Below are 576,716 nucleotides of genomic sequence, written 5' to 3' on the forward strand. Positions count from 1 at the left end.
TAATTGAATTTAAATTAAGTGAAAATTGTACTGTGAGTAATTGCTATTGGCATCAAACGCTAATATAACAAAACTAGATTTTTTGCAGAACAAAGTTGAAGTTGAGAGTACGATCAAAAAGTATATAAAACTTAATAGTTTCGGATCGTTTTCTACCTGTTACTACTAATGTAAGTTCTCAGATCAAATTTAAAACTTGTCATTAAATAATAAATATTCCAGTTTTGAGCTGCATTGTAAAAAATCTGCTACAAATGGTGGTTTCTAAATTCGATCCGAACATTACATTAGTAGTAACTGGTAGAAAACGATCCGAAACTATTAAGTTTTATATACTTTTTGATCGTACTCTCAACTTCAACTTTGTTCTGCAAAAAATCTAGTTTTGTTATATCAGCGTTTGATGCCAATAGCAATTACTCACAGTACAATTTTCACTTAATTTAAATTCAATTATTCCCTTATGGGCTCTTAATTTGCAAACTTTTCGATACTATTTTCTTAAGCCTTTAAACAAGTTTTCCTTGGCGCCTTATTGTTGTTTTTTACAGGTTTTACTTTATCTATTCATCCTTTACAGTTGTCGTTTCTACGCATTTCCTTAGATTCGAGAATTAATGAAAACAAATTGTAGACCGCATCCGGCTCAATTGCAGTGGCGTCCACACCGGATATATTCAATTTTCTCGGATATTGCCCGGATTTTTGGTCGACAATTTAGAAATCAAATGTCCGTCCCGGATAGTCAACATAACTTTTATTTTTGGATGCTTAGGGTCAGGGCATCCTAAATTAGGGATCATATCTCCTCTTTCAAAATATCATAATTTTTCTCATCTCACGAAAATGCTTCTATTTCATATATGAGTTCATGTATCGTTCTATCTTCTGGAGTGTATAAACTTGAAAGTGTACGCTGTCAGAATATTCAAAAGACGACGAGTTGCTTATTTTTTTTCCAAAAGATATGATGAAAATAAAAAAAAAAGGATCAAATGGCCCCCATTCTTCCCTATATTTTTATACACATTATTTTTATTGTTATATTTTCAAATAAACCTTTATTTTGTTATTTAAAAATAGAGACCTTTATTTTGTTATTTAAAAATAGAGACCTTTATTTTTAATGATCATTATCTTGATTAATATTAACTGATACAAAATTGAAGAAATATTGAGTGCAAATCTTTCTTCAACAGTTCTTCAACCAGTTGCTTTTCTCGAACGACCACGTCATAAAGATATGCCAAAATTTTACGACAGTTCTTGGCTTCCAATCTGTCCTTGTGGCTGGGAAATCTTGCACCCTAACTTTGTTGGTAGGTATTACGTGGAACCCTGCCAACTTACATGCCTCATGATAATCGCAGTTATTGTTGCTCCAAATATTACCTCACACCACATCCAGCTCATTTGAATTCATATATACTAACACTCATACCCGTAGCTACCCGTATTCATTCAGCAGCGCAGTTTGCTGCAACAGGCTCTTTTCGTTTTGGGGCCAAACAACTGTTGGAAGATACGAAGCACTCTTCGAAGATTTTGTGCGTATGCTTGTGGCACAAAATTCCGGGAAAACCACCTGTTAGAGGCTCGCCTCGCCCGTTAACGTGGTTTCGTTAAGTTTCGTTTCTCCTCTAGTCCAGACCGAACCGAGCTGATATCAACAAAACCGGAGCATCGAAAGGGAAAGAGAGAAAGCTCAGATCACACGGTCATATGAGCCGGCAGCTGCAGAGAGAAAATCCTGAAGAGAATGGGCGGGAAAACTTTGACGAAACGATTTTCTTGGAGCTGAATGGCAGAGTCGTTGAGTAATGGTGAGTCTGATTTTGGGAACCTTTGTTTTGATTCTGATAAAAGGTTTACTGTTACAAAGTGGATAGTTTTATTTTCAATACATTTGCAGTTACGCACTGAAATGTAATATTTAAGTTGAAAAAGTTACCGGAAAAGCTTTCAATAACTATTCAACGTTGATATAAAGGCGCGAATGCCATAAAGATGGTAAAACGACTATAATCGAATAAAAAAAAAAGTCATTTTACACTGCACAGCATACAGAAAATACCGTTGTGGAAATCAAGTTATGGTACCTGCAGATAACGTGTGTTCTCCTCCGAAATCAAAACAGTAGCACTTTTTAAAACTATTTTGAGAACTATAATATAGTTATTATATATTATATAGTTAATATATGTAGATATTATTATATTATTATTATTAAATGAAGCAGACTTTATGTAAAACAGTTCAATACCAAATGCCCAGATTTTGCTAGGTTTTAAAAACAGTTAAACTGATAAAAACTAATAAAAATGTGGAAAAAAATCTGCAATTCTTATTCTAGGGGGCCCCATCAACTTATGTTACAGTGAAACTACTTATGATATTAGATTTGTAGATTTGTTTACTCTTGCAACGTAAGTTCTCAATCTTTAAATTTGTTACAATTTGCGGGTACATATTTAACTTGAATTTCTTATTCTTCTTAATAACTGATCGTTCCGTCAATTTGTTCTTGTATCAATTTTCTTTCTATGTCGTTTTACTCCATGAATTCTTCAAGCAACCTCTTGTTAAAGACTGTTTTATTATATTAATTATTTTCATTATTTGGCTGGTAAACGGTGGATAATGTGCAACACGAGACCCCATAGTGGTCATATCACCTCTTATTCACAACTCCTATCTCTACCTCCCCGCGGTGCCGGCTGGGATGCGAGTAACCTAAGCGGAGATCGGGTACCCAACCCCGGTGGATGCTTTGGTCGCATGCAGACTGAGAAGGTGGCCGCACGCGTCTGTTCCCCAGGTCAGGGGCGGCGTGCAACAACAACCGAGCGTCTGTTCTCCAGGTCAGGGGCGGCTCAAACAGCGTCTGTCTTGCAGCAAGCGGCTGAATTTATGAAATGCGGCTCCCGCCAGCTAAGTCCAAGATGGCAGCCCCATCGCGGGATAGGGACTTTAGGCTAACAACCTACTGCTCCCGATTTGAAATTGTTACGGAATCCGAAAGAAATGACCGACCTGGAACTTTGGCGACGACTTTTAGCATGAAAACACGGACACGAATTGGAACTTGGAATGTTTTAACCCTTGCCCAACAAGGCAAACTGGAACAACTTGCTAGAGAGGCTAGCCGCCTCAAGCTTGAAATTCTGGGACTGAGCGAAGTCCGTTGGCCTAATACTGGAGAACACAAGACACAATCCGGGCAAGTCTTGCTTTACTCTGGCATACGAGGAGAACATGCTACTCGGGAACGAGGAGTTGGTTTCCTGTTAAGCCCGCAGGCCTACGCGGCCCTCATTAGATGGGAACCGAAAAACGAAGGAATAATCGTAGCCAGATTTAGAACACGGGTTAGAAACCTTACAATGGTCCAGTGTTATGCGCCAACTGACGTTGCCGATTTGCAGGAGAAAGAGCAGTTTTACAGTCAACTGAACAGCGTGGTAGAGAGAATTCCGAAGGGTGACATTCAAATCCATTTGGGCGACTTCAACGCAAAGATTGGCTCCGACAATCAAGACCTTGAGCGCATCATGGGGCGCCATGGCCTAGGACAGATGAGCGAAAACGGAGAGCTGTTTGTAGAATTTTGTGGCAATAACAACATGGTGATCGGTGGATCGCTCTTCCCCCATCGACCAGCACATAAGGTCACTTGGGTATCCCGAGATGGCCGAACAGAAAATCAAATTGACCACATCTGCATCAGCCGAAAATGGAGAAGGAGCCTTCTTGATGTCCGCAACAAACGAAGCGCAGACATTGCATCTGACCATCACCTCGTCCTTGGCGAGATACGACTGAGAGTTGCGCGTGTCCAACGGTGCGAGGAGAAAGTCGGGTGTCGATACGACGTCCGCCGGTTGGAGAATCCAGAGGTGAAAAGGGCATACGTTGAACAGCTAGAATCCCGAGCCTCGGAGCTGCCGACAGACGGAACAGTCGAAGAACAGTGGTGTGGAATCAAGAATGCCTTTATCACGACGAGCCATGGTACTCTCGGTAAAGTTTGTGGAAGAAGAAGTGAATGGATGTCGGATGAAACTTGGAGGATGGTCGATGATCGGAGAAAGGCGAAAGTCGGAATTGAGCAGACATGTACCGAGTCAGCCAAAGCAGCCGCCCGCTTACGATATGCGGAGCTGGAAAAGGCAGTTAAACGAGCTTGTAGACGAGACAAGAGAGCCTGGACAAACTCCCTAGCCGAAGAGGGGGAAAGAGCCGCCGCCAATGGAGATATCCGATTACTTTATGACATTTCTCGCCGCCTCAGTGGTGCAAGGACTAATGCAAGAATGCCGCTGAAAGACCGAGCAGGTCAGTTATTGACCGATCGAACAGATCAGCTCAAACGATGGACTGAGCACTTCGAACAACTCTTCCGAGTCACGAATAGCGATGGCCAACAGAACCCGCAGCTTGAAGCGCCAACAGTAAGTCGCATAAATGGCGTCAACTCGGAAGCGCCCTCGCTGGCTGAAATAGAAGCGGCAATCAAAAACATGAAATCCAACAAAGCACCTGGGATCGATTGCATCCCTGCTGAAATGCTGAAAGCCGACCCTGCCTTGTCAGCACAAATGTTGCACCGTCTTTTCGCTGACATCTGGGATACTGCAACATTCCCGGCCGACTGGATGCAGGGTATCCTCGTAAAGGTCCCGAAGAAAGGAGACCTAACAGAGTGCGGTAACTGGCGAGGCATAACGTTGATCTGTACAACCCTAAAAGTACTCTGCAAAGTGATCCTGAACAGGATCCAGGAGAAAATCGACGCTACACTCCGACGGCAACAAGCTGGATTCCGATCCGGACGATCATGTGTGGACCACATCACAACGCTACGAATCATACTGGAACAAATCAACGAATTCCAGGACTCTCTTCTGCTGGTGTTCGTTGATTTCGAAAAAGCATTCGACCGACTTAATCATGAAAACATCTGGGCGGCTCTAAGGCGACGAGGGGTCCCAGAGAAACTAGTCCATCTCATCGAAGCACAATACGAGGCATTTTCGTGCAAGGTCTTGCACGATGGTGTCTTGTCCGAACCAATCCCGGTAACTGCTGGAGTGAGACAAGGATGTATCTTATCACCGCTACTTTTCCTCATCGTAATGGATGAGATTCTGACTGGATCGATCGACTGTGCACCGAACCGAGGATTGCCGTGGAATCCTTTAACAATGGAGCAACTGAACGACCTTGACCTGGCTGACGATATTGTTTTGCTCGCCCAAACACAACCGGACATGCAGAGCAAACTCGACGACCTCACCGAAAGCTCCAAGGCAGCAGGTCTCAAAGTCAATGTCGGAAAGACCAAGTCGATGGAGATCAACACAGGAAATCCCTCCAGTTTCATGGTAGCTGGGCAACAAGTTGAGAAAGTGGAGTGCTTCCAGTATCTTGGTAGCCAGATAACGCCTGATGGTGGTACCAGGAAAGACATCGAAACCCGGATCAGAAAGGCCCGATTTGCGTTTGCGAGTCTCCGAAACATCTGGCGGTCACGCCAGATCTCTCTACGAACGAAAATCCGAATCTTCAACTCAAACGTCAAATCCGTATTGCTGTACGGGTGCGAAACTTGGTGCACATATGCGGTAACGACGCGAAAACTGCAAGTATTTGTAAACCGCTGCCTGCGGAATATCATCCGCGCTTGGTGGCCTGGCAATTGGATCTCGAATGAGGAACTACATAGCCGGTGTCATCAAAGGGCGCTAGAAATCGAGATTCGGGAACGTAAGTGGAGATGGATTGGGCACACGCTGCGAAAAGATGAAAACGAGATTTGCAGAGAGGCGCTTGACTGGAATCCAGAAGGTCATCGAAGAAGAGGCAGGCCCAGAAACTCGTGGCGGCGAAGCCTAGCCGCTGAAATCCGAACTGTCGACGAGAATCTTGACTGGGACCAGGTGAAGACGCTGGCTCCGGATCGTCAACAGTGGAGGTCTTTTACCACGGCCCTATGCACCGGAGGATCGGCGCGGGATCATTAAGTAAGTAAGTAATTATTTTCAAATTTTTGGGAAGATTATTCCAATTGACAATAAAGTCTGCTTCATTTAATATTGGAACAAATTCTTTTGCTCATTGTGGCGCTCCTAGTGGACGGATTTGGAAACTTTTTTCACCCACGTGTCGGGAAATTCATTACCTTTCACCATGTATTTATGTCATAACACCAAACGATAGCATTTTGTAAACAACCGCCATGGAAGCCGAACGGAGAGATCAAATTGTGCACAGTTTTCTTACGAGTACGAGTACGAGAATTTCTTCGAAACAGCAATGAATAATTTTTTTATTTTTTTTTTGAAAGAGTAAAGAAAATGCTACATTTGTATGAAAAACAAATTATGAATTCGTTAATAAATGACTGAACTACACGCAATTGTTTGTGTTCCAATATTAAATGAAGCAGACTTTACATCCGTCGAACTTGGTCAGCACTTGGTCGTACAGCTTTCGAGCACGGATTCTGGCCACATTGTTCTGCTTCAGCGTCCGATTTGGCTGTTTGCTGGCTCGGAATGACCTTATTCCTTCCCGGAGACGAATTCGTCGCACCGTACAGTGAGCGGCCTGGAACTTATTGGCCAAATCGCGGTCTGAAAGATTGGGATTTTGACGGCCTTGATGACTTTCCCACGCAGTTTCCGGTCGACAGTTCCACTCCGACGCTTCGAATGCGGCTTACGAGCCGTCGTCAATGTTTCCTTGTACTGCTTGATAACACGCCATACGGTATTTCTGGGCATTTTAAGCTGTTTAGCTAGCTTCGATGCCGACAACAATGGATTTTCAAGAAAACTGTGCACAATTTGATCTCTCCGTTCGGCTTCCATGGCGGTTGTTTACAAAATGCTATCGTTTGGTGTTATGACATAAATACATGGTGAAAGGTAATGAATTTCCCGACACGTGGGTGAAAAAAGTTTCCAAATCCGTCCACTAGGAGCGCCACAATGAGCAAAAGAATTTGTTCCAATATTAAATGAAGCAGACTTTACCTCTGACGAAAAATGTTCTACCATAGTAAGGCGAACTATGCGAAGGGATCAAGATATTCCTTGTTCTTGAATTTCTTAGTGGCGTGAGCAAAGTTTTCAAATAATTAAGATTACCAGTTTTCAAGATTCTATGCATTACTACACAAGAGCGATATTTATAAAAACTTTTAAATGAATAACCGATGAGAAGTTTTTGTAGATGTGACACTCGAGAAAATCGAGATAGTTTGAAAATATATCGTACACAGGAATTGAGGGCTATGCGTATTTTGTTCAAGGATCTTTCAGAGGCATTCGAATACATAAATTCACCATATAAAAATAGAGGGTATAGGTACGTGAGTCTTGAAAAGTTTTAGTTTTGTTTGTGCGTCAAAATGATGGGTTGTTAAATTTAACCTTTTTATCGAACCATAAATTTTGCAGCATTGAGCATTTACTTGACGGTTCCAGGAGAGATCCCGATCAAAAATTACTCCTAGATTTTCAGCATAATCGATGAACTGAATGACCGTATTGTTGAGAACTAATGGTTGTATCTAAATTTTAGAAAAGTAGCAGTCTTCCAAAGAACAGAGCCTTTGTTTTGGAGGGATTTATAGGTAGGAGGTTAGAATCGGACCATTCATTTATTTTTGCAATATCTCCATTTATTTTCGTAAGGAATTCATTGAGATTTACATCATTTTTCTGGCAAAGATAAACTTGAACATCGTCTGCAAAAAGGTGGATTGAGCAGTGTTGTATATCATTTTGAAGAATACCATTTCCAACGAAATAAGTGTTCAATTTGGATATAGGACAAGTTAATCAGCTTTAGTCACATTTATTTTTTATTTGAAAACTTGGTTGAAAAAAATCGGGACATTTTGACTGAGAAACGGGACGGCGAGACATGTCCTGCTTTGACCGCTTTTGGACGGATGGCAACCCTTTTATCTATAAAAACATGAAACCAATGGAAACTAACTTAATTTTATTTTATTTTTGTGACTTTTATCACATCATGAAATTCGCTTAGCCGTATTTCAACATAAAATCGATATAATGTGCAGACTTCAAATTCTTGAGTTATTTGAAGTGTTATATTGGATTTCAAATAATATTCTTTAAAAATTAAATTTAACATTTTAGAGTAGTTGAGCTCAGGGTAACAAAAAGCGTGAAGTCGATATAACATAGATTTGGTCTTCAATATGTTGAAATTTAATGATTAAATAATAGAATTCGTCATCCTATCAGTCTCTTTATTATTAATTCAGTACTATCGGTAGGAATTACATGCTATTGAACAGAACGGCATTTTTTCCATCAAAATTCCTTGGACCTCATGAAAATTTTCATATATAAAAATGAATGTCTGTCTGTCTGTCTGTCTGTCTGTCTGTTCCCTATAGACTCGGAAACTACTGAACCGATTTGCGTGAAACTTGGCTGGTGGGGGTATTGGAGGCAGGGGAAGGTTCTTATTATGTTTTGAGACCCATCCCTCTCTCATGAACGGGGTTGGGGAGGGGCCTCCCAAACAAAAGACAATTTTTTGCATAACTCGAGAACCGATCAAGCAAATGGTATTACATTTGGCATGGGGTGGTATTTGGGAACGAGGAATATTTTTATGAATATGAGGTACCCCTCCCTCCTCTGAGTGGGGTGATAGAAAGGAGGGAGGGGGGCTACCTTACAATTTATCATAAAATTCGAAAACTAATCAAGATATTGCAACCAATTTTGGCATGGGAAGGTATTTGGAAGCGAAAAATAATTCAATAATTAATTTGAGACCCCTCTCCCTTCCCAGTGAGGAGATACAAAGGGGAGAGGGGCCTCTTTTATAATTTTGTACATAACTAAAAAACTATTTTTAAATTGCGACCCAGAGATGGGTCTTGACTCAAACATTCAGTCAGCGAAACTTCTTTTGTAGAGAAATGAGTCCAACTTAGATGAAATTTCAGGGACTAGATAAGAGAAAATCGATGTTGAAAAACATGCGAAAAAAAATCGCCTTGTCTCCCGGTGAGACTTGAACCCACATCTTGCGCCTCTCCGGGGCCCATGTATTAACATTCTACTACAGGAGACCAACCTGGCGTATGAATATTATACTGGTTGAGTGTCGATGTCTATCGGAATAAAGGGAATAGTTCTCCCATGTGATCATAATCATTTTTCTTGGTCTATTTCTATTCCCATCATTTCATCTTACGGTAGTTGGAATCTAGTCCCTGAAATTTCATCTAAGTTGGATTCATCTACAAAAGAAGTTTCGCTGACTGAATGTTTGAGTCAAGACCCATCTCTGGGTCGCAATTTAAAAATAGAAATAAGGCGGTGCCAAACACCGAAATTGGCTGGATATCCAAATACGGCAAACGCATCATTTCTCATCATAACTGACAACCCGTGCAGGATATGACAAGGCAATGCAAATCTTGCCGTGCTTAAAAATGTCCAAACTTGATTCCAACTACCGTAAGATGAAATGATGGGAATAGAAATAGACCAAGAAAAATGATTATGATCACATGGGAGAACTATTCCCTTCATTCCGATAGACATCGACACTCAACCAGTATAATATTCATACGCCAGGTTGGTCTCCTGTAGTAGAATGTTAATACATGGGCTCCGGAGAGGCGCAAGATGTGGGTTCAAGTCTCACCGGGAGACAAGGCGAATTTTTTTCGCATGTTTTTCAACATCGATTTTCTCTTATCTAGTCCCTGAAATTTCATTTAAGTTGGATTCATTTCTCTACAAAAAAAAATAACTCAAAAACTAATTCAGCAAATGGAACCAAATTTGGCATGGGCGGGTATTTGGGAACCCTCTATTTCTTTCCTTCTTCCAGAGGGGAGAAAGGAGAGAGAGAGGGGAATTTTATACAATTTTTACTGCATAACTTGAGAACTACAACAGCAAATGGAACCAAATTTGGCATGAAACGATATTTGGGTACAGGAAATGCTTCTAAGAATATTTGATATCCCTCGCTCCTTCGAAGAGTTGGATGAAAAGAGGGAGGAGAGGTCTCCCTTACAATTTCCGATATACCTGGAGAGCTGGTCGAGCAAATGGAACGATATTTGCTTTGTGAGGGTATTTGGATATGAAAAATGTTTCAATCATAAATAGAAGCCCCACCTTTTATTCAGCGGAAAGATATAAAGGGGGCAAAGGGGGACTTCCATACACATTTTTTGCATAACTCGAGAATCAATCGAGAATATGATTTCGTATTTCAGTACCCAAAATACTTCTATTAAAATTTAGTTCTCATCTTTCCATTTAACAGGGAGAACGGAAGAGGGGTGGTACTTCCTTTCAAGTTTATGCATGGGATGGTATTTCAATACGAGAAATATTTCTATGTGATACAATTTCTTTCTTGCAGTAGGAGGATAGAATTGAGAAGGGAAGAGACAAACATACATTTAACTTTTTTTTTTAACAAAATCCGAGAAATGGACACAATTTAACGTGGAAAATCATTTTGGTATGATTCTATGATTATTTGAAACACCATCCTTCTTCCAGTGAGTAGGTACATAGGAGGAGGGAGGTGGGCCCAATACAATTTTGTTAGCAAAAGTTCTCAATTTATGCTAACGAAGCCAACAAATGGAATGAAATATGGCATGGAAAGGTATTTGGTTACGAGACATGTTTCTACGCTTTCAGTTTAGAGAGGGAAAGAAAGGAGTGGGCTCCTTATAAATTTAGTTGTACAGCTTAAAAACTTATCAACCATAATTTTTATTTACATATATAAGAGTATTTCTTGGTACGAAAAAAAATGGTATGATTAATAAAGACCTCTATTCAGCAGGGGGTGATGGGAAGGACAGGGGGGCTCTCTTATAAGTTTTTTTAGCATAAATCCAGGACTTATCAAGCAAAACCAACCATATTTATTAAGATAGATTGTTTGCGTACGATTAATTTGAGATCCTCCTTTTTCAGGGCGAAGCTTATGGAATCAGATTAAAATTATCAGATCTTTAACATAAATTTATAGATCAAGATTCCGAAAATTAGTTAAAGTTATATTTGTATTGCAATTCGAAACTCCAGCTGCAGCTCTCATTTTGAATACTATATATTTTGAATTATGTTATAATTTGATTTGAAATAATGTCAACAAAATAATAAAAAATTTAATAATTTCTGAAAATATCATATATTTTGAATAGGTGTTGCAAAGCACACCGGGTCAGCTAGTCTTATATATAAAAATGAAGGCGTTTTCGTTGAAACACCACCACGTAAGAACGGACGGTCGGTCGGAGCTCTCATACAAAATCCACTTGAAATTGGACACTACTCGAACAATCTTATGACGATTTTCATAACATTGATTCACGAGCACGAAGAAGATAAAGACGTGTAGATGAAGTTAAATATTTTATTAAGTAGGGGAGATAAGAGCATAACGAGCTCCGGGGCATGGTAAGCACTCCTCTTTCCCACGAAAATACGAATTTTCTCAAATAAATTCTCATGGGAACAGTTTTGAACCTCCTACAGCATTAATTTTTGAGCAAAAAGAAATCTCATTATCATCTTTACAGAAATATTTATCAACCAAGTTCTCAAGTGACGAAAATATTATAATTTTTGAGCATTAAGCTTTTATGATCGTTAAATTATCTTGATCTATAAGATTCGCATTGCAACATGATGTACACATTGTTCCTCAATTTTCACAATCATTATTTGTTTTATTTTCACTATATTCAATTTTAAAACGCGTTTTTAATTTAACTTGTTGATTCGGGGCGATCAGAGCACCATTGATCGGGGAACGATGAGTATTTTCTGCCGTAGAATCTAGCAGCGAATTCAACTCGATGAAGTTAACAGAATTATAGAGCTACAGCTTGACTAGTTTACAACTGACGATTAAGCCTATTGGTAAGGTGTCGGAGAGGTAATCAGAAGACTCGAGTTCGATTTCTGTCGAGGTGATTTTTTTTTCATTTACCGTTCATGATCGATTATTTTGATTGTTGCATTATACGAATAGTAGCATCATCCACCAAACAAAGCACCAGGAAGATAATGTATGAGTATATGTGAACTGTTTGTATTCTACAGACATACATTTTTCTGTTATTGCTTTGTTTGATGGATTTACGACTCACCGTTTAGTGCAAAATACATCGATCATGAATGGTAAAAGAAAAAAAATCACCTCGACCAGGAATCGAACTCCAGTCCTTTCCAAAGTGAACCTTTCCAAAAACTAACCAATAACCAAATTGTCAGGCGAAACAAGTCAAGCTGTAGCTGTAATTCAGTTGACTTCAGTTGAATTCGCTGCTAGATTAAACGGCAGGATACTCATCGTGCCCCGATTAATGTTGTTTATACTGCCCCAGTGGGGGTTCTCATTATGTCCCTACAGTGATTGGCAAAAAGTTTTAAAATACATTTGTAAACGTTTTTATCCACTTTTTCAAGTTATAGCTCGTAACGAAATAGACTTTTTTAAGTGTCTGAATACGAAACAATTATGTAGTTCACAAGTTATTGCTTACCAGCTGTTCCGGATTGGACTAAGAAAAATCACTGTATTTCTGACAGCAATAGCTTCAAAACTAAAATATATTAGATTATTAATTAATTTAGGGTCGGACCGAGGATTTACAGTGTATACGTACATTTTAGTGTTTTTCTGGCTATTGTAAATATTTTGTCGTACTGTTAGTGAGCAAACCCTTGTTCAGCTGCAGCAGTTGAGTATCTATCGAAATACAACAGTTGATTGCAAGCACTATAACAACAGAATCCAGAGTTCTTACCAGTTGGGGAAAGATGTTTATAAATTTACACCTAACTGACACTACAAATCTTCCACGTCTAGGCCCTAATATTTAGATAGAAAAGCTTAATAATATGGTTCAATGTTATGGTAATAAATTCTTACAACTTCAAAATACAATTCACTGACTTCCTCTTGAGTACAACTGATCATAAACTCGTTAGCTACTTTTTATGCTCCTGTTGACAGTTGTATATGCTATTCGAAGATCCGCCGCGCTGACATTTCCAATTCGTGGTGAGATCGCTCGGAACTCACGTCTCGCTCATTACGCATGTTCAGTGGTCCGCAACATTCCCCCACCCGTGTAGTTCTGGCGATCAAGAACTTCCTTCTGTTGAACTACTAACATCCAGCAGAGCTAGTACCGTTGCTGGTCGACGGATAATTCCATTTCCGCTTTGCACGTATGCCTGCCGTACTTGCCCATCTGCTCCTTTAACGACTTCTATTATCAATCCGCGTTCCCAACCATTTCGTCTTTTTTCGTTGACAATAAGGACGACATCCCCGGCTTCTAAAGGTTTGATTGGGTCGAACCATTTCGTGCGACGAGCAATCACTGGTAAATACTCTCGAATCCATCTGAGCCAAAACATATCGACCAAAGTTTGTGACAAGCGCCAACTATCACGTAAAGCTGCTCCATCGAGTTTCACTGGACGAATTGGTTGCGTTATACATTTTTCTCCGTATAGCAGGAAATGGTTAGGCGTAAGTGCTTCGGCATCTGTGTTTCCAAGAGGGACATAGGTCAGTGGTCGAGAGTTCACTATAGCTTCAGCCTCTAGCGCAACCGTTTCCAGCACTTCATCACAGGGATTCCTAGGATGTTCACCAATCGCATTCATAGCCACCTTAATTGAACGGACCATACGCTCCCAGGCGCCTCCCATATGGGGCGCGACAGGAGGATTGAAATTCCACTGAGTACTCGCGTTCGTGAAGGTTATTGCACATTTTTCGTGAACTTCACGCAATTCTGCAGTCAGGATATTGCTTGCTCCTTTGAAATTGGTTCCATTGTCCGAATAAAATGACAAAGGGGATCCTCGACGAGCTACAAATCTCCGTATTGCCATAATGCAGGAGTTTGAGGAAAGACTGTGTACAATTTCGATGTGGACTGCTCTTATCGTTAGACAGGTGAAGAGTGCACCCCAGCGTTTCACCAGGCTACGGTTTTGCTTCACTAGTATCGGGCCAAAATAGTCGATTCCCGTATGAGTGAAAGGCTTGGTATAAGGAGCCAGACGACCAGTCGGAAGAGGGGCCATCATCGGTGGTTTTGGTTTAGCTCTGCGAATTCGACACAACGGACAATTATTGGCTACATGTCTAACTACCACGCGTAAATTGGGTATGCGGAAACGTTGGTGGATTTCATTGCACACTGTTTCGTTATTGCAATGCAGGTAGCACCGGTGGTAGCTGTTGACGAGGAGGTAAGTGAGGTGGTGGTTTTTAGGAAGAATAATGGGATACTTAGCTTCGAAAGGGGCGAAGTTGGCTGCCCCAATCCTGCTGTTCATTCGAATCACGCCGTCTTCATCGATGTACGGGGATAGCTTGTAAAGTTGACTAGATTTCGGTATTGGCAGTTGCTCATTTTTATTCTTATTGTTTTCCAGGATTGCATACTCTTCTGCAAATACCTCTGCTTGTACTTCTTTCCATAGGAACGTTTCTGCAGCCTGAAACTCTGCTGCGGTAATGGGTCCAGATGCAGGAATTTTTTTAAATTTTTTTCCTGCTCTTACTACATAGGCCATTGACCGCAATAAGCGATCCCATCGAGAAAAGTTTGCGAAGACAACAAGCGGTATTCTCAAATGTCCATGATGATTAAGGAACACAGTTTTTAATTCGTCTCGAGGCGGAGAACAACTTCTATCTTTTGGCCACATTTCTTCGGATTGATGAAGAAAATCTGGGCCAGTGAACCATCGGCATTCGGGAGAAAAACTAGGTCCATTTCCCCACTTGGTTGCATCATCAGCTACGTTCAACTTCGAAGGAACAAATCGCCATTCGCTAACGGTTGTTTTTGTGAGAATTTCTCCAACTCGATACGAAACATAAGAATGGTAACGCCGACTATCTGTTCGCAACCAAGACAAAACTGTCAAAGAATCTGTCCAAAGGAAACGCTTCGTTACTGGTAGCTTTATCATTTTTACAACATTAGACATAAGTGTGGCGCCGATCATCGCAGCTTGTAATTCAGATCGCGGCATGGAAAGTGGTTTAAGTGGGGCTACTTTTGTCTTGGCTGCAACAAGAGCACAACGAGGGGTGTCGTTATCCACAATTCGAAGGTAGGCAACACTTGCAAAGGCCGCTTCACTGGCATCTACTAGTACGTGCAGTTGAAGTTCAGTTGATGAAAGGAATTTCATCCCCGGAAAGAAGCACCTCGGAACGCTTACTTCATTCAGTTTTCTCAGGAGCCCTGTCCACTGTATCCAGCTAGCCTGAAGCTCGTCAGGAATCGGTTCGTCCCAAGAGGCTCCGTACTTCCAAATCTCCTGCATCATTATTTTTCCGTGGACGATGAAGTGTGCCACCAAACCTAGCGGGTCATACAGGCTCATGATCGTACGAAGCACTTGCCTTTTGGTCGGTATTGTTCCTCCAGTAATCAATGGTTCGATTCCTGGTGGAACCGCAGTTCCGAAAGTAAACGTATCCGTCTTTGGTTTCCAAATCATGCCTAACACTCTTTCTGCTACTTCCTCTCTATCTTTTCCTGGATCTAGTAACAAAGACTTGTCTATCAGTTGATTCGTAACTCCTAGCTCTTCCAACACCTCTTCTGAATTTGATAAAAAATTGCGTAGTTCAAAACCGCCCATGCGATGTATGTATTGAACTTGTTTCATCCTTTCGACAGCTTCCTCTGGGGTATCGAGGCTTTCCAGATAATCATCCACATAGTGTCCATTTATTATGGCTTCGGCCGCCTCCGGCAACGTCTCAGCATACTGTTCAGCATTCTTATTCTTGATGAATTGGGCGATACAAGGGGAACAAGTTGCCCCAAATGTTGCAACATCCATCACGTATATTTGTGGTAAGGTTTTGGGATTATTTCTGAATAAGAATCTTTGTGCTTGCTTGTCCTCGGATCTGATTCTGACTTGGTGAAACATTTCTCTGATGTCACCGGTTATGGCTATGTTTCGCTGTCGGAATCTTGTCAATACTGCTGGTAACGAGGTAAGCATATCGGGGCCTTTGACCAGCATGTCGTTAAGTGAGACGCCGTTGGTTCTCGCTGCTGCGTCCCAAATAAGTCTGATTTTTTCTGGTTTTTTTGGGTTTCTTACAACACCTAAAGGTAGATACCAGACGTGATCGGGATTCGTTTGCTCGAGCTCCTCGTTCGTCGCAAGATGAGCATAACCTTTTTCGATGTAACTTGCTACTTGTTGCCGCACATTCTCTTCCAACTGTGGATCTTTAGCCAGACGTTTCTCCAAACCCCGTAACCTTCGTTCCGCGGTAGGATAGCTGTCTGGAAAACAACGATAGTCGTATTTCCAGAGTAGCCCGGTTTCGAATCGCTTCCCAATACGCGTTGTTGTTTTTTCCAGAATCTCACGTGCCCGAATTTCGGAAGCAGTTTCTCGAGTCGAGTGTTCAACTTGGTCCTCCAGACTAAAGAAATTTCCCATCAATTCATGTAACGATTGATCTTCACCTACAGCTGATTGATCGGATTCCATGTGAAAGTTTAGCCCGACCTCATCTAATTCAAATTCTTTCTGTTTACCGAATACGGACCAACCTAATCGCGTTTTGGTGCCAACTGGATCTCCGCTGTGTCCTTCTCTGACCCTGAGTGTCGTGAGCAAGTGCACGTGATCTATTCCGATAATTATTTTAGGAACCGCGTCAAAGTAGCTTTCCAAAGGAAGTCCTTTCAAATGCGAATACTTCTTTTGCATCTTTAGGTAGTCGAATGATTGACTAGGCAGTTTCAGCTGTTTTACGGTTCGTATATTTTCAATCTTGAATTTATTGTCCATTCCTCGTCCTGAAATCTCCAACGAGATACGCTGAGATTCTCTTTCCTCACGACTGATGTTATCAGTCCATGTGAGCCATAAAGTATCGCGTGGACCTGACACGCCGAGTTCTTTAGCTAACGAGCCTTCAACAAGGGTCGAGGATGAGCCGTCGTCGAGGAAAGCGTAGGTGTCGATCTTTTTGTCTGGTCCGAAAACGGTTACAGGCAAATAACGAAACATAGCCTCTGATGATGTCAAATGATGATTTTGGTGGGCCGTTTCGGACGGAGGTTTTTGTTGAGCTTGGGTGGATATATCCTTTGGTTTAGTTCCAGAAGGAGAATGTAACAAAACGTGGTGTCTGGATCTACATCCATCTACTCGACATTCTTTGTTAGACCGACAAGGCCATTTCTTGTGAGGAACTAGACAGGTCCAGCACATTCCTTTACGCTTGATAGCCTTCCATCTTCCGTCAATATCAAGGGCTTGAAATAGCTGGCAATTTGCCACTTGATGGGCGGGGTCTACACAATACGCACAGGCCTTTTGGTGGGCTATATCGTCGATTGCGGTCTCTTGTGTGTTCGTGTCTTGGACATCCGAGTGCAAAAAAAGTTTTTGGTTATTTCGACTTGTCTTTCCAACTTTCTCTAAGGAACCAGTATTTTTCGGAGTTACTAGATCTGCCGTTACAGCAACTAGCTCGGACATATACTCTCCAAAGGTTGCCACGTTGACTTTCGTGCTTTGTCTTTTGAAGCGTGACCATTCGATTTGGAATTGAGTGGGAAGCTTTCCGACAAGCTCCTTCAATAGCGACGGATTTGAGAGATGGTCCACGAGCTCGGCATTCATCATGTATGCAACCGTATTTTTCACTGCTAGCCCATATGTAATTATTGATTGAAGGTTTTCATGTTTCGGACACGGAGTATTACGCAAAGTCATCAGCATAGCGTCGATTAAAAGTTCAGGGCGCCCGTAACACATTTGCAATGTTTCAATAATTTCCGGCACAAGTGCGGGACTAAGTAGTTGACTTTTTACGGATTCTCGTGCTTGGCCCGTCAGACATCTCTGAAGTCTAGCTAAATTTTCCGCATTATTGTACCCACACATTTCGGTGCTGTTCTTATACGTGCAAAAGAATAGTGGCCACTCTTCTGGATCTCCCGAAAAATTTGGCAGGTCCCTGCATTGCATTGTTTGCCGGGCAGCTAGCTGTGCGCTGGTCGGTCCACAGCTTCTCTCTACTTGGTTCGTTTTAAATGGGTTTAAAGAAAGGTTTGTGTTTTGTGGGAACATATCCCCAGTTGTTGGACCAGCATCATGTAGAATTGCTGTCGGTAGCATAGGCGAGTTGACACTTACACTTGGAATTGGAACCGCAGTTCCTGGATAGGATACCCAGGTTACTTTAGAACCAGGTTGGGTAATAGGGCTTATATTGGGGCGGAAAGTGTTACCTGATGCCGATGCCGAAGCATCAATTAGTAACTGTGGCGCTCTGGGTATCGCGTAACCTGCCTGATATTCCACTGAATGGGTGAACGGTAATCTCATTTGAGATAACGTATCTCCTTGAGAGGGCAACGAAGGAAAGTTGAGGCTAATTGGTGTACAGTTAGGTATGGACTGAGCATGATTCAACTGAAGCTCATCAGACAACCTAGACTCCTCGGTAATAGTCGACAGGGGACTTCCATGCGCATTTGGCGGTTGATTTAAAGACTTTCCGGATAAACTGATACTGTTAAAGGCTTCCCAGCTTCCCAAGGAGGCCACATTCGGTGCTGGTTTCGGGAAGGTTCCTTGATTGGGAAAACTCACTCGTGGAACTAGACGGGTATTTGTGGTGCCACTAACAATGGGTGGGATTACATCCAAATAATTCCTCAAATCTTGTGAAATCAATGGAGCAGGTTGTGTCCTGGCGGTTGGCCGAATCTGCCTGCTATGCGGTGTAGACGAAGATGTTGGTATTAAGCTGCATTGTTCAGGTGTCCCTACGTTGGGAATTATACTCTTTTCCGATCGAATGTTATCCGTTAACCTGGGTAGATGATCTGCGGATAACTGTGCTGGTAGCTCAAACTCCGGTGTTGGTTCCGTCGGGCTTTTCTCCAACCAGTTTTCCACGATCTGTTTACTTCTACCCTGACTCGATCGACTTTTGACGCTTCCTTCTTCCGATGCTTCTATACAAACATATTTCTTTCGCAGATATTCGGCTTCAATCTGCGTTTTCTTTTGTTGAAACTCTCTTCTGGCCTTCTCCTCTTCTTCTAATGCCTTAAGTTGCAAATCCTTTTCTTCTTTTAGTTTTTGCAGCTCCAGTTCGGCGCGTGAAGATCGTTTGCTACATCGTGACTTGGGTTTGTTTGGCACTTCCGAATTAGATTTCGACTTACATCGCTCGCATTTCCAACTACGATCCGTGGCTTCTACCGCGGAGGAAACTCCTGCGCAACCATAGTGCGCCCAAACTGAGCACTCGTCACAGCCGACAAGATTGTCCAGACTGTCTGATCCGGAACATAGATGACAGTTTCCTGTAGCGATTTCCGCACAAGTTAGCTGGTCGGGATTCGACAACATACCGTTGTTTTCCATAGTGCTTCGTAAAATTTTTGAAGTTTGTTCCGGATTGGACTAAGAAAAATCACTGTATTTCTGACAGCAATAGCTTCAAAACTAAAATATATTAGATTATTAATTAATTTAGGGTCGGACCGAGGATTTACAGTGTATACGTACATTTTAGTGTTTTTCTGGCTATTGTAAATATTTTGTCGTACTGTTAGTGAGCAAACCCTTGTTCAGCTGCAGCAGTTGAGTATCTATCGAAATACAACAGTTGATTGCAAGCACTATAACAACAGAATCCAGAGTTCTTACCAGTTGGGGAAAGATGTTTATAAATTTACACCTAACTGACACTACAAATCTTCCACGTCTAGGCCCTAATATTTAGATAGAAAAGCTTAATAATATGGTTCAATGTTATGGTAATAAATTCTTACAACTTCAAAATACAATTCACTGACTTCCTCTTGAGTACAACTGATCATAAACTCGTTAGCTACTTTTTATGCTCCTGTTGACAGTTGTATATGCTATTCGAAGATCCGCCGCGCTGACATTTCCAATTCGTGGTGAGATCGCTCGGAACTCACGTCTCGCTCATTACGCATGTTCAGTGGTCCGCAACACCAGCTGTGGTCTGTAGAACCAAGCACTTTTACTATTATAGTTTAAGTTCTCAATCTATCGGAATCCACATAAATCAAAAGTTTTTCAATACGACTTCAACTAAATGAATTATCGTTGATGCATCTATTTTTTAGGACTTTTTGGCTTCAAGGTCGTGTTTTGAAGACTACAAAAATCAAAACGCAAATTTTTAAGAAACTTCTGATAGCAGACATTTGGATGATTTTAAAATGGTAGATACAGTTTATAAAAAATCGGTTCCGTATATTGATTTTACAACCAAAACAATTATCTGGGTCTATATGATCCTAACCGGCTATCTAATTGACCCATTCCAAGCACCCCTCAACTGGAGAACCGATTTTTATTTTTCATTATCCAAAAATAAATTACATAGCGTTAGAAAGGTTATTTCTTGAGTGTCATTTTCCATTAAAAGATTTTCAGCTACCTTTTTTTAGAATTGCGTATGTTAACGTTGAAATTTAAAAATTTTAGTATGAAATTAAATTGATTTTTGCAAATATTTTTTATTTATAACATAACTTTGTCAAAAATTTAGCTATGTCAAAAACGATAATTGCAAAATGATGGTAGAAAAGCCATCTTTTAAGCATGATACAAGATAAATAACAGTCACTGCAAGTTAACGCTCCAGAATCGTTGATAAAGGTATCTATTTTTAAGCGTTGTGACGTCACGAAAATTCTACTGTTTTTAAATTTATGATTTACTGAAATTTCACATATTGTCGAAAATTGGAGGTCTCTTCAAACTTTTTGAGTGGAATTTAATGCAATTTTTAGATTGAAAATCGGTTTAGCAGGTTGTGAGTTGCACCCGGGTAAAGAATGCGTTGTGACGTCACGAAAATTTATTTACTTTTTTTTCGAAACCGTTCAAGACTTTTTACTTCAACACTATGATAGTATTCTTCAATACAAGTTCAACACAACAATATGCTTTAATAAACGAATTCTATTATCAAGTTTTTAAAGAAACTAAAATTTTTTTGGCATTAACTCAGTTGTTTTTAATCATTTCTAATAAAACATATAAAACAGCGCTTTAAAACGCTTGCTTCAAGAATAAACAAAGTATCAAATAAATGAAATCCTCATCGATTTTGTAAAAGAATATTTGTGAATCATAAAGCAGGTAGTTATATGTGATTTGAATAAAAACCTTGCAAAATATCAAGTTCTTCATATATCTATGTTAGAATGAAAATCACCGCCAGTAGCTTCTATTTCTTTCTGGCATTATGTTCAAACAAAATAAGTTCCATGAAATAAATGTAATGAGATTCAAAGAAATCTTTGAACATGGTAAACTTAATAGATCTACTTTTTTATAAAAAAATTTCATAAGATTTTCAAAGAAAATTAATTAATAAAATTAATTACATTATTTTAATAAAAAAAAACTGCCCTTATTGAAATTTCCACCTCACAGAATGTCACTAGATAATCCAAATCTAACCCCGTGTTCACATAAAATCTCACAAAAGAGACTTTGAACTGAATTACAAAATTAAATAAATTCAAATATGTACTAGCACAAGGTCTCATGCAAAATTTGGGTCATATTATTCTAAGGGAAGGGGCTGCGCAACGCACCAGAAGTTTGTATGGAATTATGTAGATTTTGTTCGTCATGATAAAAAAACCGTTTTCCGTCAATAATTTGGGTCTTTATCAACCAACTTTTCTTTTAATTTTTATATTTTAAAGCTTTGATTATGACAATATTTCATCTGAGGAACGCGTTTCGATTTGATTTATCATAAAACAGCTATAACGTTCAAATAAAGCGTCGATTAACGATCAGGTATTTTTTTGTATTTGACCCATCAGAAGCTAATTTTTGAAACTCAAAAACCTTTTAAACTAAACCATAGTCGAAATGGGATCTTGAGATAAACTATTTGTCATAATGAAAGTTTTGTAAATGACTATAATTAAAACAAATCAGCCGATAGGGACTTCAGAAATTGGTGCATAACTTGGTTTTCATGTCCTTCCCAACCCAATTTCTCATAATTCCATACAATTTTTAGGCTCATTGTGCCATCTATTTCCGTAGGCCAATCCCCAAATTTGGCACTGTACTTTGTGTTAGGCCTAGGATCTATTTAAGCTTGCAACTTATAGGATTTTTATTAGATGGCTGATTTAGGCACTCCAGTGTCGATAAACTATCTTTGAAAAGATCGAAGGCTTTGAAATTATCATTTATTTTTCCTTTCCTTTGCCATTAAAGATTAAAAAGATTCAGAAACACATTTCAACGCTTTAACGAATAAATATTTCCTAGTTTTAGTTTTGTCCTAAATAATATTCACATGATCGCACAAAAAAACTTCGAATAAAATTGATGTGAGCAGTGTTGCACACCTTATCTGCTTATATGGGCCATTGAGATTTAATTCCTTTTAATTTTTGGGAATAAATGGATCGATTTCATCACCCATTCACATTATTTAGTAAGTTTTTAAGCATTTTAAATAAATTAAGCATTAATTTTAAGATTATACTTTGATTTATTTCATGTAGCTAACCATAAAATTTCGTGACGTCACAACGCTTTGCAAAACCCTGCTTAAAAAAAATGGTGCGTTGTGACGTCACGAAACTGAATCGCCCTAAAATAAATTGAAATCAAAATTTGAAAAAATCAAAAACAGCGATTTGTTGGTTGTAATGAAACGATACTTTCCTGAAATTTTCATAAAATTTGATCAAATAGAAGAGCAGAAAAATGCGGCGTTGTAAAAAAAACTGAAAAGTGGAAAAAGAGGCGCGTTGTGACGTCACGATTCCTTTTGCTTATATTTTGTTAACTATGTATTCGATACAAATACTTTTGGTTTCAAATTGTAGAGAATTAAATTTTGACCTTATAATGTACAATTTTTAACAATGTGCGATATGACCTGTAAAACTTACATACAATATACCAAAAAATTGTTTTGCAAACGTTGTGACGTCACGCTGGAATGGGTCAATTGTCTTTTTTTTGCTGGATAGCTCTGGTAAGTCAGAATATTTCATGTATCTAGCATTAACCGTTCTTAAAATATCGCTTCGAGAAAGTACAGTTCGGATCATATAGACCATAACCGCAAAGGGAGGTTAACATACGTCAATAGACTGAGTCGATTTGGGGTCTTTTTGAATTTCTCAAACCCTGGGGTATAAAAAGCTTCGTATTGGTACAAAAGTCATCCAGGATTCTTTGCTGAATTTTTAAGTACCGTTTACATGAGTAAATTTGAGCTTTTAGGTTTGTATGGGAAAATTGAGTATTTTGTACTGAAAAATCAACATAATTTTGTTTCTTTTGTGGAACCGAGCCTGGTCATGGGTGTTGTGCCAATTTATAAATTCTTCAAAGGAAATTTTCCGCTGAACAACTTTGTGCAACACCGTAACTTCGTATCTAATAACTTACTTACTTACTTAATGTTCCCGCGTCGATCCTCCGGTGCATAGGTCCGTGGTAAAAGAACTCCACTGTTGACGATCCGGAGCCCGCGTCTTCACTCGGTCCCAGTCAAGATTCTCGTTGACATCTAATAAGGCAAAAAGTTATTAGCTGTTTAACAGAGGTATGTCTGTTGGCATTAAAAAAACAATAAATTCAATTGACATCACTGCACAGTGGTGCAAAACATCAATCTAGCTGTACGAAATTAATAGCGCCCAGGGATGAAGAGATAGACATTTGATGTCTTCAGCAACATTGTTTAGTTTTACAAGGAGCATATTCTAGTATCAAAATTTGTGCCGAGGGGTCCACCGATAGCTAGATAAAAATGCTTACTTTTTTGTTTTTCAAATTAGGGCTTTGATGTCTTCGACAAAGTTGTTTATCTGATCAAAATAACTAAGTTTGTTGAATATGTCAAAGTCCTGTCACATCACCCTCAGGAGTTACAGTCAAAATAAAAAAAATCTATTGAAAAAACAGTTTTTTGATCCTGACACGTTGTAGATTGAATAAAATGGTTCGCTGTCTTTGAAACAAAGTTGTAACAAGCCACGATCTACAATTCACTCATACATTATGATGGGTTTAGAAGTTGCTGAAGCTCTATAGAAAGCATTTAGTGTATTTCATTGGCAATTTTGGAAGGCTCGTACATCGAAAAGTGCACATTTTCGCAACACCCCCTTTTTTGTGATTATTTTTGATGATAAGCGGAACCATTTCCATTTAAAATTAGCGCGGAAATCGGTGGAACTAGTAGAGATTTGAATGATTGAAAATACACATTTTATGTAAAATTTACCTATTTTACTTAAAGAAAAAAAAAACGTTAAAACATTCAATTTATTTATAAAGAGTTGCAGTTTACTTTTATAAATTTAGTTTTATACAAAGACATTTAAATTCGATTTTTCAAATCATTTAAATCCCAAAAAAAATGAATAGAACTTATCTGTTAAATTTGGTAGAGCACTAAATAAGTATTTAAAAAATAGAATTTTACCATTACAATATAACTGCTTCAACTGGTTCCAAGTAACTGCATCCAAATAACCAATCTTACAAGCAATTCGCTTTTGTCTTTTCGTTGAATCATAAGTTTTTATCGAATTTAAATTCCTTTTAATAAAACAAAATATATAAAAGAAAACTGCATCATTTTATTAATCAATTAAATGTTTAAACGTTTTTTCTATAAGAAAAACATTTTTACATAAAATGTGTAATTTCAATCATTCAAATCTCTACTAGTTCCACCGATTTCCGCGCTAATTTTAAATGGAAATGGTTCCGCTTATCATCAAAAATAATCACAAAAAAGGGGGTGTTGCGAAAATGTGCACTTTTCGATGGACGAGCCTTCCAAAATTGCCAATAAAATACACTCAATGCTTTCTATAGAGCTTCAGCAACTTCTAAACCCATCATAATGTATGAGTGAATTGTAGATCGTGGCTTGTTACAACTTTGTTTCAAAGACAGCGAACCATTTTATCCAATCTACAACGTGTCAGGTTAAAAAAACTGTTTTTTCAATAGATTTTTTTATTTTGACTTGTAACTCCTGAGGGTGATGTGACAGGACTTGGAGATATTCAACAAACTTAGTTATTTTGATCAGATAAACAACTTTGTCGAAGACATCAAAGCCCTAATATGAAAAACAAAAAAGTAAGCATTTTTATCTAGCTATCGGTGGACCCCTCGGCAAAAATTTTGATACTAGAATATGCTCCTTGTAAAACTGAACAATGTTGCTGAAGACATCAAATGTCTATCTCTTCATCCCTGGGCGCTATTAATTTCGTACAGCTAGATTGATGTTCTGCACCACTGTGCACTGCTGGATGCCTAGCGAAGTATTGCGTGAAAAGTAGTCATTAAATACCTCGCTAGGAGGAGGATGGTAAAAGTTTGAGTAAAATATTGTGGTATTTTATCTCTGATATTCCGGAATTCAAAAATTTTTTTTTAATTTTTTTTTAATAGATGTCACAATTCATATCAAATTCAGAACCAAACTCAAAAACGCTACTTGTAAGGGTCCGGATGGAATACCAGCTACTTTTTTGAAACGGTTTATGCCGCATTTGCTGACACCTATCAGGCATATATTTCAAGCATCGCTGGACGGCGCAAACTTCCCCGCTTTGTGGAGAGAAGCATATATGTTTCCTGTTTACAAAAAGGGAGATAAGAAGGATATTAACAATTACCATGGTATCTCAGCTCTGTGTGCTATTGCAAAACTGTTTGAGCTGGTTGTGTTGGATCCCATTTTTTCATTCTGCAAGCACCACTTTTCAAACGATCAGCACGGTTTCATGCCTAAAAGATCAACTACCACAAATTTACTGACGTTCACATCTTTTGTACAAGGAAGCTATGCCAGGAAGACCCAAACCGATGCTATTTATACAGATCCGTCTGCTGCATTTGATAAAGTAAACCACGAGATTGCTGTCGCAAAGCTAGGTCGCTTGGGCTTCTGTGGACCATTACTGGAGTGGTTTCGTAGTTACTTAACGGGACGAAAGTTGTCCGTTCATACTGGAGAATCCTTCTCGAGACAGTTTCTTGGCTCTTCCGGCGTGCCGCAAGGAAGCCATTTAGGACCAATAATTTTTGTCATCTATTTTAATGATGTTCTGTCGCTTCTCGATGGCCCAAAACTTGCCTATGCCGATGATTTGAAACTGTATCACACCATCAATGGTAGAGACGACATCGATTTCCATAACTTTTTCTCGCAAGCGACACCCTCTTTATGCTGAGTACATTTTCGGGGATGAAATAATTTCCCGTGTTGACCAAATCAATGATCTGGGTATTATTCTCGATCAACGGCTTGAGTTTAAGACTCACACGAACTACGTTGTAGACAAAGCCTCCAAAAATCTTGGTTTCTTGTTTCGCGTGGCTAAAGAATTTAAAGATGTGTTCTGTTTAAAAAGTTTATATTGCAGCATAGTCCGTTCCGTTCTTGAGTATGCCTCCGCTGTCTGGTGCCCTTTCTACCAGAATGGAGTTGAACGAATCGAGGCTATCCAGCGGCGTTTCATGCGATATGCCCTTCGACACCTGAACTGGCAAGATCCTTTTCGTTTGCTCAGTTATGAAAATCGTTGCCGCCTGATAGACTTAGACACGCTTCAAGTCCGAAGAAACGCTACACGTGCTTTGGTCGTTGCGGATCTCCTTACATCGAGGATTGACTGTCCCTCGCTGCTGGAAGCTATTCCTATCAACGTGCGACCGCGAGGATTGAGAAACCAGAATCTGCAACTCTATGTTCCCGTTCGGCTGAATAATTATGGGGCTAACAGCGCTCTTATAGGCATCCTAAAAAACTTCAATGTCAATTTATATATGTAACCTATAATTAAGTTATCATTAGGATCTAAATTTGATCCGTTGATTTTTATACAATAAACAATAAACATTAAACAATCAAAATTTGTATTTTGAATCAAAATACAAATTTTGATTTTGAAATCGATATGAATTTCTGACATCTATTAGTGAGTTTGGACACTCAACTTAAATTCTGTAAAATTAAGTAGGTACTAAGATCTAATTTTTACTATTTTTAAGTAAATGTTGTTTTGCAACAGAAACATGATCTGTCTTACAGACATCAGCATTGCTGCATGCTTATCAACAAATCCGAACGGTTGACGGAGAAAACAGTAACCTCTAGTCAGCGGGAGAGAGAATTTTCTCTACCACCCACCGTTTTCGGGTGGAAGCAGCACCAAAAGCTTTTTCTTCGGTTTCGTTAAATTTGTCGTGTCGTTGGGTTGTTCCAACCATCCGACCATCCATTGCAAACCCATCCATGTTCAGTTTGAGATAAACTTTGGTCGCGTTCGGTCGGAAAATCCGCGTCACTCCGTGTTCGAGTTCCGGATCAGGTGTTGAGCATACACAGACCGGGCCACGCAGCCACAGCCACATTTTCCCCGGCATCATCCACAGGTTGGTCCCCGGTTCTTCGCTTTCTGCTACAACCTCGGGTTAGCTTCTTCCTCGCCCTGCCTTTACCCAGGGATTTTCCCTTCGTCTGTCACGCGGTGTGTTTTCTGTTCAGGTCGGGAGAACCACATCTTTCGTACTCTGACGGAACCAACCCAGCGGGGTTTTCACAGCAGGAAGTGGGTCTTCAGGTCTGCTGTGCCGCCGTGCCGTTATACCTTTTTTCTCCGGCCCTTTGCTTCGGTGCGCTGGGGCTCCCTCAGCTGTCCCTTCTGCTTTGGGGATTTGGGACAGAGGGATCCGGTCTCTGGGAATATTGCATCTCATCAGCCAAACTTCATAGGGGTTGATTGTTCCATCATCCCTATTTACAGTTATAGGTAGTAGGTACCTTACATAGTGATTCAATAGTGTAGTGTATACAGTGCGAATTTCTGAAGAAGATTGTTTCTTCCTAGATCGTGTACGGGATGTTGGGGTTTATTGTATTGCAGTTTCCAGTTCGGTTCCATTAACTTGGAGCAGTGCAAAGTGTTGTAAAAAGTAATATAAAAAAAACCCGAAAACGCCCAGGGTGCCACAAGGAAGCAAGGAAATACGTAATAAATCGTAAATTGAGATGTGTAATGAGTGTTTCCGGTTTGGCCGCCGATTGTGAATAGGAGCTGTTAATGGTTTTGTTGTCCCACCGTCAGTCAGACTAAATAAAAAGTGAAAAAACGACTGCGACTGGATTAGCGAAGTGGTGATTATGACGTAAAATTTACAACAACCTTCACAGCAGTCTGAGGTGTGCGTAAAACCAACAAGCTGCCACTAAAGGAAGAAAAACCTTTTAACGAGTGAAAATTGGAGATAAGTTAAGCGCCGGAGAGTGAGTGTTTTACGATATCACAAAAACCCTGCAGGGAGTGTTGGAAAAGCAGTGAAGCTCGCCGCACACATAAAAGTTGCCTTTCCTGGGCAGGCAAATTTGCATACCACTTGGCGAAATAAGTGCGATCATTTTTACTATAGGCACCCATACCCGGATTGGGATTGGGATACGAATTATATAGTGGCTGCACGTGTGCTTAGTTTATTCCGATTTGGATCCAATTGGCGGCAAGTGGGCCGAACTGTTGCTGGATTTGTTGGACGCAACCATAATAGAGTTGGGTAAATATTCAAATTTCACTTTCAGTCAATCGATGTTCACTGTTAGATGTACAATGTATCAGGCTTACATTGTTTTATGTAGATATACCTACATTCAGATGCTATTTTTCTTTCTGATGAATGCTGGCTGACACGCATTGAAGGTGACGTGTTACTGTCAGTAACTTACTGAGCAAGGATTGAAACGGGAATGAACATGACAATTGGATATAAAAAAGTAATAATCCGCTTTGTGATGTTTAAAACATTTAGACTGATTGATCCACATTGTAAATTTTGAAGAGTGTATGTACGTGCAATTTGATAAAGTGAAATAGATAAAGCTCATTTGCAGCATTTTCCCACCATCACTGTATGAAATATTTGAAAACGCATGGCGTAAAATCAGATATACACACTCATTTGACACAAACCCTTCTAGTATACTTTTGATCCGATACCGGATGAGACTGCGTTAACTCCTTTTTCATGTAAATCTCTTGGTTGGAGATTCAACATACATATCTAATCAGTGCAGTTTGAGGATAATACGGTTTTGACACATGGCATGAAAACATTTAATTGTTATATAAAGTCAAAAAAATTAAAATTTCTATCAAGATGTTTGTCAGTTTTGTCAAAATATATTGAACTTTAAAACTCGTGCGTACAGAATCTGTAAACAAATATGCTAATGGTTTTATTCTTCCTTATTCCTCTGGAAATCGGAAATTCAACATATTGAAGCTTTAGGTAAAGTTGTAAATGATAAGATATTGTAATAAGAGACAGGTTTTGAATGCTCATATCAGGCAGGTTAAATGCCTTTTGTTTGTAGCGACCCACCACACTCCCTCACACTAAAAGCCTCGATTGAGCCCCTTGGTAATGGACGCTACTATTCTCAGCACGTCTGGGCAGCAATTGAACAAAGAAATATTTACTCATGCTGAGAACTCAAAATGATAGTAATCTAGTGCGAGGAAATGTGACGATACTAATTTAACTAACTTACAACTATGAATCTCAATGAAAAGAGATTTCCTTTTAAGAGATTCATTTTAAATTATACAAAAAAATTAAAAAACATTTTACATCTAAACTTAAATTTACAAAGGATTAACGCAACAATTTCAAAAAAATCTTAAGACTAGCTTTGTTCGACTTGTTCTATCGACTAAGCTATTTTTTAATATTTGAAGCAATTTAGTTTTGAAAATTGAGCGACTATTTATTTATTTTATTTAATTGGGTAAGTTATTGTATTTGTTGGTCCTATGAAGGAAATTCTTCTCTATCCTAAAGTAGTTATCGACCGACAACGTTGCAAATAATTCAAACGGCGCGTGTTGTGTGTGCTTACTTCAGTAGTAAAGGTCAGGTTTTGGATGGTATTTGATAAGTGCAGATTATCGAAAACATATATTATCTATGGTTTGGAAATCACAAAGATCTACTAAAGGTAAAATGTTATGAGAACTGGAAGAGTTTAGTTGGATATATCATGGGAAGCCTGTAAATATTTTTCAAACACCTGTTTTGCAGAGATTGTAGTTTTTGTAAATGTGATTGAGATGCTCTTCCCCAAATTGATATGAGATAGTATTATACTGAGTGGATGAACGCATGGTAAAATTTGAACAGAACATGTTGAGGAACAAAGCGTTTAAATCTCCAAAGCAGTCCACAGAGAGGTGAAATTCTTTTTTCTAAATTTTGTATATGACTTTTTTACGAAAGAGTATTGTCTAAATAAGTACATAAGTATTTGAAGCTTTGTACTTCTTGTAAACTGATTCATATATAGGTCCCTGTGTGGTGGTATTACTTTCCTCGACGAGCGAAACAACATATATTTAGTTTTAGCGTACTAAAATTAATTAATAGTTTATAAATAATAATAATTAATAGAACTTGCAGATGTTCCTGAAAAGAACTGAGCTGTATCATAAGCGAAAAGCCTAGCTGTGCCAATGAGTGGAAGATTAATTATGTCAATTATATAAAGAAGGAAGAGTAATGGCCCAATGTTACTGCCTTGCGGAACGTCTATGCTTATATTCCTTAGTTCACTATTTACTCCTTCAACTACAACAAATTGTTTTCTGTTTTCGAGATAACTTCTGATAATATCGTTAGCTATTCCTCTTAGTCCATATTTGATTAATTTGGCCAGTAAGATGTCATGGTCAAGTGTATCAAAGGCTTTTTTCAAATAATCAAATAAAGAAATAATGCACCAACTATGTTCTTGGAATCTATATTTTCAGTTATGATATCAACAAGTTCAGAAATCGCGATGAGGATGCTTGAACCTGCTCTAAACCCGTATTGCATTTTGTAAAGCTCATTGTTATTATTAAGAAAACTTATGATTCTATTTATGAGCAATTTTTCAAATATCTTACTAAAAACGCTGAGGCTGGATATAGGTCGATAGTTTTTTTTTTTTTTTAAATATGTCTTTATTTGTATCAAATCATGATTACACTTATATTACATTATTGCATTAATCTAGGTGTTCAGCTCAATAATGAACTGTTCATAGCCCTATAAGTAACTAGATTATAAAAATTTATTTATAAGATTTAAATTTGCTGAGCGCAATCAAGTTTTTAATGTAGGAGAACATCCTGTAATAGCAAAAATATTTTATACTTAAAACTAAACACTATCTTAAAATTAAACTAAACATAAAGAGAACGAATCTCTGCGATGGAAGACTGCATCGATTTGCCTCTGAAGTTGGAGATGATTTTGTTGGCCATCTCTTCGATAGATTCAATGCCTGCAATCCGATGAAGATCTTCGGTGCTGTGCCAAGGTGGAAGCCGCAAAATCATTTTCAGAACTTTGTTCTGAATCCTCTGGATGACTTTCTTCTTCGTCGCGCAGCAGCTAGACCAAATCGGAACTGCATACATGATCGCTGGTCGGAAAACTTGTTTGTAGATGAGCATCTTATTTCGCAGACACAACCGGGATTTCCTGTTGATGAGAGAATAAAGAGATTTAGTGTATTTATTACATTTAGATTGAATATCTTCAATGTGATTTTTAAAAGTAAGATTCCGATCAAGTGTAAGTCCCAAGTACTTCACGTGATCAGACCATTCTAATGAAACCCCATTAAAAGTTATGGAATGATTTTCATTAGGTTTTAAAAAATTTGCTCTTGGCTTATGGGGAAATAAAATAAGTTGAGTTTTGGAAGCGTTAGGAGAAATTTTCCACATTTTCAAGTAATTCAAAAAGGAATTTAAATTTTGTTGCAATCTACTGCGTACCACCCGTAAATTTCGACCTTTTGCTGAAAGCAAAGTATCATCAGCAAATAATCTTCTACCTTTTCCTTCTGGTACATCAGGAAGATCAGAAGTAAAAATATTGTATAAAATTGGCCCAAGTATACTGCCTTGAGGGACACCAGCTCTAATGGGTGTCCTTTCAGAGCATGAATTTTGATAGCTTACTTGTAAGGTTCGGCTAGTCAAATAATTTAGAATAATTTTGGTGAGATATACAGGAAAATCAAATCGAGCTAATTTAGCTACTAAACCTTTGTGCCAAACACTGTCAAAAGCTTTTTCAATATCAAGAAGAGCAACACCAGTTGAATAACCTTCAGATTTGCTAGCGTTAATCATATTAGTTACACTCAAAAGTTGATGTGTAGTAGAATGTCCATGACGAAAACCAAATTGTTCATCAGGGAAAATGGAATTCTGATTAATGTGAATCATCATTCTATTCAAAATAACTCTCTCAAATAGTTTACTTAAAGATGGAAGCAAACTAATTGGTCGATAACTTGAAGGCTCTGAAGCACTTTTTCCAGGTTTCAAAATTGGAGTTACTTTGGCATTTTTCCATTTATTGGGAAAATAGGCCAAGTGAAAACATTTGTTGAAAATTTTAACTAAAAAATTTAAAGTGCTTTCAGGCAACTTTTTAAGAAGAATATAGAAAATCCCATCTTCCCCTGGAGCTTTCATATTTTTAAATTTTTTGAAAATCAATTTAAGTTCATCAATATTTGTCTCACAAGAACTTTCAAACACATTTTGCTTAGAAAGAATATCATCAAATTCTAGGGAAATTTGAGCATCAATTGGACTTACAACGTTTAAATTAAAATCATGAGCAGACTCAAATTGTTGGGCTAATTTTTGAGCCTTTTCTGAATTAGTTAAAAGAAGTTTATCCCCATCTTTCAAAGTAGGAATTGGCTTCTGGGGCTTTTTCAAAATTTTAGTTAATTTCCAAAATGGCTTTGAGTAGGGTTTTATGTCCTCTACTGCTTTAGCAAAATTTTCATTACGAATGAAATTTAAACGACGTTTGATCTCTTTTTGAAGGTCGCAATAAATTAATTTCAAATAAGGATCTCTAGTACGTTGATATTGGCGTCGACGAATGTTTTTCAGTCGTATCAAAAACTGAAGATCATCATCAATTAAAGGTTGATTGAATTTATGTTTAACTTTAGGTATTGAAGCGGCTTTAGCATTGACTATTGCAGTTGTCAAATTTTCTACAGCCAAATCAATATCTTCTATTGAATTCAGTGGAACGTTTACATCTAAATTACGTTCAATAAAATTCATATATCGCTCCCAGTTAGCCTTTTGAAAGTTAAAAGTTGATTTTAAAGGGTTTTCAATGGGACTTTGGGATAAAGAAAATGTTACTGGAAGGTGGTCTGAATCGAGGTCCGCATGAGTAACTAATTGACTACAATGCTCGCCTAAATCCGTTAGAACCAAATCAATTGTGGAGGGATTTCTTATTGAAGAAAAACAAGTATGCCCATTAGGATATTCAACAGTATAATAACCTGCAGAGCAGTCATTAAACAAAATATTCCCATTTGAATTTGATGAAATATTATTCCAAGATCGGTGTTTTGCATTAAAGTCACCAATAATAAAAAATTTAGATTTATTTCTGGTGAGTTTTTGTAAATCTCCCTTCAAAAAATTTTTCTGTTCACCGCTACATTGAAAAGGCAAATATGCGGCAACAATTATAATTTTCCCCATAGAAGTTTCTAATTCAATTCCAATTGTTTCTAAGACTTTTGTATTGAAAGAAGGAAGAAGTCTAAATTTGAGACGACTATTGATGACAATAGCTACACCCCCACCTTGTCGATCAAGTCGATCATTTCGTAAAATTTTAAAGAAAGCATTGCTTTTCAAGTTATTGTCTGGCTTTAAAAAAGTTTCAGTGATGGCAGCAATATGTATGTTTTGAGTTTTCAAAAATAAAAAGAACTCGTCTTGGTTAGCCAGCAAAGATCTAGCGTTCCAATTCATAATATTTAAACATCTATTTGGATCCATGAGGGAATCGTAAAGTCATAATAATTTTGTTAGCATAATTAAAAGAAGTTTGGAAAGCTTCAAACATTGAATTTGCTTTCAACATAAGTTGCATCATTTCCATTAAATTTTGATGCAAAAATTTTAATTTTTCCTCAGTAATCTCACCCAAATCAACAAAATTGTTAGAATCAGAAGAGGAAGGAGAAGAAAAAGTATTTGAATTTCGGGGATTTTCCCAAGCCTTCGCATGAACGTTGAGACTTGGTTTTTTCCCATTTTTATTAGTTAAACCTGAAGAGGGCAACCCATTTTCAACCACCTCTGAGAACGATAAACAACGAGTCTGGGGCGCAGAATCAGCCCAGGTAACATTAAAATCACTTCGGGTATTACCCAGCCGTGATTCCAATGTAGGCCGAGGCTGACTGCGAACAGGCAGGTTGTTTGCCGGTCTGACGAGTGAAGACGAAAAAGAGGAAGGAGGAGAAGAAACTTTTCTGGAAACTTTGGGATTTTTCCTAGAAGCAATAATTTTTGCCCTGATGGGACAGTCTAGCGAATTCGAGGAATGATTACCTGCGCAATTTGCACACTTAAAAAATTCTGTTTTTGGCTTATCACCACCAAAAAGGCATTTAGATTTTTCATGATCGAATGAGCCGCAAAACATGCATCTGGCATTCATTCTACAATTTTTAGTGCCATGACAAAAAGCTTGACAACGACGACATTGCGTAATATTTTGAAGAAAATTGGTAGAAGATTTACGAAAAGGTTCGAATTTGACTCGACAATGAAACATAAGACGAGCCTTTTCAAGAATTTGCAAATCATTAACCTGATCCTTTTTAAAATGGATCAAATAAAGTTCAGGAGCAAAACCAACACTACTGATATTATTCGTGTTGGTTCTTTTCCTCATTTGAATTACTTGAATTGGAGAAAAACCTAACAAAGAATTTAATTCAGCTGTGATCTCATCCGGTGTCTGATCGCCAGTGAGACCACGAAGTACAACTTTAAATGGACGATCACTTCTAGTGTCGTACGTAAAAAATTGGTGTTTTTTATTATTCAAATAATTTAAAACCTTTTGAAAATCATTAAAAGATTCCGCCAATATACGAGCAGTTCCCCTTCGACCGATCTGAAAAGAAATCTTCACATCCTTGACGGAAGTGACGATTTCTTTTCGAAAGGCATTGAAGTCAGGAATCGTGACCGTTATTGGTGGAATCTTTTCGTTTTTAAGAGTATAAGAAGAAGAAGAAGGTTTCTTAGTACTCTTATCAGAATTAAATATGAATATTTCCTCATCACCGATGTTATGAAGGACATCGAATGAATTGGAAATTTCAACTTTTTTGGCAGATGGCCCTGGATTAGGTTCAGCAATCCGTTTTCTTCCGGCCCTTGAGCCGGCCGAAGACTTCCCCATGCTGGAAAGAAAAGAGAAAATATGAATAAAAGAAAATGAAAATAATTTTAGCACTGAAAGGTGCTGATTGAAATACAGGTAAGGAAAAAATAAATAATGTAAAATGTTCCTGCAGGTACACAGCAACGATACGATGCTCCGGCGTACGTGTTGACGGCTCAACGGTACAGATGGAAGTGATAGGTCGATAGTTATTTACATCTTCAGGATGACCTGATTTGAATATAAGAGTCACTGTTTTAAGAGAATCCGGGAAACTTTCTGATTGTATTATTAAGTTCAAAAAAATTTTTGAGGATGAGCGAAAAAAAAAGTTTTTATTGTTTACTACGCTGGTACAGAAATAATCTGGTCCACATTTTTGTTTTTGTTTTTTAAAGTAAGTATGATCGAGCTAACTTCAGTTTCATCAGTTGGTTGCAAAAAAAATGAGTTTCGTACTTCGTTAATATTGGCCAATGTATCAAATTCCCTTTTAATTGGTTTTTCCTTGGCAAGATCTGATTCGATCGATGAAAAATATTTATTGAACTTATCAGCAACACATTTTATGTCTGTTATGCGGTTTTCACCTTGTGTGAGATTGATCTATGGAGATGTTTTAGATTTTCCCAAATGTTGGTTGATATATTTCCATAGTTTAGAGTGGGGGGTATTGTTCAGCAGACGTTCAAAATATAAACGTTTGTACGTTTTCTTATCATGGTGTAGTTTTTTATTAATGTGTTGAAGCATTTCTTTAAGGTAACTATCATTAGAATGTTTTTACACTTTTAAAGTAGTCGGCCCAAAGGTCGTACAACATCCAAGGGCAATACCTACATTTAAAATTGATTTGTTTAGATACAGTTTTTGTGCACTGCTTGAATATGCGTTTGTATGTAGCTGTTATTTCTTCAATACCGTTAATTACGTTGTCTCCTGGGACGAAAGATCTTAAATATTCCGAAAACAAATTAATATGTTTAGTGTGATTCGCGATATCTTTATTCAAGACCATTTTTTGTCTTTCTGATAAAATTTTAAATGTTGTAAGTAATTGTGAATGGTCACTTATATCTGTGAGAATCGTATCATTTGATAGGCGTTCGATATCTTTAACTTTACAAATTACATGGTCTAAGATATTTTGACTTCTAGGCCGGGTTGGGTACGAATTTGTGCAAGCAAAACTATAGGACTTCAATAATAATTTGTGTTTGCACACAACATTTGTATAGACAAGATTAACAGGATCATTTAAATCACCAACAGTATTTAAGCCATGAATGTGTGTCAGGTAAAGTCGAAAGAATGGATTCAAATCGATCACACAATAAATTGAAAGGATATGCAGGTGGTCAAGGATACAGATTTTAGGGGAGAATGCCGGAAAGTTACAAATTCCTGGGAAAAACCTTACAGATTTTATATAGATAATCTTGTTCCAAAGATACAATGATTTGACATTTTTTTCTGAAAATTGAATAGATAACATTATAACTATTGCTAATATTACAAAAGGAAGGTATGTTCAATTAAAGGGTGATACGGTCAAAATTTGGTCAAGGGAAACGCGTATAAATCGGTGAAATCGTTTATTTAAAATATCAAATTAAATTTCTTATTCACGTTTAATTAGTAAAAAATTCAGGAAAAATATTCAGTTAGGCTTCCGCTTTTCCAAATCCGAATTGCCGGGCCTTACGCTTAACCCCTGCCATCAGATTTTGTACAGCCACCTTGTCCACCTTCTTCGCCGCAGAAAGCCAGTTTGCCTTGAACTGCTGCTCGTCCTTAGCAGTTTTTTTGGTCTTCTTGAGGTTCCGCTCGACAATAGCCCAGTATTTCTCAATTGAGCGGAACTCTGGCGTGTTGGGAGGATTCTTATCCTCGGGAACCACTTGCACGTTGTTGGCGGCGTACCACTCCATGGCCTTTTTACCGTAATGGCAAGCAGACGTTTATTCAAACACTCTTTCACGTAAATTTCTTGGTTGACAGTCTCGGAAGTTATGAAAATGTTGCTTTTCAAGCCACAGGTACCAAACCAGATATTTTTTCGCGAACTTGGACAGTTTCGTGTGCTTGAAAATATCTGCTACCTTTCCCCTTTCTTTTGCCGTATAAAACTCCTGTCCCGGAAGCTGCTTGTAGTCGGCTTTGACGTAGGTTTCGTCGTCCATTATAACGCAGTCAAACTTCGTCAGCATCGTCGTGTACAGCCTCCGGGATCGCGCTTTGGCCGTCGTATTTTGTTTATCATCGCGATTTGGAGTCACTACCTTCTTATAAGTCGATAGTCCGGCTCATTTTTTGGCTCGATGCACGGTTGTAGACGATACACCCAGCTTATTTGCGGCATCTCGGAGAGAGTGGTTAGGGTTTCGCTTGAAACTACCGGCAACTCTCTTTGTAGTCTCAGCGGCTTCCGGTTTTCGATTTCCCCCTGATCCAGACTTCCTGGCTGTCGACAAACGTTCCCCAAACACTTTATTTACATTTGTAACGGTTGATTTGGCAACTTTTAGCGATTTTGACAGCTTTGCGTGCGAGTAGCTCGGATTTCCGCGATGAGCGAGCAAAATTTTGATACGCTGCTCTTCTTCCTTGGACGGCGTTTTGACAACTGAAGAGTGAATTCCAAAATCAAAATAGGAGCAACATTCTACACACACACCTTCAAAATGAGGGTTGTCAGATTTTTTAAATGCAAAATTGAAAGAAATACGTCCAGTTTATATTGACCAAATTTTGACCGTATCACCCTTTAGATTTCTAGACACTTTGTTTCTACGTCAAAATAAATACCCCAAAAATGGCTTGGTTGCAGAGTAGAAAGGGGCTGTGGTGATACAATAAGCATTTCAGAATTTTTCAAAACAAAATACGCACAAAATCCACGTATTACCTGCAAAAAAAACCAATGATTTTTTTAATTGAGACACATCGGCCCTTATTCTGCGCCGCGCGTGACGTGATGATTGGCGAGTCACCCCACCGTCACTCGACTCTTGACACCTTATTCCGACAGTCGGTGACAGCAAGGTGAGACCAAGGTGTGTATATATTCAGGAGGTGTTACCGAATATCGAATTCCCGATTCAGCCATTTTGGCTATGTATGCTATGCAACTATACGGAACTCATGAAGTTTGTTTACCAACAAACCACCGAAAAGCTGAGAACAAAATAAACAAACTCATTGAAAGCCCCGCTCACTCCTCGCCTACTTACTGTGAAAGTCGGAGAACCTAGTGTATCAAAAGACCTTGGGTGAGACCAGGTGACAGACACTCATTTCCAGCTGAGTGGCTGGATCATGATGCCTCTAGATATGGTGATCTCATATGCCAAATCGCCATTCCGCCATATTGAAAAAAGTTTTGACAGCAGGCTGTAGTGTTTACGAAAAAGGGGGTCCAGGGATGCCAGGTGTTAGAGATAAAAAATCAGATGGCAAAAAAGTGTGTATGTGCACAAGCCAATCGTAAACGAAAGATCAAAAGATTCAAAACCGTCCTGGGGTTTAGTTTATTTTATTATATTTAAATTGAGTTTTCGGAAAAAGCAATGATATGAGTATATTCAATGAATTAACTTGTATTCTAAACACTATTTTATAATAAAACTAGCAGACCCGGTAAACTTCGTCTTACCATTTTAAACTTGGCGTCTATTTCAATTTTTTTTTTGCTGTTTGACTTAAAAAAAGCATCTAATCTTGAGTTGTTAATCGTCTCGCTTTCTTGAACATGTCCTAGTTTTTAAACATATCCATCTTTTCCGTTTGCTCGAATTGGCCCGCTCAATTATATCGGAATCAAATCTAGGAATTTTAACTCAATTCTACGGGTCTTTTAACTGATTATTCAAAAATTATCTTCAATAAATTTTACATACATCTTACATGAATCCTTTTCATTTACATTTCTTTGATTCGGATGCTTTGAATATTGCCGAATGATATCAGGTATCAGCTTCCCGTTGAAAATTCGATTTTTTCAGCACTCAACGTTACCATCTAACTTGGCAAACCTCATGCTAAAAAAAAACACTCTTTATAACTTGTTCCAAAAATAACATATGTTGATTATATCTATGTTTCATTTATTGTATACCATTTAGTTGATTGACTCCGCTTTGCTCGAGTTCACTTTAAGGTTTAAATCGAAATCAAAAATTTCTCATTTATTGGAATTTATTACATATGAAACTTTATGGAAGAAGAATTTTGGATATCAGGACAATTTCTGGAGTGTTTGCTCAATATTCTGCCTAGCGCAGCACTTTTAGCTCCCAAGTAGCTTTTGGTGGCATATTTTTTAGAACTGAAGAAATAAAAACATTAGAGATGATTTTTTACAAACCATTTTCAAGCAGCTTCACTTTCCTCAGATTTGGAAGCAGTAGTTATTTATATCCATATTTTCATCAAAATCATGTCCAAAAAAAAAGTTCGCCCTTTTTTTTAGCAAACAATGCAAACTGAATCAAGAAGTCTTGATTTATTGGGTTGATGCTCAAAGAAATTTAATTTGGTTTTGAAAGGAGAAAATATATGTTTAAATTTTTTGTTATTTAACCAAATTAAAGCATTTTTATCTTCTTTTTATCCTTAAATACATACCTGCCAATTTAAACCATTTTTGTCTGATTTAAAATTTTCCTAAACAGTGTTGTAGGTGATTTGCGATTCTGTTTAAGATTATGTGATATTTTCAAGATTCACTAAGATTTAATTGGAACGCAGGTTTTAAAAAATTAAATATATAAAAAAGAACTAATCTTTCAAAACTACGATGATTTCATGAGTTCATTCTTTTTTTTTGGAAATTTTCATGTAAATTTACCTCGACATTTAAAAATTTTAAATATCCGCTTCAGATTTAACACTCGGGATACCCTATCTGACTATTTTAGAGAAAAATTGGAATATGTTTCATGACTTAAAGGCGCATTTCCACTTGTTTCACCGTGTGAAATGACAGGAGTTAATATTATTTTCAACACTTTTAGGTCATAACAAAAACTTATAAAAAAAACCAGCTTCTGCTATCAAAAAAATTATGCTTCTGGAATATCAATCACAAAAAAAATGTCAACAAAAAATCGGATCTAAAGTCTCATCTATGCATGTAGCCAAAATATGTTAAACAAAAACACACATTTATGTTAAGTACGTACTTGAATTCTGTGTAAACAAACAGGGAACCTGTAAACAGTTTTTTGGTGAACGATTTAAAAAAAAGTTACGTTTATTTAGTCAGATTGTTTATTTGGGCCCAACCATTTATAAATTTAGAAATCATGTATACATTTTTTGTAAATGTTGAACGTTTGCACTTCTTTGCATTGGGCCTTCAAATGAACATCAATCTTGTATAATCCATTTTAAAGGACAGGCTCTTGTTCAGTTCATGTGTCTGTTCATTTGCAACGGATTTTGTGGTTGTTCTATAAATTTAATGGCGCATGATACAACTTCTGTGAAGCACATTTGTACATGTTTGAAAAATATTTCTAGCGTTTTGGATTATAAACCAAGTCTTTCCACTTTTCTTTTTTCAAATGTCCGCAAAGAGTCATACCATTATTTCATACGTATCAGTACTAAATTAATATTAATTAGACAACAATTCCTTCTTGAAATAACACGAATTGAAGTTTTCATTTTTTCAAAACGTTTTAATGGTTTTGATTTGATCGGCAAAATATTATTCTGGGTCACATATGGGCGTCATTCATTACTACATATGTGCTGTACAAATGATCTAGGAATCAAGAAGAAAAAACACATCTAGGCTTCATGTGGTCACCACATGCATCGAAATTATGCTTGGTTGAGAAATGCGCGCCCAAATATTCCCACTAAACAGTATGCTATGCCATAGTTACTAACCTCCTCACGGTGTGCCAAAATACGTTATTAAAAATAAAAAATGACCACCAAAACGGCACTCGACATTCGAAAGATATAGTATTCAGGCATCTATCCTGAAAGTTTGAAAATGTTTCATCGGGCTTTTTTGAAATTAGAGCGATTTTAAATTTTCAGTCAATTTGCATTAGATTCCCAATGAGGTTTTTCGACCTTATGTTCTATGACCATGGATTTTTCTGACTACACATATTATATGACTATCACCCAGTTCAATGACTTTATAGAAAATTTCATGCCCGACAACTTTGTGGAAGACAGAAAAAAGATTTGAGTTGATCCAGAAAAGTTATTGGCAATTTTCTAAAACTTTATTAGACTGATTGAAATTTTTCCATGTTTCTTAAGTTTTTTTTTTAATTCCGCTTCACTAAAAAGCGAATATTTTTCCAGGCGTAGCTTGAGTCGTTTTTGGGTTTTCTATAAAGTTGTTTGGGATAGAATTTTCAGCACAAATGTGTATGTAATAGTAAATCCATGGGTAATAGTCATCATACGAGCTCACAGCTCTTTGAAACCAACTGCTCCTGTATCTGCCCAGAATGTGTTCGAAATGAAAGTTGACAACAACTTAAGCGTGAGGAAAACTCTTAGTATTACACGAAACTTCCGTAAAATGGGCATAAATTTTGAGCCTAATCTTAAAGAAAAGTTAGGCTCATTTAACCGGCAATTAAAGGATTGCTTCGAAATCAAGAAGTTGAGTGATATGGGAAGAAACGAAAGCGTCAAAGAAGCACCTGTAGCATACTGCGTCGATGTAAAAGGAATTAAAAAAGATTCGAGACTCGCGAAATATGACTGATGAAGAACTAATTTTTAAATTATAATGGACGGTGGAGGTGGTTCTTTTAAAATTACTTTGTCGGTGATTTCACAGGCACAGCAGTCCAAAGCTGAACGTTTCAAGGATGGCGGTGTTCGAAGGTATATTAAAAATATTTATGAACATTAGACTTATAGTATAATAACGTCAAATTATTTAATCAACTATCAGGCTTTTGATTCTTGCTCTTGCCCTAAAACTGGAAGAAAAATATGAGAATATTGCTCCAATTTCGAACGCGCTACAGTTGCAAGACATCGATGGTTATGTTGCAGGAGATTTAAAAGTCATAAATACTATAACGGGCATAATGGCTCACCCGTCAGCACATCCGTGCCCATATTGCGATGTCAATACGCAAAATTTGATGACACGTAACGGAAACTTGAGGACTTTGGGGACAATCAAGAAAAACGCACAGCAATGGAAAGAAGCCAACTGTAAATCTGCTAAAAGATTTTCATGCAGTGTTCACGAGCCACTCTTCAAAGGATCTGACGATCAGCTAATATTAACTGCCGCTCCCCCACCGTCTTTGATCTTAACTCTCGGAATCGTGAATGCCTTGTTTAAGGCAGTTGCAGCAACGAATCCAGAGCTTGCAGAATTGTGGACTGCAAAGGCAGGAGTGAGGCATCTCCAACAAACGTTTGGTTTCACAGGGAAAGCTTGCCATAATCTAATGGATCCCTCAGATGTGCTAGGTCATTTTGATGTACAAGAACATTTAAAGATAAGCAAATTAGTTAAATAAAAAACCACTTATAACTGTAAAAAATACCGATATCGCAGGCACTTAAGCTGTTTCAGGAGATTAACAAGGCATGCTTTCAGGAAAACTTAGATTCCGAGTACACATCACTCATTGATGAGTTTTCTACAGTGTGGAAGAATCTTAAACTCCCAAACTCTTCCAAATTCCACATTCTACGATTTCATGTAAAGGATTTTTGCGAATACACCGGAAAACCGCTGGGTGTATTCGGAGAGCAAGCCTCGGATAGTGTTCATCATGATTTTTCAGACACGTGGAAACGATATCAAACCCCCGATACATCGAAGTTGTACCACAGAGAACAGACGTACAAGCTAGCCCACGAAACTTGTGTAAAAATCCCAACACCCTTTTTGAACTAATATTTGTTTTTTTGGCTGCAATTACGCCTTTTCGAAAACTGGGCACTTTAAAGTTGATTTGTAACTCTTGAACGGCGCAATAGATGGCACTGTTTGCAGTCAGTTTCTAACGTAAATTTTTGGTGATAGCATTTGAAATTTTACACACTTTTTTGACGGTTTTTTGTTCGAGCTTGTACGTCTGTTTTCTGTGGTTGTAATATGATCATCTCTTAAATGCTGTAGTGGACTATAACAGTGGTCATCTGTGTTGATTTTTAATTTTAAATCAAAAATATCGTTTATTTTGATTGTTGAATCCAAGAAGGTTATCAAAAATGACTATTTTAAAGCCAATATAACGCTATTTGCCTCGTTTGACTAAGCACATTTAAAGCACGAAAAAAAATGAAGACCCAAAAACGATTCAAACTACGCCTGGAAAGATATTCGCTTTTTAGTGAAGCGGAATTGAAAAAAAAACTTAAGAAACATGGAAAAATTAAAATCAGTCTAATAAAGTTTTAGAAAATTGTCAATAACTTTTCAGGATCAACTCAAATCTTTTTCCTGTCTTCCACAAAGTTGTCGGGCATGAAATTTCCTATAAAGTCATTGAACTGAGTGATAGTCATATAATATGTGTAGTCAGAAATATCCATTGGAAATCTAATGCAAATTGACTGAAAATTTAAAATCGCTCTAATTTCAAAAAAGCCCGATGAAACATTTTCAAACTTTCAGGATAGATGCCTGAATACTATATCTTTCGAATGTCGAGTGCCGTTTTGGTGGTCATTTTTTATTTTTAATAACGTATTTTGGCACACCGTGTCCTACGACGTTTGCTTGCGACGCCTTGACCATAGAGACGAAAAACAAACCGCCCGCCCGGCGCCCAAAGTGAAGAAAATCTCGAAAAAATTGAAGGCCATGACTTCAATTTGATTCAGTTTATTACAAATTTAATGATTACGGACAATTAATGCGACTTTTTGTTGTTTTTATTCTATATAAACCGATTCGCATGCCCACAGAATATTCTAAAAATAATTTCATTTGAAACGGTTGGGTCATCTCGGAGGAGTAGTACTACAAACACCGTTACAAGAGAATTTTATATAATAGATTACAATACAGTTCGGTCTATCCGTATGTTCCGAATAAGAAAAACTTTTCATTGACCGTTATGATAGTAAGGATCTTAAAGGGTGGAACAAACAACCAAAACCCTAAACCGGATGTTGCTTGTTCCTTATTCTTGTTACCTTATCCAAAGAGCTATTTTGTTTCCCTCCAATCGAAAAGTGTTGGATGAAAATCAACAGTCTGCAGTGGATCGAACTGATTCCCCAACCCACTCATCGGACTTATCGTCATGCTGCTCAGGCGCCTAACGTTGCGCCTATTTTCCTATTTCTGCTCATCGGTCCCATCATTCAAAAGTGCAAAAACTTCATCTGATTTTCCCAAATGCTACCCATCAGATCCGGATTACTCGATTGGATCTTCTGGAGCAGCGATGGCAACAGACGGGGGTCCTCCTGAAGCAGCTTTTTCATCTCGATGCAGATCGGATGTTCCTGCAGGAGGGCGCTTCTCGGACGATGAAATGTAACGCCTCGCCATGTTACCATCCGATTCGATGACTTTCTGCTGCTTCTAGATAGCTCTTGAAAGAAAAAAGTGTTGAATAAGCATAAATTTGTCATAAGTAATGCAAAATTAATGTTACTCACCGCTACCGACAAAGCTGGCACCGTCGTTTATAGGTCCAACTTCTTCCAGCTTTGCTTACCAGCCCGGAGCTCAGCCGGAAGATTTTGTTTCGATTCTATGAATTATATTTGCAAAAATCAAGGCGAAATCTTTGTCTAAGCAATATCTTGGTGATTGGCAAAACTTCGTGTTTTACAAAAAATCAGAGCACCTGGCATCCCAGCCAGCCAGCAGCCAGCCGAACAGCCAGCTGTCAAATTTCGGCTCCTCCTCCGCATCCAACCCTCGTCTACTTTTTGCCAAAGAGAGACCACCATATCTAGAGGCATCATGGGCTGGATGAACCCCAAACTGTCAAACTTATGTTTTTGTTTTTTTCCTTCGTTTCATCGTTGCGGAAAATATTCAAAAATTTACGAAATTGCGTCTAATATTTTTTTTCAACAAAATTGGCTACAACAATGTGGAAACCTTACTACCCTCAAGGTGCGCTGCATCTAAATCTTCGACTATCTCCCCCGGCGATCATTGGTGGCATAATTATCTGCGTACACGGTGCCTGTTACAGAAACAGGAAGTTCTCTACGAAAGGCCTATGTGCGTTCTGCCATGAAGTGATTCCGAGGAGCGGTTGGGGAGTTTCGCCTCGCAGTCTTGGCTCGGATGTTGTTTCACAGTTTCTCGAGCACATCAACTGTTTACGGAAGGATACAAGTGGCACTAATGAAACTGTTCAGACCTTTTGGTCCCTGGGGACTATCCTCACCGGTAAGATAGTTTATTTTTTCGTACAGATTCTTTAGTAATGTTTTAAATTGTTATTTTTTAGATGTTAACATCAGGCCGATTACTTTTTACAAAACTCGATCGAAGCCTGTGTAGTATGCTTTATTTGTATCTTAGATGGTATCCTTTCATTTTTAAACGACCGACCGATCAACTCAAACCTACCTCACAGAGAAGGCCAGAACACAAGAACGGAAAGGCCGTGAAAGGTTGAAATTGTAGACCAGCTGTGATACGTCGTACGTACTGTTTATGGAACAGCTGGACAAGGTTGTCGAAACTTACAAAACGGACCAGTTGAATTTCATCGGCAAGCATCCGGAACAGCAGCAGAAAATTCTAACCGAACCATCATCGGTGACTGACAACAATCCGGTCGAAGCCTCTACCTAGTCTAGACCCGATGCAGTTCCTACTGTACTGATGATACTGCTTTTTCATTTCCGAATCTACCTAAAAACCCCTCGTGATCTCTAAGATTAATTTAAAAAAAATAGATGATAATCTATAATAGTTTTCGAGACATGTTCTGGGAAATAAATTAAAATTGAATATCTTCATTCGATTTTCTCAGTAAATTTTATTTAAATTCATCATTGCTCTGTAAAAAAAACCTTTGAAAAATTGGGATCCCTTAATACAACTTTTTGGTCCGAATGATCGGATGCGAAATGCACATCGACAAATGTACTCTACGTCATCGGGTTAATAGAAGAATGGAATCCATCGTGCGTGATAAATCATCATCCGAATTTATTACCATCAAGTGAGCGGCATCAGGAAAAGTTAAAAAAAAAATTCAGCCAGTCCCAGTCCCCTTGAACACCAACCCGTTTATAAAAAAAAACTCTCGTCGTGGTTACAAATTTATTGATGATTGCATTAAACATATGCTAGGTAAAACAAATTGATTGAATTTCAACAACAAACAACTCCGCTTAACAGTAATTTTTGTAATTTTTCATTTTAATTTCTATCTCGTCACCACCTGAAAAGGTACCGACAATTGTCACCTAAAATCTTCACCCGAATGCGACGATTCTCACCCACGGTGACTACTAAATAGGGCAAGAACTCACAAAGTTCATCCGAAGTGACGTTTCTCACCTAAACCGACTGCTGGAATATAGTGACTTGGGTGACTCGACTATCAGCACGTCACGCGCGGTGCAGAATAAGGGCCATCTGCTGAGTTCAAATGTTATTAAAGACTTCCCAAAAATTGTTTTGACGAACATAACGTTAAAAATTTCCTTTATTGGGAGCCAAAAATCGAGCATATTCCCACGGTATCTGGGCAACTGGGCCGGATTTCTTCTAAATTTTGCTTTAAATATTCAGGCAAGTCCGACTAAAGCCGGCCAATTTGGAATGTTTATGTTATACCCATCTCTTCAAAGGTCGAGTCCAAAAAGGGCTCTTGCACAGGAGTAAGGAGACGCTCTTCTCATAATTTATCACTGACATGCTTGTAATCCACAAGTATTCTCTTACGACGACACTAGTCTGGCGGTTTCTAGTGTGACTTTGAGAAGCCTAACCACCGAAGAACACGAATCATGCCATGGGCACTGTTGCTGTTGGTGAATGTTTACCGTTCAAATCCAGAAGCTGGGATGAAAAATGGAATTCCAAGTCCTCAATATAAGCTTTATTTTGTTGGTATTCCAAGAACAGCATAATTGGTTAAATCATCATAACTGGAGTTAGATTGCAGTTCATTGGCAAGACATTCTCTGTGTTGAGTTGAACAATTTTCAGAAAATTCATCAAAATCTGGTTATTAAAGTGACTGATAATGTCAAGAATGTGATCTGCACAAATCAAAAGAAATTGTTTCAAGTCTTTAGCCAAACAATTGTCAGACCAGATTGTGATTTTGTTTTCATTCGAATCCAGAACACAAAAACCCAACCATACTATTCAGGTAGGGATGTTTTAACGAACGTTTGATATTCAAATTTGTTCACCGACAGCCGCACGATTCGTGTTTCTAATTGTTGTTTATTTTTCTCTCTGCAAATACGAACAACGTTCAAGAGTGTGGCAAGCATTTGTAAACATTTGCAATAAAAAATACCATTCATTCCAGCCAGAATCGTCGACTATGGAAGGAACAATTTTTCCGGCTTTATTTATCATTCGCCCCAGAGAGATTCGGTGTGCATGTTGTTTGGTCCCACTTGACGTTAAACCATAGGAGGTTTTTTACCATCAGCATTGTACGTATCTAGACGCATATAGACTGTCTGAGGGTAGATGTTGGCCGCAAGCTTCTTTTCCGACATACTCGAATTCACAACTGGCAACACAACACAAACATCGATGCAGCATCCTCCGAAATATTCGTATCTATACTGCTTTCACCTCGACGTGATGAAAGTTCCAGTCAGTGGCTATAGAAATGATTTACACGATTCTATTTTGCGTAAACAAATCAAGAGAATTCCATAAAGGTAGCTTATTGCTGTGGTGGTTTTCAAGGTTCGCAAAGCAGTTTCTCAAACGGATCAAAATAAACATTAAAACATGCAATTTAATATTTTAAATGTTTTATTATTGCCATTTCATGCAATGCTTTACGAGGCACAAGCAGTGATGTCAATTGAATTTATTGTTTATCTATGTATGTCTTTTGATACTCCTATTAAACAGCTTACAACTTTTTTGCCTAATAAGATACAAAGTTAAAGTTTTCGACAAAGTTGCCCAGCAGAAAATTTTCTTTGAAGAATTTATAAATTGGCACAAAAAACATAAGCAGGCTTTGCTCCACAGAAGAAACAAAAATGATGTTGATTTTTCAGTACAAAACATTCAATTTTTCCATATAAACCTAAATGTTCAAATTTACTCATGTAAACGTTACTTAAAAATTCTGCAAGAAACATGGATGAGTTTTGAAAAAAAAAACGAAGCATTCAAGATTCCAGGGTTTGAGAAATTAAAAAATGACCTCAAATCGACTCAGTTTACCATATCACTACGACACCTCCATTCAATAATAACCGGCCAATGAAAAACCTTGTTCTAGCCAAAGTTAAACAAAAAAAAAATAAGAAAACTTTTACTTGAGTGTTCATTTGCCGACAACTATTAAGTCCCGGGAATGAAACTCTGATGATTTTTTTCCTGGGAATTCCCGGGAAAAAAAATAGTGAGGATATCAAAAAATATTGGTTCAATGTCAGGTCCTTTGGTTGAAGCAAAATCCATTACATTGATCGGTGTATTGAGAAAAATATGAAATAACCACTGCACTGGTTGAGTGTTTTAGTCTATCAAATGGCAGGAAATTGTTCCCCCATGTGATAGATTTTTTTTTGCCCAAAAAAGGATTCGCTGAATGAATGTTTGGACCAAGGTTCATCTCTAGGTAGCACTCAAACACGAATAAGCCACTTTGTTATGGAAATTTTGGAAAGTTTCATTTGTTTATTTGGTTTGAAAATTCCCAGGATTTTTCCATAGTTTTTCGGGGTTTAGGAATCTGTGAAAGGAAATTTATATTGATTTGAACTTTGACATGGTGGTAAAAAGTGGCTCCAGAGAGAAAATAAACAAGAAAATATCTTTGTTAAAAAGTTTTACAGTTTAGCTAAATCCAATGCACAATGGGGAGACAAGTGTATAAACCGCGAAGAAATTTAACATCAACAAATGAAGTTATCCCCTACATTTTTCAATTAATTTAGAAAAAAAGCATGTTCAGACTTGAAAATTTTGAATCAAATGAGACTAAGATAAGTGGTTTTTTTTTTTTCAAAGAGTCGAATGAAGGCCGTTTGAACCACCGCACGTATTATAAAGAGGAGTTATGGCTGATTTATCTTCAATTTCCCAACGTTTTTAATATAGTTCAGAAAAGCTTGTTCAGACTTGAAATTTTTTGAGCAAATGAGACATATCTTATATGATTTTTCTCGAAAATCGTATGAAGGCTGTTTGAGCCACCGCACGCATTGGAAAATGGAGCTATGGCTGTTTTTAGCCATTATTTCCCTACATTTTTTCAATTAATTCTGAAAAAAAAAACAAATTCTGACTTGAAGTTATTGAATCAAATGAAACTTATCCCGTGTGTTTCTCCCGAGAAATCAAACGAAGGCTATTTCAGCTACCGCACGTTTCGCAAACTGGAGTAATGACTGTTTTACCTTCAATTTCCCAACATTTTTCAATTAATTCAGAAAATAGCTTGTTCGCACAGGAACATTTAGGAACAAATGAGTACTATCTGGTGTAATTTTTTCCCAAGAATCAAATTAAGACTATATGAGACATCGCACTCATCGTAAAATGGAGTTATGATGGTTTTACCCTCAATTACCCAACAGTTTTCAAATATTTCAGAAAAAATTATGTTCGGGCTTCAAATTTAAAACAAAATGAGACTTATCTTGTGAGATTTTTTTGAGGAATTTAATGAGTGCTGTTTGAGCCACTGCACACTTCGTAAAAAATGGGAGTTATGGCTTAATATGTAAAAATGTAGGGGAATTGACGGTAAAAAAGGCCATTACTCCACTTTATGAAGCGTGTGGTGACTCAAACAGCCTTCATTCGATTCCTCTAAAAAACAACAACATAAGATAAGGCTCATTTGGTTTTAAGTTTGAAGACCGTACATGATTTTTTCTGAAATATTTGAAAACTGTTGGGTCATTGAGAGTAAAACCGCCATAACTCAAATTTCCAGTGCGTGCGATTGCTCAAATAGCCTTCATTCGTTTCCTCGGAAAAGTTACACAAGTACTCATTTGTTCCAAAATTTTCGTTTGCGAACAAGTTTTTTTCTGAATAAATTAAAAAAATGTGGGGCAATTGAGGGTAAAAACAGCCATAGCTCAATTTTACGATGCGTGTGGTGGCTTTATCAGTCTTAATTCAATTCCTTGAAAAAAAAAAACACATAAAATAAGCCATGGTGTGTTTCGTAGAATGACTTAAAGTAAAAAAAAAATCAGTAACGCTTATTTTTGCATGGGCAGAAAGTAGAGCTTTTTCCGGTTCATTTCCACTAAAAATTAGAATATTTTGTCGGTGACCCTCCTTACAAAATTTTTTTTGTTGACAATTTTCTGTTTGAATTCTTCAAAAATTAAATATATTTTAAGTGTTTTATAATTTCAGAGATGCTAATTCTCTTAGTTTTAACTTTCAATACTTTTAAATTGAACTGGTAACTCAACAATGTTATAAAGAACTTTGAAAAGTTTTCAATTTTTTTTAAAACTATTTACAGAATGGTTTTAACATAAAAAATGCTTAGAAAGTATTTCCCAATCTTAACATTTAAAAATTGGCTGGCAAATCCTGTCAGCAGTCTTAGAGGGTAAAATAATCTGAAATTATTAGAATTGTCCTAAAACAATATGAATCCATTTGAATCTATTATCTTAAGATTTTCTGATTGTGGCAACACTGGAGGAAATTTCATTAAAAAAGGCTCAATGATTAAGAAAATCAGTAAACACTAGGAACCGCGATAACTTTATTTATGATAACGCTTATCGTGATGCGATCTGGAGTAGAATCGTTTGCTCTAATTTAAGCTTTGAAAAAAGTAATAAGATAATGAATATTGAAAAGTAAACGATTCGTTTAAACAATTTTTGATGAGAAATCAGTTTTATTCTTCTTCTGAGTTAAATGTCTCAAAATTCCATTCGCACTTCAGACTCAATGTAAATCGCTACAGCAATTCAATCAAGCTTAAATTTTGCTTGTTAATGTCTTTTGATACATAATCATTAACCTTGCAGTATTCTAGGATTCTTCCATTTTATTTCTCTCTTCAATTCTTTGTCCTAATTGAATTTTATAGTTTTTTGGAAATAATTTTATTCAATGGATGAATCTTGTTTAAAACTGTGATAAATTTGAAGTTTTTTTTCCAAAAAAATACATTTCAATCTTTATGTCGATCTAGAATTTACAAAAATTAACAGTATTGTTGGCAAAAGAGATTTGCAAATGATCGATAGCAAGCATATTTTGTTCGTCCCTTGCTTTAAGGAGCCCATAGTTTCTTTACCTTACTTAATTTAGTTATTCTACTGTACACTGAAGTTCTTCTTTATTATTAAACTAGCTGACCCGTTGTGCTTTGCTACACCTTCCGGAAATAAATGTAATTTGTAAAAATTTATTAAAATTTAGATTTTAGAGAGCATTGTTTTAAATCATACCTCATCATATTTCAGAACCAACAACTTTGAAATGAGAGCTGCAGCTGGAGTTCCGAATTGCAATTCAAAGATGGTATATATTATTTACTGATCTCTAAACTCTTTTTTCAAGATCTGAAATTTGTACTCTGTACCCAAAAAAAACCTTTTTAAATATAGTCCCTTCTTTGAAAAGCTCTTTATCTTAAATTTACATGGGAGCTCTCCCATCTTTTTCAATTTTGTCCCCCACTGCTTGAAGAAGGTAGGCAAATTTAACCGGCTCGATACCCAAACAGCACTTATCATGGTAATGAAAAATATATTAAATTAGTTATGTATTAAATACAGTGCAAATTTCTTTTTTTTAAATAAATTTACTACGGTAAACATATAAATATTTAAAAAAAATATCAGTTGCATCACTAAATAAGTTCTCAGCGTTTTTTTTTTATTTTCTCTTTGAAAGTCAAATATACAAAAATGTAGGTAAAAACAAATTTCTAAGTTTACATTTGTCCCGTATATTGGGGCAAGTGTCAATGCAAAGCATATTTACAGATGCGCCAGAGTAATGGCTTTAAAATGGATTTAATATGAATTCCTGTTTTTTGTTCTATCAAATTTCACAGATATATCTGCAGTATTTCTGCAATATAAATTTATGTTTGTTACTCCACTTTTACCGAATGCTGTTTAAAGGGAATGTCCTTCATTTACAAAGACATTTAAGAATTTTCAATATCCGCTGCAGTTTCAACATTCGGAATACCCTTTCTGGTCTTTCCAACATATTGAATCATTTTGAAGATGAATTTCATAAAAGTTCGACGTTTGCCCTTGCCCCACCGTGTAAGTTGACAGAAGGGAATATTGTTTTAACACTTTAAGGGTAAACTAAAAATTTCTCTTAAAAATTTTGCGTCCAGTTGAATATCAGTTCTAAAGTCTCGCTTTTCAAAAACGAAGCGGATCAAAAGTCTCTAGGGTGCTTAATCGGTATAGCGCACGGCACCCTTCCAAATAAACGAATTTCAAATTCAAATCAAATCAAAAGTCTCTTTTATGCAGCCATGTAACACAAAATCACTTTTCATGTTAAGTACGTACTTGAATTGGTATGTAAGCAAAAAGTACGATGGTTTTTCAGAATTATTTAAAATAAAAAGCACCCATTTTCATTTCTAAATTCGTTTCAGTTGTGTATTTGGGCCGAAGTAACAATTTCTAGAAGAAAACATAATTTTTAATTTTTTTTTAACAGAAAAAGTTGAACGTTTGAACATGTTGTAATGTTCCTTGAATGAAAAATCGAATGCTACCTACATTAACATGAACTAAATAGGGAAGTATTTTTGCAAATCTTTCAATTGGTTTTGATTCGATTGATAAAATACCAATCCGTGTCACATATAGGCGTCATTTATTACCACGTGCTGTGTACAAATCAAATAAGCAAGAAAAAAAACCCATCTAGGTTGCATATCGCCCCACGTGTTTGAGAAACAGGCGCCTTATTGTTAAATTTTCCAGCAATCAATGAACAGTGTGCTTTGGTTACTATCCTCTTGCGTCGACGTTTACTCGCCCATGGAGACGAAAAACAAACCCCAGGTTGAGAAATACGCGCCAAAATATTCCTACTGATCAGTATGCTATGCCTGGGTTACTTTCCTTTTGCGACGCCTCGACCATAGAGACGGAAAAATAAACCGCCCAAAGGAAAAAAAAAACTCAAGAAAATGGATGTCATGACTTTAATTTGTTCCGAAAAACTACAAATTTTGTATGGAAGCCTCTCCTTCCTTAAGTCGGATAGAGTTTTGACTATTACAGAAACCATCCCCGGCCTCAAAAACCCTCAGATGCCAGTTTTGACGATGATCGGTTCAGTAGTTTCCGAGTCTATAGGGAACAGACAGACAGACAAACATTCATTTTTATATATATAGATAGAACCTTAATGAAGCATTAATGTTACAGTAAAACAATCAGAACTTCTACAAAACAAAACGTATGGAGACTCATCGTCCAAATATTCTAATGTTCCTGAAAATGATTCAGAAAAGGCTAAATTTTCCATTTCTGAAAAAAATAGAGTACTGTATTTTTTCTTTTAAACATTTTCTATAAACACACCCTTCAAAATTTTCAAGTCCGAACTTACTTTTTTCATAATTTATTGAAAAATATATGGAAATTGAGGGTAAAATCAGCCATAACTCCATTTTCCAAAGCGTGCGATGACTCAAATAGCTTTCATTTGATTCATCGTAAAAATTACACAAGATAGGTCTGTTTTTATTCAAAAACTTTCAGTTCAAGTCAGTGTTTTTCTGGATTGTATACTAAATATAGAGGAATTAGGGTTAAAAAAGCACTATATCTCTGTGCGTAAGCTCGTGTGGGTTCTAAAACTATGTTCAATCGATTTTCCGTACCTTTTTATTAACGGAAAGTATATTTTGATAAATTAGGTTCATGCAGGAGGGAAGATATTGAATTTCTTCGCGGCTTATACACATTTTCCCCATTGTGCAAAGGTCCAAAAACAAATCAAACAAACACTCAGAATAGGTTTCTTGTTCGAAACATTCTGATTGTATAATGGGACAGTCCCTGAATATAGTTTTGTTTAATATAATTTATTTTTCATTCTGTTTGTGGATTTCCAAAAATATAAAAAAGAGACCCTTCCTTAAAGTTGGAATAAATTAAAATCGAATAATCAGTGTTCAGCACCCTTCTAAAATCGAAAGGGACTTATAAATTAGAAATTTTTAAAAAATATCATATCATTAGATCCAATTGCAACAAAATATTGAACACGACATTTCATACAAACAGAAAAAATTGTAGCGATTTCAGCTTTGCTGAGATGATAAAAGTGGCTCCAGAGAGTAATACAGTGCTAAAATTCTCTTAAGCGCACACACATTTTTAGGTTTATTCTCATATAGAATTGAATATCACCAGAAAATTCACTAGTCAGACCAGAAAATTACACGTATTTTATGAAAATACAACTCAAATCTAGTGTCAATATCTGAGCAAAAGCAAAAAAAAAATTATTTTTTTTTGGATGGAAATATCTCCGAGCGCTATCTATGTTTTGTTACGAAAACGTCGGAATTATTGATTGAAAAACCAAAAACAGGAAGTAATAATGATTGGGTAGTCTACCTGTTATCAAAAAAGTGTCAAATATTCGGAGAGACATTCAGTAAATTGGATCGCTCAAGATTCTTGAGTTTTTTTTCCACCCGACTTAAAAAAGCCTCTTAGCCTGGTATTATATTCTGCATTTGTTGTCACTTGGACTATGTTGAATATAAAAAAAATTGCCATTTTTCATCAGCTATTTGTAAGTGGCATTGAATGTGCCTGGGTTCCGTCTAGCCGAATTCTTTAAGTCAATCGTTTTTAAAAAAAGTAAAATTCAAATGAACACGTTTAAATAAAATACTGTTTGCAAATATGTACTTTAAAATTGTTCCCAAGATTCACCACACAGAGTTAATGAAATCCATGGCATGGGAAAAAAAAGGTGCAATAACATTAATGCTAATCTAGTGATATCAAATGCCGATCAACCGCGACCAACATGGAGCACACGAGTAATCCGGAAATCCAAACATATTACATTTCATCGGCAAATACAAAAACCGCGTTTGCATATTATACACAAAACTCACACTTTTCACGTCTTCTGACATTGAAGTGGCCACCTCGAGTGTTGTTGTTTGGTGCACCGGACCGCATGAATGGGTGGCGCGCTGCATCAGACCAGACCACCAGCAGTTGAACCTGAATCAGCGTACCTACCAGTGGTGGACGGAAAATGAATAAATATTTTTCAACAAACAACAAACACCCTCCTGCCATGCCAGTTGCATTCTGCACAAATTCATTATGAGAGCCATATTGCATTACTTTTGCAGTTTCCCCGCAAATACGATGCGACGATCTCTAGGTATTTGCACGCTGGGGGGAAGATTTTGAGTCTAAAATAGTTCTAGGGATTTTGTAGAGTTTATTGAAAAGTTTATGATAGAAGGGACTTTTGTATGTTTTAGAATTCTCAAGGAATTAAATTTTACATTTTTCTGTCAAAAAAGATTAAAAAAAAAGCATAAGGGTGTTGCATACATTTAGGGGTAATAAATACTTCAAAAAGTTCAACTAGTTGAAATCATAAAAATTTATATTTGGATGGATGAAATTTTTAAATTAACGTGATGCATAACAATCATATTCGTCCAGATGAAAACGATATTTATATGGTGAATCTTTGATTTGCATTTTGATGCATTTTAGCCCGGTTACTGAATTATTTAAATATTTATTTAAAAAAAGTTTGATGATTGTCCGTACAATATTTTTACACCAACAATTGGTATAGGATAATAAAAACAATTTATGACTTGTAGGTGATATCATAAAGCCAATCCGTGATACTGGGTAAAGTTTTTTACGGCATAAAAAATGTAAAAATTTGTCCATCTATTGCTCGAGTTTTTAAATTTATTATCAGAAACAAAAACATTAAAAAATTTCCTCACGTTATGAGAAACTATGTCATTTTCTCATCATTAAATGATAGCTTTATTACATTATATTAAATTAAAAATTAAATAAGTGTTGTGGTATACAAATGTTGCATCTAACCCTGCTGTTGCATGATGTCCATGATGTTGTACCGTCAAACGTACAACAAAATTATTTTAACCAGCACTTGAACCAAAAGGTGTTTTAAAATAAGTATTAACAAATATGTCAGAAACTGTGCTTGCTTCCGACGAAATTAAGTTTTCAATCTTTCTAAGCCTAAGACATTTCATTTTACGATGTTCACAAATTAAAACTATTTTATAATTGTAGATATCGATTGCAAAATTCACAACACAAACACAAATCTTGATATACATAAACTCTATCACGTTCAAACACGTTGGTTTTCTTGGTTTTTACTAAGAAGCATGGACGTAGGAACAGGGGGGGGGGGGGTTTTGGGGGTTAAACCCCCCCATGAAGGTCCAAAAATACCAAGTGAATTTTTTTTGCTAAACATAAAATTTTAAATTTCTAATCAAATTTTGATGAACAACTAAAATCATTCAATAGTAGCAATAGTGCAACAATCTCGATTCCAAAACCTCAAAGTCTCATTCCAAGACCACAATTTCACAACAGTATTTCAAAAAAATTCTCACTAGTTGATAGTAATTGAGTCCCAAATATTGAATCCCAATGAAGTTAGACTAAGCTTACCAGTTTGTCCGGATTTGGACCAGATTTTCTCACTCTATTTGCAGAATCAAACGAGAATTTTAGTTGAGTTATTAGAATTATGTATTTTGCGTCAAAATAGTGTTTTGAAACCAATTTTGTCAATATGAACATAAACGATTTTTGGCAACCTTAAATCGGATTTTGAATCGGATGATATGTTTCGATTAAGGGGGGGGTAGGGTCTAACACTTTCAAAAAATCGATTTTTTTATTTTTTTATTTTCTTATTGTAAATCATTTCAAGAATGTTGTGTCAAATTTTGAAGTCAATTGAAGCAAAACTGTAAAAATTATAGGCCTTTATCTCCTCCTATCTAATACTGCAAGAAAGCAAGAGCAGAAACTTCAAACGCGTTTTTCTCGAAAGCACATTTTTAAAGTCCGTGGACATCGTCATTTGAAAACTACTTATCCGATTCTTTTCAAATTTGGAACATATTTTCTACATATAAAATACCAGACCCCAACGTTTTTCTTTTTTGTTTTTTTTACTTTGGAGAGATTTTACAGGTGAAAAATGGCGGATTTTTTCGTGAAAAATCGTAGTTTTTACTTCAAACAGCCACAAAAAGTTCATAAATTTTTTTTTAAGTTAAATAAAAACGTTGGGGTCCAGAAAAACATCTATTAAAAATATTTTGCTCTGATTTTTTGACTTCAGATGATTCTGTGCTGAGATACAGTGTCCACCGCAAATCCTGTTTTCTAAAAGGCATCCTCGAAAGTGCTCTGTCACCGGCTCATTTTTCAATATTTTTCTACGAAAAAATTAGTAAATGTTCTTTTAACAATGCTTTGTATAATGCAAAAAATTTGAATACATTTGTTTGAACGATAGCTCTAGAAAAAAGTCGTGAAAATGATGTTTTTTTATACCCGTTAGACCCTACCCCCCCCTTAAAACAGATTTCTCCAATATTTATTATTATTGTACGTAAACTAAAGAAAAAGTTGATGACAATTTTTTCGGACGGCATCCCTGATTAACACTTCTTGCGATTGTCCAACAGAGGTGCCAGGTGGTATTGCAAAAAAAACACGTTGGATTCTTTTCCAGGAAATCACTAGATTGCATAAACAAAGCGTAAACAGGTGATGTAGACGCCTTAAGATATGCAGTGATCATCTATTTGGCTGTACTGCAGTTCATATCGAAAAACACCATTTGAATATTATTTAAACCGATGATTACCAGGCGGAAATTCCGGGTTTAAGTCCTGCTGGTGAGCCGTTGTATCTTTTTGGAGAAATTTATAATATTTACGGCTTATATTCTATCTCCCCAGCCAATGATGTTCCGAAAATCAATAATTTTCACTGAGCCATGCTTGACTACATTCGGAGGCAAAACATCATAGCAGTTAATTTTCCCTTCCTTAACTAAAGCATACAAACAATTATGCATGACAACGACGCTTCTATATTTGAAATACTTCTGAAAAAAAAAAACAAGCTGTGAAAGGGAAGGACGCAGACTGTCAGTAGGCGTGCGTCTCAATAGTGATTGCCTTCCTTGATGATTTTCCAGTATCGCAGTAATCAAAGAAAACAATTTTATAGCTTGAAACGAATCCTGATTGCTTTTCTTGATCGATTTTCGGAACATTGTCGCCAGCAAACGTTCTTGTAGCCAGGCTTGTAAGTGGTCACCATCGTTTGAATTTTTCCGGAGACAACCACCACACATCGTTCGTGACAATCGTGGAGAGCGCAATCGTTTGATCGGAGAACAAAAAAATGTCAAATGAAATTTTGATCTTTGGTGTGGTTAGTCGTTTGACTATCATCCCTCTTGCGTAGATAATCGCGATAATCATTCCACATTGTTCGACCAACACATCCAAACATCACCCGGCGCTGCAGAGTGGCGAATGTTTTTTCAACAGGTGGGAGTGAATAGAAAAGATTGCATTTGCTTATTGAGTCTGTAAGTTCTGCTGCGTGAAAGAGATAGGCGATGTCGTAAACTGTCGGGAATTATGGTCGTTTGATCGTTTGACCATCAAATTATCCCTCTCGTGTACCAAGACACGAAATTTCGTTCGACAATCACACAAAGAAGAATGACTGTCGTTTCGTTTGATGGTAGTCGACTGTTCGGCAAGTTTTCGGTCGCATTCGTTTGATGGCACGAACAATGAAACTGATAAAAGCAGGCTGTGCGACTGTCAGAGAAAATGTTGATGGTTTACAAGTCTGCTTGTAGCTATATTCTTATGCTGTTTTGATATACGTTCCATTTACATTATAGAATGGTCGTATGGAAATTGAAAAAACAGTATTTATCTACCAAAAGGAGTAGTACATAACATAAATTTATAAAGTAGTACATACATAAATTTCATATCTTTCTAAAGCGACGAAAACTACACCAATTGGGCGTTTTCCACCACCTTATTCATACCTATCGAAAAATGCAAGCGAGCGCAAGAATTAGCTCTCATAGGCTTCAAATTGTTGCCAGAGACAAATTTTTCCAGCGCACACATTGGACACAATATTCCTCAACTCTCATATGATTTTCATCCATCTGGATGCACTGCTGGTTTTTTTAAATATAGCATTTATTTTTCATTTTTGAAGGCTCAGCTGCCTGATGGCATAAGGAGCCGAGTGTCTTTTGTGGAGGGAAAAAGCCCATTTTAGTGTGGTCCAACAGTTCAGAAACTGGATAGAATCCTTCTGAACGTTATTTAGAGATCTTCGTATTTCTGACTGAAGAGTTCGTCTGACCTCTGACAAGGGATACTTGGGCTGGTGTTCTATGGTGGTTGAAGTCATTTTCATTGCTGCGCACTTTTTTGATGGTCTTATACAGTTGAATAACCTAGTACAAGCGTTAGCACATAGAAAGAAAAGAATTTCTCTTTTATTTCTATGTGCTAACGCTGGACAATGTAAGTATAAGAAAAGGGGATCAGATACAAAAGATAGTTTTAAATAAAGATGTTTCTACTTCGATACTACAGATGAATATTACTGCACACAAAATTTTCGAGGCCGGAACTTAGCAAAAATTTGCTCAAATTAGACCAGCTAGAAACTTAGCAAAAAATTTAGCAATATTTTTTAACTATAATTTTAGCAAACGAGAAAAAAAGTTAGCCGCCGCAATTTTCACTCATTTTTTTAGCAAAAACCGGAGGAAGAGCTAGCCCGGATCTGAAATTTCAAAATTTATTGTTTTTTCTCTGGAGAATCAGGGAGAACGTTTGAATATGAAATAGAATTCACAAATTTACTTCACTTTCAGTTTATTTTTAATTTGTTTTTAAAATATAATTTCACACTTTTCGTTTAACGGAAATTCCGGTTCCAGCGGGCGAAATTCCAAGCCATCTTCATCGACGAATGTACCAGAGTGTGTGCCGGATGCAGCTCGTTGAAATTCCAGCTGTGGTCCCCCTTTATTTCTGGTCTGATGGGGGTTTCGTGTTGCAGTTGTAACCTGAAAGAAAAACAAACAATTTTGGATTTAAAAATCGGAAAATTTGTACAATTTATAATCGGCCCTTACCTGTACGCATCAGGTGTCGACTTGGCTAGTATTTTGTTGTTGACTTAGCCACCACTAGAACCACTAGCATCGAACTTTCGGAACCGCGCACAATCATGTCTGTTTGTTATTTTTCTTCCAACCCGTGGCGGCTGTTGTCTGTGCACAAAGCGGCTAGAAAACCTTCGTTTTGCTAAAGTCAAGCAAAATGAACTTTGTAATTGCTAAAATCAATTAAATTTAGCTTTTTACTAACTCAACTGTAAAAAAATATTTTTGCTAACGGAAAGTAACAGCGAAATTTTGCTAAGTTGAGCCCCGAAAATTTTGTGTGTAGGTTTAATAAATTCATTTAATACTTTTGAATAGTGTAGATCTTGCTTTGTCAATATGTCTCGAATGAGTGTCTGTGATCGTCCGCTTTATCACAAAAAAAGAAGTGAGGATATCAAGTTCGGTCTTGTGTCGTTATCTTGTGGACATGACCACACTATGTGATCAATGCCGTCGTATCCCGTTTTACACCCACATAGATTTGTGTCTGCCATGTTTATTCTAAAGTAGTGAGCGTTCGATTCATAGTGATTTGTCATTAGACGGGATATCACACGAATAAAGTCTCGTGTCAAGTCTAGTCCTTTGAACCATTTAGTGTTAACATTAGGTAGAATTGTACAGAGTAGTCTCCCTTTGTCGCTATTGTCCCATTGATTCTGCCATTCTGTAAGGGTCAGTTGTTTAGCAAGTTGAAAATACTCGTGATAAGCAATGGGTTTTGTCGATTACTTCCCCTTCGATAGCACCCTTTTTGGCCTGTCCATCAGCCTTTTCATTCCCAGGAATGCTTCAAATGTGATGATTCCCACACAAAAGAAATCTCGTAGACTCTTGACCCTAGTAAAGTTAGCTGTTTTCGTATTTCTTTGAGGAAATGCGTGTGTTGACCTTTGTATTTGAAGCATTTCACAGCCTCCATTGAGCTAAGACTATCAGTAAGAATTTGGTAGGTCTTTCGATGAGTTGAAGAGCTCGATCAATTGCTGCCAATTCTGCCACAAATACTGTTATAATTAAGTACTCTAAATTTTCGATTTAAAGTGTCTCCAATCTGAATTATATCTTATTCTGATTGACAGACTTGAATAGGGTTGAGTTCATTTTCAATGATAAAGATTTTTTTTAATTGTCCTAAAATAAAATGATTACCTATATCTTATTTTGGTATACGTACAACTTTTTATGAAATACGGACATCGAAGTCAACGGCCCAAACCCTACATCAATGAGTTTCGCTCAACAGATCCATGAAATTGAATCCGATTTTTTGGAAACCAAAAACAGAGCATGGTGTGAGCAAATAGTGTGGTTTATTGACATTCCACTAGAAATTTTTCTCGAAGCACTCATATCTTGATAAGTTATAATTATGATAGGTTTTTTTCTGTTCAATATCAAACTATGCTATCTGAATGAGATATAATCTTGAAAGGAGCATATCTAAAATTGAAATAATTTAGCTATGATCGCATAGACTTTTTGATACAATTTGAGATATTTTAACATCCTACGAGTACTGAATAATAACTCATTTAGATAGGAAAAAATTAGTATCAAAATATCTCATCTTGATATAGTTAAGTTTTTCCCTCCTGATCGGGTAGAGGATAGCCTTCAAGTCTTCTAAGCCAGCGGGCATGAGATCGAATCCCGGTCACGGCATACATAGTACACTTTCTGTGGATTGGTGGTTTTAGCATCTGTAAGATGCTAGCCATCGTATCCTCGAAAGATGTACGCTTAAAATTAGGAAAAAGGAATCTCTTCGAGGAAACATCAAGTTTCATTGAGATCCTGTATGTGTTTGTGTTCGTTTTTAAGAATTCCGGGTATGAATCATGTAAGATACCAAATCCCGTACCTCCATGGATGCTGGATCCATCAGTGTATATCGTCTGGTGGGTATCTATCTGGCCGTATTTATTGGCGAACAAAGCTGGTATGACTTTAGATCTCATATCACATGGGATGTTGCGTATTTCTTCTTTCATTGCAAGGTCGAACGTTACGTGATCACATCTCATGTCGATGTTGACATGTTGAGAAGAGAGACCAACAGGCTTTACGTCCTGCTCTTTGAAAAAAAGGTAGTTTCGCAGATACTTCGACCAGGGATTCCACTGAAGCATTTGTTCAAAATTATCGAATATATGCGGATTCTTGATTTCTGAGCGAATGAGGAATCTCAATGAAAGTTCTAAAAATCTACATTTTAAAGGAAGCACTCCAGCTAGAATTTCAAGACTCTTTGTGTGTGTAGAATGCATGCTGCCTATCGCTATTCGGAGGCATCGATCGTGGATCCTTTCTAGTTTGATAAGGTGAGTATTTCCGGCTTCCTGAAAGCAAAAACTGAAAAAAAAGGATATTAAGGACTTTGGGTGTGCTCCCCACCATAAACTAGTGATCGTTCCAAGGAAGTGATCCTGGGCAAGGTTGCTGAAAACACACAAAAATCTTTAACTTCACAGAATTTTGAGCAAATTTTCATCACAGAATCTGTGTCACAGAACACAGAATTTTAGAAATATTCACAGATTTCAAAAAAATTTAAATTTTTGAACGATTTTTCGAAATTTAATTTTTATGTCATTAGAAATTTTGGATATTTACCTTGAAACTGGAAAAAAATATGTTAAAATTAGTGATGCTAATTGTTTTTTAAGTATAATATAAAAAAGCAATTTGACATGACATTTGAATGAAATTAATGGAAAAAGTATCACAGAAAACCGTCACAGAATTACAGAAAGTCAGATTTTTTTTTCGTCAAAACACAGTATTTTTTTCGACAACCTTGATCCTGGGTTGGCTTTTTTGCTTCAAATATTCAATCTGACTTTTCCATCTAGGGGAGATGAGGGCATAACGAGCACCCGAGGCATAATGAGAACTACGCTTTTCTACGAAAGTGCGTATTTTCTTAAATAAATTTTCATGAGGATTTGTTTCGTACTTCCTATAGTATTAATTTTTCACAAAAAAAGGAATCTCCTTATCATCTTTACAGAGATATTTAAAAAAAACTAGCTTGGTTCTCAAGTTACGAAAATATTATAATTTTTGAGCACCACGAAATAAGCTCTTATGATCTTAAAATAACCTTGATCTATAATGTACGCACTGCAACATGATGTACACATTGTTTCTCAATTTTTACCATCAACAAATTTTTGATTTTTCACTTTTATCAAATTTAAAACACGTTTTTACTTAAATTAGTTGACTAGGGGCATATAGAGCACCATATTATCGAGGCATAATGAGCATTTTCTGTCGTAGAATCTAGCAGCGAATTAAAATTGATTTATAGCGCCACACCGTGACTAGTTTTCATCCGACAATTTAGCCTATTGGTAAGGTGTCGGAGAGGTAATCAAAAGACTAGAGTTAGATTTCTGTTCGAGGTGATTTTTTTCCATTCACAATTCATGATCGATTTTTTTATTGCTACATTATACGGCTAGTAGCATCATCCTCCGAACAAAGCACTTAATGTATGAGCGTGCGTGAATTGTTTGTATTCTACAAACAGACCTAGATTATTTTGTTATTGCTTTGTTTGATGAATCTACGACTCACCTGACTTCATCGAATTGAATTCGCTGCTAGATTCCCCGGCAAAAACGCACATCTTGCTCTGATTAATGGTGCTCATACTGCCTCAGGGGGGGTTCTCATTATGCCTCCACAGTGGCTGGTTTTCAGCTTTTGGCAAAATTTTTTAAAATGCATTTTTTTAGATGAAAACTAGTTTTTCACGTTTCAGCCCGTTAGGGAATAGGCTTTTCAAGTGTCTGAACACGAAACAATAATGTAACCTCCATATTATAGCTATTTTCTATGGTTAAATAAGCGTTTTCCTTAAGGTGGCCATTATGCCCCCATCTCCCCTACGTTTTGAATCAAAGAAAACCCCCAAGTGTTTGTAACAAAGAACTTGTGAGACCCTTTTCCCCATGAGTGTCAAATCCAACGATGATGGGTTGTGTTTTCTAGAAAACACTAGAAGCCTCGTTTTTTCCGGTGAAAATTCAGTGCCTAATTGTTTGCCCAAGTGGTTAATCTTACTAATGTATTCTGCTATGAAATTTGTAGGTTGTTGGATCCAGTGATTGTAACCACGGCATCGTCTGCCAGCTGCTATAACCTATATGAACTTTTGAGACAATCGTGGATGTCGCTTACTTAGATGCTGTATGCACTACACTGCTGGTTGCGGAGAGAACATGGCGATGATTTTCTCAAGTGAAGCCCGCGCCGGAGCAAAATCATTTCAAAATTTACAAACATGGCGGACTGTCTATCATATCTGATTTAAACTAACTTCAGACAACATTTTATACGATCTTTTCACTTGGCATTTGGAATTGCGATTCGCAACACCATTGTAAACGACTACAATTATCATTTCTGATACGATTACATGTTTGCTGGGTCATGTTTCATAATATCTCATGTTTCTCTAATGCTTCCCATCACCTTTGAAATCATCATTACCATCGGATAAATCGGTTCAACTAATTTATTTATTGCAGATTTGTTCAACGTGCTCATATTTTAGCTACAAATTCGCTCCTTATTAAGATTTTTTGAAAATCAGGACATTTTAAATGCCAATTTTTCAATAATCAGGACAATTCGAGAGTTTTGAAAACGGTTCAGGACAAATTCTGAAAAATCAGGACACCTGGCATCTCTGATCAAAGTTCCGAAAAATTCACAGTGTAATACTTCCATTGCTGTCGCTAGTTAGCGCTTTTCGTGTCTCCTGTTTTCCATTTTAGCCAACTGATTCAGCGAAATGTTGAGGAAAGTACACCATTTGTTTACGATATGTTTGCGCTTTTCTGGGAAAATGCTTGTCATTTTCACGAAAATTATTAAAACTGGAGTTCACGATACTCAAAGTTTAAGTTGAACTGTAAATAATAACAATAACAGCTGAAGTCAGCTGTTTAAACGTCATCTGGAATGGGCAGAATTGTATTAAAATTGTGCTTTGACATCATGGAACAGCTCCATTTTCATGAACCGCACCTGGCAGTTTTCCGCTTTTAAAATGTACCCAGCTAAAGGTTTTTAAATAATTTAAAATTAAGCTTGCCAAATGTAATCTCACCGAGAGGGCTCGTAAAAGCTGCATCAGCAAATTTCACCTTTCGACTGAAGCCGGCGAGGTTTCATATTTGTTCGTCAGGCTCCACTTTACAGCAGCTTATTTTCAACCCGTCAGTTCGCCCTTCTTTGCACAGACCCACAACACACACACATTTTCGGCTAGAGAGTGGGAAAATATTTGTCCGGACTGGGAGTGGTACTGTCATCTCTATGACCAACCAAACCAAGTCAGCTTCCTGCCTAGCACTGGCTTAGCGTAGAAATAGGTATACCTACTGTACACGGCAACATGATAGAGCCTTCCTTTGCAGCAAACCGTGCTGATCACACATCATCGTTTTGCGGAAGGACGCGCGATGTGCTGTCACAAATAACAGACCTCGAAGCTTAAACATTCAAACGCTGAGCGAAAAACATGTGTTTCGGTGCTGGAATCTGAGAAACGAATCCATCCGGAGCTGGGAAAGTTACAAAAATTTAAAAATTCGAATCAGACCCAATCTTGGTCTAGTAAAGCGACAATACAAATTTGTATTGAAACGATTATTACATTGTAAGTATAGCGTCTATATAAAAAACTATGTGTGAATTATTTTTTTCATTCAACTGTTATCTGTGATTCGACCATGTGCCATGCTGATGCGTTAGAAATATGTATGGCTGTGCCTTTGATACCAGACTTGGTTGAGCTGTGGAAAAGCACTATTTTTCGACCAGCTCCCTGAGCTGGTGTGTATGGTGCAATATAGCGGACATATACCAAATTTCGAGCCCACCTCTCTCTCTCGTTTTGTGTTGTCGTAGTCTGCCAGAAACAGCAACATGACATGGCAAAGAATGATAAATGATTTTTGTGGTAACAGGGCTACCTGTTCTGGGCACGAATATTTGCTCTATTTTTATCCTGCAGCATAGGCGTATCTATAGTTTCGTTGGTGGTGAAATTTCACAACTGTCTCTACTTTGTTGTGTTATTCTTCCTCAGTTATGTTTGTCTCGAATGAATGGTTCTTCAGTGAGTATCAGTTTTTTTTTTAAATTTGAAAGCAAATAAACGACCCTAATCCGAATCAATTCAGTTTCAATTCGTACAATCAAAAGGTTTCTGATGAAAAAATCTCTGTGTTAATCAAAGACATTGATATTGAAAGAGGAAAATTAATTGATGCAGATGTTTACATCAGCATTAAACTGTCCCGGTTTTCATACAATTGAAATACGAATGTTTTCATTTTAAACATAAATCAATGAGTTTTTCGTCCTATCAAGTCGAATCAAATTTTTACGTAATTCCATGCCTTGCAAAACCTGTAAGAATTTAAATTGTTGCTGATGGTTTATCAACATGAACTACAAGAGATGGTAGCGCAAATTAAACGAATAATAAAAATAGAAGAGCCAAAGTTGTTAAGGTAAACATGAGTACTCCCACAAATCAAACTGTACTCCAATAATGACCATGCTTGGAGGTGGAATTATCAGTATTAGATTCTATGCCGAACCGTCACTAACAAGCATTGTCCTCCCAGCACAACCACATACCTTTCCCATCAAAGACAAAGGAGGATGAAAAAACACCGAACAAACGGCAGACGGCCAATGCAGTGCGTTTTTTTTGTGATCAACCGTGGTAGAATGACTATGACAAAAAACCTTCGTTTGCTAACTGACTCAATGAGTACACTGGTTAAGTTATCGGACTGGAAAGATAAGAATGTTGCGGTGAGTTCGATTCTCACTTTATTTTTTTCGGGATAAATTATAAATAGGATGAAAATCCCATAAAATATTTTTCGTGTTTCGCTTGAATGTACTGGTCAAGAAGTTTTTTTGGTCTTCTTTAGGCTCCACTTGACAATAGCTCAGTATTTCTCAATTGGGCGGCGCTCTGGCGTGTTGGGAGGGTTCTTGTCCTTGGGAACCACCTGCACGTTGTTGGCGGCGTATCACTCCATGGCCTTATTACCGTAACGGCAAGATGCCAAATCCGGCCAAAACAGTACAGAACAACCGTCTTTCTTTAAAAAAGGCAGCAGACGTTTATTCAAACACTCTTTCACGTAAATTTCTTGGTTGACAGTCCCGGAAGCTATGAAAATGCTGCTTTTCAAGCCACAGGTACAGATGGCTTGCCATACCGGATATTTCTTCGCGAACTTTGACAGTTTCGTGTGCTTGAAAATATCTGCTACCTTTCCCCTTCCTTTTGCCGTATAAAACTCCTGTCCCGGAAGCTGCTTGTAGTCGGCTTTGACGTAGGTTTCGTACCTTCATGTAAGTCGATAGTCCGGCTCGTTTTTTGGCAATATGCACGGTTGTAGACGATACACCAGCTTATTTGCGGCATCTCGGAGAGATAGGTTAGGGTTTCGTTTGAAACTACCGGCAACTCTCTTTGTCGTCTCAGCGGCTTCCGGTTTTCGATTTCCCCCCGATCCAGACTTCCTGGCTGTCGACAAACGTTCCCCAAACACTTCAATTACTTTTGTAATGGTTGATTTGGCAACTTTTAACGATTTTGTCAGCTTTGCGTGCGAGTAGCTCGGATTTTGGCGATGCGAGAGCAAAATTTTGATACGCTGCTCTTCTTCCTTGGACGGCATTTTGTCAACTGAAGAGTGAATTCCAAAATCAAAAAAGGAGCAACATTTTACACACACACCTTCAAAATGAGGGGTGTTCAGGTTTTTTAAATGCAAAATTAAAAGAAATACGTCAAGTTGATATTGACCAAATTTTGACCGTATCACCCTCTATGCCAATAATGCTTTTCCAATCACATCATCTTTGGTACAGTACACTTTTCGGCGCATTTTTGGCATAGAGTTAGCGCCGAGATGGCATTAATACTTCGCAACCTTTTTTTTGGGTGTAAATACAAAATGAAATTTTATTTCTTACAAGCTCGATAGTTAGCACTTTTTTGAAAATTTGAAAGAAAAAATTAACTTCGTCTAGAATTTGTAAAATATTCGTTTCCAGTTTTTTCCTCAAAAAATATAAACATTGCAAATAGGTTAGCTGTACGATTTTTCCATACAACCAAATAGGAACCAACATTTGAAAAGGGTATAAAAACCACAGTAAACGAAACCCGTTTTCAGTGGATTCGAGCAGCCCGATACGCTCATACATCTCGTGATATTATGGCCTAGCTACGTTTCAAAAACATTGGCGTATAGCGAAACGCCTTATAACGAATCACTGATTTTCATACAAATCCATATAACTTCAATGAAATCAGTTCCAAATATGTTACATAAGCAACACACTTTATCAGAATATATCTTTTTGTTGCGCTCAAATCGAATATACACAGCAAATTTGATTTTGCTGGAACCAGCAAAATATTGCTGGATTTTGTCGCGCTGGCTTTCTAACTGCAAATCCATCAATATCAATTGCTGGAATCCAGCTACCTCAATTGCTGGAAATCAGCTTTTTTTTTCATTAAACAACCGGATTTTTTTGGATTCCTAATTTAAACCCTTATGGAAGTCACATTTATAAAAAGATATTTGTTTGTTAATTTTTCTGGGGCGACATTTATTTAAATATTTATAACAAAATTAAATAATATCTGCCAGTGGGTTGACCACATTTTGTCAAGTATTGAATATCATGCTCCATCTGAAATAAAAATAAAAATTATTAGTTTAAAGTACATATTTCGTAATTTATCTCTTCGATAAAAATATACCTTTGGTTTAAATGTTTTATCGCTGGAATATGGAGTCAAACATTTCGAGCGCAACAAAAACTAATGAGCAAAAAAAAAAACAAATTTGGCGACAGATCGATTGCTGGTTTTTCAGCAATGAAGATCAAGTGCTGGAAAAATCAGCAAGACGGAGAATTTTTACTTGGTGGTTTCCAGCAAATTTTTTTGCTGAAAATCAGGCAAAAATCTACTGTGTACACTTGGTCGAACAATTTACAAGACATGGGTTTATAAATGGGTTATAAAATTAATTCCTACCATAGTTCAATAATCTTACGTATGTATGTATGTATGTAGGTTATTCACCATGGGTACACGGATTCTCCGCAGTTTCACAAACGAATGTGCTAAATTGCATTTTTTTAAGATTTATACCTCGGCGAATCTCTAACGTAATCAACAACATACCCGACATCCTGGCTTCGTGTAAATTGTTTTGTAATGAATGTATCACGTGTATCTGTATGTGTTTTTTTTTTAGAAATGTTCAATGTTATGAATCTTTGACAGCTATTCCGCACATGTGTGCATCTACACCTGCCCAGCTGGAACGTTATTGGTCATCCAGACATTCATATTTTTTTTGTCTTTATTTAAGAGGTTTTCAGCCGCAGGCTGGTTCGCCTCTAAATTCGTATAATAAATTAATAAATTCATATAATAAATATTTATTAAAACAAGCAAAAAGTACATTTAATGAAGCAATGCATTTTGATCTTACCTTTTTACAACACTCTAATCTCACCTGTCGTTATAATACTATTACTGTCTGGACCAGAGGGGGCCAAACCTAAGCCCTCGAGTCCCTGGTCGTTCCTCTGGAGACTCAGTGGAGGGTGGGCACACAAGGCCTTCTTTTCTGGCTAGCTCGATCTTGAGCAGGAACGGAGCTCCTCAAGGTCGGCTTTCACAAAATTGCTGATCAAGGACCCGTCAGATATAGTCAAACACACTACCGCTGTAAAATTTAGATTTAATGGTTTTTATTTAGATACCTGTGTGTTGTGTGTGGTGTATGTTCGTTGGGCCGGCCTTTGCTGCTGCTGCTGCTGCTCCTCGGAACGCTCTGGGATGTGGATATGTCGTGGCTAGGCAGTTGATGAGAATTAGCGATTACGATGCCAATTCCTCCTCAACTCCTCAGGCCGGAACGGAGAAAGAGCTCCGTTCAGCCTACCAATCCGTGGACTCCGTGGAATGGAATGTCTCCTTCTACCCGGGTGAATCTTGGCTTACCAATCTGGTCCGAAGAGCAGACGCGTGGTACCAGATTGGAATTTGACCGAAGCGAATTAGTTCTAGATGGCATAAGACCTATGCACTGAACTTTTGGGTCCTGGTGGATAATGCAAAACACATGTTTCCTTAGAGGGCTACCGTTTTCCAAAAAGGTTGTTCGCGGTTTTACCTGATTCGTCTATCGTTTTCGTCACTTCTATATTTTTCCGTTGATTTTTGTAATGACCGATACACTTGTTAACGACTAAGTATATCACTATTTTATTGACTTTTTTTGTACCGTTCGATTGAGGTGTGGTGATCCTCGATCTTCACGTGCCAGCGAATCAAGCGGAAAGAACCCTTTTTTTTTGGTATTTCTGATAGATTACCTCCAAAAGTTTTGCATTATACCAGATTTTTAGCGACTGGACTAATTAGCTTTTTTAATTTGTGCGTTCTCAGTTATCTCGTTCTAGTACAGCATTTTGTGTATTTTTTTCAGTGTACCTGTGTTAACATGTTGTGTTCTTGTGAGTCCTGTATTATATTTTAACTAAACCTATCTTGCTCTGATGATTAATAAACGAAATAGTTAACTGACATTGAACAATAACTTAATAATTTTATTAAGTAAACGAATAATTAATAACTTTAGGAAAACTTAACCGAGTTGAATATCGCAACGGTAACAATACTCACTTAGTAAACCGACCTTTACCTTTCTAATTTTGTCAAACAAAAATGCAATGAAAAATCAAGTGTATGTAACTATTTTCAATTCTTATTTCGGCAGACTCTGATCTCCCAAGTCTTTCAAACATTCCGATTTCTAATTTTCCGAAAAACCTTCATTGTTCATTTCAAGATTTCCACAAAACCCCAATTGATATAGGTATCCGAATACGTAAACATTTTCAATAAATCGGCATCTCTGAAAATTTGCCACATTAAAGAAGAGACTCTCTCCTATCCAACGCATTATTAAAGAAAAATCGATAGAGAAGCCTAGAAAAACTTTTTTTTGAAGATTTTCGATTTGCCAACAAAATACACGAGCAGAATTTGCAAGTTAACGCTAGGAATATTTCCTAAGAACTTCAAATTTATCATTTTTGAGCTTAGAAAAGTTCAAATTCCTTCAAAACTAAACAATATCTTATAAAAATTCCAGTGCAAAATTGAATTTAGGTCTGAGAATTTAAGAAATCTTAGAAACTGCAAATTGACAAAAGGTTGGAAAAACAGCTACTTTTGGAAATTCGGCAAAAATTCTGTGTTTCGTATTCTGAAAATCTAAAGTTGCAAAATTGTGACAAACATTTTCAAGCTTCTTTTCGAAATTCTTTTGGTATGACTTAAACTATTTCGACAATTCATTGATTGAAAAGTACGGTTTTTGCATCCCTTTTTTACATTTTTTTGTGGTTATGACATTAAACAATTTGAAAAAAATATATCCTAAAGTGCAGCGTGTAGATTCTATCTTCAGCTTTCTTGAAAACTAAGTGATTTTTTTTAGCATTCCTTAGATAATCTACACTCTTTTTTCGAAGCATGTATTTTTTCGGATATTTTTTTTCTTACACTTTGAATAACGGAAAACGGAAGTTTTGTAGGTGAATATCTCTCCTTCAAATTGAATCCTTAATGAAATTCTCACATTAATATGTTTATCTTGATTGTACAATAGAGTGTCTCAAATGACCCCACTTTTGAAAAAGTTATGCGCTGCAGGCTAAAATTGATGCTAGTCCTAGTACAAGATCTCATGCCAAGTTTGGGCCAGATCGGATCACGGGAAGGGGTCACTCAACGAGCCTGAAGTTTGTATGGGATTTTGAGACATTTTGTTCGGGAGAAACATGAAAAACTAGTTTTTCATCAATAACTTTTGTTCCCGTCGGCCGATTTCTTTCAAAAATTGGTTTTCTTAAAGCCTAAAGTATGAAAAATATTTCATTCGAAGACTGCATTTCGATAAGAGTTAAGATAAAAAAGTTATTAGGCTTCAAAAATGGGCTAACTTTTTTTACGGTGGTATTCATCACTGTTAATGAGGCGTCGTTATGTTCGATCGCCCCGACTCATTAACAGTGATGGCTTTCTTAAAAAAAATTAGCCCATTTTTGAAGCCTTATAACTTTTTTATCTCAAGTCTTATTGAAATGCAGTCTTCGGATGAAATATTTTTTATAATGCAGGCTTCAAGAAAACCCGTTTTTGGAAGAAATCGGCCGACGGGAACCAAAGTTATTGATGGAAAACTGGTTTTTCATGTTTCTTCCGAACAAAATGTCTCAAAATCACATACAAACATTAGGCTCGTTGAGCGACCCCTTCCCGTGATCCGATCTGGCCCAAATTTGGCATGTGATCTTGTACTAGGACTAGGATCAATTTTAGCCTGCAGCGCTAAGTTAACATAATTTCATGTCAATTATGAACCAACAATCGAAATTCGTATCTAACCCCTCAACCAGAAATCTCATATTTTTTAATTGAATTTTCGTCTTCTTATATAAATTCATTCTTAAGTTATATATTTAAACTCAATTTGAAAATCAAAAAAAAAAAATTGCAAATGATGAAACGGTTTCGAATTTTTCAATTCTGGATAACCATTACGAAACTTTCTTAAGTTCCAATTCTGCAAATGAATGCAAATGAAACCGGCGAACCCGAGCAATCGAGCTCTTTCATCACGTTCACCGTGGTGAAATTGGCTAACGCGCCGTTGTACTGAAGCGGAGATTGCAGGTTCAATTCCTGCCGGTGAGCCGTTGTATCTTTTTTGAAAAAATCATGATATTTACGGCTTATGTTCTTTCGTTCTTTGATAGCTCATGTTTCTTTAATTCTTTCCATCATCTACGAAAATGTGATTATTTTCAGGTACAAAGATGTACCAAACGATTTCATAACATCAGTATTGATTAATATGTTCTTAATCCCCCAATGGATAATTTCAAATGAAAGGGGAGGGTCCCAGCTTTCGAATGGTGCAAAAGTTAGTGATGCTAAATTATGAAAAATTAAGTTTTTTTCCCAGAGACACCGTGACGATTTGAATGATCTTGACGAGAGCTTGAGCTTGAGCTTGCTATCAACTACGGTCCACCTTCGGCCCCTCCTGGCCAATGGCATAATGGTTGCACTCCGTGATTGTTCCGAGATAATCAACATTGCACAATGAACCAAATGAAAGATTACTGGGAACAAGCATTACAATCTCACTGTACAATTTTGAGAATCTCCTACTTTCAAATGAACCAATATCGACGCCGGCCAAGTCCGACCAAAAAGATAGGAGGAACCGGACTTGTACAACATAGTATCGAGTACGGTCATGTTTTTGATTTTAAAAATACCATAATCTTGGAAAAAGTTTCGAAATACAACACCAGAATCTGTGCAGAAATGTTCCACATTAAAATTAGAGGCGACAACGACTTAACAAACAGAAAGATTTAATTAATTTCAAATCAGCATACAACTCCATTTTACCAAAGATCAAGACACTGACAGATCAATGTAAACATAACATCAAAAACAAACAACAGACAGCGAATAACAGTACGACGATCGCTAGATAAAGTAAGATTATTAGCTCTTGTAAAATGGAAAATTATACAATAAATAAATTTAATTTTAAGGTCCACTGAGGAGGAGCGAAACGCCAAAAGTAGCTCGAAACGTTTGGACCAATTGGCAAGTATTTTCGTTTTAATTTTCGCCGAAAAAAGTCGATGAAAACAGCAAACAAAGGCCTTAAAAAGAAGGTTAAAAGTATCCTAACACTAAGAAGAATGTGTCAACAAAATGTTTGTATGGAATCATTTGTTTTATTTAATATTTTTCGAAAGTTCCATTCTGACGTTCTATGCCTTCAAATCATAACCGTTTTTAATCTTCTAAAATTCCTGTTTCCTATTTCCTATAGATGCTGTATTTTGTTATATAATACAGTAAATGATCACAAAGAAAATTGAAAGAGCGGGTGATTTGTCTCAAATCCGTGAACTAGAATCCCTATTCTGACTAATGGTCTCATGTATTTTTTATTAAATATTTCAATTTTTGTTGGTTTTTATTGTCTCTTTGAAAACCATCATGGAATTTCATCAATCGATACTACAAATCTGGGATGTTAGTTGTACATAACGACGCGATCCTAAATTTTCTTCATGTTAATAAATTTTACCGATTCATGTAAATAAAATTTGTTTATACATATTTTTCTACACAATTTACTGACCACCAAAGTCAATAGAAAATTGTATAATAAACCACATACCAAAAATAAATAGAATGAATAAGAATGAAATGTCTAGTGAAGCACGTTTGCTAAACCGTGTTTCGAGTCAAGTTCTGCGTTTTACTCAAAAACTGAAATGAAATTAAGAAATTTCAATCATAATGAAACTACCAGTTCAAAACAAACTTGACTGTGATTGTACAACTAAGAGCAAAAACTATCTTGCATGAAAAATTATATTTCACTTCAAAGCTGCTGTAATTAACACTACCGACCGCTTTCAATTTTCATGGCAAAGAATCAACTTAAAAACTTCAAAAGAATTTGCATCAATGAATTATTTTTAAATATGTATCACAAGAAATAAAGGTCAAAGAAACATGTAGAGCTCATAACTTTACATTTTGGTTTTCAGCACTTGTATTTTAATCGATCAAAGCAACCGAAACCTGTAACGATGACATCAGCTACTGGAAACAAACATGAAAAAAAAAATTCATTTCTGGAATTTAAAGCTGTGGAATCCTCTCTTGTCTATCAAACGTCTTTTAATCACTATTAACTACATCGTTGCCTCAAACAATATACGTTTCCGAAAATCCTTCTCTTTCTACACAGCAAAAATTATTTCCTGTAAAATTACGCAAATGTCCTGTAACAAAAAGGAGCAGGACATTTACCGTAATTTTACAGGTCGAAAACATGATTACGTGACAGTTAATTTTTAGTGTACAGCTTTTTTACAGGACATTTGCTGTAATAATAAATGAATCTTCGTTAACTTTCAAAGAAAACAATTTAAAATTACTGGTTTTTTTTATTACAGGTGATTTATTTTAAAGGTTGAAGTTTTCAGTGACACGTAATAGTCTAAAAAATTTTCTGTGTACGACGAAGATTTCTCTTATGGCGCTTCTTGACGATCTTCGCCATGGCAGGTGTCACCACAGTAGGTCGGCCCCCACCATACCGTTTTTTGTGGCATTTCCGGTCTCCAGGTATCTTTTAACTGTATGGTATACAAAACTTCTGCACACACTTATATCGGACAGCTCACGAACTATGTCCTTCTGCCGTTTGCCAGCTAAGAACAAGGCAACCACAGCGCTACGTTTCTGTTCGAGATCCATTTTCCGGATAACACCTGATTACAGAAGGAACACTTACATCCAATGATAGCTAAGACTTAATGTTAACAAAGCGACGATGGGTCGTTCAATACTGTTTCGTGTGCAACGAAATAATTACTGTTGAAATAATGTAGCAGTTCAATTGCCGGACCGGACATTGACTCGCGAGCTGAAAGTCAAGATTTTTCTAAAATACCCAAATTTGCCCAATCTGTTCTCTAAAAGCATTTCTGAGTTATACATATACCTAAAGCATGGATCACTCCAAATCTGGACGCGTTAAAACGGGTCTATCTTGGAGCTATGTAAACGAAAAAAAATGTTTTGTAATCAAAATGTAGGGTTTTTATTGCACTTCAAAGGAAAAATAAGAAAAAAAATATTTAGATGTTTTTTTGATAAAATTTCGAACTTTTCGTCTAGAACCACTCACCAAAGTTTGGACATCCTATTCACTGACCTCAGCGGCCATTTTGTTCCACAATCTCTCCATCTCTGTTGCTTCCCGAGTCGTCCTACCATTCTTCTTCATCTTCTGCTTGACAATTGCCCAAAATTTTTCGATAGGGCGGAATTGATGGCAGTTGAGTGTGTTGATGTCCTTTTCAACAAAATCCATCCGTTGGCCAAATACCACTATAGTACCTCCTAGCTGTAGTGGCAGCATGCCAAATCTGGCGAAAACTTTACTGGTCTTTTGTGAGATCTATTGTACGAAAAAAAAAAACATTTTTAAGGCACTCCTCCTTGTACATTTCGGAGTCCATGGTCTTGTTTTTCACAAAAAACCGGGGTTTTTTGTCCGCAGCTGCAAATACCTTGCCAGATCGAACACTTTCTTGCCAACTTATCGGCAAAAACGAATTTGAACTTGGCGGGGACATCACTCCGACCAGTGCAGTGCATCACTGCAGTGGGTTTATAATATTTTTGGCCAGGAAGCTGCCCAAAATCCATCTTCGCGTACGTTTCGTCATCCATGAGGATGCATCCGTCGTACTTCGTTGGAATCTTGTTGTATAACTTCCGGGCACGTCCTTTGGCTACTAAATTCTGCTTCAATGTCCGGTTTGGTTGCTTACTGGCCCGATAGGATCGTATTCCTTCGTGCAGACGAATCCTTCTGACGGTGCACAGGTCGGCGTTGAATTTCTTGGCGATGTCGTAGTCCGACTAAAGCTTAGTTCTTTTAGAAATGGGACAGTTACGAATGCGTGTATCTCAAAAACCTTTCGTTTGATCTAAATACTTTCTATGAAAGAAATGAAGGTAATCTTATGATAATTCATGAAAAAATTTGAAAAAAATTATTTATCGTTTTTTTGTAAGAATAAATTCTACTTTATTCTTGGTACATCCCTCGGCCAGCGCACACTTTTTTCAATGATCAGTTTTTCAAACTAATACTTCGTCTCATCTGTATTTTAGGTGGCTACATCCCCCTCCTTCAATTTCTGATACTTTTCAGACCAATACTTCTCTATTAAAAGAAACTGGGCCACTTTAGTGGATACAGCTGTTTCGAAATTAACAAATTTGATTATTTTTGAGCCACTTTTTGAGCGTTTCTAATGGAATTTCTGCTGACAAAATCTGGCAATAGCGAAGTAAAACCATGAGGAGATTGAACTTAAAGTATAATTGGTTAGTATAGATCAGGCATGTCAAACTGGGGGTTCGCGGGCCGCATGCGGCCCGCGGCCTTTGTCAATGCGGCCCGCGTAGCCCCGTCTTAAATTATCACAAAACTCCCTACTATACAGAAGTACACTGGCTTTCCTGCCACAAAATATTAAAAAGATTTTTTTTTGCAAGGAGAGGAAATAATATTATTTTTGTAAATGAAAGATTTTTAATGCGGCCCGCACACTTAAACGAGTTTGACATGCCTGGTATAGATCGTAGGTTGCGAAGGGTACATAAAAGATTACCCTTTTTTGGCTTTTGAAAAAAGTGAAAACCTTAGTTTTCGTTTTGAAAATTGTTGTTATTTTCAACAGGAGCAGAATTTCGGCAAATCATTATATTTCATACAAAATAATAAGCAAATACATACTTTAATATACTCGGGACCTTACAGCTTACGAGCTGTGGATCCAGCAAACATTTTTTGTTTGAGGTTAGGTTTGAATGACTCATTAAGAGTCAACACTTTCAGCTAATCGGAGAAAATTTTTTTTTTGGAAATTTCAGCGATCTACCCTTAGTTTTTCGCTTATTGAAAATTAAAAATGCTGGTATGATACTTGACTTCCCTGATGACCCTTAACCGTAATTGCCGATCATGTGCTGCACTCCAATGCTTGATTTGAACTTTGTGGACATTTTTGACAGTATTTCCATACTTCTCCACCACTCACACTCAGTAGTTCTTTGAATAATCAACGGTTTTGTCGGCTATCAATTTGATAATGATGGATTTTGAATGAAACTGTGCAAAATTATTTTTTCCTTTTTCTCTTGCATCGTAAATATCTCAAAAACGCGTAAATTTTAAATTTTGAAAAAAAATAGGTCGGATAGTACTTTTTACAGGCAACAAAATGCTGTCAAAATTTTGAATGTCCGATTAATAGTAAACGAGCTATTAGCAAAAGAAAGGGTCCCATTTCTAAAAGAACTAAGCTTTACCCTGTGTTTGCCTTGATTGTTCTCAACACCTTCAAATGCAGTTTCTGATTCTTAGGTCCACTATAACGCTTGGTATGAACCTGCCGATCGATAGTATGCATCTCACGGAAACGTTTGAGAACGCTGCACACGGTTGGTTTGAGCATTCTTAACGATTTCGCGATTTTTTTAACCCGACCACGTCGGTTTTTAACGTGAGTGTCCAAAATTTATTTTCGTCTCGCGGCTTCCATCACGTGTTACTTTTTTGAAACAAAACGAATCGTAATGAAATTTTCAGCACTGATAGAGGAAACATTTCCGAACAAAGTACTGTCAAAACATTCCAGATTCAACAACTAGGAGCACAATGGTATAATAAATAGTGCGTCCAGATTCATGGTGATCCATGCTTTATTTATGTTTCATTGAGTACATTCACAATCTATATGAGGTAATTTTGTTTAATAAACTCCGAGTTGATAATATTCTATCTCCGCTACTGGCTCATCCATCCAATACATAGTTCGTTGCTGTTGTTTCGCCTAAAGCTCATAAAAAACCCGGTTCAATTTCGGATAGTTCCCGGGATGGTTTGATTAATTTTGGATGAGCATGCAGCACACATACAACACCGTACGTATGAAGGCATTCTAAGGCAAGTATCCGCAACAACAAGTTTTTGTATACATAAGTTAGGTACGGTCCATACAACGTCGAACCTGTTGTACACCTAAAGCTGTTCCGAATTGAATATGTACCTGGTAGTGGCTTTCCTTATCCTTTTTTTGTTGTTGTAGAGAAAAATGCCGGTTTTGTAGTGAGCCTTACGAGCCGTCAAAATGTGGCACGGACCACCCCGCCAGATATACGGAGTTTGTTCCCGTATAAATTGCAACGTCTATCTCACATCGGTGTCTAAATAGTACGTAGAGTAGAGTGGGGTTAAATGTGCCTCCGAAAATAAATTCGGAGGTTTTGACTGACCAATAATACAATTTTAGGAAAAACGTTAGAAAAATAAATAATTTTTGGATTAAACTAGATGCTCCACATGAAAACTATTCATGAAATTCCCCACGTTAGCGCTCTGGACCGAAACGCCCTTCATTCATACTTGAGCATATAAAACCACACTCCGTGATATCCTGGCGTTATAGAGACAGACTTTATGGCACAGCTATGATACCAGACTAGAAAAAATATGGGACCTGTTGTGAGGTTCCGAATAGACACATGATGCTGGCAACATACACAACACACATACATTCATACATACAGAACCAAAACGGATGACGACGTATCCACTCTTCCAGAGCCACAGAACTCGAGCGACAACGTTTCTATCATAGGATTTATAGCAGTGCATAAATGTAACATCACTCGGACGGCGTGCCACCACAAATAATAATGGTGATAACGCCAGAAATGAACTTTCGGAGCTCGATGCGCCGCGTCCTGTTCTAGGCAAGCCTTCTCAAAATCATATTGGCAATTATGTATGCAGTTATTGAAAATGATAACACTTTATCCCATAGATGAGTAAATGCTTATTTTTCGGTAGCACATCGACCAGTGATTGATGAACGGCCAATCAGCGCAACGGAAAACGGAAGTGGTGCGTGCTGTGTATCAATAAATAACACAGGAATTTGTTATTGATTCAGACGAATCGCCTTTTTTACAATCATACACTGTGTATAAATATTTGTTGGTAACATATTAATAAGAAAATAATAGCTTACTTTCAAAGTGTGTTATTGTTAGGCCTGGCTGCATGAAGTTTGGCGGCTTGTACTTTATTCGGGTGCATTCAAATAAAAAAATGATTTAAATTACTTTGAAATAATTTTGAAACTCAATTCAAAACAAAGAATTCAATAGGTAATTCATTAAAATGGGTTGAAACTGTAGGAACTAAGATTATTCATCTTAACAGTAATATATCTTTGATAAAATTGAAGAATCACAGTGTTAAAGCAGTTTTTGATAAGTGTCAAAAAAATAAAACGTGTAATCAAGCACTACAGGTTTGCAATATTGAAGTCTGAAGTACGAATGGGATTTTAGGACATTTTACACAGGAGAAGTACAAAAACTGATTGCTTTTCGAAAATTCATTTTAACGGGCCGTTTTCTTTTTTCGTTTGTCTTGCATTAAGACAAACGGAGATATTTAGCTGTGCAATAAGCGATATCACAGAAAAGTTATAGCGGATCCATTTTTTTTAAATCTTGATTGTTTATTGAAATTGCATCCAAGATTTTCACAATCATGAAATCTAAAAGTAATGGATCTAAATGGATTCATACAATTTTAGATAATTCAACCCTGCTAACAGGATACTTGAAACTTAACATTTTATTCTGAAATATCTTTATCATTCTCCATTCGTCTGTGTAACCGAGTCTCTCAACGATTATGTACCGAATTCAAAGATTTTTTTTTAATTGAGAAACAAAATCTGTTTAGTAATCAGCATTAAAAGTCCCAAAGCTAAGTATTCGCTATATTTTTTACTTGTTCTTCGTCTTGAATTTACAACAAGTGCTTCAAGTGTCTGAATTTTTGATTCTGGATTAATGAAGTATGTTAGTTCATAGAATCAGATTTTGAAAAACTGGAGTGTTAAATAAATAAATTTAAAAAATACATTGAAAATATAAGAAATTCAAAGCAACTTAAAGTATTAATTTTATCCTCCAAATTTTAAGTCGAAATTAATGCTCTGGACTAGGGTTACCATACGTACTCTTTCAAGAGTACATGTTCTCTGTTTCGATTGAGAAAATAAAACATTTCCTGATATAAGATAATTTTAATAATTTTAAATTTTTTTAATAATCATATTTATGCTTTCAAGTGGCTATTAATTGTTTAAACTTAAACAGGAAAGCTTAGTAATTTTGAGGTTTTGATTAAAACATCTAAATATTTATTCACCTTTAGAAAATATTTGGGTTGTGAGTATGTCCACGTGGATATGACCCTAACCCCTACTCCCCTCTCCGTGGACAAGCGTGGACATTTCCATACACCCCCTCTCTCTCCTAAGTTGTCCACTTGGTATGTGAACGGCCTCTTTCTGAAATTTAATGCAATGAACTCTTTTTTTATGACATAATAGAAAAGTACTTATTTCTCACAATTTATGAAGTTAGTTTTTCTACATCTTATACAAGAATCTCCGAAGACATACAACTTACAACAATTTACTTAAATATAATTTTTTATGAACGCATCTTCAAGTCATAATAAACATAGAGCACGATAAGCGCCTTTAAGTATGCAACAAACTACCATTTCGTAAACAATATGCACAAAAGAATATCAATTCTCATCATGTACAGGTCAAGAGCTTTCTATTCAAGTGTCGCATTTTGATTTTTCGGATTCCGGAACCAGCCAGATCAAGGTGTGTAAATAAAGGAGGTGTAACGATTTGCCAAATTTCCGATTCAGCCATTTTGGTTCGCCAACTGCGGACTTCGTGGAGTTTGTTCACCTAAAACCCCTCAGTTCGAACAAATCTACTGATGTCTACAAACAAACGCACGCCTCACTGCGCTCTCCTCGCCTACTTCCTGACAGGGTCAGAGAACCTTGTGCTCTGGTTATTAGAGCCATTAGGGCCAGATTGGCCGTGGTCAATGAACTTCATGACTGTCAAAATCATGACATATTTAAAATTTGTTCATGACAGTCACGGAGTCCAAAATTCAAAAATGCCATTCCGACAGTCAGAGGACCAACACAATCATCGACTGTCACAAGTCAAAAATGTTATCGAGATGATTAATTCGATGACATTTTTCTGAGCGACTGTCATTGCAAAACTGAATAACATTTTCACCAGTCGTTTAACATTTTTTTTGGTTGACCGCCAATGTCATTGAGATCGATTCGAATGTCATTGGAAAATGTTATGCGACTGTCACGATCCTGACTTTCTTTTGGATGACATTCGCACCACTGGTACAGACAAACACACAGGGCACTCTGAAGATAATCCAATTTTTTTTTCGCGAAGCAATTACACTGACATCTGTTGCCGACATCGCCAACAAAAAGCTACCCTACCACAATCTGTCTCAGGAAATACTCTATTACTAAAAACAGCTGGACTGTCCCGGTGAACAGTGTTCCGAATATTACTCATTTTCAATGAGTGTTTCTGATTGCACTTCGCAACTGAACGTACAACGGTCGGGTTTCGTTATTGATTGCTACTGGACCTACCCGATCATCGATCGTTCAATTCATCGCTAAAATACAGATCACCTCGTACGATGCTTGCTGTCAAAACAGTGCAGCACCATCATCAAATTGGAATCTCACCAATGCGCAATGCATATGGCGAATCTTGTTGGTCTTCGATCAGGAGTGAATGGATCAGGCAGTGAGTGAGTGATACATGAAGCCGATCATTAGCGTATTTTGTTTGATTTGATATATAGCAAATTAATAAATTTATTTGTTGTTATAACGTTTTTTAACATCAGTATGATCAAAATCAAATTGATGTTGTGTTTGTGAGGGAAAGATGTCCACTTTCGCCATGTTTTTCAAATTTTACACGTTCTCTTATTAAACTGTCGTCCGTCACGTTAAAACTACTGAGAATTTATGGTGTCCCGCACAACTGTTTGATTTTTCTCGTCCTGCAAAAAATAATTTTGAATTTCATATAATTCAGGCAGATACTGAGTGAGCTACATTCAAAATGGATCAGTTTGTATCTCACTCATCTCCGATATGCTATGTTTGCTAAACCGATGATTCTGAATGATGCGACTCGGTTTGCATAGCTGATAGGAGCGCTGATCGAGATTGCATACCAGCCAGGCGAAGCAGTTGCGAGAGGCGCTATCCCATTATACAATCTGAATGTTTCCAACAGGAAACGCATCCTGAGTGTTTGTTTTGATTGATTTTCGGAAGACTGCCGGTGAACACAGGTAACGGGAGTGAAATACGTAGTATTGATTGTTTGTTTTAGCGTCAGAAAATAATTTTAAAAAAATTGTAATTTTTTTCAAATTGATTCAAATTAGAGAGAAAGATGCCCAATCAGAGACAGCTGCTACAAACCAATGGACAATCGAATAATCCTCCAGTCTCCAGTATCGAAAGTCAATGTTTGGAACCGATGAGAACTTCCTGAATGGATCCGTTGGGAATTTTCTTTCGTGCATGAATATGAAAACATGAAAACTACATTCCGACTGCGTATTCGAAACTCAGATGAAGGAAAGTTTTAAAATAATATTCTGGTCTAGAATGTTGAATAGAACAAAAATAATAAGTTCTGATGCGTTGATACATCAGACAAAAAAATCAAAAACAAAAATTCAAAATCGAAATCAAAAACTTATATTCAAATAAAATCAATGTTTGAATAACTATCTATCTTAGCCTTGTTACTTCTGTTAGTAAACTTTTCCGAACATTGAATTCAACTGTGTATCAAACCTGCAAGTAGGTCGAAGTTATTCATATCCACACATCTAATACAAGCACACCCACTATTGAACATTTCAATTCATTTAGTCTACCATTATAAAAAGCTTGCTTTCATTTAAGTATCGGAATTGGATTTCTCAACCGCAAAAAGCTTTCTCGCACAGCGTGATTTCCAAGGCGGAATAAAAAGTGCGAAACCGTTTATGGGCAAGTTAGTAAATACCAAAACCATCTTGAAAACATCCTTTCCCATACATTCCGAGTTACTTATGTAGGTATACTTGCTCCGGATGTGTGGGTGCTCGAGAGATGGGGTTGGGGACGATTAAACCTTCACCAACGGAGTATTTTTCTACTTGTGGTGCAGGAAAAAAAAAGAAGGTTCAAATGTCGTTAATGTTTATGTTTTTCTTTTCCATTTCTGGTGCGTCCATTAATAAATATAACCGAGTGGCGGCGTTTCCGTAATGATATCGTGACGAGTTGCCGCACTGTGGATGAATTCGTTAAAAGTTTTTAGCTTCGGGAACGTTCGTTGCTTTTTTATGCGTTGTGATGTTAAGTGATTTTACTGGAATAATATCTTCATTTGAAAATAGAGGCCCACAACACAACGTTTATTGTTCGTAATGAATTTTAAAAGCTAAAAAAAATTAGATCCACACTGAAAAATTTACCATTTATTATTAGTTAAGAATAAGGAAAAAAAATGACACAAATCACAAAAATGATCAGAAATAATCAAAAATCGGCTGAAACGTTAAAATCGTATTTGAGTAGCTTAGGGCGAGTTCTGATTTATATTACTAGCCAAATCTTAAAAATTCTATGTCACCCCCTCTAAGGGGTGACTATGGATCAACTTTCATTAGATTATACTTGGAGACAGAATACTTTTTTATGTGAGTTGAATAACTGAGCTGGCGAATGGTGGATAATGTGCAACACAAGACCCCAAAATGGTCATATCACCTCTTATCCACAATTCCTATCTCTACCTCCCCGTGGTACCGGCTGGGATGCGAGTAACCTAAGCGGAGATCGGCTGCCCAACCCCGGTGGATACTTTGGTCGCATGTAGACTGAGAAAGGTGGCCACACGCGGCTATTCTCCAGGTCAGGGGCGGCGTGCAACAACAATCTAGTGTCTGTTCTCCAGGTCATGAGCGGCTCCAACAGCGTCTGTCTCGCAGCAAGCGGCTGAATTTATGAATTGCTGCTCCCGCCAGCTAAGTCCAAGATGGCAGCCCCATCGCGGGATAGGGACCTTCGGCTAACAAACAACCCACTGCACCCGATTTCTTAAATTTTTACTGAAACTGAGACAAGAAATAACCGAATCGGGACTTTGGCAACGACTTTTAGCATGAAAACACGGACTAGAATTGGAATTTGGAATGTTTTGATCCTTGCTCAGCCAGGTAAGCTGGCTCAACTTGCTAGAGAAGCTAGCCGCCTCAAGCTAGAGGTATTGGGACTGAGCGAAATCGGTTGGCCTAACACTGGAGAACACAAGACACAATCCGGGCAAGTCTTGCTTTACTCTGGCATACGAGGAGAACATGCTACTCGGGAACGAGGAGTTGGTTTCCTGTTAAGCCCGCAGGCCTACGCGGCCCTCATTAGATGGGAACCGATAAACGAAAGAATAATCGTAGCCAGATTTAGAACACGGGTTTTGAAACCTTACAATGGTCCAGTGTTACGCGCCAACTGACGTTGCCGACTTGCAGGAGAAAGAGCAGTTTCACAGTCAACTGAAAAGCGTGGTAGAGAAAATTCCGAAGGGTGACATTCAATTCCATTTGGGCGACTTCAACGCAAAGATTGGCTCTGACAATCAGGACGCCATGGTCTAGGACAGAAGAGCGAAAACGGAGAGCTGTTTGTAGAATTTTGTGGCAACAACAACATGGTGATTGGTGGATCGCTCTTCCCCCATCGACCAGCACATAAGGTCACTTGGGTATCCCGAGATGGCCGAACAGAAAATCAAATTGACCATATATGCATCAGCCGAAAACAGAAAACGAATCTACTTGATGTCCGCAACAAACGAAGCGCAGACATTGCATCTGACCATCACCTCGTCCTTGGCGAGATACTACTGAGAGCTGCGCGTGTCCAACGGCGCGAGGAGAAAGTCGGGTGTCGATACGACGTCCGCTGGTTGGAGAATCCAGAGGTGAAAAGGGCATACTTTGAACAGCTAGAATCCCAAGCCTCGGAACTGCCAACAGACGGAACAATCGAAGAACGGTGGTGAAGAATCAAGAACGCCTTTATCACGATTAGCCATGATATTTTGGGTAAAGTCTGTGGAAGATGAAGTGGATGGATTTCGGATAAAACCTGGAAGATGGTCGATCATCGGAGAAAGGCGAAAGTCGGAATTGAGCAGGCATGTACCATGTATGTCATGTATGTCATCAAAAGCAGCCGCCCGCTTACGTTATGCGGAGCTGGAAAAGGCAGTTAAACGAGCTTGTAGACGAGACAAGAAAGCCTGGACAAACTCCCTAGCCGAAGAGGGAGAAAGAGCTGCCGCCAATGGAGATATCCGATTACTTTATGACATTTTTCGCCGCCTTAGTGATGCAAGTCCAATGCAAGAATGCCGCTGAAAGACCGAGCAAGTCAGCTGTTGACAGATCGAACAGATCAGCTTAAACGTTGGACTGAGCATTTTGAACAACTCTTCCGAGTCACGAATAGTGATGGCCAACCTAGAACCCGTAGCTCGAAGCGCCAACAGTAAGTCGCATTGATGGCGTCAAATAGAAGCAGCAATCGAAGACATGAAGTCCAGCAAAGCGCCTGGAATCGATTGCATTCCTGCTGAAATGCTGAAAGCCAACCCTGCCTTGTCAGCACAAATGTTGCACCGTCTTTTCGCTGACATTTCAGATACTGCAACATTCCCGGCCGGCTGGATGCAGGGTGTCCTCGTAAAGGTCCCGAAGAAAGGAGTCCTGATAGAGTGCGGTTACTGGCGTGGCATAACTTTGATCTGTACAACTCTCAAAGTACTCTGCAAAGTGATCCTGAACAGGATCCAGGAAAAAATCAGAGCTGCACTCCAACGGCACCAAGCTGGATTCCGATCCAGACCGTCATGTGTGGACCACATCACAACGCTACGAATAATACTGGAACAAATCAATTCCAGAACTCTCTTCTACTGGTGTTCGTTGATTTTGAAAAAGCATTTGACTGATTGAACGCCGAACTAATCTGGGCGGCACTACAGCGACGAGGAATCCCAGAGAAACTAATCCATCTCATCGAAGCACAATACGAGGCATTTTCGTGCAAGATGCTGTAAGACAGTGTCTTGTCTTATCCAATCACGGTAACTGCTGGAGTGAGATAAGGCTACATTTTATCACCGCTGCTTTTTCTCATCGTAATAGATGAGATCTTGACTGGATCAATTGACTGTAGATCGAACCGAGGATTGCCGTGGAATCCTCCGACGATGGTGTAGGAAATAAGGCTAGTATAAACAAATGAAACGAATGTTGCACACTGAAAGATTGGCAACACGGTAAATATTAAACGAGCTAGGAGCGCAAAGAAATATTCGGTTGGTCAACAGTCGGAAACATGCGTGAGCGTCGGGTAAAGAGAGAGAACAAATCTGTGGAGTTCTGAAGAAGATAGTGCGTCGCGTATATAGTGGGAAAGATAAACCAGTTAACAAACTAATTTCGTGGAAGAAGGATCGGTAAAGAATAAAGTGTGCAGAATTAGAATGAAAAAAAAAAACGCGTGGAATTTTGGTCGGTTTCGACAATACACAGTTGTTTGCGCCTAGGTCAGGCAAATAGAAATTTTGCTGCAGCATTTTTTACTTTTCGACAGGAAAATGAGCAGTTCTTGAAAAGAATGCATCTTCCGCGAAATTAGTTTGCGCAATATGCGGATTATGCGCGACGCACTCTCTTCTTCAGAACTCTACACATTTGTTCTCTCTCTCTTTACTTGACGCTCACGCATGTTTCCGACTGTTGACCAACCGAATATTTCTGTGCGCTCCTAGCTCGTTTACTATTTACCGTGTTGCCAATCTTTCAGTGTACAACTTTCGTTTCATTTATTTATACTAGCCTTATTTACTACAAATGGAGCAGCTAAACGACCTTGACCTGGCAGACGATATTGTTCTGCTCGCCCAAACACACCAAGACTTACAGAGCAAACTCGACGACCTCACTTAAAGCTCCAAGGCAGCAGGTCTCAAAATCAATGTACGAAAAACCAAGTCGATGGAAATCAACACAGAAAATCGTTCCAATTTCGTGGTAGCTGGACAACAGGTTGAGACAGTGGAGTGCTTCCAGTATCTTGGTAGCCAGATTACGCCTGATGGTGGTACCAAGAAGGACATCTAAACCCGGATCAGAAAAGCCCGATTTGCGTTTGCGAGTCTCCGAAACATCTGACGCTCACGCCAGATTTATCTACGAACTATGATCCGAGGTGGCCTGGCAATTGGATCTCAAACGTGGAACTCCATCGCCGGAGTCATCAAAAGGAGCTGGAGATCGAGATTCGGGAACGTAAGTGAAGATGGATTGGGCACACGCTGCGAAGAGATGAAAACGAGATTTCATGAAGAGGCCGGCCAGGAAGCTCGTGGCGGCGTAGTATAGCCGCTGGAATTCGCACAGTGGACGAGAACCTTGGCTGACAGCAAGTGAAGACATTGGCCCCGGATCGCCAGAATTGAAATTTTCTATTAGAACCCTCTTATTTGATGCTTATTTTTTCAATAGATTTTTATGGCAATCCTCAATTTTTCTTATTCTGACGTACCGTCTTATCGAGAGAGATAGGCCACGTGAATGAGAGGAAGAGAGTACAAAAAAGTCATATGAACGGCAAATACCACCCGCTAGTATTTGTATACAGTCGCACCCCATTAAGCTGTGAACGGATGACTGGGAAAGTGAAATATCACCGACTGACGACGACGACGAACGACGGGGGTTTTGTTGGATGGAACAATTAATTTCATCATCCTCGGCGGAATGGAAGTATGGAAGCGTCTCGTCGGCAATAAGATTCGTTTCCGAGAGAGCGTCTTTAGCTGTACGGCAATAAAGGTGTGAGTTCGAATTGTATGCTTGAGATTGACGTGGTTACCGATATGCTAGGGTAGAAAGTCCTAGCTAATTTATTTACAAAATTTTCTTAAATGTTTATCGCTTTCAACATTTAAAGGTTCCTCAAATGTGAAAAAACTACTTTAAATTCTAAGCATGAAAGACGAAAACTAGTAGCATTCCCCTGTCTAACGCGTATGTTATAGAAAGTATTCCCAGGTTTTTCTTCTTCACTTTCCTGTTAGCAGTTGAAGTGGGTGGCAAAAGTTATGTGAAAATAATAATTAAAAGGCTACGATTCCTGTGGATTGGACCCTACCCAACCCACTATGGGGCGGTTGAGTTATTTATTCCTTTCATGTTCGTTTGAGTGTGACTTTTGTAGAACATTCATTTTCCCTGTGGCGGCAGTAGGAAGTAGGTAAATGAGAATGTAATTCGTACCGGAAGTGATGATTATGGCTGGAAAGCCATCGGATTAGAGTGGCGTTTCTAATTCAGTTCATATGTCAAGTCGACGAGGTTGACTCCACTGCAAGATACCCACACAGAAAACAAAAGTTTTCATTATGAAAACACGCAAAATCACACTTCATTACGCTAACAAGAAAATACAACCTTTTCTTGTCCCTTGTCTGAGTTAGTCCTTATCGCTACTATTGTGTAAACTCAATTTTTTCTGAAATTCTTTGCTTTAACGTAATCTATTTTCTTTGACCTTCTTCAGAAAAAAAACTTCAAATTAAACCAATATCCCTAATTGGTCTCGCATTCGAAGTATTTGTCGTTTTTTGTTTTCTCCGGAATACATCTGTGAAACCAGTTTTGGTTTACCACACTGGTTGGTAAAATTTGATCCCTCTGGTTTTTCTCTGGACTGACGATAGTACCTTCCGTGGAAACTCCTACCTACTTACACTTGTCAATCTAAAACAGTGAGTGGGTACATTATTGCTTGCTAGACAAGAAATTTCCATTTTTCCTTTTTGCTGTCGTCAATTTCCGTGGAATCATCTTTCGTTTCGAGAGCATTAATTTAACGTCAATTTAAAGGCTGAAAAAAAATCTGGCCTTCGAAAATGGTTACTTCATTATTATTTCCTAGTATGTTAATTTATATTGTATGGCTTATACTTTTCGTTTTAAACCAGACAAATCCATTTTCACTCTCTTACAATAAACTTCTGGATAACGGTGAATCTTTTCAGGAATTCAGAAGATTTTTAAGGCTCTTAGGTTTACGGAATAAAACATTTCGAACATAAAGATTCCCTGAAACATTATATTTTTATTGAAACTGTAAGGTGTCTTCTAAATTTCTTCCTTAAATAATTAGGATGGAACTCACACTTTTGCTCGTCTGAATAAGATTGCTTGCGTCTTTTTGTAGACTATTGAAAAGATATTTTAAACATCGTCAGCTCCAATGTTTTTCCAACGAGGAAATGAATGTGCTTGAAATCGCAGTGGATGTTGAAAAGGATCGATACCCGTCCCAGTGTTAGGAGCATAATGTAACATTTTAAACAATTGTATCTTAATCAATAGAAAACAAGCAATGAAGAACTATCTTTCTCTCTACAGACAATAGAGAATTAAAGCCACAAGGATCAATTCTCTATCCACTGGTATTCATAGTTTACATAATTGATACATTCTTGATGTTTTCAATAGGAAGAAATTGTCTACTCGGATGATAACACACATCAGAAAACTATTTAATACTAAATCAAAATCTCGAACATGATTTTCAATCAGCAGCATATGTATTGTTTCATTTAAATCCCACGGAAATGAACTTTTTAAAAACCTACTTTATGCTGTTCAATATACGAGAAAATATCCAAATTTTAAATTTTTCTATTAAAAGATGTTGAAAAAAAAAGTTGTTTCATCAAAATATTCAGGCTTCATGGGTGAAAATATGAGATGGAACGTTGACACAAAATGTTCTCTAGTTTTTCAACCAATTTTAACCAAATTTATAGTATTAAAAAGCTTGTAACGTGACTCAAATATAATTGCTAGACAATATTCAGATACAATAATTTATTTTGATGTTTTTCAAATTCAAAGATAAAAAAAATATTGAAAAAAAGCTGTAGATCAGGTGTGAGGCACTTAAAAAAACTAAAACTAACTTGTTTCTAAGTGAGCTGCAGTAAGCTATATGTTGAGCATAAGGAAATTTTTTTCAGAATTTTTCTGAGACTTTTTGTTAGCCTACATTTTCTGCGACTTTACTAACAGCTTAATTCAACTATGCATATGTACAGACCCCGTTCGATTTTGGCAACATTCGATTTTGGCAACATCCGAGCAAAAACCGTTCGTTTTTGGCAACATCCAAAAAAGACGTTTTTTTTTGTAAGTTTTTTATTTTTTATTTTCATTTCAAATTAATCAAAATTAATGTAAAACGTAATATGAGCATGAAATTTTTGAATTCGGCTTTATTATAAGGGTTTTAAACAGTAAAAATATGAATTTTTCCATGTTTTACTGCTTAAAACTAATATAATTGAGCCGAATTGAAAATTTTTTTTGCTAATATAAGGTTTTACATCAATTTTGACTAATTTGAAATAAAAATTTCAAATAAAAAAGTGACAAAAAAAAACCGTTCGATTTTGGCAACATTCGATTTTGGCAACATAAAATTTTCGGGCGTGTTGCCAAAAACGAACGGGGTCTGTATAAGAAAAGCAATTTTATGGTTCGCTACGATATTTGATGATGATAAATATGATATATGATATGATATGATGATATAAATATGATAAATAAAAATGTGAAGTACTTGAGCCTTATGGTTTTCTTCGAACGTGTTCTATGAGTTTTCAGTTACAGCATGGTTTTTTGAAACAAAAATGTCACAAGTCAATTTGCACTGTTGTTTTTGGACCAAACTATTCGATACCTTTTTTGGTACAAATATGACCAGTCTAGTATACACTAGGTTGCTCCAAATTTGTACGAGAAATTTCAAATCTGTGAAATGTTATGCGCTGCAATTTCAAATTGATCGTAGGCTTAGGCCCAAATTGATCCTAGGTTTGTTCGTTAAGAATATGTAATTCAGTTTTTTCTCAAAAGCTTTGAACCCCCTCTGCCCATTTTTTTGAATACGGGTTTTCTTAAAGTTTGAATTATGAATTGTGACAAATATTTCATCTGAAGATGCATTTCGATTAGAGTTTAGATAAAAAAGCCATTAAGCTTAAAACTGGGCTATCCTTTTTAAGGATGATATTCATCATTGTTAATGAGGCGTCAAAAAGTTCGAACGCCCTGATCGGGTCACTAAATTTAAAATGCATGCCAATTCTTCAAATATTAACCTATTTCAATAATTTATATTTTTTAAATAAATGGTTGTGTATAATATTCACATCATGGATCAAAGAATAGTCCAGGAGAAATTGTAAGGGAAAGTTGGATTACTTACTTACGAAACATCTAAAGAATTCACAGAAAACTGCTGCAAAAGTTATAGAAACAACTTTAAAATTTTTATTTCACATATGGATTATGTTTGTCCAGACTACAAGTAAGCACTTCTTGATATCAATGAGCAAAAGGGAGCCGGTCCGGACGGCTTACCGCCACTATTCATCAAAAGATGCTGTGAATCCCTAGCACTTCCAGTGAGCATGCTGTTTAACAAGTCATTGGAAACTTCTACTGTACCCATATTTTGTTGAAAACTATCGAGGCATATCAATCCTGAACTGCTTAGCAAAGGCATGAGTTCAGTTTCATCACATATCATCGCAGAATGCCAACATGGTTTCCGTAAAAAGAGATGAACACTAACTAACTTGATGGTGTATGTTCCTTTCATTAGTAGATCTCTATCCAATAAGAATCAAGTCGACGCAATTTATGTGGATTTCGCCAAAGCGTTCGATCGGCTCCCGCACAAACTACTTATCGATAAGCTTGACACTATCAGATTCCCCAAATGGCTGATCATGTGGCTAGAGTCATACCTTCAAGACAGCACCGCATTCGTCAGACAGGGTCACATAAATTCCACAACTTTCGCCGTTCCTTCTGGAGTTCCCCAAGAAAGCCACTTGGGCCCATTGCTATTTAATCTCTACATGAACGACCTTTGAATACTGATCGATTCGGAAATAATATTCTACGCCGACGATTAAAGTTGTATCGCACCATCATAGATTATGAAGACTGTGTTTCACTTCAACAAGACTTCGATAAACTTATGATTTGGTGTGGAGTGAATGCAATAGAGAAGAATCTAGGAAAATGTAAAATCTTGACTTTCTCCAGGAGCAGAACAGAGATAACATATAGTTACCTAGCGGGTGATTTTGTGCTTGAGAAGGTTGAATCTATGAGGGATCATGGCGTTATTCTAGACAAATCGCTCACGTTTAAGGATCACCTAGCTTTGACCGTGGCTAAAGCTAAAACAGCGCTAGGATCTATCGTAGCCACACAAGAGGATTCAGTGATACCACCACTCTTAAAGTACTTTACTGTTCACTGGTCCGCCGTTCTGTTTTGGAGTATAATATCCAAATTTGGGCATCTTCATCCATAGGCGGTATGAAGCTGCTAAAATCTGTCCAGAAACGTTTCGTGCGATATGCACTGCCGAACTTACCCTGGAACGACACCACAACGGCTCCCCCCTTACGACGATCGAAGCGGAACCCTGAAAATCGAACCAATCGGATCTCGTGTATTACTCCTTCGGCGTGTATTCATCTTTGATATTTTATCTGGAAACATCGACAGTACCAACCTGATCGAAATGATACCATTCCATGTCCTTTCCCGCGCTTTGCGCAATTACGAACCATTAAGGATGATGAATTACGGACGAAAAGAATTTTATAACCCCTTTGATATTTCTTGTATGCTTTTTTACCAAGTGTATTCGTGTTTCGACTTTAATATAAGTAAGGATAGTTTTAAGTGTAGATTAAAAGAAAATCAGTCTGTGTGATATTGAGTTATCGTAGACCGTGAACAATAAATAAATAAATAAATAAAATTCTAAATGAAAAAAGTTGTAAATAGTTTATGTCAGTTTTTGTAATTTTTTTGTTACTGTTGGTTTAAATTTTGTTTTATACGACGTAATAAAAGCTCACTCGAATTATGTATCTTCAGGGAAAATTAATCTTTTAAAATCCCATTTTTTCGCTGCAAAAATCCAAGAAGCTTATTTTTTGCGGATTCTTTTTCTAGAATTTGAATAACGTAAAACTGAAGTGTTGTAGCTGAATATTGTCTATTTAAGTCATATTTGAGTCACATTACGAGGTTCCTAAGACTATGAATTTTGTAAAAATCGGTAGAGAGTGATGGAGCGAATTTAAGCGATAAGTGTCAAATTGACATTCGAGGTCTGATAAGGGAGTTTTATTTTATCTGGGCTTTCAGGGTGCGTCCATAAAAAAGTAATGATGAAAAGTTTTAGATTTTATTAGTTCATTGAGGGTTTCAGTAGCCTTTTTTTAAGTTATTAAGTGTATTCGTTTTTACTCATGCGGACCTCGAATCAGATCACCTTCCAGTAACTTTTTCTCTATCAAAAATCCCATTGAAAACCCAACAACATTTAACTTTCAAAACGCTGACTGGAAGCGATATAGGAATTTTATTGAACGTAATTTAGATGTAAACGTTCCACTGAATTCAATAGAAGATATTGATTTTGCTGTAGAAAATTTGACAACTTCAATAGTGAATGCTAAAGCCGCTTCAATACCCAAAGTTAAACAGAAATGGAATCAACCTTTGATCGATGATGATCTTCAGTTTTTGATATGACTGAAAAACTTTCGTCGTCGCCTATATCAACGTACTAGGGATCCTTATTCGAAATTTATTTATTGCGACCTTCAAAATGAGATCAAACGTCGTTTCAATTTCATTCGTAATGAAAATTTTGCTAAAGCAGTAGAGGACATAAAACCCAACTAAAAGCCATTTTGTTAATTAACTAAAATTCTGAAAAAGCCCCAGAAGCCAATTCCTACTTTGAAAGATGGAGATCAACTTCTTTTAACTAACGCAGAAAAAGCTCAAAAATTAATCTAACAGATCGAGTCTGCTCATGATTTGAATTTAAACTTTGTTAGTCCAATTGATGCTCAAATTTCCCTTGAATTTGATGATATTCTTTCTTAGTAAAATGTATTTGAAAGTTCTTGTGAGACAAATATTGATGAACTTGAATTCATTTTCAAAAAAATTAATAATACGAAAGCTCCGGGGAAGATGAGATTTTTTATATTCTTATTAAAAAGTTGCCTGAAGGCACTTTAATTTTTTTAGTTCAAATCTTCAATAAATGTTTTCACTTGGCATATTTTCCCAATAAATGGAAAAAAGCGAAAGTGACTCCAATTTTGAGACCTGGAAAAAGTGCTTCAGAGAGTTCAAGTTATCGACCAATTAGTTTGCTTTCTTCTTTAGGTAAACTATTTGAGAGAGTTATTTTGAATAGAATGATGATTCACATTAATCAGAATTCTATATTCCCTGATGAACAATTTGGTTTTTGTCAAGGACATTCTACTACACATCAACTTTTGAGTGTAACTAATATGATTAACGCTGTCCAATCTGAAGGTTATTCAACTGGTGTTGCTCATCTAGATATTGAAAAAGTATTTGACAGTGTTTGGCACAAAGGTTTAGTAGCTAAATTAGCTAAATAAGCTATCAAAATTCATGCTCTGAAAGGACACCCATTAGAGCTGGTGTTCCTCAGGGCAGTATACTTGGGCCAATTTTATACAATATTTTTACTTCTGATCTTCCTGATGTACCAGAAGGAAAAGGTAGAAGATTATTTGCTGGAGACACTTTGCTTTCTGCCAAAGGTAGGAATTTATCTAAGAGTGGTACGCAGTAGATTGCAAAAAAATTAAATTCCTTTTTTAATTACTTGAAAATGAGGACAATTTCTCCAAACGCTTCAAAAACTCAACTTATTTTATTTCTCCATAAGCCAAGAGCGGATTTTCTAAAACCTAATGTAAATCATTCCATAACTTTTAATGGGGTTTCATAAGAATGGTCTGATTACGTGAAGTACTTAGGACTCACACTTGATCGGAATCTTACTTTTAAAAATCACATTGAAGATAGTCAATCTAAATGTAATAAATACACTAAATCTCTTTATTCTCTCATCAACAGGAAATCCCAACTGTGTCTGCGAAATAAGTTATTTATCTACAAACAGGTGTTCCGACCAGCGATAATGTATGCAGTTCCGATTTGGTCTAGCTGCTGCGCGACGAGGAAGAAAGCCATCCAGAGGATTCAGAACAAGGTTCTGAAAATGATTTTGCGGCTTCCACCTTGGCACAGCACCCAAGATCTTCATCGGATTGCGGGCATTGAATCTATCGAAGAGATGACCAACAACATCATCTCCAACTTCAGAGGCAAATCGATGCAGTCTTCCATCGCAGAGATTCGTTCTCTCTACAATTAGTTTAATTTTAGGATAGTTTTAGTTTTTAGTTGTAAGTTTAAAATATTTTTGACATTACAGGATGTTCTCCTACAAAAAAAAAGTCTTGATTGTGCTCAGCAAATTTAAGTCGAAAAAATAAACTTTAGTGATTAGTAAACTATAGGGCTCTGGGCAGTTCATTATTGAACTGAACACCTAATTTAATGTAATAATGTTATATAAATGTAATGATGAATTGGTACGAATAAAGACATATTTGAAAAAAAAAGCTCACCAGTAAAATATACGCAATAGGGTGATAAAATCATTGACATAATATTGGGACCGCTAGCGAGGAGAATTTTGAAAAATTTCGTAATGGACAGCAAACTCTGGCAGGTTTTCAACCAAAAACTGTTCGTTGAGTATTTAGTCTCGTCTGTTCTTAAAGGAGATGAAAAAAAGATAAAAAAAATTGGATCTCTAGCATTTGAGGTGGCTGATGATCTGTGGAAGCTCATAACGATTGACACGATGAAGCATAGCAAAGGGTGACTACACACATATTGCATTTGATGATACACATGGTACAACAAATAATGAAAACCAGCAGAAGATGCCAAAATGAGAATCTGGATTCAATTCTCATTTCAAATGTTGATTTTGAAGACTAGTGTGGTACCATATGGCACACCGCGACAAGTCAATGTAATCATGGTAGAGAAAATCTGAAACAGTAAAATAACTTTTTAGGTGCAGAGAACTCATACGACCCATAAAGCTGTTTCTGATAGGAATGGAAAGGGTGCAATTGAGGGAATCCTACATGGCAAATAGGATTGATGAATGATATAATGAATGAAACATGAAACAATCTCAACAAAGTTCCTCGTCAAGAGTGTTGAATCTTCTAACATTTTCCAATCGAAGCAATCCAATTTGCCCCTAGTTCGGGGGACAAAATATTCATAAGGCAATTTGTATAAGCTTGTTGTCAAATTGGTTTCGCTGTTTGAGTTTTTTCACAACAACTCCACAGGATAAGGTCACTTATCTATCACTTGCACTAAGACAACATAATCTTTCTATCCCAAATCCCAATTGACCACTTTTTGTAACAGAAGGATCCGGCACTCCGAGCGTAAATTTACAGTTAAACTTACCATTGAACTCATGGGATTCCACAATACCAAATTCATATGTGCATCAATAACTTGTTTTTTTTTTAAAACAATCACTTCAGGCCCATTGGATGAAAAATGAAATCCAAGTACCGACACGAACAACAACGCCCCAATCAAGCAAGGTTCTATCGACTCCAGGAGGCAAATCAACGTCTCCGAAAGACCATGTCCTTAAACTTGGAGCACTTATTTCGGTGGCCATCATTGCTGTTAACATCCGGCCACACATTGATACCACTAAATTTCAATTTATTTAGATTGACTGAATTAAAAAATGAAAATTATTGGACTTATTAGAAAAGCGAAAAAAACGCGTGCGGTGTCACTTAGGCATCGCCTACTCAGTTTCCCACATTGGAGCCAAAGGGGTTTTTTTTAATTCTTTATTTGAAACGGCTCATACGATTATGTTTTAAGGAGAGCCAAAGGGGTTAAAGTGCATAAAAGCCAAGTCCGAAAAAACACGTTTTGAAATTGTTGGTCATTTACGATTCTATTTTCGTTATGAACGTAAAAGAATATAAATTTAATTCTAGAAATCTAAAAAACACGAGATACAGTTTGAAATATGTATGTATGAAGGATCATTCGGAATTTTCAACTTATAATCGATAATTTTTGCAGTCAAATAAACTCCTTTGGCTCTGAAGGTCTCAAATATTTAAAAAAATTCAGCATATTTAAAAAAAAATCAGCATATTTCGAGATCAACAATGTTTACCTTAAATTTTATTTTTAGTGTACAATGATTAAAAAAAAGAACCTACTAATTCACTTATTTATTTTTCTCAATTTTCAGATAATAATAACGGTCGTCATATCAGGTAAGAAAACATTTTCAGTCAGTTGAAAGAAGAAGCAATTGAATGTCAGTAAAAGCCATTGAATAAAAAACAAAACAATTCATTCACTGAACTCAGCTGGTATTCTCACGGAACCGTTCAATGTAATGACTTTGTAGCAAGTGATGTCAATGTCAGAAATGTCATTGAAATCCTCCTTGAAATAATTGTTTTTTGAATGTTTCTGTGGCAAAAAACCGCCACCACTCTTTCGAAACCATTTTTTGATCCAAAACCCAAGCGCGGTTTCTCACCGGAATTGCGAGGAAAAATGAACGACCGAACGAACGAATGAATGAATGCAAATTTATGCAAATGCAAGCAAAAGTCCTCGAGCGTCGTGTCGCGCGAGACTTCTAATTAAACAGTAATTTTTAGCAGCCACAATCCGGCCGGCTACCGTGTCCTGGCCTGGTTTGGGGTTTTGGAGGGAGCCCTGATGATGTTCGTAACCATCATCGACCACTTCAAGCTAACCCTAGCCTGGTGCCACTGCCTGGGGGAAAAAAATTGGCAAAGCCACAACCGCAATCAATTTTTGTTTCCAGTATTTCGATCGCTTTGCCGAGGATTAGTGATAATCAAATTTAAGCTAATCAGATTTAAATGATAAAACCTTTCTACGAGGAGATGCCTTATCAATTAGATGGCTCCTTAATATTTTAGATTTTTTGGGTGAAAGTGCTTTCAACCTTGAAATTTCTCCAATTGTATTGAATTTAGATGAGGTCTTATTAGAGCATTCAAAATTACATTTTTAATAAGCAGTAATAAAGACAAAATAGAAAAATTATCATCACATTTCGGATTTCAGATTCAGATTCCAGAATAAGATTTCAGATTCAGATTTGGGATTCAGATTTCAGATTCAGATTTCAGATTTCAGATTTCAGATTTTAGATTTCAGATTTCAGATTTCAGATTTCAGATTTCAGATTTCAGATTTCAGATTTCAGATTTCAGATTTCAGATTTCAGATTTCAGATTTCAGATTTCAGATTTCAGATTTCAGATTTCAGATTTCAGATTTCAGATTTCAGATTTCAGATTTCAGATTTCAGATTTCAGATTTCAGATTTCAGATTCGGATTTCAGATTCAGATTTCAGATTCAGATTTCAGATTCAGATTTCAGATTCAGATTTCAGATTCAGATTTCAGATTCAGATTTCAGATTCAGATTTCAGATTCAGATTTCAGATTCAGATTTCAGATTCAGATTTCAGATTCAGATTTCAGATTCAGATTTCAGATTCAGATTTCAGATTCAGATTTCTGATTCAGATTTCAGATTTCAGATTTCAGATTCAGATTTCAGATTCAGATTTCAGATTCAGATTTCAGATTCAGATTTCAGATTTCAGATTCAGATTTCAGATTCAGATTTCAGATTCAGATTTCTGATTCAGATTTCAGATTTCAGATTTCAGATTCAGATTTCAGATTCAGATTTCAGATTCAGATTTCAGATTCAGATTTCAGATTTCAGATTCAGATTTCAGATTCAGATTTCATATTCAGATTTCAGATTCAGATTTCAGATTCAGATTTCAGATTCAGATTTCAGATTCAGATTTCAGATTTCAGATTCAGATTTCAGATTCAGATTTCAGATTCAGATTCAGATTTCAGATTCAGATTTCAGATTCAGATTTCAGATTCAGATTTCAGATTTCAGATTCAGATTTCAGATTCAGATTTCAGATTCAGATTTCAGATTCAGATTTCAGATTCAGATTTCAGATTCAGATTTCAGATTCAGATTTCAGATTCAGATTTCAGATTCAGATTTCAGATTCAGATTTCAGATTCAGATTTCAGATTCAGATTTCAGATTCAGATTTCAGATTCAGATTTCAGATTCAGATTTCAGATTCAGATTTCAGATTCAGATTTCAGATTCAGATTTCAGATTCAGATTTCAGATTCAGATTTCAGATTCAGATTTCAGATTCAGATTTCAGATTCAGATTTCAGATTCAGATTTCAGATTCAGATTTCAGATTCAGATTTCAGATTCAGATTTCAGATTCAGATTTCAGATTCAGATTTCAGATTCAGATTTCAGATTCAGATTTCAGATTCAGATTTCAGATTCAGATTTCAGATTCAGATTTCAGATTCAGATTTCAGATTCAGATTTCAGATTCAGATTTCAGATTCAGATTTCAGATTCAGATTTCAGATTCAGATTTCAGATTCAGATTTCAGATTCAGATTTCAGATTCAGATTTCAGATTCAGATTTCAGATTCAGATTTCAGATTCAGATTTCAGATTCAGATTTCAGATTCAGATTTCAGATTCAGATTTCATATTCAGATTTCAGATTCAGATTTCAGATTCAGATTTCAGATTCAGATTTCAGATTCAGATTTCAGATTCAGATTTCAGATTCAGATTTCAGATTCAGATTTCAGATTCAGATTTCAGATTCAGATTTCAGATTCAGATTTCAGATTCAGATTTCAGATTCAGATTTCAGATTCAGATTTCAGATTCAGATTTCAGATTCAGATTTCAGATTCAGATTTCAGATTCAGATTTCAGATTCAGATTTCAGATTCAGATTTCAGATTCAGATTTCAGATTCAGATTTCAGATTCAGATTTCAGATTCAGATTTCAGATTCAGATTTCAGATTCAGATTTCAGATTCAGATTTCAGATTCAGATTTCAGATTCAGATTTCAGATTCAGATTTCAGATTCAGATTTCAGATTCAGATTTCAGATTCAGATTTCAGATTCAGATTTCGGATTCAGATTTCAGATTCAGATTTCAGATTCAGATTTCAGATTGAGATTTCAGATTGAGATTTCAGATTCATATTTCACATTTCAAATTTTAATTCAAATTTCAAATGCAAATTTCTTAAATTCTGATTCAAATCTTTTTGACGATAACAGTTTCAATAAATTTCGGCTCTGATTTGATTTTTAAGAATTCATTTTGGTCCAGAAAATTGAACGCTGATTTGAAATTCTCATCCTCATCTCGATTCTCGTTCCACTGAAAGCAAAGATTGAAATTTAAAATTTTCGAAAAAAAAACAAAGTTTATTTCGAAGAATAACAGACATCTATTATATAAAATTCTCTTGTAACGGTGTTTGTAGTACTACTCCTCCGAAATGGCCCAAACGATTCAAATGAAATTATTTTTAGAATATTCTGTAGCCATGCGAATCGGTTTATACCGAATAAAAATAACAGAAAGTCGCATAAATTGTCCGCAATAAGTTAATTTGTAGTTTTTCGAAACAAATTAAAGTCATGACATCCATTTTCTCGAGATTTTTTTTTTCCTTTACGTGGTTTGTTTTTCGTCTCCATGGTCGAGGCGTCGCGAACACATGTCGCGAGAGCATAGTAACCATGGCATAGCATACTGATCAGTGAGAATATTTTGGCGCGTATTTCTCAACAAAGCATATTTTCAATGCAAGTGGTGGCGATATGAAGCCTTGAAGTAATTTGTTTTATTCTTGATTCCTAGCTCATTTCTACAGCACATGGTTATGAATGACGCCAATATGTGACTCAGGTTGACATTTTGCTGATCGAATAAAACATATAATATTTGTTTTGTCAAAATCTGAAATTGTAAAGTCAGGCATTCATTTTTAGAGATTTTCTTTTCTTCGAGGGGTTTGTTTTTCGTCTCCATGGGCGAGGCGTCGCTAGCAAACGTCGTTGCAAGATAATAGTAACCAAAGCATACTGTTCATTGATCGCTGGAAAAAATAAAAAATTAGGTGCCTATTACTCAACCAAGTACCTATATTTCTTATGCACGTGGGGGCGATATGCAACCTAGATGTGTTTTTTTTTATTATTGCTTATTTGTACACAGCACTAGTGAACCTGTATATAAGAGAAGTGACATCTGAAACACAAAATTCCAATCGAGCAAAAGAACTGTCAAAATCGATTCCAATCGATCCGAGCATTTTTTCGCAGAGTTTTTACCTTTCTTATTGAAAACTCAACTAAGGAAGGTATTGTGATTGTTGTTATAGTTCAAACAGATAAATTTTTTAGCTGGTCATATGAATTTATGATTATGTGCAATTTTTTTCAATGCTTTGGTGAATCGTGTTTCTAGTTAGAAAACTAACTGATTATTAACGAAATTCAAGTCATTCATACCGTTTATCGCGATCATTCGGGCATCGAGTTCAATGTTGTTTTGTTGGATTGAAGGAGCGTTCACTTTAGAGCTTGAACATTGAGCCAGAAAACAGTGCTGGGGATTTTTTGTCCAAGATTTCGACGATGTTGCCACATATTTTATTTTAAGAGGGATCAGATGTCGCTTCTCTTATATGAAGGTTCACTACACAGCACATGGTAAAAAATGACGCCTAAATGTGACACGGATTGATATTTTATCGATCGAGTCAAAACCATATGAACAATTTCAAATATTAAAACCATTTTTAATTTGTGTTAATTTAAGTAGTAAATTGTTGTTCAGAAATATGAATTTGGAAAAGATAAATATGAAATAATGTTATGACACTTTGCAGACGTTTGAAAATAAGAAATTGGGAAGCTTTACATTCAATTTCGTATAATCCAATACGCCCAGAACGCTAAACCCATTAACTGAACAAGAGTCTATTCTATTCTATTTTGTTTATTTATAGATTTTAACCAACTTGGTCAATCGTCCTCTCATTAAGAGTCTGTTTTTGAAATAGATTAGATAGGATTGAACTATTTGATTTTTTGCAAACGTTAATTGAAGTTATCAATAAAATAATCTACTTTTTAATAACAAAAGTGAGGATATGCATTTCCGGAAGAATTTTCAATTGAGAAAGTAGACTAGAGCAAGTGCAAACTATCAATTTTTACAAAAAAAGTACTCATTATTTCTTCATCTAAAAATTGTTGGGCCCAAAAAAAAAAATTTGTTAAATAAACTTAATTCTATTTTTAAAATCATTCACCAAAAAACTGTTTACATGTTTACTGTTTGTTTGCACACACAATTCAAGTACAAACTTAACATGAAAAGTGTGTTTTTGTTTTACATATTTTGGCTATATAGAAGAGATTTTTGATTCACTTTTTTGTTGAATAGTTTTTTGTGATTGATATTGCAAAGGCAGCAGATTTTTATGATGAACTTTTAATATGACCTGAAAGTGTTAAAAATAATATTAATTCCTGTAATTTCTCAGGTGGAATAAGTGAAAACGCGCCATTTAGCCATGAAACATCTGCAATTTAAGAATTTTATCTCCAAAATGGCCAGAAAGGATATCCCGAGTGTTGAATCTGGAGCGGATATTCAAAATTATTGTAAATGTCTTTGTTAATCGAGGTCTTTTGGTTGAACAGCATTCAGTGAAATCGAAGTACCAAGCATTAATTTATTCCGGAGAAAAACTTAGGATATAGCAATGAAAGTTGATAAAACAGACAAACAAGAACAAGTATTAAATTCATTTTAAAGTCTTTCACTGACGCATCTGAAAAAGACCTATGTGTTTTCACTTGCCCCAATAAATGGGACAAATGTATACTTCGATATGTCCTTTTGTCAACATAACTACTATTTTTTTTTTAAATATTACTTTATTCAGAGAATATGAAAGTTGAACTGTGGTGATATTCGTTAGGATTTGACCGGTGTTTCATTTTTGAAAATTAAGATTTACAGTAAAAAATTAAGGTTTTGTTTATATGATAATTTTCAGGAAACAAAATGAGCTCATGAAACCATCGAAGCCTGAACAGATTATTTCTTTTCGATCTATTAAATTTAAAAAAAAAATCTACTTTTCAATTAAATGTCATTAAATCTTAAAAATATAACGTAATCCTAAATGAAATCGCAGATCACCAGCAACAATCTTCAGGAAATTTTGAAATCAGAACTGCTTCAATTAAAATCTTTTAAATAATGGGTGAATATATATAAACATATGTTTTCCTCTTTTCAAAACCAATCGTTTCTTTGATTCATCGGGTTAAAGTTCAAAGGAATTAATTTGCAATTTTTGCTCGAATAAATAAAAAGGAATTTGCAATACACAATATCGCCAGAGTGAATGCCACGACAAGTGCTGTTTGGGAACAATTTAAGTTGAAATGTGTAAAGTCTTTAACTTAATAATCAGGCGAATCATTTTGGAAATGATTTTGGTGAAAATATGAATTTTAATTCAAACTGCTTCGAAGGATGGGGATGGTGAATAAAAAGCTGTTTGAAAATGGTTAGTAAAAAATCTTTTCTTATGTTTTTTTATTTCTTCAGCTCTAAAAAATACACCATACAAAGCTAATTGAGAGCTGAAAGCGCTGCGTTAGGCAAAATATTCGGCAAATACTCCCAAAATTGTCCCGATATTAAAAACAATATAACAAAACGGAATAAATTTACTGAATGGAATACAGCAAATGAAACATACATGTTATCAACATACAGTTATTCATTGAACAAGTTACAAAAATTGAATTTGAAAAGACCCGTTGAGTTTAAATTCTTTGGTTTAATTTTAATAGAATTGAGCGGGACGACTCAAGTAAAGGGAAAGAAGGGAAATGTAAAGAAAACTAGGAAAATTAGAAAATGGACGCCGAATTGAACATGGTAAGACGAAGTTTACCGGGTCTGCTAGTATATATATATATATATAAAAAGAAGAGGGAGGAAAAAACTATACAATTGTTCCCCGAAAAGTCAACCACCGAGAGCAATTAAAAGAAATCTTACAACAAAAAATGGCGGTAAACTTTCTAAAAGTCTTTCGGGCTAGGAAAATTTTTCGCTCCTATCAGCAACGATTGTCCCTGTCAGATGTTCGCTTTTGGTCCAGGAAAAGATGTTGACAATGGTGATGACGGGGATGCTGATGCTGATGATGATGATGGTGGTGATGATGATTATGACAATCTCGCACTCGAAGACAAATTGCTTCTTGGCTAAAGTTTAGTCAAGTTCGGTTGCTGAACTGCCGGAAGGCACAAGTCCTGCTTGGCAATATGTAAGGGACACGGATTTCCCAGTGTCCCATGATAGGAATTGGAAACTTTTTCGGTCAAAGTTTTCAATGGTGGTGGCGCTTTCGGTATCTCGAACTTGAAATCGGGACGGGAGAGGCTTTGTAGTTCTTAGGACTTTGCTTCTGCTGCTGCTCTAGCTTTTCGGGTCAGAAAGCATCCGGAATAAGTGCTGAAAATTGGCGAACAGAAAAAGCAACAGCAACAAAAGTTGGCAAAATTAAGTAGAATTCCAAACAGAACCGAAACCTACCTAAAGGGGACGAAAATTGACGACGTGTTAATAATTTTAAATCTCGAAGGAATGAAACTCTTTTAGCGAGATCATTTCGGATGAATTATTGACGAAAGTTTTTGGGTGGATTTTTTACATCCATTAGCTGCCTAAACAGGGCAAAGCTGATTGAGGGCGTTATAAATTAATTCAATACTTACTTCGGATTAAATTTACCCGCTGGTGTGGGAATTTGTACCCAAACCAGGGATCCTGTACGAGATGAGATACGAAACTTACGTTCCTATTTTGATGTTTTATGAGATTGATTTTAACTTTTCAAAACTGGTAATTAACTAAAAACATGGATATTTAAAGTTGCATTATGAGATCCAAAACAGTTTTCGTACTGCCCTGAGAAACTTACATATTTTGAAAAAAGCTAGCAAAAAGAACATACACTGGCGATGAAAACCGATCAAAATCGTTGCGTTTCCAGAGGTTTCTTAAACAGCTTATATGATTGAAAGTAGAAATTATATTGACAAAATTTAAACAGCAGTTTGTTGAAAACAAATGATGAAGAACGAAAGAATTTTAATTTAAATCCGACATTTGTTTAAACTCATAGGTTAAAGGCCATAGCAAAAAGCAATCAAACTTTTAGAACAATGTTTCTTTATCTGAAAATATTATGGCGCATTTTACACAATGATATTTTTCATAACATATATACCTAGTAAGCATTAGAAAATGTGATGTTTGTTCTTCAAATTCTATCATTTTTTGTTTAAAAATTTTCTTGTTTTGGTTGATAGGATGAAAGTTTTGTACAAGGTGTATGGCGAGCATCAGTCGAAATCGATTAACAAACATAAGGGTATACAAAGGTCAACGGCACTTTATAGCCTGAGGAATAGTAATCCGACCATTGTTCACATGTGTGTTCTTTCAAAACAAATAAACTATTCCAACATTTTGTACAGTTATTTTGAAATAAACACCTCTTGTAACGAGTCTTACAAGCGAAAAATTAGTGTTCGCACAAATTATAAGACATCGAAGTTTTAGGTGTAATTTCACCACACAGATTTCGCCACATCTTTCCCGTCGTCGGTTTTAATAAACGCTCAAGATTAAGTTTGAATGTTGTACCGTAATCCGGGGTAAGATTGATCACTTTTTTCAATATTTTTCGATTATTTCTTATGTTATGTTGTTGCAGAAATTTATTAACCTGTTTTAAATTTGATTTAAAAATCGATTTTGTCTCTGTTCAGAATTTGACGCTTTAGGGTGACATTGATCAGTCTCTATTTTGACAGTTTTAACGAGGTTTTCTTGATCATAAAGGATACAAAACACCTCCATAATATTTACAAATGCTAGCTTATCAATTTTACCTTGCTTTTCAACGTTTTCTTTTAATAACATTTATAATTGAAATAAGAACATGACAATCCATTTGTCTAATACGGGCTTATTCTTGGAAAATGTCCATATTTTTTAAGTATCAAAAATTATCATTAAATGACTTTAAAAATAGTACTATAACTATACCTATACAAAGAAAAAAGTTGTTCTTTCAAATTCAACATATATTTTAAGATTATTAAGATTATTTAAGATTAAGATTTTTAAGATTATTAAATTACATTTTTTCTAACAGAAAATAATTTTGAATACAAACCAAATTTTGCCTATTTGATACTCAATTAAAGCGCTTTCAAACGTAGAACACAGTTTTCAAAAATTCAAACTATAGACTGAGTTATTGATGATAATGTGGAAAAATTTATTGTTGGTCAAAGTTACCCCGGTGACCAAAGTTACCCCATTTTACGGTATTCGGTTTTTTTTTTCTTTCTAACAGCAGAAGTTGAAGTTAAATAATCGAGTTTTGAATTTAATCTCAAACCCTCGGTACCGGCCAAAACAAAGAGCAACAACGATATATCGTTGTTAGGTTATTTTGGTCATTTAACTATTAAAAAAAAATATATAACAATTGTAACCAACTTTTTTCACTATTTTAACAATTTAAACTTTTTAAATTATTTGTTTAAAAAAAAATTCTAACTTAGTTATTAAAATGACCATAAAAAAATGTCTTTAACCTTTTTGACACTGCACTGCATTTATCATCGTTGAGTATTAATACTCAATAATACATTTTTTATGTTCATGTTAATAACTAAGTTAGAAATGTTTGCAAGAAGAAAAAAACAAATAATTCCAAAAGTTTAAGTTGATAAAATAGTGCAAAAAGTTGGTTACAATGGTCGTAACATTTCTTTTCTAGCTAAATTAAGATATGTGAAGATAAATCCGAACCAAACATGATTATGGTTATTGAAACAAAACAACCTACTACTTAACAAAAAATATTCTATTAAATATCTAAAAAATGAGTATGACTACATATGTTTGTATGTGTGCACCTTATACAAATTCACACCGCTTAACCGATCAGCTTGAAATTTGGTATAGTGATGTAATTGAACATGAGTTGTTGAGAGTGTTTAAACCATGGGTGGCCAACATTTTCAACAGTCGGGCCAAATTTTGGAAATGTGATAGACTGGCGCGCCACACATTTTTTTTTTCATTTTCCGAGCAAATAATTTCAGATGTCGCTACTAAATCGGCAGCGCTGCCCGAAAAATGGAAGATCAGTTATTTATTTTCGAACCAAGTTTTTAAGAAATTTATTTTAAAATAACTATTTCAAAAGTTAACCAGACCTGCACAATTAACACACGACGTATTACAGGACACGACACTTGACGTTCTTACAAACGGACCTCCGTTTGTAAGAACGTCAAGTGTCGTGTCCTGTAATACGTCGTGTGTTAATTGTGCAGTTAAGTTCTTACGTTGGCACAAATCCGCTTAAAATGAGTTAACCAGACCTCCATCATTGATAGTTTCAAAACTGAACTAACTTCAAGAATTCAAAATGCAGTTTCAAATGAAATGCATACTATAAAATCGGGTTTTCAAACAGTGACCGCGGCTATAGATACATCCCAAAAATTCACGCCTTCAAAATTTGACACTATTCAAACAGATTTTAAAAATTTAAAGTAGGGAATGAAATTCCAATATATGAGGTGATTGAACTAAAAATACGCAATCTTTTTTTTTGAAGATGATGAAAAGTTTGAGAGAAACAAGAGAATCAATGTTTCAAGCGTAAATTTCATGATTTTTTCGAAAAATTCATTGATTCTCATGTAAACTTAATCTTTTCGTCATATTCGAGAAGTTGATTTTTTTAAGAAATTTTGAGAGCGATGTTTTATTTTTTTTCAATTTGCACCAGTTCAAAAGTCATGATTTAAATAAAAAATTTCAAAAAATTATCAAAGAATAACGGCACATTTTTAACATGTAGATATACCTACAACAGAATAATTGTTTTAACAGGAGAATAAAAACGAAAAATTTTAATTGTTTCGAACTTTTGCGAAATTATCTTCGATATGGGAACAATTTTATTATCCGACGGGTTTGTTACAAGGACAAGGTTCCTAAATTTTCCATAGGGTTACAAAAATTTGTGTATTTATGCGACTTTAAAATACAGGCTTTTTAGCAGATTTCATTTTTTTCTGAGGCGTTTGATATAATATTTTTTCGCCAAAAAAAATGAAATCCACATTATTTTGTAATTTTTTTTAATGGATATTATAACATGGCACATCAAAACGCAGTGAATTTCAATAGCTTTTTAAATAAAATATTAAAAAAAAAGTTTGTTTCGAAATATCATTAATAAGCTGCAGAAACTATCAAATAGTACCTTCTGCAAAAATGAGAAAATTTAAAAATTTGGTAAACATCTGGAAATACCCTACGCAAATTGTCATGTAATGGATGTATCTATTTTGTCGTGATATTTACAGTAAATATATTTTTTTTTTTGATTGTTACATTATTTATTTATTTATTTATTTATTTATTTATTTATTTTTTTTATATAGTTGGATAGAAGGTTAGATGAAATGAAAGATGGTGAAAATGAGCGGGTAGAATTTATTTGGAAGCATTATCATCACATATCAATTTTTTTTTGTTCCTCACGGGCCTACTACTATGAAGCGGTAGATACAGATAGAGTTGCATCTACCACCACACATTAGTAGGCCAAGCGTGGTCCGCCCCACAAATGAAAACTACCCGCTCATTTTCACCATATTTCATTTCATCTATCCTTCTATCCATCTATATAAAAATTACATAATCTTTAGATGTCCCTACTAAATAGGACATCACTTTTCACCGCTAAGGCCGACAAACTAAAGTTACATACAAACATTACGGTGGTTAATCTCTGCATAAAATTAAATAACTTTGGCCAAAAAGTTTTAAAAAATCACGACATCATAGCATCGGTGGTAGGTCACTATCAGACTATCGACCGTACCGTTTCGCATCCAAACCCCGGATGTAACGAAATGCGAAGATAACAAACTGAGAAGACTAAACATCGATAGATGCGTTTCTGAGTTAAAGGGAGCTTATCTGAGCGATCATATATCATCTTTTTGTTCGTCCGCACTACAAGTTTCCAGCTTGTGGGGCGGACTACGCTAAGCCTACTAATGTGTGGTGGTAGATGCAACTCTATCTGTATCTACCATTATATAGTAGTAGGCTCGTGAGGAACAAAAAATCGATATATAATGGATGATAATGCTTCTAAATCAGGGGGGTGACATCCCTATCCTTTGTCATTGATTTTGACAACCATCAAAATTACGGGCCCACGATTTTGTGGGCCCATAACAAACCTGACATTTTGCTGTCAAGGAACCGGACTAGATATCAAATCCTAGAGAATTATGAATGATTGCACACTAACACAACAATAATTCTGGTTCCTCATTGGTTGAAATTTTGACTTTTTCAACTCTGTAAACAAAAAAAAATTTGACTATTACGTGTCACTGAAAACTGCAACCTTTAAAATAAATCACCTGTAATTAACGAAACCTGTAATTTTAAATTGTTTTCTTTGAAAGTTAACGATGATTCGTTGATTATTACAGCAAATTACGGTAAATGTCCTGCTCCTTTTTGTAACAGGACATTTGCGTAATTTTACAGGAAACAATTTTTGCTGTGTACTGCTTTGAGAGGAAAACACCATAAACGTTTCTCCCGATATGGATAGAAAAAAAAGAAAGATTCTTGTTTGCAAGAAGAACCAGATTGCCATCCCCCTGTTCTAAATAAATTCTACCCGCTCAATTTCATCATCTTTCATTTCATCTAACCTTCTATCCATCTATATAACAAAAATTCATAATCTTTAGATATCCTACTAAAAACGACATCACTTTTCACCGCTAAGGCCGATAAATTAAAAGTTACAAACATAAATTACGGTGATTAATCTCTTCATAAAACTGTCACTTTTGGTCTAAATCTTTAGTGTAACATTTCATAAGGACAAAACTGCCACATGTAAACAATCTGAAATAACGGTTATTCAGGATGATTGATGGACATAAGTATTCGATTATTTTGAATATATCTTTTGAATATATCTTTCAATTAAAAAAAAAAACACACATTCAATTGCGGATAACTCATCACAGTCAACTCGGATTGCATAACAATCTTGTACAAGCTTGTTTGTCATTGTTTGAACTACAATTCCTGAAATTATGAGCTTTCTAGCACACTGAAAACATATTTTAGAACACAAAGATTGAAAGTATGTCGATTTTTCATACATTTTGCCGAAACTCTCCATACAAATTTCAAGTCCTTTGCGCCAGCTCGTGTTTCTGCCAAATGACCTGAAACTTTCAGAAAGTCATTTTTTCACCTAAATGCACCAATCTAGGGGGTGCCGCGTTGAAAAAAAATGTTGTAAAAATCAACCCATGCAAATTTGGGCCAGTCTATTGTACACCCTCCATGGGGGTCAATGGTTTGAGTATTAAACAACGTCAATGTCAAATAACATACAAAATAATCAAAGCAACCGTTGTTCGTTTACGCACTGTTGGTGTCAATTTTAACATGCTTGTTTTTATGAGCGAAAAGATTTTCAATTGAGCATTCAATAGATGATTTTCTTCGCGAACAGAGTACAAAAAGAAAAGCCAAGTTTCGCTTTAATTCAAATTCAAATCAAGTGTTTTCCGGATGGCAATATAAGGTTAATAATTCGTCCAAAAGATCAACCAAAATATATTTTCAACATTTAAAGCATTGTAGATGGCTCTGCAGTACTTACTTCCATCAGATATACTTTTAAAGCTGATTTGTTTTTCCAAGACACACATTGGTTACCATAGCTAGATGCATGAATCTTTTTGCCGGAACCCTTAAGATGGCTGCTGTGTGATGGACGATGAAACGTAAATAAAAGCCGATTTTAAGCAAATTTCGGGGTTGGAGTTTTTCACCGGCAAGAGCAAGTTCGATGTGGACGACAAATTTAAGAAGAAGAAAATGTCGAAGTTCGCCTCCAAATATTTCGTTTGGCAGGCCATCTGCTCCTGCGGACTGAGGAGTGAGCCTTTCGTGACAAAGGACACAGTAAATGGCGATTTCTACAAATTTAAGTGCCTCGAGAAGCCATTTGCCGTTTTTGATGCAGCACCACAAAGCTCTGCTATTTTGGTAAGATTTGGCATTATGCCACTATTCAAAAAGTGTCCTGGAGTGTTATGAGGCCAATTCTGTCGATCTTGTTCCAAAGGACATGAACCCGCTCAACTGCCCGGATCTGCGCCCGGTGGAGCAGTACTGGGTATTAATGAAGCGGGAATTTCGGAAGAGCAAGAAGACAGTCAAAGACGAGAAGGAGATGTTAAGAAAATGAAAAAAACTGATAAACTGTTACCAGATGACACTGATGGAGGGCATCAAGCAAAAATGCATTCAATTTTCAAATAAATTCAATGCTGGAGATATTCAAAGACCTTGTCTATCTCGGTTTACTGGTGACCGCAGACAATGACGTCAGCCGTGAGATTCGGTGGCGAATGATCAGCGGAGGTCGTGCTAACTATGGACTCTACAAGCAACTGCGGTCGAGAAGATTTTGCCCTCGCACAAAGTGTAACCTGTACACGACGCTCATTAGACCGGTAGTTCTCTACGGGCACGAAGGGGTGCTTGATCTGGCGAATGTGGGATGACCGAGAAATTGGAGAACGGTTGCCATGGACCGAGTGAATTTTAGGAATTATGTTAGTCAAGTTATGTCGTGGGCTTGTGATATAGCTCAGTTGGCAAGTCAGTTGCTTTCTGAACCGATGTCCGTGAGTTCGAGCCCAAGAGTAAACATCGATCACAGTTGTACTGGATAAGTTTTTCAATGACTTGTTCGCCAACTTCATCGTTGATATAAGTCGCGAATGACATGAAGATGTTTAAACGACTATAATCGAAACAAAAAAAAAAAAAATGATAATCCAAATCAAATATTAAGGCATTTTCAATAACCATCGTAAACAAGATGGTATTGAGTGATTTTCATTCATTTACGACAAGCTTTGCCCAAAAATAATTGAGTCGGATAGCAGTTTAGTAAATTCGTAAATATTTCTCCAAAAAGTTAGGAATATGCTAATTCGACATTTACGATTTGAGTAAACTGATTTACGATAAATGGGCGGTCCATTGATTGAAACTCTATCTGATCTCTCCCTTTTCTTCCTATGACCGGTTCGTAAAAAGAAAATCTCACCTATAGAGCTATAGCGTGGATCATATCAACTGATGAGTTGGCATCGTGGTAAGATACCGGACTGCGAACTCGGAGGGCTGGAGTTCAAATATCTTTTTTTTAAACGTACACACACATGCAGATCTCATTGAAACTTGATGAATCCTCGAAGAGATTCCTATTCCTTAACTCTAAGCGTACAACTTTCAAGGATATGATGGCTAGCATCATACAAATGCTAAAACCACCACCCCACAGAAAAGTGTACTATGTATGCCGTGACTGGGATACGATCTCATGCCCGCTGGCTTAGAAGACTTGAAGGCTATCCTCTACGCCACGGGCTGCCGCCAATCTTGATTACCAAATTCAAGCCCTCTGTCTTATTTTTTACCATCAAACATAAGAAAGTTAGAGCGCTTGAATATTATCCTGACAAATTTGTTCTAGAGGAGACCCATAAGTTCTCTTTTTAGATCTAGAGTACACATATCTTTAGCTTAAAAAAAGAAACGTGAGCCGTGTCTGTATGTTAAAAAGAATCAGAACTTTAAGAAACTTCCGAAAAAGAAATCTACAAAAAATATTCAATTCAATTTCATCAAGAAATTGATTTGCAAAAACTTTCCATCGCAATTCGTGTCAACGAAAAACAAAATGTGGCACCGTTCTCGTTCCATTGAATAACAAAAACAAACTCCGAAAAAGGTCTGCCCCTAAAAATCTGCACCTTACATACGGGTTGTGTTGTATTTCAATGACCCAGAGACATGTCAAGGAAATTTTGATAAATGATTGAACGATTTCGCAAACACTTTTCACATTATCGTCCCTCCTCCTGGCCGACCGAGAGGGGTGGGTACCTTGTTGGATTTTATCGAACCAAAACAATGTTTGAGAGCAAAGCAAAGAGAGAACACGTGCTGCCCGAAACATGACACGTTCAAAGGTCCATTTTTTTTTGGAAATATGAGTTTGCATGATTGAAATGTGTTGATTTTTTTAACATATGATTGAATTCATCTTGAAAAATAAAATAAAAAAATAAAACTTACATTGTTTTTCGTAAATCATTGAAAATCGTTCCTCATCAAGGAAGTTTAAATAAAAAAGTAACTAAGATTTTCATCGATTAAAGCCACATAGAATTTAAACATCATTTTCAAAAATATTTTTATACACATTTTCCTTCAACTTTCCAACGTCAATATGGCTTCCGGTCAAAAGCTCGCATCTGGGCGAGGAAAACAATTTCAACAAGCTTGATTCACAATCACGATTCCCAAGTGCAAATAGAAAGTTCTTACTTACCACAAGCCAAACGAGAGAAAAAAAAACTCCGAACCGATAAAGATTTTCCGAACACGCTAGAGTGATTTTCAGCTTTCATAAAAGTACTAGGTACATAATTCTTTTTCCAACAGAATATAAATCACTCACAGGAGAGAAAAAAAAAATCTCCGGCGTTGGAAAGTCGCTCGCTATCGAAAAATAACGTACGAAGTGCACTTGAAGAGGGCGATTTTTTTTTCTGAAGGAGAAAGCTTTATAGACTTTCAAATCGTTCTGATTTGATGTGCCAGCAGCTAGACACGTTTTGATATGTTAATTTTTTTTTTATAAAAGTTTATCAATGATAGAACTTTTATCATGCATAAACACATAATCTCTAATTTCTCCTTAAATTTATCTTAGCTGGCATATGAATGCAAAAGAAGTCTTCAAAGAACCCCTTAAGGCTTCAGACATTTTCCCCGTATCTAAACTTGCTGCTAGGAGAAGAAAGGAGGGAGGAGCTTTTGAGTGCCGATGCATGAATGAATATATTGCTGTACGTGTTAGTGTGAGTGTGGGCGTGTGAGAACAAATTTTTGCCTTCCAATTGAATATTTATGAGAAACGATTCTTGAGCTGTTGCTGCTGCTGGGGAGGAACTTTCACATTGCGGTTGGTGTTGACGGCTCTCTGGAAAAACTTTGGGGTACCAACAACCAGGAGGTGATTGAAAAAAGTAATTACATACCTGTAAGGCAGCTTCAGTTATCCAATATAGATTGTACTTTAAAACGCAACACGTTGGCAACTGGTAGGGGCACTAGGCTTAATAGATATTACATTGATTGGAGAATACCGTCAAAACAGAAATATTTAGTTAAATTAGACATGTACAGGTAGCGTCAAATTTCTGCTGGGTCCTGCACTGCATTTTGCAGTGTACTTGAGCGTGCTACAGATCAACGTTAGGTTTCTGTTAGGTCGGACTTTCACAATCAAATCAAAATTTAGGAGATGTCAGAATCAGGGTCAAGAATTAGGATCCTGAATAAAGTTTTAAGATCAGGATCAAGAATGAACATCTCAATTCAGGATCTGTTTTAGGATTTTGGTTCATGATCCAGGATCAGAATCTAGGGAAACAATATAAAATCGGAACTCAAGATCCAGGATTCAGCATCATGATCAAATTAAAAATCTATGATCAGGATCCCAAGTGAGCACCAGAAAGGTAAAGACCCCAATCTCGTGTTAAGAATCTGAATCTAGATCCAGGATCAGAATCAGGAATTATGGATTTGGATAATAAATAAGGATTTGGGATCAGAATTTTGATCCAAGATCAGGGTCTGAGTTTGAGGTCTAAGTTTCAGGATTCAGAACAATTATCAAAAATATACACAGGAAAAATTGAATTTCTGGAAATTATCAACATTTTGCTGCAATTTGAATTGCTGAAAACGATCACCAAACCTAATTGCTGGAAATCCGGCTATCTCAATTGCTAGAAATCAGCATTTTTTGTTTTAAAAAAACGGAAATTTTAGCATTTCAATTAAAATTTAAAATTGAATTTCAATATAAAACCCTCAGAGTAGCCTATTTGTAAAAAGAAATTGGTTTGTTAATTTTCCTTGATCGACAAATATTTTAATTTTATCTAGGGGAAATAAAGGGATAATGGCATAACATAGCATAGCATAGCATAGGGTGACTACACACATCTTGTATTGGCTGATACACGAGGTACAACTGATAATCAAGAGCAACGCAAGATGCCAAAATGAGTATCTGGATTCAATATTCATTCCAAGTGCTGCTCTTGAAGATCAGTGTGGTACCATGATGCACACCGTGACAAGTCAATGTAATCACAGAAGCGATTATCTGAAATAGCAAAAATAACTCTTAAGGTGCAGAGAACTCATACGACCCATACAGCTATTTCAGAAAGGAATGGGAAGGGTTGTTTAAGTGGAAAATCCTACATGGCAAATAGGACTGACGAAATATGTATAAATATAATTAAAATAAAATGAACAATCTCACCAAAGTCCATTAAAAGGCGATGAGGGAAGGAGGCAGCATGGGTTGATTTAAATTTGATGTCCTGTTGTACAAATGGTGATCATCCCTGCACCTTCCACTCACTGTTGCTTGATAATCCAGCAAGTGTTAATGAATAAATTTTCGGGATTTGAGTGCTTCTTTTCTTCTGCTGATATTTTATTTAACACACTGCTATCCTTACACATCTTTGAAAAAGAAGCTCGTAAACAGATAAGAATCATTGTTTTTTCACGAAAACAAATGAGAAAATTGCGAGGTCGGAAAAAATCCTTCAACAACCAAGATCTCGTTCAGACATAAAATTGACACTGGTCCTTGTAAGACACAACACTCGGGTCGGGAACATTTTCCGCAATACGAATAAAAAACGCGTGTTGACGCTCAGGGGAAATAAAAGGATAATGGCCACCTTAAAACCTTAAAAAGTCAGTTTTTTTTTATAACTGGCTGAAACTTACAAAAGTCGATAATAACGTTTGAAAATGCTTCAAAAAATGTTTGCCGAATTCTGAAAATCAGTCAGAGAACCTCCCTGGGTCAGTATAAGCATCATCAATAGGGGCACAATGAGCGTTTTTTTTTTGCCGTAGAATCTAGCAGCGAATTCCACTCGATGTAGTTCGATTCTCATTATGATCCTACGGTGACTGATTTTAGCTTTCGACAAAACATTTTAAAATGCATTTTTTACCGTTTTATCTACTTTTGAGAGTTTTAGTCAGTTATGAAAAAGTGACTTTTTTAGTGTCTGAACATGAAACAATGATGTAATTCACCTATTATAGCTGTTTTCTAAATAAGCATCCTTCTTAAGGTGGCCATTATGCCCGTATCTCCTCTATATAAAAGGCATATTATGTCTGTATGTGCTCAACGGACTCGAAAACTACTGAACAGATCGACGTTAAAATCGGCGTGAAGAAGTTTTTAAGGCCGGGAATGGATCTCTTTAAGCAACTCCTGCGTTGTTTTCCGCTAGAGAGATACACACCTGCAGGCCCGTGCGAAGGACCCGCTCATGGGGGGGTTTTCAAAAATCAAAATTCAAAATCAAGATTTTCAAAGTTTTGAATCATTGCTCTTTCCGGCAAGTCAGCAATAAATTATTTCCCTATTTTGAGCTAGACATTTGCTTAAAAATAAATACTTAGCAATTAAGTTTAAAAATCTAATATCATTATTTCAAAAAACACAGAAAACGAAAACGAATTAAAATTTTGAATGAAACCAGAGCTTAAAGCTTCAGACATAAGTATAATGAAAATAAAATTCATATATTTTAACCCAGATTTATTTTATAAAGAAACTGAATCCGAATTCTTAAATAAATTTCAAACCAGGGAAGAAAATAATCATGATTTGGAATTGTTCAGCAAACTATAATCATTGTTGTTTATTAATCGTCGAAACTCACATTCCTGTTTTTCAATTTTCAATTGAAGGATTGATTGTAAAATTTCGCTGTAATATTCTAAAGTTGAACAAATATTTGAATTGTGAAATCTTGATCAAGAAAAAAAAATCCATATTGAACTTGAGAGAATTCATTCGAAACAAGTATATTCCTACTTGATGATTAATAAATCAATTTTGATAAAAAGAAAAATATTAATTTTACTTCAAAAGTACCAGTGATCAAAATCAGAGATAAAATCATTTTTTATTTCGTCCAGTTATCAACCTAACAGGCTGAAAAAAATCATTTCTGAAGTTCACAATAATTACTTCATATATCTATTAATAAAACAACATGTTCAGTTCATCACTGAAAGCTTTAATTGCCAAAGTATAGGTTGGGAAATGGGTGATTTCTTAAATGATCAATAAGAAACTTATATAAAAAAAATTAAAGTTTTGTTGTTAATATTGAAAGCACAAATTTAATAAATGTTGTGCATTAAAATTTTGCTTTAAAGTTTCTACTTCGAATAATTTCAAATATTTGCATGAATTAAAAAATTAAATATTTAAAAAAAAAATTCAAAGGAATGAAAATAATTTAAACCATTATAAATTTTCAAGTGCAAGTTTTAGTGTTGAAAATTTCAAGCTCTGAATATTTTGTAGCCTTATATTGAAATACTAAGTTCTAGAAAGAACAAAAGATAGAAACTATTAAAATTTATTAAAATTATTTCAAAGGAATTAAAAATGTTTGACTATAAAAGTCGGTAAATTCATGTGAAAATTTAAAATAAAAATCTATAAAATTCGGTTACTTAATTTGAATATTAAAACAAATTAAGACATTAAAAAAGGTACGTTTCTAGTATTGATGATATGGAGTTTATAAGTTTAAAAATGAATCAGTTTTAAGTGGAATCAATAATAGATAACTGATGCTCTAACAAATCTCCATGAAATTGAAAAAAACTAAATCCTTATTTGTTAATTATATTTTAATTTATTTAGGAATAATGATGATGGTAATGATGATGCATGATTTAAATAAGTTAAGTTCTACAGTTTTTATAAACTTAGCATAAATCATTACACGCATATCCGATTAAAGTGAAGAAATTTAAAATAGAAAAGATATTATTTCATTTAACCAATTCGTTGAAACCTTTATTTGATTTTCACTTAAAAACATCTGAAATTAAATTTGATTTTAATGTAGTAAAGTGAACAAGTAGAAGACTGCTATATCATTTTTTGCTGAAACCAAATTTAGATGCGATCTAGTGCAAAGTGGATAATTGATTTGAAGCCTTTTTTAATCTTTTGTTATGTTTTAAAGTTTTGTCAAAAAAGGAAAAAAAAATACTAAAACAATTTTTACCTATTTTCAAAAGTGATTTTTAAAACAAAGCTCTTAGACAAAAACCTAATTGCAAATTTGATTTAGGGCATCCAAATTTATCAAAATCTTCTTCTTTGCACCTAGGAAAAATGTGAAATTTGAAGCCTTGATAAAAAATTTTTGAATATGGAGTTTAGGATTCAAAAAAATGAGAAACACAAAAACCAATTGAGGCTGAAATTGGTTTCTTGAGGAATATTTCATATCAGCATAAAATTTGGAATGACATTTACCCTTTTGGCTAGTGGCTAGTTATAAAGTCAACGATACTAGGATTTTGTTTTTATTTAGCTAAATCTGTTGACTATCGTAAGTGGCTTGTGATGTGTAAAATTTGTATTCTATGAATGAATTTCAATTGGTTGGTTTCAAATTTTAAACTTGTTTAATTACACTTCTTAGTGAAATCCCATTTTGAACACGAGCTAAGGGTTTTGTGTGTCAAGAATTGAGTTTCAATACGAAAGGTAAAAACTGAAGTGCAAATCGAAAGCTACAATTGATTGGCTTCAATTCGTGAACGCCATATAGAATCGTAAAATAAATTGTCTTAGGCCTAGAGAGTGATTTAAACGAAATTCCGCCGGAGGCGAGCCGAATTTCTGACATGTTTGTTAAAACTTATTTTTTAACACCTTTTGGGATCAAGTAATTTCCGGTAAATTCATTTCTTGTACTGAAATTTTTTTTGGAAAAAATCTTCATGGGGGGGGGGGGGGGGTTAAACCCCTAAAACCCCCCCCCCCCCCGTTCGCACGGCCTTGCACACCTGCCATCTGTCATATTTATTAAAAACCTTTTTATTTTTATCAGATGGTGGTACTGAAGCGAATCAGGTTAGAGTGACATGAAATCATTTAGATTTTAGATAAATTGAACTGTAAATTGAATGCTAGTAAATTGATCAATTGACTGGCCATTACATTTTCATTCTTCAACTGTTGAATAAAAAACTTTTGTATTACTTCAATGGGATGAAAAATATTATTTTTAATAATATAAAAACTTCTCAGATGATCCAACTGACACTCAGCTATATTGAAATTAAGCTAGATTAATCTATTCAAATGTTTTTTTAAACAAGTGTCCATTTTTATCTTGACTTTCAAAACAATGATAATGATTTTCAATTTAGCTATTTTATTTCTTATCAATCAATGGAATATATTTCTTGATCGATTAAAAAAATTTCTAACATCGACTGTTTTTAGAACGTATAGCATTCCAGATTTCCCCGATTCGTCCTGGCGTGCCCAAATATTCAAGGAAAATATTATGGCAAGCCCGTGTCAGCCCGGATTCCCGGATTTTATTACAATGGTCCGGTTTTTGTCCGGGAGTATTCACATATTTTTTTGAATTTACCAAAAAAAAAAAAATCAAATTGAGTAAATATTTGTTTTAATTTCTGATCCGAAAACGGATATTTCATAATTATTTTCATCAAAATAATAAGATTTTTGTTGAGGCATTGAACACATTTGATGTGCTTCGACGAAAAAATAAAGGTACCGTAAACTGGGGGAACTTTGATCAGCGGGGTAACTTTGATCAACATGAAATTTTTGCATATAATCATCATTAACTAAGTTTAAAGTTAAAATATCTGAAAACTATTTACTACGTTTGAATGCCTATAAATTAAGTTACAAATAAGCTAAATTTGGTTTTTATTAGAAGATTTTTTATATTACTTCAAATGTAATTTTAAAATCTTAAAATATCTTGGTTTTTGAAGGCTCACAAACAAACATCTCTCCTGATAAAATTTAAGCATTTAGAAGCAAATGGGTTGTCAAATGTGAAAGTTTTATTTTTTTTTGGTTTGGGTTTAGTTTAAGCGTTATTTTTATGGTAATTTGATAATAATTATTGGATAGTGAAAAAAATCGGTCATTTGAGGCCAAAAAATATAAAGTAATGTTTATAATTTTTGCCCCTAAATGTATGCAGCAACATTGTCCATCTTTTGAGTATCTTTGTTTTTGAAAGAAAACGTTGAAAAATTCAATCGAGTCCAAACAAAAAATACTGATATCGATATTTTGAGCCTTCTGTGCTAAATGGCATCAAAACAATAAATTTGAAGATGTTGAGATACGTTTAAACCAAAGTGATCAAAGTTACCCCGAAACTCGAAATCTGGTTTTGTAACAAACATTTAATTATGACCACAAATGTCATTTGAATTTACTGCAATCAATGATCATGTTTGATACTCCTCACCTCAGTAAGGGTTTTAAAGCATTTAGGTACTACGAAAAAGCAACCCCTTCCAAAATATTCAAAAATGAATGAAAAAAGTGATCAAAGTTCCCCCAGTTTACGGTACAAGTTTCTCATATCTTTTCCTGGTTGTGTTCGAATAATGGATAAATTTTGCTCAGATTTGTCCGGATGATACCCGGTTTTTGTGTTTGAAAATTTAAAATTGAATGCACGGTTTTTCACCCGTTTTTGAAAAAAAGTGGCTCGAAAACGTGCTGAAAAGTACGGGAAAGCATAACATAAAATTCCATTGTTTTTCGCACCACTCGCATTCGATTCATTAAGACAAGCACGCACATAGAATCGCTCGAGCAGGTAATTATTTTTACTTTGTTGAAAAAAAAATTCATTTCAATACGAATTAAAACCTCATAAAATCTGCCAGCCTAACTTTTCATGTTTACTTCAGGCCTATCCTTGGCGCTCATTCTTGTTTATTATAAAAATAAAACAATTCCTGTGGTAACTATGCCAACTAGGGTAACGCACTATGAGAGATTGTCATACAAGCGGACAAACTTATATTAATTGGAGTTTGGGTTTTTTCAAAGCTTTTGTTTGTATTTCGAAATGATCGACGATGTCCGGTGAGTTTTAATAATAATCAAACAAAATTTACTAGATGTCTATACGTTTCGAGCTACTCGAGGAGTAGCTTTTGTTTGATTAATATTAAAACACACCGAAAAATTTCGATAATTTCGAAATACAAACATTTATTGAAATGTTTTCAACAATTTGACTGTCATTTTTTCGGTTACGATCGTAAGATCAAAAGGCTATATTTCACGATCACATTTTGGAAATTAAATAATAAAATTTAATTATTTTTTTTTATTAAAAATTGGAAAAATTATACAAGTTTTTGAGCGGAACTTAGCCCCTATCATTTCAGTGGCTGCCCTTTTATATTTTAAACACTTCTAGCCAGCTCTTATTTGTGAAAAAAACACGTTTGAAAAGTTAGGACAACATAGGTAGCCCGTTAGGATACCTAGTTTCAAAATCAAAGACGGGTTACCTGGAAATCTGGAAAACTGATCTAATCGTTTTATAATTACTTTTCATAGAGGATAGGTTAAAAAAAATTGACACTGGTGAAATTCTAAAAAAGCTTCAAATCTTGAGATCGGAATTAAACTTTTCAGAACTTGTTAAATATCCACGTAAAACATGAAAAAAATCAGCTGGACCTAAATGATCTCGTCCGAAAACTTTAATTGTTTATTTTTATCCGATTTCCTTCATTTTCTCATACTTCATATTCTTTTTAGTGATTCTGAAGCATCTCAACATTTTAATAGAGATTAATTTTTACAACAAAAGTATTGTTTTGTAATCAGTGATCATAAATTTGCCTTGTTACTTTTTTATCACACATATATATCTTTGCAATTTTTCCTTATTTTTCAATATCTTATGAATGGAAGAGTTCTGAAATACAAGACTTTTTTAAACAAAGTGTCTTCTTCCTAAAAAAAATTAATTGATTTTTGGCCGCGTGATTTCTCATAGTACAACATAGTGCCATGTTTTGTTGATTTTTCTGTGTTTTCTCTGCTACTTTGATCATGAGGTTTGACAGCTCTGAGCGCTAGTGGCGACTCCACTCGGAAAATTAGCTTTTTCCAGCGATCCATTGTTCCTACCAAGGGGCTGAAGAAAGCAAACATTTCCGTACCAAGTTTTCAGTCAAGAAACCCACAGGAAGAAGAAAATCAAAACGAGTGAAACACGTCATTTAAGTAATAAAACGCTTTCCATTATTGGGGATATGTTAAAAACTTGTGCTTAGGGCAGTTTTTCATCAAAAAATCCTCCCTTAGCTTTGATGACAGCCTTGCATATGCGAGGCATTCTATCAATTAGCTTGCCGAGAGTTTCTTGGCTTATCGAATTCCAGGATGTCTGCAATATCTCCCACAAGTTGCGCTGTGATGTCGGACACTGCTAACGAACCATGCGGTCCAATTCTTCCCATAGTAGCTCTATCGGGTTAAGGTCCGGCGATTGCGGCGGCCATTCCATGTTCTTCAACACACGCTCCTTCGCCTTCTCTTGAACGAATCCCTTGCAAAGTTTAGATGTATGTTTGGGGTCATTATCCTGCTGAAATGTGAAGTTCTTTCCGATCAGTCGCAATCCAGAGGGTACCGCATTTTATAAAAAAAATATTAAAAAAATATTTGATCTGGCGTTACTCTTTTCAAAAATCAATAAAATAATAACCAATTTATTATTGATAAGATTTATATTTTTTTTTTTTTCATTTGACACCAATATGTAAATATTCCAACATGAATTGCAATATACTATACAACAAAGTTATTGTCAATATATTGCCCACCATAAAATAATCAATAAATCGACAATCGCCGTGTTATCAATATTATCAGCAATAAAATATAAAATTATTACGTTTGAACATTTGTTTATTTTTATGTGTCAAACGGTAATCAAACTTAAAGACAACTGATTTTTTTCACTTAAAACACAAAATTATAATAGCTAACAAATAAATATATGTTCATAAAACATATAACGTATAACATATTGTTTAAAAACTATAATAAATAAGAAAGTATTTGTTTTGTAATTTAGAAGGTATCACTGAATTCATCTTAATGCTAGGAAATTTCAGTTTTTCAAGGATAGAATATTAACCTTAAAACTTGAAGACAGAACTAATTATTTCATATAGATGAAAACTTCAGCAATTACCTTTCAAATAACATACACATAAACCACAATTGAACGAAATATTGCAGTGATTTGAATGAAGACATAAAATAATCTGCTGACCCCAAACTTTTGGCCGATACACCATACTGTAAGGTGACCCCAAACTTTTGGCCGATGACTTAAGTAACTATTTAATCAATTATTAATTAACTTTAAATTTTAGGAAAAAAATTGACAAATGTGTTTCAAAGGGCATTGAATTAGGGCTCTAATGCTACTTTAGTTTAAAAATTTGGTCCACTCAGCTATGAGAAAATTGGGTATAAAAATTAGGTGTAAATTTTGAAAAATGTTGCAACTTCAGATGATTTTTAGGTAAGAAAAAATGCATACAAATTATCAACAAAATACCTACGAAGTAAGTATAACTCATTACCTTTCGAATAAGCTAAAAAAATCCTAAATCCGTTAAAAAATGACAAAGTTATGGATGAACCAAATTTGTATGTTTTTTCAGGGGTGACCCCAAACTTTTGGCCGGGAGTGTATATGGGCAACATGGCCGTCTTCATTGCAACAATTTAAACCAGAGGCAATTTTTTAATAACCCTTAAAATGATATCTGCGGCTCGGGAATATCAATCAAAGGGATCTTTGGTAATATTAATAAATTATGGTTGGGCACAAAATGCAGAATTTTCAGCATAATCCTTGTTAAAATTGATTCTAAATTTGCAGTATGACAACAACAGATGCGTTTGGCAACCAAAATGTTACCCTATTTCGAGTCTGTCATGGGGTGAAGTGTTTGATTTCGGGAACCACACTGACGTTCTGGTACCAAAAATTTGGTACGGTGCGTTTGTATGCGATTTGACAGCTGGTTCAGTCCTCTGGTTCCTACGAAGTTTGGAGACATGTTGGTTTGGAGCCACTTTCCCTTCTACAAAGGGAGACCACCATACAAACTTTGGGTAAAACTGTTAAAACTTAACTTTAAAAATACTTAAAACTTGCGTTATTTGTGGGAAAGTTTAAACAAAATTAGTAAGTACATGTCCGTTGTAGACTTAAGGTTCAACTTAAGTTTTGAAAAGTCTGATTTTTATAGAGTTGTGTTCCGATACCTATACACTATTTAATACTAAAAAGACCGTGATGGTTAAAGCACTATAATGTTACATTGTACGTAGAGATTATTTCTTCTTTTTCTTCTTCTTCTTCTACCAACATAACCAAAACATGTAAGCATCCTGGAAATTGAAATTCTTGCGTCCTCCATTTTTCTTTTCAACGTAATCTCTGTTACATTTGAAATGCATTGAAGAGATTACTACGGCCAGTCCAACCATTTGGTAAATACCGCAAAAGATACCGGAACAAGGGAAGGAATAAAGCGTGGAATTCCCTGCCAAACGCTTCATATAGGTTTTCTTTTGTGAAAATAATACAATATGAAATCCAAAACTGTGAAAAGGTTGGATCTCACCGAAAAAGCTGTCTTCGAAATTTTTAACTGATTCGGATCCGTTCGTCTTCAATTGTCTGAAGCATCCGATTTTCCGGTGTATAAAATATCCACAGGATTTTCCCATTTGATACAGCGCACTTCCAAATATTCCCAATATTCACATTCGCAGTTATAATCAGCTGGATTCCACATTCGAGTAATTGTATTTATACTATAAACATTGGAAAAAGTTTCATTCACGGAGCGAAAATTTTTAAGTCCTTCCATGGCAACGCCTTCTTTTCAACTTTCCTAACAAGGCAACAAAGTTTACATTTTTCCGAGTTGCAAAGAAGAATTTATTAACTGATTTAGACTAACTTGGGAGCGCTGACTCTAATTATGTAATTCGTTTGGTAAAACAGTAAAGCTTAGTTCTTTTAGAAATGGGACAGTTACGAATGCCTGTATCTCAAAAACCATTCGTTGGAACCAAATACTTTCTATGAAGAAAAAGAAGGTAATGTTATGATCTTTCATGAAAAAATTTGAAAAAAAATATTTACCGTTTTTTGTTAAAGAAATTTCTACTTTATTCTTGGTATCTCCCATTGGCCGACGCACACTTTTTTCAGTCGTGGTATTGATCAGTTTCTCCAACTTATACTTCGTAAAATCTATATTTAAGGTGGCTTCACCCTCCTTCTTCAATTTCTGATACTTTTTGGTCCAATACTTCTCTGGAAACTGGAAACTGGAAGCATTTTAGTGGATTCAGTTGTTTCGAAATGAACAAATTTGATTATTTTTTACCACATTTTTGAACGTTTTTTTTTCGGTATCGGTTTTACAGCTTAAGAGCTTTGGAACTATCAAAAAATGGTTGTTTGAGGTTGGATTTCAATGAGTCATTACTACGCAACACTTTCAGTTTATCGGAGAAAATTGTTTTGGACATTTCAGCGATCTACCCTTAGTTTTTCGTTTATTGAAAATTAAAAATGCTGGTATGAGACTTGACTTCCTTGATGATCCTTAACCGTTGTTGCCGATCATGTGCTTCACTTCAATGCTTGATTTGAACTTTGTGGACATTATTGACAGTGTTTGCATACTTATCCACCACAAAAACTCAGTAATTCTTTGAATAATCAACGGTTTTGTCAGCTATCAATTTGATGATGACGTATTTTCAAGGAAACTGTGCAAAATTATTTTTTTCTTTTTCTCTTGCATCGTACATATCTCAAAAACGCGTAAATTTTAAATTTTGAAAAAATAGGTCGAATAGTACTTTTTACAGGCAACAAAATGCTGTCAAAATTTTTAATATCCAATAACTAGTTAACGAGCTATTAGCAAATGAAAGTGTCCCATTTCTAAAAGAACTAAGCTTTACCTGTGTTTTGAGATTACTTTGGAAAATAGGTAATAATTCATTTTATCAATTTGTGCACTTTTTTGGCAAAACTGTAGAACATTACGAAGAGGTTTTTAATGTAATGATCTACTTTCCCCAAGACCGCGATTCATTTTTATTTCAGAGAAAAAAGCTATAGAAGTTTTCGAATTAGATGTTTATTTTCCGAAAAACACATTGACCAAGGATTTCTGAGGCTACCAAATTGATAATTATTCGTAAAACATGTCCATTTTTTTCATTTTTCTCGCTTCTCTTAGCTGTTACATTTGACAAGTGCTAGTCAAACAGTTTTCAGTAACAAGGATTGATAGTTTAACATATTTTTTAAATTGTTTATCGAAAAAAAAATTGTAAAACCAACTTTTTTTTTCTTTTCTACCTATTCGATGCGGTTCAATAACTATTTTAATATTATCCGTCTAAAGGCGGGGTTGAGCACTACTGGGTTAATGAAGCTCAACTTAAGCATTTTGACGTAATTTTTCGAATCAAATTTGATTCTAGTTAGTGATGAAGTGGCGTTCCTTTATTCGCATAAACCTCCTGCAAGAACAAACAGTTTTTACGTCAATTTTCACGTTTTGAAAGATCAATGTTGTTCAATATTTCTGATGCAATAAGCAATAAATCATTGATGAAATATTTCGAAGCCTTCTACGCCTAGATTGCTGGCTGCCTCCACTCTTTTATACTTCTAATGGTCACGACGTCTAATGGTTCAATAAATGCAAGAAAAACAGTTTCCACCATTTGTTACCAATTCAAAACACCCGAACAAATAAAAAAAAAAGTTTTAAAGCTTAATGGGCCGAGCAAGATGAAAAATGATTCAAGGTGTGATCCGCACGGGCATAAATTTTATTCTCGCCTTTATTTCAGCTTACCATATGTTACCCACCTCTCTAAGAAGGTGCTTCACCTTTTCGGGCGGGTTTGTTTAATAAAAATCGTTAGGTACTTTGTCGGGGTGCGGCGGTCGAGTCTCGAGCCAGGAATAATAAACAGGTGCGTGATAAAGCAAAGATACATCTCGGTGCTTGCTCAGCTAGGCCAAAAGTCGCCTCGTCGTCGTGCGGGCAGGCCAAAAACGTTAAGCCAACAAGAAACCAAACAGTAATCCGGATGTGAACAAGAATCGGTAAAATACAGGTTAAACGGAAGGTCATTTTTGTTTTCCTACGTCTCACTCGGAACCTCACTCAACACTCAGCTCGTACTTGCCAGTCGTAAAACTCTTACACAGTTACGCAAACGAGAAGGAAAAAAATTGTAAGGGTTCCGAGTAATTTGAGCAGGACGAAATAACTTGCGACGGGTCATAGAGAGGCAAACCGTTTGGTTAAACGACAAGGGGATAGGTTGATTTTTGCCGTCATTCTAGAAGGTGGTTCTAATGGAAGATTCATTTTACAGCTCTGTCGAAAGAGGGTGTCTATCAAAATGAAATCCTACCACTTGAAGAGCTGCTGAAAAATGAAACTTGGTTGATGATTTGAACACTTCCAATTGTGCTGATTATCATAGCAGCAACATATCAAATAAACTCTCTGGTAATAACTTGTAATGTGGGTAGCTCAATTAATATCCTTGTGCCTTTTCTCAGAGCTAAAGTTTTATGGTTACAATCATATTGTTTGATTGCGTAGCCTTTCGATGATTTTAAGGAACGACGTATGACTTGGGCTTCACTTATTCAAATATTTATGCTTTCCTTCTCGTATTTATTTTTGCATCAAACGAAACTTATCATGATACATTGACAACAGTTACAATGAAAAAAAAATCAAACTTCATAATCAATATATTAACCTTTTTATTTTATGTTTTATGAAAAGGTTTGAATAAAAATGATTAAAGTGTCCGGATAGTTACACAAGATTTTATAACTTTTTATAATATATATAAAACGGGGGTTTCTTAGTTATTGAAAAGATACAAAACACGTCTGGTTCTGTTCGGAGCCAGGCTAAAAGAGACTAAATATTTATTTCATCCTTTTTGGTAGAAAGGGAATTGTATCCAATTATTGAATTGTTATTCAGCCGAATACTACAACTCCTCCATCTTTTATTGAAGCTAATTTTTCTTCGGCAAATATTCAGAAATTCTGAAAAGATACATTTTCTTCGATCGTATTTTCTAAGAGCAAGTTCACTCGTGTTGGGAAAAAGAGGTAGAAATATTGACACTTATAGCACATTTTGAAAATTTTACCCTGTAAAAATGTTTTCGAGATCTTTGGAAGTTGTATTTTTTACAGCACTGTTTCTATTTCAGCCGTATGTGATAGAAACAATGCTATTTTTGCATCACAGCTTGCGAAAATAAAAAAACGTATTTTAAAAAACTTGAAAGCCGCAGATCTTGAAATTGTTTTTGCATGGTAAAATTTTCAAAACGTTCAATCAATTTTTTTTAAAGGGGGCTATCCTTTACAAAGTTTTCAAAAATATAACTAAATTCGATCAGTTTTCGAACAAATTCGGTCAAAAATTGATAAATATTAGGGTTTTAACATGGTGTGTTTGTTCGAAAACTGATCGAATTTAATCACACAGTTGTAACTTATCCGATACAACTGTGTTCGATAGTAAATATCGAACACAGTTGTACCGGATAAGTTTTTCAATAACGATCCGTCAACTGTAACGTTGATAAAGTCGCGAATGCCATAAAGATGGTAAAACTACTATAAACGGAACAAAAAAAACAGGTTTTGATTTGAGTTTAAATAATGAGGGCACTCATCTATCTTTAAAAAATGAATGTATGTTTGTCTGTCTGTTTGTTTCCTATAGACTCGAAAACCACTACACCATTCAATTTGAAATATGGTATTTAAGAGTTTTTGGGGTCGGAGAAGATTTCTAAAATACTTCTAAACCGCTCCGACTAGAAGAAGGGAGGACTCCGATACAAAATCAATAAACAATTGACTCAATTTGAACAATATCCGAAACCAACTGAATCGATCAACGTGAAATTCGGTTGTAGCCGTTTTGAAGACCGGGAATAGTTTCTATAGTATTTTCAAACCCCTCCAAATTAAGATAGGGGAAAGGGGGCTCCCAAACAAAATTAATAAAATTATTATACAATTCGAACAATTTCCGGAAACTACTGAACCGATCAACATGAAATTTCGTGTGTAGCCGTTTTTAAACTGAATTGACAAATATTTTTTTTTTCAAAATGAGATGATAAATTGTACTGATAGACGCTTCCTATTTTAATGAATGAAGATTCTTATCTTCTATATATATAAAAAGCAATTTCTGTGGGTTTGTTTGTTTGTTTGTTTGTTTGTTTGTTTGTCCTCTATAGACTCAGCCGGTTTAAGAGCTAGAGAGCTGAAATTTGGCATGGGTGCTCATTAGGACCAGGAATGATGAAAAATGTTTTCAGATTTTCGGATGACCCCTTCTGAAGGGGGTCGTCCATACAAGACAAATATTGTTCTCGCGATATTGACGTTATTTTTTGTCGGATTGTGATGAAAATTTTGCACGTAAGGGTTTTGAGAGATGAGCAACTGATTTCAGGTAAATATTGCATTTTGGGTCAGGGGTCGGCAAAAGGGGTCGTCCATATTAACTTTTCACTGTTTTTGCAATATTGACGTTATTGTACATCGGATTCAGATAAAAATTTATACACGAGAGTTTTTAGGGACGGGCAATCCATTTCAGGTTTTAAATTTTGTGTGAGGGGCCAACAAAAGGGGACGTCCATATTAATTTTTCGCTATTTTTGCGATATTGACGTTATTATACATCGGATTCAGATGAAAATTGGTACACGAGAGTTTTGAATGACGTGCAATCGATCTTAGGTATCAAATTCAATGTAAGGGACCGGCAAAAGGGGTCGTTCATATTAACTTTTCAATACTTTTGTGATATTGGCGTTATTAAACATCGGATTGAGAATAAAATTTGCCCTCGGCAAGTTTTAGAGACGGGCAATCGATTGCCGGTATTAAGTTTTGTATGAGCAGCCAGTTAAAGGGGTCGTCCATATTAACTGTTTGCTATTTTTGCTGTATTGACGTTATTATACATCGGATTCAGATGAAAATTGCTAAACGAAAGTTTCAAATGACGTGCAATCAATTTCAGGCATCAAATCAGTGTAAGGGGCCGACAAAAGGGGTCATCCATGTTACCTTTTCAATATTTCTGTTAATTTGCACACAGGAATTTTGAGGGAAGAACAATCGATTTCGAAGTTTGTAAAAGAGGCCACCGAAAGGGGTTTAATTTTTCGGCAATAATTCCGTTTTTAAACAACGATCGAGTCGAAATTTATACACGAGGGTTGGGACGGTCAATTGATTTCTGACTTCAATATTTGAATCAAACGAGAATAAGGGGGCTTCCGTATTAACTGATAAATTTGTTTTTGCAATAATTTTGTATCGCATCGAGACGAAAATTCATATGCGCGGGTTTTTTCGCACGGTCAATTGATTCCTGATTTCAAATTTAGTAGCAGACGACAGAAAAAAATGATCGCTCATATTACGTGTTCAACGTTTTTGTAATTATTGCCTAACAATGCATTTGGAAATGCATATGAAAATGCCTGGCAATTGACATTCATTCAAACTGTTCATGACATATTCTAAATTAAATGCGAAACGGAGCTCGTATGGGATCAGCTAGTATTCAATAAATGTAACATACATGTTATGAAGCAGACACGAATGCCACAAGGATGGTAAAATGTCGTTAGTAAAAAAAATATATGTTATTAACAAAATCAATGTCTGGGTGTTTTCATATATCTTGGCACACTTTTGATTGTGTGCAAATTTGCCTGTACTTGAAAAATCCTCCCGGTAAAAAAAGGGGCGATTTTCCTTCTAATTTTAAAGGGATTATTGAAGGGATGGAAAGGTTAATGCTATCAGAGAAGAATTAATCGACCAAAACAAAAACTGCTGTTATCAGTGATAAACTGTTGACCAAAACAAACCTACAACAAAATGAACAAGTTCGATTTATCAGAACTATTATTATTGCTATCTGTAAAGAATTTATCGACCAAAACAAAACTTGTTATTATCAGTGTTAAAATTATCGACCAATACAAAACTCCTACCAATTTTTTTTTTTTTTTTTTATTAAGGACCTTTTTAACATTCGGTCCCAACAATGTATGAATATAACAGTAAAGCTTAAATTCTATCGTACATCTGAATAAATCTTAGATATTCCAACACTTTTTTTGCCATGCTGCTGTCGTCTGCCAAGGCCTCTCTAAGATTTCCTGGTACTCCATGGCTTCTCCGTTCGTCTTCCAGTTGTGGACACATTGCCAAAAGATGCTTCACAGTTAATGCTCCATTTCACCTGGGGCAAATTGGGCGGTCAACTCTGTCCAGAAGAAATGCATGTGTGAGCTGAGTGTGCCCGATGCGCAATCGTGCTAAGATGACATCTTCTCGTCTATTATCTTGGAACACAGCTTTGAAGGGTAATACTGTGTTTTTTACCTCACGCAGTTTATTATTGGAACTTGAGTGCCACTCGGCCTGCCATCTATTCATTATTTGAGATTTGATTATTTTTCTAACTTCTTTCAAATCAACGATTAGTTGTTCGTCTTCTGCTAATTCCAACGCCATTTTTGCTTCATGATCTGCCCTCTCATTTCCGGGAATTCCAATATGACTTGGGACCCAGCAAAAAACTATCTCTGCGCCTATTTCCTTTATTTGATTCAGGAGGTTTTGTGTTTGATCTTTCCACTTGGACTTTATCTTGTACTTCTCCAGGCTCGTTACCACACTCATTGAGTCGGTGCAAAGGAGATAGGCCCGGGAAACTCGTTGATCAATGATCCAAGAAAGTGCTTGCTTTACGGCTTCACTTTCCGCTGTAAAAATGGTGCATATATCATTCAGTCGTTTTTTGAGCACAAATTCTTCGTTAACTACGCTGTATCCACACTTAGAATTCTGCTTAGAACCATTCGTATAAATTGTCCTATGAATGCGATATTTTGTACGCCGAAGCTCGCAAAAACTGTTCCTTAGATCATTTGATGTAGCTCCTTGAGCCAGTTTTATGTGCAGACTTTTGTCTACCCGAGGTTTCGTCCTGAGCCATGGTGGCCATTCTGGGTTACCAAAACTAGCTATTCTTGGGAGGTGAATATCTAGCTCGTTCATCTCATTTTGTCCTCTATTTTGGAAATTGTTTGCTCGAGGCCTGGGTCTTTCTCCCCACCTTTCATCTGAACTGGAACCCTCGTCACTATTACTGCTGTTACTGCTGACATTTTGTTCGGCCACTGCGGTGACTTCGGTTTCAGAATTATGCTCTGCATGGCCAACGGCTAGGCGACGAACCGTGTAAAGCATAGTTCGCTGGCTGATCAAAGTTTTCAAACTGGGAATTCCAGTTTCAGCCTGGAGGCTCACAATCGGGCTTGTGATAAATGCTCCTACTATCGCCCGAAGACCTGCGTTATGTACTTTTTCCAGGGATTGAAGAGCTTTGTCGTCCATTGCTGACAAGAGTGGAGCTGCGTAGAGAAGTTTTTCTAATATTGTTGAACGATACAACTTCAGCAAGGTGCTCCGATCTTCTTCCTACCAATTGAACAAATTCAAGTTATCAGAACTATTCTTATTGCTGTTCAAAATAATCTAGAAGTCGATAAAATTTGTGAAAATGATATTTTACGCCCTTAGTGTTAGTATGCAGATTTCTATTTTAGTTGTGAACTTAGTTAGTGGACTTCTTTTAGAACCCAATCTCGTTCTCAAACATTCTAATAATCCTAATGGATGATATTTCATTAAACAATACCTCTGCTATATCTAAAGCAGCACTACATGCTGCATTTTGTCTGGAAAAACTTAACATTTGTCATATCAACGTGCAAAGTTTATGTGATCGTAATTTTTGTAAATTCGAAGAGCTCAAGAGTTTATCTGTTGGGAGCAAAGCTGATATCATTTTGATGAGCAAAACCTGGCTTGATGCTGATCATGATTCGATCGTATTGATTAGTGGTTATAAATTAATCCGTAATGATAGGAACAGGCATGGAGTTTGTGCTTATGTCAAAAGTAATCTAAAAAACATCATGGAATTAGCTAGATCTCTAAGTTTGAAGCATTCACTCGAATTTGAAAGAACTGAGTATCTCTTATTTAAGCTAATTTCCAATTCAAACAAAATACTATTTGGATTGTACTACAATCCCTTTGGCACTGACTGCTCAAATTTGCTCGCAACAACAATTTGCAATGAATTTTAACCATTTATTTTTTATTGACGATATTAATATGGATTTATTAAAAACTACGAGAAGAATTTAGAATTTTAAAGAAACTCTAATCAGCCTGTCAATGGATCATGTGAATTTTGAACAAACGTACTTTCACAACCATGGTCATTCACTCCTGGATATTTTGATTACTGATTCTCCAGAGTTCATCTTGAGATTTAATCAAATTTCTTTGCCTGGTGTATTCGCCTCCTTAAATTTCTCATCAAGTTCAAAACCTCATGGATACTGGTTTCGGGACTACATAAACTACAACGCTGCAGAACTCTTTAATCATGTTTCTGATTTCCCGGGTGATTCCTTTTACAGTATTAATGATTTCGATATGCTGGTACAAATTTTAAACGACTTTTTGACAGATTTACAAGAAAGGTATTTTCCCCTTAAGTTCAGAAAATATAAAGAAAATTCTTTGTTCAATACTGAACACGACAAGGTTACGAGTCTGATTCGTAAAGCTAAATTAAACAGCGACAAAAAACTTTTTGATAAAAATTTACCTCCTGCAAAATTTTGGAGCAATCTCAAAAGGCTTGGACTTAATAAACGTCAAGTGGATACAACCACTTTGAACTATTCTGTTTCCGAGATTAATGGATACTTCTCTTCTAATTTTTCACAAAGCTGCGATTCTGAAATTATAGTGTCCAGTAACGTGGGAGGTTTTCACTTTAGAAATATTGAAAGCTACGAAATTTTGAATGCCATATTTTCAATAAAATCACACTCTATTGGTCTTGACAACATTTCTCTAAAGCTGATACGATTAATTCTTCCTCAAATACTACCTTTACTTTCTCATTTGTTCGCTACAATTATCACTACTTCGAAATTTCCCTTTCAGTGGAAAAAGGTTAAAGTTATTCCAATCGCAAAGAAACCCAAAAACAATGAAATAACAAATTTTCTACCAATTAGTATTTTACCTTCAATTTCTAAAGTATTTGAAAAACTTGTTAAATTACAAATTACAGAATATGTCAATAGAAATAACGTGCTTATCATTTTTCAATCCGGATTTAGATCGTTACACAGCACAGAAACAGTGCTCATGAAAGTTCATAATGATATTTCACTAGCTTTGGACAAAAAAGGAGTGTCTATTTTAGTTTTGATCGATTTTGCTAAAGCATTTGACAGAGTCTCCCATGTGAAGTTAATACAAAAACATGTAACTGAATTCAATTTTAGCAAACAAGCGACTGTTTTTATTTATTTGCTAGCTGATCCCATACGAACTCCGTTTCGCTTTCAACTTAGAATATGTCATGAACAGTTTGTATGAAAGTCAATTGCCAAGCGTTTTCCAGATGCACTTCCGAATTCATTGTTTAGTAATAATTGCAAAAATATTGGACGATTACTTTTCCTGTCGTCTGCTACTAAATTTGAAATCAGGAATCAACTGCCCGTACCAAAAAAAAGCCGTATAAATATTTCGACTCAATCGTTGCATTACAACGCAATTATTGCCGAAAAGTTAAACCCCTTCCGGAGGATTCTTATACAATCTTTGATACTCGAAATCGATTGCCCTTCCCTCAAAACTGCCGTGTGCAAATCTTCAAAGCAATCCGTCAGCAACGTCAATATTGCTAAACACAGTGGAAAATTAATTATGGACTACTCCTGGCAAAACATTTGACATTTGAAATCGATTGCTTGTGCCTGAAAACTACCGTGTGCAATTTTTCATCCTAATCCGATGTAAAATAACGACGATTTTACAACAATATTGAACGATTAATATGGACGATTCCCTTTGCCGGCCCCTTACACTGAATTTGATACCTGAAATCGATTGCTCGTTTCTCAAAACTCTCTTGTACCAATTTTCATCTAAATCCGATGTATAATAACGACAATATCGCATTAACAATGAATAGTTGATATGGACGACCCCTTTGGCCGACCTTTGACTTTAATTTAGATAAATGAATTAAATTATTTATCCCAAATAACTCCTACATATGTGCCAAATTTTATCCCGCTCCGATGTATGAAAACGTCAATATCACTAAGATACTGAAAAGTTATTATGGACGACCCCTTTTGCCGGCCCCTTACACTGAGTTTAGTACCTCAAATAGACTGCACGGTACTGAAAACAAACGTGTACCAATTTTCATCTGAATCCAATGTATAATAACGTCAATATATCAAAAACAGCGAACAGTTAATATGGACGACCCCTTTGGCTGACCCCTTACACAAAATTTGATACCTGAAATCCATTGCTCGTCTTTCAAAATACTCATGTGCAAATTTTCAACTTATCCGACGAAAAGTAACGTCAATATCGCGAACACAATATTTGTCTTGTATGGACTACCCCCTTCAGAAGGGGTCATCCGAAAATCTGAAAACATTTTTCATCAATCCTGGTCCTAATAAGCATCCATGCCAAATATCGGACTTCTAGCTCTTAAGATGGCTGAGTCTATAGAGGACAAAAAAAAACAAACAAACAAACGAACATACAGAAATTGCTTTTTATATATAGGGGAGAATGAGGATACTTGATCCCTGGGGATACTTGATTCCTTAGCTATATCTCCAAACTGGAATGTCGTACAAAGATCAAATGTTCTAGAAAAATGTGCCAAAATGAGCAAAATAACAATGCTTGTAGTTTAAATTTTTTTAACAAAATAATTGTTTGAGTAAATGAACTTTGTTTGAAAAATTTCACAAAATGTAACTTGAAGATCTTTTTTCATCACTTTAAAATGTTCCTTACATGGGAAAATTATTAAAAAAATATTTGGTCCAATATATCAATCGTTCGAGCGTAAAATGAACTTCATAATGCCATATTTTCATGGTAATGAAAAACTCTCAACTTTTTTCAGAAAAAGTTTTCTAAAATGTTGATTATGGGTACAATTGATCCCCTAGAGTTGGGTACAATTGATCCCCCTTCCAAACGACATATTCTTCTTCTGAATTGATCGTTATGGTTGCTGATTACGAAATTACTAATATTTGTCCAAAAACTATATTTATCAAACAATTGTCTGAAGAAAAGAGCAAAAATAATTAATTTTGTCTAAATTATAAAAAATAGCGCCTTTAAATATGCAATGTTATAAGCGTTGAGACAAAGTTATAGAATTTTCTTCTTATGTCTGCTATAAATTGTGAAATGAGAACAAACATGACCAAAATAGTCAATTAACATTCTATCTTGGGGTTTTGTTTGATTTTCATACAAGGATTAGGGCTTCCTGAATAAAAGATCAAGTCTCCTTCAATAGGGGATCAAGTCTCCCCTAACTTCAGAAAAATCGCAATTTTTTTACTCCCACGAAAATGCTTCTAGTTCATCAACGGGTTCAAGTATCGTTCTAATTTTTTTAGTATAGAAACTTGAAGTCAGAAAATGTCAAAGACGGCGAGTTGCTAAATTTTTCCAAAAAGATATGGTGAAAATAAGAAAAGGGGATCATGTATCCCCACTCGCCCTTATAGATTGAGTTACACTACGAGGTTACTAAACATATTAATTTTGTACAAATCGGTTGAGAAACCAGAGAAATAAAGTGATTTTAAGCGAGGAGCGCAAATTGATACTAAATGATCTCAAATGTTTTTTTTTGCCTGAGCTTTAAGGGAGCGTCCATTAAAAAAGTTATGATGCAAAATCAAAGTTTCACAAATTCATAGGGGGTGCTAGAAGATTTTTTTCATTGCGATGCGCCTGAAATCAGTTACAAGCTGCTAAACTCCCAATAGTGTCATATTGACATTCAAGAACGGATGAGGGATAAAAAATAATAAGTCAGTTATATACACTCGCAATAAAAGTCATTCATACATATTAGGCTGGCCCAAATTTATAGGGGATGATTTTTACACATTTTTTTCGACGTGGCACCCCAAGATTAATGCATTTTGGTGAAAAAATGACTTTCTGAAAGTTTCAGGTCATTTGGCAGAAGCACGAGCTGGCGCAAAGGACCTGAAATTTGTATGGAAATTTTCGGCAAAATGCATGAAAAATCGACATACTTTCACTCTTTGTGTTCTAAAATATGTTTCCAGTATGCTAGAAAGCTCAGAATTTCAGTAATTGTAGTTCAAACAATGACAAACAAGTTTATGGAGGATTGTGACGTGATGAGTTATTCGCAATTGAATGTGTGATTTTTTCGCCTTTATCGATATATCGTGAACGGTGTATAGGTGGATTAACTGGATCGCATTGTCACGCAATTAGAATAACTGATAGAAAATTTGTGTCTTCAGCAAAGTTGTAGCTTATTTTTTAACAAATATCTTTGCAAAAAGTTGAAAGAAAGGTTTGAAAAACTTTTTGTTGTTCTCATTGTGTGACGATGCGATCAAGTTAGTGCGATTATTAGCCCGTGCGATTATTAGTACACCGTTTACGATATATTTATCAAAGAAATGTGTAAAAATCACACATTCAATTGCAGATAACTCATCACAGTCAATCGTATCGCGTCACAATCTACTACAAACTCGTTTGTCATTGTTTGAACTCTTTGAACTACATTTCCTGAAATTCGGAGCTTTCTAGGATACTAGAAACATATTTAAGAACACAAAGAGTAAAAGTATGTCGATTTTTCATACATTTTGCCGAAAATCTTCATACAAATCTCAGGTCCTTTGCGCCAGCTCGTGCTTCTGCCAAATGACCTGAAACCTTCAGAAAGTCATTTTTTCACCTAAAGGCACCAACCTAGAAGGGGCCGCGTGGAATATAAGGGTTTTATTTGGTTATGGGCCAGTTTAATACATATATTAAGGAAAACTGTAGAAACACACTGACAAGTTCGAATATGCAAATTGATTATTTATGGATGAATTTCCGGTTTCTAACGAACTCTCATTGCTAATGTGCACAGTCCATTGGAAATTCCAGTTGACTATCAGGTATCAGAAAGGTTTTGGCTTAAAACAGCACGTTATCCAAACAATCGGGAAAATTGTGCCTAGCCTTTTTCTTAAAGTAAATCATCATTTACCTGTTTCATTAAATGAAAAAAAAAAACAAAAAAAAAAATTATATATAAATAGATATATATTTGTTTTTTAGATCTATGGAAGGGTTTTATATTTATTACTTTTCTCAAAAATATCAACATATTGTGTAGAATAATTAACTCGATACAAAATAAGTGCATAAAGCCTTGGTTTATTTAAAATACTAAACAGTTTTAAGCATTTTTGTTTTTAACTGCAACATAGATACGCGATAATGAATAAAATATTTTCATGCTAGCTTTGGATAAAGCATCTATTGATTTTTCATCGAGTGCTAAGATCACCTGATGTTTACCGTTAACTTTTGGACCAATTTTAATTACTTTCCAGTCAAAAACGTTGATGTTGGGGTTTTGTCTAGAAATGGTTTTGAGAAAAGTCTTGGCACCATTCCGATCCAATGGTGGACATGCCGGTACAGTAACAACCGCTCGACGCAATGGCGGAATAGGCGTAAACGGAAGTATTACGAAGTTTCGTGTCGTCCGTTTCCTATTTATTTCAGCCAGAGCTGCCTTGAGCCATGCTAGGCTCGCACTATTTGCTGCATGAAACCAACCGGTACCCGAAAGATATCCTGACCCCATAAATTGAGGTTGGAAATTATCGGTCGGGATCTTTTGGATAATTGTAACGAGTTGGTACTCTACTCCGTCAAAGAAAGTTTGATCAGTTTCGAGACCAACACATTTAATCATCACCTTAAGATCATTTATGTCCGTCGTGCGTTGTTTTTTATCACCGTTTTCAACCGGTGATATCGCCTGGCGTTTCGCTCCAGAAGTAGTAGGGCTCTTTAACAGAGCTTCCTCGGTTGCCACATCCATGAAAAGGTCTACCAAAGCAAAAAATTTCAGCCTTAGAACTTAATCGGTTTGCGTTAGCACCGTATCAGAAATGCTTACCATTCTGAGCCATTGTAGGAACAAGAGCGGGTAGCCAAGATAGATTACACCAAACTGTCTTAGAAGAAATGTCTCGCGAAACTGGAAACGAAGAACTAATCAAACCTCGTTTGAACCTAGACCGAACTTTCCAGATCAAAAATTTAATTGTTTTTGAGATAATAAATTCAGTCTATACAATAAGACTTACAAAGCATGCACCATAGAATAATAGCAAAGGTATATTGGTGCCACTAATCAATTTGGATTCAAACAAATTGATAGAAATAAGAAAGACGAAAAAAAAATAATAATAATAAGAAAATCATTGTGTCAAACATTTTAACAAAATGTGAATTTGAATATTTCAAATTATCTTTGAATACAAAGATTTTTCAAAAATAGTATTAGCGGGTGATATTTTCATAACCATCATCTAAAATATCATTAGAGATTAATGACCTAATTTGGACGAATTATGCCTTAGTTTGCAGCTTCCAAAATCAGAATTTCTTTTGAGATACATACCTTGATAATAGCAGTATATGTGATAGGCGAAAACATCGCAACCGAATTTTCGGAAATAAGAGCAAACGATTTTTTCAACGGTCACTCATTTATCCATATAGGCAATTTGTTTACGAGAGTGTACCTACATACAGCATCGGTAAGAAGTTCTTACTAAGAACACACAGAAAGATGTACACACTTCAGTTGAACGATGATCTCGGATAAATTTTATAGCATCTGAGTAACGTGCTTCTTCCAACGCATTACTTGTACGTAACTTAGTGGTAGAGGATGAATCCCATAAAGGTAGGGCACTCATTGAGTCCTATTGTTTCAATGGCTACCTCGTACATTGCTAATAATCAAAACTGATTTCACTTTTTGTTATCAAAACTCCATGGATAGTTGAAGAATTATAAATTCTTCATGGTTCAAAGGAAACCTTCACTATAAACTTTCACTAGAACACTAATTTGACAAAAGCAGTCACATTTTACACTTATAAAATAACAAAGATGTTAAGCCACTATGAGCGCGTTGTGCGAACGTACACTTACGACCTGAATCATGGGCCAGTTTAATACATATATTAAGGAAAACTGTAGAAACACACTGACAAGTTCGAATATGCAAATTGATTATTTATGGATGAATTTCCGGTTTCTAACGAACTCTCATTGCTAATGTGCACAGTCCATTGGAAATTCCAGTTGACTAACTTTCGACAAGTGTGTCTATGCTCATGTCTTAGCAAATGATGGCTGAGAAAACCTTTTACGTTCCGGTCGGTTTCACCCGACTCCAGTACTGTGGAAAAATTGAAAAACAAACTCCAACACATCTCCAGATCGATATTGGTGTTCTGGGCTGGAATGTTCAAACCATGTGACAGCCTGACCTGATTCCATTCTATCATCTTCCCCATAGCGCCCATCATCCGAAAGCGAAGGGTATCTGGCTTAAAATAGCTGCTGCTGCTGCGGAATGGAAAATTCATCGTTCCATGAGACTTTGTTTGGGATTCCTTTTTCCGCTTTTCCGCATGCTTGCGAATACGAGAATGTGGAAGGTAGATTTTTAGATGGACCGGATGAAGTAAGGGAGGGAAAAACTTTTGCGATCCTTCAGATTCTTGCGCCCACCAATCTCTGGAAGCCACCGGAAAAACAATCACCATCCTCTTCCTCGATTTCTCTCACTTCCTTCCCCAACAAGATGGATACGATCCATCGAGAAAGACAATCGTCAATCATGCGATTGATAAAAGTGCCTTCCATTCTTTCGGTCCTGCGAGCTTTGATCAAAACAAGGAATGAGCCTAACTTTAAGATGACAGAATTTGGCATAGCTCTCCGAAGGCTTGTGGTAACGTCCTTTTTTGCGAGGGTTCGAGGACCAACCAATAAGCCATACTCGTATATGTCGGATTTGACTACCAAATCCCGTTATCGATAAACTGTCACTCTGAGGGTTATCTCCTCAACAAAACCCGAAAAACAAATCCAGCTGATGAAACATTCATGCCCCTCAGAGCTTCGGAATAATGAATTACCGGATAAAACGTATTTCGATTCCGTTTTCTGCTGGGTCTGTATAATCTAATGATTTAGATGGTCAAGTGCCGTCAAAAGATTCACCCATTATGGGAATAATGTGGCTTGTGCTAGGGCATGACGTCCTTTTGAAGAATATTTGTGTAGACCGTCTAGAGATTTGGATGTTTGCAACTTTAAGACTTTCTTTTCAAATAAATAAGTTTCATATCAAATTAGATACCTTTAACTCCAACCAATTCTTATTTTTTAAAAGGAATATCAGACAAGAAATACGAAGGTATTTAATACAGTCCGTGACAAAAGTAAGTAAACATGCTAAAATTTCACCATCATTTCCAACGAGCTTGGAAAGGAACAAGTAAAACCATTCAACAACAGCCAATTTCGTAATTTCGTAATGAGGTTCGTTCAAATTGTGCTCGCTTAGCGCAAAGCAAATGATACATGAATACCTACACCTAAGCAGGGCCGTAGAAAGAACCACCCCTCGGGGAGGGCGAGGGGGGGGGGTGGTTAAATGGGGTTTTGGTGACAGAATTTCTCCTAGGTAATTTTTCGGATGATTTTCCAACAACGTGTTGACCACTTTTCAGCGAATAATTCTCCAAACTAAATTAAAAAATAGAATATATTTATCACATAAGGTTGGAAAAAAACAATTCCCAATCGGTTGGTCCGGATATCGGAAGGCAGTTTGCTCAAAGTTCACAAAGATAAAAAAAAACCGGCAACTTTAAAATGAAATGAATCACAGTAAAACACAACATTAAATCATGAAATGAAAAAAAAAATTATTTTGAATGAAATATTTTTGAAAAGGAATGGGGAAGCTTTAAAAAAACGCGTGTTACACTTTAAACCGATGCCTACTTTTCCAGAGAAAAATTTATGGTTTATAATGAGCAGGGCATAAAAAGTTGAAACAAACATGATTCTAAAATCCTTTGTTTTCGATTTTCCTTTTTGATATGTTGGTGAACTTACTGAACTTGAGTGTTTTTGTCGTTCTACGACAACTTTACGATCGTGTTACACAACCTCTTCAACTTTTTTTTTTGCTGAAATGCATTCCCAAACATGTAGCAAAATTTGAGTGATCATCCCTAAATTTATGATTATTGAAATGATTTTTAAATCTTAAATCTATATGTTTTCTTATTGTTTGATGCGTTGGATCACTTGTTTTATATTTTTTTATAAACATGTTTACATTAGAGTGTCCCAAAATTGCATAATGTCTGGGAATGTGGGGGCTCATTAGATTAGGATGTGAAGAACAAAATATGTTTAGAGGTTCCGCAAACGCGATCTTTGAAAAAAAAAATCCACTTTTTAAATATTTCATTTTAAATACATTCTGGGTCATAAAATTTTCACAAAATTTATATATTTTATATCTTATTAATTTTTTTGGATTCAATTCTACACGTAAAAAATAGAAAAATTAACCGAATTTGTATCAAAATATTAAATCAGCAAGCTATATACCAGAAAAAAAAATGTCTTCAAATTTCGTATTCAACTGACCAAAATGTGTACCTAGCGTAATTTTTTTAAATGTCAATGCCATTAAAAGATTTGGATTATTGTGCACTTAATCTTTGCTGAACAAAGTGAGGAGTAGGCGATTGTGAACAGACAGCACGCGTTTTTTTTCGGCTGTGGAAAATTTGAAATAATTTATAACAAAATTAATAAGTTTTCGAAGTTCCGACTTCTAGATAGAGTTGAAGTGATGGAGTTTTTGTGACAAACCTTCTAATTCGTGGAATTCGAGTTGTTCAGTGAACATTTTTTTCCAGTAAGAGCTTCCTGATGAAGTTCGATGCAAGTGAAATAACCAGGTCCAGTGCTGTCCAGTCAAGATGTCAAATCGTGAAGATATGAATATTCACGGGAAAAGATAGACATATTGATGGAAGAAGTAAGTTTTGCCGATCGGGGGAAGATTTTATTTTTTGTTTGATCACTCAATAAGTAGGATATTGTTATGAAGTGTTAATTTTAATTTCAAATTGGTTTGGAAAGTAATTTTTGTATTGTTTCATTCTGAAAACTTCATGTTTGTAAATTTTATGGAAAAAAATGAAGACCGTAATCAAAATAAAATATTAATTATCTGCAGCTTCCGTGTTAAATTACGATGGTAATTGGTAGAGTTTAATAGTTTTTATTATCAAAATTTGTAATTTTACCCAAAAGCTTGTGGATTTTTGAAACAACTCTTCCCAATTTGATGCATTTTTCATAAGCTGTAATCAATACTAAATCATTACTAAACACAGTTATAATATGAAGGAAATTATGTGCAGGTTATTTAAAACGCAAAGTAATGGATAAGTTAAAATTTTTATGGCATTATTTTTTCTTTTTTTTCTCTCCTCTTATAGACCATTTATTTTTTTTTTTTTTGTCAATTTTCTTGCATCACCATCTTAAATTTGAGATTTTTTATTATTTATTTTTATCTATGCATCGGTTATTTTTTCTTTGCATCTTTTATTTTTTCAATACATAGGTAATTGTTTTTTCTGTCTTCTCCAGGTTACAGAAAATTGGTATATCATTAATTGTTGAAAGCTTCTTATTCATTTTTTTAATCGTATCATTTTTCTTGCTTCCGTTATTTTTTGGTAATCAAAACCGTAATATGTTCAATATTTATTGTTTCTAGTAAGGAGTACGTGAGCTTGTCAGTTACAAACTAAAGTTCAGGTTAAGGATATGGGATCATAAAGTTAATTGTTATCAAGTCAGAGTTGGGGGTGAGAACAACGAGGTAAGCAAAGTGTAGTTGATTGAAAGGTAAGATGGAAAAATATGTACAAATGTGTAACTTTTTATTCATTGTATATTTAAAATAGCTTAACTCTATTCTTGGGGATTTGAGGGGGGTAGGACAGGGCATCAAACGAGCGGAAAACTGATATACAATGGATTGTGGGTTTAAGCCAGCCGGAGTATCTCGGCAAATTTGGAATCATGAATAGACTACTTAGGTATCTTTTCAGGATTCTTTATTTGTTTCGAACAGTTTGAAGGGAGCGAGATGAGTCAAACCTGTCCCAAGCCAGTGGTAACGGACCCCTTGGTTGTGCTGCAAATATTGTTGATGAGTTAAGTATGAACAATATTTGAATGTGCGAACGAGACTTCCCGTACCGACTCGGGTCGAAAGACCTACCAGCCACTGGTGGGTCAAACATACATACATATACATTAGGGTGTCCCAAAATTGCATTACTTCTGGGAATCTGGGGGCTCACCCTCCAAATGGTAGATTAGGATGTGCCAAACAAACTTTTGTATGGGGCCGACTAAAAAAAATCATGTTTAGAGGTTTCGCAAGCGCGATCTTTAAAAAAAGTCCACTTTCAAAAGATTTGATTTTAAATAAATTTTGGGTCCAAAAATTTTCGTAAAATTTATATATTTTATATTTTTCTAATTTTGTTTGAGTTAAAAACTACACGTAAAAAATACAAAATGAACCAAATTTGTATCAAAATGTAAAACTAGCAAGCTATTTTCAAGAAAAAAAAAATTTTTGGTCCAAAAATTTTGAATTCAACTGACCAAAATGTGTACCAAGCGTAGAATATTTTTGATATCAATGCCATCAAAAGATGCGGATTTTTGTGCACTTAAACTTTGCTGAACAAAACATGTAGTTTGTATCAACGTGTGAACAGCTATTCACGATTTAATGCTTAACAAAAATCACAATTAAGGATATTTTTTATTTAATTTATCAAATTTGTCTTAATAAATACCTACTTTAAAATCAAAATACTTGCAAAAAAGGACTTTGATGGTTTGAGGAAGTCATCAAAAGGCCATATGCCGAATTTGAGCAGAATCGGACAACAGGAAGGGGTTGCACTGAATCTAATGTGTGAAAGGGATTCTGAGACATAGTGTTCTAAAGAAGCATAAAAAACTGGTTTTTCATCATACATTTTTGTCTTTATCAATCGATTGCTTGGTTGTGTAAGTTTTATTAAAATTTCAATTAAGACTAACATTTCACCTGAAGACTGCAAATCGATTGGACTTAAAACAAAAAAGTTATGGCTGTTCAAAGATTGTATTTTGGTCACAAATTGTCCTGCAAAACTCAATGAGTAAAAAGTACTCATTGTGTGTTAAACGACAATTTGCCACAAAAATACATTCTTGGAACAGCCATAACTTTTTTGTTTTAAGTCCAATCGAGTTGCAGTCTTCAGGTGAAATGTTAGTCTTAATTGAAATTTTAATAAAACTTACATAACCAAGCAATCGATTGATAAAGACAAAAATGTATGATGAAAAACCAGTTTTTTATGCTTCTTTAGAACACTATGTCTCAGAATCCCTTTCACACATTAGATTCAGTGCAACCCCTTCCTGTTGTCCGATTCTGCTCAAATTCGGCATATGGCCTTTTGATGACTTCCTCAAACCATCAAAGTCCTTTTTTGCAAGTATTTTGATTTGAAAGTAGGTATTTATTAAGACAAATTTGATAAATTAAATAAAAAATATCCTTAATTGTGATTTTTGTTAAGCATTAAATCGTGAATAGCTGTTCACACGTTGATACAAATCACATGTTTTGTTCAGCAAAGTTTAAGTGCACAAAAATCCGCATCTTTTGATGGCATTGGTATCAAAAATATTCTACGCTTGGTACACATTTTGGTCAGTTGAATTCAAAATTTTTGGACCAACAAATTTTTTTTTCTTGAAAATAGCTTGCTAGTTTTACATTTTGATACAAATTTGGTTCATTTTGTATTTTTTACGTGTAGTTTTTAACTCAAACAAAATTAAATAAAATATAAAATATATAAATTTTACGAAAATTTTTGGACCCAGAATTTATTTAAAATCAAATCTTTTGAAAGTGGACTTTTTTAAAGATTGCGCTTGCGGAACCTCTAAACATGATTTTTTTTAGTCGGCCCCATACAAAAGTTTGTTCGGCACATCCGAATCTACCATTTGGAGGGTGAGCCCCCAGATTCCCAGAAGTAATGCAATTTTGGGACACCCTAATATACATACATACTTAATCTTTGCTGAACAAAGTATGTTGTTTGTATCATTGTGTGAAGAGCTATTCACGGTTTAATCCATATTAAAAATCATCATTTATCATCATAATCTTTGAACCGCCATAACTTTTTTGTTTCAAGTCTGATTATGTTGCAGTCTTCAGATGAAATGTTAGTCTTGGTTATAAATTTTAATAAAATCAACATTAATAAGCAATCGATTTGTAAGGAAAAAAAAAGTTTTTTATCCTTTTTCAGAATACAATGTCTCAAAACCCTTTTCATTCTTGAGATCAGTGGAACCCCTTCCCGTTATCAGAATCAGCTCATATTTTGACTATGGCCTTCTAATAATTCCCTTAAAACATCTAAGTCTTTTCTTTGCAAGTGGTTTGATTTTTAAGTAAGTATTTATAGAGACGAATTTGATAAATTAAATAAAAATACCCTCTAAATTGTGATTTTTAAAAAGGGTTGAATCGTAAATATTTCTCTTCACGATGATTCAAACAACATACACGGATATTAAAAAAAAGTTTACGCTAGGTACACATTTTGGTCAGTTGAATACAAAATTTTGAACAAAAAATAGCTGATTTCCTATTTGATACAAATTCGTTTTTTTAACGTGTAGTGTTTAATCCAAGCAACATTAAAAAATATTAAATATATAAATTTTGTGACAATTTTTGGACCCAGAATTCAATTAAAATCAAATCTTAAAAAAATGTAATTATTTCAAAGATCGCGATTGCGGAACTTCTAAACATGATTTTTTTAGTTGGCCTTATACAAAAGTTCGTTATCCACATCCTTATCTACCATTTAGAGGGTGAGCCCCCAGATTTCCAGATATTATGCAATTTTGTGACACCCTAGTGTACATAAATATTTATGTAGAGGATAGTTTGAAGACTTGATTCTTGATCCTTAGGGTGACTCGATTATTTACTTTACTTTATCTCGAAACCAGAAATGTTCCAAATTTGCCAAAACAAATGTAAGTTTATAAAATTTAAACATATTTATTTTATGAGTTATTGAAATTTCTTTTAAAATTCAACAAAATGCCAAATTTTCAAAGCAGTGAATATTTTATTTTAGAAAAGATTTAGAGAATATTCAAAACCATTTTGCGAGAACACGCGACATGTGACTTGCCTCGCAATCAGTTTTCTCACTTCAGTTGTAGAGCAATAATTAGGGGAAAGCGGGGTAGCGGGGGCCAGTCTAATTATCTCAGCTGTGTGTTGAGATAAAAATCTCAATCCAACTGTCAGCGTCGTCGCTTTGCGTAAGCATGTTTTTCTATGTATGTTGTTCACTTATGTACGTATCATATGCTTCTTTTATTCAACTTGCCTTGAAAAATGTATATAGGGTGATTTGCCAATCGTTGCACAGCTAAGCACATGATTTTGGTGATTATGCTGGAACTTATTCATTTAAACCAAATTCACTCGATTTTTTTTGTCGATGCACTCATATAGGATTGGTCAACAAGATCCAAAAGTTCAAGTGTTTGAAAAAAGTGACATAAAAATTTAAAAAATCATTTAAAACAGCTTGTGTGTGCCCAATAGTTGCACAGGCAAATTTTGTGTCGTGCATAATGTTGTCCGATTTTTTCCAATTGTTGCACATTTAAAAAATCAGTCACCATGAGGTCGAATAGGCTGATATTTGTTACGCAAGCTTATTATGAGAAATTCTAGTTCAAATGCAATCTAATTTTTAGACGGCCCCTTATGATGGGTAGAGGGGGGGGAGGGGTCTTCCATATAAACCGTCCAATGCACTTTCCAATTCCAATTCGGCCCAAAAAAACACAAAGCCACCGGTTTGAGTGTCTGGAATAGCATTTATCACACGTGAAGTTTTCTCAGAAACTCAAATCCACCTCTTAATTTACCCGAGCCAATTTGAGTGGAGTGTTATCTAACCAAATTTGCCCAGTGTTGCGCCTTTTTCTTTATATGTCCTACCAACATAAAAATTTTTGTCTTTAAAATCCCATAGAATGAACTGAAAGGTATTTAATGCTTAATTTTTAAGTGGCTATTAACAGGTGAAAAGATTAAAGAACGTGATCTGTTTTGTCCCCTTTTACCCAAATGAAGAAGATGCGATTTTATAAAATGTTTTAGAACTCACTTGAAAGTCGATCGATTTTTACATAATGAATCTCAATTTAAAACTTGAAAATGGACACTACCACGCCCAAAGTTTCAGATCGTTTGACTGATTTATGCTCATGATATACAATTTTGTATAAGATTTTTTTTCGAAAAGTTAATTGATTCAAATATCTTTTTCATATAAGTGGGTTTATTTGTAATTAATGTAACATCTGTAGCATTTCATCAATCTTCAGGAAATAATCACATCACATAAAAATGCTTCCCAAGAGTTTTCCGGCTGAAAAACTGTTTTGGATCAAATCAAGTTTCACAAAGCTATAACTGTTTTATTTTCTGGATGATAAGGGCCAAATCAAGCTTCATATAGATGTCTTCATTGACGGCAACTCGACGGCAGATTAGAATTCCTGAGAAAATTGCACGTCAGATAAGTAATATTTCGGGTCTTCCAACCTTCAACTTCTAGTTTTTGGGATTAAGGGTCGTAGTTTTCCTCCTGTACATTATTCTGACAATATTAATTACAATATCAAGGGGATCGTTGTTGACATGGAATAAAATTCTTTTAAACTTGTCGTCACGAAATTAGAAAAACAGATCTTTTCAGAACAGCTTTTAGATTCTTTGCATAAAATGTTGAGTAAATGGTCGGGATAAAGGATTTCAAAATAAATATGATAAAAAAGAAGTCTCTCAAAGCCAATGCAGTTGAGTTAACTTTGACACTTTTCAGACAATGCCAATTGCCCGACTTGCATACATACATAAGTTTTTTCAACGAGTTTAATAATATCAAAACTTCATTTTTTAGATTTGACGGTAGACAAAATAAACTTATGGATATATAAAGTGTCTTTGGATTATTGAATTAATTATTAAAAATCAAAATTGAGTGCAAAACATGTGAAAATTCTGAGTGGAAAATAACTAATTAAAGCACAGAATTTACTAAAATTACTAATTAAACGTAAATATCCACTTATTCAGAAAAAAAAAGTCATATCAATAGACAATTCGAGTTGTTTTAGTTGCATGTAGTCAATGAACGTGTTCAATTTTGCATGACAATTTGTATGTAAGAAGAACTTTTCGCATATACAAGAAATTCAAATAAGTTTGAAATGAATTTTGTTTTAAATTATTGATTTTGCCCATTCTTAAGATTAAATGTTTGTCAGCATGAGAAGAAGCAAAGTATTTCATGAAAAAAGTTATAACCATTTTGAAATAAAAAATCGTAATCCATTGAAAAGTATTGTAAAATTGCAGGATTTGCTTTCTGAAGCTTTCAATAATTCATGACATGTTTTTGCCAAAGTTTTAAATCATCACATTTATTGGATATGCAAAGCAGTATAATGCAATTCTTATTTTCATCCGGTTAACCAGCTTTCAAGTTAGCTGTCAAAACACTAAAATTAAAAAATATTCACCTATTTTGAATTTTTTTGTATGACAACGAATATCATTTCTGGGGTACAAGTTAGGTTTAGTTTTTGTTCACATACAATGTATTGCAAGAACCAAGAAATATTTTAAAAATACAAAATTATGTGTTATTCGAGGGCTCGACTGTATTTTCAATTATGCTTATTTTTTACGGCAAATCAGTCCAAACTGATTTGCCGTGAAAAATAAGCATACAAAATTATGTTTTTTGAACTTTCAGTACGTCTCTGATGGTTTTTGAATGAAAATTTGGATTTTTCCGTACAAGCCTTCTTACTAATTCAAAACACGTTGTTTTAATTCAGGACTTAATCAATCGCTTCCAAAATTTTTATTACTTTTTTAGCTGTAAAAACAACCAAACAAAGTTATTGGAGGTATACGAATTAATAAATTTGAAATTTCCAAAGAAATTTTGCAGCGGAATTATGTACAACAATGGGGCAGGAGGAGATTGCGCGGACCAATTGTTGCACGGTCCTACATATTTTCTGGTTAAGTATGGATCATAATTTTTTTTCAAAATAATAATGTTAAAATTGTCCAACAAACGTTTCGTATAGAAAACTGATAGGAATAATGTTTTTTTCTGGCGTAAAACCTTATTTGCCGTAGAAGGAATGTTAAGGTTTTTGTTAACAATTAGCACAAAAACCGCGCGAAAAAAACAAGAAAAATAAAACTGTCATAAGATACACACTTACCAGCAGAAAATATCACAAAAGCCTCATATCATCAGAAAACATTCCGAATTACATGATTCAGTATTATTTTTGAGGAAAAGTTGAAAAACAGCTGACATATTGACAATTTAAGCCATGCTGTGCAACAATGGGTTAGGGGACAACGATTGGCAAATCACCCTACATATGTACATAATTAAACAAGTATCCGCAAAATTGCATCCGGGAGACCTAAAGTACAAAACAAAAAAACCTTTCCATTTTTTTTTTTCTTTTTATCCTTTATAATAAAGAAGTTATGAAGCAAAGAAGAAAAGTGGCCCATGATACCCCACTCTCCCCTAATGTTACACTTTCTGTTTACAATATTCAAAGTAAGCCACTTTTTTACCACACCGAAAAAACTATTCACATGACCGCTACGTGAAAATGTACATAGATTTTTGCCACCCTGAAAATCATGTGGAATCTACGTGAATTGCAGGTAGCAAACAGAGCCCGCGTAGCGAGCAGAATTCACGTAATTTTCATATGGGTTGTATGTGAAAAGAACGTAGATAGAATGTGAAAGGGATTCGTACTGCTACATGCGATTCACGTAGATTTCATTAAAATATGGCATTATGAGTTCTTTTCAGATGTTAGAAATAAAAAATCTGTTGATGTTGCAGGACATTTTATTATTTCAAATACAAGATACACTATTCATGTTCACTTAAGAATTTGCTTTTCACTTACTATTTTTAACAATACTTGCACTTCACTTATTATTGAATTTCACTTACCTATATAAAAACATAGTTGCGACTTTGTATTCGGGTTGCTCCACAGTGGTTGTCCAATTCCAAATTCTGTAAAAAATAGCAGACTATTTAAATGACGAATACACAAACAAATTTTTAATACTCACATAAAATCAGCATCTCCATCACGTAGAATTTCTTTTTTTGTTAGCATTGTTGGATCTACGCCATATTGGATACTGAATTCTTTCACATAGATTTTACGTGAATAAGTTATTCAGAGCTACGTGAACATCACATAGAATTAATCAAATCCTTTTTTACTTGGCGGATCAATGGATTTTCACGTAAATCGAATGTGTTTTTGTTTTGGCAGGAAACGGCTATGTGAATTTCACGTACGGATCAAGTGAATTTGTAATAGTTCCTAAGTGATTCATGTAAGCCAAGCAAAAATTCACATAACGAGCGCCTACGTGAAAATCCAGGTGAATTTAACGTTTTCTTTTCGGCTGAGTGCATCATTTACTAGTCATTATTATGGAGTTTTCTAGCTGTCTAGCATTAATGTGGTACAAAGAAGGTGATGAACAAACAAGCACACTATTGAAGAACTCGTTGTTCAAAAAGTAAAAAGGTTAACAAAGTCTACGTCACTTGCTAGGATGTTTATGTATCCTAGGCGAGAATCGTAAACAGCAGTTGGCAACCCGATCAGAAGAGCAGATCAAAATCGTTACTCAAACCTATCTCAGCGAGATATTTATATCTGATTCAGTTATAGTTTTGAAATGGGATTTGTTGTTTGTGTTTTTTCTAATACAGAATTATATCTACTTTTGATAAACACAATTTTTTCAAACGCATTTTTTCAAGCTTTAAGACGAAATTAATTGATTACCTATATGAATGAAAATAATAATTGTTGAGGCATCGTTTCATTTATATTTTCAAAACTTAAGTATTTATATTGAATCTAGTACCTTATCAGTGCTAGTACTATAATCAATCTGTATACTTTTATTAAAAGTATGAGTCGGAAGAAAAATACTGGGAAGTACTGTTGTTTTCTCTGTTTTGATCTGCCTGCATGCTTTAAAAGTAGGTACTTCTAGTATTTCTTCTCAAATCCTGATAATCGTATTCCAATGCATTCCGATTTCAATGCATCAGGTAAACTATCAATGTATTCCATTCATCTGAACGCCACTCGAAGTCGACTGCCTGCCCGTCCGCACGCATCCCTTTTAAAATTCCAATCCTTCAAGTAAACGTATAGAAATTCCCATTGTCCAGTTTGAATCCACACAAACGGCTGCCTGATTACCGTGTGCACGCTTTCCTTTGAGAATTCCAATAGTCCGATCCCGATCGGGCCGATCCTTCAAAATTCCAATATATCAGGTACACTAATATGAATTCCCATTGGCCAATTCTATGGAACCCAAAAGGCTGCCTGTCTTTGCGTACTGGCCCTAAACAAGCAGCCGGGATCGAGCTATGCAGGATCAGTACGAAAATAAACACCCACCTTCTATGAAGCGCAGGTAGAGTAGTAAGCAAGGACACACAGCTGGTGGGATGGGATGGCATTTGAAAAATGGTGAGTTCGAGTCTCATCTCTTATTGCCATTTTTTTTTTGCATAATAGTCCTTTGCTCCGAATGAAATCAATTTTTACATCTCTCAAGATGGTAATTATTGTCACATATTTTTTGTGAATGAATGTCTTCAAATTTTTATTTTATTGTCATTACTTTTCACAAGAATATTCGACTTTAATTTATCTGAGAAAACAGAGGAAACTTAAAGTCTTTGTGAACGTCAGTTCACAATATTTACTGTTCTGTCTGTTATAATATTAACTTTTTTAATCGAGGAGTTTGATTGCGCATAAAGCAAGTTACCTTTTAATTGAGTCAGTGGCATTGGTTTCCTTCAAAAACAAGTAAAATTATGTCAGAGTGCATTTTGCAAATTTATTCCAAAGTTGAATAAGGGAGTATCAGAGTGCATTTTAATCCCCGAAGCGAGGGGTACGAGCGAAAACTTCAATTATCGAGAAATGTTGATCTTTTCTGTCAGTAGATGTTTATCTGTTGGCATTTGTATGGAAATTTTATAGAGCTAGGTATTTTTGTATCTATTATTTTTGTAAGTGTACTTTATCCTCAAAAATATCACTGTTTTTTCGCTCCACGAAAATGCGTCTAATTCATCTACGAATAAAAAACTGGAGCAGAGGGTGGCTCCAGAGAGTTCAACCAAATTATTCGTATTTTCAAATTTCCTTATTAACTCAACTAATTTTTAAACTTATTTTTTTTTTGGCAACTCGACACTAAGTTATCAATTTTGAGTTTTGGATTTATCACCACGATTGTTTGTTCTTCGAAATTATCTACGTTTTTCGGTGAGTTTGAATAATAATATAATAGGTGGACAACTGGTAAACCTTTTTTTATCATTATTAAAACTTACCGGAAACTTCGATAATTTCGAAGAACAAATATCAAGTTTCTAAAACTTAGTTTGACTGTAGAAAATTTTAGTTTTCCTACCATAAAAAAATCAAAATCATAGTTTTAAAGATATGATAAGTAAGAGGAGATGTAAAATTGCAGAACAACTTTTTTTAAATTTTGTTCGATAAAAAAAGTAGTCGGACCTTTATTGAAGTTGACAAAACACAGCCTGTTATGAATATCGAAACATCGACAATTTAATTATGAACTGTACTCGAAATCATTCACCAAACATACAAAAAAAATTTCATCCAAAAACAATTGCTGCTCTCTGCACCAATGTTGCCGAAAAATACTTGTGTTTTTTCGAAAAAAATTCTGACTTTCTGAGATTTTAGCCAGAAACTCTGTGATAGTTCTAAAAAAAAGCTTAAATTGTTTGAGAAGTCATAAGAGAATTGACTCTTTTTACATTTTACTAGAGAAAAATCAATAATCATTACCAATCTTACTCAGACCCGAATGAACTAGGTGGTTAAAAGGTCTCTAATAAATTATAATAATAATAATTACCAATCTAATCATGATTTCCTGAACAAAGCTGAGAAAAGTAAAAAAAAATATAGTTAAAGCTGAGAATAGGAATAAAAAAAAAATAAAAAAACAAAAAAAAACATCACTAGTGGCTTGGTGATGTTTTCAAAACTTTCAAAGTGTTATATCCATCTCAACCAGATCAATAACAACTGGACTTACATTACCCGATTAGACAGTTTAGCAGAACTTTAAAATAAAAAAGAAATAAAAATCGTTTTATGATTTTTTCATGACTGAAATCACCAAAAATCAATTTATTCAAAGCTGAGAATTTTATGAAAAATGTATGTTGCTTTTAAAGTTATAATTTTGGAGATACGTTCAGCATTTAAAAAATCTGTAAAATCTGTGAATATTTTCGAAATTTTGTGTTTTGTAATACTGTAATAATGAGAATTTGCTCAAAATTTTGTGAAATTATAGATTTTTCTGTAATTTCGGCAACCTTACTCTGTACTGTCCTTACCATCTGCTCGAAAGTTATAACATAAGTCGAAAAATCAATTTTCCTCCATTGTCTTGCGTAAATTGGATCAGTTTTTCGAAAAAAAATCTGTGTCTAATTCAAAATCAACCTTCTGCTACACCACAAATATTAACTCTCTGGAGCCACCTCATGCGATGCTATGCGATGATTGCATTGAAGCATTCCTCGAATCTTGAATAGCCTAGAAGGGTGACCCGAAAGGTCGCTGACACAGACTGGGCAGCAATAATATTATTGCTCTTTTCGAATTCATGGGTTTCTCCATTTCTCGGACAAGCATTTGAATGCATCAATGTAATGAAAATCGAGCGCGTGATTGATCAACAGAAGATGATGATGATTTGCGAGTGACTCGGTACGATCCAATTGCACAGATGTCTTCTTCTGGGAATTGTGGCCCAACAGAATGCATTTATGGATGGGAAAACGTTCTCGGAATCGATTTCAATTATAGGCGTTCAGGTACTTTTTTGTTTATTGCAGGTGGAACTGGCTGAAGAGTTAATAAAAAATTTTAAACAAATTTGATAGATATCATTTTATTGATTGCCTATTGAAAAGTGTTTGAACTTTATGGAAACTGATGTCGTCTGAATAGTATAAAATTGGGCGTTTTTCACTGACCCAAAATTGATCTAAAATTAGGAAAAAAAAAATTACCGAAGAATGGTCAATATTCTGAGCATGTCATGAAACCAGAATTCTTTGGAAGGTAAATGAATTCTGGAGCTCTCTACTAAAACAGGCCAACGTTATAGAGAAATTTTCTAAAATGGAACATAGCTTTTGTTGGGCTCCAAACAAGAAACGATGAGAAGGACCCACGGCAAGTTACGGTTACATGTATGTGTAAACTTTTCCCATTCGCCTGTAAAGTCTTTCCGTTTAAAAAGAGTCCTTGCGGAGGAAAGCTAGGGAGATGCATCCCAGATAAACTTTTACTTCCTATCTACGACGGCACAAGTGGAATTTACTACTCGACACTGGCTTTCGAGTAGTCGGAATCTGGAATAGATGCAACTTTGCTAGCGAGATCAGTACGCTGAATGTATTCTAATTAAGGCCACCGTGTTTTTTTTTTCAGTAGAACACGGTTGCAAATTTCACATTTTTTACATTTTTCAAAACCGATCTTTTTTCTTATAGTTTTGTTTCTATTTGCTAGAATTTAATTTGAAACTCTAAAAGCTCATATGACTGGTGTTTGTACATTTTCATTTTTTGCACCGTGTCAATTCGTATCCGGCGAGAAATCGTTTCACTTCTGGGATCCATTTCAACTGCTTAGGAGCGTGATTTTTGGATCTGCCACCCGGAGGATGACTTTCCCTGCTGTGCCGTTTAAAAGGTAGGAAGAAAAATATCAAAACTGTGAACGGGTAAACGGTACGTGCAATGATTGTTTATGAGTTTTGTCAAATTCAGCATTGCAGTTTAATGGCGATGCAATTTGGCGAAATGAGATTGTTGAAAGTTTGTTTACTGACCAAATTTGTTGTGAAACACGATTTAAACTGTAATTTTTTTGCGTAAGGATTGCAGTAGATTCACAGGATGAGACTTCCTTGATTAAAACTCAAAAAATTAAACTTTCAAAGGTCACAGCATCCTAGAATCATTGAGATGTAACCTTTCAGTTCGATCAATAACTGACCTAACCACAAAGGATAAAATGAAAGTAGTGAAAAAAAACTTCACTACTTCCGCCGTGAACAATCGTCGAAGTTTACAATCGCATGACTTCGGCGATGAACTTTTTAACGCTCAGCACAAACTGCTTATCCCGCTAAAGTTATCCAGCTTTAGCGCTTGCAGTTTTGCTGTTCCGGATACTTTCCTGTGTCCTACCTATGTAGCTTCCTAGGGAGCAAAGCGACAAAAGTTGAACCATCAACTTGGATTACCAGCTTTTTTGCAGCTCTGTGTCTTGCTTCCGATAAGATCAACAACATCGAAACTTAACCGAACGTTTATTACATTGTCGGGGGTGAAGATTGTGTTCTAGGGATGGTGCTGCCTGCCGTGAAGAAGTGGACGGGTTGCATCATTTCTTATCTGCTGTTCGTTTACCGATAAAATAAAAATGGGGTTTGCTAGGTTATTGGCATGAATTGTGAGCCACGGTTTCCGTTGAAAGTTTGGGCAAACATTTGTATTTTATCTTTATGACATGTATGTATGTGGGCACTGGTAACACCCTTGACAAATTAAGTTAAACGCAGAGCTTTGATTTTATTATTCTGTGCATTTCAATTTTGTCTGAAGCACTGAATACAAATGTATAAATTTCCACTTTTAAAGAAAGTACCGTCGAACGGGGCATGCAACATTTGCATACAACAGCACTTATTCAATTTTTAATTTACAATAATGTTATCGAGATATCGTTTTATGCTAACAAAATGATGATGACATAGTATCTGACATCTTGAGCTAATTTTTTAAAGTTTTTGATCTTCATAGGAAATTTAAAAAAATGAATAATTGAGATACAAAATGCAACATTTTTCAATGCTTTGAAAATCTTTACTCAATATGACGGATTGGCTTTTATTTTTATACTAGCTGACCCGGTGTGCATTGCTACACCTTGCAAAAACAAATGTAATTTGTAAAAATTTTATTCAAATTTAGATTTTTGTAAGCATTTTGTAAATCAAACCTCATCATGGTTTAGAACCAACAACTTTGAAATGAGAGCTGCAGCTGGAGTTCGAATTGCAATTCAAAGATGGTATATATTATTTACTGAAGCTTGATCTCTAAACTTGTTTTTCAAGATCTGAAATTTGTACTCTGTTTTTATAGCTTCATAATGACTCAAATAATGTCAATATTTATGGATTTTTCACCTTTTTCCCAAAGTGGGAAGTTACGAACTTCCATAGAAAAATTTGTCACATCTTTTTTTGAGTTATGCCAAATATCCGTACGCAAAAAAAACCCTCTTTTAAAATTGGTATTTTATTGCCTTTATTGAAAAGCTCTTTATCTTTAACTTACATGGGAGCTCCCCCCCATCTTTTCCAATTATGGTCCCCAACTGCTTGAAGAAGGTTGGCTGATTCACCTGGCTCGAATTTACATAAATTTTTGAATTGAAAGAAAAAGATATTGGAATTTATTGCACATTGTAATTTATGGAAATAGAATTTTCCTAAAATTCTGTATTATGAGCACTTCCAGCCCTGATTAGCTTTAGATGATGTATTTTTTAAGGTTAAAAAATAAACTATCGAAATTTGAAAAAAAAACGATGAAAAGGATTTTTAATAAACATTTTCAAACACCTTTTTTCACCATCCTCGCCCTTCGAAACGGTTTGAATATCTAATGATTTTGCGCCAAAATTATGTTAAAAACCCGATTTAATACACTTAACAGTGGATTGGAGCCTTTCTAACAGAGTTTAAATTATATTTGGAAATATATAAAATAATATAGAATATACATGATAGATTCCTTCCCTCTGAATCATATAAGTATGATTTCAGATATTCAAACACGAAAAATTCCAATCTCAATATAAAAAAATGATGCCTGGTACGTTTTTTTTGGGGAAAAGCGAACTGGTATGTAAGGAGCTCATTTTATGTATGGAAAGAATGGTATTTAAACAGTAGAATTTCCAAGATTTATAACACGCTGAAATGGTGCCGTGGTAGCAACCAGAACTTTCACGTTGCTGGTCATGGTTCGAATCTTACTGTTTTTTTATGCTTTTTTTTTACTGAATAAGTAAAACCAACTACAATATTGATGGATAGCCGTGACGCGTGTCCTAGCATGATACCTTTTTTAGAGCTCAACCATGCATAGAGGAAAAATTCCCACAAAAGGAGGGGAAAGTAATATGACTATTAAATGATTAATCTCATTCTGGAAACTAAATCTGAAATCTTATTCTGATTCTAAAGTTTGAATTTTTAGTTACAACACTTAGTCTAATATTTGAATATAAGTTCCAATTTCAAATTCCAGGTTGATCTTTAATCCGAATTCTTAATCAGAATTCTAAATCTGAATTCTCAATCTGAATTCTGAATTTGAACTCTGAATTTGAATTCTAAATCTGTATTCTGAATCTGAATTCTGAATCTGAATTCTGAATCTGAATTCTGAATCTGAATTCTGAATCTGAATTCTGAATCTGAGTTCTTAATCTTGTAAATCTCATTTTGATTGTTTTGCATCACGCGGTTTTCAACATTGAAATTTCTTTCATCCAAAATTTTTTTTTATGATTTCGGATTTTACAACTTTTAGTAGTATGGTTTTACCCCTAAAAGTATGCAGCAAACTTAATTTCAGAAAAATTGTGAAAAAAAGTTTTCACAAAACAAAATCATGTTTTCATGCGTAATGATCTTTAAGTCATCGCAAATTTATCAAAAACTGTGAAAATTGTTATTCTTGGAGAAACAATTCCAGAATTGAAAATTGATAAAGTGAGGAGAAATTTTACGGATGATGAAAAGAGCGAAATAACATTTTTGCAAGGAAAATTTATTAACGTACACCAGCTTCATCAATTTTTAATTCTGATATTCTTTCTCCATGAATCTAAATTTTTCACCGATATGCCGAAAATAAATTTACAAAAACTCTGAATCTGAATTCTGAATCTGAATTCTGAATCTGAATTCTGAATCTGAATTCTGAATCTGAATTCTGAATCTGAATTCTGAATCTGAATTCTGAATCTGATTTCTGAATCTGAATTCTGAATCTGAATTCTGAATCTGAATTCTGAATCTGAATTCTGAATCTGAATTCTGAATCTGAATTCTGAATCTGAATTCTTAATCTGAATTCTGAATCTGAATTCTGAATCTAAATTCTGAATCTGAATATGAGTTCTGAATCTGAATTTTGAATTCTGAATTCTGAATCCTGAATTCTGATTCCTAAACCTGTATCCTGAATTTGAAAACTGAATCTGAATTCTGCATCTGAAATTGAATCTAAATTATATATGAGGATGTAGAAATGAAAAAAAAAACATAAATTCATTCTTCAACACGGGTTAAAAAAAAACGAGGGTCATAAGATCTTCATATAAATTTCCCCCCAACGCAGTTTCCTGTACGGCTCTGCATTTTGTTGACACCCGGCATGGCTTTAGACACTATAATTTCATAAATGAAATTATAATGTCTATAGGCATGGCGGACTCTGAAGGAAACGCCCATCCGCCATTTGCTGCATTGAAAAGCAAGAAGTGTAAGATATAAACACTGTTGCCGTATTTGCCCCAGCAGACTGAGAAACTGCCCAGACCACGGTGCGTCTTATTAATGCCTTTTAGCTATTTGAGTTTGAGCCGCTCTCTATCAAGCGTTCCGATGGTTTATTGGATAGCGCTTGCAACTTTGGATCTGAAGGGTTTGGGTTCAATTCTCGAGTTATTAAATATTATTTTTTTATTTTGATTATCTCCAATTTTATAAATGATTGCTGGTGCTGCTGCTTCGAGGCGCCACTAGCAACTTTTTTTTATGCCATAATAAGTATGATATGTATTTGGTAAAGAAAACGGTTTCAACTATTTTGTTTTTTTCCCGTTTTTGAAACGGTTGTGTAGGAAAAAAAATGCATTCTTTTGATACTGAAATCATTTTAATTGTGCAGCCCAGTTTCGCAAAAACGTTCTTGACATTTTTAAAATGGCACATACAAATCCACGGACATCAACAGAACTCGTCGAGCTGAGTCGATAGGTACCTATAAAGGTATGTCTAAGACCCATAATTAATGATCTCTTAAATCGACCGATAACCAAACCTTTCTGTTAGAAAGGCAAAAATGTTTCGCCATATGCCAAACTCGTGGACATGAGACATTATAGCTTGAAGTTCTCCCAAACAACACTTATTATGGTATGAAAATTATTGGTTTTATACAGTGCAAATTTCTGTATTTTAATAATTTTATTAAAGCAAAAAATATCAATGCATCACTAAATAATTTCTCCGCGTTTTTTATTTTCTCTTTGAAAGTCAAATATTCAAAAATGTTGGCAAAAACAAATTTCTAAGTTAACATTTGTCCCGTGTATTGGGGCAAGTGTAAATTCAAAGCTTATTTTCAGATGCGTCAAAGTAATGGCTTTAAAATGGATTTAATACGTATTCCTGTTTGTTTGTTTTATCAAGTTTCATTGATATACATATCTACAGTATTCCAGCAGTATAAATTTATGTTTGTTATACCACTTTTAACGAATGCTGTTCAAAGCAAATGTCCTTCATTTACAAAGAGATTTAAGAATTTTAAATATCCCCTTCAGTTTCAACATTCGGAATACCCCTTCTGGTCTTTCCAACATATTGAATCATTTTGAAGATGGATTTCTTAAAAGTTCGACGTTTGCCCTTGCCTCACCGTGTAAGTTGACAGGAGGGAATATTGTTTTAAACACTTTAAAAGTATACTAAAAATGTCGCATAAAAATTTTGCTTTCAGCTGAATATCAGTTCTTAAGTCTCACTTTTCAAAAAAGAAGTGGATCAAAAGTCTCTTTTATGAAGCCAAGTAACACAAAAACACTTTTCAAATTAACTACGTACTTGAATTGGTTTGTAAGCAAAAAGTACGATGTTTTTTTTCAGAATTATTTAAAATAAAAAGCTCTCATTTTCATTTCGAAATTCGTTTCAGTTGTGTATTTGGGCCGAAGTAACAATTTTTTGAAGATAACATTTTTTTTTTATTTTTTTGTAACAGAGAAAAGTTGAACGTTTGAACATGCTCTAGTGTTCCTTGAATGAAAATTATTTCGGAAAATGAATTTCCTCACTTTTGGTCAATAAAAATCAGTTTATTTTACTGATACCTTTCATTTATGAACACGTCAGTCCTATCTTTTCTAATTCAAAGAAAAGGCTCTTGATCAGTTCATGTGTCAGATCGGATTTTTTATCTTCTTTTTCATTTAAGTACATTTTTACATGTTCAACTAAATGTTTCCGATTTACCTATGTAGAAAACATCTCATTCATATTTCTGGTATCAATATGATTCAAAAATAAACTTGTAGGTAAAATGGGTTAGAAAATTGTATGTAAATTCTTTTTTTTTTAATTGTCCGCAAAGTGTCATACCATTATTTCATTAGCATCAGAACTAAATTTATATTTTTAGACAAAAAAAGCTATATATGGACAACAAATATGGAAGTATTTTTGCAAATCATTCAATTGCTTTTGATTCGATTGATAAAATACCAATCCGTGTCACATCTAGGCGTCATTTATTTCCACATGCTGTGTACAATTAAGCAAGAAAAAACATATCTAGGTTGCATATCGCCCCCACGTGTATAAGAAATATAAGTACTTGGTTGAGCCTAGTTGTTAAATTTTCCAGCGATCAATGAATAGTATGTTTTGGTTACTATCCACTTGCGACGACGTTTGCTTGACGACGACGTTGACTTGAGAGACGAAAAACAAACCCCTCAAAGAAAACAAAATCTGTAAACATGGATGCCATGACTTTTTAATTTCAGATTTTGGGAAAAAAAATGTGTATGTTTTATTCGATCGGCAAAATGTCAATCTGGATCACATCTAGGCGTCATTCATAACCATGTGCTGCACAAATTAGCTAGGAATCAAGTAGAAAAAAATCACATCAAGGCTTCATATCGTCACTCCTTGCATTGAAAATATGCTTGGTTGAGAAATACGCGCCAAAATATTCCCGCTGATCAGTGTGCTATGCCATGGTCACTATCCTCTCACGACGTTGACTTGCGACGCCTCGACCATGGAGACGAAAAACAAACCGCCCAAAGGAAAAAAAATCTCGAGAAAATGGATGTCATGACTTTAATTTGTTTCGAAAAACTACAAATTTTGTATGGGAGCCCCCCCTCCCTTAAGTCGGATGGGGTTTTAATTATTATAGAAACCATCTCCGGCCCCAAAATCCCTCAGATGCCAATTTTGACGATGATCGGTTCAGCAGTTTTCGAGTCTATAGGGAACAGACAGACAGACAAACATTCATTTTTATATATATATAGATAGATTACATTCTAACCAGGATCAATTACAAAAATTAAAAACTATAGAAAACACAATCAAGTTTAATAATTCTGCCGGTGGCTTATGTGGTAAAATTAATTGGAACACAGAATTAAACGTTGAGTCTACAAAGATTCCTATGCGTATTCAGCTTGAAACTCACTACAATTTAAATTGAGCAACTTACTTCCAAGCGTGTTCGAGCCCTCTGTTCTTCCCGAAGATGTCTTGGGTTCCTTATGGGCATTTTCCAGCCGTTTCCTCCACGTTTGGGGTTCCACATATTCCAGTGAAAAACCATCAAAAATTTGAGGCAGCTGTTACACTTATGCAACTCTTCTATACTGCTTCTTTCCATGAGTCAGATCATCCAAACCATTCCTCATCTCGAACGAATCTTCGGGATATGATTCATCCGCCTCCTCAGTGCTGGAAGCATAATCCAAAAAAAGAATTATAAAGGGTAGAAAAATAAAAGAAATAACCTTACCGTGCAAACAGATAACAAACACCTGAACCGATGGGTACCGTTAGTTGATGAATACAAAAATTAACCGGGGAAGTTCTGTCTAACTTTTCGGATTATTGTTTAGAGGCATTTGTCCAGACGGAAACGGTGCACCCAGCCATCTAAAATGACTAGCAGGGAACCTTCACGAAGTAAGTAATTGTAATTTGTAATTTATTAACTTTAACGCAGCATGTTGGTTACTATTAACTATTAGTTCAGGTTAAGGAAATCACTTGTGTTACAAGTAAGTTGAAATGGTGATCGATTGATTCCTTTTCCGTATACCAACGACTTGCACACACCACAAGGATGCGACTTCCCGGTGAAGGATGAAATTGAATAAATAGGTCACACTATCCCTTCGTCAAATTGGAGGATTTTTCTGAAATAGGAAGGGATTATTGATTAAAAATATCACTGCTCACACAAAACTGTCGATTCACTTAGTTGAATGTTCGATTTTTCTCACCATTTTAAATTCGGAACAACTCCATTCCAATCCAACAACCGATTTTGGCATAGTCATAGCCGGATGGCACGAATGATGGCATCAGCACTCTGCAGTAGAGTTGGTGTTCTTATCGCGAATTTCACTCCTTGTACAACGAACTACTATTCTACCTAGCGAAAAACAAATTTCGGGATCACGATTTCAAAACAAACACAAATTTCCGAGGGTACACTGAAGGCTTTTGTTATTCAATTTTCATGCTATTTGTTTGTTTCGTTGTGTTCACGTTGCAAAATAGCGTTCCATGTCAATTACTCTGTTTTTTTGGATTCATGTTTTGTTGCTGTATAAATTTACATGACAAAATCGTGTTACATGTAATATTATCGTTCTCCTGTTTCAGTGCTGTCAAGGATTCATTTTTTTGTGAACGAACAAAATCTGTAAAATTACATCACATATGATGTAAAGAAAAAGAAGCATCATAAATGACAGAATTTTACATTAGGAAATCGTGTTCTGCGTCATGTAATATCCGTGTGATTCAAATTCAGTGCTGTTATTGGTTCAATTATTTTTTTTTGTAAATTTACATTAAGAAATCGCATTCTATGTCATGTAATATTATGGCTCTTCGTTTTCAGTGCTTTTAAGGATTCAGTTTTTTTTTGCAGTGTAGTTCTTTTTAAGCTGCTTGACGCATGCAGGGGTTTGATTATTAGAATGCAAATGGAAAATAACTTTTTCTTCCAGCTTCAATTACTCTCTGGAGCCACGTTTTTCGTACTTAAGCGTTTGAAGCTATCTTGAAGCAGGAATTTTCACAGGGCTTCCTGGGGGGCCCGTCACATAAAAAAGCGGGTTACGTTCTCTTACTCACGTTATCAGCTCAGTTTAGCCACATGTTGCAAATTAAGAAGTTCTCCCCCTTTATTTTCTCGCTCCGAAAATTTCTTTGGGCCCGGCTAATAAAACTACATAAATGAGCGTGGCGACGAACGTGTTAAAACTTTAGCTCATGGAGTAGCATTATCACAGACAACCTTTCACCTGCTGGTCCAGTTCTCGTAATTCTTCTTCTGCAAAATTCCGTTGACAGCAAGCGTCCTACGGTCACAAATAGCTTGCATCTAACTTTTCTATGTTAGAAAGCATCTGGAGGCGATCGAAATTAAAATCGATGCTAATTTTACTACGTTCGAAGTCAAAGCAAAGTCTTCGATTTCTCTCGAACTTTCATTCGGCATTGCAATCTATGTAATCGGTAATCTGATATGCAAGTGTTGATAATGAAAATCTCCTTGAAATTATAGGTTTTGTATTAACCGGTATTCCATTGAATTTAAGACGATACAAATTTTGTTGACAACATAGATTAACTGAAAAAAAAAACAAATCAAAAAATTCTCGACGAAACACGCCAACTTGACACTTTTAGTTAGAACTTTCACCATGGGGTGGTGCTGATATAGATGTCCTTACTAGAGTGTATGAAGCATGCTGAGCTGAGAGTTACCAATGTTGATTATAATATGTTTGGTAATATAAAAATTAAGAACCCTACTCCTCCCTTCCAAGCCTCCCAATGGAAAATCATGTCACATTTAGTTTCATGAAATGTGTTGCATGTTGCATGTGTTTGCATGAAATGTGGCCGAATTATGTGTAAAATTGTAAAGAAGCTTGTAAACCGGCCAAAAAAACTCAGCCAGAGGAGAAAATATTTATCAGAAAGAAAGTCCTGCCGGAAGGGACATCGGCCCGTCTTCGGATTTACGGTATGGTATGCGATTCAACATAAAAAACTAAAACGATCATCTAACCGCGTCCCAAAAGATGGATAAAATGCTTCAGCATCACAAAGAAATAAATCAGCAAAATGGCTTTAAAAACTTATATTGATTAAAATCTACCCCCCCCCCCCCTATTTTCCCCAATTTTCCCACCCTCTCTTATAACTACCTTACCTTAGATCTGTGTGAGTGTCAGTGTCGTGTATGTGTGTATCCCTCGGCGAACAGCTTGATGTTCTGCATCCGTATGCTTTACTCAGCGTTTGTACCAGTCTCGACTGGTTCTGGTCCATCTACGTTGGCCATCGTATGGCTGAGACATATGCAGTCCCTAACTCAAGCCCCTGGGGCGAGTGGGGATCGCTCACTGTGTCTCCATTCTCGCTTGCTCATCAACCCGTCGTGCACTTTGTAAAAAAATACCACTTCGAACAAAGCTATCTTTGATGTTGAACCTTCAACTGATGCTGCTTCGTTTCGAGATGATTGGTTTTGTTAAGCTAGTCATCTTCAACGTCGAATGCTGTATAAGTGAGATTGGATCGGCTATCATTAGTGCCTAGACCAGGGATGGATTATTCGGTATCTAGGTGCATGTCAATCTCTTCTGTATAACAGATTTGATCGTGCTTCCGTGATGAAAGTAGGATGGTTGGTTGGTACGGATTTAGATTACTGAGCTTGAACCGAGAAGCTCATAACCAATTGACTCTTGGCTACAATTGGTCTCGTTGCTCATGTTCTGTTGTATCTGTTGTTAAGTGTTCTGTAATACAATAACTATAGCTTCTCCTACTGTAACATTTTATCAAGTTTTGGGGATAAGACTTGTAAGTTACAAAGCTATGGTCAAAACAAATTTGAATGTATTTGTTTACCTGTCGGACTATTAGGTGAAAATTATCAGAAAATTATCGAACTTTAGCTAAAGTTTTCATAATGTTAGTCTTAAAAAAATATTCAACTAAACATGAACAAAGCAATTTTAACTCATTAGCTTACAAATCACCTTACCAGATAATCAATTCATTGTAACAGAGATACACATGAAATTGAATTGCATGTTTTAGTAGAATGATCTCAAAGTGTTGGCCGATACACCATAAATTTCAATAAAAAGTGTTTTGATAAGTTTGAAATAAGGATTCAAGTGACATTTGAATTTTGAAATTTTGTTTTAGGAAATATACCTACATTAAGCTAAGTTTAATTCATATAAAGTTAACATATACATTCTGCTATAAACATAAAATGAAGGTTTTGCTCACGATCTTTCGGATGAGATCAAAAGAAAAGCATTATGTCATTAGAAGGCTGAGATATGGCCGAACAAAGTTTTAATGTTTTTGAAGGGGTGATACAAAACATTTGGCCTGCAGTGTATATATAGTTTCTGTTTTTGAATGTTTAAAAATATGGAGTCACTCAAGAGCAACGACGCAAATTTATCTTGCTCTAAAGAGTGTATAGTTTTGGTGGAATAATAAAATTAACGATAAATACAAATTTGTTCGATAATGATGGTTGTTTTACAGCTAGTTTTGTACTCGTTGGTCAGTTAAGAGGCTTATCTAAATAAGTTGTAGAGCGGACATTTGCTTCAATTCGACATATTATCTTTCGTTTCACTCTTCTTAGACTGCCATGAAGTGTTATGAAACCTGCCCCGTTTTATATCCTTATTTATATCTTAAAAGACACACACAGTGGTAGCCGATTTAGGCTTTACATATTGAATAAACGTGGACAATTGAAGATTTACATTCAAGACCAAGTACCGTGATGGGAATCGAACCCATGCCATCAGTGGGACCAGCGATTACCGTCTACCATCACCGAGACGTATTTTAAGCACTCCAAAACTTATTACTTTATTACCACCTTCTGGATACTGGGTTCGCCGTAGAGTCGCGCAAGCTCGTGGTTCATCCTTCGCCTCCACACTCCGTTCTCCTGTACGCCGCCAAAGATGGTTCCTAACACTCGTCGCTCGAATACTCCGAGTGTACGCAGGTCCTCCTCGAGCAATATCCATGTCTCGTGCCCGTAGAGAACAACCGGTCTAATGAGCGTCATATACAGGTTACACTTCGTGCGAGGGCTAAGTCTTCTCGACCGCAGTTGCTTGTGGAGTCCATAGTAGGCACGACTTCCGCTGATAATTTGCCTCCGGATCTCACGGCTGGTGTCATTGTCTGCGGTCACCAGTGAGCCGAGATAGACAAAGTCTTCGACTATCTCCAGCTCGTCGCCGTCGATCGTGACCTTGTTATTACTGGACAAGCGGGTTCGGTCGGTCTCGGATCCGCAGGCCAGCATATACTTCGTCTTGGACGTGTTAATCATCAACCCAATCCTTCCTGCTTCGCGTTTCAGTTTGCGGTAGATCTCCTCCACCGCCGCAGATGATCTGCCGACTATGTCAATGTCATCGGCAAAGCAGATAAGTTGACTGGATCTGTTGAAAATCGTGCCCCGCATTTCGCCCACCGCTCGTCGAATAACACCTTCTAGCGCCACGTTGAACATCATGCAGGATAGACCATCACCTTGTCGAAGCCCCCTGCGCGATTCGAATGAACTCGACAACTCACCCGAAATCCGCACACAGCACTGCGTCCCATCCATCGTCGCCTTGATTAGTCTGATCAGCTTCCCGGAAAAGCCGTTCTCGTCCATGATTTTCCATAGCTCGTTAAGGTCGATCGTGTCGTATGCGGCTTTGAAGTCGATGAATAGATGGTGCGTAGGGACTTGGTGTTCACGGCATTTTTGGAGGATTTGCCGTAATGTGAATATCTGGTCCGTCGTAGACCGTCCCTCCATGAAGCCGGCCTGATGACTTCCCACGAATCTGTTTGCTTGTGGCGTTAGGCGGCGGAGTAGGATTCGGGACAACACTTTATAGGCGGCATTGAGGACAGTGATCGCTCGGTAGTTCTCACAGTCCAATTTGTCGCCCTTCTTGTAGATGGGGCATATTACCCCCTCCTTCCACTCCTCCGGTAGCTGTTCTATGTCCCAGATCCGGACTATCAACCGGTGTAGGCAATCGGCCAACCTGTCCGGGCCCATTTTGATGAGTTCAGCTGCGATGCCATCCTTCCCAGCCGACTTGTTTCTATTCAGCTGGCGAATGGCTTCCTTAACTTCACTCATCGTTGGGAGTGGCTCCTCTTCGTCGTTGGCTACGCCGGCGATGTACCTACCCCCACCGTCTTGATCTCCTGCATGTGCGCCGTTCAGGTGTTCATCGAAGTGCTGCTTCCACCTTTTGATCACCTCATGATTGTCCGTCAGGATACCCCCGTCCTTATCCCGGCACATTTCGGCTTGCGGCACGAAGCCTTTGCGGGATGCGTTGAGTTTCTGATAGAACTTTCGTGTTTCTTGGGAACGATGCAGCTGCTCCAGCTCCTCGAGCTCCTCCTCCTCCAGGCGGCGCTTTTTCTCCTGGAAAAGTCGGACTCGCTGCCTCTTCCGCTGTCGGTGATTTTCCACATTTCGACGGGTGCCTCTCTGCACTACTGCCGCCCGCGCGGCATTCTCTTCGTCCATCACCCTCCTACACTCCTCGTCGAACCAGTCGTTCCGTCGAGATCGCTCCACATAACCGATGACGTTCTCCGCAGCACTATTGATGGCTGTTTTGATGGTATCCTAACAGTCCTCGAGAGGGGCTTCGTCAAGCTCGCCTTCTGCCGGCAGCGCTGCTTCGACCGATTGCGCGTAGTCTGCCGCGACCTCAGGTTGCTTCAGTCGCGCGATATTTAACCGAGGCGGGCGCCGGTTTCGCGTGTTGTTCACTACGGAGAGTTTTGGGCGTATCTTCACCATCACCAGATAACGGTCCGACTCGATGTTGGCGCCCCGACAGGATCTGACGTCGATGATGTCCGAGAAGTGCCGGCTGTCAATCAAAACGTGGTCGATCTGTGATTGAGTTTGGTACGGTGATCTCCAGGTGTACTTGTGTGGGAGGCGGTGCTGGAAAAAGGTACTACGTACGGCCATTCGTTTGGAGGCGGCGAAATCGATAAGTCTGAGGCCGTTTTCGTTGGTCAGCTGGTGCGCACTGGACCTTCCAATTGTCGGTTTGAATTCCTCCTCCTGGCCGACCTGAGCATTGAAATCCCCGATGACGATCTTGATATCATGTTTTGGGCAACGGTCGTATTCACGCTCCAGCTGCGCGTAAAATTCGTCTTTGTCGTCACCGGTACTTCCGAGGTGAGGGCTGTGCACGTTGATGATGCTGATGTTGAAGAACCGGCCCTTGATTCTCAACCGGCACATTCGTGAGTTGATCGGCCACAACCCGATCACGCGCTTTTGCATCTTTCCCATCACTATAAAAGCTGTTCCAAGCTCGTGTGTGTTGCCGCAGCTCTGGTAGATGGCACGACCATCTGGGTACGTTCGTGCCGTGGAGCCCTTCCAGCATACCTCCTGCAGCGCTACGATGTCGAATTTGCGGCTCTTCAATTCGTTGGAGAGCACGTGGGTACTGCCCACAAAATTTAGAGATCGGCAGTTCCATGTTCCAAGCTTCCAATCGCTAGTCCCTTTTCGTCGCGTGGGTCTTTGCCGATTTCCATCCGAAATTTGTTTCGTTTCGTTGTTCGTTGCTTATGTTTTTTGTAGTCACAGGCTCGCAAGGCCCGCAGCTAACCCCACTATCTCGCAGGAGGACCGTCGTAATGTTGCTGTTTTGGGTCCCGAACACCACCAGGACGCTGTTGCACTCCGCACGCCGCCCCTGACATGGAGAACAGACGCGTACGAAGCCCCCTAACTCAGTCTGCATGCGACCAAAGCACCCACTGGGGTTGGGTACCCGATCTCCGCTAAGGTTGCTCGCACCCCAGCTAGCACCACGGGGAGGTAGAGAATCGGAGTTGCAGACAAGAGGTGATATGACCACTACCCGAAGGTTGGGTGTATGGGGTCTCGAGTTACACATTGTCTACCGTTCACTAGCCTAGGACTAACTTAGACCCATCATAAATACTGGGCTTGCCTATTTCAAGCACTTATGAACCAGGTCAATCCTGAAAAAAAATTGAGATTAAATGGGTTTCTCTACAAAAGACGCTGAAAAACCTTATGAGATGTAATATAGGATTCTACAAATATGTTATTGAACTGGATTTACCACAAACAGATCACTAAAATGAATTAAAGTTGTTGGAGATTTTCTACATATATGGCTACATATGGCAAGAGTGAAAGGGCTTTAAAGTCAACTCTGCAAAATTAAAAAGGCTAGCCACAACTATATAATTTAGGATTTTCATTTCGCATGTATTTAGTGGATCATAGCAAAGAAAAACTCACATGTTCGGTCATCATTTGACGCACGCCGCACCTGATGTTCTGCTTCTTCTTGACGGCATCACTTCTTCCACGCCATTATCCTTCCACCGTCGGGTTGTTGGTTGTGGTAGTATGTTGATAGTTACCAGCAGGCTCGGGCACCGAACATCCAAAACCTACTGGTGTTGCAATGACTGGTGCAGGATGATTAGCGCCGCCTGACGCTGCGCTGCCTGCATGAATTCGGCATCATGACTGGCAAATCGTCGGTGGTAGGTCGTCGATTCGAAGCACACCACGCAAGTGTCCGAACACCGGACTTCCGGAACCAACAGGCAATCCAACGGCTTTTTTCCGTGCACCCTTTTGCTGCGATATTGTCTGGCCGACAACAATTGATGTGGTTGAAGTGAGCCCGTGTTCTCGATACACCGGAGGTTGCGCAGGATGCTGAATGCACAGTACTGGAGACCGTGTGGGTGATCAATGAAGACGCAGAGGCGCCCCTTATCCGGGAAGCCCACTTCCTTTCTGCTCTTGAGAGACTTCGCCTGCGAGCTGACTCCTGGAATCCTGGATCCCCGAGCGGTTTTCCTAGTCTGATGACTTTCGCTTTGAACCGGTCTAGTATGTCTAACAAGGAAAGCCTTTCGCCGATACCACCAGTGGAAGCTGAGAAAAAATAGATCAGCAAAAAAGCCCTGAGGACATAACCTCTTTAGTTCCGAGTCCTTGATTTGCTTGCTGTACGCTTTTGGCTTACCCGTTGCAGGGGCTGTTGTGCACACCGAATCCTGCCTTTTCCAAGGCGTGACACTGGCGATATTGGGAGCCTAAATTATAAGAGCGCAACATGTACTTGATGTGCATAATCTTATTGCTTTTGAGGTTAACTCACCGCTTATGTTTCCGTTGCTTGCGTCCCGTATGCGACACTCGCTTGTTGCCCTTTTCTCGCAGGTTGGATTTCGACGCGATGGGCTCTTGCTTCGATTTTGTCGAGCTTCCGTTTGAACACGGCGGGACAACCTGACAAAGGTGCGGGAGCATATTAACGCATTGTTGCAAAAGAGATATTTTGTTCACTCACCAGCAGCCACTGTGGTACGGTTGTTGAGTAGATGATACCGCTTCAGCAATGTTTGCTGTTTCCGGCAGACTGGTTGACCACGCCGATCCGTTCGAGTTCCGGTTCTGGTCCAACTTGTGCTGTATATCGCACAACGAACTTAATCCGCGACCGAAAAAGCGCGAGTCACGCCACTCTTTTTCCGTTTTTTCCTCCACTGAGCGAAATTTCATTTTCGTTTTCTTGTATTTTCCTTTTGACATGTATGTCGAACGAGGGGTTTCACGAACTTATTGAAAACCCACCCACACTGAGGCTAAAAGTGTGATAGGTGCTTTTGCTGATCGAAACTCATACTTAAATACATGCATCATAATAAATAATGGTTACACAATCCTATCATGGGATCAGAGTTTTTTGTGAGGCTTAGAAGAACCTCACAAAAAACTCTCTGCTCATGCTCAATCCTTCGAAGTGCAGAGACTATTTTTTAAAGATCAGAGAATGTGGGTAGACCCCACGCGTAGCTTGACTACGATAGGCGGCTGAACCGCAACGATGACTTATATGCAACAATACTAAGTGGCAGCTGAACTGCAGAATGCGGCAACTATGTGTGCCTAGACGATGATCTCAACGCCATCTCATGGTGGCCAAATGTCTCTTGAAGTTGCATCTCTGATCGATCCCATGAAACATTTAATTAAAATCGTTATAGTTTACTTATCAGAAACTAGACGATTTAACAATTAACGACTAAGGTGTTTGGCAATTAAACTAATTCATAAAATGACTTAAGCAAGGTCATAGGAAAGGGAGTATTTAGTTCCCAAATCGCCAGGAGTCCAGAATAGAGGTTATAAACCGCGCCCCTAGATCGCGTTGCTTTTGATGCTTTGTCCTGACGACCCCCAAACCGTACTTAATATTAGACTTGACCCAATGGATAATGTTTAAGACTGAGTTGGATTAAATTGCGTTGATAAGGCTTAAATTCTTCATCATAAATTCTTAGCAAGTGGGTTTTGTATCCAAATTGAACAGCTGTACCATAGATGGGGTTTGTTTAGTAGTTCGTTGCCTCCAATCTTGGTTAGAGCTTGTTTTAGCGGCATGTTGCTCGTTGTCGTCAGTGATGGTGCTGCGTACATGGCTGCATACACGAATAGATGAGTGCCTCGGAAGTTTCACAGCCTACACTGAAGTCGATATGGTGGTAGCGGCCGTCATGATGTCTACCCCTCACAACTTGCAGTGCAGTGCTGTATTCGATGGATAGTCGTTTTCGGGATGTGCCTGCGTCGCTTCGCTTTTGTGGTGGTGACTTTGTTTCGCCGGTTCCTTTCTGGGAGAGCGAAGTGACGGGTTCCTGATTTGACGTATTCGGGTGTTGTTGAATTCAGTGTGTCGTTACATTCGGTGTTGCGTCATATTCGAGGGTTTGTTGAGTGCATATGCTGGCTGCACTTGTTGCTCGATGACGAGTTTCCTCCGTGGTTTCTCTTCGGTTGTTCGATGACTTCGGAGGCTCTTCATGATGCTGCCTGGAATTTACACAATGACTGTTTCTCCGAAAGTATGAGCGGCGAGGTTTCCAGAGTAGATGTTGTTCCGTCAGCCATCATCATTTCGTATTTAGGTGGCGTCTAAAGCTTGTGGTCTGCAACATGAAGTCTGCTTACATAGCTTGAATGTATTACTGCTGGTCGTTTTGTGGTTCATGGTGTCCTGACAATCGTTTCAATTGCAGCGACGTGGTATGTAGCGCCTAGCTACGGTGACTCACCAGTGCTACTATCCCCAGCGCGATAACGCTGCTGTGAATGACAGGATTGCTTTCAGGACACTGAGCGGCGACAATCCCACGCAAGGTTGCCGGCCCTCCCCAAATTCTGACGAACTGCATGGCCGAGTTCTCAGAGTCCGTATAGCTGACGCTGGTCCCACGCAAGGCCGTTGTCTCCTTCATGAACGCCTACTTCTTCGTGTTCGTCGGTGCATTAGCGACGAAATGGCATCAGCTGTGTTCTGTTCAAATGGTAGAATTCTGCATAATTTGCTCCGAATTGTTGGGGGCTAGGTTTCAAAGATGATGTTGGTCCTTCAGCCTTCTCCATTTCGTGTTTTCTGCTCCAAGTGAGCTCGTGGTCAGCGTTAATGCTTACATAGCTATAAAAACTTCGACTAGTCCGCCTTGATGTCTTTCGTGTGGTATCGACCTCGTTTTCCGCTTGCGACGTCTTCTAGGGTGTAGAGATTGGTCCCAATGACTTCTTTCACCACTGCTGGCACGAATTTTGGATCCAGTTTGCGTGTAATGTGGTCTGCCTTCGATGATAGTGTAAACGATCTGCGCCATACCAAGTCTCCTACCTTGAACTCTACTGCTCTCTTGCGTACGTCGTACCGGATTTTTGACTTAGCATGGTTGCTACGGATGCGCTTTACAACAAATTCTTGGATACGCTTCATTGATGATAGACGGAGGTTCAAATCTTCTTGGACGTAGAGATCGGTGTGTAGGATCAATTCTTTTCCGAAGTTCGCAACGTGTGGACTGACTCCCGTTACCTCATGCTGAGCACTGTTTATTGCGGCACAGATTGATGGTAGATGCTCATCCCAGCTTCTATGATCTTCGTCAATCAATGCCCTTATGCATGTGATAAGTACCCGATTCACTCGTTCAGCGTTGTTGACCATCGGACAGTAAAAAGCCGTCAGCATGTGCTCTATCCGGTACTTGTTCAGCAGAGTTTTGAACACCGACGAAGTAAACTGCTTGCCATTATCCGAGAGTATTATTCTGGGCCGGGAAAATTTCAGGAATACGTGATTCTCCAGGAATTCCACCATTTTCGTAGAGTCTGCCGATTTCATGGGGTGAACGACGATGTATTTTGTGATCCAATCTACTACAACCAACATTACTGTATTGCCGGAGCGCGAACGCGTCAGAGGACCGACGAAGTCTACCGATATGAGCTCCCAAGGAATACGAGCTGGTTTCAGTTTCCCCATTTTCGGCATCATTTTTGAGTTCGGTGCTTTGCTGGCTTTACAGGTACTGCATCTTCTGACGTATTGCGCTATGTCTTCGCGCATCTTGGGCCAGTAAAAGTGCGCTTGAACCCTTTGGAATGTTTTTTGGAATCCCAGATGAGCGGCTGAAGGAGCGTCATGGTTTTTCTGCATTATTTCCTCGCGGCTTGCCTTAGGTACAGCTTTTTTCCACCGATGTGAGGTTAATCCCGATTCATCTTTGTAGGAGCAATTCTTGTACAGTTCTCCTTGGATGATCTGGTAGTCCGCGAAACGGTCTGGATTTTCTCTGACGCCTTTCATCACCGCTTCGTACCACTCATCTACGCTGTCTGCCCCTAATAAGGTCACCGTGTCCACAATCCTTGACAGCGCATCAGGAACGACGTTTACCGAACCCTTTCTGTAGCGTATCTCGAAGTCAAAAGCGTTTAACCGGATAAGCCATCTGCACATCAGCGCTGTTGGATTTTTCATCGTCTTGAGGTAGCTAAGCGCCGAATGGTCACAGTACACGACGAAATGAACGCCTTCTACGTATCCTCTGAATTTCTCGATAGCTCTGATTACCGCCAGACACTCCCGCTGCGTTACCGAGTATTTCCGCTCCGCCGTTGACAATTTCTGCGAAAAGTAACAAATTGGATGTTCTTGACCGTCGGTTTCCTGTGTGAGCACTGCTCCAATCGCCACATCACTCGCATCGCAAGCAATCGCAAACTGCTTCGTGTAATCCGGTGGCGCGAGAATCGGTGTAGATACTAAGGCTGATTTGAGTCGTAGAAAGGCTTCTTCTGCTTTAACCGTCCAACGAAACTTGTGCTTTACCTTGGTGAGCTCCGTGAGAGGCGCCGCTATCTCCGAGAAGTCTGCTACAAACCTACGATACCAGTTGCACATGCCGATGAAGCGCTGCACCTCTTTCCTGGTTGTTGGAATCGGAAAATTAACTACACAGCTTGTTTTCTCTGGATCTACCATCCAACCATCTTGGTTTAACACATATCCCAGGTATTTTATCTCCTTCCTACAGAAACAGGATTTTTCAGCAGAAATTGTTAGATTAGCCGTACGAAGTCTTTTGGCCACTTCTTCAAGTAGCTTTATATGCTCTTCAAAGGTCTCCGAACACACAATAATGTCGTCAAGGTAGTGGAAGACCTTTGGTTCCATATCCGCGAAGATGGTCACCATCACTCTCTCCAGTCCTTGGCTAGCGGTGCACAACCCGAAAGGAACCACCTTAAATTGAAAGTGGCCTCGCTGAGGTACCGTAAATGCCGTGAGTTGCCTTGAAGCTGTTTCAAGAGGTATTTGCCAGAATGCGTCCTTCAAGTCTATCGATGAAATGAACTTGCAGCCGCTGAGGTTGTTCATAATTGCTGCAATCTGTGGGATGGGATAACCTTCATTGATCATGATGGAGTTTAGGTGGCGAGCATCCAGACACACTCTATATTGGCCCGTCTTCTTCTTAACGGCTACCAGCGGGTTGTTCCACGGCGAAAAGCGAGCTTCTTCAATAACGTCTAGCTTTATCATTCGGTCCACTTCCTTGTTTACTTCGTCCAACACGTACTTTGACATCACATAGTAACGCTGCTTCTTCGGCTGAGCATCCCCGATTTCAATACGGTGTGTGTATAGATGTGTGCGACCCAGACGACCGTCCGCTGCTGTTGGGAAGTTTGCTACTGTTGCTTCTAGCACGACTGATTGTTCCGGTAACAACTGCTTCTGCTGATGCCTCTTTATCGTTGCCTTGTTGTCGACGTTACTGTTGACCTCATCTTCATCATCGCCCTGGACTTCATCTTGTAACTTCATGCTACAGCATATGGCCTTAACTCCGAATTCATTCCAAAAGTTCATCCCCAGAATCACGCAATCCGGCAAAGTCGGTAACAGCAATACTGGGATTACTCGTGTCTTTCCATTGTATGCGATAGGTAGACGAACAAACGTTTGAAAATGATGCTCCGTTCCATCTGCAGTCTTAATTCCTCCAGCCAACGATCCTTTCCGCAATTTTAGCTGTTCCACTAGCTGTACATAGCTTCCTCCTAGGAGCGAGCAGTTCGCTCCACTGTCTAACAGACCGGTGATGCTTTTTCCCAGGACCTCGATTACTGCATGCGGTCGATTGTCGTTGTTGAGATTGATGATTAAGGAGTTGATGTTGTTGAAATCCGGTATCTGGGAAGGATCATCAAAACATAGCGAGGAATTCGGTCCCTCCGTTACTGGTTCCCCGCCGGGGCGTTTCCCGACCGATGACGGCAACTTGGGCAGCTCCGTAACGAAAAACCTTTCTGTCCACAGCGATAGCAGAACAGTATCGCTTGTGGTTTGGAACAATCCATGAATCGATGTCCCTCTTCGTCGCAATTCCAGCAAATCATAGGTGGTCGAGTGTTCACACTCGTTGTTTCTGGATGCTCCTGACCAGACACTGCCGGCCGCAATTGATTCTCCCGCGTGTTTGTAGTGTTTTGCTCTCTGCGTTCAAATCTCACCCTCAATGCATCGACCTGATGAATCAGTTCCTCCAAGCGTTCTTCCACCTTATTGTTATTGTTGATCACCGCCGATTCACCGTACGAACTCACTGCTTCATCATTTCTGCGACTATTCAATTCTTCTAACACATTGACTCTTCCGTAGCGCTGATTCATCGGAGCATTGCGATTAGCGCGTTGTACTGGCACTGGTGTGGCAAGCGATGGTTCTAACAGAGATGCTGCCGGCAGTAGCATTCGCCGCTGAAGCTGTTGTAGCTTTCTAAGCTCATCGAATTCCTTACATGCTTATACTAGTTGTTCAACCGATGCTGCTTGCTGTGCTGCTGCAACCGGAGCATATGTGGAATTCATGTTCTTCTTGATAATGAACAATTTCTCTCTATCCGTCGCAGGTGGATTGGCGTAACTAAACAGAGTTGAGATATCCGCGAAGAAATCGCTAAAGGTTTCTTGCTCCCCTTGGAGCCGATGGTACGCCTCAGCCCTCAAGATGTATGCGTAGCTGCTTGGTAAGAACTCTCCCCGGATCAACCGCTTGAAATCTCCCCACGACCTCAAATCGCCTCTTAAAAACGCTCTAGCATACCACTTCAAAGCATCACCCTTCAGTAAGTGCTTGATGTTCTGCAACAGCACCTGCTCAGGAACTTCTTCGGACAATGCGAACACCTCCACGCTTTGAATGAACTCGTTCAATGATGCGCCATCTCTTTCACCTTTGTAGAAGATCTGCCAATTGTGAATTGCCTTGCTCGAAGAACGTCGGTCTTCCCAACGCTGCTGTTGGTAGGCTTCCTGCTCCCGTCGCATGAATCGTTCTAGTAACTCATCCCTTAATCGGCTGTATTCATTCCTCGCTGATGCTTCATCCACTCGTTCCCCAAGCACGTACGGCGGAGGAGCAGATTCGTCGTCCGGATATCCAAGTTTCTCGATGATTCTAGGTCCACGATGATGACCAAACTGCTGGCCAAAATTGCTTTCTTCAGCGTCTCGTAGGTATGTTGCTGTCTGCTGTGATTCAAATGTGTTGCGCTCTCGGTCCGAGAGCCGTTGTTTCTGCTGTTGTCTCCTCGGTACGGATTCTTCCACTGCAGCAGCTCCGCTCACCCATGGAGAATTCCCTAGGTACGTGCTATCGCGGCCTGAACTGAAAGAATTGGCTTCCGATTGTGATGTCCTGCGCACTGGTTGCTCCTTCCCGGTGTCAACTGGCTGATTCAAGCTGGTTGAGGTCCTGTTCCTGGAAGGCTTTGGAATAGTTCCTGTTCTGCTCGAGCCGGCCCGGGATACGTTCAGATCCACTGCTGCTGCACCATAATCCTCACTAGCACTTTGCACTTGCCCACTTGCCTTTTTCCGCGGGTTGTTTAACACGTCCTCAATGTCCTCTAACGAACATTGGATAAGAAGAGTCAGTGTTGCGTACGTATCGTTTAGTTTTGAAGGTGGTTCTACTATCGCTAAACGTTCACGATAGTGAATAAGACGCGACGTTGCTTGACGCATGAATTGGTAATCAGCGAATTTAAAAGCTACTTTTAATCTTTCCAGCAAGTTATCTACGCGATCTTGACATACGCGGATGTTTTGCTCCGCATCCATAATGTGTGAAGAATTGTCATAAATTTTATTGCTTCTCATATCTTCTAGCATAATTTGCCGAAGCCTCAACGCTTTCGCTCTTCTAGGAAGAGAACTTAAATTGGCTACGTGACGTAGCGCCAGCTCATAGCTCACCTCGTCTTCGGAAAGACAAGCTGGATCCATATCCATTTTGAAAAAGGGTCTTATAATCTTAAACACAAATTGCCAAACTTTTAAACTTCAAGATATGCTGCATAAACTAAACAACAACACATCAAACACCACAAGAATAATCTAAAATGTGGGTTAATTATAGTTGGGCGCCAATGTTGGAGATTTTCTACATATATGGCTACATATGGCAAGAGTGAAAGGGCTTTAAAGTCAACTCTGCAAAATTAAAAAGGCTAGCCACAACTATATAATTTAGGATTTTCATTTCGCATGTATTTAGTGGATCATAGCAAAGAAAAACTCACATGTTCGGTCATCATTTGACGCACGCCGCACCTGATGTTCTGCTTCTTCTTGACGGCATTACTTCTTCCACGCCATTATCCTTCCACCGTCGGGTTGTTGGTTGTGGTAGTATGTTGATAGTTACCAGCAGGCTCGGGCACCGAACATCCAAAACCTACTGGTGTTGCAATGACTGGTGCAGGATGATTAGCGCCGCCTGACGCTGCGCTGCCTGCATGAATTCGGCATCATGACTGGCAAATCGTCGGTGGTAGGTCGTCGATTCGAAGCACACCACGCAAGTGTCCGAACACCGGACTTCCGGAACCAACAGGCAATCCAACGGCTTTTTTCCGTGCACCCTTTTGCTGCGATATTGTCTGGCCGACAACAATTGATGTGGTTGAAGTGAGCCCGTGTTCTCGATACACCGGAGGTTGCGCAGGATGCTGAATGCACAGTACTGGAGACCGTGTGGGTGATCAATGAAGACGCAGAGGCGCCCCTTATCCGGGAAGCCCACTTCCTTTCTGCTCTTGAGAGACTTCGCCTGCGAGCTGACTCCTGGAATCCTGGATCCCCGAGCGGTTTTCCTAGTCTGATGACTTTCGCTTTGAACCGGTCTAGTAGGTCTAACAACGAAAGCCTTTCGCCGATACCACCAGTGGAAGCTGAGAAAAAATAGATAAGCAAAAAAGCCCTGAGGACATAACCTCTTTAGTTCCGAGTCCTTGATTTGCTTGCTGTACGCTTTTGGCTTACCCGTTGCAGGGGCTGTTGTGCACACCGAATCCTGCCTTTTCCAAGGCGTGACACTGGCGATATTGGGAGCCTAAATTATAAGAGCGCAACATGTACTTGATGTGCATAATCTTATTGCTTTTGAGGTTAACTCACCGCTTATGTTTCCGTTGCTTGCGTCCCGTATGCGACACTCGCTTGTTGCCCTTTTCTCGCAGGTTGGATTTCGACGCGATGGGCTCTTGCTTCGATTTTGTCGAGCTTCCGTTTGAACACGGCGGGACAACCTGACAAAGGTGCGGGAGCATATTAACGCATTGTTGCAAAAGAGATATTTTGTTCACTCACCAGCAGCCACTGTGGTACGGTTGTTGAGTAGATGATACCGCTTCAGCAATGTTTGCTGTTTCCGGCAGACTGGTTGACCACGCCGATCCGTTCGAGTTCCGGTTCTGGTCCAACTTGTGCTGTATATCGCACAACGAACTTAATCCGCGACCGAAAAAGCGCGAGTCACGCCACTCTTTTTCCGTTTTTTCCTCCACTGAGCGAAATTTCATTTTCGTTTTCTTGTATTTTCCTTTTGACATGTATGTCGAACGAGGGGTTTCACGAACTTATTGAAAACCCACCCACACTGAGGCTAAAAGTGTGATAGGTGCTTTTGCTGATCGAAACTCATACTTAAATACATGCATCATAATAAATAATGGTTACAAAGTCTATTATCAAGAAGATTAAAAAAACCGGTCATATTAAAGTAAGAATAATTTGTTGTTGCTGAGTGAATTCAAAATTTTGTCACATGTCAAAGCTTCAGTTTGAAGCCATCAGGAAAAATCAATTTGAATTCCTTTACATTTTCCTCAATTCTCTTGTGGATGAAGCTTTCACCTTTTAACTTTACCTGTTCCACGAGGAAAGTTTCACCAAGGTCCTCCAATGAAACGATTTGTTTCACATGTGCTGCGTTAATCCACTACTTATGCTCTACCACTAGCGGGTGGGATCAAACAGTAATAATGCATTCGATCACGTCTCCCTTTCCCGAGAGGACGGGGTGGATGATGTTGTTGGGCAGATGAGACGATAATCCTCTCGCCATTAACGTTCTGCACTTTATTGATTTCCCATCATCATCTTCACCATCATCGCGGCTACATGAATGGGAGAAAAAAAAGCAACAACATGTTTACGAGATGGTGGATGGAGTAAATAATTAATTACGAAAGTACATAATTTTATCGCGTGCTGATGGTCCCGCATTGATGACTTCGGTTAGGACATAAACTGCTTCTTCTTGTTCTTCATCCCCTGTCTTATTCCTCTTAAATATGTGGATTTTGATATCCCAATCTGTACAATTTGATACAACGTCTTGGTACCATTTTCACTAAATTGGGCAGCATTTGATTTTTCGATTTAAAGGGAGAAATAAAGCATTTTTGTGATTTGTATCAAGTTTTCCCAAAATCTACCAACTGTGCATAAGAATATGGGTGGCGGCTTCCAGGGCTAAATTTCTCGTGGTAGGTGAGCGAGCGAATTGCAATCAATCTTCGTCAACAGCTTGGCGAGATTGCTTACATTGGGTTTACGAATCCTTCCTTCATCATACTCCACTAGGTAAGCCGCAAACATAGAGGCGCAAAGTGAGGCGCATAGTGAGATGTTTAAAGACTATCACCAGGGCTAGAGCTGACGCTCTTATGATTTCAGGGAATGTTACTTTAGAAATGGAATCATTCTTTCCGTGCTGTACTTCTCATTTCGGAGCAACATGATTTTTTCCATGAATAGACACTTTCTGCAATTTCAACTTTCAGCAATCCATATCAATGTGACTTTTGGGCCATTTTCACTTTTTTGCTGGAATCTGCCTGTTTTAGCGTAAACTTTCGAATAAAAACATAAACAAGTATATTTTCTTCTGAACTTATGGAAATTTTTGTCAAGGTGTTTGTCACTATGTTGATGTTTCTACGCAAGAATGTCACACCAAACGAAATTCCATGAAAAATGCTAATTTTTCGAAAAATCGCTTATGGGATAGATTGATTTTGATTCAAACTGTTAAATACAAATGTTGATGATGCGGAAAAGTGGAGGAAAGAAGAAGATGTTTTTTTTTATCTTTTTTTCGATGAATTATGTACATATATGAGGACACATGAATAAACTATAATTTAAAAGAAATGATTAGGCTATGATTTGATTTAGTACCTAACTCAAGGAAGAAGTTAGAGTGCTTCACAAAAATTAGCAAAACAGACATAATACGAGCATTTGGAAAATGAAAAAGCATAGTCACGTTTTAGCTTAGCTTAGCTTAGCTTAGCTTAGCTTAGCTTAGCTTAGCTTAGCTTAGCTTGATTAACTACTCACATCCACCTTAAACCGTTAAACCCGAAATGCATAGTTATAGAAAATGGATTACTTCCTCCAAAATCAAATTATGATTACAATCAGTTCGAGTTCCACGATCGCTGGAGTGGCTCAGTAGAACAAGTTCCACATCGCCAATGGTTGCTACTCCGTGAATGACCGAGGCCATCAATTTTGTTCAGAGGTCAAATGAATGGTGCTTGGGATTAGCAGCTCATTCACAATGCACAAAACTAATGCTCTCATCAATAACGGCGCCGGCCACGTCCTAGTAGTCAATGGATAGATTGGAAAAAAGAAAGGGATGAAAGATTTATTTTATGCATTAGGACCGAGGTCACCTCTGCATCCTAGCAAATTAATTTTTGTTGGGACTGGGTAAAAGGAATTGATTGGGAGACACTTTTGACAAGTGTTACGGTGAACCATAAAAAATATATATTTCTTACTTCCATTAGGTCTTATCCGAAGCTTTCAGTTTATGAGGGAGCATGAGATTGCTAAATGTAATGATAAGGAAAAAAAATAACTACTATCACCAATTGCCTATTTTCATGAACATTCCTAGCATCTTCCCCCAACATAAATTTGTAAAAAATAAGCCTATAGTATAACCGTGATATCCTGTGACATATCAAGTCGACGATTTTTTTTTATTTGTTTATATCTCTATGTTAATAATCTATCCTGAATTGCAACAAGTTGAGCTATGATGAATGAATGAATAATAAATCAAAACAACCGTTTTTCGATTCATTTAAAAAAATGATATCAACAAACCCATCCCTTGAAAAAAAAAGTTCATCAGTTCAAAATGCTTATCATAAAACGATGATACATAGCTCTGAATTTAAAGTTATTCTTTGTGTTACTATAGATGACACATTTTTAAATCCAATTTTTTAATTCGATTTTAAATACATCGAATTTTAAATATTTTTAATTCAATCAAGATAGTCCTACATGAAACAGGGTTGTGAAAGTTAGGTGGGAAACGATTAGCGATTGCTCCATGCGTCATGTCACTGACCATGACAAAATATGCGTATGTACTTATGATCACAGTGCGGAGAATTGGTATTGGGCAATGTTATATGTAAATTATGTTAATTTGTAAATTATATTCAAAATGATTTGATCTCACCAAGCATCCAGGGACCAGAATTCGAATTGGTGGCAGAAACTTCTGAAGGTTCAGTATTTCCTTGGTCCATTATTTTTAAGAAACCACCCAAATTTTTTCTGGAGCGGCTGTGTTCACATTGCTGCGTCATTTTCGATCACCAAAACCAATTGTTCAACTTATCCTGAAATTCTCCAAAAATTTAAGAAGAAAAAATACTTTCTACCCTGTTACTGAAGGTGAAATTCTAGAAAAGATGAAAGTCGTCTATTTCTTCATACTAAGGCATTGATAGGAATTTTGAAAAATAATTTAATGAAATTCTACTCAGCTTCGAGTGTTGGATTCAAACTTTCTCTTGCTTATCTTCCGGCCAGGACCCAAATTCATCTTCTTTCTCCTCCACAAGCAATTTTGTTTACGATGGTTCAGATTCCACCTTGCTTAGTATTGTAGCTATCAGTCATCAGCTTTTAAAACTGGAGCGCTGAAAAATTTTCATCTTCTTTCGAAAATTTCAAATTATTTTAATTGTTTTCGATAAATTTGACGAGCTCAAAAAAAAGACGTCCAACTTTGTCGCTGACTGCTTTGATCCAAATGAAAAAGCATAGCCACGTTTTAAGTAGAAAGTCGTATCTAAGCATTTTTGGCTATAACTTTCAGGTCGGTGTAAGAATCGTTACTTTTTTGCAGATTGTGTTGTATTTATCAACTTGAACTATTTTTACGATTAAACTGTCGGTTGGATCTGAATTTAAGCGTAAAATAGCCAATATTGTTTAAATATATAAAGGGATTTTCTCAAATGCATTATTTTTCAAATGGGACAATCTTGCTTGCAATGGCAGTTAACGCTAACTGACTTTAAGTCAACATCTATTTCATCGTGTTTAAATGGTATTCCGATGTTATTTTTGGATTTTTGGATATTTTGTTATCTAGCACAAAGTAAAATAGACTGACTAAAAAACTAAGCCCTTGTATCGTGAATACCGATCGGCCGAAGGGAACTAAAGTTATTTATGAAAAACTGGGTTTTAATGTTCCTTCCGAATAAAATATCTCAAAATCCCATACAAAATTCAAGCTTGTTGAGCGACCCCTTCCCGTGATCCGTTTGAAATTTCCCATACATATTTGGGCAGTCTAATGCGCATACTGGGTAATATGCGCATACAGCCGATTGACGATATGGCTGGAGATTCAACATATCTAATCAGGGCTGTTTGAGGTCAATACGCTTTTGAAACATGGCATGAACAAATTTAATTGTTATATTAAGTCAAAAAAAATGACATTCAAACAAAATTTTTGTCAGTTTTGTTAAAATATATTGAACTTTAATCACCGTGCGTACTGAATCTGTAAACAAAAATCTAGTCTCTCCCCTAAGCTAGATCCTGATCCTGAAACTTTATGCCTGATATACAGGATCCCTGGCTCAGATGCTGGATCTTGAACCACAGTCTTAGTGCCAGACCCTCATTACGTACCCTAATGCTGATCCGGGACCTTGATCGTGCTTCTGAATTTTGATCCTGATGTCAGATACAAAATCTGATTCCAATTTTTAATTCTTTTTAATTTACAAAGATTTTTATATTGGCTTTATCGGCGAGAAATATTCTTGGAGAAAAAGGAAAGAATTGACATTCAAAGATGGATGGAGGATTAGAAGAAGAGCTATAGGTGTTGAAAATGAGCGAAGTGCATTTTGCACAGAAGATTAAACCCACATGCTAGACTTTAATCCAGCACCACGACTGTGTAGTAGAAGTAGAGCCGATTGAACTCTAACTCTCTAACTCTCTAAATGGTTACAATAGTTTACAAAGTTTAATCAAAAAACGTGAACTTCAATGACCCACTCAAATTTTTAATGTAAAATCGAGCGATGAATCCGAAAATGAATTTAAAAAAATCAACTTTTTTTTTGGTTTAAGTCAAATCGTATTGCAGTCTTCGAGTGAAATATTTGTCTAAGTTTAGGCTTCAAGAAAAATGTCCATAAAAGGTAATCAGTTAACGAAGGAAAAGGTTATTGGTGAACAACCAGTATTTTTTGCTTCAGAACTTGAAATGATTACGTGGTAGAACCCAGCTCAAACTCAAGCAAAAACTAATATTTATTGCTTCTTTCGAGCAAAATACTTTAAAAAACCCATTCTCGCTTGAGACTGAAGCACCACCCCCCTATTGTCAGATCTTACTGCTAATTGGCATGTGACCTTCTGGTATGCTAATGATCAATTTGAGTTTGAAGCTAGTGAGATTTTTCATGTTTAATCCATCCTATACTAAGATTAGTACAGCTAAATTACTCAAAAAATGCAAATATTACTGTTTTAGTAAAATAATAATAACTTCTCCAATTTTCAAACCATTTTGATAAATAACCATTTGAAATCTTTGTTTTGAATAAACATTTACGCTCCAATTAAAATCAGATGATTAAAATGTTGTGGATAAAATCATTTTTTTTTAGTTTTTCTATAACAACTTCACTAATATCAGCAATACTGTTGATCATACGCAAAAATGAAGCAGATAAGATCCAATATGAAAAATAGAGGTTTCAAATTAATGAGAAACAGTTCGAGATATTTGAATAACGGGTGGCAACTAAAATTTTGGAATTTTTTCAAGGCCGCAATACTCAAACGTAAACGAGCTCAGAAAAAAATGAGAGTGTGTAAGTGTTAGCTTTCTTCTCCTCTTTTCGCCAATATTTTTTGTTTTTTGTATGTTTGCCCAGTTTTGCTCAAATGCCGTCGAAACAAGAAACCATGATGAATCTAGTATGGTGGTCTCACATGCCAAATCGCACGTTCAGCCATATTGAAAAAAGTTTTGACAGCTGGCTGAAGTGTTTACGAAAAAGGTGGTCCAGGGATGCCAGGTGTTTGAGATACAAAATCAAAGAAAAAAGTCTATGTGTGTCTGTGCATATCGTAGACTAAAGTTCAAAGGATTTAAAATCAAATTGAGTTTTAGTTTATTTCCTTAATTGCAATACACTCCGCACTTTTCGGATGTTCCGAAATAGCTGTGATTAATCGTGATAATAGGAAGGATCTTTAAAGGGTGCACGAAACAACCATAATCCTAAACCGGATGTTGCTTGTCCGATCAATGGCATCAAGATGGTGTTCACCATCTAAGCGGCAGTCGAGGCTACATCATGCACTTAGACAATGCCACCGGTTCCCTCGTTCAAAAGGGCCGAAAACTCCATCTGGTTGTCCCAAATAATACCCATCTGATCCGGATTACTCGATTGGATCTTCTGGAGCAGCGATGGCAACAGACGGGGGTCTTCCTGAAGCAGCTGTTTCATCTCGATGAAGATCATATGTTTCTGCAGAAAGGCCAGTCGCTTCTCGGACGATGGAATGTCTTACCTCGCCATGTTACCATCCAATTCGATGACTTTCTGTTGCTTCCAGACAGCTCTTGGAAGAAAATAGTGTTGAAGCATAAATCTGTTATAAGTAATGGATAATTAGTGTTACTCACTGCTACCGACAAAACTGGCACCGTCGTCTATTGGTTCAACGTCTTCCAGTTTTGCTAACCAGCCCGGAACTCAGCCGGAAGAATTTTTTCGCTTCTATGGATTATATCTTTCAAAAATCATGGCGAAATCTTTATCGAGCAATATATTGATGATTGGTAAAACTCCGTGTTTTACAAGAATCAGAACACCTGGCATCCCAGCCAGCCAGCAGCCCAGCCAACACACTATGGGGTTTGAGGCGGCAAAAAGTCAAAAACTGAACTTTATCGGATCGCTTTTTTATTTTTACTAGTTAATAACTTAATATTTAACTAAGATATTCCCAGTTTTTCAACTCATTATCTTTAATACTGAACGCACCACAGACATCAGACTTTGAAAAATTTAAAAATTTATGTGATGAAGAAAAAAGTTTAAATCACATATATTTCTATGGAAACATTTTTTTCTTAAATTCAAAGTACACCATATGAAAGCTTATATTAAAAGCTATCATTTGAACCATGCAAAATTTTTACACTCTAAATTTATCTATGATAAAAATGAGTAAATAGTTATTTTTTTCAAAAATCAAAAACTTTAAAGGCTTGCCAAAAAAAAATCTCCGCATTTCCCCATACTCTTCTCACTATCAAGATCTATTTTCAAGTCCTAAAAATACAATGAAGAGATTCCAGGCACCTTAAAGCGCCGTTTTTTGAGTTATAGTCGAATAAAGCTGAAAATATCATGCAAATGGGTAATTTTTACCCATTTATGAGTAAAAATTCAACAAAGTTGATGTTGGTTTGTCAAAAAAAATGTTTCTCATGATTGATCAATCATTTCACACATTTTTCTCTTGAGTTTCATGAAATGTCTTGATGTTATTTATCATTTAATGATCAATTAGTCCAAAACCTGATTTTCAAAAGAAATAAAAAGTAGGATCAAAAATAACACTAAGCATCGTACTTTAAAAGCTATTTATGCAAAATTCTTGTTAGAATTTATTTAAAGTTAGTTTAAATAGTAATTCTCATACAAAATTTTCAAAAGTAACAAAATAGTCCAAAACACATAATATTACTTTTTGTTGCCTCATTGTATGGAGCTGCCCCATAGTGCAACAGCCAGCTGTCAAATTTCGGCTGCGTTTCGCCCTCACCGCCGCATCCAACCCTCGTCTACTTTTTGCCAAAGTGAGACCACCATATCTAGATTCATCATGCAAGAAACGTTTCGCGAGTGCGTTTAACAGTTCTACGAACTGCACAAAAATGTCGGCAAAAAGTATAGGTACAATACAACATTTTAAAAGTGAAAATGTGGCGGTTTACCATACCCTAGAATACCCAACAACTAATCGCAAGCAAGGTAGTGGCAGACCAGTGAAAATTATTGACGCAAAAGGACGCAAAAGGACGCAAATTATGGACAACAAGGATTCACTGAGCCAACGGGATACCGCCAAAAGTTCAATTGTTCTCACCAGTACATTGGCAAGACATTGCATTGAAAAAAGTTGGAATTAAGTGTCGAAAGAAGGCAAGATCTCCAGAATACACTGAGGATCGGATTTCAACTCTTAAATCTCTAAGCCACTGGTTGATAAAAAATTATTCAGGGAAATGTTTAGTTTTAGACGACGAAAGTTACTATTCCGAGGACAGTTCTACTACATTAAAAACAAGTTCAAACATAAGAGAAATATTTCGAAGCCATGGTCAGGTTTGGCTATCAATCAAAATGTGTACCATAATGAATGTTTGAAGGAAATTTTGATGCCATTTTTACCAAACATCATGCAGATGGACAATATGTGTTTGGTCGGATAAAGCGTCATTGCATTATGCAAAAAAAAACACAACCCTTCCTGAACACCCATTCGATCCCATTTGTAAACAACAACCACAACCCAAATCTTCCTTAGTGTCGCCCAATCGAAGATATTGAAGGCCGTACAACGCTCCTGTTCCAAAATCAAACGGAAGCTTCGGCAAACAGTCGATTGTAGACCGGTTTTCAACTGTTCACTAATTTTCTTCAACAATGGACAATGTACATACCTTCAATTCCAATAAATCAAATCTTCTTTAAGTACACTTAACTTTTTTCACAATTTGAAAGAGAAAGAGAAATTGAAAAATTTCAGTTGCCACCCGTTAGAAGATAAGTACTTTTTTATATCTTACCAAAATTTCATATTTGGAGAATAATTCAAAAACTGTTCTAATGAGATTAAAAAAAAAATTCGGATTCAGCGCCCGATTTCACATTAAAAGTGATCTTCAGCTTAGTTAGCTCAAAAATGTATCATTGATCTTGCTTGATGTCGAGCTCTGGAGCCACTTCTGGTCCAGGATGACCTTGATACGAGTCGTGACCCTAAATCTCGATCATGGAACCTGTTCGCTGATTCAAATAATTATCCTGGATCTGGATCCTATATTTTCGGACTCTGAACCTAAATCCTGGATCTCGACATCAAATTGTTATACTGGATGTTAATTTTTCCAAATTTAGATGCGAATTCGAATTCCTTTTTCTGAAAGATGATCACGGACTGAAATGCTGGATACTAATTCCAGACTCTGATTTAAGGTACTGATATTGGATTCTGATCTCGTATTCTCCTGTGATACCGGCTTCTAGTTCTTAGCCTGGAATCTGATCCTGACCACCTGAATATTATTTTTAACAAAAGGTTTAAAGTTCAGTTGATAGGAATATTTTGAATCTCTGCAACCAGGAATTTGTTGATTCATAAGCACGTTACAAATGTTGCATGATTCATTAAAAAAACTTTATAAACAACTCATTTCTGAAAAAAAAAATGCTTTTTGGTTGAGAAGATTATTACCATTATCATATCAAATTATACCAAATCAATAACTGAACAATGTTGGAATGCAGTTCTCCTTGAACTAATGTGCGAAGTTTCTGATTTATTTCTCTTGAAGGTAATAGAATAATCATCAAATGCTTCTACTGTTTGCATTAATCACCGTTTCCAAGTGACGTTAATTGAAAAGGAAACTCAGTTAAGATTAGCGCACTATCTATTCGAACACCTGTCATTACGTTTTCTCCATTGCGCTCCGAAATATGTACATCAGCTGCCACCAGACGTTGCCAGCAGCTCGAGATCTCATAAATGGTTGGAAACCGTCTCAGCAGATAGCGATGGTGATTTGCAATTAATTTCGAAAATGAAATAAATTATCAAATGAATAATTCAATTAAATTTACCATCCAGCAGTGTGATGGCGTGGCGAATAATTTCATAAAAGCCTCTTGGCAGTTTTTTTTTTGCCGTTGAGACCTTTTCGATTCGAGCGAGCCCGGGAAACCCTTTGTGTGAAATTCGTGGAATTACCACCTTCATCCTCTCAATAAAGCCCAGCCCAACACGGATCCAATTACATGTCTTATCTTGCCCACTCATTGCCCAGAAGCCAGCAGAGCTCTTGTGCGCGCCATTTTCTCGGGACTGCTGCGAAGGGAAGAAGCGATGAATGGAATTCGGAATTTCGGTTTTGCATTTAACTTCCAGCCATCATCCATCCATCCATCCGTTGGTTTACAGAGGAAAGGAAGGGGTTAGTTGGGTTTCCGGTGCGGATTCTTCCCTCCTATTTTCCCCCCTTTCCTTCGAAAACCATGCTCCGGGAAAGTGATTGTTCTGCCACGTGTTGCTCGGAACGCGTCAAGTTCGCAAATTCCTGAAGGATGAGATGATGAGCGTGGTTTCTCACATGAGGTTGGGTCTAATTGAAGTTTGGGTGCGCTTGCTGGCGGTAGTTTGACAATGGATGTTCTCAATCTATACGCTTAACTTTGGTTGAGCATTCACTGGTGTGGAACTCATAAACTATTTACTACAGAATTATCGGAATTCAAATCCTTTGTCGTTTGAATAGGAACCTGAATTGAACGGATGCTTTCACTGATCTACCAGATAGATTTATAACAACAACACTTCACTAATCACTTATCGTACTTCCACAGCCAGAACTTATGTCTGAATCTCAACGAATAATAAAAGTGTGTTATTTTACTTTTTTTTTTCATGATCTTTATTATTTTAACATAAAAATATTAAAATGATCAAAAATAAAAACTGGTTGGACCTACCATGGAGCAGAGAACACTGAGACATCTGAAACTTAGGAACAGAAGAAACGTGGACCACCAGTATATACATACGTTTCAAAAAGGCAATATCGTTGGAAGCATGTGCTAAAAATAAATGCATCTTGAGGAATAAGTTTGCAGTCATCCTTCAATGGTTGAAAAAACTATTTTTGTGAACAACAATCTCAAATTTTTAAGAACAAGAAAGTGTAATTTAAGAAGTAGATAGGCATATGATTATACTTTTTCCATTTTAGACCAGTCATTGACCTAGGTTATAGTACATCTTGCTCTTAAAACGAAATAATATGCTTTCGCTTATGCTTATGCTTATGATTCATACACAGCCAGATCTTGTCAGCATCCCGGTGAGTAGTAAAAGTACATTTACTACCCATCTTTACTCGGCCGGGCCCACTGTGCAGTATTAGAAGCAGAGACAACTGGAACACAGGGAGGAAGAAACGTGGACAACAGTACCATACGTACCAAGTATTATAAATTGTTTAAGTTACTCTCGTTGGAAGCACATTTGCTAAAATTGATTGTGCTCCTTGATGATTATGGTCGTTGAGATTTCTCCCTTCTGCGGATGGAAATGAGGTTTTCTGCACAGAAATTCAAACTTCGCGACATAGTTAACTTATTTATGAATAGATAGTAAATAGTGCTGCATTCAGTCAAATCTCTTGTTAAAAATTTGCACGACATCTGTATTAAACGATTCATAGGATTGCATGTTTTGGATTTCCGTGCACCATCATCTCTGGTGCTCTAATGACCTTGGATGGGGGTTTTTGGTGACAAATTTTTTCCTATAACATTTTTTCTTGAAAAATACATTAATAAAGAATAGTAAAAAAAGTGATTCTAAGGGTATCTGATTATTCGGGTTTAAGTATTATTTTATATTATAAATTCTTCATTTAAAATCATTGCTTTCGAAAATAGGTCCTGTTTTCAGTTTTTTTTAACTTCAAGAAATAAATGAGGGATCTTGAAGGCTCCATTTGAACGAAAAATTTTTTTGGGGTTCAAATCAGATGTTCTCTCAACAATTTTAACAATGTTAAACAACAAACCAGTAAAATATATTTCCAGCAGATTTTTAACAATAAATTTTATCTTAAAATAATTTATTTTAATTTTATTTTATCAACAATAAATTAAAATTAATAACTTATTTCATTTTTAAAATCCCGTAAAAAAAATAAAAATTGAAATTTAGATTTTTCATAGAACGCAATTTCGAAAATGAATGCAGATCGTATTTTATAATAGTGATTCTCACCTTTTTGTGTTTTTTTTGGGGTATTTTGAATTTCAATTCCGAATCTGAATTTTGCATTTTGAAATTGAATAACAAATTTGGATTTCTTGTTTGAAATCGATTTCTGAATCTTAATTCCAAATAAAAATTCCCATTAATCAATAACAGAACAGACAGAATTCATTACTCGACATTTTTTATTTGAATTTGGAATTTTTGATTCTCTAAACTGTAAATTTTTGCCTCGATTTCCAGCAAAAAAAAATTGCTGGAAACGTTCAGCAATCCCAATTTTTGCTGGAAACCAGCAATCGGTTTTCGAATTGCTGGATTTTTCAGCATTCGGTTATGTGCTTGTCATTTTTGCTGAAAAATCAGCAATCGGTTTTCAAATTGCTGGACTTTCCAGCAATTGATCCAGTTTGCTGGAAAATCAGCAATCGATATCTATATTCTAGCAACCAGGCATCAAGTCAAGGGTAAGTTTTCATTGTACAGGTAGATATTCCATAGAAGATACTAATCAAAACTATTTTTACAGGTGGCGGATGATCAACATTTTGGCACAAAGCGATCACCACAGAGCCGGTGTTAGAAAGTTGTGAAAAAAAAAGTTTTTTTGGAAAATAAATTAATCCCTTATTGAAAATGGGAGAAAATAATTGTTTTTATTGCTTATTATATGCGCAGCCAATATTAAACTTCAATTTTGAATTGAAATATAAATTTCATTCTAAATACTGCCGGTTGTGTTGAAAGAAATAGCTGGTTTCCAGCAATCTGGATTGCTGATTTTCCAGCAATTTGAATAGCTGGAAACCAGCATTAACGTTTGCTGTTTTTCCAGCAATTGAAATTGCTGGAAATTTTGCTGGAAAGTCAGCGGGACAAAAACCAGCAAACTATGTTATTCAAGAGTACAACAACATCAACTGGACTTATTTTTACACCCTAACTGATACCAACGAAATTGTTGATTTTTTTAACGACCACGTCAAATGTCTTCATGACACGTGTGTTCCAATGAGAAGAAAAAATTTAACAAATTTACAAATGACACTGATAGACCGCGACCGCGCTTACGCTAAATGGAAAATTACTAAATCCAGTGAAGATCAATCAAATTTCAAAAAACTAAGAAATCTAGCAAACAAGAAAATTTTGAAAGCAAAACTCGACTACTACAATAGTGAATTTAGTCAGGATATGACACCGAAAGAGTTCTGGAGAAAGCTTCAAAATATTGGCTTAACAAAGCGTAAATCTAGTACGGAAAATGATTTTCAACCAGATATAATCAATCAAAAGTTTCATGAAAGTTTTACTGTAGACCATGTGGGATCTTATGATCATTATCGCGTAAATTCATCAGGGTTTGAATTCAACTACATTCAAGAATATGAAATTATCAATGCTTTGTACGAAGTAACATCAAATGCCGTAGGACTAGACGAAATACCCATAAAATTTATCAAGCAAATTCTGCCACTTATCATAAAACATTTATCACACATTTTCAACAAAATAATCGAAACATCTCAATATCCAAAACCTTGGAAACTTTCAAAAATAATTCCTTTCAAGAAAAAAACAAATTTAACATCACTTTCAAATCTCCGTCCAATAAGCATCTTATGTGCTCTATCAAAAGTATTCGAACGAATAATGAAAAAGCAAATCAATTCATATTTAAATGCAAATAATTTGATTACAGAACATCAATCTGGATATCGAACAGGTCATAGCACTAAAACAGCCATGCTTGAAATAGGTAATGATATATCAAAATCTATTGACGAAGGTTGTAAAGTCGTTTTAGTTCTTCTAGATTGTTCAAAAGCGTTTGATACAATTTCTCACAGAACACTGTGTAAAAAACTAAACAGAAATTTCAAATTCAAGCCGGTAGCCGTTGACTTAATTCTTTCGTACTTGGAGGACAGACAACAAGCAGTTTACAGCAACGAAGAATTTTCGAGATTTCTACCCGTGAATTCTGGAGTGCCACAAGGATCTGTTTTAGGGCCAATATTGTTCACAATGTATATAAACGATCTTCCAAGTGTTGTAAATCATTGTACTCTACACTTATTTGCTGACGATATCCAGCTGTATTTAAATAGTAAAGAACGTAATATTGTCGAAACCTGTCGATTAGTGAACCTTGATTTAGAATCAATTAATGAATGGGCGAAGAACAATCTGATGACGTTGAACGCATGTAAATCGAATGCCCTTCTGGTAACTCGAACCGCTTGCACAGAAACGCCGTATTTGAAGTTAGGAGGCAATGAAATAGTTTTCGTGGAAAAAGCTACCAGTTTAGGATTTCTGGTAAACAACAAATTTGATTGGGATAGTCATGTTTTAAATCAGTGTGGTAAAATTTACGGAATGCTTAGAAATTTAAAGCTCAAGTCTTGTTTCCTTAACCAGAACATTAAATTGAAACTTTTTAAAGACATTCATTTTGCCATATTTCATCGCGTGTGATTTCTTTCTACCCACATTATCAGCCAGAGCACTCGACAGAATGAGAATTGCACTTAATTCATGCGTCCGTTTTGTTTTTAGCTTAAATCGCTTAGATCGAGTTACTCATTTACAACATAAATTGCTAAGTTATTCTTTTTATAATTTTATCAAAGTTAGATCATGTTTAATGTTCCATAAAATCGTCAATACAAAATGTCCATTATACCTGTTTAACATTCTTCAACCCTTCAGTGGGACTAGAGTGAGAAATTATGTCATACCCAATCATGCAAGCACATATTATAATTGCACATTTTTTGTCAGAGGTGTAGTTCTTTGGAATTCACTTCCAACTTCAACTAAAAATATTTTAAATTTTAGCGCATTCAAAAAGCAATGTTCAATACTATTTAGTTAAATGAAAAAAACAATCAGAGAAATTCAGCGAATAATCGAAAATAGAGAAGCAAACTATTGTAAATTTGATAGTGCATTCCATCAATACTTTAAAGCCATTGTGGCATTAAAAAAGACAATTGTCTTACGCCGCTTTTGATAAAGAAACTAAACTAAACTAAAAAACTAAAATTTTGCTGGTTTCCAGCAAAAAAAAAAAAATTTGCTGTGTATATGATTTTTTCTACTATTATTTATTTGTAATTCAACTAGTGAATCGGATTGAAAACTCCGAATGATGAAACTGGGGTATTTTAATTCTGGATGACCATTGTGGAACTTTTTAAAGTTTCAATTGTGCATAAGAGTAAGGAGTTAAAATTTCAAATCTAAGTCCTAAAAATGGTTTCTTATATTAAATATTTACTTTTAATATTCCGGAAGGGTGAGTTTTGAGCATAGAAAATGAATCTTATTTTAGTTTTAAATGAAAAACCAAGACTCGTATCAGGATTTTGTTCCAATGATGAACCAAACTGAAAATCAAGTACATATATTGAACTGGATACAGATTCCACAAACCGCTCATAGGCAACAAATTTAGATTTAAAATAATTGGAATCAGAATATTTGGAATGATTCAAATATAAGGAAACTAGACATTTTTGCGAACTTATCCGAGCAAGGCAAATCCGGGAAATTTTATTTAAAAACCTTTGCCAAATCCGGGCATTCAATTTAAAAAATTTCCACTTAAAATCTGGTCAATATCAAGGCAAATTTAGGAATTCTTCAATTAAAATCAAGAAGAAAAAAATCCTCGAAAAGTTGATTTTTTTTTCATCGAAAACATTAGCCAGTTGATTCGGATAAACTTCTAAAACAAATAGTTTTGGACACAAATTACATAAATTTAATCAGGCAATCAAATTTTTCAATTTTAAAAATAAAGAAAAAAACATACAGGTTAAATCCAGGCAATCAGGCAACCCTAGTGAGTCTAATCTTATTGGAAATATGATATTCGAGACTAAGCACTGTACCCAAAATGCATGCAATTTTGTGAATTACTTTTGATAGCGTTATTCGAGTAAAGTCTTCAAATATCTATCAATAAGTAAGAAAATTTTGGAAAATCTGTAGTAGAATTGTGAATCTGTGATAAGATTTTGAGGTTTTGGCCGTAGTTCTGAGTTGAAATTGTTACTCTAGATTCACTTTAGTAGTTCACCAAAATTTGATTAGCAATTTTAAATTTTGAGTTAAGAGAAGAACATTGTGCTTCACATGTTTTGGATCCTCATGGGGGGATTTAACCCCCAAACCCCCCTCCCCCCCGTTTCTACGGCCATGCTGGTACATAATTACTTTTACTGGTACATGAATCGACAGGAAGTATGATCTATAAATTCTCTGCACACTGATTTCGTGTGACTCTTACCAGCTCTTTCCTTATTTTACACACTTTTAAATGTTATGAAATTTTTCTCCCCAAATCAAGGCTAAATCCACCGGGAAATTTTCCAAACACTTTTTTTAACAGCCCAATGTTCTGCTTAAAAAATTTACTTTTTTCACTGGATCTGGGCACATATCTTTCCCATTCAATTATCAGCTCCATCCATTCAATTACTAGCACCCAATATTTTCACTATTTTTCCGTTGTGGAGACTGCATCCGCACGTTTCATTCACATTCGCGAACAATAAATATCCTCAAAATCTGGAGGAAAGGATGTGCTTTCACTTAATTATCCGCATATGAAACTAGTCAAGTGAAAAAAATTTCCTTCACAGATCACCAAAAATATAAAGGGTGATACGGTCAAAATTTGGTCAATATCAACTTGACGTATTTCTTTCAATTTTGCATTTAAAAAACCTGAACACCCCTCATTTTGAAGGTGTGTGTGTGTGTGTGTAGAATGTTGCTCCTATTTTGATTTTGGAATTCACTCTTCAGTTGTCGAAATGCCGTCCAAGGAAGAAAAGCAGCGTATCAAAATTTTGCTCGCGCATCGCAAAAATCCGAGCTACTCGCACGCAAAGCTGGAAATATCGCTAAAAGTTGCCAAATCAACCGTTACAAATGTAATTAAAGGGTTTGGGAAACGTTTGTCGACATCCAGGAAGTCTGGATCGGGGGGAAATCGAAAACCGGAAGCCGCTGAGACGACAAAGAGAGTTGCCGGTAGTTTCAAGCGGAACCCTTACCTCTCTCTCCGAGATGCCTCAAATAAGCTGGGTGTATCGTCTACAACCGTGCATCGAGCCAAAAAACGAGCCGGACTATCGACTTACAAGAAGGTAGTGACTCCAAATCGCTATGATAAACAAAATACGACGGCCAAAGCTCGATCCCGGACGCTGTATACGACGATGCTGACGAAGTTTGACTGCGTGGTAATGGACGACGAAACCTACGTCAAAGCCGACTACAAGCAGCTTCCACGACATGAGTTTTATACGGCAAAAGGAAGGGCAATGGTAGCGGAAATTTTTCAAGCACATGAAACTGTCAAAGTTCGCGAAGAAATTCTGGTTTGACAAGCCATCTGTACCTGTGGCTTGAAAAGCAGCATTTTCATAGCTTTCGGGACTGTCAACCAAGAAATTTACGTGAAAGAGTTTTTGAATAAACGTCTGCTGCCTTTCCTTCCTTTCGGTTGCTCCGTACTGTTTTGGCCGGATTTGGCATCTTGCCATTACGGTAAAAAGGCCATGGAGTGGTATGCCGCCAACAACGCGCAGGTGGTTCCCAAGGACAAGAACCCTCTCAACCCACCAGAGCTCCGCCCAATTGAGAAATACTGGGCTATAGTCAAGCGGAACCTAAAGAAGACCGAAAAAACTGCTAAGGACGAGCAGCAGTTCAAGGCAAACTGGCTTTCTGCGGCGAAGAAGGTGGACAAGGTGGCTGTACAAAATCTGATGGAGGGGTTAAGCATAAGGCCCGGCAATTCGGATTTGGAAAAGCGGAAGCCTAACTGAATATTTTTCCTGAATTTTATACTAATTAAACTTGAAAAAGAAATTTAATTTGATTTTTAAATAAACTATTTCAACGATTTACACGCGTTTACCCTTGACCAAATTTTGACCGTGTCACCCTTTAGAAGCGGCAATCAAAGACATGAAGCCTAACAAAGCGCCTGGAATCGGTTGCATTCCTGCAGCTGAGATGCTCAAAGCCGACCCTATCTTGTCAGCACAAATGTTGCACCGTCATTCCGCTGACATTTGGGATAAATACTGCAACATTCCAGGCCGACTGGATGCAGGGTATCCTTGTAAAGGTCCCGAAGAAAGGAGACCTGCCCAAGTGCGGTAACTGGCGTGGCATAATATTAATCTGTAAAACTCTCAAAATACTCTGCAAAGTGATCCTGAACAGGATCCAGGAGAAAATTGACTGGATTCCGATCCGGACGATCATGTGTGGACCACATCACAACGCTACGAATCATACTGGAACAAATCAACGAATTCCAGGACTCTCTTCTGCTGGTGTTCGTTGATTTCGAAAAAGCATTCGAACGACTTAACCATGTAAGCATTTGGGCGGCTGTAAGGCGACGAGGGGTCCCAGAGAAACTAGTCCATCTCATCGAAGCACAATACGAGGCATTTTCGTACAAGGCCTTGCACGACGGTGTCTTGTCCGAACCAATCCCGGTAACTGCTGGAGTGAGACAAGGATGTATTTTGTCACCGCTGCTTTTTCTCATCGTAATGGATGAGATCTTGACTGGATCGATTGACTGTAGATCAAACCGAGGATTGCCGTGGAATCCTTCAACCATGGAGCAACTGAACGACCTTGACCTGGCTGACGATATTGTTTTGCTCGCCCAAACACAACCGGATATGCAAAGCAAACTCGACGACCTCACCGAAAGTTCCAAGGCAGCAGGTTTCAAAGTCAATGTCGGAAAGACCAAGTGTTGATGGAGATCAACACAGGAAATCCCTCCAGTTTCATGGTAGCTGGGCAACAGGTTGAGAAAGTGGAGTGCTTCCAGTATCTTGGTAGCCAGATAAGGCGTCGTACACAAATTACGTAACGCAAAAAATCTAGAACCTAGATCCCCTCGCCCCCTATATAACAATAAGTAACGTTTGATAGGACCCCTCTCTATAGTTACGTAACGCTAAATACCCCTCCCCCCCATATTTAATTTTGAAATTAAAAGTAAAAGTACACAAAGTAACAGGGGTTCTTATCTGGGCCCCCGTCAACGGTAATAATAACAATTGGCTTGATCTCTCCTTGATAACGCATGATCTCATCGTACTCTGGTAGTTCACACACCCTGTTGAAATCCAGTCCATGGGGAAAAGCTGTTGATGAAATTGCTATTGCAAAACTCGAACGTCTTGGAATCTGCGGTTGCCTATTGGACTGGTTACGAAGCTACCTGATTGGAAGAAAACTGACCGTTCGGACTGAGGATTCTTATTCCAGACAATTCCCTGCTACTTCCAGGGTTCTATAAGGGAGCCATCTAGGACCGATTGTGTTCCTTATTTATTTTAACACTAAACGTACCGGAGGCGGTCAAATGACGGTTTTTGAACTTTAAACGATGATTACGCCTTATATAATTGTTTTATCGCAAATTTACCGACAGGACTATTTTTGTTTTTGAAATGCAAGTATTTTTGCGTTTTTAAATTTTTTTTAAGTGTTACGGTTTTCGAATAACGTATGTGTTATACCTATTCATACCGCGAGCGGTCAAATGACGGCAAACACCGTTTTCGCTAAAACTCCCTTGTTTCTCAACCGATTTCTACCAAATTTATAGTTTTGAAAAGCTTATAATTCGACTCAAATATGTTTTTCAGACAATTTTCAGCTACAATCAATAAGTTTAAAGTTATTAACAGTACAAGAAAAAATTTATGAAAAAACATGCTTCAGGAAAAAGGTTGTAAATCAGTTATTAAGAGCTCGAAAAAAATTTCACTTAGTGCCTGAGAAAGCTGAAATTAGAAGCTATATGTTGCACATATGAAAATTTTTTTTAAAAATTTTCTAAGATCATGGCCACAAAAAATGTAAAAAAGTTGTGTAAAACCCGTACTTTTCAATCAATCAACCGCCAAAGCTGTTCCTGTTACAGTAGAAAATTTTGAAAAAGTGAATTGAAAAGTAGACGTAATTTGTCACATTTTGGCATCTTTAGATTTTTGAAATACGAAGTACATAAGTTATGACGACTTTTCAAAGGTAGCTGTTTTTCGTACTTTTTATCAATTTGGATTTTCTAAGACAATTCCTACACCTAAGCTCAGCTTTGCACTGGATTTTGAGTACGTTAACGTAAGGTTTAGGCAATAAAACTATATGCAAAAGAAAGCAAATTTCATACCGGTTCTACCGGTGTAACTGCATTGGCGGTGCAATGCTTGGCAAAAATATAATAAATAAAACAGTGAACTAGTCTCTGAATTTTGAGAAGTCAACACAAATTCTTGCTTGGCAGACGGGCGCAGTGGGTGGTAATATCTCAAAGCTGTTTTGCACACGAAGACGGATGAAAGGAAACGAAAAAACAAACGAGCCTTCGCTCAAATTTTCTGGTTTAACTTTCAGAAATATATTTATTATATTTTTGTCAAGCATCGCACCACCAATGTAGCTACACCACTAGAACCGGTATGAAATTTTCTTTCTTTTGCATATAATTTTTATGCCTAAACCTTACGATAACATACTCAAAATCCAGTGCAAAGCTGAGCTTAGGTGTAGGAATTGTATCAAAAATCCGAATTGATGAAATGTTTGAAAAACAGCTACCTTTGAAAATTCGTCATAAGTTATGTATTTAGTATTTTAAAAATCTAAAGATGCCAAAATGTGACAAATTACGTCTTCTTTTCAATTCACTTTTTCAAAATTTTCTACTGTAACAGGAACAGCTTTGCCAGTTGATTGATTGAAAAGTACGGGTTTTACACAACTTTTTCACATTTTTTGTGACCATGATCTTAGAAAATTTTTAAAAAAAATTTCCATATGTGCAACATATAGCTTCTAATTTCAGCTTTCTCAGGCACTAAGTGAATTTTTTTTTCGAGCTCTTAATAACTGATTTACAACCTTTGTCCTGAAGCATGTTTTTTCATAAAATTTTTCTTGTACTGTAAATAACTTTAAAGTTATTGATTGTAGCTGAAAATTGTCTGAAAAACATATTTGAGTCGAATTATAAGCTTTTCAAAACTATAAATTTGGTAGAAATCGGTTTAGAAACAAGGGAGTTTTAGCGAAAACGGTGATTGCCGTCATTTGACCGCTCGCGGTATGAATAGGTATATACAAAGTGTCGGTATGTTTAGTGTTAATGACGCTCTTCCACTGCTTGACGGACCAAAACTCGCCTACGCTGATGATCTGTTTAAGGCAATCAAAGGCCCCGAAGACACTGCTTCACTACAAAGACGATTTGACAAATGCCTGGTGTTGAACCGCAATAAATGTTCCGTCATAACTTTTTCGCGCAAAAAGCATCCCATTTCCGCCGATTATTTCCTTTCGGACCACTTAATTGCTCGTGTGAACCACATCAAAGATTTAGGTGTGATTCTTGATCAAAAACTTTACTCCAAGACACATACAAACTATATAGTGGATAAAGCTTCTCGATGTTTAGGCTTTATTTTCCGCGTGACGAAGGACTTCAGAGACGTATACTGATTGAAAAGTCTCTACTGCAGCCTCGTTCGCTCCATCCTGGAATATGCATCGGCAGTTTGGAGCCCCTTCTATCAGAATGGCGCTGATCGGATCAAAGCATTGCAACGACGTTTTATGCGATATGCTTTACACCATTTGAACTGGTCTGATCCGTTCCACCTTCCAAGCTACGAGAACCGCTGCGGCCTCATTAGCCTAGACACGTTACAAGTAGGGTGGTCTAACCGGTTTTACCGAAACCGGTAAAACCGGTAAAACCGTCCATTTTACAATACCGGAAATACCGAATTTTGGGACGGTAAAAAACCGGTATTTCCGGTAAATTTTTCATCATTCTTTGGCACTGTAATAAAATTGACACAGCTAAATTTTTTTGATACCAAATATTTATGAGTACAAATACTCATATTTTGTTCAATCAGTTTCAAACTCTAAGCTCAATAAACCTTTCTACAAGGTTTATATGAGATTTGATTATTGCAAATACTTGCCGAAGTAACTTTTTGAACTAAAGCTAGAGTGGGGTTTCAAAGAGCATTAACAAAATGCCATCTCTTTCTCAGATGATATTGTTTCATGAAACTTTATACATTTCAGTTCAGCTATCGAACTAACGTTCCACAACATTTAAAGAATGTACAAGTGTACAGTGACTGAAAAAAACAGCTACAAGAAATTAAAGATTGCTTCACAATAATAACTATATTTTTCATTAAAAAACTGGAATTTGGTCAAAAGATGAAAAAAAGGTTTATCTATAAACAGGCCAACTTTATCAAAATCGTTTTTAGTGGTGCCGGGCTTTCAAAAATTTATAACTAAAAATGTTGAAAACTGATAAGAAACTTCCTACATTGTTTCAAAACATAAAATGTTCCAACAGCATTTAAACACATGTTAGAATATTTGTATGAAATTTCTCTATCAATATTTTCAAGGTAATTGATGAAACTCTGTTGTTTTTATTTTTAACGCTGTTGAAGCATTTTCTTTTTCCAGACAAAGCAGTTACCAAGTTTTTATAAATTTGTATTATAGCAACAAAGACCGTATGGATCAGATCCAAACAACCATGGTTGGTCCGCACTTCTCAAATCAGACAGTGCGCTGTGTAAATCGCACCGTTATCTTCTACGATTTGTAGAGCAACACACTTCCTTCCGAAATATTCTACACTAGTTTCCGAGTACAACCGAAGCCGAGTGCCGAGCAAAACCGGTGCCCCAATAGCAACGCTACTGTGTGTGAAAGAGAAATCCCAAAACACACAACTGAAGTGCAATTTTTTCCTTCTCTTCCTTCCACAGTAAGCAAACAAACAGCACGAAACGATATTGCTTCTTCTTCTTCCTTTTCTTGTTGGGAACAAACAAAACCTACTGAGTTGCTTTAGCGCTGCTCCCCTACTCTTAATGTGATGATTTTTTCTCTTGCTCTCACCCTGGCGAAGCCTTCTCTACTCCTAGATTGGGTGTGCGCCTGGCGTCTTAACAGAGCGGGGCAAGTGTTTCAGAACGAAAAGTTCACTGAGTTGCACTTTTCAAGCCGCTCGGGGAGGAATGGACAACCATGCAAACAACTATATATATTCCTGAATTTTGACTAGGTTTTTAATAGATTTTTACTTCTAGTTGTTCGTTTTAATTTTTGAAAGGCAAACTTAATGCGATTACGACCTAGGTTGCGGGGAAAACATCCGTATTTTAGACAACAAAAATCTGTAGTTTTGTGAGTCAACCAAAAACTTTGTGACAGGGTTTTGAGTTTTCTTTAGTAATTTTTTTAACGAAAAATCTTTTTGTATTTAAAATTTCATATCATTCTCATGAAAGACTATAAAAACCTTTACTATATCTGTAAAATCTGTTCTTCAATCTGAATACTGTTCTACAGAGTTTAGGACAAAAAATCGTCGAAAATTATATGAAAATTCTATAATTTCTGCAACCTCAATGCGAAATTATAATAATAAAATGACGATGATAAATATTATGATTATCATGAGGGTGATGTTAGATTTGTGACAAAGTTATGATTTATAGGGACAATCCCATCTTTTTCAATTGAAAATGTTGCCAAATCTATTGCGTTGAAAATTCAGAGGATTTTAAGCCATTACTACTGCAATTAGACGAAACCTTTTCATGAATTCGATGTACTTTGAAAAATACCGGTTTTACCGGTTTTATCGGTTTCATAAATAACAAATACCGAAATACCGGATTTGGAAAAAACCGGTAAATCCGACCACCCTAGTTACAAGCCCGTCGAGTAGTCACAAGGGCCTTGTTTGTCTCCGAAATCTTAACATCTAAAATTGACTGTCCTTCGCTTCTGGAATCAATTGACATAAGTGTCCGACCTCGAGGACTACGGAACCGGTTTTTACAGCTCTACAATCCTCTTCGTCAAAACAACTACGGGGCAAACAGTGCATTGATCGGTGTGATCAGGACGTTTAACCGTTACTCTGAACACTTCGATTTCGGAACATCGTGGGATTCATTTAGAAGAAAAATTTTAATAGCGTTCAGGTCTAGGTAGTTTGTGTAAACTTTTTTTTTATAATTTTTCTCCGTTTCGCTTTGAACTTGGAATAAGTCATGAACAGTTTGTGTAAAAGTCAATTGCCGAAAATTTTCCAGATGCATTTCCGAATTCATTGTTAAGTAATAATTGCAAAACTATTGGGCGATTACTTTTTCTGTCGTCTGCTACTAAATTTGAAATCAAGAATTTATTGACCGTGCCAAAAAACAAATCTTTGATATCTGAAATTGATTGCCCTTCCCTAAAAGCTCCCGTGTGCAAATTTTCAATACAATCCATTGCATAATAACGTCATATTTAATTGCTGAAAACAGTGAAAAATTGATTAATATGAACTTTCGCCGACCCCTGGCAAAACATTTGACATCTGAAATGGATTGCCCGTTCCCGAAAACTACCGTGTGCAAATTTTCATTACAATCCGATGTCAAATAACGACGATATTGCAAAAATATTAAAAGGTTAATATGCACGACCCCCTTTGCCGGTCCCTTTCGCTGAATTTAATACCTGAAATCCATTGCTCGTCCCTCAAAACTCTCATGTACCAATTTTCATCTGAAATCGATGTATAATAACGACAATATAGCATTAACAGTGAATAGTTAATATGGACGACCCCCTTGGTCGACCCCTGTTTTTAATTAGGATAAGTGAAATCAGTTGTTTGTCCCTAATAACTCCTATGTGCAAATTTTCATCCCAATCCGATGTATTAAAACGTCAATATCACTGAGATATTGAAAAGTTAATAAGGACTACCCCTTTTGCCGGCCCCTTACAATAAATTTGATACCACAAATCGATTGCACGTCACTCAAAATTATCGGGTATCAATTTTCAGCGGAATACGATGTATAATAACGTCAGTATCGCAAAAACAGCTAATAGTTAATATGGACGACCCCATTGGATCTGTTTGAAGCAAATATTTTATTGAGTTTTTAATGGAAAAAACTTAAGCGATTATGTCAATGCTTTCTATTTCTTCCATATTAATGCCCCTCATGTTTTTATCGATTATTTTAAACAAGATGATATTATCGGATCATGGAAGATATTTTTAAGTAGAGGTCTTTCTGATTTTTAAAATGTCACCAATAACTGACATCAGACGACTAGTCGCTTCTAGGGTTTTTATCGCCAAAGAGATTGCGTTCCTGTGAAATCTGGGATAATACATGTCGAAACATGTATCAAGCTATTTGAATTTGCTTCTCTGATATTGAATTAGATGAAGATAGAATTTGAGCAAAATATCTCCAAAATAGTTGGTTCAAAGACAGACTATCATTAACCATTCAGGACGATTTTTGAAAAAAAAATTCAAAAGGATAAAAACTTATGTATTTTGAAAGTTTTGAAACATCGTTATTGAAGACAAAATCTTAAAAAATTAAAAGAGGAATTTGAGTTTTTTTTTTAATTTTGTTTGTTTGTTTGTTTGTTATTTATAGCAGTAGAGTAAGAATACAATATTCTTTTAATTTATTACTATAATTCTCCTCTCCTAGCAAATAATCTGAATAAACCCGAGAAAAACTCGGGAAGTTTTAAACAACATCTGGACATCCCAGCCAGATTCGACTTATCAGGATTCTTTACTGGATTTATGGGCAAGCCTGAATATATTCAGAAAATCTGGAATAAACTAAAATCAAAGTATAAAGTATAGACCGTTCAGCATTCTCCTGTACGATCTACAGTGAAATATACGCGGATACATCATAGATATTTTGCTGAAAGCATAAGTTTTTAATGATTGTGTAGCTTTAACAACGTATTAATATTTCATAAATTATCCAAAATTATTTGAAAAATTTAAAAAGCCTGTAGTAGATATTCGGCCGAATACTTAGCTCAACTATTCGGTGAGCCGAATATTCGGCTAAACGGTTTTTTGGCGGTATTCGGCGCCGAATATTCGGCCGACCGAATATTCGGTACATCTCTATTAAAAACTAAATTTTCATAAGTCTTCATAAGACTTTTCATTCAAAACAAATGTTGTAGCAAGTTACCCCATTTTCTGAGGAGGGTGAAAATCGCATGTTTTTATAAAATTAAAAATAACTATTTTTTATTTATATAGATTCCGTCTCACGACATAACTTGACGAACATAATTCCTAAAATTCACTCGGTCCATGGCAACCGTTCTCCAATTCCTCGGACACCCCACGTTCGCCAGATCACGCTCCACTTGGTCTAACCACCTCGCCCGTTGCGCCCCCGCTCGTCTTGTTCCTACCGGATTCGTAGCGAACACCTGTTTTGCAGGACAGTCGTCCGGCATTTTCGCAACATGTCCCGCCCAGCGTATCCGGCCAGCTTTCACCACCTTCTGGATACTGGGTTCGCCGTAGAGTCGCGCGAGCTCGTGGTTCATCCTTCGCATCCACACTCCGTTCTCCTGTACGCCGCCAAAGGTGGTTCTTAACACTCGTTGCTCGAATACTCCGAGTGTACGCAGGTCCTCCTCGAGCAATATCCATGTCTCGTGCCCGTAGAGAACAACCGGTCTAATGAGCGTCATATACAGGTTACACTTCGTGCGAGGGCTAAATTTTCTCGACCGCAGTTGCTTGTGGAGTCCATAGTAGGCACGACTTCCGCTGATAATTCGCCTCCGGATCTCACGGCTGGTGTCATTGTCTGCGGTCACCAGTGAGCCGAGATAGACAAAGTCTTCGACTATCTCCAGCTTGTCGCCGTCGATCGTGACCAAAAATAACTAAAGAAACCAATAATTTTTCTAACTACGCCAATTTGATGTCCCATCATCCTTGAAACTTTTTATGCATAAGGGGGATTAACTGTGAATATAAGGTTTTTAGAAACCATTGAAGTTAAAAATTGTTGCATGTTGCCCCAGTTGACGGTAATACTTAATTCCACAAAAGAAACGCTTTGTTAAACACTCGATTCAACGTTCAAATCGAGCTCATTGTATTTGAATTCGGTTCCAATAAATCAACTTGGCCTGAGAAATCCATGATGAACTTCCGACAAAAGATGGAACCAAACAAAAAATTCCTCTAAGATAACAAAAATCTTTCCTTGTTCCGTTTCGTTAAACTCATCCCCGGAAAGTGGAAGAAGCTGGAATAGATTCGCACATTTTTCCCCGCTTATCCCGTGACAGAGGAAAAATGTGGCCTCTTAAAGCACTTTTGATATGTGATGGTTGAATGTGAAGCACGAGAGTGCCACAAAAAGCGAGAAGATGGGACAAATCTTCCCAGAACAGGCGATAATAATAATGTGCCATGATTGTTAGCATTTATCGGTGGTGGTGGTGGTATCATTATTCGGAAAACTTTTTCTCATGTCGCCCCGTTCACAGCAAAAGAGCACACCCACTCTCCCACAGCCCACAAACCACCCACAACAACCGGAATTTATCCTCGGTGACATTTATTGCTTTCGTATCCAATGTAATTAATTATTTGATTATTTGATGCCGCTTACAAGGAATTGATTGGAAGCGGATAAAACGGCGCGATAATCAGTTTGTCAGAAATAATTTCCACAAATGTTTGCAAACAATATCTGTATTATTATTATTTCGGTGGATTAAAATGTGTACACGTGTGGTTCAAATAACAATGTGATACAACCGCTCGTCCAATACACAATCGCTTCATTGAAGCTGAGAACATTGATAATGATGACATTAATGGACATTCATGAATTCTTAAGAAATTTAAGGTGTCTGCTCATTGGATACAATTTTTTATCATCATTAATCATTGAGTTTAAGTTAAGATTTTGTCATACAATTTTCACATTTGTTGCCAAATGTAAGAACAGAAAAAATTCAAAAAAAAAGTGTGAAAAGTATAATATTATACACAGTAGTTTAAAGGATAAACATATGTGTGTAGGTCTTAAATGAACTCATTTTAATAAAAACGTTCAAGGCAAATTTTTAGCTTCAAGTTGGAGTCGTTCAGAATTTGAACAACATATCTTTTAATTAGTATACATGAATAAGAATAGAAGAAGATACAGATGCGTAGGAAAAAAATAAATCACATGAAACAGTGCAATCTTTTCCAAATTTAACATGCTGTCATGGTTGATATTTTTCCCATGAAATTTTTCACATAATCCAGTTCAACTATCAAACAAACGCTTCACAAAAAATAATTTAAAAGTGTAGTGTATGATTGGGAAAAAATACAACTATTTCCGTAAAAGGGAACTTTGAAATTTCTTCACCTTTTGACATTGTAACGGGCAAAGTATCATTAAAATCACGCGATCCACGCGATCAAAAATGGTGCCGGTTTCAAAATGAGGTTAATTATCACAGGAATAGAAAAAAATGCTACAACTCACTGCAATTCGTTTCTTTGTGTCTTAAAAAATAATATTTTTTTCTTTTTTAAAAACAAGTGAATGCTATTTTACTTAACTTTGAGACTGAGGACTGAGATTTCAAGCTTACAAAAAAGTCAAACTTATCAAAAAAAAAAAAAAATAAATAAATAAATTAGAGAGTAGGTATTTATTTTATTTACATAGTATTCCGTCTCACGACATAACTTGACGAACATAATTCCTAAAATTCACTCGGTCCATGGCAACCGTTCTCCAATTTCTCGGGAACCCCACGTTCGCCAGATCACGCTCCACTTGGTCTAACCACCTCGCCCGTTGCGCCCCCGCTCGTCTTGTTCCTACCGGATTCGTAGCGAACACCTGTTTTGCAGGACAGTCGTCCGGCATTCGCGCAACATGTCCCGCCCAGCGTATCCGGCCAGCTTTCACCACCTTCTGGATACTGGGTTCGCCGTAGAGTCGCGCGAGCTCGTCGTTCATCCTTCGTTTCGAAACAGCTGTTTCCACTAAATTGCCCTCAGTTTCTTCTAAAAGAGAAGTAATGGACCGAAAAGTAACAGAAATTGAAGGAAAAGTATGTATCTACCTAAGATACAGATGAGACCAAGTATAAGTGAGAAAAACTTAACAATATCATGACTGAAAAAGTGTGCGCTGGTCGATGGAACGATAAATAAATTTTTTTTAATTTTTTCATGAATTATCATAAGATTACCTTCTTTTCCTTTATAGAAAGTATTTAAATCAAACGTAAGGTTTTTAAGATACACGCATTCGTAAAGTCTGCTTCATTTAATATTGGAACACAAACAATTGCGTGTAGCTCAGTCATTTATTAACGAATTCATAATTTGTTTTTCATACAAATGTAGCATTTTCTTTACTCTTTCATAAAAAAAAAAATTAAAAAAATTATTCATTGCTGTTTCGAAGAAATTCTCGTACTTTTCCCGTAATACGGCACATTAGGCGGCGCACACCCTTTTCGTCCACCGTTTTGGCGATTTGATTCCACCAGTTCTTCATTTGAGTCATGTTCCTAACAAGTTTTCCCTTTGCCTTAAGCCTCCGCTTCGTGATTGCCAAGTATTTCTCTATCGGCCGGAACTGGGGGCAGTTTGGGGGGTTGAGGTCCTTCGGTATTACGCTGACCCCGTTCGTTGCGTACCATTCCATAACCGTTTTGCTGTAATGGCAGCTTGCGAGGTCCGGCCAAAACATTACTGGACGGTCGTGGGCACGAATAAACGGCAGAATCCGTTTCTGTAGGCACTCTTTTTTGAAGACTTCTGATTTCATTGTCTTGTCAATGAGAAAGACTTTGGTTTTCTGTCCACAACTGCATATCCCCTGCCAAATCATGTACTTGCGGGCGAATTTATCCGCAAACACGAACATAAATTTTGCAGGTACATCCCCCCGAGCCGTCGCCAAATAAAATTTTTGACCTGGGATTTGCCCAAAGTCCGCCTTCACGTAGGTCTCATTGTCCATCAGAATACATCCGTCGAACTTGGTCAGCACTTGGTCGTACAGCTTTCGAGCACGGATTCTGGCCACATTGTTCTGCTTCAGCGTCCGATTTGGCTGTTTGCTGGCTCGGAATGACCTTATTCCTTCCCGGAGACGAATTCGTCGCACCGTACTGTGAGCGGCCTGGAACCTATTGGCCAAATCGCGGTCTGAAAGATTGAGATTCCTCTTGACGGCCTTGATGACTTTCCCACGCAGTTTCCGGTCGACAGTTCCACTCCGACGCTTCGAATGCGGCTTCCGAGCCGTCGTCAATGTTTCCTTGTACTGCTTGATAACACGCCATACGGTATTTCTGGGCATTTTAAGCTGTTTAGCTAGCTTCGATGCCGACAACAATGGATTTTCAAGAAAACTGTGCACAATTTGATCTCTCCGTTCGGCTTCCATGGCGGTTGTTTACAAAATGCTATCGTTTGGTGTTATGACATAAATACATGGTGAAAGGTAATGAATTTCCCGACACGTGGGTGAAAAAAGTTTCCAAATCCGTCCACTAGGAGCGCCACAATGAGCAAAAGAATTTGTTCCAATATTAAATGAAGCAGACTTTAACTTTTAAAAAACGTATGCCAAAGCAGAAAATCAGTCACCGTGTGGAGCAGGTCACCCCCCTATCCTTTGTCATTCATTTTGACAACCATCAAAATTACGGGCCCACGATTTTGTGGGCCCATATCAAACCTGACATTTTGCTATCAAGAAACCGGACTAGATGTCAAATCGTAGAGAATTATGAATGATTGCACACTAACACAACAATCATTCTGGTTCCTCATTGGTTAAAAATTTGACTTTTTCAACTCTGTACTGCGTTGAGAGGAAAACACCATAAACGTTTCTCCCGATGGATAGGAAATAAGAAAAAGATTCTTGTTCGCAAGAAGAACCGGATTTTCATCCCCCTGCTGTGGAGCAAGTTGAGAACCCCCTGAAGCAGAATGAGCTTCCTTTAAAATTTAAACTTGTAAGCTGTACAGAGGTACTAAGCCTATACATATATTTATTCATTACACTGTCCTTCCCAAATTTTTAATCGTGATACAAAATATGATTTTGTTAAAGAAATGAAGAAATTAAATGTGAAAGATTACTTGAAAAAATATATTTTTATTTAAATTTCCAATATGATTACTACATTTTTTCTTGTATGTGTCGTGATTTTACGATTCTTATGAACTCAGAGATTATTCAATTCCGAGATTCACTCACACACGTCTTTTACTTACAAGAATAGATCAATGACTGACTTTGTTTTGTTTGTTTTGTCTAGTGTTGCCAAAATACCAAACGTTGCCATAGACATTTATTTCTATTTTATTTTTCTTCAGTGTTGCCAAGTACAATTTTTTTTTTATTAAGTTTGATTTATTTTCTGCATATCCTTCATCTCATCTCTACATACCTTCTTACCTCTATTCTCAATTAAAACTTGTCACGCGCTGACTTTTGCTTTTTTTCTGTCGAACAAAATTTTATTTACCAAATTTCCTTAATTTTTTTTTCCATATTCCACATATTTATTCTCTATCCTATAAATTTTATTTTATTCCTGCTTATTCTTAATTTCATCTCTACATACCTCCTCAACATTATTCTCAATAGAATCTTTAATTTACAGACTTTTGTTTTTCTGAAATACAAAATTTTATATCCCAAATATCCCTCATCTCAATTCTAAATTCCATTCCATGCAAATGCTTTTCAAATCTTAAAATTTTATTTCTTCTCTGCATATTCTCCATCCAATCCGAAAATATTCCCCACAAAAGCTTTCACAATCTATGCTTTTCCTGTCGCTCTGCTTTTGTTTACCAGAGCCGAAACAATCCGCAAAAACCATTCTTAGCAACAGCTTTTTCAAACTGTGCATTTCTTGTCACTCTGTCTCTGTTTACCAGAGTCGGAATAATTCGATAGTTTTCATAGAAACAGCCTTCCACTAGCCTCAAAAATCCAAATAGAAAAAATAATAGAAGCAGCTGCCTTAAAAATCTGTGCTTTCTAAGCCTATCCTGTCTTTGTCCACCAGAAGGCCAAATCAAAACAAACATCAGCAAAAGCCGCCTTATAAATCTGCGCTTTCAAAGTCAAATCCATCCATAACAATCAATCAGCCCCCACAGTCCTAAGAATTTGCGCTTCCAAAGCCATTTCGTCTTTATCCACCGAAAGACCAAATCATAACAAACAATCAGCAAAAGCTGCCTGAAAATCTGCGCTCCCAAATCCATTCCGTCTTTATCCACCGGGAAGCCAAACCAAAACAATCAAACAGCAGAAACAGTCTTAATTTGCGCTTCCGTCATTTTCCACCGAAAGCAAAATCAGAACAAACAATGAGCAGCTGCAGCCTTAAAAATCTGTACTTTCTAAGCCAATTCTGTCGTATTCCACCGGAAGGCCAAATCATAACAAACAATCAGCCACAGCAGTCCTAAAGATCAGCGCTTCTAAAGCCATTCTATCTTTATCCACCGGAAAGCCAAATCATAACAAACAATCAGCAGCATCAGCCTTAGAAATCTGCGCTTCTTTAGCCATTTCCGTTTTTTTTCCACCGGAAAGCCTGTTCAAAATAAACAATCAGCAGCAGCAGCCTTAAAAATATGCGTTTAAAAAGCAATTCCGTCTTTTTCCAGTAACCGAATCAGCAACAATTTTGTTCGTAACAGCAGCCTTTAAAATCGGTGCTTCCTGTGCCAATCCGTCTTTCATATCGGAGGCCGAATCAGAAATAAATTTTTCGTAGCAGCAGCCTTGACAATTTGCGCCTTCTGTCCATATTCTACCAACCACGCCAAATGTCGTGATTTTACGATTCTTGTGAATATCAATTCAGAGATTCACTCAGACACGTCTTTGACTCACAAGAATAAATCAATGACTGACTTTGTTTTGTTTGTTTTGCCTAGTGTTGCCAAAATAACAAACGTTGCCATAGACTTTTTTCTATTTTATTTATCTTCAGTGTTGCCGAAAAATTATTAATTTTGTTTTTTTATTTTTAATAAAATTTTCAGCATATCCTTCATCTCATCTCTACAGTATGTACAGTCTCCCCATGTTGGTTTATTCGGGTGTTAGTTTACCAAATATCAAGCTTTTCATGAATTTCAGTAATTAAATACTTCCTCTTTGATTTCAAGTATGTTTTTTTTATTTTCAATTTTATTAAAAAATAACATATTTTGCCGAAACAATCAACGTTTTTAAAAACTACAATTAGGGGTTAAAATTGCAGCTTGTAACAATTATTAGTCAAATTGAAAATAATTATTAGTCACATAGAAGTCCATGGCAACACCCGAATATCAACATTAAAAATCAACAAGTTTCTGGCAAACATTCCGAGCATTCTTCGCTAGTATACATTCAAGGGTTTTACTGTTATCAAATACACAAATAATATGTCTCATGCATTTTGATGATATTGTCGATTAACTAAAAATCATAACATGAAATAATTTCTTTTAGTTTAGTAGATGATCAGTAGTTCAAATGATCGTTGACTAATAATTGTGTGTGACCCATGATTGTGGGGGGACTATACATTTTTAATAAAAAGAAATGATTCATTGAATAATGTTGTTTTACAGATTTACAAAAAAAAACTTAGATATATTCAATTTGCTAATAGGTTCAGAGTCATCATAGTTTCAAATAAAACATAGTTCCAAATGTAGCCTTAACATTGTTGTGAAGTTTCAAGCTGCAAAATACGAATCTCAGTTCAGCGAAAAACACATTGAACTACAGAGAAAATTGAATTCACCTTCCCCTTTCAGCACTTTATCACTGGCATAGTTTCACAGTTAAAAGCTTAAAAGTGCTTCCCGGTAGACCAACCTAATGGTTGTGCTTTGTTCTTTTCTTTTCTCTTTTTCCAGTTGCTTCAGGTGTCGATGCGATTTTCATCAACAACGAGTCACCATTAGGCAAAAAAGGGATCTGGCCCCGGTGAAGAAGCTTCGGGGTTTCCCATTGGCCACGTTCTGTGCAGCAACCGTAAAACGAACGGACGTCGGCATTGAAATTGAAGGTAGGAAGTAAGGAAGCACTTCCAAACGCAATCTTTGGCATTTCTTCAAGCATTTTGCTTTGCTTTGCTGCCACCGTACTGCTGCTGGATTCAAATACCCAACAAATAACGAGCTTTTCCGTGCCAGGAAGCACTCTGAATGAAGCCAAAGCCGCGCCACTTCCGTTGTGAATAGGAAGGCGAGAAGGATGGTTGTCTGGTTCGGGTAAAAAAAGGAAGCAGCATAAGTAAAATTAAAGCATCAAGCCAGATTTCCTGAGTTGCCTGTTGAGCGCGCCAATGTGGGCGTATGTTAAGTACCAGGGATTCTAAATCTCAACCTCAGTATTTGCCAGCCCCTGGTGATAAGGAAGAAGTAGGGCAGGCATTGAAGAAATTCTATCAGCCATAGCGAGCTAAATCCAAGGTCTGAAAAGCCACGCGTAAAGGAAAAGGCAAATGCGGATCTAGAGCAGAGCTCAGTCAGTACACAACCAGTCAGTGACGGGGCAATAAATAGTTGGGAGTGCCATCAGCAGGAGCAACAGGAGCTGAAATCATGGCCGCGGCAATCGAAGAAGCGGTCTTCAACGCACTTCGGGGCCACCAGGACGAAAAGACGAAGCTGCCGGCACCGCGCATTATCAAGATTTATGTTGCCAGTCTCAAGGAAGGTGAGTCCGGGATTTGTGTTGCTTTCGGAAAGGAAGAAAACTGATTATTCACACATCGATGAACAACGGTGGGGATGGAAGCATTTATATGTGTTTTTTTTACTTCTTACCGAGGAACTTCCGTGGGAAACCAAGACATTGTTGCCGAAGAATAGGTACTAGGCTCGATAAAATGGATTAATATGAATAGATTGATAACATAGTTAGATACATCGTTCGTGCGAAAAATGCGATAAACAGTTTTACCTCAATGTAACGTTCTATTCCAGACTGTTAAGAGTGAACCACGAACATCACGAGAAATGGGAACATGGGAAGAAATTTGTGTAAAAAGTATATAAAAATGATATGCTTTGATAATATACGAAAGTGTCATCAGGCGTGTGCTTTCATTACGTCGCATGAAACGAAATGTAAACAAACAGTTTTTATAAAAAAAAACAAAAACTGACATACAGTACCGTTCATAACTGTATAGAAATTGAAAGCAAGCGCCCTGTCACTTCGAATTTGAACTTCCATAACTTTTTACTCTGATGATATTTTTTTTATCACACTTTCTGTATTAGATAGATCAATTATCACACTATTATACCACAAAATTTGAGCTTTCTGAAGTTTGTGTGACCTGAGATATAGTAATTCTACGAAAATCGGACTTTTTGGACTTCTCTTATTCAAACTGCAATATCTCAGAAACTGCGCTACATTTTTTAATTTAAATTTAGCAGAGTGATTGTTGAAATATCAAGTTATCATGTCTGAAGTTTTTGAAAAGTTCTATCGATGGGATCAAAAGTAACGCGAAGTACAGTATATCAGGCATGAACCTAAAAATGCGATTTCTATAGAACTTTGGACGATTCATGAGAACAATATCGTTTTTATACACAAATCAGTCAAAAACTGTCTGGCAAAAGCAATGAAGAAAAGATAAAATGGAATAAATGATCTTTTTGTGTTTTGTAACCATAATCTCACGATATTGTCTTAATTTTTTGGTTGAAATAGATTTACTGGTTGTTAAACATAAAATAGGATTGTCCTATGGAAACATTCATCCAAAATTCTATAGAAACCGCACTGCTAGGTTCATGCCCGAAATATTGTAGCTCGCGCAACTTTTGATCCCATCGATAGAACTTTTCAAAAATTCAGACATGCTAACTTGATATTTCAACAATTACTCTGCTAAATTTTAATAAAAAATGTAGTTTCAGAGATATTGCAGTTTGAATAAGAAAAGTTCAAAAAGTCCGATTTTCGTAGAATTACTATATCTCAGGTCACACAAAGAAAAAACCTTTCAAAAACTTCAGACATGCAAGTTTAATATTTCAACAGTCACTCTGCTAAAGATTTCTCTGCTCAGATTTCTCAAAAGAAAATTTCTTGCAGTCGGAAAAGTTGATTCTTGAGTTAAAAACTGTATCTTCAAAATGTTTACCGAAAAGTGCAGAAATTTGTTTAATAAATTTTTACCTATTTCCAAAAGTTATCTTAAAACTAGTGTTAATAAGAATTTTTGGAATCAGCGCCCCAAAATTATTCTAGATTCTCTTAAATTCTTTACACCCAGAGATGCCAATGTGCCTGATTTTTCAGGATTTTCCTGATTTTTCGAGGCTCAGCCTGACAACTTGATGAGCCATTGAATTTCCCTGATTTTTTTTAAAATAGGCCTGATTTTACCTACTTTTTGTGAATGTGATAAATAATGGGTAGTAACGAACCGGATTAGATACCATTTCTGAAGTGAAAAAGTGAAAAGGTAGCTAAATCAAAGTAATCGAAAGATTCCCTTCAATTCTTTTTAAAAAAAGGGAATCAAAGGGAATATTTCTATTGCTTTGATTTAGTAGAATTATAAAAACCAAGTAGGCTCACAACTCACAACACAACACATATTAGAGTGGAAATGTGGAGCGATGACCAAAAAAAGGCCATAACTTTGAGCAAAATTTTCGTTATTTTAACGTAGTCTGATTTAGCATGATTTTTATTTCATCAGTTCCCTGATTTTTTTTATGTTGGCAAACTTCTTTACACCTCCGAAATTGTGAATTCAAGAGCTAATTTTGACTGATTTTGGAATGTTGAATTGAAATATGCATTTAATTTTATCTCAGCTTCGTTTCTGAGATTCAAGACTTACTTATGAAAATTAGTAAAAAAAATATTTATTGATTTTGTATTCTTTATGAAAAGAATTAAAAAATGCTTGAAATATTTTGAAAATAAACTTTTAAAATCAATTTCAATGACTGAGAGTAATTTTGACTTTTGGTAAAAATTCACATTAATCATATGTTTTTCCCAGTTCTACAAAAAAATAGGAATCTGATGAAATTGCATTGAAATTTCAATCCGAAATGACATTTATAGTCTTCAACGAAGATGTTAAATGAATTAAAATCTTCAATATCTTTACTTTTCAATATCAATACTTTCTAACGTCAGAAAGTTTTTTTTATTAATTTTTTAAATAAATGTAGGATTACATTAATTGCTAAAGCATTGCAATACATTGTATCTCTAAAACTAGAAAATCTTTACAAAATCTGGATCTTTCATAAAATGAAAAAGTTAAAAAAAATTTAAAATCAGTTTTTAGTTTTATGTAGGTGCTTATGCTGATAATCTATGACTGATTTCAGTGAAAATTGGTAAAATTTAATATTTTCACGAGCCACGGTACCAACATCTGACAGAATATTTGAATTTTCGACACCAAAATATTTCAACACCTTTTATTAAAAAATATGCACCAAAAATACTGTTATCTTATGTAGTTAATACTATTCTTTAATTGCGATTTAAATAAACAACTTTTTAGTAAAATCTGAAGCTAGATTATAACTTTTAATTTTAAATACGATTGTGTAAATGATCTAGAAACAATATTGACGCTATGATTGTTGTGAATCCGAGTTAGTCAAAAATCACTCCAAGGTTTTTCGAGTGATTGTCTTGTCGCCGAGAAATTAGTCGATTGATAAGTGGGTAGTTTAAATTATTATTGTGAGTGAGTTTTTTTTTCAACTCTGTAGCTGAATTTATATGTCTATCACCAAAGCATTCAGTTCTTGATATAAAAAAAGCTTAAGTTTTAATATTAATAAATTCATAATGAACATAATAGCTATAACACTCACAATCAAATTATTGTTGCAAAAATATCTGAAAATTTAACGTTCTTACTTGAATTTATAAATCTGTAGTATTTTATATTCTATCTTACAATGCCGTTTCTTAAAATTTAAATGGATCTTCTTAATTGAAATTATCTAGTAAGATTAATTACCTTTCATTAAGAAAAAAGAATAAGATATAAAAATGCTTTCTGTCAAAATCATTTCAAAAACACATCATGAAATCTATAACTGAAATTTATTTTAAGGTTTTAACAAAAAATAAACAAATTGAATCTGTTCATTACGAAGTTTCTAAATTTTCTGTTTATATCATTTTGACAGGAAAAGATTTACATTCACGAAAAAATAATTGCAAATAATTGTGTTGCCTTTCCATGTTTATATGTCTCTTTTAAATTTTTACAAGATAAAAACAAAAAATGAATAAATATTATTAACCCTCTTAAAACCAACCCCGCTTTTATTCAGGGCTCACTAAAATCAGCATAAAATCAATGCCATACATTATCTAAACTTATTTTTTGAGTAGAATGTTTCAAATTATGTAAATCAAACTATCCAAACTGATAGCCCCTGTTCGACTGTTTGAGCAGTTGTCAAAAGCTACATCTGAGAAAAACATGGGAGAATGTTTCCTATTTTTGATCATTTTTTATCATTTTGTTAGCGCCAGAAATCCTTGGTCCATGTGTTTTTTTTAAGTAAAATAACTATTGAAGAACCAAGGGTTCCTGACGCTTACAAAATGATAATAAAAAAAAAATAGGTCCATTTTCAGTTTTATTTTACATGAAATAATGGTCTCATACATACCACTATTCTGGATTAATTTAAAAAAAATTATCGTAGATTAGGTAGAAATAAACAAATATAAAGGCCGTCTAAAAGCGGGATTGGGAAAACCGACAACCAAACGACACTTATATATATATATTTAAAATTTAAAATTAAAAAAAAATCAATTTATGTACGATAAAGTTTTTCGTAGAACTTCCACTTTAAAAGTGGTATGAAATCACAAATCTAAAGTTCTGTAAATTTATAAGCAAAAAAATATGGGATTATTCAAGGTTTAACATATTAAATGGTTACATGTTAAAAGAGAGATAAGAAAGTTGTACTGCTAATAGAAGTCCTACGTTTCTTAAGCGCCTTTTGGAACATTAATTACCCCAATGGAACATAACATCTTTTGTTGAGTAAATATTCCCACGGTGTAGAAAATTTTGAAAATTCAAGGATAAACCGACTAAAAGTTCTAAATTTTTATAGAAATACGTGCGTTTTCATGTATTTAATACCATTTTTTCTTACTTGGAGAGGAAGAGGGTTAGTGATCACTAGATAACGTGCAAAGTTTATGAGTTTACCCAAAACTGGAATTTCATAATTCATTTAGTTATTTCAAAGCAATTTCAGATGAGGAAATAAAAAAGAGGGTTGTGAATTATCGTATAATTCCTAAAACCTTGCTCGCGAACGTTTCGGCAAAATTCCTTATATAGGATGGATACAATATGGGGTCTAAAATGGTTATTATGATACTTTCAAACCACTTTTCACGTACCCGAATGCCAAAAAAGGTCCTAAATAAAAAAAAAACCCTCTTTGACTTAAAGGAGATAGGCTCTCATTCAACAATAACATTACATATAGCACATTCCATAGAATATTTAACCATTTTTTATAGCAAATTTTCTACAAAAACAAATTTTACCATAATGAAAGGATTTATTGTACTGTTGAGAAAGTTTCGACATATTCAAATGGTTTCTTGTATTGAAAGAGGGCTCCAAAAAACATATAAAATGTGACAGAACTCGGACAACTATTTTGATAAAATTTGCCACCCACCTATCTTTAAAGTAAAGTATTGATTTGAATTATTATAAATCTTTTACGTTTTCTGTATAGAGAGGCTTTCATACAAAATAACAAAAATTGACAAAATTCAAATAATTTTCAAAAGATTTTCATAACAATAGATGCATTGAAGACATCTTTTACTTTTAAAGAGGGTTGGAGAATGTTTTGATATCATCAGATGTCATTATATGAATGTCAATACATGAAGACATCTTTCCAATTTTTTGTGGAAAAAACTGTAGAGATGAGATGAAGGATATGCTGCAGATAAATCAAATTTAAAAAAATGGTTGTATTCGGCATCACTGAAGATATATCAAATAAAATAATTTCTATAGCAACATTTGTTATTTTGGCAACACTAGACAAGACAAATAAAACCAAGTCAGTTATTGATCTATTCTCGTAAGCGACAGACGTGTCTCGGTGAATTTCTCAATTGAAATTCGTAAAATCACGACAATGGACACGCGTGGTTGGAAGAATAAGCACAAACAGCGCAGATGTTTAAGGATGCTGCTGGTGATTGTTTTGATTTGGCCTTCTGGTGGAATAAGACGGAATTGGCTTTTGAAACGCAGAATTTTAAGGCTGCTGCTGCTGATTGTTTGTTATGATTTGGCCTTCCGGTGGAAGAAGACGGATCTGCTTTTATATCGCAGATTTTTAAGGCTGCTGCAACTGATTTTTTCGATTTTTCCTTCTGGTAGAAATAGGCGGATTGGCTTTAGAAGTGCAGATTTTTTAGGACGCTGCTGCTGATTGTCTTGAAGAAATTGAAAGAAGAAATTGATATCTGTTCCAGCCCATGTTTGTGTTATCAATATTCAAGAATTTAACTCATCTTGATACCTTGTTGAAGGCCGCAATACGTTTTGGCGTATAATTAAAAAAACCAGGTATTATCTTTGGTGTAAATATGCCACATATAGCCGAAAAAACAAAATAATCGACTCTTGATTTTGAATTTGGAACTATCCGGTACAACTGTGTTCGATGTTTACTCTTGGGCTCGAACTCGCGGACATCGGCTCAGGAGACAACAGACTTGTCAACTGAGCTATATCACAAGCCCGGATAGTTAAATATGGATGCTTCTGGCTATGTAGAAATAAGTTTCATTTTTGAAATTGAAATAAGGATTGGTTGCTAGTTGTACGGGAAAAGTGTCTTACTAACATTCCTCCCTTTTATTCCCATTGACTACTAGGACGTAGCCAGCGCCGTTATTAATGCATTGATAATGTAATGGTAATTCAAAGCATCATTCTTTTGAACTTTGCACAGAATTGATGGCCTCGATTAGTCACAGAGCAGTAACCATTGCGGAAGCATAGCTCGTCATGCTTAACCATACCAGCGATAATGGGATTCGAAATGTATCAATTTTTATTCTCAATTCAGAGAAGTTATTCAAAATAGATGTTTATAAGAACTTTTCAAACGTTTCAAAGATTTAAAATGGATATGAGAAAAAAAAAAGTTAACGAAGCTTAGCTTATAAGAAAATTCATCGTTTAAACAATTGACCTCGGGTTCGAATTCCTAAGCAATACTATAAGTAGTGCTGCAGAAAACAATCTCTATTCATACCTTCTACTATGAAACCGCACTAAATAGACACAAGAATGTCTGTCACATTTCTTGCAGTGGCACGTGAATCAATTCCTACTTTCCAATATTCATGTTGTGATTTCTTTTCTCGTTCTTTGTCTCACTCTCTCTCGCTCACTCTGGAAACCCACAAAACGTCACGGAATGAAGACTTCAAAGAGGAACGACGGCTGCTGCTGGAAGTTATCGGTCCCGATTTACAGTCGGTTTACGACGACCGACAAATTGAGGTAATTGAGGGGAAACTCAATGGAAATCCATCGATTGTCACCATGATTGTTTTTCTGTTCATTTTTCTGCTCCATCGTCGTTTATGCTACACCTTTTTATAATCAACCGCCCGTGCTGTTGCCGCATGGACGAACACCTGGCTCGAAACTCAACCGAACCCAATCCAAACTGGGATGGCCACATCCGCCCTCCCCCAACAACCAGGTGGAGATTGTGGACGTACACTTTGGAACCGGCAGCGACTGTACGGCTGTCGATTTGGATCCGTATGTGCTCGCAGACCACCTGGAGGAAATCGAAACGTGCCACCGGGTCTCTAAGAGCGTGTTTCTAGTTGTAAGTAGCATGTCTGCATTGGCGGCCCCCTGTTATTTATATAATTGTGACCTGTGAGAGTAGATTTTGATTTTCCTTTGCTTTATTGTTCTTTCCATACTTCTTCCTTATTCCTTGATCCCTGTATCTTTTTTCTTACTTCCTTTTCCTTTATTATTCCTTGATGTCCTGTTTTGGTCTGAATGAACGTGTGAGATTTTCCAGATTTTTGAAATAAGATCAAGTAACGCAGATTTTGGATAAGAAATTTTTCATGAAACATTGCAAAATGTGATTTATTTTTGGTTTTCATTTTTGAAGTTTTTCATGAATATTTCCTTCCCGTGCGATGCAAATAATAATTCATTAGCGGAAAGTCGAGCATTTAAGATGGACACTGTTAGGACGAACTGTAAAAGAAAGTCATATTTTGCTTTTGCCATTGCACTCTTCTTGCAGATGGATAATTCAGGTATTCTCTATCTTATAAACCATTTGTATTAGTAAATTTCCTTCCTTAATACTGTTATTATATAAATTTACAGTTTCTTTGCACATAAATGGGTCGATTCACGGTGACGTATGTTCCCTTTTGTGGTGACAGTTCGCACGTCCTGTTTACAAAATTTCACGAACGAGAAATGGGGTGCGGCGAAATTTTTCTTGTAGCTGCACGGTCAAGAAATTTAACTTAAAACTCAGTTTGAGTATAGCAAAAAACCAAGTCCCATTTTGTAAACTAAATTAAGCCCATTTTTTTTTGGTTTTAAACGGAATCTCTCCGGGAATGAACAGAAAGTTGAAAATTCTAAACAATTTCAAAAAAGAGATTTGTTCATCAAAATGTTCCAACAAGTTTTTAAAATTCATTTTCAACACATTTCTTCTTGACCAACTCACTTTGCATTGAATATTCTGTGGCAGCGCTTCTACTTGAAACTAAAAATTCCATCGAATAGCCAACTGTGGAAGCTTCTAAAGAATTTCAATGTTCCGATTGTCTGGAAGTTTCTTGTTTTATTTTGACCAGAAGTTGTAAACAAATGCACATACTTGTACGACAACACACACAGGGACAGAAGAATTCAACATAGGAAAATTCTTTGGTAAACATACTGAAAAAAAAGGCTGAACTGTTCTAAATTTTCATGATTTGATATTTTCGAGGAATAAAAATAGTGTTTAATTTTTAAGTTTAAATCCATTTATTACAATGTTTCTGTTTTCAACTGGATTAACAAACAAAATGATTGATTTTTCAATATTTGATACTAAAAAATCTAATTTCTTAACAACTAATTTCCTTTTGAAATTTTTTCAACCCAAAATTGAGCTGAGAACAATTGTTAAAAACGTGTGAATGAAAATTAAATTAGGACCCAAATGTTTGCTTTGTTTCCTCAGCGTGTAGAATTGGAAAAAAAGGAATCAAAACAGGAATCGCGAAGTGTCAAAAACAGTGAGGCCAGGCAGTGCGTGAATCGACCTATTAGCCCAACAATATGGTTCTCGGATTTCCGTTCTTTATAAGCGCTGTTTTCATCGGCGATCCCTGGTGCTTTTCGACCGCAATTGCTCTCCTCGCTATAGGAGATGAAATTCTGGAGCAAATATAGGAGAGAATGGAGATACTTAATCCCCTTTTCTTATTTCCATCAAATCTTTTTGGGAAAATTAGGAAAGTCGCCGTCTTTTGCATTTTCTGACAGCTAGTATTTTCAAATTTATATGTTTCAAAAATTAGAACGATACATGAGCTCGAAGACGAACTAAAAGCATTTTCGTGAAACTGAAAAAATTGTGATAATTTTTAAGTTACAGGAGACTTTATCCTTTACTGAAGGAGACTCGATACTCAATTCAGGGTACCCTGACCTCGATCAAAAATCTGATAAAATGCGAAGATAAAGAGGCCGTTGACTATTTTTTTCCAAATTACTTCTCATTTCACAGTTTGTAAGTGTCAGGCAAAGAGAATTCTAAAAGTTTGTCTGCTACCCAAGGCCGTGCGAACGGGGGGGTTTAGGGGTTTAACCCCCTCCATGGAGATTTTTTCCTAGTAAAATTTTCACCGTTGTAACGCAAAATTACTTGATGTTAAAACGCGTTAAAAAATACGTTTTTAACAAGAAAGTCAGAAATTTGGCTCGCCTCCGGCGGTATTTAGCCTTGAATTATCCTAGACTAGAAACATTTCATATGACGACACTATAAAACGTTCATGAATTGAAACTAATTTTTAATTGTAAGTTTCAATTGCAATCCAATCAATCTTTTGTATTTGAACTCAAAACTTGATATACAAAAACCCTACCTCTTCTTAATAATTAATTTTTAACGAAACTTTTAAACAAAGATAATTGACCCTTTTTTTTTTATCAATTATCAACTTTCCTCAAGAGTTGAGTTCTGCGAAAAAAGTTATAGAAGTTTTGATAAGTTTTCCTCGGTTAACGAAATTTTCAAAAAGTTGGAAATCAAATTGAGTTTTAATATTTTTTAAAGTATAATACTAATCGTTTATCAGGTTTCAACAAATTTGTTAAATGAAATCAAATTTTTTTTTTCAAAACTTTCTGCAGTAATGTCAAAAATACTTGTAATAATTTATTTCTAAGTTTTATAAAAACTGTAAGTAATTTTAAAACTAAAATTATAAAATTTGTTTCTGCTTTGTGCATTCAATGTTAACAACATAACTTGGAATTCCTTATTTTTAATTTTTTATCAGTTTCTTATTGATCGTTCACAAAATCACCCATTTTCAACCATTTCCTTGTCAGTATAATTCAACATGAAGTTATTATTTTGAACTTCAAAAATTAACTTTTTTTAGAAAAGGTTTTATCTCTGACTACGATCACTGTCCCTGAAATAATATTGAATATATTCTTCTTTCAATTAAATTAAATTAAACCATCAACTATTGAATGTTCAAAATTTCAAACAATTTTAAACCTTATTTCAAAATGGATTTTTTCCCCAAATGAAAATTCTCATTTCAAATCGCGATTAAACATTATTTGTTTTAATTTAAAATCCTCCAGAATTTTTCAATTACTTCTTCAGTTGAAAATGAAGAAAAGAATTAAAAGTTACGATGAATAATTCATTGCAATTATTTTTATTTCTCTTACTATTAATCATGGGAAATTTCTTACCTGAATGGATAGCTAGTCAAGAATCCAGATTTTTTTTTAATTTGTATTTTGGTTATATTTATTTCAAAATTGAAAACAAGACTGCTTAGAAATTCTTTTGAAGCAAGTTTTTAATACAGAATAAGGAAAATTGTTTTGAAAAATATATCAGTGACTTACCGAAAAAAGAATTTGAAATTTTCATTGTATGTAGTGGATTGGATATGAAAATTTTGATTTTTTATATCACATCAATTTATAATTTTTTGAGTTTTTGTGGTAATAATGATTAAAAATTGTGTTAGAAATCCATTACCTTATTTACGGGGTATTTTTGGTATGGTTAATTTTTTAGCTAAATTTGAATTTCGAAAACCCCCCCCATGGACGAGTCCTTCGCACGGGCCTGCTGCTACCCTAGAGTCATTACATACTTTATGCCGCAATTTTCTAGTTTTAGGATAAATACAGTATTTTTAGTTCGTTATAACAGATAATTTCTGTATAAACATTAGATATTGGACAAATATTAGTAATTTCATGATAACCACCCGATCAGGAGGGAAAAACAAAATTATATCAAAATGAGATATTTTGAAACTTATTTTTTTCTATCTAAATGAGTTATAATTCAGTACTCGTAGGATGTTAAAATATCTCAAATTATATCAAAAATTCTATACGATCATAGCTAAATTATATCAGTTTTTGATATGCTCCTATCAAGATTATATCTCGTTCAGATAGCATGGTTTGATATTGGACATAACAAATTATATCAAAATTATAACTTATCAAGATATGAGTGTTTCGAGAAAATTTTCTAGTGGAAGGTCAATAAACCACATTATTTGATAAAACCATCCCGATCAGGAGAGCATATCAAAATAATAACTCAAACGTATCTCACCAAGATATTTACATCTGATTCAGTTATAATTAAGTACTCCAAATTTTCGATTGTAAGTTTCTCCATTCTGAATTATATCTTATTCTGATTGACAAACTTGAATGGGGTTGACCTCATATTCAATGATCAAAATTTTTTCCGGATTTTCCTAAAATAAAAGATTATATCTTATTTTGATATTCGTACAACTTTTTCTGAAACACGGACATCGAAGTCAACGGCTCAAACCTTACATTAACGAGTTTCGCTCAACAGATTCATAAAATTGAATCAAATTTTTGGGAAACCAAAAATGGGGCATCCCGATCAGGAGGGAAAAACAAAATTCTATCAACATGAGATATTTTGATACTTATTTTTTTCTATTTAAATGAGTTATAATTCAGTACTCGTAGGATGTTAAAATATCTCAAATTATATCAAAAAATCTATACGATCATAGCTAAATTATATCAGTTTTTGATATGCTCCTATCAAGATTATATCTCGTTCAGATAGCATAGTTTCATATTAGGCAGAACAAATTATATCAAAATTATAACTTATCAAGATATATGTGCTTCGAGAAAATTTTCTAGTGGAAGGTCAATAAACCACATTATTTGAAAAAACCATGCCCCATTTTTGGTTTCCCAAAAATTTGATTCAATTTTATGAATCTGTTAAGCGAAACTCGTTAATGTAAGGTTTGAGCCGTTGACTTCGATGTCCGTGTTTCAGAAAAAGTTGTACGTATATCAAAATAAGATATAATCATTTTATTTTAGGACAATCCGAAAAAAATCTTGATCATAGAATATGAGCTCAACCCCAGTCAAGTTTGTCAATCAGAATAAGATATAATTCAGATTGGAGAAATTTCAAATCGAAAATTTGGAGTACTTAATTATAACTGAATCAGATGTAAATATCTTGGTGAGATACGTTTGAGTTATTATTTTGATATGCTCTTCTGATCGGGCAATGATCTCAATCCATTCAGAAGAAAAATATATCTTTTTGACTCTAGGGATCAACTATCTAAGAATCAACTCCTAAAAAAATGAGAGTTTACTATTGCTTTAAAAATATGGCATTATTAAGTTCATATTATAACTCTTACGATTGGCATATTGGAATAAATATTATCATAATTTTTTCATGTGAGAAATATTTCAAAGATCTTCAAATCACATTTTATTAAAATTTTCAAACAAAGTTCAATAACTTGAAATTTTTTTTTAAATTTCATGAGAATAACAGCATTGTTGTTTTGTTCTATTTGACTCATTTTTCTAGAACATTTGATATTTGTTAGACATCCCTGTTTCGAGATATAGAGAAGTAATCAAGTATCCCCAGGGAAGAAGTATCCTCATTCTCCACTGTGTGTGCATGTGTGAGCAAATATCCGCTTTACTCGACCTAGCAACATTTTTATCCAAGCTCGACGACGAAAACCCACTCTGGTATGACTCAAGGTAGTATTTGTGATTCTAATAAACTTTTCACCGTCAAAACGGTTGAAAATTTCCGAAAGCATTGCGAGTAATGGACTATCTTCTAAAAAGAAAAGTTACATCAAATGGACCATCCGCAAAGTTGGTTGCTCGCTCGGCTAAGTTCCCGAGTCGATGGGTGAGGTTAGAAAAAAACAAGAGAGATTAATAGCGGGAAAGATCACATGCGGGATATACATGGTGTTTTCGATAGAAGGTCCAGCAGTTGATCGGCAGAGCTTTTTCGAAAAATTCATGATATTTACGGTTTATGTTCTTTCGTTCTTTGATAGCTTATGTTTCTCTAATTCTTTCCATCATCTATGAAAATGTGAAAAAAGTCAATTTTTCTTGAAAATTTTCTCATGAGAGTTCTATCAAGACCTAGTTAATATGAAATGATAATTTTAGAATGGATGGTGATTGATATTATTAGCAATTATATGGATCTGTTTTAGATAATCGTTCAAAACAAACCGAAGTAATTTAAAAAAATCATAAACTACCAACTTATACAGAAATTTTACTTACAAGTTGAAGGTTTAAAATCTGCAGTAAATCCGAAAAAAAATATTTTTCACAAAATCTTTTCTTGTTTGCCCTGTTCATTATCAATCATTTGATGTTTAAAATTTAATTATCGCAAGAATAGGAGCAAAGTTATTGCAATAATAATGCATCAGTTTTTAAATCATAATTATGTTCCTATTCAAGTTTTAGCTTCATGCAACCTGAAAAACGTGGCATCAAGAGAACTTGCATACAACTTAATCAAAGCGTGCGTTTTTTAACTCTTCTTCCAGTCATGGGCTACTTGATTGAATAAAATATCTTTGCTTGTGCACAAGTTGGTGTGGAGATAACTTGAATGAAAAATATATTATCAATTTAAATTTGTTGCAAACATCTGTGAATAACTTGACCGCTATATATCCAATTTGTATGTTTATTACATCAAAAGAAAGGTAATTAAAAGGGCTAGCTTTACAAGAAAAGCTTTTTCAAAAAAATATTTTTTTTCTAATTTACTTTAGGTTATAAATTTTCAACTTGTAAGTAAAATTTCTGTACAAGTTGGTAGTTTATGATTTTTTTTTATTTTTTCGGTTTGTTTTGAACGATTATCTAAAACAGATCCATATAATTGCTAATCATATAAACCAGTATGCATCCTAAAATTATCGTTTCATATTAAAAGGGGCTTGTTAGAACTCTCATAAGAAAATGTTCAAGAAAAATGGACTTTTTTCATAAAAATTCATTGCGCAGAACAGAAATAAGTTCAATAGATCTCCAATTTCGAAGAGATACTTGAAAATGCCTGAGGAACAACCCATGTGAGTTTGACTTTGATCTGCGAAAAAAGGCGAAAAGTGAACTAGTCTAAATTGTATATACCTGGCCAGCTGGCAACTGATTGAACATTCTTATTTATAGTCAGTTATAGGAGGGAACTCATCTTACCTGTCGGTCACTTATGGGAATCGAACCCAAAAGTTTTCTTGCCGATACCGGGAATGGAACGCCTGGCATACCAAAACCAGACTCGCGCCAGCCTATCCGCTAGACCAGGGGTGAGCAATCCGCGGCCCGCGGGCCGCGTGTGGTCCGTGAGACCCTTATGTGCGGCCCGCGAAGCTTTTTTGAATTTTTTATGCCTTAATTTTTTCTACGATGAACAGTGAGGAAAATTGCAGATTGTTATCTTTTTTCTGGCATTTTAAGCGTTTATTATGCTCTGTTCAAGGCTTAAATGCAATATTGTTTTTTGGCATAACATAATATTGGTGTGTTTTTTTATTCAGCTATTTTTTTTCCTTATTATTAAACTCTTAAACTTTTAAACTTTGAGAGAAAATCCATTAAATAGAGTTCGAAGTACAGCCAAAAATCGGAAACTACACATGGTCAAAGGAATTTCGAAGCCGGTTTAGTGAAGTCATCACCAGTTTTCATTTCAAGCAAAAATATAAAGTTAAATGGTAAAAAATATGCTCAGCAGATTTTTTTAAAATTATTCTATTCAATTCGGCAAAAAGGCTTGTTCGGTTAGCATTCAAATACTGGAAAAGAAAACCAAAAACTTGTGATATTTTTTTATTTCTGAATATTGACGATTCTACCCAAAATATCTTTGACGATTATCTGTGAAGCTTTTTTCAGATACTTAATAGAAAATTTATCACAAACATCGATAAGTTGAGTTATTTCACTTATAATTCGGAATCCACATTACCAGAATCAAAATATAGCTTTAGAAATCCTATCGCAATGATATCTAAATAAGATTAAAATTGATAAAAATGTGGATAAAAATTCTAAAATCAAGAATGCAATGATTCAATACAGAACTTCAATTTAAACAAACGAGTTTTTAACGTTTGTAGGAAAAAAATATAAGCTTTGAGGATAAGTTTTAATAGTGGAAAAAATCACAAAATGTAAAATAGCGATTCAACGTCCAACGCTAAGAAGACTGTGATGTCTTTCAAAATATATTTATCATACTCTTAGTTATCACTGTGGCAAGCTCTAAAAATTTTTTGAATTGAAGTGATGACCAATAGTATCATCGGTTTAAACTAGAATGTTGTAAGAACGATTTTGCCAAGAAGTACCAACTATTAAACAATTGAGAGAAATTAAAAATGACAAAGATTTAGCAAGGTATCTTTTCAATATCGGGTATTTTAAAAGCCGTGTTGAATATCTGTTGTGAACACGTGAACTCGCTTTATCTATTATATTTCAGATTTGTTTTCGCCAAAAATTTGTAGTTATGAAAAATGATGTAGAGTTCTGATAATTATCACAAAAAATATTTTAGGTGCGGCCCGCCGACAAGATTTTAAATTTAAATTGGCCCGTTGATTCAAAAGGTTGCTCACCCCTGCGCTAGACCACATCAGCGCTGTATTTGCCTTGGAGAATTTTTAAATTGGCACAAAACCTGAAACCAAAATGATGTTGAATTTTTAAAAACAAAATGTTCAATTCTCCTATACAAAAATAAATTTTGAAATTTACTCATGTAAACGTTACTTGAAAACTCTGCAAAAAATCATGGATGAGTTTTGAACCACAACAAAGCTTTTGAGACCCTAGGGTTAAAGAAATTTAAAAACGACCCTAAATCGACTCAGTCTTATATACAGGGTCTTTAGCAGGGTGTGTCGAATTGCAACTTTTCCGAACTCAAATTTCAAAATTCTAAAAAGCTTCCTTTTCGGTAAAAACGAAGGACTGAATTTTTACAAATTTTTAAAATGAGGTTAAGGTTGATGGGTATGGAAATTTTGTATGGTAAAACGCAAAAATTTGTTTGGAATACTATTTTTGATTTTTCTTGTATATTTTATTTTCACGCGATACAAATGAAAGGAAGACGGCAAACCAGCAGAACTAGCTAAAAAATAGTTATAACGCCCCAAACAGAGCATTCTTTTTTTTCGAAAACAAAATCTAGCAACAGTGTAAGACTTACTGTTCAATTTTCAGAAATATTATTTTAACAAGATAGTTATTCTGAATGTTCTGATGAGTTGATCTGCATTAAAATCGTTTTTTTTTTAACAAAATAGAAATTTAGAGTCACCAGATGCCATGATTTTGCAAAAAAAACCTTCCTTTGCGGTTTGGGTCTACATATATGACCCGAACTTTACTTTCTCGAAGCGATATCTAAGGAACAGTTAAATTTTCTGACTTTTCTTAAAATGAGATGTTTTACAATTTCTGAATTTCAGATTTTCGAAAAGGGGAAACCAGAGTCACCCAAACAAAAAAAGGACAATTAGCCGGTTAGGGTTCAATAGGCCCGGAATATTGTTTTGGTTATAAAATCAAACCCATTGAACCGATTTTTTATAAACTACATCATTTTGAAATTGTCCAAGTGTTATATCAGATGCTGCTCAAAAATTTGAGTATAGATTTTTGTGGTCTTGACCTTAAAGCCAAACAGTCCTTAATAAATGGCTGTTTTGCATAAAAAATAACTCATTTTTTTAAAGTCATATTGAAAAACTTTTGATTGATATGAATTCAAATAGATTGAGAGCTCACATTGAAGTAACAAAAGTGGTTAGTTTTACAGATCACAACTGGTTATTTAAAAAATTCATAAAAAAAATTGCAAAGATTTTAAAATTTTCATGAAAATCAAGGAATTTAGATTTAAAATGATGATTTTGATTATGAAGAGACTGATACAGTGAACAATTTTAGTATCAAATCATATAATTGAAAATGAAATTATATTTTAAGAAATCATAAATACGACCATTCAATTCACTCCAGAATTTGAATTCTGCTCATTTAATCCATTTTATGTTGAAATACGGCTCAGCGAGTTTCTGAAATCTTTCGTTGTATATTACTCACGGTTCTTAATATGATGAAAATATCACAAAAAATTAAAAATAAGATAATTTTTGTTGGTTTCCAGGTTTTTATAGATTAAACAATTTATAAGCCCAGTTTTATAAATTTAAGCAAATTATTCAGTAAAAAAACACTGGTTTTTAAGTAGAGAAGCAATGATTTTTCTTTTTTCCTATATTTCCATTTATGACATATGACATTGGAAATAAAAAACTTTTATTCATTTAAATGAACCTTTAAATACGCTCAAGTTTAGTTGACATAGTGATATTTCATTACTTTAACCGTGATGGTCATGATCTTCTTTAAAAAACGCCATCGTTTTTAGCCCTTTTGTCTTTCGGCTCAATTTTCAGACACCAACAAGACTTAAATAATTTTTTTTCTTCATAAACAGACAATGAACATGTAAACAATTTCAAAATGGTATAATTTATGAAATTAAAAAACATTAACAATTCAACATACCATTGTGAAAGAGTTTCAAATCATAGCAATTCAGTTATTAACCTTTAATTCATTCATCAACTTTAAATCACCCAAAATATCGCTTTAGTTGAGCTTAATGCATCCATCTATTGAGCTCTGTTGACGTGTCACGGGTTTCCATCAATATAAAAGGACAAAGCTCAAAATAACCACCATACATGCTCTCGTACATTGACCACTGACGAGTTTTTTTTTGTTTGTGATAAATTTCTCGGAACTGCTCTGCTGGTGTGGATTCTGTGCAGCTCAACAGGTTCGGTTTTTTGCTTCCTTCCGAGTTTTTTTGTTTGATGATTAACTTATCTGCTTGCGTAGGCGATGCTGGGCCAAAGTCGTGTCGTGTGTATCAGATTCTGTTTTCGAAAACAAGCCAGCTTGCCAGTAGGATGGAATGAAGGCGATTCAAATTCCATCCGGACGATCCCATTCCATCTTCTCTCAACCATCGATGTGCTGTGTCTGTCTGTGGACACTGGTGATGGCTATCTAGCTTTTTCGAAGAATCATCTCGCAAACAACGCAAAAAATAAAACCAAAGTGTTTTAACCGTTTGTCCTGAACGAGAGCCATATTACCGTACCATGCATGCGTGTTTACGGTTGAAGAATCCATTTTATTATCAGGTCATCAGGTTTTATTGCGTTTTTTAGACCTTTCAATGTTTTGAATTATGTACTTCAGGAATTCCGACGAACTGTTGCTATAAAACTTCACGAACCAAAAAATGGACTTACATTTTTATTGTTTGACTTCTATTGCGAAGTAATCCCCCTCTCAATGTAAAAAAATCATAAACTGTTCTGCTCAAAATCTAACATTTTCCAACTCAAGGAGATTTCCGTTATGTTTTAAGCTTACATACTGCGAATCCACCAATCCACTATCTTGTGATGGTTGCTATTAAAAAATTTCATTTTTGTCTTCAATCATCTATGGTTAATGCATTACCAAATTTTTCTCTAGTGTCTCGGACTTATTTCCTGGAAAAACTTCAGCTGCAATTTTGCCTCCCGTAAAAAAACTTTCTCTTCATTGGTTTGAGTGCAACAGGTGAAATGTTATTGGATTTCATGAGCTTCCTTCCATAACAGTAAGCGTAAGCGTAAGCAAAACAAACTTCATTGTTGGGTTTGAAATCCATTCATGTTCATCAAAACAGAACACTATAGCTATTCATCGATTTCCATTCTTCCTTCAATCACGATGTTCTGTTAATGGATTAAATTGATTTTATGTCAAGTCGCTCCCCTTAAAAACTGATGTTATATACATTGAAACTGAAAAATTAAAACTTTTTTTCTTCTTAACACATTAAGAACCAAGAAGAAATCGAAGCCGGGAAACTCCGGATTAAATACTGTCAACTGGGGCATTAACTTCAATGGCTTCTAAAAACATTATGTCTAGAGATAAATCAAACGGCATTAGCATCAAAACTTTAAGGTTGATGGGACATCACATTGACGTAGTCAGAAAACTGTTAGTTTCATTAGTATTTTTTAATGAACTAAAAAACATGCGGTCTTTACGGAAACTGGTTGGTATTCGGATCATCAATCAAATGACATCGGTACTTTCTGAACTCTAATTTTAATTTCTCAGTTAAGTTTGGGTGCCAAATAGATGCACACAATGCGCGACGGATTCGTTAACAAAACTGACTTGGATCATCTTCAGTAAGCCAACGCCTTACAATGCGTTGTGTATTTGATACAAAATCTAATAAAAACCTTTGAAAATTTATACTTTTTGACAAATTGGTGATACCATAAAAGCTGTAAGGTATAAAAACACCTATAACAGTAACTTTTAGTTTTGTTCGAACAATTTTTTTTTTGCCGCTAAAGGTGATAATGGAAAAAATATAAGGGTGCTGCATGCATTCAGGGGTAAAAATATAACCAACAAATTTGAAATTGAAATCATAAAATCCAATAGAGGGATGGAAGAATATTTAATGTAAACAAACGTGTGATGCAGAACAATCGTATTGCAGCGTGCGTCAATTTTTTAATTTTTTTTGTCTTTATTTAAGAGGTTTTTAGCCACAGGCTGGTTCACCTCTGGGTTTTCAAAGTTTAAATTATGTAACATTTCAATTTATTCACTCTTATACACCCTGATCATCTTACAATCAGTTTAATTTTTATTTCTGAGCTATTACTTCATGCTATTTCAAGTTTCCTTGGCCATTTCAAATAAGTTTTCGTCTCACACACGTCTGAAGATATTTGGATCATCTTTGGAATATTGAAATCAAAATGTACAAAAACCTGTAATCGACCTAGCTTTCCAATACTGGTGTTAAGTCCTTACAGAATCGATATTTTTGATGTAACCATGGAGTTCTAAGTTTGAATAAAACACACATTTAAATATATGTGTTTGAATAATCTTGCTGTCGTTGCTCCTACGACGTCTTGTCCGACTTGTGCTTACCAAGGGAATTGACGGAAGTTTTGCCCCATATAAATCTGTATATTCAAGCTAAAAAATCTATTTAATCTGTACAAAATCTCAAAAATCTGTATTGAAATCTGTATCGCTCATTTGGATGCAGAATGCTTCAGAAAGGTAGGAATAATTGATAAACTCATTGTAACATGAATTTTGAATTCAAGTTCATTAAGAAAACCTTTTATTTGCAGCTATTTTTACTAAAACATTTATCAATTTTATCGTGGTATTCCATCTAGCAAAATTTTGATTAGGGGAGAGTGGGGATACTTGATCCCCTTTTCTTATTTTCACCATATCTTTTTGGAACAATTTAGCAACTCGCCGTCTTTGACAATTTCTGACAGCTTGTAACTTCAAGTTTCTATGCTCCAAAAATTAGAACGATACTTGAACCCGTTGATGAACTAGAAGCATTTTCGTGGGAGTAAAAAAATTGCGACTTTTCTGAAGTTAGGGGAGACTTGATCCCCTATTGAAGGAGACTTGATCTTTTATTCAGGAAGCCCTAATCCTTGTATGAATATCAAACAAAACCCCAAGATAGAATGTTAATTGACCATTTTGGTCATGTTTGTTCTCATTTTACAATTTATAGCAGACATAAGAAGAAAATTCTAAAACTTTGTCTCAACGCTAATAACATTGCATACTTAAAGGCGCTATTTTTTATAATTAAGAGAAAATGAATTATTTTTGCTCTTTTCTTCAGACAATTGTTTGATAAATATTAGTTTTTGGATAAATATTAGTAATTTCGTAATCAGCAATCATAACGATCAATTCAGAAGAAGAATGTGCCGTTTGGAAAGGGGGATCAATTGTACCCAACTCTAGGGGATCAATTGTACCCATAATCAACATTTTAGAAAACTTTTTCTGAAAAAAGTTGAGAGTTTTCCATTGCTTTGAAAATATGGCATTATGAAGGTCATTTTACGCTCGAACGATTGATACATTGGAACAAATATTTTTTTCATAATTTTCCCATGTACGGAACATTCTAAAGTGATGAAAAAAGATCTTCAAGTTACATTTTGTGAATTTTTTTTAACAAAGTTCAATTACTCAAACAATTATTTTGTTAAAAATTTTTAAACTACAAGCATTGTTATTTTGCTCATTTTGGCACATTTTTCTAGATTATTTGATCTTTGTAAGACATTCCAGTTTCGAGATATAGCAAAGGAATCAAGTATCCCCAGGGATCAAGTATCCTCATTCTCCCCTACATATTTTCGGGTTTTACAAATTTTATATTTCACGAATTTAACCAATGATTTACACTTGAGAATTGCGTCCATAGTTCACGTGGTTAGAAGGTTTCTTACTTAAATTGAACAAATATTTCATAATAAAAAGCTGACTCTATTCATTGGTTTCAAGCTGGATTAGTTTTTAAAGCCCAACTACATACACTCTGAAGCATTGGTTGTCAAGATGTCCATCAAACGAGACTCATTTTGAAGCTTGTAGCCAGCAGAGTATGTTTTTTTTTAATTTAGCACCCTGGATATGCCTGTGAAAGATTGTTTAAAAATATGTTTTCATTAGTTCAGTGGTCTTAAACAGTTAAAAAATTTGATGACGAGCACAATATGTAAAAGTAACCAGTGGAAAACTGCCGGGGACTGAAAATCTGTGTAAAATCCGTATAAATTCATCGCGCACTAAAAGGCTAATAGTTATTTCGGGATAATAAAGAGAATTGCATTTTTTGAAATTTATTTTCCAGGATCTGTTTTCAAAACGATATTCGCCTCAATATTGCTTCTGCAACTAGTGATCCAAAAGGCGAACAGTCATTCTGGAATTCAAAAGAACGCTCACATTTGGGGAATAAACAAAATGAGAAAGCAAAAGGACACAAAATTATATTTTTGATCTTTTGGAATATATAATCAAAGAAAAGCTAAACTTGTCAATCGGATAATGAAATTAAGTTAATTTTAAAGGAGTTTAATGACTTAGGCAAATGATCCAATGCAGTAGAATAGGCAATTGATTTTATTTTCTCAAACCTTGAATGCGTTTTTCTCAAAACAGATGCCCGAATTCTGAATGATCAAAGCCTCATTTGGCTTTCGACATTTGGTCTTTAGTTTTCAGAATAGCGTCCAATCTAGAGGAGCTAAGAGTCAGAATTGTGTACAGAGGTCGTGAAAATCCAAACTACACGCACGTAGAAATAGCAAAATTATTGAATGTGGCGAAATCAATCGTAACCAAAGTAACAAAAGTGTTCGGGGAACGTTTGTTGACAACTAGGAAGCCGGGATCTGGGGAAAATCGAAATCCGGGAGCCGCAGAGACGAACAGAAGAGTGGCTATCACCTTCAAGCGAAACTCCTATCTCTCCGTTCGGGCTGTCGCCAATAAGTTGGGAATATCGTCCACAACCGTGCATGAAGCTTAAAAACGATCCGAACTATCGACTTATAAGAAGGTGGTGACTGCTAATCGCAATGAAAAGAAAAACCTTATGGCAAAAACAAGCTCTCGGAAGCTGTATATGACATTGTTGAACAAGTTTTATTGCGTGGTAATGGAGGACGAAAACTACACCAAGGCAGACTTCAGACAGCTTCCGAGACAAGAGTATTTTACAGCAACTGGAAGGAGAAAGATGACAGACATTTTCAAGCATATTAAACAATCAAAGTTTAGCCAGTAGCATGGAAAGCTAGACTTTTGTTGCAGCCGGGTCCGTCAACCAGGAAATTTATGTAGAAGAGTGTCTTCAAGAGCGTTTGCTGCCTTTCCTGAAGAAACATGACTTGTCTGTGCTGTTTTGGTTGGATTTGGCATCCTGCTATTATGGAAAAAAGGGCCATGGAGTGGTATGCCGCTAACAACATTCAGGTTGTGCCCAAGGAAAAGAACTTAAGACACAAGAACTTCCCCCAATCGAAGAATATTGGACGATAGTTAAGCAGAACCTTAAGAAGACCCGAAAAACTGTTAGCAGTGAGAAGCAGTTCAAAGCAAAGTAGATAAGGAGACTGTACAAAATCTAATGGTAAATTTCCGAAATTTTTATCACTTCCGAAATGCTCGACATTGAATCTCAAGTTTCGTAAACAGACTGACGCTTAATCGGCTGTCTTCTTTTTCGTTGCGCTTTCGTTAAGTTTCGTTCTATTATTAACGATTACGAAGCTAATTTTTGAAAGATCGTTTGCGTGCAAGAAAATGTAAAAAATGGGTGGTAATACTAGCTTGTTATAAAGCATTATTTTTTCCGATTGGGTAAGAGTTCACAAAAAATTATAGATATCAACTTAAAGTAGAAGGTTCAGAAATTTTAGTAAGCTTTTGGATAAAATGTGTATGTGCCGTAAAGCATTGTAAATCGACGACAAAAAAAGGTAATTTTTTCACTGTTCCAAAAACTTCTCGGTACTTCTGAAAACTAAAGAAAAATGCACATTTCTTAATGTAATTTGATAAAAGAGAAGTCAATTAACATTTATTTGAAATTTGGAACAGCCCCAACAATTGATAAGCTAGAAATTTCTATTCAAAAATACATAATTTTTTGCTAGTTTCTACCATATTTTTTGGGAAGTTGCATACACACAGGCGTAATAATTTTAAAGCTGGAGGGCAGATTTGGATATTTGATGGGGCTTGAAATGAAAACAAATTACATCCTTACATTAAAACACAATTTAAATTGACATCGATCAATGGTTATATCATGTTTTGTATTTTTATCGGACCGGCTTATATGGTCTGAATTTAAACTTTATATAACCACTAAGTTTGTCTGTGCACTAAGCGTACAGAATTTCCATACAGAATTTTACATTTTTGATTGTCTTAAGCAAAAAGTTTTTAAATTCTATCTAAAATATTCATTAAAAGTAGCAACTAAACCCAAACCAATAGGTTTAAAGTTACAACGAAAAAATCATACATGCATACTTGCATACTTAATGATGGATAAAATACAGATAGAAAATTGTCAAAAATGAAAAGGTTTTGAAAATGGGCGAAGAGAATTGATTAGAAGACATTTTTTCTTATGTTAGTTTCAACGACTAACTATTTTTAAATGGAACAATCATTAGAATTGACTCTCCTACAGGGATTACTTATTCTTATTAAGTGAAGCAAAACTTCAATTGAAACTTCAAAGGAGTGTTGTCTTCATAATGATTTGGAATCATGAAAACTTTACTCAACGGATTGTAAAGTCGTCTATAATTTATCGTTCACCCAGAATGTTGCTTACTCAATATCGTATTAACCCAGATGGCAGCAGTACAGCTTCGATACAGCGAATTGACTGAATGAAGGTGTACACGATCGTATTTATTTAACCAATTTTGGTTCAAAAGTAACCATTTTCGACCTTTTCCCGCGTTATGTCCTTTTATGACTTCTCCGCTAGAACCCATAAAATGACTTTTCGGGGAGAAGTTGAAATTTGGTTATTTTTTAACCGTTTATCAATATGGCGAGGAAGTGAGAAAATGGTTTTTTTTAAATTGAAATTAAATAGGATGATTGATGAAGATTTGAGCTGTGATAATCAGAAAAATTTTTCGATTTTGAAATGTTTTATTAATTGTCAAAACTATGTTCATCACTGTATTTTTACATTTCAATGATTTCCGTGAAATAAACGCGAACTCGTCGACATCGTGGCAATCTTCCAAATCAGACGTGGCAATTCGTTTCAACCATTACGGATTCCAACCCCTCGGAGTGAGACGGTCAACGTGAACATGTCCTTGCCTCGGTTGCTTTCATCGAATCGGTTCGGGACGGTGCCGATCAGATCCGGGGCAAAAACCGAGCGATTAACCTTTGATTAGCGATTTTCGATCCGCTCTAATGCTTCCGTCTTCCAGACTAAGTCGGGAAGAAGATTTTGGCCGTCTGGGATCATTCAAGAAGCGACTAACATTCGATGGCCATCAGTTCCGGTTCCGGGGAGGATTCCTTCGATTTGAACTGATTTTAATGACCAAAAGATGTGTTCAGTTCGGAGTGGGGATCCGTCAACAACATTTGATTTTTCCGGGCCTCCGTGGGGTTGGACATTATCGATATAATGTTTGCTGCATCTCGCAGGCGGTTTTCTTGCTTTGCTGTTTGGTTGGCATCGAGTGGAGTTCGTTACAAATCTCCTGCATTTGCTGGAACTTGTTTCGTCCATCCGAGAATCCCGATCAGCTTTCGTGACCATCACGATTCGATCGAAAACATTTCGCCATCCACACTGAACACTAAATGGCTGAAACAATCTGAAAGTGATTGCATTTGAAACCGAACCGTACGGTGCACGGTAGATTTTCTCGGACACCTGTTAAAAAGGAAGGATTATCGTTTTCGCTGAAAAATTTCCTTCAAAACAAACTTACCTACACAGACATCAACGCGATTTTCTTTCTTGCTCAAGTCCTGATTACACTAGTTTACAGCATTTTTGAACTCAGTAAACTGAAGGTCATTTCCAATATGAAATCGGGCGCTGAATCCGAAAATGAAATTAAAAAAAATCTCAGTAGAACCGTTTTTGAGTTATGCTCCAAATATGAAATTTTGGAAAAATTAAAAAAGTTCTTGTACTTACATTAAAATATCTCGGACGGCATAACAGTAATTTGAAATCCCTCTTTTGCATAATGAAGGTGAATAAGTTTTCTATCGATCATCTGAACACTGTTTTTGCGTTTGACCAACAGTATTGCTGATATTAGTGACTTTATAAGAAACAAAATTATGAAAAACGCATTTTTTTAGAGAAAATTTTGTTTCAACGAAAGTTTTAGACTCGATGGTAGCATTTAAAAAATCTGATTTTCTTTTGCGCTTAAATGTCAATTTAAAACAAAGATTTCAAGTGGTTTTTTATCAAAATCGGTTGAAAATTGAAGAAGTTATGGCTACTTTACCATAACTCAAATTTTTGGAGTTTTTAATAGTTTAACGAACCGCAGTAAACTTATCATAGTATAGGAAGAATGAAACATGATAAATCTCACTCGCTCCAAGTCAAAATTGTTTATTAGCTTACCAGAAGGTCACATGCTAAGTTTCAGGAAGATCTGACCATAGGGAGGGGTTGCTTAAGTCTCAAACATGAATAAAATTTTGAGGTATTTTGCCCGGAAGGAACGAAAAATACTGGTTTTTCATCAATAACTTTTTTCATCACTAGCTGATTGTTTTTAATGGTTAATTTTCTTAAAGTCTAAGTTGAGACAAATATTTCACCCGAAGACTGTAACTCGATTGGATTTGAAACAGAAAAGTTATTGCGGTTCAAAGATTGTATTTTGGTCGAAAATTGTCGTATAAAACGCAATGCGTAAAAAGTACTCATTGCGTGTTGGACAAAATTTGCGGCCTTTGAACCGCAATAACTTTTCTGTTTCAAATCCAATCGAGTTACAGTCTTCGGGTGAAATATTTGTCTCAACTTAGACTTTATGAAGATCAACCATAAAAAACAATCAGCTAGTGATGAAAAAAGTTATTGATGAAAAACCAGTATTTTTCGTTCCTTCCGGGCAAAATATCTTAAAATTTTATTCACGTTTGAGACTTAAGCAACCTCTCCCTATCTTCCTGAAACGTGGCATGTGACCTTTTGGTAAGCTAATAAATAATTTTGACTTAGAGCGAGTGAGATTTATCATGTTTCATTCTTCCTATACTATGATAAGTTTACTGCGGTTCGTTAAACTATTAAAAACTTCAAAAATTTGAGTTATGGTAAAGTAGCCATAACTTCTTCAATTTTCAACCGACTTTGGTAAATAACCACTTGAAATCTTTGTATTTAATTGGCATTTAAGCGCAAAAGAAAATCAGATTTTTTAAATCCTACAATCGAGTCTAAAACTTTCGTTGAAACAAAATTTTCTCTAAAAAAATGCGTTTTTCATAATTTTGTTTCTTATAAAGTCACTAATATCAGCAATACTGTTGGTCAAACGCAAAAACAGTGTTCAGATGATCGATAGAAAACTTATTCACCTTCAATATGCAAAAGAGGGATTTCAAATTATTGTTATGCCGTCCGAGATATTTTAATCTAAGTACAAGAACTTTTTTAATTTTTTCGAAATTTCATATTTGGAGCATAACTCAAAAACGGTTCTACTGAGATTTTTTTTAATTTCATTTTCGGATTTAGCGCCCGAATATTATATTAAAAATGTTGGTCAGTTAATCAAGTTCACGATTTTTTTTAAAATTTTGTAAACTAGTGTTATTAGCCCGGAGATCTTCCTTTCGTACTCTTTTACAAAATCCAGCAACCGAATTCTTTGCAGTTTTTCCTCCGGAGCGTTTAGGACTGCATACTGATGCGACCGAATTTCGGTCCCTCTTGCTGGGGGTAACCGGACCATCATATTTCTCATCACCTTCCGGTGCTCCTTGACCCCTTTCCTCCTTGAGCCTACGCATTTCCAGATGTTCAGTATTCTCTACATGATTCCCATGATTCTACAGCATTCGTGTAGTAAATATTTGTGACCGTTACCTGCCATTTTAAAGTTCACTGTTATTCAATAAAATATTTGTTATAAAATGCAAACTTACCCTTTTCTACAGATATTTTATAAAAGAATGAAGAAAATGTACGCAATGGTACGATTGCGAAAATGGACTATGTTTTTCGGTTCTTTTTATCGATTGAGGTTGAATTTCCTTCCTTTTTTGTTAATACCCGAAAACTAGGAATATGGTTAAAATTGTACCTTAAAATATTGATGAAAAATAACCATATTGGCAGTTCTGCAGAAAAAACCAAAAAATGGTTAATTTTCATTCAAAAATGGTTAAATAAAAACGAGCGTGTAAATACAAATAATACACAGCTTTTAGTCATTCTTTAGAATTATTTCCATATCAACTGACATTACACTCATAATTCAAACATAGGGGAAAACTGTACAAGACGCACCAGTTAAGCATAATTGCTATTTACAGCGATACCAATCATATATGAACCAAATTGAAAGTTGACGACGATTCAGGGATCAGATTTACGTATTATCGAAAAGAAAAAATATGATAAAAACACGGTTTTGACTATATTTTTTGTAAAAAACTTAAACAGCCAGAAAACAAACCGCGGGGTAGAACGCCAAAACTAGTGGACAGAACGCACCAAACATGAAGGGTGGTAATGAATGGAACAACGATTATACGGAATGTAATTGTTCAAACATCAAATGTTTGATTAAATGTTCATCGTATTTTTGTAAACTAACCATTCTTTGGCTAAAAATCATTGAGTTTTGCTAAACTCTACGAAAATTTCGCTTTTCAAAATACACTTTTTAATATCCTTAGGGGAGAGTGGGGATACTTGATCCCCTTTTCTTATTTTCACCATATCTTTTTGGAAAAATTTAGCAACTCGCCGTCTTTGACATTTTCTGACAGCTTGTAACTTCAAGTTTCTATGCTCCAAAAATTAGAACGATACTTGAACCCGTAGATGAACTAGAAGCATTTTCGTGGGAGTAAAAAAATTGCGATTTTTCTGAAGTTAGGGGAGACTTGATCCCCTATTGAAGGAGACTTGATCTTATATTCAGGAAGCCCTAATCCTTGTATAAAAATCAAACAAAACCCCAAGATAGAATGTTAATTGACTATTTTGGTCATGTTTGTTCTCATTTCACAATTTATAGCAGACATAAGAAGAAAATTCTATAACTTTGTGTCAACGCTTAAAACATTGCATACTTAAAGGCGCTATTTTTTATAATTAAGAGAAAATTAATTATTTTTGCTCTTTTCTTCAGACAATTGTTTAATAAATATTAGTTTTTGGATAAATATTAGTAATTTCGTAATCAGCAATCATAACGATCAATTCAGAAGAAGAATATGCCGTTTGGAAGGGGGATCAATTGTACCCAACTCTAGGGGATCAATTGTACCCATAATCAACATTTTAGAAAACTTTTTCTGAAAAAAAGTTAAGAGTCTTCCATTGCTTTGAAAATATGGCATTATGAAGTTCATTTTACGCTCAAACGATTGATACATTGGAACAAATATTTTTTTCATAATTTTCCCATGTAAGGAACATTTTAAAGTGATGAAAAAAGATCTTTAAGTTACATTTTATGAAATTTTTCAAACAAAGTTCAATTACTCAAACAGTTATTTTGTTAAAAATTTTAAAACTACAAGCATTGATATTTTGCTCATTTTGGCACATTTTTCTAGAACATTTGATCTTTGTAAGACATTCCAGTTTCGAGATATAGCTAAGGAATCAAGTATCCCCAGGGATCAAGTATCCTCATTCTCCCCTATATATAAAACGCCTTCAAGTAGGCAACGAAATTCAATTTTTGTGACTGATATAGTAATATCGCGACAAACATGGCGGCCGATAATTTTTTCGAGTCGAATATTGGTGCACCGTTTTAACTCGAACAAGGACGAAACTTGTTATAATTATGCATTGTTATCGTAAATTGGGAGTCAGCAAATAAAATGAATGGCATTTTGTTTGGAAATTCGGGTTTTCTCAAAAGTTTACAGCAATCAAAATTTGAGCGTAAAACACGTGGTCTTGTAGGCATTCTTCCCCAATTTCCATATGAGCGATTTTTGATAAAATTTTGTAAGAAGTTAATAAAATACAACTAAAATTTAATAGTCTTCCAAAAGTGCATATGAGTGGATAAACGATAAGCTGTTGTTTCATCATATTGCGCAGGCTGTTTCACCATAAAACCTTATATGTTACTCATGAAAAATAACAAGTTTCACGCCGATTCCATTAATTCTTCTGTTTCTAAGAACTGAAGTAGTTTTTGTGAACTTTTCATCTATTGAATGATGAAGAAGCTTGTTTGCTACAATATAAATGAAGAAAAACATCATTCGAAGCCGTTGGTTCGTGTATATTTGAGAATGAATGACATGGGCCATCTTACCCCGCTGGTGCGTTTTGTACATGTGTAACCCTATTTCTTTTTTCTTTGATCACCAAATATTTTTTCCGCCTTTTGTACATGTTGAACATCAATACTTTGATTTTGATCGTGCCAGAACTTCATGGAGCCATCGTGTAACTGGATAAACGGCAAAAATATCTTCTTAAGATATTTATCCTTGTAAACTTTTCCATTCATGGTTGCTCCAGTGATGAAATTTTGTGTATTATTTCAACAGCCAAAATTTACAGTTGTAAAATATAAAATTTGGCTTGCCAAATCATCAACTTTCGGGCAAATTTATCCGCGAAAGCAATTTTGAATCTATCGGGGGCATTCCCGTTAAGGTTAGAAAGGTACAATTTCTGGCCCAGGATTTTTCGATCCTCCTTGGCGATCATTCTTCCTGACCATGTTGGGATTTCAACGTGGTGGTGCAGAATTATTTTTCCTCTCTCGCGTTCCATCTTAGATAACATTTCAACGCATGTAGATTTTTTTTTGTAAATTTTAAGAAGAAGATTGGCTTGCAGGAGAAGATTGTTAAGTTTTCTTCTTGCTTGCCTGGCTAGATCAGATGACCAATCAAATACGGCTTAAATTTACTTCGAATAAAGAAAGGAGATTTCAAATTTACATGTCTATGTCTTGTTACTTTTATTGTGAAATCATTTTTGTTGTTGTTTAGGCAATTTTCTTGCACATTTCAATCTTAAACATGGTAGCATGGCAAAATATTTGGTTACTCACTCAAAATTCAAAGCCAAGGTTTTGAAAGGCAAAACCAAATGTTTCTAACCTTTCTAACCTTATCAGATATGTTTCCGAAAATATCTGGGCAGCAATTTCGGGTTATTTTTCGCAATTTCCGCCAATATCCAAATTATTTAAAAAAAAAATGGAAAACATAATCTGAAAAACAATATTTTTAAAACACTTCAGTCTACTTTAAATCATATTTTAAGTTTCCAAGAAAACGTTCAAGTTAATTTTGATGAAGTTTGCTCAAATTGTTTAGAACGCAAAATACATAATTCTAATTGAAAACAAAAATTAAACTAAGAAAACCCAATTGTAACAAATCAAAAAGATTGTACCATACGTTACAGGAATAAAATGAGTTATTATTATTATTAATGAATAAAATTGAATTTTCGTTTGATTTTGCATATAAAGTGAACAAAATCGGGCAAAACTTGGGCAATCTGTCAAGCTTAGTGTGATAATTGAAATTCAATGTTAGGGACAGAATTGTTTTTTTTTTAAACTGACTAGAATTGTTAACCTGAAATAAGATTTAGAAGTTTTGGATTTAGTTCAGAGTCGATGTTGTTACTCTTGAATCATTTTAGTCGTTCATCAAAAATTGATTAAGAACTTGAAATTCTGAGTTTTGAGAAGAACATTTTATGTGTTTGAGCAGAAGATGTTAAATAATTAAGCTAATTCTCATCTTGAATACTCGAACTTCGGTATCATTAGTGGGAAGTGGGGTAAGTGGGAACGATGGCTATTAAAAAAATACTTTTTTTTCCAAACTATTAATGCAAAGAGTTAAATTTAGTTGTAATCTATTCAATAATTGTAAAAGAGATACGATTCCGACAGTAACGAATGTTTACAAAGACTTTTTGTTAATTTCTTATTTTTAAATGTCGAGTTGATGTGCATCTTTTTTGGATTTCTAGGACTGTTTAAGAAAGTAACCTATTCAACCAATAAAACACAAGTTTGTTGAATATTTCCTGAGAAATCGAAGGGAAAATATACCTTTCCCACTTACCCCATAAAGCGGGTTAAGCGAAGATACCAGCAGTCCATAACACAATTAAATTATTTATTTAATTTTTTTTCCAAATAATCATTTTTCCCAAAAAAAAAAAACTCACCTATTCCATACACACTTAAGATTATTACGCGACCCCTTCCAGTGACCCGAGCTGACCTAATTTTTGCATGGAGCTTTGTGATTTACGCCATTCTACTTACTATGTATGGTTTTTTTTGCAGGATCAGCAAACTTATGAAATGGGGTGCTCTTTTCTATAAATGAGGCCCTCAGGGCCAAAAGGGTAGCCTGTGTGCAAAAAAGGTCAGTTTTAAATTAATAATGCCAACGGATTTTTCATATTTCAAACTTAAAAAGACAAACACCGTCTTTGCCGATTAACATACGGTGAATATATTTTTTAATTATATTTGAGGATTTTTTCAGATTTTTTTTAAATGTATTGACCTGCTTTACGGTCGAAAAAAGACTGCAAATTTTCGTTAAATACATGGAAAATTGCCAAACACAATAAATTAAAAGCGAATTTTCTATAAATTAGTTTTTGATTCAAATTTTTATGCCATGATTTAAATAGCTTTCTAACAAACACATATATCGTTTTCTCAGGAATAATTGCACTCGATATTCCTTTGAATTTTCAGAAAAACATGAATAGGGGTTGAATTATCGAAAACTTCATGTTCGAGAAATCGTTTTTGTGAGTCTTTCTTCGTATAATACATGGCTTCCCAGCTGTAAAGATAAGACGATATCAGCAAATCCTTGCGATTCATAATATAAAAATCACTGATTCATCGCCGCATGAGGAAACTGGAATGGGTTTCCTGATGGTCCTAAGCAATATAATGCTTGTGGCCAGGATTTTCTTCTCTTTTAGGCGTCTTTTGATAGTCTCGAAAACCGACTCCCCAATGATTTATATTCCTTGCCGATGAGCACGTAAACCGCCTTCCCAATTTTGTCAATGTTTATCGTCTAGAGATGGAGACCTCTAAATATTGCTCGGTAGTACATTCGATACAGCCGATGTAAGAGGATCGATTTCATTATGGTATTGATATTTTGCCTCATGAAAAATTATTGCCTGTTTCTTCAAGCGTTCCTCCCACCCATAACTTTACCACCTCTCGCTGTCTTCCCATCGATTCCAAATCGCCTTCACCAGTTTTATTTTCCTCCCATAGAAAAAAAAAAAATTGTAAGACTACCGAAACCCCAATCGAAGATCTTTTATTGACGCTTTTCTCTTTATCAATGTTTGCTTTTATTTGGCTTCCTTCGTATTTTTCTCGCCGAACGTATGCTGTCGGATTCGGCGCCTTTTTTGTGTCGTCTTTGGCTAAAAGATATTGCTAGGATCACGTCTGGGCAATTTTTTGCTCCCCACCAAGATAGACGCGGATGTGTTCGAAGCGATTGGGAAATTCTCCACGGCCGAGCAGGGAGAATTGCTACGAAGCTGGTACCATCAGCAACACCGGATAAACCCTGCCAGAGTCAATGGCGAAACCGGCGAAGAAGGTTGTTACGTGTTGCAGACACATTTCAGGTGAGTGTAATTGGTGAAACCAGATTACCAGCTCGATGATTTTCTGATGATATAAAATATGAAGACAAAAATATCGAAATTCAACTTTCATTGATTTATTAGTAATTTTAATTCTAAGGAATTTCATTGATGAGAACTGTATAATAGTTCAATTTTTTTAAGTTTTTTTTTGTCATATAGTCATACCAAATGAATATAAAAATGAAGCGATCCTTTTTCAATTGACTCTAGAATAGAATGACTTTTTGTAACGTTAAAAAGTTGAATGTAAAATTTCGGGTACATCTGAGCACCTACCTCTGTTTGGGAGCTTCCTTTTGATAAATATCAAACGTTTTTACTCTCCGTAAAATTGTTTTTAATTGTTTTTGGTTATCTTTAAAACCACGATAGTTACTTGTAAAGTAAAACCCTTATTTAGAAGGTTATTTTCATGTCAATCAAAAACAATATTATTCATTAAAATTCAAACTAAAATTAAATTCTGGGTCCAAAAATTTTTTAATTTTATTAAAATTTTCTTTGGATTAAATAATAAACGTAAAAAATAAAACATTAATCAAATTGGTATAAAAATTAGCAAGCTATTTTCCAAAAAAAAAATTTCTGTAATTTTTTTTTATTTAACTGACCAAAATGTGTACCTACCGTAAAAAATCGATACCATCAAAAAATGCGAATTTTTGTGCACTCAAACTTTGCTGAACAAAGTATGTTGTTTGTAGCATTATATGAAGAGTTATTTACGGTTTAATGCTTATATTATTATTAAATTGCAATTTAGGATATTTTTTATTTAATTTATAAAATTCGTCTTTATAAATATCTACTTGAAAATCAAAACACTTGCAAAAAAAAGGATTAGATGATTTAAGGGAATCATGAGAAGGCCATATTCCTAATTTGAGCTGAATCTGATAACGGGAAGAGGCTGCACTGAATCTCAAGTGTAAAAGGGATTCTGAGGAATTGTGTTCTGAAGATGCATAAAAAACTATCAATTCATGTTGATTTCATAAAAATTTCAACAAAGACTAACATTTCATCTGAAGACTGCAACTCGATTGGACTTGAAACAAAAATGTTATAGCGGTTTAAAGATTGTGATCTGGTCGCAAATTGTCGTTTAACACGCAATGAGTACATTTTGCTCATTGCACAATATTTGAACCACCACTTCTCTGAACTTTTTTGTTTCAAGTCCAATGGAGATGCAATCTTCAGATAAAATGTCAGTACTAATTAAAATATTCATAAAATTAACATAAATAAGCAATTTATTGGTAAAGAAAAACGAATTTGATGAAAAACCAATTTTTTATGCTTCTTCAGAACAGTATGTCTCAGAAACCCTTAAAATTCTTAAGATTCAGTGCAACCCCTTCCCGTTGTCAGATTTAGCTCAAATTTCGACTATGACCTTCTTATAATTCCCTTAAAACATCTAAGTGTTTTCTTTGCAAGGGATTTGATTTTCAAGTGGTATTTATTTAGACGAATTTGATGAATAAAATTTAAAAAAAAATTGTGATTTTTAATGAGGGTTGAACCGAAATATCCCTGTACACGATGATACAAACAACATGCTTTGTTCAGCGAAGATTAAGTGCACAAAAATTCGCATCTTTTGATAGTATTGATATTAAAAATTTACGATAGGTACACATTTTGGTCAGTTGAATACAGTTTTTTTTTTATTTTTTTGTCTTCTGGAAAATAGCTTGCCAATTTTAAATTTTGATACAAATTTGGTTATTTTTTTATTTCTTACGTTTAGTATTTAATTCAAACAAAATTTAAAAAATATATATATATTAATTTTGTAAAAGTTTTAGGGCACAGAATTTAAAATCAAATCTTTAAAAACAAACATTTTTTCAAAGATCGCGTTTGCGGAACCTCTGAACATCATTTTTTTTTTAGTTGGCCCCATACAAAAGTTCGTTTTTCATATCCTCATCCACTATTTAGTTACAGGGTGAGCCTCCAAATTTTCAGGTATTATAATATTTTAGGACACCCTAGTGGACAAGCGTGGACATTTCCTTACACCCCTGCTAAGTATCCACGTGGTATGTGAACGGCCCCATATCAAAAGTTCGGAGTTCGTACGGGATCAGCTAGTTCTTAATAAAAATATTTAGACTGAAACGAGATATATTGAAAAAAAAAACTAAGAAAAAATAGCTGATTTCAAACAAATGTATCCTCCTTGTTCGGATGAGTTCGGTTGATGTTTTGGTTGCATTATAATTGTGCAAATTTAACGTTTATAAAAACTTATGGTTATCATCGATAAATCGTTTGTTTTGAAACTTTATGATTGATGTAAGCGCATAATTTTCAGTTTTTTTAGGGCAAATTTGCCTAATTCAAATTTATATTTATTAATTGATCAATTAAAATCTATCTGTTATAAACAAAAATTATCATTAAAAAAATCCCTCAAAAACCATTGAATCATGAAGCTTCAAATAAAAAGTTTAACGATGAAAACCATAGATTTAAATAACAGTTGGATACAGTTGTTTAAAATCAGCTATTTATCTCGTTTCAGTTAGGCTGTTTTTCGCATTATTTTTTATTGTCCCCCCCCTTGCGATGTTCCAACTCCGAGTGACAAAAGAAGGATTTGAAATTCGTTCCGGCCTTATATATTTTTAATAAGTATGTTGTTAAGTATTTTAAGTGACTCAAAACTGTATCGTTTTCCCTGTGTGCGTCGGAAGACTCCTATTTTTGGCATTTTAATTAAAGATATTTCTGTAGCAGTTCGTAAACAAAAAAATCTTGTATATTTGCCTCATGAAATAAAAAATATAACTGCCGATCGTTTATTCAAACTCGAGATATCAATCCTGATTGAATATTCATCTTCACATTAAAGTTTCAGTTGAAAAAATCGAAGTCAAAATTTAAATCAAAATTTTCCTTTAGAAATGTACTTGTGAACCACAAAAATACAATTCAGAGCTCGAGTCTAAACTTATTTTGCAAAATAAAAATTTTTTAATGCAAGTGGCTACAACATTTAAAATTCAAAATTTGAACTACTGTGACTAATTTCTTTTGAGGTTTTTCTTAAAAAGTAAGTAGAATAAAGTTTTAAGTCTTCTTTTAGCACTTCAAACTTTTTTTGAGAAGATAGGGAGATTTTCAGTAAACGTGGACGGCTCACAAGTTACTAAAATTCAAAGCTTATAAATTCAACTAATTAGCGGAAAATTTTCTTTACAGGATTTATTAACTGGCACAAAACCATCAATAGGCTGGGTTTCACAGAAGAAACCAAAATAATGCTGATTTTTTAGTACAACACACCTAATTTTCCCATACAAACCTAAAAGTTCAGATTTACTCATGTCAACGTTCATTAAAAAAATCTGCAAAAAATCATCGATAAGTTTTGAACCAAAACGAAGCTTTCAAGACCTCAGTGGTCACATTAACCCTAATTCGCTCTTGATTGTCAATATGACACTATTGGAAGTTTGGCGGTTTGTATCTTTATTCAGGCGAATCCAAATTTTAAATTAAATTCTTCTGGAACCCTCAATAATTCTTGAAATCTTTAATTTTGCAAATAAAAAATTCCTTAATCAGACCTTGAGTGTCAATTTGACACTCCTTGCTTAAAATGCCATACCACTCTTATTTCTCAACCAATTTTTACATAATTTATAGCTGTTCAGCTGTCATACCTAGACTGAGTCGATTTGAGGTCATTTTTTGATTTCTTAAACCCTGGGGTCTAAAAAGCTTCGTTTTGGTCCAAAACTCATCCATGAACCGAGCCAGCTGATGTTTTATGTGCCAATTTATAAAATTCCTTAAGGAAATTTTCCGCTGAACAACTTTGTCGGAAAACGTAAATTCGTATCTTATTAGGAAACAAAGTTATTAGCTATTTAACAGGGGTATGTCTTTTCGCATTGAAAAACAATAAATTCCATTGACATCACTGCTTGAGCCTCGCAAAGTATTGCATGAAAAGGAGTCATGCAATACCTCGCTTGGCACCCTGCAGAGATGTCAATTGAATTTATTGTTTATCAATTCGAAAAGATATATCCCCATTCAACACCCAATAACTTTTTTGTCTACTGTTACTGTCTTCGGAGTTATTGTCTTCGACAAAGTTGTTCAGCGGAAAATTTTCTGTAGAGAAATTTTTAAATTGACACAAAAAAAATTGGCCCGATTCCACAGAAGAAACAAAAATGATGTTGATTTTTCAGTACAAAATATTCAATTTTCCCATACAAACCTAAAAGTTCAAATTTACTCATGTAAACGTTACTTAAAAATTCTACAAAAAATCATAGATGAGTTTTGGACCACGACGAAGCTTTTTAGACCCCAGGGTTTGAGAAATTCAAAATTACCCTAAATCGACTCAGTCTACTGTCCCACTTCATTATATAGAAACAGATGTCTGCTCATGACATCTATGAATTGGAATATTGGATAAGATAATTACTCTCCTTAGTATGCACATTTGGCACATTGCTCCCTTACGTTAATAATTCTCTTTCGTTTTTTCCAACATCTATCAATATCGTTAACAATTTTCAATACAGATATTCTTTCTCGAAGAATATAGTTCTCATCGATGTGCCGGAATTCAAATAAAAAAAAAACACAGGCCACAAAAAAAACGTTTTTGCTTGAAGACATTAAAGATTAAAATAATCATTTATCACCATGAGGGTAGTTTTTACTGATTTCCATACCCGCATCTCATTTCAAGACAACATCCATTGAATTCAATTCATTTTTCCTTTGTTGAATTGATTACGGGAATCGAGACGGGAAGGATTGAATTACGTAGAACGGAAAATAAAAAATAATCAAGAGAATCTCAAATAGAGCTGTTCGATTTTCCCACATTACAATCAATCATACGTCCCGGCGTAATTTAAACATCAAGTAAGATTATCCTGATTATTTCGATGGTATTCATCGGAGAAATTGATCGGATAAATTGTTTGTCTGAACGATGCCAATACAAACAGCGCCATTCATATCGGAAACCTATTCGATGTTTGCCTTTGCAATGAGAGTATTTTTTTATGTTATTGCTCCTGCTTCAACAATGTCATTTCTCATCTTATCACGTCAAATACATTTCATTTATTCACTTTTTTCTTCCCTCGGACTATTCCAGAACGAAAGCCCGCGAGGAATGGCTGAGCGAAAGCCGACAGCTGCGGGAGCTGCTCGAGAACAAGATCGACGAAATTTTGAAAGCATTCCAAGATGGCGGTGGAGGTGGACCGGAAGCAGATTCCGGGGACGGAGACAATGGCGATGGTATTGTTCTGCTAGATGGCATCAAGTTAATCGATAGCGAACGATTCTGTGATAACCTTAAACGACTGAAGCAGCGAGCCTTGGAGCGGGAAATCCAGAAAGGAATGGGTAAGTTATTTTTCTCATCGCATACCTAAGTACTCGAGAGAGGTTGAGACGTTTGGACGGCGACATTTTGTAAGGGGCTGATGGTGTGTTGAAGCGATTTCTAGGAATGAAAATTAAAGCTACCGGTTAGAACTCAAATTTCAAAAACCGACCATTTTGTTCGGTTTTACAAAAAAAACAGATCAGTGTAAAATTTCAGCCGATTTCAAAAAGAGAATTAACGGAGTTAAACTTTCGATTTTTTACCTAAAAGGGGTATCATGAAATCTGGGTGGCTTGTGATATAGCTCAGTTGGCAAGTCTGTTGTCTCCTGAGCCGATGTCCGCGAGTTCGAGCCCAAGAGTAAATATCGAACACAGTTGTACCGGATAGTTTTTCAATAACGATCCGCCAACTGTAACGTTGATAAAATCGCGAATGCCATAAAGATGGTAAAACGACTATAATCGAAACAAAAAAAAAATGAAATCTGGGTGACCCTGTAATATTATCTAGTAATATTTGTGATTTTTGTGATTTTTTTCATTTTTGTCATTTTTGTCATTTTTGTAATTTTTGTCATTTTTGTAATTTTTGTCATTTTTGTAATTTTTGTCATTTTTGTCATTTTTGGTCATTTTTGTCATTTTTTGTCATTTTTGTCATTTTTGTCATTTTTGTCATTTTTGTCATTTTTGTCATTTTTGTCATTTTTGTCATTTTTGTCATTTTTGTCATTTTTGTCATTATTGTCATTTTTGTCATTTTTGTCATTTTTGTCATTTTTGTCATTTTTGTCATTTTTGTCATTTTTGTCATTTTTGTCATTTTTGTCATTTTTGTCATTTTTGTCATTTTTGTCATTTTTGTCATTTTTGTCATTTTTGTCATTTTTGTCATTTTTGTCATTTTTGTAATTTTTGTAATTTTTGTAATTTTTGTAATTTTTGTTATTTTTGTAATTTTTGTAATTTTTGTAATTTTTGTAATTTTTGTAATTTTTGTAATTTTTGTAATTTTTGTAATTTTTGTAATTTTTGTAATTTTTGTAATTTTTGTAATTTTTGTAATTTTTGTAATTTTTGTAATTTTTGTAATTTTTGTAATTTTTGTAATTTTTGTAATTTTTGTAATTTTTGTAATTTTTGTAATTTTTGTAATTTTTGTAATTTTTGTAATTTTTGTAATTTTTGTAATTTTTGTAATTTTTGTAATTTTTGTCATTTTTGTAATTTTTGTAATTTTTGTAATTTTTGTAATTTTTGTAATTTTTGCAATTTTTGTAATTTTTGTAATTTTTGTAATTTTTGTAATTTTTGTAATTTTTGTAATTTTTGTAATTTTTGTAATTTTTGTAATTTTTGTAATTTTTGTAATTTTTGTAATTTTTGTAATTTTTGTATTTTTTGTAATTTTTGTAATTTTTGTAATTTTTGTTATTTTTATATATTTTGTAATTTTTATAATTTTTGTAATTTTTATAATTTTTGTAGTTTTTGTAATTTTTGTAATTTTTGTAATTTTTGTAATTTTTTTAATTTTTGTAATTTTTGTAATTTTTGTAATTTTTGTAATTTTTGTCATTTTTGTAATTTTTGTAATTTTTGTAATTTTTGTAATTTTTGTAATTTTTGTAATTTTTGTAATTTTTGTAATTTTTGTAATTTTTGTAATTTTTGTAATTTTTGTAATTTTTGTAATTTTTGTAATTTTTGTAATTTTTGTAATTTTTGTAATTTTTGTAATTTTTGTAATTTTTGTAATTTTTGTAATTTTTATAATTTTTGTTATTTTTGTAATTTTTGTAATTTTTGTAATTTTTGTAATTTTTGTAATTTTTGTAATTTTTGTAATTTTTGTAATTTTTGTAATTTTTGTAATTTTTGTAATTTTTGTAATTTTTGTAATTTTTGTAATTTTTGTAATTTTTGTAATTTTTGTAATTTTTGTAATTTTTGTAATTTTTGTAATTTTTGTAATTTTTGTAATTTTTGTAATTTTTGTAATTTTTGTAATTTTTGTAATTTTTGTAATTTTTGTAATTTTTGTAATTTTTGTAATTTTTGTAATTTTTGTAATTTTTGTAATTTTTGTAATTTTTGTCATTTTTGTAATTTTTGTAATTTTTGTAATTTTTGTAATTTTTGTAATTTTTGTAATTTTTGTAATTTTTGTAATTTTTGTAATTTTTGTAATTTTTGTAATTTTTGTAATTTTTGTAATTTTTGTAATTTTTGTAATTTTTGTCATTTTTGTAATTTTTGTTATTTTTGTAATTTTTGTAATTATTGTAATTTTTGTAATTTTTGTAATTTTTGTAATTTTTGTAATTTTTGTAATTTTTGTAATTTTTGTAATTTTTGTAATTTTTGTAATTTTTGTAATTTTTGTAATTTTTGTAATTTTTGTTATTTTTATATATATATATTTTTTTTTTTTTTTTTTTTTATTAAGGACCTTTTTGACATTCGGTCCCTCGCTATTTCTTTGTTACAAATTAATGCTAAATTTTGTTATACAATTGAATGGATTTTAAATATTCTATCACTTTCATTGCCATTTCTCTGTTGTCTGCCAACGCCTCTCGAAGATTACCCGGCACTCCGTGGTTGATTCGTTCTTCTTCCAGTTGTGGGCACGTTGCGATAATATGTTTGACGGTCAAAACTTCGTTGCATCTGGGGCAAAGCGGGCGGTCTACTCTGTCCAAAAGGAAAGCATGTGTGAGCAGTGTGTGTCCGATACGTAACCGAGCTAGTATAACGTCATCTTTTCGATTTCCCAATATGGCTGCTTTAAAGGGTAGAACGGTGTTTTTAACTTCGCGCAATTTATTGTTCAGACTTGTGTGCCATTGCATCTGCCATCGGTTCGTGAACTGTGACTTGACAACTTTTCGTATTTCCTTGTAGTCGACTTCTTGATCGACTTGCTCTGGCAATTCCAAAGCCTTTTTTGCTTCGAAGTCAGCTCTTTCGTTTCCGGGGATCCCGATATGGCTGGGGACCCAACAAAAGACTATTTCGGATCCCATTTCGACGATTCGATTGTGCAGGACTTGTACAGAGTCTTTCCATCTGGAGTTTATCTTGCACTTTTCGAGGTTTGTCACAACACTCATCGAGTCTGTACATAATAAGTAAGCTCGAGGTACCTGCTGGTCAACTATCCAGGACAGTGCTCGTTCCACTGCTGCGCTTTCCGCTGCAAAAATGCTGCTTATGTTGTTCAGTCGCATTCGAAACACATAATCTTCACTTACTATGCCATAGCCACACTTCAAGTCTTGTTTGGATCCGTCTGTGAAGATTGATCTGTGGATGCGATATTTTGTTTGTCGCAATTCATGAAAAAGTTGTTTGAGGCCGTTCGATGTTGCGCCTTGCGAAAGTTCGTGGTGGAGGCTTTTGTCAACATTAAGCTTTGATCTTAGCCATGGTGGGCAATCTGGGATTTTGAAGACTGCTGTTCTCGGCAAATGGAGATCTAATTCGGTCATTAGATTTTGTCCTCTGTTTCTGTAAGAATTGGGCTGGATTCTTGGTCGTTCTCCCCACCTTTCGTCGGAGCTTGCGCCCCCTTCACTGCCGCTGCTACTGATGCTGGTAACAGTTGTGAAATCCGTTTCGGTGCATTCCTCTGTGCGATCAAAGCTTAGACATCGAGCGGTGTATAGTGTGGTTCGCTGATCGAAAAGTGTTCTCAAACTAGGAATTCCGGTTTCCGCTTGAAGACTAACGACGGGACTCGTCCTGAAAGCTCCAACTATCGCTCGAAGTCCTGCGTTGTGTACGGTTTCCAAAGATTGGAATATTTTACCATCCATGGCTGATAAGATTGGGGCTGCGTACAACAGTTTTTCCAGTATGGTCGCTCGGTACAGTTTCAAGAGGGTGTTTCTATCTCCTCCCCAGGTCCTAGCAGCTATACTTCTAATGAACAAGACTCTTTGTTGGCAGGCAGCTTTCACCTCTTCAGCGTGGGCTCGATATTTCAAATGTTGGTCGAAGGTAACGCCTAAACATTTGTGTTGATTTTTACGCGGTATTAACACACCATTCAGAGTAAGCTTGGTTGGATTTGACGGTTTCTTCTTATGCGGTGTCCGATAAATAACAGTTGCACTTTTTCCTGCAGATATTTTGAATCCAGTTTTTGTTTCCCAGTTTCCTAATTGATTCAATGCTGTCTGGAGTTTTCCTTCCGTTTGGTCAGCGTTTTCGCCAGTTGCGATCAAAACTACATCGTCAGCATAAATCAAGCACTGGATATTTGTTGGTAGGTAATTGATTAGTGTATTTATCGCCAGTAGAAACATGGTTACGCTTAACACGGACCCTTGACAGAGGCCTGTTTCCATGACCTTGTTGCTCGACGTTTTTCCATTGATCGACACCTGGAATGATCTGTTGCGTAGCATTTCTTGAAGGAAACTGACCATTTTTCCGCCGATGTTATTACTAATTAGCTGTTCGAGGCAAAGCCTGCGCCAGGTGGTGTCGTAGGCTTTGCTAATATCCAAAAAGGCTACTTGGGCTATTTTGTTTTCACTGAAAGCAACGCGAATAATTTTTTCCAGGGTGCACAGATGATCTGCTGTGCTTCTGCCTTTTCGGAAAGCGTATTGGTGTTTGAAAAAAAGTCTTTTTGTTTCCAAAAGATGGACAAGTCGATTATTAATCATCCTTTCGAATACCTTTCCAATGCAGCTGTTAAGGTAGATTGGGCGATAGTTGAGAGGGTCTGTGCGTTGTCCTTTACCTTTGAAGATAGGAACCACGAGCGATTTCGTCCATTCCTGAGGGTATACTGATTCATCCCATAAGCGATTGTATGTTTCTAGTAGCAGAGTTTTTCCATCAAGGGGGAGATGTGAGATCATCGCGTAATGGATATTGTCTGGTCCTGGTGTGGAACCTTTCAAACCTTCAAGGGCTTCGTCGAGCTCATACATGCTGAAGTTTTGGTTGTGGTAGCCCGAATCGGCGGAAATGGTTAACGGATTGGATTCGATTTGGTGTTTGTAGTAGAGAAAATTTTCACTATACGCACTTTGACTAGATACTTTTTCGAATGCGTCGCCTAGCATCTCGCTCATGGCCAGAGGGTCAGTTGCTGTTTGGCCTTGGTAATGGATCGAGTTGATTTGGTTGCTCCTTTTCTTACCTTGAACTCTCCGGTAGCTACTCCACATTTCCTTCAAGGGGGTCTGTGACGAAAAGCTACCCGCAAGTTCTTCCCAGCTTTTCCTTTTCGCTGTTGTAATAGCTTCTTTCGCAGCAGCATTGATATTTCGGTAATTTCTTTCCAATTGGTCAGGGTTTGATCTATTGGCTTTCAGCTGTCTCAGTGCTTTTCTCCGTTTTCTCACGTGTTCCGCGATGGCCTCGTTCCACCATGGGACACACTTCTTCCCAACAGTTCCTTTCGTTTTAGGGATTGAAAGCTCTGCTGCTTCCAGGATAGTTTTAGTAATATTTTCGACCTGGCGTTCCACGTTATTGTCTCGTAGGAAGTTGAGTGCACCTTGATACTGCTCCCAGTCGGCCTCCTCAATTTTCCACCTAGCTCGACTTTTTGGTGGTGTGATTATTCCAGGAAAAACAACGATGATGGGTAAGTGATCGCTACTATAGGCATCCGGTGACACATTGAATTCTAGTAGACCAGCCAGCTCATCTGTACAAAGAGCTAAGTCCAGGCACGACATACTCTCGTGACGCTGATCGACGTACGTAGGCTCTCCGTTGTTTAACACAATCAGGTTATTTTCCTCTGCGAAATCGGCAATCGTTCTACCGCGAGCGCTGACGTGGCTCGAGCCCCACAATGGATGGTGGGCGTTGAAGTCTCCGATCATCAATAGAGGTTTCGGGATTTGGTTGATAAGAGCAGTAAGTTCGGTGTTGGCGATGTTTTCTCTAGGTGGCAGGTAAATGTTGAGTACGTTTACGTTGAACGGTGTTCCGATTTTGATCGCTACAGCCTCAAGTGGACTTTCAATATCAATTTCCTCGCTTTCGATGGTTTCCCTAATCGCCGTGACAACTCCTCCTGCTGCTCGATTTCCATTCAGTCGAGGTCGATGGAAAACTTTAAATCCAGTTATACGGGGGCAATTTCGGGAATGGCACATAGACTCTTGCAGACAGATAACTTGCGGTTGATGTTCTTGAATTATGATATCAAGCTCGGCTTTTTTAGGTCTAAGTCCTTGCACATTCCATGATATTATGCTTGGGGCGTTGTCGGGTATCCTTGAACTGGAAGAACGATGAGTAGGCTGGCAGAGCACGGGTTGAGGTATGACGGCCCCGCTCCCGCTTCCTCGATCGTCTTCCCCTTTATTAAGGGGTGGGGTGGTTACTTTCTCTTCACCGGTCCCCAACCAGTTTTCCGATGTGCTGCTAGGCTGTGTGGTTCCATTTGTTCCGTAAGAATTTCCTGTTGCGTCGCGTTCGTTGGAGCCGTTAATTCCATTTCTTCCGTTGATATGTTCTGTTGGGTTCCTGTCATTGATACCATGAGTTCCGGTTTCGTTGTCAAAAGTTCCTAAATCGTGTCCGTTTTCGAGTGCAAGTTCATTCATCAGTTGGTTAGTTTTTTCCGTTCTGGTCATTTCTATTTTTTGGCGGTCGACCTCTCCTTTTTACGACGATTTCGGGCTGAGGTTGGGTCTCATTGGTATCTTCGGTTTCCATAGTTGAACTTGGCGGAAGTGAGTTTTTTGAACTCAACCTTTGCTTTTTCAGCATTGGTGTTTCATCATTCGTGGTAGTTTTCGCTTTTACGGGGAGTGATGGTTGATAAGCTTCTGTTTCCATTTCTTCTTCTGATCCAGTTTCGGAAATGTCGAGATTGTCTTCTGCGACCTTCAGTTTTGCTTTAAGCAGGTAAAACTCCTTCGCGATTTTCCTGAGGTTTTGGACTTCTAGTCGCAGTTTCTCGATATCTTCGGTTTCACGTGCACGATTTTCATTTTTCTTGAGAGCTGCATTTTCTTCTAACAACTTGGCGATCTGCGTGTCTTTCTCTTGATCTTTTCTGATCTGTTCCAAACGTTGTTGTGCTCCACACACACTGGCATAGGAATTTTCCGCGTGCTTCTTGGCGTACTCTTTCCTAGCTTCACCGAACGATATTCCACTGTCGACTTTAATTTTGATTATCTCTTCCTCTTTTTGGTAGACTGGGCATTTTCGAGATGTCGGGGAATGGCTCCCTTTGCAGTTCTTGCAATAAGAGTCTTCTTCACATTCTCCTTCCTTTTCAATTTCGTGGATTTTGGAACAGTTTTTGCATGTCTGGTCGTTCTGACATTTGTCTTTAGTGTGGCCGTAGGTGCAACATTGGTAGCATAGCAGTGGGGAAGGGTAAAATACACGGGTTCTACAGTTGATGATTCCTACTCGTATTTCTCTCGGAATAACTGTACCAGAGATCGTAAGTACGATTGTAGGTGTATTTACCCTGGCTTTATCTTCCATTCGTGTTATTCGACGTACTTTCATCACGCCTTGTGATGATAGTTCAGCTAGGAGCTCGTCTTCGGTTAGGTCGATCGCTTCTTTGCAGCTAATCACGCACCGGCAAACGTTAAATATCGGATGAGGAATTACTTGGATTTTAGTTCCGTCAATAAGCTCCGTCATGTTGAACATTTTAGCTGCTAGTTTTGAACTGCGGGTTTTGATGACGTACTTTCGTCCGCTGTCTTCCGTGTATGCGGATTCAATTTTTCCCATGGACTGGTCGATTGATTTGCTCAGAATGAACGGGTTTTTCGGCAACGGTTTCTTTTCATCTACTGGGCTCAGAGACAAAATGATAAGTTTTCCGAAGGTTCCAAATCTGTCCATATACTCTGGCAGCGTACGATCATTTTTATCGGGAGGGTCACCTGTTGTTGTTACCCCCGTGGGGGTATTTGCTGCAGCCATGACGGCTGCCCGGAGCGTAAACTCTTGTTAGACGGCCTCAGAACGATTTTTCTAACTCTCACCGATAAATCCACAAGGCAATCAATGCGTTCTCACCGTGGTGAGGAACGACTACCCTTTTACCTTTATACACTTCGGTTCACCCAAGGGTTAAAGGTACAAGTGACCGGCAATGCGTTTCCGCCTGAGCGGGTAACGTCTACGCTTTTTCCTATTTGACTACTTTGGCCAAGCGTTGAAGGTCCGACCAAAGTAGGGACGTTTTACCCTTTTTTCCCCCAGAGACTTGTTCAACACGTCCAAAAGGTACAAACAAGCCCTGTACCTCAACGATCAATTTAAAAGCGATCGAGTTTGATGGGGCCGCACGGTGTCTTAACTACTCCACACGTGGGTAAGCTTCCAAAAATTGACAGCAGATGTCTCACTGTTGGCAAGGAGATATTGCTGTTGGTGGAGCTTTTTCGCTTGCAACTAGGAGGCTAAAACTTTAACCCTGCGAGCTTTACTTGCAAGCAATGTTGCACGCAGCTGCAACCTAGTTGGCTTGTTGACAGCTAACCAAAACAATACAGCTGTCTTCACTAGTTGCGGCGAATGATAAAGTCTATTTTATTTATCTTACATCGCGCTTCGGCAAAAACCTTCACTTCCTTCGAACACTTTGCGATCTTGTGTTTGAACTCGAAGTAACGCCGATTGAAACGGTAACGATTTTCGCACGAAATTGGGTTATCAAAATTCGACCGAACGAACTGGGTTGTTTTCGATACCATAGGTACAAAACAGGGTGTATATATTTTGTAATTTTTATAATTTTTGTAATTTTTATAATTATTGTAGTTTTTGTAATTTTTGTAATTTTTGTAATTTTTGTAATTTTTGTAATTTTTGTAATTTTTGTAATTTTTGTAATTTTTGTAATTTTTGTAATTTTTGTAATTTTTGTAATTTTTTTAATTTTTGTAATTTTTGTAATTTTTGTAATTTTTGTCATTTTTGTCATTTTGGTAATTTTTGTAATTTTTGTAATTTTTGTAATTTTTGTAATTTTTGTAATTTTTGTAATTTTTGTAATTTTTGTAATTTTTGTAATTTTTGTAATTTTTGTAATTTTTGTAATTTTTGTAATTTTTGTAATTTTTGTAATTTTTATAATTTTTGTTATTTTTGTAATTTTTGTAATTTTTGTAATTTTTGTAATTTTTGTAATTTTTGTAATTTTTGTAATTTTTGTAATTTTTGTAATTTTTGTAATTTTTGTAATTTTTGTAATTTTTGAATTTTTTGTAATTTTTGTAATTTTTGTAATGTTTGTAATTTTTGTAATTTTTGTAATTTTTGGAATTTTTGTAATTTTTGTAATTTTTGTAATTTTTGTAATTTTTGTAATTTTTGTAATTTTTGTAATTTTTGTAATTTTTGTAATTTTTGTAATTTTTGTAATTTTTGTAATTTTTGTAATTTTTGTAATTTTTGTAATTTTTGAATTTTTTGTAATTTTTGTAATTTTTGTAATTTTTGTAATTTTTGTAATTTTTGTAATTTTTGTAAGTTTTGTAATTTTTGTAATTTTTGTTATTTTTGTAATTTTTGTAATTTTTGTAATTTTTGTCATTTTTGTCATTTTTGTCATTTTTGTAATTTTTGTAATTTTTGTAATTTTTGTAATTTTTGTAATTTTTGTAATTTTTGTAATTTTTGTAATTTTTGTAATTTTTGTAATTTTTGTATTTTTTGTAATTTTTGTATTTTTTGTAATTTTTGTATTTTTTGTAATTTTTGTAATTTTTGTAATTTTTGTAATTTTTGTAATTTTTGTAATTTTTGTAATTTCTGTAATTTTTGTCATTTTTGTCATTTTTGTCATTTTTGTCATTTTTGTCATTTTTGTCATTTTTGTCATTTTTGTCATTTTTGTCATTTTTGTCATTTTTGTCATTTTTGTCATTTTTGTCATTTTTGTCATTTTTGTCATTTTTGTCATTTTTGTCATTTTTGTCATTTTTGTCATTTTTGTAATTTTTGTAATTTTTGTAATTTTTGTAATTTTTGTAATTTTTGTCATTTTTGTCATTTTTGTCATTTTTGTCATTTTTGTCATTTTTGTCATTTTTGTCATTTTTGTCATTTTTGTCATTTTTGTCATTTTTGTCATTTTTGTAATTTTTGTCATTTTTGTCATTTTTGTCATTTTTGTCATTTTTGTAATTTTTGTAATTTTTGTCATTTTTGTAATTTTTGTAATTTTTGTAATTTTTGTAATTTTTGTAATTTTTGTAATTTTTGTAATTTTTGTAATTTTTGTAATTTTTGTAATTTTTGTAATTTTTGTAATTTTTGTAATTTTTGTCATTTTTGTAATTTTTGTTATTTTTGTAATTTTTGTAATTATTGTAATTTTTGTAATTTTTGTAATTTTTGTAATTTTTGTAATTTTTGTAATTTTTGTAATTTTTGTAATTTTTGTAATTTTTGTTATTTTTATATATTTTGTAATTTTTATAATTTTTGTAATTTTTATAATTATTGTAGTTTTTGTAATTTTTGTAATTTTTGTAATTTTTGTAATTTTTGTAATTTTTGTAATTTTTGTAATTTTTGTAATTTTTGTAATTTTTGTAATTTTTGTAATTTTTGTAATTTTTGTAATTTTTTTAATTTTTGTTATTTTTGTAATTTTTGTAATTTTTGTCATTTTTGTCATTTTGGTAATTTTTGTAATTTTTGTAATTTTTGTAATTTTTGTAATTTTTGTAATTTTTGTAATTTTTGTAATTTTTGTAATTTTTGTAATTTTTGTAATTTTTGTAATTTCTGTAATTTTTGTAATTTTTGTAATTTTTATAATTTTTGTTATTTTTGTAATTTTTGTAATTTTTGTAATTTTTGTAATTTTTGTAATTTTTGTAATTTTTGTAATTTTTGTAATTTTTGTAATTTTTGTAATTTTTGTAATTTTTGTAATTTTCGTAATTTTTGTAATTTTTGTAATTTTTGTAATTTTTGTAATTTTTGTAATTTTTGTAATTTTTGTAATTTTTGTAATTTTTGTAATTTTTGTAATTTTTGTAATTTTTGTAATTTTTGTAATTTTTGTAATTTTTGTAATTTTTGTAATTTTTGTAATTTTTGTAATTTTTGTAATTTTTGTAATTTTTGTAATTTTTGTATTTTGTAATTTTTGTAATTTTTGTAATTTTTGTAATTTTTGAATTTTTTGTAATTTTTGTAATTTTTGTAATTTTTGTAATTTTTGTAATTTTTGTAATTTTTGTAATTTTTGGAATTTTTGGAATTTTTGTAATTTTTGTAATTTTTGTAATTTTTGTAATTTTTGTAATTTTTGTAATTTTTGTAATTTTTGTAATTTTTGTAATTTTTGTAATTTTTGTAATTTTTGTAATTTTTGTAATTTTTGTAATTTTTGTAATTTTTGTAATTTTTGTAATTTTTGTAATTTTTGTAGTTTTTGTAATTTTTGTAATTTTTGTAATTTTTTTAATTTTTGTCATTTTTGTAATTTTTGTAATTTTTGTAATTTTTGTAATTTTTGTAATTTTTGTAATTTTTGTAATTTTTGTAATTTTTGTAATTTTTGTAATTTTTGTAGTTTTTGTAATTTTTGTAATTTTTTCATTTTTGTAATTTTTGTAATTTTTGTAATTCTTGTAATTTTTGTAATTTTTATAATTTTTGTAATTTTTATATATTTTGTAATTTTTGTAATTTTGTAATTTTTGTAATTTTTGTAAATTTTGTAATTTTTGTAATTTTTGTAATTTTTGTAATTTTTGTAATTTTTGTAATTTTTGTAATTTTTGTAATTTTTGTTATTTTTGTTATTTTTGTAATTTTTGTAATTTTTGTAATTTTTGTAATTTTTGTAATTTTTGTAATTTTTGTAATTTTTGTAATTTTTGTAATTTTTGTAATTTTTGTCATTTTTGTCATTTTTGTCATTTTTGTCATTTTTGTAATTATTGTAATTTTTGTAAGTTTTGTAATTTTTGTAATTTTTGTTATTTTTGTAATTTTTGTAATTTTTGTAATTTTTGTCATTTTTGTCATTTTTGTCATTTTTGTAATTTTTGTAATTTTTGTAATTTTTGTAATTTTTGTAATTTTTGTAATTTTTGTAATTTTTGTAATTTTTGTATTTTTTGTAATTTTTGTATTTTTTGTAATTTTTGTATTTTTTGTAATTTTTGTAATTTTTGTAATTTTTGTAATTTTTGTAATTTTTGTAGTTTTTGTAATTTCTGTAATTTTTGTCATTTTTGTCATTTTTGTCATTTTTGTCATTTTTGTCATTTTTGTCATTTTTGTCATTTTTGTCATTTTTGTCATTTTTGTCATTTTTGTCATTTTTGTCATTTTTGTCATTTTTGTCATTTTTGTCATTTTTGTCATTTTTGTCATTTTTGTAATTTTTGTAATTTTTGTAATTTTTGTAATTTTTGTAATTTTTGTCATTTTTGTCATTTTTGTCATTTTTGTCATTTTTGTCATTTTTGTCATTTTTGTCATTTTTGTCATTTTTGTCATTTTTGTCATTTTTGTAATTTTTGTCATTTTTGTCATTTTTGTCATTTTTGTCATTTTTGTCATTTTTGTCATTTTTGTCATTTTTGTCATTTTTGTCATTTTTGTCATTTTTGTCATTTTTGTCATTTTTGTCATTTTTGTCATTTTTGTCATTTTTGTCATTTTTGTCATTTTTGTCATTTTTGTCATTTTTGTCATTTTTGTCATTTTTGTCATTTTTGTCATTTTTGTCATTTTTTCATTTTTGTCATTTTTGTCATTTTTGTCATTTTTGTCATTTATGAGTTTTGCCATCTTAGTTACAATTTCGGTCTTATATGGCTTTTCAATATTTTGTAGCAGGTCGTTGCATGCTTTAAAACGAGAATACGATTTTTTTTTGTTTGTTTTCTTTAGATTCAAGACCACTTAAATAAAATATAACCTTTAAATTAAGATGACAAAATTAGGTTTGCGTCCAGATTCATTTTGCATGTCTTAAAAATGATTTAAAAAAGTCCTTTTCCCGGAAATTCCTGGGATCCCGAAAAAAGTAGACTTTAACACTCTACTGAATTTTGAAATATTAGTATATCATTTCAAACTTTGATTTGGGTTTTACATAAAGCCTAATGGCTTATTGTATTATTTATAAAATCGAACGAAAAAAACATTTTGAATCAAATTTAATGTATAACCCTATTTTAAGTAAGGTACAAGGTAGAACAATACTTTCCTTGCTCCCATATTTCCAATTTAGGTTGTGTAAATGTTTAGTTATTTCGCTCTGTTGATTTTATTCGGGAATACCCTGGATTTTCCAGCGCTATCCTGGATACGTGAATTTCTGAATTTTTTGATTGCCGGGAATTTCTGTCGTCTAGGAAAATCTCGGGATTGGACACTCTACCTGCTTCCATGGACTTTTTTTTTGTAACATGTATCGTGCTAATGGAAGCCACAAATGAATATGTCCTTCCTACTGTACTGCAATTATCATTATCATCCTCAGGCTTACCATCATCATCAACATCAGCATCGAAATTAGTATCATAATCATCATCATGTTCCAAAAGGTATAACGTCTTCCAATCTCTAAACGCCTTCCGCCGCTCGTCTCTTTATTCTGTCGTCCACTCTAAACGCCCCCTGGGGGAAGATCTTCGGGACCAAATCTGTTGATGACATATTTCCAACAATCGTGTAGTTTAAGAACTCATTGAACGCCTCTCGACCAAAGTCCTGTTTTTCTCGGGACCGGGAAATTTTCGCCTGATCTCGATGAGCTTAGAAAACTTTACGGTTCAAGTTGTTTTGGTCCTAGAGCAGTCGAGCTACAACAGGTTGTGGCGTGTATTATTATATCACTTCTGTTGACTCGAGATAAGTTTACCGGAGACGACGTGCTGCAGGCAGCTGAGGATTATTGGCCTGGCAAGGTGAAATGAGACGATAAACAAACACCATACCGGAGAACGTACAAACATACAATGGGATAAACCCAAGTGCCACTTTAAACCCAAGTGCCACTTGAGCGAACGGACTCCGGAACATCCGGTCGAGAGCGATTTATTTCAAACGACTATTTTATTTCCTTTGGCAGCTTTTAAAAGTGAGAAGATTACTCTCTCTCGGATGGAATAAAAACATCTATCTTTCAACAGCAAAGTTAATTGCAATTTGAACGGAAACTTATTGGGTAATTAGATTTTATTTTTGTTTTCATCAAGTTTTATGACTGAATAGTAAACTATAGGAAAACTTCAAATTAAGTAACACCTTCATCATCATTATCTTTACCCAAAAATTAATTCAAGACAGACTTGTTTTGAGTACAATTTTATTCATTTTAAAAATTGTGAACTTTATGAACTCAATATTCACAGACTTTTTTTCTATAGCCTATGTTAATAATACAGAATTCATATATCTGAACATCATCAGCAGGGTCGGAGTAAGCCATCGGGGAGAGCTATAAATCGATTTTTTTCAGGTGCCATCCCAGAGAATACATAATATTTTACACTTACCAAGAAACTGGAATTGAGTTCAGTATATTACCTTCATAAAAATATTATGTCAGCGTAGAAGGCAATTTCTGGTATCTTCAAATAAAAAAAGTTGTTAAACACGTGCAAAAATTGCGGAAGAGGTAATCAACTAATCGGAAATGAGATAAGAGCTGTTGAATGCAAAATTTAATTTGTAATTTATTCAGTATCTTCAAAACTCAACTTAAATTATCGGGTTTAGAAAAATTTAAAGTTGGATATTAAACAGTTTTTCATTTCATCGTCGATCGCTTCATCGAATGCAGAATATTCCCCTTATGATAATGGGGAAGAAGCTTCAAGATTTCAGACGTAAAATCCAAACTTTAACAAATAAAACAGATGAATTCAATTCAAATTGCATGTAAATACAGTTATGAGTGTTCAAAAGTACAATTCAAACTCATAATTCAGATTTATTTAAAATCACAATCTTGGTATGTATGTATGTATGTATGTATTGTATCCACCTTGGGTTTACGGCAGCGCCGCGGTTGTGGCAAAAAAAATAATCCACACGTCCATCTTGGCTACCACGCAACACAATAATAACCCCCCAATGAGACTTCTAATGGGATGGAATCGCAAGCAGAGGCACTAACGGTATCCAGGGTGAAAAGGGGAAAAGTCTCGAGGAGCTATAACCATGTTGTTGACTAATCAAGATAGCATGCAAATTATAATCCCGCCGCCAAGGCTTCCGAAAAAAGAGTGCGTCCTTATTTTACAAAAAGTAATCAAATACTTTATTTTTCTCAACCATGCCAAATACCCTTGACATAAATTGGGGAACGTCTAGTATTCAATACGGTACTAGCATACACGGTAACCCGCTCTTTTTGTAAAACGAGGATACCCAGATGCCCCTGCCCTTGTTGTTTAAATATGAAATCAGTACAATGTCTTTAAATGAAATAATATAATAAATATAATACAGTATAATTTAATAAAATATAATAAAAAGTAATATAATAAAACATAGATAAAAAAATATAATTTAATATAAAATAATTGAAATCATCAATTAGGAATGTATTATTTTGCAAACCTGTGAATGTAGAAAAACCATAAAAATTCAATAGGAATTATTTAAAAATTAATATAAAAATGTTCCTTCAAGTGGAAGAGAAACAGATATTGTAGGATAGTTTTCTCCAAATGCTATACTGCTTTCTCACGGCTGAAAATAAATAAGATTAGTTTCAGTAAAGTTTGAAGAAATGCTGAAATGTTAAATAAATGTTTAACAGAAATTACAAATGATAACAACAGTGAAATGCATGAAAATATTGATTCTGAAACATTTGATTAATATAATAAAAGGATCAATACATTTCAGTACCTTCTACTGGATATTCTGCTGGTATGACATTTTATGGAAAACAGACAAATTATTAATATAATACTCCCTAATATTTAAATATTTCCTGCAATTCAAGAGAGTTATTCATTTTTAATTATTTTCACCCAGTACATTTTCATTGAACTAATTAGGCCGGAACAAGTGTCAGATCCTTCTTTTGTTCCTCGGAGTTGGAACATCGCGAGGGGGCGGGGAGGACAATAAAAAAAATGCGAAAAACAAATAAATTGGAATAAATTGCACGGAAGCTTGTATTCGACAAAATTGCATACTTAATCGTCGCACAAAACTTATAAATGAAATGGAGGGTGACAAAAGAAAAATTTGATATTTGTTCCAGCCTTAAACGATGTAATAATATGCCTCGCGATTTTCGAATTTTATCTCGAGCATGTTTGTTTGCATGGGATGAAAAAAAAAACTAATGAAAAAAAAATTTAAAAAATATAGGCAATGTAATATTAATTAATATAATCGAATATAATTAAATACAATAATTCACAATTTAATTTAACGCCATTTAGATGAAAGGATACATATAATTATTTCTGAAAAAAATAACTGTTTGAATAATTAAATATTCAAATATCAATCAAGTATTAATCCAAGCGGCCGAGTTCTGAAATGTAAAGTAATTCAACAACAACCTTTTATTTGAGCTCTGGAATAAATATCATGTATGTTATGAAATAGTTGAACCGTATGTCGTCATTGGTTATTCATTTTTGTTATGCCTGAAACGAATATGAAATCGAAGAAATTGATGACATGAGATGATGTCAAAAATTGTATTCTAATTCTGTGTTTAGATGATGGCAGTTACCAACAATTTTTTAAATGTAAAACGTCTAAAATACTACGAATAGAGGGTATATTATTATAACTTATCAATATTCTGAGGGTGGAAGAGCTATGAATGTGATGCGGCTGTGAAATGACAAGTTTGTAGAGGAATGAAAAATGATTAATATTAGGTAGAGCTATGATATCAGAGACCTGACACTTTGAAAAGTTTATACTTATTTTACAGATAAGAAAATTAGCCAAAATGAATTTTAAAGATAGTTCTCTTGTTTGGTGATCAGTATTAAAGTATTGTGCAAATGATATTATATTTATAACAAAATGTGAATAATAGTATCATCAATAAACTGAATCAGAAGTATCATCAATAAACTGGATGTCCTACAAAATCTCGAAAGTAAACAAATTTTAATTCTCGTCATTGTACGAACAAACCAACCACTGAGAACGGAAAATTTCATTATTGTATGTATGTATGGTTCCCCCATCGGTAGCAAGGTCCTGCCTATCTCTGTGTGGCTTGCACAGATAAAAAAATGTAACCTTACATTACAAGTGATTTTACATTTTAACACCAGCGCTGGAAGAATATTGAAAAAGAGTATAGCATCTTGACCTTTTCAAGGGAAATTACATGTAAATGCATGCCAAATCCAGCGCCAGCGTCAGTTTGTCAGTTTTATTTATTTATTTAAACAATTTTGAAAATAAGTGTGACTTATAGCATATTAACACTGCTTTATGTCATTTGCAGGAAACCAAAGCTGAGGAATTAGATGCCTGGAAATTTAACCATTGGAACTCCAATTGTGCAACAGCATATTTTCTGCTGTCATTTCGCACCAGCCGTTGTTTTCGTCGGAGGAATCAGCCAAAACTAAACAGTGTTCGGGAGTGTTTGAACCAAGTGTTTTTTTTTTTCAATTCCAAGTGTAAGTGTATTTTAAGTGCAATAAAATGTTTTCTCTGCACAAAAAGTGTTTTTTGTTTTGATTCAGTAACCATCCCCTGTCTAATAAGATTTATAGGATGAAATAGATCATGTAAATCTACATTCAATAACAGCATTGAATGCTGACGAAAATTTACATGAAACAACTAGTATTATCGCATGCAAATGGCCGATTCCTTTCTACCCATGTATTTTTTTTTTTTTTTTTTTAATATGTCTTTATTTGTATCAATTCATCATTACATTTATATTACATTTTTTCATTAAATTAGGTGTTCAGCTCAATAATGAACTGTTCAGAGCCCTATAGTTAACTAGATATTAAAAATTTATTTGTAAGAATTAAATTTGCTTAGCGCAATTAAGAATTTAATGTAGGAGAACATCCTGTAATGGCAAAAATATTTTAAACTTAAAACTAAACACTATCCTAAAATTAAACTAGTTATAAAGAGAACGAATCTCTGCGATGGAAGACTGCAGCGATTTGCCTCTGAAGTTGGAGATGATTTTGTTGGCCATCTCTTCGATCGATTCAATGCCCGCAATCCGATGAAGATCTTCGGTGCTGTGCCAAGGTGGAAGCCGCAAAATCATTTTCAGAACTTTGTTCTGAATCCTCTGGATGGCTTTCTTCCTCGTCGCGCAGCAGCTAGACCAAATCGGAACTGCATACATTATCGCTGGTCGGAAAACTTGCTTATAAATAAGCATCTTATTCTTCAGGCACAGCCGGGATTTCCTGTTGATGAGAGAATAAAGAGATTTAGTATATTTATTACACTTAGATTGAATATCTTCAATGTGATTTTTAAAAGTAAGATTCCGATCAAGTGTAAGTCCCAAGTACTTCACGTGATCAGACCATTCTAATGAAACCCCATTAAAAGTTATGGAATGATTTTCATTAGGTTTCAAAAATTGAGCTCTTGGCTTATGGGGAAATAAAATAAGTTGAGTTTTGGAAGCGTTAGGAGAAATTTTCCACATTTTCAAGTAATTCAAAAAGGAATTTAAATTTTGTTGCAATCTACTGCGTACCACCCGTAAATTTCGACCTTTGGCTGAAAGCAAAGTATCGTCAGCAAATAATCTTCTACCTTTTCCTTCTGGGACATCAGGAAGATCAGAAGTAAAAATATTGTATAAGATTGGCCCAAGTATACTACCCTGAGGGACACCAGCTCTAATGGGTGTCCTTTCAGAGCATGAATTTTGATAGCTTACTTGTAAGGTTCGGTTAGTCAAATAATTTTGTATAATTTTGGTGAGATATACAGGGAAATCAAATCGAGCTAGTTTAGCTACTAAACCTTTGTGCCAAACACTGTCAAAAGCTTTTTCAATATCAAGAAGAGCAACACCAGTTGAATAACCCTCAGATTTGCTAGCGTTAATCATATTAGTTACACTCAAAAGTTGATGTGTAGTAGAATGTCCATGCCGAAAACCAAATTGTTCATCAGGGAAAATAGAATTCTGATTAATGTGAATCATCATTCTATTCAAAATAACTCTCTCAAATAGTTTACTTAAAGATGGAAGCAAACTAATTGGTCGATAACTTGAAGGCTCTGAAGCACTTTTTCCAGGTTTTAAAATTGGAGTTACTTTGGCATTTTTCCATTTATTGGGAAAATAAGCCAAGTGAAAACATTTATTGAAGATTTTAACTAAAAAATTTAAAGTGCTTTCAGGCAACTTTTTAATAAGAATATAGAAAATCCCATCTTCCCCTGGGGCTTTCATATTTTTAAATTTTTTGCAAATCAATTTAAGTTCATCAATATTTGTCTCACAAGAAATTTCAAATACATTTTGTTTAGAAAGAATATCATCAAATTCAAGGGAAATTTGAGCATCAATTGGACTTACAACGTTTAAATTAAAATCATGAGCAGACTCAAATTGTTGGGCCAATTTTTGAGCTTTTTCTGCATTCGTTAAAAGAAGTTTATCCCCGTCTTTCAAAGTAGGAATTGGCTTCTGGGGCTTTTTCAGAATTTTAGTTAATTTCCAAAATGGCTTTGAGTAGGGTTTTATGTCCTCTACTGCTTTGGCAAAATTTTCATTACGAATGAAATTTAAACGACGTTTGATCTCTTTTTGAAGGTCGCAATAAATAAATTTCAAATAAGGATCCCTAGTACGTTGATATTGGCGTCGACGAATGTTTTTCAGTCGTATCAAAAACTGAAGATCATCATCAATTAAAGGTTGATTAAATTTATGTTTAACTTTGGGTATTGAAGCGGCTTTAGCATTGACAATTGCAGTTGTCAAATTTTCTACAGCCAAATCAATATCTTCAATTGAATTCAGTGGAACGTTTACATTCAAATTACGTTCAATAAAATTCCTATATCGCTCCCAGTCAGCTTTTTGAAAGTTAAAAGTTGATTTTAAAGCGTTTTCAATGGGACTTTGGGATAAAGAAAAAGTTACTGGAAGGTGGTCTGAATCGAGGTCCGCATGAGTAACTAATTGACTACAATGCTCGCCTAAATCCGTTAGAACCAAATCAATTGTGGAAGGATTTCTAATCGAAGAGAAACAAGTATGCCCATTAGGATATTCAACAGTGTAATAACCTGCAGAGCAGTCATTAAATAAAATATTCCCATTTGAATTTGATGAAATATTATTCCAGGATCGGTGTTTTGCATTAAAGTCACCAATAATAAAAAATTTAGATTTGTTTCTGGTGAGTTTTTGTAAATCTCCCTTCAAAAAATTTTTCTGTTCACCGCTACATTGCAAAGGCAAATATGCGGCAATAATTATAATTTTCCCCATAGAAGTTTCTAATTCAATTCCAATTGTTTCTAAGACTTTTGTATTGAAAGAAGGAAGAAGTCTAAATTTGAGACGACTATTGATGACAATAGCTACACCCCCACCTTGTCGATCAAGTCGATCATTTCGCAAAATTTTAAAGAAAGCATTGCTTTTCAAGTTATTGTCTGGCTTTAAAAAAGTTTCAGTGATGGCAGCAATATGTATGTTTTGAGTTTTCAAAAATAAAAAGAATTCATCTTGGTTAGCCAGCAAAGATCTAGCGTTCCAATTCATAATATTTAAACATCTATTTGGATCCATGAGGGAATCGCAAAGTCATAATAATTTTGTTAGCATAATTAAAAGAAGTTTGGAAAGCTTCAAACATTGAATTTGCTTTCAACATAAGTTGCATCATTTCCATTAAATTTTGATGCAAAAATTTTAATTTTTCCTCAGTAATCTCACCCAAATCAACAAAATTTTTAGGATCAGAAAAGGAAGGAGAAGAAAAAGTATTTGAATTTCGGGGATTTTCCCAAGCCTTCGCATGAACGTTGAGACTTGGTTTTTTCCCATTTTTATTAGTTAAACCTGAAGAAGGCAACCCATTTTCAACCACCTCTGAGAACGATAAACAACGAGTCTGTGGCGCAGAATCAGCCCAGGTAACATTAAAATCACTTCGGGTATTACCCAGCCGTGATTCCAATGTAGGCCGAGGCTGACCGCGAACAGGCAGGTTGTTTGCCGGTCTGACGTGTGAAGACGAAAAAGAGGAAGGAGGAGAAAAAAGTTTTCTGGAAACTTTGGGATTTTTCCTAGAAGCAACAATTTTTGCCCTAACGGGACAGTCAAGAGAATTCGAGGAATGATTACCTGCGCAATTCGCACACTTAAAAAATTCTGTTTTTGGCTTATCACCACCAAAAAGGCATTTAGATTTTTCATGATCGAATGAGCCGCAAAACATGCATCTGGCATTCATTCTACAATTTTTAGTGCCATGACAAAAAGCTTGACAACGACGACATTGCGTTATATTTTGTAAAAAATTGGTAGAAGATTTACGAAAAGGTTCGAATTTGACTCGACAATGAAACATAAGACGAGCCTTTTCAAGAATTTGCAAATTATTAACCTGATCCTTTTTAAAATGGATCAAATAAAGTTCAGGAGCAAAACCAACACTACTGGTATTATTCGTGTTGGTTCTTTTCCTCATTTGAATTACTTGAATTGGAGAAAAACCTAACAAAGAATTTAATTCAGCTGTGATCTCATCCGGTGTCTGATCGCCAGTGAGACCACGAAGTACAACTTTAAATGGACGATCACTTCTAGTGTCGTACGTAAAAAATTGGTGTTTTTTATTATTCAAATAATTTAAAACCTTTTGAAAATCATTAAAAGATTCCGCCAATATACGAGCAGTTCCCCTTCGACCGATCTGAAAAGAAATCTTCACATCCTTGACGGAAGTGACGATTTCTTTTCGAAAGGCATTGAAGTCAGGAATCGTGACCGTTATTGGTGGAATCTTTTCGTTTTTAAGAGTATAAGAAGAAGAAGGTTTCTTAGTACTCTTATCAGAATTAAATATGAATATTTCCTCATCACCGATGTTATGAAGGACATCGAATGAATTGGAAATTTCAACTTTTTTGGCAGATGGCCCTGGATTAGGTTCAGCAATCCGTTTTCTTCCGGCCCTTGAGCCGGCCGAAGACTTCCCCATGCTGGAAAGAAAAGAGAAAAATATGAATAAAAGAAAATAGAAATAATTTTAGCACTGAAAAGTGCTTATTGAAAAACAGGTAAGGAAAAAATAAATAATGTAAAAATGTTCCTGCAGGTACACAGCAACGATACGATGCTCCGGCGTACGTGTTGACGGCTCAACGGTACAGATGGAAGTGATTTCTACCCATGTAGTTTCATGTAAATCTACGTTGATTTTTCTAAGTGTGTGGCCTTCGAATTTCTTCAAGGGCTTCCAGATGCATTCCTTCTAAAAATGTTTAATGTTGAGATTCGAATGGTGCGTCGCTTACATAACTCAAGGCTGAAATGATCGGATATTAGATTTTAAACAAGTGTTGAATGATCATTTACCTGTTATGCGAATAAAAATGGAATTTTTTCCCCTGCCAAACAGTTAGCTTTACAGTTAGAGACAAGATCAGTAAATATAAATATTTTAAGAAAAACATTTTGTTCTCTATTTTCTGTTAAAATAAACAACGAATATTTGTCATTAATTCAGAAAATTTGGCGTAGTTTTTTTTTAAGTTTTACCTCTACCGCGCATCTTTAATCAATTAATAAGCAGAGAGTCTCCAGGTGAACTTAGACTATCGCCTGGTGGTAACTAGTTGAACTGAACTAATCAAAGTGATGCGTTGGTAAAATTGACGCAAACAGACACAATTTATTTTACCATACGGCCATGTACTATCATGTTTACCCATACCAGCTGTAAAACTCATCAATATATATTAAACAACACGGAATGATCTCACCAAATTAAATCGCTTCTGCAATTCGCCTTTTTCTCTCATCCTTCTCGCTCCGTGGGTCAGGGAGACACAGACACAACCAAACCGTTACGGTGTATGGGGCAATCTCTTTCTCCACACTCTCCTCTTTCCAGCATTGACTAGCGGATTCTCGCCGAACTTTATGCTATTCCACCCACACATGCGTGTACAACAGCCACACCGAAAACCACTTGGGTATTCGTTGAGACATTAGATCGAAGAATTTCTACATATAATCATTTCGCCGCCATTTGTCAAAATCATTTCACTAAGCAAATGTTGAAAATAATCACACGAAACACTTTGGAATTTTCGTTACAACCCAACTTTTTTGAACAGCTTTTCGGACATATCAACACTATTCTCATTATTTCTATTGATAACACTTGCCCATAACCCTGAATATCACCATTAGTATCCCAAATGAAACCCGTAGAGACAGAAATATTTCACAATTTTTTCACAACAATTTTCAAGATAACACCAGGTTTTGCTGTTTCCAACTTCTCATCCGCTAGATTCGCAGTAATGCATCACCGCAAATCACACTTCCTGAATGCCTTCCACATCGACACACATTTATTCGCGACGATTTTTCAAGACGCGCACGGAGCAAACGAAAAAAAGGGACTATGCCGCTTGACTGTTCACAAGCGAATCCTTATTTAAAATCACAATCTTGGTGTCATATATACAGTTTTTTTCTGTATTATACAGATTTTTCAACGTCAATACAGATAAGAAAAGGTTACAGATTTTTCAACATCAATACAGATTTATTCAGATTTTTTTTTTAAATTCAAAATCAATTGTTGATGAACCAGTTTCCATGGGTTAACTTCAATCTTTTCAAACCTTTATCTTTCCAACTGTAGTATCCCACAAATAAAGTTTTGCTTGCAACAGTATTTGCATGTACTTATCATTCATAATAGATTAGTATGAAGGGAGCTTCAATAGTCTCTTTTGCTCAACAGTAAACATATGGAACTTAAATGTTCATTTTTTAACGGTGAAAGATAACCCCCAAACAGAGCACACAAATTTCAATAATTTTATTCATATGAAATATCTTCTGCTTAAATTTTTATTCCTCAAAGATAGGTGGTAGTTAAGATTGACACTTTCAGAGAGATTAAAAAAGGAAATAGATTGAAAATCATATTGAAAATTCTTATTTCAGATCCGGGGTAAGATTCTCAAGTAACCGAAAGTCCCATAAAACAGGTACAAAAACGCTTACTCAGATCCATCATTGATATGAAGTACGTTCTATGCAGCTCAAAATTTAAGTTCTTATTGATGCTTTCAAGTTCCAAAACAAGTCCTAATGATCTTCTATTCAGCTTCCAGCGGCTTTTTAATTCAGCTTCCAAAAAATCGTAAAATGAGCAAAAATCTCTCTCTATCTAAACTGCACCCTTCGCATCGGTTCATATCACCTTCTCTTGCTTATTTACAATGTTCTGTACATGGTGCCGCCATGATGCCACGCGCACGATTCCCAACTCGACAAATTGCTCAATTGCTTCTTTCCTACATTTCCTACATATATCGTATCAGAATTGTCATTCATGCTACCACCAGGGTTGCTAGCGAACCGGGAAAACCGGGAAAACTGGGAAAACCGGGAAAAACTTTGGAATTTCATCTCATCACCGGGAAACCGGGAAAAAACCGGGAATTTCGGCACATCACCGGGAAAATTGTCTTGTTAGTAATTTTTTCACGGAGTTTCAGGCAGTTTTCGGCAATCTCGATACACATTTACATGAGGTAACACTTATTTTCGTTCAATAGTAACAAACAAAGTTTAAATAGTTTTCTTAACTCATTGCGGACCAAATACGAGAATCTTTTTTTTTTTGCTCTCAGCAAGTGTGCTACACTAACAAGTATATTTCAAATGTTCTAAACTTAATAATTAAACTATAATCGACAAAGCTAAACACAAAACGTTTGTGACTTGATGACACAATGTTTGTATAAATTGGTCCATCGGCTTCCTAAAATAGATATATACTGTCGAATTTCCGTGTTTCTAGGCGTTGATTTTTTCGCGATCCTTAATATGTTACCTAAATCTTTAAATGTTTTCTAGTTAAACCTTTAGTTTACGGTTCAGTTTTCGATAAACACGTCTCATCAAATTATTTTATGCAGAAACCAAATATTTTGGCAGCGTTAGACTTTTGGAAGTGTAACGGTTCCTCTCAACACTGAATTAAATTCAAGACGTTATTTGAAGTCAACGACCATTTAATGAAAATTTAGGCAATTACAAATCATTAGTACCATCTGTACTTTTAATTTAAATCGAAGTTGCAGCCTTTGTATAATGGTGCAATTGAAATGCTCACAATAGCTCTTAAAATTTAAATTTTATGCTCATAATTTGACACTGGCACTCATGCACGATAATCGAATGCTAATATGCTTAATTGTCTATCGCAATTTATCTTAAGTTCTAAGTTTTCCTTAATGCTACAACATGCCTTTTCGCTCCTTGTTACGCTCCTCGACGGGGCCCCGGGAATCCTCCAAAATCAGCTCATGCAGTTCTCATTCCTTCATGCAGTGTTCTGGTACCTCATTTCCAGCTGTGGTTTTGGTCTGCATGCAATCCTGGCTTGGGAAATCCCCGAAGTCAGCTGTTTTCAAAATAGCACTAGCACTTACACAATGCCTCTCGTTTCGGCTTCAAACACGTGAACCTTCGGTTTGTTTACATGCACAAACCTTCCTCCGACCAAAATCCTCCACTCTCACCAATCCAGCTCCTGTTGGACTACGCTGTTTGATCCTCGCTTCCCCGTGAATGAATCCGAAAGCTTTTCTCGCTCGAGTACGCACGTTAGGTTCCGATCGGGTGTTTCTCTCACGCATCAAAGGGGTATTAGATCTCCGACGACCGATCCGATTCTCCAACGAGTGTGCGTGGAACCTCGGGACTAACAGTGGTGGTGATGGAATAGCTCTGTCGTGAAATCGGAACCTAAATAAAAGCCCTCTTCGGGAGGGCTTTGTTGTTGTGTGATGCTCGTGCTTCGACGAGTAACGACGTCACGCCGCTCTATGATGATATACACCGCTTTAGCGTAGGGTTTTCTTTTTGGGATCCACTACTAGCATCTGTTGTGATAACGTGCTGTTACGCTACGTGCAACTGCATGCAATGAAATTACTTCGCTGGTAATATCCCTTGAAGAGTTTTGGTGATGAGCGGTTAGGACCTGTTCGCTCCTTGAGCTGATTAAGTTCAGCCAACCACTCCGCGTGCAACTAGGTTGAGCTCTCAACTTTGCCTTCTCGTCGTCCAACGCAATATTCAGCGGATGATTTTATCACTATCCTCACACCGGTTCGGCTCTTCGGCACTTCGGTTAAATAAAATTCAATATCCGACGACGTTCTCGCAACCGATCAATCGCACTTCTTGCTTCTCTTCGTCTTTTTTCGGAAGTCTCAATGACATTTGCTTTGATGACAGTGGGTGGCGAAGTTTTGGAATGGCTTAATGTTCAAGTGGTTCCACATTCGAGCAGTCATTGCGTTGATGAGCAGGCTATTGATGATTGTCAGTGGCTCTCAATCTTATTACCGTGATTACCGGAATTTTCACACGGTTATAGAAGCAGAGTAACATTTTTCTGAAATGAATATGAAGAAATATCTTTTTTCTGCCATAAAAAGATATTTTTGCAATGTTGTTGTTTTTGTTGTTCTGTTTTTCGTTTAAATTTGCCTGAGGAGCGAAGTCGATATTGCAAAAATGTTTTGATTTTTTTATTCTTCCAACGTTAAAGTTTTACTTAAAGTTTCCTGAGCTGGAATATATGTTTTATAGTAAAAATCCTGTCGAAATCTGAGGTCTCTAGTTTAGCCCTGTGTTATTCACAGGGCTCAATATTTTCACGGATCTTAAGTTCAAATGACTAGGGCACTACTGAATTTATTTATTGTTTTGTATGAAGAAAGTAATTTTTTTCTATAACCTGTCTTTGGATTTGTATAAAAATATAACTGCAGTAAGAATATAACTAATTTTCCCTGCCATCTGATGATTTTAAGTTTTGTAAGGCAAATTCCCATTCAAGTTGACAAGATGATTTAATATTATACTTCGATGTATTTTCTACTTATTTCTATATAAACTGTACATTTGTTTTTCTACAACTCTGTAAAATTTTAAGATAAACGGGAATATTCATAGTGGCTCAAAACAGTGCAAATTTTAAGATCGAGTCAGCTGAACTTCTTCAAGACAAATTGTTCAAATTGTGGAGCAAATCAATGACTATTTTTTCAATTACGTTGGATTTGTCTAAAAATTTAAGATAACCTGTCAATTTGATGCAAAAAGGCAACGTAGTGAAATACGTTGAAGTATTTGTCATGATTTCATACCGGTTTACAGATAGTAAATACCGAGAAAATCATCATTTTCAACCGGGAATAAACCGGGGGAAAACCGGGAAAAACTTTGGAATTTCAAAACGAAAAATCGCTTGCAACCCTGTTACCACTAAACCACGCCTAGATGTTATTCTAACAGATACATAAACTCGAAATGGTGGTTTGATTTTGAAAGCACCTCAATGCACTTTTTGTGGCTTACCAAATCCCGTTTGAGCACTTTTGTGCCTTTTATGTGACTTAAGTCCCGTTCAACGTACGGGTACTTTTGCAACTTTCAAGTTTTTTTTAAATTTATGAGCAGGGAAAAGCCCGTGGGAGTGGAACTTTTTCAGTGCTCCTTCTCCAGTGGGCGCAAAACCTCCTCATCACTAGGTATTTTTTTTTTTAATTTTTTCAACTTGTTTACAATAAGGTTTGTTCATTCGTTTCATTATTGAGTACATATAGTTCACTCATGGAAATTGGGCAAAACAAGGACAAAACATACAACGTACATATTAATCATTTTTGCAACTTTCAAGTTCGATATTGAGTACATAAAGTTCACTAAAGGGAATTGGGCAGTTGATTCTCTTTGTCAACCAATATGCAACTTCCCATGCCTTCATTCAAGTAAATATGTGACTTTTGGTTGCTTGGGATTGATCACTTTTTTCAATATATTTCGATTATTTTTTCTGTTCAGGAGAATGTGACATAAGACTGAGTCGATTTGGGTTCATTTTGGAATTTCTCAAACCCTGGGGTCTAAAAAGCTCCGTCTTGGTCCAAAACGCATCCATGATTTTTCGCAAAAATTTTAAGTTACGTTTACATGAGTAAAGGGATATCAATTGAATTTATTGTTTATCAGTGCGAAAAGATATACCCCTGTTAAACAGCTAATAACTTTTTTACCTAATAAGATACGAAGTTGCGATCTTCGACAAAGTTGTTCAGCGGAAAATTTTCTTTAGGAATTTTATAAATTGGCACAAAAACCATCAGCTGGCTCGGTTCCACAGACGGAACAAAAATTATATTGAATTTTCAGTACAAAGTATTCAATTTTCCCACACAAACCTAAAAATTCAAATTTACTCATGTAAAGGTAACTTAAAAATTTCGCAAAAAATCATGAATGAGTTTTGAACCAAGACGAAGCTTTTTAGACCCCAGGGTTTGAGAAGTTCCAAAATGACCCCAAATCGACTCAGTCTAATGTGACATGTTTTATATTTTTAAAGCCAGTACTGGACTCCTATGAACGTAAAACATGGATGCAGAAATTTATTAGACTAGCGTTATATAATTTGATATTTGAGCTATAAAACTTTATCATATTGCTTGATTTCTTCACTAACATTCATAAGTATGATACAAAATGATGAAACATAGATTTGAGGCTGAGTTTGAATCCAAAAAGCAGGTTGGAGTTAAAAAAAATGTTTTTTAATATTCAAACACTATTTCGTTAGTTTTAAGTCATAGATGGCAGCACTTTCTTGCAATTTAATGAAATTTTTTGCCCATTTTCGAATATTCGTGATAAATTAGGGAGTGCTGGATGATTCTGGTCAAGAAATATATACATGTACCGTGTGAACGCTTTGGAAATTCTAAGGTCACTTAATCCAAAAAAAAAAAATAGAATTGCATCAAAGTCACTAAAAGTGAGTTTTTTGGACTGATTATCAGAATAAAGTTATACTTGGCGATGGAGCATGATGGACAAGACGGCTAGCAGTATTATTGGTATGATTTGCAATTGAATCGGAAGTTGAGATGACCAGGATTTTTGGCGGTTGTACATTTTTATGCTGATGATTCTTTTGCAAATCCGGAAAAGCTTTCTGCAGTGTGAATTTTCACAAAACTGTGATAGGAAAATACCTCAAAATGATGAATATGGGCCTAAATAAACCTGGAAAATCAATATTGAGACTAAATTTGATTTTAACTGCAAGATAGTACCGCCATCTACGACTTGAAACTGGAAAAAGTATGGTTTACTGAACAAAATCAAAGTTTGTTATTTCCAACCTATTTTTTTCTGATTCAAAATTAATCCCGAATGTTTGTTTCATCATTTCACGTCATTTTAATGAAGAAAGTAAGTATTTTGGTAAAGAATTACTGCTCAAACATCAAATTCCCCAGAGATGCCCTAGAGGGGCATCTCTTAAAACCCCCTTTCAAAACCTTTGAAAACCTTTGGAATTCTGGAAAAAATTCCCTCAAATGCAGTTATCTATTCAAATAATTCGAAGAAGCATTATTATTCACTTTTACACAGTAAATTTTTAAAAATAATCTTGTTTTTGTTGAAAAACTCACGTGGTGCTATTCTTATTTCGCACCCCTTTTTTCACATTTTTGGTCCTCAACGCCAATGACTACGTCCAAAAAAAGTAAACTTATGCTTGATTTATTCGTTAAGCAATTCAGAACAAACTGTGGAAGAAAATTTTCGAAATTTTCAATCATTCATATTTTAACAAGCAAAACAAAGAGTGGTGCTATTCTTATTTCTCTCACTGTAAATATTTTTTCCAGTCAATTTTTTTTTCCTCGGTGCGAATTAGACTAAGTCAAAATTCTGAAAAATAAGCCTTTTTTAACATTTCATATTTTTGAGATTGAAGTTGGTCTAGTTTGTACATATATACTCGGAAAGTAATTTTTTTTAATTGAATCGTATTTTGAAGTTAGAAACATCATTGCCATGAAGAAAAAAGTTGACTATTTGCATTTCTGCATAATTTACAACAGCTTTAATTAATTGTTGCAAATTTGTTACTTTATGAGACGAAGGGTTAACTAGTTGCCCCGGTAAACTTCATTTTACCTTTTACCTAGAAAATCGTTGGAAAACGTTTTACTTCATCTACACGTCTTTAAATTCTTCGTGCTCGTGAATAAATTTTCAAGAAAATGGCCATAAATTTGTTCGAATTGTGTCCCATTTCAAAATGATTTTGTACGAGAGCCCCCTTTCCGTAAAAAGTAAGATTCTCGAAACTATTATATAAACCATCTCTGACCCGAAGAACCCTCGAACTCCAAATTTCACTTCAGTCCGTTTATATATGATGGTGTTACTTAAAAACCCCTCCATTTTTTATATATAAGAGAAGACGATTTATGAAGAGCTAATGGCCCTTATTCTGCGCCGCGCGTGACGTGACGATTGTCACCTCACTTCGAGTCACCGTGAGATTTGTCACCTTATTCCCGGAGTCGATATGGGTAAAGTGACAGATGTTCATTTCTGGTGAGCGACCGAATGAACTCAAGTGTCAAATTTGTCCGGTTTGTATTTATTTCGTTCGTGATTCCAAATGTTAAAATTAAATTTTAAATCAAAATGTACAAATTTCGGTACGCAAACGGTCACTATCGGGTTGCAAGGTTTAAGCGAGCAGCTGGAATCACTTTTGGAGCTGCGAATAAAGCGAATCGGACAGAATTTGGTCATATATGTTTGGTTCCTGGAGCGGCTTGAAAAAAAAAAACATCCACCAGAAAAGCGGAAATCGACGGCTGCTGCCTCAATAAACTGGTCCTTAGCATACGGATCAACACATGGGATACGACACCTCGACGTGGATAAACAACGGTTCAGTACAGGACTTCAAAGCTTATTTTGTTCGAAAACAACATTACCGGGTGAAAGTGAAATCCCCCCCCCGCGACGGGAATCGGATAAGATTTAGTGAAGTGCAAAAAATGTGTTTTTTTCAAATTTCGATGCATGTAAATGAAGTTGTATAAAATGAAATTACAACCTCTTTCAATTCTATATGTTTGAATTTATTTTCAACGTCTAGTAAACATTTTTTTTTTGCTGCACAAATGATTGAAAAAATCAAAAATTGAAGTGATTTTTGTTTTGATTGATTCTAAAACTATCATACTTTAATGTAATTAAACGTTTAGAGCCTAATTATTCCATTTTGTATCAATTTTCCATTCAATTTCTCTCTCGTCGCCACCTGAAAAGGTACCGACAATTGTCACCTAAAATCGTCACCCGAATGCGACGATTCTCACCCACGGTGACTATCAGAATAGGGTAAGAACTCAAAAAGTTCATCCGAAGTGACGTTCCTCACCTAAACCGACTATTGGAATAGAGTGACTTGGGTGACTCGACTATCGTCACCTCATGCGCGGCGCAGAATAAGGGCCAATATGTCAATAATCTTAAGATGTCGTTCCTAAAAAGACATCACTTTTCATCGATAAGGCCGATCAATTTAGTAACATTTAACAAAAAGGTGTTTTTCTTAATTTTTTCTTGATTTGTTTTTTTTAATCACTGGATGCGTCCGGATTTTTCGTAGAAAAATCGAAATTAAATGGCAATTATTTCTCCGGTTTTGATAAAAAATTGTCCTGATTTATTCCACCCGCATAAATGCGGGAAACCCCTGTAGAGGCCTTCTCTAACATGCATTAGAGTTAAACTATTGATGATATTATTTCACGGGGACTCCCTTAGCTGCGGCATTTTGTGTTTCAATAGCGTTTAATTTCCTTTCCCTGATTTTTAGAACTTAAATCAGTATAACATGTTTAAACTTTAAAGTAATACCAATTTTTTTTTTTTTGAGTGCCCCTCCCCCTGTGCCGGGGGCCCCAAACTTCCCCCCTCCCCTTTAATTCGGCGTTGATCATCAGCAAACATCTGAATCTTACAGTGTTGAATTGGACATTGGTTGTTGACATTGGACAGTTCATATCACATCAAAATCATGATAAAGTAATGGAAAGGAAATCATTATTAATAACATTTTTAGTAATTTGGAATTTTATTAAGTAGGTATTCAAATACTTTTTAAAATACTGATTAGTCGAAAATTTGTTATTTCGTTATTTAACCACTGGAAAAGAAACGTGGATGCTAAGATTATTGTATTGAATATGTGGAAAAGTACGGGGAATATTTGAGGAAGAATTGAGCGCATACATTTTAAAGGAATGTTGACAAGACCAATAGCATCCGATTTTATAGAAGAAACAACATTAACGATTTCGTAGATTTCAAAATCAAAACTCACGATTTTACCGGTAGTGAAGACGTCTCCTCTAACTGCCCAGAATAATAAACACTCGTCAATACAAACCCATTAAAACATGATACCATCAGCCCCGACAGAAACTGTTTCACACCTTTCACCCGAGTAATGAGCCCCGGAAAATATGTCCATCATCACCAACCCCCGAAAGTTCGTTTATCGCTCTTGCTTATCATGTTTGTTCTATCTCTTCTCGCTTCCCTTCCTGGTTCCGACAGCTTGCTCCGACGAAAACGTGATGGCAGTCTTCCGCCAATGGGAAGCAGATCCCGGACATGGGCCCAACGAAGGTGCTGACGTGAGCCGCCCGGCTGGCCCAATGATAGCGACCTTGACGGAGAAGCTACCGGAAGAGAGGCGAATTTCACTCAGGTATGTTCAGCCTAAACGCGTAATGGGCGATGTTTTAAGCTCGCGTTGCAAAAGTTAAACTACTTACATAGTCATTTTTTCTTTAAATATTTGAAACTGTTTTAAAAATAGTTTAAGAATAAATTAATCAATTGCCAGACGATTTACTCCCTGCGGTCTACAGAAAAAGCTATTTGTTTTGCTGTCGAAAATGACTTCACGCTTTTCTGAACTCCTTTTTACCTTATGCCATCAATCGATTACTTTTACGGGCCCTTAATTACGTTCATTGCATACGCTTCATCGATTCTGTACCCATCTTTCCTCAACGGCGGACGGAAGTTCCGATGTGGCCGCAGGTTTATGACTAAATTTAGGTAAACCTGCGATTACATTTCGAAATGCTCTGTGGCGCTCTCTATACCTGGAGCTAATAAATTCTCATCTTCCATCTTCATTATCGGTCTTTTGTTCTTCTGCTGCTTCTCGACTTTCCGGGTAAAAAAACTTCAGCGTCCCTTGGGCAGAGAACGGCATCGATCCGGACCTGGACAGTCACGAGTCTTATCTGAACAAGCTCAAAGCTCGGTTGCTGGAGAAACTGCAAAATGCCATTGATCAGAGCCTGGCCAAGGATCCGAACGGAGGCAAGGGACGCAAAAAGACTGTGCAGGTGAGTTATTTTTTGAAACTAAGATAAGTTGAAAAATGACGTTGAAAAAGTGCAACCGAATAAAAACAAAATGAAGTTTTGGACGTGTTGACATTTTTTTTTCTTAAATAAATCGGCATAAAACCAAAGCCGATCATTATTTAACAACACCAAATTGACAAATATGTAAGAAATTTACTTTTCGTATAATTTGACATATTTCAGTGCATTGTGGAACAGTTTTAACAATAATTATCCTTAAAAAAAACTACGATTCAGGCTCAACATGTTAATAATTTAGAATAAAATGGTTGAAGTGTGTAAAAACTCCTACCGAAAAATTGGTGAAAATTAATTTACGCAACTAGTGGTTACGCAACTATTGAAATAATTGTTAAAACCATCACCCCAGCATTGCAATAAAACTCAATTTTTTTTATAAATTTTCAGAGAAATTTAGGCTATTTCAATCACAGCTATCACAGATTTTTTGGGTATAATCACAGGAAGTCAATTTTTTTCGGGTTTGTGATAAAGCTCAGTTAGCAAGTCAGTTGTCCGCGAGTTCGAGCCTAAAGTTAACATCGATCACAGTTGTACCGGATAAGTTTTCCAACGACTGTCCGCCAACTGCATCATTGATATAAGTCACGAATGACATAAAGATGTTCAAACAACTATAATCGAAACAAAAAATATTTTTTTTAAACATAGATTTTTTTTCTCGTACACCAAGGTTGCATTTTTCTGAAATATTTGAAAACTGTAGGGGAATTGAGGGTAAAACAGGAATAGCTAAATTTTTCGATGTGTGCGATGGTTAAAATAGCCTTCGTTCGAATCCTCCTGAATTAATTAAAAATGTCGGGTAAAAACAGCCATAGCTCCAGTTTCGGTGGCTCCAACAGCCTCCATTCGATTTCTAAAAAAGCACACTGCATTGGTTGCATTTGCTCCAAAATTTTCCAGCCCAAACAAGCTTAAGTCATAACTCCATTTTCCGATGCGTGCGGTGGCTTAAACAGCCTTCAATCGATTTCTTGGAAAAATCACACAAGATAGGTCTCATTCGGTCCAAAATTTTTAAATCCAAACTTACTTTTTTCAAAGTTCAGTAAAAAGTATAGGGGAATTGAGGGTAAAATCAGCCATAATCAATCAAATCAATAAGTTCGTGCGGCGTCTGAATGTCCTATCGATTCTCCGTAAAAGGAAAGTTTATTTTCATAGATTTGGTTCATGTAGGAGGGAAGATATTGAGTTTCTTCGCGGTTTATATAATTTTTTCCCATTGTGCAATGGATTAAATGCAATTGAATAATAAGTTACTTTATTGGTTAAAGTGCTGTCCTTTTAATAGGAACGTCTTAAGATAATGTTTTTTTTTAAGATGGGTAAAAAGTTAAAAGAAATGAATGATGGTAAGAATGAGCGGGTAGAATTTATTTAGAAGCGGATGCTGAACAATAATTTGATATGTGACGATAATGCTTCTAAATAAATTCTACCCGCTCATTTTCACTATCTTTCATAACATCTAACTTTCTATCCATCTAAAAAAAAATCATAATCTTTAGATGTCCCTACTTAAAAGAAGATCACGATAAATTAAGTCACCAATATTCTTTACGATGGTTAATCCCTTCAAAAGTTACAAATAACTATATAATTAATAATATATATTTAACTAAAAATTTTCATTTTAATCATAAACTTATTTAGATAAATTGTAGCATTATAATTAAGTTTGTCAAGTTATTTTGATTTCAACGTGTAGTGAGTGAGTCAAAAACCTACCAAAGAATGAGTGTTTAGAAGTAAGAGTGTAACTGTCAAACGCGCACATGGAAAAGAACAACATAAACAAGGAGCAACAAAAACCCAAACACATCGTTGGAAGAATCGAACACCTTGAGCAGTTGGATTCGCCATTGCTCTTTCAACAGTTTTTGGTGAATCTAGAAAGCCGCTATCCCGCCACATTCTGGATCAGCAGCCACCAAAGAAGGAGGATAAATCGTGTTGGCTGATTGATAGCAAGATTGAGCGCAGAACAATCCACCCTAGGAGCAATAGAGCCTACCCGAGCGGAATCAAAGCCGTAGGTTGACAGTACGGTAAGAAGACGAAAGAAAAATAGCACGCAAGGTGCCGGAAAATCACCGCTACCGGGTCGATCATTCCATCGACGGCGGAAAATCATAGCTGCAGAGAAGAACGACCCCATTGTGGTCGTTTTTGGGAGCTGAGTCAATCGCTTTACGGGACTCGATTTTCGCCATCTTGGTTTTGTGAGTCCCGTTTTTGCGAAAGTGAGCTGCGGACGTGGATAGAGCCAGCCGGATCGAGCCGGAAGTCGTTGGAGGTGCTCCGGGCAGCTGCGGTACGCCCGTCGAAACAGGGTTGCCAGTAAACCGGATGCGACTGCAATACTGAAAATTAAAGCTGTGATACACCTGTGCTGTCCAAGCAGCTGTGATATGATTGTTGTGCGTTTGATGTTACACGCTCGAAATTGATTAACCAATTATCGTTATAAAGTAACCATTTTCACACCTTTCCGCGTTAAGTGATTTTTTGGTTTCTTCCATAGAAGTCATTTTTTGACTTCTCGTGAGAAGTGGAAATGTGGTTACTTTTTAACCGCAAGAAATTATAGCGGAGAAGTTGAAAAACGGTTAATTTTGAACCATATCGCATAATGGAAGGGAAACAGGTAATTTTTTTCTTTAAAATACTAGAATTTGGAATGTTTTTTTTTTTTATTGAGTATAGTGTGACAACTGGAAAACTTAGGAATCTCTTCGAGCTTTGTTTTCTTAGAAAATAGGATTCTGCAATAGGATTGCTGCGATTTGAAAGTATCATAAGAATCTTCTAAACAGTTCTGTATTACTTAAGTCGTATTTATCACCTTGTTTACCCATCATTTAAGGGATTTGGTCATTGCCGCTGTACCAAACTGCTCGGACCGCCACTGATCATGCCTGTTGTAGTTCCAGGTCGATCGCTTTCATTTTGTACCGTTCATTGCCATCACACTGTGAGTCTCGTCTCGTCTCGAAGAACATTTCCGCGGATCAGAGCAGCTTCTACCGTACTCTTGTACAGGACGGCGCACGAATACTCTTGGGCTCGGGAATCGATCAAAGCGACCGAACTGGATTATGTGCTTGTTCACAAAGAATTCCAGGATTTGTTTGCAACTGTCGACGGAGAATGGACAGTTTTAGTTTTCAATGACAAAAAGTGAAAATGATTATCATAAAGCGCATAAAGCACATATTTACCTGCTTGATTTTCGATGCTGGGCACATCACAATCATATCGCTGTCGTTCATTTTACTGCACATTTCGAGAATGTTTTACAAATTTGGTGAAAATAAATTTAATCGATATCATATTTGTGCTGAAAGATACCTTGTAGTGTATTTTGAAGCATGTCCACTTGCTGATCTGGTTGGTCAGAAATTTGGCGAAAAAATGACTAGATTCGCCTGTGTGTTCCTCAGGCGGGATGTCCAATGGACTGGATGATCCGATGGACTGGATGATAAACCAGATGATTTTTCATTCTTGTAGGATGATTTTGGTTCTTCGAGTTTGATGCTAAAAAATGGAAACAAGAGGAAGCCAGTATACTGAAATAAAAGGAAACATGTCTTAAATTGGAAAACAATTCTGAGAAGGAAATTTCTTTAAAAAAAAAAAAAAGAAATTGAGATCATTACCGCAGAAAACATCTTCTATTGCACTTTGTAGTAACATTAATTGGGATTGCGGAAAGTCCTGAAGCGCACAAAACTTGCAATACAAATTTAAGTAAACGAGCTTAAGCTGGTTGTTTTTTGCGAGCCTTTTCGCTGCTTCTGTTTTTCTCTAAACTTCCGGTCCTTTGTTTTAGTTCCTTCCACACCGTGTGATGTTTTCGTTGCACATCGGCAGAAGATTGTGTTTGCAAGCGGTGAAAAAAAAACTCCTTCCAGGTTGCAACGTTGTTTCCCAACTAGAGAAGAGCATATTTCAATCGTGATTGCATCGAATACATCCCGAAGCCGAACCGACGGAATGGTGGGCGACGTTATTTTCTGTCGGCAGGCAGCAACTGCAAACTGGATGAATGTTTCGATGGCTGGAAAGATCTCACCTTGAGGCTTCTTTTCACACTTTATGGGACTCACCACAGAAATCATGATGACATGACAATAGTGCAGATTCCAAAGCTGACAGACTTCTTATGAGGCAAAATATTTGGGATTTCCGTACGTTGGTATATTCGGCAAACTGATCTGGCCGTTCCTTTTGATAGATCGAACGTGACCCAGGTATAGGCCCCCTGAGGACGAGTTCAAATTAATAAATTCCTTCACTTATCCAATTCAAATCTGCTTACCAAGTTGAAGGGCGTAACCGAATTCGACTCTACGTTGACCGGCATCTTCGGTCGCTTTCTGCATCTGACGAATAATTGAATCATTGTTCAGGGTTACATCTTCCTTCTGGTGCGGTCGTTTCAGGCCAGTGTCCCAGGCTAAGTGATTGTAGCGATAGCCTATTAATAATAAAAAAAAAATAATGATTCAAAAGAAAGTTTTCAATATGGGAAAAATAATTCTAACAAAAACCAAAGAAGCATCCTCCAGCAATTTGTAACAGATTCAAAGAAAAAAACACTTACCTTTTAAGAGAGAGCGGTTTTTCCGGATAAGGTCTTCATATCTTTTGAGTTCCCAATAATATGAGGAAATGGTATAAACACTTTAAATTTAATTTTTCGTTCACAACAGCAAACGCGACCAACAAAACTTCCAAAATGGCGGTGTTCTTTTATTTTATGGAATTTTAACCAAATTCCTGTTAATGTTGAAGAACTTGCGCCGTGGTTGAAATTTTAGCAAAAAATATCGTTAAAAAATAACCAAATGGGAAGTTCTCCATCGAAAATCAAAAAATGATTCTATTTTAAACATAAATGGTTAGCGATTTTTTTAAAATTTATAACAAAATAGTATTTGATTCCTACTTTCATTTTTGTGAAACTCTCAATATGATTCTTTTAATATTCTCTCAGTCTCTCCGTTGTATTTCAGCATTAACAACATTTTAATAATGGAATCGTTCGTAGCATTACACTGAAAATATGTTTGAATTTTCGCACGTTTCAAAAAATCTGCACAGTTCTTTTGAAAACGCTCGACAATAAAGACTGACAAAATTTACTTTTCATGGACTTTATAGGAAGCATCGATTGTAATCGTGATGCGAACACTATATTGCAAGATATTACATCAACTTATAATAGATTATTTGTTGAATGTACAACTACAGTATGAAAAAAGTCAATCTAAAAAACAAAAACTGTGAATGGATGACACTTGATATTTGAAAATTAATATCTATAAAAATTAACTGCTTAAGAAGAGTGAAAAAATATCCAGATAATGTACATTTCAAAGATATATTGAAACATGTTTCCACGAAACTTGATAAAATCTTGGCAAAATCCGGCCATTTGATTTCAAAATTGACGATCAAAAATCCGGGCAATATCCGGGCAAATTTTGGTAAAAACCCAGAAACAACTCAACAAAAATCAAGAAAAAAAAATTAATTAATAAAGTTCGCTCCATAGCATTTCCACCGATGTGCCCCAGGGCTGCAATATAGGACCCCTTTTGTTCCTAACTTACATCAACGATATATAAATCGTACAGTAAACAGGAACCACCAGGGTATTCGAATACGATACAGCTCCTTTTTACCAGTCTGGGGATGTGAATATAATTATTGATTCTATGACAAGCGACCTTAAACTACTTTAAAACTTTTGTCAGTCAAAGCTCCTGTCACTCAATCCAAGTAAAACAAAATATGTGATTTTCTATTCAATCAAGAAAAAAATTCCACAGCATAGAACTTAGAAATAGAAATATTTTAAATATTTAGGTTTTACCTTGGACTCTAAGATCACGTCGGGCGAACACATCAATAATCTTGAACGTAAAGTGTCGACGTTCTGTGGCATCATAAGAAGAGTTAGGCATTTTGTTACAAGGAAGAGTCTTGTGCAGTTTTATCACGCATGTGTTCACTAGACCGCTGCAAGCTTTGTATGAAAATTTCAAATTCTTAAATTTTTAAACCACTCATAACTTTTTTCGGTTGTTTTTGCGGCCAGAAAAAGCAATAAAAATTTTGGAAGCGATCCATCCAATCCTGAATAAGCGCAGCTATTTTCAATTTTGTATGGAAATTTGTATGGGAAATTAAAATTTTTTATTCAAAAATCGCCAGAGCTGTATTGAAAGTTTCAAAAAATATAGCTTTGAATAAAAATATTCCTTGATTCTTGCAGAAAAATTCATGTGAACAATCCACAAACCTATCTTTTACTCCAAGAAAGATATTCGAAGTTGTACAAATTTTTTGTTTTCATATTTTTTTTTTTAATTTTAGCGTTTTTAATTGCATATTTTATAGCTGTGAAACCGTAGGATAAGTATAAAAAATCCCAAAAAATTGCTTTGAATAGCCAGGAAATTTATTTGTATAACATTTGCAAAAACATTTCGTGAAATTATTAAAAGCTATAGCAAGCAAAGTCTGCTATTTTTAAATACTTTTCAATAGATTCAGATTTTTTTTTTATTTTGAAACGGTAATAACTTTTTTCATGAAATTCTTAGCTGCTTGTCATGTTTGCAAAATATGAAGCTTAAAAATAGTCAAAACCAAAAATTAAAAACCGACTTCATTTCAAGCTTATTTGAATTTTCTGGATGATTTAAAGTGCAAAAATTTCTTCTTCCATACAAATTTCCATACAAAATAGAAACGCGTTGCGGTAACTCAGGAATCAACCAAATTATTTCAAATTTTACGCTGATGCTTGGTGACCCAAAGGGCATCGAAACAACATGTAGGAGCAAAAAGTCATTTTTTGCAGCGGTCTAGTGTTCAGTGTTCACTCTTTGATACAATGCTTCATCCCCAGCAAACATTTATGAAGGTATAACGCAGGAACAACAGAATTATTCAAACAAATATACCAGATAAAAAGATTGTATTAAACTTATCTTGTTTTCCTTAACCTGAATTAATAGTTCATTGTAACTGATAGGCTACGTTTAAGTCAATAAATTACAAATTACAAATTACAATTACAAACTTACCAAAATAGCATATAGCTACAAAATTTGAGGCGATATATCTACAATGACAAGATTCCAACGATTCGATTTTCCACTAAAAAGCAAAATAAACGAAAAAAAAATTTCTCGACCAGGATTTGAACTCCAGTTCTCCGAGTTCGCAGTTCGGTATCTTACCACGATGCCAACTCATCAGTTGAGTTGGACCACGCTATAGCTCTATTAGGATATATTGACAGATCTTCACGAACACCACCTTAGCATGAGGCCTCAGCCCTAACCTCAAACCATGGGAGAACAGAATCGATTTTTGAGAAGGGCGCACGATAAACGCGATTTTCCGGTACTAATATCGACAAATTCGCCCTGTGCAAAACGATACACAGATGTACGTGTTTTGATTTTTTTGGGTGTTCAGGAGTGCCAAGTGCATTGATATTTGGAATGATAGTATTTTTTTTAAATGCATTGTTGTTAAAACAACTTTTCATGAGTACTAAGAATTTGCAACTTTCGCATATATTTCTATTCAAATGTGAAATTAAACGCATCACTTATCTGAACGAAATAACAACTGCCTGTATCCTCAACTCAATCCTCACCTCAACGATGTTGTGAATTATGTGGATATGGTAAGGCGATTATTTTCAAAGTCAACATAGACGGGGATTTCATTAATTTCGTTGTTTGTAACAGTGAATGATTTTGCATTCGTTTAGAAGTTAGAAACAACTCTTTTTTAATCTATCAAGCAGTACATGGAAATATTTTTCAGATGTTTTAATTCTCTTGAAAATTCGTTAGCAAAAGATGGCTTACCTTCATCCATTTAGGAACGCCCCGTAATGAATTCAAACGATTAGCTGTTGATAGTTAAAAAATTTAATCAATTCAGAAATATTATAACAAGTTTAAAACAAGCAAATACTGATTTTAGTAACACACCTAGCATCACTGGTGAGGCCGTCAGCAAATCAAAATTTGAGGTTATGGCTGAGGCCAATTTTTCGCCAATACTACCGTCCGTATATACCCTTATAGGTGAGATTTTCTTTTTACGAACCGGTCAAAGGAAGAGACCGGAGAGAGTGTCAATTGAAGGACCGCCCATTTATCGTAAATCAGTTCACTCAAATCGTTAATATGGAATTAGCATATTCCCAACATTTTGGAGACGTATTTACGAATTGACTAAACTGCTATCCGATTCAACTTTTGTTGGGCAAAGCTTGTCGTAAATGAATGATAGAAAATCTCTCAATACCAACGTGTTTACGATAGTTATTGAAAATGTCTTAATATTCGAATTGGATTATCATTTCTATTACGATTTCATGTTAGCTGGGTCATTGCCTGGAGCCAAGCATGCCAATCAAGAATTAAAAAACTGCAATCGCTTCAACACAGATGTTTAATTTTTATTTATAACTTGCCTATGCTGCATCCAACGTTAGTTTAATATTTGGTGAAATTCAATTACATTCAAATTCTTCTACAATTCATTTTTATAAAATTTAATTTAAGGTTTTTAATGTTCCATTTTTCCATTTGAAAACTCTTCCTTAAGGGGGGGGTAGGGTCTAACATTTTCAAAAAATCGATTTTTTTATTTTTTTATTTTCTTATTGTAAAACATTTCAAGAATGTTGTGTCAAATTTTCAAGTCAATTGAAGCAAAACTGTAGAAGTTATAGGCCTTTATCTCCTCCTATTTTATACTGCAAGAAAGCAAGAGCAGAAACTTCAAACGCGTTTTTCTCGAAAGCACATTTTTAAAGTCCGTGGACATCGTCATTTGAAAACTACTCATCCGATTCTTTTCAAATTTGGAACATAATTTCTATATATAAAATACCAGACCCCAACGTTTTTTTTTTTTTGATTTTTTTACTTTGGGGAGATTTTACAGGTGAAAAATGGCGGATTTTTAAGTGAAAAATCGTAGTTTTTAACAGTGATTGAAATCCTCACCAATTTTCTCATCAGAGGTATTCAAAATATACGCTCTGAGGCCTCGCATAGCTATACAGAAGACGATACATATACATTCATTCAAACCTCCCCCCATGAGGAGGATCTGCTCTGAGAGACACTATTCGTTTGCTGCCCCGAACTCTCTCTCTCAACTTTCGGTTGCTACATGATGCATAAAGAAGACGAGGCACACATACTCATTTACGTTATTGAATTTGATGGACTCAAGCCGATAGCTGCGTTGAGGAGAACATCTTCAACCTCGCCGCAAAGGTTGAGGCAACAACGACAACAACCGAACTTGTTGCATTGGATAGGCCCGCAACGTATGGAGCAAGGAGAGGGGAGAAAAAAGAAACGAAAACACTAGCTGCCTGCGTGCGGTTGCTGTGCAATAATAGCAACAGCAGAAAAACCTCGGGTATTCGATCCAGGCACAAACGAGGAGACTCGGGTTTGCTCTGCCTTTTGAATTCGGTTCCCTCAAGAATGTAACAGGAGATGAGTGAGAGCCATTCGTTTGGTTTTTTGGATTCGCTGCCTCGAATGTATACTGCTCCTTGAAGGCGGGCCATGTTGAGAGTGTATGCATCATCGGTTTTGTCGTTTCGCTGCCTCAAAGCAACCTTTGCTTCCGAGTAAAGCAGTGAGCGAGAGATGGTTGATCGACTCATGCTCAGCAAAATTCAATCACTGGTTTTTAATTCAAACAGCCACAAAAATTTCATAAAAATATTTTTAAGTTAAATAAAAACGTTGGGATCCAGAAAAACATCTATTAAAAATATTTTGCTCTGATTTTTTGACTTCAGATGATTCTGTGCTGAGATACAGTGTCCACCGCAAATCCTGTTTTCTAAAAGGCATCCTCGAAAATGCTCCGTCACCGGCTCATTTTTCAATATTTTTCTACGAAAAAATTACTAAATGTTCTTTTAACAATGCTTTGTATAATGCAAAAAATTTGAATAAATTTGTTTGAACGATAGCTCCAGAAAAAAATCGTGAAAATGGTGTTTTTTTTATACCCGTTTGACCCTACCCCCCCCCCCTTAACAGGATTTTGAATCCGCTGGGAAGCAATTTTGTAAATAATTTAGCTCACTTTCTCTTTGGCAGATTTAATTTTTTGATATGGGCAAAAGAATACTTGTAAATTTAGTTTTTTTTTATTTGATTTTTTTGTCTGCTGTTGTCAGTTGATTCTATTGCCCTAAGGAGCCCACAACAGGCAGCTCAAAGGAACTGGAGGGGGTAAATTGTTGGACATTGAAGTTAGATTTGTTGATGTTAAAAATAAAATAAATTTCACAAGACACCAGAAATTCCTATGGTATAATATAACATAATTGAATATAATGTAAAAAACTGCTCAGTTTTCAATTAAGAACACCACCAACTGATTTTACTTGAACTTGGAAAAAGGCTGTGCTAATATTAATCAAATTCATCACGTAAAAATGACAAGTTTTGAGATTTTTTTCTCGCAATCCGATACAAAATCACTTATTGGAATAAATTTATCCCAGATTAGAAAGAGTGAATTCAATAAAAAAAAAAAAAAATACTTTGCTTCGGATCGGTTTTTGATAGCCTGACCGGTTGATCCTGCTTCACTATCGAAGGGAATCGTAACCACATGGTCAGTGTAGACATTCAACTTTTCAATAAATGCCTGTTCAAAACTATTTCTTAGGACAATGATTTTCACACTCGCAGAAAATTTTCTTCATCATTTTCCGTTAAAACCTGCTTCAGTTCTCCCAAAAATCAAGCAAAATCTCAATATAAAGGTCCATTGTCTATTTCAAGTCATATTAGTTCTCATTTAAACATGTCATACGTGTCAGACAAAAATAATTCTAAAAGTTTTTCTACTAGGTACCCTAATTTCTAATTTTCTAAACTTAGGTTAAATTAGGCTTGCCAGATACTTTCAGAAAAAAGCGGGACATTTCACGACAAAAAAGCGGAACATAGCCGAAAAAAGCGGGACATTTTAGAAACTCTTAGGAAAGCTTGATTTTATAGCAAACTTTTATTTACGTATGTATACCATTAGACAAAATTGTTCATAGAAAGTACACTAAACTCAAATTTTCTTACATGACTTCTATTTACATAATTTTTTGACATATCCACCGTTATTTGCTATGGTTCTCACGGATCGAAACACGTTATTTGTGATAAAATATTTCGAGTCGTACATGTAAACGGCAGATTTGATACCGCGTAAAAAACTTTTGTGTAATTTGTAAAAGAATTTGTATGTTTGGTAATTTGTTCAAAAATTTGAAAACCTATGAAAAGAAAACATCCGATTTGTTAAAAAAAATTTACTCTATTCCCAAAAAAAAAATCTAAATCTACTTGCAATCTCGATCTAAATTCAAGTTTAGGTTTGAAATTTGGCTCTTGATAAAACTGCAATGATAGTTTTGATAGATTTTTTAAAGGAATACAACATAAATTTTTCTTTATCCGGAAATACTTTTCTTGAAAATGAATTCCTGTGGATGTTGTTTTTTTTTCTAAAATAAAAACTGACTGACTTCAGTTAGAAAACTGAAATAACACTCAAAATTATAAGCATGCAATCTCTTGCAATTAGTAATCTGATTTTTGAATGTTTATTTTGTATCTGAATTTTGAACCTGTATATGAATTCAGGTTCAGGATTCAACATTTATATTCGAAATTAAGATAAAGCTCATGAATAAGTAATGATTATCAAGTTTACTTATTATGAAATTGAATTCGGGTTTTTTTTTCGAGTATCAATACGGTTTCTGGAATGTTAAATAACGAATTCAAATTTCAGATCAATATTTTGATACGAGCAAAGAACTGAAGCCTGTTTCAGAGCCCTCAATCATCAAACCAGTATTTTATATTTGATGTCCTAGGTTTCAATCTGAATTCATTATGTCATTTTTATAATTTTTATATCTGAATAAAAATATGAACATCTAATGAAGAATTTAATTTTAAGTTTTGAAGTCTGGATTGCCATTTTGAAGTTTTGGATTTTACAAAAGAATTAAGTTTAAGAACTCCGAATCTGAATATGAAACAAAAACTCAGGATAATTTCTAAAGCTATGATCATTTAGAGTCCGGGCACTTCATTTCGGCGATACCTACATTCCTAGATTTCGGATATGCAAAATTTAGGAAGCGTTGTGTTGGTAATGAAAAGGACTACCTTGCCCATTTTTTTCAGATGTTTGAATTACGTGTATTTGAGAAATTTACAATGAAAAAGGATATGGTAAAAATATATTTACACAATCACATCGAAAGTTACTTTTTGTCGACTTGAAAACTCATGAACCGTTGCCTTTCCTGAATGTTTTGACTTAATTTTGATCAGAATTATAAAAAGACTCACTGGAATACTCACGTTTTCCGATCAAACGAGTAGTTTTTGAAAACACCGCGTTTGTAACTGCCTGTATTTCAAATGATCTTAGCCTTAGTTATGAGTTACAAAAATTATGGATCAGATTTTTGATGAAATGCGATCTGAAAACCAAGAATCCTAAACCAGATACATAGTGCGAAATATAAAAACAAATATACAATTTAGATTTTGATAAAAGGGAACCTGAATTCTGAAATGATTTTATGATATTGAAATTTAGTATTCAGAAATGAATTCCTATCATCAAGTGAGAAAATTTGGGAAATCTAAGGCAGAATTCTTCATACATTGGTTGAACGACTACAAGCACACTAAACTGGATCAGAATTTTACTGTTATGCTAAGAACTTTAGAGTTATTCAGTTTTGTCTTCTATTAATAAGGAAAAATGCTGCTTATTGTGAGAAAAAAAAGAATTTGAAAGATTTTCTGTGTTGAACCAATAAATCTAAATTTAGACTAAAGTTTGATTTTTTCCAGTGTAAGTCAGTGAACTTTGTAAAAATTTTCTAAGAAAAAAAGCGGGACATTTTTAGGAAAAAGCGGGACAGCAGGACATTTAACAAAAATGCGGGACATGTCCCGCTTTTGCGGGACGGATGGCAACCCTAGGTTAAATGCACTTTGATGAGTCCTTTTAACAGGCAATTATTGATTATGATTATGATATTAGTTATTGTATAAATATTAGCAATTAAGTGCTTAGCAATGATCAAAATCAAGATATTCAGAAGAAAACCATATCTTTTTGGATTCTCAGGGATCAATTAAAGGGTAGGGTAGGTAGGGTAAAACTGTGCAAGACGCATCAGCGGGGTAAGATGGCCCATGCCATTATTTCTCAAATATACACTAACCTACGGCTTCGAATGATGTTTTTCATCATTTTTATTGTAGCAAACAAGCTTTTTCATCATTCAATAGATGAAAAGTTCACAAAAACTACTTTAGTTCTTAGAAACAGAAGGATTAATAGAATCAGCGTGAAACTTGTTATTTGTAATAACTAACATTTAAGGTTTTTTGGTAAAACAGCCAGCGCAATCAGATGAAACTACAGCTTATCGTTTTTCTACTCGTATGCACTATCGTCAGACTATAAATATTTTGTTGTATTTTATAAACTTCCTCCAAATTTTATCAAAAATCAATCATATGAAAATTGGGGTAGAATGCTCACAAGACCACGTGTTTTACGCTCAAATTTTGAATGCTGTTAACTTTTGGGAAATCCCAAATATCAAAACAAAATGCCATTCATTTTATTCGCTGACTCTCAAAGTACGATATCAATGCAAAGTTCTAACAAATTTCGTCCTAGTTCGAGTTAAAACGGTGCACCAATATTCGACTCGAAAAAATCATCAGCCGCCATGTTTGCCGCGATATCAGTCAAGAAATAGAGTTCATTGCCTACCTGAAGGCGTTTTACCTATAAGGCTATAAAAAAGTGTATTTTGAAAAGCGAAATTTGCGTTAGTTTAGCATTAGTAAATGATTGTTTGCCAAATTATGGTTAGTTTACAATAATACGATGAACATGTAATTGAACATTTTATTTTTCAATCATTACATTCCGTTCATTTCTTACCACCCTTTCGGTATGGTGCGTTCTGTCCACTAGTTGTGGCATTCTACCCCGCGTTTTGTTTTCTGGCTGTTTTAATTTTTTACAAAAATATAGTCAAAATCGTGTTTTTATCATATTTTCTCTTTTCAATAATACGTAAATCTAATCCCTGAATCGTCTTGAACTTTCAATTTGGTTCTTAAATGATTGGTATCGCTGCAATTCTGCTTAACTGGTGCGTCTTGAACAGTTTTCCCCTACATCCATTTTGGAAAAGTTTTTCTTATAAAAATTGAGAGTTTACTAAATATTACTGCAAAAAATTGTCATTATGTAGTTCATTTTATATCCTTACGGTTAACATATTGTAATAAATATTTTTATAGATTTTTTTTCATGTGAGGAACACTTGAAAGTGGTAAAAAAAGTTCAAAAGTGTTAAGTTTTACACGGAAAGTTCAAAATCTCAAGTATTCTTATTCTCCCTACATTTAGTGCATAAGAAGATCCGCCCAGGGAGATAATCTGTTTATAACAAGAAAATTCACCGTGAAGATGTTTAAGCGATTTTTTTTGCATCATTCGTTAAAGTTGAGCAATTCATCCTTGTTTCTCACTTTGTCATCGTAGGTACTTACTTGTTTTATTGCAAGAATTTGTATCACAAGACCAAAATTATAACAATTAAATTTATAATTGTTTATGCTAGAAGATATCATCTATACAGTAAGGTTTTTTTTACACTGATATACGTACCGCGTAAAAAAACCGTGTAAAAAAGAACCGTGTTAATTCCCGAAAACCGTGTAAAAAAAACCGTGCTAATTTCCGAAAACCGTGTAAAAAAAAGACCATTCGAATTCTGCAGCTTTGAAGTTCTGACACTTAAGACCTGAGACCTGAGACCTGAGACTTGAGACATAAGACCTGGACTTGAAAATGTAGACTAGAGACATGAGACCTGAGACTTTAGACATGACACCTGAGACCTAAGTCCAGGGACCTGAGATCTGAGACATGAAACCTGAGACTTGAAGAATGAGACCAAAAACATGGGACATTAGACCTTAGACCTGAGACTAGAAACCTAAGACATAAAACACGAGACTTGAGACCTGAGACATGAGACATGAGACATAAGACATGAGACCTGAGGTATGAGACAAGAGCCATGAAAGATGAGTCCTGACACATGAGAATTTAGACCTGAGACAAGCTACTAGTGTTATTACTGCGAAAAATTATATAAGCTTCGATTACAACTTGCGACCCCTCTAGTGAAAGGGTTTGACTTGTAGGTGACGAAAATCAGTGTCGCGAAATCGCTAGTCCAAACTACTAGTGTTAGTACCGCGAAAAATTAGTTAAGCTCCAATTTGAACTTTCGACCAGTCAAGTGAAAGGGTTTGACTTGTAGATGACGAAAAATAGTGTCGCGACTTCGCTAGTACAAGCTACTAGTGTTAGTACCGCGAGAAATTAGTTAAGCTCCGATTTCAACTTTCGACCCGTCAAGTGAAAGGGATTGACTTCTTGGTGATATTGGTTACAGGGGGTAATCTTGAGAATCCGGGGAATTGAATAGTATTTAAAGTGTATTTTTTTATATTTTGTATCACGTTTTGTTTTAATAACTGGCAAAATAAATCAAAACGCGCAAGCAGAAGCTGCAGCACCCAGCTGAAAATTGAGTAAAATCATCATTCTAGAGAGCTCTGAGAGCTGTGAGCCCGTGCGTTTTTTGATTGTTTGAAAACTTGAACAAGATGCTACAAATTTTCGAAAAATTTTATCAAACATCGCATTCTTTGAAAAATTTGCAGTTAATGAAAAAATAACTTCTTTTTTTTTTTTTTTTTTTTTTTAAATATGTCTTTATTAGTCTTTTAATCATTACATTTAAGTTACATTATTAAAGTTAAATTAAAGTGTTCAGATCAATTATGATCAGTTCAACTCTTTGATACAGTTAATTTTAAACATTGTTTGTTTGATTTAAATTTGCTTTAGCAATAAATAATTTGATTTAAAGGAGAATATCCTGTTAAGCAAAAAAAAAAAAAGATGTATAAACTTAATCCTAAATCCTAAAAACTAACTTAATTGTAAAGAGAACGAATCTCTGCGATGGAAGACTGCATCGATTTGCCTCTGAAGTTGGAGATGATTTTGTTGGCCATCTCTTCGATCGATTCTATGCCTGCAATCCGATGGAGATCTTCGGTGCTGTGCCAAGGTGGAAGCCGCAAAATCATTTTCAGAACCTTGTTCTGAATCCTCTGGATGGCTTTCTTCCTCGTCGCGCAGCAGTTAGACCAAATCGGAACTGCATACATTATCGCTGGTCGAAAGACCTGTTTGTAGATTAACATCTTGTTTCGCAGACACAACCTGGATTTCCTGTTGATGAGAGAATAAAGAGATTTAGTGTATTTATTACATTTAGATTGAATATCTTCAATGTGATTTTTAAAAGTAAGATTCCGATCAAGTGTGAGTCCCAAGTACTTCACGTGATCAGACCATTCTAATGAAACCCCATTAAAAGTTATGGAATGATTTTCATTAGGTTTTAAAAAATTTGCTCTTGGCTTATGGGGAAATAAAATAAGTTGAGTTTTGGAAGCGTTAGGAGAAATTTTCCACATTTTCAAGTAATTCAAAAAGGAATTTAAATTTTGTTGCAATCTACTGCGTACCACCCGTAAATTTCGACCTTTGGCTGAAAGCAAAGTATCATCAGCAAATAATCTTCTACCTTTTCCTTCTGGTACATCAGGAAGATCAGAAGTAAAAATATTGTATAAAATTGGCCCAAGTATACTGCCCTGAGGGACCCCAGCTCTAATGGGAGTCCTTTCAGAGCATGAATTTTGATAGCTTACTTGTAAGGTTCGGCTAGTCAAATAATTTTGAATAATTTTGGTGAGATATACAGGAAAATCAAATCGAGCTAATTTAGCTACTAAACCTTTGTGCCAAACACTGTCAAAAGCTTTTTCAATATCAAGAAGAGCAACACCAGTTGAATAACCTTCAGATTTGCTAGCGTTAATCATATTAGTTACACTCAAAAGTTGATGTGTAGTAGAGTGTCCATGACGAAAACCAAATTGTTCATCAGGGAAAATAGAATTCTGATTAATGTGAATCATCATTCTATTCAAAATAACTCTCTCAAATAGTTTACTTAAAGAAGGAAGCAAACTAATTGGTCGATAACTTGAAGTCTCTGAAGCACTTTTTCCAGGTTTCAAAATTGGAGTTACTTTGGCATTTTTCCATTTATTGGGAAAATAAGCCAAGTGAAAACATTTGTTGAAGATTTTAACTAAAAAATTTAAAGTGCTTTCAGGCAACTTTTTAATAAGAATATAGAAAATCCCATCTTCCCCCGGAGCTTTCATATTTTTAAATTTTTTGAAAATCAATTTAAGTTCATCAATATTTGTCTCACAAGAAGTTTCAAATACATTTTGTTTAGAAAGAATTTCATCAAATTCAAGGGAAATTTGAGCATCAATTGGACTTACAACGTTTAAATTAAAATCATGAGCAGACTCAAATTGTTGGGCTAATTTTTGAGCTTTTTCTGAATTAGTTAAAAGAAGTTTCTCCCCATCTTTCAAAGTAGGAATTGGCTTCTGGGGCTTTTTCAGAATTTTAGTTAATTTCCAAAAAGGCTTTGAGTAGGGTTTTATGTCCTCTACTGCTTTTGCAAAATTTTCATTACGAATGAAATTTAAACGACGTTTGATCTCTTTTTGAAGGTCGCAATAAATAAATTTTAAATAAGGATCCCTAGTACGTTGATATTGGCGTCGACGAATGTTTTTCAGTCGTATTAAAAACTGAAGATCATCATCAATTAAAGGTTGATTAAATTTATGTTTAACTTTAGGTATTGAAGCGGCTCTAGCATTGACTATTGAAGTTGTCAAATTTTCTACAGCCAAATCAATATCTTCTATTGAATTCAATGGAACGTTTACATCTAAATTACGTTCAATAAAATTCATATATCGCTCCCAGTTAGCCTTTTGAAAATTAAAAGTTGATTTTAAAGGGTTTTCAATGGGACTTTGGGATAAAGAAAATGTTACTGGAAGGTGGTCTGAATCGAGGTCCGCATGAGTAACTAATTGACTACAATGCTCGCCTAAATCTGTTAGAACCAAATCAATTGTGGAGGGATTTCTAATTGAAGAAAAACAAGTATGCCCATTAGGATATTCAACAGTATAATAACCTGCAGAGCAGTCATTAAACAAAATATTCCCATTTGAATTTGATGAAATGTTATTCCAAGATCGGTGTTTTGCATTAAAGTCACCAATAATAAAAAATTTAGATTTATTTCTGGTGAGTTTTTGTAAATCTCCCTTCAAAAAATTCTTCTGTTCACCGCTACATTGAAAAGGCAAATATGCGGCCACAATTATTATTTTCCCCATAGAAGTTTCTAATTCAATTCCAATTGTTTCTAAGACTTTTGTATTGAAAGAAGGAAGAAGTCTAAATTTGAGACGACTATTGATGACAATAGCTACACCCCCACCTTGTCGATCAAGTCGATCATTCCGTAAAATTTTAAAGAAAGCATTGCTTTTCAAGTTATTGTCTGGCTTTAAAAAAGTTTCAGTGATGGCAGCAATATGTATGTTTTGAGTTTTCAAAAATAAAAAGAATTCATCTTGGTTAGCCAGCAAAGATCTAGCATTCCAATTCATAATATTTAAACATCTATTTGGATCCATGAGGGAATCGTAAAGTCATAATAATTTTGTTAGCATAATTAAAAGAAGTTTGGAAAGCTTCAAACATTGAATTTGCTTTCAACATAAGTTGCATCATTTCCATTAAATTTTGATGCAAAAATTTTAATTTTTCCTCAGTAATCTCACCCAAATCAACAAAATTGTTAGGATCAGAAAATGAAGGAGAAGAACAAGTATTTGAATTTCGGGGATTTTCCCAAGCCTTCGCATGAACGTTGAGACTTGGTTTTTTCCCATTTTTATTAGTTAAACCTGAAGAGGGAAACCCATTTTCAACCACCTCTGAGAACGATAAACAACGAGTCTGGGGCGCAGAATCAGCCCAGGTAACATTAAAATCACTTCGGGTATTACCCAGCCGTGATTCCAATGTAGGCCGAGGCTGAATGCGAACAGGCAGGTTGTTTGCCGGTCTGACGTGTGAAGACGAAAAAGAGGAAGGAGGAGAAGAAACTTTTCTGGAAACTTTGGGATTTTTCCTAGAAGCAACAATTTTTGCCCTAACGGGACAGTCTAGAGAATTCGAGGAATGATTACCTGCGCAATTCGCACACTTAAAAAATTCTGTTTTTGGCTTATCACCACCAAAAAGGCATTTAGATTTTTCATGATCGAATGAGCCGCAAAACATGCATCTGGCATTCATTCTACAATTTTTAGTGCCGTGACAAAAAGCTTGACAACGACGACATTGCGTAATATTTTGTAAAAAATTGGTAGTAGATTTACGAAAAGGTTCAAATTTTACTCGACAATGAAACATAAGACGAGCCTTTTCCAGAATTTTTAAATTATTAACCTGATCCTTTTTAAAATGGATCAAATAAAGTTCAGGAGCAAAACCAACACTACTGGTATTATTCGTGTTGGTTCTTTTCCTCATTTGAATTACTTGAATTGGAGAAAAACCTAACAAAGAATTTAATTCAGCTGTGATCTCATCCGGTGTCTGATCGCCAGTGAGACCACGAAGTACAACTTTAAATGGACGATCACTTCTAGTGTCGTACGTAAAAAATTGGTGTTTTTTATTATTCAAATAATTTAAAACCTTTTGAAAATCATTAAAAGATTCCGCCAATATACGAGCAGTTCCCCTTCGACCGATCTGAAAAGAAATCTTCACATCCTTGACGGAAGTGACGATTTCTTTTCGAAAGGCATTGAAGTCAGAAATCGTGACCGTAATTGGTGGAACCTTTTCATTTTTAAGAGTATAAGAAGAAGAAGGTTTCTTAGTACTCTTATCAGAATTAAATATGAATATTTCCTCATCACCGATGTTATGAAGGACATCGAATGAATTGGAAATTTCAACTTTTTTGGGCGATGGACCCGAATTAGGTTCGGCAATCCGTTTTCTTCCGGCCCTTGACCCGGCCGATGACTTCCCCATGCTGGAAAGAAAAGAGAAAATATGAATAAAAGAAAATGAAAATAATTTTAGCACTGAAAAGTGCTGATTGAAATACAGGTAAGGAAAAAATAAATAATGTAAAAATGTTCCTGCAGGTACACAGCAACGATACGATGCTCCGGCGTACGTGTTGACGGCTCAACGGTACAGATGGAAGTGAAAAAAAAAAAAAAAAAAAAAAAAAAATATAACTTCAATATTTTATTTATCCAATCATGAATTTATATGATTTCAGCTAGTAGAATTTGTTACAGTGTTTTTCACCCCTAAATGTTTGTTGAACCCTCATGCTTTTTCTATAAAAACATTTATGGTTCAAAATATATAAAATTTAATTCGAACAAAGCCAAACACTACTGCAATTGGTGCTTCATGCATTACGACATTACAAATACATCACAACTGGTGGAACCAATAATTTTTCTGACTACCTCAATTTTATGTGCAATCAACTTTAAAACTTTTTTGTACAAACGGTAAATGCGGAAATAATGTTTTTAATGGCCATTGAAGTTGAAAACTGTTGCATTATGCACCAGATGCACCAGACGGTATCTCTGTTTAAAAGACATACGACGTCTATGCCGATTTAGGCTTTGTAGACTGAATTAATTACGTTGAAAATTTAAGATTAACATTTAACTCCAATACCGAGATGGGAATCGAACCCATGCCATCAGTGGACCAGCGATTACCGTCTTACCACGCTAACCACTCGACCACCGAGACGTATCTCACAACTGACCTTGAGTTCTGTTTGCTTCAAACACTTGAACTTGATTGGTCGCAAGTTGAAATCGTAAGTGAAACTTCTTTCTACCGGTAATAACACTAGTAGCTTGTACTAGCGAACTCGCGACACTATTTTTCGTCACCTACAAGTCAAACCCTTTCACTTGACCGGTCGAAAGTTGAAATCGGAGCTAATCTAATTTCTGCCGGTACTAACACTAGTAGCTTGTACTAGCGAAGTCACGACACTATTTTTCGTCATCTACAAGTCAAACCCTTTTACTAGAGGGGTCGCAAGTTGAAATCGGCGCTTAACTAATTTCTCGCGGTACTAATCCTAGTAGCTTGTACTAGCGAAGTCACGACACTATTTTTCGTCAACTACAAGTCAAACCCTTTCATTTGACCGGTCGAATATTGAAATCGGAGCAAAACTAATTTCTCGCGGTACTAACACTTGTAGCTTGTCTCCGGTGGCAGGTCCAAAGTCTCATGTCTCAGGTTTCATGGCTCTTGTCTCTTGCCTCAGGTCTCATGTCTTATGTCTCATGCCTCATGTCTCATGTCTCATGCCTCATGTCTCATGTCCCATGTCTCAGGTCTAAAGTCTCATGTTTCATGGCTCTTGTCTTATGCCTCAGGTCTCAGGTCTCAGGTCTCAGGTCTCAGGTCTCAGGTCTCAGGTCTCAGGTCTCAGGTCTCAGGTCTCAGGTCTCAGGTCTCAAGTCTCAGGTCTCAGGTCTCAGGTCCCAGGTCTTAGGTCTCATGTGTCATGTTCTTAGTCTAAGAGATAAGATTTTCCCAACTTCAAAAAGATTCTAAGTGTTTTTCTTTGAAAAGGACTTAGCATATTTTCTCTCAAAAACCGTGTTAATTCGCGAAAACCGTGTAAAAAAGCCGTGTAAAAAACCGCGTAAAAAAACCGTGTAAAAAAACCTAGGTGTATATATAAAAATGAATTTCTGTCTGTCTGTCTGTCTTTCTGTCTGTTCCCTATAGACTCAGAAACTACTGAACCGATTTACGTGAAACTTGGCAGGAGGGGGAATTGGAGGCCAGGGAAGGTTCCTATTATGGTTTGGGACCCCTCCCTCTAACAGGAAGGGGGGAGGGGCTCCCAAACAAAAGACAATTTTTTGCATAACTCGAGAGCCAATCAAGCAAATGGTATCAAATTTGCCATGGGGTGGTATTTGAGAACGAGGAATATTTTAATGGATATTAGATACCCCTCCCTCCTCTCAGTGGGGTGATAGGAAGGGGGGCTACCTTACAATTTTTCATATAACTCGAAAACTAATCAAGATATTGGAACCAAATTTGGCATGGGAAGGTATTTTGATCCGAGTAATATTTCGATAATTATTTAAGATCCCTCCTTCTTTGCAGTTGAAAGGGGGAGGGGCCTCTTTAGTATTATTCTACTTAACTCAAAAACTAATAAAGCAAATGGAATCAAATTTGGCGTGGGAAGGTATTTTCATACGAAAAATGTTTCTATGATTATTTGAGACCCCTCTCTCTTTCCAGTAGGGAGATATAAAGGGGGAGGGGCCCTCTTTTTAATTTTGTACATAACTTTAAAACGAATCAAGAAAATGGAACCGAATTTGGCATGGGCGGAAATTTGGGAATGTGACATGTTCTAATGATTTTTTGAGACCCCTTCCTTCTTCCAGCGGGGAGAAAGGAAAGAGGTAGGGAAGTTTCATACAATTTTTATTGCATAACTCTAGAATTACAACCGCAAATGGAACCAAATTTGGCATGGAACGATATTCGGGTACGAAAAATGGTATCCCTCACTTCTTCAAAAAAGTGGACGAAAAGAGGGAGAAGAGGTCTCCCTTACAATTTTCAGTATAACTGGAGAGCTGATCGAGCAAATTGAGCTAAATTTGGCATGTGAGGGTATTTGGATACTAGAAATTTTTCTATTATAAATTGAAGCCCCACTTTTTTCAGCGGAAAGATATAAAGGGGGAAAGGAGGGCTTCAATACAATTTTTTTTTGCATAACTCGAGAATTAATAGAGCAAATGAAATTAAATTTGGTTTCAAAAAGTATTTGAGTACAAAAAATACTTTTGTGAATATTAAGTTCTCACCCCTCCATTCAATGGGGAGAACGGAAGGGGGATGGTACTTCCTTACAAGTTTATGTATAACTCAAGAATTTACTACGCAAATAAAACCAAATTTGGCATGGGATGGTAGTTCAATACGAGTTTTTTTAATTTCAAACAATTCCTTTTTTGCAGTGGGATGATAGAATTGGAAATAAAGGAAGGGAAGAGAAAAGCTTACAATTAACTTTTTTTTTACAAAATCCGAGAAATGGACAAAACTTAACATGGAAAATCATTTTTGTACGATTCTATGATTATCTGACACACCATCCTCCTTTCAGAGAGTAGGTACATAGGAGGAGGGAGGTGAGCCCAATACAATTTTTTTAAGAACAAGTTCTCAATTTATGCTAACGAAGCCAACAAATGGAAACAAATATGGCATGGAAAGGTATTTGGTTACGAGATACTTTTCTACGATTGTTATAGACCCTTACTCTTTAAATTGTAGAGAGGAGAAGAAATTTTGTTGTAAAGCTTAAAAATTTATCTACCAATGGAACTATATTTAATATGAGAGGATTTTAAGGCTCTAAAAAATGTGTATGATTATTCAAGACCATGACCTCCATTCAGCAGGGGATGAATGGAAGGACAGGGGGGCTCTCTTATCAGGTTTTTAGCATAAATCAAGAACATATCAAGCAATAATTTGAGTCCCTCCTTTTTCAGGACGAAGCTAAAAGAAACAGATTAAATTTATCAGATCTTCTACACAAATTTATAGATCAAGATTCAGAAAATAAGTTTAAGACATCTTTGTTTTACAATTCGAAACTCCAGTTGCAGCTCTCATTTTAAAGCGGTTGCTTATGAAGTATATTATAATTTGATTTAAAACTATGTCAACAAAACAATAAAAAATTGAATAATTTCTTAAAAATATCATTTGTTTTTGAAAGGTGTGGCAAAGCCCACCGGGTCAGCTAGTAACTGAATTAAATGAAGAGAATTGTTCACATGCATAAACTTATCAAAGCTTTCAATAAAAATATTGAAATTCAAATGACGGATTTTATTTGTCCATTTATTCAAATAAATCCAACTAAATAGACAGATGATAAAACCTGTTACCCTCATCGTGTAAATGGCTCTTTTCTTACGGTCACAGACTTCCAAGTGCCACCTCCTATCCTTAGTTCTTCTAGGAAGTTCTTATTCTTCAGCTGGGCTGAAACGAAAACGCGTTGGTACCACCGGGCTTAAGCACGACGAGGAAGTTGATAATTGAATATTGTCGTAAAAAAATACCTACTTATATATTTCACGCTCTTTTAGCGCTCAACGTGGCCCGAATGGTTTACTTTATGACGTCGACTCATCTAACCAGTTTAGCAAAAACAAAAAGCGGTTTAATGAATGCATTAAATTCCAGCTGGAAGAATAAAGATGATGGCGCTAATTGGCAGCCCGATAGATTGGAAGGGTTTTTCTTCAACGTTTGAATGGTTTTAATTAAATTTATTTTATGCTCGAGCTTGAAACTTGACGATGATATATTTAACCATTTTTCAATGGTGTTATTATCCATTTTTCTGAATTATTTCCCATGTTACATCATCAGTCTTTCTTTTTAAAACAGTGTATTTTTTAAGTTGCAAGTTGTTTACCGTTCAAATTATGAATTTTACGCTTTCAAAAACGCTAATTGCTGTTTACAGAAGTAATCCATGTTCCACATTTTATCAGATATCCTACAAATATTTTTCCACCATCAAAGTCAACCAGCCCTGCGTGCAAATTTACCCAATAAGCGATAATTTGGGCAAGATTTCAAAGTCAAGCAGCAATCATTCCACAGCAAAGTTAGGATCGTATCGTTATTCGGAGCCCATCTTCACCTACCCAAAACAAGCTAAGTGGTTAAAAAGTTCGGCGCCTGTTTGCAACTTCAAAACTCAACGCTTTTCCATTCGACTGGAATTAATCAACAAGCTAGGTTGGTTGAGAATATTGAGCCGTTCAACCGTAGAGAGCGAAAAATGTTGAAAAAAAAAACGGAAAATTATCCGACCGCCCTTTTTCTATTCGACGTCTTGCTTTCTGAAAAAGGCCTTGCTGACATAGGAAGTGAACTTTTCAGCCGTCTGCCGGAAGAAGGGCAGGAGAAAAAATCTTCATCCCTGATAGAATTTCGTTTCGCTGAATCTACCAAAATGCAATATATCATGGCCACCTTTTCCGCAACATAGAGACGAGATCATGGGCGCAGATTTGCATTTAAGGATTTTGTTAAAAATATTTTTTCTAAACATAATAGACAATTTTTGAATTCTAAAAAGAATTATTCCTTTTCAAACACTAATTACGATAATGTATGTCGGATAGGTTGCAAAATTCAATACAACCCAAAGCCACGTGTAACGCTCATGGTTTGACATTTTGTCCTAGACATTTCCACTTACCGTCAATTTTGAGCCGTAAAAAATCCACAGATGAGCCCAACACTCGAAATGGAAGCAGCGTCGGGTTTGGTTCCTACCTTTTGACTGATGAAGAGCGAGGGAAAACGGCGAAAAAACCTCCCCGAAATAACTACGGCAGCGCCAGCTTCCGCTTTCTGAATCTCGGTAATGATGATGAAATATGTGCCAGCCATGCCATGCCAAGCTCGGTACCTACTGGATTGATGGGCCGGAAATTTCTTTAATCCCATTTGCGCCGACTACCTACTAGAATCATCGACCCGAGCAAAAAAAAAAATTGGGTCGCATATGCTGATTGATGGCCGTGACGGCTTTTACTTTCGAGTGCAAATAGAAAGTCTGGTGGAGTCTCTCGAGACAGAGAGCCTTGAATGGAAATCAAATATTTATTCAGCTCGTATCAATTACAATCCCCCGAATGGAAATCGTTATTATTTCAAATGTGGTCTATTTCAAATCTCTATATTTCAAATTCTGGAAAAAATATGAATGAGTTCTCTAACCATGTTTTTTAATTAAAAATGCTAGAAGCGCAATTCTACGAAACAGCTGGCCATTGATCAACTTTTCGAGGTTGGAAAAGCATATGTAGGCAAATATAAGCCAGCACGATATGAATACAAATTTATTAGCTATGTTTTCCAATGATCGGAAACATTTCCCAGAAATAGAGTAAATGTGTTTAGGACTCAAAGCGCAATGTTTGATTGCAATGATAAAATCCAATTACGAGTTCTTAATTCGAAATCTAGAGTCAATTTTTTCCAGATCTCAAAACATAAAGACCGAAATATGAAAGATTGTACCCAAGTAACAATTTTAGCTTTATTATGGTCAGCAAAATTTCGTTTGGGCTATAGCATTAATCATCATAAAAAGCTAAAGCCATCACCTGGACTCTAATAAAGCCTAAATCAGGCAAATTGGCCCTATCGTAGAAACGTCATCATGACCAATCAATGTTGATCACCAAAGTTTTTAAAAAGCTATTATTAAACATGTTAGCAATTTTTGTATTTTTATCGATTCTGTGAGTTCTCGGAGTTTTTTTTATTTTTTCCAGCAACCATAGTGGTTGATGAATGATAATTGCATTATTGAGATATGATCTGGTTAAATTAATAGCCAAAACACCAATGTTTAAACCATATTATGAGCATCTTTTCTACTGCCAGTTATGATTTTAGGTTAACTGTGTATTAGACTGCCCCAAATGACCCGACTTTTGAAAAAGTTATACGCTGCAGGCTAAAATTGATCCTGGGTCTAGTACAAGATCTCATGCCAAATTTGGGCCAGATCGGACCCCGGTAAGGGGTCGCTCAACGAGCCTGAAGTCTGTATGGGATTTTGAGATATTTTGTTCGAGAGGAACATGAAAAACCAGTTTTTCGTCAATAACTTTTGTCTCCTTCGACCGATTTCTTTTAAAAACGGGTTTTCTAAAAGCCTAAATTATGACAAATATTTTATCCGAAAGTTTTATTCCAATTAAAGTTAAGATAAAAAAGTTATTAAGCTTCAAAAATTGGTTAACTTTTTTAAGGGTGATATTCATCACTGTTTTAATGAGGCGACTAAATGTCCGACCAGAACACTCAATGTGAATTACATGCCGTTTCGCCAAATAATGATTGATTTTAACCGTTGTTGTTGCGCTCGATTGCAATTTTTGATGTTTTTCTAATATTTGAGTTTGGATGATATTCATTTGATAGTTCGGAAAGAAGTAAGGGCGGAAAAATGCTTGACAATTTAAAAGAAAAATTGCATAACCACAGGGGCTTAAGAGCATGACTGGACCAAATTTGGCATGAGATCTTGAACAAGGCCCAGGATCAATTTTAGCCTGCAGCGTATGACATTTCACAGGTTTTTAATTTCCCATACAAATTTGAGGCAGTCTACTGTGTATGAAATAGTATCTCAAAATAAATGCGCCTCGTCAAATCTGATGGTCAATCATGATGGAATTGATGGAAAATAGGCCTGAAAAAATATTTTCAAATGCTTGCATTGTGAATCCATCAACATGGCGTCATTCCCAAGTAACACAGATTAAGCCAACTAGCATTAGGAAGTTTTATTATGGTTTAATTATGGCATGTTTTGTGCAGATCGTTTTATAACGGTTTAATATGTTTAACGAGTAGAAGTCGAATTTCGCTATCTGACGCCATCTTGAAATCCAAGTTGGCGGCTTTCGATATGCTTTCAAAATACTATAAATCATTGAATATCGCATGAAACCTCCAAAACGATAGAAGTCGAATATCTTTTTTCGCGTTTCTCTGAAATGCTGTATATGACTGAAAATCTCATAAAACCACCACAGTACAGACCCCGTTCGTTTTTGGCAACATTCGATTTAGGCAACATCCAATTTGGCACATGTGTCCAAATCAAACGGTAAACAGAAACAACATTACTTTATAGTTTACGCTAGAATGAGACCAATACAATTTAGACATAGTAGCATGATAGGCATAACAGAGTGACATAAATAGCAAAAAACAGGGTTTGGTTCTTCTAGCTTAGTCCTTTCACCCAATACCATTAATGTAAAGCTTTCGAGCGATTTTTAGTCATTTACAGTTCAGTGGAAGCCATCATCTTGAATTTCAAGATAAAGTAAGAAAGAGGAATTCAACTTCTACTGGTTTTGCCCTTGAACCCAATAAAAATATTGTGGGTGTTTCATGCGATTTTTAGCGATTAACAGTATTTTACAGCTAAGCGGAAGCGGTCATATTGTATTTCGAGATGAAGTCTGGTAGCGAAATTCGGTTTCTCCTGGTTTAGCCCTTTACCCAATACCCATATTGCGGAAATTTTAAGTCATCTACAGAATTTTAAAGTTCAGCGGAATCCGCAATCTTCGAATTCAAGGTGGCGTCAGATAGCCAAATTTGACTTCTACCCGTTGATTGCTTTGAACTTATACTCATATTGTGGAGGTTGTTATGTAATTATCAGTAATTTATAGTATTTTCAAGTTGAGCGGCAGCCGCCATCTTGGCTTTCAAGATGGTGTCGGACAACGAAATTCGACTTATAATCGTGTAGCCCTTACACCCAAAACCCCGTATTGTGGATGTATAATGAGAATTTCAGTTATTTACAGCTTTAAAAAGAATAGCGAAAGCCACCATCTTGGATTGATGATGGCGTCAGATAGCGAAATTTGACTTCTTCTAGTTTAATCCTTTCACTCTATACCCATAATGTGGCGATTTCATGCGATTTTCAGTGATTAACAGCATTTTATAGTTCAGTGGAAGCCGTCATCTTGGATTTCAAGTTGACGTCCGATAGCAAAATTTGACTTATTCTAGTTTAACCCTTTCACCTAATACATATATTGTGGTCCTTTCATGCGATTTTCAGTGATTAACAGCATTTCAAAGTTCAGTGGAAGCCGCCATCTTGGATTTCAAGATGGCGTCGGAAATAAAAAAAAATCACTTCTTCTTATTTATCCCTTTCACTAAATGCTTGTATAGTGGTGGTTTAATGCAAGTTTTTATCATTTACAGCATTAAACTTGAGCGGATGCCGCCATCTTGGATTTCAAGATGGCGTCTGATAGCAAAACTCGAATTCTACTCGTCTATCCCTTTCACCCAATACCAATATTGTTGGGGTTTCATGCGATTTTAAGTCATTTACAACATTTTAAAGTTCACCGGAAGCCGCCATATTGGATTTCAAAATTTCATTCAAAAAGTCTGTCCGCATTTACTGTACAAATGATAAACAACTCAGAAATGAGGAACGCATCTTAAGCGTGTGATTGGTTGTCTTGCGAGGGAAACGTCATATCGTAGCTTTTTTTGGGGTCATCATTAAACCATAATAAAACTAACTAGCCATTTTTCTGACCACAAACAAGCTATTAAGCATTGAATTAATTGCAAAATCGAAGAGCACAAAATGACGCCATGTTGATGGATTCACAATGCAAGCATTTGAAAATATTTTTTCAGGCCTATTTTCCATCAATTCCATCATGACTGACCATCAGATTTGACGAGGCGCATTTATTTTGAGATACTACTATTTCATACTCAGTTTACCTAAAATCTTACCTGATAGGAGAACAGATGGTCATAATATGGTTTAAACATTGGTTTATTTGCTATTAATTTTACCAGATCATATTTCATTTGCAATCATTCATCAACCATTATGGTAGCTGGAAAAAAAACTACGAGAATTTGGCTTTATTAGAGTCCAGGTGATGTTATAAAATGCGCTTTAGCTTTTTATAAAGATTAATGCTATAGCCCAAACGAAATTTTGCTGACCATAGTGAAGCTAAAATTGTTACTAGGGTACAATGTTTCATATAGTTTTGTAAAAAACTATTTGTCAATTCAATAAGTTTTCGTCCATTGCGAAACGCTTACTTTTATCAATTTTTAACGAAAAATCCATAGAGGATTTTATAATTTTTTTTTGTTAATTTGTATGACAATCTTCCCTATTTGGAATCGGGGGGGTTTGAAAGTGTTATAGAAACCATTCTCGGTTTTGAGAACGGCTACACACCAAATTTTTCGTTAATCGGTTCAGTAGTTTCCGGAAATTGTTCGAATTTTGTTGATTTATGTTAATTTAGCATTACAGACACCATTCCCGGTCTTGAGAACGGCTGAACACCACGTTTCACGATTATAGGTTCAGTAGTTTTAAAAAATTGTTCAAATTGTGTCAAATTTTAGTTTTTTTTTTCTGAGCAGGGAAAAGCCCGCGCGTGATATCGACGATAGGGGGGTTGGTGGTGGCGGTTTGTGGCGGCGGTTGGCGGTGGTTGGCGGTAAGGAGAAAAATTAGATGTTGCAGCGTATTAGAATGTAGGCTAAAATTCGTTTAAACGTGGGGGTGGAATTTTGTGCACTAGTGGGTGGGTGAATCGTGGTGGAGGAATTAAAGGATGAAGAGGATGTATGAGGCGGATAGCACTTCCAGTGAGAATAATCTCTTTGAAGGGAGTACAAGTCAGATGTCATATCTTGGAATCGTTGATCGGCTCAATGCTGACCGTTACTATGCTTCAATTCAAGAAGGTTTCCAATTTCGCTCTCAAATGTTTTTTCAATAAATTTTTAAACTTTTCGTTCGTTTTTACCAATTTTATACGTGGGGGAAGTACGTTGTAACGAGTTATACCGTAATAATCCAACGCATTTTTGGCTAACCCTGTCGTTGGACGTTTCGTTCTAAGAGTAGTTTGGTTTCTCAGTCCATACCTATGGTTTGGTCGATTATAAGATTGGTTGTGGTGAGCTTGAGGATTATTCAGATGGTTGTGGATTATTGTAATTGATTGATGTTCTATCATAGCCTCGATTGGTAAGATCGAGATATCGGCTTCCTCATACAACTAAAGCGAGGGATACAGCCTTGGACGCTTGTAAACTGCTTTTAGGCAGCGATTTTGGGCACGTTGTAGTTTTTTTTAGATTGACCTCCGATGTCGCCCCCCCATATGAACATCAGGTACTGCATCTTTGATTGGATAAAGGCATGATACAACAACAAAAATTGTCTCGAAGGGACAAAACTCTTCATCTTCTACAACAGTCCACACGCAGAATTGATATCCTTCAATATCGTTTCTACATGGTTGGTCCATTTTAATGTGGAATCAATGGTAAGGCCGAGATACCGGAAGTGAGAAACTTTCTCAATTTGTGTATTGTCAATCATGAGGTCATCATGTGGCGGATTATTCGTTCGAGCAGAATGTAAAATCATGTATTTAGATTTTGAAACGTTGAGTGACAGTAAGTTTTCATCAAAGTATTTTTTGAGAATAGCTATGTCATTGGACATCTTACGAACGATCGTGTTGGCATCAACATCTTCATAGCATAGAGATGTATCATCCGCGAACAATCTTGGTTTCCCGAGAAGTGGTAGTTCAGGTAGATCGTTTATGTACACAAGAAATAGCAAGGGACCCAGATTGCTGCCTTGAGGTATACCTACTTCCAGAGGACGATGGCTACTGTTAACTCCATTTACCACGACGTACTGATCCCTTTCATCTAGAAAGCTTTTGATGAGCTGGTGTACTCGTCGACGTATTCCGTAAAAAAACAATTTTTCGAGAATGGTCTATCGTGTCGAAAGCTTTCTTCAAATCCAAAAATAGTAGCCCGACTTGTTTTATTGAGTTGATCGCATCATATACGCATGTGAACAATTCTCCAGTAGCGGTTGCCGTACTTGATCCTGAACGAAAGCCAAATTGGCTCTCGTACAAGATATTTTTCGAACGAAAGAAGCTGATTATTCGACATACCAACATTTGCTCCAATATTTTACTGATAACAGATAATATGGAAATGGGTCTGTAGTTGTTGACATCCGTTTTTGAGCCTGCTTTGTGAACTCTTGCAGTTTTCAAGCATGAAGGATATTTTCCATTTTCCAAACATTCATTAAAGACGTCTCGAATAAGATCAGAGAAGATTTGATGGTGGTGCTTGATGAAGTTTGCTTGTAGGCCATCTGGTCCAGCGCTTTTATTTTGGTCAAGGTTTTTATTTTTAGGATAACTTCTTGCTTAGTAGCAGGCTCCATAAAAATCGAATCAGGGATAGGTGTTAGTGTGTTGAATCTGTTCACATCTCGATTACTGGGAATGGTGGAAGCAAGCTGAGGCCCGATGTTGCTGAAGAAGTTGCTGAACTTATTTGCAACTACTGTTCCTTCACTTACGATTTTTCCGTCGATTTCGATCTTGATGGATGGCTCCAGTTGTTTACTTTTACCGGCTAAGATATTTAACGTTTTCCACATATTCTTACTATCTGATCTTTGGAATAGTTTACAATAATATTCCTGCTTAGTTTGCTGTTTGAGTGGCTGAAGTTTTTTAGATACGTAAGGAAGCGTGTCTCGGGCTTGTATATCATCAGGGTTTCTTTCACATTTGGTTGATGGCATTGACCTTTAATTTTTGTTGTTATTTGAACTTTTTTAGAGCATTCCTTTCGGAGTTTTTCATAAATTTCGATGGCACTACTTAGGCGAGTTTCTGCCGAAGTTTGTGGTAATTCCGTTATTGCAATATTAAACCGCTCATTCAATAAGGTATGATTTGTTATAACCTTTTCTTATTTCCTTACGGAAAGGGCTTTTCGTAGGGTTACTGCGAAAATTATGAGGCAGTGGTCGCTGATATCGCTAAAAATTGTATTATTGATTATCTTTGATTCTAAGGCCTCCGAACAAATAACATGGTCTAAAATATTTCCACTATGAGAATTAGTTGGTTGAAAGTTATAGCCTTTTAGAAGGTCTACAAAATCTACCGTCTGGTGGTTATTGGATTTTTTCAAGGGAATGTTGATGTCTCCAACTATGATTGAAGATGATCCTGGACTTGAACTGGCAAGAATAGCTTCCAATTTAGAGTAAAAATCCGCGAAAATGTAATTTGGTGGTCTATAAATCGCATGGATGTTAAAATTTTGTCCTCTTGACTTTAGACGCACATGAATGTGATGATATCCATTCACGTATCTGTTTGCTACCTCATCACAATCAAATGTGCCTTTAACAAATATAGCAAGGCCTCCTCGATTGCTGTTTTCCCGGCAAGAAAACAATCCTTTGTAGCCAGATATTTGTATCAAATCGGTTTGTGCTGCTTTCACCCACGTTTCTTCCAAAACTATAATATCTAGATCCATAGAAATACGTTCAATGGCGAGTTTGATATCATCCATCTTATCTGCGTTGTTTATTCCTCTTGCATTTAACTGCAAAATATTGAGATTAAAACAGTTTTCTCTTGTTTGTTTTATACTTTTATTAAATTCTTCAACACTATTGTAAAAATAATTACTATCAAAATCCATATTAAAATATATAAATCAACCGTTTGATCTTAGTTTACTTAGTTGTTTGGCTAAATACGTTTTGGAGATGACATCATGAATGATGAATTATTGGAAAAATTTAGGGTACGTTTATTCTTCGATTCGATGAACGATTGCAGATCCAATTTGGAGCTCACTTTCTCAATTCTGAAACCATCGCTTCTTTTGATTAAGATTTTTCCATCACGGCCGGGCCATACATATTTGAAATTCAATTCCTCCTGAACTTTCCTTGCATCCTTCTATAGCTGGTCATTTCGTCTCGGATGGAGATTGTCTGCGATGAACCTTTGAATAAATCCCCTACTTCCGATGCTTTAAGTACTCCGAGTGCCCGCTTCTTTTCAAAAAACTCTTCCTTACGCGTTTCAGATTTAAAGACAGCTAGTATAGGAGCAAATCTGGTTGAAGATTTCGGGCCGTTTAAGCGTCTTGCGGTGACTATTCCTCCTTCGCCTAGGGTGCAATCCACTTTATCTGCAATGCTGTGGACAATCTGCAGTACATTCTCGTTTTCAATCGTAGGCACGCCTAAAAGTATCACGTTTTTCGATAACGATTTCCGGTGTAGATTATCCAATTCCATCTCAAGACTATCTAGTCGATTGGAAAGTAAACCATTCTGCTGTTTGTAGCTAAGCATTTCTTGTTTCAGTTCTAAATTTTCAGTTTTCAAAGAAGTCATTTCCGTTTGAAATTCTTTTAGACCATTATTGAGCATCTCAAACTTCTCGGCTAGAAACTCTTGCGACGCCTCAATTTGCTTGTTCGACTCAATCAGTTGGCCTATCTGCATCTGCATTTGCAGTTGAGTTTTTTCGAACGCTACCTACGCATGGTCGCCGACTCCTGTCGTGACTCGCGTACAACCTGTCCCAGGACACGCATCTCTTTTATAATTTGATCATTTTCGGTATTCTTTTGATTTATACGGGAATGTCGATCAAAACAATCGTTCGAACAAAAAAGGGTAGTTTTTTTGCTCTTCGGATTGCGTTGCCACGAAGCTTCTTACATTTGAAATTAACCGCCCTACCACAACAGGTACATTCAATTGTGTTTTTTTGGGGATTCGCTTCTACTTTATCACACATAAAACACACGATTGCGTTTTCATCATCTTCGTTGGCACTCATTTCGATTAGCGCACTTAAAGTCACGGATGAACACCAACTTCAGTACCACTCGCGAGATGGGTGGTTAGAGGCTGACTTCCGATGTACGGTGTAATTATAGTGTGGATAACAGTAGTGAGATATTTTGTCTAAATACCTGTTTCCTCCGAGAAAGATACCTCGTGATTCGTTGCTCGAGGGCCAGTTACCAGCAGTACTTCCACCATTCCAACAAATGGTATTATCCACGTAAGTTTTCAGCTTATTTCTGTATTTTTTCTGGAGCTCTTTGAACCAACCATCAACCATTCCAACTTCTTCTTCTTCATCAATAAAGTTAATTTTGTATGGGAGCCCCCCGTTTTTGGAGTGCGGAGTGGTTTCAAAGTATTAGAGAAACCAATCCCCGTCTTTAAAACGGTTACACACCAAATTTTACGTCTATCGGTTCAGCACTTTTTGAAAATTGATTGAATTATGTCATATTTTTATTAAATTTGTATGTATCCTTTAAGTCGGGGCGTTTGAAACTATTTTAGAATCCATTTCCAACCCCAAAAACTCTTTCATACTAAATTTCACATTGATCGGTTCAGTGGTTATCGAATCTATAAGGAATAGACAGACAGACAAACATTCATTTCATATATAAACTGTTCGGTTACATATTCCAGCGTGACGTCACAACGTTTGCAAAACAATTTTTTGGTATATTGTTAGTAGATTTTACAGTTCATATCGCACATTGAAAAAAATTATACCCCTATACGAAGTTCAGAATTTAATTCGTTACAATTTCAAATCAAAAGTATTTTTTAGAACAAATAGTTATCAAAATATAAGCAAAAGCAATCGTCACAACGCGCTTCTTTTTCCACTCTTCAGTTTTTTTTACAAAACTGCATTTTTCTGCTCTCCTATTCAGGAAAATTTTATGAAAATTTCAGAAAAGTATCGTTCTGTTTTTGGTTTTTTTAAATTTTGATTGATATTTATTTTAGAGCGATGCAGTTTTGTGACGTCACAACGCGCCATTTTTTTTAAGCAGAGTTTTGCAAAGCGTTGTGACGTCACGAAATTTTATGGTTAGCTGCATGAAATAAATCAAAATAAAATCTTAAAATTGATGCTCAATTTACTAAAAATGCTTAAAAACTAATGAAACAATGTGATTTGGTGATGAAATCGATCCATTTATACATTTTATATATTTTTATTCGAAATTTATTTGTGCGATGATGTGAATTTCATTTAAAAAAAAAACTTATACTAGGAATTATTTATTTTCAAAAGGGTTGAAATATGTTTCTGAATCTTTTCAATATTTAATTGCAAAGGAAAGGCAAAATGAATGATAATTTCAAAATCCTGCGATCTATTAGAAGTTGGTTGATGGACACTAGAGTGCCTAAATCAGCCGAATTATGAAAAGCTAAAATAGATCGCAGGCTTAGCGCAAAGTCCAGTGCTAAATTTGGGGGATCGGACCACGGAAATAAACGGTGCAATGAACCTTAAATTTGTATGGAATAAGGAGAAATTTTTCTTGGAAAAACATTAACACCCAGTTTTGCACCAATTTCTGAAGTCCCTATCGGGTGAATTGTTTTCATTATAGTCATTCACAAAGCTTACGTTATGAAAAACAGTTTATCCCAAGGTCCCATTTCGATAAGGGTTATGGTAAAAAAACATATTGAGTTTCAAAAATAAGCTTCTGATGGGTTATACAGTTGCGTTCAAAAGATTCGCCAGGTCAAGTTTCGTTAAAATCTATGAACGTTATCAACAATGGTGCCGGGTAGAAAATGAGGTTCATTATCGCCCAACAGACGATATCATTCTTTTTTGGACGGATGTTTGTACGGAAAACATAGTAACTAATGTTTCCTTGGTTTTTTCTTTCACAAAAACAAAATTTATCACAAAGAATCTTGTTAATTGATAGAAACTACATTCCTGTTTTTTTTTTCAAAATATAAATTGTTTCAACACAGCGAGAGCGATTATAATACTCCCTTTAATTGTGTATCTAATTTCTTCATCAGTATATTTAGCAGGTCATTTCTGAAAATCTGTTCTTCTTATTTTGAACTCTGTTGAAACATTTTCTATTACTACACAAAGCACGAATGAAGTTTTTATCAATTTACAACATTCTTTGTGATGCATTTCGATTTGGTGAATGAAAAAACCTCCGTCCATAAAGAATGAAATAGTCTGCTGGGTGATAATGAACCTCAGTTTCTACCCGGCATCATTTTTGACCGTGTTCATCGATTTTGACGAAACTTGACCTGGTACTAGATCGAACATTTTTACATTTTTGGACCAAATTTCAAGATTTTGTGATGAAAATTATCAAAGATACAGCAAATTTAGTAAAGCACTTCCAAATTTCCCTTTTTTACGGGAATAGCTGTATCTTTGTTTCCAGTCATTGTAAAGACTTCAAATTTTGTAGAGCGTTAATTGAATAGTTGAACTAGATTGTGTGAAAATTTCATGAAAAAATATCAAACGAGATAGAAATGGCAGCTTGTTAAAGTTGGAAGTGGGTGCGCAGCTTTACGCGATTTCATTCTTTTTTGAACGCAACTGTATACCTGTATTGAAGCTTAATAACTGTTTTATGATAACTCTAATCGAAATACATTCATCAGATGAAGTATTGTTTAAGTTTAAGCTTTAAAACACTGAAATTAAAAGAATGATCGGTTAATATGGACCAAAATTATTGAGGAAAACTGTTTAATAGGTTTTTCTGTTCATCCCAAAAAAAATCCGTTAAATTCTATACAAACTTAAGGTTTGTTGCGCGACCCCTTTTCGTAGTATAATCTGGCCCTAAATTTAGTATGTAACCCTATGCTTGTACTTTCATATTTGAATTTTGTTATTCAGTTAAAAGTCTCTTCGTGGGTTTTAATGTTAATACGGGGTTCGATTTGGATTTTCTAGCAACATTCTATGAGGTGGAAGTTTTAATAAAAGACACTTTTTGTTGAGTAATTTTATGAGAAATTAATTTTCTTTCAAAGTCTTATGTATTTGTACTAAAGAAAATGTTTATTTATAAAATTTCCCATGTTCAAAGATGTTTTAATCTCGTTGCGTTCATTCCATAGATACTTAGTTATTTTGTTTAGAGCAGCAGCAAGTTATAGAAGCTATTAGTGCGTTTTTTTTCATATTTATATAGAAGAACTTGGTCTTATTGTAATTTTCTTTTCAAACCTCAGATAACTACCTGTAAGATTTTTATTCAAATCAGAGATAACTATGATTCACAAATATTCTTTAAAAAATCGATGAGGATTTTATATTTATGATTGTTTGTTTATTCTCGAATCAAGTGTTCAACAAGCGCAACTATAAATTTTATTATCCAAGACGTTTTAAAATACCCTCGTTTATGCGAAAAAAATATGATTCTTAAGTTCATTAAAAATTTGATAGTTGAATTCATTTATTGAAGCGCATTGTCATGTTAAACTTGTTTTGAAGAAGTACTATAATAGTGTTGGAGTAAGAATTCGTGGACGTTTCCGAAAAAAAGGGAAATCAATATTCGTGACGTCACAACGCATTCTTTACCCGGGTGTAGCTCACAACCTTCTGAACCGATTTTAAATCTAAAAATATATTAGGTTCCTCTTAAAAAGTTTGAAAAGACTTCCAATTTTCGACAATATGTGACATTTCAGTAAATCATTAATTGAAAAACAGTAGAATTTTCGTGACGTCACAACGCTTAAAAATAGATACCTTTATCACCGATTCTATTTCCAATCAAGGCAGGATTAAAGCTTCCATCAATTTACTGTATTTTAAGAGGTAAATTTAGAAATTGTGAAAGAAAAATCCAATAAAAAATTAATACGATATCTTCAATACAAACATCCGTCTTAAAAAAGATATAAAAATCACCTGTTGGACAATAATAAGCCACATTTTCTAACCGGTCCCATTTTTGATCGTTTTAATCGATTCTGATGAAACTTGGCCAGGTAATAAACTCAAACATGTTTACATCTTTCGGCCAAATTTTAAGTTTTACCAAGGAAGCTATCAAAAATACAGAGAATTTTTGGAAGCAATCTCAATTTTCCTTTTTTCACGAGAATAGCTGTATCTTTTTTTTCCAGTCATTGTACAGTCGTTTTATTTGGTGGAGTGTTAATTGGATAGTTGAACAAGATTTTGTGAAAAAATTCACGAAAAAATATCAATCCAGAAAGAAATGGCAGCTGGTCAAAGTTGGAAGCAAGTGCGCTGCTTCACGCGATTTCATTATTTTTTGAACGCAACTGTTCCTTTGAATTTCGGAAGCAACTATTATATTATTGTATTTATGAGAATATAGAACGAAACGTCAATAGAATGATAATCACATCTTGTGAACATGAAATCCTACACTCAGGCTAATTCTTATTATAATTTTCATAAGATACGTCTTATGAACCCCTTTTTTGCGTCCAAACTAATTTTTCATAAGAGTCTTATGAAATTCTTTCAATTTTCATACGAATTTCTTATGAAAAATAGAAGAAACGGCATTGAGGTAAAATAATGAACACATCGATTCCATCAGTCATTTTCCAATCGTCAAACGAAGTTGTGGAATTATTAATGTTATTGTTCTAAATGGTAAGTTTGAAATGAAGTATTTTTAGTAATCGTTGAACATATTTGAAAACTTTTATTTGTTTTTTGTTTACTTTTCAGCACGTTGAATGGGAAAAAACCAAAGTCATTGAACCGTATGCGGCCGAACAAACCGGAACCGGTGGAACCGGGTATTGATGTGCTGTTGATGTTTCAATTGTTTTGAATTTTTCGCATCAAACGTGACATATCCTGTTTTTATAAGACCCTCTTATAAAAAGCAACAACCTCTCATTGAAATAGGTGTTCATCTGCAGAATTCATTCGCGTCATAAGATAATCTTATGAATTTCATTGATTTTTCTTAAGGCGCCACTTCATAAGAGAATCTTATGGCATGTATAATAGTATTTTTCTGAGTGTACCCCATTGAAACATATTTTTGTCTTTCTATCTTCTGTATTTGGCAGGAAATATTTCACGAACACTCAACCCACCTGATGTACTTGAACGAACATCTCGGTGCTAACAAATACATATCATCAAGCATCCCGGAACGGATACGACAAAATGTGCAGCAAAATTTTCGTTCCGGAAGTCGCCACCCACCATATTTCGTGTACGGGGGCCATGGGAGTGGCAAAAGCACATTGCTGTCCCACATCTACTCGCAGCTGACGAATTGGTTCGAGCACATCAAAGTGCATCGGGTCATTCGATATGCCTCGGCCACTCCCCGGTCCGCCTACAACCTCGAGCTGTTGAGGGTCATCTGTCAACAGCTGGCAATCATCCTCAACATCCCGGAAGGTTATTTGCCAAAGGATGCTTCATTCGATCCGCTGTACATCAACAACTGGTTCCAGAACCTGTTGAAGCACTGTGAAGATTTACACAACGAGATTCTATTTCTGTTTATTGACGATCTGCACAAACTGAACCCCCTGGATTGTGACATAGTGGCCGCACTCTCCTGGCTCCCAATCAGTCTGCCCTGGAATGTGTTCCTCGTCGTCTCAACAACGGTTCCAATCGATTCTCTCAAGTTGACTCCGATGCAAAAGGAACGCTTCAAGTATCTGGACTACTTTTTCGACCTGTCCCAGGAACAGAACAAAACTCTAGTGCAACCAATCGATGACTCGGCCAGCTTCCAAGTTTACGTCAACAAAATCTTCGATGCCATGGAGCAACGATTCGGGCGCAAGGGATTCAGCAAGCTGGCCATCTACATCACCTGCTCCGAGTACGGGCTGACCGAGACCGAGTTCCTGGAACTGCTTATGCCTACGCAGGATTCGGACGCCTTCATCAGCACCTGGGAGGGAGGCTTTAATTTCTCCACTTTCCGGACGATACGGAACGATTTGAGTACGTATTGATTTGTATAATTCGTTTTATTACTAGGAAATTTCATCAACTATGATTATTCTTTAATTTCTGAGTAGACTGTTTCTAGACTATTTTTAAACCAATAATCAACCTTTAGTAGAGAGGCATTCAGTAGTGCTTTCAAAACAGTAATCATTCTTACTTAATTTATTTTGGCTTACCCCCGGCAATCTATCATCATTCTCATCCCAACAAAAAAAATAACAGAACCACTCCTGCGGGAAAAGCTGATGTCCGGCAAGCTGCTGATCGTCTGGCGGCACGAGCTCTGCTCGGAAATCACCAAATCGCGCTACATGACACCGGAAATCGCTCGGACGGTTCATTCGGAAATTGTAAATTTATTCTTCCCGCCGGACAGCGACGAGAGTGACGAAATTTCCAGTGAGCAGCACAGCAGAAAATCGAGTGAGTATACCTACCTAAGTATATTTTTAGGGATTTTGGGTGTTTGGTATTCCTGTTTTTAGCCAAGGAAAGACCCAAGTCGGTTGACCGGTTTGTTACCGTACATCCGGCTCGTTTACCGGATGCGATGGGCATTGGAAGAGCTTGGGAGTATATTTTCTTTCCATCTTTCATACAAATATCCTGGAGGGATGTTCTTGTGGTGAAAAGAAAATTAAAGAGGTGATTATTGATTTTATTTCAAGCAACTGAGCAGAGAATAACTATACTGTTTCGTTTTCATTTAAAAGTGGAAACGAAAAAAAATGAGAATGATAAGAAATGTTAGATACCACAAAAAATTGGATAACTCGCAAAAATCTCTAAACTTGAAAATGTCACAAAAACTATCCGAAATAGCAGGAAATGTTTATAAAAAAAACAGTTATGAGTTTTGTATTTGTTGCAATTTCCGAGCTTCATAATTTTTAATTTTTTTTGAATTTTCTTAAAACGACAATTTTTATTAAATCAAACAAGTGAAAAAGTTTATAATACTGAAATTCTTCAAATACGTACTTCAGCAAGATTTAAAACTTTAAGACGATACCACTAATTTAAGGCGTTTTTAAATTTTATTTACCAATCATTAAATTGAAATAAATCTTAGCAGAACAGTCTTAATAAAATTCTAATTTTAAAATTTAGCTAAAAGTAAAAGTAGTTGCACTTATCTTCGGCTACATACCATAAATTTCTTTTTCTCATATTGAAGGTGAATAAATTTGCTATCAATAATTTGAACTTCATTTTTGCGTAAAATTTGTAGTACCGTAAGATTGATCACTTTTTTTAAATATTTTTTCATTATTTTTTCTATTAAGGGAAATGAGGCCAGATTTATATTTTTAAAACCGGTACTGGACTCCTATGAACGTAAAACATAGTTACAGAAATTTATTTTACTACTTTGAATTTGATTTAAAAGTCGTTTTCGTTTTTGTTTGGAATTTGATTTTTGGGATAACTTTTATCAGTCTCTATTTTGATGGTTTTAACGATTGATCATAAAGGATACAAAAAACCTTCATTATATTTACAAATGCTAGTTCATCAATAGCTACGGAAGTTCCAAACAAACTCAAATGATATAAAATAAATCATGAAACTCTTCAAAATTGAACACAACACTTTCGGTTGATCAAAGTTATAAAATTTGTAACTTTTGGTCCATTGAATTCTGAGATATACAATGCTGAATATCGGTGTTTCTTGGTTAGGATTTCTTATAAAATTTTAACTACAAAAAAATGAAATTTTGCCTTCAGTCAATTCTCTAGGCCCTTACACTGTTCCCCTTTATTTTTTTCCTTAATACTTTACCATTTGATAGGGTTTTTAGCAGTTTGTTCTATACAGACTATCTCAAAGAAAATGACCGTTTTTTTTTTCTTATAAAACCAAAAATTATCATAGAATGGCCAAAAAAATAACTCCTCAACTATACCTATGCAAAGGAAAACAGTTAAACTTTCATTTATCCCATTTGCTTCTAAATGCCATCATTTTATTAGGAGTGATGTTTGTATTTGTGAGATATCGAAAAAACAGATATTTTGAAACTTTAAAACTACATTTTAAGAAATATAAAAAATCTCTTGATAGGTGTTGAAACTTTAGGCTTTCTATTTCTGTGCACTGATCATTTTTTCCGATGCTTGAAATTCTGGGCTTGTTTGTTATTTTTATTCGTATTTGATTCATGGTGTTTCGGAAATATTGTATTAAAATTTGCTTATTATGCTGCTAAAAGAATCTGTTCTTTGAGCCAAATTTTAGTTCAAAATATGGAACACAATTTTGAATAATTTATCCCAGTGACATCGGAAAAAGCAATGATTTGAAACTCTGATTCTGATTTTTCTGTTATATCAGTTTATTTTTTTCGGGTTTGTGTGTTGGTCAAAAGTAAGAAAAAAGTTTTAGAAATCAATTAGGGGAAAACTGTACAAGACGCACCAGTTAAGCATAATCACTATTTACAGCGATACCAAGCATCTTAGAACCAAACTGAAAATCTACGACTATTCATGGAGCTGATTTACGTATTCTTAAAAAGAAAAAAATATGATAAAAACACGATTTAGATTATATTTTTGTAAAAAACTTAAACAGAAAACAAACCGCGGGGTAGAACGCCAAAACTAGTGAACAGAACGCACCATACCGACAGGGTGGTAAGAAACGAAACAATGATTACCTATAAGGAATGTAGTGATTGAAACATACAATCTCTCGTGAGCTTTCATTACGTCGTATGAACTTGTTAAGAATTCACAGAAAAGTGCAGCAAAAGTTATCAAAACAACTGTGAAATTTGTATTTCACATATACAAGATGTTGTCCAGGCTACAAATATTGTAAATGGAAAGAAATTGCGACTAGTTAATGTCAGTTTTTGTATTTTTTCCCAATAAAACTGTTTGTTTGCATTTTGTTTCATACGACGAAATGAAAGCTCACGCAAGAAATGTTTAGTTACATGTCCTTCGTATTTTTGTAAACAAACCATACTTTGGCAAAAAATCATTCACTATTGCTAAACTTATCGAAAATTTCGCTTTTCAAAATACACTTTTTACAGCCTTATAGGTAAACGCCTTCAGGTAGGCAACGATTACGCCCACACAGCCCAACTCTATTCACTTGAGTGCCGGCAGTATTACGTTTTCCTGCCTACAAGATACAGGGCGATTATATGAGGGTGGAACAACTTTGACAGAAAGTAAGCGCGGTGGAGAAGGGGCACGGAAGCCGAAATTTTGACAGGCTATGACATTGTTTACGTTTTGTTGCAAAGAATATTAATAACAAGTAACGATGAATCAGTCATGCTTTGGTAGTAGTGAACTGTATGACGTCACTATCGTCAACTAGATAAAAATAACGATCAAAATCAACTGGTGACAGAGCGATGGTACCCAGCTTCATTGGATTACGAGAGCTTCGTGTTTGGGGATATAATGCAGCAGAGTAGTTCGGCTATTACACAGGTAATACTCAAGACTGAAGAGGCACCAGCAGCAGCAGCAGCAGTTGATTAACGACAGCGACGTTGAGCAGGATGGAGGCGATGATGATATTGAAGAAACCTGCTCGCCAAGGAAGGTATTCGACTGCCAGCGCCGACGTGTTATTTGCTGACCATGCATGAAGAACGGAAGCTAAAACGGATCCGGTGAAAGATCGGGAACAAGATTTAAGCTCAGGATTCGCGTAAGTGCAAGAAGGAGTACGTCGACGGACTCGAGGAAAGGTATGACTTTTTCATACTTTTTGGTATAAACTAGAAGTGAAGCTTGATATGCATGCGATATTAATCTTTTTTTTATAATTTTGTTCCCCCAGGGTCTTACAATGTACTGAGGAGAATAAAACCCTGCTTAAGTGAATCAAAATCCTGCAGAGCCAAAATCATGATCTCATAAGCCAGATGAAGAAGATCCAGTTGCTGTTGACGAAAGGTATCGGCAAAATTACCCAGTCCGCTCTCTTCTCATGGTGCTGCTGCTGAGTATTGCCCTAGCGGCGGTCCCGAACATAAAGCCGAGCGCATCGAAAAAACAGCAGACCAATATTCGATTGAAATGGTCACACTACGTGCCACTCATTTCGGAAAAAGTCGGGAGTTATCTTGTGAATGTTTAGTTTATCACTAAAATGAGGGATTTCTTACTATGGCACATTTCACGATTCAGTAAAAAAATTATTTTAATAAAAAATTTTTGCCGCCGATTTTTGAATCGATGAATTTTTAAATAATCGATGTTCTGAAAAAAGCACTTTAAAATGAATAAGCCTTAATAAATGCAATGGTAGTATAAAAAAAGTCTTTCTCAACTCTTAGGAAAAGTGTATTGCACTGAATTTAAGGATTACCATTTATTACTATATTGCGTACGAACTCGTTTGTCGAAAAGTTAAAGCAACGATATGTCCAGAAATGCAATTACTTTTTGCAGCATTGCCGTTTCCTTTGAGCCTATCCTAATTGAACTGGTGATTCTCCAGGCTTTGCTTTGTTGCTGTACTCTTGGCGCCTGTAGTCAAATATCTTCCGCTCTGAATAACGCTGGCCAAATCGAAACCCATAATGATTTTGATGGCCTGAAAAAAATAAAAGGAATGCTAACAAACAGTAACAATTAGCAATATCGAACGTCTTACCACTTCAGCCGAAAAGATGAACATCGGTAGGAAAATATTGCTGAGCTTGATGCCCAGATACAGGGTGCAAATGAATTTCAGAACGGCCATGATGGCTCCGGAAGCTCCAGCGAGAGATCTGTCTGCCGGGTAACAGTTTCAATAGTGTGATTGGCAAACGAAGGTATCACACCGGCTCTCAGGTACATACCCAGCAACTGTATCCCGGGAAGAGTGGCCACGGCGTCATGCGAGAAACTATGCAACATGTACATGCTCGCAGCGATAGGGAACAGTGAGTAGTGGCTGAAGGTGGACAAAGCCATCGGCCAGCACACGTTTCCATAGGGTTGAGGGGTCAATATATAGCTCGTCTCGTTTACGGCCCCATTTCCAGCGATGGTTTCCCGAGTGGCGAAAAATTCCATCTGGAGGGAATGTCGACTAATTAAGAGTACAATTCCGGGTCGAGTGAAGTGTGCTGGATTCCACAGTGAAAAACTTTAAGTTAACTTCTGTCTTCCGTTTTCCGAGGCCTTTGCCTTTGGCCCAGCCTAGTTTGTCCAAAATGCAAACATCAGGGTTGCTGAAATTTGAAAACTCATCTTAAGGTTTTGTTGTTTTAAATTATTTTGATTAACTTACCTTGTATACGGGTTCCGCTCGGGCGTCCATCTTGACCTGACAACTCATTCTGGTGCTGTTTTATGCGCGGTAGAGCCACCGAGCTAAGATAATCACTCATTTTCGAAAATTATCTAAATTATCTAATTTTCACCTTTGAATTGCTGAAATAAACAAACCAGATATGGAAAACACTACCTGCGCTTGATGCATTGATCCCTGCTATATTTGTAAACAATGTCATTTCAGTATGGCCGATTGACCTTTTTGACAGTTTACACCACCCTATGTAATAGCCCTGTACAAGATATGGCCCGTTAGCATAGGGTTACCAGATCCCGCAACACCAAAAAGAGTACATTGAGATCATTTATCCGAAAAGTCAGGAGAAAGGATATAACTCCGATTTTCTGAGCTCTCAGCCATCAGGTTGACATAAGATTCATTTAATTATCGAGCTTTGCACCCGGATAGAATGCTAAACAGAAGGAAATGGATGTTTATATTTCGTATTATTTGGGGAGGCCCCTACTATCTCGAAAAAGCGGAGTTCTACTGTATTTAGAAACCGAGATATTTCAGTTCAATCAAATACTGTCGATTTGTTGAGGTTATGCAAAAATTGGATTATTCGAAAAGATAGCAGTATTTAGATGATGCTGATGCTGAGAAATCACAAAAAAAAACATTGTAAAAAAATTCATTTCCATTTCCATTTCCATTTTTCATTTTTATAGACGCGTACATATTCTTTACAATCATTATTTGAGATTTGTGCGCATTCAAGCACATAACCTAAATTGTGTACATATTGAATACTGTTTGCATACTCAAAGGCGTTTATCGCGATTACTTTACTGCAACTAAAATGCAAGTTAATGAAAGAAAGATTTGATGTAGGCTGTATCCATTCCGTAGGTTTTGCCTAAGATGTGAAACATCTTCATAGAATGGAAGAAATACCTAGGTTTTTCAGATCAAATGTCTTCCATAAAAAAAAGAGTACATTTGCACAAATTTCACAAAAAGAAGAGTACGTCCATATCTCGATCGAAAAAGAGTACATGTACTCTTAAAAGAGTACGTATGGTAACCCTACGTTAGCACTAACGATTCAAGCTAGATAGAATTAGAATTGCACGCACTGGAATAGGAGGAAATTAAAACTAGAATAAGAAGAAGGTTTTAATCTATGTATATCACACCATGAAGCACATGTGAAATGAAGCACACAAATTTGAAATTCACTTACCTTCAAAAATAAATCCACACATTAATGTAACCACACTGAAACGTTTTAAATACAATTCATAATGCCTCCTAATAAATGTTTTTGGTAGAAAAATTTTGATGTCTCATCACTTTCGCGTAACGAATTCCTTGCCCGACGCCACGTGCGTCAATTTGAATTGGGCTTTTCTGTTTCCACAGCCGATAGCGTGTTGGTTTAGAGTGTTCTGAGGCCCAATAATGAGTAACTTAGGTATGAGTGATTTCTCACCGTATATTTTTAAGGAATCTTGGGGTGATTTAGGCAGTCTAATGAAGTGAGTCCAAGATATTTTCTTGAGTTTTACACCACATTCATTATCAGCCTATCAGAATCGGTCCTTATAACATTTCGGACTATCTTCGGAACCTGCCTGTAGGGATCAGGACAGAATAAGAAATGTTAAATAAATTGAGCCCATAGTCGAAGTAGGTTGGAACGGTTAGAATATGCCCTAATAGAAATAAGAGTGAGCGTTACACGTCGTTACCCTTTGACAAAGGAGATAAAGAGTGCGTACCTTAAGCGTGTTTGTGATTGCTGTCGATACTGAGAATACGGTCGTATGTATGTATAGTGAAAGCGGATGGAACAGCTAAATTGTTGCATGCGTTGAGAATGTGTTGGTAAACTGATTTTATACGAGTGTCGTGGCATGCGCGATGTTGAGCGGGAAACGGCAGTTAAGAAAACAGATTCGACGAGTACGGATGACGGTTCGCGAATTTCTTGGCTCCGAAAGCGGAACTATGGAAGCGTGGCGTGCGAAGAGGAATATCTCGGTCACTACACTGCCCAGAAGAGAGTCTCAGCCGGGCAAACAAACCGTGGTGTGTAGTCTGCGGAAACGGAGTGGCGCAAAAGCTATACGCTTAAAGGGGACCGACCAGAGCAGGCTACAGTTTCACGCTGATTCCAGTAATCTATCTGTTTCTGAGAACTAAAGTCGTTTTTGTGAACTTTTCATCTAATAAATGTTGATAAAGCTTTTTGCTACAATATAAATGAAGAAAAACATCATTCGAAGTCATAGGTTCGTGTATTTTTGAGAAAGAATGACATGGGCCATCTTACCCCGCTGGTGCGTCTTGTAGTTACGGAAGGAACCTGCCCATCGAGGATCGTACTCTAGCAGACGCACGATCAGCAGAACATACACACCTGGAGCAGCGCACCATCATCGGACGAGGGTATCAAGTATCATTTGATGCACTCGTCATTTGGCGCCCCAGCGGGGCTCGGTAGTATTAAGAGCAAAGTAATAAATTATTCTAGTTTTGGCCTCGGTACAAGTCAGTTTATTTAAAAAAAAAACATACCGAAGTACCCCGCGATTTAACTGATATACCCCTGTTAAACAGCTAATATTTTTTTGCTAAATATTGGTGCACCTTTTTTGGCACAAAAACCATTACGTTGATTTTTGAAAGTCTCTTAAAATAAAGACAAAAAAAAATCAATTTTTCCATACAAACCTGAAAGTTCAAATTTTCTCATATAAACGTTACTTATGAATTCTTCAAAAAATGATGGATGAGTATTGAAACAAGGGTTTGAGAAATTCAAAAATGACCCCCAAATCGACTCAGTCTAATAGTACAACTCATCTTTATAAATATTACATTGTTGGTATTCTTGGCGTACAGGTACATACCATTAGATTCATTAGAATCTCCTCTTTCGATGGATATACTTTTTGTGTGGTGTTTTGAAAAATTGTGGCAACGTTTTTCGAATTTACTGCAAGCTGTCAGATTTCAACCAGTTTGGCCCACATTTTCAGAAGGTTGGTGTACAAATCTCGATTTTCGTAGAATTACTGTATCTCAGGCCACACAAACTCCAGAAAGCTCAAATTTTGTGATATGATAGAGCGATAGTTGATCTATCTAACGCAAAAAAAATTATCAAAAACTATCATCAGAGTAAAAAGTTATGGAAGTTCAAATCGAAGTAACAGTGCGCGTGCTTCCAATTTCTATACAATTATGAACGATACTGTATATAAAAAAAAAGACCAATTGAGCTCAAATTTTAGAGAAATCACGCTAACAAAATCCCGTTAACCCACCGTCACCGGGGAGTTTGAAAAATGACAAAAAATATGTGTGTTTCATTACAATATACTGAACAACTGAGATTTTTGAGGAACCAACTATGTTCTACGAAAATAATAATAAATTTAATGAAAAAAAACTAAAATTTGAATTTAGAGAATCGGTCCATTGGTAAGCGAGATAGAGCAATGCAAAGCCAAAATTGGGTGACTTTTTTGAAGTAAGAATTTTTTCTACCGGAAGTTCGGGGATAGCGGCCAAAACTTCCTCTGGACCACCAAAGTTTTATACATCCATGGATAGATTTATTCTTGACAATTCCAAATAATATGAAATCAGCGCAATATTTGGAACCTGTCACAAGTTATAAGCATTCTAAAAAGAGCTCTTTTTCGGGACTTTTTTCATTCGGAATCAGCTACTGGTGATCCTGTAAAATATTTTGACTTATTTTTTTGATATTGAGAAACTAGAATAAATTATCTATATAATGAATTAAAATTCATCGAAATCGGTCAATATTTGCGGCCAGGGGAATTTACGCAAACTCTCGGGTCATTTGGACCCGAACAGCCTAATTACAGATTTTTTTGAGGGAGCACTTCTGGTGGTCACAGGAAGTTTCCTGGTACTACAGATTGTGTATTTCGTGATTCCCCAGGGAGGTTTCTAAAATCAAATTTTTGCGATTTTTTCTCGAAGAGTTATGATGATTTTAATGTGCGCTTCGGGTCAAATTGACCCGAGCGACTTTGGAAGGTTTAGTGAAATATCAATCAAAAAAATATTTTTCAACAAAAAGTCTCTTTTATGTTGCCAAAATATGTAAACCAAAACATAACATTCATGTTAAGTACGTATTTGAATTGCGTACAAACTTACAATCCAATGTTTTTTGGTGAATGATTAAAACAAAAAGTTGAGTTTATTTAGACAGATTGTTTATTTGAGTCCATCAATTTAAAGTTGAAGAAACGATTTATACATTTTAAATGTTGAAAGTTTGCACTTGCTTTAGTGTACTTCTAATTCTTCCGAAAAATGCATATCCATACTTTTTGTGAGAATTGTTATTGATAACGTTCACATATGCTTGCAGAAAATGAAAGTTCTCTGCATTCGACCTTTGAATACTTCAATCCTCAATTTTAAAGGGCCTTGTTCTGTGCCTGTTTATTTTCATCAGATTTTGTTGTTGTTCTGAAAATGTAAAGGAGCTTGATTCATATAGTTAAGTATATTTGTACATGTTAAAAAAAAAATTCGATCTCTATCTGTCGACAACATCTTATTTTTTCTATTATCGACATAAATTAAAATTATGCTTCTAGGCGTATTGGATCATACAATCGTACGAAAATCTTCCCATTTTCTTTTTTTCAAACGTCGCAAAAAATCATTCAATTTTATTTCATATGCATCAGTATCAAATTCATGTTTTTTAGACTACAATTGCTGATTCAATTAACACGAAATCAAAATAGTTTTAATAATGGAGACGAAAAACAAACCGCTCAAATGAAAGAAAATCTCTAAAAATGGAAGCCATGACTTTTATTTGTTTAAAAAAACTACAAATTTAATTATTAAGGACAAATGTTGCGGCTTTGTGTTTTTTTATTCGATATAAACCGATTCGCATGCCTACAGAATATTCTAAAAATAATTTCATTCGAATCGTTTGGGTTATTCCGGAGGAGTAGTACTACAAACACCGTTACAAGAGATAATTTTTATATATTTAAGATTTTATAATTCAGTAACCTGGATGGGGTAACATGCAACAAAATTCAAATCAAAGAGACACCTTCTAAATCTCGTTTCTATATGCTCGAATTTGATTATTTTGCACCACGCATTTATCAAAATTGAATTTTCATTCATCCAAACATTGATTTTAAAGATTTCAGCTACTATGTAGATTTGTTTGTAGTATGTATTTTTTACTCCTAAATGTATGCAATAAATTCAATAATTCAGAATAAATGTTAAAATTTGTTTCAACAGAACCAGAAATTACTGCAGTTGGTATATTTATGCGTCATGACCTTTATGGCATTAAAATTTTAACAAAAACTATACATTTACATACATTTTCCTTTGTTTTTATTAAAAAGGTTTATTAAAAAGTTTGTTGCAAGTTACCCCTTTTTCTAAATGAAGTCAAAATCGCAAGTTGTCAAAAAATTTAAAATTTCAGAAGAAACCAATAATTTTTCTGACTACGTCAGTTTGATGTCTCACTAACTTTAAAACTTTTGATGCATAAGGGTATGATTATCTGTGGACGTGAGTTTTCTAGAAGCCATTGAAGTTGAAAAGTGTTGCAGGTTGCCCCAGTTGACGGTATGAAATGTTTCTTCATCTTCATCTTTGTTATTTAATAGAACCGTATAGAAGCATTATTCTCACATTAAAACAATCAAAACTTCTATCGTTTTATACCGCTTGTGATAAAAATCATCTTAAAATCATTATTTTGAATTGAACATAGAAATTCAATGACATTAAAAAAATTAAAATGCATAAATTTAGTCTAAAATCGTCGAAGAAATCGAAATTGCTAAATAAATTTACAAATAACAAAACAGCAGGAAATTTCTTTTTATTACGGTAAATTCATATAATTAACTGAAAATTTTACTCGGAAAAACCTCATCGTTATCATCATGAATTTGATAATTGGTTTTTTCAGTGTTTTGTTTCGATATTAACACTTGTTTGTGTTCAAAATTTCCTGAAAATCATTCGTTAACTACTCTCGCTGTGTTTTCACTGATATTGTTCGGGACAGAATATCGCGCAAGCGTTAAAATCCCTTAAAAAAAGTTTAAAAAAACTGAATTGTAGGGGACAGAGGTTTCAGTTTTATAAATAAGCTCGTTGTGTTGAACATGGTTTGTATAAAAATTGATGTAAGTTTGTGTCGAACTTCACATTGCGCACTGGTATAGAACATCAATCTAGCGGAACTAAATTAATAGCGCCCAGGGATGAAAAGATAGACTTTTGATGTCCTCGACAACATTGCATAATTTTATAAGGCGCATACTTTGAAATAAAATATAGAGTCAAGGGGTCCACCAATAGCAAGATAAAAATGCTTACTTTTGTGTTAAGCATTTTAGAGCTTTGATTTATTCTACAAAGTTGTTTATCTTAAAAAAACACATATCTTTGTTGAACAAGTCAAAGTTCTACAATTTCATTCTAAGGAGTTACAATGAAAAACATTTTCAGTCTTCGAAACAAAGTTGAAAAAAGTTAAGATCTACAATCTTTTAGTACATTATAATGTGTTTTGAATTTGCTGAAGCGCTGTAGAAAGCATTTAGTGTAATATATTAACGATTTTCAAAGAAAAGTGTATCGAATTGCGCAAATTTTCGCACCATCAGACAATGTGGATTTTATTTTTGATGTTAAGAGGAATCATTACCATATAAAACTAGCGTGGAACTCGGTGGAACTCGGTGGAACTCGAAGCAATTTTAAGATTCAAAATCTAGTTTTTTGTTCACAAATATCACTTTTTTAGACACTTTATTAGTTTCTTAGAATTTGAGAATAAGAAATAATTTGAAGATTTAACCGGTTTTCCGTTTCGAATTAATCAATAGAATCTGTTCTAGTACATCATTATATAAATGATATCTGTTCCAACACGTGAAAGTGATGCAACTCCAAAAGTAAAGTAGCTTTCAGCTTTCAGTAGCTGGTGGCAGGCCAATTTTTTATCTATTTAACGAAAAAAAAAACACTTTTGAGATATAAAGTTTTCGTTGGATAACAAACTGAATTTGAGTAAAGGATCCATGACCATTTTGAAACCAGTGCCGCCAACACGTTGAAATACACCGTTTACTCCTGACCGAGCAAATGTTGTAAAAACAAGTGTCTAAAAAAAGTGATATTTGTGAACAAAATTCTAGATTTTGAATCTTAAAATTGCTTCGAGTTCCACCGAGTTCCACGCTAGTTTTATATGGTAATGATTCCTCTTAACACCAAAAATAAAATTCACATTGGCTGATGATGCAAAAATTTACACTTTTCTTTGAAAATCGTTAATATATTACACTAAATGCTTTCTACAGCGCTTCAGCAAATTCAAAACACATTATAATGTACTAAAAGATTGTAGATCTTAATTTTTTTCAACTTTGTTTCGAAGACTGAAAATGTTTTTGCCTTACCTACAACGTTTCAGATTTAAAAAACTGTTTTTTCAAGGTTTTATTTTTAATTTCATTGTAACTCCTTAGAATGAAATTGTAGAACTTTGTCTTGTTCAACAAAGATATGTATTTTTTTAAGATAAACAACTTTGTAGAATAAATCAAAGCTCTAAAATGCTTAACACAAAAGTTAGCATTTTTATCTTGCTATTGGTGGACCCCTTGACTCTATATTTTATTTCAAAGTATGCGCCTTATAAAATTATGCAATGTTGTCGAGGACATCAAAAGTCTATCTTTTCATCCCTGGGTGCTATTAATTTAGTTTCGCTAGATTGATGTTCTATACCAGTGTGCATTGATGATGTCCATTGCATTTCTCATGAGAACCATTTCCATTACAAGAAAGAAGAATGTAGTAATAGGAACGGTCGTAAATGCATTAAATTGGTTCTTGAAAAACTTATTTGAGTTCCAAATTCGATGAAAATAAATCAAAAATTGCTTGAGTTATGTCGATTTTAATTGAGATGGGTGGTCCTTCTAAAGTGATCAATCATCTCGTTGTGCAGAAACTCTATTTTGTGGTAATTGAGAATTATCTTATCATGTCAAATCTTCTTTGTGTTTCTAATTTTATTAAAATATCTAATAAATGGTTCATGTTGTAGCGAGTTTCGTGTAAATTTTATTTATTTTTATTTATTTGTTTGAGTCTTTGACTACTGTCATACAGACTTAATATTAAAACTTACTTATGAATAAGGTTACAATATTATTAAAAATTAGTTAAAAATTAGTTTACATCACGGATTGCACTTTTAAACGAAGATTGAGATAAATGAAAGTCAAATAAGTGCGAGACAACATTAAAAGCTTGACAACATCGGTGTAAGGGGTGGTTTTGTCCAAATACTGTTCTGCTTCTTGGCAACCAAAAAATCAACTGATTGCGTAATTGTCGAGCTGGAGCGTAGAGGTTTAAACTCTGGAGCAGTTGGGGACAGTTAATAGGGTCGGTCTAAATATCATAGATGAAGATTCGTTGCAGATAGTTTCTTCTTTGACTCAAAGGCGTCATTGATAGTAGGCCACACCTCTCAGAGTAAGAAGGTAGCCGTACGGGATCTTGCCAGGGCAGACGGCGTAATGCGTACCGCAGAAATGCTGGGTGCCCAAACTGGAACCGCATATTCTAAGACTGCGTACTAACGAGCAGAATAAAGTTTTCAATGCGTACGGGTCTTCAAAACTTGACGTATTCCGACGAAGAAAACCGAGCAAAGCAAAGCCTTTGGCTGTAGTCGTCGCGACATGCTGGGAAAAAGTGAGCTTTTGATGAAAAGTAGCCCCAAGATCTTTTATGGAGGTTACCCTTTCGAGTGAGCTTCCACTTAAAGCGTAGTCGTAAACGATTGAGGATCTACTTCTAAAGAAGCTTATGCACTTACACTTACCGCCATTGACTTCCATTCCATGTATATTGCACCACGCCAGTAATCTGTCGATGTCATCTTGAAGCGCAGCGCAATCCACTATTGAATCAATGACTCGATAGATTTTCAAATCATCAGCAAATAGTAGTTTCGGTGATTGAAGGCATGTTGCTAAATCGTTTATAAACAGCACGAAGATAAGCGGTCCTAAGTGGCTGCCCTGCGGTACACCAGATGGCATGTTGAACACAGTAGAGTGAGTACCACGAATATTGATAAAACCTCGACGAATAAGCAGGTACGACGACAACCATTTGGTTACCCATACAGGAAAGCCGTAGCGAGTAAGTTTTTCTATGACGATTCTGTGTGGAACTTTATCGAATGCCTTGGCGAAGTCAATGTATATTGAGTCCCCTTGCAGTTTCTTATATTGAGTCCACTTGCAGTTTCTTATATATTGCGGTATGCAGTTCGCTGCGCACATTAAATTTGTCAACGTTGACCTTTTCTTGACAAAGCCGTGCTGGACCTCCGTGAGTAACGGGACAGCTGCAGTATACAACCTTTCGTACATCAGCACTTCAAATACTTTAGAGAAGCAGCAAAGAATTGATATTGGTCGGTAATTTTCCACACGATGAGCGTTTCCAGATTTGTGAATTGGAGAAATAGATGTCATTTTCCAAAGAGCAGGAAAGACACCTTCCGATATAGATAGATTGAAAATCATGCTAAGTGGCGTGGTAAGTGATACAGCAATTCTCGAGACCAACGACGTTGGGATCCCATCAGGCCCCGAACCTTTCGAAGAATCCATAGATACCAGTACTTTCAGAACCTCCTGGTCTGAAAATACGGGCTGTGGAAGTCTAATGTCACGGGTTTGCAGTGTTCCAAAGTAATCATTAGTGCAGGCTGAAGAGAGTGAGCTGTACACGATACTGAAAAATTCGGCAAACAAACCAGCAGAATCCTTAACGCTATCCGATGTCCGTTCTTGAAACGTTACTGAAGAAGGAATAGAATTTCCGAGTCGACGACTATTGATATATTTCCAGAAAGAAGAAGGATCCTGATTAACGTTACGTTCGATGTTCAAAATATACTGATCAAATTTGATAAGGGTCGCCCTCTTTAAAAAAGAATGGGTCTTTCAGTTTACTTCAAAATTTTGTTATGCAGACTGTAACCGTCGGGCAATTTTTAACAATATTAGTTCAAATTTTGTATGCCCTTTTTACTTCAAATAAAAGCGGCTTCATAGTACTCTACAAATCATCATTGGCCCCCAAAACCTTGAATGAATTTCAGTATTCAATCTGATCACCCGTTTTCAACTAATGGTGTTTCTTTGTAATATATGAAACACTTCAATACAATTAGCGTTTTGTGGTACCAAAACTTGTTTGTTCTCTTAATATGGTACAAAAGATAGTCTTTCTTACTAACCCTTCATTTCATGATTTTTATTTTTCCTTAAAAACCATTTTTACAGTTGGAAATGATTAGTACCGTAAACTGGGGGAACTTTGATAACTTTTTTCATTCAGTTTTGAATATTTTTGAAGGGGTTGCTTTTTCGTAATATCAAAAAGCTTTGAAACCCTTACTGTTGTGAGGAGTTTTAAACATGATCATTGATTGCAGCTAATTCAAACGACGTTGGTGGAAATAATTAAATGTTTGTTACAAAACCAGATTTCGAGTATCGGGGTAACTTTGATCACTATGGTTTTTACGTATATCAACATCTTCAACTTTATTGTTTTGATGCCATTTAGCACAGAAGGGTCAAAACAACGATAATAGTAATTTTTTGTTTGGATTCAATTGAATTTTTTACACTTTCTTTCAAAAACAAATATATTTAAAAAATGGACAATATTGCTGCATACCTTCAGGGGCAAAAATTACTATCATATTTAAATAATTTTTGGCCTCAAAAACAAATAAAATTTTACCTTCATGCTATTCCCTATGTCCTCGCACTGTTCCCATGTTCTTTTCTTTCTTCAAACTTAGGCATTTGATAGGGTTTTAAGACATTTTTTCTATACGGGCTTTTTCATGAAAAAATACCGTTCTTTTTTCAATATCCAAAAACTATCCTAAAATGACCATAAAAATTACACTTAAACTAAACCTTAACCAAGAAAAAAGTTGAACTTTCACGTTAAACATCCCATTTGTTCCTAAATGCTTAAATTTGATCAGGAGAGATGTTTGTTTGTGAGCCTTCAAAAAACCAGATATTTTAAGATTTTAAAATTACATTTTAAGTAATATGAAAAATCTTCTAATAAAAACCAAATTTAGCTTATTTGTAACCCAATTTGTAGTCTTTAAAACGTAGTAAACAGTTTTCAGATATTTTAACTTTATACTTAGTTAATGATGATTATCTGCAAAAATTTCATGATGATCAAAGTTACCCCGTTGATCAAAGTACCTCCAGTTTACGGTACATCAAGAAAAAAAAAATTAAAATGAAATACGATTTTTCACTTTTTCCATACATTAATTGTTGCAAATTTGTTACTTTTTGAAACGAAGGGTTAAAGCTTTTCTGTTAAGTTTCTGTTAAGTTAAGTTAAGTTAGTTTCTGTTTTTATCAAAATTGCTCAAGTTTGAAGTTGATTTGGTTTGGCAACCCCCTGTGTTTAAAGAGGGAAGGGCCAGGGCTGAAAAACTGAAAAAAATAAAAAAAAAAACATTCAAACGTTTGATTAAATCACCGTCCAGTGAGCAGAAAACAAATTTTGTTTCATTATAATGATCATTATCAAAACTGTTATTTATTTAAGTCTTTAAGAGAGTTTTGCATTAAACAGATTTACAAATTTGCCATAACTGAGCATGGCCTACCCATAAACAATAGTTTTGTTGATTTTTATTGGTTCGGCCACGGGTTTTTAACTTAAACGTTTACAAATCTTTTCGAAAAAAGATTTACAAATCAATTGATGATGTTTAACTGTTTTCTAGTCAGATGAAAATTATGGCTCCCAATTCTTCTTCTTTTGTCACCAATGATTCAAGATTGATTTTAATCTTTCTAAACTAAGCTTTGACAATTTGTCAAATGTATGCGTCTGAAACTTAGCAGATGGTGCCTCGCTATATTTTTATGCGGCCACCCTTTACAGTTCAAATAGATATGGGAAATTCACCTAAATTTCGTTTTATAATTCTTAAGATATCTTTTTTAAATCCCCTTAGAATTCCATCAAAATTTATCAAAAATGGTGGCTCCAGAGAGGAACTCCCACCGAAAACCTTCAAGCACCGAAAAGCTCATGTGATTCCAGATAAATCCTAATTTGAGTTTGTGGCCAGAAAGTGAGCAAGCAAATCTCAGCTCAGCCGTAATGACAATCCTGTAAAAGGGGTGCCGAAAGAACAATCCTACCCCGCCTGCCGGGTAGAAGCAAACAATCGCCTTGGGGTCGATCCATTTTCTTTAAGGCTTATTTTTTGTGTCTTCCCCATCGATGCTGCTTATCCCAACACGGTTTTACAATGTGATTCTATGAACTCCAGAAAAGGGGTTTTTATTCGAAGAGAGAGTCGGCGACAAAGATGTATTCTATTTTTTTTTTTTGTTCGGAGGAAATGGTTTCCTTCCTTGGTCGTTGGGAACACAATCCTTTTTTCGGCACCCAACCCTCCCTATTTTCGTATTTGTTGTTTGTTGGTTGTTGTGATGTAGTCGTTATCTTCGGTGACAGCATCTGGATTTGGTGCTTTTTCCTTCTTTTTTTTTTTGAGAATATATGAGAAAGATTGGCAAGTTTGTTGAAACAGAAATTGGCTTATTGAGACCTATTGATATCGAACGAGTGTTGAATGTAATCGAGTGGAAAGAAAAGCATTTTAAACTAGAGGTCTAATTTTAAAAACCTTGTTCCGGTAATCTTTTCATGCTTTTGGATTTTTTTTAAATCAACCATTTTTGATTGTCTGAATAGTGTATATTGCAAATACTACTGAATGAGTTACTACCTTACCTATAGCTTCTTTTAAAAAATCTTGAAGAAAAATTGTCCCCTATTAATTCCTATTCTAGACAAGTTTAAATATCTTGAGAGCTGTAATTGATTTTCCATTGGAGCTTATTCTGCTGAGGTAAACATCAAACTTATCTCTCGAATGGAAATTTCGTACCAACATTTCGTTGTTTTTAATTACAACTAGCTTGAGGAATAATTATTTGCCCACATTTTTCATCCGATTGTTTCCCGAAAGACACCTTCCAAAGAGTACCTCACTAACAGTGCCACGCAAATTGCACGACACAACAAGTCAGGACCTGCCACCATGCCATGTCTGGAAAGAGAGCATCTGCTTCCTCCAGATCAAAACGGTTCCGTGTACCTAAGTATCAACTACCGGAATACTAATGTTGTTTACCGCCAGCCAACATTTTCCACTTCATGGTGGTGCCACCAGCATCATCGTCATCGTGCCAAAGTTCCAACAACAATATTGCCAAGAGGCCTCCAAGAAGTTGCTGCCATTTTTCGACGCACATGGTTTGCCGCTCTCCAAAAACTTATGGCAGCTGCTGATGGTTTCTGTTACGACTCATGAGCACTTTCGTGTTGTGTCGAGTCTTGTTTTGTTGTGTATGTGCGAAAATTAATATTCTTTACAGAGCTGCCGGGAGTAACATTCTAAAGTCTTCATCATCCCGGATGGTGGCTAGAGCTCATACATAGGACTTTGTTCCTACCTTAATGGTGACTTGCCCTGCCAAGGACACGTGTGTTCCACTCTTCTAAGTGGCAGGCAGCCAGGCCAAGAGTGGCTCGTCATGAATGAATGGGAAGGTACTTCATGGCTTTTGGCAGCGATGTGACACATGTTGATATGGAGGAAAAAATAATTAAATTTTTGCCATACTTTACATGACGAGCAACTTTTGCTGGCACCAGACAAACACAATTTGAGCCGCGAAAATAGGAACGAGCAAACAAATTGAAATGGTGCATTCCGTATATAATCCTCGATGTGTAGATGGTTCCGTGAAATGTGACCCGGTTCGTGGAGCGTTTAGTCTAGAAATAAATTGTTAGAAATTATCATCGGTAACTTAACCAGAATATATTTTTTCAAATTTTGAAAATAATGCTACCATATGGAAAGTAATAAGTTGCAATCATATGTTATTCTAAATGTTTCTTTAAGGATTTTTAGTTGTTTGAAAAACACCGGTTAGTTATCGGTAAAGGCGATCGACGAATCAGTAGAACAAAGTTATCCATTTGTTTTAGATAGATTATATATTTTATATCTTTAAATGGTTTCCCTTCTCACGACTTAACCTGATGAACAATATTCCTCCAATTCACTCGGTCCAAGGCAGCCGTTCTCCAACTTCTCGGGCATCTCACATATGCCAGATCACGCTCCACTTGGCCTAACCACTTCGCTCGTTGTGCCCCTGCTCGTCTTGTTCCTACCGGATTCGTAGCGAACACCTGTTTTGCAGAACAGTCGTCCGACATTCTAGAAACATCTCTTGCCCAGCGTATACGGCCAGCAGCCACCTTCTGGATAGTGGGTTCGCCGTAGAGTCGCGCGAGCTCGTAGTTCATTCTTCGCCTCCTCATTCCGTTCTCCTGTACGCCGCCAAATATGGTTCTTAACACTCGTCGCTCGAATACTCCGAGTGTACGAAGGTCCTCCTCGAGCAATATCGAGCAATATTGTACCGTGTTTATCATCATCATCTGTCATGAGCAATCATTGATTTGTTGGTCTCGATTTCTAATTGGACATAGCAAGAGGAACCAAAACAACCGCTTCTTACGATCTCCCTAATGAATGCATACTTCACGTCCAGATGCTTCATCCGCTAATGAGAGATACTGGATGCAAGGGATATTGTCCTCCATTAACGTGAAAGGAGTGCTAACCACACCTAATTCACCAAGGAAGTTTGTTAACCTCAAACCTTCTTTGACTGCATGGCAAAGGGCTCCTATCTCAGCTTCGGTAGACGACAGACTGACCGTCTGCTGACGTTTCGTTGACCACGAAATAAGACTTCCGAAGATCAAAATCTGCCAAATCTGCATTCCGATTTCACGTTTCTGCGGAATACCAACGCCGTATCGGTCGTACCTCGAAGGAATCGCAGAATACGCTTCAGGCCTTGCCAGTGCCTATCCACCGGGCTGGTTTGGTACTTGCCCAAGGTGCTAATCGCAGCACAGATATCTGGTCTCGAAGATGTCGCCAGATATTGTAGACAACCGATCAATCCTTTGACCGATTGCGTCCAAAGAACGTATGTACGTATGTCTATAACTGAATGGCCTGAGGTAAGTTGACTGCTTACCATAAACCCCAGTCGTCCCGGCGCTTCAACTAGCTGATATTCTAAGGTAGCTCCTCTTCAATAACAGTGACTACGTTAGCCACTTAGCTCAGAATAGCTCTTCTGATTCGCTGACTGCGTCTGAGGGCCGATTCGAGATTGACAGAATCTAGATCATCATCGTCATCTTCCTCATCGCTACTCTCGTAGTCACTCTTGTCTCGTTCGATATACTGACTGACACCAGAACCCTTGACGAATTGAATTTTTCGTTGATTTTGGTGGCTGATAACCTCAACATGCGAACGTACAAAATCTCTTTCATGGTGCTTCCTTGTAACCCCAGAAAACAATCTCTTGCAGCTTTCTTCGCATTTCCGCTCAAAGTCTTCATATCGCGATGACTTCGAACATCTGCACTCTCATCAGGAATCGGCAGCAAGTATTGGTTGACTCCAAGACTTATCGTCGCCGAAACCAACTCCTCTGAAGCACCCAAAACAACAACCATCTGCCGAAAACAAGCTCGCACATGCTAACCGCAGCGCAGCTCCTAAGTACGAGAATAATTCTTTCGACTTGCAGCTATATGGACATTTGCCCGTTACGTAAACGCTCTGACCATTCCGGAAAAACTGGAAGGCAACGTTCAGGAGCATTTAATACATTGCAGAAGTAGTTGGCACCTAGCCGTGTCGCACGAAACAACTCCTCCAAAGCCACAAAAAAAAATCATACTGTATGCTTGGGTCAGCTCACGCGTGCTATCTGCAGGGTAGCTCCACCCCGCGAGAGTAACACTCTCGACATCCAGCTTCTTTCAACCGATACGGGCTAATCCCCCATCTGGAGCATTCCGAGCTCCTAACTGCTGAACACAGCGCACAACCAAAGCACGAGAGTAACCCTCTCGGATATCTGCATCGCCCAATCAATCCAGGGTGTTGCTCCAGCTGGATTTGTCCACTTCTGCGCAGCCCGGTTGCGAATCCTGAGACTCCTCCCTCGGACGTGAGCTCACGCTTGCTAACCGCAGCCTGGCTCGTGACGGCATCGAGAGTAACCCTCTCGGTCCACGAACCTCCCCGGACTCGACCTCTGGCGAAACCACCTGGGTGGCCTGGGACATCTCGCTGGCTGGTCTCTGCGCTGACTGTCCTCCATCAGCTGACAGGCCCTCTTAGGTGATTCTCTGACCCGGGCTGGTCCTTCTGCGCTGGCTGCTGGAACACTTGCTAACCGCAAGTCTAATAAATTTGAGAGTACCCCTCTCACGAACTCATAATTTTCCAATCCAGACGTATCTTGGCCATAACCTGTTGAAAACCAAGTAACAACGCAGGTTTCAGTGGTGGATTAGAGTTATCTCTATTCATGTTTCGTCAGTCTATTCGTTACATAGCTGTCAAACCTCATGTCAAAGGAAACGACCTGCTTAACATTTCATATGGGCGAAACCAGCAGTCGGCTCTTATCAAGAAAAATGTATTTGAGATTTTATAATGTTTTAGAAATACCTATTAAAAAATCAAGTCCTATTTGTTTGGAAACTTATGCTAATTATTCGACTATTGTTCGTTGAATATCAAAAATAGTGCATTTTTTCAGTAAGTTTTTGATATTTGTAACTTTTGCCCTATTTTTTTTCAGTTGTATCTGGAGGATTTCCTCGGTCGCTTTTTATCGATTTTGCAAATGCATCATTTGTTCCTACTCGAAAAACTAATAATATGCCATTTTACCATGAGGTGATGAAAAATTTATAACTCGTCTTATATGTTTATGTTATAAATTATTAATTTGGAATAAAAGAATCTTAGTGCTTATAATCTAATTATAATCTTTATGACCATAATGACTAGAATTTTCATTTCAAGATTCCTATATTTTGTTAACTATATACATAATTCCAATACTACCAAGCCAAAAATCTGACTTTTTATTGTACCGCCATCTGTTAGCAGCAATCAGCTTGTTTGAAAATGCGACAGATGGCATTGCTTTTTCCCTCTATCGGTAGAATAATTCAGAAGGCCCTTAAATTAATCCATTATGCTGCTGTTCCGGACGCCGTTGAAAGGAATAATTTTGATTTGTGTTGAAAAACATAAGTGGTACTATTCTTAATACGCATTTGTCCATAGTTTTGGTCCTCAACGCAAATTTCTACGTTCCGTAACCCGGGGTAAGATTGATCACTTTTTTCAAAATTTTTTGATTATTTTTTTTGTTAAGGGGAATGTGGCATGTTTCATATTTTTAAAACCAGTACTGGACTCATATGAACTTGAAACATGGTTGCAGTAATTTATTAGTCTTCTTTGAATTTGAATTAAAAATCGATTTCGGCTCTGTTTAGAATTTGATACTTTGGGGTAACATTGATCAGTCTCTATTTTGAAGGTTTTACGAGTTGTTTTGATCATAAATGATTCAAAACACCTTCATAATATTTGCAAATATTTGTTTATGAATTTCTAAGGCAGTTCGAAATATTTAGGATATTTTAAAAATAAAATAAACGCTTAACATATATGTGGGTTTCAAGTCTTCGATGACTTTTTCTTTATTTCGGTGAACAAAACTGTTTCTAACCAATACCAGTTCTCATATAAACCAATACCAGTACTCATAGCAAATCAAAATATAATCAATTCATAAAAAATAAACTCAACAATGCATTGAGTTGAAAGCTCTACGTTAGGTTTCATAAAAAAAATCAATAACCGGTCTTTAAATTCGAACTTTGTTCTTCGTCAACTTCTTCTCATTTGATTGGGTACCACCTGTGGGATATGAGAAAAGGAATCGTGTCAAATATTGAATTCAGTCAAACAATGCAACTGCCATCACTATTTGCCAGCATTGTTAGATCTGTCACGAATGATGTCTTTCTCACACCAATCCTCTCTTTTCCTCCAAAGGGCTCAGACACAGGACCGACCAGTTCGTCAGTCGGTTCGTCCGTCGTGTGCCAGACAGGTTGTGCGTTTCTGCCGCGCTGAGATCAGACGAAGGGAATCCGGATTGTCGTGTGGGTTTTCCGGTAGACCCTCGAGTGGCCCCACACAACCCAGCTGTTTCCGTTCGCCATTGGTTGATTCCTGCTTAGTCGTCTTGAGGGGTTTGATAGCTCGACTCTTCTTCGGTGGATGTTCCAAGGGTTCCTCATTGATTGTTTTAACAGGAATGTTTTCTTTCTCCTTGATTTCTTGCTTTGCGAAAATCAACTGATGCTCTGAAACGCTGGCCTCGGGCTGTACATCAATCAGACGCTGCTTTTTGTTCTTCGTCACGTTCTTCTCATTCGATCGGGTACCGTCCAGCTGTTTCCGTTGGCCATTGGTTGATTCCTGCTTAGGCTTCTTGAGGGGTTTAGTAGCTCGTCTCTTCTTCGGTGGATGTTCCAAGGGTTCCTGCTTGATTTTTTTGACTGCAAAGTTTTCTTTCTCCTCAATTTCCTTCTTGGCGGAAATCAACTGATGCTCTGAAACGCTGGCCCCGGGCTGTACATCAATCAGACGCCGCTTTTTTGGAATCTGTCGCTCAGCAAGCTTTTCAAAACGCTCTTCCTTAAACGTCGTCACCAACTGTTCGGAGAAAGAGCTATTGGCGCTTGGTTTTGGCCCATCATAATATCCTCTTGGAAACCGCTTGAGAACAGCATATCGGTTCAGTGGATATATACCGGTCGCCCGGAATCTCGCCTTCATGTTATTTTTGCTGGTGTCTTTGATTGATTCCAAGGTCCTTTTCAGCAGTCTCGGAAAGATGTGCTTGGGGACATATCCCTTATTTCGTTGTTTTCAATCCTCCAGGGTACTCTTCCTAGCTTTCTTCAACGGACCGAAATAGCTTACGTCGAGAGGTTGGCACAGATGGGTAGAATTTGGGGGCAGAAAGACAAACTTAATGTTGTTATCATTTTTTAGTTTTTTAAAGTTTGGAAGCGCGATGGTAAAAAACCAATCTTCGAAAGTTACTGCATCAAACCATCCTAAAACAAAATATAAAAAACTTATGTTAAAAAATGATGACACGGAACTATAACGTAATAATTTTCACCAGATTTGGTCCGGTTATAGCGGCTGCCTTTGGGCCCGCCTTCAACCCATGTAGGATAAAGATGAAGAGCAGCGTACACCCCATACGGTGGCTGCATTGATCCGTCACCGCTTCCGGCAAACATCACCGAATAGGAGGTTTTGGAATGGTCCAGTACATTTTCAACGTGTTTCAATCCCTTTCCGACAAGCACCCGCTTACCGGGTCGTCGGTAAAATTTGGCTCATCATAGTTAAGGATATTCTCCACCGGGACATCTCGGACCGTTTCGATAAGGTTATCGAAATAGCTGTTCACAGTTTCGGGACTCACTTTGGCACGGGCGCGTTTGATGTTCTGGGTCCAACGAACAGCCAACTTATTACGCTTCATGAATGCGGAAATTCAATCAGGGCCTGGGCGGTTGTTCGTAAACTTGCTGTCAATGCGATGTAGATTCAGGAATTGCTTCACCAACGTAGCTACTGAAGCCGGTTGCAGTGGAAATCCCCAATCACCGGCCGTTTTGTGGTCTCGCTGAGGTCCTGTTCCTGAGCACAGGTTAGCACGGTGGGAGCTCCCATTTTTTTTCGTGTGCAGCTGATTCAACCTGTTGTACAGTGTGCCAATTGGGATTCTATAGTGCCGCAACGCTTCCCGGATTGACATACCATTCACCTCGACCGTCTTCAAAGCCAATTCCAATTTTTCCTTCGGATAGTCCGAGTAGGACCTTGAACCTGGACGGGGAACGTATTTGAGGAGCATTTGTAGTCGTTTTTCACGTAAATATTGGACACTTTTTGAAAAAAAAACTTCCGATACAAAACGTAAACATTGAACTCACTGACAGCAGGGCTGCGAATATCAGGATGAATACAGCTACGGGTGTAAGCGGTTTGGAAAAAAGTAGGCAAAGGGTACCAAAAGTTGTTTTGATTCGCTTCGTGGTTAGGAAAGAAATGACGAGCAAAGTGTGCATTGTGCAAACATTACGATTACCTGTCACAATCTTCACATTCTGTGTTTGGTATCTTAATACACCCGTAGCTGTATTCACCCTGGCGAATACGATGGCAAATACTCAAAGTGCAGTAGGTGCTGTATATAAAAAGGGATACAAATTAGAAAAATGTTTTTTTTATATTGTAAATATCAAATGTTTTATAGAAAGCTCCTCGTATCTATTGAGAAAACAACCTAAATTTTTGGAAAAAAATACGCACACCGTCTGAAAATTTCCTTTTTTTCTAGAACGGAGTGCTTTTTCCGCAGCTAGCAATAAACTGAAAAGGTGAGGTGCAGATCATTTTATTTTTAATTCAACCCATTGATGCGTTACAGTTTTTGAAGGTCCAATAATCTTAGAAAAAGATGCACTGGCCATATTTAGTAAGAATATGACAACAACAGGTTCATTTGAACTTTTATCGAGAAAGGTCAAACTGATCAATGTCACCCCGCTGATCAATCTTACCCCGGATTACGGTTCAAAGAGAGTAAACTTATGCTTGATTAATTCGTTAAACAATTTAAAACAAACAAAACACATAGTGGTACTATGCTTGTTTCGCTCACTGCAGCATTTTCAATATAATAATACTAAACAAATACCCAAGAAACTAAAATTTTGGCTAAAATATAAATAGGCGCATTTAGCCTGCACGGTTTGAGGTTCGGCAATTTAGAAAACTTTTATAAAAAAATCTATTTCTAGAAAACTAAAGAGGATTTCAACATAAAAATACTCCAATATTTACAAAACAGATATGTATATAGTTTTTGTACTCTTGCTCGATGTAATATTTGATAATTCTAATTCTTATTTGTTTATTTAGAGAGGATTAAACATAAAAATACTCAAATATTTACAAAACAAATGCCTGCTCATGTGTAATATTTGATAAAATCATTGTTCGGCTTAATAGGCACACTGCTTCTCCCCTAGTTGATAGCAAACTCAAACATTTTCTTTTCTTTAATAGCGAAATCAAAATAAGGCAAAGAGTAGAATCGTTTGATGACTGCCTATTTAAAAACAACCATTATCAATTATCACAACATTCAGCCAACTTTCAGATATCAAAGATTTAATATTTATTATTGTTTGAAGTATGATCTGTTTCTTTATTCTGAAGGGTCGACAGAAAAAACATCAGTATAACAGGAACAACAATTTCTCCTTTTTTTTGTTTAAGGCAGCTCTACAGTTTTTTTATCACTGCCTCAAAGAGCTTGGAAGGTGTAGGAAAACACGATTGCACCATTTTCCAAAATTGATCCTGATCCTCTCCCCTACTAATACAACCTTTTACTTGGATATTGTAATAAAGATTAGCAGACTTATAGGTGGTTTCAGGTTTCTACTGCCGTGATATGACAAAATAACGAGCATCAATTTTTATCGGTATTAACTTTTTGACGTCATTTTAAGCAGTTTGATAAAAGCTTTCAAATGCTCTGTAAAGTTTTTGGATATTCCATATAGTTTCCGAGTAAATTAAGAAAAACGAAGTGACAAATGTGCCATTTTTACGCCGATATGTGACTAATATCCGTTAATCCATAGAAGAGATACGAAAAACTCTAGCAGTTTTGAAGCGATTTTCATAACATTTAGGGCTTATACCTGACATGATGATATTTTAAAAGAAAAGACACCCCTCCCACCTAAGTAAATGGGGGGGAGGGCATTAAAAATTATTGTATAAATTTTTGAAGTGATCATTTTTTATTATATTAAATTTGATGCGTAAATTTTTACAAATTTATATATTTTCGGAAAATAGGTTTTTTTCATATTCCATCCAATCAATTTCACGCAGGAGTACAGTAAGGTTTTTTTACACTGATGTACGTACCGCGTAAAAAAAACCGTGCAAAAAAAAACGGTGTTAATTCCCGAAAACCGTGTAAAAAACCGTGCTAATTCCCGAAAACCGTGTAAAAAAAGACCATTCGAATTCTGCAGCTCTGAAGTTCTGACACTTAAGACCTGAGACCTGAGACCTGAGACTTGAGACTTGAGACCTGGACTTGAGAATGTAGACTAGGGACATGAGACCTGAGACTTTAGACATGACACCTGAGATTTGAAACATGAGACCTGAGACCTAAAGAATGAGACCAAAGACATGGGACATTAGAGCTGAGACCTGAGACTAGAAACCTAAGACATAAAACACGAGACCTGAGACCTGAGATATGGGACATGAGACCTGAGACATGAAACTTGAGACTTAAGACATGACACCTGAGACCTGAGACCTGAGACATGAGACATGAGGCATGAGACATGAGATATGAGACCTGAGACCTGAGACCTGAGACCTGAGACATGAGACATAAGACATGAGATCTGAGGTATGAGACAAGAGCCATGAAAGATTAGACCTGAGACATGAGACTTTAGACCTGAGACAAGCTACTAGTGTTACTACCGCGAAAAATTAGATTAGCTCCGATTTCAACTCGCGACCCCTCTAGTGAAAGGGGTTTGACTTGTAGGTGACGAAAAATAGTGTCGCGACTTCGCTAGTACAAGATACTAGGGTTAGTACCGTGAGAAATTAGTTAAGCTTCGATTTCAACTTTCGACCCGTCAAGTGAAAGGGTTAGCCTTGTAGGTGACGAAAAATAGTGTCGCGAGTTCGCAAGTACAAGCAACTAGTGTTAGTACCTGTAGGAAGAAGTTTCACTTCCGATTTCAACTTGCGACCAATTGCAATCAAGTAAAAGTGTTTGAAGCAAACACTCGCGACTCTATTTTTCGTCACCTGCAAGTCAAACCCTTTCGCTAGAGGGGTCGCAAGTTGAAATCGGAGCTTGACTAATTTCTCGCGGTACTAATCCTAGTAGCTTGTACTAGCAAACTAGCGACACTATTTTTCGTCACCTACAAGCCAAACCCTTTCACTTGACCGGTCGAATGTTGAAATCGGAGCTAAACTAATTTCTCGCGGAACAAACCCTAGTAGCTTGTACTAGCGAAGTCGCGACACTATTTTTTGTCACCTACAAGTCAAACCCTTTCACTAGAGGGGTCGCATGTTGAAATCGAAGCTAAGCTAATTTCTCGCGGTAATAATACTAGTAGCTTGTCTCCGGTCTCAGGTCCAAAGTCTCATGTCTCAGGTCTCATGTATCATGGCTCTTGTCTCATGCCTCAGGTCTCATGTCTTATGTATCATGCCTCATGTCCCATGTGTCCCATGTCTCAGGTCTAAAGTCTCATGTTTCATGGTCTCAGGTCTCAGGTCTCATGTCCCTTGTCTCAGATTCCAGGTCTCAGGTCTCATGTCTAATTTCTAATGTTTCATGTCTCATGTCTCATGTCTCAGATCTCAAGTCTCAGGTCTCAGGTCTCAGGTCCCAGATCTGAGGTCTCATGTATCGTGTTCTTAGTCTCAGAGATAAAATTTTCTCAAATTCAAAAAGATTCTAAGTGTTTTCCTTTGAAAAGGACTTATTTAGGAATATTTTCTCTCAAAAACCGTGTTTATTCGCGAAAACCGTGAAAAAAAAACCGTCGTAATTCCCGAAAACCGTGTAAAATAAGCCGTGTAAAAAAAACCGCATAAAAAAAACGTGTAAAAAAAACCTTGGTGTACTTTGAATGTAGAGTTGTCGGATGTGGTCGTGCAGCAGCGTGTCGAAAAATTTCATTTTTCGAACGCTGCTGTTCAGTTTATTGAATCACCCTTAACGAATAGAATGCAAACAGTTTTTTTTTGTGGAGAATTATTCTCACGAAGTACTCTCCATTCTTGGGCCGCTTCTTTTTATATGTTACATAAACGACTTGCCTCTTGTATCTAAACATTGTTCTACCCAACTATATGCTGATGATGTCCAGCTCTATGCTGTCGATCGGAACCGGAACTCAAATGAACTTGTTAGGCTGGTCAACGAAGATCTAGCAAGAGTTGCTGCGTGGCGTTCGACAAGGTTGCTTCTATCAGTTTGTTTATAATATATATTGTTTATTGTTTATATGGGTTTTAGTCTTTATCCTGGGAATTGTCCTCCTAGTGTTCGAGAAATGGACTGCTGATGAACCATACCAAAAGCAAGGCACTTATATAACCAAACCGTATATAACCAAATCCAGGAGGCCAGCTGTCATGGTTCTCTCCCCAATGTGTTCATCAACGATGAGCAAATTCACTGGAGCAAAACAATCTTGGATAATTTTTCACGAAAATTTATTTTGGGACAATTTTTTCGTGAAGAAACTTGATTTGGCACGTGCTAACTCCTATCAATATGATATTAAAGTTGAGAAAAGCTTTTTGAAAATTCAAGTTTGGATATTTAAAAGGCTGAAGGTAGGATGAATAAGCGATGAAACAGATTTTTTAAGTGACAATACTAAAAGTTTCCCTTGAGTTTAAGAGTTTTTCACTCCATTTTACTATTAAAGCTGAGGAATATTCATACAAAATCAAACTTAAATGTGCATTGGGCAAGAACGAAAGCAGGAGAAATTAGAATATTTTTTAAAGGAATGGTCGACCAAAAACAGAACCTGGGAGCAAATTCCAGTATTTGATTATCACAGAGTGATCTAATTGTTAAAACGAGCCGGGGCCGCCATTAACGAAATTAGAAGCTATGAAATCACGCCTAATGGAATTCTTCATTTTCAACCTTTTCATGGAGCCAAAAAGCAATAAAGATGCCTTTCTCGCGGGCGTCCGAATTGCTCCCAGTTGTGTTTATTTTTCTCGAAAAATAACCTTGCCCCAGGCAGAACATTGCCGTGAGCGTTTTAGCCCCAGAGGGTATTAAAAGAAAGTGGCAACTGGCTCGTCGTAGTGCAAAAATCTCCATTACAATCAATTAACTTTTCCTTGCTGTTCTACAGAGGGAGGTCCTTTTTTTTTTCTTTGGAGCTCATGTAGCGATATGATGTAAAGCTTTTGCTTCGTTTCGTCTTTTTTTGTTTCAGTTGTTGTTTTTTCTTATTGAGGATAGATGAAGCGCAGCTGCTCAGAAAGAGCGCGGTGTAGAAGAGAAAAAAAGAAAAAAGATGAAAGAAGATTGAAACTTTCCTCATTTCCGGCCACCAGATTGCCGAAGAAACAGTACACAGGAATGGCAGGAAATTGCGGCAGGAAAGTGAAGTAAAAACTTGTCACCGATGTTTGTTGGCTTGCAACTACGAAAGTATGAACTTGAAAGTGCCCCGTTGAGTGGTTTTGTTCTTGTAGTTACCTACTGTATAGATGCGACTTGAAATGTGTCTACAAAAAGGACGAAATGAATGAATGAATGAAGAATGAATTACTTGAAAGACTTCGAGAAACCAGGCCGAAGTGCGGAATAAAAGATTGTGCTTGACATTTCAACTATAAAAGAAGTGCATCATAGCTGTGCAACTACTCTCTCCTCAACAATGATATCCTTAGGCGGTAATTTTTCTGTAGCTTATAAAGATCAACGTAATCACGTTAATGAATTTGCACCATGAATCAACACCAACAACTGTGGAGTGAACATTTTTGTCCACTGTATTCTCAAGTATATAGATAAATTTTGAATTTTAATTTCAAAAATAATTTATTAACTCTTCTACGATTCTATTGTCGAAATTCTTGGTTTTCAACTTAAAATAGCATTAATTCAAATATGGTGGTTGATAATCTATTTCAAAGTTTCCCCCTTTCTCGATTGACTTATTCGTTATGCCATTCGAAATTATTTAAACTCCGAAAGAAGTTTTCGCCTCGCGCTGGAATTCACTAATAACAAAAGCTCTGCTGGAAAAATGTGAATGCAAAAAAAAAATAGAACAAATTTGCCATTGTGCCATAGATTCATATATCGCCTTTTTTGTTCAGAAAAGTCAACCCATAGTTTTTCCTTTCAATAGAAAGTGTGCACTGGGTACTACCAGCTCAACGATTCTCTGTTCAGCTTGGAGTGTTTTTCCAGCTTCTCATTTTCCTTCAACCAACCTCCGCCAGAATTGAAGTGCAAAAATCTGGAAAGCTATATTTTTCCATTCTCAAAGTAAGTGACACCCATTCTTCCACTCGACCTCATAAAGTTACTCGTCGTTGGAGAAAAGTTCTGATACTTGAATACTCGCGCGTCTATTTTCAAAGGCATGTGTACACATATGTGAAGTTTTTCCTTTCACCGGTATGAGGGGAAAAATAAAGTCGTTTTTGAATTTTTATAGCGACGTTTTTCATTCCCCAGTTCAATGGAACAAGAATACAAATTTATTAAAAACTCTTGCCAGCTTATGTTTTACTTTGCCATGCCTTAAATTTCAACCTTATGTGCATTGTTCAATGAGCTCTCATTAAGCTGTCACCGATGCTATTATAATTTTATCTCTTTCCAACTGAAATTGATTTTTTTCTTTCGTAAATAAGGTTCAAACGATACGCTTGGTGTCCTAATAAAATCATTGAAATCTCCAGTCGCCATCAGAAGCAGCAAATAAAAAAAAACACTGCGGCCGAACAAAAAGACACAAAACCGGGGTGGTTTTTCGGTGATCCTAGTGGATTATTCATTTGCCGTTTCATAATCACCGCCGCGCGGCCAAAAGGGCAAAGTAAACTCAATTATTCCCACTGCTAGGACTGGTATACGGAAACATCTGGACTTTTGGTTAAGGATGTGCTTTTCTTAGATTTTAATTATATAACGTCCAATTTTGCTGCTATACGTCACTTACGAAACAAACTCATGGGTTTTCATAAAGCTGAACAAAAGTTCCGTGGAACTTTTTTGGTGTTAAAAATGCTGTTTTGAGGTTCATGGAATTTCATTTTTTATCGAGTTCGGCAAATTTTCAAAAAAAAAGTCATTTAAGTTGGAGAGAGTGGGGGATCGTGGACCATGGGGAAACTTGGGTCACCTTTAACATCTCAGATGTGTGTTGATTTGAAAATCTTTTAAAGCCAACTGTTACCGTTGTCGCTATGCGTGAGCACATTTTTCTATATGAGGACGCATCATATGCTTATTTTACCAAACTAGCCAAAAAATGTGTTTACAAAATTAAACAAGCACCCACAAATATCTCCGGTGGGAAACCTGAAGTTCATAACCAAAATTTTACTAACAAATGTCTTCCTCTTCCACATGGAAATGGAATTTTTCATGAATTTTCAATAAATCACCTCAACGAAACCAATTTGCAAATAATAGCTTGTTGGGAATCATGGACTTCATAATGTGGGAATCGTGTGCCACCTAAATTTTCATGTTTTTATAGTCATTCATTACTAAAAATACATTTTTCCTATAAATAAAGTTTTCTTATGCCAAATAAAATATTATGATTTTTTTTGTCAATTTTATTCAATGCGATAGAGACGAACGAAAATCCTATACATGAGGAATTTTGCAAACGGTCGCGAGCCAGGTATTTTGAAGCTATTCGATCATACACAATTCTCTTTGTTATTTCCTTACCTGAAATTGCTTAAAAACATCTAAATGAATTATGTAATTACAGTTTTGGGCCAAATCACAAACTTTGCATGTAATTAAGTCATTGTGGATGTGGTGACCCACAATTCCCCATCATTTTTCAAAATTCAAAAAAAAAAAAATTTCAAACAGTTAAAAATGATGCGTTTGCTTCCAAAACAGTAAAGCCTGTAACATAAGCTTGCCAGATTGCCCGGTTTTAACCGGGTTTGCCCGGATATTTGATGCAAAATTTCGAGAAAGTCCGGTCCGGCCCGGTTGCCCGGATATCGTGAAAATAGTCAGTATATTGCCCGGATTTTTTCACAATTTTCACAAAGAAACAAAAAAAAGCAAAATTTTTGAGTTAGTTTCAGCAAAATCGATTAACGGTATGGAAATTTTCAACGGTTGTTTCAAATAATTTCGCTGATTTACTTTTATAAACCTTTAAATATTTAAGTGTTCCAAAAAGCTTTTGGAAGTCTGCAATTACATTAATGAAATATAAATTTCATTTTTTTGCCTTTCTTCTTTGCTTTTATATATGATAACACCTAAATTTTGCCCGGTTTTTGGATTTGAAAAATTGAAATCCATGCACGGATTTTGCCAGGATTTTTTGAAAAAATGCCCGGAATTGCTAGGCCCGGATGGCAGCGGAAAAAAAATCTGGCAACCTTACTGTAACACTTACTCCAGCGTTATTGAAATATGAAATTTCACCAAATATTGGGAATCTTTTTTAAATCCTGCATGATTTACACTATCGCGCTGATTAATTAATTAATTTTCAAACCCGGTCGAAAACAAAATCGTGTCTACCACAAACCAGGGCTTTCAGCCTCCCGGTTCAAAAGGATCAAAATTATTAGTGTAAAACTTGGTTTTTATGTACCTCCCGAACCAAATGTCTCATAATCCAATACACACTTCAGACTCGTTGAACGACCCCTTCCCGTGGTCAGATCTGGCCCAAATTTGGCATGGGATCCTGTGCTAGCCCTAAGACCAATTTTAGCCTGCAGCATACATCATTCCACAGGTTTAAAATTTCTCATAAAAATTTGTGGTACCTCTAAGATACACAAGTATTTACATTAAAGTTGCCGGAATTTTGTCAGCACCTATCGGGGCCGGACAAACCGGGCAATTCCAGTGTAAAAATCCGGGCATTTGATTTCAAAAGTGACGTCCATAAATCCGGGCAATATCCGGGTAAATTCTCTCAAAACCAAGAAAAAAAAATGAAAAAAAAAATTGTTTTCATCAATTCTTATCGAGAGATTTGGAATTGTATTTTAGGCTTCCAAAAACACCTTTCATGATTTTTTTTATAAAACTTGCTCTAAAAATTGCGTTTTAATAAATCCGTTCCAAATCCGGCCAACCGGGCCGGACTGGACTGTTCCCAAATTTTGTATTAAATATCCGGGCAAACTCGGATAAAACCGGGCAATCTGCAACCTTCAATCTACATGTTCTTCGAGAGCCAGGCCGCCCTTCGAGCACTAAGTACGTTCACATGTTACTCCAAGCTATTATGGGAGTGTTTTGTTGCACTAGGAAACCTGGCAATAAGGAACAAAGTATCTTTTTCTGGGTACCAGGCCACTGCGGTATCCTAGGGAACGAAGAAGCAGACCAGCTAGCTAAGGAAGGATCTCGACTGTTGATTGGACCTGAACCTTTCTGCGGAGTATTTAGGATTGCTTTGACTGTGGAGCTCAAGACCTGGGAAACCAACACTTTTGTTGTTTAACCAAGAGTTTTCAACCAACGTTTAGGGTAAGTGAGCCCTATTTTGGCATGGTCCGTTTCTTGGCATGCTAACATGTCTTTTCGTGTTTTTTAGGTCCAATGAGTCAGTACAAAAACAGTTTTTATTATATGCTTTACGCAGGTTAGGTTGGAGCTCGTATCAGCTACCTTCGTATGAAAAAAATACAATGTGAGCTAAAAAATTTTGAATATATTTTAATTGCAAAGAGAATAATTTTTTTCAAATCTGTGCATACGGAATTTTTTGATTATTTGTATTTTATTAAAGTAGTTAATTTTTTTCGATCTGCATCCGCAGTTAAACTCGACAAAAAATCGAAAAATACTAGAAAGATAAAAGGATGAATATTTATTAAGGTTTTTTTCTTTTTTTTTTTTGGCATGCAACTTCAATCGAAATACACCACCAGTGTTGGAAGGTGGAAAAAAACATGTTCATCAAAGAGGTATTTTTGGGCTGAGGTTGTCCCTAAAAATTCATTTAAAACTACGCACAAATGTTTTCATACTAATTGAGTTGTATTATAAGATCGTTTCTATCAACTTGAGCTTCGAAAAAAGTTGGAGAACATAAGTGATTCGACTAACTTAAAGTCATATCCAAGCATTTAAAATGCAAAAATCGCTATTTGGGAACCATGAATCGAAGGTACATTGGTCTCCTACAGAACACAGTGGTTCGAAATAAAAAAAAAACTAAGTGAAATAAAGCAACTCACAAGACTTAAGATGTTTTTCTTATCTAAAAACTGTACGATCGATGGCAATTTATGACTAGTATATAAAATACTGGGTACTACTTCTTCAATACAGTTAATTGGTGTGGGACAAAGAATTTAATATGTGGTGAAGCTTCTATTTCAAATGCTCTTCGCTCTTTTCACCACCTTAGAATTTTCTTCTGATATTCTATTCGTCTTTCATTTTCAACTCTTTAACCCTCACCGATAAAGCCGTAAATTAATTTCATAAAACAAATTCACGGTGATTTCTCTTCATATTAAAAAAAAATAATTCGGCTATAAAAAATCAATTACAAAACATCGTTCAAATAATCGAAAATAGTTAGGCCAAGATTTCTGACCGTTGACCGTAGGCGACAACTCAATCCAGTTGGAACTTGCGCACAAAACGAAAATAAGAAATCTACCTAGCCATCGATCGAACGATAACGCACAATAGAAGACTTAACAGAGCAACCACATGCTAAATTTTTTGTCCGTTCGACACATGTGCATTCACATGGCGGTCGAACCATCCATAATTAACTGTATCGAAAAACGTAGTGCCTTCTCTATTGGGTACTACTTCTTCAATACAGTTAATTGGTGTGGGACAAAGAATTTAGTATGTGGTGAAGCTTCTATTTCAAATGCTCTTCGCTCTTTTCACCACCTTAGAATTTTCTTCTGATATTCTATCCGTCTTTCATTTTCAACTCTTTAACCCTCACCGATAAAGCCGTAAATTAATTTCATATATAAAATACATAATTAATTGAGTTTTGGAATCGTTTTCAATTGCTTGGGAACCATATACTCAGATTTAATTTTTTGTATTTTTGTTCTAATTTTTTTCTTGGAAACAGGAGTTCAGGAAAATATTGTTTTCTTTCCAATTATTCCTCGAATTAAACAAATGTTTTAGCAAGGTTTACATTCTAACATCTTTTTGGCGTGTCAAACCACTGCGCAACGCTCCGGTCATTCGAGATGGCTCTTGCTAGCAGAGGTGCCAGGTGGTTTCGTCAAAAATCAGGGCAACGCGTACTTAAAAATCAGGATTTTTCAGGACACCTCTTGATTCGTGAAAATAATGAGGATTTCTGCTTTGATTGCATATATAAAGGCGCAATACAGGTGCTGTAAACGCCTTGATTTATGCAACAACAGTACGCATCTAGTTGGCTGGCCGCTAGTTCATATCGAAAAACACCATTCAAATATCATCTGAACCGAAGATCATCATCTGTTAAATGAGTTTAACTATTTTATAACCTATTTATTCGATTTTATCATAGCTTAACTACAAATTCGTTCATATTTAAGAAGCTTTTATGAAAATCAAGACAAATCAGCACATTTTAGGGCCAAATTTTCAAAAATCAGGACAACTTGAGAGTTTTTGAAAAATCAGGACGGTCTCTCGAAAATCAGGACAAATCCTGATAAATCAGGATACCTGGCACCTCTGCTTGCTAGAAGCTCATAATCTCAGCTAACAAATTCAAAAGGGCAAAATTTTAAAATACCATTCAAGGAACTTTCAATTTCTTACTTTATGAAGCCAAACTCCACAATATGAAGATAGATGTTTTGTAGTCAAAATAACCCTATGTGTCGCAACCGCAAGTCTCCTAGAATATTTTACTATCAACTTATGGTCTATAAAAACTCAAAAGGAATAATTTAAACAATGATTTATAAATGACAACACATCATGATGCACATAACCAAAGAAATGTCGTAAATGAATCTGTCGTTAGGCTTAGCGTTCCTGAATTTGTCCTGTTGGCATTCAAGTCAGGAAATTCTCCAAAAATAACTAAGAAATTCTAAGCCATTTTTCCAATATTTGGAAAAATCTAATCGATGAGAAAAGTTCAAAATTAGATATTTCAATTCAACTTTACAATACCACTTTACCAACAACCACGATCAAGTCGTTATTTTTTAATAACTCGTTTTTTTTTGACACGGCTCAAACCTTTCAGTATTACTAGCGTTCAAGCAAGGTTACCGAAAAAAAATCTGTGTTTTGACGGAAAAAAAATTCTGAATTTTTGTGATTTTTCCCAAAAATTCTGTGACGATTTTCTGTGATGTTTTTTTCCATTAATTTCAATGAAAAGTCATGTTAAATAGCGTCTTTTTTACGTTTTATTTAAAAAAAAAAGTCAATTCACATTACCAATTTTATCATATTTCTCAAATATAAAAATAATTATCCAATATTTATATTGACATAAAAATTTATTTTTTTAAAAACGTCCAAAATTTTAAAATTCTGTGAAATCTGTGAACATTTCAAAAATTCTGTGTTCTGTGACACAGATTCTGTGATGAAATTTGGCTCAAAATTCTGTGACATTATAGATTTTTCTGTGATTTCGGTGATTGTGATTGTGAAGTCGTATTTGATTTTTATTTTGATGAAAATGTCTCAAAAAACTTCGCAATAATGATGAACTGTGAAATCTCTTTAAAAAATAAGGGGCCAGATACGGATATTTTACTTCAATATTCTGGCAGCTGGACCACACCAACATTTTTTTCAAACTCTACGTTGAAAACCTGGACTAGTCTAGATAAGCCCATGCCATCTGAAATACTTTTCCTAGATTGATTGGCTTTATTCAAATTTTATCAGTCCTTCATAAGAAACTTACTGTATACTAGTTGGATAAATTTTTCGAAGTGTTCAGTTTAAAAAGTTTGCTTACAAAATATGTTAGTTTAGATTTCATCAAAGGGATTTAATGTTCATAAAAAAGAGAAATTTCACACCACTTGCGGACATTATTCGTTTCTGAATCGGATCCCCTGATGAAGGTTTGGTTGTCATTCATAAACCAATGATTCTTGTTCATACACAAATATTCTGGAACTACCTGAAGTGTTTATAATCATCACTTTGTTTAAATGAGTAAAAAGTTTAAGTTTTAAAAATTAAAAAAAAGTTGCAGAAATTCTGGACTTTTTTAAATGAAAGCTTATTTTGTGCTTCCCTTCCAAACAAATTTCATCAATGTTTTCAAAAGCCTTTTTGTTGTATGAGTGAAGCCCGGTGTTCCATCGTCGCATAGAACTTTACGCCACGTCATTCTGTCAGTGGCCTTATTTTCAGAATAGCCATACGAATCTGTTAACTGTCAATTAAGCATTGTTGGTAAAGATCTATTGCACATTTTCGTAGGTGATGGAAAGAATTAAAGAAACTTGAGCTGTCAAAGAACGAAAGAACATAAGCCGTAAATATCATGAATTTTTCGAAAAAGATACAACGGCTCACCGGCAGGACTTGAACCTGCAATCTCCGCAGGTTCAAGTCCTGCAGGTGAGTCGTTGTATCTTTTTCGAAAAATTCATGATATTTACGGCTTATGTTCTTTCGTTCTTTGATAGCTTAAGTTTCTTTAATTCTTTCCATCACCTACGAAAATGTGATTATTTTCAGGTACAAAGATGTACCAAAGCGATTTCATAACATCAGTATTGATCTATTGCACATTGCTGGTGGCCAAGAATCGGATCATCGAAACGGGAAACAATTGGTACGGCGGCCAAGTAATTGGAGCACCGCAGTGAGTACTTTGCATGCATTTTGCTCACATTAATGAAAGTTCCATAGAGAAAACATATTTTTATTGAACTCTAAGAAAGTTAGCAAGTAAATTCTTCAAAGGATGTTCTATGGTGCACTCAACAGGAAGGTTGGAATGTTGAAAAAAAGGATAAACCATGCCTTAGGTGCCAAGGTCGGGTACATTTACCCTACATGAGTAAATTTGAATTTTTAGGTTTGTATTGGAAAATTTAATGTTTTGTTCTGAAAAATCAATATTATGTTTAATTCTTCTTTCTTTGGAACCGAGCCAGTTTGTAAATTTTTTAAAGGAAATTTTCCAGTGAACCTTTGTCAAAGACCGTAGCTTTGTACAGTTGCTGTACTTTTGAATTTATGAAGAATATATAGTCAGTTATAAGAGGAAACACATCTTACCTGTCGGCCACTTATGGGATTCGAACCGAAAAGTTTTCTTGCCGATACCGGGAATCGAACCCAGTACGCCTGGCATACCAACACCAGACTCGCGCCAGCCTATCCACCAAACCACATCGGCGCTTTTATGATTGATTTTTTAATTATCTTCTCCAAAAAAGCATTCGCGTTGAAATCAAATGAATTAAAACCAACGTGAATTGAAATAGTGGGCAGCAACGTTATTCCAGCTATTTTTACGGGCGCAGCTTTACATCTTTTATCAGTCGATATCCGAACGCAAGAAGGATGTTAATGTTTAGTAAATTTCCTCAAAACTAAATCTTAATAAGTTGTTGGGAAGGCTTTCCATGTCGCTGCTATTTGGCATAATTTTTTCCGAAGAAAACTGGAAATTAAAGATGATAGAAAAGTGAAATATATTAACGGAAACTTTCGTATTTTCTTACAATTAAATCCAAACAGGCGTTGATAAATACTTGATTTAATTCTGAAGCTTATAATTTTTCTTTTATGTTTTGAGAAAAAAAAAATACTACCAAACCAATAGTTTTGAAGATGTTGAGATGCGATCAAATCATGCTGATCAAAGTTGATCCGAAACATTGACTCTAGTTTTTAATAAACATTTAATTGTATGCCGTTTAAATATTCTGCCGCCAATGATCATGCTTTATATTCCTTTCCTAAGAGCAAGTTCACCCGTATTGGGATTGGGTATTTCTACAGCACTGTTTCTAAATATTTCAGCCGTATGTGATAGAAATATTGCTATTCTTGCATCACAGCATGCGAAAATACAATACGTGTTGTAAAAAAACTTGAAGGCGACAGATTTTGAAAAAGTTTTTTTCGTGGCAAAATTTTCAAAATGTGCTAAAAGTGTCAAAATTTCTACTACTTTTTCCCAACACCAGTGAACTTGCTCAAAGTGAGTGTTTTAAAAATTTCAGGTGTTACGACAAAGCAACCCTTTCCTAAATATTCAAAAAATGATTAAAGTTGCCCTAGTTTTCGGTATTTATCAACGTATAACAAACTCGCGGAAATCTGACTAAGAGGTGTAACTCATATTAAATATGTTCGCAATGTGTTAAGAGTTCTAAAACACTTAAAATTATTGATAAAACGGTCATTTACAGATGAAAAACGCTTCAAAAAGTAATAAGATGTGATCTTTTCAAGGAAATGTTTTCTAATTAAATAACTGTTTCGTATCTTGCTTTAATGTGGATCGATTTCTTATTTAATGAACTTCGAATAAAATTTCAAGAACGCACTATAAATGTGTAAAATTTTAGCACGATCTATTAATAAACACAAAATCTATGCTATTTTGTTTAGAAACTTAAACTTATGTTAAAATGGATAATTGTATGAAGGTGAGATTATTTACAACACCTGCAATCTACTCCTCTAGGCTGATGAAATAGCCTTCATGAAACTTTCATATTTTATTGAATTGTTTCGCAAACAATATTGATTTAAGAAATGTTTTGCTCATAATCAGTCCTGCAATGATATGATTCTAGAGAGGATCTAGTTATTATGCAAATATGTACATAGGTATACGAATTTAATTGACTAAATACCAACATAATCCTCATGATTATTTGACTCTCTCTTACTAAATAGCCTCATTCGGTGAGTGCTCTTAATTCCACTCGAAAATCACCCTTCTGTTGGTCATTATCTCACTCTTATGCTACCGACTATATTCTAACATTCGTTGGCGATTGCTCTATCTCTTCCTTTATTTTCTCACGCCCACCCACAACAACCATCAGGCATCCAGACCCAGCAGGACGACAATGTGACGCAGATCATCAGCCTTGGGCCGGACATTTCCTACAGCATACGGCACGTGGAGGAATCCTGGCATCATCTAATTAAATCCGACGACACGAAAAAGCTCAAAGAGATTGCGGTGTGCAATTTCGACTTTTTACTGGCCGCCGTAAGCATTTTCTTTGACTTTTAATTAACTTGTGTGCGGTAACCTCCCGTTCTGACGTTCGAGGACAACTGTTGAGATTTTACATTATCGTCTTTCGGATGCTGAGCTCGAGCAAAAATAATAACACGCAGCATTATGTTTCCATTTTTCTTCCTCCTTCCACACCCATTCACAGGTTCAAACGGTGTCAATTAGCTATTTAAGGTGCTTGATAGAACACGTGCGGTGCTACATCCTCGATCGGGACATTGAACTGGTGTACTACACGATCCGGAAAAGCAGCGACGTTCTGACCCGGGACCCAATGCAGCTGGGAGCACAGGTGAGCAGTTTTCTCGTTTGATTATTGATAAGATAACCTCACAGTGATGTTACTCATTTTAAGCGGATTTGTGCCAACGTAAGAACTTAACTGCACAATTAACACACGACGTATTACAGGACACGACACTTGACGTTCTTACAAACGGAAAAAGGATTCAAAATTACCTTTTTTGTCGACCGGTTTCGGGCTCGATGTTGCCCATCTACAGGACGATGTCCGACTGATCACACGAAGAAATTACTAGCAGGATCATACTACGAGTGTCGTAGTATTCGTCGAAAGAAGGTTCCTTTATGAGATTTTCCTTTTGGTGAAGGTGAAAAGCGGCGACATAATTGGTGGGTCATCTTCGTTCATTAGCGGTTTTTCGGAAGTACTAATAAACATCGACTCCCAAGCGTTCAAATGTGAGGCTTTTCTTACGCATTTCCTATAGATCACTTTTTCCCAGTTTATGGAGTGGTCCATTTCCGTTGCGTGGGCGGCTACGCTGGATTCATTGACCCTGTTGTTGTCTACAGCATTCCGATGTTCTTTAAGTCGAACTTTAAATTTGCGACGAGTTTGGCCAATGTAAACAGCTGGGCAACTCTCACAGGGAATTTCATAGATTCCGGATCTCTCATCCTGCGGGATCTTATCCTTCAAGGAGACCAACCGATCCTTCCATGGCGCACCGCCTGTACAATATCCCCATGGAAAAGGAAGATTTTGAAGAAGAAAAACATAAAATCCTTGAGGCAGGTTTTTTGAACGGTTTTGACAACGAATTTGTACTCAAAATTCTCCGAAAACATGCCCGAAAAAAGTACCGAAGTGATGCTACCACTTTCAGGCCAGAGAAAGAAGAGCCCTACAGAGTTAGCCTGCCGTTCCACCCGAAACTAACTAATGGGATAACAAAAATCCTTTCTCAACACGGTCTGAAAACAGCATACAAGAGCGGCAACACACTTAAGGATCGGTTGGTCTCCTTGAAGGATAAGATCCCGCAGGATGAGAGATCCGGAATCTATGAAATTCCCTGTGAGAGTTGCCCAGCTGTTTACATTGGCCAAACTCGTCGCAAATTTAAAGTTCGACTTAAAGAACATCGGAATGCTGTAGACAACAACAGGGTCAATGAATCCAGCGTAGCCGCCCACGCAACGGAAATGGACCACTCCATAAACTGGGAAAAAGTGATCTATAGGAAATGCGTAAGAAAAGCCTCACATTTGAACGCTTGGGAGTCGATGTTTATTAGTACTTCCGAAAAACCGCTAATGAACGAAGATGACCCACCAATTATGTCGCCGCTTTTCACCTTCACCAAAAGGAAAATCTCATAAAGGAACCTTCTTTCGACGAATACTACGACACTCGTAGTATGATCCTGCTAGTAATTTCTTCGTGTGATCAGTCGGACATCGTCCTGTAGATGGGCAACATCGAGCCCGAAACCGGTCGACAAAAAAGGTAATTTTGAATCCTTTTTCCGTTTGTAAGAACGTCAAGTGTCGTGTCCTGTAATACGTCGTGTGTTAATTGTCACAGTGATGTTATTTCTCTTGAACTTTTATTTATTGGGAAATTTCCTTATTTCTTTCTTCAAAAGGATTGTAGCGAATTTTTGCATAACCTTTAATTCCAAAACACTTTTATAGTTGATTGATTAATCACAGGCGTTTATGTTTGATCGCTACCTATTAAAATAATAAAAAATGCTTGGATAACCACAAACGACTTTTGCATAGCTAAAAAAGTTCTTGAAAAAACCAAAGGTAGAAAATGCTTCACTGATTTGAAAATACAATACAATCAATTTGTTCAAATACACTCTTCCAAATCGCAGCTCATTTCCTGGTTGAAATCCGTTGCCGATAACGAGGGCCCCCAGGCTTTGCTCGGCGTGACGGTTCAATCGGCAACGGCCTGGTGCGATGGCTACACGGTGCCCCTGTTGGTTCCGCTGACCGGATGGCTTCCGGTTCCTCTGCCCTCCCAAATCCGGTGCATGACCGTTCCCGGACCTGGGCCGTTCCGCTGCATCGAAGTGTCCCCATCGAAGCAACACCTGATCCTGTCGCCAAAGATTGGCGATCCGCAGCTGTGGCACATCATGAGCAACAGTCTCGTGCACACGTTCAAGGGTGAGTTGGCAATTTTTTTTTAAATCAATCCTTATCCACTATGTTTAACATATTCCAAATACACACCTTAAAGTAAATATTTTAAAATAGACGAACCTTATTCGCCCTGTGGCGGGGGAAAAAGCGAAAACCTTCGCGCCAAGAAGCAAATTAACCGTATAAATATTCAACAGCTTTCGGGCAGACATCTTCAGCTCGAGTGGAGAGAAGTGCGGTTAGCGTCTTGTTAGCAAGGTGAAATAGAATCGCACTCGCTCCCCCATCTGCCGAAATATAAGGTTTCCGTTTAAAAGTGTGCTCTTTGCAAATAGAGAGTGAAGAACACTTTTCCCCGAACGGCGCTGCCCTACCAGATCTGTATTTAAAATTCTATTGAAAAAGCTTATGGAATTTAAGTTTATTAGATCCTAAGCTCTGGTGGAAAAACCAAGAGGTGATATTGTCATGATACATATTGCAAATTTTTAAGAATACCTAGCAATTTTTCATTTTTTTTTATGATATATTGTTCAATCATTTCCAAAATAGTTATTTTTAGCTCTAGATAAGGTGATCGATCTCATCACTATTGGTCACCCTGACATCATACCTAAACGCCTGAAATTAGACTATGTAGCTGAGATCTCCAACCACTGCTATAATGATGCCAAATTGTTTGTTTTCATTGTTTCAATTTATATTGTTCAAATTAGCGGAAAAAGTTTAAATGGTAAATGAATAAGAAATAAAATTCCTCTTTAGTTTCGGAATTCCACCAGAACGGTTGTTTTTTAATTTTACCCGCATTCCTGAAATAAACATTGGTGCCGAGACCAGGATTGGATAGCTTTCGCTACCTCGTCCTGAAATTAATCCCAATAACGTAGGTGTGCCCAACTCGATATGCCGCCGATATTATTTAGCTTCCGTTCAGCAACAACCCGAACCAGGCTGACCCCCGAAATACGAACCCTGTCCCGATCAGTGATACGGCCCGGGTGGGAGGTACTGGTGGTCAAGGTAGACTACCAGCCATTCGGGCACCTGCCGTACTGGCTATCCGGTCAATACTCTCTTCGGATGTAGCGGATCACCGCTACCAAAACGTAAAGCTGCCCTGGCAAGTAACCCTGGACCCCATTGCATACGCTGTTACCTACCTTAGCGCCGATCCAAGGCCCCCTCGTTATCCATGTTCCCGATCAGTAAATCGACCCGGGTGGATAGCACTGATCCAAACCAGCCATCCGGGCTCCTGCCGTACTGACTGTCCGGTCAGTACTAGCTTGCGAAGGTACTTTGGAGGTATTTTCGAAGTGAAAGTGCCGATTGCTGATCACTTTAGGATTCCTAGCCAGAGCAGCAGAAATTTTCCTGACGGTCCACTAATTCAACCCGGTTCCAACATTGCTGCAAAGATCCAGTGTTCCTACCAATTCAGCATTGAGTGATCCGGTTCGTCTGATTATTTTCTCGTTATTCTGCAGTGGAAGTTGCGACCCATCCTATCCATCGACCAACCATTTCAACCGACAAAATCAAAACAAAATAGTGCTAGGGTTATCAATTCTAAAACAGTCGTTTTAGGTGGCCGGTATGATCGATCTCATCACTATTGGTCACCCTGACATCATACCTAAACGCCTGAAATTAGACTATGTAGCTGAGATCTCCAACCACTGCTATAATGATGCCAAATTGTTTGTTTTCATTGTTTCAACTTATATTGTTCAAATTAGCGGGAAAAGTTTAAATGGTAAATGAATAAGAAATAAAATTCCTCTTTAGTTTCGGAATTCCACCAGAACGGTTGTTTTTTTAATTTTACCCGCATTCCTGAAATAAACATAAGGTTATCAATGAATAATTTGGCGCGAACTAAAATTTTAAAATAAATTTTTCTATTCTATCTTCTTATCCCTTTTTTCTAACTAAGTTTGAACTTAACCGCATTAGTTTTACCCATTCTATTCCACTACTAGGCAGTCAACCTGAATAAACTTGAACTGAAAATACCCGAAATGGCAGTGTTTGAAGTGAGTCTATGCTGTGTTGTTTAAAAGTTCATAGTTGTGTACAAGGCCGCATGAAGAGCGGCCTCATCACTTCCATCTGTACCGTTGAGCCGTCAACACGTACGCCGGAGCATCGTATCGTTGCTGTGTACCTGCAGGAACATTTTGCATTATTTATTTTTTCCTTACCTGTTTTTCAATCAGCACTTTTCAGTGCTGAAATTATTTTTATTTTCTTTTATTCATATTTTTCTCTTTTCTTTCCAGCATGGGGAAGTCGTCGGCTGGCTCAAGAGCCGGTAGAAAGCGAATTGCCGAAACTAATTCAGGTCCATCGCCCAAAAAAGTTGAAATTTCCAATTCATTCGATGATGTCCTTCATAATATCGGTGATGAGGAAATATTCATATTTAATTCTGATAAGAGTACTAAGAAACCTTCTTCTTCCTATACTCTTAAACACGAAAAGGTTCCACCAATTACGGTCACGATTTCTGACTTCAATACCTTTCGAAAAGAAATCGTCACTTCCGTCAAGGATGTGAAGATTTCTTTTCAGATCGGTCGAAGGGGATTTGCTCGTATTTTGGCGGATTCTTTCAATGATTTTCAAAAATTTTTAAATTATTTGAAAAATAAAAAATATCAATTTTTTACTTACGACACTAGAAGTGATCGTCCATTTAAAGTTGTACTTCGTGGTCTCACCGGCGATCAGACACCGGATGAGATCACAACTGAATTAATTTCTTTGTTAGGTTTTTCTCCAATTTAAGTAATTCAAATGAGGAAAAGAACCAACACGAATAATATCAGTAGTGTTGGTTTTGCTCCTGAGCTTTATTTGATCCATTTTAAAAAGGATCAGGTGAATAATTTGCAAATTCTTGAAAAAGCTCGTCTTATGTTTCATTGTCGAGTCAAATTCGAACCTTTTCGAAAATCTTCTACCAATTTTCTACAAAACATTACGCTATGTCGTCGTTGTCAAGCTTTTTGTCACGGCACTAAAAATAGTAGAATGAAAGCCAGATGCATGCTTTGCGGCTCATTCGATCATAAAAAATCTAAATGCCTTTTTGGTGGTGATAAGCCACAAACAGAATTTTTCAAGTGTGCAAATTGCGCAGGTAATCATTCCTCGAATTCGCTAGACTGTCCCATCAGGGCAAAAATTATTGCTTCTAGGAAAAATCCCAAAGTTTCCAGAAAAGTTTCTTCTCCTCCTTCCTCTTTTTCGTCTTCACACGTCGGGCCGGCAAACAACCTGCCTGTTCGCATTCAGCCTCGGTCTACATTGGAATCACGGCTGGGTAATACCCGAAGTGATTTTAATGTTACCTGTGCTGAATCTGCGCCACAGACTCGTTGTTTATCGTTCTCAGAGGTGGTTGAAAGTGGGTTTCCCTCTTCAGGTTTAACTAATAAAAACGGGAAAAAACCAAGTCTCAGTCTCATGCGAAGGCTTGGGAAAATCCCCGAAATTCAAATACTTGTTCTTCTCCTTCATTTTCTGATCCTAACAATTTTGTTGATTTGGGTGAGATTACTGAGGAAAAATTAAATTTTTTGCATCAAAATTTATTGGAAATGATGCAACTTATGTTGAAAGCAAATTCAATGTTTGAAGCTTTCCGAACTTCTTTTAATTATGCTCACAAAATTATTATGACTTTACGATTCCCTCATGGATCCAAATAGATGTTTAAATATTATGAATTGCAACGCTAGATCTTTGCTGGCTAACCAAGATGAATTCTTTTTATTTTTGAAAACTCAAAACATACATATTGCTGCCATCACTGAAACTTTTTTAAATCAGGACAATAACTTGAAAAGCAATGCTTTCTTTAAAATTTTGCGAAATGATCGACTTGATCGACAAGGTGGGGATGTAGCTATTGTCATCAATAGTCGTCTCAAATTTAGACTTTTTCCTTCTTTCAATACGAAAGTCTTAGAAACAATTGGAATTGAATTAGAAACTTCTATGGAGAAAATTATAATTATTGTCGCATATTTGCCTTTTCAATGTAGCGGTGAACAGAAAAATTTTTTGAAGGGAGATTTACAAAAACTCACCAGAAACAAATCTAAATTTTTTATTATTGGTGACTTTAATGCAAAACACCGATCTTGGAATAATATTTCATCAAATTCAAATGGGAATATTTTATTTAATGACTGCTCTGCAGGTTATTATACTGTTGAATATCCTAATGGGCATACTTGTTTCTCTTCGATTAGAAATCCTTCCACAATTGATTTGGTTCTAACGGATTTAGGCGAGCATTGTAGTCAATTAGTTACTCACGCGGACCTCGATTCAGACCACCTTCCAGTAACTTTTTCTGTATCCCAAAGTCCCGTTGAAAACCCTTTAAAATCAACTTTTAACTTTCAAAAAGCTGACTGGGAGCGATATAGGAATTTTATTGAACGTCATTTAGATGTAAACGTTCCACTGAATTCAATTGAGGATATGGATTTGGCTGTAGAAAATTTGACAACTTCAATAGTCAATACTAAAGCCGCTTCAATACCTAAAGTTAAACATAAATTTAATCAATCTTTGATCGATGATGGTCTTCAGTTTTTGATACGACTGAAAAACATTCGTCGACGCCAATATCAACGAACTAGGGATCCTTATTTGAAATTTATTTATTGCGACCTTCAAAAAGAGATCAAACGTCGTTTAAATTTCATTCGTAATGAAAATGATACAATGATGAATTGATACAAATAAAGACATATTTAAAAAAAAAGAGCAGCCTCATGGGGGGGTTATTCTTTCTTATTACTTTTTACTTAATGATTTTTAAGTTCTTTAACATTACTAGTTTAATGTTTTACATTGAAAATTTTGAAAATACATGGTAAACTAGATTTGTATAAGAAAACCTATAGTAACAATTCAGAGAACTTATTTTTGTCGATGGTTAAAATCTTTGAATTTGCTTTAAAATCAGGTCAATTTAGCTTATTTGATTCACGAGAAAATTCAAAGATTTAACCGATAATGAAAATAAACTTAATTTTTCAAAAGAAAATTTAAGTGATTGAAGTTTTGCGGTTTAAACCTAACACTTGCAATCTCGAACCAAATTCAAGTTTTAGTTTAAAATTTGGCTTTTGATAAGAGATGTACCGAAGAGTGGTATTTGGCGAACGGTCGATGTAAATTTCTTAAAATTTGATGTTTTCATCGAATCACAGCAGCAGTGCTAAAATCGTATCTCAGGGTTAAAGAAAAATTGATGTTTATATTTAAATTTACTCTAACAAATCGTTTTGGAACGCAAAAACTTAAAATTTTCAAACAGAAATTTGTGTATTTATTTGATTGAGTAAATAATCTGAATAAACCCGGGTAAAATCTGGAAAATTTCAAATCATATAGGGCCATCCCGGTCAGATTTGACTTTTCTCGAATTGTTCATTGGATTCATGGACAAGCCTGGATATATGAAAAAAAAAATCTGAAATAAGTATATATCTACAGTGAAATATATTCAGATACACCAAATATTATGTATGTATGTATGTATGTTTGTATTGTATCCACCTTGGGTTTACGGCAGCGCCGCGGTTGTGGCAAAAAAAATAACTCACACGTCCATCTTGGTTACCACGCAACACAATAATAACTCCTCAATGAGACTTCTAAGGGAATGGAATCGTAAGCAGAGTCACTAACGGTATCCAGGGTGAAAAAGGGGAAAAGTCTCGAGAAGCTATAACCACGTTGTTGTCTAATCAAGATAGCATGCAAATTATAATCCCGCCGCCAAGGCTTCCGAAAAAAGAGTGCGTCCTTATTTTACAAAAAGTAATCAAACACTATCTTTTTCTCAACCATGCCAAATTCCCTTGACATAAATTGAGGAACGTCCAGTATTCGAAACGGTACTAGCATACACGGTAACCCGCTCTTCTTGTAAAACGAGGATACCCAGATGCCCCTGCCCTTGTTGTTTGAATATAATATGATATAAATAAAATATAATAATATATAATATGTTATACAACAATATAATAAATGGGTTATATAGTATGTAATATAAAATTATATAGTATAATAAAATATAAGGCAATATGATCTAATACCATACAATAAAATGCGATATAGTATGATACAATATAATTAAATATATAAAAAAAACTATATGTATGAATTTATTGCATCTACGTTCATATGTTATTTATGTTTCCACCTTGGATAAAAAAATTGCAATGAGCTAGATGATTAAAAAACAAAATTAAAAAAACTATAATACCATTTCCGGAATGAAGAACATCAACCTATAGAATTTACGAAAAATCAGTTGTTATTGCGAATTTCATGATGCTGTAAGTAAACATGATAATTAATTAAATACAACAAAACCAAGATAAATGCTATTAAAATTTATCAAAGATGCAGACCGGTAACCTATAAGATAGATAGTTATTAACCAAACATTTAGTTCAACGTGTGTAACATCAATCATCCTTTGGTGCTTCTGTTATAAAAATAATTTTCAGTGGCAAATAAGTTTAAAAGATGAATGAAAATATATCCAGCGTAACATTTCAAAAGGGTGAAACTGCCAAATTTAAAAAAATCGAGTTAACGGTCATTCCGGATGTTCGCGGTTGCACTTTACCAAAAAACGCGGTTTCATCCTAAAATCACATAAAAATTTCAAAAAATTGATAAAATTTAATTGAGCGAACCTTCTTGTTGATGCATTTTCGTTGGAACGTGAAGTTACGCCAATATAAAAAAAAATTGTGTAATTTTTCTATTCATGTAGGGCCAATAGGCGTAACTGAGTTGACCATGTGTGACAAAACGGCCTTATTAGTATTGATCAAAGAGCGAAACTTCAAACAAAAACAAAAAAAAAGGTGAAACTCGAAAATTTCTGAAATTTAGTGAAAAAAGTAAAAGTTCTTGGTAAACAACGAACAATAAGTGAATATAATACATATTTTTGATTTTAATGAACAAAAAGTAGACGATTTCTTAAATAGGATTTGATAAGATGTTCCGAGATTTCAAACGCGTTCTAACTGTTAGTTTCGCCCTTATGAAATCTTACGCTAGATATGTAGAATAATACATGTGATTATTATATTTATGATTGGCGTCTAAGAAGCTGTAAAAATCAAACCATTTAAATAACTCAATTCATTTGTTAGCACTTTTCTAACTCTCTTATTTGAACCTAAACTAAGAATAACTGGAACTGAAAAAAATACTCTAAAATACTTGCATCAAAAATATTTTTATAGTAAGAATTCAGACTGGTTTCATTTAAACAAGTATAAAAATGTTTTGCCATGTTTTTGGATTCATTTTAATCAAAAGTGGATTAAAGCTTAAATGTTATATCCAAATCATTTTTAAGTAAAACGAATCGCACAGATATACTTTTTTACTTTTCATGTGAAGTAATAATTTATACACTGACTTTATAAGAATAAACTGAAATTTGATATAGTTACTACGACATTATAAGGAAACGCTTTATATGGTGTAATATATTTCTACAAACCTCAGATAAATTAGTTGCCATTATTAAAAAATATGAAGCGACTTGAATCCGCTAGAATCTTGAATTATTATTTTATATTACTATGGGTAATACAGCTAAATTAAGAAATTAATTTGTTATAAACTTTTTTGTATCGACAATGCTTATTAAGCCAGAATGAATTGAATGTGATGATGGACTAAATGGCAATTTTGGATATACCGGATGATAAAAATATTTATTCAACAAAAAACGGCTGATTAAAAAAAAAATAAATAAATAAATAAACGTTGAGTTTAGCTTTTATCTATAATACTTAAAAAAAAAATGAAACATATGGTTAGAATAAACAGCAAAAGATTTTCTTGCAGACCTTCCTCTCCGCAGGGACAAGCTACATTATATGAGAAAAATCATGAAAATAAATTTTTAGGTATATAATTATGTTGAAATAATAAATTCGTTTATCAAATTCATTTAATTTAAATAAACGCACAACGTTCAGTGAAAACAATGAATTTCATACTAAGGTATTTGATGGCATCTAGAATACTATGCATATATCCGTGAAATCAGACAAATTGTAATGAAAATAATATAAGGAAACTGAAACAAGAAAAGTTTGAAGCAATTTGTAACAGATATTCAAAATCAACAAACATCATCTTGTTTAAATTCCGCAGAAATTCTGCAAATAATTTTTATCTAAAATTTTATAAAAAAAAATTATATTTTCGAAATGAAATTAAAAATGAATTTTCAATACCAAATGAAATGATCTAAAAACTACATTTATTGACCAAGGATTAAACTAATTTTCGAAAATCAAATTCGGGTGAATGGTATGAACGAAAATATCTTGTTATTCCATCTCCCGGTATTTTGCATCATTGAAATTTTTTAGCTGTTACGAGTATAAAGAAAAGCTGTAGTATGTATATGTGATGTAAAGAACAGAGAAATAGAGAGATAGTAATACATATTTGGAAAGTCCTCACCCAATTCGCTGCTTCATTTGCCAGGCACATCAAATTTAGTTTGAGCGCGTTTCAGTCAAAACGCCGATGTTCGTCTCGAGTTTGCAACACTTTTTTCACTTCATCATTTCCGTTTGAAACATTGAGCTCAAACTAGAATTTTCAATTCACTTCTTCTCATCCAAAAGTTTAATCAATTTGCTCCATCTCCAACATATTTTTCAAGCCCTTTCTTTTAGACTGGGACGGGCATGTACACATGTGCCAGCATTAATTTGCGCGAGAATTTTCGAGCTCGAAACATAATGAACCCTTTTTTGGATCACGTTCACAGATTATCACTATCTCTTTTTTGCCATTCTTCGCCTGCACACACACCTACATCCGCATACTTGGTTTGGCGCACACGCGACAAATATAAATCGGCAAATCACAGACGCCATTTTTGTGCAACCTTTTTCCTCACTTTCATCATAATTCCGCGTCTTCGCTTGTAGATTCATGCACTTTTCCACATTAAATTCGGATCCATTTTCGAACAATGTTCAACCAAGTTAAAAGCTGAGACCGGGCCGCTCAATCCAGCTACTAATCACGAAAACCTTCCCTTATTCTGGTTTATTTCTCGCTTCTTCGTAGGTTCCCGAAACGCGCGGCGGGGTTGAGAAAAGTGAACCGATCTGGCAGAGCTCTCTCGCGCAACTGATTCAGATACACCAAATATTATTTATTGAAACCATAAGTTTTTGATGATTTTCTAGCTTTTTCAACATTGCTTCTGTATATTTTAGAAATTATCCAACATCAGTTGAAAAATTTGACAAATCTGGACTATAAAATAAGAAAAATAAGTATTCGGCCTATTTGGTCTATTCGGCCGAATACTTGGCTCAACTATTCGGTGAGCCGAATATTCGGCTTAACGGTTTTTTGGCGGTATTCGGCGCCGAATATTCGGCCGACCGAATATTCGGTACATCTCTACTTTTGATAAAACTGCAGTAATAATATTATTCAAATTTTTTATGGGATATTGAATGTTTCTTTATTCGAAAAAGCTTTTCGTAAGAATAAATTTCTGAATTGAAATTGGAATTTTCAATTCTGGGTCGCCATTTTGAAGTTTGAGTTCTGCAAAAGAATTCAATTTAAGAATTTCGGGTCTGAATATGAATAAAAAATTCAGGGTGATTTCTAAAGCTAAGATCACTTAGAGCCCGGACACTTCATTTCGTTGATAACTACGTTCTTAGAGTTATTTTTCAGATGTCTGAGTTAAAGTATTTTTGAGAAATATACGATCCCAGACAACCAGAAGTCGTATTTTCTTTTACAGATTACATCGTATAGAATGTTATTTATACTCATTTTCGTATATCTGCACCTACAATGTGCGATTCCTGCATATTCTTTATCGTATTTAAAAGCATTGCATGATTTTATTATGACAAGAAGAGAGACTCGTATTTATGTACATATGAACTCGACCTTTGTGTACGACAATTCGCAAAAAATCCGTGAAACGACCGATAGACGGTGATCGGCCGAGACTGAGAGATTTTGTCTTGCTATGCATAAAATAATTCGAAATAAAAAAAACGTATATAACTGCATTGATTCGTAATAATGTGCATGCAATCGTATAAGTTTGCAAATTAATTCGCATGTCTGATTTTCGTAAAACGTATTTACTGGCAATCGTAAAAGAATACAAAAAAGTTCAATAAAATCGTTTATGATAATGGGATATCGATGATTGGAATCGAATTAAAGGAGGCTTCAAAATGTTGGTCTATTTTTAGATCGTGACGTGTTCTACGATTTAAAAGATTTAAGTTATAGAAATATACGATTTGCTTTTGGTTTAATGCCTTTGAAGCAAATCCCCTTGAATTTATTGATTCCAGATAGCGTCGAGGAACCATCATGAGCTGCAGATCGTATGGTCAAGGGATCAAGTCCAGGTACTAACAATAAAATCAGCAATCAGGCAAATAATAAATTTGTACGATATAAACTTGAATTTGACAGCAAAAAACGCATTTCTTTGAAATAATCTTGTTTTTTGTTATTTTTATGGATGAATATACTGATTGGTTTAAAGTATAAAAAAAATAATAATCTTATTTTTATTCAACTGACGGAAAATGAGAGCCCTGCACTCAAGTCGCAAAAGACGACCAAATAAGTCATCAAACTTTCCATATTGTTACGAAAAATGTCGTATATTACAACCTCAATCATCTATATGATGATGTAAATTGTCATAGTATATTCCAAAAAGAATCAGGGTAGTCGTAAATGATGCGCATGACAAGTCGTGCAAATCGTAATTTAATACAATCATAATCAAGAATATGTTTGCTAATATACCTATATGGCCTCCAAAATGATACGTATATACTGGTTTTGCTACATTATATACGATATGTTTACAGGTATATTTGCATGTATATTTGCGTTGCAAATTCGAAATACCCACCAAATGGTTGTCTGGGATGAAAAAAGGTATTGTAGAAATATTTGTGCACAATCACCTCGGAAATCTTTAAGTGTCGATTCGAAAACTCAAGAACTTTTTTTCTATTTTTTTCCCAAATAGATAAGAATTGTACAAGGAGACCCACTTGAATGCTCGCGTTTTTTGATCAAACGAATAGTTTTTAAAATGCCCGTGTTTGTAACTGCTCGGATTGTAAATAATCATAGCCTTGTGTTTTTTAATACTTAGAAAAAAATACATTAATGCATACGAGTGTCAATAACTATGGATAAAATTTGGAACTAAATGCAAAACCAAATTTGTATAAGAATTTCAAAAAACTTTTTCAACTCTATTCTCTTTTGATGATGCGAACTGCAAATCAAGAATCCTCAACAAGATACATTGTGCAAAATATGAAATCAGAAATAATAATTTTGATAATAGGGAACCAGAACCCTGAAATGAAATGAGTTTAATCTATTAAAATTTGATACCGTAAAACGGGATTACTTTGATCACCGAGGTAACTTTGACCATCAATATTTTTTTTCACATTATCATCAATAACTTAGTCTATAGTTTGAATTTTTGAAAACAGTTTTCTACGTTTGGAAGCCTATTAATTGAGTATCAAGTAGGCAAAATTTGGTTAGTATTTGAAATTGTTTTCTGTTAGTAAAATTGTAATTTCTAAATCTTAAATATCTATTTTAACCAAGGCTCGCAAAGAAACAGCTTTCCTGATGATTCTAAAAAGCATTCAGAAGCAAACGAGTTGTTGAATGTAAAAGAACAACTTTTTTTCTTTGAATATTTATAGTTTCAATGCTATTTTTATAGTCATTTAATGATTATTTTTTGATATTTAAAAGTTATGGACAGTTTCCAAGAGTAAGCCCTTATTGGACAAATGGATAGAAATCCAATCAAATGATTAACTTTGAAGGATAATGAAAATGGAAATAGTGTGAGGGCCTAGGGAAATTTGTGAAGGTAAAATTTCATTTGTATTTTGAAACTAAAACTATTTAGCAATTATTATAATTTTTGCCCCTCGATGTATGCAGCATCATTGTTTTTTTTCGATTATAAATGATTCTAAAAGAAAACGTTAAAAAGCAAGGTGAAATTGATAAATTAGAGTTTGTAAACAATGATGAAGGTGTTTGTATCCTTTATGATCAATAAAACTCGTAAAAACCGTCAAAATGGAGACTGATCAATGTAACCCCAAAGCATCCATTCTTGAAAAGCGACGAAATCGGTTTTTTAATCAAATTTGTCAAATAAATTTCTGCAACCATGTTTAACGTTCATAGGAGTCCAGTACTGGTTTTAAAAATATGAAACATGGCACATTCCCCTTAGGGGGCATCCATAAATTACGTAACGCTCTTAGGGGGGGGGGAGGGGGTAAGCTCGAGTGTTACGAATTGTGACATAGGGGAGGGGGGGAGGTACGCTCATCGTTACGTAACGATTTTTTCCTTCAAATTTTTTTATGCATGTCGTGCAAATTTTGCAGAATGATTTGCAAACCACAATCAGTTTAAAATTTGTAAGCTGATTGAAACTGGTTTGTATCCTTTCCTCTTCAAAGATTTTGAGATAGACTCCTTGAAATGTGTATTGAATATACGTGAAATAACCGTTGGAAAACATTTACCCCCAAGAACTCTATTTAGCCTTAAGACGGAAATTTAACTATTTTTTGTCAATTAGTTAAAATGCAATTTTGATTATTCCGACGAATTTTTCTAAGTGGAGTATATTTTGCATAAAAAGTTATGCTCCTTGAACAAAATAAAGTAAACAATCGTGAACGGTTCTTTTTATCGTATTTATCGCTCAGACCACTGGAAATTGTCTTTGCTGAGATTCAATTCACGTTTCTGCGTTTCACAGACTGACACATAACTGTTTACTTGACTAACATTTGACAAAGGCCTCAGTGTACGGACAATTTTTTGACGTCGTTTTTGGGACTTTCTATACAAAATGAATTGGATTATTTCTAAGGTTTTATTCATAAACATTTGTAATACTGATCTACAAAAAGTTTTTGCAGCGAGTGATGTAATTGTAGTATTTTTATTGACTGAAAAAGTGCACTTTTTGATTGTTTGGATTTCAAAGTAAAGTCTGCTTCATTTAATATTGGAACACAAACAATTGCGTGTAGTTCAGTCATTTATTAACGAATTCATAATTTGTTTTTCATACAAATGTAGCATTTTCTTTACTCTTTCATAAAAAAAATTAAAAAAATTATTCATTGCTGTTTCGAAGAAATTCTCGTACTTTTCCCGTAATACGGCACATTAGGCGGCGCACACCCTTTTCGTCCACCGTTTTGGCGATTTGATTCCACCAGTTCTTCATTTGAGTCATGTTCCTAACAAGTTTTCCCTTTGCCTCAAGCCTCCGCTTCGTGATTGCCCAGTATTTCTCTATCGGCCGGAACTGGGGGCAGTTTGGGGGGTTGAGGTCCTTCGGTATTACGCTGACCCCGTTCGTTGCGTACCATTCCATAACCGTTTTGCTGTAATGGCAGCTTGCGAGGTCCGGCCAAAACATTACTGGACGGTCGTGGGCACGAATAAACGGCAGAATCCGTTTCTGTAGGCACTCTTTTTTGTAGACTTCTGATGTCATTGTCTTGTCAGTGAGAAAGACTTTGGTTTTCTGTTCACAACTGCATATCCCCTGCCAAATCATGTACTTGCGGGCGAATTTATCCGCAAACACGAACTTAAATTTTGCAGGTACATCCCCCCGAGCCGTCGCCAAATAAAATTTTTGACCTGGGATTTGCCCAAAGTCCGCCTTCACGTAGGTCTCATCGTCCATCAGAATACATCCGTCGAACTTGGTCAGCACTTGGTCGTACAGCTTTCGAGCACGGATTCTGGCCACATTGTTCTGCTTCAGCGTCCGATTTGGCTGTTTGCTGGCTCGGAATGACCTTATTCCTTCCCGGAAACGAATTCGTCGCACCGTACTGTGAGCGGCCTGGAACTTATTGGCCAAATCGCGGTCTGAAAGATTGGGATTCCTCTTGACGGCCTTGATGACTTTCCCACGCAGTTTCCGGTCGACAGTTCCACTCCGACGCTTCGAATGCGGCTTCCGAGCCGTCGTCAATGTTTCCTTGTACTGCTTGATAACACGCCATACGGTATTTCTGGGCATTTTAAGCTGTTTAGCTAGCTTCGATGCCGACAACAATGGATTTTCAAGAAAACTGTGCACAATTTGATCTCTCCGTTCGGCTTACATGGCGGTTGTTTACAAAATGCTATCGTTTGGTGTTATGACATAAATACATGGTGAAAGGTAATGAATTTCCCGACACGTGGGTGAAAAAAGTTTCCAAATCCGTCCACTAGGAGCGCCACAATGAGCAAAAGAATTTGTTCCAATATTAAATGAAGCAGACTTTACGTGCTGTAGGGACAATTTTTTTATACAGTGTATATAAAAATGAATGTTTGTCAGTCTGTCTGTTCCCTATAGACTCGGAAACTGCTGAACCGATCATCGTTAAGGGGGGGGGGACGTTGGGGTCCAGAAAAACATCTATTAAAAATATTTTGCTCTGATTTTTTGACTTCAGATGATTCTGTGCTGAGATACAGTGTCCACCGCAAATCCTGTTTTCTAAAAGGCGTCCTCGAAAGTGCTCCGTAACCAGCTCATTTTTCAATATTTTTCTACGAAAAAATTACTAAATGTTCTTTTAACAATGCTTTGTATAATGCAAAAAATTTGAATACATTTGTTTGAACGATAGCTCTAGAAAAAAAAATCGTGAAAATGGTGTTTTTTTATACCCGTTAGACCCTACCCCCCCCCCTTAAAATTGGCATCTGAGGGTTTTTGGGGCCGGAGATGGTTTCTATAATAGTTACAACCCCATCCGACTTAAGTGAGGAGGGGCTCCCATACAAAATTTGTAATTTTTCGAAACAAATTAAAGTCATGACATCCAATTTCTCGAGATTTGTTTTTCCTTTGGGCGGTTTGTTTTTCGTCTCCATGGTCGAGGCGTCGCGAACCAACGTCGCGTGAGGATAGTAACCATGACATAGCATACTGATCAGTGGGAATATTTTGGCGCGTATTTCTCAACCAAGCATATTTTCAATACAAAGGGTGGCGATATGAAGCCTTGATGTGATTTTTTTTCTACTTGATTTCTAACTCATTTGTATCTAGGCGTCATAAATGACGCCTAGATGTGATTCAGATTGACATTTTGCCGATCGAATAAAACATATACATTTTTGTTAGCTAAAATCTGAAATTGAAAAGTCATGGCATTTATTTTTTGAGATTTTCTTTTCTTTGAGAGATTTGTTTTTCGTCTTTATGGTCAAGCAAACGACGTCGCAAATGGATAGTAACCAAAACATACTGTTCATTGATCGCTGGAAAAAATTAACAATTAGGCGCCTGTTTCTCAACCAAGTACCTATATTACTTATGCACGTGGGGGCGATATGCAACCTAGATGTGTTTTTTCTTGCTCAATTGTACACAGCACGTGGAAATAATTGATGCCTAGATGTGACACGGATTGATATTTTTTTCAATCGAATCAAAAACAATTGAAAGATTTGTAAAAATACTTCCATATTTAGTTCGTGTTAATGAAATTATAGTATTTATAACACTTTGGGGACAATTGAAAAAAAAAAATACAGAAAGTAAAGAATTAACATACGATTTTTTAACCCATTTTGCCTTCAAGGTTATTTTTGAATCATATTGATAACAGAAATATAAATAAGATGTTTTTTACAGAGCTGGATCGAAAACATTTAGTTGAACATGAAAAAATGTATTCAACTAAAGTTTTATCAAGCGCCATATAAATTTAAAGAAGATAAAAAATTGATCTGAACTTTTCTTAAAATTAGATAAGATAGGACTGACGTGTGCATAAGTAAAAGGTATCAGTGAAATAAATGATTTTTATTGACCAAAAGGGAAGGAATTCATTTTCCGAAAGAATTTTCATTCAAGGATCACTAGAGCATGTTCCAACGTTCAACTTTTCTCCGTTGCAATAAAAAAAAGTTTTCTTCTAGAAATTGTTACATCGGCCCAAATACACAACTGAAACGAATTTATAATGAAAATGAGAGCTTTTGATTTTAAATAATTCTGAAAAAACATCGTACTTTTTGCTTACAAACCGATTCAAGTACGTATTTAACATGAAAAGTGTTTTTGTGTTACATGGCTGCATAAAAGAGACTTTTGATCCTCTTTTTTTTTTTTTAAAGTGAGAATTTAGAACTGATATTCACCTGGAAGCAAAATTTTTATGAGAAATTTTTAGTATACCCTTGAAGTGTTAAAAACAATATTTCCTCCTGTCAATTTACACGGTGGGGCAAGGGCAAACGTCGAACTTCTGACAAATTCATCTTCAAAATGAATTAATATGTTGGAAAGACCAGAAGGGGTATTCCGAATGTATTTGAATGATATTTAAAATTCTTAAATATCTTTGTAAATGAAGGTCATTTGCTTTGAATAGCATCCGTTAAAAGTGGAATAATAAACATGAATTTATTCTGCAGGAATACTGCAGATATATCAATGAAACACAATAAAACAAATAAACAGAAATATGTAGGTACGCATAAAATACATTTTAAAGCCATTACTCTGACGCATCTGAAATTAAGCTTTGCATTTACACTTGCCCATATACAAGACAAATGTTAACTAAGAAATTTGTTTTTGCCAACATTTATGAATATTTGACTTTCAAAGAGAAGACAAAATAGCTGAGAATTTATTTAGTGATGCTATTGATAGTTTTTTAAATATTTATATTTTTTGCTTTAATAAATTTATTAAAAAAAAAGAAATTTGCACTGTATAAAATCGATAATTTTCATACCATGACAAGTGCTGTTTGGGAAAACTTCAAGCTGGAATGTTTCATGTCCACGAGTTTGGCAGATTGCGACAAAAAATGTCTGCTTCGAAGGGCGGGGATGGTGAAAAAAGCTGTTTGAAAATGGTTATTAAAAATTCTTTACATCGTTTTTTTTTTTATTTCTATGGCTCATTTTTTCAACTCCAAAAAAAAAACTCTATCTAAAGCTAATCAGTAGCTGAAAATGCTCATAATACAGAATATTAAAAATATACTCAAAACACTGTCCAGATTCACGCTATTGATCGGTTTTCAAAATTCTATCTCCATAAAGTACACGGAAAATAATAAAAAGGTAAAATTTACCGAGACAGCAAAGGTGAATGCTCGCAAAAGCCAAAAAGGTAACTTCTACCTATTCGAGGTGAAACTCACCTCACAGCGAGGTAAAATATACCTGAAACGAAGAATGAAAAAAGTTACAATTCACCGAGAAAAAATGTGAATCCAAAAAAGGTAAATTTCACCTCGTAGCGAGGTGAAGTTCACCTGAATTGAGCTGAATCAAAAAGTATAATTCACCTAGAAAGAAAGGTAAATCCAAATAAGGTAAAACTTACCTCGTAGCGAGGTGAAGTTGACCTGGATGGAGCTCAACAAAACGGTACAAATCATCTCGAAAAAAGTAACTATTTGACGAATCCGTTTATTGAGGTTAAGCTGTTTTGCCGTTGAGGAACAAGTTCTGCTTCGTGCACAATATGTGAAAATCGGAACAAAATGGTAAGTGTTTTCTTAGATTTCATTTAGTTGTGCTGGTTCTCTTCATAATACTTTGCTTTTGTTTCAGATCGGCCCACAGAGCTTCGTGTTGTATTCCCGTCAGCCTTCAGATATTATTCCGGACAAATCGGACCTGACAAGCTTGGCGAACAAAGGACTTGCCTCAACAATTTTTAAAGAACACGGTGATATATTTCAAAAATAAATATTAGGTAACTCCCTATTTCTTTCAAATAAATACCATTTTTTCATGAATTGTGTTTTTTTTAAATTAATTATTATTGAAGAAACCAATCAAACAAACAAGCATTTACCTTTTAAATCAGTGAATGGGAAAACGGTATTATTTACTATTTTGCTAGGTGAATGAGAAAATGGTAAAATCTACCTTTTTGCTAGGTGAATTGAAAAAGGTAAAATTTACCTTTTTGCTAGGTGAATGAAAAAAAGGTAAAATTTACCTCGAAAGAGGGGTGGAAAAAATTCACCTCGCAAAAAGGTAAATTTTACCTTTTTTTTTATTTTCCGTGTACAATATGCGATAAATTGCAATATGCGAATCTTTTCTTTCAAATAGTCATTTCTGTAAACTCGAGCCAGGTAAATCAGCCTACCTTCTTCAAGCAGTGGGGGACAAAATTGGAAAAGAATATACAGGGTGACAAAAAAGTCCTGTCACACTTTTTTTTTGGGGTCACCTGTAGCCTATACGTTGCATCTCTCTGGTGCCATCTATATGTCAAATGAAAGAGCTAACTTTGCTGCCCATAGTGGCAGAGTTTCGTTTCCGTGCAGTTTGTGTACATTAAGTTGTGAGTGGCAGAGTTGAGAGCAGCTGTTTTCGCTGAATATGTGAGAGGGTATAAACCCGGACACATATTCAACATATTCAAACACCTAAAACGGCTCGTAATCAACCGGAAATTCATGTACCAGACCATAAATCGATACCCAGAGACCAGAGGTACCGAGGACAAGACACTATCTGGACGACCAAGGTCTATGAGAACTCCAAGGTTGAAAAAGATTGTACGAGACCGGACGTGCGCGCCGCTTGCGACGACTTTCCGAGACGTCTGAAGCTGGTTCGATCAGAGAAAGGTGGTGTAATTCCGAGATATCTTCTGTGAAGGATCTTGATGAGTTACTGAACAAAGCTATGAAAGTTAGATTCTGATTTTCTTCTTATTTTTTGAAATATTGAGATTTTTCTGTGTGACCGGACTTTTTTGTCACCCTGTATACGATCTTTGAATTGCAATTCGGAACTCCAGCTGCAGCTCTCATTTCAAAGTTGTTGGTTTTGAACTATGATGAGGTGTGATTTAAAAAAATGCTTACAAAAATCTAAATTTGAATAAATTTTTACAAATTACATTTATTTTTGGAAGGTGTAGCAAAGCAAACCGAGTCAGCTAGTATTTATATAAAAAAAACTTGGTGATTGTTCGAAAAATATTTTTACACCAATAGTATTGAAATACGATGAGTAAACTCGATTACGTTACATAAAATTTCAAATTATATCAGTGCTGTGATATACAAATGTTGCATCTAACTCCGCTGTTGCATGATGCCCCTTTTTACTGTTATTCTTTTTCTTGCAAAAGTACAGCTGAATTTACAATTTTTTGAATAATTTGAATCAACATATTGGCACTCTTTTTGAGCACAAACACAAAACTATTCGATTGAACAAGGAATCAAATACTTCCTCGTATACTTCGAAGCGGAAGAAATCCTTTTAGGCTATCCCATTCAATACGAAGCATAATACCTGTTGAATCGCCAAGTAAGCAAAAAGAGAACACCCAACCTGCACCTTTCTTCTCGGAGGGAAAAAGAAGTGTAGGTTGTTCGGCTTCAAGTATCTACTCTGCTGGCCAACTGATAGAAAATCTAGCCTCGAGCTACAACTCTATTCGAAGAAATCTTGTTTTTTTTTGCACTTTTTCTAGGTTTATCCTTCTATTCGTTTGTGATTTTTTTTTACTCTAGCCGTTTCACTAGACTGAATATCCTTCAGAAGCGTAGCAGCAGAAAGAAGCAACAAACGACCCAAACCAACATCCAAATCGACAGACTGTTATTCTTCTCAGGTCTTATCACTTTGTAATCGCATTTAGGTAATCTTTAATTTGGTGCCTCGGGGTTGTTCGAAAGAAGAAGAAAACACTACCTAAATAGAAAGATATGGAAGACCGGCAGCGATATTCGATAGGAAAAACGGAACATCAATATACCGGCACTCTAATAAGATTCCTTTGAGGTGGAACACAATGGCTGGAATACTTTATTATTTTTGGCTCAATGGAATCGAGATTATAAAATCGTGATAAGTTGGCAATATCATGGATTTTTTCTGATACCTACATAACTCACTTATTAATTATCTTTTGTTAACTTTGTTAACTAAAATTGAAAAAAAAAAATACAATTTTAAACTTGAACTTATGGCAATAAGCATTTGAAAGCCAAAAGGTATAGTTATGAAATCAAATGAAACGTATGAAGTCAAGAAATTCAAAGTCAACAAAATGGAGACCCGAGCGTGTGGTGAAAATGGTTTACAGCTTTGAAAACGGGTATGGATTTGTTCGATCCCAACAAGCTGCAGTATTGGAAATGCTCAAACTTAATTAAAAATGTCAATTGTACAACATTGTAAGTTTATGTTTGTTCCCAATTCAAATGTGGAGAAAAAAAGACAAATCATCCTGATATTAGTTTCTTTTTTTTCACAATCATGGCAAATGGTGACTCTAAATTTCTGTGATCCTGATTTATTTCTAGTAAATGATAGAAAATTTTATGTGGAACATTTCATCAGAACTTTTCAAGACACTAAAATCAATTACCTTCTTTGGTAAAAAAGCAATATTTTTGGAAGAAGAACAGAGAATCTGGCAGGGCTGCTACTTGACGTATTTCTTTCAATTTTGCACTTAAAAAACCTGAACACACCTAATTTTGTAGATGTGTGTGTGTGTGTAGAATGTTGCTCCTATTTTCATTTTGGAATTTACTATTCAGTTGCCAAAATGCCGTCCAAGGAAGAAGAGCAGCGTTTCAAAATTTTGCTCGCGCATCGCGAAAATCCGAGCTACTCGCACGCAAAGCTGGCAAAATCGCTAAAAGTTACCAAATCAACCGTTACAAATGTAATTAAAGTGTTTGGGGAACGTTTGTCGACAGCCAGGAAGTCTGGATCGGGGGGAATCGAAAACCGGAAGCCGCTGAGATGACAAAGACAGTTGCTGGTAGTTTCAAGCGAAACCCTAACCTCTCTCTCCGAAATGCCGCAAATAAGCTGGGTGTATCGTCTACAGCCAGCCGTGCATCGAGCCAAAAAACAAGCCGAAATATCGACTTACAAGAAGGTAGTGACTCCAAATCGCAATGATAAACAAAACACGATGGCCAAAGCGCGATCCCGGAGGCTGTACACAACGATGCTGACGAAGTTTGACTGCGTGGTAATGGACGACGGAACCTACGTCAAAGCCGACTACAAGCAGCTTCCGGGACAGGAGTTTTATACGGCAAAAGGAAGGGGAAAGGTAGCAGATATTTTCAAGCACATGAAACTGTCAAAGTTCGCGAAGAAATATCTGGTTTATAAAGCCATCTGCACCTGTGGCTTGAAAAGCAGCATTTTCATAGCTTCCGGGACTGTCAACCCAGAAATTTACGTGAATGAGTGTTTGAATAAACGTCTGCTGCCTTTCCTGAAGAAACACGGTTATTTCGTACTGTTTTGGCCGGATTTGGCATCTTGCCATTACGGTAAAAAGGCCATAGAGTGGTACGCCACCAACAACGTGCAGGTGGTTCCCAAGGACAAGAACCCTCCCAACACGCCAGAGCTCCGCCCAATTGAGAAATGCTGGGCTATTGTCAAGCGGAACCTAAAGAAGACCAAAAAACTGCTAAGGACGAGCAGCAGGTCAAGGCAAACTGGCTTTCTGCGGCGAAGAAGGTGGACAAGGTGGCTGTACACAATCTGATGGCAGGGGTTAAGCGTAAGGCCCGGCAATTCGGATTTGGAAAAGCGGAAGCCTAACTGAATATTTTTCCTGAATTTTATACTAATTAAACTTGAAAAAGAAATTTGATTTGTTTTTTTAAATAAACGATTTCATCGATTTACACGCGTTTTTTCTTAACCAAATTTTGACCGTATCACCCTTTATTATCTCGCTTCTCCTACCGCTTTGCCTTTTTCAGCAAAGTTATGGCCAGAGGGTTTTCCAGTAATCTCTACTTACTGGAATTTCATTTGTATCACGTGAGAACAAAATGTTCAAGAAAAACAAAAAAAAGTGACATTCTCCGAAATATTTTTCGCGTTTTTCCATACAAATTTTCAAATTAACACTAGAAAGACCGCACCATTAAAAATGTCTTTTTTGTCCCTTTGTTTGTTGAATATCTTTTAAATACTTCATTTTAAAAAATCGCAAAAAATACGATTTTTCATGCATTTTGAATCTCTACACACCTGTTTTTTTTTATTTCTCTGGCTCTTTTAATAAGCGAAATAAATTTCCCCATGGACACTCGGACCGTGACCAGTCAAATTGACTGGTAAAATTCGCAACCCTATAACTCAAACAAGATATTTTTTTCGCTTTTTTTAGTTTTATTCGCAATCTTCATTCAAAACAATGATCCCTAGATTTATTTATGGTGGGCAGAAGTGTGTCACTCGTTATAAAATTATTAATTTTCGAAGCGAAGTCTTGAAGATTTGTGGAAAAAAAAATCTTGGATTGACCGCTGTGTGGCGCTTTAAGCACTTGATTCCCAATTTTATTGGTCTGGTTTGTTGCTCAACTGTAATCAAACTTTATGTCGAAATTTCTTCGAATTTTGTGAAAGTTTTGTTAGATTTGATACATGCCCTTTGAGTAATTTGAGTAATATTAGGTTATAATTTTCTTTTATACTAAACTAGTATGAGAAAAATAGTCATGAATTTTGTATTCAGTTATTCATATTTGAAAACATTAGTTATGAAACTGAATAATTTAAATGATATTTCAACATGGGTGCACGGAATGGCTGCTAATCTCCCGAAGTATATTATATAGAGTAAAATAGTTCTCAACTTTCTTTAGAATTCAAAATATTTTGAGTGAGATGTTGGGAATCGAGAATATTTAAATCATTTTAAATGTCATTTGATATACATGAAGATAAACAGTAAATACTAGAAAAAATACTTAAAAAATGGGATGAGATCGCAGCAACCTACCGTTGTGAAATGACGTTTTTTAATAAGCTTATGGAAATTTGCCGAAAATTTAAAACTTGTCCTCGATTAAGTTTTAAATGAGTGGGTGTGGTGGACCAAATTTAAGAATAGTAAGAGGATCACTAGTGACAAGATTGAAACCTCTTGGCTTGGTTCTGATGGTGATGGTGGTACGGCAGTTTGAAATGAGATGTTATCGGGATCGAGGTATGGCGATGGAACCAGCACTTACTTACATTCAGATATTAAAAAGATAATTAACGAAATCAGTTATACTTTAGTTTTACTGTTCTCAATTGGATTTTTTATCATGCGATTAAAAGAATTTGTTTTTAATGATTTGGATTAGCTGGACCAAAAATAAATTAGATTCTTCTAGTGATGATTAATTGTAAAAACAAAATACAGGCAATTCGCCTCTTCATTTATTCTCCAGTGATGTTTTAAAAAATCATTAAAAAAATAATTTATTGTTCCAAGATAAACATTTTATCAGTTATTCAGTTTTATTTGTTGAATATTGAACTTCTGGTAGCATTTTTAAATTTTGATAATTGCAACGATTTAAAAAGAAAACATCATGTTTTTAAGCTTTTATACAAAAATTAGAAGAGAAAGGCTTTGCAATCTCATTCTCTTCATATACAATCATTCGAGGTTTAGACAGGGATGAGTTCAAATTTTGAATTATAGAATTTTGAATTAATGGTTACTTTTAAAGTTTTGTTTTTTTTACGCAGTTGAACATTGTCAAAAAACAAGTTTTAAAATAATTGGTAAAATTAAAAATCAATTTCTACCATGAGAAATGATTTTTTTTTATAAAAATAAGAAACTTGAATATAAATTCGCAGACGTATACACGGTTTCTATAGCTGGGGATACTGACTTATCATTTTTTTTCAGAGTTTCATTTTTTTTAAAGGGAGAGCATGAGTTTTGTGTATTGAGAATAAATTGCTAATCCCAAGCTGCATTCTTTTGGCCCTTGCACAAAAATGATGGTCTCGAGCAATCACGGAGTAGAAACCATTGGCGATGTGGAACTAGTTCTACTTAAGCAAAAATGGCTCGAAATGTACCGTCAACCGGGGCAACATGCAACAATTTTCAACTTCAATGGCGAAGAAAAGAGTGTTAATCTGCTGCATACATTTAGGGGTAAGAAACACTACAAAATATTCTATTATCTTAAATCATGTAAATCAATCTTAGGATGGATGAAATTTTAATGTTAACAAACGCATAATGCAAAACAATCATATCCCAGCACATGGAAACACGATTTATGAGATTTAGTTCTGATTTGCATTTTGTTGCATTTTGCCCCAGACGGCTAACTGAATTATAAAATATTTATTTAAAAAAATTAAATGTTAGTCCGTAAAATATTTATATACCATCATTCAATTACCATACCACCATACCATTCAATTACCATCTTATCAGATAAATATACGATTGAAAATACCCGTATAATAATAACAAATAAGTTAATATATAATTTCAAGATATGATAGAAACTTTTTTATCCAGAAATAGATAAAACGGAGCTATAAATAAAAATTGTTGATTTAAAATTCATGTTGAGACACGGTTTAGAGTTTGGTATAGTGTTTATTTTATTTTCATAGTAATCCGTCTCACAATATAACTTGGCGAACATAATTCCTAAAATTCAACCGTTCTTAATTTTTTTTTCTATAAGTAGAGCAATTCACCATGGGTGCACGGTTTCACTGACATTCATCCAAAATAAACTTTTTTGCATGCTAAAGACAAATAATAACGGCATTTATAGATTCCAAAGAAAATTTGTGTTATATACATGGTTCTTTACTATGGGTGTACGGATTCACTGCATTCTAAGTTTGGTATAGTTAAGATTAGTCAAAATACTTTTTCAAAAAAATGCAATATTCGATGAAAATGTGGTAAATCCGTGCACCCATAGTGAAAAACCATGTATATATCACAAATTTTCTCTGGAATCTATAAATGCCGTTATTATTTATCTTTAGCATGCAACAAAATTGATTTTGGATGAATGGCAGTGAATCCGTGCACACATGGTACATTGCTCTACTTATAGAAAAATTATGATATCAATGTATAATATCATGTATGATTTACAAGCAACATGTTGATAAAACTTCAGAGCGGTGGGTGCTAGAAAATATCTACCACGACACAACTGAAGTGAAACCTTGCACCCATGGTCAAAACCCACAATTATTTAACATAACTTTCTAGAAGGATTGATAATGTATTGTGGCCCCTCAAACTAAAACCCGGCCACTATAAGACTTCTTCCGTGACGCGAAACTCAAAAACTTCGCCGAATCTCCCGAATAATAATCAATTGTATAATCAAACCGCCGACTTCGACCGTTCACTTACCCGGTTAAGGTTTGACTAATCCTCCTCTTGATCTTCTCCTTTCTTCCTTCCTTTCCTTTTTCTTCTTTAACTTCTTTAACGACTTAGGGTGGTTCGTTTAAGTGTTTGAATTTTTTGATAATTATTTGAAATATTCAATTTATGATATACACGCAATTGTCAACTATGCCAAAATGAGGTGATTCCGTGCACTCATGATGAAAAAATATTTCCATTTTATAACAAAAATATTATCGAGTAAGTCAAACAATAATATCAAAAGAAAAAAAGTTAAAAATATTATATTATGAAAAATTACCCCTTTACTAGTCATTTTGACTGGTCACGGTGCGAATAGGTATATTCAATTGGCCGGTCCTTCTAGTATTTAATTTTGGACAAAGCTTAGAAAAAATCATTCATTCCACCGTAGAATTCGTAAGATTTTTGATGAGAAAAAAATATTTCAAAAACACAACTTCCGAAAATATATTTTTTTATCAAAAAATTATGAAGAATCGATGAATTATTTATTGTAGGGTAAGCATTCCAGATTTCCCAGATTTTTTGGACATGTCCAGGTTTACAAAGTAAAGTGGACTGATAAAGCAATCAACAGTTGTCAGAAAATTGTTAAAAAAAAACTATTTTGCGAAGTCTATTGTCCAAATTGCGATTTACATTTCAAAGAAACTGAAAATTCAAATAGTGATCAGTTTTCTTAATAAGGTGTCGGTACCCAAGCTTTATCTAAATTATTGTTATCGGTAGCTTTAAAAACGGTACGAAATCTACTGACGTGTTCGATGAAAAAGAAAAACTCAAAGGTTTTTTCTCACTTTCTTCTTGAATTTTCTTTGAATGATCCAGTGATTGAAATCCTCACCAATTTTCTCATCAGAGGCATTCAAAATACACACTTTGAGGCCTCGCATAGCTATACAGGAGACGATACATATACATTCATTCAAACCTCCCCCCATGAGGAGGATCTGCTCTGAGAGACACTATCCGTTTGCTGCCCGAACCAACTCTCTCAACGTTCGGTTGCTACATGATGCATGAAGAAGACGAGGCACACATACTCATTTAGGGGAGATGAGGGCATAACGAGCACCCGAGGCATAATGAGAACTACGCTTTTCTACGAAAGTGCGTATTTTTTTAAATAAATTTTCATGAGGATTTGTTTCGTACTTCCTATAGTATTAATTTTTCACAAAAAAGGAATCTCCTTATCATCTTTACAGAGATATTTAAAAAAACTAGCTTGGTTCTCAAGTTACGAAAATATTATAATTTTTGAGCACCACGAAATAAGCTCTTATGATCTTAAAATAACCTTGATCTATAATGTACGCACTGCAACATGATGTACACATTGTTTCTCAATTTTTACCATCAACAAATTTTTGATTTTTCACTTTTATCAATTTTAAAACACGTTTTTACTTAAATTTGTTGACTAGAGGCATATAGAGCACCATATTATCGAGGCATAATGAGCATTTTCTGCCGTAGAATCTAGCAGCGAATTAAAATTGATTTATAGCGCCACACCTTGGCTAGTTTTCATCCGACAATTTAGCCTATTGGTAAGGTGTCGGAGAGGTAATCAAAAGACTAGAGTTAGATTTCTGTTCGAGGTGATTTTTTTCCATTCACAATTCATGATCGATTTTTTTTTATTGTTACATTATACGGCTAGTAGCATCATCCTCCGAACAAAGCACTTAATGTATGAGCGTGCGTGAATTGTTTGTATTCTACAAACAGACCTAGATTATTTTGTTATTGCTTTGTTTGATGAATCTACGACTTACCTGACTTCATCGAATTGAATTCGCTGCTAGATTCCCCGGCAAAAACGCACATCTTGCTTTGATTAATGGTGCTCATACTGCCTCAGGGGGGGTTCTCATTATGCCTCCACAGTGGCTGGTTTTCAGCTTTTTGCAAAAAATTTTAAAATGCATTTTTTAACGTTTTCATCTAGTTTTTCACGTTTCAGCCCGTTAGGGAATAGGCTTTTCAAGTATCTGAACACGAAACAATAATGTAACCTCCATATTATAGCTATTTTCTATGGTTAAATAACCGTTTTCCTTAAGGTGGCCATTATGCCCCCATCTCCCCTACGTTGTTGAATTTGAATAACTCCAGCCTCTTCAACCTCGCCGCAAAGGTTGAGGCAACAACAAAAACAACCGAACTTATTGCGTTGCACGGCCCGCAACGTATAGTGCAAAGAGGGGGGAGGAAAAAGAAACGAAAAAACTAGCTGCCTGCGTGCGGTTGCTGTGCAATAATAGCAATAGCAGAAAAACGTCGGGTATTCGATCCAGGCACAAACGAGGAGACTCGGGTTTGCTCTGCCTTTTGAATTCGGTTCCCTCAAGAATGTAACAGGAGATGAGTGAGAGCCATTCGTTTGGTTTTTTGGATTCGCTGCCTCGAATGTATACTGCTTCTTGAAGGCGGGCCATGTGAGAGCGTATGCATCATCGGTTTTGTCGTTTTCGCTGCCTCAAAGCAACCTTTGTTTCCGAGTGAAGCAGTGAGCGAGAGAAGGTTGATCAATTCATGCTCAGCAAAATTCAATCACTGGAATGATCACTGGATTCTGGTTAGATTTTGCATTGGAAAATTCGAAATCAAATGTCTATATTCTATTTGAAAAAAAAAAAAATCCTAATTTGTCTATATTCTATTTTGGAAAAAAAGTCTTAATTTGATTAGCCTGCGGGAAAAGTTCTGCAATATTTATTTTAGTGGGGGGGAGGGGTAGGAGGGTGTGACTTATATTACTGTGAAATTACTTACAAATATTTAAAAAAAATTCCTGTTGATTTCAAAAAACATTCTTACCCTATCATAAAATTGCATTTTTATATTTGCACACTTTTTTCAGTCATGTATTGATCTATTATTTTTACCACAGAAGCAAAACTTTCACAAAATCATGATATTTTTCACAAATTCATCAGGAAAAACCAATTGGAATCTGGTTGGAACTTTTTCATGAGTAGGCATCACGAAGAATCCGACTTTTTCAATTCGGTTTTAACATAAATTTCTATGTTACTTTTAATTTGTCGGCCTTAGCAGTGAAAAGTGGTGTCCTTTTTAGTAGGGATAGGGATGTTAATTATGTTCAGTTAGCCTTGTTTTATTGGTTTTATTCCAAATTTATTTGCATACGTATTTTAAAGTGAAATGATATAAAAAAAAACTTCAAAGTTTGGTATTTATATTTCATGCACTATCTAATTTTAAAAAAAAGTGAAATTTCATTAGATTAGCCAGCAAGCTTAAATCCGCTTTCTGCATAGCTTTAATACGGGTCCTGAATTATTACTCGGACAGATAGTGCTGCTAATGGTTTTCCCCCACCAGTAGGACCACCGACTAAATGCCAAGAGAAATTAATCGTACCCAACTTTAATCTCCACTCTCTACTCTCTTTCAAATTTTCTTGCAGGCCACAGCGGTCCGGTTACGTATATGAAAGTGCAATCCCAGTACCTGCTCACAGCATCCGACGACACTTCCGTTATCGTGTGGGACATGCAGACCCTGGCCATGAAGCTGAGACTATGGTAATGTAACTTTCTCGGTTTAGCTTAACTATGTAGTAGCAGTGCTTTAAGGCAGCCCGAAGTGTTAACTTTTGCAGTTACTGTTGGAAGGATGCTTTTGTTGACTGGAATATGAATGAGCGGAACAAGAAGCTTCCAATGCATTTTAAAAGTTAAACACAAAGCTATAAGCAGTTGATACAGCATTTAAAACTAACAATTAAGTCATCAAAACGGTAAACGAACTGACGTGACTTGTGCCCATTGCTTATTGTTTCGCGATAAATTAGCTCAAATCATGATAGCAGCACAAGCACTTTGAATTAACAGTTTACCTTAATTGGGATAACCCATTTCAGCCACTCACTCGATAGATTTGTAACGACTGTGGTAGAGACAAGACTTGTTGAAACAAAATGTCTACTCCGGATACCGCCCAATTAAACACGCCAAAACATCGCATTGTAAACCAGTGCAGTGAGCATATTGCATCCGACAACAGGAAGCAATATGTCCGATGGCCACCCCCAAACCCACAACACAGCCCACCGCAGGGCACTTCACTTCACTTCACTGGTTCACTGATGGGACAAGAGGGTGGTATTCGGTGCACATGCCTCTTGTCTTGCTTTCTATCTGTCCAATTGTGTTTTGTGTTTCCCAGTGAAAGTTCAGCTCGCTTTCACGAGGATGCACGTTATTATCGTCATCACATGCAATGAGACTCCCTATCGTGCACAGAAAAGTGCACTACGTTTGCATTTTACGGAAATGGAGAGCTTCTGTTGCTGCCTCGACTGCTGAATTGGTATAGATTGGGTACGGGTAGGAATTACGTCATGAAAATGACATTTTTTATTTCCACCGTTGAAGTTTTTTCTGTTATACAGGCGAATGTTTTTGGTGGCTCCAGAGAGCAACGGAAAAATAGATAGGTACCTTCTCGGGTACACCATGTGTTAGCGGTAGATGTTCGGGGCTTGATCCGTTGTTGTACACATTCTACATATCCACTGGTAATCGACGATTGTCGACAAATTTACAACTGACAAATCGTGCGAGAGATCATGTTAAGCCGAGCATGATTGATTATCAGATCAGCAAGACAAAGTAGTGCCACAAGTTTCTTGCACTGGACAGCGTGCATATTTTCTGCGGGGAAAATTCACTATGTTAATAAAAGAATCTGCTGATTATAAATAAGCCAACATGTTTTTGTTACTCCACGAACAAATCTTATTTCAAAACAACCTTCCACATTTTTTTCTCAAATCAACGTTGTTTGCCGAACGGAACGTTTAATTTTCCATTCAAAAATAAATGCACTCATCAGTCAAACAAAACTTCATCGATCGTCAACATAAATTTGTGTGTGTGTGTGTGTGTGTGTGTGTGTGTGTGTGTGTGTGTGTGTGTGTGTGTGTGTGTGTGTGTGTGTGTGTGTGTGTGTGTGTGTGTGTGTGTGTGTGTGTGTGTGTGTGTGTGTGTGTGTGTGTGTGTGTGTGTGTGTGTGTGTGTGTGTGTGTGTGTGTGTGTGTGTGTGTGTGTGTGTGTGCGTGTGTGTGTGTGTGTGTGTGTGTGTGTGTGTGTGTGTGTGCGTGTGTGTGCGTGTGTGTGTGTGTGTGTGGGTGTGTGTGTGTGTGTGTGTGTGTGTGTGTGTGTGTGTGTGTGTGTGTGTGTGTGTGTGTGCGCGTGTGTGTGCGTGTGTGTGTGTGTGTGTGTGTGTGTGTGTGTGTGTGTGTGTGTGTGTGTGTGTGTGTGTGTGTGTGTGTGTGTGTGTGTGTGTGTGTGTGTGTGTGTGTGTGTGTGTGTGTGTGTGTGTGTGTGTGTGTGTGTGTGTGTGTGTGTGTGTGTGTGTGTGTGTGTGTGTGTGTGTGTGTGTGTGTGTGTGTGTGTGTGTGTGTTTGGATGTGATATCGTCTCTGCTGTCACAATTTTTTCCGGCGCGCTGTTGCCCATCTCTGCTGCTGCACATGTGTCAAGTTCGAGTTTCTCTTAACAAATGAAACAAACCGTCAGTCGACTCCTTCTTTAATAACTTTCGTTGGCTGCAAAAAACAAAAAACATCAAGGGGCGGGGTGTCCAAGTTTTTTTTTTCATTTTCGAATAGCCAATCAACGTTAAGCAGGCTTGGTATGTCTTTTAAGAAAAGTGTCTTTGAAAGAGGCGTTTTTCGTGACACGAGATCCGTTCGCGGATTTCAATTTACCCCCCTATAGTGTTGCCGTAAGACGTAATTCTACGTCAAAAACCTTCAATCAGTGTTGTTTGGTAAACGGAACATAAAATTTTCCATTCAATATATTCCTATCTACCAGTGAAAGTTAATCAAAACTGAATCGGTTTTTAACATGAATTTCACTGATTATAAAGAAAACTGTAGATAAGAAAATAAAAGTGGCTCCAGCTATAAAATATGCAAGTTTGTGGGTGGATTGAAGACAATTTTTCAGTGAAACTTCCAACTGAAAATAGTGTGAATATATTTTTTTGTTTCATTGTTCATTATATTCATGGCACATAGAGGGGGCAGAGTTTTACAATATCCAATCTCTCACAAGAAGAACAGAAAGGTTTCGTATTAGGTTATCCAAATTCAAATAAATTAGGACGCCTCCGATTGTCAGATGAAAGACACACGAAAGTTGGTAATCTCATCAAAGTGGATGCATTTATTCTCTGGAGTCACTATGATAACTTCACTAACTTCTTCGAGTTGGCGAGGGAGCGTTCTAGTCTTTTTGATGCGAATGATTTTTTACGAATAGGCCCCAAGAATGAATTCAATCTGATTATTTGGTCACAATGACGGAAATGACTGTTGATTTAAACTTTTCATACAATTTCATAAAGTTTAAAGATACTAAAAGCTGGGAAATTTACTGACTGCAACTTTCTGTAACCCAAAATTGAGATAAGATTTAATGGAACAGAGAAACTTCACTTGTTATGTCGTAATCTTACATGTATCGAAATCAGGTACACTAGATATTACAAATCGTATTTTGTACAGAAGCGGAAATGGTAATGATGGAAAACTAATTTTCAATGCAAAACAACAGATTAAAAGTAAAATGGTCTGATTTATAACTAAATCTTTATTTCCAGATGAACTCAACATATGTTAGTAACATATGCATTAATACACAGAATAAAATGACTGTTTACCTAAAACTTTTATCAACAGAAATTTTAGTGTGAGCCCAAAACAACCAGAAAAGACCCTTGGAACTAAAGTTTCAGAAATTATCCAATTGATCAAAACATTTTTCAGTTAGTGCACTGTCAGTTAAAAGTTTGATAAATTTAACGAAAAAATAGAGCAGCTTGTTTTCTTTTCTAAACCATTGCTGGAGGTGTCATTTTTCGCAAACTTAAGCACTCTATTTTACGAAGAGAAATCACCGTGATTTTGTTTTTATGAAATTAACTTGCAGCTTTATCGGTGAAGGTTGAAGAGTTGAAATGAAATACGGATAGAAGATCAGAAGAAAATTCTAAGGTGGTGAAAAGAGCGGAGAGCATTTGGAATAGAAGCTTGACCACATACTAAATCCTTTGTCCCGCACCAATTAACTGTATTGAAGAAGTAGAACCCAATAGAGAAGGCACTACATTTTTCGATACAGTTAATTATGAATGGTTCAACCGCTCTTTGAGTGCACATGTGCTCTATTTTTGCGTTCAATTTATCAAACTTATAACTGACAGTGCACTAACTGTAAAATGTTTCCATCAATTGGATTGTTGAGTTGGATTGTTGAGTATATGAATCCATTCAAAAGAATATCAAATATCTATGGAGTCTTAACACGATCGTCGCCATGGGACCCATTTTCGTGTGACGGGTGTATTTTCTGGCAGGCCCCGTCACATCAAAAACGTGTGACGCTCTCTTACTCAAGTTAGTCGCTCAGTTAGGCCACACGTGAGCATAAACATCATTTTGGAAGCTGAAGGCACATTCTTTACAGAACTTTCCGTTTAAGAGATCAAATTCGAAAATGCAATGAATGCAAGAAGAAATTGAATTGCCAAAGCAGATTCAGAACTGAGGCAAATTTATGAATAGAAGGAATTATTTTAAATTTTAATTTTAAAAATTTCGATTTTGGACTTTATTCTTCAATCTGCCGTTTTGAATTGCTTGAAATTGCATCTATTTTTTCAATATTGTTTTTACTGGACATGCCGTTGATTTGAATCTGAATCCGAACGTCGAATGATAATCTAAAATAAAATAAATCCCCAAAACGATTAACCACTTACTTGAAGTGGCTCTAGATAAAAATAAATATTTATCTGGCTGTATAGAGAGAATTTACAATAATCAACCCTTGCTGCAAAAAAAACTTTTCAAAATGTAAATTAGCAAAGAATGAAGTGTGGTATAAGTTGTCAAATAAAAGATACATGATTATTTTCGTTGGGAACTTCGTACTTGAGAAATTATCATCAACCCAGACAACCATTTGGTGGGTATTTCGAATTTGCAATGCAAATATACGTGCAAATATACGTGTAATCATATCGTATATAATGTAGCAAAACCAGTATATACGTATCATTTTGGAGGCCATATAGGTACATTAGCAAACATATTCTTGATTTGGATTGTATTAAATTACGATTTGCACGACTTGTCATGCGCATCATTTACGACTACCCTGATTCTTTTGGAATATACTATGACAATTAACGTCATCATATAGATGATTGAGGTTGTAATATACGAAATTTTTCGTAACAATATGGAAAGTTTGACGATTTATTTGGTCGTCTTTTGCGACTTGAGTGCAGGGCTCTCATTTTCCGTCAATTGAATAAAAATAAGATTATAACTTTTTTGGTACTTTAAACCAATTGGTTTATTCATTCCCAAAAATAATAAAAAATAAGATTATTTCAAACAAATGTGTTTTTTGCTGTCAAATTTAAGTTTATATCGTACAAATTTATTATTTGCCTGATTGCTGATTTTTTTCAACGTTCACGAAGTAATTGTTAGTACCTGGACTTGATCCCCTGACGATACGATCTGCAGCTCATGATGGTTCCTCGACGCTATCTGGAATATACAAATTCAAGAGGATTTGCTTCAAAGGCATTAAACCAAAAGCAAATCGTATATTTCTATAACTAAAATCTTTCAAATCGTAGAACACGTCATCGATGATCTAAAAATAGATCAGCATTTTGAAGCCTCTTCAAATACGAGTCTAATCATCGATGTCGAATTACCATTAACGATTTTATTGAACTTATTTGTATTCTTTTACGATTGCCAGCAAATACGTATAACGAAAATCAGACATGCGAATTAATTTGCATAGGTATACGATTGCATGCACATTATTACAAATCCATGCAGTTATATACGATGTTATAGCATATATCTCTAAGTGGCAATCAAAGTTGAGTGCTTGTTTTCTTTCTGCTAAGATCTAACACCTGGTTGTTATGATATTATAAATCGTATTTCATGTTAAAAAAAATCTTTATTTCGAATAATTTTATGCATAGCACGACAAAATCTGTCAATCGTGGCTGATCATCGTCCCAGGCAACCATTTGGTGGGTATTTCGAATTTGCAACACAAATATACGTGCAAATATACGTGTAAACATATCGTATATAATGCAGCAAAACCAGTATATACGTATTATTTTGGAGTCCATATAGGTACATTGGCACACAATTTCTTGATTTGGATTGTATTGACGAAATAAAATCATGCCATGTATTCAAATACGATAAAGAATATGCATGGGCCGCACATTGTAGGTGCTGATATACGAAAATGAGTTTGAATAACATTCTATACGATATAATCTGTAAAATAAAATACGACTTCTGGTTGTCTGGGAAGCTAGCTCAATGTTGTTTCATGTTTTGAAAATACCATGTTTTAAATTAATGAAACCCGAAATTATATTCTACGTAGAGTCTAGAGTTTAATCTAGAGTTTTTGTACGTCTAGGTGGCCGAGTGATTAGCTTGGCGACACGGTAATCGCATGGACCACCTGAGGCATGGGTTCGATTAACATATCGGTTCTGGCTGTTAAATCTTAAGCTGAACACGTTTATACAGTCTGTAAAACCTAAAGCGGTTACGAAAGCGTATGTCTTTTCATTTCAAAAACATGTTTCGAAATGGCTCCAGAGAGTAAAAAAGAAAGTTACGGCCAATTTTCATAAAAATATTTTATTTGCTGAATTTGATCGTAAAATTGAATCCAAATAACTTAACGACGAGTCAATTCTAACATTTTTGGAATGTTCGAAACACTCATTGCGGGTCAAATTTGCAACGAAGAGGCAGATTTGATGAATACAATGCACAATGGTGCAGAACATCATTCTAGCTGTACGAAATTAATAGCGACTAGGGATGAAGAGATAGACATTTGATGTCTTCAGCAACATAGTTCAGTTTTACATGGAACATATTCTAGTATCATAATTTTTGCCGATTTTTGCTAACTTTTATGTTTTTCAAATTAGGGCTTTGATGTCCTCGACAAAGTTGTTCATCTGATCAAAATACATAAGTTTGTTGAATAAAGGGTGATACGGTCAAAATTTGGTCAAGGGAATACGCTTGTAAATCGGTGAAATCGTTTATTTAAAAAAATCAAATTAAATTTCTTTTTCAAGTTTAATTACTATAAAATTCAGGAAAAATATTCAGTTAGGCTTCCGCTTTTCCAAACCCGAATTGTCGGGCCTTACGCTTAACCCCTGCCATCAGATCAGCTACTTGTCCACCTGCTTCGCCGCAGAAAGCCAGTTTGCCTTGAATTGCTGCTCGTCCTTAGCAGTTTTTTTTTTTTGGTCTTCTTTAGGTTCCGCTTGACAAAAGCCCAGTATTTCTCAATTGGGCGGAGCTCTGGCGTGTTGGGAGGGTTCTTGTCCTTGGGAACCACCTGCACGTTGTTGGCGGCGTACCACTCCATGGCCTTTTTACCACGATGGCAAGATGCCAAATCCGGCCAAAACAGTACGGAACAACTGTGTTTTTTCCGGAAAGGCAGCAGACTTTTATTCAAACACTCTTTCACGTAAATTTCTTGGTTGACAGTCCCGGAAGCTATGCAAATGCTGCTTTTCATGCCACAGGTACAGATGGCTTGCAAAACCAGATATTTCTTCGCGAACTATGACAGTTTCATGTGCTTGAAAATATCTTCTAGCTTTCCCCTTCCTTTTGCCGTATAAAACTTCTGTCCCGGAAGCTGCTAGAAGTCGGCTTTGATGTAGGTTTTGTCGTCCATTACCAAGCAGTCAAACTTCGTCAGCATCGTTGTGTACAGCTTCCGGGATCGCGCTTTGGCCGTCGTATTTTGTTTATCATCGCGATTTGGAGTCACTAGCTTCTTGTAAGTCGATAGTCCGGCTCGTTTTTTGGCTCGATACACGGTTGTAGACGATACACCCAGCTTATTTGCGGCATCTCGGAGAGAGAGGTTAGGGTTTCGCTTGAAACTACCGGCAACTCTCTTTGTCGTCTCAGCGGCTTCCGGTTTTAGATTTTCCCCCGATCTAGACTTCCTGGCTGTCGACAAACGTTCCCCAAACACTTTAATTACATTTGTAACGGCTGATTTGGCAACTTTTAGCGATTTTGCCAGCTTTGCGTGCGAGTAGTCCGGATTTTCGGGATGCGCGAGCAAAATTTTGATACGCTGCTCTTCTTCCTTGGACGGCATTTTGACAACTGAAGATTGAATTCCAAAATCAAAATAGGAGCAACATTCTACACACACACACCTTCAAAATGCGGGGTGTTCAGGGTTTTCAAATGCTAAATTGAAAGAAATACGTCAAGTTGATATTGATCAAATTTTGACCGTATCACCCTTTATGTCAAGATTCTATCACATCACCTCTCAGGAGTTACAGTCAAAGTAAAACAAATCTCTTGAAAAAAAAGTTTTTTGAACCTGACACGTTGTAGATTGGTTAAAATTGTTCGCTGTCTTTGAAACAAAGACGTTTAGAAGTTGCTGAAGCCCTATAGAAAGCATTTAGTGTATTTTATTGACAATTTTGGAAGGCTCGTCCATCGAAAAGTGCACATTTTCGCAATACCCCCTTTTTTGTGGCTGTGTTTGATGATAAGCGGAACTATTTCCATTTGAAATTAGAGGGGAAATCGGTACAACAATACGGATTTGACGTTTGAGTTGAAGATTTGAATTTTCGTTCGTAGAGAGTTCTGGTGTGACCGCCAGATTTTCCGGAGACTCACAAACGGAAATCGGGCCTGACCGGGTTTCGATGTTTTTCCTGGTACCACCATCAGGCGTTATCTGGCTACCAAGATACTGGAAGCACTCCACTTTCTCAACTTATTGCCCAGCTACCACGAAATTGGAAGGATTTGCTGTGTTGATTTCCATCGACTTGGACTTTCCGACATTGACTTTGAGTCCTGCTGCCTTGGAGCTTTCGGTGAGCTCGTCGAGTTTGCTCTGCATGTCCGATTGTCTTTGGGCGAGCAAAACAATAGCGTCTGCTATTTTAAGGTCGTTTAGCTGCTCCATTGTCGAAGGAATCCACGGCAATCCTCGGCTTGGTCTACAGTCAATCGATCCAGTCAAGATCTCATCCATTACGATGAGAAAAAGCAGCGGTGATAAAATACATCCTTGTCTCACTCCAGCAGTTACCGGGATTGGTTCGGACAAGACACCGTGGTACAAGACTTTGCATCGATGAGATGGACTAGTTTCTCTGGGACCCCTCGTCGCCTTAGAGCCGCCCAGATGTTTTCATGGTCAAGTCGGTCGAATGCTTTTTCGAAATCAACGAACACCAGTAGAAGAGAGTCCTGGAATTCGTTGATGAGTTCCAGTATTATTCATAGCGTTGTGATGTTTGTTTGTTTATTTGTTTATTGTCCCAGTAGAGTAAGAATACAATATTCTTTTCATATACCACTTCCGACATACACATTTGTCATTCACATTCACTTATTTAATCCTATTCTATTTCATTCCCTATAACTAATCATCAAGGCCGGATTAAAGGGGGGGCAAAAGGGGCAATTGCCCCGGGCCCCCCGGCCCAGGGGGGCCCCCCGAGGGAAAAAAAAGATTTAACATTACTTCAATCACACTGCCTCAATTTCTTCAAACCTGTGAAAAAAATCAAAACTAGAAAATCGGAATAAATGCTTGAATATAACCACTTAAGGGGCCCCGTGAAATAATATCTAAAATAGTTTTTCGCTAACATAAGTAAAGGGGGCCACTAGAGTAAGCAGTGAAGGAGTTAAGAAGAATATGTGGCAAAACAGCTCAATTTTAATTTTTTTTTTTATTGAAACATGTCAGTTAGAATATTCTGTACAGAACAGGTAAAATAAAGAAAAACATCTCCTCATTTTCATAACTGCAAACGTCATGCACAATAATAATGTTTATTATTGAGCTAACTTTCGTAATAATGGTTATTGGCCTAAAATATCAGCTAATTTCGCAAAACTGACTGAATAGACTGACTGACTGACAGTGCTAAGAGAGAACAGAGAAACTTTATAATGCAAATTTCAGAATTTTACCCGGGCAGTATCCGGTTTAAAAACCGAGTATTTTTATAACTTTTTACTTTTCAATCATTATTATTGAATTTTCGGTTGGTTTCAAAACCAGGCTTGTAAGTGGTCACCATCGTTTGAATTTTTCCGGAGACAACCACCACACATCGTTCGTGACAATCGTGGAGAGCGCAATCGTTTGATCGGAGAGCAAAAAAATGTCAAATGAAATTTTGATCTTTGTTGTGGTTAGTCGTTTGACATTCATCCCTCTTGCGTAGATAATCGAGATAATCATTCCACATTGTTCGACCAACACATCCAAACATCACCCGGCGAATTTTTTTTTTCAACAGGAGGGAGTGAATAGAAAAGATTGCATTTGCTTATTGAGTCTGTAAGTTCTGCTGCGTGAAAGAGATAGGCGATGTCGTAAACTGTCGGGAATGATGGTCGTTTGACCATCAAATTATCCCTCTCGTGTACCAAGACACGAAATTTCGTTCGACAATCACACAAAGAAGAATGAATGTCGTTTCGTTTGATGGTAGTCGACTGTTCGGCAAGTTTTCGGTCGCATTCGTTTGATGGCACGAATAATGAAACTGATAAAAGCCGGTAGTGCGACTGTCAGAGAAAATGTCGATGGTTTACAAGTCTGTTAAAACTCTAAACCCTTTTCCCTCTCTATTTTTGAAAATGAAAAACTTAAAAAAACTTAAATTGGACCAATCGACAGTACAGAGTTTCTTTATTGAATTTCCATCCCAGTTTCTGTCTGAAACTTGAAATTTATATTGAAACATTTTCAACTGATTTAATCTGTATACTGAAGTAAATATCCTGAATTCAGCATATTATTTTCCAAATAATCATTCTCAACATATCATTGAAACGATCTCATAGTTGAGTTGCTAACATCATAGAGTGATTCTCTTAACATAAATATTTCTATGTTTCTAGTCCTATCTTTTTCCAGGTTCAATTCATTGAGATTTTCAAGTCTTGTGTTGTTTCTTTAGTTACAGAAGTTCAGTTTCATGGTTTTTCAGAAGTTTGAAAACTTGAGATCTATGATAAGGTACTAAACTCATTTGGATTCCTTATTTGACTGTTGTTAATGATAACTGATTCTGTGCGAAATTAACGTTTGGTGCAATTTCTGCTTCGGCTCTAATTGTAACTCTGGATCTTTTTTTTTTTTTAAATATAATTCATATTTTGTTTTTCAAACATGATTTGAAATTATGATTTAGATTTGAGACATTGAATGGTGGTTCTGAATATAATCTGATTTTAAGATTTGAATTCTTAAACTTTTATGTATGTATATCTATGGAATTTGAATTTAATAGTTTAATTTATTTTTTTTTGAATTTTGTATTCTATGTTTCAAATTTTCATGATGTTTCCCAATTGTCATTGGGTTAATATTTCTCGACGAAGCACAAACCAGACGATCAATGATGAAATGGAATCTATAAAATATCTATCCGATCATTTTTTCTAAATCACAGAATTTTAGTTGCTGTATTAATAAAATGAGAATTAAATTTTGCATTTTGCAGCTCAAATCTGAGCTTCATTTTTGAGAAATTTCCAAACTCTTCCGCAATGTTTGAACGTGATTAATTAACAGTTTTTATTTGAAGATACCAGAAACTATCTTCTACGCAGACAACATGGCAATTTGTCGACAGTATACTGAACACATCTCTAGTTCGCGTTTAAAATGTTTTGTTTTCTCTGGGATAGCACTTGAAAAAAAAAACGAATCATAGGGGCCCCCCGAGAAAAATTGCCCCGGGCCCCCCGATGGCTTAATCCGGCCCTGCTAATCATGCTCAAAGTATGAATCCAACGCGCCTGCTGATTCTGGTGCTGTTTCCAGTAGTTTTTTTTTTTTTTTTTTTTTTTTTTCCTTTCTTTTTTTTTTTTTCAAGTATTTTGTTTATTTTTCAAAAAGTTGAAATCTACAGTTGTGTTGAGTTCTTCTTTAAAACTTTTTCACAAATAATTATCTCATTACAATTACAACAATCCCTAAACAGTTCAGATGATTAATTCCATTAATTAACATTTTTCAATGTTCCTTGTCCTCTACATACATTTATTCAAGTTACATGTTTTTATTTAAATTTAAAAAAAACCTAATCTACATTGCAAGGCTCCAAACTACTGAGCCGAGAGAGAAAGGTTGTTAATGTTTTTTCTGTTGTATCGATTTCGATCTTGCTCTTGTAAGTGCACTTTGTGCCTCCAAAAAACTAGGCGAAGTTGGTACATTGATCAATCCAGAATCAGATTCAGTCGAAGTTTCGGATCCACTTCTGTTGTTCGTTTTCAATTCTTGTCTACCGCGTTTCGACCGCTCAAAATGTTTTTTCATCTCTTCCGTCGCTGCACCTTTTCCATGATGCTCTGCATCATCAGTAATATCCAGAACTTCCGATGGCTGCTCAGTTTTTTTACCGTTGCTGCTTCCTTCATCTCCAATAACCAGAATTGGCTCACTTTCCTCCGATATCTCTTCTTCATTTCCTGATACGAATGTTTCGTTCGATCCAGCCACGTGAATACCTTCTCCGGCACTAGCCGTTGCAAGCAACCTACTTGACCCAGCTGCCACGTCACTATATAGTAAAGCTTGACGAGCCAACCTTTTGTTCACCGTATTCCGATTAGGGCAGTTCACTTTTATGTGATCTACACTTCCACAGACAAAACACTTGTTCAAAAGACCTTCGTAGAACACTCGGGCTTGAAAATTCCGGACGTGCACTGTTGCAGGAATCTCAGTTTTTATCTCCATGTGAAGACCTCGCACACCCGTCCAAATTGGGAAACCTGTCTCGCTACCATACTTCTCCCTCACCATTCGTTGTATTGTTCCAAACTTAGCAAACACATCGGATATCTCCTTATCTGTTATCTCCGGCGGTAAATTAAAAATCCGAACGTATTTAAATACGATGGATGCTTCAGAAAACGTTACTGTCGTCGAGCTATTGTCGCTGTAGGTGAATTCCATGGTAGATGGTAACTGCGATAGCGTGTCTTTAAGAAGTTACTCAGTTTTGAATTTAAGATACACACAGTGCTCCCTGGGCTCCTTGTACATCGCTAGCAAATTTCCACACACCAAACTCATTTTCAGCTTCATGAACTGAAAAATTTCGAAGTCTGCTGGCTCACACTTTCCTGATCCAAAGTAGATTCTGAGCGAGTTGGTTCGCGCCTCCTCCATTTTGGATCCCATTGCCTCACCAATTCCCGACTGGATATATACTATTGTTTAAAACAAAAGCACTCTTTATCAGTAGCTAGGCTACTCAACGCCAAACAAAACTTAGCAGCAAAATAAAGGCGACCACTCGGCTCGAAGTCCAAACACAAACTTTCGATAGATGCGTTTCTGAGTTAAAGGGATAGTTCAGGCATTCTCTTTTAAAAATGGCTTCTGATTGTACACGCTTTACATTTGGGAGTAATAAGTTGTAGTTGACAACACCTCTCACAAAAAAAGAGTTTGCATACAAAGCAGTCCTATTAGGCACAACATAATTGCGCAAAGTATGATTCAATCAGCTGAACAGCAGCGTTCGAAAAATGAAATTGGTCCGCACATGATCGTCCGGATCGGAATCCAGCTTGTTGCCGTTGATTTTCTCCTGGATCCTGTTCAGGATCACTTTGCAGAGTACTTTGAGGGTTGTACAGATCAACGTTATGCCACGCCACTTACCACACTCTGTCAGGTCTCCTTTCTTCGGGACCTTTACAAGGATACCCTGCATCCAGTCGGCCGGGAATGTTGCAGTATCCCAAATGTCAGCGAAAAGACGGTGCAACATTTCTGCTGACAAGACAGGGTCGGCTTTCAGCATTTCAGCAGGGATGCAATCGATCCCAGGCGCTTTGTTGGATTTCATGTCTTTGATTTCCGATTCTATTTCATCCAGCGAGGGCGCTTCCGAGTTGACGCCATTAATGCGACTTACTGTTGGCGCTTCGAGCTGCGGGTTCTGCTGGCCATCGCTATTCGTGGCTCGGAAGAGTTGTTCGAAGTGCTCAGTCCATCGTTTGAGCTGATCTGTTCGATCGTTTAACCCTCATCCGCATTACATTTCATTACCCTAATCAGCACTTGTGGTGTCAATTTGACACCACAAGCTCAAATCGTTATAACTTTTGGCATGTTAAACCGATTTAAACAAAACTAACATCAAAAGAAACCTTGTAATGTCAGTAAAATATGTTTAGAATATTATATACAGCTAAGGTTACAAGTTTTCTCGTTATTCAGCATGAAAGAAAAAAATCCGAAAAAACATGCCTCACGAAAACTGCTGTAGTTCATATATTACACGTCCAAAAAAATATTTGTCTTATGCATATGAAAGCTTGAGTTAATCCCTACGTCATGAAGACAAGAAACATTTTTTTAAATTTTTTTTAATGAAATGGTCACAAAAAGTTCAAAAAAGTTGTCTAAAAAACCTACTTTTCATTCGATTGCTAGTAAATACTGTTTGAGCGATGCTACAGTTTTAGAAAAAATATGACAACAAACTTTATAAAAATTCTTACATTTTGCTGTCTTTAGATTTTTGATGCAACAAAAATTGAATTTACTGGAATTTTTCAAAGTTAACTACCATCAAGACGCCATTCACCGCCCAGACACCATTTACCGCCCAAAATCACCCTTTTGTGTGTATTTTGAAAAAACTGGGATGTTTTCTCCAAATATAAGACCTGTGTTCTGTGTCGGCATCATTGTTTGACCATTTCACTGAAAAAACATCACTCAATTATGCTAACTATAGCCAGAAATAAAATATTTGGTTTTTCGTTTCCGGTCAAATTATTGAATTCGACGCCTGTTAGCCAACTAAGCATTACTGTACTCCTAGGGCAAAGAGGGTTTTTGTTTACTAGATAGTACCTATTGGACCTAAAATCGACTTGAAACGATAGTTTTATTTTCGTAGAATAGATTTGCATCAAAAAATTTTCGATTTTTTCAATAGTTGTTGTTTTTTGAAGCGTTTAGTGATGGGCGGTAATTGGTGTATAAAAAAAAGTGTGGGTTCCTAATGACCGGTCACGCACAATTTCTTTGTTTTTAACGCATGTATTGTGTCAAATGTGTAAATTGTAAGAAGCATTTAGTTTGATTATGTTAGAAAATGATGTTTTATCGCTGAAAATAACCGGTTACTTGAGGTTGTTTGCCGGGAATCATCATTTTGTCAGTCAACGCACTTTGTTAAAATTTGTACTAAATTTGCGGAAAAAATTTCACAAAATGTATTCTCTAAAGAGCCAAAATATGGTTTTGACAGCTCGTTGTATGGAAAATACTAAAAAGAACAGTTTCCGTGTTGTTCAGATAGTTTTTCCTTAAGAAAACATTATCGATACCCGAAAAAGTCGAGTGGGCGGTAGTAGGGCCAGTTGAACACCCAAAAGTTTAGCTAATTATTTCGAAAAGCGTACATTTTTCGCATTCCACTAATTTTTTTATTTAAAGTAGAGCAGTTTTGGGATGTATTGGAAAAGAAAGCGAATAAAAATCTGCCGTCGTTTTTTTATTACACATGTTTGAAGTTGAAAAACCGCTTAACTGGGCGGTGAATGGCGTCTTGATGGTACTTTGCGCAATTTTTTTACAAATTGAAATTTCATCTCTTTTGTGGTCCACCGTCAGGTTGTACCCAGATTTTCAGTGCTTTCACTTTGTTTGGACCAATCAAAAGTATATTCATTGGAAAGCAAATTTAATCTACATTCTAGTGAGGTGCAACAATTTACGCTGTGAGATTTCACAAAAATATGAAAATTATAAACGTAAAATCATTCCTGAATTTCTAGAACTACAAGCAGCGCGTCCAGCAAAACGTGTTTGTTTGCTCTCCGAGTAGGTACGGTGGGTGGTGATTTGGGCAGAGAGCGAAACCGACAGACGAAATAATGATGTCGTATGTTTCTTGGTTGGAAATTTTCTATTGATAGTTGTTAACGTTTGCTTGTCACGAAAAGCAATCGAATGAAAAGTAGGTTTTTTAGACAACTTTTTTGAACTTTTTGTGACCATTTCATTAAAAAAAATTTGAAAAAATATTTGTTGTCTTCATGATGTAAGCATTAACTTCAGCTTTCATATGCATAAGGCAAATATTTTTTTTGACGTGTAACATAAGAACTACAGCAGTTTTCGTGAGGCATGTTTTTTCGGATTTTTTTTCTTTCATGCTGAATAACAAGAAAACTTGTAACTTTAGCTGTATATAATGTTCTAAACATATTTTACTGACATTACAAGGTTTCTATTGATATAAGTTTTATATGAAGTTCATAATAATTCAAACGACTTAAGTAGATTTTACTTTTGTGGTGTCAAAATGACACCCAAAGTCGGAATAGGGAGTTTTTTTGTCCAGGCTTCCAGGGTTCGTCCATAAAAAAAGTAAAGTATGCAATATTGAAGAACTTTTGAATTCATTCAGGGTCCCCGAAGAAATTTTTGTATTTTGAAGCTTCTGAAAAAAGTTACAAGCCTTCAAACTTGCAATGGTGTCAAAATGACACCCTAATGCGGATGAGGGTTAATAATTGACCTGCTCGGTCTTTCAGCGGCATTCTAGCATTAGTCCTTGCACCGCTAAAGCGGCGAGAAATGTCATAAAGTAATCGGATCGAATATCTCCACTAGCAGTGGCTCTTCCTCCCTGGAAAAAGACTAGGATAAAAGGGAAAATAAATCATTGGCCGAACGTCTTGATTTGTTTTGATGTTTTATTTTTATATTTTACACTGAAGGCCCATCATAAATTTAGGCACAGTGTCGATTCATGTCGCAATCAATGTTCGATCCCCCGCCCTAAGCGAAGGTACGAATGTGCTGCAATTTATGCAATCGAAATGACGATGGCAAAAGCAAATCGCATCTCCCGATGCGCATACAAATGTTTAATATTAGCAGCCATTTCCCTACATTTTGGGCCAACAAAAAAACGTTACAAAACAAACTCTGCACTTCTGTAAGCTCTGTTGCATGCGGCCCGACCCTTAAAAATATTGCACTTCTCGTGGCGCTCCTGTTGTTTTTGTTTTCGACAGAGACGATTTCCGCCGATGAGAGGTGTAAGAAGGAGGAAAAAATCATAAACTATTCGCTTAGAAGAGGTTTGTACCCAGAGGAGATGTTAAGCGATCGGAAAATTGGCAGTACACGGATGGTTGGGCACACAAGAAGCAGCAGTAGCAACGGACAGCCTTTGGAAAGCTTCCAGGAAACTGCACTTTAGACGAATTTGCATAAATGAAATTTGCATCAGAGTTCGCTTCTGTTCCTATGTAGTACAGTATTTACCTCAACAATAACAGCAACGAGAGTTTTCAATCTACCAGAACAACTCTGGAGGGAAAAGTTCATTAGACTTCCATTCAAGCTGGGTGCATTGCATTGAGTTGGCTGCAGTTGGTTCCGGTGCAGTTTGAAGCCAGAGTTTTTACCAAAGTTTGCACAGAATGACAATTGTGATATAATTGAAGCATTTAAAGGGAAACAAAAACTATTTTTTTGCTATTTGAAATAGGTGAAATTTGAAAAAGAAGAAGAAACAAATGTTTTTGCTCTAAGATATTGAATTGTATCTCCAGACATTAAAATTAAGCGAGCAAAATACATGGCTTTCAAAAAAGAACAATTCTCTCTTCTACTGAATGTTTGTTAATCTAGAATAAAAAGTTTATTTTTTTTAATTGTCATGCTAAATCAACTCTTTTCCACTGTTTTTATTCATATTTACAAATTTTATTTTCAAAGCTTCAAAGAAGCGTTCAATCTCAAATATTTTTATGGATAACAAGCTGATCCCTTTCGAACTTCCCGTACCCCTTAAAAAAAAATTATGACTGAAATCGTTTGCCTGTCCCTAAATACTGCTTTTTATAAATTTGCATTTCAATAGAATGCATAGTAGCGTCATTACATCGCCAAAAAAGTGACTATTTCAAAAAAGTGATTATTCCCCTCTTGCTGAACCCGGATACAGAATTTGATAGCAGAAACCGATTGTCCGTCTTAAAATATCCCCGCACGCCTAAATTTTGACAACTGAGCCACTTCACTACCACCAATGGCTTTTTTCGGATTTTTTCATGTAAAATACCGAACTTGTGTCCTTGAAAAGACCCCTTTGGGGTTTTTTGAATGCAGCTTCAAGAACAATGCACAATGGCGAAAAGTGTAAAAACCGCGAAAAAATTCAATATCTTCCCTCCCACATGAACCAAATATATGAAAATATTCTTTCCTCCAGTAAAAATGTTTGGAAAATCGATTGGACATGATTTTAGAATCCGCACGAGCTTACAAACGGAGATATAGTGCCTTTTCAACCCCTTATTCCCCAATATTTTGCAAACAATCCAGATAAACACTGATTAGGAATAAAAAAAATATGATCAAAAATAGAACTATCTTGTGTGATTTTTTTCGAGGAATCGAATGAAGACTGTTTGAGCCACTGCACGCATTGGAAAATGGAGTTATGGCTGTTTTAACCCCTAATTCTCCTAAATGTTTTACATGATGCAAAACAAGTTCTGACTCGGAATTTTTGAACCAAATGAGACTTATTTTGTGTGAATTTTTTTTTTCGAGTAATCAAACGAAAGCTATTTCAGAGGGTAAATCAGCAATTGTTCCATTTTCCGATGCCTAAGATAGTTTAAACAGCCTTCATTCGATTCCTCGAAAAAAATCACACCAGATAGTACTTATTTGATTTAAAATTTTCAAGTGCGAACAAGCTTTTTACTGAATTAATTGAAAAATGTTGGGTAATTGAGGGTAAACAGCCATAACTCCAGGCCATAACTGCGTGCGGTGACTGAAATTGCTTTCGTTTGATTTCTCGAACAAAAAAACCACACAAGATAAGTCTCATTTAATTCAAAAATTCCACATCAGAACTTATTTTTCTGAATTAATTGAAAAAATAGGGGAGAAGTAAGTTAAAACAGAAAAAACTACATAGCCTAAGTCCCATTTGGTTTAAAATTATCAAGTACGAACATGCTTTTCTGCAAAAGGTTAAGAAATAAGGGGAATAAGGGGTTAAACAGCCATTACTCCATTTTTAAAAGCGTGCTTTGGCTCAAATAGCCTTCGTTATATTTCTCGAAAACAATCTTATTTGAAAGGTTTCATTTGCTCGAGAATTTCCCAGTCCGAACAAGCTTTCTCTAATCTATATGAGAAATGTTGAGAAACAGCCTTTATTCGATTCCTGGGAAAAAATTTCATAAGATAGGATTCATTTGGTTCAAAGTTTTTAAGTCTGAACATGTTTTTTTCTTAATTAATTGATAAATTAATTGGAGGAATTGAGGGTAAAATCAGCCATAACTACTGTTTACGATGCGTGCGGTTGCTTGAACAGCCTTCATTCGATTACTCGAAAAAATCATTACTTCGTAAAATAGATTGATGATCAGCTACGGAATGTTCAAAAAAATTTTATTATGTGTCCAAGAAAGCTGAAGTTGGAAACTATACGTTGCACATAAGGATATATTGTTCCTGAATTTTTTTTAAAATTATGACCACCAAAATTGTAAAAATGTGATATAATCATGCTTTACAATCAATGAATGGTCAAAATTATTCAAGTCACACCAGATTATTTTTAAAAGAGGATTAGAAAGTTGACATAATTTGGCACATTTTCTCATCATTATATTTCTTAAATACGAAACACATGATTTTTTACGAATTTTCTAAGGCAGCTGGTTTTCGAACATTTTGTCAATTTGCAATTTATTTTACATTTTATTTATCATATTTTTGTAAACGATCGCAGCACTATTGTAATCACACCACTAGAATTGGTAAAAAATATTCGCTTTCTGGTGAACATAAATTTACTGCGAAAATCTCGCGTTAGTACACTCAAAACCCAGTGCAAAGTTGAATTAAAGTGTTAGAAAATCTAAGAAATTACAAATCAAAAAAAGATACAAAAATCAGCAATGTGTTTCGTATTTAGAAAATCTAGAAATGCAAAAATGTGCCAAATTACGTCAACTTTCCAATCCAATCTTTCAAAATTTATCTGGTGTGACGATTCATTGATAGAAACGTACGATTTTTATACCACTTTTTTACATTTTTGGTGGTTATGATCTTGAAAAATTTTGAATAATATACTCTTATATGCAACGTATAGCTTCTTACTTGAGCTTTCTTGGACACGAAGTAAATTTTTTTCTTAGCATTCCATAGCTGATCTGCTGTCATTTTTCCGAAGCATGTTTTTTCGGATTTATTCTCCTAGACTTTAACTGACGGAAAACTGAAGTGTTGTAGGTGAGTTCTGTCTGAACAATATATTCGCGTTACGTTACGAGGTTTCCAAAACTATAAATTTAGATAAAAATCGGTTGAGAAACAAGCAAGGCTAGGAGCAAGGTTGCTGAAATCACAGAAAAATCTCTAATTACACTGAATTTTGAGCAGATTTTCATCACAGAATCTGTGTCACAGAACAAAAAATTTAGAAATATTCACAGATTTTATTCAGAGAATTTTTGAATTTTGAATGGATTTACAAAATTTTAATTTTATAGCGAATATGAAATTAATTTTTTTTACTTTGATTTTGAAAAGTATGATAAGTTTTATAATCTTAATTTATTCTTCCCAACTAAAACGTTAACAAGACCCAATTTTTCATGAATTTTAAATGAAAATACAGGAAATAGCATCACAGAAATCCATCACAGAATTTTCGGGTAAAATCACAGAAACTAAGAAATTTTTCTTAAAAAACACAGAAAATTTGTTCGGCAACCTTGTTCAGGAGTGTCAAACAAACACTCCAAGGACTATAACGGGAAAAAATTTCAGGGACGGATGCGGGTTAAGAGGTTCAAAAAGGCTTTTGTCAGACGAAAAGTATGATTTTTGAATCCAATTTGAAAATTTCTTTTTTACACTTTTATTGCTTATTTGTTTTCGATCAGGAAACAGAGTTTTAAAAAATCTTGATGTAAAGGGTGATACGGTCAAAATTTGGTCAAGGGAAAACGCGTGTAAATCGGTGAAATCGTTTATTTAAAAAATCAAATTAAATTTCTTTTTCAAGTTTAATTAGTATAAAATTCAGGAAAAATATTCAGTTAGGCTTCCGCTTTTCCAAATCCGAATTGCCGGGCCTTACGCTTAACCCCTGCCATTAGATTTTGTACAGCCACCTTGTCCACCTTCTTTGCCGCAGAAAGCCAGTTTGTCTTGAACTGCTGCTCGACCTTAGCAGTTTTTTCGGTCTTCTTTAGGTTCCGCTTGACAATATCCCAGTATTTCTCAAATGAGCGGAGCCATACGCAAGTAATTTTCGTTTACTGTGTATAAGAATTAAAACAATTCAACACTCAAATTTAACTTCAACTTTGCCATTGAAATTTAAGTAAAAATGTTAGAGTATAGCTTTTTAAATAGATATTCTCTTGAACAACTGTAAGATTGTCATCGAAACTCGATATATCCATAACTGATTCAATAAGTCATGAAAGATTATTATTTTATTTTTTTTCTCGATCATTTCTAGTTTTGTATCATGAAATTTATACATGATTAAGTACATATGTATCATTTACTGTTTTTTAACATACTGATATTAAAAATAATATGTCCAATGCAAAGCAAGAAACGAAGAAGCATGTTTGCTATCGAATTTGTTATTCAAATGTACAAGATAAAGTGGAATAAAGGAAATGAAATTCTGAGAACCATTAAACTCCCATTTTAATTTATTTTCTGAGCTGATCAAGTTTTAAGAACTACACAGCAAAAAAAAATTAGTGATATTACATCAAAATCATGCACATAGTTTGAATTTCAAAATACATCTTATATTACATTATGTTGATGCACAGGCTACATACATTCGATGTAAAAATGTTACACTTATATTTGTATCACAGTAGACGAATTCAAGCACGCAAAATTGTACAGCTTCCAAGAGCAAGTTCACTGGTGTTGGAAAAAAGTGGTAGAAATTTTGATATTTTGAAAATTTTACCATGCAAAAATGTTTTCAAGATCTTGGGGCGTTGGATTTTTTTACAACACTGTTTCTATTTCAGCCGTATGTGATAGAAATATTGCTATTTTTGCATCACAGCATGCGAAAATATAACACGTGTTGTAAAAAAAACTAGAAGGCCACAGATCTTGAAAATATTTTTGCATGGCAAAATTTTCAAAATGTGCCGTAAGTGTCAAAATTTCTGCCACTTTTTCCCAACACCAGTGAACTTGCTCTAATGATATGACAAGTCGTTATTAGTTTCAATATTTCAGAATCTTTCTGATACATGCGATAAGTACCGAGTTTATTAATAACATATGTCCATCTTACGACTCAGATTACAGATATTGAATGGGATGAGAAACTCCAATCACAATAAAAAAAAAGTGAAATGGTTTGAAGCTATGATTTATAATTTATTAGATCTACACATGCTAATCTATCAACATTTCAGTCCTGGCTTGTAGTCGAGGTCCTGATCTTAATTTTGGCCTTCCCCTAAGACTGAAAACTGCTTAATCCCTTCAGGGGTAAAAATGATAACATCCAAATGATTTGCATTCTGAAAACAGGTTGCCGAGCACAGATTTCCGATCACCAATTTCACAATGGAATGCATCAGGTCCAATCCAGATCCACTTATTGTTGAGGTGCCGTACCCTTGAGATTTTTCCTTTGAATGACCACTGCATGTCAAAAAGATTTTCTAAAAGAATTATCAAAAAAAAACAGTTCAGAGCTTACACATTTTTAAACAACGTACTAACTTTGCGGTTGTTTTGAAATCCTCTTATGCTTTTTGATTCAAACGTCTCGGAGTAAATTGACCTTAAACGGAAAAGAATTGGAAAAAACTTAGAACAATGACTTTGCTTAGACTATTTATTAACCTTAATAGCACTTACCGGCAAAAGACACATCCCCGAGATTTACAACCGGTCCCCAACTTTTCAATGCGAGAAATTTTGAACTGTCAATCTAGGTAAACATTGGCTACTTGATGTAATACTACAGAACAGGTTGTGATATTACACAAAACGACATGTTCGCAGCATGTGCATAACAACGAATGTAATAAATAATGCATAGAATGGCTAACGTATCCTCAAATTACATCGGCCATCGTTACATTATTTTTAGCTGTGTAAATACAGCAAAACGAATTTTGAAAACCTTGCTTTAATGTGATTTGAGAACTGAAATCATTTTCATGCTCCTTTTGCTGAATTTATTATAAGTTGTCTACCAAATCTATCTTCAAATGTTCAGAATAAACGCTATTAAATACAGCATTGATTCTGGTTTATAATCACGATACTTACTTACTTAATGATCCCGCGCCGATCCTCCGGTGCATAGGGCCGTGGTAAAAGACCTCCACTGTTGACGATCCGGAGCCAGCGTCTTCACCTGGTCACAGTCAAGATTCTCGTCGACAGTTCGGATTTCAGCGGCTAGGCTTCGCCGCCACGAATTTTTGGGTCTGCCTCTTCTTCGATGACCTTCTGGATTCCAATCTAGCACTTCTCTGCAAATCTCGTTTTCATCTCTTCGCAGCGTGTGCCCAATCCATCTCCACTTACGTTCCCGAATCTCGATTTCTAGCGCCTTTTGATGACACCGGCGATGTAGTTCCTCATTCGAGATCCAGTTGCCAGGCCACCAAGCGCGGATGATATTCCGCAGGCAGCGGTTTACAAATACTTGCAGTTTTCGCGTCGTTACCGCATATGTGCACCAAGTTTCGCACCCGTACAGCAATACGGATTTGACGTTTGAGTTGAAGATTCGGATTTTTGTTCGTAGAGAGATCTGGCGTGACCGCCAGATGTTTCGGAGACTCGCAAACGCAAATCGGGCCTTTCTGATCCGTGTTTCGATGTCTTTTCTGGTACCACCATCAGGCGTAATCTGGCTACCAAGATACTGGAAGCACTCCACTTTCTCAACTTGTTGCCCAGCTACCATGAAACTGGAGGGATTTCCTGTGTTGATCTCCATCGACTTGGTCTTTCCGACATTGACTTTGAGACCTGCTGCCTTGGAACTTTCGGTGAGGTCGTCGAGTTTGCTCTGCATATCTGGTTGTGTTTGGGCAAGCAAAACAATATCGTCAGCCAGGTCAAGGTCGTTCAGTTGCTCCATTGTTGAAGGATTCCACGGCAATCCTCGGTTCGGTGCACAGTCAATCGATCCAATCAGAATCTCATCCATTACGATTAGAAAAAGTAGCGGTGATAGAATACATCCTTGTCTCACTCCAGCAGTTACCGGGATTGGTTCGGACAAGACACCGAAAATGCCTCATACTGTGCTTCGATGAGATGGACTAGTTTCTCTGGGACCCCTCGTCGCCTTAGAGCCGCCCAGATGTTTTCATGGTTAAGTCGGTCGAATGCTTTTTCGAAATCAACGAACACCAGCAGAAGAGAGTCCTGGAATTCGTTGATTTGTTCCAGTATGATTCGTAGCGTTGTGATGTGGTCCACACATGATCGTCGAGATCGGAATCCAGCTTGTTGCCGTCGGAGTGTAGCGTCTATTTTCTCCTGGATCCTGTTCAGAATCACTTTGCAGAGTACTTTGAGGGTTGTACAGATCAACGTTATGCCTCTATAATAAGAAAAAAAAAAAAAGAAAAACGTTATGCCTCGCCAGTTACCGCACTCTGTCAGGTCTCCTTTCTTCGGGACCTTTACGAGGATACCCTGCATCCAGTCGGCCGGGAATGTTGCAGTATCCCAGATGTCAGCGAAAAGACGGTGCAACATTTGTGCTGATAGGGCAGGGTCGGCTTTCAGCATTTCAGCAGGGATGCAATCGATCCCAGGTGCTTTGTTGGATTTCATGTTTTTGATTGCCGTTTCTATTTCAGCCAGCGAAGGCGCTTCCGAGTTGACGCCATTTATGCGACTTACTGTTGGCGCTTCGAGCTGCGGATTCTGTTGGCCATCGCTATTCGTGACTCGGAAGAGTTGTTCGAAGTGCTCAGTCCATCGTTTGAGCTGATCTGTTCGATCGGTCAATAACTGACCTGCTCGGTCTTTTAGCGGCATTCTTGCATTAGTCCTTGCACCACTGAGGCGGCGAGAAATGTCATAAAGTAATCGGATATCTCCATTGGCGGCGGCTCTTTCTCCCTCTTCGGCTAGGGAGTTTGTCCAGGCTCTCTTGTCTCGTCTACAATCTCGTTTAACTGCCTTTTCCAGCTCCACATATCGTAAGCGGGCGGCTGCTTTGGCTGACCCGGTACATGCCTGCTCAATTCCGACTTTCGCTTTTCTCCGATCATCGACCATCCTCCAAGTTTCATCCGACATCCATTAACTTCTTCTTCCACAAACTTTACCAAGAGTACCATGGCTCGTAGTGATAAAGGCATTCTTGATTCCACACCACTGTTCTTCGACTGTTCCGTCTGTCGGCAATTCCGAGGCTCGAGATTCTAGCTGTTCAACGTATGCCCTTTTCACCTCTGGATTCTCCAACCGGCGGACGTCGTATCGACACCCGACTTTCTCCTCGCGCCGTTGGACACGCGCAACTCTCAGTCGTATTTCGCCAAGGACGAGGTGATGGTCAGATCCAATGTCTGCGCTTCGCTTGTTGCGGACATCAAGAAGGCTCCTTCTCCATTTTCGGCTGATGCAGATGTGGTCAATTTGATTTTCTGTTCGGCCATCTCGGGATACCCAAGTGACCTTATGTGCTGGTCGATGGGGGAAGAGCGATCCACCGATCACCATGTTGTTGTTGCCACAAAATTCTACAAACAGCTCTCCGTTTTCGCTCATCTGTCCTAAGCCATGGCGCCCCATGATGCGCTCAAGGTCCTGATTGTCGGAGCCAATCTTTGCGTTGAAGTCGCCCAAATGGATTTGAATGTCACCCTTCGGAATTCTCTCAACCACGCTGTTCAGTTGACTGTAAAACTGCTCTTTCTCCTGCAAGTCGGCAACGTCAGTTGGCGCATAACACTGGACCATTGTAAGGTTTCTTACCCGTGTTCTAAATCTGGCTACGATTATTCTTTCGTTTATCGGTTCCCATCTAATGAGGGCCGCGTAGGCTTGCGGGCTTAACAGGAAACCAACTCCTCGTTCCCGAGTAGCATGTTCTCCTCGTATGCCAGAGTAAAGCAAGACTTGCCCGGATTGTGTCTTGTGTTCTCCAGTATTAGGCCAACGGACTTCGCTCAGTCCCAGAATTTCAAGCTTGAGGCGGCTAGCCTCTCTAGCAAGTTGTTCCAGTTTGCCTTGTTGGGCAAGGGTTAAAACATTCCAAGTTCCAATTCGTGTCCGTGTTTTCATGCTAAAAGTCGTCGCCAAAGTTCTAGGTCGGTCATTTCTTTCGGATTCCGTAACAATTTCAAATCGGGAGCAGTAGGTTGTTAGCCTAAAGTCCCTATCCCGCGATAGGGCTGCCATCTTGGACTTAGCTGGCGGGAGCCGCATTTCATAAATTCAGCCGCTTGCTGCAAGACAGACGCTGTTTGAGCCGCCCCTGACCTGGAGAACAGACGCTCGGTTGTTGTTGCACGCCGCCCCTGACCTGGGGAACAGACGCGTGCGGCCACCTTCTCAGTCTGCATGCGACCAAAGCATCCACCGGGGTTGGGTACCCGATCTCCGCTTAGGTTACTCGCACCCCAGCCGGCACCGCGGGGAGGTAGAGATAGGAGTTGTGAATAAGAGGTGATATGACCACTATGGGGTCTCGTGTTGCACATTATCCACCGTTTACCAGCCAAACGGTACATATGCTGTAATTTCTTTTGAACAAAAATAAGCTTTATTGTCCTGTGTCGTTGGTAAATGTTTGATATTTTCATCAGTTTCAAATTATTTCAAACAGTTGAAAATGTATTCTTATTTTTGGAGGAAATCACTATACTTAAAAAAAAATATTTCAGATAGCACTTTTTACAGGCAACAAAATGCTGTCAAAACTGTGTATGTCCGATAACTAGGAAATTAACTATCATCAATAGAATGTGTCTCATTTCTTAATGAACTAAGCTTTACATGAGGCTTTATGGGTTTTTAATCTTGTGTGATGTTGTTGCATACTTTCAACAACCCATTCTGGGTTAAGTTTCTACAATAAGATCAATGAAAGTTTTATGGTTCTGTTTATAAAAATTGTCAGTTGTAAAACAAAAAAAATAATGAATAATTCCAATAAAATAAATAAATCAATACAGAACTCCAGTTTTCGCATCCTTCCAACAACTAACGGTGGTAGTTTTCAAAATATAATTAGTCACAATCAACACCCTCTCTTGTGCCCTAGCCCTTCCGCAGTGTGTCATCGATTCGCAACTTAATCTTACTTTCTTTCTCTCTTTCTTTTTTTTTCATCCCCCCAAACAGCGAACACATAGCGCCGGTAATGTGTGTCACGCTAGCCCTGGACAACAACAAATACATCATCAGCGGTGGAGACGATTCCTGTATCATCATCTCGCTCTTCGAAAGCGGGAAGCTGGTAATTCTGTGATTCTGTTTGACATCGTTTTGCACTTTCTCGGTGGCTGGAGCTTTTCCCGGAACTGTCTGTTGATATCTCGCTCGATGCGAAGGAGTGTGTGCCTTCCTTGTATCGACCCATGTGGTTTCTTTGAACCATACACACACATACACAAAATACATTTCGCGTGCATTTTGCAATGCCAGATTCGTTCCATTTGTTCTTATCGCTTCGTAGAATGCTGGACAGAATATAAATAAACCAATAGATCGTTGCTGTTAGATTTTAGATCATTTTCGATTATGGCAATGCAATTGGAAATAGATTAAGATGTATTTTACAAGTCTTGAACCTTTTATAAACGTAGCAATGCAATCAAAAACCTGAAATCGGGAATATGAATTTTAAATGAAATTCAATAACGAGTTTGAAATATCCATGGAATCGGATTTTTTTTTCTGAATAACTTTACTTCAATGTTCCAACAGTCGGAATGAAACATTCTACAACTGAGGAGCTTAATTTATTAATGGTGGCTCCAGAGAGAACAGCTTCATTTGTAATGCTTTTGAGGAACGCTACGACCGCTGTATGCTTTTTCAGATATTATCACCTACCTACTTCAAGATCCAAATAACTTGTATATTATCAATTTTCTATTGACCAAAAGCTATCCAATCAACGCTTTTTTTTAACGGAAGGGATATTTGTCTTGATATTTTATTTTTTATTGAATATTATCTTAATCTGACTTTTTTTTGTTTCGATAATAGTAGTTTTAGCATCTTTGTGTCATTCGCGACTTTTTGTCAACGATGCGGTTGGCGGATAGTTATTGAATAACTTATCCGATACAACTGTGTTCCATTTATAATCTTGAGCTCAGACAAATAATCTGACAGATGATTTCAATGCACATACACAGAATCCAAAAAGTAACTCTGCACTCTGATTGTGAATGAATATATTGTTAATACAGCCTTAATTAAAGTTGAGCTGATTAAAAAGGTATCTTTAAAAATATCTTTCCAAAGCCATAATGTACGTCTCGGTGGTCGAGTGATTAGCGTGGTAAGACGGTAATCGCTAGTTCACTGATGGCATGGGTTCGATTCCCATCTCGGTACTGGGTGTTAAATGTTAATATTAAGTTGTCCACGTCAATTATTCAGTCTGTAAAGCCTAAATCGGCTAAGACGGTGTATGTCTTTTCAAAATAACAGACAGCATTGAATTTGATTATTAAAACTCAGATTTTCTGCTGCAGATACAGTGTACAGAGCTTTTTTCAATTAATACAAGGAATTTATTTATTTACGTTTTTATTTATTTATTTTTTGTTCATCAAGTTATGAAGTGTGATGGAAAACTATGAAAATTGATAAATAAAATAAAACGAGAAATTTTAAAACTATCTTCCCAGTTTGCCTTTTCTTTTTTTTATGGTGGCTCCAGAGAGAAAGAGAACGTTGCACAAATCATAGTGTCAGGTAAACTATGTGAATCAACACCGTGTCGATGCTTATTTTTTCATGCATTTTGAAATACCTGACCGGTGTTAATGTCTTGGAGTTTTTGGATTTATGAAAAATTTATCATTCCTTATTAATTTACAAATATCTAGTCAATTGACTCAATCGAAGTTGATGCAAACAGCAGCAGAGTGCTGATGAATCTTTTTGATCAATTTCAGTAATTGTGTTAAAATACATGGAGACTTTTTGATGATAAATTATGTTTCTCTCAATAAGTTGGTTACTTTAGGGAGTAAGAGAGAGTAATAAAAAATATATTAAGAAAGTGACGGAGTAAAAAAAAAATTAAGCTTATTTCGGAAAATGATGAATTTACCTTAAAAATTTCAATTTTCGTCTGATGATTATAAAATTGTCTGACACACAATAAACTTTTCGAAAATCAATAAAGGCATTCTTAAAGGTGATTGACATTTTTATCCTATAGTATTTATCTGAGTAAGCGTTTCATAAAAAATAACCTTGATTTAAGGATTTTTTATTTTTCCTAAGAATCATTATGAACAGTTGTAAAAAAAAGTATTTATGAAAAAATATTTAAAAATGACGATTTTTAATTTTTTTTCTACTAAAGCTGATGCAAAATTGTTTCTTGCGAAAAAAAAATCTTGTTACAGGCAGCAATAGTTAGGAAGTGAAAGAAGTGTCATGATATTCATTTTTCATCTTCATGATTATTTTGAATTACACATCTGAAGTAAATCAAAAATTTTTTAGGCTAAAATAACGAAAATCATATAAACATGGAGGAAATAATAAGTTTGAAAAACATTGCTTATGTATTTTTGCCTTGTGTATAAATTAAATTTTACACAAATAGAGAGACACGAATGCCACAAGGTGGTAAAGTGTCATAAATAAACCAAAAAAAGCATCAGAATTCTGATTGAGTTTTTAAAAATTTGGTTGCTTGTTAATAGGAATTCGTTTCTGAACAATAAATTTTGAATGATATTGTACTCATTCAAAAGATTCTGGTTTTGTATTATGAAAATCTTAATTGCTTTTCTGTTTCCGGATTCTGTATCTAGTTTGGGATTTTTGATTTTCGGTTTGAATCATCATTAAAAAATAGAAAAGAAAAGCTGTTTTGTAATCGTTCAAATTAGGTTTTGCATTTCCTTCCAAATTGGATGCAAAATTTTTGAAACTCATATTCATATACAATTACCTATAATTTTCCATAAATTAAAAAAAAAATTAGAAACCTTCCTGGGTTTTGTTGATTAACATTCGAAGTATTTTTTTTGTAAAAGCATTTGTAAAAGCAGTTTTTATACGTATTTTTTTTTTAAACCCAACAATTTTTTTTCAATTTAAATTTGAGGAATTCAAACAATATAATGCTTCAAAATGGCGATTCAGAATTGAAAAATTAGAATCAGATTCATCATTTTATTAAATTTTATTCATTTTATCTATTTCTCTTAAATTCAAATTCTGGGTTCAGATGCAAAATTATGATCTTGAATTTATATTCAAAATTTAGATCAAGATTCTACTCGTAAATGAGTTTCACAATCAAGATAAACTATCAAAATTACTTTTTCGTTGGAGATAATCTATATTTCATTTTGTTTATTTAACTTCAAATTTTAAATTCTTCAACAAGTCATTTTGAATACATAATTCAACTTAAAACTACATACTAAAAGTACAGGGTGACAAAAAAGTCCGGTCACACAGGGAAACCTCAATATCTCAAAGAATAAGAAGAAAATCTGAATCTGGCTTTCATAGCTTTATTCAGTAATTCATAAAGATACTTCACAGATGATATCTCGGAATTACACCACCTTTATCTGATCGAACCAGCTTAAGACGTCTCGGAAAGTCGTCGCAAGCGGCGCGCACCTGCTCCATCGGCATCTCGTCCCAGATTTGCGTGATAACTCGCTCGAATTGCTCCAAATTTGCTATTTTATAATGTTTTAGCTTCGACATCATGTATCCCCACACGAAACAATCCAGTGGATTCAGATCCGGAAACGACGGAGGCCATCCATTCTTCGAAATGAAATCGGTCAAGTTTTTTCACACTACGCCTGAACAACCTTTGCGGTATGGAATGCTGCGCCATCTGTCAGGAAGCAAGACTGACGTCTTATTTTGGAACCAGGAAACGTTCAGCTTGTCCGCAGGAGCCTGCTGGAGGCTCACACTCCAAACTCGATCATTTTGGCGATTGACTGTTTGCTCCAAAACGAACAGCTTCTCGTCCGAAAAAATAAGCTCGTCATCTACGCGCCAAACCGAGCAGCGATAACAGCTGCCCTTAACTCTGCCATGGCTCACAACTCAATGTAAACAAACTGCACAAGAACGAAACTCTGCCACTTTGGGCAGCAGAGTTAGCCCTTTCATTTGACATATAGAAGGCACCAAAGAGATGCAACGTGTAGGCTACAGGTGTCCCCATAAAAGTGTGACCAAGGCCGGATTAAAGGGGGGGCAAAAGGGGCAATTGCCCCGGGCCCCCCGGCTCAGGGGGGCCCCCCGAGGGAAAAATAAAATTTTACATTACTTTAATCATACTACCTCGATTTCTACAAAACTATGAAAAGAAATCAAAACAAGAAAATCGGAATAAAAACTGGAAATATCACAACTAAAGGGGCCCCCGTGAAATAATATCTAGAATAGTTTTTCTTTAACATAAATTAAGGGGGCCCCCTAGAGAACCCAACCCAAAATCTGGACAAAAATAATGTAAACCGAATTCAAAAAAAAAATCATGACAATATTAGGAAAAACATCTCAATTTTTCTTTTTTATCGAAACATCTCAGTCAGGTAAAATAAAGAAAAACATCTCCTAATTTTCATTACATGCAAACGTCTTGCACAATTATAATGTTTAGTATTTCGTTAACTTTCCAAGTAATGGTTTCTGCTCTTAAATAGCAGCTAATTTCGTCAAAACTGGCTCACAGTGCTAAGAGAGAACAGAGAAGCTTTATGATAAACATTTCAAAATTTTACCAGGGATCAAAATTTTGGATCAATGGACAGTACTGAGTTGCTTTATAGAATTTCCATCCCAATTTTTGTCTTAGGTTCAAAATTCGTATTTAAACATTTTCAACTGATTTAAACAAAATTTTACCATATACTGACTGAAGTAAATATCTCGCATTTAGCATATCATTTTCCAAATGATCATTCTCAAATTATCATTAATACGATCTCATAGTTGAGTTGCTAATATCATTGAGTGATTCTTTTAACATGAATATTCCTATGTAATTTTCATCTTTCATTTTTCCAGATTTTCAAGTCTTGCGTTGTTACTTCAGTTACTGAATTTCATCTCCATGGTTTTTCTGAATTTTGAGAACTCATGATCTTTGTTTTAGGTTCTAAACTCATTTGGATTCCTCATCTGAATTTTTTCAATGATAACTGATTCTGTATTTTTAACATTTAATCTTTATTCTGAATTGATTTTTTTCAAACGATCATTTTTTCATTTATACCCCTTTGGTTTCGGGAGCATCGAATGAAACTTTTGTCACATTCAGAATAACATCCCACGAAAACGATTTGTTTGTATTTCAAAGGTATAAAATTGGAATACACATTTGGTGCAACTTCTGCTTTGGTTTTGGAATCTCATTTTTTTTTATTTTATTCATATTTCGTTCCTCAAAACTTGATTTGAACTTATGATTTAGATTTAAGACACTGAATTGTGGTTCTGAAAATAACAGTATTTAACCAACTAAAATTCTAGAACAAAAGATGCTTAATTTAAGGTTACTTCAATGATCCACTTGATAAATTTGGGTTTCGAGGTGGATCATATATGCTCCATTGGGAAAATAACAACATATAAGGTGCAAATGAAAATAAGAAATAACGGCAAAAATACGTGAAATTTAATCACCGCATTGATCACAAATCCTGATTTGTAAAATATTTCTAGGATATAGCCATCCCTCAAAACTCAAACTACTGAAATTTACGAAATTTTTATTTTTGCCTTGAACAATGGCCGCCATGACACTTGTCGCCAGAAAAAACAGAATATTACGTTTTAATAAGAACTTACATAAGTTTCAATATTTTTTCAGATCAGTGGTTATTTAAGTAGCTGAAATACCTTTCCTGAAGAGAAAAAACTTTTGACGGAGTGATTTTCATGTGTATTGATAAAAAGCTCAGCAAAATGAAAAGTGCGTTTTGTTCCTAGTGTATCACCTGTGATCCACTTTACTTATTCGAAAATTTTAGTGGAAATCTAAGCAAACCATTATTTGATTTTGTTTACGCAAGCAACCTTCTGCACGTCAGTATTTTATTTGATGATAATTATGAAAACTTGTCAAGCAACAGAACAACAAATGACGACTTGATTTAAATTCGAAAAAATAAGACTTTTGTACAGCTTTTCACCTGCCGAGTAAAACCTAGTGAATCGATTCTCTTCAAATTTGGTGCAATGTTTCTTCACGCATATCTACCTACACATTTAGTGAGGAAATGGTGTTGATCCAAAATGCCAAGTTCAAATGCGAGCTGTGCAAAGTTGTGGATCACCTGTGCTACCATGGGAAGGAAAAAGTTGAAGCTTTGAATTCTTAAACTCTTATATCTGTATCTCTATAGAGATTGAATTTAATTATTTTGTTTATTTTTTTGAATTTTGTATTTTATGTTTCAAATTTTCATGATACTTTCCAATTGTCCAATTGTCAATGATGAAATGAAAAACATTTAAAATATCCATCCGGTCATTATTCTAAATAAGAGGATTTTATTTGTTGATAAGGGTATTAAAAAAATTGAGAATTAAATTTTGCATTTGGAAGCTCAAATCAGAGCTTTCATTTGAGAGAAATTTCTGAACTCTATCGCAATGTTTGCACTTGATTGATTGATAATTTTTATTTGAAGATACCAGAAACCATCTTCCACACAGACAACGTGACAATTTGAAGAGAGTATATTGAACTCATATCCAATTCTTTAACACGTTTAAAATAGTCAGGATAGCATTTGAAAAAAAAATGAATCAAAGGGGCCCCCCGAGAAAAATTGCCCCGGGCCCCCCGATGGCTTAATCCGGCCCTGAGTGTGACCGGACTTTTTTGTCACCCTGTAATATTTGAGATTGTTTTTTTTTTTTTCAATTTTTTTCAATAAATGAAAACGTTATTTTTGTTTATTTTTTAATCATCCCCAGGATTTTAATTATGGAGTTTATTTTCGATAAAAAATATTTTCTGTTTTCTTCCTGTAAAACAAATCGCAGAGAATTCCATACTTTTTGAGTATTGTTTACATTTGAAGTCGTAGTTTTTTCGAAAGCTTAATTCCAAACTATAAAATCAAAAACTTGAAAAAAGTTTACAAGAATCAGATTTGATTCACAAAATTTTTATCCTCTGTGGATCCGATCCTGCTAATGGTTTTTGTGCCAGTTTATAAGTTTTTTGAAGGAAATTTACTGCTGAGCAATTTTGTCGAAGACCGTTAGAGTGACCTACCCGGGATTTCCCAACCCCGAATTTCCGGGAATTAAAAAAATTGGGAATTCCTGAATCCCGGGAAACGCTAAAATATCTCGGAAATTCTCAAAGCTTATAAAACGTACCAAATTACTAAAAATTTGCACGATCTGAATTAGAAAAATAGATCGAATTGAGCAAAGAGAATGATAGTTTCTACCTTGATACATGTCTTAGACATAATAGTATTTTCGAAAACTTTGAATTTAATATGAAACACTTTTTCACTCGCAAGCTTAGTGTAAAAGTTAAAAAATGACAAAGAATCTATAAAACCAAACAATTCCAATGAAGAAACGAGAATCGGAGGTTGGAGGGATCAGCTGGACACAATATCTTTAGGCGTTTAAGTGGTTCGTCAAAGTGACCAATGGGTCGATTCACGATGATGTATTTTCCTTTTTTTTAAGGATAGCAAAAAACCAAGTTCCATTTTGTGAATTAAATTTAGCGCATTTTTTGGTTTCTCATGTTTATCTCTTTGGAAATGAACAGAAGCTGAAAATTCGTAAAAAAATTCGAAAAGGAGGTTTGTTTATTAAAATTTTTCAAACCCCTACTTCAACAAATTTGTTCTGGACCAACCCACTTTGCATTGAATATTCTGGGAAAGCGTGCCTACTTGAAATAAAAAATTCCATGTGGAAACTTCTAAAGAATTCGAATGTGCCAAATCAATTGTCCGGAAATTTTTTGTTTTGACCGGAAGCTGTAAAAAAAATGCACATACTTATACGACAACACTATTCAGGGACAGAAGAATCTAATAAAGGAAAATTCTCCGGAAAACATTGCGAAAGAAAGGTTTAACTATTATAAATTTTTACGATATGATATTTTCGAAGAATAAAAATAACGTCAGTTTAACCACTCATCACACTGACATGAGACTTATAGACGAAATTCCTCTCAGTTTTTGGCTAGAAGCCTCTTATCGTCGACATTGCGCGGCAGCAATTCGAGCATGAAAATTTAACTAATATCGACATTTTCGTTCATTTTCGAGCAGCGCTAAAAACCGAAATCGAGTGTCCAGTCAGTGATTTAACTTTAAAATTTAAGTCCATCTATTCCAGCTGGATTTATACACAAAATGATTGATTTTTCATTATTTGATACTGAAAACATCTAATTTTCTTTTTCATTTTTTTATCCCAAAATTGAGCTGAGTACTTTTGCTAAATATGTGTGAATGAGAATTAAATGAGGACCGAAATGTTTGCTTGGCTTCCTCAGCGTGCAAAATTGGAAATTAAGGAATCAAAACAGGAATCGCGAGATGTCAAAAACAGTGAGGCCAGGCAGTGCGTGAATCGACCTATAGTGATGAGATCGATAAAGCAGTGATGTCAGTTGAATTTTTTTTTCAATGCCAAAAGTCATTCTCTTGTTCAACAGCTAATTTTTTTGCCTGGTAAGATACGAAGCTACGGTCTTCGACAAAGTTTTTCAGTAGTAAATTTCCTTTGAAAAATTTATGCATTGGAACAAAAACAATTAGCAGCCTCGTTTCCACAAAAAAAACAAAAAGGATGATGTTTTTTCAGAGCAAAATACTCTTTTTTCCCATGCAAACTTAAAGTTCAAATTAAGTTATGTAAACGTTACTTAAAAAAATTTGCGAGAAATCATGGATGAGTTATGAACCAAGAGGAAGAAACAGGCTATGAGAAATTCAATAATGACCCCAAATCGACTCAGACTACTAGCACATTCTGACACGTCGCAGTTTTTGACACTTCTCAATTCTCTTAGTTCCTGAATTCAGCGCAGTCCACTTGTGAGGCAGACATAGATTAATTCTACGCTACATTGCTGAAAGCAAGGCCGTGCGAACGGGGGGGGTTTTAGGGGTTTAACCCCCCCCCCCCCATGAGGATTTTTTCCGAGTAAAATTTTCACCGAAGGGACGGAAAATTACTCGATCATAAAATGTATTTGAAAATAAGTGTTAACAAGCAAGTCAGAAATTTTTCTCGCCTCCGGCGGAATTCAATCTTAAATCTACCTTGGCTTGAGACATTTTGATCTACGATACTATTCGAATTGGTTTTTATTAAGAAGTGTAACTAAATAAGAACAGAGTTTGAAACTAACCATTTCTTTTAATTTAAAAAAAAATCGTTTATTGCATTACAAATGTTAAGCTGATATGAAATATTCTTCAAGAAACCAATTTCGACTAAATTTTATTACGTGTTAAATGCTCAACACAACACATAATTTACACAAAGCCACAAAATTTACATTTTTCTGAGGTGCAATGAATTAAAAAGGTAAATTTGACTTATTTGGGTACCCTGAATCTGAATATGCAATTTTTCTATCAGCTTTTGTAATTCAAAGGCTTTTGAAAATATGTAAAAAGTATTTGAGAAATTTCTGCATTGTTTATACAAAAACCCAAATCAAAAACATATCATTCAAAAATAAAAGTTCTAAATGAATTATCAACTTTCCTCAAGAATTCAAGTAGTTTGAGTTCCGCGAAAAAAATTATAAAATTTTATAAGTTTTTTTTTACTTTTTCATCATTTATCAAATTTTTACATTTTATAACAACTTATCACCAAAACTTAAAGCGTTTTAACAAATTTCATAAAAGATTCGAGTTCAGAACGCTAAAATCTACCAAATCAATAATTGGAAAAAATAATTATCAAAATGCTGTTGACTTTAGTCATCAATTAAATTATGTAAATTCTTATGGTGAAACGTGTTTATTGAAAAAAAAACTTCCTGAAATGTTTTAAAAAGGTTATCTTTTTTATTTTCATATTTTGTTTAAATTTTCAAATAAATTTTCCGAATTACAGTTTTTTCCAATTTTTTCATAAACATTTTTCAAATTTTTAAGTCGATATATTTAAATTTTAGAATAAACTTTAAAAAATTTGTTTTTTTAAATTCTGAATTTTTGTGTACTTGACAACATCTTAGTTTTTAAAAAGAAAAACAAAGTTTCAACCTTCTGTTTTTTCCAGGACCCAATATTTCAATCGAAAGTGACAAAATATTCAGAGCTTGTAATTTTAAACTTTAAAACCTGTGATTGAAAATTAAAAAACTTTTTATTAATTTTCCTTAGAAAAAATCGTCATTTATGAATCGATCATGATTTTTAAATTAATCTTTAAAAGTTTGAAACGTGATTTGAAGTAGGTAGCAACTTTAACTTAATTTTAAAGCGAAATGTTAACTTACTTCATATTTGCTTTGTTCTTCCAATATTTGTTGTAACTTGGAACTTCTTATCTTTAATTTTTTTATCAGTTTTCATTGAGCATTAACGAATTTACCCATTTCTCAATATTTTCTTGTAAGTATAATTGAACATGAAGTTATTATTTTGAACTTCAGAAATTAACTATTCAAGCCGTTTATTTTTCTATAAATTGGTATTTTCTATGATTTCTTTCACCGGCACTTTTCAAATAATAATAAATATATCTATTCTTCTTTTTATCAAATTAAATTAAACCATCAATCATTGAATAAATTCTCCAAAGTTCAAATTGGTTTTTCTGTTATCGAAAATTCACATTTTTAATCGCGATTAAATATTTTTTGTTCAAATTCAAAATGCTACAGCGGAATTTTTCAATCACCTTTGAGTTGAAAATGAAGAATAGAATTTTAACTAAGATGAATAAATATTAATAATTGTTATCATTTTCTAAAAAACTAATCATCGTCAGTTTTTTATCTGGTTGTACATTTATTTAAGAATCCAGATTTCTTTTAAACTCTGAGTTTTTGAAACATTTATAAAAAAAAATGCAAATTTTGTTTTTCTTTTATCAGCCCAATTTATTTTTAGTTTGTGTGGTAATCATGAATGAAAAAAGGTGTTCGAAATTCCTTTCCTTTTTTTATTGTTTACTAGCTGACTCGGTGTGCTTTGCTACACCTTTCAAAATCAAAAAATATTTTCAAAAATTAGTCAAATGTTTATGATTTTATTGGCATCATTTTAAATCACATTATAACATAATTTATAAGCAATTGCTATAAAATGAGAGCAGCAGCTGGAGTTTCGAATTGCAACACAAAGATAACATACAATAATATTCTTAATCTTGTTTTCTGAATTTGTTTTAAAGATCTGATAATTTTAATCTGTCTGGAGGGTCTCAAATTAATTGTACGCAAACAATCTAACATATAAAATATGGCTGTTTTTGCTTGATATGTTCTGGATTTATGCTAAAAAACTGATAAGAGAGCCCCTTCCCCTGTCCTTCCCTTCACCCCCTGCTGAATGGAGGTCGTGGTCTTTAATAACCATACCCATTTTAAATATAATTCCATTCTTTGATAAGTTTTTAAGCTTTACAAAGAAATGTTTATGGAGCCTCCTCCTTTCTTCTCCTCTCTACACTGCAAAGCATTAGGGTCTATAACAATCGTAGAAACATATCTCGTAATCAAGTACCTTTCTATGCCATATGTGTTTCCATTTGTTGGCTTTGTTAGCATAAATTGAGAACTTATGCTAAAAAAATTGTATTGGGCTCACCTCCCTCCTCCTACGTACCTACTCACTGAAAGGAGGATGGTGTGTCAGATAATCATAAAATCATACCAAAATGATTTTCCATGTTAAGTTTTGTCCATTTCTCGGGGTTTGTAGAAAAAAAAAGTTAAATGTAAGCCTCCTCTTCCTTTCCTATATTCCCTATTCTATCATCCTACTGCAATAAAGGAATTGTTTCGCATAGAAAAAGTATTTTTCGTACTCAAATACTTTTTGGTTCCAAATTTGGTTTCATTTGCTCGATTAATTCTCGAGTCATGCAAAAAAATTGTATGGAAGCCCTTCTTTCCCCCTTTATATCTTTCCGCTGAAAAAAGGTGGAGCTTCAATTTATAATAGAAACGTTTCTCGTATCCAAATACCCTCACATGCCAAATATGGTTCAATTTCCTCGATCAACTCTCCAGTTATACTGAAAATTGTAAGGGAGACCTCCCCTCTCCCTTTTCATCCACCTCTATGAAGGAGTCAGGGATATCAAATATTCATAGAAGCATTTCTCGTACTCAAATATCGTTCCATGCCAAATTTGGTTCCATTTGCTTTATTATTTTTTATGAGTTACTAGCTGACCCGGTGTGCTTTGCTACACCCTTCAAAAACTATTGATATTATTATATTTTCAGAAATAATTCAAATTTTTATTGATTTGTTAGTATTATTTTAAACCAAACAATTACATATTTCAAAAGCAACCGTTATACAATGAGAGCTGCAGCTGGAGTTTCGAATTGCAACACAAATATGGCTTAAATCCTTCCTTTCCCTCTCTACACTGTAAAGCGTGAGGGTTCATAACAATCGTAGAAAAATATCTCGTAATCAAATACCTTTCCATGTCATATTTGTTTCCATTTGTTGGCTTCGTTTGCATAAATTGAGAGCTTATGCTAACAAAATTGTATTGGGCTCACCTCCCTCCTTCTATGTACCTACTCACTGAAAGGAGGATGGTGTGTCAGATAATCATAGAATCATATCAAAATGATTTTCCATGTTGAGTTTTGTCCATTTCACGGATTTTGTAAAAAAAAAGTTCAATATATGCTTTTCTCCGCTCTTCCTGTATTCCCAATTCTATTCTCCTACTGCCAGAAAGGAATTGTTTCACATAGAAAAGTTTCTCGTATCGAAATACCATCCCATGCCAAATTTGGTTTTATTTGCTTAGTAAATTCTTGAGTTATGCATAAACTTGAAAGGAATTACCACCCCCCTTCCGTTCTCCCCATTGAGTGAATGGATGAGAACTTTATATTCATAAAAGTATTTTTTGTACTCAAATGCTTTTTGATGCCAAATTTGGTTTCATTTGCTCCCTTCATTTGTATGAAAGCCCTCCTTTTCCTCTTTATATCTTTTCGCTGAAAAAAAGGTGGGGCTTCAATTTATAATAGAAACATTTCTCGTATATAAATATCCTCACATGTTAAATATGGTTCCATTTGCTCGATCACCTCTCCAGTTATACCGAAAATTGTGATCTCTCCTTCCCTTTTTCATCCACCTATTTGAAGGAATGATTGATACCAAATATTGATAGAAGCATTCTCGTACCCAAATATCGTTCCATGCCAAATTTGGTTCCATTTGCTATTGAAGTTCTCAAGTTATGCAGTACAAATTGTATGAAAATCCCCTCCCTCTTTCCATTCTCCCCGCTGGAAGAAGGAATAGGTCTCAAACAATCATTAGAACATGTCACGTTCCCAAATACCCGCCCATGCCAAATTTGGTTCCATTTGATTTATTAGTTTTTGAGTTATGTAAAAAATTATAAAAAGCCCCCTCTCCCCTTTATATCTCCTTCTGGAAAGAGGGAGGGGTCTCAAATAATCATAGAAATATTATTTATATCAAAATACTCTCCCATGCCAAATTTGGTTCCATTTGCTTTATTAGTTTTTGAGTTATGTAAAAAAATATAAAAGAGGCCCCCTCCCCCTTTCTACTGGAAAGAGGGAGGGGTCTCAAATAATCATTGAAATATTTTTCGCATCCAAATACCTTCCCTTGCCAAATTTGGTTCTAATATCTTGATTAGTTTTCGAGTTATATGAAAAATTGTAAGGTAGCCCCCCTCCCTTCTTCCTATCACTCCACTGAGAGGAGGGAGGGGTACCTTATATTCTAAGAATTATTTCTCGTTCCCAAATACCACTCCATGCCAAATTAGATACCATTTGTTTGATGGGTTCTCGAGTTATGCTGAAAAAGGTATTTTTTTTTGGGAGGCCCCTCCCCCCCTTCATAAGACAGGGAGGGGTCTCGAACCATAATAGGAACCTCCCCCTACCTCCAATACCTCCACCTGCCAAGTTTCACGCAAATCCGTTCAGTAGTTTCCGAGTCTATAGGGAACAGACAGACAGACAGACAGACAGAAATTCATTTTTATATATATAGATGTAAAAAATTATAAAAGAGGCCCCCTCCCCCCTTTATATCTCCCTACTGGAAAGAGGGAGGGGTCTCAAATAATCATTGGTATATTTTTCGTATCCAAATACCTTCCCGTGCCAAATTTGGTTCCAATATCTTGATTAGTTTTCGAGTTATATGAAAAATTGTAAGGTAGGCCCCTCTCTTCCCTTCCTATCACCCCATTGAGAGGAGGGAGGGGTACCTCATATTCATAGAAATATTCCTCGTTCCTAAATACCACCCCATGCTAAATTTGACACCATTTGCTTGATGCGTTCTCGAGTTACGCAAAAAATTTACTTATGCTTGGGAGGCCCCTCCCCCCCTTCATGAGAAAGGGAGGGGTCTCAAACCATAATAGGAACCTTCCCCTGCCTCCAATATCCCCACCTGCCAAGTTTCACGCAAATCGGTTCAGTAGTTTCCGAGTCTATAGGGAACAGACAGACAGACAGACAGAAATTCATTTTTATATATATAGATTTTTGGTTTGCTATTATTTATAGCTAAATTTGAAATTCGAAAACCCCCGCCATGAGCGGGTCCTTCGCATGGGCCTGGCTGAAAGAATTCAAAATTTTATTTTTTTGTAATCAAATTTTTCGATATACTTTGAAGTTTTTTCCATGAAAAACCATGTGCCATTTCTTTTGCTAGTTGCAAGATAAATAATGTTATGATTGAAAGTAGCTTAAGTTTAAAAATGTTGTCATTGGAAATTGCTCACCATATTGTACATATTGTTGAATGATCGATCAAAGTTGTTTTCATATCGCGAAATATTCTTGAAGAACAATTATTGTCGTCTGATTAATTTTTTTTTCACATGTTTACAAGAGAAGTGCAGAATTGTAACTTTTCTGATGAAGTCATTCGCTAATCGGATACTTGGGGATCTGAGGAAGTGATCATAAACCGCGAACGTCCAATCATCGAAATATTATGAAAAACAACAAAATATTGGCCGAACATAGCATTTTTCAGCATCCTATTGGTTTTTCGGCTATTCATACAAACTTAGCCACAGCTTTCAGAAACCTCCGATTACTGAGCATATTTGTCCGAATATTTACATCAGAATCTATTGGCGATTTGCAGCAACTTTTTGACATGCAGCGCTAACTAGATTTCAGTTACGGAACTAACAAAAGGGTGATGATAGCTGTTTTTTACATGGCGGTAAATACAAGTTGTTTTCGAAATTAAAATTATTCTGGAAACTGCCAACTTTCCGCCAGTAACAATGATTGAATTAGATAAGAAAATCAAAAATTTACTTAATGTGATATTTCTTCCATAAGCAAACAGAGTTTTTCGGTATTTTCCCAACCAAATTCAATTCTGATTTCACTTTCGAGCTCTTCAGCTATTCTGATAGTTTCTTGTGAATGTTTTACAGTACGTTGAGGATTATGTCCGAACAAATTGTGATAAATTCGAGTTCAAATTTGTTTTCAAGTTACGCTCAATTTAACTGTTGCTGAAACAATTTAATTGCAAATGGTTCCTCTCGGGCTTTTCAGCTCAATCTCCGCTGAATTGAAGATTATTCCAGAGAAAGGCTTTTTTCCGGGTTTTACATCCTCGTGGATGATCCATTCCTTGATTTTCTCTATATTAGTATAAATAAAACCGAATCAAGAGGCTTCTTTCCGAAAAACTTCATTGTAGTTTCCTTCTCTAGGAAACCTGATATTGTACAGTTTATTTTTTGGATTTGGTGTAATATGTTTAATGTCTTTTTTGTAGTCGATTTCAACGGAAACGATTTTTTTTTAATTTTGTTTTTAATAATTCAGTAATGAGTGTAAAAGGTTTCGGATTCTTGTTTCTAGAATATTGTTTTAAAATTTTGGATTGAATAAGTTAAACATCCTGCTACGGATTTGCGATGCATCAAAATCGAAAGTAATTTATTTATCGGTGATTATTTAATCCACTTTCTCTAATTTCGCCAATTGCCTTTCGGTTTCCCCCTTTCGTCCTCTCACGCAAACTTCTTTATGTTCGTGTAATCCAAATGTTTGTTATTGTGGCGTTCTATTTTTTATGTAAAAATATTTCTCTGAGATTCAACGCGGATCTAAAATGTTTTCGAAAATTGTTAATGTTTTTCAACTAATAAAGGTTGTATTTTATTACCTTCCGAGTGATTCATCATGAATTCAAAAAAACTCCTTTATGCTCTAGACTGAAAAACTATGATTCCGGGTAGGTTTTCCTCGCTGTTACAATAAGGAACAACACAGTTTTCAACCACCTAAAAAATAACATATATTGCATAATATCCGACTTTGCAAAGTATGAAAGATTATGTAGTTCACTTTTTCTTACCTTAATCAGCAATCCAATCTTGATTAATTGATCTCTTAACACCAAAATTTGGGAATTTTCCCGTTTGTTTTGAAAAAATAATATGTGTCTTGACGTTTCAATCCATAATATCACCCTTTTGATCGCAGGGCCCTCTGACAGCGTCTCCAATTTTAACATTCACAACAGAAAAAGATTTCAAATGAAAGGCCAAAGCAAGCTACTGTAAGTTTGCTTACGATGATTTCAGTTGAAATTCCTCGCTGTTTCGAATGATGATGACGTTAATGATTTTCAAAGTGCACCTGATGATTTTCAAATAAAAATCGAGATCTTTAATTTCAAACGAAAAAAAAAATTGTTATATTTATGTAATTTTTTGTTCAATTTAGTTTTTTTTGTGATTATAAACTATTTTAAAAGGGGACTAAGCCAAGAGCTCTAAATTCATTCAATATTTATATTCATTTTTTATTTAATTAAGGGGAATTGATTTAAAAGCATAAAAAAAATCTAATATTTAAAAAAATATTTTTTTGATAGTTTGATTCTGTAAAAAACGTCCTATTAATTTGTATTGTTAGACTAATAATTTACTTATTTGAAGATTTTCAGCCAGGCATGAATATGAAAGCGATGATTTTCAATCGAAAAAAATTCTTTCATTTGACTGTTATGCGGACCGGTCTGAATGTTTTGTTTACTGACTTTCATAGCAACCTGAAACTTATGTTTTCATTTGGCGGCAAAAAAAGTTATTCGATTGTGAACTTCCAAAGCAGTCTAGATTCAAATGATTGAATGAAAATTGGAGACCATGCCCTCTGAGAGTCGTTTTGAACTGCAAATCGCCAATATCAGATGAACATTTCAGTGATTTTTTTTAGTGAAAAAAAAAACATTAAACATCTTATTACAAAAATTTTGAAATTCATCTCCAATAATAAAAAATATTCACGACTTGTGGTCATCAAGAAGGAAAAACTTGCAGTTGTTGAGTTGAGTTGAGTCAAAACGTATTTTGATGGAGAAATTTACTCAGAAGCAGTGAATCAAAAATCGCCTACTAACGAATGATAATGACATTGTCCCAACTTGAACTTTTCATGACAAAAACAAATAAATCTTTGTCGTAGTCGCACACTCGGAACGATAAAGACAAATTTCTTTGCTGATGGATCCTGATAATAATTTTTCAGAACATTCGTTTGTTGCTGTTGAAAAATATAAGGATAAGCGGTTCCAAAAATACCAACTTAAAGGTATCCGATCATAACTTGCAAGATATTGGAAGAAAGCTCTTGACTGCTTATGAAAGGAATCGATAGGAGAAGCGATTCGGGGAAACTGGGTCGTGGTCATGGCCAATCTGGCCGGTTCCGGAACGAAATATTCAAAAATTATCGGATTGAGACTTGCGACATATTTATAGAAAGCTCTTGGCCTTTTGATGAAAGAAATCGATAGGAGAAACAACTCGGGGACACTGGACCGTGGCCAAGGCCAATCTGACTAACTCCGGAACGAAATATATCAAAACTAACAGATTGAGGCTTGCGACATATTAATAGATAGCTCTTGGCCTCTTCATGAAAGAAATCAATAGGAGAAGCGATTCGAGGACACTGGGTCATTGCCGTGGCCAATCTGGCCGGTTCCGGAACAAAATATGTCAAAATTATCGGATTGACAATTGCGACATATTGATAGAAAGCTTACGGCCTCTTCATGAAGGGCATCGATAGGAGAAGCAATTTGGGGACACTGGGTTGTGGTAATGACCAATCTGGCCGGTTCCGGAGCGAAATATTTCAAAGTTATCGGATTGACACTTGCGACATATCGATAGCAAGCTTATGGTCTCTTCGTAAAGGAAATCGATAGGAGAAGCGATTCGGGAACATTGGGCCGTGGCCATGATCACGGTCGATTGTTCCCGAATCACTTCTCCTATCGATTCCCTTCATGGAGGGGCTGAGAGCTTTCTATCAATATGTCGCAAGTCTCAATTCGATAACTTTGACATATTTCGTTCCGAAACCGGCCAAATTGTCCATGGCCATGACCCAGTGTCCCCGAATCGTTACTCGCTTCATTCTTTCATGAAAGCTTTCTATCAGCATGTCGCAAGTCTCAATCCGGTAACTTTGAAATATTTCGTTCCGGAACCGGCCAGATTGGTCGCGGCAATGACCCAGTGTCCTCGAATCGCTTCTCCTATTGATTTCTTTGATGAAGAGGCCAAGAGTTTTCTATTAATATGTCGCAAGTCTCAATCTGTTAGTTTTGATATATTTCGTTCCGGAGTTAGTCAGATTGGCGGTGGCCACGGCCCAGTGTCCCCAAATCGCTTCTCCTATCGATTCCCTTCATGAAGGGGGCAAGAGCTTTCTATTAATATGCCGCAAGTCTCAATCCGATAATTTTTGAATATTTCGATCCGGAACCGTCCAGATTGGCCATGGTCAAGACCCTGTTTCCCTGCCCTGAACCACTTTTAATATATTTTTCTTTAAAGTTAGGCCAAGGCCCAAGAGCTCTTCTCAGATAGGTTATGATCTGATCACATTACTACTCTATTACGAAATCAGATAATCGAAGCGGATTGTCCCAAGTTTTAAATTTCAGGACAATTTCACATAAGAATTTGTCATTATCTTCTCAACGACGCGACAATCCTTGATTGCCTATTTTATTTTGTCATGATACACATACGGGAGTAACAAAAGGTTGTCGCACAGAGAGAGAATAAAGACAAAACTACACGCCGACTTTGTCGGTTTTTTCAAGACAATATCAGAGACAATTTGATTCACTGCTCAGAAGTCACTGGTTATACGAACGTTATGTTGTTTGATTGAATTTAATTATATGCAAGAAAAAATGGATAATACCAAAATTGTATGCAACTTACAAAACCTTTGAAAAAAATACAAAAAACTTCTAAAAATTCCCATTGAAACAAGAGTTGCTAAAGCTTAGCACACCCAGCAGAATTAAGGCGGAAATAAAAAACGATGATAATCGGATTTCAAAAATCATTTAACATAATTTTCCGCCTCCAGAAAAAAAACATTAACGAGACCATGTATCGTTATCTCGTTCAACATATTTACCAGGGCCATTGTCAAAGTGCACCAATTTGGTACAGCGAAGTTCGATTGAGGCCAAAGGGCATAATTTATTTCAACTTCATTTACAATGCACCGGGCAAATTGCATTATATGAAATGTAAATCGATAGCACAGAATCTGCCACACAAACCAGTTGGCAACCAAGTTTTTCGCTTCCGAGTCCAAATTCAATTGTCCCGAATTCGTTTACTTTTCCACGGTTTTCCCAAAAAAAATTCTTCACATTCCGCAGATCACCCGGATCGACCACCATCGAGGTCCCGTCACGGCAGTCCACGTGGCCATGCCCAGCGAAGTGCTCGTCTCCTCCAGCCACGATGCCACCGTTTGCCTGTGGTCCCTCGAGAACTTCACCCTGCTCAACTGCATCCAGCTGCTGCATCCGGTGCATGATATTCAAATTTCCTGTGATTCGGTAAGAAGCGAAACGATTCACATTCATTCTCGGCACAGTTATGAACGAGCAGAATCGACGAGAAATAAGAACGAAGGGGACTAGAAAATCTCAATGGAAATCAATTAAAATCGATGAAGCAAGAGAGGAAATAAGTGAAACGATCTTAAAGTAGAAGGCAAGTTGATGGCAGAAAATTTAAAAAAAGATTGAAAGCTGATTTTTTTTATTAAAATGAAATAATCAAAACTTAAGCTCAGGAAGTAAAAGTTACTATAAAATTAGAACTCGCTAAAAAATAAAAATAACCACCCTACTTTTTGTCTCTCAGAAGTTCGATTCCTCTTCGACCGTAACTGTGCTGGGATTTTTCAAGATTCCCACTCCATCAAGCTAATGCTTTCTCTCCACTTACTTTTTCCTGCCATTTGTACCGGACAGATTTTTCTGCTAGCATATTGCGAGGACAATGGACTTTACCTGAGAGCTCTTGCCACCGGAACTGAACTGCACGCCCTCAAAGGACACAAATCGAAGGTAAGCTCCTTACATCCGATCGGTTTCCACACTTCGTCTTCAGCGTGCCCGTCCTAATCGTCAATAAGTGGTAGTCTCAGCTCAGCTGGTGGTTCCTGGAAAACTCGAGCAGAAGGTTTGACTCGAGAGCAAATATTTGACTGTTCCCTCTGAAGTAAAAGGTACCTTCCTAAGTACATTGTTTTTTTTTTTATCAAAAGTCTAACCTTCGACGAATCACAATTTCCGGGAAGCTTGTCTGTTGAGTCTTCCCCAATTCGTGAAAAGCGAGGAAAAAAATTACCAATCACTAGTAGGTGAATTGATTCAATTGTCTTTTTTTTTGCCAAGGCTTCGGTTGACAAGCGAAGATTAGAGAGTGTGCTTATTGAGTAAAATTCAAGCTATTGGAAAAATTCACAAGAAAAAAGAAACACGAAAAGCTAACGAACCAACAAGCTAGGAAACGATGTTAAATTACCAAACAATTTGGTCTTTTCCTGGATCTTTCTATTCCTCTTCCGAATTTTTTGTTTCCTTTTTACCATTTCCAGCAAACTGACACTCACTGACTGACTGCCCGGAAAGGAAGAAAACTAACCCAGTGATTTTGTGACTTTTTTTTTCTCTTGTCCCGGGATACTTGACCATGTTTTGATGCCGGATCGTCCTAATGGACAATAATGGGACCCATTTTCAGCTTTTCCGGATTTGTCTCATCAGAAAGCTGGTTTTCGTAGATTACAAGATCGTGCCCAGTTAAACCCATCAACAAATAGCTTCATTTGAATCCCGATCATGGCTGGAAAATACACAACGATTTAAACTTAAACATATAACCAATTTTATGAATTCCATAAAAAATATCTTTTGTTTGGATTATAACTACTGTATTCGAAAAAAATGCAACACATTCATTTGTGAATAACTTTTGTACGGATAAATGAAAATTGGTAATTTAGCATCATTATCACTTACCAGAAGATCAAGTTAAATCCAATAAAATCCTCTTTGGCAATGCAGTTTCTCTTCTGGGGAAGATGGAGAACGATTGAAAAATCTTCTTTCCTTAACAACAGCTAACAAAATCAACTGTATGTATATTAGACTGAGTCGATTTGGGGTCATTTTTGAATTTCTCGAACCCTGGGGTCTAAAAAGCTTCGTTTTGGTCCAAAACTCATCCATGATTTTTTTGCAAAATTTTTAAGTAACGTTTACATGAGTAAATTTGAACTTTAGGTTTGTATGGGAAAATTGAACATTTTGTACTGAAAAATCAACATCATTTTTGTTTCGTTTGTGGAACCGAGCCAGCTGATGGTTTTTGTGCCAATTTATAAAATTCCTTAAGGAAATTTTCCGCTGAACAACTTTGTCGAAGACCATATCTACGTATCTTATTAGACAAAAAAGTTATTAGCTGTTGAATAGGGATATGTCTTTTCACACTGATAGAAAATAAATTCATTTGACATCACTACAGGGTGCCTAGCGAGGTATTGCGTGACTACTTTGCTTGCAATACTTCGCAAGACTCAAGCAGTGATTTTAATTGAATTTATTGTTAATCAATGCGAAAAGACATACCCCTATTAAACCGCTCATAACTTTTTTTTTTCTAATCAGATACGAAGTTACAGTCTTCGACAAAGTTGTTCAGCGAAAAATTTCTTAAGGAATTTTATAAATTGGCACAAAAACCATCAACTGGCTCGGTTACACAGAAGAAACAAAAATGATGTAGATTTTTCGGTACAAAAAATTTAATTTTCCCATACAAACTTAAAAGTTCAAATTTACTCATGTAAACGTAACTTTAAAATTCTGCAAAAAATCATGGATGAGTTTTGGACCAAAACGAAGCTTTTCATACCCCAGGGTTTGAGAAATTCAAAAATGACTCCAAATCGACTCAGTCTAATGTATATATGTATGTATGTTTGACCCACCAGTGGCTGATAGGTCTTTCGACCCGAGTCGGTGCGGGTAGTCTCGATCGCACATTCAAATATTGGTAATGCTTAACACATACACAATATTTGCAGCACAACCAAGGGGTCCGTTACCACTGGCTTGGGACAGGCTTGACTCATCTTACTCCCTTCAAACTGTTCGAAACAAATGAAGAAACCTGGAAAGGGCCCTAAGGAACCTATTCAGGATTCCAAATTTGCCGAGATACTCCGGCCGGCTTGAACCCACAATCCATTGTATATCAGTTTTCCGCTCGTTTGATGCCCTGTTCTACCCCCCATGAATCCCCAATAATAGAGTTAAGCTATTTTACCATTTTTATATAATGAAATTTAAAATGATCAATGCTCTAAGTGATACTTAGCTGATTTCATTCCTTTGATGAACAAAACCTCTTCTTCCGCGACCATTTTTCGCCTTGAAGAAACCGAAGCAATCTTTAGAAATAAAAACTTCGATGCCAGCACTCTTATTTTACAACTTTACTCGGAAATATTTCTCATTTTCTTAAAGATAATGAACTTTATAAACTTTATAAATCACTCAACTTTCTCCATCGTCATCACTTGATCTTGTTCTTGAATCTTTGATTCAAATCGATAAAATTTCCTTCCCAGATTTAAACAGAAGATGTCTTCACTCCACAAAACAACAAAAATGCACGGATTGAACTCGATTTCTATTACCGGTTTTCCCGAAAATCTACCTTTACCAACACGTCACGAATTTTCATTTGGTTTAACCCTCATCCGTATTAGAGTGTCATTTTGACACTGTTGCAAGTTTTAAGACTTGTAACTTTTTTCAGAAGCTTCAAAAAACAAAAATTTCTTCGGGGACACTAAATGAATTCAAAAGTTCATTAAGGGGGGGGTAGGGTCTAGCACTTTCAAAAAATCGATTTTTTTATTTTTTTATTTTCTTATTGTAAAACATTTCAAGAATGTTGTGTCAAATTTTCAAGTCAATTGAAGCAAAACTGTAGAAGTTATAGGCCTTTATCTCCTCCTATCTAATACTGCAAGAAAGCAAGAGCAGAAACTTCAAACGCGTTTTTCTCGAAAGCACATTTTTAAAGTCCGTGGACATCGTCATTTGAAAACTACTTATCCGATTCTTTTCAAATTTGGAACATATTTTCTACATATCAAATACCAGACCCCAACGTTTTCCTTTTTCGATTTTTTTACTTTGGGGAGATTTTACAGGTGAAAAATGACGGATTTTTAAGTGAAAAATCGTAGTTTTTACTTCAAACAGCCACAAAAATTTCATAAAAATATTTTTAAGTTAAATAAAAACGTTGGGGTCCAGAAAAACATCCATTAAAAATATTTTGCTCTGATTTTTTGACTTCAGATGATTCTGTGCTGAGATACAGTGTCCACCGCAAATCCTGTTTTCTAAAAGGCATCCTCGAAAGTGCTCCGTCACCGGCTCATTTTTCAATACTTTTCTACGAAAAAATTACTAAATGTCCTTTTAACAATGCTTTGTATAATGCAAAAAATTTGAATACATTTGTTTGAACGATAGCTCTAGAAAAAAATCGTGAAAATGGTGTTTTTTAATACCCGTTAGACCCTACCCCCCCCTTAATATAGCATCTTTACTTTTATTTTTGACGAACCCTGGAAGCCTGGACAAAAAAACTCCCTTTTCCGACTTAGAGTGTAAATTTGACACTCCAAAAGTATCTATCTGAGTCGTATGAATTATAATTAATTTCATGTAAATCTTTTATCAATAGGAACCATGTAATGTCAGTAAAATATAATTTGAACATTATATTTAGCTAAAGCTACTAGTTTTCTTGTTATTCAGCATGAAAGAAAAAAAATCCGAAAAAAACATGCCTCAGGAAAACTGCTGTAGTTCATATATTACACGTCCCAAAAAATATTTGTCTTATGCATATGAAAGCTGAAGTTAATGTCTACACCATGAAGCCAAGAATTTTTTTTTCATTTTTTTTATGAAAGGGGCACAAAAAGTTCAAAAGAGTGGTCTGAAAAAACTAAAGGGTGATACAGTCAAAATTTGGTCAAGGGAAAACGTGTGTAAATCGGTGAAATCGTTTATTTAAAAAATCAAATTAAATTTCTTTTTCAGGTTTAATAAGTATTCAGGAAAAATATTCAGTTAGGCTTCCGCTTTTCCAAATCCGAATTGCCGGGCTTTACGCTTTACCCCTGCCATCAGATTTTGTACAGCCACCTTGTCCACCTTCTTCGCCGCAGAAAGCCTGTTTGCCTTGAACTGCTGCTCGTCTTTAGCAGTTTTTTGGTCTTCTTTAGGATCCGCTTGACAATAGCCCAGTATTTCTCAATTGGGCGGAGCTCTGGCGTGTTGGGAGGGTTCTTGTCCTTGGGAACCACCTGTACGTTGTTCGCGGCGTACCATTCCATGGCCTTTTAACCGTAATGGCAAGATGCCAAATCCGGCCAAAACAGTACGGAACAACCGTGTTTCTTCAGGAAAGGCAGCAGAAGTTTATTCAAACACTCTTTCACGTAAATTTCTTGGTTGACAGTCCCGGAAGCTATGAAAAAGCTGCTTTTCATGCCACAGATACAGATGGCTTGCCAAACCAGATATTTCTTCGCGAACTTTGACAGTTTCATGTGCTTAAAAATATCTGCTACCTTTCCACTTCCTTTTGCCGTATAAAACTCCTGTCCGGGAAGCTTGTAGTCGGCTTTGATATAGGTTTCGTCGTCCATGACCACGCAGTCAAACTTCGTCAGCATCGCCGTGTACAGCCTCCGGGATCGCGCTTTGGCCGTCGTATTTTGTTTATCATCGCGAATTGGAGTCACTACCTTCTTGTAAGTCGATAGTCCGGCTCGTTCTTTGGCTCGATGCACGGTTGTAGACGATACACCCAGCTTATTTACGGCATCTCGTAGAGACAGGTTAGGGTTTCGCTTGAAACTACCGGTAACTCTCTTTGTCGTCTCAGCGGCTTCCGGTTTTCAATTTCCCCCCGATCCAGACTTCCTGGCTGTCGACAAACGTTCCCCAAACACTTTAATTACATTTTTAACGGTTGATTTGGCAACTTTAAGCGATTTTACCAGCTTTGCATGCGAGTAGCTCGGATTTTCGCGATGCGCGTGCAAAATTTTGATACGCTGCTCTTCTTCCTTGGATGCCATTTTGACAACTGAAGAGTGAATTCCAAAATCAAAATAGGAGCGCACACACACACACACCTTTAAAATAAGGGGTGTTCAAGTTTTTTATATGCAAAATTGAAAGAAATACGTCAAGTTGATATTGACCGAATTTTGACCGTATCATCCTTTACTTTTCATTCGATTGCTAGTAAAAACTGTTTGAGCGGTGGTAGAGCTTTTGAAATAATATGACTATAAAATTTATTGTAATTCCAACATTTTGTTGTCTTTAGATTTATGGTGCAACAAAAATTGAGTTTACGGTAATTTTCCAAATTTGACTACTTTGCGCGATTTTTTTTACAAATTGAAATTTAATCTGTTTTTGTGGTCCACCGTCAGGTTGTACCTGGATTTTCAGTGCTTTTACTTTGTTTGGACCAATAAAAAGTATATTTATTGCAAAGCAAATTTAATCTACATTCTAGTGAGGTGCAACAATTCACGCTGTGAGATTTCACAAAAACATGAAAATTATAAACGTAAAATCAATCCTGAATTTCTAGAACCAGCACGTCCATATTGATTTTGTTTAGATCGGTTGAATACGCCAAAAGTTATAACGATTTGAGCTTGAAGTGTCAAATTTACACTCCTAGTGCTGATTAGGATAACGAAATCTAATGCGGATGAGGGTTAAGTAAGTTATTCACTACACAGCAAAAAATTTCTTAAAGTATACGGAATCTAAAAAACGGGTGATCTATTTTTTCTTGAGTGTAATTGCAAAAAGATGTAATTTTAAACTCCTTTTGATGTAATATAAGACTTTTTTCGAAAATAGGATAGAAATAAACTGTTTTGATGTAATTTTACATTGCGTCATGCAAAAATCAACCGGTCAATGAAATTTATGTCACAAACAGTGTAAAGTTAGATCCGTTTGATTTAAAATTGAATGCAAATATTTAACTTCTGCCTTTTTATATTTCGTTAGTTTGCGCACAAAGTAAACAAGTCGAAAAATTATTCGGAAACGAGTCGATCAAAGGCGTAGCTACCTACAGCAGCAATTCTAGAGTCTTTTAAAGTCGTAAGTATACATGAAATGAAGAATGCGGTTGAAACTGACTAGTTTTTTCTCCATTACAGCAAGGTCAGATTTTTTCGCAGAGGCTGATATCCGGACAGTTATTATCCGGAGAAACTTTTGTCAGATCAATTCAAGTGTCCAAGTGCTGACCGAAAGATCATGATGTTCCGGAACCATTCGAGGATACTGATGACGCTGAACTGTAAAAACATCCCCGTGCTGGGAATCATCGGATGCAACAACAATTCCAGCTTGACGCTTTCCGTGATGGTGTTTTAATTTTCAGTTTTGTAAATAAATGTAAATTAAAAATAATACATGTGGGCGTATTCATTCGAAGACAAAAGCAAAAACCTGAATATTTAGCAAAAATATAAATATTCACGATAATAAATTTAAAAAATTACATCCCTGTGTATTTTTACACGACGGCTTTAGTGATTCGATCTCGTGCATTGATTGCAATCTAAATTTACACGCCTCAAAAATTACATCCTGGATAAAAATAAACCGTAATAGAATTTTACATCGAAATCGATGTTCCGTTTTCGTGCATCGTTTTCGATCTAAATTTACACGAATTTTTCTTGCTGTGTACAATGACTAACTTCGAAAAAAATCTCAATAATAGAAAACAAAAATGTAATTTAAGGACAACCGAAGAAAAACGCGGCTTCGAAAAAAAATACGACCGTTCTCGAGCAAGGCCAACTTTTCTCCTTCACAACAGCTAACAAAATCAACTTCCAATCCAAAAAATCCCTTTTCTAATAAGAATTTACTAACGCACTCTTAAGAAAAATGAACATTAAGAATTCACTTAGACTTGACGTGAAATTCAAGCTATAGTTACGTAGAAGTAAGGGAGTTACTACAAGACACACGTAGAATCGATGTAATGCAACTAAATCTTAGCTTACGTGAAAAATCCCGGCCCGGAATGTGGCCATTCCTCGAGATGTTACAAATTTCAAGTGTTTGAAGTCCAGAGGTGTACATCAGGGTCCGGCAATTGAACTGCTACAGAACTTTAGGAGTGATTATTACGAAGTATACAAAACCGAGTTAGATGACACGTTGTCACCTTGTTAACATTACCTAAGATGTCAGAGGATATTTTTGTTAATTTTGTAATCAAGTGTTTATGTTTTTTTGTAAAAATAGTCCTCGAAACTTTACGTAGTGCTTTGATTGCCTAGTTCCAGGCTGTGAAACGGTAGAAAGACATATTTCGTGAGTTGTCCAATGAGTGTACAGTAAGGTTTTTTTTTACACTGATATACGTACCGCGTAAAAAAAAACCGTGTTAATTCCCGAAAACCGTGTAAAAAAAACCGTGCTAATTCCCGAAAACCGTGTAAAAAAAACCGTGTTAATTCCCGAAAACCGTGTAAAAAAAGACCATTCGAATTCTGCAGCTCTGAAGTTCTGACATTTAAGACCTGAGACCTGAGACTTGAGACTTGAGACCTGGACTTGAGAATGTAAACTAGAGACATGAGACCTGAGACTTTAGACATGACACCTGAGACCTAAGTCCAGGGACCTGAGATCTGAGACATGAGATCAGAGACTTGAAGAATGAGACCAAGGACATGAGACATTAGACCTGAGACCTGAGACTAGAAACCTAAGACATAAAACACGAGACCTGAGACATGGGACATGAGACCTTTTGAATTGAAGTGTCATACGAGGCCCAAGACCTTTCATTAGCTTGTCAAATTTGGTTGACTATCTCGCTCTCTCCGTTCATCATCTTTCCTGATCCTTATCAGATCGCGCATGATTTGCGAGATTTCGTCGACTATAGCACGCCATGACTGTTCGTCGCGACACATTTCACTCACTATGTTTTCAGCGTTCAAATTTTGAAGTTGTTGACGCCTTGAATTGAACCTGGGGCAGACAAAGATAGCATGTTCTGCCGATTCCTCCATCTCTACGCATTCCGGGCAATAAGGCGAGCTGATAAGCTTAAACCGATGAAGGTATTGCTTAAAGCACCCATGACCCGAAAGGAACTGCGTCAAATAGAAGTTGACCTCTCCATACTTCCGATTTACCCAGTCTGAAAGTCTCGGGATTAGCCTATGCGTCCATCTTGCGTTGTTCGATGCGTCCCATTGCTCCTGCCACTTGAGCATTGACGCTGCTCGTTGAATATTACGCACTCCTCTAACAGCTCTTGCTTTGTAACATTCCATATCCTCCGCCAGAGTTATGTCGATGGGAATCATGCCCGCGATGACAAAAGCTGCATCTGCTGATATGGTCCTGTACGCACAGGAAACTCGCATGGCTATCAACCGATGTGTGCTCCGTAATTTGGATCTGTTGCGCTCTACCTCTATCGCGGAGCTCCAGGCCGCTCCTCCGTATCGTAGTTTCGACAGTGCTACGCTCGCAAGGAGACGTCTCTTGCTACTCTTTGGACCATGGCAGTTCGGCATAATCCAGGCCAATGAATCTATGACTTTCGATGCACTTTCGCAACAGTATTTGACATGCGCACCAAAACTTAAGCGATGGTCGACCATTACTCCAAGGTATTTCAGCTGCTGTTTCGAAGATGTCGTGTGCCCTCCAACAGTAATCTCCATGTGCGGCACAACTCTTTTATTGGTCACGAGCAGAACTTCAGTTTTATGGTGAGCTATCTGAAGCTTAACTCCCTCCATCCAGATGCCAACCCTTTCTACGGACACCGTTGCAAGGTCTTCTACCTCCTCGATTGTTTCGCCGGTAATCATGAGCACGATATCGTCAGCAAATCCGACTATCTGCACGCCTGCTGGTAGTTTCAGCGTTAACACCTCATTATACATGGCATTCCAAAGCACAGGTCCGAGTATGGAACCCTGTGGAACACCCGCTGTTAGGGCAGTAGATCGTATCCCAGTTTCGGTTTCGTACGTCAGGATTCGATTTTCGAAGAAGCTTCCTATTATCCTGCAGAGAGTATTGGGAACAAGCATCCTGTGAAGCGCTTTGGCGATCGCTTCCCAGCTGGCATTGTTGAAGGCATTCTTAACGTCGATCGTCACAATGGCGCAGTGACGAACACCTGTCCGCTTCTTTTTATATGCGCGCTTCGCGTACTCTGTCACCATACGGATGGCGTCCACCGTAGATCTCCCTTTCCGAAAACCGAACTGTCTGTCCGACAGTCCACTTCCGCCTTCTGTGTAGATAATAAGTCTTTTTAATATTATCCTCTCCAGTAGCTTACCAAGGGTGTCCAGCAGACAAATGGGTCTATATGATGATGGATGCCCAGGGGGTTTCCCAGGTTTCGGTAGTAGCACCAACTTCGCCGTTTTCCATGAATTGGGAAAAGATCCCTCGTCGAGACACTTTTGTAGCACCACTCTGAAGGTATCCGGAATGGTCTGTACCGCCACTTTCAGCACTGCATTTGGGATTCCGTCCGGACCAGGGGCCTTATTCACCGCAAGTTTCTTAGCGATAGCCACGAGTTCTTCGTTCGTTACTGGCTCAATGTCGTGGGCACCCGCGTCGTACGGAGTAAGTGGCCACTGCGTCGGGCCATGCTGCGGGAAAAGATGTGCAACGATCTCTCTCAGTTTTTCCGGACACTTTTCGGTCGGCGACCTTGGGCCACCGAATCTCGCCAGTGCAACTCTATAGGCTTGGCCCCATGGGTTATCATCTACGCTCTGGCATAACGCTCTGTAGCAGTTTTCTTTGCTTGTTTTAATAGCTCGCTTAAGTGCCACCCTGGCTGCTCGGTAAACGGCACCTCTCGTTTCTCTGTCGGCTTCATTTCTCGCCCGTTGAGCTCGTCGTCTCGCTTTTAGACAGCTAGTACGAAGCTCAGCTATTTCTGAAGTCCACCAGTAAGCCGGTCGTCGCCACCACTTCGGTGTATTTCTTCTGGGCATGGTCATGTCGCACACCGCTACCATCATTTTCGTCAGCTGCTCAGCATTATGGACCTGGGATGAGTCCTGCATGTATACAGCTGGGGGACTTAAAAGGTCTCACGTACTCAGCTACGATCTTTCCTGCAGCAAAAGGAAGCGGAGATACCATTGGGGATGGTCGTGTCGGGATTCTAGCTTGGTAGTTTCTCAATCGGCCATGCCTTGGTGGTTAGAAATCCTGCGGAAGTGGTTGCTGTGACGGGCGCGAGTTACTTTGAAAGCGTTACCTAGCCGGCACACGTTTCGAGGTCCCCGGGATAGTGGATGCTGTGACGGGCGTGAGTGATTATGAAAGCGTTACCTAACCGGCACACGTTTCGGGGTCTTCCGTACCAGTCTGAAGTTGGCGATAGAGAAGAAGGAGAAGGAGAAAAAAAGGAGAAAAAGGATAAAGCAGAACGATGATCATTGAGGAAAAATTGAGAAAGAGGAAAAGGGTGAGATGTATAAGTGCATGAGCACAGCCTACCCCTTGATGTAGTATCATAGGGTGAAACCAAGGGGCACATCTGGCACACGAAGCCCAAGGTGGTTTTAGTGGGACGAACCCACACACGGCAGCAAACACCCGGCTGTTATGGTTTGAAGTCAAATTTCCATCTTGTAAAAAAAAAAAAAAAAAAAAAAAAAAAAAAAAAAAAAAAAAAAAAAAAAAAATGGGACATGAGACCTGAGACATGACACCTGAGACATGAGACATGAGAAATGAAACCTGAGACATGAGATATGAGACATAAAACATGAGACCTGAGGTATGAGACAAGAGCCATGAAAGATTAGACATGAGACATGATACTTTAGACCTGAGACAAGCTACTAGTGTTATTACCGCGAAAAATTATATTAGCTCCGATTTCAACTTGCGACCCCTCTAGTGAAAGGGGTTGGCTTGTAGGTGACGAAAAATAGTGTCGCGAGTTCGCTAGTACAAGCTACTGGGGTTAGTACCGCGATAAATTGGTTTAGCTCCGATTTCAACTTTCGACCGGTCAAGTGAAAGGGTTTGACTTGTAGATGACGAAAAATAGTGTCGCGACTTCGCTAGTACAAGCTACTAGGGTTAGTACCGCGAGAAATTAGTTAAGCTCCGATTGAGACTTGCGACCCCTCTAGTGAAAGGGTTTGACTTGTGGGTGACGAAAAATAGTGTCGCGACATCGCTAGTACAAGCTACTAGGGTTAGTACCGCGATAAATTGGTTAAGCTCCGATTTCAACTTGCGACCCCTCTAGTGAAAGGGTTCGACTTGTTGGTGACGAAAAATAGTGTCGCGACTTCGCTAGTACAAGCTACTAGGGTTAGTACAGGTAACAATTAGTTTCAACCCTAGTAGCTTGTACTAGCGAGCTCGCGACACTATTTTTCATCACCTAAAAGTGAAGCCCTTTCACTTGAACGATCGAAAGTTGAAATCGGAGCTAATCTAATTTCTACCGGTACTAACCCTAGTAACTTGTACTAGCGAAGTCGCGACAAAATTTTTCGTTACCTACAAGTCAAACCATTTCATTTGACCGGTCGCAAGTCTAAATCGGAGCTTAACTAATTTTTCGCGGTACTAACACTAGTAGCTTGTACTAGCGAACTCGCGGCACTATTTTTCGTCACCAACAAGTCAAACCCTTTGACTAGAGGGGTCGCAAGTATAAATCGGAGCTTAACCAATTTATCGCGGTACTAACCCTAGTAGCTTGTACTAGCGAAGTCGCGACACTATTTTTCGTCATCTACAAGTCAAACCCTTTCACTTGACCGGTCGAAAGTTGAAATCGGAGCTAAACTAATTTATCGCGGTACTAAAACTAGTAGCTTGTACTAGCGATGTCGCGACACTATTTTTCGTCACCCACAAGTCAAACCCTTTCACTAGAGGGGTCGCAAGTCTAAATCGGAGCTAATATAATTTCTACCGGTACTAACCCTAGTAGCTTGTACTAGCGAAGTCGCGACACTATTTTTCGTCACCCACAAGTCAAACCCTTTCATTAGAGGGGTCGCATGTTGAAATCGGAGCTAAACTCATTTCTCGCGGTACTAATTCTAGTAGCTTGTCTCCGGTCTCAGGTCCAAAGTCTCATGTCTCAGGTCTCATGTTTCATGGCTCTTGTCTTATACCTCAGGTCTCATGACTTATGTCTCATGCCTCATGTCTCATGTTCCATGTCTCAGGTCTAAAGTCTCATGTTTCATGGCTCTTGTCTCATGCCTCAGGTCTCAGGTCTCAGGTCTCATGTCTCATGCTGAGGTCTCAAGTCTAATATCTCCTGTCTCAGTTTCCAGGTCCCAGGTCTCATGTCTAATTTCTAATGTTTCATGTCTCAGGTCTCATGTCTCATGTCTCAGGTCTCAGGTCTCAAGTCTCAGGTCTCAGGTCTCAGGTCTCAAATCTCAGGTCTCAGGTCTCAGGTCTCAGATCCCAGGTCTCAGATCCCAGGTCTCAGGTCTCATGTATCATGTTCTTAGTCTAAGAGATAAGATTTTCCTAACTTCAAAAAGATTCTAAGTGTTTTCCTTTGAAAAGGATTTTCTCTCAAAAACCGTGTTAATTCCCGAAAACCGTGTAAAAAAAGCCGTGTTAAAAAACCGCGTAAAAAAACGTGTAAAAAAAACCTAGGTGTATGTATTTTTTTAAATTTTGGATCGCACTTGGAAGATACCTGGAGATCAGAAGTACCCAAGTATAGTATGGTGGGGACCGTCAAGCTACAGTAGCGACACCTACCATGGTGAAGATCATCAAGATGCAGCATGAGAGAATTTTCTTGGCGTAGTAACACTTAATTGGCGATAGATTTTAATACACCGGATCAAAAGCGCCGTCGAACCTTGGAAGATGGTCTTCAGGCCCAGCCGCGGTCCGCGCATGAAAAATTTGGAGAATATCGTGTTTTCTGCAGATGAATTCGCCACCGTACAGCGGTTCGTGAAAAAAACAGATCTACAGATTTTGGTTGCCAGAAAGATCACGAACCTATGCAAACGTATTAAAGGCCACAAGACGACAGAAATCTGTCTTATTAAAGGTCTGGGTCGGAATCGCCCGTACTTTCCTTGTGAAGATCAACCGAACACCCTGAAGAGGTGTAGATCATTCAATTTACGTATCGAAAATAGTTCTACGGCATATCTTCGAACTCTGGACACGTCCCAATTGTGGTTTTGGTTGGTGGTTTTTCAGCAGAACTTCGCATTGGCTTACGAAGGAAAGGGGTCCCAATTTTTGTGTGCGAAGGGTTTCGAGGGTTAATTTCGAGTACGGAGTGGTCGGGGAGTTCGCCGGACCTGAACCCTATGGACTTGGCTGTCTGGGGTATACAAAATCCCGAAGTCTACTCTACAAAACATGACGGGTTGGCAGTTCTGAAGCGCCATCTAGTTGAATCTTGGAATAAAATACCACAAACACCACCTGCGGACTTTTTAGAATATGTGCCTTGAGCTTCTGCAGCGAGTGGTTAAGCTCAAGGACCAAAAATCGAAAGTCGCCAGTGGATTTTTCCTCTACATATTGTAGATTAAATAGGGTGATGAGATCATTGAAATATTTCATTATGGAAGGATGCGTGAAATCTAAACTCGGTATGAAAGCTTCTTAAATGCATTTTATATAGTTTTTTCGATTATAAATCCACACATCAATAACACTGTTGATCGCACATAAAAGTGACTCAAACGAATGATATCGGATTGATTGAATTTTTTTAATTTATGAACTAATGTAATGACCCTTACACCATACACGAAATATCAATGAAATGCAAAAAATCACACATTCAATTGCGAATATCTCACCAAAGTAAATTAGTATCGTGTTACAATCTTCTTCAAACTTGTTCCTCATTGTTTGGACTATAAATTCTGCAATTCTGGGCAATATAGCATTCTGGAGGCATATTTTAGAACATAAAGAGTGAAACATTTTGCCAAAAATTCTCATACAACCCTGAAATCGGTTGCGCCAGCACGTGCGTTAACCAATCGAGCTGAAACTTTCCTGAAGTTAATTTTTCATCTATTGGTACCAATCTGAAAGACGCACGCAGGCACAGCGCTCCTCCTTCGTCTTATGATAAGATAGGGAGGGGCATGAAAACGTCTTTATTTTGTTTCCCCTTTAGTCATACGCAATGTGATTGATGCCAAGCACGTTGCAATGTCGAGAACTCATGATTGGAGTATAGGCTGAATTTCGAGTGTGTATTATATACACTGTATACGTGATGTTTCAACTCCGAGTAACCAAAGAGGGTTTTAAAGTTTTTCCGGCCTGATTATGTTTCAATCAAATTAATAAAATTAAAAGTACTTTGAAAGATATGGTCTAAGATTGTTTTATCCTATGGTTGAAAAAAAAAAATCAACGCAACGAAATGTTTTGAGTGCCTTGGAATAACAAAGATGAACGACGAATAAAAACTTTTAATTGCAAAATCCCTTAAAAAATAACACGAAGATGCTCTAATTGGCTGGTGCGATAGCTACGAAACTTTGAAAATATTCAGAAATAAATGTCAGAAATAAATGTCTGGAGATAAAATGTATAACCAAATCACTCGTTTATAAAGTTGCGTTAAAATAATAATGAAATCGTGTTAAGCTACGCACGCTCTCCTAACTTTTACAAGCTGCCATTTCTCTCTCGGTTGATATTTTTTCATGAAATTTTAACACAATCTAGTTCAACTTTCCAACTAGCGCTCTACAAAATTTAAAGTCATTAAATGACTGGAAACAAACAAACAGCTGTTTCCGTAAAAAAGAGAAATTTGGAACTGCTTCACTAAATTCGCTGTATCTTTGACAATTTTCATTGAAAAATCTTAAAATATGGTCCAAAGATGTTAAAATGTTCGATCTAGTAACTGGCTAAGTTTCGTCAAAATCGATTTACGCGATCAAAAATGGTACCGGGTAGAAAATGAGGTTCACCGCTATCTTTGTATCAATCTTACGAATTTTTATTCAAAGAAGTATAATTTTTTGTGAATTAGCATATTACAGTGACATTGGATATTATTCTGACTCCAATAAGCGATTCAAGCGAAAATTTCCACTTCGAGTGGTTTCAGTAGAGGATTGGGGTTTTGGGTCACCTCACATCACCTCCACATGCCACACAGATAAACTTTTTTTTATCCTTTTAAGCACTTATTTTCTCAACATTCACAAAAGAAAAATACAATTAAAGATGTTGAAAATTTGTAAATTATGATTAACTTCCTTTAGTTAGCTTTTTGTTTTTAAGTGGATGAGATGAGATGTTTACTTTTCATTATTTAGTATTTTACTGATTTTACATATCACTTCATATAAAAATAAGACCAAATCACCATACAACTGTCATTATTAAGTTGTCGTCAACAGTTTGCTTTCAGTGCGACTAGAAATTGACATTTAATGACATTTGGCAATACTCCTGCAGGTTTGAAAAAGGTGAAAACTGGTTAAAGATTTTGCATCGGACCTAATAAATACTATAGCCCATATATTGGTAAATATTTGAGTCAAAACAATCGGGATACAACCGTTTTTATGTTGCTGTTAGAAATTATGGTTAAAATGTCAAATCACTGCAGTGGCTTGGGCAATTGATAATAGGCTGTTAACCGATCCAACTGCATTTAATTTTAATTTAAAAAAAAACTCAAAATCCACACAACATGAATTTAAAAAAATTGAATATTTTTTCGATTAATGTTACTTTAGATCGACAGTCAGCGATTAGCGCTTCAAACTTGAAGCGATAACTATTTCAGCACATTTAGCGAATTTAATCAGCGATCGCTAACTTTAAATGAGTTAGCGATTTAATTAGCGGCGCTACTTTTTCAGTTAGCGATGCCGAACACTGTTCAAATCAGTTTTCTCCCTTAAATGAAATGCTACATAAATTCCCAATACATCGTTAGAAAGCTTATTTTCTAAGCTTCTTTTCGAGATATTTTTCATTTTTACACGGTTAACAAAAAAGTGTTAAAAATGAGTAATTTGATGATTTACTCAAAAGCTTTAAACATTTCGGTCTCTAAGAAAAAAGCCTAACGTTTCCCAAAACTTTTTTTTGTCTTTTAAACATAGCTGTAGGTCTAATAAGTTATAATAAAAACAAAAAATGGATAATTTTTAACTGTTTTGGAAAAATGGTATGTTTTAGGTTAAACATCACTAAGCAAACATCGTTCATTTCGTGCAGAAAGATGATTGAAATTGATTGTGACCAAAAGCTTAGATAGAATTTCGATACCTGTAGAAATAGCTGAGATTTTTTAAAAACTACTTATTTCCCAAAAATAATAAAATTTTGATGCTGCATTTTTTTGCGTGTACTCTCTAATTCTTCATACAAAACTGAATAATCATGAACAAAAATACCGTGAGTGGGTTTGCTTTAATCTCTCGAATATTTTTTGTGAACACAGAACTGAAAAATATTAACGCGTTTCAAAAATAAGATTATTTAAACAAGTATTGTTTCAAAACTACACTATACATTTTTACGAGTTAATGTTCCAATTTTATTTTCCTTTCTGAGCACACATGTAAAACCAAAACTGAAAATAGTTTATATTGGGTTTTGAATATATATACAACTCATTTCATCTTCAAAAAAGTTCAAAAATAGCAAAAATATACTTTTTGCCGCCTCATTGTATGGGGCTGTCCAATAGTGGAAATGTTCCAAAAAAGTTTAAAAAAACATTTGAGTTGTTATCCGTTTGCTTGAAAAAAAAAACTAATTTCAGAGTACCACCTCAAAGTCAAAAGAACAGGAATCTACCATCTTAATTCCCTTGCGTTAAAATAACAATGTTAAGAAAACAGTACATTGATTGACGTTCCAAGAAAGTTCAACGGTTTTCCGACCGCTTCGGTTTCGATTTCCCGAGAAAATAACTTTAAATCTGCTTTGTACGTTCGGATAACGTGCCACTATTAAGCTTGCCCCATTTCTGATACCTAAAACCAGGTATTATTTTCCTAAATCTACAATTCTTAATTCAGCGTAAAAAATGCACGCTTAGTGCTTAGCAAAGAGCCAGCCAAAAGTTTTTTTTCCCTTCCCTCTGTAGGTCACAATTTCTCAAGAATTTGGGGGACGACAATAATGAACCATCTAAATACTTCATGATACTAGGCCAACGACGACGATGACACGACCCATTTGATGGCGCGCACTTCCATTTATTAACACTCAATCACTGCCACGGACTCACAAACGTCAACTGTCAAACCGAAAGGAAATCCAAACTCGACCCTCGTCAACTCAACTCAGTAGGCAGCGCTCTACTTCTACACTGTAATGTGTTCTGGATCCGGTTCGATGCTAAATTATAAATTATCTTTTGTTTGCAGCACAGGGCGGAAGCAATTGCTCTATACATGGCGCCGCAAAATTTGGCCAAATGTTTTTTTGGGAAGTAAAAAGTATTCTCAATCTTCAATGAAAGAGTGAACTTTGAACGGCAACGACGACGACGACGACGCCGGTTTGAAATTGAGCTTCTGTTTTCGCCGAACAAAAGGATGTCCCGGTGAAAGTTAAATATGTTGCCGAATTCTCGGAAAGGAATGCTGAGGATTTCTGTTCAAATGCTACTGAGAAAACCGAACCTTCGTCAAGTTGGTTGGAGAAAAAATGGTCCCCGGTTTTGTTTTTTTTTGGCAGCTGTTTACTGACCACCAAATTTGCCATGCCGTCATTTGTTAAAATTGAAAGGAATAATTCAGAGGAACTCTCAAGCCGTGGCCTCTTGTTTTGAAAAATGAATGGCGGTTTTCGGGCTGAAGTCTGCCAGTGAGAATGATAGACGATTTAGAGTATTTTGAAAAACTTTTTTTTTTCTGGGGATGATTGTTCAACCCATAAATCCTTTGTACGACAATTTCATTTCAAAAGTTCATTAGAATTTAAATTTTTGTGTCTTAAAATTTTAGCTCAACATGAAGCTCTTCATTTAAAATAAATAACAAGTAAAATGGATTCTAATTAGTGTTGATAACTTCCAACTGATCCAAATATGTAGCAACAACATCATTCTCGTTGTTCTCGCTTCAAAAAATCAGTTTATCGACATGGCCACAATCGGTACACAGCACTCGATAAGTGGTTCAAGGTGTAGGTATTGGAAAAGCTCTCGGATTGTCACGTCTAATCGACGGAACGATTGACATGCCACCGAAAATGCTTGCTGCCCCCAGGGTCATCAATCGAAAGCCCATTAGAGTTTTCATCATTGAACCGTGTGACTTCGAAGCAAATGTTTGCTCCCATTCACATTGTTTGGGTATGTACAAGTGGGGTGAAATGTATTTTGTAGCTACTATATTCAAATATATGTAGCCATTTCTGCCGACAGAGTTCCATCAAATCATGTACAAACAAAAACATTAAGCACTCACAAACACACACACAAAACCAAGGAAAGGGGAGAACAACAAGTTTTCCACAAAGGCACGTGTAGCAAAGGAAGCTTTCCATACAACCCGAATGTGTGTCCTTGTAAATTGACGAGACTTCCCGGTAAGGATTCATGCCCGCTTACCAGAAAGTTAATAAAAACGAACGTTTCCAATAAATCTCCCTGTACGACTTTTCGGTTTCCGGGAGTTTTCCGGTGAGAAATCAAGATGTTCTTCCGGGGACTTTTCGGAAGGCAACATCAAGACTATCCGGGCGAAGCAATTTGTGCACGTGTGGCAAATACAAATGATTTCTTTTCTCACAGTTTTTTCTTCGTCTCGGGGATAAACATCTTTTACCACCCATTAGCAAGCTTCCTCAAGTGGACAAAAAAACTTTGTAGGTCACTCGTAAAATAATATTACACTCCTAGTAGCAGTTTTTCGGTTTTTGCAATGCTCGAAAATTTTTTGATTCGATATTTTGCTTTGATGAACGTACAATGATTATTGCTTGAGGCTAACCTCGTGATTAAAGAGAAAGAATGGAATCATTACACTTTTGAACCATACCATTAGATTTTGAAAAAAACCCGATATAATACACTTGACAGTGGATTGTAGCCTTTCTTACAGCCTGAAAATTATATTTGGATACACATGGCACAAAAAAAAACTAAATGATAGATTTACAAATTCGGAATTATGATTAAAAAATTTCGAACGCAATTAATCCTTAATGAACTTTATAAATTAAGATTCGAAATTGTTCATAGGATAAAAGAATTTTGAAATAATTATAATTTTCATATAAATGACATAATTTGAAACTAATTGAAAATTTTAATGATCTATTATCTATAAGAATGAAGAGGTCTTATAATTAAAAATACAATTGAAATTTCAATGTGGCCAATGTGAACAATTTTTTCTGTTGCATCTATTTTGACTAGAGATGTACCGAATATTCGGTCGGCCGAATATTTGGCGCCGAATACCGCCAGAAAACCGTTAAGCCGAATATTCGGCTCACCGATTAGTTGAGCTAAGTATTCGGCGAAATAGGCCGAATATCTACTACAGACTTTCAAATGACTTTGAATAATTTATAAAATATTGAAAAGTAATGTTTTAAAAGCAACACAATCATTAAAAACTTATGGCTTAAGCAAAACATCTAAGGTGTATCAGCGTATTTTCACTGTACGCTTTATTCTTTGATTTTAGTTTATTCCACATTTTCTGGATATATTCAGGCTTGCCCATAAATCCAGTGAAGATACCAGATAAGTCAAATCTGTCCTGGATGTCCAGATGTTGTTTAAAACGTCCCGAATATTGTCTGATTATTTGCTAAATCAAATAAAAAACTCCAATTTTTTCAAACTTTTAGATTTTGTGTTCAATAATCGTTTATCAAAAAATTCAAAATAAACATAAATTTTGCCCTTTTTAATATGTTTTTTTTTTAATCATCTCGAATGCCTGACCATGTGGATACGTGTGATTTAAAGTATAGTTTACTTAAGGTTAAAGATTATCTATCTTTTCAACAACTATGTATTTTGAAGATATCTTGCTCAAATTTTGCCTTCATCTAATTCAATATCAAAAAGAAAATTCAAATGGCTTGGCACCTGTTTCGACATTTTTATCCCAGATTCTACAGGAACGTAATCTCTTTGGAACTAAACGCCCTAGAAGCGATTAGTCACCTGATGTCTTTTCAGTTATTGGTGACATTTTAAAAATCAGAAAGAACCCTACTTAAAAATATCTTGTAATTCATCATCCGATATTATCATCCGGTTGAAATCGACTAAAAAACATGAAGGGCCTTCATATGGAAGAAATTAAAAGCATTGAAATAATCCCTTATTTTTTTTTCATTAAAAACTCAACAGAATATTCGACTGAATATTCGACCGAATATTCGGCCGAATATTCGTTTGGCTTGATTCGTTTGATTCGATCGTTTGGTTGAAAAGGTCAATATTCGGTATTCGGCCGTTCGTCAATTTTGTCAATTTTGTCAATTTTGTCAATTTTTTCAATTTTGTCAATTTTGTCAATTTTGTCAATTTTGTCATTTTTGTCAATTTTGTCAATTTTGTCAATTTTGTCAATTTTGTCAATTTTGTCAATTTTGTCAATTTTGTCAATTTTGTCAATTTTGTCAATTTTGTCAATTTTGTCAATTTTGTCAATTTTGTCAATTTTGTCAATTTTGTCAATTTTGTCAATTTTGTCAATTTTGTCAATTTTGTCAATTTTGTCAATTTTGTCAATTTTGTCAATTTTGTCAATTTTGTCAATTTTGTCAATTTTGTCAATTTTGTCAATTTTGTCAATTTTTTCATTTTTTTCATTTTTTTCAATTTTGTCAATTTTGTCAATTTTGTCAATTTTGTCAATTTTGTCAATTTTGTCAATTTTGTCAATTTTGTCAATTTTGTCAATTTTGTCAATTTTGTCAATTTTGTCAATTTTGTCAATTTTGTCAATTTTGTCAATTTTGTCAATTTTGTCAATTTTGTCAATTTTGTCAATTTTGTCAATTTTGTCAATTTTGTCAATTTTGTCAATTTTGTCAATTTTGTCAATTTTGTCAATTTTGTCAATTTTGTCAATTTCGTCAATTTTGTCAATTTTGTCAATTTTGTCAATTTTGTCAATTTTGTCAATTTTGTCAGTTTTGTCAATTTTGTCAATTTTGTCAATTTTGTCAATTTTGTCAATTTTGTCAATTTTGTAAATTTTGTCAATTTTTGTCAATTTTGTCAATTTTGTCAATTTTGTCAATTTTGTCAATTTTGTCAATTTTGTCAATTTTGTCAATTTTGTCAATTTTGTCAATTTTGTCAATTTTGTCAATTTTGTCAATTTTGTCAATTTTGTCAATTTTGTCAATTTTGTCAATTTTGTCAATTTTGTCAATTTTGTCAATTTTGTCAATTTTGTCAATTTTGTCAATTTTGTCAATTTTGTCAATTTTGTCAATTTTGTCAATTTTGTCAATTTTGTCAATTTTGTCAATTTTGTCAATTTTGTCAATTTTGTCAATTTTGTCAATTTTGTCAATTTTGTCAATTTTGTCAATTTTGTCAATTTTGACAATTTTGTCAATTTTGTCAATTTTGTCAATTTTGTCAATTTTGTCAATTTTGTCAATTTTGTCAATTTTGTCAATTTTGTCAATTTTGTCAATTTTGTCAATTTTGTCAATTTTGTCAATTTTGTCAATTTTGTCAATTTTGTCAATTTTGTCAATTTTGTCAATTTTGTCAATTTTGTCAATTTTGTCAATTTTGTCAATTTTGTCAATTTTGTCAATTTTGACAATTTTGACAATTTTGTCAATTTTGTCAATTTTGTCAATTTTGTCAATTTTGTCAATTTTGTCAATTTTGTCAATTTTGTCAATTTTGTCAATTTTGTCAATTTTGTCAATTTTGTCAATTTTGTCAATTTTGTCAATTTTGTCAATTTTGTCAATTTTGTCAATTTTGTCAATTTTGTCAATTTTGTCAATTTTGTCAATTTTGTCAATTTTGTCAATTTTGTCAATTTTGTCAATTTTGTCAATTTTGTCAATTTTGTCAATTTTGTCAATTTTGTCAATTTTGTCAATTTTGTCAATTTTGTCAATTTTGTCAATTTTGTCAATTTTGTCAATTTTGTCAATTTTGTCAATTTTGTCAATTTTGTCAATTTTGTCAATTTTGTCAATTTTGTCAATTTTGTCAATTTTGTCAATTTTGTCAATTTTGTCAATTTGGTCAATTTTGTCAATTTTATTCAATTTTGTCAATTTTGTCTTTTTTATTATTTCTGACCATTTTGGCAATTTTGAAAATTTTGTAAATTTTGTAAATTTTGTAAATTTTGTAAATTTTGTAAATTTTGTAAATTTTGTAAATTTTGTAAATTTTGTAAATTTTGTTAATTTTGTAAATTTCGTAAATTTTGTAAATTTTGTAAATTTTGTAAATTTTGTAAATTTTGTAAATTTTGTAAATTTTGTAAATTTTGTAACTTTTGTAAATTTTGTAAATTTTGTAAATTTTGTAAATTTTGTAAATTTTGTAAATTTTGTAAATTTTGTAAATTTTGTAAAGTTTGTAAATTTTGTAAATTTTGTAAATTTTGTAAATTTTGTAAATTTTGTAAATTTTGAAAATTTTGTAAATTTTGTCAATTTTGTAAATTTTGTAAATTTTGTAAATTTTGTAAATCTTGTAAATTTTGTAAATTTTGTAAATTTTGTAAATTTTGTAAATTTTGTCACTTTTGTAAATTTTGTAAATTTTGTAAATTTTGTAACTTTTGTAAATTTTGTAAATTTTGTAAATTTTGTAAATTTTGTAAATTTTGTAAATTTTGTAAATTTTGTAAATTTTGTAAATTTTGTAAATTTTGTAAATTTTGTAAATTTTGTTAATTTTGTAAATTTTGTAAATTTTGTAAATTTTGTAAATTTTATTAATTTGATAATTTTGTCAATTTTGTCAATTCTGTCAGTTTGGTCTATTTTGTCAATTTTGTCAATTTTGTCAATTTTATCAATTTTATCAATTTTGTCAATTTTGTCAATTTTGTCAATTTTGTCAATTTTGTCAATTTTGTCGATTTTGTCAATTTTGTCAATTTTGTCAATTTTGTCAATTTTGTCAATTTTGTCAATTTTGTCAATTTTGCCAATTTTTTCAATTTTGTCAATTTTGTCAATTTTGTCAATTTTGTCAATTTTGTCAATTTTGTCAATTTTGTCAATTTTGTCAATTTTGTCAATTTTGTCAATTTTGTCAATTTTGTCAATTTTGTCAATTTTGTCAATTTTGTCAATTTTGTCAATTTTGTCAATTTTGTCAATTTTGTCAATTTTGTCAATTTTGTCAATTTTGTCAATTTTGTCAATATTGTCAATTTTGTCAATTTTGTCATTTTTGTCATTTTTGTCAATTTTGTCAATTTTGTCAATTTTGTCAATTTTGTCAATTTTGTCAATTTTGTCAATTTTGTCAATTTTGTCAATTTTGTCAATTTTGTCAATTTTGTCAATTTTGTCAATTTTGTCAGTTTTGTCAATTTTGTCAATTTTATCAATTTTATCAATTTTATCAATTTTATCAAGTTTATCAAGTTTATCAATTTTATCAATTTTATCAATTTTATCTATTTTATCAATTTTATCAATTTTATCAATTTTATTAATTTTATCAACTTTATCAATTTTATCAATTTTATCAATTTTATCAATTTTATCAATTTTATCAATTTTATCAATTTTATCAATTTTATCAATGTTATCAATTTTATCAATTTCATCAATTTTGTCGGTTTTGTAATTTTTTTTCAACTATTTTTTTTTTCTTTTATAGATTGAACAGGGAAAAAATCAATTTTTTAATGATAAAAATCATTTTTATTGTACTGCCCAGTTTCGCAGAAACGTGGTGAACAAAGTTTACAAAAATTCACACAAATACACAGACGTCAGACATCGTCAGAACTCATCGAGCTAGAAGTAAAATTATTTTATGCCATAACGAAAAGTGAAAAACAGTATCGAAAAGCACATTCCCCTTGTAAAAGTACAGTTCACGACCTACTGGATTTAAAATTTTCACGACGTGGGCATGGTCATTGTAGTAGCAGTTTGAACATTCAGCATCCGTTGTTAAACTAATAATGATCTTTAAATAAAATACCTGACTACTTAGATTTCTCCCTTTTTCCATTCTTGAATTTTTATTTATATCACCTGACCTATAATTTTGATGATTCGAGGCCACCTTCCCTAGGCTCAAGGCAGTTGGCCTTGGACGAGTACGGTTGTGTTTTTTCGGTAGCGCGTTCCGTCTACGTTCTCATACTTCAAATATTTATTTATGGATTATTGACGCTTCAAATTTTTTTACATTGCATAGAAAAACGTTGATTTAAAGTGTAATGATATATTAATTATGATTGAAAAAATAATGGTTGAAAGGAAAGGAAAGAAAAATGGCTTTCGGTATGATCATTATTACTTACACAGTGCTAAATTTAACGATTGTGATTCTCAAGCGTATTTTCCGATATGAAAATGTGCTTAGTGGTCGATGGCTGGTGAAGTCAGGAATAATTGTTGTAAAAGACATAGTAATCTGAAGAATTTGGAACAACAGCAATGCAGTGGCGCAGCCCAATTTAAAGGTCACAGGAAGAAGAAAAGGGAAAAATCCGCGATGGGCGTAAAATGAGCTTCTTTTTTTCGGATTGCCGCGATGCGCGTTGCTTGTAGGTGACAGATATTTTCAAAAATATTTGGTTTAAGTTGACTCTGGATACTCGTGCTAAAAATTTTTGCAACTGGTTGCAAAAATATCTATAAATTAAATTGATATAAATTGATATAAAAAATATCACGCGCCTATTTTTATGTAGGCTCTTAATCGATCCACATTCAAATTAATTGTAAAAGTCATATTATGGAAAAAATGAGGCATTTGAAGCCAAAGAGGTATAAGCGCAAAATCATGATGTTTCGGATATTTATGCCGAATGATTTTCCCTATCTGATTCTCCATCTGATTTAAATTTTAGATTTTAGAATTTTATCTTCATACCTTTTTGATCAAACGAAAAATATGGAAAGGATTTTGAATATTTTGATAAATAAGAAGACTAAGCATTTTCAAAATTAAGAGAATCTGTTTTATCTGTTTCTGCTATCCTTTAGATTCGCGACCTTTGCATCGCAATGGACAGCCAGCGGGCCATCGTTGGCTGCGAGGACACCCGGGCTCACATTTTCGACATGCATTCCGGACGCATCATTCGATCGTTGCCACCAAATCCGGGTCCGGTGACAGCTGTTTACGTAATGGAAAAGGATGACTACCTCATCACTGCCGGTGGCAACAAAATTACCTTCTACTCGTTCCGCAACGAAGATTCGATTGTTAACTTTTACCCGAAGAAGAAGAAGACGATGAAGAAATTATCCAAAAGCCGGGCGGCCATAGCTACGACCTCTAGTCCAGTGATATGTTTTGACATTTCGCGGGATTCAACGATGGCAGCGGTAGCCGCAAGTCGTTGTATCCAGATTTGGCAGCTGAACACACCCGAACTTACGGCGATTCTGGAAGGTCACACTGGAACCGTCACTTGCGTAACGTTTGCACCAAATTGTGAATTCGTGGCTTCCGGTTCAGAGGATAAGACTGTGAATGTTTGGAGTTTGGCCCTCGGCACAGCAGTGGCCACTTTCAAAGGTCACAACACGTTTGTGACTACGGCCACTTTTATGATGGATTCTCGACGAATTATTTCGGCCGATCGTGACAGTTGTCTTTTCGTGTGGATGGCTGATACTGGTACTGTGTTACAAAGTGTTCAGGGACCTTTCAAGTGTCTCGCCGTTACAAACAATATGAAGTTTGCAGTTTGTACTAATGGGGATTCTAGTCTACGGATATGGTCACTCACGAGGGAAGATGAAAAGTTTACCGTGTCTCATTCAGGGGAGATAACGTGCTTCGTAATAACTGCTGATTCACTGTATTTGATTACGGGTTCCAAGGACACTTCGCTTAAGGTATGGCAGGCTTCGGGTGGAAAGTTGGCACAGGTTCTTGTCGGACATACGGATGCCGTCACTTGCGTAGCGGTTTCCGTTACAAACAAAAGTCAAGTCATATCAGGGTCGAAGGATTCCAACCTCATCATTTGGGACATTCATACTGGTGAAGAAATTCACACGCTTGCTGGACACTTAGCTCCCGTAACTTGCGTCAAAGTCTCAGCAGATGGTGAGCATGTTTAACTTTTTTATTTGAAGATACAGAAACATCTTAATCATTCCACAGGCACAACCGCAGTTTCCGGAAGTGATGACAAAACAATGATTGTTTGGGAAACAAAACGGGGACTTGCGCTGACCTCCCTTCAAATGCACGTCCAGTTTACCCGCTTTGACATCAGTCTGGAGTGCTCCCGAATAGTAGTTCAGCTCATGGACAGTTCGTGTCTCCCCATCATCTGCCTGCACAACTCACCTGCCTCCTATATCAAACTTCCAACCTACTCTGCCCCAGCCAGAGATGTAGAAGACCTTCGTCCCGCCGGACCAAAACGGCCAGCCCGTCGATTGTTGAAGAAAGAAGTTTCCCTGGATACGTACACGTGGCAGAAGAAATACGCCCATCTTACTTCTTCCGTAATGATGGCTCAGGTAGACGAAAGACTGAAGCGCCGATTCTCGGTGTCGGCTAGTATGGAGGAGATATCGAAACTGGCCGAAGCAAAGAACATGGAATCTCAGCAAAACCTTGGCCCCGAACAGGCTGCCCTGGCACAATCGCAGCATTTTGATCAATTGGAAGCACTCTGGAATAAACGATCGCCACCACGACGTCGGCTGAATCAGGTTTGTTGGTCGTCGTATTTGTTTAGCAATCTTATCTTCACCATTTTACCTTTAATCCTTTCAAACAGTCGAACCTCTCGCGCCAATCCTCTCTCGTGGAGGACCGGATCGAATCCTCGGATGAAGACGAGTTCATGGAAGAACGGGCAGGTACGTCAAAGAGACACCTATTTCAGTCGATGCGTCCTTTCTCGCTTCCAGTAGATGCATGGCACTATTCTAGTCTTTTCCACTCATCCTTCACCCACCACAATCAACACCAATCAAACCAAAATCAAAACCAACACCCTCCGAATCAACACCGTCACCACCAGCCGGACCTGCTCCGGGAGGTCCTTCAGCTGAAGAAGCAAAGCTCAGCGCCAGTTCCACCCACCACCCGAGACGATGACGATCAACTCGCGGGTGCTTCCGGTGGCGGGGCTGTCGAAGATATTCGTAAGCTGAAACTTTCGTCCACCGAGAACGATCTCCAGACGTTGTTTGGTCACTGTGCCACCTTCGGTAGTTTGTACTGTAATGCCCGCCGGAAGCATTTGCGCCACTTGAGTCCCGAATGTGAGAGCAAGGCCTATATCCGGCGGCAGTCCAAGTCGATCGAGAGTTTACAATTCGATGAAGAGGCCGGTCTCAGACGAAAATATCGTTCCTGTTTGATGCAGTAGAGTTGCATTGAATCTCAATACCTATCATAGGAAACTTTGGTGTGAAATTATAGAATTATCATTTATATGATAAACTTTAAGGCTTAAGCTAGATGATACAGATAATTTTTAATCTATGTAGCAGGGCATTATTTGTAATAATCTGCAATGCACCTGATGTTTGTTATTAGTAATGAATGTTGAGAAAATAACAAATGATAATTGGTAAAATAGAAAAAAAATAACCATTTTCTCCATCAACTGTGGAAAGCTCTTCATTACTTTCTTCAGGAAAACCTAAAATGTGCTCAAATCCTACTGATCAATTTACGATTTTAATTTAATTTGAAACTTATAAAATGAGCAATAATGTGTTTGGGATATGCAGTCAAAGAAAAAAAATTTCAGGTCACAAATTAATCAAATGCTATTTTGACTAAAAACATGTCCATCCATGATATTTTAACCCCGTTTATTTATAACAATTCAACAGTTTCTAAAGTCCATTGAATTTGGTTCTCAGTTTGGTTAAAAATTCTTAAAACAAACCTTTGGTAATTTTAATAACTTTTGAGGACTATGACTATATGCCCTGTAATCAAATCCACTGAATTGAACACTATTCATATTTCAATCAATTATACCTTTTTGTTGGTATCAGAATGTAGCATATTTATAGTTAAATGTGAAAGGTCAACCGGAAATGTACAGTTGAATCTATAATATTAATAGTTGAATGCCTAAATTCAATTATACAATTGAAGTTGAATCTATCATATTTACAGTTGAAGCTATTATACCATTACAGTTAAATCTATTATATTCATAGTTGATTGCGTAAGGTCAATCAGCAAATTGTAGTTGAATTTATTGTATTTATAGTTGAATGCGAAAATATCAACTACATTTTGATGATTAATATAACAAGCTGAAATAATTGGAACAACAGTAGTGTTTTTTCTCCGTGAGGTTACACTTCGTGCGAGGGCTAAGTCTTCTCGACTGCAGTTGCTAGTGGAGTCCATAGTAGGCACGACTTCCGCTGATAATTCGCCTCCGGATCTCACGGCTGGTGTCATTGTCTGCGGTCACCAGTGAGCCGAGATAGACAAAGTCTTCGACTATCTCCAGCTCGTCGCAGTCGATCGTGAGCTTGTTATTACTGGACAAGCGGGTTCGGTCGGTCTCGGACCCGCAGGCCAGCATGTACTTCGTCTTGGACGTATTAATCATCAGCTCAATCCTTCCTGCTTCGCGTTTCAGTTTGCGGTAGATCTCCCCCACCGCCGCAGATGATCTGCCGACTATATCAATGTCCATCGGCAAAGCAAATAAGTTGACTGGATCTGTTGAAAATCGTGCCCCGCATTTCGCCCACCGCTCGTCGAATAACACCTTCTAGCGCCACGTTGAACATCATGCAGGATAGACCATCACCTTGTCGAAGCCCCCTGCGCGATTCGAATGAACTCGACAATTCACCCGAAATCCGCACACAGCACTGCGTTCCATCCATCGTCGCCTTGATCAGTCTGATCAGCTTTCCGGTAAAGCCGTTCTCGTCCATAATTTTCCATAGCTCGTTACGGTCGATCGTGTCGTATGCGGCTTTGAAGTCGATGAATAGATGGTGCGTAGGGACTTGGTTTTCCCGGCATTTTTGGAGGATTTGCCGTAATGTGAATATCTGATCAGTCGTTGACCGTCCCTCCATGAAGCCGGCCTGATGACTTCCCACGAATCTATTCCCACGATTCGGGACAACACTTTGTAGGCGGCATTGAGGACAGTGATCGCTCGGTAGTTCTCACAGTCCAATTTGTCGCCCTTCTTGTAGATGGGGCATATTACCCCCTCCTTCCACTCCTTCGGTAGCTGTTCTATGTCCCAGATCCGGACTATCAACCGGTGTAGGCAATCGGCCAACTTGTCCGGGCCCATTTTGATGAGTTCAGCTGCGATGCCATCCTTCCCAGCCCACTTGTTTCTATTCAGATGGCGAATGGCTTCCTTGACCTCTCTCATCGTTGGGAGTGGCTCCTCTACGTCGTTGGCTACGCCGGCGATGTACCTTCCCCCACCGCGGTGGTGTGGTGCACCGTCTTGATCTCCTGCATGTGCGCCGTTCAGGTGTTCATCGAAGTGCTGCTTCCACCTTTAATCACCTCACGATTGTCCGTCAGGATGCCCCCGTCCTTATCCCGGCACATTTCGGCTTGCGGCACGAAGCCTTTGCGGGATGCATTGAGTTTCTGATAGAACTTTCGTGTTTCTTGGGAACGATGCAGCTGCTCCAGCTCCTCGAGCTCCTCCTCCGCCAGGCGGCGCTTTTTCTCCTGGAAAATTCGGAATCGCTGCCTCTTCCGCTGTCGGCGATTTTCCACCTTTCGGCGGGTGCCTCTTTGCACTACTGACGCCCGCGCGGCATTCTCTTCGTCCATCACCCTCCTACAATCCTCGTCGAACCAGTCGTTCCGTCGAGTTCGGTCCACATAACCGATGACGTTCTCCGCAGCTCTGTTAATGGCTGTCTTGATGGTATCCCAACAGTCCTCGAGAGGGGCTTCGTCAAGCTCGCCCTCTGCCGGCAGCGCTGCTTCGACCGATTGCGCGTAGTCTGCCGAGACCTCAGGTTGCTTCAGTCGCGCGATATTTAACCGAGGCGGGCGCCGGTTTCGCGTGTTGTTCACTACGGAGAGTTTTGGGCGCATCTTCACCATCACTAGATAATGGTCCGACTCGATGTTGGCGCCCCGACAGGATCTGACGCCGATGATGTCCGAGAATTGCCGGCTGTCAATCAAAACGTGGTTTATCTGTGATTGCGTTTGGTACGGTGATCTCCAGGTGTACTTGTGTGGGAGGCGGTGCTGGAAGAAGGTACTACGTACGGCCATTTGTTTGGAAGCGGCGAAATCAATAAGTCTAAGGCCGTTTTCGTTGATCAGCTGGTGCGCACTGAACCTTCCAATTGTCGGTTTAAATTCCTCCTCCTGGCCGACCTGAGCATTAAAATCCCCGATGACGATCTTGATATCATGTTCTGGGCAACGGTCGTATTCACGCTCCAGCTGCGCGTAAAATTCGTCTTTGTCGTCACCGGTACTACCGAGGTGAGGGCTGTGCACGTTAATGATGCTGATGTTGAAGAACCGGCCCATGATTCTCAACCGGCACATACTTAAGTTGATCGGCCACCACCCAATCACGCGCTTTTGCATCTTTCCCATCACTATAAAAGCTGTTCCAAGCTCGTGTGTGTTGCCGTTGCTCTGGTAGATGGCACGACCATCTGGGTACGTTCGTTCCGTGGAGCCCTTCCAGCATACCTCCTGCAGCGCTACGATGTCGAATTTGCGGCTCTTCAATTCGTTGGAGAGCACGTGGGTACTGCCCACAAAATTTAGAGATCGGCAGTTCCATGTTCCAAGTTTTCAATCGCTAGTCCCTTTTCGTCGCGTGGGTCTTTGCCGATTTCCATCCGAAATTTGTTGTTTGTTGTTTGTTGCTTATGCTTTTTGTAGTCACGGGCGCGCAAGGCCCGCAGCTAACCCCACTATCTCGCAGGAGGACCGTCGTGATGTTGCTGTTTCGGGTCCCGAACATCACCAGGACGTTGTTGCACTCCGCACGCCGCCCCTGACATGGAGAACAGACGCGTACGAAGCCCCCTAACTCAGTTTGTATGCGACCAAAGTATCCACCGGGGTTGGATACCCGATCTCCGCTAAGGTTGCTCGCACCCCAGCTAGGACCATGGGGAGGTAGAGAATCGGAGTTGCAGACAAGAGGTGATATGACCACTACCCGAAGGTTGGGTTTATGGGGTCTCCAGTAGCACATTGTCTACCGTTCGCTAGCCGACTGTATACTGTATACAAGTTTTGAAATTTAAGTATCTTAAAAATACTTATCAAAAATAGTCCTTTTTAACTGGTTATATCTCCTGAGTTCGGACGAGTTCGGTTACATATTTAAAAGTTTTGCTATCAGAAAAGATCACCTCTCTAGAACATATTTTATATGAAAAATCATTCGCAAAAAAGTTGTGTAGAAAAAATTGAAAAGAAATGATATTTTTTAAAAAATTGTCATAACTTTGAAACGATTATTGATACAGTAATGACTTCTTTAGAAAAGTTTATAGAATAGGTACAAACTAAAAACTTCTGACAATTTCTAACACACTGCTAGGTGGTTAATAAATTTTTCAAAAAACTAGTTTTGTAGTGCTTGTAATGTTGATCGTTTGTCCCGAAGACACTATAGGTCTATAACGCATAGTTTCGTCAGAAAAGCTATGATAATAAACTTTCGTTTGCTAACCGACTCAGATGGTACACTGGGTAAGATCCCGGACTGACATGCCGAGATAAGATGTTGCAGTGAGTTTGATTCTCGCTATATTTTTTTTCTTGTGATGAATTAGCCAGCTCGAGTCTTTTTGCCAGTAGTGCTTCTGCAATCATATTTTTCATCTTTGGTACAGTACACTTTTCAACGTTTTTTCGGCCCAGAAATTGTCTAAATTGGATTTTTGCAACCTATTCTATGAGTGTCGGGTTTAGCAAATTGTTTTTGCAGTGTTTTTCTATTTAAATAGATTAATCTCGACCATATGGGTCTTTAGACATCAATCGTGTGTTCAATAAATAGCACTTGGAAAACTTTTTGGTCACATTCTTGACCGAAAGATTTAGATGCCGCTTGAACGCCGTCACGACATGCTTGTGATTGTGATGACTGATTATCGATACTCAGATTTTCTTAATAACATTTAAGCACACGATCGTTGACTGTAAAACTCTGAAGTTTAATTTGTTATTCAGGAATTTTTCAGGTGTTTCCGTAAATTCATTCAAGTTTTTAAGAAACTGAAAGCAATAAAAGTAAAGTACACTCTAAATTGTTACTAAAAATTACAAATTTTTCACGATGAGAGATGTATTGTACGATGGATACCAAATGCGTCATATGGCAACAATTTTCAATCACCATGCTTACGGGATTCATTATAAAGACTATAATCTTTTCTGAATTAAAAAAAATCATCAAGATACTTACACTCAGTACAACTGCAATTGATACTGTATTTCCAATGCAAACTTTCAGCTAGATTTTCCTGTAATTTTCAAACTAGAACTAATACTATCTTTAATTATTTTTTTGTAAAAACTTTTCAACCTTCATCTGTGTGTTTACAGATTTATCTAAAAAGACACATTTTTAAATTATATCTCTTTGTAATATATGTAACTCTCTCACTTTTTAACTATGAATTAAACATAATATTTCAGGCTTTGATCTTCCATTAAATCCGCACCCCTTCCAAATATAAATACCTTTTGAAATTTGTAGAACTTTCCCAGTAGTCTAGTAAACTAACAGCAATGCTTCTCTTTCAATCAAGGTTTAAAAAATAACCTCAATGCTTCCGTTTCGGTTGACTGCTTAGTAGCTTGAAGAAAAAAAAAACTCGATAGACTTAGAGCACAAAACTTTTTAGCTTTGATAAAAATGCTTCCACTAATCTATTTCATTCGAATCTGCTTACTGTAGAGTGCCACAAAACAATTGGAATTGCTTTACCAGTTCAAATTGAAGAGTGTTTTCCACAAAATGTCTTGAAAGTTTCGCATGTTCCATATATGTTTGTTTTTCTACTCCACATTTTTAGCCTTACAATAGATAATGCCGAGCGCAGTTTTTTGACTCAGTAGAAGTAGCATTTATTTACGCTTATTACGTCATCATGTAAGTAGACCTTTTATCAGATATCCAATTTTCTTATCACGTTGTTCCTGCTGTGAAGAAACAAACATTTGAAAACCGTTAAGTATTGGCAAACCACGAGCCCACCTAGGATAGCGTAGAACTTTTTTATTATATATTTTTATACCTTTTTTTAAAGTTTGAAAAGAACGATCGTCACACCTGCCGCTCGCTCGACTAACGTGTACCATTTCGACATTTTTCCTTTCAGACGTCCTAGCGGATTAAGTAATGTTCCGTTGAACAAATGCAAAGTAAATGACACTCTTAAGCTCCGTCAATAAAACAATTTCACAAGTTTTATAGGTTGTTTCCATCATCACCGTCTTGCGACACCCTTCCAAACTTCTAGTCAAGTTTCGAAACATCCTCCCAGCCGAGATGTCGTGTGCGTTTCGGAAGGAAAAGAAAAGTTGACCCTGCTTTAGGAATAAAACAAAAAGTCGAATAACATTCCAGGACACAGAGCGCCACGTGGCGGCGACTAGTCAAAACTGGTCAGCTTTTTCCCCGTTTGGAAAGGATGCAGCCACAATTCCACCGACCACCACCTGTTGATTCGCGTACAGTATTATTAGAGGAAACGGAAATGAGAGGCACGTGTTCTAATTGTATAGTTTATAGTGATAGATTTATAAAAAAAATAAGCTTTATGCAGCAGGAAAAGAAGCTAACTAAAACAAACGAGATGAACTTTCACTTTTTTGCTAATCTAAAAGCCAATGCGGAAAGAAATAAATTCAAAATCAATCATACAGTAGCTTTAAGCACTTCCTGATGGAACAAATTAGAAGAAAGAAAATTGAAGACAAAAAAATCATCACAAATACACGAAAAACATAAACCAAAAAATTGAAAGCTCACAATAAGGCCGTGAAATTGTGTACCGTTTTGTAGTTTCTAAAACGCTTGAGTTGAACGACTGTCGATTGCCCGGGGGAAAATCCGGGATCTCTAGACAAACCTTAAAAAGTTTCAGTCAGGCTTCAAACTTCCGAGCTCGATTAAGTTTTTTTCCGTTCGTATAACGTGTAGAAGATATTCTATATGATAGAAAGCTAAGATTTGACGTAAGTATGACTAAGAGAGCGCTAAGAAGTGATGGTTCGCAGAACAGATAACGAAATATTCAAATAAAAATCGAACGGAGAACTTTTTCTACTCACAAAGTCATTAAAAATACACCACAAGAATTCGAAAAAGGAAAATTAAACAAACCTGATTCAAATATTTTGATTGATTGATCAAATAATAAAATTGTAAATCAGATTTCAAATTAAAATAAGCCCATAAAATTAAAGTTCCAACATAAATTAAAACTCAGAAATCATTCACAGAGTCTAGATAAGATTTTGACAATCAATGAGAGTTTAAAAATTCAGATTCCGAATTCAGATTCAGAATTCAGATTCAGATTCAGAATTCAGATTCAGAATTCAGATTCAGAATTCAGATTCAGAATTCAGATTCAGAAATCAGATTCAGAATTCAGATTCAGAATTCAGATTCAGAATTCAGATTCAGAATTCAGATTCAGAATTCAGATTCAGAATTCAGATTCAGAATTCAGATTCAGAATTCAGATTCAGAATTCAGATTCAGAATTCAGATTCAGAATTCAGATTCAGAATTCAGATTCAGAATTCAGATTCAGAATTCAGATTCAGAATTCAGATTCAGAATTCAGATTCAGAATTCAGATTCAGAATTCAGACTGAATTCAGATTCAGAATTCAGATTCAGAATTCAGATTCAAAATTCAGATTCAGAATTCAGATTCAGAATTCAGATTCAGAATTCAGATTCAGAATTCAGATTCAGAATTCAGATTCAGAATTCAGATTCAGAATTCAGATTCAGAATTCAGATTCAGAATTCAGATTCAGAATCCAGATTCAGAATTCAGATTCAGAATTCAGATTCAGAATTCAGATTCAGAATTCAGATTCAGAATTCAGATTCAGAATTCAGATTCAGAATTCAGATTCAGATTTCAGATTCAGAATTCAGATTCAGAATTCAGATTCAGAATTCAGATTCAGAATTCAGATTCAGAATTCAGATTCAGAATTCAGATTCAGAATTCAGATTCAGAATTCAGATTCAGAATTCAGATTCAGAATTCAGATTCAGAATTCAGATTCAGAATTCAGATTCAGAATTCAGATTCAGAATTCAGATTCAGAATTCAGATCCAGAATTCAGATTCAGAATTCAGATTCAGAATTCAGATTCAGAATTCAGATTCAGAATTCAGATTCAGAATTCAGATTCAGAATTCAGATTCAGAATTCAGATTCAGAATTCAGATTCAGAATTCAGATTCAGAATTCAGATTCAGAATTCAGATTCAGAATTCAGATTCAGAATTCAGATTCAGAATTCAGATTCAGAATTCAGATTCAGATTTCAGATTCAGAATTCAGATTCAGAATTCAGATTCAGAATTCAGATTCAGAATTCAGATTCAGAATTCAGATTCAGAATTCAGATTCAGAATTCAGATTCAGAATTCAGATTCAGAATTCAGATTCAGAATTCAGATTCAGAATTCAGATTCAGAATTCAGATTCAGAATTCAGATTCAGAATTCAGATTCAGAATTCAGATTCAGAATTCAGATTCAGAATTCAGATTCAGAATTCAGATTCAGAATTCAGATTCAGAATTCAGATTCAGAATTCAGATTCAGAATTCAGATTCAGAATTCAGATTCAGAATTCAGATTCAGAATTCAGATTCAGAATTCAGATTCAGAATTCAGATTCAGAATTCAGATTCAGAATTCAGATTCAGAATTCAGATTCAGAATTCAGATTCAGAATTCAGATTCAGAATTCAGATTCAGAATTCAGATTCAGAATTCAGATTCAGAATTCAGATTCAGAATTCAGATTCAGAATTCAGATTCAGAATTCAGATTCAGAATTCAGATTCAGAATTCAGATTCAGAATTCAGATTCAGAATTCAGATTCAGAATTCAGATTCAGAATTCAGATTCAGAATTCAGATTCAGAATTCAGATTCAGAATTCAGATTCAGAATTCAGATTCAGAATTCAGATTCAGAATTCAGATTCAGAATTCAGATTCAGAATTCAGATTCAGAATTCAGATTCAGAATTCAGATTCAGAATTCAGATTCAGAATTCAGATTCAGAATTCAGATTCAGAATTCAGATTCAGAATTCAGATTCAGAATTCAGATTCAGAATTCAGATTCAGAATTCAGATTCAGAATTCAGATTCAGAATTCAGATTCAGAATTCAGATTCAGAATTCAGATTCAGAATTCAGATTCAGAATTCAGATTCAGAATTCAGATTCAGAATTCAGATTCAGAATTCAGATTCAGAATTCAGATTCAGAATTCAGATTCAGAATTCAGATTCAGAATTCAGAATTAGAATTCAGATTCAGAATTCAGATTCAGAATTCAGATTCAGAATTCAGATTCAGAATTCAGATTCAGAATTCAGATTCAGAATTCAGATTCAGAATTCAGATTCAGAATTTAGATTCAGAATTCAGATTCAGAATTCAGATTCAGAATTCAGATTCAGAATTCAGATTCAGAATTCAGATTCAGAATTCAGAATTCAGATTCAGAATTCAGATTCAGAATTCAGATTCAGAATTCAGAATTCAGATTCAGAATTCAGATTCAGAATTCAGATTCAGAATTCAGATTCAGAATTCAGATTCAGAATTCAGATTCAGAATTCAGATTCAGAATTCAGATTCAGAATTCAGATTCAGAATTCAGATTCAGAATTCAGATTCAGAATTCAGATTCAGAATTCAGATTCAGAATTCAGATTCAGAATTCAGATTCAGAATTCAGATTCAGAATTCAGATTCAGAATTCAGATTCAGAATTCAGATTCAGAATTCAGATTCAGAATTCAGATTCAGAATTCAGATTCAGAATTCAGATTCAGAATTCAGATTCAGAATTCAGATTCAGAATTCAGATTCAGAATTCAGATTCAGAATTCAGATTCAGAATTCAGATTCAGAATTCAGATTCAGAATTCAGATTCAGAATTCAGATTCAGAATTCAGATTCAGAATTCAGATTCAGAATTCAGATTCAGAATTCAGATTCAGAATTCAGATTCAGAATTCAGATTCAGAATTCAGATTCAGAATTCAGATTCAGAATTCAGATTCAGAATTCAGATTCAGAATTCAGATTCAGATTTCAGATTCAGAATTCAGATTCAGAATTCAGATTCAGAATTCAGATTCAGAATTCAGATTCAGAATTCAGATTCAGAATTCAGATTCAGAATTCAGATTCAGAATTCAGATTCAGAATTCAGATTCAGAATTCAGATTCAGAATTCAGATTCAGAATTTAGATTCAGAATTCAGATTCAGAATTCAGATTCAGAATTCAGATTCAGAACTCAGATTCAGAATTCAGATTCAGAATTCAGATTCAGAATTCAGATTCAGAATTCAGATTCAGAATTCAGATTCAGAATTCAGATTCAGAATTCAGATTCAGAATTCAGATTCAGAATTCAGATTCAGAATTCAGATTCAGAATTCAGATTCAGAATTCAGATTCAGAATTCAGATTCAGAATTCAGATTCAGAATTCAGATTCAGAATTCAGATTCAGAATTCAGATTCAGAATTTAGATTCAGAATTCAGATAAGGAATGTAGATTTAAAATTCAAATTCAGAATTGAAATTCAAGACTCAGATTCAGAATTCAGAATTTAAAATTCAGAATACAGAAACAGAATTAGATTTTATTATTTAATACGGCTTAATTTTTTCCACAATTTGAATTGCTTGTAATTTTTTCGAGTTTTTTTTTTGTAAAGAAGTTCTCCGTTAGATAACATGTAGGTGAAAGATCGAAATGCTGATCTTTTATTCAAACCAGTTTTTATTTTTCAAAAATCTCATTCATGTTTAAACCTGAGAGTCAAACTATTTAATTAAAAAACTCATCAATTTTAAAATGATTTAAATAAAAAAATTAAAAATTTATTATTTATCTCAAGAATTCTTTTCTAAAGAGTGACAGATCAGTAATTCGAGCTTCTACCTCTATCAGTCAAACATAAAGAAGACTCAAATGTGAGCAATATATGTGGCAATTAACTTAATTAACTGAAATACAACATAAACTTTATCGTCACTTAAATAACCACGTAGTGATCTGTCTAGAAGAATAAAATAGTTAACTAAAGTGTGGGCCGATGTAGTGTGTTACAATACAACAAAAGTGGAATTAAGAAAAATCCAAACCTCTCAACAGAAAACTTAACTGATATACCTAACATGATAAAAAAAACATAAGTTAAACCTACATCATCAACAAGTACATGAGACTATCAAAGGTGAATTTTAAAAAAGGAACAAAACAGCAAAAAAAGTGTTTTAAAGTTTAACCAAAACCCGTAGTGTTTAGAATAGTTCTACATATACAATACATACTTATCTGATATTGACAGAGTAGTGACACCTTTCTCTAGAGCACCGACAATCACTCGTCTGTTGAACCTTTTTCTAACCCATTCATAGAAAACAAACATAAAAACCAACCAAAAAAAGAAAGAATTGCTATCATCATGTTGAACATATGACGTTTGTACTACTAAGCCTTGTCTTGTTATTTCCCTGTGAAACTGTGAAAACTTTAGGATAGCCGTAGGATTTTAACTGTTATCGATAAGAGCGAACTTTAGATAAATTTACACAACTCTAGTTTTACTTTCGAATCTTTTTCAAAAACAATCCTTAAACAAACGCAGCCACTCAATCGTTAATTTTTAAACCTTCTCTTCAAAACAATCTGTTCGAAACAGCTGGACAGGATTTCATAAAAAAAAATCCTTTGAAAGATATTGTAAGTTTTTCTCAAACAAAGACTACAAAATTACTGAATCATTTCAGAAACGCACCCAGTTCAATTAGCCAATCAAAATTAAACTCAATTGTATACCAATATACGCCGTTATGCATGTTCGTCTGAATAATTTATCAAAAAAGATTCTTCCGAAATAAACTGATTACCTACTTAAACACTGCAAAAATCGTCGAACCTGCAGCGGAAATCCGCAAAGTAAAACTCCGACAACAAAGGAACAGCTGGAGCTGGTTTGTTTTCTGTGTCGTTCGTCGTGGGAATTTCCTTTCGATGTTCAGTAGAGCGAAACAAAAGAAAAAAATCACATCATACCCTAATTATTATGTAATGAATACCTAAGAATCCCATGAAAAACAAATGTTTTCTGAAAGCAGAAGAAGAAAAAAGATATTCGGAACAGAAATAAAATCATCGTGTCAAGAGATCCATTTGCTTAAGAGGTCTTGTGGTTGTTACTGATGGAATTAGAAAGAAAGCTTTCCTTTTCATTTCATCTTCTGTGGTTTAATTGATTATTCCAGGGTATTTCCAGTGTTGAAATGTCGTTTTTACTAAGTTTTGTAAATGTTTTTCGTAATGACAGTTAAAGAATTGAATTTAGCCAGGGTTGAGCTATGTTGTTTTTATAAGCCAATATTTACTCTCTGGAGCCACTCTTGATACAACCTTTCTCAAGATTTCACAAGATAATGCGAAGGAATAATTTTGAATCTTACGATTTCCAGAATCGGCACAAATACGAACCTCATTTTTTCACTACTTATTCTTTCGGATCCAGCGTGGTACAGTACCGCTTCAAAAAATGTCATGAGCTCAGCTTCACAGGATGAAAGTGAACCGTCGTTTGGCGTATACACCTCCATGAGATTGGACCAACTCGCATGGTGTATATGTACTAGGGAGGCCAAAAATTGCCTTATATCTGGAATTCTGGGGGCTCAACCTCGAAATGGTAGCGTAAGGTGTAAGAAACAAATTTTTATATGGCGGCGACTCAGAAAAATGATGTTTAGAGGTCAAACTGGGTCGATTTTGAAAAAAACCTTTTTTTAAATTTCGTACTAAGACAATTTTAATTCAAAAAATTTCCACTAAAAATATGAGATTTATATTTTTATAATTTTGTTTAGATTACAAACTTTACATAAAAGATGTAAAAATCCCATATGTTGAATTAAATGTTTTTTTTTATGGATGCTCTTTTCTAATTTTTTTTTAATTCGTCGATCGATTTATATTTAAATCGTCCAGGAAGTGTACATTGCGTTATGCTTTTTGAAAAAAAAACCACCAAAAGATGCAAATTTTTAAGTGCAACAAATTTGCCGAAGAAAGCATGTTATTTATTCAGAAGTTCAAAAAGTTATTGATGATTTAGTTCCTTAAAAAAACATGTTTCTGCTAAATTCAGGAAATTACAATTTTATTACAAGCAAACTGAACAGTAATGGTAAAAAAACTAGTTTTATTTTAAAATTAAGGAAGTGAATGATGATAGTCAAAACACATTTAAAAAAAAATAACTTGTTTAATAGTTTAAAACCGATGATTTTGAAGAAATGTTCTGATTTTTTTCGGTTTTCTGCTACAATCATCAACACATTTTGTTTTTCGTGGTCAGCGTTCGGACCAAATCCATTATATTCTCCTGCAATTCCTAGGGCTCGTTCTGGTGGATCATTTATGACTCGTAGACTCTGGCATTTAATTTTAGCAGCTTTGTATTCACATCTAGACTTCAAAGTTTGGGCTGTGTTTCCTAAAGAAAACGGGATTCAAGTTGCAAAATTTCAAAAAATCCCAAAAACTTCTCGGTAACGAAATCTTCCAATGAGTTGTTGAATGAAAATCTTTTAAGTCTCCTAATATTTTCTCCACTGCTCTTCTTCCGTGGAATCTGAACCATTTTTTGCTTCAAAACGGCATCAACTTTCTCATGAAAAAAAAACAGACAGATTTTGAGCTCTGACAAAAACCATGAATGTTTATCGATTTTTTTTTAACTCTTAACTCTTCATCGTCGTTGTTTTTGAGGTTGTTTAAAAATATGAGATCGTTCATCGGTGCACTAGTAGCTAGAGGAGTTTTTTTCTGATATTTTCATCCTGTTGGATGATTCATCCCTAGTAGCTAGAGGAGCATGATACCACCCTTTTAAATGAACTCGTACTACAAACTGGACGAACTTTCAAGTTTTAAAATATGCACTTGAAATTGCTATCTAAACAAATACATTTTTAGGCAATAAATTGCTCTATCCATCTATGTTGCGTGATGTATAGTACCTGGTCTTAATTTTTCATCATGTTCTTCATATAGACAAACCATAGTTAGTTGAACAAGTTATTACTGATGATCTTCACGAACGAATTTCTGAAGCTCATTCTTTTGCAAAATGATATCAAAGAGGCTGCTTCTGTTGTGCTACTGCCCGTCCGGAGTATACGTGTTCACCACATGTAGACTTCGGACCAACCAGATTTAATTGTATAGGTTAAGGTAGTGCCACCTCTATCCCGGTACTACTTCTCCTAAATAATGAGATGTTGCAGGGTAAAGTATGGTGTACGTTAATAAGTTTCCTCGCAAAAATGCTCTTTCGCTCTTTTCAACATCTGTAAATTTTCTTCTCACTTCTCTATCCATCTTTATCAATTTCAGAACTACTTTTCACCGATGTGCCGAAAAATAAATTTACAAAATTAATTAACGGTGGTTAACTTATCTTAAAAATTATTTCGTGCTTCAAGAGGCATTGTGAATCGCGGTTTTTTCAAACCTGTAATTAAGTTGCGTTCCCCCGCCCGTCCAAGATGGGCAAAGGGAAAAACAGTAAGCGAAAAAAGGGGCCCGACCCTGATGGTGGCAAGCAGTCTTCGGGTCGCGCGTCACTTCAGAGCGAGGGCTCTCCAAAACGAAAATGCCCCCCAAGCCATGTTCGCTCGAGAAGCGACCGTTCATCACGCGGATCGGAGAGCATGGATTCCGCTAGTGAGACAAGTGCATCTGTTTCACACTACACTCCCAGCGTGGCGCAGCCGCGCTCTCTAGTTCCCAAGCCTGCCGGAAACCTGCCTAGTCCAACCAAAATGAAGCTTCCGCCACTGGTGGTGAAGGATGTCCCCCTCAACAAGCTGGTCAGCACATTAGCATCAGTAAACGCCCACGCCGAGTACAAGCTTACGTCGATTGGCATAAAAGTTGTACTTTATGTCAAGGACGATTTCGTTCGAGCCACGAAGATCCTCAAGGATTCCAATATGGAGTTCTTTACCCACGACATCCCTGGTGAGAAACCATTCAAGGTGGTTATCCGGGGGCTTCCTAACATCAAAACCGACGTGATTGCGGCCGAAATCACAAACCGATACAAGCTGGTTCCCACTGGAGTTTTCCGCATAACGCGGAAAAATGAAAGCACCCGAAAACACCCGGATTGTCTATTTCTGGTCCACTTCCAGAAGGGGACAGTCACGCTCAACGCTTTACAAGCTGTCCGTTCCCTCTTCTCCATCATCGTCCGGTGGGAGCCGTACCGTGGTGGTCATCGTGACGTCACACAGTGCCAACGGTGCCTAGGCTTTGGTCATGGCACTCGAAATTGTAACATCGCTCCAAGGTGCAGCATCTGTGCCCAAAATCATTCAACATCTACCTGTCCGGTGGCGGAAGCAGCAGTGTTTACATGCGCCAATTGCGGAGGTGCGCACCAAGGTTCGGATCGCCAATGCCCCAAACGCGAGGAGTTCAAACAGATCCGAAAACATGCATCAACCAACCATCAGCCTGGTCGAAACAGAAAACGAAACCCCCGGCGTTCACTGAAGCTAATTTCCCTGCCCTCCAGACCCGCGGTCTGGACCCCAAACCATCAATCAACCCCCCTGTTGGCCAACAATCAACCCTGGCTTCCGATGGCAACCAACTCCCTCAAACAACAACTCCGATCTGTTCTCTGCGGACGAACTGATGGAAATCTTCGTCAACATGTCCGGCGCTTTACGCAAGTGTCGCAGCAAACCGGAGCAAATCCAAGTGCTCGGCAAATTCATCATCCAGTATGGCTGCTAAACCATTAATCATGTTCACCTGGAACGCTCGCTCCATCAGAGCGAAAGCAATCGAGCTTGCTGATTTCCTCCGCAAGCACAGCATCGATGTGGGCCTCTTGACGGAATCCCACCTAAAATCAGGCGACAGCTCCTGGTCACAACATCATCCGACTTGATCGCACCAGCTCCAGGGGGGAATGGTGTTGCGATTATCGTGAGAAAGGGTATCCGGTACCTTATCCTGCCACACTTCCGCTCTTCGGTGATAGAGTCCCTTGGTGTGGAAGTGCAAACATCATCTGGTAACATCCAAGCCATCGCTGTGTACTGTCCCCGACAGTGTACAGCCAGCAACGACCTAGCGGCCAAATTCAAGCGTAACCTGACGGCCATCACTCGCAACAGTTCCCGTTTCGTCGTGGGTGGTGATCTGAACGCTTGCCATGCAGCATGGCGCAATTATCAACAGAACCAAAACGGGCGCTTGCTGTTTGACCACTCCCAGCACGGACTGTATACGGTGCAGTTCCCAGACGAGCCCACTTTCATCTCTCCGGCGGGAAATCCTTCCACGCAGGACTTCTTCTTGACGAACATCAGCGTTACCAAGCCGGTAGCTCACAACGACCTAAGCTCCGATCACCAACCGGTGGTGGCTGAAGTTGATGTCAACATAGCTCCAACCCCAAGATTCCAGCGCAAGGACTACCACCACGTGAACTGGGTGCATTTCGGTCGAGTGGTGGACGACAACATCAGCGATGACCCGACAATCAACTCTACACAGGACATCGACGAAGCCATTCAAGAGTTCCAACGTGCCATAGCAGTGGCCGAAACGAGGTGCGTTCGACAAGTTCCTGTGAGGGGTAAGTTCATCACCTTAGATTCCCATACCCAGATTATGATCCGATTGAGAAACATCCGTAGACGCCAGTTTCAAAGATCTCGAAACCTTGAAATCAAACGTGAAGTAATCAATTTGAATAAGTGCATTGCATCCCGTATGGCCTCTATCCGAAATGGAAACTTCGAAAAGCTTGTGCAAAGTCTCGATGAACGATCTAGACCATTTTGGAAAGTAGCGAAAATCTTGAAAACCCACCCTAAGCCCGTTCCATCTTTGAAAATAAACGATACTCTTCTCATCACCCCGAAGGAAAAAGCAAATGCGATTGGAGACCACATCTTGACTTCGCATCTTCTCGGTTCGAACATCCAAAGTCCACTCGAAAATCAAGTCAATCAATGTATCCACCAACTAGAAACCACCCTTTGTGTCATATCAGATAGAGATAAAGTAACCACTGATCAGATTTCCTTTGCGCTGAAATACTCCAAAAATATGAAGGCTCCTGGCTATGATGGAATTTTCAACCTCATCCTCAAGAAACTCAACATCAAAGCCCACTCGTTTCTATGTGCTATTTTTAATAAATGTTTGGAGCTTCATTACTTCCCAAACACCTGGAAAGTAGCCAAAATCATCCCAATACAAAAACCTGGAAAGGACCCAACATCACCTTCAAGCTATCGACCCATTAGCCTCCTCTCATCGTTGAGCAAACTTTTTGAAAAGCTCATTCTTAATAGGCTTCTTAACTTTGTTGACGACCATAACATCCTGCTTTCCGAACAGTTTGGATTTAGGAAAGGCCATTCAACCACTCATCAACTGATTCGGGTGATGAATAACATCAAAAGTAACAAAGCTGTTTCCAAGTCGACGGGAATGGCCTTATTAGACATCGAAAAGTCTGGCATGATGGACTCATATACAAGCTTAGAAATTTCAACTTTCCACTTCACCTCATCAAGATCATCCAAAATTACCTTCAACAAAGGTCGTTCAGAGTATCCTTGAACGGTTGCTGTTCGGACACGTTCACCATCCCAACAGGAGTTCCACAAGGTAGTTTACTGGGCCCGATCCTATTCAACGTCTACACATCCGACATTCGTTTAGTTTAGTTTATTTAGTTTATTTATTTTCGTCAACCGTAACGTAGACTACATAGTTTGATACATGTGAATTTCCTTAAGAATAGGTTTAAGCAGTGTCCTCCTCTGGGTGATGACGGAGTACTCTTCCTTTTTGCTGATGATACAGCAATAACCGTCAAGGGTAGAATTCCTCGTGAGATCACGAACAAACTCCAAAGATGCCTCAATGCCTTCGTCGAATACACCAATACGTGGAAAATTAAAATAAACGCAGCAAAAACAAAAACAATAATGTTTCTATGTTTCTACACCGACAATCTCCGAAACTTAGACCTCCGCCTAAATGTACAGTGGTTATGAATGGCACAAGGGTCGACTGGTCCAGCGAGGTGACATACCTGGGAGTACTGTTTGATGAGAAGATGTTATTCCGCTCGCATATCGAAAGGGTTTTGATCAAATGCTCAAGTCTTGTTCGGTGCCTGTATCCTCTCATATGTCGAAGATCAAAGCTCTCACTTACCAACAAACTGGCGATCTATAAACAAATCTTCACACCAGCGATACACTATGCATCTGCGGTATGGGAATCCAGTGCCCAAACTCACAGGAACAAACTCCAAGTGGCGCAAAATAAGACCCTAAGAATGATCTTGAATCGTTCCCGCTACACCAGGATTTCTCATCTACATGAAGAAGCAGACATTCAGTTAGTGGACCAGCGAATATCCGACACTTAAAACAGATTTGAACAAAAATGTAACACATCTGAACACACATTGATTCAAAATTTGTATATATTAGATTAGAGTGTAAATAGTATGATAGGTTGTAAATAGTAGTATTAGGTTCTGTACATAGTAGATATAAGTAGCTTTTTGAAAATTTCAAAACTGAACAATTCCACAAGATTGGACAAAACTTTTTGAAAATATTTAAAATCTTGTTAATATAGAACAATCTCAAAACAACATTTCCACTAAAGCTGAAAAGAAGATTCTGTATCACTTAAAATTGAATATGTAACCACACAAAAATCCCTGAATAAAGATTAATTCAAAAAAAATAATAATAATAAATTTCAGTTCTAAGTTTTTATCTTTGGACAAGCTGACGTCCCGACGCGTCGGTCAAATTAGAAGACTTCGAGAGCGTGGAACAGCCTGCGTGAAATCGATTTCGAGGTTAACGATCAGTGGCTGGCATCTTTGCTGCTGAAGGGTCTTCCGGCTTACTATGCCCCGATGATAATGGGCATTCAAGCGTCGGGAATGGAGCTGATGGCCGATGCCATCAAAACGAAAATTCTTCAAGATGTTAGGTGGCCATTGACGAGCTCTGGTGATGAAGGTGTCCTGTATACGAAGCAAAAGTTTAGGCGTGCGAAGGGTGTTTCTCTGGTGGTGCTAGAAGAAAGAGCGTTTGTTTCAACTGCAATGAACCTGGCCATTATGCAGCAAACTGTCCCGGTAAACAAGGTTCTTCGAATCCAGACGGATCAAAGAAAGGCAAGGCATTATGCGCTGGGACGACGGCGAGAAGTTCAAACGAGTGGTTTTTTGATTCGGCGGCCAGTTCCAACATGACCAGGTGCGACGATGGTTTCATCAAAGAAGAAAATTTCGTGCTTTCCATCAGCACGGCAAACAACGAGACGATACAATCTGTTGCAAGGGGCAACGTCACCATGGTGCTTGAAGAAGGACCCATCGAAGTACGCGGTGTGCTCCTAGTTCCCGATATTGCAACGAATCTGTTATCAATCAGCAAAATCTGCAACAAAGGGTTGCAGGTGGTATTCCAAGCCGGTCGATGCGCGGTGCTGAATGAAGACGGTGATGTGATTGCTTCTGGATCTGAGACGGATGGGTTGTCCAGGCTCAATCGAGGAAAGAATGAAAGATCATTCGTGATGATGGAAATTTGGCACAAGCGCCTAGGTCATCTTAACGAACAGGGAATGCGCAAGTTGGTGTCGATGGTTGACGGCGTGAATCTGAATCCACGAGAGAAGCTCGAAGACTGCGTTGCATGCATTCAGGGTAAGCATGCAAAAGATCCGTTTCATTCCAGCACATTCAGAGCAGATGGTCCCCTTGATTTGGTGCACGCTGACGTTTGTGGTCCGATCGAAGTTCGATCGATTGGAGGCAATCGATTTTTCGTGATTTTCGTTGATGATGCGACGAAAACGGTGTTCCTGTACTGCCTAAAATCAAAATCTGAGGTCCCTGAGGTTTACCAAAGGTTCAAGTCCATGGTGGAACGACAGACGGGTCGAAGGCTGAAGGTGTTCCGTAGTGACAACGGTGTGGTGAAGATAAACAGTAAATAATAATATCGAAATGAAATATATATCTGGTATTATAAATAAGAATAACCTGATGATTTATATCAGTACAAAACATCCCAGTGATAATAAGAGACGAAATCAACATCAAAATAAGAGAGAGTGAAAAGTAACACAACTCTGAATAACATATATGAGCATGTAGAAGAGAGAAAGAGATGAATGATAAAGCATATAGGTACATGCAAATCGGAGAATCAGTTTGTACAAGATTGTATCGGATTATAGTCGACACAAGCTGTCTCAAAATTTGAGGATGTAGAAAGGTGTGTAAGAGTTGCAGAGAGGGTGGTTCGTCGATGCCGCGAGACCATCGGATACGACAATGGCGCAGTCGGTAGGATTAGGAAAGAGTTAAAGACACTGGTAAAATACAGGAATCAAAGAGCCTTATTAACAATCCAAGGCATGGTTCAGCTCGTTCTTGGTACCAAAGACGTGAGCATCTGATATTTTATCCATTTCGGTGTACTGGCGGCCCTTTGGATTGCTGCAAAATCTTGAAACTCTTTAACAAAGTCTTCACAAATTAAACAATAAAGATCTGGTTGGCGATGCAAAATAAAAATTAAGAAAATTTTTGACCAGAAAGTAAACACGTTACAGGCGTTACGTCTGAAAATGCACGACCATTTTAAGTTAGACAACGAAGGAAACAAAGTTTTCACGCGAGAAATTTATCAAGGTTATTAGATCAAAAAGGTTCTCTGACTTTGTCAGTAAGTAGGCGTAAGTTTGTAAACATCGATAAATTTGTTCGAGCTGAGAGCTTTGTATTTAAATAATTTACTGAAAGTTAAAAACACCATCAATGATTCTTTTAAAGGCGTGTTACGTATAAACTATAAATCAAGGTAAGGGTGTTATTAAATAATTTTGTGTATGTTTATTTTAGTATCTTGAGTATGCAAAATCTGCGTTTGTATTCTAACAATATACGGTGTTTATCAAAGATAGAAGTTGTTCGATCCTATCAAACCGGTGGTGACATCTACATGTGAACATTATAAATCAAGGATCTTCAAGTTTATCGCAAAAACGCAGTATTTCGACCAACTGAACATTTTATGCGAACTGTGGTATCCGGCTAGGTCGAAAGTTATAAAAGGCCTTCGTGAGAAGAATTTCGCCTCTGTTTCTGGTTGTGACACCGACCCGTCAAGTTGAAGACAGTTGTATACAAACATTGTTAGTTTACATAAGAAGAAAGTTTAGTAGATTAAGTTGAAATTTATAGAAGTAAGAATAAAAGTGAATTAAGAGAGAAATCATAGAGAAAAGTAAATATAGTGCATGAAAACCTGAAAGGAAGAGAAGAATTATTAATAAAGGAGAGTGTATACTTACCTGGTGAACTCCATCCGTAACTCCTACAAGTGTTTTCTGCTGGTTCCTGAAAGCTGAGGTATCGTCATCTGGTCCTTCGAGCCGGATTAACGTCGAATTCCGTTATCCGGTGCCCCTGCCAACGCTGAAAATTCCGGTCAACCAAGACACAACATGTCTTTGAGTTTACGTTTGGTTCTGAACATTTATACAAGGCACTTGCATTGCCTGTATCAGGTAATTAGATTTCCAACACCTATCTATTTGTCCCGTGTGAGCTACGCTTGTCCCTCATTTCTAGTTCCTGCATCCCGTTCCGTTCTACAATGTCTACCGAACGTCGCTTGAAAGCCCTCAAAACCAGACTTCGCAGTATCCAAACATCATTTGGGCTAATCAAGGCGTCAGTAGGCGAATATAACGAAGAGACGCATTCTGATGAGGTTCGTCTTGAAAACCTTGGAGTTTTGTGGAATGATTTCCTGAAGGTTCAAGGAGAAATCGAAGCCATGGATATTCTAGAGCCGAAAGCGATTGAGGCTCCCTAGCACAACGAGTGGAATTCGAGTCCCTGTATTATAAAGTGAAAGGATTTCTTCTAGCTGCCAATAAACTACCACCTTCACCCAATATGCCAATCGGTTCCAGTTTCACGTCGCACTTCCCACCTTCTTCACATCACATACGACTCCCTGATATCAAAATTCCAACGTTCAGTGGCAACATAGACACGTGGCTCAACTTTCACGATCTCTTCGTATCGCTTGTGCACTCATCGCATGAACTTTCTAGCATTCAAAAGTTCTATTATCTACGTGCTTCTCTCTCCGGCGATGCCCAAAAGTTGATTCAAACCATTCCGATCAGTTCCAACAACTACTTGGTTGCTTGGAATTTACTCTTGGATCACTTCCAAAATCCAAGTCGTTTGAAGCAGTCGTATGTCGATTCTCTGTTTGAGTTCTCAGCATTAAAATCGGAATCAGCTTCGGATTTACATTCTCTTGTGGAACGATTTGAGGCCAACGTCAAAATTTTACATCAACTAGGCGAACGGACTGAATACTGGGACATACTGCTTATTCGAATGCTTAGCATTCGTTTAGACAGCACGACTAGACGGGACTGGGAAGTTTATGCCACGACTAAGGACAGCGTTTCATTCCAAGACCTCGTAGCATTTATTCAACGCAGGGTAACTGTCCTAGAAAGCATTAAGGCGAAAGTTCCAGAAACTACTTTCTCTGGAAACTTAAGAAAATCCACACAGCGGTCTGTTAGTAGTCATAGTGCTCATCAGTTGAACGATAAACATTGCGCATTCTGTTCCGAGAATCATGTTCTGTACCATTGCCCCAGATTTGCAAAAATGAATTTGGATACGAAGGAGAAAGAAATTCGTCGACTACACTTGTGTCGTAACTGCTTGCGTAAGGGTCATTTAGCCAACAACTGTTCATCCACAAATTGTCGAAAATGTAGAGGGCGTCATCATACTCTGCTGTGCTCAGGAGACTCTCACAGCAACAAGTCTTCTGAATCCACGAAAGCCGAAAACTCTCTACCATCTCAACTACCTACGACGTCGGTGTCAGCCAGTCTTGATAATCCAGTGAGCCTTGCTTCCACTGGTTGTAAAAAAGTTTTACTTGCCACAGCTATTGTCAATCTCATCGATGACAATGGAACAATCCACACAGCCAGAGCTTTGCTTGACTCTGGCAGTGAGTGCTGCTTCATCACAGAATCGTTATCGCAACGAATGAAGTCCAGCCGCGTAAAAATCAACCTCCCTATCAGCGGAATTGGCCAATCACTTTCCCACGCACGACACAAGATACAAACCACGCTACAGTCTCGTGTCAGCAACTTTTCGACTACCCTCGAATTTATTGTCCTTCCCAAGGTCACTACTAATTTGCCAACATCATGCTTTGACGTCAGTGATTGGAAGATACCTTCCGACATCAACCTAGCAGACCCCGCCTTCTTTGCAACCAATCCTGTCGAACTCATACTAGGAGCCGAAATCTTCTTCGAGCTACTCAAACCTCCAGGACGAATCTCGGCGATAGTTACCCCCTGCTGATCAACTCTACATTAGGCTGGATCGTATCTGGAAGGACAAGCAACTGCCATTCTACAGGTCCTGTAATGGCATCCGTAGCTTCGGTCGCTGAGCTTCATCGGTTGATGGAACGATTTTGGTTAATCGAAGAAGGTGACTCAACTCCGTGCCACTCAGTGGAAGAGGCTGCTTGCGAGAACCACTTCCAGAGCACGGTTTCTCGAACGGATGATGGCAGATACATGGTGCGGTTACCAGTGAAGCAGGACCTTCTCCCCAACCTAGGCAACAATTGGAATACGGCAAATCGGCGTTTCAAGTATTTGGAAAGTAAACTATCACGGAATAATGATCAGCGAATCCAGTATGTCGAGTTTATGCACGAATATTTGTTCTTGGGTCACATGTGTGAAGTAAATAGAGCTCACCAATTAGACGCTCTCGAGTACTTCATGCCTCATCACGCAGTAATACGCGAATCGAGCACTACAACTAAAATTCGCGTAGTCTTTGATGCATCCTGCAGGTCCGCATCCGGTGCATCACTGAACGACATCCTCATGGTTGGCCCTGTAGTACAGGAGGACATCCGATCTATCATCATGCGAGCTCGAAAACATCAAATCATGCTTATTGGCGACATAAAGCAAATGTATCGACAAATATTAGTGGATCCACGTGACACCCCGATGCAGCGCATTGTCTGGAGAAGCAATTCAACATCACCATTGGCAACCTTCGAGCTTAAAACCGTTACTTACGGTACAGCAAGCGCCCCGTTTCTAGCAACTCGTGTGTTGCAGCAACTTGCCGACGACGAGCAAAAAGATTTTCCCGAAGCAGCGACTATCCTGAAACAAGACTTCTACGTCGACTATTTATTCTCCGGAGCTGAGACTGTTGAAAAGGTCATATCGTTACGCGAGCAACTTGATGCATTATGTCAGCGAGGAGGATTTGAACTCCGTAAGTATGCATCCAATTCCGAAGCAGCCTTAGAGGGACTTTCAGATGACAAACGAGCTCTACAATCAACTATCGAATTTGATGAGAATCCAATAATCAAAACTCTGGGTCTACATTGGGAACCTGCTTCCGATGTTCTCAAATACGTCATCAATCTCGAACCATCATCATCCGACATGTGCCTTACTAAACGAAACGCTTTGTCATTAATTGCGCGACTTTTTGACCCCCTTGGCTTAGTCGCACCCGTCGTGGTGACTGCCAAGATCTACATGCAAGTTTTATGGACATTGCGAGATGAAGATTCCAAAACCTGGCCTTGGGATCGTCCTCTCCCGAAAGATCTAATCATTCGTTGGAATTCGTACTATTCACAACTTCATCATCTTAATATGCTCAAGATTGAACGTTGCATTTTGGTCGCTAATCCAACATCCATTCAGCTTCATCTCTTCTCTGATGCGTCAGAGTTAGCTTACGGAGCCTGTGCCTTCGACCCGTCCGGTTTTGTAAAAATTGCTTTGATAACGACCAAATCGAAAGTAGCCCCCCTCCAAAAGAAAAGTATCGCACGCATTGAACTTTGCGGCGCCTTAGCCGCCGCCCAACTTTATCAAAAAATCATTTCCTCGCTGAAAACCAATCCAGAAACCTTTTTTTGGGTTGACTCGACAACCGTCTTGGCGTGGTTAAATTCAACACCTTCTACGTGGAGCACGTTCGTCGCCAATCGCGTGTCGAAAATTCAATTGGCTACCATCAACAGTCACTGGAATCACGTGTCTGGAAAGGAAAATCCAGCTGACCATCTTTCCCGTGGAACCACCGCCGAGTTTCTTCTGAATTGCTCATCCTGGTGGAATGGTCCTGATTGGCTGAGGTTTGAACCTGAGTTTTGGCCTAGCAACAACCATCAAAAACCTCTTACTGAAGTGGCAGAAGAGAAACGAAAAACTCTGTCACTGATTGCCGCAGCCCCACGTGAAGAAACTTTCCTAGATCCTTACGTGCAAAGATTTTCCGACTATAGAAAAATGCTTCGAGTGACTGCCTATTGCATGAGATTCATCGATAGGTTTTCATTAAAAACTTGCTTCAATCACCCAACAACAAATCTGACAGTCGAGGAAATCCGAAGAGCAGAAAAGAACCTCATACGCATTCTACAAGAACAACATTTTGAAGAAGAAGTTAGGTGCCTACACGACGGAAAACAAGTGTCTGCAAAATCAAAGCTTCGCTGGTTTCATCCAATTTTGGGATTCGATCATCTACTTCGCATCGGGGGACGTTTGAACAAATCTCCACGAACCTACGACAGCAAGCATCAAATAATTTTACCATCCACCCACGCATTCTCAACTCTGCTCATTCGTTCTTTCCACCTCAATCATCTGCACGCAGCACCTCAACTTTTACTAAGCCTTCTACGCATGAGGTATTGGGTTTTGGGAGCCAGAAATCGTGCCCGATTGATCGTTCGCCAGTGCATCATCTGCTTTAAAGCTCGCCCTAAATTAGTCGAGCAGTTTATGGGTGAACTACCTGCTGCACGAATAACAGCAACACGACCATTCGCCGTCGCGGGCGTTGATTACTGGGGGCCCATCTTTCTCAAACCAGTCCACCGGCGCGCTGCGTCTGAGAAAGCATTTGTCGCTGTTTTCGTTTGCTTCTCAACGAAAGCAGTACATATTGAACTCGTTGCCGATCTTAGTACTGCCAAGTTCATTCAAGCGCTTCGGAGATTTGTATCGCGACGAGGATTATGCTCCGACATGCACAGCGACAACGGTCGTAATTTTCTGGGAGCCGACAACGAATTACGCCGATTGGTCAACAGTTCTTCCCACCAACAAGCCGTCAATCAAGAATGCCTCGCTCACGGAATAAGGTGGCACTTCAACCCACCAAAGGCTTCTCACTTCGGGGGATTGTGGGAGGCTGCTATCTTTTCAGCCCAAAAGCATTTTATACGAGTGATTGGGAATCATACATTAGCCTACGACGACATGGTTACGCTTTTATGTCAGATCGAATGCTGCTTAAATTCTCGCCCCCCTGAGTGACGAATCTTCGGATCTCGAACCACTCACTCCCGGACATTTTTTGATCGGTTCGCAACTAAAAGCAGTTCCAGATAACGACCTATCAGATATCCAAATGAATCGTCTTCGCAAATGGCAACAAACCCAGAAAATCTTCCAGGACATTTGGAAGAGATGGCATCGCGAGTATCTGTGCACTTTGCAGGCAAGAACCAAATGGTGCAACACTCCTGTCGAAATCAAACCTGGTCAACTGGTACTCCTCAAAGACGAAGGAAAAATTCCTATGCACTGGCCAACAGCGAGAATTACTGAGATCCACCCCGGAGACGATGGAATTACACGGGTTGTTTCTGTTCGAAGCTCATCCAAGGTCTATACTCGTCCGGTGACGAAAATTTGTGTACTTCCGTTCTCATCACAACCAACTCCTACTGAAGCGCCTGAGAAATCCAACAAGTCCGGTGAAGGCCAATCCGATATCCAGGGTAAAACGGTTCCAGTTTGCAGCAAAAATTGAAATCCAAGGCATTTTTATAATTTTTATCAGGTGAGAATCTGTCCAAATCCTTATCTTTTATCGAGGTGATCTACCGGGTCTTCCTTTTGATAGATTTGTAAACATCGAGACATCATATTATAGCGCCAGCACTAAATTTTACTTCGGAAGTCCGGACTTCCGATCCCGAACTTACTTCCGAACATTTGACAGTTGTGTTTAAAAAATAACAGTGTATTATATGCAACGTTGCCACACATAAATTTGTATCCACCAGACTATCTCAACATACTTTAAGCGGGCCACAGACTACACAACATTGGTACAAATGCGATGAAATTTTGTCGCTGTGAACACGATTTGCATCGTGAATGGCACTGCTTGTATGATCGCCTAAACGGTTTGAGTAAAATCGGTCGGGATCGAAATATTTTGTACAAACTACCCTCTGCCGGGGTGGAAATGTTTTTTTTTTTGCTGTTGCTGTTACTGTTTTCGCCAGCAATCGTTTGTGTTCGCGTGAAATATACTCTTCCGGGCAAGAATGAGATACACAAACGATTCAAATTAATTTGTGGCAACGTTGATTTTATGTGAATTTGGCGCACGCTTAAATAAAACGACTCAATATGTTTTGGTCGGAAGTCAGCCATGATGCCAGTTCACCAAAGACGTTCATAAAATTTTTATCTAAACGCACAATAACAACAACATCGCAGCAAAGTCAACAAGCCGAGGGAGTGCCCATTCGTCCGATTACACGGTTCCCCAGTAAATTATTATTCTACCTGACTTTTTTTAAACGTGTATTTATGGCAGTTAACAGACAGTTCAACCGTCGAAATTCTTAGTAATTGTGAGTTCCATTGAATTCTGTCACACATACATCAACACTGAATGTTGTTCATGCGTATGCTATACAAACAAGATGAACCATCCTTCTGATTGTTCATCTTGTTCATGTTTTTTCCTGCTTGTATGAGTGAAGCATGGCTGTCGGCCATACTTCAAAACTCAAGATCAAGCACGGCTGCGGCAGTGATTCCAGTATCATATTTTTGACGAATTTAAGTAACTTTAATTTCGGTTAAACCATGTCGCAGTAAAATGGATGACTTCAATCTATTGCTATAATCGTGAATTTTAGCCAAAAAAATGTCGCCTTAATTTTTTGAAAGGCACTCTAAATAACTAATAGCTTTGTTATAAGTTTTCGCTCTGCTCGGTCATTACATTCAGAGGATCCAGATGCTTAGTTCAGTCGAAAAGAAACATTCTTTACTATCAGTCTCACTCAGCAGTAACTAGGGGAACACTTTGCCTTCATATTGAAAACAAATTCAGTACTTCCAGCAAGTTCGTAGGATATAATTTACTTGAGTTAAAATATATAATTTTCATTATGCAACATGACAAATGTGTTACGAAAGTTAAACTCTTGAAGCATGCCCCGTATCTTGGAATTTGATAAAAAATGACTAAACTTTGTTGTGTTTTCTTGTTCTTGTTGTTTCAACTGCAATTGACATTTTTCAATGTTGTTCTTAGAGATACCTGGAGCCTCAGCCATTGTGTAGTTATAAAAGTCAAAATCAATATTTAATCTGAGGTATCATCTACAAAATAAGATTTGAATAAAGTTTTAAAAAACAAACTGAGAGATCTATAAAAATTTTCGAAAACTGCATACCTGGCAGCACTAGTATAAAACGAAAAAGTCCGCTATTTTTGCGTCACTTGAATTCAGTCATTCTTTTGTTTGGACAGCCATCATGTACATTCACAGGACCCGGGCGGAAAGTGAAAATAATAGGCGGAAATTTTTAGAGAGCTCTTTCACTCTTGGTAAGAAGTTTTCATCATTTAAATTCCGGAAAAAACTAATAAACATTTCCCTTTCAGATTTCTCAATGAGATCGGAAAACGTCTCTTCGGACGAATAAGATGGGCAAAAATAACTGGAGATGCAGCAGAGAAAAAGGCAAATTACGGCGAAAAAACGTCAAGAAGATATGCGACGATAATTTCTTCAAAACATGCATTGAGTACCGCAACGTCGTGGGTTGATAGGTGCGAAATACAGCGTGCATAAATAAAAAAAAAACCCATAAAGGGTTTTTACCAGCAACAAGCAGGTAAGCCAGACAATCAGAATTTTGTTCTTTGAATTATCCTAAAATTTATTTTTGTATTCCAGCCCTCGTCGGACATATAATTGAAGCGCTCCAACAATTGTTTCATGCCGCAGGTCATTCAGAGGGCCGTCTAGTTCCGGTCGGTTTAAGTGATGAAAGCAGATTTCCGTCGTTTAAAGTGTGCTAGAATAACTAAGGGAACGCGAAGTACCAGTATTGTTCGGTTGAACTTGTAAGAAAAATAAACTAAAAAATTTTATATATTTTTTTATTTCCATGAAATTTTCCGAAAATTCAAAAAACAAGTTTTGATTGACACGGCACGCACACATGTGCATTACTTTTTCTTAGCACTCACACATGTGCACGGTCCAATCCTCTCACTAATACAATTAAACCATGACAGATGAGGTCGAAAACTGTCATTATGAACCGGGAAATTCATTCCAAGTAGAAACGGTTGGGCCATTTTCTACTTGGCTGCCTGTAGAAATTCTACTAGAATTCTACTAGAACGTCTACTAGAATTCTAGTAGCCCTAGTAGAATTTTTATTAAGCGGGTCGCCGCCAAACTCATCTTTCCACCCAGTCATCAAAACCGCCCAGCATGCAGCCAGTGTCGCAAAGGGTTTCCGCATCAAGAAGGTCAGCGTAATGTTCAGAAATGCTATTTCTGAGGAGCCCAGGATGTTCGATCCTATCAAACCGGTGGTGACATCTACATGTGAACATTATAAATCAAGGATCTTCAAGTTTATCGCAAAAACGCAGTATTTCGACCAACTGAACATTTTATGCGAACTGTGGTATCCGGCTAGGTCGAAAGTTATAAAAGGCCTTCGTGAGAAGAATTTCGCCTCTGTTTCTGGTTGTGACACCGACCCGTCAAGTTGAAGACAGTTGTATACAAACATTGTTAGTTTACATAAGAAGAAAGTTTAGTAGATTAAGTTGAAATTTATAGAAGTAAGAATAAAAGTGAATTAAGAGAGAAATCATAGAGAAAAGTAAATATAGTGCATGAAAACCTGAAAGGAAGAGAAGAATTATTAATAAAGGAGAGTGTATACTTACCTGGTGAACTCCATCCGTAACTCCTACAAGTGTTTTCTGCTGGTTCCTGAAAGCTGAGGTATCGTCAGAAGTGAAATGAAAACGAATAAAAAATATAGACAATGGCCCTTATTCTGCGCCGCGCGTGACGTGATGATTGTCACCTCACCTCGGAGTCACCGTGAGATTTGTCACCGTATTCCCGGGGTCTATTTTGGTAAAGTGACAGAGGTTCATTCTAGGTGAGTGACCGAATGAACACATCTGTCAAAATGGTAGAATTTAGTTGGTGCTGTTTTGATTTTGCTCTCGCTTCGGATTTTCCGAATTGAATTTGTGTGTAACGGGTTAGAATTTCGGTTCGAAAATGGCCACCATCGGATTGTACCGGTCACAGCAAGCAGCTTGAGGATGGTAAATGGACGATTTGTGCGACGTAAGTGGAAATTTCGCTCATCAAAGCTGGGTTCGGATCTGGGTCATATTGCCGAAAAAACAATCAGATGCCGACGGCTGCTGCTCCAAAAAACCAGTTCACAAAAAGGCGGTGTTTGTTAAACATTTCCAAAAGGTTTATCAGGTATGTAGAATAATTTGATTTTAGTACCTGTAACTGTTCGATCAGAATGGTTTTAATAAATTTTGATCATCCAAAGGAAGATAAGTTTTTTTTTTTTCGTTTTCAGTAATGGCGGATGCTGCCGGTTTATATATTTTCTCCAACCGAGGTTACACCCTTGGCATGCCGGAAATTATTATCGCCTACCAGATAGAAGACCATGGAATACCGAGCACCTATCGAAACCAACAAAATAGCAGCAGCAGCATCAGATTCATACGTCAGATTTCGGTTATATAAACCTGAATCCGGTTTTCAATTTATCTTAAAATTGGATTCCAGACACTTAAAACTGTGCTTCAGCTTTAGCGTCGAATACATATTTCAATTTGATTTTCAAAAGCTTATTTAATAAAGCATTGAACCAAATAAAAAAAGCTAATTTAATTCATTTTTACTAACGACTTATTTTTTTCTGGAACCTCCTAGGAAATTTATTTTTGTTTAAATGTTCTGAATTGTCGCTTATTGATACCGGTAATCCTCACATGTATCCTTCACTTGAATTCCACTTTTTTTTTTTAAATATTTCTAAGCATGGCATATTATCATCAAAAATTGAAAATAAAATTAAAAGTACTAAAATTTTTTTTAAAAGTTTTCGCCATTGCTTCGTTTTAACGTTTTGCAAATCAAATTTCAATTAAAACTGAATTTTGGATGTCATTAGGAGATCATACTTTCCATTCAGTATTCCAATTCATATTTTAGATTGCAATGAAAAAGTTTCAATATATTTGAAAATCATATTTGCTAATAACTTTGTTTCATTTTGTTTTTAAAACAATTATTCATTATTATAATTAACTATTTAGAGCCTAACATTCTGATTTTTATGAATTTTCGATTAAATTCCATTCTCGTCACCACCTGAAAAGGTACCGACAATTGTCACCTAAAATCGTCACCTGAATGCGACGATTCTCACCCACGGTGACTACGATAATAGGGTAAGAACTCAAAAAGTTCATCCGAAGTGACAATCCTCACCTAAACCACCTAAACCGACTACTGGAATAGCGTGACTTGGGTGAGTCGACTACCATCACATCACGCGCGGCGCAGAATAAGGGCCAATAATTGATGAATGGTATCATATTATCTATACGAACACAGGGCTAGAAGCGACCATGCGGTAAAAAAGTAGGGCAAAATAGTTACTCTGAAGTGAAATTAGGGTAAAATTAGTGACCAGATCAAGACGAAAACTTATTAAAAAATGACATTAAAAACTGAAACAAAACGCTTTTAAGAAAAATGTTTTTTAGAATTCAATTTTTTCAATGTCACTATAACTGTTGAAAAAGTCAAAAATTATATTGAAAAAAGTTAACAATTCGAAATAAATTTACAGAAACCAAAATTTTCAACAAAATCGTTATATGTGAGAGATCTACAAATGCAAATAAAAAACCAGCACATGTTAAATGAAAAGTTCAAAGAGTTTACTTGAAATTGAGTGAAGATTAACATTTACAGAAATTTCATTTCATGAAAGAGTCATGAAATTAAGAATTAGGAGGTCCTCATGAAAAAGTGACAAAACAATGATAGGGGTTTGAAAAAAGATAAAGATAAATGTTGACAGAAGATTGACAATGACTTAAAGTTGACTTAAGATGATAATAACATAAAAAAGGTAGAATATATTTTTTTAAATTTAAAACTAACTCTAGAGAATTCACTTACAAAAATGGAACATTTCCTAAGAGATTCACTGTAAACTTTATTGCATGATTCACATATCATTCATTAGAAAGATTTACTAGGAAAAAAAAGATGTTCAAAAAAGAAGAAATTTCAAAACAAAAAATTCATAAATGATTTAACACGACAATTTCTTTAAAAATTAACAGATCCAAGAAACACCTCTCAAAAGGTACAAAAATTACTGAAAGTTATCGAAAACTTCAAAAAGGGTTTGAAATCAATGTAGGTATATCTACCAATCTTTCAAATGATCCGAAAATGTCTAGAAATAAGGGAACATAGAAATGAAATATCTGATATTTTCGATTCAATTGAGTCACTTTTCACATGTTTACCTTCCATTTAATACAACCAAGAGCATTGAAATCATTTAATGTTTTTTACCGTGTGATTAAGTGCGCTGTACAGATTTTGATTGATTTTTTAAAATTAAGTTGAGAATTATTTTTAACAAATTCAAGCTTTAAAAGTCATGACACTTCAAATCTTGGTCAAACATGTGTGATAGTGTCATTTTAGGAAATATTTTTTCTTGACACGAATGCCAAAACGTTGGTAAAGTGTCATAAATAAACAAAAAACTAAATACTTTTAAGCGAAAAAATATTTTTGTTTAAATTCCAATTGTCATCCATATAATGTTTAAGTGTAAGCGATATATCAAAGCAAAACAAAACAATAATCTTCCTTACTGAATCTGAGCCATTCCCCTTTAAAATAGGTCGTGTGAATTTCCACAGGACTCGAAAGGAAAGAAAAGGAACCCGTCAAATAAATAATAAACGAATAAACTAATAATAAACTAATGAATACATACCACTTGTCGTGAAACAATATAATGTTTTTAATGAGTAGAAAAAGTTTGAAAAAATAAGCTTATTTGTAAGGAAATTATATACAAATAGTGACTTTAGGGACCAAATTTCAAAAAAAGTAACTTCTGAGTGACCAGCCTGAAAAAAGTGACAAAGTTACTAAAAAGTGACCAACTTCTAGCCCTGCGAACACAATACTAAAATGGCCAACTTGCGAGTATAGCATCTAAATGAGAACCAGTGTTATAAGTGTCAATTAATTATTTCAATTTTGAATCTATGTGAAGTTGTAAATAGTTGTTCGAAATTAATTTACATGAAAAAGAAGCCGTGAAGTTGAGAGTAGAGGAGGGGGTGAATGTGGTGAAGATAAACAGTAAATAATAATATCGAAATGAAATATATATCTGGTATTATAAATAAGAATAACCTGATGACCCAAGTAACCATAAGCACTAAAATCTAGCATCAACTCTGCTCTAGCGTCAGCTATAGTGCTTGATTCTGTGCATCATTTTAGCTCTGTGAGCCAGGTTTGGCGAAATTAACTGCTGCATTAGTGCAGAAACTGGTATAACCCTATAAAAGCACTGTTATAGCATTGGTTGAAGCTACAGCGTTGGCGGGCAAAATGCTGGGAAAATGCAAATGGCGTTCGAATGAGGTTCGACCATGCGAAAAAAAAATTATTTTGGATTTTTGTTCGGTTCATTTTTCGGCCATGATACTAAATTTGTAATTATTTTTATATTCGCTTATGCATATTGAAGAGATCTCTCGGATTGAATTTTCTACATGATATTTTTTTTATTTTTCGGGTGAAGGTGACCTGGAATCGAACTCATGACATATGTGGCTCTGACATTTGACATTGACTCTGCCTGTGAACCTATCAGGTCCGCGTTAAATCTTTGAAAAAAAAGACCTATTTGAATCAAATTTCTAGCAACCGGTGCCCTAAATTTGCATTGATTCAGCATCAATCAATGCTAATATGCTTTGGCCTAATGCCACTGTAGTGCTTACATAGTGCTTAAAAGCATTAAAGCAAGCTTGTGTGATGCCAATTTAATGCTTAGAAAATATAGCATTTGTTATTCTGATTTAGAGCAATGTTGCATTTCAAAAGCATTGTGCAAAGCTGATAGAATGCAAGTTGCATTTTAAAAGAGTGGTATAATTCTAACATGATGCAGCATAGCACTCGAAGGGCTGTTGTAATGCAAAATTGCACTTGATGTGCTGATATAGTGTAATTTAGCCTTTGAATGCTGGTGTAAAGCTATAAAAATGCAAAGCTTTAGTGCTTATGGTTACTTGGGGATTTATATCAGTACAAAACATCCCAGTGATAATAAGAGACGAAATCAACATCAAAATAAGAGAGAGTGAAAAGTAACACAACTCTGAATAACATATATGAGCATGTAGAAGAGAGAAAGAGATGAATGATAAAGCATATAGGTACATGCAAATCGGAGAATCAGTTTGTACAAGATTGTATCGGATTATAGTCGACACAAGCTGTCTCAAAATTTGAGGATGTAGAAAGGTGTGTAAGAGTTGCAGAGAGGGTGGTTCGTCGATGCCGCGAGACCATCGGATACGACAAACGGAACGGAGTTCGTCAACGCCAAGATGAGAACAAGCATGGAGAAAGACGGAGTCGTACATCAAACATCCTGTCCTTACACCCCCGAGCAGAATGGTACGGCCGAGAGGATGATTCTAACGGTGGTCGAAAAGGCGCGGTCCATGATGAGCGATGCTGGTTTAACAAAAGCGTTTTAGGCGGAGGCCGTGTCGACAGCCGCTTATATCGTCAATCGCAGTCCAACCAGATCGTTGCAATTCCCGACGCCGGAAGAGGCGTGGTCCAGGAAGAAGTCGGTCCTGAAGAACTTGAGAGTTTTCGGATGCAAGGCGATGTATCAAACTCCCAAGCAGTTGCGACAGAAGTACGATCCGAAATCGGAAGAAGGCATTTTCGTTGGCTATCCGATGAATTCCAAAGGATATCGGATCTACAACCCAATTACCAAGCAGATCGTCGTTAGCAGACAAGTAATTTTCGTCAACGAAGGGAAACCAGCTAAATCGATTCCAGAGGAACCAGCGGTAGAACTAACGGAGTTGTTCTACAATATGACTCCAAGGCAGCCGAAAGAGGTCAATCCAGGAGCAGATAGTCGAAGCGTTGTTCTGCAGAGCGAACAAAATATTGAAGCCCGACCGGAAGCTGAATCGATTGTGGTGGAGCCTGACGTGGCGCTCCCATCGCAACTAAAAACAAGACCAGCTGATGACCTGAAGGGTCGAGGCACAGCGGTAGGGAGCGCGTTTTTTCAGGCAGGTATAATGACTTCATCTGTTTTAGTCCTGTTACTGGTCCTGGTTCCTTATAGTTTAACGACGAGGCCGATCCAACGAGCTACACCGACGCTATGGGGAGTTCGAATCACGATTACTGGCCATGCAGGAAGAGATGAACGCGCTTGCCGAAAACGAAACCTGGGAGCTCACGGATCTTCCACCGGGCAGGACGGCGATCCGAAATAAGTGGGATTTCAAGATCAATCGAGATTCCGATGGTCGACCGGGGCGATGCAAAGCGAGGCTAGTGATAAAAGGTTGCTCCCAGCGGCTCAGGATTGACTACAGCGAGGTATACGCGCCGGTGGTCCGGTACTGCACAGTCCGTTACTTGATGGCCCTTGCAGTACAGCATGATTTGGAAATCGAGCAGATGGACGCAGTAACAGCTTTCTTACAAGGAAAGCTTTCGGAGGACATCTACATGGAACAACCTGAAGGGTTCAACGATGGTTCTTCGAAGGTGTGCCGACTGAAGCGTGCGTTAAATATATGGCCTAAAACAATCCAGCAGGGTATGGAACAGCCAGCTGGACGAAGCGTTGCGGAACTTTGGCTTTATCCGTTCGAAGCTGGATCCTTGTATGCAGGGTTGGTAAAACACGCCCGTCACGCTTGACCCGACTAGTACCCGACCGTACTCAAATGACGGAGCATCACCACTCGCATGACGGATAAAGCACCACAACAATCAACATTTCTCCGTCATGCGACTGGCGAAGCTCTGGTCAAATTTCTCCAGAGGAGTGACTGCCAAAGCTCTTTACACTTCGATCGGCTGCTGACGGCAGGTACAACTAATTGAACGACTTGCTGGCAGAGAGCAACAATAGCAATAAAAAACTGAAAACGGGCTTGCTGGCAGGAGCAACAATAATAATAAATGCGTTTCTTTTCCGTCTTCGGTTCGGTCGACGACTCGTTCGAATGCGATTGGTGAATGCTTGACTATGAAATGTTTTTAGCTTCAAACGACTGGGGGTTGAGTGACTGGAGAACGAAGTGACTGGCGTATAAGGAACAGTCAATTGAGTTTGACGGACCAAGAGGCTCAACATTCACAGTTATTTGACTAATGACGATGACTGATGCCAACCCTGCTTGTATGTACTACATTATCCGTGAGGCGAGGATGACGTATATGAAAATTTATGTCGACGACTTCTTGATATTCAGCAACTATCAAGAATTGAAGAAGAGGCTGAAGTCGCTTTTGAACAACCGGTTCAAAATGAAGGACCTAGGTGTCGTGACTGGTGGTTCTCAATTTTCTCGATGGCCTTTTTTACCTTTTTTCGTTCACATTTTTCACTTGAATTGTATTCTTAAATTCTTAAGACGCGATTCTTTCAAAACACTCCGTGCTTCTTCACAATACTTTTCTAACTGACTGTCCGTCCATCCCGATTTGGCATCTCTGCCTCTCAGAAAACCTACCCGTTTGCACACACTCTCTTCAAACTTTCTCCGCATTGGATTCCCCATATCAACTCTCTCGTTCGAAATGGATTCGAACTTAGTAGATGGATTCAGAAGTAATATGCACTCTCAATAATTTTTCATTGATCCCATTATAGATCTGCCATTAAATTTACATATATCTAGAGTTAGTTTTTGTAACGTCGTATGAACCAATATTAGTTTTCAATTTCATTTGATATAGATATATTATATTTTTTTATTCTTCTTTCTAATTACCTATATTCTCTACATTCGCCTTCGCCCCTACTATGAATTTTAATCAAAAAGCAACAAACAAATCAATTCGTAATTAAACTTAGAAAAATGTCTTTTACGCTGGTACAATAATAGAATAATAATTCAAATGAACAGACTCTTATAATTGTATGTATAAACTCTTTCCAGATATGTTTCATACTACCAAAACTAATACACTTGCCTGCAATAACTCATGAAATGTATCAATTATAACTTGATTCGTAAATTTAAATACGAGTATTCATTATTACTTTGATTAACTGAATGGATACTTTTACCTTTTACTGTAATGTACCTTTTTTGTAATTTATTTATTTCTCGCACGAAAATAAATATACCTACATAAATAGAAGCATTTCCAATAATGATAAACCCGTAAAAGAAATGCTTGGGTTTCAGCACATATTAACTTAATAAATTGTATTCTTATTTGACATTTTTTTTTACTTTAACTAATACTTCTCCCATCCATTCTCTTATAAATATATTAAGCTGAGAATATCCATTGTTCTCCGAGTTGTGAGGATTCATGATTTGATGAAATTTGTATAGTATCCATTAGAATAAGATTTCTTTTAAATCTTTTTTTTAAATAGATTTAGTTTTATATGACAGTTTTCTTGTTTAAATTATTCATAACAAGGATCATTGCAATGCGATTCACGGTGATAAACTAAAACTTCAATAGAATGTTTCGTTATCAGGTTCTAAAACCATATTTATTTTCCAATTCTTCAATCTTTTTCAAAAGTTTTTTTTTCTACCAAAGTATTTTCCGTAACCTGAATTTGATCATTGTAATTGAAAGGCTACGTTTAAGTTGATAAATTACAAATTATAAAATTGCCTTATATAGAACAAGAGTGTGAGGTTATTTAATTTAGTGTGTAATGATCGATATTCGAACATCGCCCTGCCCTAGATGCTGCCCTGCATTTTTCGCGAAACAAAACAAAACATTCAAATTGAAGTAAAAAAACAGACGGACGACACCTCAAACCAGTAAGATTTCCCCTTTAATTCATATCTTAAGTTTTTTTTTTTTTTCGTTTTAGCCTCTCGTCCATAGAACTGCTTCGAATTTATGTGTCTATCTACATGCCATCAAAACCAATGATAAAAGCTTCATTATGCCCATAGAAGGACTTGGAATACTATGCAATTATGGAAAAAAAATCCACAGTTTTGGGGTATGTAAGCTAAACTAGTGTCGAAAGCAAATTACGATCTGCTAATCTTATCCGGTATTATTCTCAAATTCCTTGACAGTGATTCATGGTTCATTAAGTTTATTTTTCATGATTTAATTTTATATTAAAAGGTGTCTTAAATTCAGAATTCTTCAATAGGTAATTTCTCGCAAGTTATTCTAATTAGTACTGCTACTTCGTTGAGTTATTCATTCAAGCTAATCTTTTCATACCACTGTTGATAGTTCCGAAGTGAACTCCTAAACGAAACCATTTAATTAAAGAGATTATCATATCGATGTTTACTCTTCCATAATTAACATAGACATTCATATCCACTACCACACTTCCAAATAATTAAATAGATCAGCACATATTCTATATTGAATGTCATTTGAGATCAGATTTCAAACAGGCCTCAAGTTAAGACTTTCAAAATTGCGGCCGTTTATAATCAGATCGGGTTTAGAATAGCAGATTAGGCTTCAAATGGAAAGAATTCTCATTAAGTTTAGTTGTACCATTGATCGGTTTTCCTTTTTCTCCTCTTAGCACTCCGCTGCCTTGGTCACCGAGACGAAACCTTTAGTTTATTCCTCTTAAAACTTGCATTCGATATAGTTGTGTTTGGTGTATTCTCATTTAGTCGGTTAAATGTCTGTCCAATAAATAATATAGCATTATTGTTTCTTTTCAAGGATTCCATTGAAGATAAAAACTTCCGTTTTTTTAATTTTATAGTAGATGCAATCGATAATTTTAGGAGGCAATTTACTCAGTAAACGAATCTCACCAAACAATATTAAGTACTTCTGCCTACTGCTGAGTTTCGAATATCTGTCTTAATTATTATTTTTGTTATAACATTCACAGAGTATGTCATAGGTCCCAATAACCTTATTCTGATTAAATATCAGTACTTTCCTCAATTTGTTTATTGTTCTGAGTCGGGCATATCTGGACAACAATTTAAAAATTCATGAATCCAGTAATCCAGATCGTTTTGAAAAATTAAGATTCAAGTTATCAAGATAGAGTTCATCTTATTCTTATTCTTGTGCTCAAATTTTTTTATGTACCTAAATAAGCTATTTAATCTCCGATCCTAATTCATTTAACAATAATCCCGACTTATATTAACGTTAATGTCTCAAAATCAAACATCCCATTCAATCCATTTCTGAATTTCAATTATAATTCCTTATTGTTTATTATTTCTTAATGCAATTTATAACACCTTCAACTACAAATAGTAGTCCCATGTAAATAGCAATGCATTTGAAATTAAAACTTGTTACATCCACAACTAAGTCTCATCGTGTTATCTGTCCCATCTCATTTAAAATCTTTCATTTCATTTATAATGATATTTTATTCAACTATTTCTTGTCTCAACTTATTAACTTCTTATCTTCTTATCATCTTTTTCAGGATTTATTATCTTCTGATCTTTTTAAATCTTTTTCCTTCGTCTTCCCAACTTCTCATTTTTTCATCATCTCATGTTTCCTCCATCATTATTTCATGTCTTCTCTTTACTTATATTAGCTCACGATGAACTAGGTCTACTTGTAATTCCATTTTGGCATCTCAATTTCTCTGTTCATATTTTTATATTTATCTCATCTACTCGACTTCTCAACTTTTAGCGTTCGATATTTAATTTTATCTATCATCTTTTGGTTTTCTACTTTTCTCTCTTGGTCCGATAATTTTCACTTTTTCTCATCATTAAACTTACTTTTTTTTGCTGTATCAAGTACTATCCTCAAATTTTTCTGTAGTCATTATATTTCCTAATCATTGTATTTTTCTCGTCTCATTAATCCTATACTATTCTTAACTTTTAATCAATTTCCTCTGATCTACTAGCTACCCTTTTATTTCTTAATCCTATTCTCTCCAGTTTTAATTTTCTTCTCTTTTTGTGTTTTTATTTACTCATTTCTAATCCTTTCTCTAATTTTATTTTACATCGCTCAGCTTCTTATTGTCGTTCTTTTTTACAAAAGTAGTGAATTAATCTCTTCACCAGCTCATTGATTCACCAAACTTATTTTGCTTTAAAATTTCAATCATGGAGAGACTTAGAATAAGGAGAGTTGAAATCAACGTATCAGGAACTGACGTTCATCTCTTTTTTTAACCTTTTAAGGAGTTTTTTCCGCCCTAAACATACCTTATAATAATAATAATTATTATTATTTTTTTTTTTAAGCTTAACCTTTTAGAACCTTTCATCAACCCAGAAAAGGACTTCGTTTCTTTTTTTTTTTTAACCTTAAGGAAATTTTATTCGTCCTGATCAAGACTTCCATCCTTTTTTTTTCAGTCAATTTTTAAGGGACTTAAGGGACTTTCATAAACCCTAAACAGGACTTCATTTTTAATTCTACTCAACCTGTTAGGGACTTTCATTCCCGCTAAACAGGCCTTCATTTTTACTTATTTAACCTGTTAGGGACTAACATCCACCCTAAACAGGACTTCATTTTATTTTGCTTAACCTCTTAGGGACTTTCATCCACCCTAACAGGACTTAATTTTAATTCTACTCAACCTGTTAGGGACTTTCATCCACCCTAACCAGGACTACATTTTTTTTTTGCTTAACCTGTTAGGGACTTTCATCCACCTTAAACAGGACTTCATTTTTTTTTTGCTTAACCTGTTAGGGACTTTCATCTACCCTAACAGGACTTCATTTTTATTTTACTCAACCTGTTAGGGACTTTCATCCACCCTAAACAGGACTTCATTTTTTTTGCTTAACCTGTTAGGGACTTTCATCCACCCTAACAGGACTTCATTTTTATTTTACTCAACCTGTTAGGGACTTTCATCCACCCTAAACAGGACTTCATTTTTTTTTTTTTGCTTAACCTGTTAGGGACTTTCATCCACCCTAACAGGACTTCATTTTTATTTTACTCAACCTGTTAGGGACTTTCATCCACCCTAAACAGGACTTCATTTTAATTCTACTCAACCTGTTAGGGACTTTCATCCACCCTAAACAGGACTTCATTTTTTTTTTTTTTGCTTAACCTGTTAGGGACTTTCATCCACCCTAACAGGACATCATTTTTATTTTACTCAACCTGTTAGGGACTTTCATCCACCCTAAACAGGACTTCATTTTTTTTTTAATATTTTTCATCACTTAGACTCACTAGGGACTGTTATTCACCCTAATGAAGCAAACTTTAAAATTGAATTTGACCTCTCTTTTTTTTGTAGATTGACTCAGTTTACTAAAGAAAAATGACTTATGCGTCTACAACAAAAAGCTATCTCATATATTGGGAATCTTTTTTTTTTTTCAAGGGCGCCATCTTGACAAAAAATGGCTTTCCAAACATAAATATAATTTAATCCAGTGAAATTATCCACCACTTTGAAACATACCTTAAAATGCTTAAACACCCACCAACTGCGCCATTGTCGTGACTGGTGGTTCTCAATTTTCTCGATGGCCTTTTTTACCTTTTTCCGTTCACATTTTTCACTTGAATTGTATTCTTAAATTCTTAAGACGCGATTCTTTCAAAACACTCCGTGCTTCTTCACAATACTTTTCTAACTGACTGTCCGTCCATCCCGATTTGGCATCTCTGCCTCTCAGAAAACCTACCCGTTTGCACACACTCTCTTCAAACTTTCTCCGCATTGGATTCCCCATATCAACTCTCTCGTTCGAAATGGATTCGAACTTAGTAGATGGATTCAGAAGTAATATGCACTCTCAATAATTTTTCATTGATCCCATTATAGATCTGCCATTAAATTTACATATATCTAGAGTTAGTTTTTGTAACGTCGTATGAACCAATATTAGTTTTCAATTTCATTTGATATAGATATATTATATTTTTTTATTCTTCTTTCTAATTACCTATATTCTCTACACTAGGAATAGCGCAGTTTTGCTTGGGACTGCGTATCGCACGGGATCGTCAGGGTGGCAAGCTTTACCTCGATCCGCAGCAGTACATCGAAGGCGTACTGAAACGGTTCGACATGCACGAGTCCGAGGCAGTGTCCACTCCGTACGATGGAAGCATGAAGCTCGACAAGTCTATGTGTCCAAGCAACAACGTAGATAAGCAGACGATAAGAACCTCCTTATCAAAAAGCGGTTGGTTCTCTTTTCTGCGCAGCTCAAGCGACGAGACCGGATATTGCGTTTGCGGTCAATTTTGTTAGTCAATTCAGCCACAATCCTGGGCAACAGCACTGGACAGCAGTCAAGCGTATAATGAGGTATTTCCGCGGGACCAAAGTAGCTCGACTGGTTTACTAACAAAACGCAGATCCACAACTTTCGGGCTATGTGGATGCCGATTGGGGAGGAGATCCAGATGCTCGGAAATCCACTACCAGGTACATCTTCAAGAAGATGGGAGGAGCGATATTCTGGAAGGTCACGCGGCAACCGAGCGTAGCATTGTCATCATGCGAAGCTGAGTTTATGGCCCTTTCCCAAGCGACCCAGGAGGGAATATGGTGACAGCAGCTTTTGGAGGAAACCGAAGGGAAGAAGTTGGTTACATTGTGGTGTGACAATAAATCTGCAATCTGCACCGCAAAGAACGAAGGCTTCAACCCACGGTCCAAACACATTTCCATCCATTATCATTTCGTTAAGGACGTCGTTGAAAAAGAAGACATCAAGATCAACTACATTCCCACGAGCCAGCAACCACCCAGCTAACACGAAATCGTAATAGAATGATAATCCAAATCGAATATTAGGACATTTTCAATAACTATCGTAAACACGTTGGTTTTGAGTGATTTTCTATCATTCATTTACGACAAACTTTGCCCAAAAAAAATTGAATCGGATAGCAGTTTAGTCAATTCGTAAATATGTCTCCAAAAAGTTGAGAATATGCAAATTCGACATTGACGATTTGAGTGAACTGATTTACGATAAATGGGCGGTCCTTCAATTGACAATCTATCCGGTCTCTTCCTTTGACCGGTTCGTAAAAAGAAAATCCCACCTATAGATCTATAGCGTGAAACATATCAACTAATGAGATGGCATCGTAGTAAGATACCGAACTACGAACTCGGTGGACTGGAGTTCAAATCTCGGTCGAGGAAATTTATTTTTCGTTTATTGTGCTTTTTGTTGGAAAATCGAATTGTTGAAATCTTGTCATTTTATATATATCGCCTCCACTTTTGTAGCTATATACTATTTTGGTAAGTTTAATACAATCTTTTCATTTGGTATAATTGTTTGAATAATTCTGTTGTTCCTGCGATATACCTTCATAAATGCAGATGGATTAACGAAACCCTTGGCTCGGATAAAGCATCAAGATTTCAAAAAGTTAATTGGAATCATAGGTTAAGGAGGAGTGTTGAGTTTATAATAAATCATAGTAACCTATGAATCCGTTGTCAAGATAAACAAACTCGTATACATGCAATATATTTTTCTGTAGAGTTTAAAAACGTGCTCGGCAGCTAATAAATTTCACTCTAAGTTTTTACTTCAACCTAACTACACGTGTTTCTTTTCCACGCCACTTTACAAGTATTACCATTACTGAATGCAGCGTAATGATTTTTGTTGATTCCGTCCCATTCAGATCTTTAGTTGGAATTCCGAAACAGGTTCAATATGCTGTCATTAAAACGAGCTCATATATGTGGTGCCTGCAAGGAAAATCAAGCAGTTTTCTCCCAAGCAGAAGTTTTAAACGATGTACGAAAACTTTTATCTAAAATTACATCATCGTTACATTGAGGCGTTTAAAATTAGATAAAAAACGATACACGAAAACGGAACAGCTTAGCGATGTAGAAATTTATATTTTTAATTCAGGATATTTGTAATGTTTATGAAATATTCAGATATTATGAGTGTTATGAAATGAAAAATACACTGTTTACAATTATTTAACATTTATTTTCAAAATAAAAGAACAACAACAATAAAGAAAAAGGATTCCCTGATATTTTAACCGATCAGCGTCACTGGGGGACCACAGGGAGTTTCGTTCCGAACGGTCATGGTCCGGATCCACAGGAGACTGCCGGATCAGGATGAATTTTTACGCACTCGGATTGTTCAGGCAAAATTCTCTTCAGGCAATCATATTCCGGATCCCTACCACTGCCAAATCTGCGGTCGCTGTAATCGAAAAAGAACTGATTAATTTCAATAACATCATTCGTTTGTTTTTCACATTATAAACCTACCACTTTTAGGAAACTATGAAGATGCAGGTGTGAGGAATGGATAAACCATAATACATGAACTTCTGTTTGTACATTGGTGGTTACATTTGGCAACCCCTCGTTACGTCAAAACACGGCTAGCATCTCTACTATGTCTTGCCTTCGAACTTACACACACAACTGACACCTCCCCAGTTCGTGTAGCATCACCGTCTCGACCAGAAGCGTTCGTGGTCAACAGCAAGCGCCGGACCGGTTTTGGTTGTAAGTGACCCGGCAATCGGAGATTTCCTGTTGAGTGTCAATCCAGTGTTTTACAATGGCGATCCTGCCAGGAGCCACCAACAAGGTGAAAATTGTCGTGAACCAAATAAAGGCACCTGAAATTCAAGGAAATCTCCGATTGCTTTGATAAATTTCAAAATAGCGATCAGCGTCTAAGTGAAAAAAAACCTTTGAGCTCGGGTGTTGTGGCATGAAGCCCTTAGTTTTTTCAAATATAATTAAGCCAATTAAAAATAACTTATTCGAAAAAGGCGGTTGTGAATCAAAAAAAGTGATTTTCGTATCAAAGGCGCAGTCCACAATCGCCATACGCGGTGAGTATTTATTATGTGAACTGAAATCCAAATATTTCTTGACACTGCTAGAACGCGTTGTTCTGTGGTAGGTATTTTTGCATGCCAGTTTAGACTAGCCCAGTATAGGCGATGATCGCCAGTTTAGGACCCTAAGTCCAGTTTGGGCAATGATCGCCAGTTGAGGACTTTAGGTCCAGTTCAGGCAATGATTGCCAGTTGAGGACTCTTAGTCCAGTTTAGGCGATGATCGCCAGTTGAGGACTTTAAGTCCAGTCGAGGCAATGATTGCCAGTTGAGGACTCTAAGTCCAGTTTAGGCGATGATCGCCAGTTGAGGACTTTACGTCCAGTCGAGGCAATGACTGCCAGTTGAGGACTCTTAGTCCAGTTTAGGCGATGATCGCCAGTTGAGGACTTTAAGTCCAGTTGGGGCAATGATTGCCAGTTGAGGACTCTCAGTCCAGTTTAGGCGATGATCGCCAGTTGAGGACTTTAAGTCCAGTTGAGGCAATGATTGCCAGTTGAGGACTCTTAGTCCAGTTTAGGCGATGATCGCCAGTTGAGGACTTTCAGTCCAGTTAGACAATGATTGCCACTGCTAGTTGAGGACTCTTAGTCCAGTTTAGGCGATGATCGCCATTTGATGACTCGAAGTCCAGTTTATGCGATGATTGCCAATTACGAACAATAAGTCCAGTTTAGGTTAGACGATGATCGCTAGTTGAGAACTGAAGTACTGGCGATGATCGCCAGTTAATGGGTAATATTGTTTGTTTTTGTGTAATAGATATTTGTTCTTAAAAAATAAATAGAAAGCTCAAAGCACGTTTCAGTTAGGAAGGAACAAAGTATTCAATACTAATGATTAGTTGTCAGTTAAACTTTTGCCCATCTCATTGTTCATGAAGTATCCAAAAAGATTTTCATAGATTATGTTAACATTCGAAGAGGCGTTCTTATCAGATATGAAACGCTATCACACTTCCGGGCTCTCAGGGAGATTTGTTTTCCTTGTAGCAAAACAATTCATACAACCAATAAGGGCAAATGCGCTTTTTCAAGTTTGGATCAGGAAATAACGCCAGCTGTAATGAAAGTTTTGATCAGGCGAGTACGCCAGCTAGTACCAATATTTCGAGTTTGGATCAGGCAAGTACGCCAGTTGAAACAAAAGCTTGGATCAGGCGAGTACTATAGCTAACAATATTCGGGCGAGCACGCCAGTTTACATAATACAGGCTAGTACTATAGCTAACACTATTCGACGAGTACACCAGTTTTCATAATTTAGGCGAGTACGCTAGCGACCAATTAAATCTTTGCCCAAACTTACCATGCATCGATTTGTATAGTTCACAGAGTACTAAGTCGAAAGGTTTAACTTTTAACTGTGAGATGTCAGGTTGTAGGGAATAAAACATCACAGTCAGCTCATAAACAGTCAGAGAGGAAAGGGTTTGGTTGATATGACGAATGCATCGACTGTAGCAGCATATTAGGTAAGATGTAGTGTAAGGCAAAAAGAGTAGCGCCTCCGAGCAAGAAGGTTCAAGTACCTATTGTAACTATAATAATTAAGCAAAGTATGAGCTCGTTGCAAGTATCAAATTATGCAGAAATCGAAGTAGAATTACTAGAAATGTGGATTGTGGAAATGTGTGATTTTGTTATTAAAGACACTTTGGCTTGGAACAGCACTGTAGTTCGACCGCAAGAAGGGACATCGTCACAACATAGATAATTTACCCCAGAAGTAACAATAAAAAACCCTAACGGAATTGTCTGAGAATTTACCGTTCCGTAATTTAAGTTGATTCGTTAGGATACAACATATCCTCTATTAGGTCCACTGCTATAAGCAGCTGAAAAACGTAACTCAGTATCCTCGGTAATTCGGTGTCTTTTAATCGTCCCCTGCTCTGCTATATTCCACATCTAGCTACGGGTCCAGGTGGATCGGCTGTCGTTTCTGGTACATTGTATTTCAACATGTTCCGAAACATTTACCATGTTCGATAACTTTCTACTGACATAGCAGGCACCTACCCGCTGAGATCACTGTTTCGCAAAACTTGAGATAACTGTTTCGCAAGACTCTGATTGAAATTATGCTCACTCTGACCGCTCATATCGAACATTGGTGACAACAGAAAAAATCAGCAAACGTTGATGGTACTTTTGTTCGAGTCGTGGTTTCGGGTTGGACCGAGCAAACATGAGTTGAATCGCGAGACGGCTAGTACCGTTATTGATCTTATGCTATGATTTAGAGGGAAAAAAAACAAATTGTTATCATTAGACCAAATTAAAACGAACACATGATTTCGTTTCTTCAGTCTTCGTTGCAGATCAGAAGCTTTAAATTGTTTTCTGTGCACGGCCCAACTTCCACCGAGTTAGCCCCGTTTCAGGCCTGAAAGGGTTGGCAGCGCCAGAGTTCCAGAACGGCTGTTTTCCAGAGGTGGTAGTTGTCGAGTCGGTGGAGTGATACGGTCCTAGGCCCTGCCGAGGATGTGTGGTCAACAGAGGTGCCAGGTGTCCTGATTTATCAGGATTTGTCCTGATTTTCGTGAGACCGTCCTGATTTTTTAAAAACTCTCGAGTTGTCCTGATTTTTGAAAAGTTGCCCCTAAAATGTCCTGATTTGTCCTGATTTTTGTAAAAACTTCTTAAATGTGATCGAATTTGTAGTTAAACTATGAGAAAATCGAATCAATAGGTCATAAAATAGTTAAACCCATTTAACAGAAAGTAATCTTCGGTTCAGATGATATTCAAATGATGTTTTTCGATATGAACTACCGGTCAGAAAACAAACTGCGTACTGTTGGTGCATAGATTAAGACGTTTTCAGCACCTGTATTGCGCCTCTATCTATGCAATCTAAGCAGAAATCCTTATCATTTTCATGAATCAAGAGGTGTCCTGAAAAATCCTGATTTTTAACTTCGTATTGTCCTGATTTTTGACGAAACCACCTGGCACCCCTGGTGGTCAACCTAAGGAATGCCACAGGATGCTCGAGGCAGCTTGTTTTCCGTCTTGATGCGATGTGAACAATGTTGCTTTCGACTGGAGTATGAGCGGGAAATTTTCACTATTTGTTCGCGGATGATGTCGAGGTTTCTTCGGAAACCTATAGTGTATCCTGCTTTCCTGAGGGAGTTGCCTTGATTGGCCAAGCAACATAGCAGACGTTTTTTTTTGTACACGCTAACTTTTGGCTACCCCTTAAAGGCGTAAAATTGACCCGTTATTGAGAACCTCCACGATCTGTCAAATAAGGGGTCATGTTTGCGGGTCAATATTACCCCTTATTTCGAAAAGCTCGAGTCCGCTTCAAAGGGGTAGTTTCAGATGTTGTTACATTCATAACGTTGTTATTTGTCCGGTAAATTGGCAGCGATTAGAAAGATTGTAAGTATTTGATTGAATAAATATTTGTATTGCTTCCTATCTGAAATTATAATGCCGTCATCTTATTATTTCAGCGCTCCGCAGTTCCCGATGATGAAAATAAGCCGTTGTTTGGAGCCGATGTTTAAAGGTCAATTCGCGATAGAGGGTAAATTAAAATTTTCAAATAATAAAAATTATTTTAATATTATTTTCATTTAAATAAACTGCATGAAACATATGATATTTTGTTGTGATTTATTTCCCAGCAAACATTTCCCATAAGAAGCTCCTAAAAATTCTCGACAAAAGCCTTTCAAATAAGGGGTAATTTTGATCCGTTACAAGCATTTGGAATAAGGGGTAATTTTCATCCGCTGAAGCGTTATCAGGCTGAGTACCCCTTAAAGGGTAAAGCGACTTTATCCGTAAAAAGGAGTTCTCCCAGTCTTATCGAATAACGGGTCAAAAGTATTCGTTAAGGGGTAGCCAAAAGTTAGCGTGTAGAATTTTTGGAATTCGGTCCGATCTTGACGTGTACAAAACAAAAACACGCTGTGTTTACATTTATTCACACGAAACGAGGATGAAACTTAATGTTTGGGTTTTATGATACCCTTGTATGCACGGTTTTCCATTAGAACTCAGGTTTGATTAGTAAACTGATCTGAAGTGTGCAGAAGAACTCAAAATTGTGATTTGAAGCTTTCTGAACTGATAATCAAAACTGACACCGCAAATTTACCCGGTCAATAAAAAGAATAGTAGGACCACTAGAAAGATTACTAGGATCCTAGCATCCGTCTAGTGGCCGTCCCATTGTTTTCTAGTGGAAAATGGCCCAACCTAATGAATTTTAATGACTAGAAATGAATTTTATGGTTTCAGAATGACAGATCTCGTTGACGTTTGTCATGGTTGGGTTGTATTAGTGTGATTGGTACGTCCTTACGTATGTGTTAGTGCATTCAAAGAATGTTTGTATGTATGCGTGAGTGATGAAAAAATGCATGAGAAATACAAAAAAAACATTTTAATATGAAATTAAAGACTATTTAGATTTATATTTTATTTATTTCCAATACATCTAAACACAGAACATTTCAACACAATTTCTTCGACACTTTTAATCTCTACCGGAGTTGGTTTACTCCTGATCATCAGCAGCCAACGATCGTGAGTAACCTGCCGAGAATAATCCTATTTGGCCAGCCGGTTCTGGTTCCTGATCTTCCTGAACCGCCAAAATTTCTGTTCGCCAAAAATTTGTGCTCCACTGGATCCTGTCGTGGTATTCGGCATAATTTGGATGTCTGATTGATGTAGCTGACAGCCTCTGCAACCTCGTTGGTTTTACCGGGGACGAAATCCAGGCGGTCAACCATTTTTAAATTCAAGGTTCTTTTTCAGCTTTAAACGTACCACTAACCGGATTCCGGGTGTTCGGTGTTGTTTTTGAACGCTGAAATGAAAATTATATTATTGTTAATAAAGTTATTCAATAAAACAAACAAGTGAAACTTACAAGCAATTTAGCTATCCGAAGCGTCTGCACGGTCTGCACCTAACATGACTGGTAAGCAAAATGGACGATCGATGATGTTCCTCGTTCGTCGCTGAGGTCAGTGATGCCATACCGCTTGATGATTTGAAAATTTAAATAAATAAAAAATTAAACAAAATGTGTTTTAATTGAAAATTATAAGAAAAAGCTAGAAAACTAAAAACTTAGAATTGAAGATTTCAAAGTTAAAATTTAAATATTCAAAATTTAAGTTCAAAATGTAATATTTTGAATTAATTTTGAATATGAAATCGAGTAATTCCTTTAAAAAATTATTCAATTTATATATACATATCTTTCAATTGAATTCCTTGAAGTCCATTTTCTTTAAATTCAACATCCATTTGAAATGATGATTTCAAAAACCTAAGATCATATCACGACCACTGGAGATAGCATTTGTGCAACTGAAATAACATTCCATTACGCAGATTTTATCTGAGATTCAAATTTTCTAGAATATTTGCAAAGCATATTCGCTGGCATCATTGCCTCAAGCAACCATGTTTTTTTTATGAATCTCAAAATGGCCAAGAAGCCAGCCATGCTTGGATCACTCACACTGTCTCAACAAGATGAACAATTAGTGTTGAACGGAGGGAGGTTCACTTTGTTTTGTTTAATACAGGCATGAACTGTTCATTTTGTTCACAGTAATTCAATTGCACTTAAATTTGACAGTTGCTACGCTGTGAATAATCTCTTCTACAAATCTTCACAGTATTTGGGTAACCAAACGAGATTAGATAACTAAATGGATGCGATGTTAAGAGAATTAATTCGATCGCCAAAGTTGAAATGTTTCTAGCTGCAAATTTTTGGTAAATAAACAACTGCAAGATATCAGGTATCGTTTGGGCATTCAACCGCTGATTCATAAAGTAATCGTTAGATTAAAACGTCTTTTGGTGATGTTTTAAATATGGACAAACCATAAAATATAAACAGGAAAAAGTTTTAATTGCTAGTAGATCCGGTAGCAAGTTCAGGTTTCATGATTTAGTTTTGATTTTCGATAATGTAATGTGTACATGAACACGGATGAGGAATATGGCTTCTAATGAATAGTTAAAATCCAACAGTTAGGATCGATCATTTTGTTCGGGTGATAATTAATCTGGTTCGGTTGAGGGTTGATCGTGAATATTCTTCCTCAACAGAACGATTTGTTTTCAATTATAGCTTCAAAACTAAAAAAAGGGTTGATCAAACCCCAAAAAAAATTGCAATCGACTTTACTTAGATCTTTTGGACACGTCTTAGATTTATCATGCATCAGAACTAAATTCAATGACCTAGAATTTGGACGGTCTATTTTACGTCTGTTTCAATTAAAAATTCAATATTAGGTGAGGAGTTGAGCGTTTAGTTACAAAATTGATTGAATACATATCACAACTCGCGGGTAAATTGTGTGAGGTAGTGAAGTATTTTTTTGTTTGTTTTTTTTTTAGAGTAGAAGGGGAATGTGAGGAATGGATAAACCATAATACATGAACTTCTGTTTGTACATTGGTGGTTACATTTGGCAACCCCTCGTTACGTCAAAACACGGCTAGCATCTCTACTATGTCTTGCCTTCGAACTTACACACACAACTGACACCTCCCCAGTTCGTGTAGCATCACCGTCTCGACCAGAAGCGTTCGTGGTCAACAGCAAGCGCCGGACCGGTTTTGGTTGTAAGTGACCCGGCAATCGGAGATTTCCTGTTGAGTGTCAATCCAGTGTTTTACAGCAGGAGCTGCGTCTTGGAACGTAGATACAATCATTCAACTGGAAAAAGGCTCAGAACAATGTCATTCAGTTTTAAATCAAACAGATGTAATTTTACACTGTTTGTGATATAAATTTAATTGACCGCTTGATGTTTACATCACGAAATGTAAAATTATAGTGAAACAATTTATTTCTATTCGATTTTCGAAAAAAAATATTAAAATTTATCAAAAGGGGTGGGAAATTACATCTTTTTGTAATTTCACTTGTGAAAACTTAGATCACTCGTGTTTTAGATTCAGTCTATTTTTAGATTTTTTTTTGCTGTGTAGCACCGAGTTACCCGAGTTAATACTGGTTGTATCATATTTGATCATATCTTAGACCTTAAAACATCAAGCACCGAAATAATTTTCCGGTTAGATGACGGTTTGTACCCAGACAACCAGAAATCGTATTTTATTTTACAGATTATATCGTATAGAATGATATTTAAACTCATTTTCGTATATATGCACCTACAATGTGCGGCCCGTACATATTCTTTACCGTATTTAAATGCATTGCATGATTTTATTACGACAAGAAGGGAGACTCGTATTTATGTACAAATAAACTCGATCTTTGTGTACGATAATTCGCAAAAAATCCGTGAAACGACCGATATACGATGATCAGCCGTAACTGCCCATATTTGATAAACGGTCTAATGTGCCATGAACACCAATGCGAGAAAATCGCAAAATAAATGTTTTAACAATTTTTTTGCATCCTAATACTCAAAATAAAGTAGATTAATGTACATAACAATCATTGTAAATGTAGGACATAGGCGGTTGAGTTAAATTGCAAATTTAGATCAAGAATTTATGAAAAAAAAATAATTTCAATCTCAGTAGCCGCTTTATCAAATATAACGTGAACTAAAGTTGACAAATAGCTCTGAATTTGCCTGATGTGCATACGTTTTCAAATATTGCTGCGCTTGCCAACGCCCATACCACCAAGCCACAAGATCACATCGAAAGGGGATTGGAAAAACTTCCTATACAAAGACACCGGTTGCTGCGAAGGATGATTCAACACATCATGCACATTAGACAATTTATCAAATATATTGCACATTAGACAAATTTTTTTTAGGGTTGTATGCCTCCACTAATGGATTTTTTGAAAAATGAATGAAATAGGGATATTATATAGAGTATAAGCTTTCAAATGGCACAATTTTCTCCATTTTGAAAAAAATGGCATATTAGACCGTTTATCAAATATGGGCAGCGTAGTTGACAGATTTTGTTGAGCTATGCATAAAATAATTCGAAATTAAGATTTGTTTAACATGAAATACGATTTATATTATCATAACAACCAGGTGTTAGATCTTAGCAGAAAGTACATTTTTCGATCAAACAAGATTGCTAAAATGAGAGATTATATTGAAAAAAAATACAATGTCGGAAGAGTGGTACCTACGGTCGATTAGTTCAGCGATACAAGAGTACTAAGGTATCTGCTGATAATAAAAGTTCTTCCTAGAGTGTTCACATTGAGCGCGGCGGCGGAACATTTCTACCCGAAATCCATGCCGTAAGTTATGTTTCAAAAGCACTACTCACTCTGTAATAGCATAAATGTTTGTTCTAATATTTGTTTAAATTTCGTGAATATATTTTTGACTGAAATAATGACATTTCTCGTTATTAGCTTAGCTTAGCTTGTTTGACTACTCACATCCACCTTAAATCATTGAGTCCGAAATGTTTCATACAACTTTTGAGGAATGGATTTCATGACATTTTTATTTTTTTCCTAAATTCAATAATAGTGAATATGACTACTACATTTCGAGTTCCATGATCGCTGGTGTGGCTCAGTAGAACTAGTTCCACATCGCCAATGGTTGCTACTCCGTGATTGACCGAGGCCATCAATTTTGTTCAAAGGTCAAAAGAATGGTGTCTGGGATTGACAGCACATTCTCTTTGCCCAAAACTGATGCTCTCTCTTTAAACATCAATAACGGCGCCGGCCACGTCCTAGTAGTCAAAAGATAGTTTGGAAAAGAGAGAAAGGGATAAAAGAACAATATTGTGCTTTAGGACCGAGGTCACCCTAGCATCCTAGCAAAAAATTTGTTGTTGGAAGCATGGGTGGAAGGATACGATCAGGAGACACTTTTGACTAGTGCGATCATCAAGAATAATTTTTCATTTAATTTCCTCAATACCTAATTTTCAAAGAAACTCTCAAATTTTGCAGGTGAGTCAATGTTCTCTGCTTTTAAACTTTAATTTTTTTTTTCCCTAAACCAGATATATCCTCATGATGTATCTTTCATTTCATTTCAACTTCAACACTTAATCTCATCAAATCATCAAATTTAATTTTTTGGGTAGACTTCCAAAATGTTCTGGATTTTTTATTTGAATTTTTTGGTCAGGCTAACAAATGTTTCAACTTAGTTAATTAATTATTAACAGATTTACACACGAATAATGCAAACTTAAAAAAATATTTCTAAAGTATCTTTCAAACTGCTGTTCTATTGCTGCACTATCTGTTTATATTTGTATTCAAATAAATCAAAACTTTAATATTTCAGAATTATTTCTTTCATAATGAATGTATTTTATTGAATGTTTTCCTGCCAATTGATATTTATTTCATATATATTTTTTTCTGGGCAGAAGATATAACCTCTCCGTAAGCGCAACTTTCTGAATTCTTCATAATATAAACAATAAAATGAGCTTTCTTTAAATTATAAAACACGAAGCTTCAAGAGATTTTTTTATATGTGTATTATAAACCTATATTAAAGTTGCTAATTTGCCTATTCAGAATAAAAAAGTATCAAGTTCCTGTTGATGTTTTAATAACTAAAAAGTGATAGTTGCATGTAGGTATCTCTGCCTGCTGACGTTCTTTTGTTTTTTTCATGCTTCACTGAAGACTTTAGAAATGAAGTCTGAACATGAGCATAAATGAACATTTAATTTTTAAATCCATCCCTTTTGAATAGACTCTCAATGATACACTCATCAACCTAACTTCAAAATAGTAACGATGTCTTTAATAAATAAGCCATGCTCACAAATTTTCTGGGACCTTAAACTTAAGAGCTCTACTTATAGTATTGATTTATTTAAGATTCTTCCCCCAACACTCATTTTAGTTGCCAAAACCTAATCATTTGTTCATAAATCCTCAAAGGTACTGACACCATAAGATGCCATAAGGCACTAATTTTGCACTAATTCAAACTAATTGAAGCCAACCATAAAATACTGTTTCGATTCCAGTTTTTTATTTTTCTCTTACTTTTCTTTTCCACAATTTAACTAGATCAAACTCTTCATCAGAATAAAATTTCGATTCATTGTAAGCTTTTATTAATCAAATATACACTAGTGCCATCTGGTTTTCAAAACCATGTGAGTGAAAGCTCACTTCAATCGCACCATCGATCAACATATAGCTTTAGCCTATCAGTGTTCCCAATGCTTAAGAAAAAAAAAAGTTCTCAGTGTCATAATTACTAGAAGAAATTGAATAGTCAAGATTTGTGGCACATAACAGACCAAATGGTCAGAAACACATCATTTATCTCAAAATGGTAAAAAAAACAATAAAAAATTTAATAATAATTTTTTTTTGTTTTAATTTAAATAAGTTTCAAGAAACTTTATTTAAATGCAGCTCGGAAACTTATATCAATCTATATGTACAACGTTTATAACTCGGGAAATGTATAACTCAAGCGGCAAAACTAAAGCGAAAACACCCATACACTATAATTTGCCAGATTTTACATGAGTTTTAGTCTAGCTCTCTGAAAGCTTCCTAGTTTGAAACTACTAAATATGGAAGTTATTGAATAGGATAAGAAAAGTAAATGAATTACGAATTGAACTAATGGATAAAGAAAGAGTTAAGAAAAGTACTTATCTTTTCATCCTGTGGCCCAGATACAGTTTTTTTGCCATCGAAGCTGAAAAATATTGATGTTTGAAAAACGCTGTAGTAAAAGCTTTCACAATTCCATATACAGTAGCACTATCTGGTGCTAAGTTTTATAAACTTTCGAGCTCTTCTCTTAATCGATTTTTATTTTTGCTTTTGATCGATTTTTCACTTGCTACTTATGATGCTCGCAGCAATTTTTTCATTTTTACACTTTTAAATTCATTTATCACAAGAACATTAATTTCACTTCAACCGGGGAAACTATACGCATCGGATCGTTTAGAGACACACATTTAAACATTATCACAACACTCCGAATTTTGCAAAATTTAGGCCGCTTATAAAACAGTGGCTTCAACGAATCAGTGTTCCCAAACCCGAGTCCTCTGAAATAATGACATTTCTCGTTATTTTAACCAAACTGAAAAACAGAAAATAAGCTCACAACTCTGCTTGCCACTTGGGGATATATGCTATACAATGGTATTTTACTGCTTTGATTCGTAATAATGTGCATACAATCGTATACCTATGCAAATTAATTCGCATGTATGATTTTCGAAAAACGTTTTTGCTGGCAATCGTAAAAGAATACAAAAAAGTTCAATAAAATCGTTTATGATAATGAGACATCGATGATTGGAATCGTATTTAAGGAGGCTTCAAAATGTTGGTATATTTTTAGAACATCGATGACGATTTAAAAGATTTTAGTTGTAGGAATATACAATTTGCTTTTGGTTTAATGCCTTTGAAGCAAATCCATCATGAGCAGCAGATCGTATCGTCAGGGGATCAAGTCCAGGTACTACAATAACTTCATGAACGTTGAAAAAATTCAGCAATCAGGCAAATAATGAATTGTACGATATAAACTTGAATTTGACAGCAAAAAACGCATTTCATTGAAATAATCTTATTTTTATTCAACTAACGGAAAATGAGAGCCCTGCACTCAAGTCGCAGAAGACGACCAAATAAGTCGTCTAACTTTCCATATTGTTACGAAAAATGTCGTATATAAAGATTTTCCCAATTGCATTTTGAGCGAAGACCTACAAGATTACAACCTCATTCATCTATATGATGATGTAAATTATCATAGTATATTCCAAAAAGAATCAGGGTAGCCGTAAATGATTCGCATGACAAAAAGTGCAAATCGTCATTCAATACAATCCAAACCAAGAATATGTGTGCTAATGTACCTAATTGGCCTCCAAAATAATACGTATATACTGGTTTTGCTGCATTATATACGATATGTTTACCCGTATATTTGCACGTATATTTGTGTTGCAAATTCGAAATACCTACCAAATGGTTGTCTGGGGGGGTCGCGGGTTTCAGATTAAGACCAACTTCTGTTTCTCCTGAAATCATAGATAAAAACATGAATCGCTTGGAATGCGTTTCAGTGTAATGCCATTGGATTTCACTCAGTTTCAAGCTAATCCTTAAGAGATTTCGAGATTGAGACAACCTTTCTGCCAAACTCAAATGGATTTCGGATAGCTTTCAGCTTTGAACAAAAATTTCTATCTAACCTTTTCACGAATTACGCAACTGGGTTTTATTTTTCAAGACCATATTTGTTTGGTATCCAAACCTAATAAAAAACGTCGCTTCTGACAATTCCGCCCTCGATCTGTGCTGCTCGTCTCTTGACAAGAACAACCAACCTTATCAGCGTGTTTGCTGCATCTGCAAACATTTCTTCGGCCAACACAAAAGAACCTAAACATATCTTTCCATTCTGATCCATGCCAAAAAATAGCTTTTCGAGGCTGCATCAAATTTTAAACTTTCCACTTACGCACCAGATGCAGATGTCAGTTTCTTTTTCTTTTCTTCTCAGCAGTAATATTAATATAGCAATAATAATCGTAATAATGTTTTTTTTTCTTTATTAATATTAATATTCATAGACTGTGTAATAAGTGAGTTCTTTAAGAACTGTTTGCCATTTTTTCTTGACTTTTTATTTTTTTTTCCTCGCTGTGCTCTACACGCTAGGGTGAACTTTTATTTTTGTATCGGTTCTATTTTTTATGTTTTCTGCAGTTCTGAATGCTTTTGAAAGATTTAATGTATTTTTGTTATTTTACGTTGAATTACTATTTGGATATATCGTTCCAAGTTTTTTTTTTCTATTGATGGAATCCGGTAATGAACCTATCGATTGAATGTTTCGAAACTTGAAGCTATTAGAGTGACAAAAAACGTTCATGAGTGTGTATGCATGAGTATGGGAGTGCGATCATCTCTTAAAACTGGGTTTGGTTTGTTTTTTTTTCTCCCCTAGCCCAAAAAATGATCATGAAGATAATAAGTTTGCACTTTGCGTTTTCTTCCGTATGTATATAAAGGCTAAATCAAAAATTTTCTCGAATACATTACATGTATCGGTTTTTTCATCGCTTAGGTCACGTTTTTTTGAAATGTAAATATCGTTTACATTATTGTTGCACTAGATTCCAAACTAAATACTTAATTGTATGCTCTTTTATAATAACCATTTCACAGTATTGTGTAATTTTTGTTTTACATGTTAAGGTTTGCTTGAATATATGTCGTTTTTCACCTTTTCAAAGTCCTGCGATGCTCAAGCACGAGGAGCCTTAATCACTAGTATGTATAGATTGTAAAATAAAACATAAAACTACACAAGATTATTAACAACAGATAATAGACACCAGAAGAATAAAAAAAAATAAACAATTAAACAAACCTGAAAGCAATATTTACTTTTGGACGCATTGAAGCGTTTGTTTTTTTGTCAGTAATATTTGTTTCATATAACACACACCTATCAAGATTCTTGATTTAATTCTCGCACTATGGCGTTCGACATCGAAAAATAATGTTTCACAAAGTTGTTGCTTCAACAACACACAGGAGCGAGGTAATTTTCGTTCAATTAAAGAAGTAATGAAACGGAGGCGAGTATTCCAAATAAGGATGAAGAGGGATGAAATAAATACGAAAGGATCACAATGAATGGAGGGACATTTGGGGATTTTCAGAATCAAATTTCAGTATTGTACTTTTGGGTGGAAGGTGGTCAAAGGAAGATGCGGTTATCAAACATTAGGAAACAATTGAAACCATTTCAAACATGAACACTATTCTAAACGGACATTTGCTTTTTGAACAGAGCATCGATGAGTCGAAGTTTGGCCTTTTTCTGTTTATATAGGGCATAAGTTTCCTCGATCGTTTTGCGGTCCGATTTGAGCATCTTCCGCCCAGTTGTTTCCTCAAACTTTTGCTCAAAATCCTTGATCGTCCGACGGAGTTCCTTCTTTTCCTCGCGGGCTGCGTCATAATGCTCCCAAAGTTCTTCCACCGTCATCGAGTGAATGTTTTCCGTTGCCGAGCTGGTTGTTGTTTCCGATTCATCAGTCGAGGGTGCGGCCGTCGATGCCACGGAAGTGTCCGCCGGAGATTGGACCATCGAGGTGGCCGACGGAGGTGTTATGTCCGTTGACGGTGTCGGTGTTCCTACGATGGCCAGTGCTTCGTGCTCCAGAATGGTCGGCATCTGTGAGTTGGCTCCACATGGTCCACTGATGGAGTTAGCTCGATTGACCAACCGCTTGATGATACGATAGCGATCGTAGAGAGGCCTTGCGGCATCCCGCTCGTCACGGCTAGCCGGGCGCCCATAAATCGATTCCAAATAGAGCAATGCGCGCTGAACAGAAGCTTTCTCCTCAGCCAGCTGATCACTGGACATGGTATCCAGGTTCTCGCTGCGATGGTCCGTGTCGCGCTTCTCTTGAAGACGCTGTAAAGAGAAAATGAGAAAAATATTAGATTCATTGATAGGACAAAGAATGGAGAAAAGTGTTAAAAAAGGTGTTTACAGTGACTTAAACGAAAGATTGAACCATTTTTTTTCGTAGACTTAATTTATAGAAGGGAAATCTTATAATGAGCTACTCTCCTTTCAACTCACCAGTGGGATGTTTTCATTTACCTCAAACCGATATTTATGCAAACATTGTACATCTGAACAAGCAGAAATTTCCCGCGGAATTGCAGTCATGAGATTATATGGGTGCAAAACGCTTGAAGGAACCATTCTGCTGTTTCTTAGGTGAATATTTGAACAAAAAAAAGAAAGACGTACTCAATCGCCAAACTTAGCTTTTTTAATTTCTTCTCTTCAAATTTTCATTAGAGGCTTATTATTCCAAATTTTAATTTCAGTTTCTGATTTGATCTTTCAAATTTTGATTCCAGATTCAATCTCCAGAATTTGGAAGCATAATTTTGGTTCAAAATTGAGAGTCTATAACTAGTCGACATTCAAAATACAGAATCAAATTCCAAATAAGGAACAATTGACTCGAGACAGTAGATATTTAGAAAAATTGACATTTTTGAGGAGAGGACAAACTTTTCTATTCGAAAATGTTTCAGCTGTTTCCGATTCAGAAACGTGATTTCTAATCAATTTTCTTATTCAAGTGTTCAATAGATAAAACGAAACTTTTTAATTTACTTAATTTATTATTCAATGCTGTGAGTTGTTGGTTGTTTTGTTTTTCAAATTGAAAATTATTTTAATGTCTTTATTTAAATTTGTAATCCTCCATATTTTTTTTGAATATTTTTTCTGATTGTTTTCCAATATTTTTGATTTCCCAAATCAATTAATTTTTAATTATTTTTAATTATTTCTTTTTATTTCCGTTTGATTTTGGCAACACACCTGAACATTTTGTAATGCCAAAATCAAATGTTGCCAAAATCGAGCGGTATTTTCTCAACAACTTTTCACTTATTTCTCCAAAAAAAAAAACAATAAATATTATCCTTCACTTAGTTTTGAATAAGTTTTAGACCATTAAGTCATTTTTTCTTTTTTTATTATCTTTTTGATGCATTTAGAACATTTCTTGTTTTCTTTATATTTTTTTTTTTAATTTGCTATTTTTGTAGTTTTCTATCATTTTCTGTTATTTTATCCCGTTTAAATGTTTGGTTTGTATGTTTTTGATTACATGAAATTTTTATCATTATAATATTTTAACTACGGAATGATTTTTTTCTATTTTTTTTTTCATTTTTACTTTTTTATTATTTTTTTTTTTGTTTTTACTATTTTTCCATTTTTTTTTATTTTTCTGTTTTTTTCCTTATTTTCCTTTATTTTTCCATTTTTTTTTTATTTTAATAAACTTTCATTTTATTTCTTTCATTTTTTTTAATTTTTTTTCTTTTTTTTAATTTTTTTATTTTTTTTAATTTTTTCAATTTTTTTAATTTTTTTTATATTTTTTTCTTTTTTTTTTTAATTTTTTGAAATTTTTTTCATTTGTTTTTCTTTGTTTTAGTTTTTTCAGTTTTTTTAATTTTTTTCTATTGTTTTATTTTATGCTTTTTATTTGAATTGATTTCTAATCAATTTTCTCATTCAAGTGTTCAGTAGACAAAACGAAACTTTATAGTCTACTTGATTAATTATTCAATGCTGTGAGTTGTCGTTTATTTGTTTTTCAAATTGAAAATAATTTCAATGTCTTTATTTAAATTTTTAATTCTAATAAGAACCTTGTATGTACTAAGAATTGGTTTATGACGTACGTAAATTTATTGAATTTTTTTTTTTCATTTTATTATTTTTTTCATTTTCCTTATTCTTTTTCCTTTTTAAATTTTTTTAAAAAGATTTATTTTTTTCCAGATTTCTATATATTTTCTGTTTTTTTAATTTTATCAAAATTTTAAGATTTTTACTTTTTTCTATTTTTTAAACTTATTCATTTTTCATTTTTTTTATCTTATAATTTTTTTGTTTTATATTTTTTAATTTTTTTAATCAATTTTTTCGAATTTATTGTCTTATTTTTAGTTTGTATTCCCTTTTTCCCATTTTTTTCTATTTTACTATTTTTTTTTTTGTTTTTATTACATTTTCTTATCATTTTAAAATGTTTTTTGAATTGTTTCATTTTCTGCATTTCTTTTATTTTTTCCTTCCTTTCATTTAATTTTTTTTTTTCAAATTTTGAAACTTTTTACTTTTTTATTTATTTTTTTATTTTTTTTCCAATTTTATAACTTTTTCCATTTGATAATTTTTTTTCCTTTTTTTAATTTTTTTTTAAACTTTTCGATTTGTTTTTTTTTTTGTTTTAATAGTTTTAATCTTTTTTTTTTACTTTAAACTTTATTCTTTTTTTTGCAATCCCTCTATTCTTTTATTTCTTATTCATATTCTTTTTCCTTTTTAAATTTTTTTAAAAAGATTTATTTTTTTCCAGATTTCTATATATTTTCTGTTTTTTTAATTTTATCAAAATTTTAAGATTTTTACTTTTTTCTATTTTTTAAACTTATTCATTTTTCATTTTTTTTATCTTATAATTTTTTTGTTTTATATTTTTTAATTTTTTTAATCAATTTTTTCGAATTTATTGTCTTATTTTTAGTTTGTATTCCCTTTTTCCCATTTTTTTCTATTTTACTATTTTTTTTTTGTTTTTATTACATTTTCTTATCATTTTAAAATGTTTTTTGAATTGTTTCATTTTCTGCATTTCTTTTATTTTTTCCTTCCTTTCATTTAATTTTTTTTTTTCAAATTTTGAAACTTTTTACTTTTTTATTTATTTTTTTATTTTTTTTCCAATTTTATAACTTTTTCCATTTGATAATTTTTTTTCCTTTTTTTAATTTTTTTTTAAACTTTTCGATTTGTTTTTTTTTTGTTTTAATAGTTTTAATCTTTTTTTTTTACTTTAAACTTTATTCTTTTTTTTGCAATCCCTCTATTCTTTTATTTCTAAATTTTTTTAATTTTTTTTTTTAAATTTTCTTGAACTTTAGTATTTTTTTCCTTTTTTATTTTTGCCCCTTTTTAATATGCTTTCCATTTTCTTATTTTGTCCATTTTCATATTTTTTTAATTTTTTTTACATTCTCTTATTTCTTTCATACTTTTAATTTTTTAAATTTTTTTTCCATTATTTTATTTTCTTTCATTTTTTATAAAATATTTTAAATTTTTTTTCTAATTATTTTTTTAACTTTTTTTTAAATCTTTTTTCAATTTTTTTGTTTTTATTCCATTTTTCCCCTTTTTTCCATTTTTTTTATTTCTTCCATTTTTTTAAATTTTTTCCATTTTTTTAAATTTTTTCTATTTTTTTAATTTTTTCCATTTTTTTTAATTTTTTTTCCATTTTTTTGATTTTTTTCCATTTTTTTTCCATTCTTTTTATTTTTTCCATTTTTTTTATTTTTTCCATTTTTTTTATTTTTTCCATTTTCTTTATGTTTTCCATTTTTTTAATTGTTTTTCCATTTTTTCCATTTTTTTTACTTTTTTCCATTTTCTTTATTTTTCCATTTTTTTTTATTTTCTCCTTTTTTAATTTTTTCCATTTTTTTTAATTTTTTTTTCTTTTTTTTCCATTTTCCAATTTTTTATTTTCTTTATTTTTTCATTTTCTTTATTTTTATCATCTTTTTTATTTTTATTAATTTCTTTTAAAAATTTTTTCCATATTTTTATTTTTTTCCATTTTTTCCATTTTTTTTTTATTTTTCCATTTTTTATTATTTTCTTCCATTTTTTTTTTTAAATTTTTTTCATTTTTTTATTTTTTTCCATTTTTTTTTAATTTATTCCATTTTTTTTTTATTTTTTTCCATTTTTTTTTATTTTTTTTTTATTTTCTTTCCTTTTTTTATTTTTATCCATTTTTTTTTATTTTTTTCCATTTTTTTAAATTTTTTCCATTTTTATTTACTTTTTCCATTTTTTTATTTTTTTTCCATTTTTTTTCATTTTTTCCATTTTTTCTATTTTTTTCCCATTTTTTTTTATTTTTCTCCCATTTCTTTTTTTTATTTTTTTCCATTTCTTTTTATTATTTTTTTCCATTTCTTTTTTTTATTTTTTTCCATTCCTTTTTTTATTTTTTTCCATTTCTTTTTTTTATTTTTTTTAATATTTTTTTATTTTTTTCTATTTTTTTTTATTTTTTTTCTATTTCTTTTTTTCTATTTTTTTTATTTTTTTCTATTTTTTTTTATTTTTTTCCATTTTTTTTTTATTTTTTTCCATTTTTTTTTTATTTTTTTCCATTTATTTTTTTTTTATTTTTTTCCATTTATTTTTTTTATTTTTTTCCATTTCTTTTTTTTATTTTTTTCCATTTCTTTTTTTTATTTTTTTCCATTTCTTTTTTTTTCCATTTATTTTTTTTATTTTTTTTTCATTTATTTTTTTTATGTTTTTACATTTCTTTTTTTTATGTTTTTTCATTTCTTTTTTTTCTTTTTTTCCATTTCTTTTTTTTATTTTTTTCCATTTCTTTTTTTTATTTTTTTCCATTTCTTTTTTTTTATTTTTTTCCATTTCTTTTTTTTATTTTTTTCCATTTCTTTTTTTTATTTTTTTCCATTTCTTTTTTTTAGATTTTTCCATTTTATTTTTTTTATTTTTTTCCATTTCTTTGTATTTTATTTTTTTCCATTTCTTTTTTTATTTTTTTCCATTTATTTTTATATTTTTTTCCATTTCTTTTTTTTATTTTTTCCATTTCTTTTTTTTATTTTTTTCCATTTCTTTTTTTTATTTTTTTCCTTTTCTTTTTTTTATTTTTTTCCATTTCTTTTTTTTATTTTTTTCCATTTCTTTTTTTTATTTTTTTCCATTTCTTTTTTTAATTTTTTTCCATTTCTTTTTTTTATTTTTTTCCATTTCTTTTTTTATTTTTTTCCTTTTCTTTTTTTTATTTTTTTCCATTTCTTTTTTTTATTTTTTTCCATTTCTTTTTTTTTATTTTTTTCCATTTCTTTTATTTTATTATTTTCCATTTCTTTGTTTTAGTTTTTTCCATTTCTTTTTTTTATTTTTTTCCATTTCTTTTTTTGGGCAATTTATTTTTATTTTTTAATTTATTTTATTTTATTCCCTTTTTTTATTTTTTCCTTTTTTTTATTTTTTCGCTTTTTTTATTTTATTCCATTTTTTTCCATTTTTTGTTTCCATTTTTTTTTTATTTTTTTCCATTTTTTATTATTTTCACCCATTTTATTTTTATTTTTTTCCATTTTTTTTCCATAGTTTTATATATTTTTCCAATTTTTATTTTTTTTTTCATTTTTTCTTTATTTTTTCCATTTTTTTTATTTTTTCCATTTTTGTTAAATTTTTTTCCTTCTTTATTTTATTTATTTTCATTTTTTTTATTTTTTTTTTATTTTTTTTATTATTTTTTTATTTTTTTTTATTTTTATAATTATTTTTTATTTTTTCCATTTTTTTATTTTTTCCATTTTTTTATTTTTTCCATTTTTTCATTTTTCTATTTTGTTTCTTTTTTCTATTTTGTTTCTTTTTTCTATTTTTTTTCTTTTTTCTATTTTTTTTTCTTTTTTCTATTTTTTTTCTTTTTTCTATTTTTTTTCTTTTTTCTATTTTTTTTCTTTTTTCTATTTTTTTTCTTTTTTCTATTTTTTTTTATTTTTTCCATTTTTTTTTATTTTTTTAAGAAAAATTTCCATTTTTTTTATTTTTTCCATTTCTTTTTATTTTTTCCATTTTTTTTAAATTTTTTCCACTTTTTTTAATTTCTTCCAGTTTTTTTAATTTATTTCCATTTTCTTTCATTTTTTTTTTCCATTTTTATAAACTTTTCTCCATTTTTTTCAAATTTTCTTTTCCATTTTTTAAATTTTTATTCATTTTTGTTTAATTTTTTCCATTTTTTTGCTGTTTGCTATTCTTTTTTTCATTTTTTTTTTATTTTTTCCATTTTTTTCATTTTTATTTTACTTTTTTCCATTTTTTTTTTATTTTTTCCTTTTTTTTATTGTTTCCTTTTTTTCCTTTTTTTATTTTTTCCTTTTTTTATTTTTTCCTTTTTTTTTATTTTTTCCTGTTTTTGTATTTTTCTCCATTTTTTTTAACTTTTTTTTTTTAATTTGCCAGCGGCTTTGGCGTATTGGTTAGAGTTCAAGTCATCTACGCTAAGGTTCATGAGATCGAATCCCGGTCATGGCATACAAAGTACACTTTCTGTGGTCTGGTAGTTTTAGCATTTGTAAGATGCTAACCAGCATATCTTCAAAAAATGTACACTTTAAAGTTAAGCAAAGAATATCTCTTCAAAGAAACATGAAATTTCACTGAGATCCTGTGTGTTCGTTTAAAAAAAAATATATTTTCATTTTAATTTAATTATACCATTTCCTTTATTTTTTTCCATTTTTTTATTTTTTTCTATTTATTCAATTTTTTTTTTATTAATTCCATTTTTTCCCTTTGTTCTACATATTTTTCCATTTTTTATTGTTTAATTTTTTTTTTATTTTTACCGTTTTATTTTTTTTATTTTTATTTTTTTCATTTTTTTTTTACTCTCTTTTTCATTTTTTTTCCATTATTTTATTTATTTCATTTTTTAATTTTTTAGCACTTATTTAATTTTTTCACTTTTTTAATTTTTTCCCATTTTTTCCCATTTTTTCCCATTTAATTTGCTTCCATTTTTTATATTTATTATATTTTTCCACACTTATATTTTTCCACTTTTTATTTTATTTTTTGCCAATTTTTCTTATATTTCTCTATTTTATTTTTTCCCATGTATGTACAAACTCTTCTTTAATTGCTTCCATTTTGTTATTTTTATTTTTTTTCTTTTTTCATATGTATGTATTCTTCTTATTTTCACTTTTTTACTTTATTTTATTGTTTGTTTTCGACTTTCAATTTTCTATTTTTTATATTTTATCTTTCATGTTCAATTTTTTATGTTCTATTTTTCACCTTCTATTTCTAATATTCCATTTATATGTTTTATTTTTTATGTTCTATTTTTCATGTTCCATTTTTTATTTTTAATATTACTTTGATAATTTTCCATTTTTTATGATCTATTTTTAATGTTCTTTTTTGTATATTATATTTTTTATGTTTTTCTTTTTATTTATTTTTCGTTATTAGTTTTATGTTCTTTTTTATGTCCAATTTTCATGTTTTTGTTTTTTCAATGTTTTTTACATTGTATTTTACATTTTTTCGATCTTTCATTTTTTTTTGTTATTCATCTTTTTTATATTTCTCTTTTATTTTCTTTTTTTGAATTTTCCAAAATTATTCAATTGTTTTATTTCCATTTTATTTCCCCATATACAATAATAAATATTTTATCAGGTTATTTTTTCTGTCGTTTGAATTTTTATTTGTTCCTTTTTTTGTTATCGTTTCCTCCATTTTTTATATTGTTTCTCGTTCTTTTGGACAATTAATTTCTTATGTTAAAAATGTAAAATATAGAATTTCACAGTTCATGTTTTTAACCTTCCAAAGTCGTTCGGGTCAATATGACCCGAAGCGCACATTCAAATCATCATAACTCTTCGAGAAAAAATCGCAAAAATTTGATTTCAAAAACCTCCCTGGGGAATCACGAAATACACAATCTGTAGTACCAGGCAACTTCCTGTGACCACCGGAAGTGCTCCCTCAAAAAAATCCGTAATTAGGCTGTTCGGGTCTATATGACCCGAGAGTTTGCGTAAGTTCCCCTGGCCGCAAATATTGACCGATTTCGATGAATTTTAATTCATTGTATAGATAATTTATTCTAGTTTCTCAATATTGAAAAATAAAGTCGAAAAATTTTACGAAATCACCAGTAGCTGATTCCGAATGAAAAAAGTCCCTAAAAAGAGCTCTTTTTAGAATGCCTATAACTTGAAACAGGATTCAAATATTGCGCTGATTTTATAATGTTTGGAATTGTCAAGAATAAATCTATCCATGGATGTATAAATTTTAGGTGATCCAAAGGAAGTTTTGGCCGCTATCCCGGAACTTCCGGTAGAAAAAATTCTTACTTCAAAAAAGTCACCCAATTTTGGCTTTGCATTGCTGTATCTCGGTTACCAATGGATCGATTCTCTAAATTCAAATTTTAATTTTTTTTCGTTAACTTTATTATTATTTTCGTAGAACATAGTTGGTTCCTCAAAAATCTCAGTTGTTCAGTATATGGTAATGAAACTCTCATCTTTTTTGTCATTTTTCAAACTCCCCCTCGTGTCGGTGGGTTTACGCGATTTTGTTAGCGTGATTTCTCTAAAATTTGAACTCAAATTGGTCACTTTTTATATACCTAGAGATTCATTAGAATCTCCTCTTTCGATTGACATACATTTTGTGTGGTGTTTTGAAAATTTGTAGCAACGTTTTTCGAATTTACTGAAAGCTGCCAGATTTCAACCAGTTTGGTCCACGTTTTCAACAGGTTGGTGTACAAATCTCGCACCCCTCACGTAGCTGCGGGAGAAACAAATCCTGTAGCTCTCCTTTTGTCGCTCACCAAATCTACCACCTAACCCAGCAGCAGGAGGAACTGCCGTCTCGCCGCGTGGTTTGTTGATTGATTGTGCTGATGCTGATGCCTCTTTGCGTAGTAAATGTTTTGATTTTAAAATAGAGAAAGTTAATTTTTCAAATTGAAATAAGCTTCTTGAATCTTTTTAGATATTTTATCATTAGAATTCTTCAGTGATACATTTGTTTTGAATGTTATCATGATTCTTTTCTGAATTTTCTGAATTTTAGAATTCTTCAGTGATACATTTGTTTTGAATGTTATCATGATTCTTTTCTTTTATTTCAAACAGTGTCTACTGCAGGAGACACAAAATCTATGACTCAAGTAATAAATATTCTGAAATTTTAATCAGAAACTTTAATTAGAGATCGGAATTTGAATCGGAATCAGAAATTAGAATCTGAAATTTGAAATTGAATCTGAATCTGAAATCGAAATCTGAATCTGAAATCTGAATCCGAAATCTGAATCTGAAATCTGAATCTGAAATCTGAATCTGTAATCTGAATCTGAAATCTGAATCTGAAATCTGAATCTGAAATCTGAATCTAAAATCTGAATCTGGAATCTGAATCTGAAATCTGAATCTGAAATCTGAATCTGAAATCTGAATCTGAAATCTAAATCTGAAATCTGAATCTGAAATCTGAATCTGAAATCTGAATCTGAAATCTGAATCTGAAATCTGAATCTGCAATCTGAAATCTGAATCTGAAATCTGAATCTGAAATCTGAATCTGAAATCTGAATCTGAAATCTGAATCTGAAATCTGAATCTGAGATCTGAATCTGAATCTGAAATCTGAATCTGAAATCGGATCTTGAAATTTAAATCTGAAATGGGGCTATGGGCTCGCTCGTGTGCGCTCGCTTTATACGGTCACGTTATAACTTCTGCTAAATAAACGGTTAAATTCAAGTGGTTTTGAACAAGAATAACTCTGGGAAAATATTCGTCGGAAAACGGAACCGATTCTGTTCAACTTCATCAAGTATCCTGTTACTACTATCGCCGGACTCCACGTAATTTTTGGAAATAAAAAGTTGGATTTTTTGCTACCTCGAGATTCTTAAGTCACTCAGGCTATTGTCATCGCCACAAAAACACCGAGCAGATGAAGGCCATCTCACGACTCGCTAGTGCTAACTCCGAAAGTCTGTTGTTGGAAGTTCGCAAAACGGTAATGGATGCGTTCCAGGAATCATTGGCGAAAGTTGTAGATATCACCGAAAACGTACGTCGATCTCTTGGTACACTAAATGAGGAATTGAAGCTGATAAAAAAAACTCAGCACCAGTTTACCACCCAACTGGATTCACTTCGCCTAGAACTACAAACAACAAAAAGTTCAGTAGAAGTGAAAAAAAATTCCCCCGATCAACACCAATTAACCGCTGTACGCATGCAATTAGCTGAAAGCACCCGCAAGATCGAGTGGTTGGAGCAGATGAGATATGATGCTGATGTCGTTATCTCGAATGTGAGCCAGACCGAAAAAGATGAACACACACAAACAATAATAAAAAAGTTTACCACGCTTTGCAAATTGCCGATTGATCCACAAAAAAATCAGTTTTGCACTCGCATGAAAACGAATGATGTGAATAGCATCTCACCGATCGTGTTGCGCTTCACCGATGGGAACTCCAAAAACACGTTCCTGAAAAACACCGCTGGGAGGACTTTATACGACCACAGCCAAGAGAAAGGAGCTCGCCGAAGAATCTATGTTCAGCAAAGGTTCAGTCCTGCCTTCTACAAAATTCATCGTGCCACCCGTGGGATCGTCGCTGCCGGTAAACACTCTGCATGGTACTCGAGAGGGACTTTTTTTCTGCGACACCGAAGAGAGCCGACGCCGATCGAAGTGCGTTCTTTGGACGACATCCCGCACTATCTGCATAAAGCAACTGCGGATCCCAATCGAAGACGGTAAAGCACACGCCATGTGTCTGTTAAGTATATCATCGCTGCCAATGCCTCTCCCGGACCTGATAATTCCCTTCCCTTACCCTATCCAAACCTCATCAAATCATTCATTTCAAACCTATAAAATTTCTGCTGCTGCTGCTGCTGCTGCTGTTGTTGTTGTTGTTTCTACCAGACCGGTTCTCTATAGCTTTATTGATAATCAATATTATGAACAATTTTCCGCAAAACTTAGTAACTTGTAATACCGTAATGAGTAATATTCCATCACATACTTTGAATATTTTGTACATGAACATACGCAGCTGTAGACATAAAATAGAATTATTTGAAGGATTTTTACATGCCTTGAACAAAAAAATCGATGCGATTATTTTTGCGGAAACGTGGTTGTACGCAAATGAAATTTGCAACATTGCTGGATTTCAATCATTTCACTGCACCCGTGATGAAGCAAGAGGTGGTGGAGTATCTATTTTTGTTAACGATAATCTGAATGCTCATACGATTTATATGGAACATGAAAATGAGTCTGATTTTCTTATTGTACACTTGCCAGAATTTAAAATCAATCTTTTTGGAACATATAACCCTGGAAGAAGTGTCCCTTCTTATCTGAACCATCTCGATACGGTGCTGCAAAGCCACCCCAAATGTCTAGTTTTTGGAGATTTTAATATCAATCTTCTCGACACACACGATTCAACAGTCCTCAGCTATTGTAGCACCGTTCAGGGTAATGGATTTATGATTTTGAACCCTATAGAAAAAAAATATGCAACAAGAGAATCCAATACTATATCTACTATCATTGATCATGTGTTAACGGACTTGTGTGCGAATACTTTTCATTTTACTCTGCTCGAACGAGATCCCGACTTATCGGATCATAAAACAATAATATTATCCATGAATCACCAAGTATCAACCATTCAAAAAAATTTGCCTATCAAAACAATAATCAGTTATGATAATATATCTGATAACGATCTTTCTGTGGACCATGTTGATAACCTTGAAGGTTTCATTGACCATTTTAAAAACGTTATTGAGCGCAACACAAAATCTATTACGGGTCGGAAATGTAAATCAAAAAAACCTTATATTACCCAGGAGATTTTGAAGTTAATTTTGAAGAAACGAAAGCTTTTTGACGCTCTCAAACTCGATATTACTGTTGAAAACGAATACAAGCGGATAAGAAATATGGTGAGCAATAAAATAAAACTTGCTAAAAAGCATTACTATGATTCTAAAATACAAAACAACTTGAATAATCCCAAAATTATGTGGAATCAAATAAACGAATTGATCTTTAATAAAACAAGGAAAAGTGAATCATCAAAGTATACCATCAACATAAATGGAAATTTGGTTCCTGATGAAACAATTGTATCCAACTCGTTTAATAACTTTTATCTGGATGTTTGTGATTCAATACCTGAACCATTAGAATCACTAGCTATGAACTCTGATACTTCACATACGACCTTTAATTTTTCTTTTGTTCTGCAAGATCAAGTATCAAAATTAATTGATGAGCTTGATAGCAATGCAGCCACTGGCTTGGACAAAATATCCACCAGGTTTATGAAAAAATATAAAAACCTCTATTTATCGAAATATACGACCTTGGTTAATGACTGTATAAGAACCAGTAATTTTCCAAATATCATGAAGCTTGCAAAAGTAATTCCAGTTTATAAAACGGCTGATAAAACGGTTCTTGGTAATTACCGCCCCATATCAGTACTGAATGCGTTTTCGAAACCTATTGAAAAAACACTATATGCACAGATACAGGAGTTCTGTTTAACAAATAATATTATACACCCTAACCAATTTGGTTTTGTACCAAAATCTAATACCTTATCTGCTGCTGTCAACCTAATTGATGGAATTTCTAGTGGAATAGACAACGGCAAAGTTGTAGCATGTGTATTTATAGATGTGAAAAAAGCGTTTGATTCAGTTCACCATAAATTACTGGTCAAAAAACTCTCCGAAATAGGCTTTTCCTATGCTGCTCAACTTTTCATGCAATCGTATTTACACAATAGGCAACAATCAGTTAAAATTAACAACACGACTAGTTCACTACAAACGATTAAGCACGGGGTTCCACAAGGATCCATCCTTGGCCCATTGTTATTTATAATTTATATCAATAATATATTCTCGCTGCCACTAAAAGGAAAACTACAGCTTTACGCGGATGATGCAACAATTCTATATGTTTCTGAGGATTTGACATTGCTGAAACAAAATATTGAACACGACCTTGAGTTACTGGTTGATTATTTTCTATCAAATCACATGGAGATGAATTTGAAAAAAACAAATTTCATGATCTTTAATCTTCGAGGAAACTTTCAAACTCTTCAGATCTCGTTACGAGGATCTCCAATAGAACAAGTTGATTCAGTAAAGTACTTAGGTTTGTTAATAGATGATAATATGAAATGGAACGTGCACACAAAACACGTATGCTCTAAAATAACGCCGTATGTTTTTGCTTTGAGAAAAATACGCCCAATAATTACTGAAAATACCGCATGGAAAATTTATTTCGCTTACATACACTCCCATATTACCTACATGAATTCTATATGGGGCAGTAGTGCCAATATTAATTTGCAACCTATTCGAATTTTACAAAATAAAGCAGTCAAGATTATAAGAAATCTTCCTATCTTACATCCAACTGCAATGCTCTACAACTCAAAAGTGCTATCATTAGATATACTTAATATGTTCGAATTATGCCAGTACATATACAAAGTTATAAATAATCTTATTAAACATCAACTTAACTTTACCCTAACATCTGACTCTCATAGTCACAATACTCGAAGCTCTGCACACATTAATCTTTTAACTAGAAGATTACGCACTTCTTTTGCTCAAAAAAGTGTTGTGAATAAAGCAATTCGTATATTCAACTCACTACCAAGTGAAATAAAAAGCATTAACAGATTCTCCATATTTAAAAAACAATTAAAATTATTCCTAGACTTCAATAAAACCAACTATACCTTAAACGAAACTCAGCACAGTAGGGTCCTCCCACTCTTACGAAACCATACTGTACATAGATAGTATGGCTAGTGGAGGGGTGTGATCTTACTGTGCTTCTTGAAGCAAAGCACAAAATTAAATCGCACGGACCTCCTAAGAAACAGTTCGCCACAAAAGTAACGCGTGACAAGCGCGGTAAACCTTGTCAACACCATGGACTCTTGGGAGGAGAAGACAGGAAATGGTCTTCATAACCGTGTGCAACCTGGCGTGGGAAATTTAAAGTATCACCCTTAAATCCATCCTTTACCCTTCCTTCTATATAATTAATCCCGAATCCCATCCTTTATCCCTTCCTTCCTTTTCCTTTAACCTGAAGGCAGCAAAAAGTGAATAGTTTTAAGTAGTAGATAAGCAAAAAGCAAACACACACTACACTTGAAATGTATCACCGTCGGGGGACCGTCAACAGTTTTTTTCAAACTTCTTCGGTCTCAATAAACTGAATTAAAGTAAAAAAAAAAAAAAAAAAATCTGAATCTGAAATCTGAAATCTGCAATCTGAAATCTGTAATCTGAATCTGAAATCATGGACGTGAACTTTAGAAATGTTGCCCATCCATAAAAATATTAAATCAAAAAAGATTCAAGCAATTCCTACAACAATAAAGCATTCATTTCGTTATCAGCATCAGCACAATCAATCATCAAACCACGCGGCGAGACGGCAGTTCCTCCTGCTGCTGGGTTGGGTGGTAGATTTGGTGAGCGACAAAAAGAGAGCTACAGGATTTGTTTCTCCCGCAGCTACGTGAGGGGTGCGAGATTTGTACACCAACCTGTTGAAAACGTGGACCAAACTGGTTGAAATCTGGCAGCTTTCAGTAAATTCGAAAAACGTTGCTACAAATTTTCAAAACACCACACAAAATGTATGTCAATCGAAAGAGGAGATTCTAATGAATCTCTAGGTATATAAAAAGTGACCAATTTGAGTTCAAATTTTAGAGAAATCACGCTAACAAAATCGCGTAAACCCACCGACACGAGGGGGAGTTTGAAAAATGACAAAAAAGATGAGAGTTTCATTACCATATACTGAACAACTGAGATTTTTGAGGAACCAACTATGTTCTACGAAAATAATAATAAAGTTAACGAAAAAAAATTAAAATTTGAATTTAGAGAATCGATCCATTGGTAACCGAGATACAGCAATGCAAAGCCAAAATTGGGTGACTTTTTTGAAGTAAGAATTTTTTCTACCGGAAGTTCCGGGATAGCGGCCAAAACTTCCTTTGGACCACCAAAAATTTATACATCCATGGATAGATTTATTCTTGACAACTCCAAATATTATAAAATCAGCGCAATATTTGAATCCTGTCTCAAGTTGTAGGCATTCTAAAAAGAGCCCTTTTTCGGGACTTTTTTCATTCGGAATCAGCTACTGGTGATTTCGTAAAATTTTTCGACTTTATTTTTCAATATTGAGAAACTAGAATAAATTATCTATACAATGAAATAAAATTCATCGAAATCGGTCAATATTTGCGGCCAGGAGAACGTACGTAAACTGCAGGTCAAATTTATCAAAAATAGATTTGTACGGAAATTTTGCGAACGGCTTTGGAAGGTTAAGCAAGAATGAAAGAATTGAAAATATCAATTATCTTTATTCAACTTCAATTAACTGTGTAGAAGTAGAGTCAATAGAACTGGTATTACGTTCCACCACCTATAATTTTCACCCAATAATGTTAACATGTTGGACTGAGCTTTCCTGTGTTCTATTTTAAAAAAAATGCTTATTGATACCTAATTTTGCTGAAATTCCAAAACAAATTGAGATACAGCTTTCTGTTGATAGCTTGTTTTGGTATCTTTATGCTAGGAAAAATGTTTTTTGAAACTATTATGATGGCTCCATCGACTGTCAGTGATGCTCTCAGTTGTGCTATTAACCGGTGAACATTCCTAACCAGCAAATACTTCAAGATTATCATAAAATCCAGAATCAAAAAACTACATTTGACAGATGTGGAAAAAATTTCAACGAATTTATTTGAGGGTTTTCAACATTTTTTCAGCTTGCAAGTCTCTGGAGCCACTATATGCTAGTTTGATGCGATCAGTTTTATATGTTGATGCCTTTTAACTTTTAATTTGTAAATGTTCCTTTTACTTTTATAAATTCAGAGATGATGTTTTATTTGCATCTTAAAGTTGTTAGAATTTAAAACTTTATTTTAAGTCTGATTCATCTATGGAGCCACTCTGTTTCAAAAGAAACCTAGAAAATAATTTTGGATACCTACTGATCTGTGTAGGTCTATGAAAGGTGAATGTATATTTGTTAGTTCTGTTATTTAACCAACAAACAATAATGTAGGTAGCTTCCGGTAGAGTCGTAGTATGTACCTAAGTATACCATGTCAGATGACAAACAAACATTGGCCCTGACATTCGCAAGCATACGTTCCTATTACTCAGTGTTGATTTTCGTTCCCTCGACTTCCGTTGACTTTATTGTTGTGGGTGAAAGAAGCCCGGTAGTAAATTGGCGCAAAACTAATAAAGAAATCTACGTAGCAGATGATTTGTCGCCGGCCGTGTGTCAGTCCAATAATGTTTAAGCTGGCTCGGTCCGTTTTTTTTTCTTCTATGGCTTCTCGAGATGATGATATTATTGGTCAGTCAATTTGTATTTGTTTGAACACTTGTACGGCTTCTGATTTATGGGTTTCGCTTCCAATTGTTTTTCTCCCGCCCACCACAACCAAGGACGTTGGTGCCGAGTTGCTACTGATGTTTACAGAAAATGTTTCATGTAATGTTTCCAGAGCCTCTAAGGTTCTACTACGAGGTAAAAATAAATCCCACTGTACTGAAAATAAAATCCAAACAAAGTTTTACTTTCTGATTCTCATATTCGATTAGAATTTCAATAAATTTAAATGAACTGATACGACCAGAAACAACAATTTTCACTCTCACTAGTATGTTGGCAGTTTCCCCAGAAACGATGAAAATTGGGTCATCTAGCAGCATCGAACTTGAACTGATTTGTCTAGTCCAGCAAACCGGCTGACACACGCTTGAATCAAAACAATTCACGCAGCTGTCCAGCAAAAAATATTTTCTCTCGATTTTGCCTCAACACACGATTGAGCGATTTGTTGTGCATTTATAATGACTTGTTTTGACTATAAATAGATACGCCCCTGGGCCAGCCGCCGGTCTTGTTGCTCCGTCATCTGAATGTTAGGTCGAGAGTTAACCGGTGCAAAGTACAATTGAAATCATGATCTTTCTGACTAGTTAGGACTTGGGCTCGGTACCTACTTAGATATTGATCTATAGCCACAGCTTTCTACAGCTGATACAATCTAGCTGTTGCTGCTTAATGTGGTTACGTAATAATCACAGACAGTCAAACGTGCGCGGTGTGATCAGCGCAACTAATTGAAACCTGATTTATGGCATTATCTGTTTGATTATTATCTCATTGGATGGTTTCTAATATTACTTAATCCTGGGTTGGAATATTACCAAGGGGTACTTAATTTGATATTCAGAATATCACTTAACCTGTGTAAATGAGGTGAAATTTTTCATTCAGATTAACCTTCTATATAAATTTAACTTTAAGTGGCGTGAGATATCAATTTAATGAATTGCCTTTGTAATGTCCCGGTCAAGTTAATATTTTTGGGATTGAAGGCTGAACTTACATCATTAATTAGTAGTAAGTAAAGTATAAAATCAGAAACATAGAATCAATGTTTATTCTTCCTTTCTACAGGAGTTCAACCCTCTAAGTTATAATTGCCAGAATTTGGGCCGAGCGAATCCGGGCTATTTAATCTAAAATCTTGGCAAAATAAACGCATTTGATTTCAAAATTAACTACCTATAATCCGGGCAATATTCAGGCAAATTTGGGCAAAATCAAATTAAGTTTTTTTGTATGATTTTGCACTTTATTAGTGAATAAATTCGGGCTGAATCCATGCCTTCCTATTATAATAATGGTCCAAAAATCTTCTCCAAACTCACCTTTTCGATATCAGCAATGGTGTCCTTCATCTGGCTGAGTTTATCGCCATCGTCCTGAACATCCTGGGCGTCATCGCCATTGTCGCCGCCACTCGTTGATTTCGTTGCCTTGGCGTTGAAAACGGCCAGATCGGCCTTGATCTGGTTCTTTTCCTTGCGCAGTTTGTGTATCTCGACGACAACCGGTCGGATGGACCCATCGTTGGTTTTGTCTCCGTGAGCTGGCCGATAGCCCTTCTCACGTTCGAACTGATCCTCGTACTGGTTGAGCTTCTTTTTGAGCTGACTCAGCTTGCGATTGATGACCTTGATGCGATCGTCAAACATGTTGTTGGCCTGCGGGATGGGTTTCTGATTTGCCGGGTGCAGTTCCGTGCTTCGGTGACTGCCAAAGTGCTTCATGGTGGCATTCGGTGGTAGACTGCGAACCTCTCCGAATGTTCCCATCTTGGTGGCGTGCTCAAACTTGTGATCGGCAAAGCGCTGACACACAACCGGTGTATCGTCCTGGAAAGATTGGTCCCAAGGTAGCTGTTTCTCACGTGCGCATTCGACGCCTTCCTTGCCGTGGACATTGTTGTCATTGTAGTCAGAGAGGAGTTCCGGTTCTGGGGTTTTCGACTCCGGAGTTTTATCACGCTTGCCATAGCTTCGGCGTTCGTGTTTAATCGAATGGTGAGAATCGTGCTTCAAATAAAAATGTTCATTTCCGCTTTTATCCTTGCCACTGCTGTATTGTTTGGACTGCTTTGAGCGATTCCGCGGGGAGACGGATTTGCGCCCTGGCGGTGGTCTAGTTTTCGTGAACCGTTCGTTGTGTCTACGGCGTTCATGTTCTCCGTCCAGTTCGCTGTCCGAATCTTTGCGAGTCCTCAGCACATCACGACAAGGCGATAAACGATGCCGTGTGTAATGGTTGTGATGACTCAGATGATTACCATGCGCATGGGTATGATGATGGGGATGATGGTGATGCTGTTGTTGCTGACCATGATCGCCAGACTTATTGTTGCTTTGATTTTCGGAGGAATCTCTGTTTGCCACGCATAGACTTTCACTCCCGATGAAGAACTTTTTCAAGTTCTCCGAGCTGTTCTTCAAATTCTTCTCGAATATCTGTTCCTCGAGCTGTTGCTGCTCCTCGACGGATTCCTCAATGATATTTTCCTTATCGAAACTGATTTCAATCAGTGGCGATGGTCTTTTAAAATCCTCGTGCGAGGACACACGTCGGATGACCTCCTGACAATTTGGGAGGTGTTCTTCACTATTTGACCGGATCAGCTTACGATCCTGACTGACCGAGGATGTGCTGTCCTGTCTTTCTTTGCGTTTTCTACAATTTTGCCACTCGGATGAATTACTCAAATTGGGCAGATAGTACGAGGTCGATGGACTGCCGGCAGTGCCATCCTTTGATCCTGGCCCCGAACCATTGCTGCCTTTGCTACTGTCGTGCTGGAAAATGATGACGTTGTGATGATGTTTGCCATTGTTGTTGCCGCTGCCGCCGATGCCAAAGTCATCGCCGCCATGTTCCGTTTGCGTTTCCGTTGAAGATAAACTAGCTGTGGTTGGAGATTTAACCGTTGTGAGACGACTGAGGTCGTCTTCCGTCTGACCCAGTGATGGGCGACGCATGCCGCACTGTTGGAAAAAGAGAGAATAAAGGAAACAAAATTTAATTAATTACCTTCAACGGATGTAGGAATTTTGAACATTGAACGTCATGAATGGGATCACATAAATGTAGGGGTATATTCTATCCTTCAATCATACTTAAGCCACAGATAGGGCGGCATCCATAAATTACGTAACGCAAAAAATGCACTTTTTTGACCCCCTCCCTCCCGTATGTCACAAATCGTAACGCTTCGACGTACCCCCCTTTGAAAATTACGTAACGCTAATAAAAACCCTCCCCCCCCTCCATCTTCTCATGTTTTAAAATACTGATATTCGAAGATCAAAAAAAGATCTTACATAATTTTGTTTAACGCTCTTCAAAACGGAATTAATATCTATCCAAACCAAATCGCTTCTTAGTACTCATTGATGATAACTCTTTGATAAAATAAATTGATTGTCTTATTACAAGTTGTTCTGTGTTTTTTCACTGATGATTACCTTGTTTACTTCATTTTGTTTAAGGAGCATAACTTTTTATGCAAAATATACTCCACTTGGTAATATTCATCGGAATAATCAAAATTGCAGTAAAAATAGTAAAATTTCTGGTTTAAGGTTGAATTCCGTTCTTGGGGGTAAATGTACCTAATATCCGGTTTTCCAACGGTTATTTCACGGATATTTAATGAACATTTTAAGAAGTCTGTCTTAGGATCTTTAAAGAGGAAAGTTTACAAACCAGTTTCAATCATGTTGAAGCTAACAAACTTTTAGCTGATTTTGGTTTGTTTATCATTCTGCAAAAATTGCATGACTTCAAAATAGCTGCGAGTACGTATAATGAAATTTTTATGAAAAAATCGCTACGTAACGATGCGCATATCCCCCCTCCCCCCTCCACTATGTCACAAATCGTAACGCTCGAGCTTACTCCCTCCCCCCCCTAGGAGCGTTACGTAATTTATGGATGCCCCCTAGTGACTGAATGACATTTGATACATAGGCCATCGAATTAAAGCTGGAACGTAAATGAATTTGGGTCGGGTGAACGAAACATGAAATGAGCAATATTAATGATTAATAACTTTTTGTGTAATTGAAACCGGCATATGACATTTCAGAGAAGTTGGTCAGGGTTATTTTCATCGTCAATAACGAAAATGTCGATGCGGGTCAAAGCAGGTCGTTGGATTACTTCTAGATTGTCATAGATAGATAGATATAAAACCAGCATGTTCCGTAATAAGTGCATTTAGCCCACCTTTACCTTATACAGTACAAAAACAACGAGCTCGGTGGAAAAAATAATCAATTAGGTACCAAAAATACCATCATTACAAAACATATTTGGTAAAATAAACTACCGATGTCGATGTATGTTTATTTCAGTCAATCCTTTTCGAAATTTGAATTATATTTTCGCCTGTAATCCAACAGGGTAATAAACATTTTTAACATTCTCGTTTTACATACTCAATCAGGTATCAGCATATATTCTGCATAAGGAAGCCGAGCTGCTTCGAAGTAAACCTAGATAATCCCGTTAAAGTTGACTTGTAGCGTTATTTAGCATTGTTTTTGTATGGACACTACAATGAATCGATTTGGGGTCATTTTTGAATTTCTCAAACCCCTGGGTTTAAGAATCTAGAATTTGTGCAAATCTCATCCAAGACTTTTTGCAGAATATTTGAGTAACATTTACATGACCAAATTTTAACTATTAGATATGTATGGGAAAATTGAATATTTTGTTCTAAAAATCAAAATCGTTTTTGTTTCTTCTATGAACCCAGACTGCTAATGGTTTTTAAGCTAATTTCAAAACTATTTTAAAGTAATACAAAGATTTATTTAGCAAAATCATCTAATGATGTATTGCTTACGTATGCACAATTTGGTGACAATCTGTCAGTCCCGATTATTTTCCCGGCTCGAATGAGTGCGGAAAAATATCTATTTAGCTAGGACTGGAATCTTTCTGGATGTTCTAGTCCCAAATTTGATAATTATAAGTAAAATTTGTTGCCTGTGATCGGATTTTGGATCCTGTACTCAGTTTAAAATTCTTGATTGGCAATTCGAATCATCATTGGGACAAAATGTATGTATGTATGTATGTATGTATGGTTCCCCCATCGGTAGCAAGGTCCTGCCTATGTCTGTGTGGCTTGGCCTTCGAATTTCTTCTAGGGCTTCCACGGTCCGATGGTTCGTCGAAGGAAGGCATCCAACCCTCAGAAACCTACAATGGCCGGCTACCCGTGCCGCTTGCATTAATTTCTTTGGGTTATCCCCAGATGCATTCCTTCTAAAAATACTAAATGGTATAATAATAAAACATGGCAGAAGGAAAATTACAAAATATATCAGATAAATGTATATACAGTTATATAATATTAAGGAAAAATATATTCTTTATTGAAAAAAGGATACAAATCTGAAAGGTAATATTATTAAAACATATAACCAGAAATTGAGAGTCACTATTGCAAACTTCCCAAAGTTTAAACCAAATCCCTTCTTATGAATACGATTTCAAGCATTAGGAAAAATTATGAAAAAAAAAAAAAAAAAACAACAGATAAAATGAAACGATCTCACCAATCCTCCGTGCGCCGCCTCTGTTCGTTTCCAAGTCCAGACCAGCCGCCAGTTACCTTCTCCACAGCGCTCGAGCATCTATCCCGCCATTAAGTTCTCTTACTTCTCGCCACACACCATCCATCAATTCCATGCCATGCCAGTAGATGAACCGGATGAACCTGTTCTCTGTTATCTCGACTCCCACCCAACTATTTCACGCACACATCTGAGAGGGAGAAAGATTTTCTCTCACTCGGCGTCTCATTCTTCGCTCCATCCGCACATGTAGCGCAACCCTGCACAAACACATACATACTGGACTAACAAAAATTTGCACCAATATGGCAGCCATTTGTTCTTCGATAAATGCTACCAATCAACAGCCAATTCAGACTATCTGAAACACCAGATTGTCTCAAATTATCAACACTATCCTTTGCCGTTCCCGTCGAAATCTTAATTTGCTTCCTTAGACAGCAAAATCACAATCGCAACCTCCCCCGGCCTATTCACTTCAATACTCGCCGCTCCTACGTCGAATCATCATTGGGACAAAATCTTGATAAAAATATTGGTTTTGCATTCCAAATTAAAATAGGATTCACTTTTAATGATCGAAACTCATCATTTTGGAATATGAAAAGAAAATATTTAGAATTACAAACAATTTTTAAGATTTCGATTTAAAATTTTTATTTTTAACTCTTATGCAGAATTGAAACTTGAAAAAGTTCCACAGTTTTTCTGTGAAAATTTCCTTTAGAGAATTTATGAATTGACCAGAAACAATGAGCAGGCTCGGTTCCACAGAACAAACCAAAATGATGTTGATTTTTCAGTACAAAATATTCAAATTTCCTATACAATCCTGAAAATTCTAATTTACTCATGTAAACGTTACTTAAAAAATTCTGCAAAAATCAAGGATGAGTTTTGAATCAAAGCGAAGCTTTTCAGACACCAGGGTTTGAGAAATTCAGAAATGATCTCAAATCGACTCAGTCCAGTTCCACAGTCTCAAATGGAAAAATTAGAAACAGTTTCATCATCCGGAATTTCAGATTCAAGCAAGGCCGGTTCCCCCGTGAAATAATAACTAGAATAATTTTTCCCTTACATAAGAGAATATTCAAATCTTCCTATTGAATTTAAAAATTTTCAACCCAAAATCTATACAAAAAAAATCGAAAAGTAATTAAGAAGAATATGAGGTAAACCACCACAACTTTTTAATCGAAACATATCAGTAAGGATTTTCTGTACAGAACAGGTAGAATAATGAAAAAAAAATCTCCTCATTTTCATTACATACAAACGTCTTGCACAATAATAATATTTGTTATTACGTTAACTTTTCAAGTAAAGGTTACTGCACTTAAATAGCAGCTTATTTCGCTAAAACTGGCTCACACTGCTAAAAGAGAACAGAGAAGCTTTATGATAAACATTTCAGAATTTTACACAATTAATTTGCACTTTTCAATAAAAATTGTTGAATTTTTCGTTGGTTTATAAATTCTTAACTCTTTTCCCTCCCTATTTTTGAAAATAAAATCTTTAAAAAAAACTGTAGTTGATTAAATTGGACCTATCGACCGTATATTGTATCTTTATTGAATTTCCATTCCAATTTCCATCCCATGTCTTAGACTTGAAATTCGTAATGAAACATTTTCAACTGATGTAACCAAAATTTTATCATCTACTTAAGTAAATATCCTGCCCTGAATTCAGCATATTATTTTCCAAATGATCATTCTCAAATAATCATTAAAAAAAATCTCATTTTTTTTTTTGTATGAGAAGATCCACTGCGACCAACTTTTTGTGATCTATTGTGGAATAACCCAATTTATTATTTGTCTGATCACGCAATACTGTCACCATTGGTAAATGGCAGTTGTAGTCGAAATCATGACATTATTCCAGTTTGGGATGGTATTTCTTATGAATCCCACCACCTTACTGGCTATGAAAGCCAGTAAGATGAACTTTCAAATATCATCGGGTGTTAAGATTCGCTTACCAAGAACTTTCTCATAGATAATTGAGTGATAATCTTAACATGAATATTTCTATGTTTTTAATCTTATATTTTGCCAGATTCAATTCATTGTAATTTTCAAGTTTTCTATTGTTTCTTCAGTTCAGTTCAGATTTATAATTTTCCTGAATTTTGAGAATCTTTGTTTAAGGTGCTAAACTCAATTGGATTCCTTATCTGACTTTTTTCAATGATAACTGATTCTGTGTTTAGAATATTTAATATCTATACCTACTGATTTTTTTTTAAATTTATGTTTGTAACTTTGAATCTCTTTTTTTTTTAAATTTAATTAATATTTTGTTTCTCAAAACTGGATTTGAAATTATGATTTAGATTTGAGACACTGAATTCTGGTTTTGGAAATTATCTACCTGATTTAAAGTTTTGAATTCTAAAACTCTTATAACCATATCATCATGGAATTTGAATTTAATTATTTTGTTTAATTTTTTGAATTTTGAATTCTACGTATCAAATCTTTATTATGCTTCCCAATTGTCCATTAGGTAAATATTTGTCGATGAAGCTCAAACCATACGACGAAATGAAAAACATATAAAATATCTATCTGGTCATTTTTCTGTACCAGAAAATTCTAGTTGGCGATAAGGGTATTTAAAAAAATTTAAATTAAATTTTGCGTTTTGCAGCTCAAATCAGAGCTTTCATTTTTGAGAAATTTCTAAACTTTTCCGTAATGTTTGCACGTGATTAATTAAAAAATATATTTGAAGATACGAGAAACTATCTTCTACGCAGACAAAATAGCTATTTGAAGACAGTATACTGAATCATAGGGGCCCCCCGAGAAAAATTGCCCCGGGCCCCCCGATGGCTTAATCCGGCCCTGGATTCAAGAGTTGAATAAAGAATAAATAACTGAGGAAAGAATTGATATTGAAAACCGAAAATTTAAATTTAAAAAATATGAGAATTCTGATTAAGGCTAAAGATAAAAAATTCGAATTATGAATTTTTGGGAATGTTTATCTGGAATTAAGAAAGATAAAGAAATCGATTTCAACTCAGGAATTCAAAATTTAAATTATGGTTCAAAATGGAGAATTCACATTCAGCTCGAAATTTAAATTTATGTTTTGATGTTGATTATTTGACTGTGTGTTTTGTTGAATTTATTATCGGCAAAACAGTGGTTTGAAAATTGTAATGATTTGTGTTTTAACAAAACATATTATAAGTCCTTCTTAAAAAATGGTCAATCTTATTGTGCTTTAGTTAAAGCGCATTGACTGGGTCTATTTATTAAAATAAGCGTATTCTTGGTGAGTTTGTGTGTAGAACATTTGAAATTAAAATGGACTGAGAGCTGGTAACACTGTTTTCTGCTGAACGCGTTTCATTTCGTAAAAATTTTAAAGTCAATTTGTGAAGGTTTTCGAAAGTTTAGCTTCAAAAAAATTCGTGCATTCGATAGTTTAAGTGTACGCGATCAAATTCAGTGCGACGTTAGGTTGGTGAATTTTTTATATTCGGAATAAATCGTGTTTCAATTTTCAAAATTTGGTTTTCGGATGACCTCAAATAGTAAAATCGGTTCCAAATCGGTTCGTTCAATTGGTAAAACGGTTCAGTAAGCGGTGTACCAAAATTGATAGGAGATGGCGCTGATAGTATTTCATCGATGGTTTTGGTCTCCGCTAGCGTTGGCTGTTTTCACCAATCTTCAACTCCAACGAAAACAAAAAGCTAAGTAACATTTCCATTATCATTTTTCAATTATGATTCAATTTCTCGAGTTTCGGCTTTTCAAATGAGTGTAGAGATTACCAACCTTCCACTATTTCATCTTCAGCAATGTCATATTAAATTTCGAAGTTCGTTAAAAATATCTAACCCTAAAAAAACACTGCATGGGTGGAAAATGTTTTTGTTGCAAAAGCTATCAATAACAAACACCTCGTGAAAGTAATTCATTTATTTGAAATTCCTTTTTTTATATACAGTCAGATTTTCAACAAAAATTAATGTCATTCCAAGCAGAAGGTACAATTTTATTTTATCGTCAAATAAATTAGTAAAATTTGTATGAGATGTTAAATTTTGCCAAATGATTCCGTGTGTTTTAAAACGTTTTTTGTTCGATAGTGTTTATTTTTGTAAATTAAATTCTGGTTTCTGAAAAAATAATGAATCTAAAATGTGTGAATATCTGAAAAACTGTTTGAAGATGGCACTAGTAACTGATTGAAATATATCATACATAATTGTAGTTTTTCGTTCTAAAGTATAGTTTAAGAGGCAATAAATATCATTTTTAGAACTAGAACCTGGTGAATTTGAACCAAATCCTGTTACATCACTAATCTATTCTTGCCTAAATGAATTATTTTGGTAAAATAAGTGGAAAGGTTTTGAACATCGATAATTTGTATTAAGGGTTAGCGAAAGTATTGTTTGTTCTCGGATTTAATGATTTTTTTGTATAAATTAGGAACATTGTAACACAAAGTAATTCAAAACGTTTTGAAAAGTAATTATCTGTAGTTTCAAGAATAAGGAAAGCTAGGGTTATCGTGTGCTGGAAGCTAAAATTTTTTAATTTTAAATTTCAGTAACTTTGAAAATTAAATTGCTAATATTTCCGAAAATCATCAAACAGGAAAAAGATAATTTGAAAAATTGAGTATTCAGAATTTATAAACTACAATTTGAGCTACTCTGAAAAAAGATTGTTTAGAAATGTTGAAAACTGAAAAATTGACAATATTAACATTTGAGTACTGAGAAACACGAATATTTTGAAGTTTTTTTTTGTTTGTGAACTTTTCTAAAAATGAATTATTATAACATGGACTATATTAATTTGAAAGCAAGAAACATCTAAAAATTCATAGTAGGTGTTTGAAAATTACCTTTTGGAAATTATTTCGCTTGAAAATGATAATACAGGAACATTTATAATATAATTAATTTTTAAAATAATAAACTTGTAAAACTGAAATCACTGAAAATTTTTATTTGAATACATAAAAAAAAAATTTAGATTGGCGATGTAATATTTTGAGTTTTAGTGAATGAAATATTCTGGAAACTTCTAGAAATATTAACTGAAAGTTTTATACATTTCCAAAATTATTGTTACGTCAAAGAATGTTCATTTAACTTAAGAAATTGTTTACCTTTTGTACCTTCTGTTTCTTAATTGGCAACTTTAATAATAAAATGGAATAACTCTGCAATAAATTGGAAGTTTTAACTGGAAAAACTGAAAGGTTTAGGTAACTGTAGATCTACTTTATTATTCCCATTCTTAGCAGCTGAGTAAAGAATATCGAAACCACTGATTAGTTATTAAAGTTGTGTAGAATCTCTCATCAATTAATTTTTTACTTTATTGAACCATGAAATTTTTCGTTATTAATTAGGTAGTTATAAACATTATTAAAGGTAGTGAAGATTTATTTTTCATGTGATAGGAAACATCAGTACTGAGGAAAAGATGTCTTTCCTTTTTTTAAACTTCCTTTTCTTGGATCCAATCGCACCAAATCAGGAGCTAAAGTTCAGAGAGGTTAAGGTGCCCAAAAGTTTCGAGTTAACTTGCTTCAAAGTTGTCAAGGTGCTTAATTTTTAATATATGTTTCGAATTCGAGCAGTTTTCATGTAAATGTTTTTATTTCGAAAAATTTTGCACCAGATCTAGATTGAGATATGTAAAATTGTTAAGTATACTTTATTAAAAATTGATGATTTTAGCATTTGTATCTCTCTGATTCAAATGGCTTAAAATTATAGTTTGAGAAATACTGATCATTTTAAGCTTTCCCCTAAAATCGGATAATTCTTTACAATAGATTTGATTTCAAAGTTTCATTAATTATAATAGTATTTTGAAAAGAGTTTAGACAAAAAAAAACAGGGAAACAACGAGGAAAGTTATCAGTTTCATGCTTAATGGGCTTCATTTGCAAAGCAGATATTATCGATTCTTGAATATATTTTGAAAAAGTTCGTGCTACCGTGTTACCACAACAGCATTTTAAATTAATTTCAAACAGATAGATAGATTTGATTACAACACCAAATTTAGAAATTCAATTATATGAGGCCAAGTTCATCTAGTAACAGATTAGTACATTTGTAAACATACAACTTTTTAAGGCCTCTAGGTTCAACCAGGAGATTCAATAGGAAACGTAGGTGTTTTAACGTATTAGGAGCTTAGGTTTCAAGTGGCTTGATCGTCTACCAAGGTGATTTTCCATGCCGCACTACCTTTTCCCAAAACACTCAGCGTGGAGATTTGTGGAGGGATGGCGTACAGCCGGTCTCCATTAAACATGTCTCCACATGTGCTGCACCTCCCTTCCTCCTATCGACTACATGGACTTGGCCGGCGTCGTTATTGGTTCAAATAAAAGTAGGAGATTCTCAAAATTGTACAGTGAGATTGTGATGCTTGTTCCCAGCACCTTTCATTTGGTTCATTGTGCAATGGTGATTATCTCGAACCAATCACGGAGTGCAACCATTATGCCATTGGCCAGGAGGGGCCGCAGGTGGACCGTAGTTGATAGCAAGCTCAAGCAAGAACATTTGAAATTAAAATGTAATTATTCTAGAAACATGGAACACTTTCTTCCACAAAATCACAAAATTAACTATATTTACAGTGGAATCCCACATAAATTAGACTGGGCAATACGCTTTTACTAAAGCACAATAAGATAGACCATTTTGTAAGTATCCTACTTAAGAATAAGTTTCGAAAAAAACACAAATCATTACACTTTTCAAACCACACGAATTGTAGGATCCCTGATGAAGGCGTTATACCACACCGAAACGTAGAGTTGAAATGTAAATTTTATATCAGAGTCAGTTTGAAACAGAAACATTATTTTAAAATAAGATCTAAATTTTTGTTTTGTTTTGTGAAAATATCACTTTTAATTCAAACACTTTTAAAATACTTAGGCGTGTTTTCAATCGCAAGAAAAACACCAGTTTTCGAAACTCAGTTTATCGCTTAGTGACTATCAATATTTTATTTAAAAATACTTATAACACTAGAAGAAGACCTAAAAGTTAATTCTACTTACTTTTCAAGAGATCTCTGAAGTAAAAAGCCGTAGTAAAACGAGTTTTAAACTCATCGAAAATTTACACCTCTATGTTTACATTTTTTTTTTCAAACTACAAAGCGTCAAACATTTACCTGACATCGCGGATTACTGTGATCCCTCAATATTTTGAAATTATACATTTAGTTAGAGCAAGTTCACTGGTGTTGGGATAAAGTGGTAGAAATTTTGAAACTTGTAGCACGTTTTGAAAATTTCACCATGTAAAAATGTTTTCAAGATCTTTAGGTGTTGTGTTCTTTTACAGCACTGTTTCCATTTCAGTCGTATGTGATAGAAATATTGCTATTTTTACATCACAGCATGCGAAAAAAACACGTGTTATAAAAAAAATTTCAAGGCCACAGATCTTGAAAACGATTTTGCAAGGTAAAGTTTTCAAAATGTGCTAAAAGTGTTAAAATTTCTACCACTTTTTCCTAACACTAGTGAACTTGCTCTTAGAGCAAATAAACTCGGAAGAAAGTGATAAAAATTTTGACACTTGTAGCTCATTTTGAAAATTTTACTATGCAAAACATGTTTCAAGACCTGCTGCCGTTAAATTTCATTACATCACTGTTTCTATTTCATGCGTATCTGATATAAATCCAACTATTTTTGCATCACAGCATGCAAAAATAGACATAGTGATGTAAAGAAAATTGACGGCCGCAGATCTTGAAAAAAAAAATTAACATTGTAAAATTTTCAAAATCTTCTTGAAGTGTCAAAATTTCTACCACTTTCTTCCAACACGAGTGAACTTGCTCTCACCGAAGTAAAACTATGGTATCTTCAACGTTGTCTGATGAAAGACTTATCAAAATAGTTGTTTCTGGTTTATCTCAAGCAAACATTCCAGTGCACACTCTCGGGATCAGGCCTTGTCATACAGTTTAATGTGGTTTTATTACCGGCAAAGTCACACACAATTATTGCAACGTAAACATCGGCTTCAAGATCGTAAACACAGTTTCTCGCTACGAGTTTACTTTTTTGCTAGGAAAAAGGATTTTTAAGTTTTTTCAATAGAGTATTGTTTGTTACCGAGGTAGCTGGAGATGTAGTTGCCATCAGCTCAAAGTTGTTGAATTCAATTTCAAACTGACAATTCCCGACAACTGCTTCCTTGGCGAAAAAGCTACTGAAATTGAGTATTCTAATCAAATCCCTTCGCAGTGTTGAATTCCGACTAACAGCTGCTGCACGCCATCCATGGAACAAAACAGCTATCACAAATCGTGCTGCAGCGATCAATCATATTTTTAAGCTCAGAACACACCACCTACGCAGGCAAATCGGTACGGCACGGAAAGTGGTCTGTCACTTTCCTCACATCGAAAGACAACAATGCAAAGCCGGTAGCAAATCCATCAAATACCAATTATCATCCGACCACCCACTCAAACAAAGATGGAAAATGGATTGAAAATAGGGGGGGGGGGGGGGGGGGGGGGAATCCACCATCCACAAAGTCGTAATCGCCTATTTACGTACAGGACTATCTCATCTTTTGGTAGCATCTCTCGAAGTAGAGTTGTCAATTGTGATGGCCAATCCATCGGTAGCTCCCAGGTTCAAAGATAACTGACAAGAAAATGGTGACGAGATAAGTGTTCTATTTTCCACCTATCAGGAACACTTCGACATCGATAATGGCTTCCGATAATACTTGCTCTCTTTCTATACCTACTTTTATTGTATCAGGTGATAAAAAGTTGGCGTGTCATTCGAAGCGTTTGACGTGCGTATGATGCAATTGTTTCATAGATCAAAACAGCGATAAAACTCCTAACCTAATAATCTATTGCGGTCCAGGGTCTGACAACGAATTAGAAATAGTAGAAAAGAAATAACATTTCGCGTTTTAAAAGTAATTTGAATGACGTTAGAGAGATTTAAACATATACGAGTTTTTCAAATGCCTCGGCCTAACAAGGACACGAAATTAACCTCATTCTTACTTTTGTTCATCTATTTTAGGCACCTGTCCAAGTCCTGAATAATTAATCATAAAAGCCTGGAAGCCAGGCATTTGATGGTAAACTTCTCACGAGAAATAAAACTTTCTAGGTTGAATTTCATCACGAGTAAACAACAAAATGGATCAAGAACAGAAAAAAAAACCCTAACAGATATCACTCACCAATCAATCACCAATTTTATTATAATCATAACAAAGTTAGACCCTAAATTTAGATCAGTCCACCCATCACGAAACGCTATGGAGGCCCCCGAATTTCAGTTTGGCAGCAATACGAAGGTGGCCCCGGGAACACAGCGAATAAACAACTTTGTGATAGGTACCCGAGATCCGAATACGAGAGAGTGTGTGCAGTCAGTCCAATTACCCTACTACGGACATACATACTCAAACTCATACACTCCTAGGGACTTATGATGATGATTGGGCCAGGGTTTCAGGCAGCCGGCACAAGATTGACGTTTGCTGGAACCTTGAGGGTCAAATTGATTAGGACACCGGCTAAAGTGGTAACAGCCGGTATGAAATTGTGAGTGTTTGGTTGGTGGAGATTTTTTGAAACCACTCATGCAGAGGAAGTTTTGATTGTTTTTTTAATGTAGGTAGCAAACATGCTATTCATTTTAGGTTTTATGTTTCGTTGGGAATATGAATACGTTGAAAAATATTACTTTTCATTTTTTCAACGCATAGAAAAATTGAGAACAACATAAATTCCAAATTAAAGCCACTATTAAACAAAAAGTATGTTCCCTTTTCTCAACCAAGACAACTGTTATGTTCTTTTTAGCGATTACTGTAAAAGACTGTAGAATGCAAGGCCGGATTAAGGGGGGAAGCGGAGTTTGTATTGAGCTGATTAAATATTTTTTGAAAATTTTAAATATAATTTTTTCCCTCGAATACATAAATATTAGGGGTTCCAAAGTAACATTTAAAGTTTTATAGCAAGCTACTAGTTCAACTTTTGTTTTTATAAGGGGCTTGAGTAGTCAAATAAAACTACCGGTGTTACTTGGGTTATGGAAATTTTGACCTGTGTCACGAAACTTCCGGTTGAAAATCTCTACTGCCAGAAACATAACCGATTCAAACATCAATTTGAATTTTATTTTGGTTATTTGATTATTATTTTCCATTTTTATTCTATACTAGCTGATCTCATACGAAATCCGTTTCGCTTTCAACTTGGAATATGTTATGAACAGTTTTTATGAAAGTCAATTGCCAAGCATTTTACAGATGCACTTCCGAATTCATTGATATGTAATAATTGCAAAAATATTGGATGATAACTTTTTCTGTTGCCTGCTACTAAATTTGAAATCAGGAATCAATTGACCGTGTCAAAAAACCAATAATTGCCAAAAAATTAAACCTCTTCCGGTGGCCTTTTTTACTGTCTTTGATATCTGAAATCGATTGCCCTTCTCTCAAAACTCTCGTGTGCAAATATGCAAAGCAATTCATTGCATAATAACTTCAATACTGCTAAACACAGTGAAAAATTATTTAATATGGACGACCCCTTTCGTCAACTCCTGGCAAACATTTGGCATCTGAAATCGATCGCCCGTCCCTGAAAACTACCGTGTGCAAATTTTCATCCCAATCCATCGACGATATTGAAAAAATATTGAAAGATTAATATGGACGACCCCCTTTGCCGGCTCCTTACTCTGAATTTCATACCAGAAATCGATTGCTCGCCCCTCAAAACTCTCGTGTACCAATTTTCATCAGAGTACTATGTATAGTAACGACAATATCGCAATAACAGTGAATAGTTAGTATGGACGACCCCTTTAGCCGACCCCTGACTTTAATTTGGATAAGTGAAATCAATGTTTTGTCCCTAATAACTCCTATGAGCAAATTTTCATCCCAATCCGATGTACAAAAACGTCAATATCACTAAGATACTGAAAATTTAATATGGACGACCCCTTTTGCCGGCCGCTTACACTAAATTTGATATCTCAAATCGATTGCACGTCACTCAAAACTATCGTGTACCAATTTCATCTGAATACGATGTATAATAACGTCAATATCGCAAAAACAGCGAACAGTTAATATGGACGACCCCTTTGGCTGACTCTTTTCACAAAATTTGACACCTGAAATCGATTGCTCGTCTTTCAAAACACTCATGTGAAAATTTTCAACACGATCCGACGAAAAGTAACGTCAATATCGCGAAAACAATATTTGTCTTCTATGAACGACCCCCTTCAGAAGAGGTCATCCGAAAATCTAAAAACATTTTTCATCATTCCTGATCCTAATGAGCATCCATGCCAAATTTCAGCTCTCTAGCTTTTAAGACGGCTGAGTCTATAGAGGACAAACAAACAAACATACAGAAATTGCTTTTTATATATATATAGATTCTATAATTTTATTTTAGTCAAGGTTTTTTTTCAGTATATTGGAGTTTCATTTCAAAATTTCAACAATTTTTTCAAGTACGTTTCGTTTTATATTGAACCCAATGGAGAAAGTGTTCTCGACAGGATATAGCGTCCTTGACGTTTCATAACAACAAATTTTCGTCATCCTAATAAATGACAAATCATAACATTAGAAGCATTCGTCAAAAATCTTTCGGTAAGAGCTCTTTAGTTTTTATTTTTCAAAAATACGTTTTCGAATAAGTTGTTGAATAAAAAAACTTTTTTTTTTACCTGCATTCATATTTTGCATTCTTGCGCTATATTCTAATGTTGATTTCGTGTTTAGGAACAACAAACTAGATTGTTCGTTAAATTTTGTCAAATAGGAACTTCATTTTTTTAGAATTAGTTTGATATTCCAATAAATCTTTCAGATCTTTATTAAGATTATGCATTCCGATTTTGAATTGAGGTAAAAAAAATTAGCCGGCCACGTCCTAGTAGTTAATCGACAGAGAGGAAAATAAGAGAAAAGGATGATAGAGAGTAAATTCAAGGAGTTCACCTCTGCATTATAGTAAATCCATTTTTTTGGTGGAATGGGGAAAAAATATGATCAGGAGACACTTTTGACTACATAGTTTTAAGCGATCTGGGTTAAAAATCACCACGCTCCTGTGGTTTTCTAGTTAAACTTTGAACATACATGATGTTACTCATAATTCATTTAAATTCTATCACAAATCATGATCTAATTATTCAGGGTAAATTATTTAACATGAAAAGTTAAGTCTGAGAATTTTTCATTTTTTTAATTAGGTTTAAAAAAAATAAATAAGGGATTTCAGGGCTTCATTTTAAAGAATTTTTTTGAACATATTCAATTAAATAAGCAATTCAAAAGCTAATTATTTTTAACCACACGCATTATCATTTGAAGCGTTGCTGAAAATGTTCCAAACATGTTTGTATGAATAAAAGTAAGAAATTAAGTATGCGATCTAAAGATTTTACTTTAAAGCTTTGTTTTAAAGAGTCTGCATTAGAAATAGTGTTTAACAACAAACCAACAAAATGGACCAACAACAAATTTTCATTATTAATTTAGTTCATTTGAGTCCTATGAATAGCTTTTTTTAAGTTAAAATCTAGATTTTTCATAGAACGAAATACTAAAAATTAATCTATTTTTTTATATTTGTGATTTTTTTTTCTGATATGTATTGCCAAATTGAATCTGAGAAAGTGTAAAATTGTGGTTGTGATTCAAGAACCAAAATTATTGAACTACGATCTCCTGCAAATTGATTTTTTAATGAAAATTCCACATTTTTCTTTAATAAAACTCAACTTAGAGCTAAAACAGAATTTTTATTTTTTTACTCTGAATTTGAATCCTACATTTTCAATCTGAGCTCAAAAACTGAATTCTGAATCTGAGGAAGTTTTTTAGAATTTGAATTCCAGATTATGAAATATGTATGAACGAAAAAGCGAAATTTGTATCCGCACCCTCAACCAGAAATCACTTATTCGAATCCTAGATTATTATAAATTATTATTTATTATAAATTTTAATTATATGAAGAGATTAACCACCGTAATTTTTGTTTGTTACTTTGATTTATCGGCCTAGCGGTGAAGAGTGATGTCCTTTTTAGTAGGGACATCTAAAGATTATGAAAAAAAATTTTATACAGATGGATAGAAGGTTAGAAGAAATGAAAGATGGTGAAAATGAGCGGGTAGAATTTGTCTAGAAGCATTACCATCACATACCAAATTTTTGTTCCTCACGAGCCTACTACCATGAAGTGGTAGATACAGATAGAGTTGCATCTACCACCACACATTAGTAGGCTTAGCGTGGTCCGCCCCACAAGCGAGAACTTGTAGTGCGGACGAACAAAAAGATGGTATGTGATCGCTCAGATAAGCTCCCTTTAACTCAGAAACGCATCTATCGATGTTTAAGTCTTCTCAGTTTGTTATCTTCGCATTCGTTACATGCGGGGTTTGCATGCGAAACGGTACGGTCGATAGTCTGATAGTGACCAACCACCGATGCTATGATGTCGTGTTTTTTATTTCTATTTGGCCAAAGTTATTTAATTATATGAAGAGATTAACCACCGTAATTTTTGTTTGTTACTTTGATTTATCGGCCTAGCGGTGAAAAGTGATGTCCTTTTTAGTAGGGACATCTAAAGATTATGAAAAAAATTTTTATACAGATGGATAGAAGGTTAGAAGAAATGAAAGATGGTGAAAATGAGCGGGTAGAATTTGTCTAGAAGCATTACCATCACATACCAAATTTTTGTTCCTCACGAGCCTACTACCATGAAGTGGTAGATACAGATAGAGTTGCATCTACCACCACACATTAGTAGGCTTAGCGTGGTCCGCCCCACAAGCGAGAACTTGTAGTGCGGACGAACAAAAAGATGGTATGTGATCGCTCAGATAAGCTCCCTTTAACTCAGAAACGCATCTATCGATGTTTAAGTCTTCTCAGTTTGTTATCTTCGCATTCGTTACATGCGGGGAGGACATCACTTTTCACCGCTAGGCCGATAAATCAAAGTAACAAACAAAAATTACGGTGGTTAATCTCTACATATAATTAAATAACTTTGGCCAAATAGAAATAAAAAACACGACATCATAGCATCGGTGGTTGGTCACTATCAGACTATCGACCGTACCGTTTCGCATGCAAACCCCGCATGTAACGAATGCGAAGATAACAAACTGAGAAGACTTAAACATCGATAGATGCGTTTCTGAGTTAAAGGGAGCTTATCTGAGCGATCACATACCATCTTTTTGTTCGTCCGCACTACAAGTTCTCGCTTGTGGGGCGGACCACGCTAAGCCTACTAATGTGTGGTGGTAGATGCAACTCTATCTGTATCTACCACTTCATGGTAGTAGGCTCGTGAGGAACAAAAATTTGGTATGCGATGGTAATGCTTCTAGACAAATTCTACCCGCTCATTTTCACCATCTTTCATTTCTTCTAACCTTCTATCCATCTGTATAAAAATTTTTTTCATAATCTTTAGATGTCCCTACTAAAAAGGACATCACTTTTCACCGCTAGGCCGATAAATCAAAGTAACAAATAAATTTTAATCATAATGGAACTTGGTTCGGTATAGATTTTAGTAAGGGCAAATCCGCCAAAGTCGCTGTTTTGAGAAAATCGCGTTTAAAGCTTTAGAAGTTTTACCATCCATCTGACAAGTGAGTAGGTTCAAAATGTAGGTCTTCGAACGTAATTTTTCACCCAGCTGAAAACTCGATTTGTTTAAATTTGGTGCTTACGCCCTTTTGAAAAATTGATACTGATTCCAAATCTAAATAAGAATCAAAAGTATTAGGTTCAAATCCAAATCTTAAAAATGGTTTACAATATTGAATATTTTCTTTTCATACTCCGAAATGATTTTTTAATATGGAAATTGCACGAGTCAGGATTTTGTCCCAACCGAGCAAAATCCGAGACTTTTTGAAATTTTCCTCAAAATCCGGCCAATATTCAGGCAAATTTAGAAATTTTTCAATAAAAATCATGCAGAAAACACTACAAAATTGTTTTAAAAATTCTCTATTTTAAAGACTCAATAAATTTTTTGTTTCACAATGCAAACACAATTAAAAAATTTGGTCAAAATTTGGGCAATCTGGCAAGCTTAGTGTAATCGAATTGAAATTAGATATTCGAGACTAAATTTCTATTAACAAATGAGAGATTTATTAAAAACTGTTTTCAAATTGTGTACTTTCAAAAAGATTTCGAGGGTTTGGCTTTAGTTCTGAAGTCGAGATTGTTACTGTTGAATCATTTTAGTAGTTCCTACTAAAACGAAAGTATCTCATAAACTTCCCATTTTGTTAAAGCTTCTTGTTTTTACGTCTTTATTGTTGGGCTCTCTGAAAATATCGGATATATTCATCCTTGGCCTCCAAATGTTCCCGATAATATAAGTAGGCCTACCTGATCCCTACAACTCGGCCATTCTGATAAATACATTATCCTAGATGTACCAACGATTTGTGTTTTAATAAAATATAAATACAAATACGAAGGGCACTTACAATTGAGATTTAAAATTAACTTTTATCCTATTTTTAATCTTGAGGCATATGCTTCAAAACTTGAACATTCTGCGCGCCGTCACTTCAAGATCCATAACCTCCGGATCAGAAGTTTCAGTCGTCTCCATCGTTCGTTATCCCGTATAAGCGAAACAAAAAAATAACTAGGGCCAGCTGATCCCTACAGCTTCCTGTTTGATAATTTCTTTAACAAACTTTTGATTTTATTTTCAGTATATGAAATGTTATCAGCGACTTATCTCTGAAAACATAAACATAAATAAACTAGTTTGAATTTGTTATGTTCTGTCAAATAAACAACACATCATTCGGAAAGCATGGAGCTGCATTTTTTTAATCCGAGATAATAAATTATATCAATCTAAAGTGTCGTAGAACTAAATCATATTTGAACAGAATAAATAGTCATGGAAATAACATCTTATTCGAACAGAATTTGCAATCCATCAGGAAACAAAATGGTGAAAATTTTAAGTTTTTATACAAATTTTCAAAGGTGTAAACCTATGAAGTGATATTTTATATGCAAAAAAAAGTAAAAATGATAAAAATAAGGACAAAAGACTTAGCTTCCAATTTTTGTAGCAGTCTAGGTCCGTTTGTAATATGCCTCACATGGACACATTTTCAAGCTTTCAATTCAGGTACAGAGACGTAAAACTAAGTGCGTTTTTTGCAATAATCCAAAAACAAAATCATTGAAAAGTTTGCCTAGATTAATAAAGTAAACATGTTGCGCGATTGGTTTAGTTTTGAAAATATAAATATATACTTCAACATTAAACGGCAAACCAGCTACATACGAACTTGCCGCTGTTGCTGCTAGGTATGCAAATTAATATGCCGCACTTTAATCGTATTTTGGACCGTTGTTTTCTTAAATACACCATCTGATTTTTAGCAATCTCACTTGAATCCTGCGCGGGAGAACAAATTTGCAAACATGGCGTACGTTTTATCATATCCGATTTATACCGACTTTAAGTAACAATTTTTACGATCATTTACTTATATTCGCATTAACATTGTTAACGGTTTGAGCTATCATTTTTAATGCGATTTTATGTTTGCTGAGCTACAATTGAGCTGAAATTTGGCACCGGTCAGTTTTTGTGCAAATCAACAAAATGTTCATGGTCGGTATTTGAAATTCGACATGATGGCCCTTTTGGCTGCCATCCTAATGTAGGCATTTTAACATGTGATTAGATGAAAGTCACAGGGAATCCGTAAAACTAATTGATTTCTGATCCAGTCGCATACGATCTTCAACTTTGTAAGACACATTCAGCCCAAATACATTCTTCTATCTATCTATATTCTATCTTCTATTTCATCCGAAGACTGCATTGCAATAAGAGGTAAGATAAGAAAGTTATTAGGCTTCAAAAATGGGCTAACTTTTTTAAGGATGGTATTCATCACTGTTAATGCGTCGAGGTGGTCGAACATATTTACGCCTCATTAACAGTGCTGAATACCACCGTTAAAAAAGTTAGCCCATTTTTGAAGCTTAATAACTTTTTTATCTTAACTATTATCGAAATTCAGTCTTCAGATGAAATATTTTTCATAGTTTAGGCTTTAAGAAAAACCGTTTTTGAAAGAAAT

General features: G+C 35.8%; 5 protein-coding genes across 9 annotated transcripts; 3 read left to right on the forward strand and 2 right to left on the reverse strand.

Moving 5' to 3' along the window:
• Positions 1-13,184: 13,184 nt before the first annotated feature.
• LOC129752817 (uncharacterized) lies at positions 13,185-19,493 on the reverse strand. Its single transcript, XM_055748596.1, has one exon. It carries the CDS (start codon positions 19,491-19,493, stop codon positions 13,185-13,187), a length of 6,309 nt encoding a protein of 2,102 aa, XP_055604571.1.
• Positions 19,494-27,441: 7,948 nt separating this feature from the next.
• Positions 27,442-484,987, forward strand: LOC129758243 (protein qui-1). 5 transcript variants are annotated; one of them, XM_055755711.1, is made up of 23 exons: positions 27,442-27,563; positions 28,342-28,718; positions 98,904-98,928; positions 216,534-217,338; positions 224,124-224,203; positions 224,409-224,540; positions 250,441-250,643; positions 255,811-256,064; positions 288,697-288,850; positions 289,343-289,502; positions 329,170-330,070; positions 330,299-330,499; positions 371,343-371,512; positions 371,688-371,834; positions 373,672-373,969; positions 402,744-402,861; positions 429,862-429,976; positions 449,643-449,825; positions 450,246-450,341; positions 475,581-476,655; positions 476,713-477,272; positions 477,341-477,422; positions 483,900-484,986. In XM_055755711.1, exons 4-23 carry the CDS (start codon positions 217,224-217,226, stop codon positions 483,914-483,916), a joined length of 5,061 nt encoding a protein of 1,686 aa, XP_055611686.1. In that variant the 5' UTR covers positions 27,442-27,563; positions 28,342-28,718; positions 98,904-98,928; positions 216,534-217,223; the 3' UTR covers positions 483,917-484,986. The 5 variants fall into 5 exon arrangements, 4 of the variants coding, with proteins under 4 accessions (XP_055611686.1, XP_055611684.1, XP_055611685.1 ...); XR_008739925.1 differs by adding an exon at positions 483,594-483,670 and having other exon boundaries at positions 27,446-28,718; positions 483,900-484,987; XM_055755709.1 differs by having other exon boundaries at positions 27,446-28,183; positions 28,299-28,718.
• A 14,895-nt stretch (positions 484,988-499,882) lies between these two features.
• On the forward strand, positions 499,883-501,340 carry LOC129752818 (uncharacterized). Its single transcript, XM_055748598.1, has one exon. The coding sequence runs from the start codon at positions 499,883-499,885 to the stop codon at positions 501,338-501,340; it is 1,458 nt and encodes a 485-aa protein (XP_055604573.1).
• A 65-nt stretch (positions 501,341-501,405) lies between these two features.
• LOC129752819 (uncharacterized) lies at positions 501,406-514,157 on the forward strand. Its single transcript, XM_055748599.1, has 3 exons — positions 501,406-504,221; positions 513,007-513,493; positions 513,645-514,157. Exons 1-3 carry the CDS (start codon positions 501,406-501,408, stop codon positions 514,155-514,157), a joined length of 3,816 nt encoding a protein of 1,271 aa, XP_055604574.1.
• Positions 514,158-536,156: 21,999 nt separating this feature from the next.
• LOC129751410 (protein FAM13A) lies at positions 536,157-556,926 on the reverse strand. The gene is made up of 2 exons (XM_055746903.1): positions 555,252-556,926; positions 536,157-537,663 (listed from the first exon to the last, which is right to left on the reverse strand). Exons 1-2 carry the CDS (start codon positions 556,890-556,892, stop codon positions 537,004-537,006), a joined length of 2,301 nt encoding a protein of 766 aa, XP_055602878.1. The 5' UTR covers positions 556,893-556,926; the 3' UTR covers positions 536,157-537,003.
• Between the last annotated feature and the right edge of the window lie 19,790 nt (positions 556,927-576,716).

Source organism: Uranotaenia lowii, chromosome 3 (genome assembly GCF_029784155.1).
Source record: "Uranotaenia lowii strain MFRU-FL chromosome 3, ASM2978415v1, whole genome shotgun sequence".
Taxonomy (NCBI): Eukaryota; Metazoa; Arthropoda; class Insecta; order Diptera; family Culicidae; genus Uranotaenia; species Uranotaenia lowii.

Excerpts from the sequence above, each read along its gene's own strand:
- LOC129752817 (XM_055748596.1), bottom strand. The coding sequence starts at position 19,493 with ATGGAAAACAACGGTATGTTGTCGAATCCCGACCAGCTAACTTGTGCG.
- LOC129758243 (XM_055755711.1), top strand. The coding sequence starts at position 217,224 with ATGGCCGCGGCAATCGAAGAAGCGGTCTTCAACGCACTTCGGGGCCAC. Across the intron at positions 224,204-224,408 it reads ACGACGACCGACAAATTGAG|GTGGAGATTGTGGACGTACA; the intron begins GTAATTGAGGGG and ends CCCAACAACCAG. Across the intron at positions 250,644-255,810 it reads GTGTTGCAGACACATTTCAG|AACGAAAGCCCGCGAGGAAT; the intron begins GTGAGTGTAATT and ends GGACTATTCCAG.
- LOC129752818 (XM_055748598.1), top strand. The coding sequence starts at position 499,883 with ATGCCAATCGGTTCCAGTTTCACGTCGCACTTCCCACCTTCTTCACAT.
- LOC129752819 (XM_055748599.1), top strand. The coding sequence starts at position 501,406 with ATGGCATCCGTAGCTTCGGTCGCTGAGCTTCATCGGTTGATGGAACGA. Across the intron at positions 504,222-513,006 it reads GCTTCTCACTTCGGGGGATT|ATCGTTGCAATTCCCGACGC; the intron begins GTGGGAGGCTGC and ends CAGTCCAACCAG. Across the intron at positions 513,494-513,644 it reads TGAAGGGTCGAGGCACAGCG|GAAGAGATGAACGCGCTTGC; the intron begins GTAGGGAGCGCG and ends CTGGCCATGCAG.
- LOC129751410 (XM_055746903.1), bottom strand. The coding sequence starts at position 556,892 with ATGCGTCGCCCATCACTGGGTCAGACGGAAGACGACCTCAGTCGTCTC. Across the intron at positions 537,664-555,251 it reads CCATTGCTGATATCGAAAAG|CGTCTTCAAGAGAAGCGCGA; the intron begins GTGAGTTTGGAG and ends TTCTCTTTACAG.